General features: G+C 36.3%; 1 protein-coding gene and 1 long non-coding RNA gene across 4 annotated transcripts; one reads left to right on the forward strand and one right to left on the reverse strand.

Moving 5' to 3' along the window:
- Window positions 1-9543: 9543 nt before the first annotated feature.
- On the reverse strand, window positions 9544-13003 carry LOC122708140. The gene is made up of 4 exons (XR_006345016.1): window positions 12866-13003; window positions 12357-12415; window positions 11724-11835; window positions 9544-11160 (listed from the first exon to the last, which is right to left on the reverse strand). It is a non-coding gene; the product is annotated as an uncharacterized LOC122708140 (long non-coding RNA).
- A 733-nt stretch (window positions 13004-13736) lies between these two features.
- Window positions 13737-468614, forward strand: BRINP3 (BMP/retinoic acid inducible neural specific 3). Of its 3 annotated transcripts, none has more exons than XM_043924282.1 (8): window positions 13737-14041; window positions 37928-38213; window positions 243443-243633; window positions 258686-258876; window positions 309216-309321; window positions 317772-318008; window positions 384425-384647; window positions 467138-468614. In XM_043924282.1, exons 2-8 carry the CDS (start codon window positions 37978-37980, stop codon window positions 468252-468254), a joined length of 2301 nt encoding a protein of 766 aa, XP_043780217.1. In that variant the 5' UTR covers window positions 13737-14041; window positions 37928-37977; the 3' UTR covers window positions 468255-468614. The 3 variants fall into 3 exon arrangements, with proteins under 3 accessions (XP_043780217.1, XP_043780219.1, XP_043780218.1); XM_043924284.1 differs by lacking the exon at window positions 13737-14041 and adding an exon at window positions 15627-15718; XM_043924283.1 differs by lacking the exon at window positions 13737-14041 and adding an exon at window positions 16638-17103.
- Window positions 468615-576716: the final 108102 nt, after the last annotated feature.

A 576716-nucleotide genomic window follows, 5' to 3' on the forward strand; every position in this document is an offset into this window, starting at 1 on the left:
TTAACTTTAGAGAGCCACTATTTTTTTTAGTTCCTGTTATTGACTATGAAGTCCATTATCTTTTAACTGTAGAAGCTAAAGACAGATTTATTTTTCTCCTTTGCCTTTTTTTTCAGTAGCCCAAGCATGTGACCTAGACCCCACAATTCAGATTTTGATAGAATCAATATTGTGAAAAGAACAGAAGTGATGGCATCTGACTTTTGAAGGCAGAAATTGTTCTGAGTCAAATATTCAGGATCTACTAGGTTGTATTGATAACCTCCTAGAAAATGTCATAGAGAAGACCACAGAGGAATATTTGCACTGAAATAAAAGTATGTCCTTGCATGTAGATGAATTCAAACTCATCACCTTATATTATTCTTGTGAAAGTTTTGCATAAGTCCATCTTTGTTATAATGCAATGGGGTAGTATTTTAATATTTTAACTCAGAAGTTGTTTGTTCTTTCCTCCCTTAAGGGAAAAACAATGTCAGTTAATGTCCTGAATGTATTTCTTTAGTCTCAACTTGGTGTATGGTATGAAACCAGTGTTTTTTGTTTGCAAGAGCTAAACATTAAAGAAACTGAATTTTTAACACTTCCCTTTGAGAGCCAGATCTCAGTGGATTCACAGAAGAATCATTTTACTCTAGCAGAGAATTTTTAATCTAGAGATTTTTTTACTTTAATGTTAAGAACATTAGAAGCAATGAAAGCTTTCTCACTTATAGGAAATTAACAAAAGTCCTCTTGACCATAGGAAAAAAGGAGAGGAAGCAAAGAACAAGGTGGAGTCTGGGTGTGAATAGAGATAATTAGAAAGAGAGAATTAGAGGAGAAACATTTCTGCTCACTTTTCTCCTGGAATTTTGGAAGAGAGCAACTTTCAAGGGTGCTATCCACAATACAGGAAGGATTGCACTGTGGCATTTTGGAAAGAAAAGAGACCTGAAGGAGTTGTTGCCGTTTGTTGTTTAGTCATTAAATCATATCTGACTCTTTGTGACCCCATAGATTGAAGCATGCCAGGCTTTCCTGTCCTCCATTGTCTCTTGGAGTTTGCTCAAACTCATGTCCATTGAATCGGTGATGCTATCTAACCAACTCATCCTCTGCTGTCCCCTTCTCCTTTTGCCTTCAAACTTTCCCAGCATCAGCATCTTTCCCAGTGAGCCAGCTCTTCACATCAGGTGGCCAAAGTACTGGAGCTTCAGCTTCAACATCAGTCCTTCCAATGAATATTCCATATTGATTTTCTTTAGGATTGACTGGTTTGATCCCCTTGCTGTTTGAGAGACTCTCAAGAGTCTTCTTCAGCACAATTTGAAAGCATCAATTCTTCAGCTCTCAGCCTTCTTTATGGTCCAACTCTCACATCCATACATGACTACTTGAAAAGCCATAGCTTTGACTATACAGACCTTTATTAGCAAAGTGATGTCTCTGCTTAAACACCGTCTAAGTTTTTCATAGGTTTCCTTCCATGGAGCAAACATCTTTTAATTTCATGGCTGTACTCACAGTCTACAGTGATTTTGGAACCCAAGAAGAGAAGAGAAAATACGTCACTTTTTTCACTTTTCCCCATCTGTTTGCCATGAAGTGATGGGACTGGATGCCATGATCTTTGTCTTTTGATGGTTGAGTTTTAAACCAACTTTTTCTCTCTCTTCTTTCACCCTCATCAAGAGATTTTTTAAGTTCCTCTTCTCTTTCTGCCATTGGAGAGCCATCATCTGCATATCTGTGGTTGTTGGTATTTCTCCTGGAAATCTTTATTACTGTTTGTGATTCATCTAGCCTGGCATTTAGCATGATGTACTCTGTGTAGAAGTTAAATAAGCAGGGTGACAGTTGATAGCCTTAATGTACTCATTTCCCAATTTTAAACCATTCTGTTTTTCCATGTCTGGTTCTAACTGTTGAATCTTGACCTGAATACAGGTTTCTCAGGGGACAGGTAAGATGGTCTGGTATTTCACCTTGTTTCTCATGAATTATGTACATCATGGAGAATATCCAGCTTTTCCAGAGGGAGTTCATACTGAACAACTGCTTTGGAACCCAGTGAGGCCTGGAATTGGGATCAGACAAGTATAAAATATGAATTCTTTTCAGTATGATGGCCAAGGAAGGAACATGTGTTGCAGTTTCTGCAAAGAAGCCAAGATGGCTGGAAGAGAGTGGATAAGGGTACAGTCATAACAGACTAGAGGATAAAGAAAGATTTGATCTTTTAGGGTCTTTGGATCCATGGTAATTGTTTTGGTATTTGTTCTAGATAAATAGGAACTTAATGCTTACTTTTAGCAAAGGAGTTACATGATTAATTTTCATTTTAACAGAATTATAGTATTTGTTGTGTTAAGTATAAAGAGAAATGGTAATGGGGAGACAGAGCAAAGAAGATACTCTTACAGTAAATCAGGTTAGAAATAGTTGGTGGTTTGGGCTAGGATATTAGCAAGGAAAGAGGTCAGAAGTAGTTGATTGCTGGTTATATTTTCTAGGTAGGGTCAAGATGGTTTTTGATTCTTTGAAAAGGAGCTCTGTGAGAAAGAGAGAAGTCAAAGATCTCTCTATCTCTCTTTTTCCTATCTGCAAAGATGGATTGTTGTTCATTGAGTCGGAGAAGAACTTAGGTAGAATCAGTTTGAGGAAATGTTGGAGTCCAAGAGGAGAATTTTGGACATGTTAAATTTAGCATGATAACTCTACTCCCAAGTGAAGTTGTTAAATAGGAATTTGTGTAGACTCTGGACAGTCTAAGGCAAAGGATCATTGTGAAAATATCAACATGAGAGTATTCAGTAGACAGATGATATTGGGATGCCATGGAAATGAGTGAATTCTCCAAGAGACTGAGTGTAGACATAAATGTGAAAAAGTTCAAGGACTGTATCTTGGAGATTTTAACTTTAAAAGTTCAAGATGATAAGAATAAACTAAAAAAAAAAAAAAAAAGACTGAAATGCAGCGACCACAGATATTGAAGGAAGGTCAGTTATTGTTTTGTCCTGGAAGCACTGACCATTGATTTGAGATTGACATCCCGTGTGCTCCATTGATTTATTCCACCCTCCCCAGTACCTCTACCAATAAAAATCAGCCACTAATCAATCACTAATTCTTTTACTGTCTCTGTAGTTTTACTTTTTCCAAAATGTCATGTAGTTCAAATCTTACAGTTCATAGCCTTTTCAGATTGGCTTCTTTCACTAAGCGATATGAATTAAAGGTTCCTCTATGTCCCTTTATGGCTTGGTAGTGCACTTATTTTAATCATTGGATAATAGTGTACTGTGCAGATGTTCCACAGCTTATTTATCCATTTTTCTTCTGAAGGATGACTTGGTTGCTTCCAATTTGGGGCAACTAAAAATAAAACTGCAGGTATTTCTGTGGACATACTTTTCTACCTCATTTGGGTAAATAGCAAGGAGTTCTGTTGATGAATCATATAATAATATATTTAGCTTTATAAAAACCTGCCAAACTTTCTTCCAAAATAGCAATAAATAAGATTTCCTGTTGTTCCACATCCTCTGACCATTTGCTATTGTTAGTTTTCCTTTTTTTGGATTTTAGTCATTCTAGTAAGTGTGCAGTGTCGTTTTATTGCCTTTTAAATTTGCAATGTCCTAGGGACACAGGCTGTTGAGCATCTTTTCTTCTACTTATTTGTCATCTGTAAATTTTTAATGAGGTCTCTGTTTAGATCTTTTCCCAAAACTTTTTATTTTTTCTTACTATTGAGTTATTTGTCTATTTTCAATACCAATCCTTTATCAGATATGTCTTTTGCAAATATTTTCTCTGAGTCCGTGCTGTGTCTTTCCGTTATTTTAATAGTGTCTTTTGCGTAGCAAAAGTTTTTAGTTTTAATGAAGTACAGCTTATCATTTTTTTTTTCTTTTATAAGTTGTGCTTTTGGTGCTGTAGCTAATGCATCATTTTCAAAGTCAAGGTCAAGATTTCTCCTATATTATTTTCTAGGAGCATTGGGTTTTCCATTTTAGATTTAGGTCTGTGATCTATTTTGAGTTTACTTTTGTAAAAAGTCTAAATCTGTGTTTAGATTCACAGTTGAATGCCAAATTTGGGCACAGGAGTATTTTATGGGAGCCTCCAAGACCATAGGCAAACATTAGTAATTTATTAGTAAACATTTATTAAGCACAAACCATGTGCAGAGCCCATTCTAGATGCTGACAAGGACTGGAATTTCTCCTGTTACCCAGCAGGGTATCACTCACAAAACTCCTTCATCTAATTCCATCCTACAAAGTGAAAGTGAGAATGTTAGTCACTCAGTCCTGTCCAATTTTTTGTAACCCTATGGACTGTAGCCCACAAGGCTCCTCTGCCCATGGAGTGCTCCGGGCAAGAATAATGGAGTAGGTTGCTATTTCCTTCTCCATGGGATCTTCTCTGATCCAGGGATTGAACCCAAGTCTCCTGCATTGCAGGCAGATTCTTTACCACAAGCAAAGTTGAAATCTCTGCTCTGCAGAGATGAAGGGATGGTCTGATGCTATAGCCACATATCAGAATGCTGTGGTTTGAGAATATCAATGCAGCATATAGCTGTCCATGGTCTTTTCTTCTTCCTAGGCACAAAGTTTGACTTCACTTTACCATTCCTTTGCAGTCAGACATGGTCATAAGAACTGTTTTGGTCAATGGGGTGTAAATATAAGTGACATGAGCCACTTCTAAGTCTGGCCCATGAAATCTAAGTGATCTTTCACAATTTCTCTTTCCCACATTTACCAAGTGAATAAAGAGCATCTAAGGACTTAGAGGGACACTGGGTCAGAGATGGAAGGCATCTGCGTTCCTAATCATTGTGTATCAGATCACCACATTCATCCTGCTGACTGAATGATGTGTGAGCAAAGAATTCAAATTTTAATTGAACAACAAGATACTGAAATTGTTAACTCCCAATTTAAATTTATAGTATAAAAAACATCCATCCTCCTGAAACTGTTGACTCAAACTCTAAGGAAACTCTTCCTCCCAACAAGTACAGACAATAGTTAACAAACTTCAGTAAGTAACAAACTTACATGCTTCCATAAGCTATTAAATAATATAAATGAATGAAGCACATATTGCTGAAGGCAGCTCATTCATGCCTCAGCTAAAGACACCAGGAATTATTCAACTCTAGGTTTGTTATTTTCTTTTGCTGTTGATGTTGTGATAATGTCAATATTTGTAAGATACTTGGGGTCCATGACTTTGGTCATCTTATTCCATACATTATTTTCAGAAGTGCTTGGCTTTTGGATGGCAATCAATATATATATTTTGTCTCTTGATAAAAGGATGATTGATTATGTGAATAGAGTATAGAATGGAGTCAAAAAAAGACCTTTTATATTTGTCAGTTTACTCCCCTTATCCTCCTCCTAGGACATAAAAGCTATAACTTACTTATTTTTATATCTTTATAATGTTTAGAAACTTGCTGCTTGCATAAAACCACCAGTAAATAAGTGTTGAATAAATACTTGATAGATATTTGTTGAATTGACTTTTAGGCTTTGTCTCCTTCTATAGATGTGAAATGAATTCATCTTATATAGTCTTTTGAAATTGCTTTTGTCTGTAAATTCATATTTTCTCCTCAGAGACAAAACTCCATGATCAATGTGAGGGATTGTTTTTCATCCTCCTACAAGGTATGTATTTTTGTCAGAATAGGAAGTACAAGTATTAGAAAGATTTTGAAGTACCAAGAGAATTGACAATAAAGTAGTTTAGTTTCTTTCTATTTTCATTAAAAGGTGATAGGCCTTAGGAGTTCATGAGACACTAAAATTAATGATGCATCCTAACTAAGTAAATGTTCAGTTTCTTTTCTTGATTGCAGTACTGTACAAAATAAAAGGAGAAGAAAAAATGATCAAATTGCTTCATATCAATTTTTTCATGAAAATAAAAATCCTCCCACTCCCTGTCAGTCATTCTCTTGTGGTCTCATTTTAGATATCAGATTTCTTCTAATATTTTGCTAATTTCCACTGGCTTTTGCACTTAATCTTATTGTGCTTTTTCTTCATATCATACATTTTTCATATAATCTCCAATTACACCTATATCTGCATTTTAAAAAACAAATCAATATGGGTTGAATAAAACTATACCAAGTAATAGATTCTAAATGAATAGAACTATGTAATGTTATAAGCTTTTAAATTGTTAGTTTATTCTTGGAAAATAGTGCTTTGTCTAGTCCTCAACATCCTGGTTTCTATCCATTCCTTACATAACCAAGTTGGAAGAATCAACTTGGCTCTTCAAATAATTCAGTACCTGGAGGAATGGATTGGCCACAAAGCAAGAATTTGCTGTGAAATCAAAGGTCCTCTAAAGGAAACAACTTGCTGCTTATCTTTGAACTCTTTGCTGACTGACTCAGAATCTTATTGCTGCTGTTGTAAATTATCACAAATACATAGTGTCTTAAAACAACACAAATTTATTCTAGTTCTGAGGACAGAAATCTAAAGTGGGTCAGCAAGGCTTCATTTCCTCTGGAAGGTCTAGGGAAGAGTCTGTGTCTTCCCCTTTTCCAGCTTCTAGAGGGTCCTCTGCCTGAATTCCTTAGTTACGGTAATCCCCCGTCACTCCATCTGCTTCTGGGTCACATCTCTTTCTCTGGCTCCATCCTTCTGTCTTTCTCTTGTAAAGATGCTTGTGGTTACATTAGGCAGACCCAGTTCATCTAGGCTTCTCTCTGCTTCTCAAGGTCCTTAACCTTTTGAAATTGGCAGTTTCTTTTGACCATACTAGATAAACCTAGTTACACATGCTAGGAATTAGAATGTGGAAACTCATGGGAGTGGCTATTATTATTATTTTTGCCATACTGAATAGCTACTGAAATCCAGATACAAGAAAGGATTATAAGAAAGTTGTATGTGATTATTTCCTTGATTGTTTTCAAAATTATTTATTTTTGTAAATTCCTTCAAAAATTATGCAAGTTTATACATGTTAGCTGACGTTGCATTAATCCATAGGATCACTATGTCAATGAAGATACTTTGATCACTACACTCATGAATAAATTTTGATAGTACAAAGAATTTAGTGATTGTCATTATTATTATGGTTAATTTCAAAATTTTAACAAAATGTTATATAAACTGATAGCTTTGTAAGGCAGCTCATAACATCAGAAACATTTCCTTCTTTCATAAGCATATTAAACTTGCATAAATAATTTATTAAAAAATTAACACATATTTTGATGTATTGTTATATTTATTTTCTCTGGCAAATTAGAAAATGGAATACAGTTAAAAAGTAACTCAAGTATTTCTTTTATTAATTAGTAATGATTCTTCAATCTTCTCAGATTTCATTTTCCTAATTTTCAAATCAACAAAATGTTTTAAGTCACAACATGGTGAGAGGATTAAATTATATGGTGGCTAATATGTATCTTTAAAAACATAAAGTGCCATGTTAAAGCCAAGAGTCATCATTGTCAGCATGGTTTACTAGGCCTAATATATGTTGAATATTCTGAAAATATTTTGAAGAGTGCTGTCATTTGGTAACAATATTTCTAAATGTTGGATAAAAATTAAATATAGTAAGCCTTTATATGAATGTTAAAGAGGGAAAGTTTGGCAAAGTACTTAAATTCATCTACTAACTAAATACTTACTCAGCTTCTTTTCTGTTTAGGATCCTATACTAGTTCACAAAGAAAGTGAGTTAAGAATAAATAATGGAAAAATACAATAACTGTTTCCTCTTCATGGAACTGATAGTAGGCAGTATGTGATTGAAATAGGTTAGGCTCTTAATTCCATGATGTGCATGTGAAGACAATATCAGTCACACAAAAACACATACAACAATACAAACACTACTTAACAAATCTTCCCAGAGTGCTTCTATATCCCAGTATTATATAGATGATTGAAAAGTACAGTGGAAATCGAATGAGACTATGAAGTCATAAAAATGGACTTAATTGTTTTTTTAAGGAGAAAAGGATAGCTTTATTACTTTGCCAGGCAAAGGGGGCCACAGCAGGCTAATGGCTCAAAACTGTGTATCCCCTTGACTTTCACTTCTGGTCCTTCTACTGAGTTTGCCAAATTAATTAAGCTCTTTGAGACTGTCACGTCATATATGGAATGCTTATAATAAAATCACACAGCTTGATATTGAGATAATTTATGTAAAGAGGTTTATAGAAGGCTTTCAAAAGAATTCTATGAACTGATGTTTTCCTTTAACAATTGCACATTTTTATTTGTCAACGCATAGGTTTTGAATTAGTGTGGATTTTTTCAAAATTTAAGACATAAAATAACCAATATGAATTCTTCTTAATATGGGTTTCATCGTTTGGAATATTCTAAGTTAGTGTAAAATTTTAACTTTCTACTAGAGAGCACATCATAATGTTTAAATTTGGTTCTATTCCTGTTTTGTTTAATCCAGGAATGATACCTCTTCCGAAGTAATAATAACTCCCATGGATTTTCATGTTGTTGTTTGTCTTTTATGTTTGTCATTACCAAAACTTACGGCTTATGTGTAACACTCAAATATTGACATATATGAAAGAATGAAGAAGACTGATATGGCTTCAACCACTGCAGAAAACTGAACACCCTCTAAATGGCTAAAGTCTTGCAGCTTTTCTCCTAATAAAGACAGAACTTTTTTAATGGAAATTTTTTTAACATAATGTCTTCATTACAATGCACTGTCTTAACTTCTGCATTTATTTCATAGTGTCTGCATGTGTGTGAGTTTTTTATTTCTGAGGTAAGTCAGGGTCTAATTAAATGGTTTATTTTGAGATCCTGTCTTTCCTCTTCATACAATCCTATTTTTTATATTGGCAGGAAATTTAAAAATGTAGAAAATAGAGGTGACATGATGGAAAATGATGTTGCAGGTGATTGAAATTATCTACATTTTAAGGTTGTATTGTGTAGTTGAACATAGTCTAGTGAACAACCCAATACACATACAAACAGAACACTGAGAATCTTTCCTGAGGAAGTAAAATTACATCAGGAAATATTCCCCAGTCTTTGGGGACAGGGATGGAAGGAAAAGGAGAGGCTAAAACACAGCAGAAAAAGAAAAAAAATTCTACAATAAAGAGTGTTAGCAACAAAATAAGCTCGGAGAAGACTGCAATTTATTCATCTTTACAGTACTTTCTCTCTCTTTCATTTATTGTTTAGCCCAATTTCAAAAACACTACTTGTTTAGCAAGTAGTAATAGAATTTAATTGATTCAGAATAATACTAGCTAAGAAGTTAGGAAAGCTATATTTAAAATTCCCTGGGTTAGTAGCTGGTGTATGATTACACTAATGACTTAATTTCTCTGGTTCTCAATTTTTTCATCATAATGAAAGTGACTAAGCTATCTTTAATACTCCTTCAAGTTCCATTTACTTTTTCTGAGATGTGAATATACTGGTCAGTTTATTTAGCAGCATATCGACCTTGTTTCTGAAATTTGGCCTCTGCACAATGGTGCTGGAGTAAACCAGACAAGTTTGGGGTGAAATAGAAATAGCTTTATTTTTTTGCCAAGCACAGAGGGCCACAGAGGGCCAATGCCCTTGAGATCATGTGTCCTACCATGGGGGTAGTGAGGAGTCTTATTTAAGTATTCAAGGAGCAGGGCATAATCAGCTTGTGTTCATTCTTCCGATTGGTTGATAGTGAGGTGACTGGGAGTCAATATCATCAGCCTTCTGGTTCCAATGTGTCTGGAGGTCTCCCTGCCTATGGGCAGACAACAGAAACTACTTCCCCCTGGTGGGGGATTCAGTATCTGTAAAACAGCTCAAAGGACATAGTTTAGAATATTATCTACAACCTTTGAGGAGGACCTAAGGTCCTTGACTTTGTTTAATGGCTAAAGTATTAGTTTGTCATGCTTGACTGTTTTTCTTTCTTTCTGCATATTCTCACTCCTCTGATGAACTTTAGTCCTTGACTAAAGTTTTTCTACAAAGGCAGGTGGAGGACATGTGTGTGGGTCTGTTCTGGGAAAGCCTCTGAAGGTCCTGCTTCATTACAGTCTCATGAAATAAGACATGAAGATGCTTTCACATTTAGTTATTTAAGAAGTTTTAGACACTTTCAAAGAGAAAACTCTGAAATCAAAATAAGCCTATAACAAAGACTAAAATGAATAAATTTAAACATTGTAATGAGGGCAACTATATATGTATAAATGTGAGTGTTACGTATGTATACAAGGAACAGTTTGACTGTACTTATCTCATTATAACCCATTTTTGTTACACATTTATTTTAGGTTAAAATAATCTGAAGTATATTGACACTTTTCTTCACAAGCAAATTGCTTCATAATTTCTCTAATTCAACATGTCTTGAATGTTGCCTTGTGTTAGAAATTTTAGTGGATTAATAGGTAAGAAATATATTAGGTGATACCCATATACTTAAAAAGATGGAGCCAGAATAACAGACAAAAACATTACCAGTAACAAAAATTGGCTAAAATACCAACTGCAGATGTGTGTGAAGATTACCCAGGAAAAGACAATCTCAACATAAAAATAAAATGCACAACTTCTGAGTAAGGTCTAAGCTCAAACTTTCTTGCACTTAGGTAAAAACCAGTTAGGAGACAGCTCTATTTGGAGGTTGATCAAATATAATCATATGATCTAATGTAATGTTAAAATATTCATATTATGTATTGATATCTAAGTGCTGTAAACTCTTTTAAAGTTAAAGAACCATGGGTCACAGTATTTTTTCACCCTGTCCTATTTTTTTTCCTCTAAATATTTAAAAGAATATCAACCTCACATTTATTTCACATATGTGCTAAAAATGTTAATGTTACTTTTCTAATTTAAGTTGGGTTCTCAATAAATAATTCTATTTCCTTGAATAACAACTTAAATAGGTTTGAACAACATATTGCAATTTTTATATAAAAAGTATGCTCTTTCAAACCACAACTGCTAGGTTTGTGTTTGTAATAAATGTAATTCAGGATAGTCATCCTACTGGGGTGGATCGCCAACCTCCCTTGCCACATGTGTCTAAAACATGCACAGAAATCATCCTTTTGGTAAATTCAGATGACTGAAGGAAACCTTCTGCTTTAGGACATCATTAGTAATGGAATACAGCCTGAGGAGAGAAAGAAAAAGAGTTATACAAATATGTCCTTAGTGAAAAAAATTTTTTTTCCCTTTCCTATTTTGATAGTAATGACAGCTACGGATTTGCACATGTGCACACCCGCTTGGTTCTTCTGGGATTTTACCCTAGCAACTTCTAGAAAATCGATGATCAGAAATAAAGTCTATTTTTACTCTCTCATCCATGGAATTTTTAAGATCAGTTATTTCAGATGAGGTTAAGGACAGTCTGTTTGTATCAGGACTACATTTTGTGACAGTTAAATAATCCATTATCATTAAAACTGAGGATAAGGAGTTTACAGTGGGAAGAATGATAAAAATGGAGGAAAAAGTGAATATGAATAGTTCACCAATAAATCATGTTCTTGAACTCAAAATGGCAACAATTTCTTTTAGAGCAGGTGTCCTTTAAGTATTCATCTCCAAAGTGGTCAGTTTACACTAGCAAAACCGAGTTCACACAATTTGCAAGCTTTGTGATTCCTAGCACCTAGTGACACATGATGTCAACACAATCAAGCCTTTGGCTCCTCCCGCTCCTCCACCTACCCATTCTCCACGCAGGAGTCTGTGCAGGCTGGGGGTGCTGTAGACCCAGGAAAGCCAGAGGACTGGATGAATTCACAGGTATCACCAGGACATGCAAAAGCCTACTCTGGACCAGTAAGTTTATATCCGGTGCAAGAATGGAAGGAAAGTGCACACATTTGTAAAACATTTCTATGACTTCATCCTTCCTGTCCCCCCCAAAAAGGGGGGGGGGATTCACATTATTTCTGAAACTGAGACAATATTATATTTAGAACATGGTAAAGGTATATGAAAAGCATAGGCACAGACCCCAAACTATTTTCTTTATTTTCAGAAAGGAAAATTTCAGTAAGAAATCAGGGAGATATTTAACTACTCATTTAGCAAGCAAGCACGCATCAGCTTTATCTGAGTTTGTACTTTGAATGCAGGAAATTTAGGACCTCACAGCCTTCACACTGCCTTCTTCAAGCCCCTTTACTTCAAATTCATCCTTACAAGCTCCTACTCTCCTAGGAAGAAGGAAAAGAAAAATTCCACTGACCCGGCTCGTGATTTACATACAGAGAGCAAATAAATGAATGGAGTGGGGGATGGGGCAGTGAGAAGCAATGTGTTTCCTTTTCAACCGCAGAAAATAAGATTACTTACCAAGAACATTTTTATCCAGGGCAAATGTTTATTCCCTCTTTCATTTGGCGCCTCCGTCTCTGCAAGAAATCAATTTCCACTCTACCTTTCCCTCTTATTTCTTAAAAAAAAAAAAAAAGAAAAGAAAGAAAAGAGAAGCGAATAATGCTCAAGCTTCGGGGTCCGGCGGAAGATAGAGGGCAAAAGACTCCCACGGCGCTCTTTACCCAGACCCTAGCGCTGAGAGTGAACCCCTGGGGCACGGAGGGAACCTCTCTAAGGAGGGTGTGTGTGTGGGGGGGGTGGCATGGGGGTGCGTTTTACTGCCAAAATCTAAATCATCTGCAAAGAGAATCACCAGCCCCTCAGTCACACAAGCAGTTCCCCGGGGGAAATAGGTTTCAAATAGAAAAGGGAAGTTCCTGAATGAGAGAGAGAGAGAGAGAAGCTGGGATTTGGGCTCGGGGTTTGGGTTTGGAGAAGCGATGGGGCGGTAGAGGAAAGGGGAAGAGGAGTCAAGATTGTCTTACCCGATCGATCAGGCGATCGTTTGTGCGGTACCGGGCTATGAACATGGCCAGATAATGCATTCGGCAGCAAAGCCATTTCTGACTCACTCTCCCTCCGTTAACAGTGCAGGAATCAGAGGGGGCGCGGGTGACTCGCAGCCTGTCACCCGCTCCCCCCCAGGGACAGGGACGATCCTCAGACCCTCCAAAGCTCTAGCTGCTAAAGTGAGGCATTTGGAGCTGAGGTTCCCGATGGAAGTCCATTGCTTGGAGTCCCGGGGAAGCAGGATTCGCCAAGGAAGCAGGACCTGGGAGGGCTTCTGCCGCCGTCGCCGCCGCTTCCAGCCGCGGTTCCCCGGTCCCCTGCCTACGCCTCCCGGCCCTGCGCCCCCGAAAGCGCCCGGGAGACCCGGCCTCCTCCGCATCTTCAGTCCCCCAGGCCAACCCCCGAGGATCCGGCCATCCTAAAGTGAACACAGGGGTTTATCTGGGGGGCTCGGTGGAGTTGGGCTTCCTTACTACGCCTCCCTCCGTTGCTGCGAGGGAAGGAAAGGGAGATCCTAGTGGAGTGCACTGATGGAATACTGTTAATCCTAATAATATGTTCCCAGCGCAGGTAACTCTTAAAGAACTGAGAGAGGGAAGATCTAAGCAGGATTTCCGAAGCGGTGCCCTCTTGAATTCTCATTGGATCCTCCCCAGCAGACTAAATCACTCTTGCTGCTCTATCTATCAGGATGACTACAGCTTCGCTCACTAGTTCTCTCTTTATCTCGCTGTCTTCAACACATCTTTTTACTTCTCTTCGCAGATTTATCTGTAGTCCACCTTCTGGTCTCTGGGGTTACACAGCTTCTATTTTCCCCCACTGTCTGGGGCTGTACAGTCGGTAAATTTTCACTTTGCCTGCCTAAGGATCACCACAAATAAGCCTCCCTCCTCCCGTTTCTCACCAGCCCCCACCCCCCCGCAATAAAAGGCACCTCTTTCACATTTTGCCTCCCTTCCTTGGGGCTTCCTGGCTTTCCGTGTAACTGGTTTTTGCTTGGTTACATGCCACCAGGAATTGCTGATTATTTCAAAGTTCCACCAGCCTGAAGCTCATCACTCTACCTTGCTTTGGAAGATCATGGAATATCTGTTGGAATCCTGGATGTATTTTTCTCACAGTCATCTTGCTTCCTGAAATTTCCTCTGGTAAGTTCTTCTCTTCATATGTGATTAGAAACTTATTGCTAGTGTTATTTATAATAAGCCTGTGTGTTTAAAAAATGTCTCATGTCTTACATTTTTGTCACTTTCAGAACTCAAAGATTTAAGTGACCCTGTTGATTAATTAGTATGTTCGTTGGAATTGTGCTACTATGATATAGCCCATGTAATGAATCACCCCATCCCCTTTTCCATTCTTTATTTATTTCTGCCCTCATTTATGTTCAGGTTATAGGAAACATTAACCATCCCCCCCCCCACAGCCCCCCCCCCCCCCAAAGCTTCTTGGCACATATTCTTGCACCATTTGAAAGATCAAATTTTATATTTTTATCTAAGAGTGAGCTTAAAACAGACCTGCTGACAATCTCAGGGTCCGAGAAAGTTCACTAGTTCCTGATCTTTAGAAGGTTGTTCAGGTCACTATTTGCTCATTGTAAGCAATTACATGACTAGGGGGTACTTTCCTAAAGTGTATTTTTATGGGTTCAGCAGGATATCAAGCACTAAAATCCACTGTATGGTAACAAGAAGAGTGTGAGTTTTGAGAGTACCATTTTTTTTTTTTTTAAACAACATCCCAAATCACACATGAGCACATTATTTTGGGTGTTGTATTTAAATTCAGGCATCACACTTGGGAGTACATTTTCGATTTTGTGAATTTACCCAGTGAACAGTTAATTGGACAGAGTGCTCATTTCAGAGCAACAGAACTATCAGAAGAAAGCACTCATTTTATTGGTTCTAATCACTGAAATTCAGGGACAGGCTTTATATGAAAAATTAATTGCCTCACTCTTCACACTTGTTCAACCCCTAGACTCATTTTTAACAAGGATGTTGATATGTCAGTGGTTTTTTTTTTTTCACTTTTATGAGCATTTTTATGGGCTTAACTGACAGTTATGATTACCACTTCCCTTTTAAGTATAGCTGTGTTGAAACATTTAAATCTCAGCTTTTACTTCACACATTGACAAGGACACAGTATTTATTTAATGCCAAACCTGATGTATCATTAGTCATCTCTAATGCATACGTATTTTTCCCCCTCTGTGAATCCCTCCCCCCCATAAAAACAAGTTGTTGGTTTCTACATTTCTGATGGATAGAGGTGAAAACCTATTTTTCAAGTCTTTTCTCCCCCTTCTTTCTTTTCTTTCTTCCTTTAAAAAAAAAAAAAATTCTCGGAAAGAACTATTTCTGTCGTCATTGATGACTGACTCGACAACCTAAGTAATGGGTTTTTTAAAATTCAAGAGCCCTTTTAGCTTCCAGACAGAAAAGTACTCCAGCTGCAGCGACAGCCCATCCCCCAGTCTCGGATTCAAGGGCTTCCCCCCCCCTGGCTCACAGCGAGAAAACGGGGCTGCCTGTGGTCCGCACCTCTTGGCGCCCCTCACCCGTCACTAGTTTCTACCTGGTCTCCTTCCCAGCCAGGTCGTTCTGCCAGACAAGTGCCATCGGCGTCCGAGACTTGAGCTGAAGAAAGGAGAGCTTAGCATAATTCACCCATTCAAACATCCTCTTTGGAGGACAGCTGCTGTTGCGCAGGAGTGGAGGGAGGGAAGGAAAAAAAAAATCCAACTTTCAGTGCAGTCAGATCTTTGCTTCTTAACCTAGTCTACCCCCAGTAAGGCACAGACGTAAGGTACCTAGGTAAGTGCGTTTTCCTGTATCATAACCTGAAACTCAAGTTGGTGGAGGGGAGGTGTGCGTCTAGCAGGCTCGCGCGGCCAAAGGCACTTTCGCCGGGTGGGGTAGCAACAGGCGACTCGCCTGGAGGTTTCTCCGCAGCTCGTGGCAACGCCTAAGCTACCTGGGCTCCGGGGGGCGCGGAGGACACGGGGCTGGGTGGACCAGGCTGCCCGGGCTGGGCGCCGGGAGTGGGGATGACTCGCCCGGGTGGGGACGGTACCCCGCGCCCCGCCCGCCCCGCAGGCGCAGCCTCGGCCCTCGGCCCCTGCGGCGAACGTGCGCCCGGCGTGGGCATCACAGCCCCGAAGCGGGGCGCGCGCCAGGGGTACCTCCTTACTTCCCGCTCCATTTCCAGCCTTCCTCCCGCCGCTTTTGAGCAAAACCGCTCTTCTGTGCGAGAGGCCAGATTTGGTATGAGAATTCCTCATCCGCTCCCATCTGCGTTTCTATTTATTTTTTATTATTATTTTTGATGAGCTGTGACTAAGATTAAGATTTGACGGCTCTCCAGCATGCCTGACTCAAAAAGAAAAAAAAAAAAAAAAAGTCGCCCTCTGCATCCGTCCGCTTAGCTGGGTTTAGAAGAGCTAGCTGACTTCTCGGGCTCTGTGGGAAAGTGTGGCTGACCGTCACACCCTCTCCTGCTTCGCCAACTCGCGGGGATCTGGCGGGCGGGAGGGGTGGCGGAAAGGAGTTGGCTGTCAACTTGGAGCCAGAGGTTGGAAGGGAAGTGTAAAGCAAACCGCAGGGATTAGAAGTCTTTCAGCTTCTATTACCCCCACTTGCGAGTTAGGATTTTCTGTGTCTGTCCCCCTTTCCTGGAAGTGGGGCGCGAGGTAGGAGGGTCCAGGCTGGGCGCGCTCCCCTCCGGCGTCCGCCCGAGAGGGGGTGGTGCTTGCCGGCCGCTGGAGAAGCTGGATCTGCAGCCGACCGGGGGCTGAGAGTTGAAGTCTCCGATGGCTGTTTCCCTAGTCCCCAAGAGTTGAGCCCAGAGAGCTTTCTCCTTTGCACCAGGTCAGGAACGTGAGCAGCCCTTTAGGGCAGGGACCACCCTCGGACGGCAATCCGACTAGGAAACGCTGGGGAGGCTGTTACCTCCGAGGATGAGATGCTTGTTCCCAGCGGTGTGAGATGCCCACCCGAGGCTTGAAAAGGCAAAGAGGGGACTGGGGTTGCGAAATAACCCTACTATTGCTTACAAATAGTCTAGCCAGTCAAATATAAGCAAAGAAGAAAGCACCAGTGCCTAAAACTGTCACAGCCGCTTCGAAGACAGATGATCCAGATTTGGGGGACTTTTTTTCCTTTTGCGTGCCATTTAGATTTATCATCATGCAGTTAAGCAGGTAAGAACCGAATGTCTATATTTTATTGACAATGAGATAACCTGTGTTTGACCCCTCCCGTGACAATTTTTTCCCCCTGTTTGAAGGGATGGGTTATATGTATTTTCAAATGGGTCTGCTATGATGCATAACTTTGTAATATTTGCATTCATGAGCCGTTTAAATCCATTTAAATGTTTAACATGCATTCATTTGAGTGTTCAAGGTACATTTACTCAAATGTCTAACAATGTTACAGAAATCATAAACTGGGCCAAGGTGAGAGGAACAAATGGAGAGGGTAGACGTTAGAGGAAGGAATGTAGAACCCAAATGAAGGAAGTAGTTGCAGAAATGCCTTAAAACTGCTTCTTGTTAAGGTCACAGATCTGAATACATAAAGGACAGCTGGAGAGCTATTCAGGGCATCTTCAAACAGCAATTTAATTCTGACTACTTGAGAGAAATTTTGGGGGGGTATTTTCATGTAATTTTCTTAATTAAAAAAAAAAATCTTTAGATATGGGTTGTGTTGTCAAATACGGTGAGAAAAGAGCTTGCCCTAAGGTCAGTTATGTTTGACCCCAGTACAGAAATCTTGGGGCTTAGGAAACCAGTTGGAAACTGAAAAATACAATATAAACAATTTTTTTCCATTATGAAAAATCTCCCATAAATAAGACTTTTAAAATTCCAAGTTTTATAGATGTATAATGTTACCAGCCAACAGATTTCTTCCACTCTCAGATTTAACAACACCCCCCCCCAAAAAAGTCTGAATTAAAATGTTAAAACTCAATTTGAAAACCTTCTGTTATTATTATTGATATTGTTTTGTTATGTTATGCTAATATGTTTAAGGAGTCTGGAGTCCCCACACAGTGAAGCAAAAAGAAATATTAATAAGGTACAATCCTAAAACTGTTCCATTTATTTCTAACAGTTTTTCTTCTCTAAAAAATTGTATTCTTTAAGATGTTTCTCTGGAAATATTTTGAGTGCTTACATTTATTGATGTAGATCTCTGATCAATAATTTTCTGCTTGTAAGGCTCACTGATAACATATTGAAGACATATGAAAGATAATTGCAACTTTGGGTCATAAAATTGCAAAGTTATAGTGCTTCTCTTAGTTTGATGCAAGAGGTAGTTTTTACTCCACTGGAAAAAGTAATTCATCAATGAATTCCACTTCCTTAGTTCTTTTGCATTTTAACCTCTAGAGTTCTATTGTAGTGAACATGACGTGATTATATATTATATTACATATGTATGTCCACTTTTGGGTGAGTGAAGAGGCATTTATTTTAAATTGCATTGCTCTAATAATGTTTTAAAATAAAATAAGCATGATACCATATGATTGATTTCACTTATCATTTAATCAGATAATATGCCATTTCAGTTTCTGATGAGATATTTTCTCTTAATAAACAACATTGTAATGGAAATGTACATTTTTATAAAGTATAATACATTTTGATTTTAATCATGCTGAATGACTGGTATATGATAGTCAAGTAAATCAAACCTAAGTAGGATGAAACCATTGGAATTCTAAGAGTGTCTGTGTGCATGTGTGTGTGTATCATACACATACATGCATATATGACATTATCCTTACTCCTAGGTTTGTGTGTTCTTTAAATAAAATAGACTTTCTTTTCAAGATAGTGCCTTTGTGTTTTTCTCTCTACAAGTGCAAAGAGCTCAACTGATAGAACTTCAAAACTTTGATGCTTTCTTATCAACCTATGCTTCAGTTTCCTATGTTACTTGTTACTCTGATTTTTTTGATATTATCTCCAAAATGAGTAATTACTGACCAGAGTAAGTGTCTAAAATTTAAATCATTTATAAAATTGAGTATTAGTATCAGAAGCTCAAAGTTCAGACATAAAAAGAAATGTAAAGATTATCTGTGTCAACTTTTGAACAAACATCTTTTATTTAAAAATATCCTAAAGGTATTTGTATATTATGACTATGACTTATGACTAATGAAGTCTTCTGACATTTTTCTTTTTACTTCTAGTAGTGGGTCATTGTGAAAAGTAGAGAGTGATGGATCTGAGATTCCTTCCTCAACTTTTAGTTCCGCCTCACTAATGGGATCCTAATAAGATTTCTGGCTACTCTTTACATTTCTTATCTCTCACATAGTTGAAAACACCTGAGTGTTGTAGAAAAAAATGACCCTAAATAAGGATTCTTTAAAGAGATAAACGTTGTGGAGACAATATGTATTTTGAAAAAGGTATCATTTGCATTTGATTTTTTTGGTTTGTTTTCTGGATAAAACTCTCTATGAAAGAAGTAATGTTGACTCAACTTAAAAAAAATACATATATATATTAGTACCAAATATTCTTGGTTTGTTTTTATAGTGTCTAATGAGTTTTATAGTGTCTAATGTTTCTTTTATTTTGATATCGTATAGCTTAGAAAGAGAAAAGCTTACTCCTTAAGATACGCTAGTTCTTACATTATATTTACCATGACTTTAATCCTGACTGTCCTGGGAGAAGAGTCACTTTTACAAAAATAGTTGTTCTTGACTGGCTTTTCAATGTCATTTAGTGAAAGTCTGATTTCTTAGCAGGTTTATATTATTAACTTGTTGGTTTCTTTCAGTTTAATTGAAGCAAGATCAAAATATTCTCATATAACAACTTTCATAATAAATAAACTTGAGAAAATCAGACTGGTAATTTCTATCATTTATCAACTCATATTCAGCTTACCAGAATTAATTAGGTGACATCTAGCATTGCTGGTGTTTTAATTTAGCAATTACTTAGCAAATTTCATTTAGACATTTAGTAGTGTAACTCTGACCAGAGTTACGTGTGCTGCTATTTAGTTTTATGTTTTTAATGTTTACAATTCATGAGTTCTAAAGGAGAGCAAAAGAAAAAAGAAATGTGCTTAATATCATTGATTGCTAATGGATGGTCTTGACTCTTAAAAGAAAAGGGTGGTGTAAAGATGTTTATTCCACTCTATAAAAGAGTAAAAGATTCTCTGAAGATGAAATTTAATCGTGAACACTAATGGCCTTTTTACTGAAAATATATCTAGTAGTTCTGATCCAGCTTTTTTTTTCTTTCTTAGCAATATCAAATATCCACTCTAAGCGTTTTATACTGGTCATCAAATAGCCTCATCAATAACATTTTAAAGCTTTTATCGCTCTCATTTCAAGGATATTTGATGGGTTATTAAGAATATTTATATCCAATTACTTATTTGCCGACCTATCCAGTTACAAAGTTTCCATAGATAACTATTTCATAAGCATGAATTAGCTCTTCTATATTTATGTTTGAAATAAAGTATTCATGCAAACAGTTCTGGGATATTTCTCAATTTCATATTCAAAGTAGCAAATGATGAATAACTAGTAGATGCTCTAATTGAAACAAACACAGTGATAATTTTCTAACCAGTTTCTTTTCCCCCAAAGATTAAAAGATATAACTAATATACTTTTTAGTGAGCTGAGTGGATTGCTAGGTATTTTATTTTAACATAAATAATTGTGTTAATTTTTAATTGTTTACCTTTAACCAAGAAAGCATGAATTCATATGTGAAAATATGACACGCAATCTAATAGTTAGGAAATCTTATAGAGTCTTTTTCGTCCATATTCTCTGTTATTTCTTATAATTTATAATTTCTCACATTTTTAATTTTTTAAATTTAGACTTACAAATGGTAGTTTTCCTCAATGTAACCTATATTAACTTATATTTTAGGGGTATTTGTATTACTGCATAAACCCTAATTTTCTCAGATGTGGATGACTTTAAAACACCCAAGGCATAACAAATTTGTTTTAATAGTTAATAAAGAAACTACCATGCTACAGTTCCAGGAAATTAAATCTATAAAATACACATTTATTGATTAAATTAATAAATATGTTAACATTACATTCAAATGTATTGTAGTTCTCTACTACATAAGAATTATTGTCTCATAATGGTGTTTCATTTAAATTCCATTATAGATTTATTGTGAAAGAATGCTTATAGTTAGACTTTTTCTTCCTGATTTCTGTGAGTATCAGCCAACCTCATCAGGATTGAGCTTTTTTTTATTAACTTTTCTGGACTCTTGCATTTTGTTAATTTTAAAAGCTATCTCTAGAATATTGCATCATTAAAAAACAATCTAGCCTTGGGAAGATCAGAATTGAGTAAGCATGCATTTTAGTTTTTCAGTGTCAAATAGTGACCCACTATTTCATAGTTTCATTAAACACTCTCACAACTTAAATATATGATCTTTAAAACATTTCAAATGATGTTCTCAAAAAGAAGCCAGTTTGGGAAAGTGATTAACAAATCAAGGAGTAAATTTAAATGGGTTCACTCAAGTATCAAAATACAAAATCACCTATTTATGCAGGTTGCTTATCATGAGTTCTTTGTAATTTGTAATATCTTTGATATGCATGCACTTTTAAGATACAAGTATTTGTAACTGCTTTTAGATATGCAACTTAATACTGGGTGTAGAAGCTCCTTCTGAGGTAGCCAAAGTAAATATAGAACAAAAGTTAATTCAATCACTGAGTTTCTGAAATAGATAATATATTTAACTGGCTTTCCTATCTTTGTGTGGCAATATTTCTAATGGTTTTAAAAAATCATCCCCGTAAATGTATGTACAGAGATTGTGGAATAGTCTTTTTCAGAAGTAAACACCTCAAATAGTAATGAACAAAATCTAATTATTCAGAAGATCATTAAAGATGGAATAAATCACACAACAGAATTGTAAAAAAATGCTTCTTTAAGATCATTAACCCATACTTTCTCAACATTTTCTTATATAACACCAAATATATTAATATACAGACCAAGTCTAGCTTACTCAAAACATTTAAATTGAGTGGCCTTACTTAAATTTACAATGAGAATTTCTGATTATTCATTCAGGCCTGTCACCAGAGTACAAAGTTCCAATATATTATATACATGTGATAAAAATATTTTCAATATTATACTATCAAATAATGTGAAATAAGGCTAGCGTTTCCAAAATTGAATAATCTAGAATAAAAATGAATTGCCAATGATCTTTTAACAACAGCGACAGATTAGAAAGTATATTTTCTGTTTTTATTACTAATGTCACTTCAAATGAGGTTTTTAACCAACTTGTTAATTTGAGTTCAAAACCTGTCTTAAGTAAGCATTTTTTTATAGGATATGCATTTTTTTTTATTTGTAAGTTATACTCTGTTCCACTTTTGAAATTTTCCCACTCAAAAACAACACTTTTCTTTTTCTTTTTTTGAAATATGCACCAAGAGAAATGAATCCAGGCTTCTCTGTGAATTGAAACTTAAAATTCATAGCTAAGAAAAACAACCCTGAGCACTTTCTTAAGAAGCAAAAAGTTATTCTTGAAGCCTCTTTTTTGACTAAAGTACTTATTTTCAGCATCTTCTCACCTCTGAGTGGAACTTCTAGTCTTACATCGCTCCTCCCCAACATTCACATTTTTGCAACACCTTGTCTGCTTATTTGAGAACTTGTAGATCAAGGACAGATTATTTTAAATGTATAGCTTTCTATTTCAGCTAAAAGAGTAACACCAATTATGTTTAAAGTGACATAACTATGGAGAAAAATAACTTGCAGCACCCATGTTTCCGCATAGAGTCAACTCTAACAGGTTTTCATGTGGCTCTTCCATCCATCCATGAAATGTGGACATTTAAACACATCTCTTATTTAAAAGACAAAGCAACAAATTACAATCTATGAAGGTAGGCCAGGAAGATATGAAAGATCACTCATGTCATTAGAACTTTTTCTACCTATCCTTGACAGTGTCTCTTTAAGGAAATCAATTCTGATTTAGAGTAAAAACAGCAACTCCATCATAAACTGTGATTAACTATTAAATATATTTCTTTCTCATCAATAACACTGAATCAGTAAGGTAAACCAAAGTTTAGTCTAGGGCCACATGATTCTTTCATCACAAGAATGATAACAATTTGACTTACTTTACTGTCTTTTAGATATAGATTTGCAAAGGTCTGAGCTGAAGATAACAATTTGTTTGCTCAGCATTGGAACTGGACAGTTATTAAATATTTATTAAAATTTTTTCTATTACCAGATTTTGGCTTCAGATAAGTCCTGCAATATTGATTCCTATGTTTATTGTTTAGAAGGTATTCCTGGCCAGTTCAGACAGTATGATTTTAAAAATTACTGGGAGTGGTTAAGACTTCAGCTTCCAGTGGATGTGGATTCCATCCCTGGTCAGGGAGCTAGTATCCCACATTCCTGGCGGCCAAAAAAACAAAACATAAAAAAAAAAAGAGTCAATATTGTAACAAATTCAATAAAGACTTAAAATTACCTCTAGTATATACATGATATGCTAGGTATTAGCTTATATTCAACAGTTTCTATGTATCAGATATAGTAATGCCCCATTTATTCTTTCTTATAAAATTCTTCAAAACTTGGCTGGCTCTTTTTATATAAAGACTTTTTTAAATAATATAGATTTCTTTTAAAAATAGGTTTACTTTACTTTTCATTTTAAACTTAGTATCTTAAGTTCTTTATATCTCCCTGAATGTGGAGACAGTTTGAGCTACTTTAGCAGTTAAAGTAATTTATTGCCAAGAGTGGTCCTTGAAAATACCAAATGTTTTCACAATTCTGTATTGGGCAATGATGGGGAAAGCAGGTGTTCATATTTAGAAAAAAGTTTAGTTACACAAGCTTGAATATATTGCCAACATCAGGCACTGTAAGGATAGTTACTGTATGCAAACATAGACCATCCCAGCATCTCTGGCAAACTAGGTAAGCAAACGTCCATTGCTGAAGACTCATTTTTTAATTAGAAATACCCAGAGTTCTGAATTAGCAAAGGGAATGGCCACCCTCTTCAGTATTCTTGCCTGGGAAATCCCATGGACAGAGGAGCCTGGCAGGCTATAGTTCACGGAGTCGCAAAAGTGTTGGGCACAACTTAATGACTAAGCAACAGTAACACAAATGTTCTGACACGATTTATTAGATGGTGGTTCAGAAGAAATTGGAAAACAGCAGACAAAGATGTAACTGCTTACTGCTAGATTGGTTTGTTTGTTGTAGATCACATCTTTTTGTTATTTTTGGTTGTTTTTAAAGAAGTATTTATTGGATGTCTGATCAGTTGAGTGCACTAGGGTAAAGCTTGGGAATATAACAATGAAAAGATACAATTGTGCTTAAGAGGCTTATCTTTTTATTTTGATTTTTTTTTGCTATTTGAAGTATGCTTTGAATTAATCCACAAGGCAAATTTAATGCTTGATCACTTGTATTTTCACACATGTCCAGTTTGATATTGTAAATATAATTCTCTTTAAGGGGAAAAGATGGTTGTCAAATTCCTCAGGATACAGATAGGTCAGTAAAAAATGTATTTTCTACCTAAAATATTAAAGGATAACTATTAAAGAGACATGGAAGAACAAGGATGGTTCTGCAAATAAAGTCATAATGATTTAGTTCACATCTGATTCTGTGGTGATTCGTGTTTCATTGTTAGCTGTTTTTTAGTGGAAACATTTTCAATGGCTTATACCTTTTGATTTTTAGGACTTACAGTGAATGGAAAATCAGATTAACTTTGCAAAAATTCACTTTACAAATTTAATTTTCTCATTTCATCTTGTATTTATTGAGGACTTTCCCTGTTTCTGGTTCTTTTGTTGGTGGTACAGATATATTCCTGGTAGCTCAGATGGTGAAGAATCCACCTGCAATACAGGAGACCTGGTTCGATCCCTGGGTTGGGAAGATCCCCTGCAAGAGGGCCTGGCAACCCACTCCAGTATTCTTGCCTGGAGAATCCCCATAGACAGAGGAGCCTGGTGGGCTGCAGTCCATGGGATGTCAAAAAGTTGGACATGGCTGAGCGACTAAGCATAGCACAGCACACAGCATAGATGCATTAGAAAGAAAGAAAGTGAAGTCGCTCAGTCGTGTCCGACTCTTTGCGACCCCGTGGACTGTAGCCTACCAGGCTCCTCCGTCCATTGGATTCTCCAGGCAAGAATACCGGAGTGGGTTACCATTTCCGTCTCCAGGGGATCTTCCCGACCCAGGGATCGAACCCGGGTCTCCCGCATTTGGAGGCAGACGCTTTAACTTCTGAGCCACCGGGGAAGTTTCACATAGACGCATTAGTGAATCAAATAACACAAATCACTGCCTCATGTTGTTTATACTGGAATTAATTATTACATTATTACAGGAATTTCAGAAATTATTGCAGTATTATAGGAGTTATTATCCTGTAAATTGAATGGTCCCTATAACTAGAATTAGAAGATAAGTTTAGGAGTTCACTGACAATGTTTATAACCACACTCTCTTAGGTTGGTGGTGGTGGTTTTATCGCTAAGTCGTGTCCGACTCTTGGGACCCCATGGACTGTAACCTGCCAGGCTCCTCTATCCATGAGATTCTCCAGGCACGAATACTGGAGTGGGTTGCGATTTTCTTCTCCAGGGGATCTTCCCAACCCAGGAATCGAACCCGGGTCTCCTGCACTGCAGGCAGATTCTTTACCAACTGAGCGACGAGGGAAGCCCTGACTTATGCTGGAAGTTCGAATATTTTCACTTCCTTGCAAATGAATAAAAAGAAACTGAATATTATTATTTTGAAATTTTAAAAGAGTTTTCTATGGCTGAAACAATCAGGTTCTTTGAAAAAACTTTTTAATAATCTTATTAAACTTTCTTTGGAACTTCCTTACATGTACTATTTGTGTTGTGTGTGTGTGTGAGACTTCAGATTATACACTTCTATTTGTGTTTCTCAGTATAGACACTTCTAACTCAAAAGCTCTTTTCACCTTCTAGACCTGGTTAACTTCAAAGCAAGATTTAGTCTTATTAAAGAGCAAGAGATTTATTGTCCATTTGGTTACCAAACTCCAAGATTTCTGAACTTCATCCCAGTTATGTTTTAGTCTTAAAATACATCATTGAGCCTTTATCAACAATAGTACAGATACCTTAGCTAAGCAACAAGTTAGTATCATACTTTCAATTTTTACTCAGGATCACCATAAATATATATTTTTTATAAAGCATTTCTGAAACTTTGCAAAACTGTAACTGAGGCCACTGTCCTTAAAGGCAGGAGCAAAAGGTTTATTATCTTTGCACGTGCATGAATTTGCACAGAGTATGTTTTTTTCAATTAAATTTTTTCATCAGATTCCCTATAAATTTGCATTTTTGTGGCAGAATTCTTTTACTGACAAGAAGCACTTTGTCCGCCTCACAAGCCAGAATGCTTTTTATTATTGAAGCATGCCAGAAAAAGCAGAACCGTGTTTCCAGTTATAGTAACCATATTAAATCCAGATGTCTGGTACCATTATTTCCACTTCATTCCTGTACATAGATTATTTTAAATCTTTATTTTAGACTGTCTTCTGTTTCTCAGTTTTGGTAGTCAAAGATGCTAATTATAATAAGGTTTCTGAAGCATCCCTCATATTTTACTTTAAAATTAGATTTTTAATCTAGAAATACTATTCTAAATATCTTCCATTTGAATTTTGCTCTTCAGTCTCTGACCACTTGCCTTTTGGATGAAAATTGAGTACAATCTGAATCTTACCATGATTTTTTTTCTCTGATCACTTATATCTAAACACCAACATATTTTATATTTAAACTGTAAAGATAAAGCAAGTGACTCTTGAACTTTGGGCTTTTAAGAATAATGTCTCCTATGTTCTGGACAGAATTACAGAATGGAACTCACTTTCTGTTCATTTTTTCTAATCAGTTCTACCATTAGGTAGTAGCATTTAACTTCCTCTTTATTGGTAGGACAAGATTGTATTGACAGAATCAAGCAGGAGATTAGTTCCCTCTGCAATATACCCTCCTCAGAGGAATACTAACCCTCATTAAGATGGAAAACACTTAAAGCTGTAATTCAGAGGCACTGTATTGCTCCATCAGCTAAATAAAATAAATAACGACAAGTGCCCTCTGGAATAGAGGTTTAGCAGAGTTAAATGACTAAGAAGATTCACTTCTCAGTCCAGTCTTAACAATGTGATTTAAAACAAGAAAGCTCAACTTTTTTAGAAGAAGAATAGTGAGAAAGTACGATAATAATGTATTATAGCATATTAATATCATGACACTCTCTTGCTAGTGTAAGCAGTACCTAATGAAGCAGCTCATATATTTTCAATAAAATAAGAAGGAATTCAGTTCAGCACATGTTCCAAAACCTTACAATGTGCATGACAGTGTGTTAGATAGACATGAGGGGCTCCCCGGGTTCCTATGCCAGCAGATCCTTCATCATTTGGCCATAAACTAAGGTGGTTAAGAGGATAATATTAGTACATTGTAAATTTTTAGAAGATGAATGAAAATCCATCCAGTATGCAATTATTTTAATAATTTCCAACAAACATATTGAAAATAATTTAAAGTAGTTATTAACCCACTGAAACAATTGTTTTTAAAATTCAAAGAGAATTGCTAATTCAAATCAGTGCATTCCATTATTTCTGTCATCTCTGAGTGGAGAACGTGAGATTTTTGTGATGTCTGGAATTGAATGGCTTTTTTTTCCTTTTTCTTCAAGGATCAGTGTTACTTTTTATAAATTTGTTTAAGGGAAAAATGCAAGAATTAGGAATTCATAAGGAAAAGAAGAACTTAATTTTGGATTTAATTCTTATATAAACCCAGTAATAAATTGCATAGCTAAGAGTCAGAATGACTTTCTTTCCATTTCAACATATTACTGTTTACTTCAACAGGTGCACTAAGATAAAGCAATGCCTTCTCTGTACATCTGGTGAAGTATGGAAAAGAGAGTGGCAAAATCCTACCCATGAATATTGGGTTCCTTAAAATCCTACCTACTCCACTGGATTATTTAAAAATTCAATATCTTTAGGGATTTCCCTGGTGGTTCAGTGGCTAAGGCTGTGCTCACAATGCGGAAACCCCAAGTTTGATCTGTAGTCAGGAAACTAGAAGATCTCACATGCTGCAGCTAAGACTTGGCATCAGTTCAGTTCAGTTCATTTCAGTTGCTCAGTCATATCTGACTCTTTGCGACCCCATGGACTGCAGCACGCCAGGCTTCCCTGTCAGTCACCAACTCCCGGAGCTTGCTGAAACTCATGTCCATTGAGTCGGTGATGCCATCCAACCATCTCATCCTCTGTCGTCCCTTTCTCCTCCTGCCTTCAATCTTTCCCAGCATCAGGGTCTTTTTTAATGAGTCAGTTCTTTGCATCAGGTAGCCAAAGGATTGGAGTTTCAGCCTCAGCATCAGTCCTTCCAATGAATATTCAGGACTGATTCCCTTTAGAATGGACTGGTTGGATCTTCTTACAGTCCAAGAAAACTCTCAAGAGTCTTCTCCAACACCACAGTTCAAAAGCATCAATTTTTCAGTGCTCAACTTTATAGTCCAGTTCTCATATCCATACATGACTACTGGAAAAAGCAAAGCTTTGACTAGATGGACCTTTGTTGGCAAAGTGATGTCTGCTTTTTAATATGTTGTCTATATTGGTCATAATTTTTCTTGCAAGGAATAAGCATCTTTTAATTTCATGGCTACAGTCACCATCTGCAGTGATTTTGGAGCCCAAAAAAATAAAGTCTGTCACTAAATAAATATTAAAAAAAATCAATACCTTTAAATAAACAATGTCTAGATTAAGGTAGAGCAATTTTAGGCCATTTGAAATCTAAAATTATAGATCATAACTAGAATTGAAGTCATAAATTAATGCATCATTACAAAGAGATGATGTAAATCACTGAATAATGATACTCTCATTCCTTTATTAAATTTGACTATGTACTAGATATAGTTCATGAGCATTCAAAGATGGTAATTTGTATGTACATGCATATAGGAAGATGATGTGTCATATTATGCATGCATGTTTGAATAGGTCAAATTTAATACTTGAGTTTAATTGGTGTTCATGAAAAGCTATACCCTTAAAATTATTTTTGTTATATCCAGGGATCTTCCTTGCTAATGTAACTATAATATATAAATATATGTATATTTTTAGCTGTAGTCTTGAGTTTTCACACTATTGTTCTTTCAAATAATACTTGTTAGAAATGATCCTCATATTCTTGTCATTATCTGGTATGTTTGAGAACATAAGAAAACTGACCTTATACAACAATTTATGACTGCATTTCAACAAAATATTGAAGTCATCTCATTCCTCTGAAATGATATTATGTCTCCCATCTTGAGACACCAGTTCTGTTTTCTGTATGTTGGATAGTGGTTTTTTTTTTTTCTTTTTGTTATACTGTAAAGCAACTTATAATCAGATTGAGTAATCAGACTATTAGATTAATCTTGTAATATCTCTGAGGATCAGATAGGTAAGTTAAATCTATCTGACCATGATTATACTTTTAACTCAATAAATAACACATATACTCTGAAAACCTTAGTTTTCTGATTTTTGTTTTTTAGTTTATAGTACATCTTAAAAGATATTAAACTGAGTAACATTTAGTTGATTAAGCTATAATCTTTATTGAAAACATTAAAGTATACGGAGCAGACATGCTTTGAAAAGCCATCATATGAAAACCTATATTATGAAAATTCATAATATGTAGTTACTCAGATCACTTGCTTATAATTGCCTGAGATAAAATGATCCCATTTTCATTTTATTTTGTATTTTTATTATTTATATTGTCCATTTAAAGATTTTACTTTGTTCAAAAGCACTTCACTAAGTGGCAACGAAAATCCTAATAAATAACTTCCAATATGCAATTAGTTCTAGTTTGGTTGTGGTATGGTCTAACAGAGAACACGGTTTTCAGTTTAAGTTCAAGAGAAGTGCTTGAACCCTTGTTCTGCTGCATGTTCTTTCACCTTGAACTTCAGTCATCTAAATAAGTAAATGGTGATAATAAAACATGCCACACTGTACATCTCGGAGGCAAAAGAGGAAACATTGGCAAAATGCATGGCATATCAAAAGAGCTTAATATACGTTTACTTTGTTGTGAAGAAATTAAATATAGCATGTCATTTTCATCATCAGTCTTCTCCCCATCCTCTACCTCCCAAAGCAAGGAGCAACCCATTCCACTGTTGTATCTATATTATTATTCTTTAAATGCAGCCGTTACTATGTGGTGTGACACATTGCACTCATTAGTGAGAAGAGGATTTGTGTTTGACTTTACCCGTGACCTCTCATTCATTTGGTCTATCTTTTGAAACCTTGAATAATGGAACATCAATGAAAAGTTTCCTAGCTTTCCACAATTGTGTGTGTGATCATGAGAATACCTTATATTTCTATCTACAGCCAGTAATTAATAATGGTGCTTTCAGATCCTTGTTCTTCACAATTTTTGAACATTAAGCATGCTTTGCTTTGGTACTGCTTGAACATGTCGTTTATGATTACGGTTTGAACACAGGAACTCTGACCTCAGAACTCCATTTCTGTCTTTTCTCAACTAGCAAAGCCAGTGCCATCCTGAGGCATAGGTCAGTTGCAAACTCCTCCATAAAACATTTTTTTTTCCACATTGAAGAAGTTTTCTTAACCTTGCCATCTGTATCACATTAATTGCACCTCAATTTAGTACTTAATTAATCATCATTTATTCATTCACTCAAACTATACTTATTAAACAATTTTATTTCAGACACTTTGCTAACTGGACTCAGTTGCCGTTAAACTAGGAACAATTATTATCCTCCTAAAACGAAGTCTAATTGGGGGCAGGGGAGATATGCAGGCAAATAGACATTACACAGATAAATATGCAGTGTTAATGTGCTATAATAGATGAAGTAATGGCTTCATAAACTATGACTGGTTAACCTGGAAGGGTCACACAGAGGCCTTGTGGAGGAAGTCACAACCTCGTCTGAAGTTCAGAGATAGGGTTGGGTTTGGGCAGGTGAAGAGGTCCAGGTGGAAATCATGGTTCAGGTGGAATAAACTACATAAGCAGAGGTGCTGAGGATAGGGAGAAAGTGAGGAAAATTTGTGGAATAAAATTAAGACTGGAACAGAGTTGATGTTTGGTTGATAATGGTGGCGGCATATACACGGCATGGGGTTTGAATGAAGTTAAACAAAGGAAGACACTTAAGAAAATTATTTATTTATTTGGCTGTGCTAGATATTTGTTGCTACAACGGGTTTCTCTAGTTGCAGCGAGTTGCTGCAGTTGTGATTTGTGAGCCTCTCATTGTGGTGGCTTCTCGTTGCAGAGCACAGGCTCTAGGACGCACAAGCTTCAGTAGTTGTGGTGCATGGGCTTGGTTGCTCAGAGGCTTGTGGGGTCTTCCTAAATTAGGGATCGAACCCTTGTCTCCTGCATTGGCAGGTGAATTCTTTGCCACTGAGACACCAGGGAAGCCGAGGAAGAGTTTTATAAATTTTCTTAAGAGTTTGGATATTATCCAGAGGCAACATCATGATCACGTGTCTGTGTGTGCTAGGCTGCTTCAGTCATGTCCAAATCATTGTGACCCTATGGTCTGTAGCCTTCCAGGCTCCTCTGTCCATGGGGATTCTCCAGAAACCTAGAGCGGGTTGCCATGCCCTCCTCCAGGGGATCTTTCCCACCCAGGGATCCAATCTGTGTCTCCTGCGGCTTCTGTATTGCAGGTGGATTCTTAACTGCCTAATCATCGGGAAAGACCTCATGATTACAGAGTGGGGAAAAAAAAAGTGTTGCAAGCTCAAATTTATTTATTTACTTATTTATTTTTTAGTGAGGTAGCTCTGCAGTTAAGACAGGTTGGAGAGAGTCACATCGGTGTTAGGATGACCATTTATGACACTACTGTCATAAATACATACAGATAAATTCATACAGATTCTGGGAGGTTAGTAGGACCTATAGTCTCCTCCCTCCTCCTCCTAGCCCCTCCCAAGAATTCTCCTGGGTGAGTTTTATGAGACTTACTGTGAGCTGGAGTGGTCCCTCCTTTCAGCCGCTCGGAAATTCTTCTGGTTAGTTTTCAGCCTGTGTTTTCCTTTTGAGAGACAGGCTCAGGCTGGTGGTTATCCCTGTTCCTGTCAGAGGCGGGTAGTTTTGGTCATCAACCTTTCCCTCACAACAGGAGGAAGAACTCTTAGAATTCTGGAACTCAGAGGTAAGGAAAAGTAGATCTGAGTGAATGGAAATATCATTTGTAAGATAAGGCGCTAGAATAAGAAACAAATGGAAGAATGTTGATTTTCAGTTGACAGAGGTATCTGTTTCTGACAGAGATGTCTATGTCTGCCTTACATATGGCATTCCTCAGTTAATTCTAAATTACTAAGGACAGAAGTGGTATTTTTCGTGGCCACTAGGGTTTACATCCATCTCAAAACATATCAGAGTGTTTTGTACATTGTAAATGATGGATAAGAGTTACTCCTTTGTGTTTTGTTTCTATATTTAGTAGGAATACAAACAATGAATAAATGTGGAAAAACTATTAAATATTTACAGTTGAAATATGTTTCAACTTTTCCATCACTTATTTACTTATACAATGTTATATTTAACAGTTATTTAGAGCTAACATTTATTTCATTCAGAGCTAACATTTATTTCATCCAGAACTAACATTTATTTCAATATATAATAAAATAATTCCCATATATTATATAATATATGATAAGATAATAATGGGAGTTTGAAAGTGGCACTATTGGTAGAGAACCCATCTGCAAATGCAGAGATGTAAGAGATGAGGGTTCAATCCCTGGTCGAAAAGATCCCCTGGAGGAGGACATGGGAACCCACTCCAGTATTCTTGCCCAGAGACTCCCATGGAGTCCATAGGGTCAAAAAGAGTCAAACATGACTGAAGTGACAGCATGCACACGCACAAGATGATAGTATGCTGTATGCTAATGGAATTTGGAACTATTTTATACAAATATGCTTATTTTATAATAAAATGATTCTTTTTATACTTGATAGATTTTTAAAATATTTAATATATAAATATAAATATTTATACTTGATAGATAATATATTACATTTCATTATTTGGGAGAATGTGGCTTTTTAAATGAATGCTATTACTCTGGGAATTGGAGACTTTATTTTGATGATTCAAATATTTATATTTATAAATTTTAAAATTAGCGATTATGCATGTTAAGAAGCTACTTCATAGAGCAATGCAGTAGTTGCTCAGACTGAGAAATTTAGAAGGGGCCTTTGTCCTAGGCAAATTAGGCAATTTTCTTTAGATTTTTGTTTCATACAAAACAATCTATAAGGGATTGAGATAAAAAAAGAGAAAAATACTGACTACAATATGTGTTAAAATATAAACAATTGGTTTTCTAGTTGAAGGATATATGTGTTTACTAGTCTCTTAGGTTTTCTGTACATTTTTCAAAATAAAAAAAGAAATATCTTTGACACAATTATTTATGAAACTTCTTTGTATTCATAAGGCCCTAAGTGGACTTTTCTCCCTCAGAAAATACTTTGGACATTTAGTAAAAATAGGTCCAAATGCAGATGTAAAAGCAATCATGTAGCATGAAATGTTAATTTTTAATAAATAGGAATCATTAACATTGGAATACCAACTAGATATTGGATAATGAATTAATATGGTTTAAATGATGACCCTTAAATGATTTGACTAATGATTCTAAAGGGTAATAAGTCTGTATCAGTGATTCTTAATCTGCTTTTCATTTTTGTAGTTTCAGTCATATTAGAAATTCACCTGTCATATGATAGAACATATTTTATTTTACAAATTTCAGTATTCTATGAATTTCAAATACACATGAGATGTCAACATTTTAGGTAAAAGTAGTGCACCACTACCCTGGAATATTATGGAATTTAATTATGGATTATAGTAATTTAATATACTAGAATATGTATATATATATGTCATATTTTGTGTATTTATTGTGTATTACAAGTATTAGTATATATTACTAAGTAGGTAACATATTCTCAGTGTGTTTTTTCTGAGTAGATTCCCAAGGCCATTAGGTATTTACAAGTAATAATAATGTCATGTGAATTGATAATCTCACTAAATTTTATTTATAAGATATAATTTGTTACAAGTAGACCATGTACTAAATATATATTTTTAAATAGTATGATATTTCAATAGTCTTACTTTCTTTTATTTTATGAAAAGGGAATCTAGATCAATGCTGCTTTTTAATATAAATTCATGTTTTTGTTTTTAATACATTTTTTTACCCTAAATCTCTTTTATTAGTCATAAAATATACCCTTACATGTTCCGTAAAGTATTGTGCATTGACACTGTTATTTCCTTAATTGCTCTCTTAGGTATTTATGCCTTGGGGTGGCAGAAAAGTCGGAAATGACTTATAAACAACAAGAAAAAGAGAACAGAAATCTGTTTGGGCTTCCCTGGTGACTCAGCTGGTAAAGAATACACCTGCAATACAGAAGACCTGGGTTTGATCCCTGGATTGGGAAGATTCCCTGGAAAAGGGAATGGCTACCCACTCCAGCATTCTGGCCTGGAGAATTCCGTGAACTGTACAGTCCATGGGGTCACAGAGTGTCAGACATGACTGAGCGACTTTCACTCACTAGGCATTTATTTAGGAATAGTAAACTTAAGATCATTTTGTACTATCCCTGCACTGCAGGGAATGGAACTGACGAATTATTTATAATTTTCACTTTCATTATACCTCATGATTTATTTTCCTATTAGTACCTCTGAGTTTAGCTGTTTACTTGTGACTTCCAAATATCCTCAAAGAATTCTACTCATTACTTTTGCCATTGGTAATATAGCTCACAAAGTTATCATATTATAATAAAGACAATTCAGTAATAATTTTAAAATTAGTACTCATGTACAAGGGTAATTCACATGTGCCTTTACCTGCTTTTGTGAAAAATCAGGTTAATGATGTCCTTTTGTTCGTGAATATGGAGCCTAATGGTGACTTGTTCTCAGGATTTTTGAAAGCCTAAATATAATAATGTGTTAATGTATTTTAACTCTACTTGTCTTCTTGTTTTGTAACTCTTCAACGTTATTTCTTAACGAAGACTTCGATAGAACTGTTAGGTATCATATTTGGGCCATTGTCGTTGCTGTTATTTAGTTGCTGAGTTGTATCCGACTCTGTGACCTCACGGATTCTAGCAAGCCAGGCTTCTCTGTCCATGGGGATTTCCTGGGCAAGAATGCTGGAGTGGGTTGCCATTTCCTTCTCCAGGGGATCTTTCTGACCAGGGATTGAACCTGTGTTTCCTGCATTGGCAGGTGGATTCTGTACTGCTGAATCATTATAATAGAATGATTATATCATTATAATGTCATTCTATTATAATGATTATATCATTATAATAAAATGATTATAATATCATTATAATATATCATTATAATATAATGATTTCTATAGATCCTCCAAATTACTTAAATTTAGGCAGGATTCTTATTCCCATGTGCTAATAAACTGTTTTGTCAGAAAAACTCATTTCTAAAGAGAAGTGGGAAACATGTACACATATCAGAAGTTGAAGAAACACAAATAAATATAACACTAACATTTTTAGGCAGTTTCCCTGTACATAACTTAAGAAAATCTTTCCATCTTCCTATGTATTAAAAGTAAGAGTTATGAAGATCTTGACACATCTTCAACCTATTTGTAAAGAAAATATTAAAAGCAGTCATTCTGGGTAATTATATACTAAAAAATTACAGAATTTTAGGATTGTACCTTAAGTGCCATCTGGGTCAATCATATCCTACTTTTATGTTAATAACATGCTGTGTCTTAACAAAATCATGTGCTTGACCTTAAAGAATTGGATTTAATTTGATGGTGTATAATTATATGATTTTGTACCAGTATAAAATATGCTTTAAAACACTCCTAATGTCCTTACTACATGCTAGGTGCTATTCTAGATATTTTAGGTAAGAAAATACAACTTTTTGGTAGCAATGATTGTGTTGTTTATTTGAATATATTTGATCAACAAAATAAAAAATGTGTTTCACAAAGATAAATATTTGTTAGTCATTGATGTGTTATACTTTACCATTATACATAATAATAATTCTTAGTTTATGAATAAAAATGAAATATATTGTTTTTAAAGTAAATGGTATAGCTTCCACATAAGAAAAACAATATGGAAGAAAAATCTATTTTCTTAATCAGAACTGGAAGTTATGACCTGAATCATTTGACAGTGTTATGTTTATACAAATAATTAATGGAGATTCAGTGTCTTTTAACTCCTATTCCAAAATCTTTTTATTATATGATATTGTCCTTTCTTATGATAAATCATTTTTAAAACATCGTCACTTGTAAGGTGTCCCACATTGTTTACAGATGAGGTCATTTTTTAGTTATCACATTTTAAATTACCACAGAAACAACTCATAATATTGGGGTGAATTAGATAGTGTGTGGAAATTGGACCTTATAATTATATAGAGGCTGAAATTGAATCTGATGACCTAGGTCAATCATATCATATCATTGTTTTGAGATACTTTTTAGTTGCAAAATTGTGGTATATCTCCCATATTGAAATAGTTTAAGATTAAATTATGAATTAAAGTTTATAACTAAAAGCAAATTAAGCTTGTCAATCAGTTTAACCTAACACCAAGGAAATATGGCAACCATTATAGTTAAAATATTTTACTTAATACTATGCATTTTGATTGCTCCCTAAAAGAGATTTTATTGACCAAAAATGCTCACAATCAAACTTTCTTGCTAGTCAGAATTTATCTACTGCAGAGTTTTATGTGCTATAAATAATAATATTGAAAAGGTTTGGTGAGATGGAAAGTAAAATTGAATTCAGATATTTGTAGAATATTTTGCATAACATATAGATATTGTTTCAGTTGTTTTGTGTAAAGTCATTACACTGTACCGCACTGGGATGATGCCTTTTGTTACTTGAGTTTTGAATGCCTATAAAATTAGTGTATGTATTTTCATAGTTTATATATAATCTGCATTGTTTTGTGTGTGTATATGAATTTTATTGATATACTTATTTATCTTTTGAATAAGACACAGATGCACATTTAAATCTTCCAGAGTCCTAGAAATTTTTAATTATGATTCTGTTTAAATAATCAGGAAAGTTTTTCCCTATCAGAATAATGGAAAAATATCTGAATAAACTTGCTTACTCCCAGTCCTACCCACCCTCACACTCATCCATCTATCTAAATATAGAGATAGATAAATGGCATATGCATAAACACACACAAAATTATTTATGTATTCTAAGACCCACAGTTCCATTCCATCTTAGTTTATCTATATTATGGATAATTTTAATTAATTTAAAGCCTTTCTCTAAAAGAAGTAAAGGATAAAATACATGTAGTGTTAAAATTTAAAACAGAATTTATTAAATAAACATATCCAGTGTTTCTTTTGAAACTGTTCAGTGTTGTAAAACATTTATGCTGAAAAAGTAATTATGAGTGAAAATTTCTGATGATCGCTGCTCAGAGTGGGCTTTAGTGTTCCACTGTATGATGTTGCCCTGCCAAGGTTTGTTGGAACTCGGTGACTTATTTTCCAACAAATAAAGAAACCTAAGCATGAAAGAGCTCTGGAAAAAAAGAAATCATTTTGGTGTACTACTTGCGGTTGACTTTTGCTATCATCTAATTTGAGACAATGGTATTAGACTTTTAAAAAAGGATTTTCCACCTCAGCACCTTAACTGCTAGAAAAGAACCTTCCAGGGGCTAACTAATTGCCTGTGTATTTTGTCTAGGTGTTGAGGGAAAGCTAAGAGAATGAAGGCTCTAAGTCCCCAGTGGAAGCATGATATGGCGAAGCAGAGCTGGTGCTGAATTGTTCTCTCTGATGGCTCCATGGGAGTGGATAGCACTGAGTCTTCATTGCTGGGTTTTAGCGGTTGCTGCTGTTTCGGATCAGCATGCCACAAGCCCCTTCGACTGGCTCCTCTCTGATAAGGGACCCTTCCATCGTTCACAGGAATACACAGATTTTGTGGACAGAAGCCGGCAGGGATTTAGCACAAGATACAAGATATACAGGTATGAAGCAAAGGGAAAGCAATGGCACCTTCCTTGAAGGTGGTGGATAAGTAAGTTGCTGTAAGGGCAAGTTTCAGATGGGAAAGGGTTTTATATGAAGGGTTATTAATTGCCATTCACCACGGTAAGGTTTTCTGGTTATTGCAAAGTATTTCTTGTAGATGCAACTTCTTCCAGAAAAACTGGATAAAGGTGACCACTTGTGTACCACTCCCAAATTCTACACTGCTACCCTGCTGTAAATTTCAGTTCATGTGAGGCTATGTTTATCGTTTTAAATACTCAAAATTTTAAATCGGAATTTCTTGAATGGCATTTCCTTTCTACCTTGCACCATGCTTTGTTACCTTTTTTAGCTTAAATGGAAATGGTATCTTCTAGGAATCACTGAGCAGTTGAGTCAGCTCATCATTTTTTACCTTCAAGGTAATTGCACATTCAGAAGCTGGAGGAAATGGCCATGGGATAAAAAAGGAAATGCACATAAATAGGATTTGGGAGCAAGGGCCAAGAAAAAGGAAGAGATTGAGATATATGGCCTTTAACTTTCACTGCTCTTCTAAGCGTGAATCTAAATAAGTTACACAAAAGGAGTCATATATTAAATCTGTCAGACTGCTTGCTTCCCACAAGTGCAGTGAATCCATTAAGTAGAGGGGTATACAAGTGGTTGCCTGAATGGGTTAGATTGCATTGATCTATGCCATAAAGAACATTTTATGAAGGTTATCGGTTCGGTTTGTTTTTTCATGATAGAAGTTTACAATTCCCAGTGATTGGTTTAGAATGCATGCAGAAGCAACATTTTGTTTTGTATTGGTGTCTGTATCTGTGTAGTTCCTGTTACATAAATATTTTATTTTATGTTAAATGCGCACCAGAGGGCACTGTGCTTCTGATCTGTATGTAGTCTTTCATATAGCATTCTGAGAAATGTATAGATCCGATCAGCCATGCATATTTACAGAAGAGACTGAGGGTGTACTGAACATGTTCTGTAAGGCATCACACAATTCTCGCTCTATGTGCGTGTGTGTGCCTTTATTCCAGGCGGCCAGGACACTGTCACAAGTCTGCAAAAAAGAATTATTCTACTTTAGTAGATGAAATGACAAATATTAAAGATTTCCTTTCTGAAATGCTCCAGGAAGCAGTCAATATATTATGATTCCAGTTATAATCATTTTTACATGTTTTTGTGGGTTTAGCCAGCTTTCTTTCACAGACTGAGTGAAGCTATTAAATTTCAGAGAGTGAGACTGTCTTCTATTTCAGCATTCTGCAGAAAAATTTTTAACAGTCTCTCAAACAGATGGATGCCAGAGCATGTCTCCATAATCTGTGGCATCTCTGTTGGGAGGTCTGAGGTGTTGTCTTGTGTGTGACTGTGAGCTTTGGATTATTGATTGATTGGCTGTGAGTTGCAAACATGGCTTGACATGTGTACAGAGGTTCTTGGCTGAATGAAAGAGGCAATCTCTGGATCACCACAGTGAAAGGTAATAAAGAAAACAATGCCTTGGGATTGGTTTGTAGGGTTCATGCATTCCCTGTTGTCTTCATGTTTCTCTATTCATAAAGACCTTCAGTAACTCTCTACTCCTCATCCTTATGTTTTTACTGTTGTGGTTTGAATAAACGTAAATGGGAATTGTTTCTTTATAAACAATGGAATAAGATGTCCCTGTCCTTCTGCTTGGACCAGACTACAACTTCTGTAACCTTTGACGCATTGGCTGATGATGCTATGATCAGTGATGGTTGCTATAAAATGAATGGTATAGTATACTCACGAAGATTCCATTTGCCTTGGCACTGTGAGATATTTCATCTGTCTGAGTATTTCCTCACATTTCAGAGAATGCTATCTACCTATCTGTTTGATATAATAGATGGTTATATGGGTATGAGTTTTTCCTAGTGAAGTTGACCTTATTTTTGAGAACTCAAGAATCTAAATTCAAAGATTAGGATGTCTTTCTGGCTTTGTTTAGTTCTTACCTCTGTTTTTAATATTTGTCTTAATCAGTCTTAGAGATTTATGTTTCATAAATGTTTAATTACAGAACTAGTGAATATCTAAGACACAAAGGTGGAAAATTAGTATTTTTCACTATTAAGCACTAAATTTATCATGTTAAGGGACCACATCATTTTGAAAAGTGATCAAATTCTATAGGTGCTTATTACTGTCATAATCTTCTTTTTGCAAGTTATTGCATTGACATAATATCTGAAATGCTTTAGTTATAAATGTATAACACACTAAGCCTGAATAATTAGGTCAAATTCCTTTCAGTTGTCAGTCTTCATTTTATCTTCTTTTCCAGTAACATATTTTTCTTTTCACCTCAAATATAGAACAACAAGAGCATAACAACTGATCACTGCTAGAATCATAGTTAGGACTTAAAGTGAAAGGAACCACCATTATTTTCTTGATAGTGTGCATTTGTGTCAACTATCAAGTCTTATTTTTAAATTGAAGTATATTATATTTTTAGGTTTTATTCTGAAGCTACATTAAAAGTATGAAGTGATTACTCTATGAGCAGATCATTGAATTGAAGACCTAGAATGAGGTTGCTAACACTTAAATTGTCATTTGGTTAAGTATTAAAGATTGGATTTTAAACTATATTTTAGCTAAAGATTGATAATGGGACTTAGGGTAAGCATTTTAAGTAAGGGTTCTCACTTTCAGAAAGTGGAGTATGCCTGGAGAAATTTTGCCCCATGAGGAGCACACTTGGCCCCTGAATAAATGGAAGCCTGTGATGGCAGTTATTATGGTCTAGAAACACCCTCAGGCAGTAGGCCCACCAGCAAATACATCATTTCTTCCAGACCACAGAAATCCTCATCCTTTTAATAAAATGACAGGGGCTCTGAACAAGGGACACGCTTTTAGTATTTCTGACACCATTATCGTGAACCAGGGTTGTGAATTCTAAGATAAAATAGACGGTGATTTTTATCCCACAAAAAAGATATTTCACATGTATAAATCTTCATATACTTTGCTAGAAAATTAAAGTCTCTCCCCCACCAACTTCTACCATTCTTTGTTTAACCACATGTGTGAGAAAATCATGGGGGGAAGTAATGATGCTTTTCCTATAACTTTAAAGAATAATATTACTATGTATCATTTTACTACAACTTGGCTTGCTTCCTCAGAGCGATTTTTCAAAGCAAAATTTGAGTGAGAATAAGAGACAATAGGGATAAATATGATGCCTTATTGGTCTTCTTGGTAATGTTCCCTGAGAAAAATTATATTTAAAGAATGACTTGGAAGGGATAACATAGTCTAGGAAAAAAGTAAGTGTATGGACACTTCATGACAGGGGTATAATGAAATAGTGTGTGGGGGAGGGGAGAGTTTTGAATAAATGGTTCTCCAGTTTACGTAGCCATGTGTGGAAAGCAGAGCTTCTAGATGGCTCAGTCGTAATGAATCCAACTGCAATGCAGGAGATGCAAGACACGTGGGTTCAGTTCCTGGGTTGGAAAGATCCTCTTAGGATCTTCTTAGTAGGAGGAAATGACAACCTACTCCAGTATTCTTGCCTGGAAAATCCTGTGGACAGAAGAGCCTGGTCAGCTATAGTCCATGGGGCCACAAAGAGTCCTCCATGACTGAATGACTGACAGTACACACATGAGAAAAATAGAGATGAGATCTCTTTCCAGTACCACATTCACAAATCTACTTTATAGGGAATAAAAATCTAAATAAGAAAGGCAAAAATATTAAATTTCTAGGAGAAAAACAGAGGAAAACACTTTCAGATATGTAAGTATTTCTTAGAGTTCAAAGCATTAAACAACCAAAAACCCTGATCAATTCACGTATATTAACATTAACAAGAGTGTAGCCACCAGCAGGATCCTGGATGAATCTCCCAAGCAGAATGTTAAGTTCAAGAAGCATAATACAGGAAACATTTACACATAGTCTGATTCTATTACACGAAATTCACAAAACAGGTAAAAGTAAATTATATTTAGATATGCATACCTAAACATGGTTGGTAAAACCTAAAAAAATCCCCAAGGAGAGGACTATAATAAAAGTCAAGATAGCAGTTATCTCCATGAGGACGGGAGAAGGATGGGATTTTTAAGGGAAAATGAGTGATCTCTAAAATAATAACAATACTCAATTTTTTAAACTGCTTAGTTGTTACACTCACGTATAGACTCTAAACATTTTAGACAATTATTCATATGGATTTTGCATTTCATAATCATTTAATAAGTAAATACATATTGTGTCAGCTTTGAACTAAAAAACTGGAATCCTCAGATTAAGTAGATTTATTTTTTTCTTTGAGTTATCTGCAAATTCAATATTAAAGCTTATTAAGCCCTTTTGTATTCTATAGAAATGTTTAATTATGTGAGTAATATGTGCTCTGATACAAAATTATATTTTGGTACATATACATGCATTTCTGTACAAATATCAAATTTTTCCTTGTTGCTTACAAAGACCTTCCATTTTTTTAATATGTAATTTTTACTGTAGCCTTTTATTGATGATACTATATCAATTTCAAAAAGTTACCACCCAGAGATTTTAAGTAGTATCAGTACTACTATCAGTAGTAAACAGCAGACATATTAAAAAATAATTAAAACCCATACTTTTGAAATTAAATTCATTAATCATTTTACCACAATTAAGTAAAAACAAAAGTTTGCATAGATAATTGACCACGTCTTTGGAATTAAACCTTCTAATATATAAAAACAAATCCATTGCACAACTTACATCTTTCTATGTTCACATTTATTAGTCAGGTTTGTTCAATAAATATATCCTTGATTTATTTGCCAGAGATCTAATAAAATTGCATTAGATTGTTACAGTCACATCTCCTGGTGACTCAGATCTCCCAATCTCTCCGACTTTGCATATTTTCCCCACTATTGACTTTGGGCTTGGCCTTTGCCTTCTTTTGTCAGTGTGGCATCAGCAAATATGATGCAAGTAGAAGCTTATAAAAGTGTCTGTGCACTTGCCTTGCACTGAATCAGATCTGAAAACAACCTTTGAAGAAGTTCAGTCTAGACCGACAGAGCAGAAGAAACCACCCAGAGCAGAGAGGAACAGGCCAGATAATGTGCTTCGGACCTGACAGCCCCCAGACAGAAACAATCACCGCATGAGGAAGTGGGGCCATCCCAGGATATTCAGACCTAGCTGATCTGGTAGAAAACTGAAAACCACATTAGTGATCAGGCATACTGGAAGAACCAGACAGCTGAGCCCAGCTCATAATGGTCATTCATTCATGGAATCATTAATAAGCAAACACCAAATCTTTCTCTAAGCCTCTAAGTTTTGGGAAGGTTTTCTATGTACCACATATAATTGATATAAGTATTTTTTCATCAGAATATAAATTGGCCAGGTATTTATTAGTGATATAAATAATATGGTAATCATGATGTCATTTACAAAAGAACATTAAGAATGTAAATGTTTTTTAAAGAAAAAAGGAGATTCTGGTTTAAAATGTCTTCAATATAGCAGTTCTTTATAGCATCACTTTAAATTTTCTATTCAAACTAGTGTAAATTCAACAGTTCAGTTGCTCAGTCATGTCTGACTCTTTGCCACCCCATGGACTGCAGCATGCCAGGCCTCCCTGTCCATCACCAACTCCAGGAGTTTACTCAAACTCATGTCCACTGAGTTGGTGATGATATCCAACCATCTCATCCTCTATTGTCCCCTTTTCCTCCTGCCTTCAATCTTTTCCAACATCAGGGTCTTTTCTAATTAGTCAGCTCTTCACATCAGGTGGCCAAAGTATTGGAGTTTCAGCTTCAGCATCAGTCCTTCCAATGAATATTCAGGGGCGTTGAAAGCTCATAACACAGTAACTTAGTTGGTATTCAACTTTGTGCCAGAATATGAGAAGCATTTTAATGGTTATATGAATCAGTGATTAGCAAATATATTTTAATGCTTAAGACAGAGCAAGCCCAGTGGTCTTGACAGAGATGAGAAACATTTTAATGGTTATATGAATCAGTGATTAGCAAATATATTTTAATGCTTAAGATAGAGCAAGCCCAGTAGTCTTGACAGAGATGACACTTACTGTAAATACAGTTGGGAATTATATCATTACTATCAGCTACCTGCTCAGAAACCCAGAGTTGGCTCCAAATAGGAGCTATGAAGTTGTCTCTCTCCTGCACAACTCTGCCTTGTGATGTAACCAGAGTGTAAGTTTTCAATTTCTCTCTGTTCCATGATATTTGGAGATGGTAGTTCCCAAGAATAGTGTGGTAGGTAGAGATTTTGGCAGATAGGCATGACCCAAGATCCCCTGGAGAAGTGACTGGCTACTCACTCCAGTATTCTTGGACTTTCCTGGTGTCTTAGATGGTAAAGAATCCATCTGCAATGCAGGAGACCTGGGTTCAATCCCTGGGTTGGGAAGATCCCCTGTGAGGAGGGCATGACAATCCATGCTGGTATTCTTGCCTGGAGAATCCCCATGGACAGAGGAGCCTGGTGAGCTACAGTCCATGTGGTCACAAAGAGTTGGACACAATTAAGCACAGCACAGCATGCCATATTTGGGACATACTTATACTAAAAAACAATTTGTTTATTTACACCCCACTTTTTCTACTTGCATGTTTTATTTGCAACATCTGGCCAGTCTAGGAGGAAATAAGTGATTACTGACATCAACAATTATGTATCAGTGACAAAGATGCCCAGAAGTAAATTTGGAACAGGAAAGGGAAGAGCCCAGAATGCAGTGAAATCTATGTTTGTAGCATTTAAGTGGAGTGGTAAAATTTATATTTATTTAAATTCTAAAAATAGGAACTGGGAAAATAAGTCTGAATATTACTGCAAACTTTAAGGGTAGATATAAAAAATCAGCATTACATTTTAAATGTCCTTGCTACATATAAAAACAAACATATAAAAATTTAAAGGTTAAATAAAAATGATAAACATAACTTAAAACAAGATGGCTACAGAAAAATATAGTTAATGTCATGAATGTAAATATTTCAAGCTCCAAAAATAGCTGGAGTAAAACATTTACTTAAATATGCTACTTATAGCAAAGTTACCTAAAACAAAATTGCACCTAACAGAAAAGCCCATAAAATGTAAAAAAAAAAAATGATCTAATATATTAAAATCCATATGACACTCTCTAGAGGATAATAGTGTTTTATGGAGCATGTATATCTTCCCTGATGGCTCAGCGGTAAAGAATCCGCTTATCAACGCAGGAGACATTGGTTCAACCCCTGGGTCGGGAAGATTCCCTGGAGAAAGAAATGGAAACCCTCACCAGTATTCTTGCCTGAAAATTTCCATAGAACAGAAGGAGCCTGGTGGGCTACAATCCATGGGGTTGCAAAAGAGTTGGATGCAATTTAGCTACTAAACAGCAACAACAAATGAAACATCCATATAGTTTAGACTAAGAAAGGAGTAAAGATGGAACTAAATACTGTGGTTTTATTAAGTGATTATGCTTTTACAGGTTATGTCATTTAATCACCAACCCTCTTAAAATAATTCCCAGTTTAAGGTTAGCAAAATAAAAACTTAAACCCTTTTCCCTTTTGTTTACCCCTCCTACCCTTGAATATCTGTCCTTGTACCTTTGATACTGCTCTAAAATTACCTGTTGTCTCCTCTGAGATATGAGTGCCTTGGAGGCAGGACCTTTCTAGTTTCTATTTTATTTTTTAAATTTTATATACCTCATCTTATTTCTTTATTTCTGTTTGCCTAGTTGCTCACTTTACATTTGGGCTGCTTGGTTTCAAAATCAAGCTCATCTCATTGAAAATATACCCTCTTGAATGTAAGCGAGGAGACTTGAATTGATTCTTCGTCACTAACCAAACTTTTTAACCTCAGGCTTGTAAGTTAATTTCTCAGGCTTCAGTATTCTATTTTGTAAAATTAAGGATGCTCTAGATTTCTAAAGATCCTTTGAGTTATAAACTTCAGGGTTAGCAATCCCAAAAGCAAAATGGGAAAATATTGAAACAAATTGATAAGCATGAAAATGAAAATCAATTATGGTTAATTCTCCTATCTGCAGCCTTTTGTCTTTTGCAAAAGTCACTTATAAATACTTTTTAAAAGTAATATCTAAAAATCTCTCAGATTACTCTGTGTTCATGGGTACCTAAACCTAAATTTTGCAATAACTTCCATTGTCCTCATTACTTCAGTTCTTTTCTGTTTTGCATACTGTAGGGGCTATCGTGAGGAAGCTAGTTTTCCTAGTTGGTTGATTTTCCATAAACCCTTCCATTAGTCTGTTAGCACAATACCGTTCAGTGGTAAATTAAGGAGAGTATTCTAGCTAGTGAGTTTATACATAAATAACTTAATATATCTACTCAACAATTCTAATTACATCTCCAATTTTGACAATAAACCTTAAAACAAATTTTAATTTTTGGTATTCAATTCTAATTCACAATTGAATCTGCATATGAATTCATACTTTGTATCCTTTAGTTGACACTGGGAAAATTTCAGTGAGGAAGAAAATGGAAATATTAATTCAAGGCTTTAGGAGTTATAATGAAATTTTAGAAAAGCTAGTTCTTAATGGGGATTGTATATAGCCTCATGATAAGTAAAATACATGCTTTGCAACAATTAAACGCATTTATAAATAATAATATTTAGCTTAAAGTACAGTCACATTTGTTTCTGTTATATTGAAAAAAATGAACAGAATTCCTAGTTCATACAATTATTTATAGAGGAGAAAATAACAATTATGATTTTTTGGCATTCAGACAAATACATTATTTGATTATTTATTTCTCTAGTTTCATCTAACCAAGCACTCTAATTCTTTACTACTCTTGTCTCTGTGATCTTCTTATCAATTTAATTGCCAACATTATCAGTATTGTTTCCTCTTGTTATCATTGCTCTGTGGATTTTGAATTGCTAACATGCATTTTTTTTTTTTTAAACTGGGCACTATTCCAAAAATGCAAAGTTTAAAACTCAAGTGAAAAAGCTGAGTAATAATAGTTTTTAAAGAGTTTCCTTGGCTTATTTCTTGAGAGTGTGTGTGTGTGTATTTAGAATGACTGTTATGAAAAAAAAGTCTTTAGCATTGTATTTCTCATTGTAAGTAAGAAAAGGTCCTAAAATGGAACTTATTATGTCTTCTTTGTTTTAATATAAAAGTAATGGTGCTAGTGGTAAAGAATCTGCCTGCCAATGCAGGAGACCTAAGAGATTCAGGTTTGATCCGTGGGTCAAGAAGATCTGCCTGGAGGAGGGCATGGCAATGCACTCCTGTATCCTTGCCTGGAGAATCCCATGGATAGAGGAGCCTCATGGGCTACAGTCCATAGGTTTGCAAAGAGTCGGACATGACTGAAATGACCCAGTGTACAGGGATGCAATTGCTATTTAATTGCAGTATTTTAAAAAATTTCCAACTTTTAAAATATTAGGTATAAAATTAATATTAGGTTACTATTGTTTTTATTTTAACAAGCATATAACATGAATAGCAGTAAAAGAATCCTCACCTTCATATTATAATTTCCAAAGTTAAAGCTGTAATTTATACTGAATATTTATGATTTTTAGCAGAATACATTTATTCAGTTTCTATCGGCAAACCATTCTTTTATAGAAGTAACAACTTTTAGTTATTTTTGAGATTACTTCTTTTATAAATTGCTTATTTTCCCTATTATTTTCAACTGGAATTATAATTCCATAATTAGACTTAGGATGTAAACTGAAGTTCATTTGGCCTAGAGAAGAGTTTTATGTCAATTAATTAGTAATATTTAGCCTTGGAATTTGCCTCAGACTGAAGTGATATATGAAATACATAGATGTCCAGCAAGTGTTAGTTGAAAAAGATTACTCAAAGAGTGAACATGCTGTGTTTATTTTTCTTTCATCTATTTCTTTAAATATTCCAGTAAACAAATGCCATGTAAATGTAAAAAGTGTACTATTTATTATATCAACAAACAGAAAAAATATTAATAAACCATTTTAGTTTAAGAGTAAAAGCTTGTAGCCTTGATTATAGGTGTAGGAGACAGTTTCATGCTGTTTGGTTACTATTGAAGAATTACTAAAGCTTTTCGGGATGATTTACCCATGGTCAAGGCAGAGTTTTCACAATATATGGAAGTAGTTCACTTATGTACAAGTCTGTTGTGAAGGCACCAGTATCTCTAAACCCCAATATATATTTGCAGACATGATTACTTTTGTGTCTGTCTCTACTTTTTTTTTAGTAGTCTTCTCTTTTCCATATAAGTGCAGGCTCTTTGTTCTCTTCCTTTTTGACACAGTTGAAAAGAGGCATCGAGAATGGCCTTGCCTTCATTTGCAAGTCCTTTTTCTAACAGACGTTTCCTTGGCTGCTCACTTAAACAGTTATTAGCAGCTAGCTCACTAATTAAACTACCTCCCTGTCAGTCTGAAATTATCAAAGGCTGGACTTGGCTGTGGGTTTGTGCATGGCTGTCTTATCTTAAAGACACACACTACTATTGCTCCAAAACAGAATAGAACATTCGATTTAAATAAACACACCCATTTAAAGTTATAAAGCAATTCCTCACAAAATGCAATCTTTAAACAATTATTCATTGTATGAAAGTGTTTTTTTACAACAATCACTAAATCCATTACACATAAGAATACTTGTAAAAAGCCAAGGGATAATAACTTTCTTTGCATTTATCATTTCAGAAGATAAACTTTTTAAAACATAAAGTCAAAGATTCTAATGATTAAAAATGTCTTTAGCGTTCATCTATTCAAATCAATGATATTTAATTCATGCTGTGCAATCCCTATGTATAATACTACTGTCAAATGGTCATCAACCCTTTCTTTCAATGTTTCAGTGGATTGAGAACTCACTCTTTCCCAAGATAACAGAATCAGTGGATGAAACATGACACTTGGGAATGCCTTCCTGGGCAAGAGTCACAATTTGTGAGCTTGCGTCTTCTAACCGTCGTACCAAATCTCTCTCTTTGTTTATTCACATCATAGTACCCAGGTATCCCATTCATCTTCAGTTTTGTAGAAATCATACCTCTCTGTATATGGCAGTCTAACTCTTCTGTTTGGAGAGCACTGCATGTGTGTCTATATCTCATTGAATGTAATATAAAAGCATTTTTGGCCTGTTTGACAAATTTATCAAGAAAATCTGTTCTTGATCATTATAATCCAATATCCTCCTTATTTCAAATCTGCACATTTGAAAACAATATCTTCTATATAAATGAAATTATTTTAAAAAACCTTTAAAAAGCCTATGGATGTAAAAATATTTTTAAAAAATATAGCAGAATAAGAGTAAAAACAGAACTTTGAACCGCATTGTGAGAAACCTTCTAGCTAGATATATTTTAGTTCTTGCAAAGTTCAAAGCGCTATATCAGAAATTTCAAAATCCCAGTGTTCTGAAATTGAGCCATTTTTCTCTTAGCAATTTAGGTTTCAAAACTTGTCCTGTCCTGGACAGATATGAGGCTCTAGTTTTTATTTTAGTATTCAATGTAAACATTCATATGTTGCATTTCAAGGGCACTGATGTGTTTGATTATGAGTTGATGACTTAGACTCCACTGAGGATATAACATAAGGTACACTGTATATATTAATACCTCATTTTCCATCTAAAATCTGAAAAACCGAACGGATACACTTCACTCAAGGATTTCAGATAAAGCAGTGTGGCTCTGTATTAACCTTCAAGCTTTTCTGTAGTGTCCCCATAAAGGATATTATTTTTGACCGTGTTAAATGCAAACAAGGTACAATTGGATCCCACAGCGTGTGCTTTATGGCCTCATGTGCTGGGCAGGGAGGGAGTAAGGGCAGGTCTAGCAGAGGGGCTGGGAAAGGAGGGCCTGGGATGTGCCGAGTGTCTGAGAGGCTCAGAGGATGGGGGATGGGGCCTGAGGTGATGCTGAGACCACCCTTCCCAGAGGGAGCCTGACTGTGGGATCTCAGAAGTTACACCCGGTGACGAGGAGATGAGAAACACTCGCATGCCCTCGGTGCCAGAGGCCCCTGGCCCCAGGCTCATGTGTAAGCAACCTGGGTCACAGCACCTATCCAGTAAACCCCAATCCTCCTTGACAGCTCCCCAATAACACTCGGATATTTGATAGAATACAGACTTGGTTGATCTGTTAGATTAACTATGCCATTTATGGAGGAAATGAAATGAATTTTCTAATTCTTCATTTTCTTTCCTAACTTTTTAAACATGTATAGAATGCAATCTAGAACACTCTTTTTCCTTTTTAAATGTTGAAGTTATGTTTGCAAATCCTTAGGTGTGACCATGTAATCCTTATACTGTATTGAAAAGGTTTTAAATCAATTTTTTTCATTTGACCTTTAGCTTAAAGAGTTAAGCTACTTTATTTTTGGCATTATATTAATTTAATCCTGCTCATAGAATAGAGAGGTGAATGGAACTAAGAGTAGGATAGAGAGAACTAAGGTTTATAGAACTTGGAACTGGAATTATAGAATCAAGGTTTCAGGCCTGTATCTATCATTTACTTTTTGTATAAATGTATAAAATGGTATCACCTCTCTTTGTCTCTGAGTCCCTATTTATTAAAGGAGGATGACAGGAAGTTCTATCACTGTTTCTAATTGTGAGATTCCACTGAAGCGCAGTCCTTGCTGGCCTCTTTTTGACAGAAAGTGTTAGTTGCTCAGTTAGTTGACTCTTTCCACCTTGTGGACTGTAGCCCACCAGATTCCTCCGTCCATGGGATTCTCCAGGCAAGAATACTGGAGTGGTTAGCCATTCCTTCTCCAGGAGATCTTCCTGACCCCAGAATCGTACCTGGGTCTCCTGCGTTGCAGACAGATTTTTTTTACCACTGAGCTGCCAAGGAAGCCCCGAAATTTATTCACTTGACTCCACTGGATCTTGGTTGCAGTACATGGGATCTAGTTTTCTGACCAGGCTTTGAACCCGGGCCTCCTGCATTGGGAGCCTTGAGTCTCAGTCACTGGACCACCAAGGAAGTCTCAAAGAGAACTTGTGTTTGTAAACATACCATAGAACTGACTGCATTGTTTTTATTTAGGGTCATTATTTGAATTTATTTTGAACATAGTTTTGTAATTTAAAGACTTTTACTTAGTGAACTTGATATCTGAAAATAAAGATCTCAGATTTTTCTAGAATTTCTAAAGTTCCCTTTTTTCAAGATAAACAGTTTTAGTTCCCTAATTTTTTCAAGATAAACAACCTTAGCTGCTTCTAAAAAGAGAATGATATTGAAACAATGGAAGATACATGAGGGCTTCCCTTGCGGCTAAGCTGGTAAAGATCCACCTGCAATGCAAGACACCTGGGTTCGACCCCTAGGTTGGGAGGATCCCCTAGAGAAGTGAAAGGTTACCCACTCCAGTATTCTGGCCTGGAGAATTCCATGGACTCTATGGTCCATGGGGTCACAAAGAGTAGGACATGACTGAGCGACTTTCACTTAACTTTAGATACATGAATTAAAATATTAAATCTGTTGGAAGGGAAAGAACTCTCCATTGTTGATGCTGCCATGATAATTAATCATTATGTAGTTTTAGCAAGTCATGTGAATAGTTTTTTTTTTTAATTTAATAAAGAATCCATGTGAAAATTTGGTGACTGCATTTTACATTTTAGCTTTCAAAAATGATTTTTGATATCTGCCTGAGGAGGTATAGTCTAGTATGATTCTTAAATACATATTATATTAGCATATTTTAGACTAAAGCAGTTTGATTCAAAGTATTTTTCTGAAAAAAGTAAGACATTGTGAGTATTCCTTTCATTCCACTAATGGAAAAAAAAAAAAAAAACTTCAAATGAGAATAAAATAATTGGCCCGTCACACAGAAACAATATCAAGAGTCCTGTTTTTGTCCCTTCTTATGGATTCAGGTGCTTTATTAGAGGAATTTGGGCTTATTGTTGATATGATATGAGGTTAGTATTATATTTCATAAGACTGAGATTCTCTACCTCTGTTTCTGGCATCATAACTATTAAAATTGGGCTCATACTTCAGCCTTTCCTTGGCACTCTTCACATTTTGAGATTTACTGTTCAGGCTTTACATTCAAATTATCTTCTTTCTGATCCTGGCCTCAGTAATACTTCTAAATTAGATCATCATAGAGTTAAACATCTTTTTACCATTAATTCAAATACCAAATACCACACACACATACACACACACACACATCTTATTATGGAAGATAGTGAACTGGGACTTCTGTCTTAAAACAAATTATTTGTTTTTAATTGAGTTATAAATCAACATGTATAATTGATTATATACATTTGATTATATTCATTTCATTATATTCATTTCAGATGTACAACATAATGATTTGATATTTGTACGCATTGCAAATGACCATTAGAATAATTCTAGCCAACATTTCTCACAATACATAGTCACAAAAATGTTTTTCTTATGATGAGGACTCTCAAGATCCACCCTCTCAGCAAATATAAAATATAATATTATAAACTATAGTTACCACGCTGTGCATTAGTTGTGATCTAGTTTTTCACATATTAGTCATGATCTAGTTTTTAACCTATGTCTTCTATTTGGTTAAATATAAAGGAGTTTTGTGCCATACTTTGGCTCTTTTAAACTTAAAAATAAATTGAAACTGGAAACTCATGCCATATTAGGCTGCTGGGATTATATAAAAACAGATTGTATTAATATAACCAATTTCAGCTGAAATTTCATTTCATCTTTACTATAATATTCATATGAACATCATGCCTATTTATGAGCAACACATGTTTCTCTTCTCAGATGTGTGGAAGGTGAAGAGTACAGCAAATTACTTTCACCTTTGCATCTGCTGCTCTGAATCATTTCGGAGTCAAAAGAGAAGAAACATGTTCACTTTTAAGCCTCTCGTGCCTACACACACACACACACACACACACACACACACACACACACACACACACACACACACACACACACACACCCTCTGAAGATGACACCATTAAGCAGAGTAGATAGAAGGTGTGATTTCAAATCAGAAAAGACTTGGCCACATCCTAATTTGCAACAGGCAACCAGGGCAAAAATGAAAATAAGTAAATCTCATAATAGTGGTGAAATTGTTCTCTGGAAGCTGAGATTGGTGGATCCCGTAAAGAAAAAGGAACTCCCCCAACAAGACTGGCATTAACCTGTTCATTACTCTTCCAGTCACTTAACTTGTATTGAGAGCTGGGAGTGCATCACTTTCAGGCTGTCTTGGGGAAGAAACATCTACTCTAGGTGAATGCCCTGCTTCTGAATGGCAGAAGTAATAACCTACCTGCATCTGTGCTAGACCCAGCATGTATCTCAGGCAAAATTACAGTTCACTAATCATTTGTGGGATTGGATTCAAATATAACAGGATTTTCTAAATGTGGATGGAATCTTTGTGAAAATTATTCCAGTGGCTTTGAGTATAAAAATTCTCAGGTTATATGCCAAGTAGTGGGATTGGTGGGTCATATGTAGATTTAGCCCTAGTTCTATGAACCTAGAGCCTGTTTAGAAAAGAAGAGGAACCAGAGATCAAATTGCCAACATCTGCTGGATCATAGAAAAAGCAAGAGATCCAGAAAATATCTACATCTGCTTTACTGACTATGCCAAAGCCCTGGACTGTGTGGATCACAACAAACTGCGGAAAATTCTTCAAGAGATGGGAACACTAGACCACCTGACCTCTCTCCTGACAAATCTGTAAGCATGGCAAGAAGCAACAGCTAGAACTGGACATGGACCAACAGACTGGTTCCAAATAGGAAAAGGAGTACGTCAAAACTGTATATTGTCACCCTGCTTATTTAACTTATATGCAGAGTACATCATGAGAAATGCCAGGCTAGATGAAGCACAAGCTGGAATCAAGATTGCTGGGAGAAATATCTATAACCTCAGATATGCAGATGACACCACCCTTATGGCAGAAAGCAAAGAGGAAAGGAACTAAAGAGCCTCTTGATGAAAGTGCAGGAGAGTGAAAAAGTTGGCTTAAAATTCAATATTCAAAAAACTAAGATCATGGCATTTGGTCCCATCACTTCATGGCAAAAGATGAGAAACAGTGGAAACAGTGATAGACACTCTTTTCTTGGGCTCCAAAATCACTGCAGATGGTAACTGTAGTCATGAAACTAAAAGACACTTGCTCATTGGAAGAAAACCTACGACCAACCTAGACAGCGTATTAAAAAGCAGAGACATTACTTTGCCAACAAAAGTCAGTCTAGTCAAAGCTATGGTTTTTCCAGTGGTCATGTATGGATGTGAGAGTTGGACTATAAAGAAAACTGAGCATCAAAGAATTGATGCTTTTGAACTGTGGTGTTGGAGAAGACTCTTGAGAGTTCTTGGACTGTGAGGAGATCAAACCAGTCCATCCTGAAGGAAATCAATCCTGAATATTCATTGGAAGGACTGATGCTGAAGCTGAAACTCCAATACTTTGGCCACCAGATGCAAAGAACTGAATCATTGGAAAAGACCCTGATATTGGGAAAGATTGAAGGCAGGAAGAGAAAGGGACAACAGAGGATGAGCTGGTTGGATGACATCACTGACTGGCTGGACATGAGTTTGAGCATGCTCTGTGAGTTGGTGATGGACAGGAAAACTGGCGTGCTGCAGTCCATGGGGTCACAAAGAGTTGGACACAACTGATAGACTGAACTGACTGAACTGAGAGCCTGTTAAACAGAGTGAATTAAGACAGAAAGAGAAACAATTATGGCATATTGGCCATATATATGGAATCTAGAAAAAATAGTATAGATGAACATTTTGTAGGGAAGGAATGGAGACACAGATGTAGAGAATAGACTTGTGGGCACAGTGGAGGAGGGAGTGAGTAGGATGAATGGAAAAAGTACCATCAGCATATATACACTGTCATGTGTAAAATGAATAGTTGATGAGAAGTTGCTATATAATGCAGGGAGCCCAGGCTGGTGTTCTGTGTTGACCTAGGGGAGCAGGGTGGGGGGTGGGGAGGAGGCTCAAGATGGAGGGGATATATTTATAATTATGGCTGATCTTGTTTTTGTATGGTGAAAACCAACATAACATTGTAAAAATTTTTTAAATAAACAAACAAAAAACATGAGGTTTCATAAGACATTTCTCATAAAAAGTCCTCTAGGTAAAAAAAACTTCTAGGGAAAAGCCTAAACTCCGCATAGGTTACTAGTTTAACCTAACAGTAAAGTTCTACTGGTAAGCTCTAAGTTTCCCCAAAGTAAGGAAACATGTCTTTTCGACAATGCAATTCTGAAAATATTGTTAATAAGTACTTCTGTGACTTTGATTTTAGTACAGTTTATATACAGAGAGGAGTGAAAAGACAAAGCAAGAGGGGAGAGAGAGAGAGAGAACCATTACTGGGTCATCTAGTGTTTAAACAAATGAATAATGGCTTAAAAATTATTTTTAGGGTTTTCTTCTATGTTGTTTTGTAATAAAATTACATTATTTTAGTTATTTTTGTAATTTTTGTAGCAGCATCTAAAACTTGTGTTTAATATTATATAGTGATCAAAAAGTGATTCTAAAAGAACTCTTGGAGTTCAAAGAGATCTTAGGGACTATTAATTTGGAATCTCCTCATCTTACTTTTGATTTTACTGTAGTATCTTGAGGAGTGAAGCATATACGGTTGTAAAATACCTCTACATGAGTGAGACCCCCCCATTATTCTTTTTAGCATTACTTCTGCTGTTCCACTATGTATCTTACAAGAAAAGGAATTTATAACAGAATCTAGTAGAACATTATTTTTAAAAAATATTTACTCCTCTTTAATATGTTTTATTGTTCCTAAGTTTATTAATTACAAAATTAACTGAATGAGTTATATTTTGATACAATTTTTAAATAAATTGTATTCCAAGAAGTTTGGAATTAGACATTTTCACATGTAAGCATAAAAATTACTTAAATGAATAATAAAAGTTTTGAATGCTGATTTCCCAAATTATTAGCAAAATAACCTGTTGACAAAGCTGATTTTATTCCTACATCATAAATAAGTATTTTCCTTTGTAATAGAGATTTAATAGATCTCAGAGTAGAGAAGTTAAATTTGAAATATTATTTGGATTTTCCAATTTTGGTTAATTTTTATATATGATGAGCATCTTGGCATTTTGTTGAAGAAATCAAAAGGGGTCATCTAAATATTTAATAAAAATTTAATAATAGGAAAAACATTGTAAAAATAAGCATCTACCTTAAACAATGCTTATACACAGAATGCTTTGAGCAGTTCTCAGGTGAAGATCTGTCTTCATTAAAAGAGTAGAATTTATAAGACATTTATTGTACTTGTGTAGTTATCTTACAGAGTTATCTGAGACTCTTAGCTTTCTGGGAGCAAATATAATATCTTGTTTCTCATAGTTCCAGCATTTACCAGTCTTGGACACACTATATGCTTAATAAATACAATAATAATACAATAATAGCTTCCACCAGATGGCATTGTCTTTACTTCACACCATGTCATTTGCTTGTTTGCAGCCACAGACAACTGAGCCCAATAAGTCTCATAATTCTATTTGTTTAATATCATTTTCAATCAAACATATTTTCTATATTCATTATATTGCATGGGATGAATTATTCAAATGATTTTTTAGGAACAATTTGATTTAAGAACAAAAGTTTTTAAAATGAATTATTAAGTGCTATTATTGGTATTTGTATCATGTATTTGCCATTTATAATTCAAAGATGTTAAGAGATGCAAATTTGGATCTCCTTGTGCTCTTTTGGGAATGATAATTTATCTATTCTGTACTATTTATCTAAGAAAGTCATGGAATTATAGCCTTCCAGAAAAGATTATTGACCATATAAATTTTCAAATCTTTAGCTCTGGAATTGTCCACCCAAAAATTGGTGTAAGTCAAAACCAAAACAAAAATTTCATGCTTCTTCTAATTCAATAGTACTTTAATTACTGCTTATCTACATCTAACTAAGGCAAATTAGTTCCCTCAATCCATGAATGTGTTAAAAGGTTATTTTATAAAAAGGGTATGACTTTCATAGATATAGAAAATAAATGTGTGCAAAAATTTTATTTAACTCACTGATTAATGGGGAACTAGTAAGAAGTTATACTGTTTCAAAGAAGAATTCAATCAGGGATATAGACGTGAATTTACAAATAGATGTGTAGCTAGTTTATTACATGGTGGAGAGGATAATTAATTGTCTGTCTATCTTACAAAAGCTATTTGCATGTCTATGAACAAGATTCATTTGCATTGCTGTCAGTTATCTAAAACTTGCAGAGTTGTAAATAGCTCAAAGGTGATGGAAAGTTCAGAATCCTCATAGAGTAAAATAACCCTGAAAGGTGTGTTTGGACCCTGCCACATTTTTCACTGAAGACACCCAGTGTATTTAAAAGTCGGTGTTTTTAAAGTCATTTGCATTTTGTTCCTACACTCTCCCCGTACTCACTTGGCAATCATAAAAATCTAAACGTGAGATTCTTGACTGCAAAGAAGGCCGCATGGTTAGATTTGGCCTAACTGTTTGTATACATGCAGCATGGATGTTAATTTTCCAGAGACCTCGAATTTACTTGTGATACTAGAAGTGTGCAATACTGAGCAATCATTAAGACCACAAGTTGAATTTCTGTCTGGAATTTTTCGATACATTTTGGATTGGACTTCTAAAAGCTTTAACTGTTTGTTATCCCAATAATAGGACTCCCAAGTCCAAGAGAGTTTCTCTAATAGATTTCACCTCTCTTTCCCAGCCTGGCAAGAAGAAATGTTCCTCACCCCTGATAAACTTTGAAAACCAAGTATTAGGCTAATTTTCTTGGAATAACTTTCTGAGAATTGGTTGCATAAGTATAGCCACCATTTGTTTCTTAAGTAAGAAACCTTATTATACTACACAAATGACACTTCAATGAAACTTCGGTTATATAATTGATTTGCTGAACTAAATCCTGGTTAGAAAGGGGGCAGCTTTTTACTGACCTAAGCAAATAAGTATATTGCTGTGAAAAATTAGGAGACAGCTAGAAAGATTCTGAATTCTGAAAGTTCAGTAGGAATCTGATGTCATTTGTAAGTTTCAAAAGTATACTGTACTGCAAAAGTACAGATTATGATATCGGTATGGATTAGGTTGTTCAGAAAATAGACTTTTCTTCTGTATCCAGAGGGTTAAGCATTAGATAAAAAACAAATTGTTGCTGTTCAGTCGCTAAGTCATGTCTGACTCTTTGCAGCCCCATGCTCCCCAGGGAGCATGCCAGGCTCCCCCTGTCCTTCACTATCTCCTGGAGTTTGCTCAAATTCATGTCCATTGAGTCAGTGAATCTATCCAACCATCTCATCCTCTGTTGCTTGCTTCTCCTCTTGCCTTCAATCTTTCCCAGCATCAGGGTCTTTTCCACTGGGTATTCAAGCTTGATTTCCTTTAGGATTGACTGGTTTGATCTCCTTGCAGCACAAGAGACTATCAAGAGTCTTCTGTTGTGCCTGACTCTTTGCAACCCATGGCCCATAGCCTGCTAGACTCCTCTGTCCATGGCAGTCTCCAGGCAAGAATACTGGAGTGGGTTGTCATTTTCTACTGTCAGGCGAGTGTATGCTCCTTGGTTTTTGTCTCGTCACAACAAAGATTTGGAGTGCCAGACATTAAAGCCCTCCAGGCATGTCACAGCTCTCGGGTCTTGGACAGACCATGTTATAGTTCTTAGACAAATCAGTACTTCAGTTCAGGGTTACAGCTCTATTTCATTTACAAGATAGCAGGAAAATCCATCTTCAAGGCGTGAGGGCATGTGGATCCAAAGACGCGAGGAGAAGAGCGCCCCATCGCAAGGGAGAGAGGGAGGGAGCCCTTTGGCTCCTCTTTTTATATGTTTCTTTCTTCCCCCGGGCCTGTCTTATGCAAGTTGGGCTTAGGCAGGAGCGCTGTTCTACCTGGAGTCCTCACTCCGGTCCTTGGACCTCTGTTTGACCTTCCTCTGCTCTATTTTTGTGGGCTTTCCCCTTCCTTGTCTTTTAGCCACTGCCAATTTGGACTCCTTTTCCCTATTCTAACTACCTAACACTACTCTACTCAACAAAAGCAGTGTTCTAAAAATTCTGACATCGTCTACTGATAAGATCTGAAATTTGTCTAAGTGATGTCTATTTAGAACCCTTGCCAAATGTTTAAAGTGTCAAATGGTTTCTCTAGGCTTGAGGTGTTATAAACCAAGGCTAGTAAAATTCACTTTCCAAGTTTTGTCCTTCCTTATGCTTGTTCATATTCTGGGATTTGACTCTTTCCTTTAAGACAAGTCTCAGGCTTCAGGAGGTCAAAGCTAATTACATTAATATAAATGCATTCATCTTTCTATATTTAATGAATCAATAGATAACATATTTAAAAGATTTTTCAGTTTTGGTGTATAGTATCTGAATCATTACACCCACAGGGACAAAAAGCTCTTTAGGATCCCCAATATGTCCCATGAGTGGGAAGAAGTGTCATGTCAAAAGAAATAATCTACGCACACACAACACACACAGAGTCAACAACTACTACTTTAGGACAAAACCATATTTTTCCTTGAAAAACAAAAGCACAGACAAAATTATATTTCTCTGCCACTGTTGCTTCTAGTGTGGTCTGCACGCCTCATATGAATTATACCTCTTAACCAAAGTAACCTGTTTCATGGAAATCTGGAATGTGGATAATTGAGAATTTTTTTGTCATGCACAAACATTTGAACAGAATAGCAAAGCACATGACTACACATAATTCTGCTTCTTATAGTACACATATTCTTTTTTTGTTTAACTTTTTAAAAAGTGGCTAGAATTAACATTTCCATTAACATGACCAAAAGATATAGCCTGCTGTAGTAAATATAAATAATGAGCACAAGTATATAACAAAGCAATTGCAAGAATGATGTCTAGCTACTCACTAGAAAATTGGAGGACAGAAGACAATGGAATGTGGTAGATTGACAGACAGGATTAAAGGTTTCAGATTGGACCTTTGCTCTAAGAGAAAGAAACAGGAAGAACTAAGGGAAGACAGCTGCAGAGGGAGGTAGTAGAAATGATAATAATAAGGACGTGGTAAGGTGTGATATTTGAGCTGAGATCTGAAAAGTGAGCATGCCCCATACACAGGTTGCAAGGAGAAAGAATACCCCAGGCAGAGGAAATTGCAGTCAGTCATTAGAGAAAGGGCTTGAAGACTGGAAGATTAGGTATGTGATGTTAGATGAGGTTAGAGAAAGACCCAGAAGTTCAATCTTGGGGATTTTAAATATGGGGAGTTGAGATCAGGTGATTTTCTACATGCTAAGACAAATTGTTGATAGTTTATTGATTGTTGATATTTTAACCAGAGGTTAATGGTTGATCTGATTTCCTTTTCTTTTTTTTTTTATTTTTTTTTTAATTTATTTTTTTTTGGTCATACATTGATATGAATCAGCCATAGATTTACACTTATTCCCCATCCCAATCCCCCCTCCCACCTCCCTCTCCACCCGATTCCTCTGGGTCTTCCCAGTGCACCAGGCCCGAGCACTTGTCTCATGCATCCCACCTGGGCTGGTGATCTGTTTCACCATAAATAGTATACATGCTGTTCTTTTGAAATATCCCACCCTCACATTCTCCCACAGAGTTCAAAAGTCTGTGCTGTATTTCTGTGTCTCTTTTTCCATTTTGCATATAGGGTTATTGTTACCATCTTTCTAAATTCCATATATATGTGTTAGTATGCTGTAATGTTCTTTATCTTTCTGGCTTACTTCACTCTGTATAAGGGGTTCCACTTTCATCCATCTCATTAGGACTGATTCAAATGAATTCTTTTTAACGGCTGAGTAATATTCCATGGTGTATATGTACCACAGCTTCCTTATCCATTCATCTGCTGATGGGCATCTAGGTTAAAGAAGACATACAGATGGCTAACAAACACATGAAAAGATGCTCAACATCACTCATTATTAGAGAAATGCAAATCAAAACCACAATGAGGTACCATTACTCGCCAGTCAGGATGGCTGCTATCCAAAAGTCTACAAGCAATAAATGCTTGAGAGGGTGTGGAGAAAAGGGAACCGTCTTACACTGTTGGTGGGAATGCAAACTAGTACAGCCGCTATGGAAAACAGTGTGGAGATTTCTTAAAAAACTGGAAATAGAACTGCCATATGACCCAGCAATCCCACTTCTGGGCATACACACCGAGGAAACCAGATCTGAAAGAGACACGTGCACCCCAATGTTCATCGCAGCACTGTTTATAATAGCCAGGACATGGAAGCAACCTAGATGCCCATCAGCAGATGATTTCCTTTTTTTAGTATTTTTTTAAATTTACATTTTACAAAGAGCTTCATTTTTTATTGGCATATAGTTGCTTTACAATATTTTGTTTCTGTCACACAGCAGTGAATCCGCTATATGTTTACATATATCCCCTTCCTCTTGGACCTTCCGTCCTCTCCCTTCACCCCACTCATCTAGGTCATCACAGAGTACCGACCTGAGCTCTCTGCGGTTTCCCACTAGCTATCTGTTTTATACATGGTGATGTATATGTGTCAATCGGATTTACTTTTTAAGAGATTATTTGACACCATGAAGGTAGTGGACTAGAGAGCCAATATTAGTCAAAACAAGGATAGCAGCTGTGAGATTTACCGTAATATAACAAGGAATAGATGAAGACTTGGACCCAGGGTAGTGACAGAATACAGGTAAATTTCTCCATTTCTTTAGTTATAATTTGGAACAACATTCTTAACTTCTTAATCCACTAGAAGTGGTCCTGTTAACAAAACAGCATTTTCTAAAATGTTTGTTAGTCTATATCTCTTTCTTTTAATGAATTTCATGTATTTATTCATGTTTATAAATAAACATGTCATACTAAGCATGTGTTTATCAGAAAAAAATTAAAAGCAAATGTTATAAACTATGTTTGAAATTAACACATATCAGTCATCTTTTGCTCCTGTCCCGAATATCAGATATGACCATTATCTGTGAGTTGGTAAGTTTCAACATCTGAAAGGTTAATGATAAACTAAGCCAGGTCTATTCCTAATTCTTATGGTAAATGGTGGATTTTTCACATATGGATTAAAGTAGACTTTGCTGAGAGGCAAGAAAATAGGTTCATGCCTCTATTAAGTCCTGTGGAGACAGAACCTTCAAGAATCATTTTAGGTCCACCTCTTACAATAGGCAATAGAATTGCAAGCAAAAACAGATAGTTACGGTTCCAGAGGGGAAAGATGGTGGTGGTGGCAAGGTGGATAAGTTCAGATGTTGGGAATAACATATACACACTGCTATATATAAAATGTATCATCAACAAGGACCATAGCACAGGGAACTATATTCAGTACTCTATAATGACCTCTATGGAAAAAGAATCTGGAAAAGAATAGATGCATGTGTGTGCATAACTGAATCACTTTGAAACTAATGCAACATTATATATACCTGAAACTAACAACAATATAAATACCTGAAACAATATATACTACAGTATAAATACCTGAGACTAATAACATTGTAACTCAACTATACACCAACATACAACATGCAACTATATACCTACATACAACATGTTACAATACAACATTGTAAATCAACTATATGCCAACATAAAATAAAAGTTAAAAAAATAAAAAGTGCTCCAAAGCTCCAAGCTCCTTCATTGTAAAATTACAGTTTCAACTCTAACATTAATGACAGTTGTCGTTAAGCAAAGATGAGTTTGTTAGGGAATAGCAGAGGAACTGCAAACCATGGCACATCACATGTAAGTTCAAGGAGAGGAAAGGGAGGCTAGTTTTTATTAGGTCCTCAGAGGAATTTGTTACGAACAAAAGTTCTTTGGAGGAGGAAGAAGGCTCAGGGTTGTAGCAGTTTCACATTGGTTATAAGTGATGAAGATTTGCTCTTTCTGAGCAGTAAGGAGGTCTTACTTCGGGTGACTGGGTAAGCTGAGACCAGGAGTACGTGCGGGAAAATTCTCTTTCCCAGCTTAATTTTAAACCAGATTTCCATTATCCATTTTCACAGTCCTAAAACTCTCATGGTGCCCTGGAAGATGGGAGTTTCTGATGGATAATTGGTCAAAGGATGACCAATTAAAATTATGTTTTCCATCATTTTTGTGTGTGATATGGATTCTGAATATCATCAGTTTTGAATGACCCAGAAAAATGAGAAGTCTGTTTCAAATTCATAAATTTTCAACTGCATGTTATGGTTCTTAAGGTATCTTATTTTGGAAATAGAAGAAATATATCTCTAAAAGGCAGCTGGGCATTTCACTGTTTCCATTATGTAGAATTCCATGACTTTAATGTTTAAGATTTGTGATATCTGTACTTTTAACAGTGGAAGCTCTGTTTACAGGAACAGAATTTGACTTCCGTGTGAATGAGAGCAGTAATAAAGTGTGGATTGAAGGGTTCTGTTTCATAGAAAACTACCGGGATTTACATATTTGTGATTTGCAGTTTTGATTATTACCAGTGCATCACTCTTTCCATTTGTGTGTATATTTGTGTATGGATGAGTGTGCTTTGTTACTGTCTTCTCCTATTCCCTTCAGTATGTTCTTTTTAATGGCATTATTTACTTCATATTTTATACTAAAAATGAATACCCATTAGATCTCATGGGTTTATGTGCAAATTATTTTTTTTTCAATTCTTTCAGCAATGCAGATAAATGTTTGAATGACATTTCAGAAAAAGAAACATATAAAATGTAGATTAATATTCATATAATTTGCATTAACTGACAGAAAAAGAAATATAATTATGCAGTAGAAAATTCTTGAAGGAAACAGTGGATTACTTGCAAAGTTTATGGGCATGAGTGCATTCATTTTCCCATGAGATGGTTTTTATTGAAAATGAAATACTAATCACTTTTAGCTTAATATTTTATTAAAATAGTTGTTTTTAAGTAAGAAGTGATAAAATTTAAAAATTAAAGTTTCTATGTGAAATATTATCTTTTAAACTTGAATATAAACATTTGAGTATGACCTATATAACATAAAACATTAAATTCGTTTAAAGATCAATTAATCAAGCCATAGTGAAAGTTGCTCAGTCGTGTCTGACTCTTTGCGGCCCCATGGACTGTATGTAGTCCATGGAATTCTCTAGGCAGGAATACTGGAGGGGGTAGCCTTTCTCTTCTCCAGGGCATCTTTCCAATCCAGGGATCAAACCCAAGTCTCCGTCATTGCAGGCAGATTCTTTACCAGCTGAGCCACAAGGGAAGCCCAAGAATATTGAAGTGGGTAGCCTATGCCTTCTCCAGCGGATCTTCCCTGACTCAAGAATCGAACCGGGGTCTCCTGCATTGCAGGTAGATTCTTTACCAATTGAGCTATCAGGGAACAATTAAGCAATAGCCCTGCTTATTTTATTATTTAGATAAAATATCCATTAAAATTCCAGAAATATTTTATTTAAAAATAATAATGTTATGCAGATTCGGGAATACCATACTTTTAGACATGGAAATTCAAACTAACATTCTAGATAGAGAGATAATACATAATATGTCATAAATTATCTCTTTTTCCTGAGATCTCTCAGTAACTAAGCATTATCCTATCAGACATATTACTCAGGCATAAATTTTCTGAGGAAAAAAAAAAACTTGTAAGGTTATCATTTGAACAGGACAAACAGATTTGAGTAATTTACAGCACCATTAATTTGACATAAATTGTACAGTGGGGTTGAAGAGTTTCATTTTATGGATTGACTTCAACAGCAAGAACCACACCAGTTGAATTTCTTGCTTCATAAAGCTAAATTATGGCTCTTTGTCAATACTTCAGCATTCCATACCAAGAAGAAAATGTGGTATGCCACCACTGCTTTTGTATCTGATGGCCTTTCAATGTTGCTGAAAATTGGAAATTATCCCTTATGATGGATGAAATTGCAAAGTTTAGATATGAGCACATATAATACTAAACTGCATTTTAATTATACAACTTAGCTATGAGGTTCTGACCTATTCCCTATACCTGCTAGTCTTTCTTTCCCACCAAGTTGGAACCTTTTGATTTTTGTCCTCTGAAATAGGCATATTGAGCCCCTTTTATACAACTGAGCTCAGTGGAAAGAAATGTGAATGGCGGCTGCAACCCTGTATTGCAGGACTGAGCCTTCCCCTGCTGTCTTCTTCTAGGGCAACTTGAACTCCATAGTCTCAGTTCTGATAACTGGGATTCTGCCTTGTTTCTACGAATGAGTAATAACCTTTACCTCGTTAGTGGTACTTAGCTTACTTCAGTGGTTTCTTGTTTTAGTAACTGCATTGATATCCATGCACTGCCCTGCCCCCCTCATTTTTAAATCCTACTGCTGGGAAGATGGCAAACAAGGACCCTCTCTCTCATTTTTAAATCCTACCACTGGCAAAGTGGCAATTGAGGAGCAAAACTGACTTCAGGTATTTGAAAATATTTTCTTTCTGTGATTCACCTAACCTCTGATAAAAGCCAAATTTGAAGTAAACATCTGTATTTGGTGATCAATTTTTACAAGGGAAAGCAGGAGATGTCAGGTTAAAGTGAAGTCAAGTTTTATTGGAAATGTCTTTAAACCTTCCCAACTATAGGAAAGTACCTGTAGACCGGAAAGATCTAGAATCATATGTTAACAGCTATGTTGCAGTAATGTTCATGAAGTACATCCTTAACGTTATGAAAATATACTACTAAATAGCCTTTTTAAAAACAGGTAGACATAATTAAAATTAATCATCAAATTTTTAGTTATTATTTAAATCTGGGCTGTACTTAGTCACTCAGTCGTGTCCAACTCTGTGATCCCATGGACTGCAGCCCACCAGGCTCCTCTGTCCTCGGGGATTCTCCAGGCAAGAATACTAGAATGGGTTGTCATTCCCTCTGCCAGAAGATCTCAACCAAGGGATTGAACCTGGGTCTCCTGTATTGCAGGTGGGTTCTTTGCCAACTGAGCCACCAGGGAAGCTAGCATATTTAGTACAAATTAAAACAGTGCAAATTGATTTACAGTATAAAGTAAGTTCCCGTCCTAGTTTTGAACCTCAGTACCCTGGTTCTCAAGTTTTCATCAGAGGCAACCATAGTTTCAGTTTATATAAGCCTACCATTTGTTTCAGTGGTTACATGGTTTCCATTACATGTAAAAACACAACTTATTAAACCATTCCTTTGGTGTTGGCATTCAAATTCTTTGCAGTCTATATTGATATGAAATACATCTTTACAAAATATCTTTGTCCAATATATCTGTAAAATAAATGCTTATATATGGCATTGTTGGTGAAAAATTATATACCTTGAAAATTTTAATGTGGCTTTCAGTGACCTTATCTGCTAAAGTGATACCTTGGTATTTAAATGCGTTTGTCTTTATTACGAGTGAGCTTACAAATCTTGTATTTTCTTTGGCTAAAAAACATAGTTTCATGACTTCTCACTCTTTTCACTACCTTTGAGCAACTTCCATGTTTAAAAAAGGGAAAGTGATGTTATGAAACTGAAGGTAATATTTCAAAAGAAAGGATAAACTCATAGATTAATATATAAGCTAAGAATGTAAAAAGAAGTATCTTAATGAAAATGCCTAGAGAGAAAAATAGATTTGGTGTTTTATCTGCTCACTCTTGACACAATCTACAGTCTTTAATTCGAAAGTGGTCATCTAATTACCAAATCCAGGGGCTTCTTCTCAATTTTGTGATGGTGTGGGAGTAGCTAAATGGCATAGTAATTAAAAAGCATGGACTACATTTGAATTATGGTCTGGCCTCTTCAGTATCTCATAACCTTGAACAAGTCACTTAAACTCTCTATCTGTATTATTATCTGTAAAATGAAGATGATGATGGTATTTACCATACATATTTTATGTGATCATTCAACTAAATGATGTGTCAAGAAAGCACTTAGTCTAGAGGTTGACTCTAAGTAAGCTGTGCTTCTATAAATTTGATTATTATTGGCATCTTGTCAGAGCATCATAGGGTGCTCTTGACCACACCTCCTGGTCCAAATTCATTTTTCCTTTGCGTTTATAGTTAAAGGTACTCAGCTTGGCTCTTTCTTCTCTGATAACTCTTACAACTTCTTTCCTGATCCTCTTTCATCTTTATAATGGATATTTCTATTTTTGAAGGTTATCCTATTAGATATAAGATGAATGTTTCCCAGTCACAGTTCTGCCCATGCTGTCACTCTGATTACAATTAATTACCAGTAATTAAGAACTGATTTGGAAAGTATTTTTAGTCTTTTTTTATTTTTTGGCCTTGTCACAGGGCTTGTGGGATCTTAGTTCCCTGACCAGGGATGGAATCCAGGCCTTTGGCAGTGAAAGTGTGGAGTTCTAATTACTGGACCAGCAGGGAATTCCTTGATTTCTGAAACTTTTCTATGAGCTATCCAAGAGTTAAGGTCCGGGGATATGTTGTGCAGAAAGAACTCCAAAATAGAACTGAGATGTATCTTTGAATTGTGGCAACTAAAATATGTATGAATATGTTACAGGCTAGTTTCTCTCTCTAGAAAGCAACTTTTCCAAAGAAGCTGGAATAGATCAAGGTACATCAACTGGAACTCTCCAAATATGTTGTAGGAGTCAGATTTTTACTCTTCTATGGTCATTTGATAGTAAATTGAAGAAATCTATATACCCATACTTATGTAAATTATTCATTGTAACTGTGTGCTCATGTTGACAACTATTAAAAAGCAAAGATATCACTTTGCCAAAAAGGTCCATGTAGTCAAGGCTATGGTATTTTCAGTAGGCATGTATGGATATGAGAGCTAGACTGTAAAGAAGGCAGATCGCCAAAGAATTGATGCTTTCGAACTGTGGTGCTGGTGAAGACTCTTGAGAATCCCTTGGACAATCAAGTTTAGTTCAGTTCAGTCACTCCGTCGTGTCCGACTCTTTGCAATCCCATGGACTGCAGGACGCCAGGGCTTCCTGTCCATCACCAACTCCTGGAGTTTACTCAAACTCATGTCCATTGAGTCAGTGGTGTCATCCAACCATCTCATCCTCTGTTGTACCCTTCTTCTCCCACCTTCAATTGTTTCTAGCATTAGGGTCTTTTCAAATGAGTCAGTTTTTTGTATCAGGTGGCCAAACTATTGGACCTTTAGCTTCAGCATCAGTCCTTCCAATTAATATTCAAGACTGATTTCCTTTAGGATGGACTGGTTGGATCTCCTTGCCATCCAAGGGACTCTCAAGAATCTTCTCCAACACATTTCTAAAGCTTCAGTTCTTCAGTGCTCAGCCCTCTTTATAGTTCAAATCTCACATCCATACATGACTACTGGAAAAACCATAGCTTTGACTAGACAGACATTTGTTGGCAAAGTAATGTCTCTACTTTTAAGTTGTTCAGGTTGGTCATACCTTTTCTTCCAAGGAGCAAGTGTCTTTTAATTTCATGGCTACAGTCACCATCTGCAGTGATTTTGGAGCCCCCAAAAAAAATAAAATCCATCACTGTTTCCCCATCTATTTGCCATGAAGTAGTGGGACCAGATGTCACACGATCTTAGTTTTCTGAACATTGAGTTTTAAGCCAGCTTTTTCACTCTCCTCTTTCACTTTCATCAAGAGGTTCTCTAGTTCTTCTTTGCTTTCTGCCATAAGTGTCATCTGTATATCTGAGGTTATTGATATTTCTCCCGGCAATCTTGATTCCATCTTGTGCTTCATCCAGTCCAGCATTTCTCATGATGTACTCTGCATATAAGTTAAATAAGCAGAGTTACAATAACAGCCTTGACGTGCTCCTTTCCTGATTTGGAACCAGTCTGTTGTTCCATGTCCAGTTCTAACTGTTGCTTCTTGACCTATATACAGATTTCTCAGGAGGCAGGTCAGGTGGTCTGGTATTCCCATCTATTCCAGAATTTTCCACAGTTTGTTGTGAGCCACATAGTCAAAGGCTTTGACATAGTCAGCAAAGCAGAAGTGGATGTTTTTCTGGAAATCTGTTGCTTTTTCTATGATCTAGCAGATGTTGACAATTTGATCTCTGGTTCCTCTGCCTTTTCTAAATCCAACTTGACCATCTGGAAGTTCTTGGTTCATGTATTGTTGAAGCCCAGCTTTTAGAATTTTGAGCATTACTTTGCTATCATGTGAGATAAGTACCATTGTGTGGTAGTTTGAGCATTTTTTGGTATTGTCTTTCTTTGGAGTTGGAATGAAAACTGAACCTTTCCAGTCCTGTGGCCACTGCTGACTTTTCCAAATTTGCTGGCCTATTGAGTGCAGCACTTTCACAGCATCATCTTTTATGATTTGAAATAGCTCAATTGGAATTCCATCACCTCTATTAGCTTTGTTCTTAGTGATGCTTCCTAAGGCCCACTTGACTTCCCATTCCAGGATGTCTGAATCTAGGTGAGTGATCATACCATTGTGATTATCTGGATCATGAAGTTCTTTTTTCTTTTTTCCTTTTTTACAGTTCTTCTGTGTATTCTTGCCACCTTTTCCTAATATCTTCCTCTTCTCTTAGCTCCATAACATTTCTTTCCTTTATGGTGCCCATCTTTGCATGAAATGTTCCTTTGGTATCTCCAATTTTCTTGAAGAGATCTCTAGTCTTCCCCATTCTGCTATTTTCCTCTATTTATTTGCACTGATCACTGAGGAAGGCTTTCTCATCTCTCCTTGCTATTCTTTGGAACTCTGCATTCAAATGGATATATCTTTCCTTTTCTCCTTTGCCTTTCACTTCTCTTCTTTTCATAGCTGTTTGTAAGGCCTCCTCAGACAACCATGTTGCCTTTTTGCAATTCTTTTTCTTGGGGATGGCCTTGATCACTGCCTTCTGTACAGTATCACGAACCTCCGTCCATAGTTCTTCAGGTACTCTGTCTCTCAGATCTAATCCCTTGAATCTGTTTGTCACTTCCACTCTATAAGGGATTTGATTTAGGCCATATCTGAATGGTCTAGTGGTTTTCCCTGCTTTTTTGGACAGAAAGGAGATCAAACCAGTGAATCCTAAAGGATATCAACCCTGAATACTTATTGGAAGGACTGATGCTGAAGCTTCAGTACTTTGGCCACCTGATGTGAACAGCAGACTTCTTAGAAAAGACTCTGATGCTGGGAAAGATTGAAAGCAGTAGGAGAAGAGGGTGACAGAGGATGAGATGGTTGAATGGCATCATTGATTCAATGGACATGAACTTGGGGACATTCCAGGAAATGGTGAAGGACAGGAAGATCTGACATACTGCAGTCCATGGGGTCACAGAATCATACATGATGGTAACTAAACAACAATAATTTGATTGACAGCTGTTTTGATGATGATGAATTTAGTTACAGATTTGATCATATATAGAGAAAATAAAATGATAGTAAGCAATGAAATAGGAGATATGATATTTTAAAGTTATATGAAAATTGAATTCAGGATGCCTGTTGTCAACAAATCTGGGCTGTTCTACTGTTGCTCTCTATCAGAGTGGCAATGAAACAGTCTTGTCTAATGGCTCCTTACTTGCTCCTGTTTCTACTGCTGCCCCTCTTCAGTGTACTCTTGAATTAGCATCCAGAAAGATTCTGTTAACATAGAAGGGAAATTAAGTCATTCATTGGCTACAGTGACTCCAAAATTTTCCCATCATGCTCAAAACAGAAGTTAAAACTGGTTCATTGATGTATGAGTATTAAGATGGTCACAAATCACTGTTCCTGCTGTTCCCACTTACTGAGTTCCAGTTCTCTTTGCCTTCTTGTTTTTCCTAGGACCATATCAGGCAAACTACTTCAGGGTATTTGCATATCCTGTTTCTTTCCTGGAATACTCTTTGACCAGATTCTCAGATAGCTCATTCCCCTACCTTCTCCTGTGAAGTTTTTTCACGGAAGCACTTTCACCTTTTTCAGCAAAGTCTTGCTCATTAGTTTACTTACATGTGGTACCGTCAGACCTCTGTACAACTCTTCCATGGCTCATTTTTCTCAATAGCTTCTTACCTGTCTGTCTTTCCCACTGGTAATACAAGGTTCCCTGTTTGAATTAAAACTCTGTGAATGGTAGGCATTCTTTTCCAGTTTTGTACTGCTATAATATGTCAGAAACTTAGTATACTATGTCCCCTGTGGTAGGCTCTTAATACTAATTGAATGGGTATATGTAAAGTAGCTAAAGAAATGTTTAACCTACAGCAAGTAGTTAATATGTTTTTTTCTTATTATTTTTAGGATAAGATTAAAAAGTTGACATTGAACAGACTTTGTGATCTTGAATCTATGGTCTGAGTCTTTATTTTACCAAGTATTCATTGGGAACCCATTAGAATGTTTTAAACTGTGCTTCCAAGAGTTTTATTTGGACAAGATTGAGCATTAGAAGTGAGTGCATATACTTAGGGAGAACACAATGTATGGTAAAATATTAAGATCCACAGCTTTAAGATGGTGGCAAAGGTAAAGGAAATGTACCGGAGATGGTATCTTTCAGAGGAAGGATTGCTATATTTGGGAGTAAGGGAAAGAAGAAGTAGACAACTTAGCCAAAGTTATTATGATGACAATGATGTAATTAAAAGCAATAGAGACTGAAATGGAAAGTATATTTAATACCCTGAGTAATGAATTTAATATAAAAAGACGTCAAGTGGATGCTGGCTAATATTTTAAAAAGAGATAAGCACTGGGAAATCAGAACACTTGTATACTGTTGGTGGGAATGTAAAATGGTAGAACAGCTATGTAAAACTGTATGGAGATTTCTCAAAAAATCAAAATTAGAACTGCCAACTGATCCAGCAATCCCACTTCTGAGTATATATCCAAAAGAGTCAGAATCACGATCTCTAAGAGTTATTTACATGCTCATGTTCACTGAAGCATTATTTTCAATAACCAAGGTAGAGAAACAACCCAAAGTACCCATTGACAAGTGGACAAATAAAAAATATGCATGATGGATATGACTTAGCCTTAAAAAAAGAAGAAAATCCTACCACTTGTGACAACACAGAAGATGGTGTTATCCTTATGCTTAGTAAAAGAAGTCAGTTAGTGAAGGACAAATAGCACGTGAGTTCACTTACATGAGTCATCTAAAACAGTCAAGCTTGTGGAAGCAGAGATACTATGGTGATTGTTGAGGGGAAATGAGATGTTGTTATTCAGTGGGTGTTGTTTTGATTATGCAAGATGAACAAGTTCTAGAAATCTGCTGTACAATGTAGGGCCTGTAGTTAACAATATGTGATGTCATTTCAAAGTTTATTAAGAGGGGCTAATTTCATGGTAAGTGTTCTTACCACAAAACACAGAAGCAACGCTTGTATACGGAATCTGGAAAGATGATGCAGATGAATCTATTTGCAAGGTAGAAATAGAGATGCAGGCAAAGAGGATGGGCATGTGGACACAGGGCAGGAAGGGAAGGGTGGGACAAATCGAGAGAGTAGCCTTGACATATATCCACTGCCATGTATAAAATAGATTATTAATGGCAAGCTGCTGCATAGCCCAGGGAGCTCAGCTTGGTGCTTTGTGATGACCTTGGGGGCTGAGAGGGAGGCTCAAGGAGGGAATGTATGTGTACATATCGTTGATTCACTTTGTTGTATAGCAGAAACTAACACAACATCGTAAAGCAATTACACTCCAGTAATTAAAAAACAACAGCAACATGCTGTACACCTTAAATAAAAATGCAGAAGCAAAATCAAAAACTAAAGGACACAGTAGGCTCTGGGAGGTATTGCATACATCTAGTTATATTGATTGTGGAGATGATATCGTGGGTGTATGTTTAATGTTCAAACTCATCAAATTGTAAAGATTAAATATGTGCAGTTCTTTTTATATAAATCATATTTCAATATAGCTCTTCTAAAAAATGAATGAACAGAAGACATATTTCAGACATGTGCAAGAAGCACTGCAGAGTCAAGAAGAGAAAGTGGGATAAAGTTAACTGAGACTTTTTTTTTAGCAGAGGAGAGCATGAGTATGTTTTTTGACTGTGAGGTATTAACAGGGGAGAGGATGTGATATAATTAGAAGGCATCCTTTTCCTGAATGAAAAACCCCAAAATTCCCATTCATAGTATTTTTTTGGTATCAAGGACATAATGACTTTCTATTGCTGCTGCAACAAATTACCACAAATACAGTGGCTTAAAACAACACAGTTGATTGCCTTATAGTTCTGGAGTCAGACATTTAAGATGAATTAGAAAGCTACATTTTTTTGCTTAAAGCTCTAAGGGAAAAGCTTTCACTTACCGCTCCTTTTTATAATGATATGCAAATATTTTGCACACTCAGTAATTTGCAAATAATCATTAGCTTTAACAAAGTAATCTACCTACTTTGTTAATGAAACTATTTTACAAATGCTATTTAAATTCAACTATTCATTATAGTATATCATAGAGAGTGATTCTTGTTGAAAGGAGGGCTGCAGATTAATTTTGCTTGTATGATTTATTTCTTCATATGTACAACAGGTTTTATTTTTAGTATTCTGTGTTAATAAAAAATGGGAGCACACAAACAGAGTAGTTTAAATAACTTGAAATTTAGAAGACTTTGCTATTTTTATAAGCATTTCTAATTTCTTTTTTTTCCCTCCATATAAAGTTAAGACAAAAAGCACATTGCCAAACCAGTGGAGAACACATTACTTTGGCTAATAGCATTTAAAAGCATGTCTAGTTGTTCACATCCATGGTGGAAGGTAGAGATGTGTTTTCTAAGCTCATCTGAAAATGTACTCTGTGTAATAATTTCTTTGATTTTAAGAGTCTAACATTTTAAAGCTAGAAACAAAAGTGTAAAGAATCACATAGATCAAATGTAGAGACAAGGGAACACAATGTTAGGAAATTGACCATTTACATGATACTCTCTTAGGTTGCAAGCAGTATCGTGGATATTTTATATTTTCTTTTAATTTCCACACTAATCCCTGAAATAACTTTTTAAGATCTCCCTCCCCAAAATAGGTATTAGAGAAAGTTAATAACCTGCTTATAACATAATACTCTAAATATTCATTCAGAACTCAACATTATGTGGTCCTTAGCACAATATTCTATTATTTATTAGTAAATTAATTACCACATGAATAATTTTAAGCTAATGAAAGCAATAAAGAAAGCACAGTGATTTGACAGTCTGGAACTAGGCTAGGTATAAGTATTTAAATTATAATAATTCTATAACATTACCACAGAGAGACAACCAAATTTAACTTTTGGTGTGTTTTCATCCAGTATTTTTACTGGGCATATATTGCCCAATTGAGATTATGTATTTCTAAAAACTCTTACTTTTTAAAAATTTTATATTTTAAATACTTCTATTATTATTACATTTTTATAGTAATTGTATTTAATAAATATATTCAATTTAATCAGGTCACATGCTCTCTCATGAAGTATAAGAAAGTAAAATGATAGAAAGGGGCTTCCACAATGGCTCAGTGAGTCAAGAATCTGCCTGCAATGCAGGAAACACAGGAGACATGGGTTCAATCCCTGGTCGGGGAAGACCTCCTAGAGAAGGAAATGGTAACCCACTCCAGGATTCTTGACTGGGAAATCTCATGGACAGAGGATCCTGGTGGGTTACAGTCCGTAGGGTTGCAAAGACTCAGACATGACTGAGAGAGAGAGAGATGAAAATGATAGAAACTATACTATATGAAATAAAATTACATGCAAATTATACATTAATGTTGCTATAGCAGCACTTTTATTAATATAATTTTATGAGTTACATGGTGTTAAGTTGAGACTAAGAATGTTTTACTTCTTCCTTCAGAAATAATCCTGAAAATTATCCTCTGGATTATTTTCAAACTAAAGGATACTAATAGACATTTATAATCTTCAGATTATGTTGTAGTAGTAATGGCGTGTGTGCTTCATTTTTGAAACTTCATGTTGTACATATCAAAATATAACTGCACAGCTTTTTTGCAATAATGACCTTGCATATGCCAATGCATTTAAATTTTTGCTGATTAAAAATAAAATGCTGGCCTTTTCATTATTTATTGGCTTATCATGAAAGTCAAATTTATTGGCTTCCTGTTGAAATGAATACTGTTAGAGAGGAAGATTTTATGGCAATAATTTTGTTTGAGCCATTTACCTTTCAGAAAGGCACAAATCAACATTGTTGGGGCTAATGGTTATTGATTTGGAAATAATTCTAACAAGTATGGTCCTTTAAATTCAAGCAAAGGTTTTGCCAACTTAGCTGTTGTACAGTGCTGCACATCGCCTGAACCGCTTTTTGTACTTTGTCTGGTTTATAGTTCATATTTCCAGTACAAAGGTGAAATGCTAAAATGTTAACCTTTTTCCTACTGTGCACTAACGCCTTATTAAGTGTGTTGTTGCTGACTCATGATAGAGAAGTTGCTGTTATTTGCAAGTTAAAGATACAAGCTTCTTTGATAAAAGTAATTTGGCCCTCACTTTCTTAGCTCTATCTAACACACTGTCATATTTCTCAATGGTTTAAATAAATTGGTTATTGGAAATTGACTGAAGATGTAAAAGCCTTATTCAATATTTTTAGGACCTGTTTTGGGCTTATTTTGAGATAATATCTATTTATTTGCTAACATCTATTAAATTTTTAAGTCATTGTTATTGCCTTGATACTGTTAAGTCATTGAAGTTCGCAAACTTTTCATGCCATTAAGAATTTCTTCCATCTAAGTTTTTAATTATTTTCTGTATGTGAAAATTGTTCTACAGCATATCTAATTCATAGAACTCATATTCTTTTTCTGACCTTCAAGCTATCACCTTGCTGCTCCTTATTTTAAGGTTTTTCTTTTCCATTCTAAGACACTTTTCTCAATATTTCCCTCCATGTCCTGATACAGTTATGTGAACTGTCAGTTCTGTTTTTGTTTCCTTCTCATCTGACTTTTATTTTATTATTGCAATTCTAGTCCCCTTGAAGTCCTCCCTTCTCCCATCCATCTTCCCCTTAATCACATCTGTTTCTCTCTCTGGCTTCTTTTCTCCCAGGAGTGTTCTTTTAAAGAATCCATGTCATGTTGCATACTTCTTTGATATTACTGGCACAGTACTGAAATTTCCTTCTTATGTTAGAAAGAAACATCCTGTCTAAAGATGACTTTCTAAAGTTAACATCCTTGACGCTTCTGGATTTAGTTTTCTTGATCTGTGTTATTTTATACAGCTCCTCTATCATTTTCACATGGCGAATCTTTAAGTTCTAAAAAGACTGGATGCTTACAGATATTTCTACCATATATGCTGTAGCCATTCCTTTCTCATATGTATAGCAAGAAAGTAGTCTATTTTGCAGACTTTCTAGAACAAATTTCCTTCAGTCATTTCTTACTGGTGCAGAGTTGGCATGTTATCATAAGCCATTAAATGGTTCCTTAACAATCTGAATTAAAAATATGTGTGACTCTCTAAAGTCCCTATAATAATGTATTTTTACTGAGGTATAATTAGCATATAACATTATATTAACTTCAGGTATACAACAGCATGATTCACCAGGAAAAGTCCAGTTAATACCCGTTGCCGTGCATAATTGCAAAAATTTATTTTTCGTGTGTTGAGGACTTTTAAGATGTACTCTCCTAGCAACTTTCAAATATGTGATACAGTTGCGGGGGCGTTAGTGGTAAAGAACCTGCCTGTCAATTCAGGAGACGTAAGAGATGTGAGTTTGAGTCCTGGGTCGGGAAGACCCACTGGAGGAGGAAATGGCAACCCACTCTATAATTCTTGCCTGGAGAATCCATGGACAGAGGAGTCTGGTGGGCTACAGTCCAGGGGTGGCAAAGAGTTGGGCACAACTGAAGTGACTTAGCATGTATAAACACATTCTAAATTATAGTCACCATGCTTTGCATTACATCCTCCTGACTTATTTATTTTATAATTGGAAATTTGTACCTTTTGACCTCCTTGTCTCATTTTGCCCCTATCATCTAGCCCTCTAGAAATTATCAGTCTATTTTCTGTATCTATGAGTTTGGCTTTGTTTGTCTTTTATATTCCACGTATAAGTGAAATCACATATGACACTTGTCTTCCTCTGCTTTCTGAGTTATCCATGTTGTTTCAAATGACAAGATTTTATTCTTTTTATGGCCGAATAATATCCCATTGCTTGTCTGTCTTATATCTCCTTTATCCAGTCATCTATTGATGGATACTTAGAACAACAGGGAAAGGACTATGTCTTCAATACGTGGGGTTGGGAAAATTGGATAGTCACATATGAAAGAAAGCTATACTGTACATAAAAATTAACTCAAATGGAGTAAAGACTTGAATGTAAGACCTCTAATAATACAATTCTGACAATATTGATCCCCTACTTTCCCTGACTGTATTGTTCTTTATACAAAAACTCTGCCTCCCGATTTAAAATGCTCTTCTGCCAACATCAGGTTGTTTTCTAAGCTACGATATCTCTGAATGGATATAGAAAGACTAGGAAATGGCAGTACTTATGATTTTGAGTGACTAGAAAATAATAGCCATTAATGTATTTTGTGCTGGCCTCAATACTTTGGTTGTGTAACAGCACATTCTAGAATACAGTGAATATCTACAGCACAATTTAAGATCAAGTTTAAGACTCAAGTATGTTATATGTACACAAGGTGTCTTTCGTGGAAAAAGGCAGGAGACACATATTGTAAAATCTGTCATAAATTGGATTTATTTATCTGGATTTATAATCCAAACAATAGACTTCACTATACCTACTTAAAAAATGAAAATGCTATATATGGAATGCTCACCAACTAAGACGCTAAATATAACAATATTCAGGATGCAGATCTATAAAAGGACAGGTGGTGTGCAACACTGAAACTAGGTTAACACAAACTGACTCCACATTGTTCAAAATTGGATGACAGTAATACAAATTTATAAAATTATTTTTAAAGACAAATGAAAACTGCCATAATAATAATAATAATAATAATAATAATAAAATCTTTATGTCTGGTACAAGTGGCAGGAGCTTTATGTGCATATGCTTTATTTCTTGGTTGGGAAAGCTGAGAGTAATACATGAAATCAAAAGTTTGACAAATTCATTCATGAATAGGAAAATATCAAAAAACAATATTTCATTCTTTTTTAATGATTTAATACTTAAAGTGTTTTAAGTTATGAAATTGTATTGGATACATAAATATAAAGTATAAATAAAACTTAAGTTGAAAGAGTTGGCAATATTTTTCTTGTCAACTTACCAAATATGTAAAGGTACAATAATTTTTTGCATGGTAAGAGTCATTGATCTATCTGATGCCAGTTCATAATATTTATGGAGAGAAAGTTTTACACTATTATATAGATAGATTTAAATATTTATAATGTTTGGTCAGTACTTTTTGTCTGATTTTAGACTAAATGAATAAACAGAGAACTCACGTCAAGGCAGTGAATTTAGATACCTTAGCAAAATGCTGATCTTACTACAGAAATGTGGAATAATTTGTTGTTTTTGTTGATGATGATGAATTAAAACAAACATTCCCATTGTAAAAGGGAATATTCAGAAATGAAGAGGTCAATCCCCATACAAGAGTATGAAGCAACATTTAACCCATTGTGACTAGATTTGGTGCTCTAAGGACACCCCAGCCAGGGTCATGATGCCTTAGATCCCACTCTTCAGGGAGCTGGAACTGACCAAAGCATAAAGAGTTGCTCATCTGAAAAACCAATATGATGGGCTAGTGGTCTAGAAAATCTCCTGCTCTCCCTTGCAAAGAGAAGACAATAGAAATTTGCTGCCTACCTGAGCCACAGCTGAAAATTGGTCACTTTTCCAAAGCCAGATTAAAAATCTCTAATGAATGTTTCAAAACACGAAGCAATGCATTGAAACAGGGTAATACTCTGGTGTTTTAATTTTTCTATAAAAGTTATTAGTTTTTTACAAATGATGTATGTCAAAAAGATTTTTAATATTGAAAGCTATTTGTCAAAAATTGCAAACCTAAAATACAAGCTTAACTAAAAATACTCAAAATGCTCTTATTTTTTGAATGAGTTTCAAGAATTTAAATTAATTCTTTCCCACATCCCACTCTCCCAGCACTGGACTTCAGCTCTGATTTCTGAAGACTAGACTTAGGATATGTGATATTTATGGTGGGGTATAAATCACTCATAAGTTCTAGAAATCCTCCCGCTGCGATTTTCACTCTGTTTTTAGTCACCGACCGTATCGGGGAATGTTTATAATGAAATTGTAGCATGTGTTCTGAATGTGTCATTTTTCATGTTGACTCCTCTATAGCAGGTGTCATTTTTCAGTGACAGTTACTTTTATGGTTTCTGAAGGCTTAAATAATTTAATAATATAGGATCTAATTTTCTGGTGTCTTTTCTGAGATTCATAGAGAGTCTGAGCAATATGATCTTCCCAGCTATGGATTATTTAATATATTCAAAATGTATCCATCTCTATACTGACAATCACTTGTTAACTGGATTTGGAGAAGAGCAAAAGCATACATTCACTTATATCATCCTGGTCACGGTTAAGGTTTGCACACATAGTTCTAAACACTTCACATATTGTCTTAGTTAATTCTCAGATTACACCATCAGCTAAGTACCGCTATGATTTTCACTGTGCAGATTAGAAGGCTCAGATGTAAAAATGTTAACGAACTCACCCCAGGCCACAGGAATTATCAGGGCTGGGACAAAAATCCAGTCATCTGATAAGATGTCAGGGCTACCTTGGAAAATGTGGACAGGAAAATGGGTGCTATATAGATAATTCATCGAGTAGTCAGAAAGAGATAAAGGGCAAAATGATTTTTAAAATTGGGAAGAATAAGGAAATCATGTAGAAAACATCCATGAGAACAACACAAATGAGTAACAAGAGTAGGAACTGGGACTTCATGGCATTTAACATTGGGGACTTTATGTCACCCACTGCATTGGCATGACCACTTTTGACTCTTTCACAAACTGTACCTTGTGCATCTTTCAGATGAGGAAACTGAAGCTCTGGGAAGTTAAACAATTTGTCTGAGGACTCTGAATGTATTGATCCTATTGCCAGGATTAAACCTACATACTGTGGGGCTGACATATACACACTGCTATATATAAAATAGATCGCTAATAAGAACCCACTGTATGGCACAGGAAACTCTACTCAATATTCTGTAATGACCTATATGGGAATAGAATGTTTAAAAGAGTGGATATATATGTATGTATATATAACTGTACATATATACATACATATAGATATATGTATGTATGTATATACATACATACATATATGTGTATATAACTGATTCACTTTTCTGTAGATCAGAAACTAACACAGCATTGTAAATCAACTATTTCAAATAAAAAGTAATTACAAAACCCTACATATTGTGTTAGCCACTATATGTCTATAAAAAGTTCTCAAAATTATGCATTTTTTAAAAAGACTGTAACAGCTATTGTTTGCAAGGCTGAATAACATATCTTGTAGTTGAGTCTTACTTTTTAAAATTTCACTACTTTGGACTCAGAATTGGTGACTATGATGGTAGTACTTTCTTTTCTTGAAATTAATTCAATTCTATGTGTGTTTGAAGTTTCAGTTTAATTACCATTGTGTGGAATTTTGGATTAATCTGATACTTTATGCTCAGAAATGACATCTAAATGTTAGTTCAAGTTTTAGAAACAACTTTTTTGAATTATTAGATCTTTTGTTTTATAAAGAATCAATATTTTTCCTGAATGACTTTAGCATTTGCCTTGTAATGGAATTCCATATTTTATTATATTTAAGCAAGCTAGAAGCATCTCTCATTTTGATTATTGGAAAACTGAACTTTTTTATTATTGTAAATCTTGCAGTATCTAAGATGCTAAAGCTGACATTACTTAAAAAATGTTCTGCATATTTATATCAGCACCTTAGATTTTTTTCCCCTTTTTTTTTCCATTTATTTTTATTAGTTGGAGGCTAATTACTTTACAATAATGTAGTGGTTTTTGCCATACATTGACATGAATCAGCCATGGATTTACATGTGTTCCCCATCCCGATCCCCCCTCCCACCTCCCTCCCCATCCCATCCCTCTGGGTCTTCCCAGTGCACCAGCCCTGAGCACTTGTCTCATGCATCCAACCTGGACTGGCGATCTGTTTCACATTTGATAATATACATGTTTCAATGCTATTCTCTCAGATCATCCCACCCTCGCCTTCTCCCACAGAGTCCAAAAAAGTCTGTTCTGTACATCTGTGTCTCTTTTTCTGTTTTGCATATAGGGTTATTGTTACCATCTTTTTAAATTCCATATATAAGCGTTAATATACTGTATTGGTCTTTGTCTTTCTGGCTTACTTCACTCTGTATAATGGGCTCTAGTTTCATTCACCTCATTAGAACTGATTCAAATGTATTCTTTTTAATGGCTGAGTAATATTCCATAGTGTATATGTACCACAGCTTCCTTATCCATTCGTCTGCTGATGGGCATCTAGGCTGCTTCCATGTCCTGGCTATAATAAACAGCATCACCTTAGATTTTACTCTCTTTAACACTTCACATGGTTCAAACCTAAAAGTCAAGATACCATTGAATAAATAAGAAGCTAAATATTTAGGTGGATTATTTCTCTGATTATGAAATTTAAAGTTATCTGCATTATTTTTGACATAAAAGCCAAGACAAGGAGACAAATTAGGCATATATTCTGAAAATTTATGTTCTCCTAATTCACGTAAACCACATACACACACACAAACTTTTGTTCTTGGTCTTCATATGTTTATTAAATCATAAAGGCAAGGACATAAAAACTTACAAAATTTTAGATAAATGCTGTCATAAGCAATTTATATATGTTTTAAATGCAGTCATGTGCATATTCTGATTTAAATGAAGAACAAGTTGTTTTTGAGGTTATACACTAGAAGACATAATAAAAATGTGTATATTTTTAAAAATGTCTTAGAACCATTATATTATTATTCAAAAGTTTTATATGACTATTCTAAGAAATATTACCTTTAATAGTTTAGTGTATAAAATGATAACCAAATTACACAGTAAGAAAATTCTTGTTTCATTGCAGGAGGATTCTTTACCAGCTGAGCCACAGGGGAAGCCCAAGAGTATTGGAGTGGGTAACCTCTCCCTTCTCCAGTGGGTCTTCCACCCAGGAAGCAAACCAGGGTCTTCAGCATTGCAGGTGGATTCATTACCAACTGAGCTATCACTGAAGCCCCCACTTACCATGACTTTCCATTCTTTCTAATATTTTCCAGATCTAATATTTAAATAAATGTTATTTAAAATGCCAATATTCACATAACCACATTGCCATACTTTATTCTTAAGTTCTTAAGTAACAAACAATATATTAAGATAAAATTATAGACCACCTTAAATAAGTATATATGTATATTGAAAGCCTCTTTATTTACCCTTATTATGTGGCTCAGTTGGTAAAGAATCCCGCCTGCAATATGGGAGACCTGGGTTCGAACCCTGGGTTGGGCCGATCCCCTGGAGAAGGAAAGGCTACCTCTCCAGTGTTCTGGTCTGGAGAATTTCATAACTGTATAGTCCATGGGGTCACAAAGAGTCGGACACGACTGAGGGACTTTCACTTTTCACATGGAATCTATAGAGCTTACCAGGTGATGCTAGTGGTAAAGAACCCACCTGCCAAGGCAGGAGACATTAGAGACTGGGTTGGGAAGACCCTCTAGAGGAGCAAATGGCAACCCACTCCAGTAGTCTCGCCTGGAGAATCCCGTGGACAGAGGAGCCTGGCGGGCTACAGTCCACAGGATCGCAGAGTCGGACATGACTGAGCACATATGAAATCTCTGCCACTTACTCTGGTCCCCCAGTTGTGATCACACAGTGCTATCTCCGCCCTCTGTAGAAATAACTGTAGTCTGATCTTTCATTGTTTGATGTTGGCCCCTTTCCTTGAGAAAACCTGCTTCATATGTGCAAGGCATAGCTGTTTCTGTTGTTATGTAACCTCAGTAGACTCTCTGACACATAGTAGGAGTTCAAAAAGTATTTTCCAGAACATTGACTGAATGGGTAATTTTAAGAAACCTTAAGATAACCTCAAAAATACCAACATTAAAGACAAGTCACATTTGATGACAATATAAAGAACATGATTAAATAGAAATGCTGAGTTTTTAGTAATCTTTGAAATGCTAATGATACAGTATTAAGAAAAAAACAGCTATAGTAACATTGTCAGTGCTGTTGAATTGCAACCATATATTCAATGATTATTTTTAAAACCTGAATAGATAGATCCATGCACCAAAATGTTGAGTGGTTCATTTTAATTGGTAGAGTAATGTGGGATTATTTTTCTGTTTATTATACTTTTGTAATTTCCAACACTATTAGTATTAATATTACTCATCAGGTGAAAAAAATTATAAATATTAAATTTTATTTTTCACTTACAATTAATTAAATTAGAATATCATTTTTTTTCTCAGAGTCCCAAGTTGATTCACTATAAATTAGGAGTTTTATGATGGTACACATACATAGTCAAACAGTTAAAAATCACTCTGATTACAGACATTTTACATTCTTGAATGCAGTTATAGATTTCTTTAGATTGAATTTGGGACTGTCTTATAAATTCTTTTATAATGTAACATTTAATGTTTCAATAGTAAACCAATCATTAATTCATGCTTGTAGTTACTTGTCTGTATTAATTATGTTTTACTATAAGCTAGAAGAAATTATGGGCTTCCCAGGTAGCTCAATGGTAAAGAATCCACTTGCAATGTCAGAGACCTGGGTTGGATGCTGGGTTGGGAAGATTCCCTGGAGAAGGAAATGGCAACCCACTCCATTATTCTTACCTGGAGAATCTCATGGGCAGAGGAGAATGGTGGGCTACAGTCCATGACATCAAAAAAGAGTTGGACACAACTTACCTACTAAAGCACCACCACCAGAAGAAATTCTGGTTTCATGTTTTATATGTATATATTATATTCACAGTGGGGAAAAAGCAAAGACAAAAATGTCTTTCCTTATGGAGCCAACATTTCTAATTAAGGGTAACCAATGGGGCTTCCTCAGTGGCTCAACGGTAAAGAATCTGCCTACAATGTAGGAGCCACAGGAGATTTGAGTTCAATCCCTGGTTTTGGAATATCACCTGGAGGAGGGCATGGCAACCCACTTCAGTATTCTTGCCTGGAGAATCCCATGGATAGAGGAGCCTGGTGGGCTACAGTCCATAAGGTTCCAGGGAGTCAGACATGACTGAAATGAATTAGCATGCACACATGCACAGTAACCAATTAGTAAATCAGTTCAGTCACTCAGTCGTGTCCAGCTCTCTGTGACCACATGGACTGCAGCACGCCAGGCTTCCCTGTCCATCACTAACTCCCAGAGCTTGCTCAAACTCATGTCCATTGAGTCAGTGATGCCATCCAACAATCTCATCCTCTGTCGTCACCTTCTCCTCCTGCCTTCTATCTTTCCCAGTATCAGGGCCTTTTCCAATGAGTCAGGTGGCCAAAGTATTGGAGTTTCAGCTTCAGTATCAGTCCTTCCAATGAATATTCAGGACTGATTTCCTTTAGGATTGACTGGTTTGATCTCCTTGCAGTCCAAGAGATTCTCAAGAGTCGTCTCCAACACAACAGTTCAAAAGCACCAATTCTTCAGCACTTAGATTTCTTTATTGTCCAACTCTCACATCCATACATGACTACTGGAAAGACCATAGCTTTGACTAGATGGACTTTTGTTGAGAAAGTAATGTCTCTGCTTTTTAATACTCTGTCTAGGTTTTTCATAGCTTTTCTTCCATGGAGCAAGTGTCTTTTATTTCATGACTGCAGTCACCACCTGCAGTGATTTTGGAGCCAAAGAAAGTAAAGAGTGTCACTGTTTCCATCGTTTTCCCATCTGTTTGCTGTGAAATAATGGGACCAGATGCCATGATCTTGGTTTTTTGAATGTTGAGTTTTAAGCCAGCTTTTTCACTCTCCTCTTTCACTTTCATCAAGAGGGTCTTTAGTTCCTCTTCACTTTGTGCCATAAGGGTGGTGTCATCTGAGGTTATTGGTATTTCTCCTGGAAATCTTGATTCCAACTTGTGCTTCATCCAGCTTGGTATTGCACATGACGCACTCTGCATGTAAGTTAAATAAGTAGGTGCTAACATTCAGCCTTGATGTACATCTTTCTCAATTTTGGACCAGTCTGTTTTTACATGTACGGTTCTAACTGTTGCTTCTTGACCTGCATACAAGGAGGCAAGTAAGGTGGTCTGGTATTCCCATGTCTTTAAGAATTTTCCATAGTTTATTGTGATCCACACAGTCAAAAGCTTTGGCATAGTCAATAAAGCAGAAGTAGATGTTTTTCTGGAACTCCCTTGCTTTTTCAATGATCCAGCGGATTTTGGGAATTTGATCTCTGGATCCTCTGCCTTTTCTAAACCCAGCCTGAATATCTGGAAGTTCTTGTTTCACATACTGTTGTAGCCTAGCTTGGAGAATTTTTAGCATTAATTTACTAGTGTGTGAGATGAGTGCAATTGTGTGGTAGTTTGAGCAATTTTGGCATTGCCTTTCATTGGGATTGGATTGAAAACTGACCCTTTCCAGTCCTGTGGCCACTGCTGAGTTTTCTAAATTTGCTGGCAGTTGAATGCGACACTTTAACAGCATCATCTTTTAGGATTTGAAATAGCTCACCTGGAATTCTCTCACCTCCACTAGCTTTGTTAGTAGTGATGTTTCCTAAGGCCCACCTGACTTCGTATTCCAGGATGTCTGGCTCTAGGTGAGTAATCACACAATTGTGGTTATCTGGGTCATTAATATCTTTTTTGTATAGTTCGTCTGTGTATTCTTGCCACCTCTTCTTAATATCTTCTGCTTCTGTTTAGGTCCATTCTGTTTCTGTCTTTTATTGTGCCCATTTTTGCATGAAATATTTTCTTGAAGAAATCTCTAGTCCTCCATTCTGTTGTTTTCCTCTATTTCTTTGCATTGATAACTTAGGAAGACTTTCTTATCTCTCCTTGATATATTTTGGAACTCTTCATTCAGATAAATATATCTACCCTGATCAGGGATCAAACCCAGGCCACCTGCATTGGGAGTGCAGAATCTTAGGCGTGGGACCACCACCAGTGAGTAAAAGGGTATGTTCATATTATTTTATGGTGACAGGTATTGTAGAGGAAAAATACGGCAGGTAAAGTGGATAGGATATGTATGTATGTGTGTGTTGGAGTCAGGTTTTGAAATTTAACTGGATGGTCAGAAAATAATTCATTAAGAAATCATAGAAATTGAAGAAGTTTTATATCATACCCCCAATTTGTTCTTAGAGATACATTAGTTAACTTACTGAAAACCATATTCGTTAATCCAGTCACACATGATAGTCTACCCAAGTAAGTAATACTTGTATATACATTTATATAGTGATGCACATCAATTATTTCTCAAGAAAAATGGAGAAAAAAGTGGAGAGAAGTTTGGTATATATATCAATTGCTTATTACTTTCAATAAGTAAATATTTGTTTTTATCTCACAGTTTGAATGTAGAAGTGTTTTGTGGGTTTGGGTGTTTTTAGAAAATGTGTGTTGTCCCCAATATGGCATTAAAATTCAGTGTATCATCAAAAGAAGTAAAGTCTTATCTCAATATCCTACATAGTTTTGCTTGGGTTACGCCTCCAAGCATCTTTCTGATGCAATTCATCTTTTAGGTCCTGCCAAGCTTGACTCTCAGATGTCTTATTCTCATTCTAAATATCAATGTTCTGCTCAGAAATTTCTTTGTGACCCACAATTTTATATAAATAGAAATGTCAAGAAAACATTAACATTCTAGTCATTTCTCATAAGAATTTTGAAAATAAAATATAAACATTACTCAACAATATTTAAAACATTGTGAAAACCTTGCAGGCTGTTGTGATAGTCACGATGTACAGAAACATCAAATGGGCAGATCAGTCTATAAGAATCCTAAAGAGACTGTAGAAAGTTTTCTGTGAGGGTCAGTTGAGAGTATGAGAACTTTTGCAGAAAGTTCAAAGACTTTCTGCAAAATACAAAGACTTCAGAATATGGGCATAGTGATTTTAGGCATCATGATATCTTAATGATTAGAACATGCCCTTTATGGTGTGGGGAGTCTAAACAGAACAAAGTGATATTTATTTATGAAATCACATATGCAACTAATCTCAAGAAATAGAGGTCAAATTTATACCATAGAGAATCAGTTACTTTTCATAAACATCACATATTATTATAGTCATATGATCTCCTCTAGTCTGACATATACATATTCACACACATTTATGTATATATATATGAGTGAATATGAATCCTTAGTCACTCAGTCATATATGATTCTTTGTGACCCCATTAGAATGTAGACTCCTCTGTCCATAGAATTTTCCAGACAAGAATACTGGAGTTAAAGTAATTAGCCTCCAACTAATAAAAATATATGAAAAAAAAAAGAAGAATACTGGAGTCAGTTGCCATTTCCTCCTCTAGGGGATCTTCCCTATCCAGGGGTTGAACCTGTGTCCCTTGAGTCTCCTGCACTGGCAGGCAGATTCTTTACCACTGCGCCCACTGGAAGGCCCTATATATATACAGTAATGATATGTTTCTACACAAGATTGAATCAGATCATGTATAGGTTCATTTTCAGTATCACCTAAAACATACATCTTCAACAGTTCATCCATCAGAGATGGTTGAAAGAATCTGCTAAAAATCAGGGTTTCCCTAAAAGCCTCGTTGCCCTTCATACCACTTCAAATAGTAATAAGGAAAAAAAAATCTTGTTGAAGTACCCTTTACTATAGACTGCTCAGTACTGTAATATTTCAGTTGCATCCAGTCTACAAAATAAGACCTGTTTGATGTAAAAATTCCCAAGTGTTGGGAATGCATATGAAAGAAATCTAATAATTAGCAGTTTATTGGATTGCAGTATAAATCTTTATTTTTAATTGTAGTTAGCCTTAGGTGAAAGGTTTGTGCAGTTGTCAGTAGAATAGCTGGTACTAAGATGATATTTGTGTCATCCTTTTCATACTAAGTGATAATCATGCAACTATTCTATTTGCTAACGTCACAAGGGCAGGACACTATTCCCTTTTTACTCAAGAGGTTGCAACAAAAAGCTTGTTCTGACCTCTTTCTGGTAACTAAAATTGAAACCTTTAGATGGTGGAAGATCTAAAATTCCTCTGCAAATATGTCTTTTGCTAAAATCGTTGTTCTAGCTTGGCAGTCTATAAAATCTCAACTATCTTTGCTGGACCTTTGAATGAGATCGCTGCTATTACCTGGGTGACAGGACTTATAATGTTTCAATGTTAAAGAATAATAAGATTTTTGCCACCAAAATGATGGTTTGATGACCTTTTCTACAACTGGGGGGCCAAAGTCACTATTTTTCTAAATAGAAATTTGTTAAAACCTAACACATTGAAATTGTGTGGGTAATTCATATATTGCTTCCCTGGTGGTTCAGTGGTAAAGAATCCTCCTGCCAATTCAGGAGACACGGGTTTGATCCCTGGGTTGGGAAGATCCCCTGGAGGAGGAAATGACAGTCCACTCCAGTATTCTTGCCTTGGAAATCCCATGGACAGAGGAGCCTGGTGGGCTATAGTCCATGGGGTCACAAAAGAGTTGGACATAACTTAGCGATTAAACACCAATAACAACAACTCATTTGTTAATTAGAAATAGTTGATCAGTTTGGTTAATCTAGGATTACAAATGGATAACACCATTTGATTTTAGCCTGCTTTCATGTGGAAGGGCTTCCCTGTGTCTCAGTTGATAAAGAGTCTGCCAGCATTACAGGAGACGGGAGTTCAATCCCTGGGTCGAGAGGATCCCTTGGAAAAGGAAATGGCGACTCTCTCCGGCGTTCTTGCCTGGAGAACCCATGGACAGAGGAGCCTGGCCGGCCACAGTCCATGGGGTTGCAAAGAGTCAGACACGACAGAGTGACTAACACTTGCACTTTCATGTGGAAGGTGAAAAGTCTGATCTAACTGCATGTGCTACTAAAGCTTTTCTTTTCTCTTTGGGATGTCAGTGACTGCATCCTTCCAAGCTCTGACAATCTCTAGCCTTTTTCACACATGTCTTATACACCTGTTCACGATGTACAGTTAGGGCTGGTAACACAAAGACTGTTGAGTGAGTGTGACGTGTTGAGACAATTGAAAGCATCATGGTGGCCAAATGATTGACAAAAGAGGCCAGCTCCATGGACTGGAGATTTCTTAGAGCTCTGTGTGTGTCCATCATTACTTCAAGACACTGACACATGCTTCTTCTCGAAAAGCTTGAGTTGTTAAGACATTACCACCTGCAAAGCCATCTGTGTGCTTATTGAAGCTTATTTAAGATTTATATATAAATTCATTATAAAAATTTACTTTGGCCCCCAAATTTGGTTTGCTTGCAAACACATTATACAAACACAGCTGATATTTGTAAAACCTCTCAAGAGAAACAGCTTATTTCAAAAGTCAGAATGCTTTCAAGTCACATTTGCATATTGACCTGGAAAATTTTTTTCTAAATAGGCAATTTTTTTTTTCTTGTAGCTTGCAATTGGCCTATACCCCAGTACTTTGCATTAACTTTCTGTTTTTTGTGACCATTGTTCTCTTTTCTAGTTTCTTTGGAACCTAAAATGTGTGTGTGTGTAAATGTACGTATACACATACTTTTTAAGATTTAACGCTCATACAGAGAAAATATGAAAATCTGTGTTTGTGTATATGTGTGTGTATGTATGTGTAGGTTTGCCATGTTTGTTCACTTAGCATCATATATCAAAATTTCATAAAAGTTATTTCTACATACAGTTTTATTTGAAATATCCATTCATTATGAGAAAATATTTTTGAAGCTATGTTTGGATGAAATAGTCATAAGTACTTGTATTACTAATCTTCAAACTCAATTATAAATATTGGTAAACACATTGTTATAAGTATAACCAATGATTTAAACTTAAAATTCATATAAATTTTATATTTTGTCTCTGGAACAAAAATAATCAAAAGCAACCTACTGGGTTTAGTTGTCTCTGTTAATTCAGTAAGAACTTGGTGAGTATGTAATGACTGAATTTTTATTTTTATAGCTTTTAATTTTAATTTTATAGCTTCAGTTTTGAGATGAATTTTAACTTTTTAAATGTAATGCTGTCAAAACATGGTTTTATTCCTTTTTTCCTTTGATCATACAGGAACTCAAGTAATTAGAATTTTCTAATATTTGAAATTTCACTAAAGGATGGATGTTGATTTTTAAATTTGCTTTTTTTCTTAGACAAGCTAAATAGCCTATAGCTTACATATGGGTACTACCATGGAAAATATAGAATAATTCTAATTTTTTCATGAGAATTCTTTAATACCAGGGTCTCAGATATTTTATAAAGAATGAAACGATTTATATTTTCAAAAAATCAATATGATTTAATTTTTCACAGAAAAAGTAAACTATCAGAGGTACATTTTGAATAACGATATATTATGCCTTGGCTTGGGTTTGACAGTGATATAATGTGTATATTAGAGGTACCATTTTCTCCTTGTCAAAGCATAGCTGAGTTGTGAAACTACAGGATGCACAGGATCACAGGGAGGCTGATCTCACCCTAGGCTTGAAGCCTCAAGTTAAAGTAGCACAAGTATTGGCTGGCAGGTGGAAGGCAGATGAAAACCTCACAAGGACTCACACTGGGTCTCGATCATTCTTGCCCCTGTCTGTTCAGTTAGCCTCAAGTACTGTTCATCCAATACCTACCATAGTCCTTCTCAAAAGAATTCCAGACAAAGCACTTAGGTTAAAAAATTGGTTAAAATTTAGGTTAATAAATTGTTCAATTGCTAAGTTGTGCCCAAGTCTTTGCGACCCCGTGGACTGCAGCATGCTGGGCTCCTGTGTCCTTCACTATCTCCCTGACTTGCTCAAATTCATGTACACTGAGTTGGTGATGCTGTATAATCATCTTATCTTCTGCCAGTCCCTTCTCCTTTTGCCTTCAATCCTTCCCAGCATCAGGGTCTTTTCAAATGCATTAGATAAGTTCAGTTCTTTATTTTTTATTGTTATTTATTTTTTATTTTGTAGATTTTGGGTAAAAAAAACCTGAGCTGTATTTAATTGTAGGACGAGTTATAACTAAGGCTTTATTTTTTAAAGTTTTAAAGGTGACTAGTTTCATTCTAAGGGATATATGAAGATGCTGAACAATATTTTCAGGCAAATGCAATTCAAAACTGCAATGACTTATTAGCATGACTCATCAAAAAGGAAAAAATAACAAATGATGAGGATGTGGAGAAATTGGAGGATTTGTATACTGTTAGTGAAAATGATGCAGCAATTAGAGGAAAGTATGAAGATTCCTCAGAAAAATTAAAAATATAACTGCCATTGGATCCAGCCATACCACTTTAGTTGTATGTCCAAGGGAAATGAAGTCAGGATTTCAAGAATCCCATGGTCACTGCAACATTATTTACAATAGCCAAGATATCAAAACAATTTACATGTCCATCAACAGATGAATGGATAAAGAAAATGCAGTATTTATATACATATGATGGAATATTATTCAATCTTAAAAAATAAGAAGATCCTGTCATCTGGACAACATAGACAAAATTGGAAGATATTACACTACATGAAAGGACAAATACTGAATTTCTAGGTTGTTTTATCATGAGGAACAGAGCAGAATATTTAGGAAGTGTTCAGATAAATGTACAAGGAAAAGGAAAATAAGAATTAACTTAAGAAAGAATGAATATAAGATATGGGGAAGAGAATTTATATAGGGCATAAATGTGTAAGCTCTATAGATGACAAAAGCAGTGTGATGTTGAGTGATATTTTGATTTTAAAAAAGAATGAGAAAATAATTTGTGTATAAGAACATGATAAAATATAATATTTTTTAATCAATTTTTTATCATCATCAACAAGATTTTGTTTAGAGATTTTTTTATGGTAAATAGGTATAATTAAAAGAGGCGCCATTTTACATGAAAAAAGATCATTATTGATAAGAGTTGTTTACTGCAGCTCCCATTCAAGCCATTCTGTAAGAAATGTGCGGTATAATAAACAATATTATATACACTAATACCCAAAGTCCATAGCAGTGAGTGTCAGGGGAAGGCGCTGAATACTTACAGACCTTTGATATATTTGTTTATATGATGTCTTAGGACTTGCAGTGTATGAGTGCTTAGTCGCTCAGTGGTGTCCGACTCTCTGTGGCCCCATGGACTGTAGCCCGCCAGACTCCTCTGTCTGTGGAATTTTCTAGCAAGAATACTGGAGTGGGTTGCCATTTCCTTCTCCGGGGTATTTTCCTGACCCAGGGATCAAACCCGTATCTCTTGCGTCTCCTGCATTGGCAGTCAGATTCATTACCAATAGCACCACTTGGGAAGCCCCCAGGCAAAGTGCAGGGAGGATTGAAAATCCCTAGCCTACGAACTAGACACCCAGTGGAGGGACTGATTACAATTCTGTCTTATTCCAAAGGTGTTGCACTTACTACTTAGTTCTCTAAACTCAGAGAAGAAACTTCTGTTTTTACGCTATTTATTTCATTCGGGTATCTTTCAATGGGGGCTTCCCAGTGGCTCAGTTTGAAGATGAGCAGCGCAAAATGGTTTTTGCCATACATTGACATGAATCAGCCATGGATTTACATGTATTCCACATGCCAATCCCCCCTCCCACCTCCCTCTCCACCCGATCCCTCTGGGTCTTCCCAGTGCACCAGGTCCAAGCACTTGTCTCATGCATCCAACCTGGGCTGTTGATCTGTTTCACCCTTGATAATATACACGTTTCGATGCTGCTCTCTCAAAACATCCCACCCTTGCCTTCTCCCACAGAGTCCCAAAGTCTGTTCTGTACATCTGTGTCTCTTTTTCTGTTTTGCATATAGAGTTATTGTTACCATCTTTTTAAATTCCATATATATGTGTTAGTATACTGTATTGGTCTTTATCTTTCTGGCTTACTTCACTCTGTATAATGGGCTCCAGTTTCATCCATCTCATTAGAACTAATACAAATGAATTCTTTTTAATGGCTGAGTAATATTCCAGGGCGTATATGTACCACAGCTTCCTCATCCATTCGTCTACTGATGGACATCTAGGTTGCTTCCATGTCCTGGCTATTATAAACAGTGCTGTGATGAACATTGGGGTGCACGTGTCTCTTTCAGATCTGGTTTCCTCAGTGTGTATGCCCAGAAGTGGGATTGCTGGGTCATATGGCAGTTCTATTTCCAGTTTTTTAAGAAATCTCCACACTGTTCTCCATAGCGGCTGTACTAGTTTGCATTCCCACCAACAGTGTAAGAGGGTTCCCTTTTCTCCACACCCTCTCCAGCATTTATTGCTTGTAGACTTTTGGGTAGCAGCCATCCTGACTGGCGTGTAATGGTACCTCATTGTGGTTTTGATTTGCATTTCTCTGATAATGAGTGATGTTGAGCATCTTTTCATGTGTTTGTTAGCCATCTGTATGTCTTCTTTGGAGAAATGTCTGTTTAGTTCTTTGGCCCATTTTTTGATTGGGTCATTTATTTTTCTGGAATTGAGCTGCAGGAGTTGCTTGTATATTTTTGAGGTTAATCCTTTGTCTGTTGCTTTGTTTGCTATCATTTTCTCCCAATCTGAGGGCTGTCTTTTCACCTTGCTTATAGTTTCCTTTGTAGTGCAAAAGCTTTTAAGTTTCATTAGGTCCCATTTGTTTATTTTTGCTTTTATTTCCAATATTCTAGGAGGTGGGAAATAGAGGATCCTGCTGTGATTTATGTCGGAGAGTGTTTTGCCTATGTTCTCCTCTAGGAGTTTTATAGTTTCTGGTCTTACATTTAGATCTTTAATCCATTTTGAGTTTATTTTTGTGTATGGTGTTAGAAAGTGTTCTATGATTTGTTGGTTATTCAGAAGCATGTTATTTAGCCTCCATATGTTTGCATTTTTAATAATTTTTTTTCCTGTAATTGAGATCTAAGCTTACTGCACTGTGGTCAGAAAAGATGACTGGAATGATTTCAATTTTTTTGAATTTCCCAAGGCTAGATTTATGGCCCAGGATGTGATCTATTCTGGAAAAGGTTCTGTGTGCGCTTGAGAAAAAGGTGAAGTTGATTGTTTTGGGGTGAAATGTCCTATAGATATCAATTAGGTCTAGCTGGTCCATTGTGTCATTTAAAGTTTGTGTTTTCTTGTTAATTTTCTGTTTAGTTGATCTATCCATAGTTGTGAGTGGGGTATTAAAGTCTCCCACTATTATTGTGTTACTATTAATTTCCCCTTTCATACTCATTAGCGTTTGCCTTGTATATTGCAGTGCTCCTATGTTGGGTGCATATATATTTATAATTGTTATATCTTCTTCTTGGATTGATCCTTTGATCATTATGTAGTGTCCTTCTTTGTCTCTTTTCACAGCCTTTATTTTAAAGTCTATTTTATCTGGTATGAGTATTGCGACTCCTGCTTTCTTTCTACTTCTGTTTTTGAAACTTAGTTCAGATGAACTCCAGATCATTTCTTAAGCACACACAGTGCACCAGCAGCAGTTATGTGTGGAATAAATATTATAGGGGCAACAGTTATGCTTGGAATAAATCACAGTTCCTTCTCTTATGGTGTTCCTGGGCAAGGGCAGCTAGGAGTATATAGGCAGGATTAACAAGCAGTGGATGTTTAGTAACGAGGTGACAGATGGAAAACTGAACAACTTAAAAATAGGGAGAAAGCAATTTGTGAATGTTTATAGCAGAGATAAGATCTTGTATATAAAACTAATGTATTTATATAAACATTTACATATTACAGATGTGGATGAAATATAAACAAACACACACACATATACATACAGAGAGAATAAATCTTTGAAGAGACTCATAGTTCTTGAGACCACCTAATAGATTTGTGTGCTGAGTTGATCATTCTTTAATCAAGATTTTATTTTGTTTTCTATAAAAGTTAATTTAAAAGGCAATCAAAGGGGACAAAAATTAGGTTTAACTTTGGGAACATATTGAATGTGACTGAGACACACTAGAATAAAATATGTAACATAAACATAGAAATATACAAAAGAGAACATTTTTTGAAGATCATGTTGATATTGAATTATATTTAGATTCTTATTCATTTTCTACTAATATTAATTTGTTGAGTAATCTTTTAATTAAAAAAGTAACAATTATACTTATATCAAAATGCTTACTAGTATGCCTATTTAATATTCATTTATGCTTTGTTTCACTTGCTTTGTTTTCTGTTAATGATTCACAAGAACTGAAGCAATTAAGTGTGCTGTATCTCCCTCAGTTGTGTCCGACTCTTTGTGACTCCATGGACTGTAGCCCATCAGACTCCTCTGTTCATGGAATTTTCCAGACAAGAATACTGGAGTGAGTTGCTATTTCCTTCTCCAGGGGATCTTCCTGACCCAGGGATCAAACCCCTGCCTCTTGCGTCACTTGCATTGGCAGGCAGATTCTTTACCACTGTGCCACCTGGGACGCCCATTAAATATTAATCATTAATTTATATAATCTAAAAATTGAAGATTTGCAAGTCTTACTTTTAGGTGGAATAAATTGAAACCTTTTTGAACCAAGCACTTAAGATAGGAACTTAGTCTAGTTATAGTCTATAGTAGGCAAGGAAGGAGTAACAGACATAGTCAGTCTTTAGTCTTAGGGTAGAGCAATCTTACCATTGAATTGTTCTTTCTAGAGTAATATGACTGGCAACAAGTATCACAGCAGTGACTCCTCCTGGATGGTGATTCGAATACTTCTCAGTGACATCTTTAGTTGTTGGTTTGGTGGATATGATCATTACTGCCTGCTGTCAAACCAATATCCATTCTCCCTTCTACCTTAGGAATTGTGCCCATCAATAAGACAACACTTTGCTGCCTCACTGCAAATTGGGATGACCAATCAGATATGAGTGGATATTAGTAGGAAAAGCTCCTAAGAGGTTTGGTTGGAAGTATCTTCTCCTTTGCCCCTTTTCATTCTCCTAAAATGTTGAATCAACGTCTACCTTATGACAACTGAATGCCCCTGAGAAGGAAGCGGTGCCCTAAAAGTGAAAGAATAAAGACAAAAGACACTAATGCCCCTGGTGACTTCCAGAACTGCTACACCAGCCCTCACTAATCCTAACTTAAGATTGATTTTACTTGAGAGGAAATAAACCTATCCTACACTGAAGTCAGTGAACCAGGGTTTCTGATGTATGTATGTATATGCTCAATTGCTCTATCATGTCCGACTTTTTAAGGTCCCATGGACCATAGCCCACCAGGCTCCTCTGCCCATGGAATTTTCCAGGCAAGAATACTGGAGCGGGGTGCCATTTCCCCCTCCAGGGGATCCTCCCAACGCAAGGACCTTCCTGTGTCCCTTGCACCTCCTGCATTGGCAGGCAGATTCTTTACCACTGATGCCACTTGGGAAGACTCAGGTCTCTGATATTAGCAGCCAGATAGGATTCCTAACTGACTCACAGAAAAACACAAAAATTCCTTGAGTCTCAAACCATTTCTAATAAGATATATTATAAAACTGCACCAGGCAACCATGCCACTTCATAGGGCTCAATATCGCCAGGTACGGAAAACTTCAACTATGTCACTTTAGCCTACTTGATTAGAAATGGGGGTATCTTGCAGTTGATATATACATAAATGCATTTTGTTTAAAAATTATTATTTTTTGTTTAAAAATTAAAATAACATTTTTTACCAGAAAAAATAATATATGGTTATGGTCAAAATTAAAACAAAAAAATTCACAAACTACCAATGATCTTAATATTCATGTGTAAGTCCTGTCAGTATATTTTCTAGGTATTTTTCATGTAATTTTGGGCATGTATGATTCATGAGCTGACAATCTTAATTAAACTATAGACATTTTCCTTATTGATGAACATAGGTAGTGTATTAGCCTCCTAGAGCTTCTGTAACATGTTACCATATCTTGATGCTTTAAAGCAATAGAAATGCATTCTCTCATAGTACTAGATGCCATACCTCCACAATTTAGTATCATTGGGCTGAAAGTAGTGGCAGAGTTATGCTGCTTCTTGACACTTTGGCAGAATACGTTCCCAGCTGCATCCAGTATCTGGTGACTGTCAGCTTCCCTTGATTGTAGCCACATTACTCCCACCTTTGCCTTGGTCCTTGGTGGGCACATTGCCTTCTCTTCTTTCACCTGCGTCTCTTATAAGGACAGCCTACTGGGATAATTCAGTGAAATCTGTTCATGTTAAGATTCTCAACATAATTATATGTACAAAGGCATTTTTTTTTCTTATGAGGTAACATTTACAAGTTACAGAGATTAGAGTCCAATGTCTTTGAAAAGTCTCATTAGTGGCATCATCCTTTTAAGTATTTATATTATATTGCATGTATGTACACACGATGCCTAATTTTATCAATTCCCAAGGATGGGTATTACAGTAACTCAGAATTTTCAATTTTTTAGTTAATAGAAACAAAAACAGCACGATAACAGACACAAGCACATACTTCTTATTTTCGAAATAAAAAGATCTGAAAATTGCCTTATCAAAGGATTTGATCCTTGAAATAACAACTTTATCAAAAAGCTCTTCAAAAAGTTATTACTACACATTCAGCAATGGGTAGAATTAAAACTCAATTTTAATTCTGCTGAAGCAAAATATCCCATTAATGATTTTTTAATTGATGGTAAAGTTCAATGTGGTTCTTACTTTATTTAAATAGTTTATATATTCTTTTCTTATTTCACTGTGGAGCTGTCTAAATTCCTATAACTTATTTGCAGGAGGACTTGTGACAGAAAGTGTAACCCTCTCTTCGTTAGGCGTATCATAAGCATCTTTTCCAAGTTTGTTGTTTAACATTGTTAATTGTGTTTTTATTTACAGTGGATGATTTTTTCAACTTCTTTACCACAAGGTTATATAAATGATCATCTATATTTCACATGACAGCTATTATCTATTACACATTTAGATGTTTAATTACCAAGTAATGTGATAAACACCCTTCAGTTCTTCCGTAATCTTTGTGAAATTTTTCTTGTTCTTGATTTGCTTCTTTGTCTTTGAAGTCTGCTGTTTCATGTATCATACAGAAGTGAACTCTGTGAATGCTGTTTCTGAGGATCAGTGTCAGATTTCCTGGACACAGAGGGGAGAAGGGGAGTATGTGATGCATGGGGTAGGGAAGTAGTGACCTGGGGCTGGGTGGTATAGAGTCTGAGGATAACAAACTTGCAGCCATATGCCTTCTCCCAACTCCATTTCTCATGTAGCTGGTGATTCTGTGAGCAAACTGATTTGCTTTCTCTGCATTTAACCCTTCAAGCATGTAGGTTATCGCTTCCTCTTGCTTCTAAACTGATTTCTAAATTCCAAAATGTGTTTTAATATCTGGTCTGCTATTATTTTACTCTTTGTCTTTGGTTTTCCACCTTGTAAATGTATGCCACTGAAAAGGTCTTAATGCCATTTTAGCAATATTTCAGTAGGAAGAAAAATAAACACTTGTTCAAAAGACTATTTGCAAGTCTCCATTTTTGTAGCCATTCCAATCAGGCTTTTGACCCAGGCACTTCACTGAAATAACTCTTGTTAAAGTCATCAAAATTGCCTCTCACTATGGGCTTCCCTGATAGCTCAGTTGGTAAAGAATCCACCTGCAATGCAGGAGATCCTGGTTCAATTCCTGGGTCAGGAAGATCCACTGGAAAAGGGAGAGGCTACCTACACTAGTATTCTTGGGCTTCCCTTGTGGCTCAGCTGGTAAAGAATCTGCGGGCAATGTGGGAGACCTGAGTTTGATCCCTGGGTTGGGGAGATCCCCTGGAGAAGGGAAAGGCTACCCACTCCAGTATTCTGGCCTGGAGAATTCCATGGACTGTAAAGAGTCCATGGGATCACAATGGGTTGAACACGACTGAGTAACTTTCACTTTCACGGTCAGTCTTTGTTCTCTCCTGACTTTACCTTCAGCAGGATTACACTCTTATCAAACTTTCTTTTTGAACTATTGCTTTACTTGTCTTCAGGGAGGACATTTTCTGTTGGTTTCCCTTCTAAAACTCGCTGATCCTCTCTTTCCCTTTTTCTGATTCCATGTCATCCCCTTGACTTCTAAGCTTTCTAATGTGTTAGCCTCTGTTCTATTCCTTTTTCTCTTTTCTAACTTTATATTCTCTATAGGTGATTTCACTTAATACTATTTGTGTGCTCTTATGTACTGATGACACCAAATTTGTAATCCAAACTCTAATCTTCCTATGAGTCCGAAATATTTTCTTTTATCTCTGTACGAGCAATGGAGATCCTAAACTTAATATGTTGAAAGTAGAAGACTTACTTTTCTCCATAAAACAAGCCAGCAAGCAAAAAATATAATGAAGAAAACAAAACCTGCTCAAAGACACAAACTTGCTCCTTTGGTTTCCATATCTCAGTGATGGCCAGTACCATGAATCCAAATATTTAAGCCCAAAAGCCTGGAAGCATACACTCCCTTGACCCTTACATCTGATATGCTAGCAGATCTTATGATATTAAGCTTTTTATTATATCCACTTTTTCTCCCTTTCTCAGCACTACTAACCTAGACCAGGGCATTCCCCATTTATGATGCTTTCAGCTTATACTCTTCTAAACAGCTAGTGACATCTGAAAGGAAAAATGAAAAAACAAAAAAAAAAAACTAATGGAAGAAGGAAGGAAAGAAGGAACAAGAAAAGAGAAATGAAAAGAAATTGATTCTACTGGTTTCCATTAACGGCCCTCCATGCCTTATGTGAGTTTTGTTCTTGGCTACATCTCTGGATTAATTTTCTATCATTTCCTCTCACTGATGACTCTTCATCCCTAAAAGGCTAGATTTCTTTTTCCCTTGGATATGTCCCACTTATCCTTCCTTGGGTTTTTATAGAAACATTTCCCTTTGTGCTTCTCCACTTTGTCATGGGGTCTGCCCCTTCCCGGCATGCCGGCATGCAGCAGGTGCTTAGGAAATGTGGGCTGTGAAAATAATAGGCAGTGTCATTCTCAGTTTCTATTTTTCAACATGAGATATTCACGTCGATTTTTAAAGTTAAACAGAAATTACTTGAAACTTCTGCCAAGGACTGATCAGTTTGTAAGATAGAATGACAGTTTAAACAAAGTAGAAAATAAATAATTTTGCTCTGTTTTTAATGTGTAAGATATGCAAAATATTTTTATAAGATTAAGAAAAAAGAAGCTAAGATAAGACATTAAACTGTAGTTTTGAAAGTGATACAGATCTAGAAATTAAAAGGCTGTTTTTGCTTTTTTTCCTGAAGTATGCTATGGTCATCGTAATGTTATTTAATATATAGGCATTTATATTTCTCTTATAAGAGTAGGCTAAAGGCAGAAAGGTTTCTTAAGCTCAATACTGTTGACCTTTTGGGCTAATTTTTCGTCCTAGTTGTTATCCTGTGCATTTTCAAGTGCTTAGAAGCATTGCAGGCTTCTACTCACTAGAGGCCAGTAGCAATACCCACCCCCCACCCCACCCCGAGTTCTTACAACTAAAAATGTCTTCACACACTGCCACATCTCCCCTGGGGGTGAAATCACCCCACTCCTCAGAAAAATTAGCTTAATTTAAATAATTTCTTCAGGACCAAAACATCCTCACTGGAGAACCAATAATCTGCTAACTGTGATAGTAAGTTTGAGTATATTGGTCTTCAAGTAAAATGAAAAGGTACTAGTAAATAAACTTCATTGACCCATGTGCTTGGAATTCATCAGTAATAAATCTTTTCTACTAATTAATATTTCAGATCTTTAAATTAAGACGTTTTAGAGCTGAAAGGGGCCCTAAGCAGAGCGTAGTCCAACACTCATTTTATAGGTTAAGACATTGAAACAACAACAATAAAATATATCTACTTTGTTTGTGATCACATACAAAATCTACTTTAAATAATCTATATATAATCTAATTTAAAGAAATGAATTGTATCTATTAAAATAGCAAAAATATAAATAATTAAGCATAGAACAACATTCTAGTGAGAAAGAATGGAAATATATCAAGGAGTAACATAATTGTTTGATTAAATTTTTAATTTGATTTAGAAATTCCTCTAAGTTAAAGCAGCAAATTCTCATCTAATAAAAGAACATTAGCTGTTTAAGTGATACAAGATTTTTGTTTTTTTAACCAATTTTAAGAGAAATTTGCTTCATGTATCATATTTTTTCTTTTATTATGCATATTTGTTCTGAATAAAAACCATAGTCATAACATTTAAAATATCTGTTTTGTTAAAAAGTAAATTAACAATGAAAATATATTCTTGTTTCCATGTACAAAACCTTCTATAAATTAAAGAGTTTACATGCTTTAAATCAATATACTGCATGGTGCATACATCTCTTTTCTCCAGTATCACTTCTTTTTACCAGAATTTACTAAAGAACTTGGAGAAGGAAATGGCAGCCCACTCCAGTATTCTTGCCTGGAGAATTTCATGGGCGGAGGAGCCTGGCAGGCTGCAGTCCATGGGGTAGCAAAGAGCTGGACACGGCTGAGCTACTAACACACACTAAAGAACAGGAGAATAGCAGTGCCTTCAAATTTAAACTGTCTGCAGATAGCGCGATGTGCCCATATCAGTTATTGACTAAAGGGGGATTAAATAGTTTAGATTCCAATTATAGTGTTAGGGGTTGTAATCCATTGTGTTAGGTGGCAAACCAAAACTGTGGATTATCCAGTTGGAAGGATGCCCATTTTCTGTGGACACGGCTGTCACAGTTGCTGGCAAAATTCAAGCAATTTGTATTTTTCCCCCTCAATAAATTGCTTTGCTGCTACTACAAAACTTGTTCTATAATGATCAAAGGGATTCTGATCAAGGAACATGACAAATGTCTTAGACTGATATATTTTCAGATCGGTTGTAATCTGACATCTAATTTGATCAACGAAGAGCTCCAGTGATGTTCGTATGAAACCTTTAACTTTGTACGGATCTCTTCCTTCACTTTCAATGCTTTAATTAAAAGTAAATTAGGTAAAAAAGATAACTAAATTGATTACTAGCTAGCACTCTTCTGTAATTTTCATTTGAACTTTAGGAAGCATCCGCCAGAGTCAAGAGAACCCAGTGTTTTTTTTTTTTTTTTTTTGAGGCAACTCCTGGTTTGTAATGATAGAACTGTTTTCGGCATACAGGATGCTTGCCTATTTTAAATTAACTGGATGTATATCACAGCAGGACATTATGTATCTGGGTTCACCTCAAAGCTGTAATACGTTGTGAAAATAAGTGAAGGAAAAGCAGAATTAAAATGTATTCTATTTTATATCACTTGAGACTGAAATCTGATCTGTCAGGAAGCTCATCCAGATAGTTCTGACTCTTGTAGTGATATGAACATACAGCCTTAGCAGGAACAGTAGTATCTTGTGATGTGTGTTAAGCTTATAAAACATGGTCCATAGCATATTAAAGGATGGTGATGGATAGCTGATTACTATGAAATCTTTGCCATATTCTTGTTGGTTTCTCAGTAAGATGAAAGAAAGTAGCCAGTGGAGTAGTTGTGTGGAAGGTCTGGTAGCACAAAGAATTAGTGATGGAGCTGAATTTAATGCCAATTATCCTATAGCCATGTGTATATTTTTACTTCTTTGATTATACATACTAATAATTTTATAGTACTTAAGAGTTTATAACTTACAAAATTCTGGTGAAATCTAATAGGGTTGGCCTGAAGGAATTATTGGTTCTCTCTAAAGCAGACAATAACTTGGAAGTCAGATTTGAAATATACAAATGACAAAATAGGCAAAAGCAGGCTGCCTCAACACCAAAAGTCATCAGGTATTGTTCAATGTTACTAGGCATCCTATACCACCTAAGTAATGAGATGAAAAAGACACACTGATCTGGCTGACTGGTCTTCAGTCTAATTACTTGAATATATTTGGAATGATTTTGTTACTTGTCTGCCCTAATATGGTTGCTGCAGCGTATCTGCAAGGTAAAGGATGATTGCAAACGAAATCCTCAGATCCATCTTCAGAATTCAGAAAGATTAAATTGACAAGTAAAGTGGTATTATTGCACATTTTTGCTTTATTTCAATATATGGCAATTCCTTTCCTTCGCTGTGAATTCATTTCTCTGATTGTGCCTTGCTTGCTAATGCGATACTGCACTAATTTATATGGTAAGCCTCCAAGCTGCATACTCTGTGATCCTGCAGAATCATTAGAGCTCAAACCTGCCCATCGTTATTCAGGCTAAAAAATGATGTGACATGTCGCTGATTCTTTGAAAATAATTCACATTACTCTAAACTAAGAAAATGAGGTATTATTAATTCAGAAATTCAGGAACTATTGATGCAAGCCATGGATGTCCTTTTTAACCACTTCTATAAATTGAAGAACAATTGCTTCCTTTTTGGTTCATTTATTTACATATTTGGCTTTCTGCATTAGAAATATACTAATTTCTGTGAATGATTTTTGAAAGCCTTTATGGGGCTTTATAGTTGTTATTTCACAACATTCATTCAGTTCTAATCTTTAGATTAAAACCATTTTGAAAACTAGGGAAACATTTGTAAAATTTTATCTCAAATAGTAAAATCACTGTTGTTGAAGACACCAGAAAATCTAGAAAGTAACTTGACTTTGACAATATATAAATGGCACCATAAAAGCTACTTGTATTATTATGCAAGACACTTAATCTTTCTGAGCCTTAATTTGCTTACCCATAAAATCGGGTTACTCATTTATCTTTCCTTGAAATTTCACAGGGCTTTTGAAGGGGTACATACTATGTGGGAAAGAGCCTTGAAAACTATAAAATGCTTTATAAATTTTAGGTAACATTGTTAACTTTTTTAAAACTAAAGATATTGCTTTCCACATTGGCTAACCATATTCTGTCTTTGTTGCTATACACATATAAAAACATTTTAGTACTTGCCATTCATCTCTAAGCAAAATAAGTAAATACAGTAATAAGTAGCAACATGCTTTATGGCATAGAGAGTATCTGTAACTTTATTAAGAAGAACACCCGCATCTTTATAGGATGCTTCCACTTTTACATCTAAAGAAATTCTTCTGAAAATAAAATACATCTTTTCTTTGAATTTTGGCCATGGGCTCTAGTACTTCTTTAGTGGATTCATTTTCCTTCCTTCATTCTGTTGCATAATACTGCTATTAGTTTTGGTTTGCAACAGACTGAAATTTTTTCATTAAAATTATTATTTGTGAATAACAAAGCCATAGAGAGGCTATGCAGAATAAACAGTAATAGTATTTAAAGAGCATGAAATATGAAATGAGAATTAATTTGTATATATATATACAATATAATTTGTATAGTTTTTTTTTTCTGATCAGATTTGGTCATTTGTAAAATTACCTGGAGTAATTATCTCTGTCTCTTAAGGCTGTTTTGAAGAGTTAAATGGAATAAGGTAGGTTCATTGGCACATAGTAGATTCCAAAAGAATTCAGATCCATTTCATGCATTCTCTTAAAAAGCTCTACTTAAAATACACATTACTCTCTGGGCCAAGGAATTCTTCACTTACTTTTCACTTTGGCATGGACATATTTATCATATTACCTATTGAGATGGAAACATTGATTCAAAATCAGTAAATATAGTGATGGAAGGGTTACATTAAAGAGAATTAGATTAACTCTAAAATGTGGAAGAAGCTCAATACTTTTTAGTTTATTTAAAAAATCATCCTTTAGCTGTCAGTTTCCTTTAGAAAGTACATTCCTTTTTCATATTCTGATTTATTAGCGTGTTGATTTTTTATTCATAGCGTCATCAAATCATTCATGTACTCAAGGTGATATTCAATTTAAATCCCTACAAGTTTTGTTCTATGCTAGGCAGTGAAGATAGAATGAAATCATTTGGCTCCTGTGTTTGTATTTGATTTAAAGTAATGTGATATTGGCAAGTCTTCCCTCCATGCACAGTTTTGTCCTGCATTTTGATTGAATTCATTCTGTTTTCACCTTGTTAGAAAAATTGGAACCAGACTTGGGATATGCAGCTTCTAAGGCTTTGCCTTTTGAGTTCAAGTGATTCACTCAGCAGAACTTAATGGATTAACTGAATGTAAATCTAATGAAACTTTTCTATTTAGCCAAAGTATCACAGTTTGACACATGCCAAGTTAGATTATAGGCAGTTCACTCTTCATGCTCATATTTCCCTAGACCTACTCAACATTGAATAAATTTATAATACTTTAAATATATCATTTTATTGGTCCATAAAATCATGTTTTCAGAACATTATGAAAAATAATTTGAACAGGCAAGAAATCTAATATTTAAAAAATTAAATGTTAGCACACTTTAAAAAAGTCATGGCAGAAAAGTTCAACTTATCAATTTATGAATATAGTGCCTTTTTTGGTAGAGGTTTCAAATTTTATTATTTAACTTTTTTTATATTGAATGGTCAAGCTTGAGCATTAAGCACTAAATATGTTTGAATGGGTATAAAACTTGATTCTAATTTTCTTATAAGTTCAGCATTAGTATGTGAACTTAAGACTTTCACTTGTTCTATGAATAGACTGGGTGATTTTAATGGCAAAACATTCTTCTCTGGAGACACTTTCAAAGATATTTTAACATAGAGTTTAAAAGGATTTTTTTAAAAGTAAATTGGATTTCTAAAATTGATAGTTGCTGTTAAGTGTGGAGATGATGTAACTAATTTTAATTTACAATAAGAAGCAGCTATTATAGACCATTAACATTTGAATGTTCGTGTGTCTAAAGCTCTTCCAGTTGATGAATATATGAATATATTAATTGCATATATTTATATAATTTTTAAATAGCCTGTAATTTCACAAGTGAAACTATAATCAACTGTGTAATTTTTAAATATAGAAATGTATTACCTTAATTTCTTTAAGTTAAACTCTCTTTTGAGGAAAAAAAAATACCATAAAAATGAACTTTGTCATACATACAAATGTGTATACCTACATGATATGACATCAGTTTCTATTTAAGAATGGTTCATGTGGATTTATTCTCAAAACTGTTATTCTTCTAAGGATGATGTGTACTATTAGGTTTATATTTACATATTAGACTAATACAAAATAAACCTGCCTCAGAAGTAGGCTATTGGTTCTCTTTTCCCTGTTCATGCCACAGCACTTGTGACACCAAATATGCAGTTTTATTTTTTTCCCCCCATGCACCAGTTCTCTAACTTTCCAGGCACCAATTGGGGTTCTACAATGCAATTATGATACTAACTACCTGGAGTTTGTCAGACCCCATAGGCTAAGGGCTCAGTCCCACAAGTCTGTCTCATTCTAGATGCTAGACACAGGTAGTGGATCCCCAAGTTAAACACAATGTGTCTACTTGGTTCAAAATCGGGGATGGGGGGATTATTGCAGTTCTTTCCTCAGATTGGATGCTTTGTTACAGTGGCTTCTCAGAACTCAGGGAAATAGTTACTTATGTTTGTGTGTGTGTGTGCTAAGTTGTGTCCCTGAATCTTTGCGACCTTGGTTTGTAGTCTGCCAGGCTCCTCTGTCCATGGGATTCTCCCGGCAAGAGTACTGGTGTGGGCTGCCATGCCCTCCTGCGGGGATCTTCCTAGCCCAGGGATCAAATCTGTGTCCCTTATGTCTTCTGCATCAGCAGGCAGGATCTTTGCCACTAGTGCCACCTGGGAAGATGTGCTTATATTTACTAGATTTGTTTAAAGGATGTGATTAAAGAGTACAGATAAACGGCCAGAACAGGGAGTCCCAAGCCCAGGAGTTTCTGTACTTGTGGAGCCAGGGTTCCTCACCTTCTCCACAAACAGGTATGCTCACGAACCCAGAAGCTCTCTGAAGCTCCTGGTTTATTGACTTTTATGGAAGTTTGAGTAATTATTAACTCCCTCCTTGGAGAATGGGGGTGGGGCTAAACAGTACAGGTTTCTAATCATGGCTTTATTTTTCTGACTCTACCCATCCAGGAACACACACATTTACTTCATTAAGACCAAAGATACTCCTATGACTCAGGAAATTCCAAGGATTTAGAAGCTCTGTGTCTGGAATTGAAGTCAAAGACCAAATATTAGACCAAAAGCGGCTCTTAAGCAACCTCATCAGTCAGGAGATTACAAGGATTTTAGCAGCTCTGGGTTAGATAATTGTTGCTGCTGTTTAGTGGCTAAGTCATGCCCGACTCTTTTGCAACCCCATGGACTGAAGCCTACTAGGCAAGAATACTGGAGTGGGTTGCCATTTCCTCCTCCAGGGAATCTTCCCCACCCAAGGATCGACCCTGCATCTCCTGCATTGGCAGGCAGATTCTTTACCGCTGAGTCACCTGGGAAGTTCCATGTTGGGTAACATGGGGAGGTCTATCTATCTATCTATCTATCTATCTATACACATACATAGGTATATACATTGCTTCCCCATCTATTTTCCATCACTTCATGGCAGATAGATGGGGAAACAATGGAAACAGTGACAGACTTTATTTTCTTGGGCTCCAAATCACTACAGATGGTGACTGCAGGTGTGAAATTAAAAGGTGCTTGCTCCTTGGAAGAAAAGCTATGACCAACCTAGACAGCATATTAAAAAGCAGAGACATTACTTTACCAACAAATGTCCGTCTAGTCAAAGCTATGGTTTTTCCAGTAGTCATGTATTGATGTGAGAGTTGGACCATAAAGAAAGCTGAGTACCTAAGAATTGATGCTTTTGAACTGTGGTGTTGGACAAGACCCTAGAGAGTCCCTTGTCCCTTGCACAGCAAGGAGATCAAACCAGTCCATCCTAAAGGAGATCAGTCCTGAATATTCATTGGAAGGAGTGATGCTGAAGCTGAAGCTCCAGTACTTTGGCCACCTCATGCAAAGAACGGACTCATTGGAAAAGACCCTGATGCTGGGCAAGATTGAAAGCAGGAAAAGGGGATGGCAGAGGATGAGATGGTTGGATGGCATCACTGACTCGATAGACATGGGTCTGAGCAAGGTCTGGGAGTTGGTGATGGACAGGGAAGCCTGGCGTGCTGTGGTCCATGGGGTTACAAACAGTCGGATACAACAGTGCAACTGAACTGATTTGATGTATAGGTATATATATATATATACACACACACACACATACATATATATGTATATATATATGGCAGGCTACAGTCCTCAGGGTCGCAAAGAGTTGGACATGACTGAAACAACTTAGCACACACGCATGCATGCATGTGTATATATATATATGTATGTATGTATTTCAAATATATGTATATTTGATAGTAGATAAGATACATATACACTCATATATATATATATATTTTGTTCAGTGGAGAAAGTGAATTTTTATGAATTACAAATAGAGATGATAACAACTTCAAATTTCAATTTTAAAGAGATTTATATTACATTTTATGAAAATTTTTAAAGGTTAAATTTTATTTGTAAATATAGCATTATTTGGCAACTCTGTGTGTGTATGTGGCACCCTTGGTTTGATAGAGGGGACTGCTTTTTTTTATTACTTTGGGCACATTTGACTATAATTAATAGAAATCTTGACTTAAAGTAGCTCATATTAACTCCTCTCCAACTTTGGTATACCTAGGAATGTCATGGAGACCTCACTCAGCCACATAGATCTACAAGAAACACTGCAATTTTCTGATTTATTTGATCTGGGATGGAGCCTAGAATTTGCATCGGTATCCATCTCCCCAGTGATGCTGATCTTGCAAACCCATGCACCATGGTCACAAAAACTGGCTTAAACAAAGAGACAAGTAAAACAGTCTGAAGACTGGACCCGCTCCAAGAGACTGTTGAGCCCCAGGGTTTTTTCCTGTGTTGCTCTTCTCCTTGCTCCTCCAGCACCACTAGGATTTGTCCTCAGGCAGCTTTCCCTCAGGGATGTGATGTGACTAAAGCCTGAGGACTGGAAGCTTCCTTGTTCACGTTCAGCAAAAGAGAATGAAAGCTTTGTCTTAATTGTGAAACACAAGCTCTTTTGTAAGACCTGATGTGACCATCATAGATCACACACCTCACTATGAGCAAATAATAATTGCAAGGGGATTGAATTATCTGCTTGGTTTAAGCCACTGATCCTGCCCCAGTAGTACTGGCAAGGAGGTTTGTTGTTTTTCAGTTGCTGTATTCAACTCTTTGTGACCCCATGGACTCAGCACATCAGGCTCCTCTATCTTCCGCTGTCTTTTGGAGTTTGCTCAAATTCATGTCCATTTAGTTGGTATTGCTGTCTAACCATCTTATCCTCTGCTGCCCTCATCTTCTTTTGCCTTCACTCTTTCCCAGGATCAGGATCTTTTCCAATGAGTCGGCTCTTCACATCAGGTGGCCAAAGTACTGGAGCTTCAGCTTCTGCATCAGTCCTTCTAATGAATATTCAGGGTTGATTTCTTTTAGGATTGACTGCTTTAATTTCCTTGCTGCCCAAGGGACTCTTAAGAGTCTCCTCCAGGCAAGGAGGTCAGGATTACCTTAAATGGTTTATACAAATCAGGATTAATTTATGGAGTTATGAAGAAGATCTGCTTTTCTGAGTCATTTGGGCTACAGCAAAGAGGATGACAATTGACCGAGATGAATGTTCTTTTATGATGGTAGGAGAAAGTGAATGGGATTGGCAAAGAATACTACCACTTTTGAATACTGGCCAAGGCTTATTTAAACACAAAGTCATCCACAAACAGTGGAAGAAAAGAGAGGGGACCCATCACATCTATATGATTAGTCAAAGAGCCCTTTCAGTAGATATATTGGGTTGTTGTTCAGTTGCTAAATCGTGTCTGACTCTTTGCAACCCCATGGACTGCAGCATGCCAGGCTTCCCTGTCCTTCACTATCTCCCAGAATTTTCTCAAGCAAGTGTTCATGGAGTCGGTGATGCCATCCAACCATCCCATTCTGTCATCCCTTTCTCCACCTACCCTCAATCTTTCCCAGCATCAGGGTTTTTTCCAGTGAGTTGGCCCTTCACATCAGATGACCACAGTATTAGAGCTTTGGCTTCAGTGTCAGTCCTTCCGATGAATATTCAGGGTTGATATATTGGGTATTTTTTAAATATCTAGAATTTTCATTGAATTAAACTCTTTCTTTTGAAAAACAATATTGTAATATAGTTGCTTTGCAATGTTGTGCTAGTCTCTGCTGTAGAATAAAGTGAGCCAGTTATACACTTACATATATCCGTTCTTTTTTAATTTCCTTTCCGCTTAGATCACCGCAGATCATTGAATAGAGCTCCCTGCATGAAACAATAGGTTGTCATTATTATCTGTTCTGTACACAGTCGTGTGTATATGTCTCTGTCAGTCTCACAGTTGGTCTAACTCCCCCCGCCCTTCCCTCCTCGGGAACCATGTTTGTTTTCTGCATCTGTGACTCTTTTAAATTTATCCATAAGTTTATCCATACCTTTTTTTCTATATTCCATGTGTAAGTGATAGTATATATTCATTTGTCTCTTTCTGGATGACAGTCTCTAGGTCCATCCACATCCTTGCAGGCAGCATTATTTTGTTTCACTTTATGGCTGAGAAATATTCTACAGTATACATGTACCATGTCTTCTTTATCCATTCATCTGTTTTTGGACATTTAGTTCGCTTCCATATCCTGGCTATTGTAAATAGTGCTGCAATGAACATCAAGTGCATGCATCCTTTTGTATTATTGTTTCCTCCAGAGACATGCCTAGGAGGGGAATCATTCTGTCAGATATAGCTCTGTTTTTAGTTTTCTAAGGAACCTCCATACTGTTATCCGTAGTGTCTGTACCAATTTACTTTCCCACCAACAGTGTAAGAAGGTTGCCTTCTCTCCACACCCTCTCCAGAATTCATTGTTTGTAGACTTTTTGATGATGGTCATCCTGACAGATGTGAAGTGTTACCTCATTGTAGTTTTGATTTGCGTTTCTCTAATAATTAATGATGTTGAGTATCTCATCATGTGCCTTTTGGCTGTCAAACTCCCTCTTTTGTTCACAGTTATTGTTTAATACACAGTACTCAGTAACATTTTTTCAGTTTACTACATTAACTAATTAGAATAATTGATTTTGCTTCTCAACCATTTTAGAAAATCTAAAATATTTTTTGCCCTATGTTCTTTCAAAATTAAATTATATGACTTATCTATATTCCTATTTTTAAGTTGAGATATAATGGACATAAAATATTTGTTTCTGGTATACAGTGTAATTAATATTTGTATATATTGCAAAATGATTACTATAATAATTCTAGTTAATATCCACTGCCATGAATAGTTACAAATTATTTTTTATTATGATGAGAAATTGAAATGAGAACTACTCCTTTAATGACTTTTGAATATACAATATATTATTATTAACTGTAGTTACCATGCTATACATCACATCCTCAGAATTTATCTCTCTTATAACTGGAAGTTTGTACTTTTGAATCCCTTCACACATTTCACTTATCCTCTCCACCACCTGCCACTGGCAACCACCAATCTGTTCTCTGTATCTGTCTTGTTTTTCTGTTTGCCTTTTGTTGTCAGATTCTGCATACAAGTGAAATTATACAGTATTTGTATTTCACGACTGACTTATTTCACTTAGCATAGTGCCCTCAAGGTCCATCTGTGTTTTTGCAAATGGCAAGATTTTTTTAATCCATTCATCAATCATGGACACTTAGATTGTTTCCATGTCTTAGCTATTGTAAGTAGTTCTGCATGAACATGCAGGTGCATACATCTTTTTAAATTAGTATTTTTATTTTCTTCAGATAAATATTCAGAAGTGGAATTGCTACATCACCTGGTAGTTCTTTTTTTAGTCATTTAAGAAAACTCATATTGTTTTTGATAGTGTTTGTACAAATTTATACCTTTACAAGGGTTCCCTTTTCTCCACATCTTCACTCATGATTTCTTGTCTTTTTGATTAGTCGTTTTATTTGGTGTGAGGTGATATATCTCATTGCAATTCTGATTCACATTTCCCTGATGAGTAGTGACCCTGAGCATCTTTTCATATACTTGTTGGCCCTCTGAGTGTTTTATCTGGAAAAGAAAAAGGTTTGTTGTGTTCTTCTACTCATTTTCTAATTGGATTTTCGGTTTGTTTGTTATTGGGGTGTATGAGTTCCTTATATATTTTGTATTATAGCCACTTATCAGATATAAAATTTGTAACCATTTTCTTTCATTCCATTAGTTTGATTTTCATTTGATTGATCATTTCCTTTGTTGTATAGATGAAGTTCAATGTAGCCCCACTTGCTTATTTTCACTTTTGTTCCCTTAGCTTGTTGTGTCAAATCCAAAAACCTCTCTAAGACCAGTGTCAAGGAACTTATTGCCTATGTTCTCTTCTAGGAGTTTTATGATTTCATACATTATACATGTATTACATTTATATCTTTAATCTCTTTAATTTTTATGTATATGTAAGATAGTGATCCAGGTTCATTTTTTTTGATTGTGGCTGTCCAGTTCTCCCAACCCTGTTTGTTGCAGAGACTGTCTTTTCCCATTGTATATTCTTGGCTCACTTGTCTTAATTTTTCTTTCTTAATATATGTATTATATTGAAGTTTAGTTTCGTTGACTTACAGTATTTCAGGTGCATAGCAAGATGATTCAGTTATACATACACACATATATTATTTTTTGAAATTACTTTCCATTATAGGTTATTACAATATATTGACTATAGTTTCCTATGCTATACAGTAAAACATTGTTGTTTGTTGCATATCTATTGTGTTTTAAAAACTAAAGATCTAACATTCTATTCATACTAGCTCACTGATAACCTTTTATCTAGTTTGTTTTACTTTTTCTATTTCATATTCAGTGCTCCTATTTCATTTAGTTTATGTTTTCCAGTTTCTCCATCTCTTCTTTTTATGGATGTTCTTTCTCAAGTGTTTATCAAGCATAGTGTAAAAGCTTTTGTATACATACATATAAATGATATGTATAATGTATTTATATTTTAGAAAACTTACAAATTTTTGCCTAACTAAAAAATTTTTGACACTTTGATGTCTTAAATTAAGTTACTCTATATGAATAGGTTCATTTCTGAGCTCTCTATTCTGTTCCATTGACCCATGTGTCTGTTTTTATGCCAATATCATACTGTTTTGATTAGTATAGCTTTGTAACTTAGTTTGAAATAAGAGTGTGAGATGTCTTTAGATTTGCTCTTTATTCTCAAGATTACTATGGTTATTTGAGGTCTTTTGTGTCTCCACAAAATTTTAAAATTCTTTATTCCAATTCTGTGAAGAATTCTGTTGGAATTTTGATATTTTGTTGAATCTGTAGACTTTTGGGTACCACAGACATTTTACCAATATTAATTCTTCCAATATATGAACATGGGATATCTTTCCACTTATTTGTGTTTTATTCTATCTCTTTCATCTGTATCTTATAGTTTTTAAGATACCATCTTAAGTTTTTAAGATGCCACCTTTTAATTTTTTGGTTAATTTTTTTCCTAGGTATTTTATTCTTTGTGATGCAGTTGTAAAAGGGATTATTTTCTTGTAGTCTGTTATTGATTTATTCTTTGTTATTTATCTTCTGTTTGTTATTAATGTATAGAAATGCAATAGATTTTTGTATATTTTTTTTTCATTTATTTTTATTAGTTGGAGGCTAATTATTTACAATATTATAGTGGTTTTTGTCATACATTGACATGAATCAGACATGGATTTACATGTATTCCCCATCCCGATCCCCCCTCCCACCTCCTTCTTCACCCGATCCCTCGGGGTCTTCCCAGTGCACCAGGCCCGAGCACTTGTCTCATGCATCCAGCCTGGGCTGGTGATCTGTTTCACCCTAGATAATATACATGTTTCGATGCTGTTCTCTTGAAACATCCCACCCTCGCCTTGATGTGAATTCTAAGAGTTTTTGAAGATGGATAGTGATACATTGAGGTTGTTCTGTGTTCTTTGAAAATTAGATTATATGACTAATTTACATGTATAATTAACCTACGTGAGTTATTATGAAGTCTTTGTGATAATCTTCGAGATCCTTTTCAAATCTGAAATTCTGGAAATCTCCAATGCCTACTAGATTGGAGGTCTGTTATAAATTCAGAATGACAAAATATTCTTTTCAATTCTCTCTTCTATGCCATATTAGATGTTTTTTAGTCAAACCCTTCCATGGATTTGAGATGTCTTCACATAGTGAGATGTCTTCACTATCTCACATGTCAACCTTCTGAGGATTTATATGTCAACAGTGCTGGGAAGTCAATAAATGCTTGTTATCTGAGTCAATGACTAGAGCAGGTGAAGGGCAAAGAGAGAAAGAATGGTGTGGTACAAAGAACAAGAATTCCAAGTGGACAGACTGCTCTCTGATCATTAGGCCATTAGAATACAAGTATCAATGTTCTTTACTTGAAAAATATTGAGACTCAGCATGTTCATCTGTAAGACAGGGAACAACTGAAAATATATGACCTTAGACATGATTTACATTGTTAAAAATGAATGACTTATTATGGCTTTTGTTCTTGATTGCAGATAATCTAATATAGTGCATTTCAGATTAGATAGATGTCGTTGTTGTCCAGTCATTAAGTTGTGTCTGATTCTTTGTGACCCCATTGAAAACAGCACGCCAGGCTTCCTTTCCTTCATTCTCTCCTGGAGTTTGCTCAAATTCATGTTCATTGAGTTCCTCGCAGGTGGCTCAGAAGGTAAAGAATCTGCCTGAAATGCAGAAGACCCACGTTTGATCCCTGGATTGGGAAGATCCCCTGGAGAAGAGAATAGCAATCCACTCTGGTATTCTTGCCTGGAAAATCCCATGGACAGAGGAGCCTGGTAGGCTACAGTCCACGGGGTCACAGAGTCAGACACAGCTGAATGACTAACACCTTCACTTTCACGTTCATTGAGTCGGTGATGCTAGCCAACTATCTCATCCTCTCTCCATCACTTTCTTCTCCTCCTGACCAAACTGCAGGGGTGGGACGGTGGGTTGTTGTCATTGTTGTTGTTTTTTACAGTCAGAAAATCTTTATCTTATACAGAGGTAGAGGACCATCTCTATGCTAATTTCAGTACATGATACTCAACATAGGGAAAAACCATGTAAAATGTGCTATGCTTTCTTTTTCCTGTTTCATTTGTATCTATATATACCCAGAGACTGGTTATGAACAGCAGAGCACTACATACCTATTTAATTTTTTTTTAATCTATAAAACCCCTGGGAAATTCTAAATGAAAACTATGTATTGTACTTCATAAGGATATACTTCAATTTCATACTCAGGTAGTGTTACGTTTATTTTTAGCTTGAAGTCATTGTAACTTGATGAAGAGGCACATAGGACCAGAAATTAGCTCCCCTGGGAAGATTTTCTATTTTTAATCAGAGATTTTAGTAACGGAAAGATAAGAAAACAAAACCGTCAGGATTGTTTGAAACTACTTTCTATCTTTGTTTTCTAAGGGCATTGCTGGTGCTTTTTGCTTATTGTGTTTGGAGGAGTGAATATGTTTTCCATGTTAGTGTGTGTTTTTAATGAAAAAATTAAGTGAATTCATTTTGATTCACCCATATCTGGTATGTCTTAAGAAGTTTCCAAACTTAGCTTGAATGAAGTGTTCTCCCTGTTAGGCTCCGAAGACACCAATGATGTAAATTAAGACAAATTCTTATCCACAAAGAATCCATAGTCACTGGTGAGAACAGATAAAAACAGAGGGTACTGCAGCTTGCCCAGTGATGGCGTGGGACCACTATTAATGTTACAAAAGGCATATCTAAGGAGAAGTACTAGGTAGAGGTTGATCATGAAGCCTTCTTAGAAGAGTTTAGCTTTGAAGTAGGTACATTTTTAGCTGAGTGAGAATGAGGGAGGCTTTACCAGGAAGCAGACAACATTCTGTTTACGAGATCATCTTAATTTCCTCACCTATTAAAATATAAATAACATCTAACTCATAAATGTTATGCAATTAAACTGAAATATAAATGCAAGACACTATGCTTAACGTGTGGTAGGCACTTAAGAAATGTTTACTATTTTTCTTTTTATACTTAACTGTATTTCAGGAAATTAATGGAAGAAATGTTCTTTTAAATAAAATTGTGCTGTTTCGGTAACATCCCTGTTAACATAAATTGGATTACCCTCTCTCCATATATATATATATATATATATACACACATGAAAGAAAAGTGAAAACGTTAGTTGCTCAGTCATGTCCAACTCTTTGTGACCCCATGGACTGTAGCCCACCAGGCTCTTCTGTCCATGGAATTTTACAAGTAAGAATACTGGAGTGAGTTGCCTTTTCCTTCTCTTGTAAGATTCCTAGGGAATCTTCCTAGGAATTGAACCCTGCATTGTTGGCAGATTGCTTACCATTTGAGCAACCAGGGAAGCCCCCATTTGTATATGTCTGTGTGTGTATGTGTGTGTTTGTGTGTGTACCAAAAAGAGTTAAATCTTTTACTCAAGGAATTGATGAACCATCCACCAAGTTAATTCTCATATAAAAATGTTTATATGATATACAAATGAGCTTATTTACAAAACAGAAATAGACCCACAGACGGAGAAAACAAACCCGTGGTTACCAAAGGGAAAAGAGATAAATTAGGAGTTTTGTATAAACAGATACAAACTACTATATATAATATAGATTAAAGAAAAAAACAAGAACCTGCTTTACAGCATATGGAATTATACCCAATATTTTATAACGACCTATAAGGGAAAATAATCTGAAAAATTACTGTTTTATATATATGTAAAGCAATATTATGTATATATATATATATATAGCACTGAATTACTTTGCTATACAACTAAAACTAGCGTAATTTTGTAACTCAACTATGAAGAAGTGAAGTTGCTCAGTCGTTTCCGATTCTTTGCAACCCCATGGACTGTAGCCTACCAGGCTCTTGGGTCCATGGGATTTTCCAGGCTAGAGTACTGGAGTGGGTTGCCATTTCCTTCTCCAGGGGATCTTCCCAACCCAGGGATCGCACCCGGGTCTTCTAGGTTGTAGACAGACGCTTTTACCTTCTGAGCCATCAAGGAAGTCAACTATATATATAATTAAATTACAAAAAATTTATATGAGAATGAAATTCTTAGACTCCAGTTTGCCCAAAACTTGCTTGTGTGAGCTTCCCTGGTATCTCAGTTGGTAAAGAATCCACCTGCAATGTGACAGACCTGGGTTGGATCCCTGGGTTGGGAAGATCTAATTCCCTGGAGAAGGGAAAGGCTACCCACTTCAGTATCCTGGCCTAGAGAATTTTGATGGACTGTATAGGCCGTGGGGTCACAAAGAGTTGGGCATGACTGAGCGACTTTCACTTTCACTTTGCTTGTGTTTACGATAATGCAAACTCCTAGACTCTGAGAAGTCTGATGTTGCAAGCCTCATCCCTAACCTGGAAGTGTGAATTCTTGTTAAATACCTCAGGGAATTCTAGTGCAGATGTTCAGTGGGCAATACTTTGAGAAATACTTGCACTAAATGGATTTTGTCTCATTTTAGCCCAGTGTACTGCATCCATCTGAAAAGTGAACCATCATATATTTAGCATAGAGTGTTTCATGAATGACATTCAATACAATATAGGCTATAAACTAGACTTTCTTGATTCACTTGATCCAAATTTGCATTTATAATTTTTTCAGCATGATATTTAATATATGAGACATAGTCACCTGTAAGAAGAAAACGCCCTGTTAAATATAAATTTGGTTATATTTTCTGCTGTCCATAACATTCTATCATCACTTCTATTAATTCAAATTTCCACATAGGCTATACTAAAACTGTCTACACCCTGTTAGTCAGGTGTGGATGTCAATGAAGTTTTAAAACTAATAGTTTATCACCTTTATAAGATAGATATAAGCCTTCACCCTATTCAACTCTAAAGGAATTATACAGTCTCTTTGTACTCAAGGGCATGAACTATTGTTAATGGTTAAGTGGAATGTTAATTATATGAAAATTTGTCCTCTAAAACTGTATTGTGCATCACTGAGAAAAACAACTTATGACTTTTAAATTGTTTTGAATTTATGTGATTTTTTAAAACTGCAGTTTGATTGATTGGGATATTTCAAAATTAACTCAATTTCTATTTTTTGTAGCATAAAAAATGCCTCCTTAACATATGTTCAAGGTATTTAATGAAAATAAAATCCACACTGAACAGGATATTAATCCAATAGTAGAGTCTCATTTCAGCAAAACATGACAGATTCATATATTCATTTTCTTTTCTTAGATAAAATTGTAAAAATCATCTCATACATAAAAATAATGATTCAGAAAAAAGGGTTAATTATTCATGTATTTTTGTGCAAAGATTAAAATATTATTTACCTTTTCTTTTTCATTAGTTTTCCTAGTATATTGTAGAGAAAATTTTAATAATTAAATTCACTTAATTAAATTACTCCCAAAGATAATTAATTGTAGCTTTAATTCAGTCTCTATATTTAAACTCCAAAAGGGAATTCGATTCTGTCCCAAACTTTCTGACTCAGGGAATACCAAATTTAGGTTATAATTATATATATATTTCACTGTATTCTCAGTGTAGAAACAATTGGGATATGACTTGAGGAAAGCAAAAAGTCCAAGACTTATTTTTTCTAGCCTAGGATGTGAAGTTTATTAATAATTAAGCATGAAGTGAGTAAAATAAGTCAAATGCCTAAGTGAAAATGTATGGGGAGGCGGGGAGAGAAAGGGTTAACAATATTGATAATGCTGGAAAGATCGAGAACAGCAGCCATAGTGATACACTTCACTGGTAATTAGGGGAGGCTGAAAACCTGTCCCAAATCACTTGTACATGAACAATTTCAACATGATATGGGTGGCCTGGTGACAGTAGAATATGTTTAGGCGGGTGAAACTGCAGTGTGTTTCTTAGATGCCCATGGCTTGCAGGTGGTATACAGGGGCCATAAGTACCATACTTGTCATGGTAAGGGACTGCGGACAGATGGGCAGAGGATGGCAGAAGCTCAGAATCAAATGAAAAGGCCAAAAGTGGACCTACGGCACCGAGTCTAGAAGTAGAAGGTGGAAACTAGTTTCTCCAGTGAGAAGTCATAAGAGGAACTGAACTTTAGTTCACAGTGACAAGCACAACAGCCTCTGCATAGTGAATCCATGTTCAACCTTCATTTCCCTCTGGTTACAATAGTCACACATTTCCTTTGTGTTGCAGAAGGTTTGGGAAAAGAATGTCAAAGTTTTATGCCTACAGAGTCAGGACATATACCACCGGGGAAGCCCAAGAAAGCTGGAGAGGGAAGCCTCTCCTTCTCTACAGGAACTTCCTGATCCAGGAATCGAACCGGGATTTCCTGCATTGCAGCCGATTCTTTACCAGCTGAGTAAAGCATATCTAAAGTAAAAGCATTAAAAAGGACTAACTTCACATAATTTTAGTTTATATTTTCCACCCTTCTCATACCCCCTACCCATATCCAGCTTGGCAGATGGGGACAGTTAAGAACACATGCTCTATTAGAAATGAATATAGACATTAATTAACCTTTCTCTCTCTCTCTCCTCACACACACACACACACGATTGACCCTTGAACAAAGAGGTTAGGGGCACTGAAATTCTCTGCACAATTGGAAATCAGTGTATAGCTTATAGTTGGCATTCTATATACTGGTTACTCATATCTGAGGTTCTGCATCCATAGTTTCAACCAACCCAGGATCGTGTAGTGCTATATTATCTACTATTGAGGAAAATTCATGTATAAGTTGGACCTAGCCAGTTCAAGCTCATATTGTTTAAGCGTTAAATGTATATGTGTATGTGTGTATATATATATACACACATATATATACATATATGTGTATGAATTCATTTACCTACCCCTGTGTTTGCCACTTTTTTGCAAGTATTCTTAAAGTTATAGTCTAGTATTCTTGAAATTATAACATAAAAAATGGAATGCAACTTATTGAGAAAGTCATTAGATTTAGTTGGAGAGTTTCCATAATTGATAATTGGTAAGATCACTATTTTTCAGTAAATAAATAGATACTTAGTCTTTGAGGGGGCTTCCAAGGTGGCTCAGTGGTAGAGAACCTGTCTGCCAATGCAGGAGACCCATGTTCAAACCCTGGCTCAGGAGGATCCCCTGGAGGAAGAAATGATGACCCACTCCAATATTCTTGCCTGGGAAACCTCATGGACATAGGAGCCTGGTGGGCTACAGTTGCAAAGAATCAGAAGTGACTTAGCAACTTAGCAGACAGATGGGCAACTTAGCAACTTAGCAGCTACTTAGCACTTAGCAGAAGTGACTTAGCAGCAGCAGTCTTTGAAGACTTAGTAAGAAGGAGGCATTCAAACCTAAACTTGCTTTTGATACAGGGAATAGGATAAGGAACTATGCCGGGAAGTACCTCTTTGGCCACTGTGGTTGAGGTCAACAATGTTGCTTTGTGCGGCGTACATATGTATTGTAAGTAGTATAATTTCCTCATGAATATATCGCTGCTGCTGCTGCTGCTAAGTCGCTTCAGTCTTGCCTGACTCTGTGCGACCCCACAGATGGCAGCCCACTAGACTCCCCCGTCCCTGGGATTCTCCAGGCAAGAACACTAGAGTGGGGATTTAAAAATGCTTAAAGCTAGTAATGATTACTTGGTGGAAACATTACTTTCTTTATATGTAAGGCTGCCTATAAGTTTCAATCCTAGCATTGCCCATGTGCTAGCTTTGTGACGTCGAGCAGTGCATTTAATCATCTTCTGGATTCTTCATCTATAAAAGGCAGTGGTATTACTTGCCTTCTAAGTTAGTTAGGAGGATGACATAATGAATATTAAGAACTCTGCATCTTAACCAAGTACATTTGCAGTACTGAAAATGCCTTTATTTTTTTTTTTTACCATTTCCCATGTATTGTAATGAAAGAGAATCTGCAAATGTTTTAGAAGTGATAGCGTGTGACTTTGAGAAAATATTAGAAAAGAAAACAAATAATGTTCCTTTCGTTATTACCAACAACCTAAAGAGTTGATCAGTACTTCAGGGCTTCTAGAGTGGAATTCCTCACACTGAATAAGAACCTTTATGACAAACTGATTTGAACAGTCCAGGTAACATCTTGCTCTCGGGGCAAAGATTGAATTTGAATGAAAGTAGTTTTGTAACCAAATCCTGAGTTATCAGTAACAGTAGTGAGTTTTGTTGTTGTTTAGTCACTCAGTGGTGTCTGACTATTTGTGACCCCACAGTCTTCAGCACACCAGGCTTTCTTATCCATCACCAACCCCCAGAGCTTGTTCAAACTCATGTCCATTGAGTTGAAGATGCTGCCCAACCATCTCATCCTCTGTCATCCCTCCTCCTCCTGCCTTCAATCTTTCCCAGCATCAGGGTCTTTTCAAATGAGTCAGCATTAGGAGGCCAAAGTATTGGAGCTTCATCTTCAGCATCAGTCCTTCCAGTGAATACTCAGGGTTGATTTCCTTTAGGATTGACTGGTTTCATCTCCTTGCAGTCCAAGGGACTCTCAAGAGTCTTCTCCAATACCACAGCTCAAAAGCATCAGTTCTTCGGCCGTCAGCTTTCTTTATAGTCCAACCCTCATATCCATACATGACTACTAGAAAAACAATAGCTTTGACTAGATGGACCTTTTTGGAAAGGTAATGTCTCTGCTTTTTAATATGCTATTTAGGTTTGCCATAGCTTTTCTTCCAAGGAACAAATGTCTTTTAATTTCATGGCTGCAGTGAAATTTCAAATCTGCAGTGATTATGGAGCTCAAGAAAATAAAGTCTTTCACTGTTTCCATTGTTTCCCCATTTATTTGTCATGAAGTGATGGGACTGGATGCCATGATCTTAGTTTTCGGAATATTGAGTTTTAAGCCAGCTTTTTCACTCTCCTCTTTCATCTTCATCAAGATGCTCCTTAGTTCCTCTTCACTTTCTGCCATAAGGGTGGTGTCATCTGCATATCTGAGGTTATTGATACTTCTCTTGGCAATCTTGATTCCAGCTTGTGCTTTATCCATCAATGGTTTGGTTACTTGTAATATACCAAGAAAACGGGATACACTGTTGAATAGTTTTAATAAAAAGTTGAATTGTGTCAAAAACACAGTTAGAAAGTGAAAGTGAAACTTGCTAAGTCGTGTCTGACTCTTTGCAACCTCATGGAATATACAGTCCATGGAATTTTCCAGGCCAGAATACTGCAGTAGGTAGCCTTTTCCTTTTCCAGGGCATCTTCCCAACCCAGGGATTGAACCCAGGTCTCCCTCATTGAAGGTGGATTCTTTACCAGCTGAGCCACAAAGGAAGCTCAAAACATAGTTAAATGAAAGATATTTTTCTTCAATTAAAATCATGGTTAATACTCTTACTAACGCTTAGTAACTGTTATGCAATTGGAATTCAAAAATTACACAAAGTCACATCTCCTTTTACTCTATTCTTTGATATTGCTTAGTAAAACTATGTATTTAGAGGAGAAATTAAATATATAATTTTGGTCTACTTTTACATATGGTAGCATACAAAAATTTTTGACAAAATGACAGGAAAAATAAATAAATGCCTGAGTACAAGTCCTTGATATACAAGATTACCACAAATATTGTAACATGCTTTGATTTTACAAGATGTTTTCCATTAAAGGAATTATGGATGAGAATTCCTTAGTGGTTTACTAAATCTCCATTCTAAACATAACAGGTTCTAAACACGCTACAAAAGCCATCTCATTGAAATGGTACAATTTTTTATACATTCAGGAGTCTTTCCCTTTCCAGGAGGCAAAAAATTTTTCAAGAATAGGCTGTATATTGCCTTGTCCACTTAACCCTATGATTTAGGTGAATGTACATAGGGTATATTTTATAAGTATGTAAACCTTTGTTTAAAAAGTATTTAAATAAACACAGTTTGCATGAAAACATTAAAATGGGTGTTAATATTGAACACAGAATACATTTGACAAAAAAACTGTGGATAGAAAAATACAGTTTATACTTCAGTTCAGTTCAGTCACTCAGTCATGTCCGACTCTTTGCGACCCGATGAACTTCTGCACGCCAGGCCTCCTTGTCCATCACGAACTGCCGAAGTCCACCCAAAGCCATGTCCACTGAGTTGGTGATGTCATCCAACCATCTCATCCTCTGTCATCCCCTTCTCCTCCTGCCCTCAATCTTTCCCAGCATCAGGGTCTTCTCCAATGAGTCAGCTCTTCGCATCAGGTGGCCAAAGTTTTGGAGTTTCAGCTTCAACATCAGTCCTTCCAATGAACACCCAGGACTGATCTTTAGGATGGACTGGTTGGATCTCCTTGTACCCCAAGGGACTCTCAAGAGTCTTCTCCAACACCACAGTTCAAAAGCATCAATTTTTCTGCACTCAGCTTTCTTCACAGTCCAACTCTCACATGCATACATGACCACTGGAAAAACCATAGCCTTGACTAGATGGACCTTTGTTGACAAAGCAGTGTCTCTGCTTTTTAATATGCTATCTAGCTGGTCATAACTTTCCTTCCAAGGAGTAAGCATCTTTTAATTTCATGGCTGCAATCACCATCTGCAGTGATTTTGGAGCCCAGAGAAAGAAAGTCAACCACTGTTTCCACTGTTTTCCTATCTATTTGCCACGAAGTGATGGGACCAGATGCCATAGTCTTAATTTTCTGAATGTTGAGCTTTAAGCCAACTTTTTCACTCTCCTCTTTCACTTCCATTAAGAGGCTTTTTAGTTCTTCTTCACTTTTTGCCATAAGGGTGGTGTCATGTGTATATCTGACATTACTGATATTTCTCCTGGCAATCTTGATTCCAGCTTGTGCTTCTTCCAGCCCAGCGTTTCTCATGATGTACTCTGCATATAAGTTAAATAAGCAGGGTGATAATTTGCAGCCTTGACATACTCCTTTTCCTATTTTAACCAGTCTTTTGTTCCATGTCCAGTTCTAACTGTTGCTTCCTGACCTGCATACAGGTTTCTCAAGAGACAGGTCAGGTGGTCTGGTATTCCCATCTCTTTCAGAATTTTCCACAGTTTATTGTGATCCATGCAGTCAAAGGCTTTGGCATGGTCACTAAAACTGAAGTAGATGTTTTTCTGGAACTCTTTTGCTTTTTTGATGATTCAGCAGATGTTGGCAATTTGATCTCTGGTTCCTTTGCATTTTCTAAAACCTGCTTGAACATCTGGAAGTTCATGGTTCATGTATTGCTGAAGCCTGGCTTGGAGAATTTTAAACATCACTTTACTAGCATGAGAGATGAGTGCAATTGTGCAGTATTTCGAGCATTCTTTGGCATTGCCTTTCTTTGGGATTGGAATGAAAACTGACCCTTTCCAGTCCTGTGGCCACTGCTGAGCTATCTAAATTTGCTGGCATATTGAGTGCAGCACTTTCATGGCATCATCTTTCAGGATTTGAAATAGCTCAACTCAGATTCCGTCACCTCCACTAGCTTTGTTCGTAGTGATGCCTCCTAATGCCCACTTGACTTCACATTCCAGGATGTCTGGCTCTAGGTGAGTGATCACACCATCGTGATTATCTGGGTCATGAAGATATTTTTTGTACAGTTCTTCTGTGTGTTCTTGCCACCTCCTCTTAATATCTTCTGCTTCTGTTAGGTCCATACCATTTCTGTCCTTTATTGAGCCCATCTTTGCATAAAATGTTCCCTTGGTATCTCTAATTTTCTTGAAGAGATCTCTAGTCTTTCCCATTCTGTTGTTTTCCTCTATTTCTTTGCATTGATCCCCGAGGAAGGCTTTCTTATCTCCCCTTGCTATTCTTTGTAATGATATAATTTTAGATATTTTACTTTTTTGGCCTGTGCACATGAATATTCTCTATAGAAAGGCAATTTCTTAATTAGAAAAAGAGTACAAGGAATCCATTGACAGCTGAAATCTGTTATTGGAAATAATGACAATTTAATTGTACTACTCTGTTTAATAATTCCATTTTTATTAAAAAGGGAAATTGCATTTTATTCTGAGAACTTATTAAATGCTCCATAATAATAAGACTAAATAATCATAAGTAAAGAATGAGGGAAATGTTACAGCAGTGAAAGACTTGACAGTTTAAAATCATGTGCGTGTTCTCTGGTTTGTTTCTTTGAATTGAGCTTAAAACTAATTATGATGAGCAGTTTACCTAGCATACTTCACTTACCTAACTGATAAGAAATTCAAAATACAACAGAATTGATGTTAAATATTTTGTATGGATTAAAATTGAGTTTAAAAGGATGAAAGACTTGCTGTTTAGTAATTTCTCAAGCAAAATAGTAATTTTAATGCAGGGGGAAATTTTAAAATAAAATACTTAAACTGTGTTTCATCAACTTATTCCCTTTTCCTTTGGCTTAACTTTAGGGCATGTGGATACATTAAAACATTTCTTAAAAATGAAATTCTGCAGTAAGTGCACAAACGTAGCCATAACATCCATTTTATCATAATCAAATGCAAATCTTAGCAGCCATTTTCAGTGTAATACATGCAGTCAATGTTTTTCAGCATGCTTTTAAAATTTAGTAGTTCTGAGATGTGAGCTATATATAAGAAAATTAATCTAAAATATATTTTGAATTCCTCTTTTAAGTGTATGATTTTACTAGATAATTAGAAGGGAGTGAAGAAGAGTATGATTTTATATGTCTAAATTTTTCTAATGTTAGTTGCTATGTTAAATATGTATATATATATATGTATGTATTTTAAGAACCTGTGGCCTCCTTGTATTGTCCTTATTGCAGAAATGGATTCCATGTCTACTTTATATCATAAGTTCTCTCCATGTATATGTTGGAAAATACATTGTTATGCCAACTTTCTGCTTATTAATATGTGCTACTATGTCTTTCCTGTCCCCCCTCCCACAGAGGGCTTTCTTTCCTATCAGAAGTGATCTCACCATAGTGTCTGTCTTAGAAGTGTACCCAAAAGCCATTATCAATCAGTAAATTAATTTGGTGTAAGTAATACCTGATTGTTATCCTGATCTAAGAGCATTCTGTAATCATCCTAGGGAAACTCATTGGTCCTTTGGCACACACAAAACTATATACATATATACACACATAACATATATGCATTTTATATATATTATATATGTATTGCATATATATACATATGTATATATATACACACACATATATATATGAGATATATACACACAAATGCATGCATACATATGCAAACATATAAATATGTTTCACATATTTAAATGCATATATAATGTTTTCCAGAATCCTACAGTTAATGTCCAAGTGCACATTACAAAAACGACAACATTGGAATCATGTATTAGGTGTAAAATTCTCCTGATACTATTTTTAAATGGGTTTCATGTATTGAAAATGTTTTTGAGGTCCTTGACAAAACACTATTTATATGGATAGCTTTTAATTCAGACATGATTTATTCCCGACCTTGTGATTTCAGCTTGATCATAACTACATAGAAAATACAGTAAATATGAATACAGAAAGAGTGAGTGAAGTGAGTGATGTTGCTCAGTCGTGTCTGACTCTTTGCAATCATATGGCCATAGCCTGCCAGGCTCCTCTGTCCATGGAATTTTCCAGACAAGAATACTGGAATGGGTTGCCATTTCCTTCTCCAAAATAAAATAGAGTAAATATGAATATAGAAAGAAGCTAAACATAATTAAATCATTTCCTTACATGAATAGCATTTCTAAGACTACCAGCAATAATTCACAAAATTTAGGTTAAAGGAAGTTTTAAATTATTTTTCCTGATCCCCAAATTATTAATACTTTCCTCTTATTTTATTTTACTTGCACTAAGAGTAGAAATGTATTGTTTTACAGTGAACCCAGGTATTTATAGTATGGTATTAGCACCAGGTTTGGGTTTGTGAAGAAAGCTGAGCGCCGAAAAATTGATGTTTTTGAACTATGGTGTTGGAGAAAACTCTTGAGAGTCCCTTGGACTGCAAGGAGATCCAACCAGTCCATCCTAAAGGAGATCAGTCCTGGGTGTTCACTGGAAGGACTGATGCTGAAGCTGAAACTCCAATACTTTGGCCAGCTCATGCGAAGTGTTGACTCATTGGAAAAGACCCTGATGCTGGGAGGGATTGGGGGCAGGAGGAGAAGGGGATGACAGAGGATGAGATGGCTGGATGGCATCACCGACTCAATGGACATGAGTTTGAGTAAACTCCGGTAGTTGGTGATGGACAGGGAGGCCTGGTGTGCTGCGATTCATGGGGTCGCAAAGAGTCAGACACGACTGAGCGACTGAACTGAACTGAACTGAATGGGTCTATTGGGAATGAAGGTTTTAATTTTTCACTCTTACCCTTTCTGAAAAAATATTAAAAAATGTGAAAATGGAAAGGAAATATGAACTGTATAGTTTAGGGGTGTCTTACTTTTCCCTTCAGGAAATTTTTATTTTGGGGAGGGTCAAAAGTGACATTTTCAGATAATCCTTATAAATTTGTGCTATCCTCATCTACACTGGAGTATCATGTATCATGGGTAAGAAAAGCAGATTGCTTGGGAATTCCAGTTACATCACATTTGAACTGGATAACCTTTTAGTCAAGTTACATCACTTTTCTTATCCTTAGTTTTTTATCCATCAATAAATTAGGAATAATAATATCTACTTTGCAGGTTTGTTGCAAGAATTAAATGGCTTGAATTCTGCATATACTACTTATTTTCCGGTTCATAGTAAAGGAACCAAAAATTTCAGATGACCTTATTGTATTTATCTATATTATTGCCATTTTTAGAGCTGTACTAGTCCAGCTCAGCAAGATTTATTAAGAGTCTTATTACTATAAGCTCATATGTATTCTATGAGAGTATGCAGATACAATATAATTTTAAAGCCCTTTTAAAGAGGAGTATTAATAATTTGCACCAAAACATTTTTGAAGTTAATCTCCAGAAAGTCTTTCTAATTACAGAGTTTAGGGTGTTTGACCAATCTAATCCCTTGTTCCATTTTAAACTTCATAACATATGCTGTGCTAACCAAGTAAAATTGCAATGCAGCAGAGATTAGGGTTATGCACACATTATCATTCCCTGTAAAATATTGCAGAACTGAAGAGAATGGCTTCTGAAAACTAATTAGTATTGTCTGTCCTCTTCCAGTTATTGAGTGTAAAGTGATAAAGTTAACTGTCTTCAGTGCTTAAAGAAGTGATGAAGACAGACATGTGTGATCTCTCTCATTGACCTTAATAATCTGGCAAAATAGATTCAATCTAACTTACTTACAGTGTGGTTACAACTCAATCATTTCCTACCTGGAGATCACCACGGGAAGCCTTAATTCTTGGAGAAAAAGTGACTGGAAAGAACATTTCTATATCTTACACTCCGTAAATAACCTGTAAGGTTTTAAAAGCTTCAGTTGGATCTTTTCAAGTTTCTATTTTAAAAAAATCTATTTTAAAATCTGTTGGTTTCTATGAATATTTTTTTTTTCCAATAATTCATCAAAGACTTGATACCCATCATGATGACAGGTTGCTATTGTAGTACTGTTGGCATAATATAAATGCTCTTTATAATTCAAATGCTAATCTTGCTGAGTTATTATTCCTTGTCCAGTTGCTTAGTCATGTCCCACTCTTTGTGACCCTATGGACTGCCGCATGGCAGGCCCAGGCCCCGCTGTCCTTCAACATTGCCTGGAGCCTGTTCAAATTCATGTCCATTAGTCAGCGATGCCATCCAACCATCTCATCCTCAGTTGTCCCCTTTTCTTGTGCCATCAATCTTTACCAGCATTAAGGTCTTTTCCAATGATTCAGTTCTTTGCATCAGGTAATCAAAGTATTGGAGCTTTACCTTCAGTATCAGTCCTTTAATTAATATTCAGGGTTGATCTCCTTTAGGATTCACTGGTTTCATCTCCTTGTAGTGCAAGGGACTCTCAAGAGTCTTCTCCAGCACCATAGTTCAAAAAGCGTCAGTTCTTTGATGCTCAGTATCCTTTATGGTCCAACTCCCACATCCATACATGACTATGGGAAAAACCAAAGTTTTGACTAGATGGACCTTTGCTGGCAAAATAATACCTCTGCTTTTTAATGTGCTGTTTAGGTCGTTAAAACTTTGCTTCCAAGGAGCAAGCATCTTTTAACTTCACATCTGCAGTTACCATCTGCAGTAATTTTGGAGCCCAAGAAAAGAAAGTCTGCCACTGTTTCCATTGTTTCCCCATCTAATTGTCATGAAGTGATGAGATAGAATGCCATGGTCTTCAGTTTTTGAATGTTGAGTTTTAAGCCAGCTTTTTCACTCTCCTCTTTCACCCTCATCAAGAGCCTCTTTAGTTCCTCTTTGCTTTCTCCTGTAAAGGTGGTGTCATCTCCATATCTGAGGTTATTGATGTTTCTTCCCACAATCTTGATTCCAGCCTGTGTTTCATCCAGTCAGGCATTTCACTTGTTGTACTCTGAGTATAAGTTAAATAAGCAGGGAGACAATATACAGCCTTGACGTACTCCTTTCCCAGTTATTAACCAGTCTGTTGTTCCATGTCCAATTCTAACTGTTGCATCTTGACCTGCATACAAGTTTCTCAGGAGGCGGGTAAGGTGGTCTTCATCTCTTGAAAAATTTTCCAAAATTTGTTGTGATCCACACAGTCTAAGACTATAGCATAATCAATGAAGCAGAAGTAGATGGTTTTCTGGAATTCTCTTGCTTTTTCTGTGACCCAACGGATGTTGACAATTTGATCTCTGGTTTCTCTGCCTTTTCTAAATCCAGCTTGAACATCTGGAAGTTCTCAGTTCCTATACTGTTGAGGCCTATCCTGGAGAATTTTGAACATTACTTTGCTAGCATGTGAAATGAGTGCAATTGTGAGGTAGTTTGAATAATCTTGTCACTGTCTTTCTTTGAAATTAGAATGAAAACTGACCTTTTCCAGTCCTGTCACTACAGCTGAGTTTTTCAAATTTGCTGGCATATTGAGTGTACTACTTTTGCTGCATTATCTTTTAGGATTTGAAATTGCTTAGCTGGAATTCCATCACCTCCACTAGCTTTGTTCACTGTAATGCTTCTTAAGGCCCACTTGACTTTGCACTCCAAGATTTCTGTCTGTAGTTGAGCGATCACATCATAGTGGTTCAGTTCCGTTAAGTTCAGTCGTCCAGTCGTATCCGACTTTGTGACCCCATGAATTGCAGCAGGCCAGGCCTTCCTGTCCATCACCAACTCCCAGAGTTTACTCAAACTCATGTCCATCGAGTCAGTGATGCCATCCAGTCATCTCATCTTCTGTCGTCCCCTTCTCCTCCTGCCCCCAATCCCTCCCAGCATCAGGGTCTTTTCCAGTGAGACAACTCTTTGCATGAGGTGGCCAAAGTATTGGAGCTTCAGCTTCAGCATCAGTCCTTCCAATGAACACCCAGGACTGATCTCCTTTAGGATGGACTGGTTGGATCTCCTTGCAGTCCAAGGGACTCTCAAGAGTCTTCTCCAACACCATAGTTCAAAAGCATCAATTCTTTGGCGCTCAGCTTTCTTCACAGTCCAACTCTCACATCCATACATGACCAATGGAAAAACCCTAGCCTTGACTAGATGGACCTTTGTTGGCAAAGTAATGTCTCTGCTTTTTAATATGCTATCTAGTGGTTATCTGGATCATTAAGATCTTTTTGTATAGTTTTGTGTATTCTTGCCACCTCTTCTTAATATCTTCTGCTTCTGTTAGGTCCATACTATTTCTGTCCTTTATTGTGCCCATCTTTGCATGAAATGTTCCCTTGGTATCTCTAATTTTCTTGAAGAGTTCTTTGAGTATAGACTAGCAATTATATATCAACAAATGAAATTCAGCATATTTTTTTTTTCAGGTGTCTACTATGAAGCACTACTGTGAGGTAGTATGAAGTTTTAGAGATGAGTAATCCATGTCCTCTTCCTCCTAAAAGCTGGTTTGGGAAGTTTATTTCATCTCTACAGGAACATTTTCATCAGCTTATTAGCCTACTGTTACAACTCCTGTCAATTATCAGTACAAACAACAAAATGCTCTCTTGACCCATGACTGCATATTTCTCCACACCCAGGGACAATAAAACTCATTCATCAAAAGAAATATATATACATTTTATTTCCAATTCTTCTCCTTCCATTTTTCTTGAGTGAAACCCAATTAAGGTTTGGCTCAAAATAATCACACTTGATAAAATAATAATAATAATATCAAGATCCCTAAGAATTCTCATATTCCTAAAATGAATTGTCAGCTGGTTCATTTCAGTTCCAATAACATCTATATTTATTTATTGAGGTCTTGTTAATGCTTCAAAGAAAAGAATATGCTCGAATGTGCCAAATGATATGACTTAAGCTTATGATTTTATTTTCCCAGAAAAGAGGAATGTATCTCTCTCAATTCATGAAAGAATCCTTTATGTCAATATAATTGTGCTAAATTAGGTCTTATGAAACTGCTTTTTATAAACAGTCATTTGGACCCTTTGTCCACCAATTAGCTGAGCCTTGGTCCCTAAACCAGTTATTTGCAAAGGCATGTGATGCTGTTAGTTCATCAAAATCTATTTTTGGAAATATGAAAATAGTCTTTTTTTTTAGATTCATGAACCATAAAGTATATGGTTAAATAGTTGATCAAAAATAAGATTCCATTAAGAAGAAGAAGGGCTTCCCTGGTGACTCAGACAGTAAAAAATCTTCCTGTAATGTGGGAAATAGAGGAATAGAGAGAATGGATAGTATGGTGTGGTCACCAGTTTTATATGCATTTTCTCCTTTTGGTGAAGATTTTATCACATACAAGCATATCAAATCTTGGTGAAGTAAAGTGAAAATGTCAGTTGCTCACTTGTGTTCAACTCTATGTGACTCCGTGGACTATATAGCCCACCAGGCTCCTCTGTCCCTGAAATTCTCCAGACAAGAATGGATAGCCATTACCTACTCCAGCGCATGTTCCTGACCCAGGGATCGAACGCAGGTCTCCTGCTTTGTAGGCAGATTCTTTACTATCTGAGCCACCAGGGAAGCCTATTTATTATAGTACTTTACTTGCATTTTTATTATTAATTAATTCATTTTTGTCTTTATTTTATGATAACATTTTACCAACTACACAGTGTTCTTCTGGATATGATGTTATTCTGGCCTCAGTTTGCCTTATTTCTACTCTAGACATTAAACCAGTAATTTATTTTTCATTCAAGCAATCATTAAGCACTGACTTCTTTTACCTAGGACCCTCAGAAGCTGAATATGTAAGCTAGAACATTCCCAGTGCCTCACTTCAGTAAATTTTTTCCTGCTGTCCCTTGCTAAATAATCTCATAGTACCCTGTGTATATTCATAACACAGTTTGCATGCTGATGACTAATCATCTTTGATGGCTTTTCCCACTGGTCACCAAGCATAGTGACTGTGATGTCTTACCATTCTATCATTAGTACCCACTTGTATTGGTTACCTAGCACTCTTGTAATAAATGATCACAAATTGGGTGGCATAAAGCAATAGAAGTTTATTAAGTCACAGTTCTGGAGCCTAGAAGTCCAAAATCAAGGTATCATGCTCTCTCAGAAAGATACAAAGAACACATAGCTGATCCTTGGCATTCCTTGACTTGTTAGATGAATTACTTCAGTTTCTGCCTTTGCCAGGGCTTCCCTGGTCACTCAGAAGGTAAAGAATCTCCCTGAAAGGAGGAGACTCAGGTTCGATCCCTGGGTCAGGAAGATACCTTGGAGAAAGGCATGACAACCCACTCCAGTATTCTTGCCTGGAGAATCCCATGGACAGAGGAGCCTGGTGGGCTATAGTCCATAAGGTCACAAAGAGTTGGACATGGCTGAATGACTAACACACACTGCCTTTGTTATCACATGGTATTTTCCTCATATGTCCTTGCCTCCAAATGTCTGTCTTGTTATAAGAATACCAACCACTGGAATCATAATAATCCATTTGAACTTCATTTCCAAAACTCTTTCTCAAAATAATGTCACATTCATGGGTACCACAGGTTAAGACCTGGATATATATTTTTTGAGCACATTATTCAATCCATCATCCTATAGTGTCTCGAACATAGGAGGAGCTTAGAAAATGATATTGACTACAGACTGAAAGAATTTTTATTCCTATGGGTACTGAAATACAGTCCATATAACTGGAAATAATCTAATAAATGAATATAATGTGCTATGCATTTTAATAGCAACTCACATGGAGAAGGGATTCCTTCATGATTTATGCTAAGATATGTCTATTCCATCTCTATTTGCACTTGTATTATGAAGGAACATTTGTACTGAAGAATGGTTTATTTTTACTAGTCAACTCTTAACATTTATGTACACGCTTAAATATGTACATACAATTAATGTACTTTCATATATGTGTACACAGACTTTTTTTTTTTAAGTACTACTCTGACCTTTGAGTTCAGAATTGACTTAGTGAAGTAAAGGCCAAAGCAAGAACTCTAGTCTGCTGCTTTTTTCTAAGTGAGAGTTGGTGAGTTAGACCAAATTAATAGTCTTGAATTTGGTGAGAACTGGACAGTTCATGCTTACATTGCAAGATATTTGAACGTACCATGAGAAAGAGAATTGCCAAAGATGGCTCTGGATGCTTTAAGTAAGAGCAATGATGAAGTCATTTACCTAGAAAAGGAGGAATTTAAAATAATGCTTTTGGGGGCAGAAAATCAAGATTTTAATCTTTCATTTATTGAGTTTAAGATTTGTGAGACTTCCCAGTAGAGATTTTCAGAAGATATTTAGGTATTGCAGCATAAAGCCCAGCAAAGAAATGCAAGCTGAAGGTACAAACTTCTAAGACATCATTATAAAGATGGCATTTTAAGGCCATGATGCTGGATAAGGTCATCAGAAAAGTTAATGTCAACAGAACAAAAAAGAGGTCAAGACCCAGCCTTGTATCACAGCAATGCTTAGGACCAGTGACATGAGGATAAATAAAAAAATAAGACTGAGAAAAAAACAGTCAGTAAAATGAAATAGAGAGTATGGTATCCTACAATTCTAAGCATGCCTGATCTCTTTAAGAATTTTCATATAATTTGCTACTGTTTTTTGAGGACTTTTGCAACTATATTCAGTCTGTTACCTTTGAGGTTTTGTGATATTTTTTCTGGTTTTGATATCAATTCAATAGTAGTCTTGCAGAATTAATATGGAAGTGGTCCCTTCTCTTCAAAGTTTCCGAATAATTTAAGAGTAAGTATTAACTCTTCTTTATATGTTTGTTAGAATTCCACTGTCTGGTCCTGGACTTTTGTTTGCTGGGATTATGTTATATAAAAATATTGAATCAATATGTTGTATACTTGAAACTGATATAATATTATAAATCAACTATACTTTAATTAAAAAAGAAAAAAAAGAATTATCATACATCTCAAATTACAGACCTGTCCTCATTTTTAACAAAGAATGATAGCCTCTCGTTTTTATTGCCTTTCCTAAATTTTAGTATCCAGAATTAAACAGTGTTCAAAATTCATTTTGACAGTGCAGAGTATAGTGAGGTTATCAATTCCCATGATAAACACTCTATAACTCTATTAATGCTGCCTAGGATTAAATTATCTTCTGCTAGTTTGTCATATTATTTACTTTGATTAACTGAAAATTCCCAGGTCTTTGGCAGATGAACTGTTTTCAAGCCAAGGCTCCTCCATTTGTTAATTTTTACTATTGATTTCTAGGAATTATATCCTGAAATTTGCATTAATCCTTATTAAATATCACCATTTGGTTTTAGTCAATTTTGCCTTTCAAATGACTCCTCATTCTTGATTCATCAATCAAATAAAATAGTTATCATTTAACTAGATGTTGTATCCAAATTGGCTTCCCGGATGGTGCCAGTGGTAAAGACTCTGCCTGTCAATGCAAGAGACACAAGAGACACAGTTTCCATCCCTGGGTCAGGAAGATCCCCTTTAGTAGGATCCAGCACCCTACCCTAGTATTCTTGCCTGGAAAATTCCATGGACAGAGGACCCTTGTGGGCTACAGTCTATGGGGGCTACAAAGAGTCAGACATGACTAAGCAAGCATACAAAATCATGCACACACATCCAAATTTCATGACCATACATTATTTTCTTTTCCAATTCACCGATAGCAATGATCAGAAAAGATGAAGTCTATGGCTATTAGAAACCTTGACACAGAAAAATACTGATTTTTCATGCCATTGTTGAAAAGTGATATTCCTTAATGATGGCATTGGTATTTGCAAGGCATTTATAAAATCAAAACAATAAGTCCCAATTTTATTCTTTCTTTAGGAAATAACAATGTTTATGATGGCATGAATAAGAAAAATTAAGATCTAATAAAATCATTTCCTCCATGTAGCATAGTTAAGAAATAGCTAGCCATTATTGGCTGATATGAGTTGTATGCTGCTTACTTAGATAGTCATTTAATCCTTAGTGAAGCTCTAGGCCAGAAGCTTCCTTGATGGCTCAGCAGGTAAAAAATCCACCTGAATTGCAGGAGACACAGGAGACTGTATTCAATCTCTGGGTTGGGAAGATTCCCTGGAGGAGGACATGGCAACCCACTCCTATATTCTTGCCTGGAAAATCCCATCAATAAAGGAGCTTTGTGGGCTACAGTTCTTGGGGTCACAAAGAGTCCCATACTACTGAAGTGACTAAGCATGCACACATGAAAGTCTAGGCTAGATATTATTAACGTCTTCATGTTGCAGAAAAGGAAGCTTGAGATTTAGACAAGTCAGCATCATAACTCTTCAATTATTTATCAACACACAGAATGTGGAGTTGATGTACCACCCAGGTATCCAACTTCAGAGCTCCAGTGCTAATCCAGTGAGCCATTTTACATCCATACAAATCAGTCTTTCTAAAGGGATCAGTGTAAAATTAAAACCGTAAGAAATGTCTTCTCAGGTACAATTACTGTAATTATTTTCAAGAGTATATTATCACATTTTGAATATATATCTTTATTTAGATATTAAAAAATAATTCTTGCCATAAAATTGATTTTAAAATATTTTTTTTTCATTACTGGAAAGCATACCTTGAACGCATTCCCATATCAAAGAGTATAGAACTATATCATTTGCTGTAATAGCTGCATAACTTGTACTGGTGTTGACCATCTGGTGATGTCCATGTGGAGAGTCTTCTCTTGTGTTGCTGGAAGAGGGTGTTTGCTATGACCAGTGTGTTCTCTTGGCAAAACTCTAGTAGCCTTTGCCCTGCTTTATTCCGTATTCCAAGGCCAAAGTTGCCTTTTACTCCAGGTGTTTCTTGACTTCCTACTTTTGCATTCCAGTCCCCTATGATGAAAAGGGTATCTTTTTTGGGTGTTCATTCTAGAAGGTCTTGTAGGTCTTCATAGAACTGTCCAACTTCAGCTTCTTCAGCACTACTGGTCGGGGCATAGACTTGGATTACTGTGATATTTAATGGTACCTTGGAAACTAACAGAGATCAATCTGTCATTTTTGAGACTGCACTCAAGTACTGAATTTTGGACTCTTTTGTTGACTATGAGGGCTACTCCGTTTCTTCTAAGGGAATCTTGCCCACAGTAGCATATATAATGGTCATCTGAGTTAAATTCATCCATTCCAGTCCATTGTAGTTCGCTGATTCCTAAAGACTCTACACATGGACATCATCAGATGGTCAATACTGAAATCAGATTGATTATATTCTTTGCAGCCAAAGATGGAGAAGCTCTATACAGTCACAAAAAGAAGACTGGGAACTGACTTTGGCTCAGATCATGAGCTCCTTATTGCCAAAATCAGACTTAAATTGAAGAAAGTAGGGACAACCACTAGACCATTCTGGTATGACCTAAATCAAATCCCTTATGATTATACAGTGGAAGTGAAAAATAGGATCAAGGGATTAGATCTGATTGACAGAGAGCCTGAAGAACTGTGGACAGAGGTTCATATATTGTACAGGAGACAGGGATCAAGACCAACCTCAAGAAAAATAAATGCAAAAAAACAAAATGGCTGTCTGAGGAGAGCTTAAAAATACTTGAGAAAAAAAGAGAAGTGAAAAGGAAAGGAGAAAAGGAAAGATATACACATTTGAGTGCAAAATTTCAAAATCTGTACGCAGGTCAGGAAGCAATGTCTAGAACTGTACATGGACTAACAGAATGGTTCCAAATTGTTAAAGGAATACGTCAAGGCTATATATCGTCAGTCTGCTTATTTAACTTATATGCAGAGTACATCATGAGAAACACTGGGCTGGATGAACCACCAGCTGGAATTAAGATTGCCGGGAGAAATATCAATAACCTGATATGCAGATGACACCACCCTTATGACAGAAAGTGAAGAAGAGCTGAAGAGCCTCTTGATGAAAGTGAAAGAGGAGAGTGAAAAAGTTGGCTTGAAGCTCAACATTCAGAAAACTGAGATCATGGCATCTGGTCCTATCACTTCGTGGCAAATAGATAGAGAAACAGTGAAAAGGGTGGCAGACTTAATTTTTTTTGGATTCCAAAATCACTGCAGATGGTGACTGCTGCCCTAAATTTAAAGGACGCTTACTCCTTGGGAGAACAGTTATGACCAACCTAGACAGCAAATTAAAAAGCAGAGACATTACTTTGCCAACAAAGGTCTGTCTAGTCAAGGCTATGGTTTTTCCAGTGGTCATGTATGGATGTGAGAGTTGGACTATAAGGAAAGCTGAGCATCGATGAATTTATGCTTTTGAACAGCGGTGTTGGAGAGTCCCTTGGAGTCTCTTGAGAGTCCCTTGGATTGCAAGGAGATCCACCCAGTCTATCCTAAAGGAAATCAGTCTTGAATATTCATCGGGAGGAGTGATGCTGAAGCTGAAACTCCAATACTTTGGCCACCTGATGCGAAGACCTGACTCATTTGAAAAGACCCTGATACTGGGAAAGATTGAAGGTAGGAGGAGAAGGGGATGACAGAGGATGAGATGGTTGGATGGCATCACCGACTCAATGGACATGAGTTTGAGTAAACTCCTGGAGTTGGTGATGGACAGGGAGGCTTGGCTTGCTGCAGTCCATGGGGTCGCAAAGAGTTGAACATGACTGAGTGACTGAACTGAAGTGAACTTTTACTGAAAGGATGAGTCATTATTTTGTCAATCTTTTATCACCTGTGTTTCTAATTAAAAAAAAAAAAATTTAAGGATGATAAAAAAGTCCATTACATAATTATAGCCATCATGATATAGTGGTTTGGAATCACATAGCTTAAATTTTAATTCAGGTTGCTCCAAGAAATACTTAGGTTCTGTTAAGCTTCATGTTGCTAATGATAAAAGAATATAGTAAAAGTACCTGTTTCATAGAGTTGAGGTGTGGATAAAGTAAGAGGACCAATAGAAGCTTATAGTAGTGTCTGAATGACTAAGAACTATTATTTTTACGCTTAGGTATGTGCAAATTGTCTTATTATTTTTGTAGACTAAGTCCCTGAAGGTGAACTTTGGGGAATTTAAAATATTTATGTTAAAATCAAGCAATATTTGGTATATATGTGAAATTTCTCTCCAGAAATATTTCACTAGAGTCCATTGAAACTTTACAATGGGGAAACATATTTAATCACATTGATATAGGTCAGAGTTTTCAGTTTTCATTACTTAAAATAAGAAATGACATTTAATGCTTGATTTTCCTAGAACTGATGTGTAATTCATTTGTTCCTGCATTTCTTTTTGCAAAAATTAAGCTTTCTATTTCCTATTTCATGTAAAACTTAAAGCAGCAGTCTTCTATTTTTTTAATATCTGATTTTCAGGGCTACTTTTATGTGGCCCTCTTCTGATAGCATAAAAATAAAAGTTCTAGTAAAAAGAAAGCAATGCTAAAGCAATGCAAAAGGAATTTGAGGTCATGAGCATTTCACCAATAATGTGGAGTGATATGATCTTTTCACATACTGATGAGGTGACTACTTTAGAGCTTTCTACTTGTGTTTTTAGGGTCTCTGACCCCTCTACTCCCATAAGCCAGTTAAAGATGCTACTAATAATACTTTTTGACCCTCCCACAGAGAAAATTCTAGGATTGAGTATATGAGAACCAAGAGTTTAATTTATCAGAAAGTTAGAGACGGTCAAACCAGTCCTGAATCACAATGTATCAGTTTAAAGGGAAGAGCAGTATAATGCTGTGCATAAGCTAATATTTCTCTATTAGCCTAAAGGAAATTTATGCCTTTGTAAATTTATGCTTAACTGAATCATCTTTGTTTTCCCACATATAGAAGAGTAGCTATATAGAAACGTATTTCATTACCTGAGAATTATATACTTATCAAAAATGACATATTAATATTCTTGTCACTCAGTGATGTCAATGATTAATATTGTACTTCCTTCTCTGTCAGATAAACCTCCCCTTGAACATTGTTTAATTATCAGTACACAAATATTTTAAATACTTTCTGTGTGAAATGTATACTTTTGCTCCAAATATCACAATCATACTTTAACAGAAAAATGAATTTCTTTATCCTCATAGTAACAATGATTGTATGTTGAAATTCCAATTGTAATTGCTAGACTTCCTGAAGCCTTGGAGTCACTAAGTAACAGAGAACCTCAGTCTTAGGTTATGTATTATTTTTATCTTAAAAAATATATAAGCGAAGCAATGACAATACAGTTTTCTTTTCAGGAAATGCAATTTTGTTTTGAAAATTAATATATAATGGAAATGCACTAAAGTGTAGTGACCAAGTTAAAACAAAGATTCTGGATATTGGTACCTGAGATTTGAGTCTTAGCCCCATTATTTGCTATGTGTGTGATGTTACTTAATTGTTCTGTGCTTCAATTTCCTCATTTGCAAAATTGGGATAACTATAACTACTTCATGAGTTTATTGCAATGACTGAATGAATTCATACATGTAAAATGGTTATAACAACAACTTGCACCTAGTAATAAATTAATAATTCATAGTAGTATTTTATTAATGTATACAACTTAGGAGAGTTGAGTGATTACCTGTAAGAATGAATAATAGTTAATGTCTATTTATTAACAATTTAAGAATTACCTCTTCACAAATATTAGATATCATATTATCCTTTGAACTCAGTGTTCTTATTTTCACTATACAGAAATCAAGGGAAATAAAGTTTGGAAATTGTGAGTAATTTTTTCATGCTAAATAGATGTATAATGGAAGAGCTAGGGCATGTTCCCAAGGCTATATGATTTAAATTTATTTCAGTATCCATGCTTTATTTTCCTCACTAGCAAAACAGTGATTTACTCTCTAATACTATAAAATATATACTAAAATCGCTAACAGATATGAGTCTCACATAATTGATACAGAGTTCATTATTCTCTAGAAATTTGGAAGGAGTCAGAGACAACATTTAGAACTTACTAGCTTATCCTAACAGGTTTATAGTGCAAAGGTAACTGCAGTTTTATAAGGAATACCTAATATCAGAACTTAATCACAATATTTTCTTCCTTCTGAGTGTGCTCGTAATTATAAATGCCATATTACTGCTATCCTAAGTTAGGAAATAATGTCTTCAATTAATCAGAGGTCAGGTTTTACTGTTATTTTTACACTTAACAAGAAACTGAGACTCTCCTGAATCTCATGGCCCACTAAAAATATAAAAACAAAACAAAACCACCAAGGGAATTACTTTGTGAAGGGCCTCATACAAAGCACCCAGTTAGATATTTTCCTGATCAAAATGAGATGAATAGGGGAAAAAATGGGATCCATCCCAGGGATGGATGCGTGCCAATCTACTAATTTCAAGAGCCTCCTTTCATTTCCCTGTTCCACCTGCACCACTGAGAAGACACAAATCAATACTGTATCTATTCTGAGCTGTCAGTTTGCCAAACCCAAGTGATGAAAGCACTTGAGGAAATTCAGAATGAGGCTGGGTCCACATGACTACAGTGAATCGGAATGGCTTCAGTATTCGCTCTGCCTGGATTCGGTTGGGGCGACTCACTGATACAGCTTGAACCTCAAGATCCAGAATGAGGCACATGCATTTGGACTTCACAACCTGGACAGATGTGCTGAAACTGTTCTGTGGCCAAGTCAGTGGCTGCTGATTTTGTCAAAGGAAATATATGATACTAGGACATTTTTAATATGTGAAAGTCAGTGAAATTCATTAGATGGGCTTTTGAACTGTTAAATGAAGGACAACTTTGGAGGGCATATTTTAAAAGGACAAAAAATTGAATAAACATGTACTTGGCTCCAGCATTTGCCAAAAGTAGGCTGTTCTTTTCTCAGGAAGATTTAAAAAAAAAAAAAAGTTAGTGCCACACTCCCTGCTTTTTTAAATAAATAAATCCTGGCTCAGGGCGATCTTTTGCAGAAATTTGTAGTTAGTTTTTTAAACATATTACACTACTAAGCTGAAATATGAGTTAGCTAGGACTCCTGAAGTGAGTACACATTTCACATTTTCTCAGTAGTTGAATATGCACTGGGAACCCAAAACAATGTTTTCATTGATGATGGTGTATTGGGAGGGAGAATGTAAATCCCAGTTTGTAGACAGGGAAAGATGTGACAGGATTCCTAAGTACAAAGTAATTAGGAAAATTTGGGAGGATTGAAAATTTCAGAAACAACAACAACTCAAGATTTTTTAGAAGTATGTACGTACATCTTTTTTTTTTCTTCTTTCTGATTTTAAATTGATGTCAGTGAAAAGGGTAAATGAAACTGGAGTGTTCATTGTAAGGCAAATTTTAGGCTTCCTGAAGTGTGAACTATTTTAAAACAAAACAGTTCGTATTAAAAGAGAAACTGTGTTGTCACACATATTCTCTGCGAGGTGTAAATGGTCTTAGGTGATACCTGTATCTATATTTTGTATGTGAACACATAATTTTCTGTCACTTGTGATTATCTCTTCCTTTGTATTTTCAAATTTGCACACCATAAGCTTTACCCAGAGGATTTAAACTTAGTATGGAACTTTTTAACATGAAAATTTCTGCATAAAATCTGAAGAAGTTAATTTCCACACATTATCTGTAAGAAAAAGAATATTGAAATTGTCTTGGAAATAAGTACAATCTATATGCCTAGGAACCTACAAGATATCAGTGTGTGTTGAATGAAATTGGGTTGGAAGATGAATGAGAATTAGCTGATTGGTTTAATGAAAAATATGCTATTCACTGCCACTCATTTCCATTATTATTATTTGATATTTAATGGCTCTCTGATTGAAGGTTATGAATATTTTCATGTAATTAGGGCTAAAAGGGAAGGTGGTTAAAAAGAAAACTCAAGGTCAGTGGTATACATGTACCTGACCAATTAAAATTTTAAAGATCCAATAAACTTAGAACTTTTTTGCTGTTTTTTGGTTACTCAGTTGTGTCTGATTCTTTTGAGACCCCATGGACTATAGATCACCAGCTTCCTCTGTCCATGGAATTCTCCAGGCAAGAATACAGGAATGGATTGCCATTTCCTTCTCTAGGGGATCTACCTGATCCAGGGATTGAACCTACATCTCCTGTACTGGCAGGTGGATTTTTTTTTTACTACTGAGTTGCCAGGAAAGCAAAATTTTAAAGATCCAGTGAAGTTATAGATATTAGTATATAAAAACAGAAATAAGACATAAATACATGTTTAAGTTTGGTTTTTTTTTTCATCTTTATTTTCCTTTAAATTAGTTAATGATAGTCATGTCCTACAATAAAAATAATACAAGTACTTTTTCTGAAGCTGAGGGCTGGCTTGGCCCTTAACTGAAATTAATGGTTTGTGGTCCTCAAAAGCTTGTACTGACACAGGTGCTGAGAAGGTTGTGTGTGTCGTCATTGTGTTTTTGGTGGAGGAAAAGGTCAAGCAAACAAAGTATTGCCAAAAGGAGAGGCTAGGACCAACACACAAAGTTTTTTTGAATAGTATATTTAAGTAAACAGATAATGGAAGAAATAGAAAGCTGCTTTTATAATGGGAGCATGGCTGGGCAAGCCACCTGACTTAGGCAGGACTTGAGACTTGAACCCCAGTCAAGACTCTGCCACTTACCAGTGAAACCCTGAACAGATCATCAGATATGTTTGAAGTCCATAGTTCTCATTGAATAAAAAAATGGGGATAATTGGATTTACTATCCTAACTTCATAGATTTATTATATTATAATGAGACATATTAAATATTTATTTTTATAAGAGAGGATGATAGAAATGAGTCTAGACTTTAATGTCATGCCTCTTTATTTACTAATTATGTAAACTTGAGTGAGTTATTATTTTTTTTCCTATGATGGTAGGTTTTGTTATCTGTAAAGTAGGTAAACCATGAGCAACAACTCCCTTTAGGGGTTGTCAGTATCATTGCAATGGTAACTCTGCAGACTCTGAAGCTCATCTTATCTCTAGATTTACTTGTATATTACTTGATAAGTTTCCTTCTTAATTCACGTTCAGAATGTATCTAATGCTTCTCTTTTAAATATTTTCTTGCCTTGAATCTCTGTCCTGGTACATCTTTTCCTTTGAAATTGGAATATCTTTCTAAGAAATATTATCCAATCCCATCCATAGTATTAAATACAAGTATTTATTAATATAGACATCAAATAGGTTTCTTTAGTTTAGATCTCTCTTCAGAAGGCCAATCTGATTCTAGTAATTGTCTACTTTTTTGACATCTTATTTTAGATATTAAATGCCTGGCTCAAAATTAATATATTGAAAATAGAGCTCTTGATATGCTTCCAACAATTATACCTCCTCCCCTTTATCATCAGTCAGCTGCTTGCTGAGTTTTAAAACCTATGGATTATTCCCAATACCCTCTTTCCCCTCATTAGCCATATACAGTCCATTAACGAACACTTTTAGATATCTAATACATCTATTTTGCTCCATCCCATACCTCAGCCTGAGTCTAGGATATCACATTATTTGACTGGACTATTGTTACAGGCATCCAACGGGGCTAAATAAATATACCTCAGAGAAGCCAGAGCGACATTTCAGGATTGTAAATTAGATCATGTCAATTCTTGGAATTAAAATGTCTAATGATATTTTTCTGTTTCTCTTGGAACAAATTCTAAATCCTTTCCCATAACCCACACATTTTTTTTTCCTTTCCATCTCTTTGCTGTTGTTGTTTAGTTGCTCAGGTGAGTCTGACTCTGTGCCCCATGGACTGTAGTCCGCCAGGCTCCCCCGTCCATGGGATTTTCAGGCAAGAATACTGTAGTGGGTTGCCATTTCCTCCTCTAGGGGATCTTCCCAACTCAGGGATCTTGAAAACCTAGATATAGAATTTTAATTTTATTTTTAAAATGATGATCATCTATTGGAGGACATTAGGTGATGAATGATAATTTGAGAGTTTCTTTTAAATATGACTTAGAGTTTTCAGTTATGGTGAAATAAATATGCACAATGAAATTTGCCACTTTAACAATGCTGAAGTATAAAAATCAGTGGCATTAATTAAGTTTACAGTGTTGTACAATCTTCTCCACTACTAACTGGTTTGAAAACATTTGCTCAATTCAAACGGAAACTACCCATTAAGCAGTAACTTCCAAATCCATCCCCCTCCCAGCCTGTGGCAACTTCTAATACACTTTCATCTCTATAAGTGTGTCTTTGTTAGATCTTTCATATATACACTTTTATATGTATTTTTCTTTTTGTGTCTGACTTATTTCACTCAGCATACTGTTTTTAAGGTTTACTCATGTTGCAACTTGTAGCAAAACTTCATGCTTTTGTAAGGTTAAAAAATATGTATTACATATATACACCACATTTTGTTTATCTCTTCATCTGTTGATGGATACTTGGGTTGTTTCCATCTTTTGTGCATAATGTTGTAATAAACATTGGTGTACAATCGTCTGTTTGAGCTCCTGTTTCCAATGTTTTAGGTATGTAGGAGTTGAATTGCTGGATCACATGGTAAATCTATTTATACAGTTTTGAGGAACTGCTAAGCTCTCTTCTATAGCAGTTGCAATATTTTGCATTTCCACCAGCAGTGTACAAGGGTTCCAGTTTCTCTGCATCTTGGTAATCCTTCCTTCTTTCTTTTCTTCCTTCCTTTATGCTTTCCCTCTCCTCTTTTTCCTTTTCTCTCTCTCTTTTTTTTTTTTTTCATTATAACCATCCCAATATTGATTTGTGCTTTGGTTTACATTCCCAAATGACTAATGCTTTTGAGCATTGCTTAGTCTGATTATTGGCTGTTTTGCAAATCCTCTTTGGAGAAATGTCTATTCATATCCTTGGCCCATTTAAAAATTAAGTTGTTTTTCATTTTGCTGTTGAGTTGGAAACATTTTTTTTTTTTTTACTATGAAACCCTTTTTAGACATATGATTGGCAAATATGTTTTATTATTTGTTTTTTGTTTGTTTTTTATTCCCTTGATAGCTTTCTTATACCCACACATGTTTTTAGTTTTGATGAAGTCTAACATATCTATTTTTTGTTGTTTTGCTCTGCTTTTGGAGTCGCATTTAAGAAACCATTGCCAAAGCCAGGATCATGCAGATTTACCCCTATGTTTTCATCCAAGAGTTTTATAGTGTTAGGTCTACTCTTTTGATCTTTGATCCATTTTGAATTAATTTATGAATCTGGTGTGTGTGAGATAGTTCCAGCATCTCTCTTTTGCATGAAGATATACAGTTTCCCAAGCATTGATACTGTTCTTTCCCTCTGAATGGTCTTGGCATTGGTGTCAAAATTTAATAGAATATAGCTGTGAGAGCTTCTCCCTAGGCTCTAAATGTTATTCCATGGGTCTATACATCTGTTCCATGTACTATTTTAATTATTGTGGCTTTGTGGTAAATTTTAAAATCAGGAAGTGTGAGACTTCCAACTCCGTTGTGCTTTTTTAAGATTGCGCTTGCTATTCAGCTCCCCTGAGATTTCATATGAATTTAAAGTGGATTTTTACATTTCTTCAAATATGCTGTTGAAATTTTGATGTAAATGCATTGAAAATCTAAACTGCTCTGGGTAGTATTCTCATCTTAACAATATTAAGTCTTCCATTTCGTGGACATGGGGTGTCTTTCCATTTTTTAGGTCTTCTTTAATTTCTTTAAAAATTTTTTGTACTTCTCAGTGTACACCTCTTGTACCTCCTTGGTTAAATTTACTTCTAAGAAATTTTATTCCTTTTAATATTATTGTAAATAGAATTGTTATTTTAACATAGTTTTTGCTAGTGTGCAGATATGCAACTAATTTTTGTGTGTTAATTTTGAGTTCTGTACTGTTTGTTTACTAGCTTTATGGGCTTATGTATTTCATTAGACTTTTACCTATGTAAGATCATTTTATCTGCAAATAGATAAAATACTTCTTATTTTCTAGTTTGAATACCATTTATTTCCTTTTCAAGACCAAATACTCTGGCTAGAAATTCCAATGCTGTGTTAAACAGAAATGGTGAAGATTGGCATCCTTGACTTGTGCCTGATCTTAGGGAAAAAACCTCTCAGTCTTTCACTGTTTAGAATTTTCTTATGTTAATTTGATTTTTTAAAGACTTACTTTTATTGTTGTCTGGAGAATGGACTGCAGGAGTAGAACAGGTGTACTAGTTAGAAAGCCTTTGTAACCTTTGTTGATATAATGATTTGAAAGATGAAAAAAAATGGGCACATTGAGACGTATCTGGATGTAAGTTGACAGGACTTCTACCATGAATGAGGTGCTAGTTTGGCATAAACTTTAGAGGTGAAATGCCTTACATTAGTTTACATCATCCATTGTTCATTTGTGGCTAATAAAAATTAAAGTTAGTTAAAATTAAAAATTCAGTTCACTTACATTAGTTTAATTTTAAAAATCAAAGCAACAAAATAATATTGGACACATTCCTCCAGGTTTACTGAGATATGATTGATAAAATAACATTGTGTAAGTTTAATGTTTACAACTTGATGATTTAGTGAAATGATTATCAAAATAAGGTTAGGTTTGCACTTGGGGAAGGAAATGGCAAACTACTCCAGCATTCTACGCTGGGAAACCCATGGACAGAGGAGGCTGTTGGGCTACAGTTCATGGGGTCGCAAAGAGTTGGACACAACTGAGCAGCTAAACAACAACCAAAATAAGATTAGTTGACACATCTGTCACATTACATTGTTAGCTTGTGTGTATGGTGAGAATATTTAACATCTATTCTCATAGCAACTTTCAGGTATACAATACATTATCATTGGCTGTGGTCAACATGCTCTATGTTACTTCCTCAGGATTTATTTACTGAACCTTTTGACCTCCTTCATCCAACCTTCCCATGTGGCTAGTGGCTGTCATATCAGGGAGCAGGGATATAGAATACTTCGATAATTATAGAAAATTCTATTGGACAGCACTACCCGAAATCCTGCCTGTGAATTGATCTCTGCCTTTTTCCACTTCTCATAGCTCAGAAAGAGAAAAATGAGTTGAAAAGAAAAACAAATATAAACATTAACCTGTAAAGAGGTAAAATTGTTTTAATAATGTAACATATCAATTAACCGGTTCAAGACTGATGCATTTGTTTATGTCAGAAGTTCAGCAAAATACATTTGTTATAAATACATGTATATGAGTATTTTTATTTTATTTTATTTTATTTTATTTTATTTTTTTTTCCAGTGGGTTTTGTCATACATTGATATGAATCAGCCATGGATTTACATGTATTCCCAATTTTTAAGGAGAGTATATAATCTGCTGTTTAAGAAATTATGCTATGATGTCAGACATTTTGAGTCCACATCAAAACAGATTAATGAATATTTGTAATCCTCTGTTTTTCATAGTTACTATGAAGATAATATTTTTGACTAGTGTTGTATTAAGAATAAAAAAATAAAACTTATAGCACATTTTCTAGCACATTTAAAAATGCTTACTGAAACACAAAATTCCAAATATCTATGAAAAATATCTATGAAAACAAGTTATAAATGGATGGGCTGATAGATGATAACATGGTTTCATTACACAACTCTAGTTATGCCTGCTTCAAATTCTGAGTAAAGTTTGCAGATTTAATATGAGATTTAATAATGTGCATTCCTTTAAGTATACTGAATATTATGGATTTGATGCTGCTTCTATGTATCATTTATTCAAAACAATGACTGAATGAAAAAGCCTCAGAACATCCAAAGATAAGCTGTTGCTTAAATTGTTTAGTTTTTTCTCTCAGTGAGCTGCTTCTATATTAAAATAAAATAATATTCATAAATTATTACACATATTAAACACTACAGAGGTAGGATTTGCAAGCATCTTTGTCTTCATTGATGCAATAAGGATTTGATAGCTTTGACTACCTGGATTGTTACGAGAGTTAAAAAAAACAGTGTGGTAATACTTCTTTGTGGCTTGGAATATTGTGTGTCCCTGAATATTTAAAGATGTGCACAGTCAGTTACAGCTTCTTTGTTTAAATTACTAAGATATTTTTTCATCAAAAAAGAAGAAAATATGCAAGATAAAACTCTTGTTTTTATTATGCTGAGTATATTTTATTTAAAATTAAGAATGTCATGAAGAGGAATTAAAAATTCTCATTAGTTTAAATATAAAAACAAAATCACTAGCATTTTGTTTAGTCTATATTTTTAAAGGGCAATCTTTTTAGACACCAGCCATTTCAGAGTGCTGTTTTGAAATTATTTTCTTATCATTGTGGAAATGAAATTTGAAAGTCTTTTCAAAGTGGATTTTCCATATGTGTATATGAACCAATGTAATTAGATTAGCAACAAAGACCATTTTTAGGAATCCAGCTATATGATGTGATGAACTTATTACTTAGCATTTATAATTACCTATTCATTTGTTTTACCCATTGTCTATTGAAATGATCTTTTTCTTATTAATGTACAGAGCTTTTTACAAGTTAGGTATGTTAGACTTTTCATCTGTACTATGAATTCTGATATTTTCATCATTTGTTATACTTTCTGTCTTTGATTATGGTGGAAGAGTCTGTGGACAAAGGAGCCTGGCGGGCCACAGTCCATGGGGTAACAAAAAGATGGACACAGCTGAGAGACTGAACACGTGGTGATGTGGGGTGTCTAGGCAAAGAATCTTATTTATATTAATATAAAGTAGAATTAAATGTTTCTTTTATAACTTCTAGATTTTGAAACAGCTAGAATAGCCTTTTCCAGTCTATGGTTATAGATTAATTAGCCATACCTTCCACATCATTGTTGGAGGTAAATATAAAAATTGTATGAATCTATATATGTGTATGTCTTTAATCAGTTTTCACTCATTATAGTGTGTGATGAGGTATCAATTCAACTCCATTATTTCACAAATTTATCACAACACCTTGGTTTAAAATTTCAATCCTACCTATTTTAACTGAAGTGCTATAGTATTATAAATGGTATAGTAAATTTCTATATGCATATGAGTTTATTATCTGAAAAATCAGTTTATTTCATTGGTCTGTTAACACAGAAATCAATAACTCAGTTTTTAATTTTATGTTTGTTTTCTTGTAGTGCTAATCTCCCCATGTCACTCTTTTGGCCAACATATTTCTGGACATTTATGCCTATTTATTTTTCCATATGCCCCGCACGTGAACTCTTTATGAGGCTGAGTCTTCATATGGTATATAATTCCCCTTGTCTCATTCTACTTTTGTGATTATTAAGAACACTTAAAATTTTTTCTCAAGTAGATTTTCCCATTTTTCATTGATTTTTTTCCTGCATGCTTTTAATTTTCCTTTGGCTGCTAATATAAATAAGGTCTTCTTTTACCTTATATCTTCAATTGGTCATTACATGTATACATGAAGGCTATTGATTTCTGTGTTTTAATTTCACGCCTCACTACCTGAATGAATTATTTATTGTTTGTAGAAGTTTTCCAGTTGAGTGTGGTGGAATTTCAGGTTTAAATCATGTCATCTGCAAATATTAATATTTTAGTGTTCCCTCCTTTTCAGTATTTATGCTTCTAATTTTTCTGTTTTAACCAACTACATGGTGAGAGCATCTAATGCTGTACTAGATAGTAAAGCTGATTATGGGATTTCCACGTGCTTAACTTGGCAATGAAGCCCTGTATGACATTCTTCCTTTTCACACATATGTGATACATACACATATACACAGGATGCACACATATATAGGGGTGCATATATATTCACATGGGTTTCCCTGGGGCTCAGATGGTAAAGAATCTGCCTGCAGTGCAGGAGACTTGGGTTTGTTCCCTGGGTCAGGAAGATCCCCTGGCAACCTGCTCCAAAAGGAAATGATAACTCACTCCGGTATTCTTGCCTGGAGAATCACATGGGCAGAGGAGCCTGAGTGTCCATGGGGTCCCAAAGAGTCGGACACAACTGAGCAAGTAACACACTTTTTCAATATATATACTTTCACCTATATATGTATTATGTATACTATGTATATATTTTATATATACATATGTAATATATATTTGCACACTTGGTCTCATTCTTCATGATAATCATGTTCTATAAAGTCACCACAGACTCTTAGCAAGCACAAAAATACTGTGGCAATAGTGTGAGTGTGGTTCCACATCATTGCAATAAATTAAATACCACAGTAATGTCAGTCATTTGACTTTTTTGATTTCCTAGTGCATATAAAAGTTATATTTACAGCATGAATTGTACATTAGCATTATGTGTAAGAAAACAATATACATACCTTAATTAAAAAGTACTTTTTTTTTAAAAAAAAAAAGTACTTTTTTCTAAAACTGCTAGCAATCATCTGAGTCTTCAATCAGTTGTAATCTTTTGGTGATTGGTAACATCAAAGGTCACTCTATGTGTGTGTGCGTTTGTGTATATATATATATATAATATCATATTTTAATTCGCTTGTCTGTCAGTGGACACATGTTGTTTCCTTGTCTTGTCTCTTTATATTTAAATACTTCCTTGTTTTTATTTCTTAGTCCAGTCTGACATATTCTTGCTTTGTAATCAGGATTTCAACAATTTACATGTGATATTATTACTAAATATAGATATATTTTAATATCTGCAATCTTGTTATTTGTCTTCTATTTTTCCCTGATCTTTTTGGTTCACTTTTCCTCTTTTTTTTTTTTTTTCAGTTTTCTTTTGCATGTTTTTTGTTTCTTTTGAGTACTTTTTATTACTCAACTTTTCATCCCTTTTGCTGGTTTATTCACCGTAATTGTTTTCTTTGTTACTATAGTAGTTTAGTATTTGTAGTCTGTGTTTCTAAATTATCAAAGTGTATAATCATATTATGTTACACTACTTTACATAAAATTAAAAAACATAAATCAATTTTCTTTTCAGTTCAGTCCAGTTCAATCGTGTCTGACTCTTTGCAACCCCATGGACTGCAGCACGCCACGTCTCCCTGTCCATAACCAACTCCTGGAGTTTACACAAACTCATGTCCATTGAGTCGGTGATGCCATCCAGCTAACTCATCCTCTGTCATCCCCTTTTCCTCCCACCTTCAATATTTCCCAGCATCAGGATCTTTTCCAATGAGTCAGCTTGTCGCATCAGGTGGTCAAAATATTGGAGTTTCAGCTTCAACAGCACTCCTTCCAATGAAAACTCAGGACTGATCTCCTTTTGGATGGACTGGTTGGATCTCCTTGCAGTGCAGGGGACTCCTCTCCAACACCACAGTTCAAAAGCATCAACTCTTTGGCACTCAGCTTTCTTTATAGTCCAACTCTCACATCCATACCTGACTACTGGAAAAACCATAGCTTTGACCAGATGGACTTTTGTTGGCAAAGTAATGTCTCTGCTTTTTAATATACTATCTAGGTTGGTCATAGCTTTCCTTCCAAGGAGTAAGCATCTTTTAATTTCATGGCTGCAGTCACCATCTGCAGTGATTTTGGAGCCCAGAAAAAGAAAGTCTGACACTGTTTCCACTGTTTCCCCATTTATTTGCTATGAAGTGATGGGACCGGATGCCATGATCTTAGTTTTCTGAATGTTGGGTTTTAAGCCAACTTTCCACTCTCCTGTTTCACTTTCACTAAGAGGCTCTTTAGTTTTTCTTCACTTTCTGCCATAAGGATGGTGTCATCTGCATATCTGAGGCTATTGATATTTCTCCCGGCAATCTTGATTCCAGCTTGTGCTTCTTTCAAATATATTTACATAATCATAAAATATGTATTTGGGGCTTCCCTTGTGGCTCAGCTAAAGAATCTGCCTGCAGTGCGGGAGACCTGGGTTCAATCCTTGGGTTGGGAAGATCCCCTGGAGAAGGAAATGGCTACCCACTCCAGTATTCTTGCCTAGAGAATCCCATGGACAGAGGACCCTGACAGGCTACAGCCCATGTTGTTGCAAGAGTCGGACATGGCTTAGTAACTAAACCACCACCACCAAAATTGTATACATTTTCTCCCTTAAAAAAAGTTCACTGAAAAAAAAAAGTTCACTGATCACAAATCAAATATAATACTGAAAATGTTTGAACTACTGTGAGTTGCCAAAATGTGACAGAAATACAGAAATTGAACAAATGTAAAAATGGCACTGATGCGCTTGCTGGACTCAGGGTAGCCACAAATCTTCAATCGGTAAAACAACACAATATCTGTGAAGCACATCAAAGCAAAATGCAACTAAATGAGGTATGCTTTTACTGAACCACTGCTCCTAGGGTGGTATATGTGAATTTTTGTGGGGTACAGACATATCTCACATAATCTTAAATCCTAAAACAACTCGTTCTGATATTTCTTTTCTTTTACAAAAGAGGAAATAAGATTCAGCAGATTTAAGTGACTTGCCTGACTGTCCCACTAATGGTGGTAGAGTTGGCGCAGGGCTGGGCTCGTGGCCCACGCTGCACTGCCCACTGCTGTCTCCATCTTGGGCTCTGTAGTTGTCCTGGATCTCAGCAAGTTTGGACAGCTCAAAATTTTCACTGCCCTGCTCTTGTGTGTGTTCCACAATCACTGCAGCAAGTCCACAAGTATTGATTTTAGGATTACAAATACCTTTTCGTCAGTAGGTGGATCACAGATACAGAATCAGCAACTAATGAAGATCATTGATAAATACATTTGTTAGTCATTAAGGGATTGTCCATCAATTTCTATTTTGTTCAGTGTTTCTGTTTTTATGAATAATTACTGTTGAGTCTGACAAACCCATTTTCAGGTCCAAGAAGGAGGTAATGTGAATTTTTTCTCAGATATATTAATATCATGGGTTATATTAATAAACTTACTAATAATGTATGCTGAATGGTTTACAAGCACAGAAAACAAACCAAACTGATCATATAGATCACAGTCTTGTCTGACTCAATGAAACTATGAGCCACGCCATGTAGGGCCACCCAAGATAGACATGTCATGGTGCACAGTTCTGACAAAATGTGGTCCACTGGAGAACTTTTCTCTTTTTTTGAGGGGGGGATGACAACGTTCTGTATCTTGACCACTGTGATGGCCATATGCTTATATACTTTTGTCAAAATTCTAGAGCTGTTAAGCTTTAAAAGTGTGTACATTCTTAAAAATTACAAAGTAAAAGTGAAAGTGAAGTCACTCAGTCGTGTCCGACTCTTTGCGACCCCATGGACTGGTCCTTGGTCCATGGGATTTTCCAGGCAAGAATACTGGAATGGGTTGCCATTTCCTTCTCCAGGTGGAGAACTTTTCATAACAAACTGTAGAAAATTCTTAAAGGGATGGGAATACCAGACCACCTTACCTGCCTCCTGAGAAATCTATATGCAGGTTAAGAAGCAACATAAGAACTGGACATGGAACAACAGACTGGTTCCAAATTGGGAAAGGAGTAAGTCAAGGCTGTATATTGTCACCCTGCTTATTTAACTTATATCCAGAGTACATCATGCAAAATGGCGGGGCGGAGGGACGGATAAAGCACAAACTTCAATCAAGATTTTGGGGAGATATATCAATAACCTCAGATATGCAGATGACACCACCCTTTTTTTTTTTTAATTTTTTTATTAGTTGGAGGCTAATTACTTCACAACATTTCAGTGGGTTTTGTCATACATTGATATGAATCAGCCATAGATTTACACTTATTCCCCATCCCGATCCCCCCTCCCACCTCCCTCTCCACTCGATTCCTCTGGGTCTTCCCAGTGTACCAGGCCCGAGCACTTGTCTCATGCATCCCACCTGGGCTGGTGATCTGTTTCACCATAGATAGTATACATGCTGTTCTTTTGAAACATCCCACCCTCACCTTCTCCCACAGAGTTCGAAAGTCTGTTCTGTATTTCTGTGTCTCTTTTTCTGTTTTGCATATAGGGTTATCGTTACCATCTTTCTAAATTCCATATATATGTGTTAGTATGCTGTAATGTTCTTTATCTTTCTGGCTTACTTCACTCTGTATAAGGGGCTCCATATAGCAGAAAGTAAAGAGGAACTAAATAGCTTCTTGATGAAAGTGAAAGAGGAGAGTGAAAAAGCTGTCTTAAATCTCAACATTCAGAAAACTAAGATCATGGCATCTGGTCCCATCACTTCATGGCAAACAGATGGGGAAACAATGGAAACAGTGAGAGACTTTGTTTTCTTGGGCTCCAAAATCACTGCAGATGGTGACGGCAGCCATGAATTAAAAGACGCTTGCTCTTTGGAAGAAAAGTTATGACCAACCTAGACAGCATGTTAAAAAGCAGAGATATTACTTTGCTAACAAAGGTCCATCTAGTCAAAACTATAGCTTTTTTCCTGTAGTTATGTATGGATGTGAGAGTTGGACCATAAAGAAAGCTGAGCACCAAAGAACTGATGCTTCTGAACTGTGGTGCTGGAGAAGACTCTTGAGAGTCACATGGACTGCAAGGAGATCAAACCAATTAATTCTAAAGAAATCAGTCCTGAATATTCATTGAAAGGACTGATGCTGAAGCTGAAACTCCAATACTTTGGCCACCTGATGTGAAGAAATGACTCATTGGAAAAGACCCTGCTGCTGGGAAAGAATGAAGGCAGAAGGGGAAGGGGATGACAGAGGATGAGATTGTTGGCTGGCATCACCGACTCAATGGACATGAGTTTGAGCAAGCTCCGGGAGTTGCTGATGGACAGGGAAGCCTGGCATGCTGCAGTCCATGGGATTACAAAGAGTTGAACGTGACTGAATGATGGAACTGTACTGAACTGAATAATCTGTGTACCTCCTGGCTTCTTAGAATATCTCTCTTACTTGCAATATTCTTTAAATGAGGTCCTCTGATTTATTTTCTAATATTTTGTTTAGAGTTTAATTATATAGAGATTGGTCTGTGAACTATTTGTGTGGTATTTGTTGTTTTATTCTATTGATTTATATTTGGTTCATCAAAAAATTGTTTGGATGGAAATTAATGCTCTGGAGTAGTTTAAATGGCATGTAGAATTACCGGCTCTTTCCAACAGTCTGTTTTGGTGTAATTCATGTTTTAGAAACTGAAATTACCTCATAAACAATGAGTCCATGAGGAGGTTGTGACAGTATAATGCAGTAGTCACGTTGGTTCACGCATACTCTTTCTGTGCTTCTGGAGCAACAACACTAAATAACAGCTGAAGGATAAGTTCATCGACACAGAAGCCTGCCTTCACGCTTTATTCCAGGGGCACTTTCTTGCTTGCCTTCCAGCTGGTATGGGACTTGATCCTGTGTCAGACAGAACCCTACCAGAATGATATGCGGCTATGGCTTGAGCATCACACAGCTTTGCTTTCTGTCTCTAACCAGCCAGTGGATATATATTATGTCAGGGCTTGAGCTCCCTGGGGGAAGACATGGAGGCTCAGTGCACGATGCAGTCTGCCTTGGTGGAAATGGTCATCCCCTTGAACTTGGTCAGATGCTATAGAAACTGTGCAGGCAGAGTGCAAGACACCAGGCTGAGTGGCATCTGAGTCCCTGCAAGGTCTGGACTCCGTGGGGTTTCCTCTCTTAGCCTCCCAGGATGGAAGTCATTCACTTCTCCCCTCAGTGTGTCTGAAACCAAACACCTCTAGTCATAGACCTGTTTAGGACCAGCAGTGATCAGAGCACCACCGTGTCTCCAATCTTGGCAAGGTCTTGGGGAGAGTGGGAGACAGTATAGAAGTCACTGCAGGCCCCTGACATGGAATACCAGGCATGCGTGGTCTTTATTCCAAAGTGGTCATGCCTGAGGCCACGTGGCCCTCCAGAAGCATTCAGGAGCTGGGCCCTGATGCCTGGTCCTCAGGGCTTGATTGTTGCTGTCAAGGTCAGTGTAGCTGAGAAAGTCGGCGGTTGATCCAGGTCTGTGCCCGGGTGCAGAGGCCTCACCTCTTAGGGCTCTGCCCTGTCTCTGGCAGGCTTGCCCCACCCATTACCTTGAAGCATCCTCTAATCTATTTTCCGCATAAGCCTGATTATTTCTAAATATAACATTGTGTTGTGATGGCTTTCTAAAAATGGAAATGCTGGGAGATTCGTATCTGATGGTAATACCATCTGAATCCAGTACTGGGTGTTTTTTCTGAGTTGTTTTTTATTTTCTCTCTAAAATGTTTCTGCTATCTCTATACCTTGTTTAGAATTCTATTAGCTTGTAGGATTGGTTTTGGTAAAGTTCTAGAAAATTTCATTTTTCTAAAAAAAGTATCAATTTTATGTAGGATTTCAAATTTATTTGCATAGAATTGTGTGGACAGAGGAGCCTGGAGGGCTACAGTCCATAGAGATGCAAAGAATCGTACATGGACTGAAGCTACTTTGCACACGTGAACACACACATATATATCTGTGCCTATGGTTATTTCTTTCCTGCCTTTTCTCTTTTTTATTGATTGTATTAACTGATGATTTATCTAATTTAGATATTTTCAAAGAATCAGCATAAGAAAGCAATGTGTATGTGCATGAGGATATTAATTATTTTGACTTGTGAAAATGTTAAGGGTATGGGAATGGCTTGGAATCATTCTTGCAGAGTCCTCCTTTTTCCTATCTTCCTTGCTTTTAAATTTCTCTGTTCTCTTCACTAAGACAGTCAAGGGGATGTTGTGCATGTTGGCAGGGTGAGGAGTATGGCCCTGGAAATGAATTAAGCCAATCAACCCTTGGGAACAATATCTAGCATGAGTTTAAAATATTTCTAATTCAGATCATTCACAAAGGTACAAATGTATGTCTACTCAGGTCCTTTTTTGTGATGATAAGTGACAATTATTAGTTCAAACGTCATAAAATGTAACATATTTAATAATCTGAAGCATTTCATTGAAATTTGTTGGGGTCCTTTAATGGACTGGAACCTTGTGGTATGGAGTCGACGATAAGAAAGTGAAAGAGAGAAAGAGAGACAAAAAAGACCCGGGGACCTAAGCTCTGGTAGAGCAAAGGTGCTTTAATGATTTTCCTATGAGTGTATATAGGCTGTGGTACAAGAAACTTCTTTCGGGAATGATAGAGATCAGAAAACCAAACATACAGCAACCGTTACCAAGGGAACAAGGGGTAATGTTAGTCACAAGGTCAGGACACAATCCATATCTCAAGAAAGGGGAACGAGACTAAGCAGTTTTGTCCTAAAGAGAATGTTTACTAAAGGAGACCCAAGCCTGCCTCACACAATGACCTCAGTCCCTGGGAGCAGCGTGCTGTTCTGCTTGAAGAGGGACAAAGGACTCATGAGAGACAGCATGTAGGAATCCTCCCGTCAAACATTCCCTGACAGAAATTCAGACCTAAAATTTACAAATATTCTATTCAGTAATTTCATAGTTCATGTAAAGCTTGACTTGGACTCAACATTTTTCAAGCAAACTAAGTGTAAATCCAAATGGCTTCTGAAGCCACAGCACATACTTGGACGGACCTGGAGAATATTATGCTAATTGAAATAAGTCAGACAGAGACTGACAAATACTGTATGATTTCACTTATGTGTGGAATCATAAAACAAATTAAGAAACACAACAGAACAGAAAGAACCATAGATACAGAGAACAAACAAGTGGCTGTGAGAGAAGAGAGTGGTGGCTTGATGAGAGAAATAGATGAGAGAGATGGAGAGGTAAAAACTCCCAGTTACAAAATAAATGTGTCACAGGTGTGAAGTGCACAGTGTGGGGAATATGTCAGCCCTTACATCATATCTTTGTATAGTGATAAGTCTTCCCTAGACTTATCCTAGTGATCATTTGAGACCTGGGACAAAGCATCAACCACCAGAAAATGTCCACTTCTATCTCCTCCTTTCTCATCTTACAGCTTCTCTGGATGAGCTTTGTGTGTAGGTGTTGAAAGATATACTGCCTATGATCTTCCATGCCTCATTTGTTGGAAAGCCTCTATCCCTTTTTTCTAGTTATTTTCCTTCTGTTCTTCGCAAGTCAACTTAAAATTTTTCAAAGACATTTTCCTTCACCTTTTAAAACTTGACACTAGGCTTCCCTGTTGGCTCAGACAATGAAGAATACACCTGTAATGCAGGAGACCCAGGTTTGATCCCTGGAGAAGGGGACAATTACCCACTCCAGTATTCTTGCCTGGAGAATTCCATGGACAGAGGAGCCTGGGGGCCTACAGTCCGTGGGGTCACAAAGAGTCAGATACGCCTGAGCGACTAACACTTTCACTTTTTTTTTTTTTTTCATATATTCTCTCTCTCTTTCTCTGATAGTGCTCTTTATGGTTTTAATATTTTACTAAAAATATTAATTTAATTTGCTTTTTAAATTTTTTATTTAAGTCTAGTTATTTTATAATGTTATGTTAGTTTCAAATATACAGCAAAGTGATTCAGTTTTATATATATATGTGTGTGTATATATGTGTGTGTATATATATATATGTATATATATTTATAGTCTTTCTTTTTCTGATTCTTTAATCATCTAGATTACTACAGTTTATTGAGTAGAGTTCCCTGTGCTATACAGTAGGTCCTTGTTAGTTTTCTATTTTGTATAGAATAGCATGTGTACATTAATCCCAAGCTCCTAATTTTTCCCTCGTCCCTCAAAATATTGACTTTATAATATTTGTTTAACACTCATCTCCCCTAAGGCTAACACAAGAGCAGGGATTCTGTCTAGTTAGTTCATCATTGCATCCTTAGCACCTTGCAAAGTGAAAACAGAGAAGGTAATCAAATTAATGTGTACATGAGTGGATGTGTGAATGAATGAGTGGATGGATGAGCACAAAGCCTTTTTCAGACAGTCACCAACACCTCATACTGAGCAGTCACCTCTGATTTTTTTGGAGGAGGAGGCAGCCTTGGCTTCTGTTGTGGGGCTAATTTCATTCTCAGGAATCAGGCAGAAGTCCGGTTTGCTTGACTTTTTAAATAAATTAATATCCACTGAGTTGATAACTAGCACAATCAGAGATGGTTGGATTTTAAATTAGGATCTTTTAGTGATTTAATGTCTTATGGGACAGCTGTGATTTTGATGAAGCAAATAAGCCATTCTCCCGTGTCACCTATGACTGTAATAGAGGTGAATGTACACCTGGCCAATGACTGTAGGCCAAATTTGATTCTTATAAGTCTATGGACTCCTCACTCCACTCTTTTAGAGCAATTCCATCTGCAGGAAAATTAATGGTGTAGACAGTCTCTTTATCACTCAGTCATTTCTTCCTTTCACTCTCTTTTCAATTCATTTCTCAAATTCAGTGTGTTGGTAGTGAAATTTCAATTTTTAAGCTTTACTATAAAAGATATTTGCAAAGGCAGTTTTGCAATTATTATAATATATATTTAGTACATTTTAGAATTTACTATTACATCTGTCACAAAGCATAATAGTCACATTTTGATCCATATTTTTACAGAGTAAGGCTACTCTCTGTTCTCCTAGTTCTTAGCTTTTTGATTGTCACACTTCTGTCTTCTCCTTGAGCTCCACTATCTCCTTCTCATAGTCTGATCTGTACAGTGATATGAAGACTGATAATCACTAACTTCTTACCAGACAGATTCAGAAACAGATCACCAGCCCAGGTGGGATGCATGAGACAAGTGGGCCTGGTGCACTGGGAAGACCCAGAGGAATCGGTTGGAGAGGGAGGTGGGAGGGGGGATCGGGATGGGGAATACATGTAACTCCATGGCTGATTCATGTCAATGTATGACAAAACCCACTGAAATGTTGTGAAATGGTTGGCCACCAACTAATAAAAATAAATGAAAAAAAAATTAAAAAATAAACTAAAGAGTGGCTATGAGAAAGAAGAGATATAAGCATAGATGGACAACGCTGACTGTGTCAATAGTTATGGAAGGTGGGTGCTGGGTACATGGACATTTGTTAAACTATTCTTTATTCTTTTGTATACATGTATAACATTTCTCATCATTTAAAAAAAATGGGGAAAGCAAAAAAAAAACCAAACAGAAGTTTTATTAAATAGATTATTCACACTTTAAAAAAAATAAAATTAAATGTTCAGAACATTGATATGTGAACGTACATTCAAGCATTATTTTGAAGTTAATACATTATTTTGAAGTTAATATATTTGAAGTTAATACAAAGGCAGATTTCTGAATCAGACCGGTTCAGATGCTTGTTAGAGATGTCTATAAGGGAAAAAGAGAGGTATGCATCCTTGCAAACTTAAAAAAGAAAAAAAAAATCTGATTATTAGACTTTTGATTGACAGCTGAGTGGGAGGGGGATTCATTTCCCAGAATTAATCTGAATACCATTAAGTTTATCTGATTGAACATTTTATCCGAAGTGCTAATTTCTTCCAAGAAGGGAGTGTGACTATTTCAGACAAAAACATGCAACAGATTTGGGACATCATTTTTCCTTCACATTCTGTTCTACATAGATACCCAAACACTGTATTTCCAAAATTTAATTCATTATTTCTTCCCATCTGCCACCTTCCATTGTATTCCCACATTTGACTGTAGCCCACCATTCACTTGGACATTCATGGTAGAGATTTGGGAGTCATTCCAGACTATGTTCTTCCTTCATTCTCCACATGCAAGCATCTCCATGTGTGTCCTTTTACCTCTTAATCGCTTTTAATAAATTCACTTTACTCCGTTCTTGCTGCTGCTGCTCTAGACAAGCTCTCCTTTTCTGTTTGCCAGAGGATCACTAGAGCGTTGTATAAGATCAGCAGTAGTGCGCTCTTATTTACCCTCTGTACTACAGCCTTGCACAAGGAAATCTGACCCGTGTCCCTGCTACAGTCACTCAGAGGGTCTTCACAATCCACATCATGAAGCCCAACCTCCTCTATCTTGCCTCTTCAAGTTTCATATATTAAGGTCTCTTTCATTGGAAGGACTGATGCTGCCTGACTGAAGCTGAAGCTTCAAAAGTTTGGCCACCTGATGCGAAGAGCAGACTCGTTAGAAAAGACCCTGATGCTGGGACAGATTGAAGGCAAAAGGAGAACGGGGTGGCAGAGGATGAGATGGTCAGTAATATCACCTGTTCAATGGGCATGAATCTGAGCAAATGCCGGGAGACGGTGGAGGACAGAGGATCCTGGAATGCTACAGTCCACGGAATCACAAAGACTCAGTTATGCCTTAACAATTGAACAACAAAGTAATATATTGGGTTTCTATTGGGTTGGCCAAAATGTTCATTCAGGTTTTTCTATAAGATGTTACAGAAAAACCTGAATGGATGTTTTGGCCGACCCAATATTTCTGCCTAACTAGGTACCACAAAGTTACTCATTCATGACAACTCCAACTTACCATCTCTGTGGGTCAGAGTTCAGGACTTGGGAGTCTCTCTGATCAGTTTACTTTGAGACCAAAATCAAGGCATTGGTTGGGTCATGTTTCAAACTCACAGTGTTGCTGATAGTATTCAGATTTCTGTGGTTGTAGGACTGAAGTCTTTGTTCTTTGCTGGCTGTTGGCCCACGGCTCCTCTCAGCAACTTCAGGTGCTCCACAGTTCTCCATCATGTGCCTTCTCTATTATTATTATTTCTACCTCTATTATTATCTCTATTATTTCTATCTCTATTATTTTGCTAATCTCTATGATCCAATCACTTACCACTTCTTATTGGTCTATCTTAATGTTATTATTATTTTTTGTCATAGTCACCTTTTCTCAGTCTTTATGCTCTAATATTGTTTTAAATGCCCTTCTAAGTAATTTAATTCACCAACTTTAACCTTAATTATATCACTTCATTACCTAGTTTTTGAGTACAAATAAAGTTTATATTGCCTAACCTGTTCTAACTACAGAGGTCCGGAGAGATAGAGAGATACAGAGATAAGTATATTTATTTAATTGAAACATTATAGAGTAACATGCAAAGAAATAAGTGTTCTATTATGGGACTGGTCATACTAATTGCATATTTGCAAAGGAAAATAATGTATCCCTTGAAATTATATGCTAGAAAATAATAATATTGTATAATAATCATGATGGAATAAGTTAAAATTGATCTAAAGAAATGGTATATTTTGTTGCATCATTTATTTTCCTATCTAATCCTCCCTACCCTCTCACATACACACTGTGATCTTTGAGGAGAGGGCCTTTATTTTATTCATCTTTATGTTATTGGAAACTACCAGACTGTTGAAAGATTGTAAACAGTGAAAAATGTTTTGGCTGAAACTCAATGGGAGAAATGTAAAACATGAAAATACTTTTAGTAACACAAAGATACACATACTGCCATATATTAGTGTATAATCATAAATACTAAATATCTTACATGAATTTTAAAGCAAGACTAAAACTATCAATGGAATTATAAAAATCTACATTTTGAAATGGAAGTAATTCAACTGTTTCCCGTACTATGTCTTAGTACAAGCACTTTTCTCCTTTCAGGATACTTTTCAATCTGTGTGGTTATGATATTTTTCCAGTTTTATGAAAAGGGCCAAAATGATTGCTTTTTAAGTTTTTTGACCATTTCTCTTACTCATGATTTATACAGATTTTATAGAGCATAAATATGTTATGATAGACTTCCATACACATCTGCAGGTGAGAAATCCTTTGAAAGCCTGCAGCTCTAAAAGAAGTAGCTAGAGAAACAGTTCACTTAGTAAGAACAAATTACTGCAGTCCTGAAATTGTTTATTTTTTAGTTGTGGATTGTATCACTTGTATATATATTTTCTTTCTCCCAACTAAAGAAGTTATTTATTATTATTATTATTGCTGTGGGACCCATGGATTTATTTAAACCACTATCTTTTGACTTTAAGGTTAATCTCTTACTTAAATTATGTCAGCAGGACCTGCAGTAAGAACAGAAATAAAAAGTTATTATATGCAAATTTACTTATTTTTCCCAAGGTAAAGTGTGTGTAAGTGTGCAATTATATATGTGTGTGTATATTTGTATTTTCTAGATAATAGGAATTTTTATAATGTGAACAAATATGCATAGCATCTTGCTTTATTTTCAGATCAAAATAAAAACTACTAAACACAAACCATCATTTATCAATTTAGCAAATACTTGTCAAATGCCATATAGATCATATGGTACCAGACAGTAAGTTTAAAGTGGTAAGCCAAAAAGACAGATACTCTGTTCTCCAAGGCTTAATCTCGTGTGTGTGTGTGGTTTGGGATGCGGGGGAGAAAACTCATTCACCAAAAGCTATTTTACTCACTTAAGCCTAATTAAAGGGGAAAAAAAAAAAAAACAAAAACATTAAAATATGTCATAAGAGAACTGCTTAGGGTGAAGTGTGAAGTCTGAGGATGTGTCCCACATGGAACTTCCCTTGAATTCTCCCTATAGAGTTGGCTTATGCTGCTGTCCCACCTTCACCATATGCAATAATACTCATGAGGTATAGACAGGGTATTAAAAAAAGCAGAGACTTCAGTTTGCTGACAAAGGTCATATAGTCAGGGGTATATTTTTCCAGTAGTCATGCATGAATGTGAAAGTTGGATCATAAAGAAGGCTGAGCACCAAAGAATTGGCACTTTCAAACTGTGGTGCTGGAGAAAACTCTTGAGAGTCCCTTGGCATGCAAGGTCATACCAGTCCATCCTAAAGGAAATCAACCCTGAATATTCATTGGAAGGACTGATGGTGAAGCGGTAGCTCCAATACTTTGACCACCTGATGCAAAGAGCCAACTCATTAGAGAAGACCCTGATGCTGGGAAAGATTGAGGGCGGGAGGAGAAGGGGCCAGAAGAGGATGAAATCGTTAGATAGCATCACCGACTCAATGGACATGAATTTGAGCAAACTCTGGGAGATAGTGGAGGACAGAGGAGCCTGAAGTGCTGCAGTCCATGGGTTTGCAAAGGATCAGACACAATTTAATGACACAACAAAAGTTGCCAAGATCACACAAACATGTGTTGGGAGTTTTTATTGGCGCCTGTCATGTAGACATGATTGTTTGCTTGCTCACATGGTTCTCAATCTCCGTGTGTACTGATACTGCATGACCAAAAGCTTCTACCCTAAATCACATTGTGATTCTTTTGATTTTTTTTTAATTTTAATTTATTTTTATTAGTTGGAGGCTAATTACTTTACAATATTGTAGTGGTTTTTGCCATACATTGACATCAATCAGCCATGGATTTACATGTGTTCCCCATCCCGATGCCCCTTCCCACTTCCCTCCGCATCCCATCCCTCTGGGTCTTCCCAGTGTACCAGCCCTGAGCACTTACTTGTCTCATGCATCCAACCTGGGATGGTGATCTGTTTCACCCTTGATAGTATACTTGTTTCAATTCTATTCTCTCAGAACATCCCACCCTCGCCTTCTCCCACAGAGTCCAAAAGTCTGTTCTGTACATCTGTGTCTCTTTTTCTGTTTTGCATATAGGGTTATCGTTACCATCTTTTTAAATTCCATATATATGCGTTAGTATACTGTATTGGTCTTTATCTTTCTGTCTTACTTCACTCTGTATAATGGGCTCCAGTTTCATCCATCTCATTAGAACTGATTCAAATGAATTATTTTTAATGGCTGAGTAATATTTTTAAAGTGACCTGTCTTCTCTCTGAATCACAATGTAAATATCTGGCTGACCCAAGGAAAGTAAAGATAACCTCCCAGGAACTAAGGGATCTAGACCTCTTTTGGGACAAGGTTAAATTCTTTACTAAACAAAGAGCTCTTAAAAGATATCCTTAGAAGTTGCTACACTGAATAGAGATTCAGCATCACAACTGTGGAAATTTGAAACTAAAAGGACCCCAATTCTCTATTAAACATAGAGAGTTGAAGTGACATGTTAGTGAAATGATTCTACAGTCAAGTGGGGTCCTTGGGCTAAAAAAAGTGGGGAGGGAAGAGAAGGAAATGAGGGAGAGTCCCTGTAAACACTAGTAGAAGTGATGCTGACCATTCCCACAGCCCTCTCCTTTCCTCTGGGAAAAATTTATCACTCTCTCATTCTGTACGGTAACTGTTAACCTCCTGGGTTGACCTTCTCCTACCAATGCCTTAAGGGCATTTTTGCTAGTGCAGTTCCTGGAGTGAACTGCATATTTATTAAATGAATGAATAAGTGACTGAGTAATCACTTTCCATTCATTATTATTTGATGTGGTAGTCAGGATAATGGCTCCACCCCAATTCCTTAATCCCCTAAATCTGGAAATACATACATGTGTGCTCAGTTGCTGAGTCATATCCGATGCTTTGTGATCCCGTGGACTGTAGCCTGCCCGGTTCCTCTGTCCATGGCATTTTCCAGGCAAGAATACTGGAGTGGGTTGCCTTTTCTTCTCCTGGGGGTCTTTCTGACCCAGAGATAGAACCAGCATCAAATGTCAAGAGGGATATTGCAGATGTGATCATTAAGGACCTTGTAATGAAGAGATTTTCCTGGATGATCTAAATGGACCCAATCTAATTACAAGTATCTTTATGTGAAAGGCAAGATGGTCAGATTCAGAGAACAAGATGTGACCACAGCATTAGAGGTAGGAGAGGGATTGACATTTGAAGATGCTTACATTCATGGATTTGAGGACAGAAAAAGGGGCCATGAAAAGGGATGGCCTTCTAGAAACTGGAATCGGCAAGGAATTTAAAATATTGTCCACAGTGAGCCCCCGGAAAGAACACAACCATGCCAAACTATTTTAAACTTTTGACCTCCCGAATATTAAGATAATACATTTGTGTTGTTTTAAGCCACTAGGTTTCTGGGAATTTGTTACAGAATTTTTATAGGAAACTAATACACTTGGGATCTGCTGTTGTCCTTTCAAATACCTTCAGCCTGAATGAAAGAACTATTATTTAAAATCTGATAAACCTTGAACTCTTTATCAGGCCACAGGCCTGAAAAGACAGTACTGGAAAAACGATATATGATATTACTTATATGTGGAATCTGAAACAAATAATACTAGTGAACTTGTGTACAAAACAGAAATAAGACCCACAGACATAGAAACCAAACTTACAGTTACCAAAGGAAAAAGATGGCGGCGGAGGATAAATTAAAAATTTCAGATTAACATATACACACTACTACTATATAAAGTAAATAACCAACAGGAACCTCAACTATGCTCAATATTTTATCATAACCTATAAGGGAAAAGAATCTGAAAAAGAATAGATATATATCTATACATATCTCTGTCTCTCTATCTATATCACTTTGCTCTACACTTGAAACTAACACAACATTGTAAATCAGCTATACTTCAATTAAAAACAAAGATACTAGATTTTCTCTTTTATTAAAGCCAAATTACAGAAGAGGATGTATAGGTATTCAGAATTCATTCATTTAAGAAATAGTTATATACTGGCCCTCCCAAGTTCCAGGAACTTTTCTTCTCAAACATAAATTAACTCTGCTAAACCTTAATTCTAAAGATAGAATTGAACAAAAAAATCCTGGTGTGTGTCCCTCACGAAGGATACATCATTTCAGTTAACATTTCAAGTGGTTCAGCAAAATAGTAGAAAAGGTTTTTGTTTTTGGAAATAAAAGCTTTCTTAGCCTCCTCACTGTGACATTTTGGGCTGAATAATTCTGTGTTGTGAGGCTGACTGTGCATTTGAAGATGAGTAGCAGCATCTCTGGTCTCTACCCATGGAAGCCAGGGGCACCTCCTTCCAGTTGTAATAATCAAATATTAATGTTATTAAAGGTCCTCTATAGAAGTGAGGCAGGCTCAGTAGGTCAGCATCTGTATGTTAAAAAATCTGGATTTGGTTTGAAGGCAGTGAGGAGCCATTGAAGGAAGGAGTGATGTGGGTAGATTTGTGTTCTAGAAGACACAGCTAAGAGCGATAAGGTACACTCATAAGTACATAGAAGACAAGATTGTTTAGAGGATATTCAGGTTGAGAGATTCGACCACATGAAGCTAAGGTACTATCAATGGTGTTGGAGAAATGGGAACAAATTTGAGAGACATCATATGGGATGGAATAAAGAGATTATGGGAACAAATTAGACATGATGGGGCACTGAAAAAGTTGAAGTTTCTGAATAGCATGATTAAGTGTTTGGTAGCTTGGAATTCATTTTATTTCTAAAGAGAGGAAAATGAATTATATGCAGCCAAACACATGCATATAAGTACATAAGCATCAAACAAGGAGAATAGAACATTTCCGACACCAAATTTCCTTTGCATTATTTTCATAATATTCATGTTCAGTTATAGCTGCTTAAAACCAGAGTTTAATCTTGGATAAGTCTCTGTGATCATTCTCCATACCAGAAATAGTCAAGTTTTAATCAAACCAAATTGTATCATTTAATGTGAAGTGATGGTGCTGTCCCACATCCAGCATCATCTCACTTTCAAAAACTGTAGTTTTACTTAGTCTCTAATTAGCCGGCATTGGTGATGAAGTTTTGGCTTACCGTGTTATCATGGCCATGTTTTACATTGTGCCAAAGAATATTAAAATACAGTCACCTTTTGCCTCTTCACTTTGTGAATTTTGTATTACTAATTAGAGACAATTTCCATTCTTATATTTCTCTATTTCTTTCCTAGCCTTATAAGCAGTGAACCTTATTAAAAAAGTCCAGCAATATGTAAAATGTGGAATAAATTGTAAACAAAGCATGTTCTCTGGTGAGAGCATGCATATGTCATTTCAGTTAAAAGGTTTAGTAAATGAAGGGTTTTTTTTGTTTGTTTGTTTTTTGTTTTTTTAATGCATCTTTCTTGAGTAACAACCATCCATGTGTCTGCTTTAAGTCCTGGATGTCCCAGAAAATGTTCTATATGCAGAGTTCTAGCATTCCTAGTTTCAAATTGCAATAGAAAGACAGAGAAGGAAAGATATTAGAATATCTGTTACAAGTGTAATTACCCTTGAGAGAATGCCATGGGGATATTTATATCTTAGCATGAACATAATGAAGGACTGGGTTTTGTTGCTGGATGGTACAGAAAGATTTTTGAAATAAATAAAATAAAAGGGTGGTGTGTTAAGTGGGGCAAAGAGTATAAATTAGGTTAAGAAGCTTTGAGACATTGCATAGAAACATATTTTGAGATTAAGAAAATGTCTGGACTATCTTTCCATTTAATAGTAAAAGGGCAGATTTAGGGGATTTTGTAAAAAGTAAAAGTATATATATATATATATATGTATATGTATGTATATAAGCTTATATATATATTTATTAATATATATTAATACTATATATAACCATTGAAATTAACCATTTCCAGTGTATGTAATACCCAGATCAATCACTATTTTCTCAGAAAGTACAGTGTGGATAGTTTACAAGACAATATTTTTTGAGACACTATCCTTTTCATTGGGCTTCCCTGGTGGTTCAGCAGTAAGGAATCTGCCTGTCAATACAGGAGACAGGGATTTGATACCTGGGGCCAGAAGATCCCTTGGAGAAGAAAATGGTAACCCACTCCAGGATTCTTGCCTGGGAAATCCCACGGACAGAGGAGCCTGGCGGGCTTCAGTCCATGGGGTCACTAAGAGTCAGACATGACTGAACAACTGAAAAACAAATACCTCCTACTGTGGGATATTTAACATCCATAAACCTCTAGTATCCACTTTTTCTTCCAAATCTGACACTCAGAAAACATGCTTCCACAAATTCTGAAGCTTCTCCTGGTAGACTAGAATCATCCAGAATAAAGTTTATTGAATCCTGAGAATGGTGTTTAAATATATTTTTGAAGGTCTAAATCAAATTTTCTTTAGCCAAAATGATATGTGAACCATATTATGTCAATGCTTTGATCGTCTGAATTTTTTTGTTTTCTGAAAGGGACACCTTTGTTCTACATACATATTTGTTTTCAATTTTTTCAGTTAGTCTGATAAATCGTCCCTGAAATTTGGATCGAGGTACAATGATTTTCATTATAGACCATATATTCTTGATTGATTGCAAAGAAGTAAAGATCTATATTTAACATATAAAAAGAAAGGAATTTTCTTATGAAAAATGTATAATGTTCAAAAACTTTTATATCAAGATGATTCAGAGTAGAATCAAATTACTCTCTAGAGAAGTTTCAATTGCATTAACATATTAAATATAATTTTGATTTTTTGCCAAATAATACACTTACACTGATATGTTCATCTGAGAAATGGTGAAAGTTAGAACAGTGCAGTAAGTGCACATCTGAAAGAATATTTTTTCCAAGTTTTCATTCCAATCCCAAAGAAAGGCAATGCCAAAGAATGTTGAAACTACCATACAATTGTACTCATCTCAAATGCTAGCAAAGTAATGCTCAAAATTCTTCAAACCAGGCTTCAACAGTACGTGACCCAAGAAATTCCAGATGTTCAAGCTGGATTTAGAAAAGGCAGAGGAACCAGAGATCAAATTATCAACATCTGTTGAATCATAGAAAAAGCAAGAGAGTTCCAGAAGAGCATCTACTTCTGCATTATTGAATATGCCAAAGCCTTTGACTGTGTGGATCACAACAAACTGTGGAAATTTCTTAAAGAGATGGGAATACCAGACCACCTGACCTGCCTCCTGAGAAATCTGTATGCAGGTCAGGAAGCAACAGTTAGAACTGGACATGGAACAACAGACTGGTTCCAAATAGGAAAAGGAGTACATCAAGGCTGTATATTGTCACCCTGCTTATTTAACCTCTATGCAGAGTACATCATAAGAAATGCCAGAATGGATGAAACACAAGCTGGAATCAAGATTGTCAGGAGTAATATCAATAACCTAAGATACACAGATGATACCACCCTTATAGCAGAATGCGAAGAAGAACTAAAGAGCCTCTTGATGAAGGTGAAAGATGTTTTTCTCCTCTTTCACCTTCATCAAGTCAGGCTTCAACAGTATGTGAACCAAGTATGTGAAGCTTGGCTTGATGAAGGTGAAAGAGGAGAGTGAAAAAGTTGGCTTAAACTCAACATTCAAAAAACGAAGATCACGGCATCCAATCCCATCACTTTATGGCAAGTAGATGGGGAAACAATGGAAACAGTAAGAGACTTTATTTTCTTGAGCTCCAAAATCACTGCAGATGGTGACTGTAGTCATGAAATTAAAAGATGCTTGCTCATTGGAAGAATGAACTAAACAGCATATTAAAAAACAGAGACATTACTTTGCTGGCAAAGGTCTGTCTAGTCAAAGCTATTGTTTTCCCAGTAGTCATGTATGGATGTGAGAGTTGGACCATAAAGAAAGCTGAGCACCAAAGAATTGATGCTTTGAACTGTGGTGTTGGAAAAGACTCTTGAGAATCCCTTGGATTGAAAGGAGATCCAACCAGTCAGTCCTAAAGGAATCAGTCCTGAATATTCATTGGAAGGACAGATGCTGAAGCTGAAACTCCAATACTTTGGCTACCTGATGAGAAGAACTAACTCATTCGGAAAAGACCTGAAACTGGGAAAGACTGAAGGCAGGAAGAGAAGGGGATGACAGAGAATGATAAGGTTAGATAGCATCACTGACTCGATGGACATGAGTTTGAACCAGTGCCAGGAGTTGGTGATGGACAGTGAAGCCTGTTGTGCTTCAGTCCATGGGGTCACGAAGAATTGGACATGAGTGAGCAACTGACCTGACTGAATCCATAAGAAACTCCTGATTCATCTTCAAACTCCTCAAGCTACATGAATCTATGATAGCCTACAATTAGCTAGAAATTAATAGAAAACATTTCTGTGACATTTTTTGAAAACAAACTTAGGTTAAAAAGCCTGAAATGATTGTATTATTTTCAACAAGACACGGGGCATATTTTTTTTCAAATTGCATATTTTTACAGACAGTGGCATATCTTACAAGTGTTCAATATGTGTCAGAAAGATATTTTACATTATAAACCTACTCCTTTTCTAAATACCACTTTGTCAGTATTTCTTTTTTATGAATCTATGAATATTCATAAACTCTTGATAATATCAATTTGTAAGCTAAAATATTATAGAAATGTTAAGTATTTATGAATCTTAAGCAAAATGTTAATAACTATCATAATGGTTTGTCATATATTTGCAGTATTTCCAGGGTAAATTGCTTTGCCTTTTGTGTCCAGTCTCTTGGACTGAAAATCTGTAATATGATGAGAAATAGAAATTTAAAACACACTCTTTCTCACCTCTCTCTCTGTTTCTCTCTCTTCCAAATAAGAAAAAAGTTTTATTCTTTATGTAGCATGAGTTGTCTGCTCTGGAGCTATAGTGCAAACCAAAATATTAAAAAAAAAAAAAAAAGCTATGCTCATGTGTCCCACTCATTGTAACCTCATAGACTGTAACACGCTTGTCCACCCCTGCCCTTCACTGTCTCTGAGAGCTTCCTCAAACTCATGTCCATTGAGTCAGTGATGCCATCCAACCATCTCATCCTCAGTCACCCCCTTCTCCTTCTGCCATCAATCTCTCCCAGTATCAGTATCTTTTCCAGTGAGTCATCTCTTCACATCAGGTGGCCAAAGTATTGGAGCTTCATCTTCAGCATCAGTCCTTCCAATGCATATTCAGGGTTGATTTCCTTTAGGATTGACTTGTTTGATCTACTTGCTGTCCAAGGAACTCTCAAGAGCCTTCTCCAGCTCAAATTTGAAAGCTTCAGCTCTTCAGAACCATGCTGTTATTTATTCTAATGATGATGAACTTAGTAAGAAATAGAATTAGTCCATGGGCCTGTAGCCTCTGTATCTTCTTAATGACACCATTAGGAATTACATTCTCAACCAGGGAAGAAATAGATTGCTATCTTTAAGTCTAACCCTTCCTCTCTCTCTAACTCTCCTTCTCTCCTGTGGGTTTCACATTCCTAGTGTTTCCCCTTCCTCACTTCTGAGCCGACCCACGTCCTACTCTTATCCCATCTGCAATCTGTGCTAATTATTCTATAATTAAGAAATTAAAAACGTATGAAATGAAGTGACTCATGAGATGAATAAGGGAAACTCCTATTTGGTTTACTTTTGAAAATTGGAGAAATTTAATCCAGCTCAAAATCTAGGCTAATATTGCTATCATTTTGTGGAATGAGTTATCCTTCAGCTACCAAGCCTGTCTCTTAGTAGGTAGCTTAAAGTGGTAAATTTATAATTAATCTTGCACTGGACTATTAGCATTTTACTTGGAAAATTGTACATACGTAAGCTCAGCTATTACATTTTATGGACTGAATCTGTAAATTCCTCATTATTTGTTCCATGTTCCTTACCATGTAATGAAGTGAAGTGAAAGTTGCTCAGTTGTGTCTGACTCTTTGTGACCCTCTGGACTATACAGTCCAAAGAATTCTCCAGGCCAGAATACTGGAGTGGGTAGCCTTTCCCTTCTCCAGGGGATCTTCTCAACCCAGGGATCGTACCCAGTCTCCCACATTGTGAGCAGATTCTCACCAGTTGAGCCACAAGGGAACCCCTACCATATAATAGTAATTAACAAATAAATGCTAATATAATGTCATGTTTCCTGAAAGCAGTGTCCAGGACTCCTCATGCAACATTCTGGAAGTGTCAGGAGAATTTTGGATATACAGTCATTGACACAGAGAGCCTGGAATTAAGGACTAGAGAGGTTTTTGCTTATCTCATGTTAAAGATTCTGATCACAGAGCTTAATTTTTTGAAGATGACTGGCTTTCCCTCTAGTTTTTCTAGTTCCAAGGAGGACGTTTGAGAAGGATCAAATAGTATTTACTGCATGAAGTCACATAGAGAGAGCAATCTTCTCAATTTACAGAGCTGGAAGCATGTGACCTAAACATTTATAAGGTCTTGAGTTCAAAAAGAACTAAGGCAGTAATGTCGCAATTCAAAGGAAAAAGCCTGAATTTTCTTCCATTTCCTAAATTCTGGGTCTAACAAGGGGCCATTTCCTTCCTCTGTGAGTTTAGTCTTTTCTGAATGGCTCCTTGTCCTTTCTTTGCCTATTGTGATTTACAGTAAGCTTGTCTTCCCTATTTGAATTTTATTGTAAGTTGTGTAAAAAGCAGAGTGGCAGTGGTAATACCCTGGATGTGCTCCCTAGGTTAAATTTCCAATTTGGTCCACTTCATTTTTTTATTAAATTATTATTGTTTCATCTCATCTTCCTTCTTGTGGTTGCATTGCTAGCTTCCATAAAAAATCTTCAATTCATGACCGCATTCTTCGCTTTGTTTGTGATCTAGCTACTTGTCCATATAGTGTAAACAGTAAAGGAACATTTTTCATCAGAAATGTAGTTTTGGAATTGTAACTGAGAAACTCTAAGCAAAAGAAAAGAAATGAAGCAAGCTCTATTTCAGGCATTTGGTGGTCATCTTACGGGTTGTAAACAGAACCTTTTATGATCCTAAGGTCACTAGGGAGAAACAAGAAAAATCATTCTGGCATTGTCAAGTAGAATGAGAAATTCACCCTTCTTTATAGCAGTTTCTGGAAATTGCTAGTTTAGGGAAAAGTAAGCATTTGGCAGTTATTTTTCAGCACATATATACTCAGTGCCTATTGTACGCCAAAACGTGGTAACTTGAAAGGAAAGAGGGAAAGGCGTGATTCTTTCTTTCCTGAAATCCATGGTCTAGTAGGAGATGCAAGCATGAATATGTTTTATTCTTATCATTAATGGTAAATTATCAACCAGTCTTATCTGGAGACATTTTCTGTATTCTGTCTTCTAAAAACTATTTTGTTCACTTTGATTTGTTCCCTCATTATTGTTAGGGGTTGATTTTAAGGTTAGACACACACATACACACATGCACACACATATGCATGCACACAAACACCTTAAAATTCAGCACAGGCTGAAATTGACTAAATGGAAAGTGCTGCTTCTTTTTGCTAATTGCATTTTAACAGAGATATTTGCTAATGCAGTGAAGAAGATGCTGCTTTAATGTTGTTCTATCTGCAGTCTCCTGTGCTATTCAAAGCACTGAAATTAAACCTGGACTTCATTAGAAGTTTTTCAAGAAGCTGGAAGAATTTCTAGCTAATATATGAATTAAGAAAACTCATACAAATTGGAAAATTTTTTTTCTCTATTTTGGGAAAGCTATTGTGCTATATAGCATTTCATATTTTTTGAAAATATAGCATTTATTCCAGCCCCCTCAGAATGATGGTGTAGATGCCTTCAGTGTTGGCCTCCATTTCTGCTACATGCCGTCTCTTCATCCTTGTTTGCATATTTTCCCTTCCCACACTTGTGTGGCCTGGGAAAACTGATCATTTTCATATGTGTTGTATACCCATATGGATATTCCATCTTTATGTTTAAATAAGTGAACAAATGGAAGTACTGAGCACATAAGAAGGGAAAGAAAGTGAAAGTGAAGTCGTTCAGTCCTATCCGACTCTTTGCAACCCCCTGGACTCTAGACTGCCAGGCTCCTCCTTCCATGGGATTTTCCAGGAAAGAATACTGGAGTGGGTGGCCATTTCTTTCTCCAGGGGATCTTCCCAACCAGAGTCTCCCACATTGCTAGCAGATGCTTTTACTGTCTGGGTCACCATGCAGTACATATGAAGGGAAAGAACTATAGCATAACAACTAAAGATGGAATCAGGCAACCAGATTCAAGATCCTGAACAAGTTGCTTACTACCTCAAAGCCTCATCTCCTCAGATATAAGATTCTGACTTTCATGATGGGTGTGAGAATTAAAAACTACAGCGTCTGTAAAGCTTTGACACATAGCAAGTCCACAAAGGATTATTACGTTGATAAATTTTACTGCCTTTCTGTGTGTGTGTGTGTGTGTGTGTGTGTGTGTGTGTGTGTGTGTGTAGGGGGATTGATGATTTGCATACAATAAGTGTTTTCCTGCCTTCCATATGCTATTTTTATTCTTGATTAATTGTAAAAATCCTTTGATAAATCTGTTATCTGTTTTTCAAAATTTTATTGGAGTATAATTTCTTTGCAAAGAGTCTTCCAAGGTGGCTCTAGTGGTAAAGAATCTGCCTGCCAGTGCTGGAGATGCGGGTTCAATGCCTGGGTCAGGAAGACCCCCTGGAGAAGGAAATGGCAACCCACTCCAGCATTCTTGCTTGGAGAATCCCATGGACCAGGCAGTCTGGTAGGGTGCAGTCCACGGGGGTTGCAAAAGAGTCAGACATGACTAGCGACTAAACCAAGAACAAAATCACTTAGGTCACTCTCTAGCACTGTGTAGAGTTCCCTGTGCTATACCATAGGTTCTCATTATTATCTATTTTATACACAGTATCAGTAGGATATATGTGTCAATCCCAGCCACCTAAAAGCCCTCTATGTGCCTGTTACTGAGAATACAGCAATAAAAATATAAGACGGTTTCTATCCCAGGCTATTTACATTCTTCTGGGGAAGATATTCAAGTTAATAATACTGTGTGATAAAAGTTGTAAGTGCTAAGGCAGTTTGCACAAAGTTTGAGGCTAACCAAGGAACAATAATAACCTTGTCTTTGGCATTTCAGAGATTGCTGCTAGGGAGAGGAAACTCTAAACTGAATTCTCAACAATGAAGATAAGTTTGTCAGGAAGAACAAAGAAAAAAAAATTAATAGGGGCCTTCTAGGGAGAAGAAGCAACCTACAAAAATGTCCAGATTAAGAGAGATTGGCTAAGATTTTCAGCTTCAAACCTATCATTTGTTTTAGATAAAAAATGGCAGGTAATTTGTGTTCTTTGCTATTAAGTATGAGAACATCTGTGACCTAAGATTTTCAAACAGTGAAAGGTTATTTGGGGATCATAGATAATAGTACAGAGATATCAAAGATGTAAAGAAATACCTTATTATGTAAAGGGAAAAAATGTTTCATGATTTGTTAATCAACATCTTAGAGGCCTATATCAGATTAGCATTCTACAGTCATTGCTTCGAGGTGCCCCCTAGTATTTTTTATAGCTGTTAATTTTACATGTGGGTAAATAGGCAAATTTTTCTCATTATATATTTTGGCCGTATATATTTGGCAGTATTACTACCTCAGTTGAAATACTACTTTTGCAGTGTGTTTTTCTTATTTTTTCCTCCCTAGGATAGCCGCTAGAGTGGCCTGTACAAAAATTTTCTATTAATCATTTAGTACAATGATGGTTATTCTAACCAACACGTGAATAACTAGTCTTGATTTTGAAAGTATGTTAAAGCTGCTAGAAAGGCCACATTTTCTTTTTTTTTTCATTTATTTTTATTAGTAAACATTTTCTTTACTATTTAATGGTTTTAAAGTCTAATACGCTGCAATATTATCATTTTCTATTTTATCTATTCTTTATTTTATGTAGGTCATGGTTATTGTTGTTGTTTGTTATTCAGTCGCTAAGTTATGTCTAACATTGCGATCCCATGAACTGCAGCACACCACTATAGTGTACATAAATATAGACATTCTCAAATAAACTGGATATTTCTGCTCTTATTGATGTTGATCATTTCTGGAATTGCATATATTTCCATATTTAGGATTAATTTTAGAACTGAAAGCTACTTGGAAGTGATTTCCAATGAATCAGAGGAAAAAAAAGTGTTACTTCATTTAAATTAATAGATTACCCTTTCATTTTTTTGCTGCTTTGAAGGGACAGATGAGAAATTGTTCCATATATTTTAAAGATTATTGTTTTTCTAAGGGTAAATGGATAGTCTGTGCTTGAATTAGTAACTTAATTCATTCCATGACAGTTTTTCCAAGTTATGTTGCCTTCTTTTATCTATAATCTTCTGAAATTGAAAAATTTGCATAATTTTTCATGTTTTCCAATTCTAAATTAACACTTTCTGCTTTAATATCTATGCAATATAAATGAAGAAAACTATGTATAAATAACTCAACTCAACTAATAATATTGAATCGCCAACTAAAAATGGATTAAAAGACTGAAAATGAAGGAAGGAGGAAGAAATAATTTAAAATTTCCTAAGTACATCCTCCTGACTCCAATTTTTTATTTTACTTCCATTCTGGGCTATACACTATTGCTTTGTTTCATAGGTAAATTGGTGTTTTGAATTTTTTAAATATAAGTAATCTGAACTTAGAATGCTTGAATTCCTTCTCCAGAGAGGATCTAAGTGTCTGTTTCTGGAATGACTGACACAATTGGTCAGTGAGTGATGGAGAGACAAGAAACTTACTGAGGGCCCTTCCCGATCTGTGAGTCCAAATGTTTATCATTTTCAAAGTGATTATGACATTGGATATTCATAAAAAGGAACAAAGATCATGACTAAAATACTTTGTGGGTTAATGGACTTTATAAAATGATCTGAAACTCATACCATGATTTATAGAGTCATTAATCATTTGTGACAATTTTTATGACCATGTGTGTAATGTATATTCAATACAATTATATTAAAGTCAATTATATAACTCATATGGTGTTCTCTGCTTCTACTTCAAATGAGTGTTCTTTATCACCCTGTCATTACAGTTTCTTCTGAATTTCTACTCCCATAAGGTCACTGATGGCATATAGGTTAAAATAATGCTAAATTGTTCAAATATTTGAACTTTATCCTATGACTAGCAATAATTTATCACAGTGCCTATTACCATCATTATTGAGCTAGGTTATTTATTATGCTAAACTTTTCAACTACTTCATAGCTAAGAGATTCATACATGATTGATCATCAGTGAACATTTGATTTTTATACACATTCTTTCTTTTGTGGTCCAATTCTCATTAAATTTTTTAAGATGAATGGGAGAGGAAATTGAGATTACCAGAAAAAGTGTTCTCTAAGAATGTCATGATAATTGAATTTGTTTTTTTATGATTTTATTTTTTTATAGAGGGTTTAGACTTACAACAAAATTGAGAGGGAGACAAAGAGGTTTTCCATAAACCATCTGCCCCCATATATGTACTCAGTTCAGTTCAGTTCAGTCGCTCAGCCGTGTCCGACTCTTTGCAACTGCATCAATCGCAGCACACCAGGCCTCCCTGTCCATCACCAACTCCCGGAGTTTACCCAAACTCATGTCCATCGAGTTGGTGATGCTATCCAGCCATCTCATCCTCTGTCATCCCCTTCTCCTCCTTCCCCCAATCCCTCCCAGCATCAGGGTCTTTTCCAATGAGTCAACTATACCCTTCCCATTATTAACATCACTCACCAGAATGGTCATTTGTTCCAAGGGTGAATCTACATTGATATATCATAATCTGCCAATGTTCATTTATATATATATGATATATCACTAAGTTCATTTATATATATGACATATCACAATCTCCCAATTGTGAATAGGGCTCACAATTGGTATAGTCGATTCTCTGGGTTTGGATAAATATATAATGATATATATCCATCATTATAGTATCAAACAAAATACTTTTACCCTCCTAAAATTTTCTGTGTTCTGCTTGTTTTTGTCTCTTTCCAATCCCACTCCCATTACTAGTAAATTTGATCTTTGTATTGTCTCCATAGTTTTGCTTTTTCCAGAATGTCATATAGTTGGAATCATACATTATGTAGTCTTTACAGTTTTGCTTCTTTCACTCAGTAATATGTGTTATGTTCCCCATGTCTTTTCATGGCTTGATAGCACATTTCTTTTTAGCACTGAATGCCATTCCATTATCTGATTGTACCACTGTTTATTTATCCCATTCATCTACTAAAGGATATCTTGGTTGCCTCCAAGTTTTGAAAATTATGAACAAAGCTGGTATAAATGTCTGTGTGCAGGTTTTTGTGTACATATTTTGTCATCTCCTTTGGGGAAATAGCAAGGAGCATGATTACTCAATTTTATTTTGACAGACTTTATTTTCTTGGGCTCCAAAATCACTGCAGATGGTGACTGCAGCCATGAAACTAAAGCACACTTGCTCCTTGGAAGAAAAGCTATGACAAACCTAGACAGCATATTAAAAAGCATAGACATTACATTGCAAACAAATGTCCATCTAGTCAAAGATATGGTTTTTCCAGTGGTCATGTATGGATGTGAGAGTTGGACCATAAAGAAAGCTGAGTGCCAATGAATTGATGCTTTTGCACTCTGGTGTTGGAGAAGACTCTTGAGAACCCCTTGGACTGCAAGGAGATCCAACCAGTCCATCCTAAAGAAGATCTGTCCTGGGTGTTCATTGGAAGGACTGATGCTGAAGCTGAAACTCTAACACTTTGGCCACCTGATGTGAAGAACTGACTTGTTAGAAAAGACCGTGATGCTGGGAAACATTGAAGGTGGGAGGAAAAGGGGATGACAGAGTTTGAGATGGTTGGATGGCATCACCGACTCAATGGACATGAGCAGGCTCTGAGAGATGGTGGACAGGGAGGCCTGGCGTGCTACAGTCTATGGGTCGCAAAGAGTTGGACAGGACTGAATGACTGAACAAAAACAACAATAATATTTTTTTTTTTTACAAATGAGTGAAAAAAAAACTACTGAGTACAAACCATGAACTGAAGATCGCTGTTGTCTTAGTCTGTTCAATCTGCTGTAAAGAAATACTACAGACTGAAGGGCTATAAAGCAAGAGATATTTATTTCTAACCATTCTCGAGGCTAGAAATCAGATCAGGCTCTCAGCCTGCTGCGTGAGGGCCCTCTTCCAGGTTTTAGACTTCTCCTGTCTCTGACATTGCAGAAGGGGACTCTTTTAAAAGGACATTGGTCTCATTCAATAAGACATCATGACCTGATCATCACCTAGTATCATCACCCTGGACATTTGGTTTCAACATGTAAATTTTGTGGGAGACACAAATATTCAGACCATAGCAGCATTAGACAAAGAAATCTTTGCTATTTATATTTGTGCTAAAAGATTCTGAGATGGTACTGTTAGAGGTCAGTTTGGCAATAGTAATTTATGTGTTCCCTTTTTAATGTCAAGCTGCCTGGATAATAGTCAGGTTTAATAACTTATATGTGGTCTCCGAGTATTTGTGTGTCTTCTCTGTTTACTTGGTTTGCTTATCTCAGTTTTCTCAACTAAAATAGGGAATATTAAGGTGACAAATTTATAGGAGAAATAAATTAATGCACATAAAACAATTGGCATAATGCCTAACAGAGAGTTTTCAAATAAAATAGTCTCCAGTTATGTTTTCAAAAAGAATTTTCTCCTTATTCAATAATACCTAAAGGGTCTTCACAGTTGAGATGGAAGTGTACCACATTTGACTTCACCATGAGCTTTACCCAATATTTGGTGATCTATTTCCACTGATGTTTATTTTGAATGTATTTGTTTATGAGAATGAGGTCTACTCATTACATGGTATACCGTGCTGTAGTACTCTTTGTCCTCATGCTGTGATTGCATTATTACGGTAAAATCCTTAGGAAGATAATCCTATATGCAGTATGGATTTATGAGCAAGTCTAGGTGAAAAACTTTTGTCTGTGGATGTTTATAAAGAAAAATCTGCTCTCTAGTACTGTATCTGAGAATTATTCTTCCCATTTCATTTTTCAGTGGAATTAATGGCATCATCGACTCAATGGACATGAGTTTGAACAAACTCCAAGAGATAGTGAAGAACAGGGAAGCTTGGTGTGTTGCAGTCCATGGGGTCGAAGAGTCAGACGTGACTGAACAACAGCAAAGAGATTTTGCACCAATCAAATATAACATATATTAGGAAGGATTCATTATCACTTCTACTAAATTTTTAGTTTGTGTGTAAGCTGTCTGCAGTCCAAGGGACTCTCAAGAGTCTTCTCCAACAACACAGTTCAAAAGCATCAATTCTTCAGCTCTCAGCTTTCTTCATAGTCCAACTCCCACATCCATACATGACTACTGGAAAAACCAAAGCTTTGACTGGATGGACTTTGTTGACAAAGTAATGTCTCTGCTTTTTCATATGCTATCTAGGTTGGTCATAACTTTTCTTCCAAGGAACAAGCGTCTTTTAATTTCATAGCTGCAATCACCATCTGCAGTGATTTTGGAGCCCCCCAAAATAAAGTCTGACACTGTTTCCCCATCTACTTGCCATGAAGTGATGGGACCAAATGCCAGGAACTTAGGTTTCCAAATGTTGGATTTTAAGCCAACTTTTTCACTCTCCTCTTTCACTTTCATCAAGAGGCTCTTTAGTTCTCCTTCACTTTCTGCCATAAGGGTGGTGTCATCTGCATATCTGAGGTTATTGATATTTCTCCTGGCAATCTTGATTCCAGCTTGTGCTTCTTCCAGCCCAGCATTTCTCATGATGTACTCTGCATCTAAGTTAAATAAGCAGGGTGACAATATACAGCCTTGACGTACTCCTTTCCCGATTTGGAACCAGTCTGCTGTTCCATGTCCAGTTCTAACTGTTGCTTCCTGACCTGCATACAGGTTTCTCAAGAGGCAGGTCAGGTAGTCTGTTATTCCCATCTCTTTAAGAATTTTCGAGTTTGTTGTGCTCCACACAGTCAAATACTTTGGCATAGTCAATAAAGCAGAAGTAGATGTTTTTCTGGAACTCTCTTGCTTTTTTTGATGATCCAGCGGATGTTGGCAATTTGATCTCTGGTTCCTCTGCCTTTTCTAAATCCAGCTTGAACATCTACAAGTTCACAGTTAATGTATTGTTGAAGATCTGGTTTGGAGAATTTTGAGCATTAATTGGCTAGCGTGTGAGATGAGTGCAATTGTGCGGTAGTTTGATCATTCTTTGGCATTGCCTTTCCTTGGGATTGGAATGAAAACTGACCTTTTCCAGTCCTGTGGCCACTGCTGAGTTTTCCAAATTTGCTGGTATATTGAGTGCAGCACTTTCACGGCATCATCTTTCAGGATTTGAAATAGCTCAACTGGAATTTCATCACCTCCACTAGTTTTGCTCATAGTGATGCTTCCTAAGGCCCACTTTCACTTCACATTCTAGGATGTCTGTCTCTAGTTGAGTGATCACACCATCATGATTATCTGGGTCATGAAGATCATTTTTGTACAGTTCTTCTGTGTACTCTTGCCACCTCTTCTTAATGTCGTCTGCTTCTCTTAGGTCCATACAGTTTCTGTCCTTTATTGTGCCCAACTTGGCATGAAATGTTCCCTTGGTATCTCTAGTTTTCTTGAAGAGATCTCTAGTCTTTTCTATTATACTGTTTTCCTCTATTTCTTTGCATTGCTTATTGAGGAAGGCTTTCTTATCTCTCCTTGCTATTCTTTGGAACTCTGCATTCAAATGGGTATATCTTTCCTTTTCTCCTTTCCTTTTCGCTTCTCTTCTTTTCACAGCTATTTGTAAGGCCTCCTCAGACAGCCATTTTTCTTTTTTGCATTTCTTTTTCTTGGGGATGGTCTTGATCCCTGTCTCCTGTACAATGTCATGAACCTCTGTCCATAGTTCATCAGGCACTCTGTCTATCAGATCTAACCCCTTAAATCTATTTCCCACTTCCACTGTATAGTCATAAGGGATTTGATATAGGTCATACCTGAATGGTCTAGTGGTTTTCCCCACTTTTTCTTCAATTTAAGTCTGTATTTGGCAATAAGGAGTTCATGGTCTGTGCCACAGTCAGCTCCTGGTCTTGTTTTTGCTGACTCTTTAGAACTTCTCCATCTTTGGCTGCAAAGAATATAATCAATCTGATTTTGGTATTCTGCCTCTGAATCAGAACAAAGTGTACTAAGCCTTCTCTAGCTTTAGGACATGAGCGCAGGGTTAAGTATCTGGCACTACCAGGAGCATCATCCATTGCATCCCACATTAGTGTTTTTGAGAGGGCTCAAAAGAGTTGGTTATCTCATGTACAAGGAGGGTTCCATTCTAATTGTCATGTGTGAAAAAGGGAATAAGAATTTCAATGATGGTATCCAGTCTCAATGCTAAATCTCAACTTTCTATTTTTGGAACATGACTGTCATGACTTAGTCTTGATTGACCAATCTATTAGAAAGTTTAGCCTAAGTTGTTCAGACTTCAAAACTCTTAGGCTATTTCCCATTAAGTTCTAGGGATGAGTAATAAGTCCATGGAGAGGATAACCCAGTCCACATAAAGGCAGAGTAAAGATCTGTGTTTTGAGTGAAGACAAAAAGCAATGTGTTCAAAGACTTTATTCAGGGCAGAATCCTCAAATACTTGGTTATAGAATGGAGAACCTTGGCTCTCAGGTGGGTCAGCACACAGTCTCCGTAACACCCCATGGGGTTGGACAGATGTCTCCTGAGGAAGGTCCTCCGCTTTCCCAATCCTTTGTTATAGAAGCTTTTCAAGTCAGTAAGACCTGTCCCTGTTTGCTATCAGAATACACACAGCTTAACTCAGTGGAAAGGCAGGACTCCCATAATATATTCAATTGAAAGCTTTTCTTATCTAAATATTTTATTTACCTTTGGTTTCCTCATAGGATACAGAATTGATGTATAAAATAATACAATGAGTCACTTTTAAATGTGATTATAGAAATAGACATTACTAATTCTCTCTCTCTCTTTTTTGGTTCTCAATAACAGCTAGTAAGTCCAGTCAGTCAAATTTCATTAGATTTTTGTTGTTAGACCCTTATCTAATAAATTAGACCAATGGACATGGAAGCCTAGTTTGTAAGATATATTTTTCCACAGAATAATAACTCGATGGCTTTTGCTACTGTAAATTATAATTCACACACACATAAGATATCCAGGTAGTATATGTTAAGTATTGCTCTAAAATGTACCTCAGCTCAAACAACACAGTTATTTCTGAAGACAAGAAATGAGGAAATCAAAGTGCACCTGTGGACTGATGAACATAGCCTGACTGAATTGGATTATTAAAAAAAGGATTTGATTGATTTTCACATTTTTTTTTTCTAAATATGGGGAGAGGGTTGGTAGATGGGCATTTAGACAGGATCAACGTGTATATCAATAATACTGGATGAACTGCTCTGAATGAAATCATTACACAAGGGACATTTCCATCATTTCTGCTGTTGGGATGGAAAAAGAGGAGCTACTCCTCACAGACTTAAATTTACTCCTTTCACATTATCCATTTCTTTGCCTGACCTTCTGTTTCACTGAAGAGTAGATTCCCAAGCTACCTTCTTATTTTCTCATAGGTCACAAGCACAATGAATTGAGATGTGATTTGGGGACAAGTTGTACAAACTGAAAGTCATGTAAGAGTCCTCCATGTTCTCAGGGGTTCTACCAGATAGAAAGAGAAAAATTTGATTTTGTTTTTTTCTTCAGTCTAGGATTACAGCCCTTCTCCAGAGATACTTTCCGTTTTAATGACACTGTCGGGCTATCTGCAGCGCAGCCGTGCTGCACAGGGTTCTCTGGAAGCTTCGAGAGCAACGGGGACAAAGCAGATTAACCATTTCTGTGGTTTTTGAAAGGCCACTGTCCTAAGGAGGGCAGGCAAATTGATTTGTTGCTGAGTATTTTCTCAAGATTATAGTCATGCTGCCTCATTTAAGCACTGAAAACAGAAGAATCAGGTTCCTGTTTCTTTTTGCTCAGGATCAACTATACTCCATAGGAAAAATTGGCATGCCTGTGTTCGGTACGTGCTTGCACAAATAATTTGCTTGCTTTAATCTGCTGTCACACATTGAAAATATGCAAAGGGACTGCACCCTTTTTAATTTACTTTTGCTTTTGTTTAATTGGGGGGTATGGTATAGTTACTTTACAGATTTGTGTTAATTTCTGCTGTATAATGAAGGGAATGAGGTAAATATGTTCCCTTTTATAGGCCAGAATATATTGCTAATTATTTTTTGTGCCTACATTCTCAGTTACTCAGTCATGTCTGACTATTTGCAACTCCACGGACTCTAGCAAGCCTGGCTCCTCTGTACATGAACTTTTCCAGGCAAGAATACTGGAGTGGGTTGCCATTTCCTCCTCCAGGGGATCTTCCTGACCCAGGGATCGAACCCTTGTCTCCTGTGTCTCCTGCATTGCAGGTGAACTCTTTACCACTAAGCTGCCTGGGAATCCCTAATTATCCTTTCTCCTTTGTGAAATGGAAGTTGCCCTAATAGTCCTCCTTCTTTGTTAAATCTCTTACTAGCCATTTCTAAATGTAAATTATGTTACGCTGCATTAAAAATTGAGTAACTGTCATTATTTCCACAGAGATCTTAAATATTATCTATAAGACAGTACAGGTAAGTAAGACACAGCTCATCAAGAAAATATGCTATTACTATAAATGTGCTACAAACTGATAAATACAAACACGTGTGTGTTTAAAATTCGCTCAGTTTATTTCAATTACACATCTCATGTTATGATATGCTTCTTTTATTTTTCTATATATCCTGGTCCTGAAAATACGTTAGCAAAAATGCATGTGCCTAATTATTACAACCAGTAGCAGTGCTACTATCAATGCATCATTCCTTCTTCTGGACCTTGAGAGCTGAAAGAACAAGTCAACCTTAACATTCCATGTACTTCAGACTTGCTTTCTCCATCATATAGTCAGCAAACAGAAAATATACATTTCTCTCAATATCCAAGATATAAAATCTGTAACTTTCTCTAGTAAACATTTTGTTGTTGTTCTTGTTGTTTTCATTTTTATTGGAGTTTAGTTGCTTTACAATGTTGTATTAGTTCCTACTGTACAGAAAAGTGAATCAACTGTATGTATACATACATCCCCTCCTTTTTTGGATATCCATCCCGTTTAGGTCACCATAGAGCATTGGTTGAGTTCCCTGTGCTATACAGTAGGGTCTCATTAGCTATCTATTTTATGCATAGTATCAATAGCATATCTGTGTCGATCTCAATGTCCCGATTCATCTCAACCCTCTTGTACCCATGGTTTCCATATATTTGTTCTCATTGCCTGGGTCTTTATTTCTGTTTTATAAATAAGATCATCTATACCATTTTTCTGATTCTATATATGTGTTAGTATATGACATTTATTTTCTCTTTCTAACTTACTTCCCTCTGTACATCAGTCTCCACGTCCATCTACGTCTCTACAAATGACACAGTTTTGTTCCTTTTCATGGCTGAGTAACATTCCATTATATATGTGTACCACATCTTTTTTAACCATTCCTCTGCTGATGAACTTTTAGGTTATTTCCATGCTCTAATATTTTTTTTATTAAAAATTTTATTTGATTATAGTTCATTTATAATATTGTGTTATTTTCTTGTGTATAACAAAGTGATTGAGTTACTTTTTTCAGATTGCATTCTATTATATGATATTGCAGCACATTTAATATAATTCCTTGTGCTATACAGGAAATCTTTTGCTTATCTATTTTATGTGTCGTAGTTCATACATGTTAATCCCACACTGCAAATTTGTCCCTTGTTCCTTCATTCATCCTTTTGGTAACCATAAATTTGTTTTCTGTGTCCATCAGGCCATTTCTGTTTTGTATGTAAATTCATTATTTTTAGATTCCAGTTAGAAATGATGTCATATACTATCTGTCTTTCTGTGTCTGACTTACTTCACTAAGTATAATATTCTCTAGGTTCATGTTTTGGCGACCCTTTAGGAACCTTTAACTTTTGAATACTAAACAAAACATCACATAACCTGTAGTGCTAGCCTTAGACATTATATACTTTCCTTGTTTGTGACTCACATCAGAAACTACAGCAAAATAAGAAAAGTTGTTCCTTAGTATGGATATACTTATTCTACTATTATTTTGACTGCTTAGATGTTGTCTCAATTGCTCAAATCACTAATATTACAAACTTAAATTTACATTAGTTTCCCCTAGACATAAGACCACGTTTCTCAGAGTTTGTTATCTTTGAATTCTGGGATGAAGGGCTTATTCAATGGACAAAATTGAGTGGTTCCATTTAGAGTATTCAAGGCAGAACTGAAGAAATGAAGTCAAATTTAGGCAGGGTTTTTTTTTTTTTTTTTATGAGGCATAATCTATTTCCTGTGGAATTATGACCAGAAGTAGATACTGTAATAATTAAAAACACATAATAAAAAAGGTTTGAGCATGGTCTTTGATAGTGTCCAAGTCTGTGTCTGAATGCAAGATCAATAGAAGGTAGACAAGAGCTAGCAAGTTGACAGGCATAGGAAATGGGAAGTTACTATTCAGTTCAGTTCAAGTTCTTTCTTTAGGACAGAGTGGGCATGGACGGCAGAGGGACGCTTAGCTTCTTTTGATTATCTAGCTTCTTCTGATTATCAACCACATAGGAAATATTGTTGTTATTCAGTCATTAAGTCCTGTCCGACTCTTTGCAACCCTATGGACTGCAGCACACCAGGCTCCTCTGTCCTTCACCATCACCTGGAGTTTACTCAAATCCATGTCCATTGAGTCAGTGATGCTATCAAACCATCACATCCTCTGCTGTCCCCTTCTCCGTTTACCTTTGGTCTTTTCCTGCATCAGGGTTTTTTTACAGTGAGTCATCTCTTCACATCAGGTGGCCAGAGTAGTGGAGCTTCAGTTCAGCGTCAGTCCTTCCAAAGGATATTCAGGGTTAATATCCTTAAGGATTGACAGAGCTGACCTCCTTGCAGTCCAAGGGATTCTGGAGAGTTTTCTCCAACACCTCAGTTCAAAAGCATCAATTCTTGGGCACTCAGCCTTCTCTGTGGTCCAGCTCTCACATTCATACATAACTACTGGAAAAACCATAGCTTGGCCTATATGGACTTTGGTCAGCAAAGTGATGTCTCTGCTGTTTAATATGCTGTCTAGAATTGTCATAGCTTTCCTTCCAAGGAGCAGGCATCTTTTAATTTCACCACATAAGCATAGAAGCTTCACCATTAAGCAGATGCTCTGTAGAGACTGATTTCTTAGATTTTTCTCTTCTTTCAAGACACCTGCTGTTATTATTAGTATAATTTAATATTATATGCAATTCCTGCTTTTTTGCTGACATTCTTGAAATTCTAAAGTTATTTCATCAAATATTCATCATGTTTTTCATGGATATTTTTCTAGGTAAAAGCATTTACAAAAAATAAAAGATTGAAGCGAAATGTAACAGAAGGGAGGAAGAAAGGAATGGAGGAAGGGAGGGAGGGAGGAAAGGAAGAAGGGAACAGAGAATATTTTCACCTTAGTGTAATTTTATTTATTATTCACTTTGTGACTGTGCCATAAGCAAAGTACATTTTGTAAGAACTTGTTACACTTCATTTTGTCTATACCAGCTTAAATTTATGCTTATATTTTCAAAAATCTATCTTTCTACAACGTTCCCTTTGTAAATAACATATGCAGTGATATTTATCTTAAGCGAACATTCTCATTAAATATGCATAGACCTTGATAAGATTTACATTTTCTTGAGTGAAGAACAGTCACTTTCATGCTAATGTCATAGCTTGAGCTTTGGATTTTTCCTTGTGATATTTTAATTGATGTCGATCTATGTGGCTTTCTTCAAGAACCCATGCAAGTATTCAGCCCATAATATAGTTTATAATAAATGAGTAAACAAAGAATAGCTTTCTAAGTTTATTGCTTAAAGAAAGGAGATGTGTAATTCTTGCTTGAAGCCCCATCATAGCATAGGAAGGATCTCAGTATAACAGACATGGACCAACCAAGAAACCCAGGGCTGCAGCTACAGACACAGTGTTCACGAAAACTGTTACGCGTTTGTGTCCTACTGAAGTTGCAAAAGTTTCAGTTCAAAAAACAAGGGAAGATAATCATGGAATCAGTGAATACTATAGCTTGATGAAATATTAATGGTCACTATTGTATGCTTATGCTGAGAAGCAGAAACTTAGCCACTTGCCCTAATATATATGTAGATATATACAATATATATCTATATATACACCTCACACAGCTGGATTCTAAAATGCCAGACTTCCCACAGTGATGCTCTTACTTTTTTGTTGTATAGTCCTTGTTCTCCTAGGGATCACCATGTAGTTCTATAAATTGCCAATACCACATCTGAGAGGAAACAAAGAGTTCCATTCCCATTTTCCCTAGAGTTTGCTACTGAAATATCAGAGGAGAAAGCCTTTAATTGTCAAAGAACATGATACAGATAAAGTAGACAAGTTTAGGGACACTGGCTCTGTACTGATTTTTAAATCTTGCTTATAAGGAAGGTTTCCCATTAATAATATTATGTTTTTTATATCTTCAAATTATTTTCTGAGAATATCTTAAAGTTAATTTGAAAACACTTAATAATTTCAGTTCAGATTTATAAGAAAGTGTAAACAAGTCACATATTCTTTGACATTTCCTAACATTTGGGGCTAATAAGATTTTATGTAAGCTTCAGAACACGAGAAGCACATTTACATCATATGCTTTATATATATATGTGTGTGTGTGTATCATACATTATATATGTATTTATATTTCTATTATGTTAAATATCCATCTACCCTAAAATGTCGTCTTTAGCAATGTGTGGTTCAAACCATACTATATGTAAATATTTATATATCATTTAAAAACTATCATGTTATATAATTTTCAATTAATTAAGTTTTAATATATAATAAATACCTCATAAGGTAAAGACACTAGCCTATTATTTGTGACTTTGGAAACTAAAAGTCCTCCTTTTCTGAAAGAAAATAGTAGAACACTAACTTTAGCTTCCACCTTTTACTTGATTTAAGAAAATAGCTTAAGATATGTGTTTAGTGGTGCTGGTTGTAGATGTTCAATTCATTCTATTAATTTCTCTCCTGGTTTCTCTTCTAGCTATTTTATTAGGACCTTCCAATCTTAATCTAGTAAATTTCCTGCTCCGCTTTGCCCATATCTTTCACCCCTATCCTCTCTTATTTCCCTAATACTAAGTAATAATTATAGTTAGCCAAGTTTTCCTGGAGATTTATAGAAGCCAAAATAAGAAGTCTTAGGGTAGACTTAGAATATTAATATGAGAGGAGACATCTTCAAACTGGTTATAAGATCTCAAAATTTCTCAAAATTCATGAATCCCATTGGCAACACCTAATATAGAATTCTCTTCCAAGAGGCATTTCTATATCTCTCTTGTTCCTGATGCTTTCTTCTTTCTAGAGAGACTGGTATTTTTTTCTTTTTCACTTTTCCCTACATTAAGAAATTTCCTGTCTGAGCATGCCCTTATGAGATTTAATATCACTTCATGTTTAAGGGCCACTATATCTTCATTTCAACATTACTATTCAATACTCTTAGAAATTTGGAGACCTTTGTTTATTAAACCCCCATTTTCAACTTGCTTTGGGACCCTAACTATATGCCTTTAAAGGCCTGGAAAAATCACCTCTAATTGAAATGCAGGCTACCTTAGAGATCAATTTTGCTCAAGCATACAGTGCCTTGATCAAGTTTCAGAGCATTTTCCTTTCTAAAATACATTTAGTGGGTAGAATCTAACCTTATTCAAGTGTAGAAAAGTCATGCGTCTCCAATAAACAAGAAAAATATACTCTGACTTCCTTCCCTCCCCCACCCCCAAAAATCTTATATATAAAAGTGGGAGAAGGCGAGGGTGGGATGTTTAGAGAGAACAGCATTGAAACATGTATATTATCAAGGGTGAAACAGATCACCAGCCCAGGCTGGATGCATGAGACAAGTGCTCGGGCCTGGTGCACTGGGAAGACCCAGAGGGATCGGGTGGAGAGGGAGGTGGGAGGGGGGATTGGGATGGGGAATACATGTAAATCTATGGCTGATTCATGTCAATGTATGACAAAAACCACTACAATATTGTAAAGTAATTAGCCTCCAACTAATATAAATAAATGAAAAAGGAAAAAAAAATACAACAAACTCACAAACTATGATGTAATCAATTTCTCTCAATTGTAATAGGGGAAACCAAAAGAAAAAAAATGTTTTATGTAAAAAGACTATAGGTTTCAATGGAGAAGAGTCCAACTCTTTAAAACAACTTGGCCAGGGGCCTTTGAAACTAAGAAATTTTGTGAAATCCCAAGGACAGAATCAAGTTACTTATTAATAGCCATTCCACTCTATTTGTACCTTATACTCACTTGGAATTTGTATTATAGAATTTAATTTTTAAAAATTTTCTTTTTTTATCATTTATTAAATTCAAGACCTAGATATTCTTATGAGTTGCACGTGGCAAGGAGTGGGATAGGGGGAGGAAAGGTGTCCCCTTATAATACTCAACTTATTATAATACAGTGCATTTAAATTAAACTAAGGAGATATTCTGGAAGTGAGAAACTCATTGGGGTCATTATAGAGATCTGTTAAGTATTTGAAGGCTGCCAGATAGAATCTGTAAGTAAATTAATTATGCATTCCTCAAAGGATGGAACTGAGATCAATGAGCTGAAGTTAGGAAGAAGAGGGATAGATTTCAGAAAGATCACACAGTATAGATTGGGCTCTGTTTTGAGGAATTGATCTCCTCTTTCCAGGAAACATTTTATGTAGACATGGAAATGTTTGGTAGAATTAAAAAAAAAAAAAAAAAAAGAACAGGTTTGTTTTTCATCTTTGTATCCAAAACTTTTGCAGTTTTGTTTGCAAAAAAGGTCTAACAAATTTTCTTTAACATGATGAATGTGTGGGTATGTGCATAGATGAAAAGGAAAACTGGGACAAATCATTGTAGAACCCTTCACAATGAAACACAAAGAGTGTAATTGTTTTGATAAATCAAGAAACATATTCTGTTTTTTTTAGAGAGAGTATTTATTAAAAAGGAATCATCTGGTTTATTTTTATGCCCTTGGAGAAATCATAGCAGACTAACTAAATCACTGTGAAGGCTTGTCTTGTCTTTGATGCACAGAGAAATGTGATTTTATTTCCAGTCAATCAGGGATTGCTGAAAAGTAAATGTAAAAGATGTAAACAAGGCAAAACAAATAGAAGGGGCCTATTGTTTCCAGAAGGGTCCTGGTAGCTTTCTACCTACCAGAAGGCATTATGGAATTCTGATAACCACAAATTCAAGCTTGACTATTCTTCCCACTGATGAGAACAGGCTGGTAAGGAGAACAGGCATATTTAAATCCACATTGTGAGCACACAGGTGGGAGGCAGTCAGAATGGATAGATGTAGTGGTCAACATGAAATAAGAATGATTAGTAATTGGTTACCATACAGTATATCCGTTCAGTCAACTGTAAGTTCTTTGGCAATAATCTTCAAGTCCTTTTGATGATGGACGCTTTAGGTAGGGCAGTTTGCCCTTTGATTCTTATCTGCCATACTTACTCCCACCTTAGTTCTTAGAAGTTCTCACATTAGTTGTTAGAAGAGCTAAGAGCTAAAGAACAGATGACATTGTGCAAATTCACATAGACACACACATATCACACACACACACACACATGTATATGCACATCCGTGTAATTCTTTTTTGACAAATATGCTTATCTTATCAATATATAATATATAAACAACTTAGCAACTGAAGAATAACACAAAACTACCAAAATGTCTATGTAACAGAAGCAGCTTGGTAATGTTGCTAAACTTTGTGTATTAGTTATGGTAAGTTCACTGCTGCAACAAATAGACTCAAGAATTCATGGTTCAAATATAAATAGGATTTACCTTTTGCTCATATAATAGAAATGAGTAATCTACTATCTTCAACATGTGGTTTTCATGTTTGCACTGGTTAACCTCATTTTATTTAGCTGAAAGAGGTAAAGAAGATACCAAAGTTTAGATAGTGGATTTTCACAAGCTTGACCTGCAAGGGAACACACATCATGTCTGCTTGTAACTGACGGCAAAAGTCAGTCACATGGTCACCTCTGGGTGTCTGTGGGTATGCCCGGGAGTACCAGAACACTTCTTCTGTTGTGTGAGTATTTAGCAGGCTCCACTATACACTGCATAATAGTTAGACTGTCTAAAATAACAATAAAGATTCCTTAGGAAACTATTATTCTAACAAACTCACTTTAATTTATATCTAGATATATTAGTTTTCATAGCTAAATTAAGGTGCTTTCAAGTGGTTGTAATGTATAGGTAAAATTTTTAAAAGTCCATTAAGTTTATATCATTCATCAAGAACTCATTTTTTCACTGAGATATAATTGACATATAACACTGTGTAAGTTTAAGGTCAATGATGTGTTGGTTTGATACATTTATATGTTGCAATGTAACCAGAGTAGCATTAGTTAACACCTTTATAATGTCATGTGGTTGTCATTTGTTTTGCATTGAAGACAGTTAAGATTTTGTCTCAGAAATCTTGAAGTTTCTAATACAGTATTGTTGACTGTACTCACTACACTGCACATTAGATCTCCAGGCATATTAAAAACTGGTTTTTGAATAGATACCTGCCTGATTATTTGAGTATTATTAAATTACAGGATAACTTTCTTGAGTGGACTTGTCTTTACATCAACACGTAAGGAGTGCTCCTTTGTCACGTCCAGACTTTTAGTTTACAATTCTGATTTAACATTTGCATGGACTTGATATCAAATCCTTCAGCACAAAGTTTGAATACCTACTTCCTATGGATCCCCAAACTTTCAGAGTCCATGTCAGTTTCTTCTTAACATTATTTCTCAGTGTTTGATGATTGTGGTTTTATTATTCTGTGAGCCCATTTATTAGCGTAGGAGGCGATAATATTTCAGATCTGGAATTTGAAGTAGATAAATCTTTGTTCACCAGAATTTTCCTTTAGTGGACTTTATTCCCTCCAAAACCAGCGAATATTTCATTTCAATATTATTTTTTAAGGACTTTGTTAGCAAATCAAGGATTTTGCTGTTTAAAGTAATAAATATCTCTTTATTATTCAAAATGACTTTAAAATTTATTTTTATTCCCTTTTGTATTTGGCATAAACTTTTCTCTGGGTACCAGTCTTCTAAATGCTGGTTGTTTGTGACCAGATGTTTGTGACTTTCAAGTATTTGTCCTACTGATACTCCTTTTATTTAATTTTTAAATTTTTTATTTTAAAATTCATGCACACTGAAAAATCATACATTTGATAATGTTATAACTTTTGTTTTCATCCTCTAAAAGCAGTGTCTTATCAGATTTTTGTTTATTAAGCTCCCAATTTTCCCTCTGGCTAAACTAATGATTGTAAAATACTACAGTTTTTAAAAAGCCATCAGTATTTTTAATGCTTCCTTGCATATCTTCTAGTTCCAATTAGAGGTAATTTATTTCACTAAACTTATGACAAAAAATATCATCAAAATAATAATTGCTTTGTGGTTACAGAGTATTTTTAATAGCTAATTATATAAACACTGATATCTATTATTCAAAAATATTACAAATGATATCTTAGTAATATTTGGTAATTAGTAACAGTAAATATTATTGATGAAACAGTTTAAACAAGTTGTTTTCTTCCCCAAAATTAATCAAGAGGAGCACTTATCAAACTTTGGCAAATGTTTCAAAAGCAATATTTGTCATCATATTATGCAAACAGAGTGAAGTACTATATTCAGTGATTTATCAAAGCTAAGATTCTCCCCTAAATAGCTCCTTGTTTCTTTCTGATAACATTCAATACTTTGTTAGAGAAAATGTTCATATTCAACGGCTTGTGGTGAAATTATTGGCTCTGGAATATAGCCTCATTATGTATTGGAGACAGTGTGATCTCAATCTCCAAAAATTATAATGGAACATAATTTTTGAAACGTCTACATTAGTTTTGGCCTTATTCATGTTTAACCCCTCTTTTTAAAGTCTTCTTTCTCCTCTGCCTCCTAGTTTTAAGGCATCACTCAAGTTTTATAACTATAGATCATAGAGAATGATTTCTTTTCATTGCAGCTTACCCAACCAAGTTAGTAGCTTTCATTACAATCAAAAGCATACTGTGACTATATCTAGCAATTTCTTCCACATGTTGCTCCCACTTTTTGCATTGTGAACATACTGAAAACAATTTCAGCTGTTCTTAACCTCTGAATGGTCAGGAAACAGTCATCTGTTTTTGTTTATTGTTTTTCTCAAGTTCCTATCTTTAATTCCAGAAGCATGCTCTTCCAGTGGTGCATTTGTCCTCCATTCAGGTGGTTTAGACCTTAAAGAATCTGCCTGCAGTGTAGGAGACCTGGGTTTGATCCCTGGATCAGGAACATCCCCTGGAGAAGGAAATAGCAATCTACTCCAGGATTCTTGCCTGGGGAGTTTCATGGACAGAGGAGCCTGGTGGGCTATAGTCCATGGTGTCTCAGAATCAGACATGACTGAGCAACTAACACACAAACACAAGCATGTTTTATTCATTTATTTATATAGAGTTCAGGTAATAAAACTGTCGATATTTTTTTTCCAAAAAAGCCCAAGAATTTATCACTCAGCACTTCTGTGTACTCAAACTGTGAGGCTGCAGGGGGATTTTCTCTCACAATTTCTTACGTGTAACTGAAGGCTTCCATTTGCAGTAATTATGCAGCTGTCTCATGATTCTCCTATGCTTGCCATGTCTGTCTTGCTTTTTTGTGTAATCTCAATGACATGAGTTATAATATTCAACCACAAAGAACAGTTAAATAACCCGTCACAGTGCATATTAGAAAAAAAAATTCTTGTGTAAACTTTCTATATCCTTTTAAACATTTCTCTGAAGAACATACAATTTTGTTATCTGTTAAATATTAAAACATTTATTATTATTTTATTCACTCAGCTGAGCAAATCTCATCAGATTAAAAATATTAAGCTACTGCAAAACACTTCATCCCTCAAACGAAAATTGCAGTAGTCACAAGTCTTTTTTCTCCTTGTGTAAATGTTATGGCTTTAGTGAGCATATCCGTTGCTCCCATTTGATCACTAAACATGTCAATTACATTTTAAAATCAAGTCATCATTTCGATAGTCAATATTCCTTGAGACTGTGAAAACAAAGGAACCTGATATCCTTTCTATTTTCAATTTGGCTTTTATGCCAACCAGAAAAATGATAGTAACAATAGTAATTTTAAAAATCTGACTTTAGATAAAATTTGTGGTGGAAAAATAATTTTTCTCCCTATTAAATTCTCACTGATTAGGACAAATGTATAAAAGAGATGTTATTTTCATATGGCAGTCTATCTATGTATCTATTTACTTCTATAGGTAGCTGATCTAACTACCTAGAATTAATTAATATTTTAAATAAGAAATTATCAATACTTTGAATTAATACAATCCTAGTAAAGCTCTTGGGTCCTTAAAGTATGATTTGGTCAAGTTACTTAATCCTGATCTTTGTTATGTAAAAAGATGTGAATAGCATCACCTACTCTTTAAAGGCATTCAGCAGATTAAATGAGATGGTTAATGTGAAGCAATTTATCACTACTTGAAACAAAATGAACACTTAGGACATGGTGATGGTGATGGTGGTGATGATGATGATTTTACAGCTAACAATCACACAATTGCAGATGTAAGAGGAATGTAACTTTATTTTTATCAGGAGATTTACATTTCAACATGAATTTTCTTTTGTCGTGTGTGTGTGTGTGTGTGTGTGTGTGTGTGTGTGTGTGTGTTCTTATCCCCTAGCGCCACCTGGAGGGTGAGGTGAAGTTTAAACTTGATCAATTCAGGGTTCCTTCTTCCTTTCTCTGAAATTGTTTGGAAAGATTGACTTGGCACCTGGTAAGAGATGATAGTTTCTGGTGATTGAGATCATTATTTATTCCACTGAAATGTCTTTATCACCACCCTTCATTGATAAAATTCACTGTATGCATTCCCCTTTTTCAGCCTTTAAAAGCCATTCCTTTTCCCTCAGGTCTGTCTGCTTAGTCACATCCATGATGTTATAGCGTGAATGAGAAACATGCAAATCCCTGCGGAGGTCTCTTGGGTGTATCCGCTTAAATGTTGGGTACCGACTAGTATTTTGTTCCTAGGTAAAGCACTTCTTTCACCTTGCATTTTTTCTGGACTATATTTAGGGACAAAGGACCATTTTCTTCTCAGATGGCAAACCTCTCAGGAATTTATTTCACTCCCATCACCTCTAGAACTGGGTAAGGCACAGAGCAAATTTTCAAATTTTCAGAAATTTGAAATAATTTTATATTTTTATTATATACAGTAGTTGATAATTTCAAATTCTCCAGTTTCTAGATGTATTGTGTGAAATTTCTTGGTATATTTGATTTGAAAGGTATCTGATTTATATGTATGTATTATGTTTATGTATGTATATATATGTGTCTATATATGCATATATGTATATATACATTAAATAGTCTTTAGAAACATCATTGTACTAATTTCAGAAAAAAATTCATCCAATCATTGTAAGCCTTATATTTCTTCTGCATGTAACATGAAAAACAAGATAAATTTTGAAGTCAAGATCTACTAAATGCTATGGCAAGCAACATTTTTTTTCAAATGGTATGAATTTTTCATACCAGCATGGAAAAATCAACAGTTTAAATATTAATAGTTATATAAACTTTGCATGAAAATAAGTGACATGATTATTTTCAAATAAAATGCATTGAGGACATTTTTTTGATATTATAGTGTTTCCAAAGATAATAAAAAAAATTTATAAAGATGATGATGATTAATTGATATGTTTAGTCAGTTAAAATGTACAACTACTGGAACTGAGAAAAATCTTATTTCTTAATCAAGAGATAGCATTCATTATACAAACCACTGACTCTATAATTTTGTAAGATTTCCAAATACAGAAGTCTAATTTTTGTTTAAAAATATCAAATCCTTGTGATTTATACTATTTTTCAAATATTTCTCCATTGGAATTTTGTTTTATATATGATTTATAAATAGTTAATTTAAAGGTATTGAGAATATAAATGAAAGATATTTTTCTGCTTAACTCAAAACATTGTCATTTTGTTCAAATTGAGGGTAATAAATATAAAGGTAAACACTTCCTTCCACCTCTGATATTTGTAATTGGTTATTGAGTTTATGGTGGAGATTCAGTTCAGTTCAGTCAGTCAGTCATGTCCAGCTCTTTGCGACCCCATGGACTGCAGCATGCCAGGCTTCCTTGTCCATCACCAGCTCCCAGAGCTTGCTCAAACTCATGTCCATTGAGTCGGTGATGCCATCCAACCATCTCATCCTCTGTTGTCCCCTTCTCCTCCTGCTTTCAATCTTTCCCAGCATCAAGGTCTCTTCCAGTTAATCAGTTCTTCGTATCAGATGGCCAGAGTATTGGAGTTTCAGCTTCAGCATCAGTCCTTTCAATGATTATTCAGGACTGATTTCCTTTAGGACTGACTGGGTTGATCTCCTAGCCATCTAATGGTGGAGATTAGCTTTGATTCATTCTTCTGTATCTGTTGACATAACCCTATTCTTCAATTCTTTGATCCAAAGGATGGTAGGGTCATGTTGTTTAATGAAGTCTAGCCTTGCTCTCAATACATCTTGTAAAAACTAAGACAGTTCATTATTTTTCTAAACATTTCCTACTCCAGGGGAACTTCCCAAATCAGTGATTGAACCAGGTCTCCTGTATTGCAGGCAGATTCTTTACTGACTGAGCCATCAGGGAAACACTCATTCAATAAGATAAATTAACTAAAACTGTTCCATGAGTGAAGGATATAAGGAAACATAAGACTCTATGTTTGATGTAATCATTTTAGGGAAGAGGAACCAATCAGAATGTGATCCAGCTTCATAATTTAAGGATCAATTTGGGTGAACCATCTCTGAAGCAAAAGATTTAATCCTGATATTCTCTTTTTATTCTTTTACACAAGAGAATAAAGATGGAAGGGAAAGATTATAATAATTAAAAAAGTTTCTCTACCCCCATATTTATCACCAGATACAAGGAGAACCGTAAGTCCAAGGGTGCATTGCCTTGAGAAGCATGTTGGAAAACGGGGTTTCATGGACAGTTGGTGACGAAATATAAACACTCATTAAAAAAAAAATACTGTATGGGGTAAAAAAGACTTGAGATAAACTGTTTTATACAGCCCCATTTCTCTAAGCAAATAAAAGGCAAATTGGATCAAGTCAAAATATTTTAAGTTAAGCTCTTTATAGAAATGTAACAAAGTATGGAATTAGCATTCTCATTATGTATACAAAGGCTTCCCTGGTGACGCAGACGGTAAAGCGTCTGTCTGCAATGCGGGAGACCTGGGTTCGATCACTGGGTCCGGAAGATCCCCTGGAGAAGGAAATGGCAACCCACTCCAGTACTCTTGCCTGGAAAATCCCATGGACAGAGGAGCCTGGTATGTTACGGTCCATGGGGTCGTAAAGAGTTGGACATGACTGAGCGACTTCACTTTCCTTTCCTTTTCTGTGTATACAAAAGTACTGAAAATATTAGATAACGGTAAATGAAATAAGAATTGAAATGAGAGCTGAGGTGAAAATAAAAAAAGATTCTTGGGAAGAGATGTAATGAGAGGTATTGATTTTATCATCCAAGAAGTCTAGTTTTAAGTTCCATCTTAAAGCAGTCCGTTTGAGCAAATCTTCCCTTGTCCAAAGTTTTTATCAGCATAAAGAAAGAGGAAATGTGTATCTTCTTTGCTTTCTTTCTTTGAACAGTATTTTCATTCATTGTGACAAATATATATTGAGCATTGAAATGCCAGTCTTTGTGCTCAGGACTGATTATGCTTACACATGAACTCTGCTTTCAGTCTACGAGGGAGACCGACATGTAACAGATAAACTATTTTTTAAAACAGCTAATATAAATAAAGATATAAATCAATCATGGCCAGAAAGTAACCCAGCTGAATAATTCTGTCCACTGAAACTGATAAAGGTTTTACTAAGAAGGAGAAGTTAAGGTCAAAATATTAGAGGATGAATGTGATTGAAACAGGCAAAGGTAAGGAAGAGGGCTATCTGGCAGGGGAAAAAATGGGGGAAGGAATGGGTGTATGAGGAAATAGGCACTATATTTGGAAAATGACAATAGTTCAATGTGATTTTTTTTTCCCCAGAATGACTTTCTAAAGAACTGGGCCACTAATATATGGCAGAGATAGCGTAATTGAAAATGCAAGAGAAAGGTAGTCATTGATAGAACAAAGGGCTTGAAGCTGGGATGAGGAGTTAGAGCTCATACCCAGGGTAGAAAATAAAGGGACATCACCACCTTCCCTGTGACAGATGGGCAGAGGGGGTGGGCGGGAGCTTTGAAAGACAACTCAAGAAATGGAGATGAGGAATTTGAAGTACTTGCTTCTTATTAGCCTCAATTTCTACTGTAAAATAGGAGGCAAGGCAGTAGGTGGACAGTGTGGGAGCACTGTTGAGGTTTGAGACAAGAGAGAAAAACTTGGAATAGCTGCTTCTAGATATGTTTGAGGTTGGGATAGGGTAATGCCAGCCTTATCCGTTTATAAGCCTAAAACTTAGCAGCAATTACTACATGTCCTGCTTCTTCTAAAATAAAGATCCTTGCTGTTGACAGCAATTGCTTTTTGAAAGGCAAGATATTTCAGAGATATTTTACCATATTAAAAAAGGAAAATCCATTACAAAAATTAACAATTTTTCTATATTGACTCTTTTATTTGCTTACATTGACTACAAAGAATGCTAAGTTGGTAAATTTAAAACGTATTTAGCACAAGTCCAGCGAGTCTTTTATATTCAGGGTGAATATAATCATTGATATGCTTTTGCCTAGAAATACAATGGTATTCAGATTTTAGAAATCTCATAGGTATCTGTAAGCTTTATAATGCTGAGTTTCTCAAGATTTATGAAAATGATTGATCTTGGATAAGAGATTCACTAAAATCATTTATATCCATTCTCTTTAAATCTTCTGTACACAATCATAACTTATCTTCATTACTACTCTAAAATAATTATTCCCAGAATCATCAATGTTTATTCTTGTTCAGTCTCAAAGACTTTGTGTCATAGGATAAAACACCTGTAAGACATGTAAGCAAAATGCCAGGATTCAATTCTGCCTCTGCTACATAATAGCTAGTGTAACCTTGGGTGAGTAAGCTGACTTTTCAGTGTCTCCATTTTCTTATCTCTCAAGTTAATAATTGAATCTACCTAAGACTTGTAGGAAAGTCTCTTGAAGTTCAGTTAGCTACTGTGACAAACTCCCAAGTTTCATTGACTAAACATTTTTTTGGCATTCACGGAACATTTCAATGTTCATGTTCCTGGTCTGCAGAGGTAAGAGTGCTGAGACTTTTTTTTTTTTTTCTTTTAGAGCATTATTTTTATCTGAAATTATCTTGTTTAGGGACTTTGTCTCTTTTTTTTTCTCATCTGTGCCCATATTGCTTAGCACTTTTCCTGAAACTTAAGTGTTCAAGAAATGATAAAAATCACTGTGTATGTGAATATCCTTGGAGATCAATATGATTGCTCTAATGATTTGTGTGTTCTTGTCCTTTGCTTTGTATTTGGGAGGATGACTCAAGTTGATGTTTTACTTGTTCTTTTTTCTACTCTGCTAATAGAAATCATTCAGGGGCCCCACGTTACTGACAGCTCTATCATTTTCCACTTCATCTGTGTGAAGTTGTTGGTTGGAATGGATCATGGAGGACCTTCCATGAGATGTTCTCTTGCAGCAGGTTTAGAAATGGGTCTCATCATTTCTGTCTGCCGTCTTTTTACTAGAGCTCAATCATATGGCTACTTTTATCAACATAGATACAAGTATAGGAAACGAAATTGTGGTTTTGGCTTTGTGTCCAGGAAGAACTGAGAGTGGTGATCAACTAGCAATCTCTGTAAAATCCCACCCTTCTGGATCACAAATATCTATTTAATCTTCTTCTTTTATATATAAAATATACTTACACCCACCCCAAGGAAGACAAATCAAAGTTTTATCAAGTTATTGCAATGAATGTAGCAGAGTTCTTTCAACTAATGAACTAGAGACTTATTCTATGGACTGGAGACTGAACAACCATGATACAATCTCATCCAGAAGAGGGAAGAATAGAAGACATCCAGCAATTGTTGACCAATAGGTAGCATGCAGTTCTGGTGTTAGACACTCTGCAGATTCCCTACCCTAGCAATAGATAGATTAATTAAACTTAGGTTCCACTGTCTGTGAGAAAATTAGTTGTGTGTGTCCTCCTCTGGTCCTCAACTCTTCCATCTTGAAGATTCTTCTTTGTCCATTGCTTTTCATGGCTACCTCTGCAACAGGCATTAAGTAGAGTTTCATCCTTGGGGCTGCCACTGCTTTTGCGGTCTGCTTCTTACTCTAGGATAGGCATTTAAGGCTGTTTAAGGCTCAAGCAGTTAAATATTTCCAAGGTTTAAACAGGTAAACAATTTTCTCATTATTGTTTTGTTTAATCCAGGTTTATGGTTTCTTTGTCAATGTTGGGTCCACAAAACCCTAGTGTTCTTTGAATCTCTGCTTCCAGTGCCATGTAAATTTCCCACTCAAAGTTTTTATGGAGCTTTAGTTCTCAAGAGCTCCTCTATGTATTTGACTTTTTGCCCCATGCTTTCCTCTCTCTCAACTTAATGGCACTTTTGTGAGGCTGCCTTTACAAAAATAGGTAGGAAAAACACATAGTGAATTGTGTTGGAGGTTTGGTGCCCAGGAATGGATGTGGTAGGCATCAGTTCCACTCCTTTTCTAGTAGCTAGAACTTAAGTACAGAGTGACATCCACACTGCGAAGGAGGCATGGTATCCATCTGTGCTCTTAGGAAAAGAAAAAAAAAGGAATGGTTTTGGTGATCAGTTAGTACGCACTGCTACAAAGACTTAATGGGTTAAAATATACACTGTATTTGGAACAATATGTGAAACAAAGTACTTAATTAACATTTCCAATTATTATTCGACTCCTTTTGTTACTGAGTCCAAGCTTGGTCTGCTCACCACACAACAGGCCAGTTAACCAAGAGACATGATGTTGAGAAAGGAATACGACTTTATTTGGTAAGCTGACTGACCAAGAAGATGGCAGACTAACCTTTCAAAATAACCATCTTGTGGGGGTCTGGATGCCAGTTTCTTTTATAGAATGAAGAGAGGGAGGAGTTGAGGAAGTAAAGACCATTTTCTTGCAAATCTCCTGGAATGGCCAGTCTCAGGGAGGGGATGTATTGATCTCTTCAGGCAGAGGGGCAGGGCTCCCAGGGCAGGTCATTTTGCTTGATTACAATAAGAAAGCAATGAAAAACAAAGATTAAAGTCAAAGAAACAGATCCATCATGGAGTTGGAATTGGCTCTTCCTTGCAACACTTTGTAGTAGTTGACCACAATTAATACTTGCTTTCCAAAGTCCATATACATTTCATAGCTTTATGTCTGTCCTTTTACTCCGTCCATGCTTTAAGTGATCATTTCTCTTAATGATTCGTCCTTAGTATTTTCTTCTTATACTTTTTTCTTTATAGGTGATCATATATTTAACATAGCTTTAACTATAGTTTTATGTTGATGATGTTGGAGAGTATAGATTAATCCCTGACATGATCCCCTGATCTCTGAATTTCAGAACAAAATTTCAGATGATTTGGTAAATATCTCCTCTGGGATGTCCCTAATGCCTCAGGCTTAATAAATGAAAAAACGAACACACTATATTCCAAAACTCACTCCTTATCATGTATGTTCTTATATTAGCATCATCAGACTTCTAATTTCATCGAATAGCAACATCAGAATTTTCTCTTTCACCTTTCCCTTTCATACTTTTAAGTTGTAGTAGATAAATGTCATGGAGAAGGCAATGGCACCCCACTCCAGTACTCTTGCCTGGAAAATCCCATGGACGGAGGAGCCTGGTAGGCTGCAGTCCATGGGGTCGCTGAGAGTCGGACATGACTGAGTGACTTCACTTTCACTTTTCACTTTCATGCATTGGAGAAGGAAATGGCAACCCACTCCAGTGTTCTTGCCTGGATAATCCCAGGGATGGGGGAGCCTGGTGAGTCGCTGTCTGTGGGGTCACACAGAGTCGTACATGACTGAAGCCACTAGCAGCAACAGCTAAATCTTATATATTCAAAGACTTAATGATTCTCTTATTTTTTATTCATTCTTTCTGTGACTTTATTTTACTTATTATCTTTTATTTTGTCTATTAAAATAGACCCTAGCAAGTTTTCCATCCTATGACTTCTAGATGCTACATTCATTCTGCATATGTATATCACGGCCTACTGTTTCATGTAGAAGCTGCTCATTACAGCTGTCCCTCGGTACAGCTGTACTTCACAGGCCCTGGAGGGCTGGTTCCAGGGCCCCCTGTGGATGCCAAAATCTGTGTATACTCAAGTCCCTTATAGAAAATGGCACAGTGTCTGCATCTAACTTATACATATCAATATACTTCAAATTAGGCTGCCCAGGTGGCTCAGTGGTAAAGAATCCGCCTGCCAATGCAGGAGACACGGGAGATGTGGGTTCAATCCTTGGGGTGGGAAGATCTCCTAGAGAAGGAAATGGCAGCCCACTCTAGTATTCTTGCCTAGGAAATCCCATGGACAGATGAGCCTGGCAGGCTACAGTCCATAGGATTGCAAAGAGTTGGACACTCCTGAGCAACCGAGCACACATGCAGATACTTCACATCATCTGTAGTACTTATAATACTTAATGTAAATGTTTGTAAATGGTACTAAATGCAAAATAAATACTATGTAAATTTTTGCTGGGTGCACGGCAAATTCAAAGCTTGCTTTTAGGATCTTTCTGTGATTTTTTCTAGTATTTTTGATCTGTGGTTGGTGGGATCCATGAGTGCAGACTCCCTGGATACCGAGTGCCCCCGTGGTCTCTGTCCTCTGCTGGTCTCTCGGATGTCAGTGTGTTACTCCTCTGCTGAAGCAGCTTCCCTTTAATCTGACCCCCACCTGGCAATTTCCCCATACGTCTGGAACATCTGATTTCATAGTAAATAAGCATCCCACATAGTAAGCTTCTTTACCTCCTAGTGATATAATTGACACCTAGCACTGCACTAAAGCTATTTTCCCTGCAGCCAAATCAAGGAGGAAAATCTTATTTTCACATACCCTTCCTTACCTTAAATTCACTCCTTTGCACCACTATCATGTTATTACTTCCTAACTGTCCATATCTCCTCTGCACTTTAATAGAATCCTCTGCTGTTTAAAAGCCCCAGCTATCAGACCATTTCCCCCCCGCTCCCTCCTTATCATTATAAAATATTGAAAAATAGGTCATTTCACTGACATTAACTGAAGACTGTTATCCAAAGGCTCTATACATTCCTCTTCAACAAAGTCTTGAATATTCAGTTCAGTTCAGTCCTACTCTTTGCGACCCCATGAACTGCAGCACACCAGGCCTCCCTGTCCAACACCAACTCCTGGAGTTTACTCAAACTCATGTCTATCGAGTCAGTGATGCCATCCAGCCATCTCACCCTCTGTCGCCCCCTTTTCCTCCTGCCTTCAGTCTTTTCCAGCTTCAGGGTCTTTTCCAGTGAGTCAGTTCTTTGCATCAGGTGGCCAAAGTATTGGAGTTTTAGCTTCAGCATCAGTCCTTCCAGTGAATATTCAGGACTGATTTCCTTTAGGATGAACTGATTGGGTCTCATTGCTGTCCCAGGGACTCTCAAGCTTCTCCAACACCACAGTTCAAAAGCACCCATTCTTTGGCGCTCAGCTTTATTTATAGTCCAACTCTCTCTTCCATACATGACTACTGAAAAAACCATAGCTTTGACTAGACAGACCTTTGTTGGCAAAGTAATGTCTCTGCTTTTGAACATGCTGTCTAGGTTGGTCATAACTTTTATTCCAAGGAGCAAGCGTCTTTTAATTTCATGGCTGCAGTCACCATCTGCAGTGATTTTGGAGCCCCCCCAAAATAAAGTCAGCCCCTGTTTCCATGGTTTCCCATCTATTTGCCATGAACTGATGGGGCCAGATGCCATGATCTTAGTTTTCTGAATGTTGAGTTTTAAGCCAACTTTTTCACTCTCCTGTTTCACTTTCATCAAGAGGCTCTTTAGTTCTTCTTTGCTTTCTGCCATAAGGGTGGTGTCATCTGCCTATCTGAGGTTATTGATATTTCTCCCAGAAGTCTTGACTCCAGATTGTACTTCATCCAGCCTGGCATTTCTCATGATGTACTCTGTATATAAGGTAAATAAGCAGGATGACAATATTTGCCTTGACGTACTCCTTTCCCGATTTTGAACCAGTCTGTTGTTCCCTGTCTAGTTCTAACTGTTGCTTCCTGACCTGAATACAGATTTCTCAGGAGGCAGGTCTGGTGGTCTGGTATTCCCATCTCTTTAAGAATTTTAAACAGTTTGTTGTGATCCACACAGTCAAAGGCTTTGTCATAGTCAATAAAACAGAAGTAGATATTTTTCTTGAACTGTCACTTTTTCAATGATCCAACGGATGTTGACAATATTGTCTCTGGTTCCTTGACTATTATGTAGGGTTAATTTTTACATCCATTTGGGCCACACACTCACTATGTTAGTCTTTTCGTTCCTCTACATTTTCATAGCTAGTGATTTTCACCTTTGGTTTACTTGGACAACCGTTTTCTTGGTCATAGTCCTGATTTTGTCATGACCTAGAGTTTTTTATATTGGAAATACTAACATTTGTTGCTTAGTTGCAAAGTTGTGTCCAACTGTTTTGTGACCCCGTGGGCTGTAGGCCACCAGGCTCCTCTGTCTATGGGATTTTTCCAGGAGAGAATACTGAGTCGGTTGCCATTTCCTTCTCCAGGGGATCTTCCCAACCCAGAAATCGAAACTGTGTCTCCTGCTTGGCAGGAGGATTCTTTATCACTTTGCCACCAGGGAATCCTGATACGAACATTAGTCACCTGCTTATTTGTCAACAAATCAATCTTATATTAAGCTGCACAGCAGGCTCTTTTTTACTATAGACTATTTCTTTTTTTAGTTTTACACTTCTCCTAAAGAATTTTAATTCCTCTCACTCTCTTTTTCCTCAAATATCACTTTTTCTAGAGCTTTCCTTTGAATCTTTCTGGCATCTTACCTTGAGTTCAGTTCTCTCTTTGGTTTTTGCATAGTGGTGCTCCTTCAAATTTTATTGTAATTATATGTGCTTGTTTTAGTTCTAGAATATCTTTTGGACTGGAGGCAAGGGCCCTGTTTTTCATTTCCTTACTGTCTTTAGCACCTTTCTTCATGGTCAACTTACTGGTAATACGTGTCTTCAGTATTGATTACCTTCTTTCACTTTCACCTCCTAAATCGTGTATAATACTAGTGTTACTTCCTATAACACAAACTTTTTTTCTGCTTATAAATTATAAATGATTCATCATGGAAATGCCACACTTCTTATTAGTAAATTGAGGATCCCAATATAGAAATCTGTATTAGTTTCGGTTGCTGTTTTAACAAATAGTCAATAACTTGATACTTGTGTTGTTAACACAACACAGATTTATTTTCTTTTAGTTCTGGGGGCCAGAAGTTCAGCATGGCTTTTTACTAAAAAGATGTCAGTAGTTCTAAACTTATTTTAAAGGCTCTGGAGCAAAATGAATTCCTTTGCCAATGCCCCTCTCCCCTGCCTTTTTTTAAGAGGTCACCTGCATTCCTTAGCCTGTGGCCATGTCAAGTCAGCATGGTCATACCAAATCTTTCTTATGCTGCTGTTTCTCTGATTCTCTCCTCCATTTTTTTTTTTTTTTTTTGATATGGACCAATTTTGAAAGCTTTTGTTTATTTATTATATTGTTTCTGTTTTCTGTTTTTGCTTTTTGGCTGAGAGGCACGTGGGACTTAGGTCCCCAGCCAGGGATAGAACCCACATCCCGGCACTGGAAAGCAAAGTCTTAACCACAGGACTCCCAGGGACATCCCTCTCTTCTTCATTTTCAGTGGTCTCCCTGATTACATTGGATCCACCTACTTAATCCAAAATAACCTCTCTATTTTAAATTTATCTTTACTCCCCTTTTCATAAAACTTAAGGTAATCAAAGTTCTTTGGAGTAGCATGTGAACATTTGGAAGTATTCTGCCTAACTCAGAATTTGTTTCTCCGGGAAACCTTCCCTTACTCCCCAATCTGTTTGATTATTCCCTATCTGTGTTCCCAAATTTTTATCTCTAAATTTTAAATATCAGTTATTATACTATAAGTCACAATGTAAATATTTTTGTTTCTACTGCTGGGCTGTCAATTGGATGATGGCAGGGTTGTGTCTGCATTAATCACTGTCATAATACTCATAACACAGTAGTTTCTCTAAAAATAAACTAAACGGATAAATGAATATATTGTGTAGGAAGATTAGATGTGTATTTAGAGGACTGGGTAAAGTCTTGGCTCTATAGTACTAGTGGTAAAGAACACGCCTTTCAATGTAGGAAATGTAAGAGTCGTGGGTTCAATCCCTGGATCGGGAAGATCCCCTGGAAGAGGGCATGGCAGCCCACTCCAGTATTTTTGACTTGAGAATCCCCATGGACTGAGGAGCCTGGTGGGCTACAGCCCATGATTCGCAAAGAGTCAGACACAAGTGAAGTGACTTAGCATGCACACTACCACCTATAAGCTAATCATATGGAAACCAGCTAATGTTTGAAGTCTCCATTTTTTTATCTACAAATCACACAAAATATTATGTGCTTCTAAAGTTATAAAATTAATAGTATGAGTTAAAATGCATGAGCATGTTGTTAATTGATAAGCATATTTATATATATAACACATTATTAAAACACAAATTGAATCTATTTGTTTCCTTTCTTAAAGACCTAGTCATAAAAATTAGTCTAGAAACAAATTTCAAGTTTCCTTCAATTAAGATTCTCTATTGTCTGGCCTAAATTTATTTTTTTAAGACTGTGTCAGATCATATCCCATAGTAATATCTTTTTTTTCAGTCAATTTTTATTTTACTCTGTCCCTTAATCATATCATATTTTATCATTCTCAATAAAATGATATAATATTACATTTCATTGTAAAATGTATTTTCCAAGAATACTCACAGCAGCTGCCCACTCTATTCTCTAACTATAGCAACAACATTGATGATTGTGGTAACAGTTACATTATTTCAAATATTACATTAGCTTTGTATCCTTTAACTTTCTGAATATTAATGATAGTTTTTTGAGTTTTATTCCCATTAAACAAGTTAGAAAAACTTGTGAGATAAAATTTCCAGTGTCTATACTGTTCCTTCCTTACCTGAATAATCTTTTCTCATTTTTCATTTACTGAAATTTTAATAATTCTTTAATATATTCAAATGTAACCTACTTTCTTAAGATTTAATTTCCTTGGTTACTATTAATTAGACCTTTCTCTCCATTTCCACAGCATGTTATTTGCGTGTGTATTTCTCAGATATTTTATTCTCCATTAAAAAGTATGTTTTTGATGCAGCTTGTCCTCTGATGGAGATCAAGGTTTTAAAGTATTCTTTTTACATATCAAAATGTCTAGCCCAGTGACCTATATATAACATCACCCATTATAGGTTGAAAATAAATCAGCTCTTTTAGGGAAAAAAAAAATCACAAAGCCCATAAGTGTACTAGAGGGCTCTTAACATCTCTTTCAGCTATAGTTTATTTTTATATATTTATTAAAATTTCATTTGATAAAAGAAAGGTCAGCTCAGAGATTCAAGTACCTAGCCACTGTTTTTCTGAATTTGATAATATGACTTGAAAAGTGTTTTAATATTTAGTTCACAAAGTGCCTGCATAATAGAGGCGTAAAACTCAAACAATTAGAGGCCATCAAGGTCAGATGAATCTGGACTAGAATCACACTTTTCTTACTGTGCATCTGTGCAATTGATTTATTTCCTTAAACCCCAGCTTTCTAATTTGTCATTGAGAGAGAATTCAAGCAGCCAACTCAAAGGTTATTATGAGGATTAAATAAAAAACAACTTAGAAAATACTTATCTGGAACACGTTTTTAATGATGTCATTCTATGAATAAAAAGTTGCACATGTAAAAGTGGATATACTTACATTATATGTGATTACTGTTCATACATATATGACATAGTTTGTAGAGTGTTCCTTTGTAGTTATCTCTGCTTAAATAGCCTTCCCTACTAAACAAAATGTGTCAAGTTCCCATTATTGTTTTGGTGCATCTTATTTTATCACTTTCATCACTTTCAATTTGCCCTCCTCATCTCTCCTTACCCTGACTTCGGCCTTTTTTCATTCTCCTGCTTCATCTGTTACCTGTTGCTTCTACTTTGATTTTACTATTGGCTTGACATACATGCATCAGAATAAGACCTGATTAAATTTTGTTGTACTGATTTACTAAGCAGATTACAAACTCCTCTTGAGATAGTTTCAAAAAACCACTGGAAGTACTAATTCCCTTTACTTAATTAACTGGACAACCAATTTTTTCCCATTGTATTTAATGACACTAAAATAATTACAACCAATTATACTCAATTCTCTTCTATTTTCAGTGTGTTGTAAATCATATGTAATCTGCCGTCCCCATCTTAACATGACGATATGTGTTAAAAGTTATTTGTAAATTAAAATCATTTTGTAATGTAAAATTTGTAATTGATTGTATTAGCTTCTGCAAGAATACATTGGTGAATTTGAAATGAATGTTTGAAACTCAAATTGAACAGAATGACACCATTGCTCAAGCAATAAGCCACAAATTCCCAGAATGGGTTATTACATCCACAAGTTGGCAAAGATTTCCAATTAAATGTTAGGGACCATGAAGGAAATAACCCTTCACGTATGATGTGACATTTCTCCAAAATATCACTCATATCCTTAGCTATCCCTTATTATCTGATGATACAAAATGAGATTTAATTTAAGATTTGCAGTCAGTATTTTAGTACTTTCATTTAAGAAATTTTATCTTGCACTGCTTTCTAAACACTTTATACCTCTCACATTTGAAATCTCTCAGTAACTTTAGGAAGAATCTTTTCAGTAGAAAACCTGAGAATATAGAAAATACCCTTTAAGGCCTATTTCTTTCCTATTTAGAGACACAGAGACAACTTAATTATAACTGGATTTATAATTAAGGTATTTTGAACTTCTTTATTTATTTCAACACTCTAGGGTGTGAGGGTAGATACATTTGGTGAGAGGCATACATTTTTTGTCAAATGCCTCTGGGGAGCATATAAATGTATTGTCAGAAATTCTTCATTTTGACTTATCTCCTTGCCTTTATAGCCTTTCAAGGTTTATTTACCTCTTTGGAATGCATATGTATTCCTTTTTATAATATTTCTAACTTATAGTTCATTTTCAACTATGTAGGAACTCTTTCGACTGTTATTACCTTTAACTTTACAATAACACAATTTATAAATGACTATCATTTTTTGTTAAATCTTGGCACCACTTCAAATGTGGTTAGTTACTTAAACATAAAAATGCTTTAATTATTAAGTGTTTTCATCTACAAGGTGACCTTGGAAATAGTTACTGTGACTGAGGTTTTCTGGACAGTCTTTATTTTAAATAGTCTATCCAATTAAAAGACCATATGCCTTGAATTTATATTCAGAAAGTGTGATCAAATGCCTCCAGGCATGTGAGTGTTCATTCCACTGGCACTATCTTTAAAAGTTTTGATGTTCCGGTCTTTATAAATGCTTTTTGATCTGTGGGAATACACTTTACATTTGTTTTATCGCTCGACTGTCTTTAGTTCCAAATTCTTCCTCTCTCATCTATTCTGCCACCAGTTTTTTTTTTTTCTGTAATTTTATTTTACCTAAGAAAGATCAAACAAACTTTTTATACAAGGAAAGCTTTTTTGTTTCTTTATTAAAAATAAAACTATGATGATTTAAGCTTTTTCACAGAATAAAGCAATCTTTATTCTATAGATACTCAAGATAACAGGAAAATGAATAGTGGCGTCTGGTTAATACTCTTTTCCAGATTCTGTTATTAACGCGTTAACATTCCTCTTTGAATTCTCAAACAACTTATCATTAGTAACTTCATTTTATTCCTATTCTTTTTGGTTTCAAACCTCAAACTCTTAATCATTATACCCTGTTTCCAACCACTGTGTTTGTGTGTGTGTATGTGTGTGTGCGTTCTTCCCAAAGTTTATTATTTACTGCCTTATGGTCTGTCTTTCAGTCACCTGGGATTAATCTTTGTTCCGCCAATGTTCAGTGTACTTTTCATCATCTATGTCTGCGTATATAGTCTTTCCTTTAACCTTGAATGTTTTACTCACATTTCTCATATATGAACAATCTTGTCAGTTTCCAAGGCAAAGTTTAAACCTTGTGTCTTCTACGAAACCTTCCCTCAATAATCAATATTAAAATAAATGGCTTACCCTTTCAAACCACAAAAATATATGATACTAAATACTATCATATGAGGCTTGGAGCTTACTGTTTTAGTTCACTGGCACTCTTTCTAGAGCTCAGCTCCTAGCATTGAGATGAAAATACATGAAGACAGAAGATGCTTGGGTTTGGAAATGAAAGATATAAGCGTTTTAGATCAGGCTCTGGCATGAAGATCTGATTTACCTAGGGACTTAAAAAGGCAAGAAGGAAATGGAGACACCTTAGTTCCTTCCTGAAGCTATTGAAAGCTGCCTGTGGTTAAGGAAATTATTAATACTTACATTAGCAGGTATTCATTCAATGTTTATTGACTTGAATTACACCCTTTGTGTTGAAAACTAAACAGCCATTTTGCAGTATATCATGGGCTAATCAATTAATTTATTCTCACCTTGTATATTTTGAATGACCTGGAGAGAGATGAGTAGTGTTGATTATGACTGAGAATGAGTATTAAGAAGCCTTGGGTTAGAAGGTGGTAGTTTCAGGTATTTTCAAAGAGGGCTCTTCTATGCTTATACAATTAATGGGGTAGAGAATTTGGGGAGGGGAAGAATGCTGGGGAAACAGTAACAAAGGGAAAGAGACATGAAGATTCAGTATGACAAACTCATGGTGCAGATTTAAGTGGCCGATGGTCTTAGTTTTTAGAGGAGTTCTTTTAGCAAATAATTAAATATCAGGAACTGTGCTAGGCATTTGACATATCTTCCCATATTTCTTCCAAAATTTTTTTGTTTGATAAAACATGTCAGAATGGTACTGAAATCATTTTAAGCATGTATAAAAGCATATTAGCATTGAAAACATCATAGAAATGTATTTTTATTTGATCTTAGTGGACTACCACTTGAGGTACTATTTGAATTACAAATTAATGATCTCAGAAAGCCTGTATGCGTCTATAAACATGAATCAGTTCTGTTCAGTTCAGTTCAGTTGCTCAATCATGTCTGACTCTTTGCAATCCCATGGACCACAGCATGCCAGGCCTCCCTGTCCATCACCAACTCCCGGAGTTTATCCAAATTCATGTCCATTGAGTTGGTGATGCTATCTAACCATATCATTCTCTGTCATCCCCTTCTCCTCCTGCCTTCAGTCTTTCCCAGCATCAGGGTCTTTTCCAATGAGTCAGTTCTTCACATCAGTATATAAACATGAATATAAGCTGTCAAAGTTTTTCTTGATAAACTAAAAGTCAAGAGATAATAAAAAAGTTCCCATGCAATCAACTATAAATTCTTTGGGTTTAATACATCATCCTCTTCATTATCAACCCCTCCTTACTTTGATTTCTTAGCCTTGTTTTCTATTACAGGGCTTTTTACTTTGTGTTTTTTTAAATAATAGTCACTTAGAAGAGCAGTGTCCTAAAAAACAAAACAAGCAAACAAAAAGTGTGTCCCAATATACTAAAAACCATAAGTAACAAATAAGAGAGTATATAAAAACAAGTAGGGATTGGGTGGTAAGCTTTTGGCTATTACTGCCGTGAACATGAATGTACAGATATTTCTTTGAGATCAAGCTTTCAAATTCCTTTTTGGAGGGTGTATACCTAGAAGTAAAATTGCTGCATCACATAGTAATTCTATTTTTAGTTTTTAAATAAACCACTGTAGTACTTTCCATGGTTGTTGCTGGCTGCACATTCCCACTAACAGTGCACAAAGGTCAAAGGTCTGTGTTTTTCACATCCTCACTGATGTCAGTATTTATTTCCCTCCTTCCTTTCTGCCCTCCTTCATGCCTTTCCCTTTTTTCTTTCTTTTCTCTCTCTTCCACATCATTCCTTCCTCCCATTCTTTCATAGTAGCCACCTTAATAAGTATGAGGTGATATCTCATTGTGTTTATTTTTAAATTTTATTTTTAATTTGAAGACATTAAAGATATTGCTTTGCAATATTGCATTGGCCTCTACCATACAACAACTTGAATCACCTACAAGCACATGTGCCCCCTCCATCCTGAACCCCCCCCAATCCCATTCCACCCTTCTGGGGTGTCACACACAGCCCTGAGTCAGGCTCCCAGAGCCCATTATACAGAGAGAAGTAATTCATCGTGATTTTGATTTATATTTCACTAATGATTAGTGATGTCAAGTATCTCTTTATATGCTCCTTGCCTGTTGTGTATCTTCTTTGGAGAAATGTCTGTTCAAGTTCCTTGCCCATTTGATAACTGGGTTATTTGTTCTTTTTGTTTTTATTGAGCTAAAACAATGCTGGATATGCTGGATATTAACATATGCTGGATATTTTTACATATATGTAAAAATACATTAACTTTATATATGCTGGATATTAACTCCTCACAAGATACATGATTTGAAAATATTATCTCCCATTCCACAGTTGCCTATTCACTTAGTTGATTGTATCCTTTTATGAATTTTTTTTATGTAGTCCAATTTATCTATTGAAGTATCATCTATCATCCATCTATCTACCTATCATTGCCTCTGTCAAAGACAACTTTTGTCTTTATTGATTCTCCTTGTTGTATTTTTCTGTTATTACTTTGTTCTCTATTTTTGTCTCCTTTCTTCTTTCTTACTTTGATATGTTATCCTTATTTTCTATTACATCTAACTACATCTAACTACTTGTCAATATTTTGGGGATTTCTAATGTAAGCATTTGAGGTTGTAAATGTCATGCTTAGAACTACTTTAACTGTGTCCAGAAGTTGTTGGCACATAGCATTGTTCAGTTTTGAGTACTTTCTTATTTCTATGTTTTTGCTTTTTCTGATTTTTGCTTCTGGGGAACTCTAATTTTACTCTCAGTTCAGCAATTTTAAAAGATTTAGTTTCATCTAGGATGTTTAATGATTTTCGTGATCAAGACAATCTACCATTCTGTTGTAAATGGAAACTTTGTTCCTTGTTTTTAATTGTCTTTCTGTTACTATTTCAAAGCACAGATGTGAGGCAGAAGGGAAAATGAAGCTGTTTCTATTTCTAAATACAGAGGTTATTTTTGGACAGAGATTAGCCATGCTTAGCATTATTGATGACTAAAATCTACCCTTGAACATATTTTAATTGTAAAGAGAAAAATCAGACTTTCGATTTCAGGAGTAAGTAAATACTATCATACTGTGATAATAACTAGTCTAAGTTAATATATGATATGTGTCTTTATGCACTTATGTGTTGGGAGCCTGTTTTATTTGAATATACAGATGTATAAAAGTATTGAGTATGCAGAGGGACGTGGGAGCATAATGTACTCACTTTGGGACAGTCCAGACCTGTCTGAAATTTGACTAATAATATTATTCTCATTTTTAGAGATGATTTAAACATGTGGTTAATACAAGTTTCAGTTTACCACAATGCATTCGATTTATAAAAAAAATGAAAAATGTTTTTATACCAATTATGTTCTAATTTTTTAATCTATGTTCTTTATTATTCCTTAACCTTGGCAGTGACATTTAACCAAGCCTAATTAAGACTTGATTTCCAACTCTGTAAAGTGATAAGACATAGAGTATTTTGCACTAGACAAGACATAGAGTATTTTGCACTTTGAGGTACTCAGTACTGTAGAGTTTTCAACAAACTAGTGAATGTAACAAAACAGAAGCAGACTCGGAGATATAAGAACAAACTAGAGGTCACTAGGGAGGGAGGGCAATATAGGTGTGGGGAGCCTGGGGGACATAAACTACTGGGTGTAAGATAGGCGTAAGGATGTATTGTACAACACAGGGGCTACAGATAAACTTTTTAAACTGTAAATGGAAAGTAACATATTATATAAAAACTTAGTATGACAAAAACCACTACAATATTGTAAAGTAATTAGCCTCCAACTAATAAAAATAAATGAAAAAAAAGAAAAAAAAGAAAATTATATAAAAATTTAAAACATAAATGACATAATGATAATATAAGAACACTACCAATACAAAATTCAGATACCCTTTCCTAGTCTAAGTGTCACCACAACACCCTTCTGTTCATTTGCCTTAAGATTATGTCACCTTCCTGCTCAGACAGTATTAATAGCATCTGTGAGTCACAGATTTTCAGCTGGGCAGTCCTGACTTCAACACTATTTCAGACAGGTCAAGTACTTTACTTTTTGGGGCTCCAAAATCACTGCAGATGGTGACTGCAGCCATGAAATTAAAAGACACTTACTCCTTGGACGGAGACTTATGACCAACCGAGACAGCATATTAAAAAGCAGAGACATTATTTTGCCAACAAAGGTCCATCTAGTCAAGGCTATGGTTTTTCCAGTGGTCATGTATGGATGTGAGAGTTGGACTATAAAGAAAGCTGAGCGCCGAAGAATTGTTGGTGCACTGGGAAGACTCAGAGGGATTGTGTAGAGAGGGAGGTGGGAGGGGGGATCGGGATGGGGAATACATGTAAATCCATGGCTGATTCATGTCAATGTATGACAAAACCCACTACAATATTGTAAATTAATTAGCCTCCAACTAATAAAAGTAAATGAAAAAAAAAAAACAAAAACAATTGTTGCTTTTGAACTGTGGTGTTGGAGAAGACTCTTGAGACTCCCTTGGACTGCAAGGAGATCCAACCAGTTCATCCCAAAGGAGATCAGTCCTGGGTGTTCACTGGAAGGACTGATGCTGAAGCTGAAGCCCCAGTACTTTGGTCACCTGATGCAAAGAGTCGACTCATTGGAAAAGACTCTGATGCTGGGAAAGATTGAAGGCAGGAGGAGAAGGGGACGACAGAGGATGAGATGGTTGGATGGCATCACTGACTCAATGGACATGAGTTTGAGTAAACTCCAGGAGTTGGTGATGGACAAGGAGGCCTGGTGTGCTGCAGTCCATGGGGTCTAAAGAGTTGGACACGACTGAGTGACCGAACTGAACTAAAGTATTTTAACTTTACTATGCCTTATGTTTATGATCTACAAATAATAAAAATAATTATTTATGCCTTATAGGATTATTGTGAATCTTCAGTGAGAAACTAGATATAAAGTTATCTATATCTTTGATTGCAATTATCAGTTTTCACAGAGTATTAGTTGAATATTTCCAAAAAAAACAAACGAACAACAGAAAATGCAGGCAAACAAACAGCAGTTTGTTCTTAAAGTATATACATATGACGTGATGGTATAAAATAATTTTCAGTATTTAAATCCTTGTAAAATAATATGAATCCCATACTAGCTATCTGGAGATATCTTTAATCTTGAGAAGTTTAAGCATGTAAATTTTCTTCTACAGAATTATTTAAATTTAAAGCAGGAAATCAGAAACATGAAAAACGAACACTAAGTGTGATTTTATAGCAGAGAAAATTAAGAATCTGAGTGATATAATGTGATTTACTCAAGGTCATAATACACTGTAGAACAAAAATGTTTGAGTATAAAATTCTCCCCCTGTGCAGGTTCCCATTTCTTAAATTTTTTATCACTTTATTCAATGGAAAATGTGTCTTTTCTGTAGATAACTACTTGTTAACTTTTATGCAAATGGTTATTTTTGTTACTAACCTGTGGAAAAATTTAATTACTTGTGATTTTCTTTTGATTGTTCATTTTTATGGGTTATAAATACAGTTGCTTTTAAAAACATTTGAAAGGAAAGAAGACACTTGTGTTTAAATTGGTGATTAGGAGAACTGAGTCATCTTCCATTGACGGACCAAACGAATGGTAATTTTCCAATTTGCCAGATTTTCACATATATCACATGAATAATTGAATGATGAGAATAAGCCAAATTCAGCAGAGTTAATTTTAATTGGGTGAATTCAATACCATCTGGACTTTTGGCTTTACTAACTTTTAATTGACCTACTTCTTTCAGAGGAACCCTAATACCTAATTTATAAAATTGTTATTCAAGCTCAACTCAGAATGAGGAAGGTCAATTGTTCAAATACTTAGTTTTAGTTTTACACTAAATTTTATAAATGAAATAGGTGTCTCATTTGTAATATTAAAAATTCATTCCTTTTCATTGTTAATTTAATAACTATGTAATAATTTAGCCTGATGTCTTTTAACATTTAGCTTGAATTTTCTTACCACCTCCCTTTTCAGCTTTAATTTACTATTAATTTTGTATGACTCAGTTGCTGTCTCTGATTAGAATATATCAATTTCCCCAAAATTTTATCACTTTCAACCTCACAGGAACCTTGACCATCTGTATTATTTCTTTCCTATGAAATATTTTCAGTACTTATCATCAGAAAAGTCATCATATAATTTAACTTAGATTTCATTGGACCTCAAAATACTAATGTTTCTACAATATTTCATTTTAATTATTCTCTTGGGATTTTCTTGGCATGATCTTATTGTTAAATTTGCTAAAGTTTAAACTTCATAAGTTAAAATATGTTATCTAATTATTAAAGTTATTATTATGTCTTTCACCAGCATTAATACATAATAAATCTTTGGAATACCCTCTACCCCATATGATGGCAATACAACATTTACTTTAATGTTAAAATTAAATTTATATTTCTCTGAAGCTGATTCATTGAAGCAGACACTATTAAATCCTACACAGTCAAAAAATATTTATTGGTCATCATTGATTTTACTTTCTAATAAGTACTTTAAATAGCATTCAGCAGAAAGAAGCTGAATATTTTCTGCATTCTAAAAATATATTTGTATTATATTTGAGTATGTGCAGCATTTACTATTAAAAATATTCTTGTTTGGAGGAACTCTGTGGTCCTGAGATTCTTGCCTTTTTTTCACATTTGTGGAATAAATAGCCAAGAGGAATGCTATTTCTTGGAGGCATAGGGAATATTTAAAATGTGAGAAGGTAGTAGTAGCTAAACCACATATTATATGTTAGTTAGGCAAATTTTTTTTTTGTTCTTGTTCTTGCTCTTATAACTAGTTTTAGATTGTTTTTGTTGTTTATTTAATTATTTTTATTTACAATGTGAGTTTTTTTTTTCTTATAGAGTGTGTTTGCTAATCTCAACAACTTCCCATTATAAAAAAAACAAACAAACTTCAGTCTATCATATTTGTCATCAGAAACACTTTCAACATAAGAATCTAGGGAAATGTAAATATGTTAACCATTACTATACATACATAGAGAAATGTGATTTTATATCAATATTATACATAATTAGATTATACATTTTGTTAGTAAATGTTTGGTTATGTGCTCCCATTTTATTTATTTTTATTTTGTATTGAAGTGTAGTTGATTTGCAATGTTAATTTCTGGTGTACAAGAAAGTTATATAACTGAATTACTTTGTTGTACACCACATATTAACAGTATACATTTTATGTAATTATATAATTATTTATTTTATAATGTCATATATAACATATTGTATAATTATATATCATATAAATTAAATATATATTCTTTTTCATATCCTTTTCCATTATGGTTTATTACAAAACATTGAAGACAGTTCCCTGTGCTATACAATAGTACCTTGATGTTTATCTGTTTTGTTCATAGTGGTGTGTATCTGCTAATCCCAGTCCTTATTGCCAAATTGATCTCTTCCCCTTCTGCTTCCACTTTTGGTAACCATGGGTTTGTTTTCTGTGTGTGTAAATCTAAGTCTGTTTCTGTTCCATAAATAAGTTCATTTGTGTTATATTTTAGACTTCACATATAATGATATAGTTTGGTATTTGTTTGGTATATAATTTGGTATATATCACATATTGTTTGGTATATATCACATATTGTTTGGTATATAGTTTGGTATATATCACATATAAATGATATAGTTTGGTATCTGATATATTTCATTAGTATGATCATCTCTAGATTCATCCATGTTGTGGCAAATGGCATTGTTTCATTCTTTTCTTTATGCTGATTAGTTTTCTGTTCTATATATGTTCCACATCTTTATCCACTCATCTTTCAATGGACTTTTAGGTTGCTTCCATGTCTTGACTATTGTAAATAGTGCTGCTATGAAAATTGGGTGCATGTATCTTTTCAAATTAGAGTTTTCTCCAGATATATGCCCTGGAGTGGGATTGCTAGATCTAATGGGAACTTGAGGTTTAATATTTTTAGGAACTGCTATACTGTTTTCCATAGTGATACACCAAAACAGATTCCCACCAACAGTGTAGGAGGGCTCCCTTTTATCCATACCATCTCTAGCATTTTTTATTTGTAGACTTTTTAGTGATGGTCATTCTAACTGGTGTGAGATGGGACTTCACTGTAGTTTTGATTTGCATTTATCTAATTAGCAATGCTGAGTATCTTTTCATGTGCCTGTTGGTCACCTGCTAGTCTTCTTTGGAGAAATGTCTGTTTAGGATTTCTATCCATGTTTTGATTGGGTTGTTTTTCTGTTGTTGAGTTGTATGAACTGTTTGCATATTTTAGAAAACAAGCCCTTGTTGGGTGCACCATTTGCAAATATTTCCTCCCAGTTTGTTGCTGTCTTTTTGTTTTGCTTATTGTTTCCTTTGAAATGCAAAAAGCTTAGAAATTTGATTAGGTCCCTTCATTGTTGTTTAGTCACCAAGTCCTGTCTGACTCTTTTTTGACCCCATGGACTGTAGCCCACCAGGCTACTCTGTTCATGGGATTCTCCAGACAAGCATACTAGAGTGGGTTGCTGTTTCCTTCTTCAGGGCATCTTCCCAAACCAGGGATCAAACCAATGTCTCCTGCATTGGCAGACAGATTCTTTACCACTGAGTCATCTAGATCACTACTACAAAAAAGAAAAAAAAAAAAAAGAACTAAAGATTATCACAAAAACTCTACCTCTAAATGAACACATAACTCTCACTCAGATTATTCATTATACACTTCTACTAAATTAAATTGCTTATATAATTACAAAGGGATAGTTTCTCCACTAGACTTTCTTTCCTAATTTACCACTTTTACATATTCCAAAAACTCTAAAAGTTTTTAAAAAAATATTGTATACACATTTCCCTTTTCAGAGATCTTCAGAAAGGTGCATAAACTTGGTAGAAAGAATTTTTTTTTTCTTAAGTGGATTTTTAAAAATTGGGTTATAGTTGCTTTACAACGTCGTATTAGTTTCTGTGTACAATGATGTACACAGAAATGTACACAGAATGTATCAGCCATACGTATACATATATTCCCCCGTTGGACCTCCCTGCTCGTTCCCACCCTATCCCATCCATCTAGGTCATCACAGCACTGAGCTAAATTCCCTGTGCTATGCAACAGGTTCCCATTAACTATTGGCTTCACATAAGGCAGTGCTCACGTGTCAATCCCAGGCTCCCAATTCATCCCACCTCCCATACCCCACAATGTCTAAACGCATCTCTATTCCTGCCCTGCAAATAAGGTTTGTCTGTACAATTTTTCTAGATTCTATTTGGAACTCACCATTTTTAACAGACGCCTGTATTAAAAGTTTAGTAACACCTCCTTAGTGTTTACTAAGATTATTAGTCTCTTAGCAGTATTTTGTATTTAATAATGAAATTATATTTAAATACTTATTATAAAATAAATGAAAAGTAATTTTAAAATATTAGCATTGTTATAGCAATCCTGCTTTAAGGAATATGTCTATATATAGTTTTCTTGATTTTTCCCAATAAGCACAACTAAAAAAAAAATATATTAGATATAAAACAAAATTAAGGAGACTTTGAAAGTTGTAGGGAAGAAGATGAACTGGCTAGGGACATCAGTACCCAAGCACTGACAGTTGATGAGTTTCTAGATTTGCTTTTTGCCTCATATATCCCAGACTTGGAGTGAAAAAGTCAGTAAACCAGAAATGCCAAAAAAAAAAAAGATTTTGGCATTTGATCCATAGACCAAAAACAAAACAAAACAAACTAACAAACAAAACTCAATAAGAGACTGCTCTCTAGCATCGTTTGGACTGCAAGATTAGACCAGTCAATCGTAAAGGAAATCAACCCTGAATATGCATTGGAAGGACTGCTGCTGAAGCTGAGGCTCCAATACTTTGGCCACCTGATGCAGAGATTTGAGTCTTTGGAAAAGACCCTGATGCTGGGAAAGACTGAAATCAAAAGGAGAAGGGGGTGGCAGAGGATGAGATGGTTAGATAGCATCACTAACTCAATGAACCTGAATTTGAGCAAACTCCTGGAGATGGTGGAGGACAGAGGAGCCTGGAGTGTTGCAGTCCATGGGGTGGAGAAGAGTCAGATATGACTTAGTAACTGAACAGCAACAACTGTAGTTATTCAACCAGGAAAGAAGTTGACCAACATGATAGAAAAAAATTAGATGGTAATGTCTTTACCCCAGCCAAATACTTAGAGACTACGAGTCTCTCTTCACTATCCTGTGCCAACAAATACCAATGGGTCCCTTGCCAGGCTGCAATAAAGGAGCCACCCCCCAGAGCAAGATGTGCCAGGGAAATCCAGGTGAGTGGAAGACTGAACTTTTCATCCCTGCTGGGTGATGAGTGATAGTTGCTCAGTCATGCCTCACTCTTTGCAACCCCATGGACTGTAGCCTGCCAGGCTCCTCTGTTCATGGATTTCTCCAGGCAAGATTACTGGAGTGGGTTGCCATTTCCTTCTCCAGGCGATCCTCCTGACCCAGGGATCCTGCATTGCAGGAGAGTCTTTACCATCTAAGCCACCAGGGAAGCCTACTATTAAGAGACATTTCTAAGTATAAAGACAGGTCAACTTAAAAAGTATCAGCAGATACATGCTGGGTGATAGCAAGACCCTTTTCTCACAGTGTCGGTGCGGTCTACATGTGGAGCACACACATTAACCCCACCAAGGATTACTCAGAATTGTCTTCCTCTCTCCACTGGTATGGTGCCAGCAGTAGTGTCAAAGATAAGAAGACTTTTTCCACAACTCAACAGAAATGAATCAAGCCCCCCCCCCCCCCACCCACTGCGGTATTAGTAGAAGCCAGGTGGGGTGCTGTAGAGCTACTAGTATCTTTATGACTAATACTGCTGCTGCTGCTAAGTCGCTTCAGTCGTGTCCGACTCTGTGCGACCCCAGAGACGGCAGCCCACCAGGCTCTAATACTAGTGCTTCTCAAAGCTGGCCTTGGGTAGCAGAAGTCTAGTTCAGAGCTGGAACTCTGACCCCGCATCTCCTCTAGGAGCCACTCACACCCTGGGGTGTCAAAGAGGCTGAATGGGGAAACTGAATGTCTATTTGCATAGGACACAGTGTAGCAATGACCACCCCCCCCTTTCACTATAAGTCTTATCAGGGGACTTCAACTATAAGAGATGATTTAAATAAGACCCAGAGTCTTATAACAGAACACAATACATAAGATACCTAGGTTTTCAGTAAAAATGGATTGTCATACCAAAAACCAGGAAAATTTCAAATGGAATAAAAAAATATGAACAGATGAAATCCCTGAGTTGTCAGAAACACTAGAACTATTTGAGAACTGTTTGAAAATGCCCATAATAAAATTGTGTGATTGCACAATTTAAAGAGCAGAGGAAAAAAAAAAAAAAAAACCATCAGCAAACAACAGAAAATATCCACTTGTTTCAACTTAAAAATAAATAAATAAAAGCTGCAGCAGGATTTATTCAAGACACAATGGTGAGGGAAGCTGATCATTTTCATTTCTCTCCAGAGAGGGTACACCTTGAAGAGTGATAGCGTGGAAGTCTTTTAAACTCTAAGTTAAATTCAGTAAACTTAGCAAGTTCATTTCAGTCACTCGGTCATGTCCGACTCTTTGCGACCCCATGGACTGCAGTACACCAGGCCTCCCTGTCCATCACCAACTCTCGGAGCTTGCTCAAACTCAGGTCCATCGAGTTGGTGATGTCGACTTACAAAGTAATTACTTAGCCAAGTAATGCTCAAAATCCTTCAAGCTAGGCTTCAACAGTATGTGAACTGAGAAATTCCAAACATTCAAGCTGAATTTAGAAAAGGCAGAGGGACAAGAGATCAAATAGCCAACATCTGTTGGATCACAGAAAAAGCAAGAGAATTCCAGAAAAAAAAAATCTACTGCTTCATTGACTGTGCTAAAACCTTTGATTATAGATCACAATAAACTGGAAAATTCTTAAACAGATGGGAATACCAGACCACCGTACCTGCCTCTTGAGAGACCATCAGGAAGGTCAGGAAGCAACAGTTAGAACTGGACATGGAACAACAGACTGGTTCCAAATTGGGAAAGAAGTACGTCAAGGCTGTATATTGTCACCCTGCTTATTTAACTTATATGCAGAGTACATCTTGAGAAATGCCGGGTTGGATGAAATCCAATCTAGAATCAAGATTGCAGGGAGAAATATCAATAACCTCAGATATGAAGATGATACCACCGTTAGGCAGAAAGTGAAGAGGAATTAAAGAGTCTCTTTTTGAAGGTGAAAGAGGAGAGTGAAAAAGCTGGCTTAAAACTCAACATTCAAAAAATGAAGATCATGGCATCCGGTCCCATCACTTCATGGCAAGTAGATGGGAAAACAGTGGAAACAAAGACTGACTTTATCTTCCTGGGCTTCAAAATCACTGTGGACGGTGGTTGCAGCCATGAAATTAAAAGACACTTGCTCCTTCGAAGAAAAACTATGATAAACCTAGACAGTGTATTAAAAAACAGAGACATTACTTTGCCTACAAAGGTTTGCCTAGTCAAAGTTACGGTTTTCCAGTAGTCATGTACAGCTGTTAGATCTGGACAATAAAAAAGGCTGAGCACCGAAGAATCGATGCCTTTGAATTGTGGTGCTGGATAAGACTCTTGGGAGTCCCTTGGACTGCAAGGAGATCAAACCAGTCAATCAGTCCTAAAGGAAATCAACCCTGAATATTCATTGGAAGGATTGATGCTGACGGTGAAGCTCTGATACTTTTGCCACCTGATGTGACGAGCTGACTTGTTGGAAAAGACCCCGATTCTGGATAAGAATGAAGCTAGGAGAAGGGGATGACAGAGGACGAGATCCTTGGATGGCATCACCGACTCAATGGATGTGAGTCTCGAGCAAACTCTGGGAAACAGTGAAGGACAGAGGCCTTCACTATTTATAGAGAGGCCTGGCCTGCTGCAATCCATGGGGTGGCAAAGTGTCAGACAGGACTGAGCAACAGAAAACAACAAAAGTCATTAAAATCGCTTCCTTCTCCTTACCAGGCCATTACTTTGTGATGGGCTAGTTTTGGTGCCCTCTGGTGGCAGTGTGAAAAACTACAACCTGAGACCAGCCTTTGGTCTGGATACTGGAAGTTTGTGGTCTGAGACGGGTAGGGGTATGGGGGTGAGGTGGCGGGGCGGGGGGCGCTCAGAACTGTCTGTGCAATTTGGACTTTTGCTAATGATGTTGTTTCTTAAAAGATGGCCCACTTACTCTTGAAGAAGATTATGTGAAAAGAAGAAAAATATGTTAAAATAATGGAAAATTATCAATGGAAAAATACAAAAGTTGATTTCAGAAACTCAGTAGATCTTAACATTCTTCTATGAGAAATGGGCAGATCAAGCAGGCAGAAAAATCACACAAGAAAATACAGTCAGACTGAATAGGTCTATATCTGTTAAATGAACTGAAACAATCCTTAATGACCTTTGAAGACTGAAAACACAAAGTCCAGATGGATTCATTGGTGAATTATGTTAAACATTTGAGGAAGAAATCATATCAGTTCTCCACAATACCTATATTTCTGAGAACAGAAACAGAAGAAATGCTTCCTAGTTTATTCTAAGATGCCAATATTACAATAAACTGTGGAAAATTCTGAAGGAGATGGGAATACCAGACCACCTGACCTGCCTCTTGAGAAACCTGTATGCAGGTCAGGAAACAACAGTTAGAACTGGACATGGAACAACAGACTGGTTCCAAATAGGAAAAGGAGTACATCAAGGCTGCATATTGTCACCCTGATCATTTAACTTATATGCAGAATATATCATGAGAAATGCTCAGCTGGAAGAAGCACAAGCTGGAATCAAGATTGCCGGGAGAAATATCAATAATCTCAGATATGCAGATGACACCACCCTTATGGCAGAAAGTGAAGAGGTACTAAAAAGTCTCTTGATGAAAGTGAAAGAGGAAAGTGAAAAAGTTGGCATAAAGCTCAGCATTTAGAAAACTAAGATCATGGCATCTGGTGGTTCCATCACCTCATGGGAAATAGATTGGGGAAACAGTGGAAACAGTGTCAGACTTTATTTTTGGGGGCTCCAAAATCACTGCAGATGGTGATTGCAGCCAGGAAATTAAAAGATGCTTACTCCTTGGAAGGAAAGTTATGATCAACCTAGATAGCATATTAAAAAGCAGAGACATTACTTTGTCAGCAAAGGTCCATCTAGTCAAGGCTATGGTTTTTCCAGTGGTCATGTATGGATGTGAGAGTTGGACTGTGAAGAAAGCTGAGTGCTGAAAAATTGATGCTTTTGAACTGTGGTGTTGGAGAAGACTCTTGAGAGTCCCTTGGACTACAAGGAGATGCAATCAGTTCATCCTAAAGGAGATCAGTCCTGGGTGTTCATTGGAAGGACTGATGCTGAAGCTGAAACTCCAGTACTTTGGCCACCTCATGCGAAGAGTTGACTCATTGGAAAAGACCCTGATGCTGGGAGGGCTTGAGGGCAGGAGAAGGGGATGGCAGAGGATGAGATGGCTGGATGGCATCACTGACTTGATGGACATGGGTTTGGGTGGACTCTGGGAGTTGGTGATGGACAAGGTGGCTTGGCGTGCTGCGATTCATGGGGTCCCAAAGAGTCGGACACGACTGAGCAACTGAACTGAACTGAACCAACTGAAGATGACCTTCAGTAGGTATGGATATCCAGGCAATGGAATGCTTTTCTGTGCTAAAAGTAAGTGAGCTATCAGATTATGAAAAAATTTGGAGGAAATTTATGGGCATATAATTAAGGGGAAGAATTCAACCTATAAAGTCTGCATCCTATAATTTTCAAAGATAGGGAATTCTGGAAAAGACCAAACTATGGAGACAGTAAAAAGATCTATGTTGTCAGGGGTTGTTGTGGACAGAAATGAATATGCTAATCTCTGAATATTTTCAAGACCGTGAAGATACTATTGTGCTGAATACGTGTCATTATACATTTTTCCAACACATAGAATGTACCCAAAGTGAACCTTGCATTAACTATGGGCTCTGGGTTACTTTGAGTAATTAAAATGTATCAATGTAGGTTAATAAGTTTCAACAGATGTACCACTCTGGTAAGTAATGTTGATAACGGGGGAGGCAATTTGTGTGGGGGCTTAGGGAATATATAGGAAATCTCTGTACCTTTCTACAATTTTACTGTGAACCTAAAACTATCCTAAAATATGACACATTCTTAAGCAAAATCTCAATGGATTGGGTAACAGTAAATGATAGGGAAAGAAAAAAAAGAATTGTGAACTTAAAGATAAAAGACATTGTCTAATCTGAATAGCTATATATACCACCTCCTCCAAAGAAAAATAAATAAATTCAGCCAAAAAAAAACAATAATAAAACACAATGAACAGAGCCTCAGAGCTCAGAGATCCTTGGAGCTTTAACAAAATATCTAACATTTATGTCACTGAAATCCCAGATGGTAGATGGCAGGGCTGAAAAAGAACTCAAAGAAATAGCACCTTTTCAAGTTTGTCAAAAGACATAATCCCCCTGATTCAAGAAGCTGAACAAATCCTAAATAGGGAACTGTGGAAAGATATACACTAAGCCGCATCATATCAAACTTCTGAAGGCAAAAGAGAAAAAAAAAAAAAATCTCGAAATCAACAAGAGAATAACACCATCCTGGGGAAATTCAATTTAAATGCAGGAAATTTCGCATCAGAAAAAAATAGAAGCAGATTTTTTTTTTCAAATGTTGGAAGAAAAGAAATATCAACCCAGAATTGAATATCTACTCAAAATCTATGCAATTGTTAGGAATAAAAGAAAAATCAAAGCATTATCAGATTGAGGGAAATGGAAAGATTTTTATCAGCATAAAATGTACTTTAGAAGAGAGTTCTCTAAACAGGAATGAAATAATAAGTGAAGGCACTTTGAAATATTAAGAAGGGGAAAAAAGGAGTGAAAATGGGTAAGCACAAGCACTTTCCTTCCCATTTTTTCCCTTGAAATAGAATTGCTTTATAATGGTGTGTTAGTTTCTGCTATACTTCATCATGCGTCAGCCATATGTATAAATATATCCCCTCCCTCTTGAGCCTTCCTCTCCTCCCCTCATTCCACCCCGTAAGGTCAACACAGGGCTCTAAGCTGGCCTCCCTGTGCTATACAGTAGCTCCTCACTAGCTAGCTATTTCGCACATGCAAGTGTATATACGTCAGTGTTACTCTCTCAATTCGTCCTCCCCTCTCATTCCCCTCCTGTGTCTACAAGTTTGTTCTTTATGTCTGTGTCTCTCTTCCTGCCCTGCAGATAAGGTCATCTGTACCATCTTTCTAGATTCCATATACATGCATTCAGTTCAGTTCAGTCGCTCAGTCGTGTCCCACTTTTGCGACCCCATGGTCTTTGCGACTCCATGGATATATGCATTGAAATATGATATTTGTTTTACTCTTTCTGACTTACTTTACTCTGCATGACAGACTCTAAGTTCATCCACATCACTTCAACTGCCTCAGTTGCCTTCTTTTTTTGTGGCTGATTAATGTACCACTGTATATATGTACCACATCTTCTTTATCCATTTATCTGTTAATGGACATCCAGGCTGCTTACATGCCCTGGGTATTATAAATGGTTGGTGCTGCAGTTGAACACTGGGGTACCCATGTCTTTTTGAGGTACGATTTTCTCGGGTATATGCTGAGTAGGATTGTTGGGTCACATGGTAGTTCTGAGCTTTCCTGGTGGCTCAGTGGTAAAGAATCTGCTTGCCAGTTTAGCAGACCTGAGTTCGATTCCTGGTTTAGGAAGATCCCTTGGAGAAGGAAACGGCGACCCACTCCAGTATTCTTGCCTGGGAAATCCCAGGGACAGAGGAACTTGGTGGGCTACAGTCCACGGGGTTGCAAAGAGTGGACGTGACTTAGCAACTGGGTACATGTGCACGGTAGTTCTGTGTTTCGTTTTCAGGAACTGCCATATTGTTCTCCAAGGTGGGTGTATCAATTTACATTCCCAGCAACAGTTAGGAGGGTTGCCTTTCCTCCACATCCTCCCTAGCATTTATTGTTTGTAGATTTTTTTTTTTTTTTTTTTGTGATGGCCATTCTGACCTGTGTGAGGTGATACCTCATTGTAGTTTTGATTTGCATTTCTCTAATAATTAGTGATCTTGAGCATCTTTACACATTTCTTTTTCTTTTTTTTTTTTTTTACACATTTCTTTTGGTCATCTGTATGTTTTCTTTGGAGAGATACTTATTTAGATCTTTCACCTATTTTTTGATTGGATTGTTTGCTTTTTTGATATTGAGCCCCATAAGCTGCTTGTATATTTTGGAGATAAATCCTTTGTCTGTTGCTTCATTTGCAAATATTTTCTTCCATTCCGAGGGTTGTCTTTTAATTTTGTTTATGGTTTCCTCTGCTGTGCAAAAGATTTCAAGTTTAATTAGGTCCCGGTTGTTTATTTTTCTTTTATTTTCATTATTTTAAGAAGTGGGGCATGTCAAAGAGCATTTTTCCTATGTTTTCCTTTATAAGGCTTCTAGTGTTTGGCATTTCCCTTAAGCCTGTATTGTTGAGATGAAATTTAAGGAATATTTTTTTTTGTTTTGTTTTCTCCTTTCAAAATGATGTAAATCTTTTTGTTTCCTTTTTTCTCTATAAAACCCTCATTTTCACCCCACCCACACTCATCTATCATTCTCCTTCATTCTGGGAAATTTTCATTATATACTCCCTAGATTCTATTTCACCTTTTTATTTTCTATTTTCTTTGGTCACATAGAGTGACTCTCCATGATAGGCTTTTAGGTTCATTGGTATTATAGACCTATTGATTTCCTTCCTTTTGAAGTCGATAATGAAGTGATAATATGTGTTTAAGACGTTTTCAGTGGTTGTTCAGTTCGGTTCAGTTCAGTTCAGTCGCTCAGTCATGTCCGATTCTTCGCGACCCCATGAATCACAGCACGCCAGGCCTCCCTGTCCATCACCAACTCCCAGAGTTCACCCACACCCAGCTCCATCGAGTCGGTGATGCCATCCAGCCATCTCATCCTCTGCCGTCCCCTTCTCCTCCTGCCCTCAATCCTTCCCAGCATCAGGGTCTTTTCCAATGAGTCAACTCTTTGCATGAGGTGGCCAAAGTATTGGAGTTTCAGCTTCAGCATCAGTGGTTGTTATAGTTCCCCAAATACTGTCTTTCACTGGTGTATCCTTCATTCTGGCCTTTCATTTTTTAGAAAGTCTTTTGTTTTATTTTTTAGCAATTTTCCCCCTGAATCCTACTCAATTTTTCTTCCTCTAGGTGTGCTAGCGCTGTAATTGAATGCAGCTTGGTCATTTACTTTGCCTATTAAGTAAGTTGCACACCTGCTTGGTTCTCACCTGGTTGGTTCTTTCTGTTGTGAATATCTTTCTCTCCAGATATTTTTCAGCCTTTGGATAGGTTTTCTCAAATGTAACTGCCCTGTACTACTCAGTAGTCCAGCATTCTGTTTTTTTAAGCAAATTTTGAGGCGGAGACATCATTTATTTTTTTAAGTATCAGTAGATTATATTTATGAACTTATTTTTTCTATATGCATACTTTTCAGTGCAAGCAGTTCCGATAAAGTGATGAGACATAGTATAAGTCTATTTCTTGTGATTGGGGTATCTTCATTTGTGTTCAGTGATGTTAACCTCTTATCATGGTATCTTAGTTTCCCTCTGGATTTATAGGAATTTATCCTACTCTGGAAACCTTCTTATGCATTAGGTACATATTGATATGCTTCAACTTATTGGTTGTTTGATGTAACAGAATTTTTCCATTATCTTCCCAATTTTGTCCTTGAATTCCTTCATCACTGCTGGGTGAGCCCATCAAAGGATCTCTTTTCTTTCTCCCTATCTGTGTTTCTCACTCTGAGGCTTTTATTCTCTGTACCCTGAGACTGGATTTTGGGCTTTACTGTATGACTTAGGAAAGCATTTGAGCATACACCTCTTTAATCATTCAGTTCCTACAACTCTACCATCCTCTTTTGAGAAATGTGAATTAGTCCCAAGAGTTTTTTCACCTCCTTCTGCCAAATATATATTTACATTTTTTGTTTCTTGGATCGATGTTTAGTCAGGCCAAAATATGATTAATCTGTAGTCAGCATTTTGCTTCTATTACAATAATTTATATTAATATTTATTATCTTCCTCCCCATTTGATTGATAATCTTCTCCCAATTTCCTTCCTTCCCACCTCTCTCTCTCTACATATATATATTTTTCTATCTCTCCTCCTCTCTTTCAGCATATAATCCCTTTTATGATCCCCATAAACATAAATACAAACACACACTCAAACGCAAAGACATTGTTTATCATCTTTCAAACAAAGAAGCTATTAATCTATAAAGAAGTTAAGGTCAATACTTTTGGTGTCAAGTTCCCTGGATTCAAGCTATTCTTAGGTATACATCCCTAGAGAAATAAACACCGAAATCCTCTCATTTATCAAAGGAAGATAATAAGAGCATATATATTTTACAGTGCAATAGTTTAAACCTCATGGCTTAGTCACTTTAAACACAAGTCTAATTAAGCATCATTTCTAATTCCCTCTTGAGGTAAATGTTATTTGACAATAAAAAATTCAAGTATATCATTAATATGAAAATTTTACTTCTTACAGATCAAACTTTAAACTTATTGCCTATTAATGAATAAAAGCAATTATATTTTTTTTACTAGTCAAAGTGTGTTTTATATATTTATCTATCCCCTAGCAAGGTGGAAATTGATTTTGTACAGTCAGTGTCTTTTCCTTGCCTTTAGGTTGACAACAGATTGAAAATCCTCTTATAACTGATACCAAGACTCCTATTGCACTCATGGACAATGATAGCATCTTTCTCAACATTCAGATATCTGTTTTGACTTTTGCTAGGAGTAGATCTTTACCTAGTCCTTAGCGATTCTCAATTTAAAGTACATAGTTAACTCCTAACCTCCCACCATCATTTGAACACTCAAAGAGTTCAACTGAGAAATGCATTCTTCCCGTGAGATTGGTTTTCTAGAAGCTTTAGCCAGGGTATGTGCTCATAAGTCAGAAACTTCATCTTTTTTCTTACTTTAAGTATTTATTTCATCTTAGCTCACATGATGACATTCACTCCCTTGTTGATTCAGTATGTATTTATTGAGCAACTAGCATGGGTCATGGATGTGAGGCTTAAGAGTAAATAATTGTAGAAACAAGGTGTGATCCACATCTATGTTTAGCTTATTGTATAATGGAAGAGGCAGATGTGAACTGAGTAACCACAAAGATAAATATGTTTAGTTCTATGAAAGAAATTTATGCTGTTAATAAAAATACACAGAGCAAGAGGACTTGAATGAGCAGAAGACAGGGTTGGAAGAGCAGATAAGACAGCAATCTTCTCATGCGTTATTGATGTTTTTGAAGGGTGTACATAGTGGGTGATATTACAATTATTTTTCTGTTTTTCTAAAATGTTTATTTTACATTGGAGTATAGTTGATTAGCATTGTGTTAGTTTCAGGTGTAAAGCAAAATGATTCAGTTATACATACACATATGGCTAGTCTTTTTCATGTTCTTTTACCATCTAGGTTATTACAGAATACTGAGCAGAGTACCCTGCACTATACAGTAGGTCAGTTTTGGTTATTTGTTTTAAATATTACACATTTATTTTATATGAATCCCAGGCATAGAAGACAGGAGAACTGAGTGCCTGTTAGAAAATGTTTCAGTATGTAATCTCTAGATTATGATGATAATATCCAGAGAAAGGTAACATTACAGTTTATATTTCACAAGCTTTCTGTATGTAAAGCAGCATTCTGACAACTCAAGTCTGATTCAAGCTGAAAGGTTATAATTTGGGGAAACAGGTAATTTATACCTTGTAAAATTAAGATTATACATTTTCTGAAAATTTATTTTGTCATCAAACACCATATCCAGCCTCATATGTGGATGTGAAAGACATAAAATTAATAGCAAATTGTACTAAATTATATGTATCTTAAAACCTGTGACCTACTACAACACACATATTTTCCTTTACTATGTGGGAAAAATCATAACACTTAAATAAGTTTTACTTAATGCATTTTAAACATTATAGGAAAAATATTATATTAAACTGAGTTACTACTTTAAAATAATTTTTATCATGGGATATTTTCATGAAAAGATTAGCAATTTGTATTCACTGTCTCTAAAAATTTAGTTAATAAAAAAAAGTCCTTGATCTTGCATTTTTGAAGACAACTTGTAGGTTATTTGAAATGAAGAAGTATATGTAGTTTTCACTTATTGCAAGTTCAGATATTTGATTTGTTACTCACCTTGTCATAATTCATGGTCTATGAATGTTTGATCCAATGTTTAAGGTAGAGTGTGTACCATCATGAAGAAATCTCAATGAAATTCTTAAATGTTTAATAAATTATCAAGCCACAAATTGATTTTTCGTTAGGAGGTAACTATTCTTTTCACATGTAATCTTTCTAAGGAGCATTTATTAATCTGTGTTTGGACCAAGAAAAATAATTTGCAGATTCTTTGAGTGTAGGCAGAGGATGAGACGGTTGGATGGCATCACCAACTCAGTGAACATGAGTTTGGGTAGACTCCAGGAATTAGTGATGGACAGGGAGGCCTGGTGTGCTGTGGTCCTTGGGGTTGCAAAGAGTCAGACACAACTGAGCAATTAAACTGAACTGAACTGAGTGTAGTCTTATTTTAAAACTCTTTTTATTAATCTTACTTATTGTGTACATGTTCAGTTGCTTCAGTCATGGCTGCCAGACCTCTCTGTTCATGGAATATCCCAGGAAAGAATACTAGAGTGGATTGCCATTTCCTCCTCTGGGGTATCTTCCCAACCCAAGGTTTGAAGCTGCTTCTCCTGTGGCTCTTGCATTGGCAGGAGGATTTTTCACCACTGAGCCACCTGGCAAGTCCTAATTTTTTCTCATTAACTTTACTAAAGCACATTACCTTGATTCATATTTATGTTTTTGTTCTTTAGTTGCTAAGTCATGTCCTACTCTTTTACGACTCCATGGACTATAGCCTAGCAGGCTTCACTGTCCATGGGATTTCCCAAGCAAGAATACTGGAGTGGGTTGCCTTTTCCTTCTCCAGGAGACCTTCCTGACCCAGGGATCGAACCCGCCCCTCCTGCATTGCCAGGCATATTCTTTACCACTGAGCCACCGAGGGCTGGCTGGGACAAAAATCTGTGACTTTACAAGGGTGCACATGACAAAATTTACTAGAAAGTAAATTCTACTCCTTGCACCATCTCAGTTAATTGTTACAAATTTTTCTTTACAGAGGCAGTATTATCAAACATAGACTTATAAATTAAATGACTTTACATCACTGAGGTTAAGAATTTGCCAAAATGTACATACCTTTGAATTTTGTGAACTAAATTGGTGAAAATTTAGTTGCTTCATGGCTGAAGCAACTTAGCACAATACAAACATTCTGCTCTACATTTGGCAGCTTATTCAAAATACAATAGTCATTGAAACTTTAGCTGACTCTTAAATCTATTCTCCTTTGAAAGACTAATATTAGTTCCTAAAATATTTAAATTTATGTAAGAAATGTAAATTTTGACTCATTATTCAAAATAAATAATTTTGTAATTATAATTTTCAAAGAAAGACATTTGTATTTGTTTGTTGCTCATTTTCACAGAGAATCAAGTAGACATTTTATTTTAGCTCAGTTGTGTTTGTCTCTTATCTACACTGATCAATAATTATGAAATCTGTGTAATTACATGGATGTGATTGAGGAATAATTGTGATGAGATGTAACAGATGTTAAACTATATTTCCAAAATTTAGAAAGAAAGCTTTTGCTTGTTAAATCATTCCCTCTCTCAACTTAGAAAGTCACTCATTAGCACCATGTATGTTTATTTTTTACATCAACATTTTTGCTAACGTCTCTTCAAAAGAATGGTTTAATTTAAAAATGAATAATAAATCCATATATTTATACATATACATACATAAACACATGTGTATATGTATATATATATATACACACACACACATATATGGGCTTCCGCAGTAGCTCAGCTAGTAAAGAATCCACCTGCAATGCAGGAGACCCTGGTTCAATTCCTGGGTTGGGAATATCCCCTGGAGAAGGGATAGACTACTCACTTCAGTATTCTTGGGCTTCTCTGGTGGATCAGATGGTAAAGAATCTGCCTGCAATGTGGGAGACCTGGGTAGGGAAGATCCCCTGCAGGAGGGCATGGCAACCCACTCCAGTATTCTTGCCTGGAGAATCCCCATGGACAAAAGAGCCTGGCGGGCTACAGTCCATGGGATCCCAGAGCTGGACATGACTAAGCACACACCCGTGTATGTATCTACATTGGTGTATTAGCATGTGGTCCCATTATAGTCCTATGAAATGAATTACTTTGGGGGATACCTGTGGTATTTTCCTTAAATTTTGATTCAAATCCCTATTAAACTACTGAAAATAATTTAAATCCATGGCTTCCCTGGTGGCTCAGATGGGAAAGTGTCTGCCTGCAATGCAGGAGACCCAGGTTCTATCCCTGGGTTGGGAAGATCCCCTGGAGAAGGAAATGGCAACCCACTCCAGTACTCTTGCCTGGAAAATCCCACGGACGGAGGAGCCTGGTAGGCTATGGTCCATGGGGTCGCAAAGAGTCAGACACGACTGAGTGACTTCACTTTCTTTTCACTTTCAAGATAAAATTAAATCATTTTCAGTATTTCATAGCCCTAAAAATGTAATGCATTTTAAGAATTAGAAAAATACATTAGTAGCCACAAACCAGACCATTCTTAAAAATTTCTCAGTAACCCCATCCAGATCTTATATACTCAGTAATATAGTCAAGAGGCTACAGCTGTTAATACAATGAATTCTTATTGTTTTACTGGAATGGGTAATGCTTTGTTGCAATCATGATAATTGGTCTTCATTCTACTCTGAGGGCTTCCCAGATGGAGCTAGTGGTAAAGAATCTGCCTACCAATGCGGGAGATTTTAATGACACCATTCAAGTCTTGGGTCAGGAAGATCCCCTGGAGGAGGGCATGGCGGCCCACTCCAGTACTCTTGCCTGGAGAATTCCATCTACAGAGGGGCCTGGCAGGCTACGGTCCATGGGGTCGCAGAGAGTCAGACACGACTAAAGCAACTTGGCTCAGTACAAACATTCTGCTCTACATTTGGCAGCTTATTCAAAATACAATAGTCATTAATGATGCTTCTCAAAAACCCTGCATGCAAACATTTCACATAAGTCATATTTGTGATTATGCCTTTCTTCCAATATTTTTTAATAGATTCATTCTTCTAAATTCCTAGCTTCATATTAAAATACCTCCCAAGCTTTAAAAACCCTGCTACTGTTAAAAAAAAAGAGAAAGTATCAGTGTATTAAGGGGCAGGAGGGTGAAAGAGAATGAATTTTCTATCCTGCCAACTTCTCAGCATTCAGTTGCTTTTAGAAAACTGGCCTCAGAACTACTATTATTCAGGCCATTAGCAACATTTCCCTTGTTCTGGCCAAATGGAAAATAGCATCATTTGTGAGATGTGGAAACTCCTCTGAAAGAACTTTAAAAAAGCCAGTTTTATATATAACGATTACACATGATAGAACTATGGGAGACCAGTTATTGATTATTAGCGGCCTTTCTTAAGATCAGTATGATTTTACAGATGCAATTAGAAGGTCATTGCTGCTAAAGATTGGCAAGTTCATTTATAATTCTTAGGCTAGATTTGTCCACACATTAGTGCTTGGGTAATATATTTTGTTTCAATATTCTGTTGTGTCTGCAAGTTTTAATGAATATTGACAGAATTAAAATTTCAAGCCAACAAATGTACTATCATGAAAAGTAATGTAATAATAGGTTTTAGGACTTCAGAAAACAACTTTATTTAGTGTAAATTAGCAGTTAAAGATAAACCTTTTCAGCAAATGTATAAACTCATTTCATCAATATTTTTACTTTGTCCTTCCTTTGGTAGTGAGTACAAAATATCTAATATCAACCGTGGCAGATTCTGTATTTTTCAGGAACCAAGTATACATGTGTAATTTTAAAGAAAGCATGATTTTTTTTTCATTTATTTTTATTAGTTGGAGGCTGATTACTTTACAATATTGTAGTGGGTTTTGCCATACATTGACATGAATCAGCCATGGATTTACATGTGTTCCCCATCCCGATCCCTCCTCCCACCTCCCTCTCCACCCCATCCCTCTGGGTCTTCCCAGTGCACCAGCCCTGAGCATTTGTCTCATGCATCCAACCTGGGCTGGTGATCTGTTTCACCCTTGATAATATACATGTTTTGATGCTGTTCTCTTGAAACATCCCACCCTTGCCTTCTCCCATAGAGTCCAAAAGTCTGTTCTGTACATCTGTGTCTCTTTTTCGGTTTTGTATATAGGGTTATCGTTACCGTCTTTAAAGAAAGCATGATTGTTAATGGTAAGTCAAGTGTAAGTGCAAGTCAAGTGTACTGAGTACATTTATGTATTCACACAGAATGTAAATACAAATAAGAAAGGTCAATGGCAATGTGGCAGTGATGTAACCATTATTTAAATGGAATTTGTTGATGTCATTCAGGTTTTCTAATCTTTTTTATGAGAGGGGTAGGGATAAAATTATAATAAATATGGTTGTAGAAAAGTAAACATTATAGGGACACACATAATAAATGATGCTTGCAAGTCGGAATTTTTAGCAGCAAACATGCAACTCTAATCAACTAATGGAGGCACCTTAGAGCCAAAGAAAACAATTTCAAAGTAATGTTCTGGCTGAACTGGTTAGAATCCATTTGTGTGTTCTACAAAATAGTGGTGCTTAGAGAGGGGCTGAGTTACACTAAACGATGATTGTGCTGATGTCACTTAAAGACTTCCAAAAGTTATATGAGATGACATTTATGTTCTATGAAGGCTTCAGGTAGAATACAGCACTTAGTTAGACATAACAATGCTCTTATTTAATATAAACATAATGCATCTGGATAGAATCCTGAGATGCCTTTAGGTAAAATGCTTTTATTATGATAATGTTATCAGACAGGATGTTTTCAATTCAGCACTCTATTACTTTGTTTTTCCAAAATTTAATGAATGCATGGTCTAGTTCCAACTGAAGTGAATTTATTCTTCAGGAAAGAAAAAAACAAAACAAAACAAAACAAACAAACTGTGCCCATAAATTTCTAATTCATGTACAATCATTAGTTCCTTCTTGTCTTCTCAAGTTACGCCAAATTTAAAATACTTGATTTCAGCCATGGTATTGCTAGAAAGCAAGCAAACAAATGACCAGCTCTGTAACAATCTTGGTAGCTTACATGAGAAGCTCTCTTTTCACTTCATGCTCCTGTTCATCCTAAGAAGGTGCAGGTCCAGTGGTTGAAGGATAGGTGTTTAAATCACCTTTCTTGATCAGGGTTCCAAGCTGATTGTCCAGGCTAACCTACAGCTCACACTTTTTTGATCACAGCAAGCTACATGGCCACACTGACTTTGAAGAACACCAATAAGTGCAGTCATACTTGTGCTCAGGTGAAAGAGACACATTATTTGAATTCATATCTGTGTCTACTGCTCACAGTATGGTACTTAATTGTCCAGAGATTATTTCCTTTACGTGAAGTGCTCTTATCACCACTTCTGAAGATGAGTTCAATATGTTCTAAGTAGGTTTTCACCAAAAATTTATAGAGAGCATAGCAGTGATCATATATCATTACAATAAAAGCAAAATGTGAATAGCAATGAGAGATCTCAGATTTCACACCAATATTTGTGTTTTCTATGCAAATAATAGAAAGTATAATATTTCATTCTTTATATGAAAAATATTAAAAAAAAAACTAGGAGAAGTTAAATAAAGCTTTGAAAATTAAAACAATTTACTGCAGTTACTAGCAATCCTGTTTTTTTTTTAATTCATTTATTTATTCATTTAGTTAGTTGAGTGGTTAATTAGTTTAGTTTTAGTATTTGGTGACACTCCCAAAGGGTTTGTCCTTTACTCTTGGTGTTGTATGACAGAGAGAATAAATGAACCTGCTGGTATGGCAAAGTGTTTTGTTCCACTGAAATGCTGGAAGGTGAATTGAGACCATAAACTTGATCGGTGTTAACAGACTGAGGTAATAAAAAGCATCCGATAAGATGAAGAAAGCTGCCTGGAAGATTGTCCATAGTCTTTGACTCTTAATAGCCATGTGAGGTGTGCATATCTAAGGGAAGGCAAAACATATTCGAAATGAGTTAGATTAGTAACATTTATATCAAGGAATTGGGTCGAGGGGTTATGCTCATTAAGTTATTGTCCCACTTGTGTTTTTGCACATTGTGAAGGTTTTGCAATTTATTCATTCATGTTGTACTTCACTTAGTAATACTTTGGAACCCTTGAGGTCAGAGGTTTTCTTCTATTCAGCTATATTACTAGCAAGATTTCTGGTAGCTACGACAATAAGTAGCAAACAATTAGTAAATTTTCTTGTTAAATTAATGTCGTAAACTGAGTTCAGAAAATCACTTAAATTTAAGAAGAACAAGCTAAAGAAAGTTGCAAATATTTCAAGTCAGAATAGATCATGGGTTGGTACTGATCATGGGTTGGTGGCATACATTTACTAATTGTCAAAAAAATAATGGAGGCTGGGATTGCACTCTTCCACTATGCATTTACCTACAGTCATCTAGCAAGAAATAGCAATTTAGAAAGAGTTTGTACAGGTTATAAAAAAATTCACCATCAAAAAATTGTCTTGGTTATTTAAAGTCCAATTACTTCACTTAGCAATTTGTATCTTAACTTATGAGTATTTGTCAATGCATATGAGTTTATAAATCTGTTTAAACCATTGAAAAAGATATACCGCAACTTTAGGTTCAAGCTATGTTACTCTCCCTTGATAAAATTATAAAATCTTTTCAGCAAATAAAAAAGTAACTTTTGGGGAGTAAAGTTTTGAAATTAATGAGCAACTATTATTTAGATCATGGTTTAATAAATAACTTTTAGAAGCACTGTTTTATTGTATACTTTATGTCACAAAACACTAAAACCTTAATATTTTGAATATATATTTCCATTTGTATACTCTACATGTATATCAAACACACACATGCACAAATAAATTCAGGTAAATCTCTTACAAAATGAAAACAAGTAGGAAATTACTGTTATCAATCAGGTTTGGGAAGATAATAACAACATTCGTACTCTTTTCTGAGGAAACACGAAGTAATAAATCCAGTAATAAATTCCTGAAATTTACTGAAAAGGGGTTTTAAAATTTACTCAAAGTAAATTTGACTTAAAGCAACACACCAAATGATCTTATCAGTAGTTTTCTTCAAAACATGATCCCAGGAATAGCAGTATTAGCATTGCTAGTTGAAAATGCAAACTCTTGACCCCATCTGAGGCCTAGTGAATCAGAAACTCTGGGATGGAGTCTCCAGGTGATTCTAATAGGTCTTGATGTTTGAGAACCATTGGTATGATCATACTGTTTAAAGTTGTTGGGAATCTGCTGATTTACAGAGGTGCTAGCAGGTGTGTCTCAATGAAGGCACCATTTTCAGGCTGGTCTTACCTAGATTCCTTAGTGAACCTTTTCTTGTAATTAGTTTCCAAAAGACTGGATGGATTATTTGGCTGCCAAATGTATGTCGCAGGAACAAATGGTTCATGGTTAGAGACTCCATCAGGGACATGGTTCTTGGTCCTGGAAGTATTTACCGTTCTTCATTATTCTGTGTAAATCTTTTCTGTGCCTCCCCACAACTAGTCTCTTGTATTTTCCCTTTAAAGATTGGCGAAGTATCAAATAGCACCTCTCTGGAGTTGCCCTCTCTGGTCACTTATGATAAAATAGGGCCATCTTGCCTATGGGCCATCACAATAGGCTGCCTGTGGTACCTTCTAGCACTTGCCACAATCTGAATGTGTTTAAAATATAACATCTTTGATCTTAAAACTATCTCTAGAATGTAACTCCATTTAGAGTCTGGTTCACAGATGTATCTTTATCATGCACTTTTTTTGGCAGGGCATTAAGGTATTTTTTGTAGGCAAAAATGTAGATAAATATGGCACATATTTATACAATATTTAATCAGCATTTTATTTGCTAAGTAGTAACAGGGTCAAATTACACAACTAGATGAGTTTAAATCTAGTAGAAGGAAATCTCTGTGGAAGCTACTTCAGGTTTACCAGATCATTCCTGAAGGGGGAGAAAAATCTGTATAGTTGATATCAGGTAATCTAGTTCAGCATAGTCATTTTCTAAAATATTATTAAGTTGGCTTTAACTCAATATAAATGTATACATTTTTATATAATTCTTTTATATTCATATTCACTATTTTTCTGATTTGAACAAATCCAGCTTAAAAGTCATTTTGCATCTTGAGTAATTGCTGGTTAAGTTGAATTGGGGTTTCAAAATATACTGTAAGCAACAATTATTACAAGAACTAGTTTCTTTTTTGATCATATTTTTAAAAATTCTTCTACAGCTCCTTAATATTCTTGAAGTCTTACAAGTTTCCAATCTAAACTGAATAGAAAGAGAATCATTAATGATAAAAGCACATTTAATCTTTTTTCAACTTCCTTTGGAAAATAATAAAATATTGCTTTAGTTTCCTTCTTAAAAATAATTCTACATTAATATCCTATGCATAATGAAATCATTTTTATAAGTACATAATTCCTTAGGAAAAAAATCAGTAGAAGCTGTTTACTTTAAGTGGTTTATTTTTCCTCTACACGACTTGGTTTCAGAATAGTCACTCTCAGCTACATAAATTATAAATATTGCTTCTCCTGACCATAGCACATGCAGTATTGTTACAAGCAAAAATCATTGTAATGTAGTGACTCCAGCAAAACCACCAAGTGAACTTTTCAAATGAAAACATTCAGATAGATTATGTATTTATGAATAAAAATAAATTTGCTTTTCAGGGAGTTTGGCCGCTGGAAAGTAAATAACCTTGCAGTTGAGAGAAGAAATTTCCTTGGCTCCCCTCTGCCTCTTGCCCCTGAATTCTTCCGCAACATAAGACTTTTGGGACGTCGACCTACCCTTCAGCAAATCACAGAAAATCTTATCAAGAAATATGGGACACATTTCTTGCTCTCTGCTACTCTGGGAGGTACGACTCTTTGAAATATTTGTGCCTGTGTGTGCTTGTGCATAAAACTGTATAAGTCAAGGATAAGTGTTGGTTCATCCGAATTGCTGCAGTTTGAATAATCTTAGATTTCATTCATTAACTTAATCAACACATTTATTGAATTACTGCTAAGTATCTTGTATGGTGTTCACAAGGGTGAGGTAGAGGATTGTCACTTAGTTTCTGCCTGAAGGTAATTTACAAGCTAATAACATAGACTAAATATAGGCATAGCTATGATACTCTATAATGTAAGGTGATGTGCCAAATTTTGTTTAAATTTGAATAATAAGCAATCTAGTCACAGATGGGACTCTGTTTACAGAGAGCAGGAAAGGTCCTGAAGTAAAAAATTAAAATTCCAAAATTACATTTTTAGAGCTATTTTAACATTTCTGATGGTGGTCGAAATATGATATGAAGAGAGTATCATATGATATATGATATGAAGAAAGTATTTCATTGAAATAAATATCAATGAAGATGCATAATATGAAAGTAGAGATTAATAATGTTACTTCTTCCTCCATGTAATTAAATATCATTACATGTGTTTTATCATGGTGATATATAATTCAGTAGTTTGAGTACATGTAAATGATTTGGGGGGAGATAATAGGAAGAAAATGACACTTTTCTAAAATTTAAAAGTATACCAGAATTCCATATATTTAATGATGGGACTTAAATAATGTCCAAATATTTCATTTAAAATTGATGTTTCTTTTTCCTGTAAAGAGGACCATTGGACAAAATTGGGTAGGAATCACCATGGAAACTGATTCCCTGCCCCCTTGTCAATTTCTCAGGAAGTGTATGGAAGACAGACAGACTGATTCACACTAATGGTGAGGTGGTGTGAAAGACCACCTGCTCTTTATTTCTCCTGTCTTAGAGCATGTATATATTTTCCCCATTTCCTGCCAGTCCAGACTCACCAAGTCACATCAGTTAATTTTTCCAGAATATATCCTATATCAAATTCTTTTCTGACTCCCACCCCAGTGTCCCTATACAAGTGACCACCATGTTTCTTCTAGATTACTCCTAAGGTTCGTCCTTTGCACACATCTTTTTAAAACTTGAGTTATTTTAACTCAACCTACAATTAACCACTTGATATAAAATCCAAATGCCTTTCTGTAGTTTCTTAAGGCACCATGTGAATGATGTGCCATTGGCTTTCATTTGAAACCTCATCTGACCACTCTCCTTATTGTGCTTGATTTTTCAGCCACAAGGAAACTTCACATTTTTCTGCACAAATGTTACTCTCAGAGGGGAGTAGCATTACTGATGTTCCCACCAGCAATAGTGCCTATAGACCACCAAGAATCTCTACTATTTCATGATCTCATTTTACATTCTCATAGTATTTATTATTATGTAAAAAATATTTATATGTTTCCTGGTTTATCATCTGTCATTCCTGCACATTAAAGATAGGAATCCTGCCTGTATTTGTTACCAATTTACCCCCAACAGTTATTGTGTATGGAAAATACCAATGTCTGAACAAAGCACTTAGCCATCAAGCCATCAGTCACTGCAGCCACCCCAGTTGTGGACCCTGATGGGATTCCTGAGAAAAAGGAGGATACTGGCCCTAGATAGTTAAAGTGCATATCAGAGGAATGATTTCAGTTAGCACAGACTCTTGCATCTTCCCAAACATAGAAAAGTGCTAAATTCATTAACCTGAATTTCTTTGTTTTTTTCAATTTTTTAAACTTTTCTTTAATTAATAGCAATTTTTTGATGTTCCACTATCTGGTTTTTGTTGCAAAACTCCTATGTATCCTGACTCCTCCCTTCTCTTTTCAGAGCAGTCCCTCAGAGTGACCTCAGAGACTATCTTCTGGGTTTAGGTCCTTAATTTTGTCCACCAAATAAAACTTAATTTTCAACTTCTGCATTGTGCAGTTTTTTCAATCAACATTAAAGTAGTGCTGGGCACACAATAAGTTCTCTTTAAATATTTGTTAATTTTTTAAATGAATAAGTGAAACTACACTTTGCTAGGAAGCTGAGACTGCCCAGTCCACTAGATAAATGTCAAAATGGTGAAATATACGAAAGAGGATAATTGAGGTCTAATTCAGGAAGAGGGCTGAATGAAAGAGGGGAATCCATGGAGCCAGAATGGGTCAGATAAACCAATAGATTCAGAATTGGAGAGAATCAGGATGAGAGGGAGAGCAGGTGAACCAGGCATGAGGAGGGTGAAAAAGGAGAGACCCCTGGACACACTAAAGAAGCAAGTCTGCCATGGAAGCCTGAGGAATTAAATGTAGAAGAGAGAGGTAGTCCAGGCAGACAGAAAAGTTTAGCTGTAATGCGCATTCTCTCTCCATTGCCTTCCTCCATAAATAAATAATACTAAAATAATGAGATAAAGAGATCAGACTAGCCTGGTGTTGAATCCTGACTCCTTTTTTATTTTAAACCAATTGTGAGACCTTAAAAACAAGTAATTTCACTGCTTTTTAGTTTTTTTTTTTTTAAGGAAAAATGGGAGAGAGTAACACCTGTGTGACAGGGTCATGGGAAGATTAGTGTTAAGTGCTATAAACAAGCCATGCATTTATGTAATTGCTGTTATTACAGCAGTGTTGATGGCAAAACAGTGACACAAAATATCCCCATAATTGTGAAAACTGATTCTTTGAAAGTTATGTCTATTTGGCTTTGGAATGACAATGGTTATTAATACAATAAAATCTGAAGTGAAAGTCGAAATTCAATTATTTCTATAACACCTCCTTTTGAAAAGTTCAGTGTTGCAACATATACCATACTAGGTTTCATTACATCAACAATACAGAGTTCCCAGAAGAATTTCAGAACATAAAATATATTCTTCAAATAAGAAAGGAAGGGAGTGACAAGGGGGGAGACAGAAGAGATCAAAAGTAGAGATAATTCTCAGGGATATTTCTGTTCCTTAGCAGCAAAACTACAGTGACTTTTTGATTTATTTCATCGCTTTGGCATTATGGGTGTCACATTGTTACCGTAAGATAGTTTTTGTTTTATATGTTTTTGTCTTGTTTTTATAAACATGGTTGATGAAAACCTTTGTGGTAAATTACTTTTTAAGGTTGATTATTTGATAATGACAACCTACTTTCTCAAAATTGATTTACTTCAATTACTTAAAAGTTTTATTCAAGCATTGTCTTTCATGGTGGGTTGGGGGAAAGAATAGAATCATCATGCTCATTTGCCTTCTAATCTCTGACTGTTCTTTGGATTTAGTATTCCTGGTATTTTCTGTTGAAATTATTTTTTCATCTTTAAGTGTTACTTATATTTTCCTTCAGAAATCTGTTGGGTGATGTTAATAATTTATCTAAAATGCATGAAATTAGTTTAGTAGCTTAAGGATATAAACTATTAGCAATTAAAATGTATACTAGGTTAATTTCAGCCATTATTAAAATTATTGCTATTGTAATGACACTCTCTTTTGTTGCTATAAGTGTATTTTAACTTCATATGTTTTACCTGACTGAACATGAAATTGTATTACTCCATTTCTTAAAAATTGAGACTGGTGGTATTTAACTTCAGTAAATTCTCTTTCTCTCTCATTAAATGACCAGAACTGAAGAACAACTCTAATATTAACACCAAGGATGTCAGGTATACAAGCAAGATATTTTAAGTAAAAACCCAGGTTTTAAAATTTTATTTTTAAGGCTTAATTGAAATGTAGTTGATTTGCAATGTTATGTTAACTTCTTCTTTACAGTAAAATGATTCAATTATACATATATATATATATATATATATATATACACACACATTATTTTTAATGTTTTTCATTATGGTTTATCACAGAATATTAAATACAGTTCTCTGTGCTGTACAGTAGGACCCTGTTGTTTATCTAGTCTATATATACTACTTTGCATCTGAAAACTCATTACTTTATAAGTAGATGCTTCCTAAGTAACTAGGTCTTCAACTAAATTTAAACATTTTTCAAAACAAGTTGAGTGTAAAATCCTCTCTACCAGCATTAAAGTGATGAAAAGGAAATAAATGAAAAATGTCTTTTTTCCCCAAGAGTTATTTAGTACATCATATTATTGACTTAGACATAAAACTTGGGATAGGATATGTGAAGCCTTTAATGGGATATTTTATGATAGAAAAGTCAGTGATTAAATTATCTTCCTATAGGGGAAAATAAATTATAAACAGCCTTCTTCAATATATATCATTTTCTACGTTTGTTTCATCTTATAGCTTCCAAACTATTTTTCAATATAGTTATTTAGCTTGCTTCTTTTTGGGATAATGATATCTAAACTCCATCACAGTTTAAAAATCTAAAATAAGCTACTAAATTTAAAGAATCAATCTTGGAGATGATTGCACTCCTGGGATATATTGATTTCTAGCTATGGAATATATTTCAGGACTGTTTTTATAATATATTTCATTATAATACAATCTATGACAAACACTGAAATAAAGTGCATCAGTGTACTGAATACAGAAATACCGAAAAAAGAAAAAAAAATGAGTGAATGGAAACCAAAAGACCTTAACATTGTTTGGCTTACTGAGCAGATAGAGGGTGTTCACTAATAACAGGCCAGGATTCTCGATCAATAGAAAAGAACAAAGGATTAAGGGAGATGAAAATCAAAGATTAATTAAAAATTGATAAAAAATGGTATATCAAAATTTTTATAGTAATTTTAAATATGACCCGAGCCTCACCTCCACAATTGCAAAGACTTGTCCAGGCAGTCGTAGGTAAAGCTCTGAGCCATCCACAGTCCCTGGAGGATGTGAACACCTCCTGGTGAAATGGCTCTTGAAAACACAAGGAGGTGAGAAGCCGACCACAGGGGTGCTCTGTGCTCCAGAAGGCACATCCTAAAGAGGAAGATGAGGAAAAGGTGGGGTTACTGACTCCCAGGTCCCTCCCCAGCACCCACCTGTCTGTCAGCCCACACCTCTGTGGGCAGGGTCAGGAACGTGGACTCAGTGAGGATAGTTTAGGCAAAGTAACTTCCCTCCCAAGTACTCTTTTTCTCAGAGATGTTTTTCTGATTGGACCAAAATTCAATCTAGAAACAAATAGATTGTATATTGAGATTTGTTCATTTACAACTTTAAAGAATTTTTTTTTATTCTCAGCAACATAAAACAGTTCTATTTTGATTTTGAATGCACAGAGTTTTAAAAGCCATCATTAATTTTTTAGCAGAAAGAGTTGTATTTTTTTGCTTGCAAGTTTGCTTTTGAATTTTTTTTTCTGAAAGTACTTCTTATGAGAATGTATCAGGGATTACCGTATGGCTCAACTTAAAGCATTTTGTCAGATATCTAATTTTACTAGCTATAGAAAATATTTTCTTCATTGTTGGAGTGTAAAAATGCATGATTGAAATGCAGAGTAATATTAACTTACTAGGGTAATTATGTAAAATAAATACTACCTCAGTGACTATATAGTATATAATTAGCTATACCTGCAAGGTAGTTTATTTAGTTCAAAAATTTTATGATATATGTTTTATGTGTGTTTATTTGCCAAAGAAAAAACAGAGGTCAGTAAGCTGGGATATGATAGAATATTAGTTTGATTTTATTTTTCCTATTTTCTCGCATCCCTATAAGTATGGAAATCCAAATATCCTCATTTAATTATAGAAATGCTCAATTCTCACTTTTCTGTATGTAAATTACATTCTATAGAAAATATTCAAAGATAGTTTTTAATTCTATACCATGCACCGTCTTCTTTCAAAATAGATTAATAGCTGTCTTTCTCATTTTCACTGTCTCTTCTTAGGAGGCATAAATTCCTTTTATTTTAGTTTATCTGTGAAATAATTTAAAGAAGTTAATCTACCAAGGTATGTATTAATACATATAATTTATTATTTAACCAAATAGGAATAATTACTTGAAAATACATGAAACTATTTCTATGTATTTTCAAGTAATTAGAAATGCATAGTCAGTTGCATTTTTAATTAGAATGCATATTCTGTTCAAGAAAAAGTATTGAAAGAAAGAAAAGAACAATTTTCCGAAGCTTTATATTCCAAGAAATTATTAAAATAATGACACTTCCATATTTGTATTTAAGACTGAATATTTACTTAAACTCATACTGCTTAAGATTAGTTATATCAGTTCACCTCTCTGTCATCTCTCTGTGTCTCTGTCTCTCTCTTATTCTTTCATTTCTATCCCTGTATCTCACATTTCTCTGGTAAAGAGGATGAAAACTTTGAAATTAAAGTAATATTGTTAATTCACATGTAATTATTATAAGGCAGTTACCTACTAAAATGACTTGAGCCCATTTATAAAAATCATAATAAAGATAACAAAGAAGAAAATGAAATTAAATTTGCTATGTCAGTTGATCTTAATAATGGCATTCCTGGCAACTAAGTCAAAAGATAAATGCTGAGTTTTAGAATTTCATAAATACAATTATATTTATTCTTGTTTTTCTGTATAGCACTTTAATAGGACAGATAAATCACTTGTCCATTCATTTGACAAATATGTACTGAGTTACCTATAAAAGCACAAAGATTCAGGACCTTCGTTAAAGGAACACACAGGTCACTGATAAAGACAGACATTTAAATTGGTAATAAATTTTACTGTGGTTTAGAGCCTCATTACTTGAGGCTGGTCCAGGATCCAAGAGCATCAGCATCACCTTGGAACTTGTTAGAAATGCAGAATCTCAGATTCCATCCCAGATTAATGAATCAGAATCTACATGTTAACAAGATCTCCAGGTGATTTATATGCACATTAAGTCTGAACAGCACTATTTAGAGTATCTATATAAATTTCAAGTGCATTTAACTGCTCCAGAAATCTCACTTCTGAGAATCAATCTTACCAAAATAATAGCAAGAGTCTGCAACTATACATAACAAAAATGTTCATTATAGCATTGTTTGTAAGCTGCTCCATGAAACTTCTATTTCATTCAGGGTGTATTCTGTTCCATCTCTCCTTGGAACTGTATATTTCCAGTTACCTTTTTATTCATGTCGTTATTCTGTAGGGACTATTGTTTCTGGGCAATTTTGTTTAGAAATTTTTCTGACAACTTGGGGGGATAACTTCATATGCATAACGTCCGTTGCTTTCTTTAAGAGTGTTTTGCAAAACATTTTTTTTTTTTTTGTCAAAGCTATATAAGGCTAGCTATTTTCTTCGTAAAATATCTTGCAGATGCCAAACGGTATTAAGCCAACATGTCTGTTTTTTTACTATCTTTATATATTTGACTTTGCTCCCTATCAGAAGCCTGTTTTTTCTGGATTTTTCCCCTTCTATTTGTATCTAAAACCCTGTCTTTTTTCTATAACACTATGTTAGTGGAAAGATTCGTGTCTTCAGGGGATATACCTTTTAACACAGAAAGCTAGGAAACAATGATCATTAGCAGTGTAAACACTGAAAAGTGAAGTAAAATTTAAAAAGACAGAGACACTTAAAATACAGTAAAACTTGGAGAATTTTTTAAGGAATGAAAAACATAAGGAATAATATGATCTGTTGTTACCAAAAATAGGATAACAATTTTGAACTAAAATGATACATCAAAAATAAAACCTACAGTTACATTTAAACTGTATTTGCACTGGTTATTCCTGTTATTCTACTCTTATAGAAGTTTTTGATAAATGAGACTCATACAAAAGCAAAATAGACATTCACAGTAAGATTTTCAAGGATAAGAAAGTTGAATGACTGGGAAGATATTTGCCATAAATGCATTTTTTTTTACCTGGGTGGAATGGTATATATATTGGAGTCAGTATACTAGTCCATGGGTAGTAGCAATGTTAAATAAAATAAAACAAAATACAGCCAACATCCGAGAGTTACCTTCATTGCAGTTAAAAAAGAAATAACCTCAAAACTCAGTGCCCTGAAACTACACAATACAACACTGGTTGTGTCTCCCCAGTATTATGTCTCACCAGTATGTATGGATCCCATGGTCTGAGTGTCTGCTCATTCTGGGAATCAAGTTGAGAAAGGCTCTCATTGGAACATGCTATCCTACTGGCAGACGGCAAAGGCATAGAAATAAAAAATGAATATAATAACTTTCTGATGTGTTTCAAAACTTGTACTGAATCGTGGCACATCTGGCTCTTGTGAATTCTGCTGACCTCATCATTTTCTATTTTCGATACCAAATTAAAGGGCGTCACTCACTGTTCTTTACAATGGATCATTAATACATGCGTGGGCTTCCCTGGAGGCTCAGTGGTGAAGAATACCCTTGCCAATGCAGTAGAGGCGGGTTCGATTTCTGGGTCAGGAAGATCCCCTGAAGAAGGAAATGGCAATCCACTCTAGTATTCTTGCCTGGAGAATCCCATGGACAGAGGAACCTGATGGGCTACAGCCCATGGGGTCACAAAGAGTCGGACATAACTTAGCGACTGAACGATAATACATGTGTGCATGTTTGCATCCATGACACAATTAAAATTGCAAGTAATAAACTACTGCATTTTATTGATTTATCTGTAGGATTCTTTTACTCATTCTCTTTTCCATTGCTTTTTGTTGTGAAAGTTTGAAAGCATTACTTCCACCCCTAAAAACAATGTATGTGAGAATGCAAGTTGAAAAGATCCAAGTGAAAAGGTAATAGAATGAAAGTTCTTTCATTTCTGTTTCTCGTGGACACAAAATCAACTCTTGAAAACCAGGACAGAAAAATACATAATTGTGAGGTCCACAATATATGGAATATACCTAATCTTACCCTATGAACTAACCCTAGGGTAACATTAAAGTCATGAATTTTTTTTGTGGTTTTACAGTCCTCTGTTTTGCATGCTCTATGAAAGCAATCTTCAGTATGTGCTTTTAATGTCCATAAACCTCCACAGCATTTTAGTTGTAAAAGGCACAGCTGCATGATTTCTATGTGAAATAATCACATCTTTTTATATCTACAATCATTAATCCTTTTCACTTTCTAATGGACTCAGAGTGTTGAATCACTTGAAAATCACATTTAGCTTTTACAAAATGGGTGGATGTCCTTTGGCACTCATGTCATGCTTATGAGCTACAGCTGGCTTTAAAAATGTTAATGAGAATGAAACTACATTTGAACACAAAATTTTGGTTGATTGAATAATATATCACTTTTCAAATCTGAATATTTTTACATAGAATTGTGATGAACTTATGTATCAGTTCTTTCAGTTCAGTCGCTCAGTCGTGTCCCACTCTGCAACCTCATGGACGGCAGCACATTAGGCCTCCCTGTCCATCACCACTCCCAGAGTTTACTCAGACTCATGTCCATTGAATCAGTGATGCCATCCAACCATCTCATCCTCTGTTGTCCCCCTCTCCTCCTGCCTTCAATCTTTCCCAGCATCAGGGTCTTTTCAAATGAGTCAGTTCTTCGTATCAGTTGGCCAAAGTATCGGAGTTTCAGCTTCAATATCAGTCCTTCAAATGAACATTCAGGATTGATTTCCTTTAGGATGGACTGGTTGGATCTCCTTGCAGTTCATGGTAATCTCAAGAGTCTTCTCCAACACCACAGTTTAAAAGCATCAATTTTTCAGTGCTCAGCTTTCTTTATAATCCAATTTTCATATCCACACATAACTACTGGAAAATCCATAGCCTTGACTAGACAGACCTTTGTTGGCAAAATAATGTCTCTGCTTTTGAATATGCTGTCTAGCTTGGTTATAACTTTCCTTCCAAGGAGTAAACGTCTTTTAATTTCATGGCTGCAGTCACCTTCTGCAGTGATTTTGGAGCCCCCCAAAATAAAGTCTGTCACTGTTTCCATTGTTTCCCCATCTATTTGCCATGAACTGATGGGACTGGATGTCATGATCTTAGTTTTCTGAATGATGAGCTTTAAGCCTGCTTTTTCACTCTTCTCTTTCACTTTCATCAGGAAGCTCTTTAGTTCTTCTTCACTTTCTGCCATAAGGGTGGTGTCTTCTGCATATCTGAGGTTATTGATATTTCTCCCAGCAATCTTGATTCCAGCTTGTGCTTCATCCAGCCCAGAGTTTCTCATGATGTACTCTGCATATGAGTTCAATAAGCAGGGTGACAATATACAGCCTTGACGTACTCCTTTTCCTATTTGGAACCAGTCTGCTGTTCCATGTCCAGTTCCAACTGTTGCTTCCTGACCTGCATATAGGTTTCTCAAGAGGCAGGTCAGGTGGTCTGGTATTCCCATCTCTTGAAGAATTTCCCACAATTTATTGGGTCCACACAGTCAAAGGCTTTGGCTTAGTCAATAAAGCAGAAATCGATGGTTTTTTGTAACTCTCTTGCTTTTTCGATGATCCAGCGGATGTTGGCAATTTGATCTCTAGTTCCTCTGCCTTTGCTAAAGGCAGCTTGAACAGCTGGAAGTTCACGGTTCTCATACTGCTGAAGCCTGACTTGGAGAATTTTGAGCATTCCTTTGCTAGCATGTGAGATGAGCGCAATTGTACAGTACTTTGGACATTCTTTGGCATTGCCTTTCTTAGGTATTGGAATGAAAACTGTCCTTTTCCAGTCCTGTGGCCACTGCTGAGTTTTCCAAATTTGCTGGCATATTGAGTGCAGCACTTTCAAAACATTATCTTTTAGGATTTGAAATAGCTCAACTGGCATTCCATCACCTCCACTAGCTTTGTTTGTAGTGAGGCTTCCTAAGGCCCACTTGACTTCACATTCCAGGATGTCTGGCTCTAGGTGAGTGATCACACCATCATGATTATCTGGGTCATGAAGATCTTTTTTGTACAGTTCTTCTGTGTATTCTTGCCACCTCTTCTTAATATCTTCTGCTTCTGTTGGGTCCATAACCATTTCTGTCCTTTATTGAGCCCATCTTTGCTTGATTGTATTATATTTTCCTCAGTTTTTCTTAGAATATTTGTTATTTTTCTTTAATTTATCCTATTACATAAGAATTATATAATAGAATATCTATCCATAGGAAATTCAAAATAATGTTCTATCAATTTTTAATTTTAGTATATTGTAATCAGTAAGTGTGTTAAAGAAACAATTATCTGGACATTTGATAAAGAACAATAAGGCAGACTTTATGCATGGGGCCTCCTACAAGAGAGTTGTATAGCAGGGGAGATTGTGCTTAATTATGAACGGAACCAGGAAAATGGTGCATTTAGTCTATGAGCAGAGTAGAAGTGTTGGTAGATAGAATATTACAGAGAAGGCAGAATAATTCTTTTTAAAGCGACCTAACAGGAATCTTGCTGGAGGCAGCCCAGGGTTACTAAATGTCACCAGGGAGATGGTGAAGGATGAGGAATTTGGTTAGCTATTATAGACGATCAAATGTTCAGGGTAGGGGATTCTTGCTAAAGTGACTTGACAGAATTCTTCCTAAAATTGAACTGACAAATGCCCATAGAAAGAGTCTAGTCAAAACAAGCTCATAAGAGCTTATCTAGAGTCATCAAGGAGAAAAACTTTCTCAACTGATTTCTTTTTTCAGACTTTTGAAATTTGCTAAGGATTTTTTCATGCAATATATGGCCAATATGTTCTATGTTCTCTTGAGAAGAAATTTTCATTTCCTCTTTATTATTATAAGGTTTCATATTTCGCTAGATGATATATCTTATTATGTAGGTTGTGTAGATCTCTATCATTGCATTTATACCCCCACTGAATATATCTAGGTCTAGGAAACATGTTCTGGAGTCTCATAACATTGTCAGCATATGTATATTTTAACCTGTATCTTCTATGTTCTGCTTTATGAAAAGTGTTGCAGTTAAAGAGATTTGCAAGTTTTAGTCTTCAGCACTATTCAGTCTATTTTGTTTTCTGATGTAATAATTTTGGCCTGAAGAGATGTTTAATTTTTCTTTCTTTTTTATTTACTTTTATCAAGATATCTTTATTGTTTGGTTTTTAACTGTATTTAAGAGGAGACACCGTTTGCTGTCTTAGTCTGTTCAGGCTGCTATAGCAAAATACCAATAACTGGGTGACTTGTAAACAGCAGAAACGTCTTGTTCAAAGTTCTGGAAGCTAGAAGTCAGAGAGCAGAATGCCAAGATGGTTGAGTGAGGGCTCTCTTCCAGTCACGGATTTTCCCTTGTATCTTCGCATTGCAGGAGCGACAAAGCATCTCTTGGGGGACTCCTTTACAAAGGCGTGACTTCCATTCCTGAGGGTTCTGCTCTCATAACCCAGGCATGTCCCACAGACCCCACCTCCTAATACCATGATCCTAGAAGGACAGAATTTCAGCACATGAATTTTGTGAGACACAAACCTTCAGATCATAGCACTTGCATGTGTCATTCAGCTGCGTTATGACTTCTTAGATCATAAGAAGATAAGGGCACTGATCTTTCTGTCTCCATGTGCAAGATGTTTGCTTAGGTACATGTGTGAGTTGGTCTCAGATTCAGTGAGACCAGATTTCCAAAACAGTTCATCCTTCCCTTTGGGTGTAAATGATTGCTGTTTTGTTTTTTTTTTTTCCTTATAGTATTTGACATAAATATTTCTTTTTTGCTTTCAGATGTTCCCATCTGAAGGCTGGTTACCATGCAAATGACTTAACGCTGTTGATAATTTGATCCACTCATTCAAGTTTTTAAAGGTTTTTTTTTTTTTCCTTTCAGTAATTCTAGTCTGATTGATTTCCAGGATGTGTGTGTGTGTGTGTGTGTGTGCACACACGCACATGCGCACTCAGTTGTATCTCACTTTTTGTGACCCTCCAGAATGTAGCCCACCAGACGCCTCTGTCCATGGAATTTTCCAGGCAAGAATATAGGTGTGAGTTGTCATTTTCTTCTCCAGGGGATCTTCCAGACCCAGAGATCAACCCACGTCTCTTACATCTCCTGCTTTGGCATGCTGAGGTCCAAATACAAACTGAGAGTGCAACTTTCTTGAAATAACATTGTTGACACCTTATTTCTGATACCAACTTACCTGATCTCTTGCAGGGAAGTACAAAATGTCACTTAAAATTAGGTGGTCACTAGACTGTGTTATTTTAAAATTGGCATTATTTTTAATTTGGAGAAGATAAGCAAGCTCTTCTTTTGCTAGAAATCTTATTTGGTCTTTTAGGAAACTGGCTTGCCAATTTGTCAATGGGCATAATGCCACCTGAACAGATGGGTTTCTGAAAGAATGAGAACAAGCTTCAAGTCTGACAATTATATGCTAGATGATCCAAGAATCCGGAAGTCTGAGGATGGCAAGTTCTTAATGTTAGACTTAAATGGCATTGACACTTTTGTAATCAACATTCAAACGTTGAAAACTACAGCTTAACTGTAATTTGCTTAACTTTAAATTTCACCTTAGAGGGTCAAGTACCTAAAGCTCCCATGGAGGTTAGTGATTTCTACAGAGCTATTAACACACAATGCTGTAATATTTAATGCCATGTATTTGTTGTTGTTTAGTTGCTCAGTCGTGTCCAACTTTTTGTGACCCAATGGACTGCGGCATGCGAGAAACCACTGAGCTTCAGTTCAATTCAGTCACTCAGTCATCTCCGACTCTTTGCGACCCCATGAACTGCAGCACGCCAGGCCTCCTTGTCCATCACCAATGTCCATCACCATGTCCTTGGAGTCCATGATGCCATTCAACCATCTCATCCTCTGCCATCCCCTTCTCCTCCCGCCTTCAATCTTTCCCAGTATCAGGGTCTTTTTAAATGAGTCAGTTCTTCACATCAGGTGGCAAAGGTATTGGAATTTCAGCTTCAGCATCAATCTGTCCAATGAATATTCAGGACTGATTTCTTTAAGATGGACTGGTTGGATCTCCTTGCAGTCCAAGGGACTCTCAGGAGTTTTCTCCAACACCACAGTTCAAAAGCATCAATTCTTCTGTGCTCAGCTTTCTTTATAGTCCAACTCTCACATCCACACATGACAACTGAAAAAACCACAGCTTTGACTAGATGGACTTTTGTTGGCAAAGTAATGTCTCTGCTTTTTAACATGTTGTCTAGGTTGGTCATAACTTTTCTTCCAAGGAGCAAGTGTCTTTTAATTTCATGGCTTCAGTCACCATCAGCAGTGATTTTGGAGCCCCCCAAAATAAAGTCTCTCACTGTTTCCATGGTTTCCCCATTTATTTGCCATGAAGTGATGGGACCAGATGCCATGATCTTAGTTTTCTGAATGTTGAGCTTTAAGCCAACTTTTTCACTCTCCTCTTTCACTTTCATCAAGAGGCTCTTTAATTCTTTGCTTCCTGCCATAAGGGTGGTTTCATCTGAATCCCTGAGGTTATTGATATTTCTCCCAGCAATCTTGATTCCAGCTTGTGTTTCATCCAGCCAAGCATTTCTCATGATAACCTCTGAGCCTAATACACATATTTATATAACTATATAAGCATTTATATGTTTTCTTTGCATTTTAAAGATACATTTGAAAACAGCTAATGTTTTGAAGTGGGCTTCCCTGGTGGCTCAGTGGTAAAGAATCTGCTTGCCAATCAGGAAATGCAGGTTTGAGCCTTCCATCTGGAAGATCCCCTGGAGAAGGAATTGGCCACCCTTTCCAGAATTCTTGCCTGAGAAATCCAAGAGTCGGACATGACTTAGCAACTAAACAACATTTTTTAATATGCTTGGTCAAGTTTCCATTTGCCATAATGATCTGTAGTAACTATTGTTTGTTTTACATATTTTCTTATCTTAATTTGCTTTGGAGCCACATTAGTGTTAGATAAGCTAAACTATATGAAAAAGTCAATAAAATCTAGAGGAAAAGTTCCACAAAAGCTTGCTATTCAATGCTTACTAAATATGTATTTACAACCATCAGCATCCCGGGTACTTTTTAGGTATGTGTGAAGTATTTGCGAACAAAAATGTAAACAAAACTCCCTGCCCATTTGTTATTTGTCACTCTTTTGTTTCATAATGGTTATAATCTAAGGTTCTTCACTTGCAGGTAATGTAAACATTGATTTTAAGTGGTAAATGGAATAATATAAAGTATTATTCATGCAGGAGAGGAGTCACTCACAATTTTTGTGGACAAGCGGAAGCTGAGCAAACGATCTGAAGGAAGTGACCCCAGCACCAATAGCTCCTCGGTTACTCTGGAGACCCTACATCAACTGGCTGCTTCCTATTTCATTGACAGGGACAGCACCCTTCGGAGACTTCACCACATTCAAATCGCATCCACTGCCATAAAGGTATGAATATGTTTATCCTGTGAGGCTTCCCTGGTGGTTTAGTGGTAAAGAATCTGCCTGCATGCAGTGCAGGAGACTGGGTTTCGATCCCTGGGTCAGGAATATTCCCTGGAGAAGGGAATGGCAGCCGCCTCCAGTATTCTTGACGAGAATTCCATGGACAGAGGAGCCTGGCGTTCTACAGTCCATGGGGTTGTAAAAATCGGATATGACTTAGCGACTAAATCATCATATCATTGTGTTTTCTAAGATCCATTTCTATGTATGTTCATGGCTCACTGATTTAAACTATGGTGTCCTGAAGAATAATATATTATTTCCTTTTGTTTTGAGTTTCGCAGTACATTTAAGATAAAATTATATATATTTTTTCATGTGATTTTGTTAACTGGATAATTGGATTAAGGTTTTTCATGTCAGAGCATTATTTGAAATGCACATGAATTGAGTTTATCCTTGACTACTTAGACTCACTCACAAAGCATACATGGATAAAGCTTTGTTTAAATAATACTGGTTTCTTTTGTAAAACCTCATAATTTGATTGTGTGCATTTAAAAATATTATCCTGAGTAGTGGATGACTGGGTTCAAAGTGAGTCAGTGTTCACAAATATCATTAAGAAGTCTGATTCAAGGAGTATTTTCCCCCCTTGTTTTTTAAGACACCAGTTAAGAAGTACAAGTAGTTGTTTGTAAGTTTCTAGAAGTCAAGATATACCATGATCTGGAACTAGTGGACAAACTCCATGTGTTTGCTAAAATCTTTAGCCTTTGACTCAACTAAAGTTGACTTTATGAAAGCTTAGAGAATAGGAGAACAGGATACCTTTAATTTTCAGAAGAAAGAGAAAGAGAGAAAGACAGAGAGAGAGAGAGAGAGGCAGTAGTTTCCAGAACAATAGATGTTTTGACATATTTCTCTGGCTGTTTGGATAAGCATGTTATTGTGTTTGGGTTTGGCCAGGGGCCATTGTAAAATTAACAGACCAAAGAGTTGGCACAATGTGATGGTGTGATTCTGGACAAAGTTAGTAAGAACAAAATAAAACATAAAGAGCATTTCTTAGTGTTTTAAATATAACATGTTATAATTAATGTAAAAAGCAATCATTAAATATATCATTTTATTGCTTTGTGAGATTAAAATTAATATTTATATTTTTTCAGTTACTTGAAAAATTAGTGCGTTGATATGTTGAGAATGCTAGACAAATTAGCCCAAGGTACATCTTTTGTCCAAGATTGTCTTAGAGAGAATAAAAGGTTATATGAAAATATCTTTAGCTTAAGAGTTGCACAAATAATAACTGCCTATTTCCAATATTGCTTGTAGATGAGGTTAAGAAAAAGACTTCTGTAGAAATAAGTTGTACCATTATAGTCTACCTCTGATAATAGGATTTAGGTTATATTGACTAATCAAGTGTATAAATAATATTTATGCCATATAGATATAAATGTGGCCAGCATGAATACAGATGTTGTAATTAATTTTAAAATATTGTAAGGTAGAGTAGTGTTGTAGTTATTTAGCTTGAGGTTACTGAGAAGAAATAGGCTTTTGCAGAAATCAATTTCAGTGATATAAACAGTGACTTAAAGTATATTTTCTAATAGAAGACATCATTGTTGTAAGTGTGTTTATTATATGGCTATTGATTTTTCACTCAGCACACCAAGTAGAATTATACAATAGAGTTATTGTATCCATAGTAAGTATTCATTCACAGTTTGTGTCAAAACTTAATGGATATTTGTACATACTCTTTTCTCCCAGAATAGAAATCTGTATCACAAAAGGCACATGTTTTAATGGCTAGGCTATTGTAGGCAGGCAGTGTTCTTAGACACTGATGCTACAGCTGATATTGATAAGGCTTCATGGATGGTAGAAATGAGCCAGCCTCAAAGTAGAAGTGACTTATAAAATGAGTAAACTCAGAGTAGCTCCAAGGAACACAGAGGAGTAACCTGGAGTGTGGGAGAGTGAACAGTTTTGCCTTGAAAGGACTCCAGAAAGTACTCTTTATCCAGTAGTCTTGGTAAGGGAGTTCTAATGCACACAATGGAAATAGTTTTTTAAATAATTATATTTATTTATTTTTGGCTGTTCTGGGTCTTGGTTGCTTCTGGGCTTTTCTCTAGTTGCAGTGAGCAGGGGCTACTCCCTAGTTGTGGTTCGAGGGCTTCTGATTGCAGTGGCTTCTCCTTGCAGAGCATGGGCTCTAGGGAATGCAAGCTTCGGTAGTTTCAGCTCCCAGGCCTTAGAGCACAGGCTTAATAGTTGTGGTACATGGGCTTAGTTACTCTATAGCATATGGGATCTTACAGACAGAGATCAAACCCATGTCTCCTGCATTGGCAGGCAGCTTCTTTATCACTGAGTAGCTAAGGAAGTCTCGATAATGGAAATATTTTTTTTTAATTTATTTATTTTAGTTGGAGGCTAATTACTTTATAATATTGTAGTGGTTTTTTGCCATACATTGATATGAATCAGAATGGAAATATTTTAAAGTGTGTGTATTAGGGCTGGAAACAGGAAAAAAAAAGTGGAACTTTAGATCAGGGAGAGGAAACAGAGAACAATATATGAAGGCTACAGAGATGGATGGATTGTAAAGAAAAGTTCACATATCTTATGTGTAACTAAGAAAAAAAAAGGAATGAGGTATGTGTGCTGGGAGCAACATGGTTCAGAAAATAATCTGAAAGTACCCAGGGCCTGCAAGGGTGAGGTGGTAGGGCCTGGGAAAGAGGAGCGGGCTATCAGACATTTCAGAATTAAATTTAAACATGGATGGAGTTCCCACCTGAGGCAGTAAAGTAACTGGTGATTATCTGACCCAGGGTCAGCTGCAGTCTGGGACGCTGAGAAAGCTCTGGGAAAGGTTCTTGAGCAGGTCTACAGGGTCCTTGAATTTCATGCACACTTTTATTATGCCATGTATGGGAGAGTGTCTTTTATTTTCCTTAGTTATCAAAAGTATAGATAAAAGATAAAAGATGTCGCTCCTCAAGTATATGATTATAATTGCTTAGATGTAATTGAACAGGGTGAAAGCGACGGAATGGTGAGGGTGGTGGGTGTGTAAGCAAAATCCAAGGGTGTTCAACTTCTGAAATCCTTTTACAACTGAATAAACAACTGAATGCAAAGTGCTTTTGTAGTATATTTGAAATCAAAAGCTTAACACTTCTACCAACTATCTAAAGGTTCAATGTGTTGCTGTAATATTTTAAAGATTCACACTAGGGTTACCAAGATCTACAATTTCTTTGATAAGATAAAAAACCTTGGGGTTTTAAGTGCCATGTAGTGGGAATGTAATTTCTTGAACAAATGTTGTATGAAGATATCTCATGATTCATAGAATCTAGGAGACAGAATATTGTTAAAAAATAAAGTCAAATGAGATCAGTATCCGATAACAGGAAAAATATTGTTAAATCTGCATTATCATGCCTGCTTTTATCATGCTAATTCTTTAAAAAACACAGGAGTTGGACAAATAGCATTACTGTGAGCCATTTTCTAGAAAAGGAAACTGAACAAATGGTTGCTTTTATCTCTCATAATCATGAATGTAAATGTAGACTGAAGTTCATTAACACATGTATAAACAAAAAGGGAATGGCTCAAATGCCCATATAGCTTCAGCTCAGTTCAGTTCAGTCTGACTCTTTGCGACCCCATGAATCGCAGCACGCCAAGCCACCTTGTCTATCACCAACTCTCGGAGTTTACTCAAACTCATGTCCATTGAGTAGGTGATGCCATCCAGCCGCCTCATCCTCTGTCTTTCCCTTCTCTTCCTGCCTCCAATCCCTCCCAGCATCAGGGCCTTTTCCAGTGAGTCAACTCTTCACATGAGGTGGCCAAAGTATTGGAGTTTCAGCTCCAGCATCAGTCCTTCCAATGAACACCCAGGACTGATCTCATTTAGGATGGACTGGTTGGATCTCCTTGCAGTCCAAGGGACTCTCAAGAGTCTTCTCCAACACCACAGTTCAAAAGCATCAATTTTTTGGCGCTCAGCTTTCTTCACAGTCCAACTCTCACATCCATACATGACCACTGGAAAAACCATAGCCTTGACTAAACAGACCTTTATTGGCAAAGTAATGTCTCTGCTTTTTATTATGCTGTCTAGGTTGGTCATAACTTTTCTTTCAAGGAGTAAGCGTCTTTTAATTTCATGGCTGCAGTCACCATCTGCAGTGATTTTGGAGCACCCCCCAAATAAAGTCTGACACTGTTTCCACTGTTTCCCCATCTATTTGCCATGAAGTGTTGGGACCAGATGCCATGATCTTAGTTTTCTGAATGTTGAGCTTTAACCCAACTTTTTCCCTTTCCTCTTTCACTTTCATCAAGAGGCTTTTTAGTTCGTCTTCACTTTCTTCCATAAGGGTGGTGTCACCTGCATATCTGAGGTTATTGATATTTCTCCTGGCCATATAGCTTAATTAGCTGCTATACTATTCCAATAATGTCATTTATGTCAAATATTATTTCTCAGTATAATTATTAGTGCAAAAATATCAAATATAATGTCTAAGATTGTCCATTATTTTCAGAACATTCAATTCAATTGACTCAAGTTATCAAAAAAAATCACACTAACATATTCTTTAGGTTTATTTTGAAATATTAATGAACTTTAATATATGATTGACAAAGATGAGAAAAATCAAAATATATATATTGCAGAAAATTTAATCTATTACCTGATATGCTATATGCATTTTCCAAAATTTCCTTAATACTCTGTTTTAAAAATGAGATTGTAGTAATTAAAAGTAGATTTTGAATCTGTTAAAAATCTAAAGTTATCATTATTTTTCTAAAAGAAAAAAATACAATATGTTCCTAACATTTTTCTAACATAGAACATTTATTGGAAATATATTTAAAATTATGGTGTTTAGAATTTTTTCCAACAGATTTTAGTAAAAAGCACAACAGTATGATAAAATCAACTTACAGGTCAATATTCCAGCTAAAAAGTCCATCTTCACATGATGTTTTGGTGCTGTATAGTTTACTAAAGGGTATTGAAGGAGATATTGAGAAGAAGCTCCATGACTTTATAGCTTCATTTATGTTTCTGAAATTATAAGGATACATTAATATAAACTTCAAGAGCTATTCACAAATTTAGGATATACATTAGAACATTAGAATATACAATGGAGCAAAGACAGTCTCTTTGACAAGTAGTGATGGAAAAGTTGGGCCACAACACATGTATCAGTAAACCAAAATAAACTCCAGGAGTTGGTGATGGACAGGGAGGCCTGGCATGCTGCAATCCGTGGGGTCACAAAGAGTTGGACACAGCTGAGCAACTGAACTGAACAGATGGACAATAAACTCAAAATGGCTTAAAGACTTAAATATAAGACAGGACATCATAAAACTCCTGGAAGAGAACATAGGCAACACGTTCTCTGATGTAAATTGTATCGATGTTTTCTTAGGTCAATCTCCTAAGGCAATAGGAAAACAACAACAACAACAAAAATGGGACCTAATCAATTTCATAAGCTTTTGCACAGCAAAGAAAACCATAAACAAAAGGAAAAGTCAACCAATGCACTGGGAGAAAATATCTGCAAATTATGTGGCCGATGAGGGCTTAATTTCCAAAATGCACAAGTGGGTCATACAACTCAGCAACACAAAACAACAACCCAATCAAAATATGGGCAGAAGACCTAAACAGACTTATTTTCTCCAAAGAAGACATACAGATGATCAACAAGCGTATAATAAGATACTCAACATTGCTAATTATCAGAGAAATGTAAATCAAACCTACCATGAGATATTACCTCACATGAATCAGAATGGCCATCACTAAAATAACTATAAATAGTAAAGACTGGAGTTCAGTTCAGTCACTCAGTCGTGCCCAACTCTGTGCAACTCTAATATAAGTGTTCTTTCTAATTCAAATGCTAATCATGCTAAGTTTCTGTTCCTTGTTCGGTTGCTCAGTCATGTCCAACTCTTTGCAACCCCATGGACTACAGCATGTGAGGCTTCCCTGTCCATCACCAACTCCCAAAACTTGCTCAAACTCATGTCCATAGCGTTGGTGATGCCATCCAATTGTCTCATCTTCTTCTTCTTCTTCCACTTCCATCTTCTGTCTACTTCTTCTCCTGCCTTCAATCTTTCCCAGCATCAGGGTCTTTTCTAATGAGCCAGCTCTTTCTATCAGGTAGCCAAAGTATTGGACTTTCAGCTTCAGTATCAGTCCTTCCAATGAATATTCAGGGTTATCTCCTTTTGGGTTGGCTAATTGGATCTCCTTGCAGTCCAAGGGACTCTCAAGAGTCTTCCCCAACACCACGGTTCAAAAGCATCAATTCTTCAGTGCTCAGCCCTCTTTATTGTCCAACTCTCACATCCATACATGACTACTGGAAAAACCATAGCTTTGATTAGATGGACCTTTGTCAGCAAAGTAATGTCTCTTCCTTTTAATATGCTGTCTAGGTTGGAGAGGGTGTGGAGAAAAGGGAACCCTCTTACACTGTTAGTGAAAATATAAATTATTATAGCCCCTGTGGTAACAATATAGAAGTACCTTGAAAAACAAAAATAGAATTACCATATGATCCAGCAATCCTATCAGGGCATTTATCTGGAGAAACTCTAATTTCAAAACATACATGTACCCCAGTAGTTCATTTCAGGCTATTTACAATAGCCAAGACATGCTCAGTTCAGTTCAGTTCAGTGTTCAGTCGTGTCCCACTCTTTGCGACCCCACGGACTGCAGCATGCCAGGCTTCCCTATCTTTCACTGTCTCCTGGAGTTTGCTCAAGCTCATGTCCATTGAATTGGTGATGCCATCCAAACATCTCATCCTGTGTCGTCCCCTTCTCCTCCTGCCTTCAATCTTTCCCAGCATCTGGGTCTTTTTTAAGGAGTCAGTTCTTCACATCAGGTGGCCAAAGTATTGGAGCTTCAGCTTCAGTGTTAGTCCTTTCAATGAATATTCAGGGCTAATTTCTTTTAGGATTGACTGGTTTGATCTCCCTGCTGTCCAAGGTACTCTCAAGACTCTTCTACAGTGCCACAGTTCAAAGGCATTAATTCTTCGGGATGCAGCCTTTTTCATTGTCCAGGTTTCACATCTGTACTTGACTACTGGAAAAACCTTAGCTTTGACTATACGGACCTTTGTTGGATAAGTCATATCTTTGCATTGTAATATGGTATCTAGGTTGATCATAGCTTTCTTCCAAGGAGCAAGTGTCTTTTGATTTCATGGCTGCAGTCACCATCTGCAGTAATTTTGGAGACCAAGAAAATAAAGTCTCTCACTGTTTCCATCATTTCCCCATCTATTTGCCATGAAGTGATGGGACTGGATACTGTGATCTTAGTTTTTTGAATTTTGAATTTTAAGCCAACTTTTACACTCTCCTTTTTTACTTTTATCAAGAGGCTCTTTAGTTTCTCTTCATACTCCTATGTGTACTATTGTGTCATGATTAAATTCATGGAATCAAAAATTTCCAGAATAATAAAGTATCATATTTTTTCATATTCAGAACTTTCATATGCTTGATAATAGTTTTGTAGTTTGCATTATGGATATTTATTTCCCCTGTGCCATGTCTTCATGGCTTTTGAGAAGTAATCCTAATTTTTGGAGGGCAAAAGCAGAAACTATTTTTACTTTTTTTTTTTGTTTTTAATCAAAGTAATGTCTTATAAGTTTTGTTTTTGTTCAGTTGCTAAGTCATGTCCAACTCTTTGTGACCACATGGACTGTAGCACACCACACTCCCTAGTCCTTCATTATCTCCTGGAGTTTGCTTAAACTCTTGTTCATTGAGTTGATAATGCTGTCTAACTATCTCATCCTCTGCCACCCCATTCTCCTTTTGCTTTCAGTCTTTTTCAGCATTGGGATCTTTTTCAATGAGTCGGCTGTTTGCATCAGGTGGCCAAAATATTGGAGCTTCAGATTCAGGATCAGTCCTCCTTATAGACAGTGGCATGTTGTCTGACTCTTTTTGACCCCATGAACTGCAACATGCCAGGCCACCCTATCTCTCACCATATCCTGGAGTTCACCCAAGTTCATGTCCATTGAATTGGTGATGCCATCCAACAATCTCATTTTCCGCCACCCTCTTCTTCTTTTGCCTTCAATCTTTCCCAGCATCAGTCTTTTTCAGTGAGTTCTCTCTTTGCATATTGGAGCTTCAGCTTCAGCATCAATCCTTCCAATAAGTATTCAGGATTGATTTGCATTTGGTCCTATCATGTCAATGCAAATAGATGGGGAAACAATGGAAATAGTGAGAAACTTTATTTTCTTGGGCTCCAAAATCACTGTGGATTGTGACTGCAGCCATGAAATCAAAAGACACTTACTCATTAGAAGAAAAGCTATGACAAACATAGACAGAGTCTTAAAAAGCAGAGACATTACTTTGCCTACAAAGGTCCATATATTCAAAGCTATATTTTTTCCAGTAGTCAAGTATGGATGTGAAATCTGGACAGATAAAAAGGCTGAGTCCCAAAAAATTGATGCCTTTGAACTGTGGTGCTGTAGAAGACTCTTGAGAGTCCCTTGGACAGCAAGGAGATCAGACCAGTCAATCCTAAAATAAATTAACCCTGAATATTCATTGAAGGACTGATGGCTGAAGTTGGGAAGTTCCAATACTTTGGCCATCTGATGTGAAGAGCTGACTCATTGGAAAAGACTCTGATGCTGGGAAGGATTGAAGGCAGGAGGAGAGGGGGATGATAGAGAATGAGATGTTTGGATGGTATCACTGACTCAGTGGATGTAGGTTTGAGCAAACTCCAGGAGACAGTGAAGGACAGGGAAGCGTGGTATGCTGAAGTCCATGGGGTCGCAAGAGTTGGGCACAACTGAATGACTGAACAGCTCACATCTGTTCATGACTACTAGAAAGACCATAGCTTTGACAATAAGGACTTTTGTTAGCAAAGTGATGTCTTTGCTTTTTAATATGCTATCTAGGTTTGTCTGGGCTTCCCTGGTAGCTCAGCTGGTAAAGAATCCACCTGCAATGCAAGAGACCTCAGTTCCATTCCTGGTTCAGGAAGATCCCCTGGAGGCGGGCATAGCAACCCGCTACAGTATTATTGCCTGGAGAATCCCCATGGACAGAGGTGCCTGGTGGGCTACAGTCCATGGGGTCGCAAAGAGTCAGACACAACTGAGCAACAAAGCACCGCACATCACAGCGCTAGGTTTGTCAAAGTCTTCCTTCTAAAAAGCAAGAATCTTCTCATTTCATGGCTGCAGTCATCATCCATAGTGACTTTGTCTTCCCATAAGCCAGAAAGGAAATGCTAATAATTCATGGAGTACTGCATGAAATGCTTAGAAATGTCATGCCTCACTGGTGGGGCATACCAAAGGGTATAGAGGCTACCAAATGGCAAATCTGTAAAAATAAATTTAAGCTTAGTTGTTTAGATTAAATATTAATTATATAAATTAGGAAAGAAAAGTAACACTTCAATGTTTAGCATATTTTAGCATCTGTTTCATTCTACTCTTCTCTTTTCAGCTCTGTCCTATTTGTAAGTCTTGTTTACTGTGTCAGAGACTATATTCTTTGAGGTCATTATATTTTATTTGTTTTCTGCTCTCTCATATCTCAATTGTCTTAACTACCTGCACTCAAAATACATCTTGTGTTTATCTTTCTTGTGACAAATTGTTTATATATATATATACATATATATAATATCTATATAATATATACATTCTATGTTATAACTGAGTGCTGACTAAATTATTATCTCTTCCACATACAAAGAATATATGAAGTGGAAAAGCCTGACGAAATTATTGTGTTGTTTTTTTTTTAATTTTTGGTTATTTGACTCAAAGAACCAAATTGAGTTTATTGAGATGAAGACTACAGTGTGTGCCATAAAAAATACACTAGATAAGATTAAATGCCTATTTAATAAAATTTTAAATCTTCGCATAGAACTGCTTCTATCCAGGGTAAATTAACAAGGAATGGATTTATCTCTTACCTGACAATCACAAGCAATGAGAAAAGACAAACATAATAGTTTGTAAGGCATTGAACAACAGGCAACGAAGGTTAATGACTATGAGAAACGGATACTACTGTGATGAGAGGTGTGACTGTCTGCAGCTTACTGTCTTGAAAGAGTTTACAGGACGTAATTCAGGGAGAGAAAATCCAGATAGAAACCAAAACATTTTTCAAACTGAGGACTGAGCTCAGAGTTTAAAGAGACTCAAGTTATAACAGTTGTTGGTTGGTGTTGTTCAGTCACTAAGCCATGTCCGACTATATGCCACCCCAAATGGTCTGCAGCTTGCCATGTCTGCCACAGGCTCTTCTGTCCTCTACTATCTCCCGGAGGAGAAAGCTACACAGAGAGAAAACCCCAGGGACTGTAGGAGTTTGCTTTCAAATACTTAGCAGAATGTTGTTGACTGCAAACTTACGAGGAAATTACCTGACATCAGGGAAGAAAATTACACTGTAAAATTGGAGAAGTGTATTTGACACTCACTTAGGAGCCAAAAGGGCTTCCCTGATGGCTCAATTGGTAACAAATCCTCCTGCAATGCAGGAGACCCTGGTTTGGTTCCTGGGTCTGGAAGATCCACTGGAGAAGGGATAGGCTGCCCACTCCAGTATTCTCAGTCTTCCCTTATGGCTCATCCGGTAAAGAATCTGCCTGTAATGTGGGGGACTTGGGTTCAGTTCCTGGGTTGGGAAGAGCCCCTGGATGAGCTTATGGCAACCCCACTCCAGTATTCTGGCCTGGAGAAGTACACAGATGGTATAGTCCATGGGATCACAAAGAGTCGTAGAGGGCTGAGTCACTTTCACTTTCACTTTCACTTTTCAGGATACGGAAAAGTGTTCCCATAAGCCAGAAGGGAAATGCTTACAATTCATGGAGCACTGCATGAAATGCTTAGAAATGGCATGCCTCAGTGGTGGGGAATAAATAACTCAATTGCCTAAATTGAATTCTTCTCTAGACTCACCTCAAAAATTAATAAAAAAATAAGACCAAAATGAATCATATTCTTTCTGAGAATTGCATCCAGAACAAAGCTCAAGAATGCTCTGTTTGGAATACAGGAAAGAAAAAAAGAAGTCTAACATCCAGTACAGTAAGATTCACAATGATAAATACTAGTAATGTTTACCAGTCAATGAACAGGCCAAAAAATAATAACAAAGAAAAAGTGTAATGAAGAGAATATTCAGTCAACTCAAACTGACTCAGAATAAGCACAAACATTAAACTTATCAGACCAGAACACTTAAATGGGTATTATAACTGCATTCCATATTTTCTAAAGTACAGGCATGAAGATAGAAAAAAAAACCAAATTGAACTTATTAAGATTAATACTATAATGTGTGATGTAAAAAATACACTGGATTAAATTAAATGCCTGTTACATGGCACAGGAAAAGACTGGTGAAATCTAGACATAGATATATAAACAATTTGAAATGAAAAACAGAAAGAACAAAATGCAAAAAAAAAAACCAATTAATAGTGAGCTGTGGGACTTGGTGCAGCCATAAATATGTGTAATGAGAGTCCTCAGAGGAGACTGGGAGTGGAAGGAATTATTAGATACGTATTGCTATATAGTAATATTATCATTGCTTTAGAGACTTAGAAAAAGCACATTCTACTGTCTTATTTTTTATTTTTTTGAAAGATTAGCAAGGCTTAGCTAATTCTCAAAGCAAGGTGTCCACAGAATTGCATGGAAGGGTTTTGGGAAGGGTCTTTTTCCAAGGTTCCATGATTGTTAATATCAATAATGTCCTTGTCAGTGTGAAGGTCCCTTCTTATTGGCTGTTGGTGAGAGCTGGTTCTCAACTATTTGCCAAGTGATCTCCTCCATATGGCAGTTCACAACTTGTTAATTTGTTTTTTAAGGTTTAGCAAGGAAGAGAGTCATAATATAACATCACAATCTTATATAATGGACTTGCGGACATGTAATCACATAATAACATGCATTACATAACTTCACCATATTCTAGGTTTAGAAACAAGTCATGTGAAAGGTGAAAGTGAAGTCACTGACTCCTGTCTGACTCTTTGTAACTCCATGGACTGTAGCCCACCAGGTCCTCCATCCATGGGATTCTCCAGGCAAGAGTACTGGAGTGGGTTGTCATTTCCTTCTCCAGGGGATCTTCTTGACCCAGAGATCAAACCTGGGTCTTCCACACTGTAGCCAAGTGCTTTACCATCTGAGCCACCAGGGGAGAAACAAGTCATAGGTCCTATCTAAATTTAGTGGAAGAAGATTACAGAAGATTGTGCATACTGTAAGGAAGGGGTTGGGAGTGGACCTTAGAATCTATTGCCAAAGACTCAGTGAAAAATATTTGAAGGGTTAATGACCAATTTCCAAATTAATTAGGATATTGAAAACCCACAGATCTTAGCAACTCAAAAGATGCCAAACATGAGAAAGGTCAAGAAAATTACACCTAGCTAGGCATTTCATTTGGGCTCCAAAATCACTGTAGGTGGTGACTGCAGCCGTGAAATTAAAAGATGCTTATTCCTTGGAAAGAATGTTCTGACAAACCTAGACAGCATATTAAAAAGCAGAGACATTAACGTTTGCAGTGTTTGTCAACAACGATCCGTCTAGTCAAGGCTACGGTTTTTCCAGTAGTCAGGTATGGATGTGTGAGTTGGACTATAAAGAAAGGTGAGCACCAAATAATTGATGCTTTTGAACTGTGGTGTTGGTGAAGATTCTTGAGAGTCCCTTGGACTGCAAGGAGATCCCACCAGTCCATCCTAAAAGAGATCAGTCTTGAGTGTTCATTGGAAGGACTCATGTTGAAGCTGAAACTCCAATACTTTGGCCACCTGATGTGAAGAGCTGACTCATTTGAAAAGACCCTGATGGCTAGGAAAGATTGAAGGCAGAAGGAGAAGGGGACAACAGAGGATGAGATGGTTGGATAGCATCATCAACTCAATGGACATGAGTTTGGGTAAATCCTGGGAGTTGGTGGTAATGGACAGGGAAGCCTGGCATGCTGCGGTCCATGGGGTTGCAAAAAGTCAAACACGACTGAGCGACTGAACTGAACTGAACTGAGGCATTTCATAATCAGCTTCCCTGGTGGCTCAGATGGGAAGGAATCTGCCTGCAATGCGGGAGACCTGAGTTCGATCCCTGCCTTGGGAAGATCCCCTGGAGAAAGGAACAGCTACCCATTCCAGTATTCTGGCCTGGATAATTCCATGGGAAGAAGAGCTGGCAGGCTACAGTTCATGGGGTCACAAAGAGTTGGGCATAACTGAGTGACTTTCACTCTCACTTTTCATTTCAAAATCAAGTTGCTCAAATTTGTGACCCCATGGACTGTAGTCCACCAGGCTCCTCTGTCCGTGGAATTCTCCAGGCAAGAATACTGAAGTGGATTGCCATTTCCTTCTCCAGGGGATCTTCCTGACCCAGGGATTGAATCTGGATGTCCTGCATTGCAGGCCAATTCTTTACCATCTGAGCTATAGGGAAGTCCACAAATTGCTCAAAACCACTATTAAAAAGAGTATCTTAGTTTCCATTAGTTATCAGAGGATTCCCAACCAGAATAAATGGTAATTTTGCTAAGATATAAGGTTGACCAAGACTGTAAATGCTTATATATAAATTCATGAGGTACAGAGGGTCAGGGGAAGGAAAGGACACATTAGGTGCAGAAGAATAGAGCTAAGGGTGATAGCAGATTTCTTGAAAACAATGCAAGTAAGAAAATAGTGGAGATGAGAACTTTAAAATACTAAAAATTTCTGTCAATATAAAGCTTATTTTCTAATAAAAATGTTTCAGAAGTGGAAAATATATTTACAAATGTATAAAATCTGCAAAAATCTCAGTGGCAAACCTGAATGAAAGAAATGATGTAAGAAATTTTTCAGGCAAGAAGGTCGCTAATGTCAGTCATTAGATACATAAATGTGTACTTACATAAATGAATGAAGAAAGGTGAAAAGTGAAAATGGTGCCAACACTGGTAATTATCTTTTATTATTGTTGTTGTTATGTCTCTTTAAAAGAGAAGCATTTCTTTAAACAATACCACAATCAATGTATTATGAGGTTTATAGCATATATATATAAATAAGCAGTAGGCCCACAATAGCATAAAGATTAGGAAGTGTACTGGATGTAGCTGACCCTTGAACAACATGGGTTTGAACTACAAGTGTCTACTTACAAGCAGATCTTTTTTCAGTAGTAAATACTGCAGTACTACATGACCCATGATTAGTTGAATCCGTGGGTACAGAATTAACTGTATAGAGGAATCATAGAGACAGATGGCCAATTATGAGTTACACTCATTTTCTACCATATGGAGGTTGGTAACCCTAACTGCCTCTTGTTCAAGGGTCAAGTGTATAAAATTTAAAGTTCTTATATTGTCAGTGAAATTCTATAATATAATTTAAAGGTAATTTGATAAGTGTGTATGCTATGAACCTTAAAACAACCACTAAAATAACAAAACATTATAGTTAACAGGACAGAAAGGTAATATAATAGAATTATTTTAAAATTAATTCAAAGGAAGTTAAAAATAAGAAAAAGGGAAGAAAGGACAGAATGGGAAATAGAGAATAAATATTAAGTAAATAGACTTAAACCTGATAATATTAATAGTGTAAACATTCTATTAAAATACACATCAGTGTCACACTGAATTTTTTAAGAAAGCAAAATTTGACTATACATTGTCTACAGGAGAATCATTTGAAATTTGAAAGTGAGTTAAAAGTAAAAGGATGAGAGTAAATATGTGACTTTAACACTGGAGTGGCTATCTTAATATAAGAAAAATATGTTTCAGAGACGAATCTTACCAGTGGTTGTTCAGTCACTCAGTCGTGTCCAACTCTGTGACCGTAGACTATAGTACATCAGGCTTCCCTCTCCTTCAGCATCTCCCAGAGTTTGCTCAATCTCATGCCCATTGAGTCAATGATGCCATCCAACCATCTCATCCTCTGTTTTCCCCTTCTCCTCCTGCCTTCACTCTTTCCCAGCATCAGGGTCTTTTCCAAAAACTCAGCTCTTCACATCAGGTGGCCAAAATATTGGAGTTTCAGCTTCAGCATCAGTCCTTCCAATGAATACTGCAGCGAAGTCGCTTCAGTCGTGTCTGACTCTGTGTGACCCCATAGACGGCAGCCCACCAGGCTCCCCTGTCCCTGGGATTCTCCAGGCAAGAACACTTGAGTGGGTTGCCATTTCCTTCTCCAATGCATGAAAGTGAAGGTGAAGTCATCCAGTCGTGTCTGACTCTCAGCGACCCCACAGACTGCAGCCTACCAGGCTCCTCCGTCCATGGGATTTTCCAGGCAAGAGTACTGGAGTGGGATGCCATTGCCTTCTCTGTTCCAATGAATACTCAGGGTTAATTTCTTTTAGGATTGACTGGTTTGATCTCCTTGCAGTCTAAGGGACTCTCAAGAGTCTTCTCCAATACCACAGTTTGAAAGCATCAGTACTTCAGGGCTCAGCCTTCTTTATGTACACTCTATACATGACTACTAGAAAAATCATAGGGAAAGGCTACCCACTCCAGTATTTTGGCCTGGAGAATTCCACAAATTCTATAGTCTTGGGCTTCCCTGGTGGCTCAGACAGTAAAGCGTCTGCCTGCAATGTGGGAGACCTGGGTTCGATCCCTGGGTCAGGAAGATCCCCTGGCGAAGGAAATGGCAACCCATTCCAGTATTCTTGCCTGGAAAATCCCATGGATGTTGGAGCCTAGTAGAGTACAGTCCATGGGGTCTCAAAGAGTCGGACACGACTTGAACAACTTCACTATAGTCCATGGGGTCGCAGAGTCAGACACGACTGAGCGACTTTCACTTTCAAGTTCAAGGCATACAATGCGAAAAAGAGCTAGGAAAGATGCCCGCTGAAGCCTTTCAGGCTTTCACCAAGTACCAGGCACTGACCTCTCAAGTGTGGATGGAGAAAGGAGGAAGGTGAATTCCCAGTGTGCAAAGTCAGGACAAGACTGTAAAGCAAAGAATTCTGCAGGCTCCCAAGAGATCAGCAGCTGCACCTTCAAGCTGGAAGAAATTCCCGTTGAATCAGAAGTTGGCAGTGGGTTGTGAAGAGTGTGTTAATTTCCTGAATCTCACTCTTGGCCAGATCCTGAGTCCTTCTGAAAGGAAAGTGTTGATGCTGTCTTCCAACTAAGCCAGAAGTCACTAAGTCAAGTCAAATTTTGAAAGCTTTGGTCAACCTCAATTCCAGATTAGACTATTCAGCCTAATAGAATAGAAACCTAATACAGGAAGAAGTATGCTTATTTCAGAGGAAATATTATTTACATAGAGTCTTCTTTTTGCTGTTTTTTTTTTCTTTTTTTTCATACACGATGTTTGACAATAGCAATAATATATGAAAAAGCAAGAGAATGTGGACTCAAAGGGCACGGCAGGCAGTAGTCAAGGAAAGCAGACTAAGAAATGAATAATTATTCTATTGTCAAACATTTCACACTGTATGCCTTGAACTTGGCGAAAGCCAAAAACGCATCAGAGGGTTTCTCCCAAAGCCTTGTACTTGAGGAAAGCACAGTGGCTCCCCTCAGCTCTGCTGTTTTGCACCTAACTTCTCAGGTGCTAAATTAACGTGGTCAGTGACGGCTAATGGCAGCAATTGACTGGGAGGGTGTATACTCACTTTGGAACTTCCTTGTATTTTAATCCATCATACTGGCACTGACAAAGATACTAAACATTCAATTCTAGTTTCCCTTTATTTTATCAATGGCAGATTTATCCTCTTCCCTCTCTGCCAGAGATTAGAGCAGCCTAGTGTTCTTTTCTCTCAGAAAAAGCAAATTATTTTCTATATTTAAATATATTTACAGCATCCCCTGTACTCTTATAGTTAAATAGAAAAACTTTGAGTTTGTCTGGCTTTCATTGTTAGGGTGAGAATGATGGTTTCTTATGATTTTCTGCATCCTAACTAGAGTTGGAAGCCCTTACTTTTAGCCTCTGCTATTTTGTTTCTATTTCTCTGTATCCCTTGATGATTATGGAAATTTTCTCAAAACACTAGATTGGATCACATCATTTTTTCTCATATGAGGTCAAAGAAACTTCTTGGAAATTATTAAGACACTCTAGGTTTTTATTTTATACTCCATAACATTTCTAGCATTATTCTTTTTGAAGTTCATGAGCTCTAACATCATACTCCTCCCCCCCCCCACCCCCCGCAACCTTAAAGACTTTAGAACCAATTAAGATGTACTCATGGAAGTCATCAAAACTGGATTTAAAATATAAGCTCTATTTCTAGGCATTTTGGAAAACTGCAGACACAACAGGCTTTTGAACAGTTCACTCCCAGTTAAATACCTAGCATTCTCCCTGGGGCAGAGCCACTCCTATAACCTTAACCTATGAAAACAGGAATATAGCTCCTCTGATGGATCTGTCCAAGTGGTATTTCAGAAGGAGCAAAGTAGAGAATGCATAATCCCATCCTTCAATATCACTAATCAGGTATTCTTTTATTTTTGATGAAAGCTATTGAATGTGGGAGGAAGTTGGGTTAAGAGAGGGCATGAGAGGTATCCTAGTGAAATTCCTGCCAGTGAAACATTAGGCAAAATAAAATTTCTCTTTTAGTAATATCCAGAGCATCTTTCTTAGTGTGAAAATAAAACCAGTTTCTCAGGATGTTTAAAGTAACACTGTATTTATTGGGACCACTGTGCTGCTGCTTCTTCTTGGTTCATCCCTAAGTCACATCTGACTCTTTTGAGACCCCATCAGGAAGTCTGTTTTATTGCCTGGGATATTACCTCCTCCATGAAAAACAATTAGATGACACTCTTTAAAACATAATACATGTTGATCACAATCGTCCTGCTTTTATCCAGGAAAACAAGGCTCTTTTGATTTTTGTTTTGTTTCAATGTAGTTGCTGATATTAGATCACTAAATTTATGCAAATCTTTGTTATTTAACTTTATTTAGAAATAGGAGGCACAAGTCAACAGCGTTGTGTCAGGGATCATGTCTATCTTTTAGAACTCTAAGTTGGATTGTCAGACACAATGATTGGGAACAAACGCTCTCAAGAGCAATACTTTAAATCAATAAATCTTGAACTCCATTTCTTCCCACATATAAATTAAACATGCAGTCCCCAGAGGAATATAAAAGAGCAAATGTCAAGTGATATCCTCATAAAAGGGTCCTTCTATTTCACTAAACCCATGATGACTACCTACCAGGATTGCTTGAATTAGTTACTCTGGCAGGTGTCAGCAGAAAAACTAAAGATAGGCTTGAAAAACCACCTAGACAATGCAAATGTTTGAGCTCCCTGCGTGTGTGTGTGTGTGTATGTATTTATACACATATATAATATTATATTATATAAAATCAGACTCTTTCAAAATGCTTACTCTATTATGACCACACCTAAAAATTTGATACCATTCAAATTTCCAGTAGTATAAAAATAAGAGGATTTAAGTCATAGATTAGGGAAAGAAATAGATTTTCAGAAAATTGCTAGATAATTTTAGAAATAATCTCCTGCAAGTTGCTGTTTTATAAATCCATTGATGCTTATACAATTTCCTATGAAACAGTTTTGGTAAAAGCCAGTTAAAAAGCTTGGTTTGTGGGTCTGCCACAGAGGAAAGAACTTTGATAGCATTCATTACCTTCATAGTTGGTTCTTAGATCCCACACAGAGAGGTATTCTTCTCAGGGAGAGTCTATGGAAAGCCAAAAGAATCACTGCTCTCTTGTCTAGGAAAACTGTTATCTTCACAGAGTCAAATATTTCTATAATAATTAAAACATTTGCAGTCATCAAGACATTCAACCAAAGGCTAGGAATAAAAATCTACATTTCTATCTAAATAGTAGGGCAAAATATAGAATATTTTTTAACAACATCAATATAGCAATCGTTAGGAAAGAAGGAAAAAAAGGAAAGATAAAGAAAAGAGAAAAGAAAAACAAACATTTATTGATGTCTTTACACGATGATGTTGTTAAGTCATGTCCAGCTCTTTTGTGACCCCTCGGACTGTATAGCCCACCCAGCTTCACCACCCATGGGATTTCTCAGGCAAGAATACTGGAGCAGGTTGCCATATCCTTCTCCAGGGAATTTTCTTGACCCAGGGATCAAACTCACATCTCCTGAATTGGCAAGTTGATTCTTTACTCTTGAGTCAACAGGGAAGACCTTATACAATGTATCCGTTGTGAATACAGAGAATGCCTTTTTTAGGCAGTTAGGAATAAATGGAAATTTATGTTATATGTTAATTAAAATTTCAATTCTACTTATAATATGGAGAAAATCAGAAAACAGGTAGGACGTTTTCCAAGTTAGAACATAATTTTAATATAACAAACTTGTTTTGTTGTAGTTTTATATGAGTAAATGGCAAGTAAAGAGGTTAAAATAATAATTAAATTAAAATGAGAGTGGAGTCAGCAAGGATCATAATATGTGGAGCAATATAATGAACTGTCAGAACTTTTTTGATTTTGGATAACCCCCAATTTAAAACTAAAATGCATGTAAATACAGATTTCCTCAGAAGCATATTGGCCTTGGAAAACATGCACTAAACCTGATCAAGTAATATTTTTGTTAATCAGGTTTTTCTTCAAAACCAACCAACATTTTTATTAGTGAATTCATAGGGTTATACAATGTATTTTATCATTCATATTTTTCTTTATGACTGGACTTTCTTCCCAGGTTATCTTAGATTGATTCATTTTACTCAAGTCTCAAAGATCTCCCTATTTAGTATCTTTTATTTAGTCATTTAAAAATATATAAATTCGTTCATTAAGCCACTCACTCACATACTTTTATTTAAACACTTAACAATATGAATTCTAGAATCAGAATGCCTGCATGTAAATCCCAGCTTCCATGATTGCTAGTCATGACACCTGGATAAGTTAATGCACTCAACTTCTTGACTTGTGTTCATTGTCTCTAGATTGAGGACTATGTAGATATGTTGTGAGGGTCAAACGGGTTAATATTTGAAGTGAAGTGAAGTCGTTCCGTAATATCCAATTCTTTGTGACCCTGTGGACTATAGCCCATCAGGCTCCTCCGTCCATGGGATTTTCCAGGCAAGAGTACTGGAGTGGGTTGCCATTTCCTTCTCCAGTGTATCTTCCTGGCCCATGGATCGAACCCAGGTCTCCCACATTGTAGGCAGACGCTTTACCATCTGAGCCACCAGGGGAGTCCATATTTGAAAGGCTTTCACAACAATGCCTAGCATGTAACAGTGCAATGAAGTGTTAGCTGTAATTATTTAATGCATAGTTATTGAGCTCGTGCTATATTCCAAGAGGTAGTTTATTTATCTTCTGATCTCTCCACCCTGAGCTCAGTACAAGATAGGAGCTCAATAAATGCTAATTGAAATTAAATGAACCTAACTCAGCATGAGCAGAATTGATGATGTTGCAGCAATCAGAAACCGCAGCAAACCCGAGTTTCAGATTGCTAAAATTAGATAAGTGACTGTAACTATCGCGTGGATGCTGAAATAGCTTTGAAAAGTTTCATAGGAATCCCCAGTATGCTCTATATTTGTTTCAACATCCTCATATTTCTTCTACCTCAGAGTAGCAGAATAACAACTCTCCTACAAAGCAAAAGGAAAACTCAAAATCCTCTTTTAGAAATACCTTATTTTTAAATAAGAGAAATAAAAGTATAGAATTGCTTGTTTCTTATGTAATGATTCAGTATATCCTGTTTTGTAAAGCATCAAGCCCACATCACAGATAAACTAGGACATCCCATCACTATAACTAACACGTCAAGCTCTTTGGCAGAATCTCCTCACCTTTGAAATGCTGGCCGCACCATGGAACACACGCAGTACTGCACTTGGTGACTGACACTTAACAAATATTTGTTGGGTGCATTCTGTTGAATTTGTGAAAGACCAGATGCCAGGAACAAAGGTGCTTAGAAGGGAAAAGTCAGCTTCCTAAACTAAGTGCAGATTGACTATCTGTCTAACCTTATTCACAGTATAGCTGACTATTCTTGTATAGAGAATAGTGGGTGAGTTTCATTCATTGAGTGAATATGAATTTGATTTTTTCAAAATTATCTTTTAATTTTAGTCATTAGTGTATGAATACAAAAAAAATTGGTTTGATTTTCTTATACTTGGTAAAAGCTCTGGAAAATAAAATAAGAAAATGTTAGTTTGAATGGGAATAAATATGCATGGTTTATGAGTTATCTAGGTCCTTCAAATTTGCTTGTTGTATTGTTAATTAAGAATTTATTTTTAGAGAAGTTTTAGGTATGCAATATTATTAAGAGGAACAGATGCTTCTCATATACTCCCTGCCTCTACATGTGTGTAGCCTCCTCCATAATCAACATCTTCCATCAGATGGTACATTTATTGAAATGATGAACCTGCATTGACACATCATAGTGACTCGAAGTCTACAGTTTACATTATGGTTCATTCTTGTTGTAGTATGCTCTATAGGTTTGGATACATGTATAACAGCATGTATCTATTATTATGATCATACACGTATTTCTACTGCCCTAAAATTCTCTGTGCTCCACCAATTCATCCCTTCCCTCTTCCTCAACTGGAAAACACTGATCTTTTTACTGTCTCCGTATTTTTTAAAAAGATAACCATTAAATGTCATATTAAGTTAAAAGACATAAAAATAATTTTATTCTACCTCTCCCATATTGTTCTTAATTTGGTTCATCTATCTAAGAACAGATGGTAACATTCATTGTTAGACATTACTTGCTTTACTCAATTTCTTCTATTACATTCCTGGGGATAGAGTTAAATAATTAAGAGAGAAATATCCTATTATTTACTTTCTCTACATTTCTGTACACACTCCCTATTTCAGTATGGCATATTATGTCAGAAAGAGCCAAGGGAACAGAGCAGTGAAGAGTCCTGAATCTGGAGCCACAGTGCCCTAGGCTGGAATCCCAATTCTACCGTCTACTGATTGTGTGATCTAGCTTAAATAAACTCTTTTCACTCTCAGTTTAACCATCTGTAAAAGGGAGGCAGCAATAGCACTAAGATTATCTGGCTGTCATGAACATTAGAAGAGTTAATATATTTAATGTACTTACAACAGTGCCTTAGATGTATGAAGTGTGGTATAAGGGAATAAATGACCTGTAAAACAGTTACTTGCTTTTAAACTGTGGTGTTGGAGAAGACTCTTGAGAGTCCCTTGGACTGCAAGGAGATCCAACCAGTCCATCCTGAAGGAGATAAGTCCTGAGTGTTCATTGGAAGGACTGATGCTGAAGCTGAAACTCCAGTACTTTGGCCACCTCATGCGAAGAGCTGACTCATTGGAAAAGACCCTGATGCTGGGAGGGATTGAGGGCAGGAGGAGAAGGGGACGACAGAGGATGAGATGGCTGGATGGCATCACTGACTCGATGGGCATGAATTTGAGTAAACTCTGGGAGTTGGTGATGGACAGGGAAGCCTGGTGTGCTGCGATTCATGGGGTCGCAAAGAGTCGGACACGACTGAGCAACTGAACTGAAAACAGTTACTGGGCTTCCCTGGTGTCTCAGCAGTAAAGAATCTGCCTGCCAATGCAGGAGATGCACCTTTGATCCTTGGTCTGGAAAGATCCCCTGGAGAAGGAAATGCAACCCATTCCAATATTCTTGCCTAGAGAACCCCTTGAACAGAGGAGCCTGGTGGGCTACAGTCCATGGGGTCAGAGGAGTAGGATAGGACTTAGTGTCTAAACTACCGCCATGCCCATTACTGTCAATTTAACTCATTATAAGGAAGGATTACTAATAAATAATTATGTATTTGATATACATTTTTATTAATATAAATATTGGCATATAGGAAATTATGTCAGAGATCATCTGTTTTGTGTCTATTTTATCAACCATCAACACTATGTCAACAATTCCTAACTATGTACTGCCATTCCCATTTCCAAACCTAATTCTCATTTTTCCAATAACCTATAAAGTTTTCCTCTGTTTGTCATATTTTTATCAAATTCTGAATTTAAATATGAATTTTTTGTATGTTATTCTCCCTGTTAGTCACTTGTGTTAAATCAAGCCATGAGTTCTGAACATCTTTTTGGTTTCCACCCATTTGTGATAGGAATCGAGCTGAGGCACTTCCCATTGTAAAGCTTCCCAGCTACTCTCCCTGACTTTGTCTTACTACCTCTCTGACGTAGCCTGTGTAGTATCTCAAGATAAATCCTCCACAGTGGTTTCTTGAACCAACTTACAAAGTTGTTCAACACTTAAAGGACTTACTTCCTATTACATCTATGGCTCCGTAGGGAGTTGTTCTGTCGCTCAGTCGTGTCCTACTCCTTGTGACCCCATGGACTGCAGCACGCGAGTCTTCCCTGTCCTTCACCATCTCCTAGAGTCTGCTTAAACTCATGTCCATTGAATCAGTGATGCCATAGGGAGTAGTCTCTTGAATTGAGAGATGCAATGCCTTTGACCTTTTCCTGTTCAGCCATTTCATCACTGACTTGAGTAGCTATACAAAGGACAAGCTGAGCAAATTGGTGAAAACTAGAAAGGAAATGAACAGAGATTCAAAGCCATCTTGGTGAGCTAGAGTGCAAATGATTATGAAAGTATGGCATGTCATTGATATAAATGTGAAGTTAAAGAAAGATATTGCATTTTCCTGCTTTAATATTCTAAACATATATCATTTTTTTCACCTTTAAAGTTTAACACTTTTGTCCAGGGAATTGAAAAAGACTAAGCTAGTTTTAAAAAGGGATTTGTAATGTGACATATAATACCAAATTTATTTTATGCCACTTAATAATGGATATTTTCCCCATTGCACTGCTTAAGAGGAGCTCAAAGTTTAAGTGATCAAATCTCACTCGAGAATGTGCTGGGCAAAGAATTTATATTTCAGATCACTGCATTTCCCTCCAGCTGGATTGTAAAAGGTTGAGGTTAAATTACTTTTACATTTTAAAGTGCACTTTAAAGTGCATTAACTTCCTACCATTTCTGCCCTGAAATGCTACACTAATTTGATATTTGTCCTATATCTTTTTTCCTATCTAACCTAGACAGAAATCTGAGTTGACCTTAATTATATTTTCCTTACTTTTAAACTACCATCCTCTGTTAGCAATCTTCAGACACGTACATGGAAATTTTTGTCAACTTAAAAATGACTAGATATTTTCTTTTAAATTTAAAGGTTTCTTTGAGAAATATAATAATTCTGTCAACTTTAAAATATATAGCATTCGTCATTTGTGACTTATGTAAGTAGAAAAGGTTGGAGCCTATTTTAGTTAGGTGCATGAAAAATGTACTCTCGCCTTCACATAACTCAAAAATGGCTAAAGCAATTTAGTTCAGACTCTCAGACAAGTTCACCTTTGGTCCATGAAAAACTTTGAAAAAATCTCATCGAAAATGATATCATGCTCAGAGAAAATTATGTCCTAAAAAGGAGATAAATGTTTAATATAATTTCTTTTATTTTTAATATATACAATTGTCTTTTCAGTTTCATTTGAGGCATCTAATAGTTAAATTTTTATTTTAATAAGATTAGTCAAAACAATTTATCTTGATTGAATTAATAGATTTGGAAATTAAAGCAAAACATATGCATAATATGTGATCCTGTCATGGCTAGATATAATGTCCAATACCCTATATCAGTGTAAATTTATTCATAAGTTTATAAATTACCTAATTAATTTCCTTCTTTGGTGAATGTTCATTTAGTATCTGTGATGTGGTCAGCACTGCTAGGTATTAGGACTAAATAAATGAAAATAACATGATTGTTAGCCTTGGCAGATTTCGTCTGGGGAGGCAGATATCTGGACTGAGAAAGGCAATACAGCAAAAGTAAATTTACTGCAAGGACATTCATTGATTCTTGTCTAAGAGAATTGATAAGAATGCCCCAAAATATCTGATCAGGGTCTTGAAGGATAAATAGTAGGGCGGTATCACAGAATGGAAAATCTAGACAGAAGACAAAGGCTTTAAATATAAAAGGGTTTGCCATGCTAAAGAATTATGGAGAATTTCGGTGTGTCTGAAGAAGTCTGTGACTGATTTGTGAAGAGCAGTGTTTACCAAGGTAGGATAATGACATACACTGAGTTATTTTTGTCCCAGTTCCTTACCCATGCCTTTAGCTTTACCCCATTATTTGCACATGCCTTTTGGCACACCTTTTGCCAACTGAGTTTGTTATGATTTCTCTGATGACATATAGGAAACATTTTTTTCTGTCTTTCAGCGTTGGCCTTGGTCATGCGATTTTGGTCAATGAAATGTCAGTGGACATGACACATAGGCTCAAAATGTGTATTTTTGTGGTTAAATTTCCGTTCTTGTGTTTCCACCATTGTCATGTGAAAGATTTTCTCTGTGAAAATCTACACTTATAGAGTAAGCTTGAGCTCCCCTTTTAGCTCAGCTGGTAAAGAATCTGCCTACAATGCAGGAGACCCTAGTTGGATTCCTGGGTGGGGAAGGTCCCCTGGAGAAGGGATAGGCTATGCACTCCAGTATTCTTGGGTTTTCCTGGTGGCTCAGCTGGTAAAGAATCCACCTGCAATGCAGGAGACCTGGGTTTGATCCCTGGGTTGAGAAGATCCCCTGGAGAAGGGGATAGCTACCCACTCCAATAGCTACTTCTCCAGCCTGGAGGAGTCCATGGACTGTATAGTCCATGGGGTCACAAAGAGTCAGACTAGACTGAGCAACTTTCACTTTCAGAGAGGGCTTGAGCTCATTGTTAACCTAACCAAGCCATTGTAGCAGACACATAAACCACTGAGAAAAAATGAAAATAAAGCAGCTTTTGACACCAACAAATTGAGTGTAGAATTATTTTCAGGTAGTTACCAAAATATTTGAAGAAAGCAAGAATCCAGTTGGGAGGCAGTTGGGGGTCTGTAGCAATGTTTTGACATGTCAATAATTTTGTTGTTGTTATATGAGAAATTTGTTAACATTGTAACTCAGAAACATAATGGAGAGCTTATTAGATCAGAAAAGTCTAATGGCCTATAAGTAAATTAGGATGTTATTACAGTAAATAATGGAAGAGCGGATAAAAGTCTTAACTCATACAGTAGCAATAGAGAAACGTGTGGGGTTTGGGAAAATATAATTTACATTATTGCATACTAACCAGTGTTAGGCCCAAAGGAAAAAGCTGGAGAAGATAAACACTTGAGAGATTTGGTGGATATGGTGTTTCCATTAATTTGACTGGACAGAGATAATATGGGTTTTATAGAAACAGAGATAATAAGTTTAGTCTGTGACAAAAATTTTATGAAGTATTAGTGAAAAACCAAATAACAGCATCTAGAAGATGGTTGCAATGATGAGTCCTGAAGTGCAAGAAAGAATCAAACAAGAAGCAAATATGTGAAAATCACCAATATGTAGGTAATAAATGAAGAGACGAAAGTGAATTAGGTCAATCACAGGGAGTTTATCGGTTTGACAGATAAGAGGGGCATTCTGGAAAGACGGCAGGCTAAAGAGAGGATTGACTTTCTTCTATCCCCACCTCCCGTTGCCAACCATCCAAACCTCCTGAGCCAGATACGTTTAGGTGCCCAGAGGAAAACAAGCCCTGGACAATATAATCATGAGAATTATTTGAAGCATTTTCTTCCCTCTGAGATTACTGCAAACCTGAGAAGCAGCTTCTGAAAGTCTTAATTTTGGAAATTAGAATCTTATTGTTACCAAGGAGAATTTAGCACTCAAATGATGCCTAGCACCATATCAGTTTAGCTTTGTTTCCCTGACTCTTAGAAGCTGAAGAATGGTTGAAAAACTGGTCAAGTTTTCCTACCTAATGCATGGAAAGCTCCTCAGGGTAAAGAGACTAAATCTTCACAGCAGAGCAGAGATTGTGAATAGGCTACGGTTGTTCTATTTGAGGCGACAGCTACATGGCACAGTCTTCATTTCTCAGAATTACTGCCAATGAAGTATTCTAATATTCTAGCAGTTGAACAAGTCCCAGTAAGTAAAGAGAGGAAAAAATATCAGTCTAGATAAACAGAGCCAGATCAGAAAAATGAACCATAGAGGGCAATCATTGTAAGCCTCTGAAAAAATAGAGATGATAGAGAAAATTCTTGAAAACTTGGGAAATACTTTGAGATTGAGATTAAATATATTAATGGAGAATGGTTACAAATAAAAAATTAACAGAAGTTATGTTTCAAATCTAAAAAAAAAATACAAAGAAAATAACTAAGAACTGAAATTAGGATGAAATATAGATACTATATTCTAGAGATATAACATTTTGAAAGTATAGACATTTCACAAAAATAAAAAACAATATAAAAAACAGAGGAATAAAGTTTATAATTTACAGAAGTAAAGCAACTTCAACTCATTGTATATAACCCAAATAATATAAAATAACTATGAAAACAGATTTTATTTGCAATGAATGATAAAAGAAAGATTTAATGAATATTCAAAAACTGAGCAAATATATCATTCATTCACTCAATCTGAAGGTAATATTTTAAAAAAATATTCTAACCAAATAATAAGTGTTAAGACCAGAGACTGCAGGATAGGAAAGATGAAAATTTTAAGTAGTTAAGTTATGGGTCTCAAAATATATAAATGTGTATCTGTATTGAAAGCCAAAGATACTTAACAATACCCTTTGAACTGAGAAGGAACTTTGAGAATGAAAAATGAAGCAGGCAGCTTTATAATGTGCAATATTAAGTTTATTGCAGGTAACCTATGTACAGGTAGGATTGGGCAAATGGTGATTCAGAGTATGCTCAGCTGCACTCCGTGCTTTTGAAAGGAATATAGAAGGGTTGCAAGGGGCCAAATTGAACAGAATTTGACTACCAAGGGAGAAACATGTCTGTAGCTATAAGAACAGAGTTTTTGCAAATCCCTGAAGATCTCATGACCTTACCATCTGCCTCAGTAAAAAAGCACTCCACCAATTTTTATAATGGACAAGCAAGGGTAAAAATTGATTGGGAACTTATGTGACTTGGGTGCATTTTTTGTGAGTTAGGTTAAAGCTCAGTCTTGTAGAAAGAGAAGGGGGTAGGACAGCAGGCCTAAGACAGAGCTGAAAAAACGGTCAGTGTGGTTCATTCACAAAATGTGTGTGTGTGTGTGCATGTGTAGTAAAAGAGGTCAATCTAAATGTAAATTGATACAGTCTTATTAAAAATACAAAATTTATAAATCAGGGTTTTTTGAAACATAAATCACATCAATTCAGATCAGTTCAGTCACCCAGTCATGTCTGACTCTGTGAGACCCCATGGACTTGCAGCACGCCAGGCTTCTATGTCCTTCACTATTTCCTTGAGTTTGCTCAAACTCATGTCCACTGAGTCCGTGATGCATTCAACCATCTGATACTCTGTCATCTCCTTCTGCCTTCAATCTTTCCTAGCACTAGGGCCTTTTCTAATGAATCAGCTCTTCGCATCAGGTGGCCAAAGTATTGGAGCTTCAGCATCAGTCCTTCCAATGAATATTCAGGACTAACTTCCATTAGGATTGACTGGTTTGATCTTCTTACAGTCCAAGGGACTCTCAAGAGTCTTCTCCAACACCACAGTTTAAAAGCATCAATTATTCGATGCTCAGATTTCTTTATAGTCCAACTCTCACATCCATACATGACTACCGGAAAAACCATAGCTTTGACTAGATGGACCTTTGTTGGAAAAGTAATGTCTCTGCTTTTTAATATGCTGTCTAGGTTGGTCATAACTTTTCTTCCAAGGAGCAAGTGTCTTTTAATTCCACGGCTGCAGTCACCATCTGCAGTGATTTTTGAGCACCCCCCAAAATAAAGTCTCTCGCCGTTTCCATTGTTTCCCCATCTATTTGCCATGAAGTGATGGAAGGATGCCATGATCTTAATTTTTTAATGTTGAGTTTTGAGCCAGCTTTTCACTCTCATCTTCCATTTTTATCAAGAGGCTCTTTAGTTTCTCTTCACTTTCTGCCAAAGTGTGGTGTCATCTGCATATGTGAGGTTATTGATATTTCTCCTGGCAGTCTTGATTACAACTTGTGCTTCATCTAGTCTGGCATTTTGCTTGACAAGGTGACAATATACAACCTTAAAGGTTGTATATTAAAGGAACTCCTTTCCCAATTTTGAACCAGTCTGTTGTTCAATGTCTGAATCTAACTATTGCTTCTTGACCTGTGTACAGATTTCTCAGGAGGTAGGTAAGGTGGTCTGGTATTCCCATCTCTTGAAGAATTTTCCAGTTTGCTGTGATATGCACAAAGGCTTTAGTGTAGTCAATGTAGCAGAAGTAGATGTTCTTCTGGAATTCTCTTGCTTTTTCTATGATTCAGTGGATGTTGGCAATTTGATCTCTGATTCCTGTGCCTTTACTAAATCTGGCTTTAACATCTGAAATTTCTCAGTTCACCTACCTTTGAATCCTAGCATGGAGAATTTTGAGCATTGCTTTGCTAGCGTGTGGGATGAGTGCAATTGTGCAGTAGTTTGAGCATTCTTTGGCATTGCCTTTCTTTGGGATTGGAATGAAAACTGATCTTTTCCAGTCCTGTGGCCACTGCTGAGTTTTCCAGATCTGCTGGCATATTGAGTACAGCACTTTCACAGCATCATCTTTTAGGATTTGAAATAGCTCAACTGGAATTCCATCACCTCCACTAGCTTTGTTCATAGTAATGCTTCCTGAGGCCCACTTGACTTCACATTCCAGGATGTCTGGCTCTAGGTGAGTGATCACACCATTGTGGTTATCTGGGTCATGAAGATCTTTTTTTATGTAGTTCTTCTGGGTAATCTTGCCACCTCTTCTTAATATCTTCTGCTTCTATTAGGTCCATACCATTTCTGTCCTTTAGTGTGCCCATCTTTACATGAAATGTTTCCTTGGTATCTTTAATTTTCTTGTAGAGACCTCTAGTCTGTCCCATTCTGTTGCTTTCCTCTATTTCTTTGCATTCTTCACCCAGGAAGGCTTTTTTTTTTATCTCTCCTTGCTGTTCTTTTGAACTCTGCATTTAGATGGATATATCTTTCTTTTCTCCTTTGCCTTTCACTTGGCTTCTTTTCTCAGCTATTTGTAAAGTCTCCACAGACAACTATTTGCCTTTTTGCATATCCTTTTCTTGGGGATGGTTTTGATCATTGTCTTCTGTACAATGTTATAAACCTCTGTCCATAGTTTATAATGCAAAATAAATTCTTAAGTCAGAATAGAACTATAAAAACTTAAGGGAAAAGTTCACAAAAGTCTTGTATTTAACTGGAAAATGAAAAGAAAAAAAAACTATTTCCTAGGGATTATTCAGTCAAGGAAAGATGTAGAACAAATTGTGAGAAAATGAAAATATTCAGAAGGTCTCATCTTAAATTGTAGGAAACATTGTGGAATAGAGTTTTGTGGAATATGATTTTCATATTATAGTGAAAATGATTTCAATTATTAGTATTGTATCATAATTGTGCAGGCATTTCTATATAGCTCATCTTTTTATTTTTTGATGGCTTTAAGTTAAAAATATGTAATTTTCTTTAAAATTATGTCAGTTAGTTTGATCTACATTTTCAGATGTTGCACAAACATATATAGGTACATATGGACAGATATAGATCTCTCTTGAGATCTCTTTTCTATCTATGGAATGTTTTTCTTAGAAAGTCTTATATATTGAGTAATCACATATGTCAAGGGCAGTTCTTATATGCAGTTCACCTATGAGCTCCATCAGCAAGGACAAATACACAGTTTCTGTTATCTAGGAAATTTATCACCTTGTTAACAGAAATTTGACTAATATGAGAAGTACAGTTTGGAATCTCTAGTTCTTTTTTGATAATAAAAACCTGTATTTGCATAGAAATTAACTAGGCTTTGTATGTATTATATAAATTACATAAATGTTACATATAAACATTTATTTTTCCCAAGATAATTCAGGCAAAGTACTTTTCTTTATGGAAAAGCCATTGTGGAATCGCCGCAGTTTCTTACTTATAGCTGCACAACTAACAGGTGACAAACCTGGGAATAGAAATTAATTTATCTGTAGTTTTGTTTTTTTCCCCTTTCCAGTAACCTAATTGCTTCATCCTCTATATTTGAAAGTCTAGCATAACAAAAGGGTTAAGCATAAGATTGATATTTGCCATTTGAAGTATATCACTTTTAAAAATGTGGATGTCATTTTTCAATAGCCTAAACAATATTACGTCAGAAAACTTAAAGGCAAGTAGAGAAGACTCCTGACCAATCAGTCAAAAGAGATTTCACAATTTTCATTCCTAAATCCAATATATTTAAATAAGGAAGTGTCTGCCAAATTTCCCATAGAAACTATTCAGTAACAAATAAACCCAACTTATTTATCTGACTCCCTCACTGATAACAGATGAGTAATAGGCTTTCAGAAGACAAAAAGAGCTGCTAGTGGGAGACACAATAGCTGCATCAATAAGTTAAATTTATTGTAAGGTTGGGGGAGCAGACAATCCAGCTAAGCAGCTAAAATAGCATCTCAACATAAAGTAGCTGAAGTAACAGCTCAGACGTTTTCATCAGGCCCCATATAGTGCCTGGGCAAATACTCATGCACTCGGTATGTTGACAAGAAAAGACTACTTGTTTTTCAGCTGAGCCAAGGAAAGATGAAATTATATTTTGTTTTAAAAGGCAGATTAAATTGTTTTCTGATTTTGAAATTCTTCTATAGAGAATGATTCAAACAGAAGCTTTGTTACCAAAAAAAAAAAAAAAATTCCTTGAGCCAAGCTTGAGTGGCTTATAATAAATCACTTTTTAAAAACTCTTTTCCTAACAATATTAAATGGATGAGATATGAGTCAACAGGTATTTTCTTTGTAATCGTTCATAGATTACAAAATTGAAATTGTATACCCATGGAAGAATCATCTTCTCCTTTAGGATTTTACTTGATGAAAATGGTGGATTTTAGTGTTTAGTGTGGCTGAAAATTACCTGCTTGTGTCTAAAGAGCATCTCCACCGAATCAGAGTTAACACCCCTGGGGCCTTAAAACCACAGGGGACACCAGCGCATGTGACTCCTGGGGTGCTCTCGAAGGTGTGTTGCCAGCAAAGCTGCATGAAGTCCCAGAGGTGGCCTGGAGGTCCAGAAGTCACTTTGGTACCCTGGTTTCGGGAGGAAATAAATAGTCAGGAAGAAATAATATAACAGAGATAGGATTTCAGGAAAAGTAATAGAAGAGGAAAATAAAGTTTGGAGTGGGAGTACACTTGGATTTTTATTATTGTACTCCTATATTTATTCTGGGACATAGACAAACACATACTGTAACAATGAAACTTTTTGTCCTTGTCACTTTTGTTTATGCTTCCATTAATTTTTCATGACAAGCGATTATCTTAATTGTGATCCTCAGTTTTTCAACTAAAAAAGAAAGTGGGAGGAGAGCAGCACTGAAGAGTGTTATCCTTCTGTCTCTCAGTCATGTCTGACTCTGCGACCCCAAGGACTGCAGTACGCCAGGCTTCCCTGTCCATCACCAACTCCCAGAGCTTACAAACTCATGTCTATCGAGTCGGTGATGCCATCCAACCATCTCATCCTCTGTTGTCCCCTTCTCCTCCTGCCTTCAATCTTTCCCAGCATCAGGGCCTTTTCCAATGAGTCAACTCTTTGCATCAGGTGACCAAAGTATTGGAGCTCCAGCTTCAGCATCAGTCCTTCCAATGAATATTCAGGGTTGATTTGCTTTAGGATTGACTGGTTTGATCTTGTTGCAGTCCAAGGGACTCTCAAGAGTCTTCTCCAGCACCACAGCACTGAAGAATATGATTACTGACATACAAGAGTATAACAAGAGTAATATTCCTGACATAATTGACCAGTTTATTGTTTTTTCTTGCTCTTAGAATTTTAATAATGCAAGAACTTAATAATGCAACTGCTTATCATGATGTGAACTATAATTCCACTTTCTCTTACACAATTTTTAAATTCATTTGAAGTCAACTTAGTGTTAACTTTTAGTGATAATCAGTTGCTAAAGAATTTGAGTTTGTCATAACTTTTTTGTGTGTGAGCAAGCCAATTTATTTATTTGAGGGGAAAAAAAAAAGGAAGGAAGAAAGAAATGACAGCAGAACCGTTTCTGTAATGGCCAACTGAAACAAGAAATCCACTTCTGTCTCTCTAATTACTCCTGAGACTGTTGAGTTTTAATGTGCACTTATCAGTTCTGTGGGCGCTTGTTTAATTGGATGACAAATGGAAGAATATGACAGTCTCAGTATGAAAGTTTAGCCAGTCTGTGCATAGGCATTAGTTGTCCTAGTATAATAAGATAACTGAAGTCAGAAACTTTTGATATGCTTAAGGAATTCAGAAATATTCAATACTGCTGAAACTTCAAAAGACTGTGATAAAAATTTTTCCATTTCTAATCAGAAGCAATAAGGAATGTTTTAATAAGTAGTTCAGAACAGTCATATTAAACGTGGAATTTCAGAGGAGTTAGATGAAAATTTTAGTGCAAGTCTTTTTTTCTGAAAGAATATAGTGGGAGCTGTGGGAAATGTTACGATCTACTCTACTGACTCTATAATTGAAGGAGAAAATTAAAAATAATAATAATGAAATAGTTTTACTCAATTTGAATTACAGAATAAGCCTATTTTATCCAGGTGCCCTACGTTAGTATCCTAGTATGGCAGAGCATTTGCAGTTGGCGTTTTGACAGTGACAGATTGTCCCGGGGTGTGCCTCATGTGCCCTCATGTGCCCTCCCAGCCACAGTGGACTGGCAGGACCTTTGATTCAGCTGCCGTCATCCCCAATATGGTGATGGGCGCTTTTCCTTCAGCACTTGACATTTGCATCTGCACATTTTTAGCTAAAGTGTCAAAAGGAAGCAACATAGATAATTCAGTTGGTAAATGTTTATATAATTTGGAGCATCGGCTCACAGTTAACTGCTTGACTGAGACTTCAGGTGAGGACCAATTGGGCAGATTGGGTAGATATAGACATATACCGATCAAATAAATTATGTAACAGGAATTAATGGAGTGAGTGGCTCTCCTTGGTGTTATCCTTTGCTCACTAGTCCTGGCAGGAAATTTTGTTTGTGAACTTTGGCATTTGCTCAGTCGTAGCATCTATAACATTTTTGGTATATCCAGTCTAACTGCGTCTTTGCTTACTACATCAAAGAAGAGATGTATACATATCAAGATAGAGTGGCTTGGAGTGATTGGACGAAGAAGTACAGAAATTATTTGAGAAATGAATGAGAAAGACCAGAGGGAGCGTACCACATGTGTGTGTGTGTGTTCTTTTGTAATTAGAGATTACCGGCTCCAAGGGAGTGGCAAAATGGGCTGAAGACTTTTAATCCCATTTTTTCAATGATGCTGTTATAGTCAGTGTAGCTTTTCTTATAACTGTTACTTTATATTTTCACTTATGTAGGCTAGCCAACAACATCATTGTCAAAAATGATTACAAATACTATTAGTTTTATGTGATGATTTACACCAACTCCAAAAAAAAAAATAGTACTTGAATTCTGAAATTGCCTTTGCATTTTAAAATCTGTGATAATTTTAAGTAGCTATGATAACTAAAAGCCAATGAGATTGCAAATCATAAAATAAACAATAAAAAATCATTCTTAGTATTTTATCTCTTCTGTTTCATTTATTTAAAAAATGTCATAAATGCTGTTTTAGATCACATCTATTTTTTTTTTTTTATGTGAAGCAACAGAAAAGAACCTCTGGCTCCTGAGTTCCCTAAAATGTAATTTCTCAGGTCTGGGGGACATGGCATTCAAGCTTACAGTAACAGCAACATGTGCAGTGGTGGCCTAATAACTCTTGCCAGAATGCAGACGGCAGGTCACAGTCCTGAGTTGGGTTGCAGTCTGTGTCCATTGTTTGTAACTGCCCTGTGGCAGTGAGGTTTTATGCTTTCACTTTAATATTGAATACATCAGAAAACTCTTAGCCAACTACAGTTAAATAGCAATATCCCTTTAACCTTCATACAATGAAGTACACGTTTACCATTTATGGAAGGTAGTCAGTTATAGCTATCAAAATGTAACATTAAAAAAAATGTCAGTTTTTAAAATATATATACATGTAGTTAGAAAGCTAATGAAAGCTTTTTTTTTTTGCTATAGAGTTTTCTTGAAATTGCTGTGATTTTAAGCTTTGTGTTATTTTAAAATATATCAAAATAGCATCTGTAGGAATGAGCTTATAGATTTGGCCTGCCCAAGACCAATCAAGTGCCAGACATTTAAATTCCATGGTAACCATGGTTTAAGCATAAGGCCATCCTGATGTTGCTTGGACTTGTTCCAAATAAATTGTTTCCAGTTCACCATATTCCATATCACACTAAATAGAAACTTTAGGAACCTGAGAAAACTCTTTTCTAGCTTCCTGTGCAATTTTGAATTTTAATGTGTGCTCAAGGGGCAAGCATAGTCTTTCTCAACAGGTTTCCATGTGGGTGTTTGTGGGTCATGTACATGTGTATTATTTTGAAAGAGGATAATTTGTAGGGTGTGAAAAATAGGTCAATCATTGTAGCCATGCCTAGACTCATAACAGCAAGTACAAACGGGAACCGCACTGAAGCAGATACTCTCCAAGAATATATACTCTATTTTGTCCCTCAATTAAATGTGTGCCATGTCTTTTGTATTAAATATTTGTGCTGTGTTTGTGCTCAGTTGTGTCTGACTCTTTGCAATCCCATGGACTATAGCCCACCAGGCTCCTCTGTCCATAGAGCTTTCCAGGCAAGAATACTGGAGTGGGTTGTCATTCTCGACTCCTGGTATCTTCCCAACCCTGTGATTGAACCCATGTCTCTTGGGTCTCCTGCATTATCAGGTGGATTCTTGGTACTTAATACTTTATTTCACATACTTTTTCTCCGTTGTTTCTCATTCCTTGTTGTTCAGTTGCTAAGTCGTGTCTGACTCTGTGACCCCATGGACTGCAGCACACCAGGCTTCCCTGTCCTTCACCATCTCCCGGAGTTTTCTCAAACTCATGTCCATTGAGTTGGTGATGCCATCCAACCATCTCATCCTCTGTTCCCCACTTCTTCTGCCTTCAATCTTTTCTAGCATCAGGATCTTTTCTGATGAGTCAGTTCTTTGCATCAGGTGGCCAAAGTATTAGAGTTTTAGCTCCAGTATCAGTCCTTCCAGTGAATATTCAGGATTGATTTCCTTTAGGATTGACTGGTTTGATATCCTTGCAGTCCAAGATACTCTCAAGCATCTTCTCCAGCATCACAGTTCTAAAGCATCAATTCTTTGGCACTCAGATTTCTTTATGCTCTGCCTCTCACATCCATACATGACTACTGGAAAAACTATAACTTTGACTATATGGACCTTTGTGGGCAAAGTGATGGAGAAGGGCATGGCAACCCACTCCAGTATTCTTGCCTGGAGAATCCCATGGACAGAGAAGCCTGGAAGGATACAGACCATAGGGTCCGAAAGAGTCTGAATGATTGAAGCAACTTAGCACACACACACAGAAAGTAATCAACACTTGTATTTTACTTTTTAGAAGCCTGGGGAAGAGTAATTTAAGAATATATGGAGGGTTATCTTTCAAAGCATTAATGAATTAATACTTATAATAATAGCTAACTCACTTGGCTTTCCATCAAAATTATATTAACCAATACATTCATAGCAATATTTATTGCTCATGAGAATGACCCAAGATATTACATTATTCTAATTGACTTGTACTTCAATCCAGATCCATTAAATTGTGCTTTGTTATAACTTTATTGCTAGAGTGAGAGAAAGAAAGTCAGAGAGAGAGAATGAATTATATTGATTAAGGCAAGAAAAGTTTCAGAAACAAGTCTAGAGTGCTGGAAAGCCAACATGATATTTGAAATGGTTGCAAGATTCTTAAGTCAAAAGGATCAAAACCAGTCCAGCTCCATTTCTTGTGTCAAAGGGAGTTAGTAAAACTTCCCTTGGTTCTAGATACATCATTTATGTAGTGACATAGTGAGTCTACGTGATTTCTAGAACTCGTGAGAGCTCTAAAATTTATATGTGCTGGGTACTCCATTTTCTTCAAGAGGTTTTCAAAAATGTTAGAGTATTTTTAAATAAAGATTTCTAAATAATAAGTAAAATATCCACAGATTTGGTTCACAATTATTATTTCTACCATGTGCCAGGCAGTGTTTAATTATGAGTAAGGATTTTATAGTCAGATAAGTAAAAAAGACAACATAAGTAGATGATTGTAATTATATAATTCCCATATTGAAACAAAGACTATTTTGTGGTAAGAAGAAGAGTAAGATATTAAAATATGTTGAGGGTTTTAATCTCCTAATTCTTAGTATATTTACTCTCCCAATAATGTTCTACTCTTGGGAAATCGTGCTTTTAATTTTGTTTAAAAATTCATTGCTTTTAAAAGTCTTTCCAAGTAGACCCATGGGGTCTTTTTTTGATACCATTGTCATCATTAGAGATTCTCTTTTGAGTACTAGTTATGGAAACTCAGTAAACACTTGTATTTTTAATATCAAACAATATGATATTTGTGAAAAATTTCTGAACTTTTTAACCAAAGTAAACCTGAAAATTAATTAACATTGGGAAAAATTGAAATTTAAATAGCTTCCTTATATGACTATATTTTTTCTTGTGCTTCCCTGGTGGCTCAGCTGGTAAAGAATCTGCCTGCATTGTGGGAGATCTGGGTTCAATCCCTGGGTTGGAAAGATCCCCTGGAGAAGGGAATGGCAACCACTCCACTCCAGTATTCTGCCCTGGAGAAGTCCATGGACTGTATAGTCAATGGGGGTCTCAGAGTCTGACACGATTGAGCAATTTTCACTTTTACTCTAGATGAGATTATTAGGAAAAGGCTAATTTCTTTTTAGTATATTTTTTGGAATTATGAATAACTACAAAATAAAAATAAGAATTATTGATCTTCACGTTAGTTCCTAGTGGATGGCTGATTTATCATGTATGAATCTGTAATCATAGAATAGTCATAACTGTAGCCTTGAAAGAAGATAAAATAAATATGATATTTTAAGACAATTAAATAGGAGTGTGTTTTGATTAAATTAAGCTATTATATTAATCATCTAAAAATAACATTTTTCATAATCATTCAGTGTCAGATTTTAGTACTTTCTTTTTGCAAAATCACATTATAATAATAATAAATTTGAAAGGTACATTTGAAAGGTAAATTTGCAAAGATACAAGCTAGTATTGTAGTATTAGATAGATGACAGATGGATAGATGACAGATAAATAGATAGATATCACCCACTCTGGTAGTCTTACCTGGAGAATTCCACGGACAGAGAAGTCTGGCATGCTACAGTCCATAGGGTCGCAGAGTCCGACATGACTGAAGTGACTGAGCACTCACAGCACTCACAGATGTAGACGTAGATGACATGGTCCCTGCCCCAGTGTAATTCTTGAGGGCAATATTAGCCAACATTTATTGGTAAATATGTTAATGATATAAAGCATATATACAGAAAGTACACAATCATGTTCAGATTGTGAGATTGGAATGTCTTTCAACCACCAACATCTATATAAAAGAATAAAACATTACCAGAATCCAAGAAGTCCCACTTATAGCTTCTTCTGTGACTTCTATTCACAAAGTCTAACCAACATTCTGACTTGTAACATCATAGATTATTTTTCTCTGATATTGAGATTCTTGTTAGTGGAAGTATAATATATGTGACTTATTTTACCTGACAAAGTATTTGTGAGATTCATTCTAGTTATTCTATGTCATTGACTTTATTCTTATTGTGGTACAGTATTTGAATCCTCAATTTACTTATACATTCAAATTATTAATTAACTTTTTTTTTTCCTGTTAGGAATTATTAAGAATGGTGTTGTTGTGAACATACTTGAATGTTTCTTTGGGTTACAGACATTTTCATATATATATTTATATATTTGGCTGTATGTCTGGCTATTAAGGGAGAAGGCAATGGCAACCCACTCCAGTACTCTTGCCTGAAGAATCCCATGGACCCAAGAGCCGGGTGGGCTACAGTCCATGGGGTCCCGAAGAGTCGGACACGACTGAACAACTTCACTTTCATTTTCACTTTCATGCGTTGGAGAAGGAAATGGCAACCCACTGCAGTGTTCTTGCCTGGAGAATCCCAGGTATGGCGGAGCCTGGTGGGCTGCCGTCTATGGGGTTGCACAGAGTCGGGCACGACTGATGCGACTTAGCAGCAGCAGCTGGCTCTTAAGATGTGCCAACATCTGTTTATGTAGATAGTTACAAAGAATTTTCTAAAGTGGAAGTGGTTGTACCGATTTATACTCCTGGCTGCAGTTTATAAGAATTCTACTTCTTTTGCATTATTATCAATACTTGGCATTTTCTATCTTTATACTATTTTGAGCCATTTGAGAATGGATGATGCTCATTGTTCTTTTTAATTCCCTGATAAGAAAACTGTAGTTTCATGATTATCAGATGTTAGCATCATATATTTTGTCAAGTTTTTTTTTTTTAAGTATTGCTATTGCCATCTTGGGCTTCCCTGGTGGCTCAGATGGTAAAGAATCCACCTGCAATGTGGGAGATTCAGATTCAATCCCTGGTTTGGAAAGATCCCCTGGAGAAGGGAATGGCAACCACTCCAGTATTCTGGCCCAGAGAATTCCATGGACAGAGAGCTACAGTCCATGGAGTCTCAAAGATTTGGACACAATGGGATGACTAACACTTTCACTTTTACTTACTTTCATTGCCATCTTGCTATTGATTTGTAGATTTCTGCCTGTTGGACCTATTCTTCTGTAAAAGAAAGGTGTTGAAATCTGAAACTGAGCTATTGTATTCATCCATTTCTTTTTATAATTCTGTAAATTTTTGCCTCACCTAGCTCAATGCAGTGTTGTTAAACACATAGATATTAAGTACTATTATATCTCCTTGGAGAGACGACCGTTTTATCATTGTCTGATGCCCTTCTTTATCCCTTGTAGCTCTACTAGCTTCAAAGTCTGCTCTGTCTGAAATTAAGATAGTTATATAATTATCCTGTTACTTTTTTTATTAAAGTATATTTTCCCTATTTATTTATTTTTAATGTACTTTTAATTTGAAGTGGCCTCCTTGTGGACAGTATGTAGTTGGGCCTTGTTTTCTGCTCCATTCTGACAATCTCTGTCTTTTAATTGGTGTGCTGATGTTCAAAACTGATTATTGATATAGTTATTTCATTTAAGTGAAATGAATGTGAAGAATGATAGAATAATACAAGAGATGGGAGGACAAATTAAGCTTATTTTCTTATTATGTTACTCACATTATCCATGAAGTGGTGTAGTGTTATCTGAAAGTAGACTTAAATTAGTTATAATTTCTAATTGCATGCTCCAGGATGAGGACTAGAAAATGTAAAAAAAAACAAAAAACAAAAAAAGAAGGAATTATAATCGCTATGCTAAGAAAGGAGAGAAAACGGAATAATGTAAAATGCTTTGTTAAAAACACAAAAGGCAGGCAAAGAATGGAAGATAAAAGTAGAAAAAAATAATAAGGTCAACAAACAAAACAATAATGAATATGGTACATATTAACCTAACTTTGTCTATCTATAAGCATACACACATTTTATATATATATTTTATATATAAATATACATATATATAATATGTATATTTTGATTTTATTATTTTGAACAAACTGTTGTCAGTTCAGTCAAGTAAGAATAAGAAAAACAAAAGTTTTCATTTCGTCTTCATTTATTCCTTCTTTGATGTTCTTCTTTACATAGATCTGAGTTTCTGAACTATAATATTTTAAACATTTTCCTTTATAAGGAGTTTCTTGTAACATTTCTTGCAAGACCAGTCTACTGACAACACATTTTCTCAAATTTTGTCTGTGAATGTATATTTCCCCTTCATTTTTGAAGGATAACTTTGTAGGGCATAGAGCTCTAGGTTGATAGGTTTTTTGCTCAACAATATAAATATTTCAGTGTCTCATTTTGTTTCTGAGAAGCCAGATGTAATTCTTATGTTAGTTCCTCTGTAGGTAACATATTTTATTTCTCTGGCTTCTTTCAGGATTTATTCTTTAATTTTTATTTTTTGTAATTTATAAATGATTGCTTAGTTTAGTTTTTGGGCATTTTTTTTTCTATTTGGTGTTTTCTGAGTTTCCTGGATCTTTGGCTAGATCTTAGACATTAATTTGAGGGAAATTCTAAGTCATTCTTGTTTCTTTCTTTTTCTTTTTTTTTTCTGCTCCTTGTTCTCTTTTCTTTCTGGAATTCTTATTATGTTTATGTCACACATTTTGTGTTTGTTCCTCAATCATTGGATATTCTATTCCTTAAAAAAAAAAAAAAAAAACTTAGTCTCTGTTGTCTTTACTTTTGATTTTTGAGGTTGCTATTGATAAATCCTTTAGCTCAGAGATTCTTTCCTCAGATCTGTTGACTAATGAACCCATTGGAGGCATTCTTCTTTTCCATTATAGTGTTTTTTTTTTTTAATTGCTAGCATTGTTTTCGTTCTTTCTTGGATTTTCTTCTCTCTACTTGTGTATCTGTTTTTATATATTAATTTATCCATTAGAGCTCTTATGTATTAATTATAGTAATTTTAAATTCTTGATCTGATAATCCCAGCATCCTTGTCATGCCTTGTTCTGGCGCTTGCTCTGTCTCATCAGACTGTGTCTTATGCCTTTTGGTATTCCTTGTAACTTTTTCTTGGTAGCTGAATGTGATTGATGGGTAAAAGGGACTGCTAGAAACAGGTCTTAAGTAATGGGATGATGAGGTGTGGAGAAGGGGAAATATTCTATGGTCCTATTGTTTGGTCATTTTTCATAGAGTTTATACCTTTGAACTGTAAAATTCATAAAAGTGTCTCAGATTTTTCCTCCCTCACACCTGGAATAGAACAAGATGGCTAGAATGGGCTGCTGCTGCTAAGTCGCTTTTAGTCGTGTCTGACTCTGTGCTAGAATCGGGTATTTCCCTTCCCCTAGGTCACCCAGGCTGAGATAATCCTATAGAAAGTTAACCTCTGATTATCTAGCTTTCTCTGAGGACAGAGGAGAACAGAGTGTTCTAGAGTATTTCAAAATGGTTTCTTTTCCATCCCGCTGTGGAAAGAAAGAGGATATCATTAAATATTTACTGTAGGAAGCTGGTTGAGTTCCTTGAGGTAAATCTCAAAAAATGGTGGAAAGTCTTCTTATGACTGGGTCTCTCTGTTATTTTTAATTCCCAAACTTTCCACACACACACGTGTGTTTGTGTGTTTGTGTGTGTTTTAGTCACTAAATTGTGCCTGACTTTTTTTGTGGTCCCATGGACTGTAGCACATGTCCTCTGTCCATGGGATTCTTCAGGCAAGAATACTGGAGTTGCTAGCCATTCTCTTCTCCAGGATATCTTCCCAACCCAGAGATCAAACCCAGGCCTCCCCACTGCAGGCAGATCCTTGACTGTCTGAGCCGCCACCAGGGAAGCCCTTCCACACATTTGCTGTCAACAATTTGTCAGTGGACGTTCAGGTGTTCTTACCTTAGCACTGATTCCTATGCTTGTTTCAACATGAGTTTCTGCTTTGGACTGTGATTCCCCGTATTCCCTGTCTGTCTTTCCAATATTGGAGCAGCAGTTTGTTTCCTTCTTATGGATGTAAGAAGACTTGTGGATTTTTCCATCTGTTTTACTTGTTATGAGGAGGGAATGGTGACTTCCAAGCTCCTTATATGCAGAACTGGAAACCAGAGATCATATGGATTTCTTCATATATTCTGCATATTGAGTCATTTGTTGGAATACAATTATGTTAACTGATATTTTTGATAAATAAAGAGATAGTAAAATGAATAACTTTTGATATAAAATCTATACAAAAATGCATATATATATTTGAAAAAAATATTAGTTTTTGTATTAAATGAGAAAGCTTGTTAAGACATAAAATGCAATATGAGACAAATATGGTTGATGTCCTCTACTTTAGTCTTATTCTCAACTAAATTTAAAATTTTTGAAGTTTATTTTTAATTAGAGAATAATTGCTTTGCAATGTTGTGTTGGTTTCTGCTGTACGGTGTGAATCAGCCATAAGTATACATACGCCCCCTCCCTCTGGAACCCCGCTCCCACCCCTCTAGGTGGTCACCGAGCACCATGTTGAGCTTCCTGTGCTATACATCAGCTTCCCACTAGCTAGCTATTTTACACACAGTGATGTGTATGTTTCAGCGCTGCTCTCTCAATTAGCCCCACCCTCTCTTTCCCCTGTGGCGTCCACAAGTCTGTTCTTTCTGTCTGTATCTTTATTCTTGCCATGCAAGCAGGCTCATCAGTACCATTTTAAAGTGTGTGAGGTGATTAAAGATTAGAAGGATTATTTCTGGAAGAAGGGGCATTTGCCATGCATTATACAATAGAGCATTTCTGAGGGAAATGTGGTCCACCTTAAAACCTGTAGGCAGTATCTGGTAATGTAGTTCATCTGGGTATAGATACCAATAATCAATTTCATTAGTCCTCCCACACCAATCCCTGTGTAGATGGTTTCTTTTGCTATAATATAGGTTAGCAAGATTCTCTCTTAAATGTTAGCACTTCTTTTATATTATATGGCTAAGATGTAAGAATGTAGAGGAGACAGTTGAATGCAGAAGGAAAATATTAGGTTTACTTCTTGGGTATAACTCTTTGTAAATGAGCCACATTATACTTATCTATTGTTCCATATACATAATGAATGGAGATATGAAATTATTCAAAAACTTTCAATATACTCTAACTTTGGAACCAATTGAATATAATATTTTTAAAGGAAAAATGGCTGTAAACAATGAAACACATGAAAATTTGATGCTATGGATAAACAGTGGCCCTGAATAGGAATTACTCATAATCACAACCATTTTCAAGTCTGGTAAAAAGTTGAAAGCAAATATGTAATCAGGGAAAGCAATTGTTTCTCTTGGTTTTTCAATTTATTTCACTGCTTGAATTTCTGACATAAACATGTATTAATTTTGCCATTAAAAATGACAGGTTGGAACAAACAAGAATTCTGCTATTCCATGTTCCTATCATATGATCAATAAATAGTCTAGAGATGACAAGTCATTGTAATAGAAAATAGACACATTCCTGTCTTTTTTTTTTTTTTTTTGAGCTTAAGAGGTAAAAATACTTCCCCCTCTTAAGTTTAGATAAAATTTCTGGGAATATTAAAACTTTAAAAAATGTGCATTTACAGATTTGCAATAAGAGATATACTATTCATACAATTATACTTTTTATTGAGTCTCTGATTTGAAGTGTGATGTTGAAGACTCTTGAGAGTCCCTTGGACTGCAAGGAGATGCACCCAGTCCATCCTAAAGGAGATCAGTCCTGGGTGTTCATTCGAAGGACTGACGTTGAAGCTGAAACTCCAATACTTTGGCCACCTGATGTGAAAAGCTGACTCATTGGAAAAGACCCTGATGCTGGGAAAGATTTAGGGCAGGAGGAGAAGGGGACGGCAGAGGGTGAGATGGTTGGATGGCATCACCGACTCAATGGACATGGGTTTGGGTGGACTCCGGGAGTTGGTGATGGACAGGGAGTCCTGGCGTGCTGCGATTCATGGGTTCGCAGAGTCGGACCTGACTGAGCGACTGAACTGAACTGAACTGATAAATAATAATTAGTTCAGTCAAAATGATGAACTAATATATTTTTTTCCATTTGAAGAAAGCCTGGTGTAATAGCAGTTTCACAGAGCTATTTATGGTATATGTGTATGTATAATTTTACAAAGTGCATATGCATTTTCTATCACTTTTTTCCATTCAATGTGCATAAAGTTTTTCTCATGCATGCATACCTTTCTGAGACTCATTAGTTGTCTTCTATACTCAAGTTAAGGCACCTTTTTCTATTTTCAGTGTAGTTGCTGTTGTTCTATGCTTTTCTATGCAATCAAACTGCCTATTTTTTTCTATACCATTGTCTTAGGTTTAGTCTTATGGATTATTCTTACTATATTGTGCTTGATTTTCACATTGATGTGAGTTGTAAAATTTGTGCATAGCCTCATTTAAGGGTGCAGTTGATCCCCTGGAGAAGGGAATGGCTACCCAGTCCGGGATTCTTGACTGGAGAATTCCATAGCCAGAGGAGCCTTGTGGGCAACATACCATGGGGTTGCAAAGAGTCAGACATGACTAAAACTTGATTTAGGATGATCTAAAATGTAGGCACTCTTTTTCTCTTTTCAAAGAAAAATGTTAATATGCAGCACTGATGTCAGAAAAAAATATTACAATTTTACAGTCTTAGAAGTAGACTGTGAATGATTCCAAAAAGTTTACCACAGGGTTATTATAGTGCCTCCGCCTTTCAATAGCAAATACTTACACACACTTTACACTTGCTATGCAATCCTTACTGTCCTCCAGGCCCATGATAAGCACATAGCATTGGTTATCTCATTTTTCTTCACAGACTCTTCAGACTGTAAGAAAATTTTAACTATTTCACTGGACAGAAACTTGAAACTTAGATCTAGTAAGTGGTGGAGTTCTAATGATGACCAGAAATATTTTAAAGATATAATGTGATAACTTTATTAATAAAACAACAGACTCTCTAATAATACTATTTTCCTTTAAGAATGTGATGTGGTTTTTGTTTGATTACTCTTCTTTAGTTCCACCTTTTTTTTTTAATCATTGTTTTAACTTTTTTCTATTCTTTTTTTTTTCTTCAGATTCAAGCAAATCTAATTCTTATTGAATTAATTTTATAAATCCAATGCATTTTTGTCACGTGGTGCTGATATTACTTTTAGAATATGTAAAACCCAAAAAATGATCAAAAATAGCAAAGCCTGCTTATTTCCGAATGAATTATTGATGCCATTTTAATTTTAACCTAAATAAAGTTGAATTTATATTATTATTTATATAATTCCAAGTCATCCCTTTTAATAAGAAAGTTATTTATTTTCTTTTATTCTCTGTAAAATTCTCTGATTGTGAAAATGATAGATGGTGGTTTAATGAAACAAAATAGAAACAATATAGGAAAAGCTGAAATGAAAACACAGTCATATTTTTCATTTAATACTTTTAATATCCTCTCTGAATATTAACGACATATTTAAAAACAGTTTACACCAGTTGTCAATTAGAGAAGAGCACATTTGTTACAGTGTGAAGACAAATTTTTGCTAAATATCAGTACATTTTGAAAAGTTTTGATTTTGCGTTTTACAGCTGGCCAAGTCATAGTTTTTGTTCTTGTACACACCACACCCCTCTTCAGCTTCCCAGCCCCTTAATTTTCCTCATGATATTCAGATAAAACCACAAATCAATGTAACACCTCAGAAAGGGTATCATTTTTGTGTCCTAAAATCTATTTTCCTTTGTTTCAGCATCCTCTCACCAAGAGATAATTGATTAAAAGAAAAACATGTTTTTTTACTCTGCATGTCATTTCTAAAAACACTGAAGGCTATCAGTATTGGGTTATTGTTAGTCTTCATCATTTTTATGTTTAGCTATTGAATAGCTCTTCCTTTGTTACATTACATATGGAGACCTCTAAGTCAGATGCTCATCCACCAGCTCATAAACAAGAGTTGAAATAATTTGTGGCACAACTACATAATTCATTTTTGGTAGAGTTAGCATATTTATACAAATGTTTATACATTAAGTTAGCTTTTATTACTTTCTTTTCATTTTTATTCCTTTCGTTAGTATTGAAAATATAAAATATTATAGACACATTTGTTAGTATTGACATGTAGGGTTCTTAAAATATAATACAATTGGAAAAATAGATTTGCATCATTGAACATGCTAAAGTTTTTTAACTTTATATTAAATCAAACAATGATTAGTGAAGCCAGTTATGAATAATAAAATATAAAATAAAATTATAAATAGGAATATGCAGTATTATTATTATTATTATTATATACTCTAGAGGTGCAGGAATAAAATGATCAATAGAAATAGAGGTAGTATCTGGGAAATCCCATGGACAGAGAAGCCTGGCAGGCTACCATCCATGGGGTCACAAAGAGTCAGAAATGACTGAGCAACTGAACACGCATACACAGATATTCAAATATTCTGAAAATTTGTGAGACTTATTTAAATCCCCTGTATTTATTCTCAAGAACATAGTAATTGAATAGGAATTGTCTGTAATGAGATAAAATAATCCTATTTATCCTCTTTCAACAGTTAACTGTCTAGGAGATTACATACCAGTTTCTAAGATCTCATGTCAATGAGAATATTTATTTAGAAAGCGTCATTAAAATGGCAATATTGGAGTTTGTTTGTATTAATGTGGTATGTATTTTTGTGTGCGTGTGTTGGGGGAGATAGTTAAACTATCTGATGGAACAAGATGAAGATTTATATTATCTCAAATTCTAAATGGTCTTCCCAGGTGGCCCAGTGATAAAGAATTAGCCTGCCAGTGCAGGAGATGAGTTTGATTCCTTGATTGGGAAGATCCCCTGGAGAAGGAAATGGTAACCTAGTCCAGTATTCTTGCCTGGGAAATCCCAGAGACAGAAGATTCTCCTGTTATTCTTTGTTATGAATCATTTATATTTAATGTTAATTACACACACACACATACATATGTACATGACTGTATGTGACACATCAACATCGGAAATGATTCTCCTGAACAAAATAAGGAATATTCAATGCCACCACTGGAGAGGAGCAGTAGATGAGAACACAAGTTTATGTGGTGTTAGAGAAAGAGTAAACCACGTCCCCAATGGTTGCTGTGTGCTCATAGCCAATCTGGGTTATTCTAAAGGACTTGCTGTTTAGAAAATGTGACAGAATTTTCATGATACAATTATATATCCTCTCCATGCACCTGAGATGATGTGTCCATCGCTGCCCTGTCTTTGACTATCACCTATGTGTTTTTGACTCCCCAAATAGTAATTCCATGTTTGAAATAGCTTCCAAGAAACATACCACATTGTCACTTCTTTTATTGGATCTTTTCAACTAAGAGTGTTGTTCAAGTCAGAGTCAAAATGGTCAAAATCAGGCTTCCTCACATGCTCTTCACAATGGAGTTTCTTTGCCTTATATTTGAATGTTATCATTTAGTCTAGAAACTTCATTCTCAATGTTTCATAATCTTATTAGCTCTAGTTTTTCAAAAGCCATCTTCTTCAGATAAATCACATTGCCACTAATCCACTCAGGCCTTCTTTATCATAATAATGGCATTAATGTCTTCCTAGGTTTGGGTTTCCCCTCACACTGTCCTCTTGTCTTTGTCTTAATATTAATACCTGTGGGTTTACACAAGAGCATGATATGTTCTGCAAATACTTCACTAAACAAATAAGCAATATCCCCTGTGCTTGGTAGAATTTGCATTCTAATGAGAGGTGTTGACAATAATCATGATAAATGAGTAAATTATACAGCATGTTATAAGCTGAAAACTACTATGGAAAAGATAGACCAAGGTAAGGAGCAGAGGAAATAATAGTTGGAAGAAGGAAATGTGGGAAGCTATGTCATGAGACCCTGAGGCTAGGAAAGATTGAAGGCAGGAGGAGAAGGGGACAACAGAGGATGAGATGGTTGGATGGCATCATCGACTCAATGGACATGGGTTTGGGTAAACTCTGGGAGCTGGTGATGGACAGGGAGGCCTGGAGTGCTGCGGTTCATGGGGTCGCAAAGAGTTGGACACGACTGAGCAACTAAACCGAACTGATGTTCATTTAACATTGGTTAGTCCAAGTGATCGGAGAGAGATACATTTGAGTAGAAATGAAGAAAGTGAAGGAATGAGTTTAGAAATATTTTGAGGAAGAGCATTTCAGGAACAGCAAGTCAAAAATTATGAGACAGAAGAATAGCTAGCATGTTTTGGGAACAGCAAAGAAGCCATTGTGCTTGGGATGGAGTAAATGAGGAAAAGAGGGAAAGAGATGAGTTAGAGAGGTGTCAGGAAGCTTGAAAATAGAGCATCTTTTTAGTCATACCAAGGAGCTCTGGCTTTTACCCTGAGCGAGGTGGGAAGCCATTGTGTGGCTGTGAACTGTGAAATAAAATGAGATCAACAATGTTTTGCAAACCTTTCTGGTTGTTAAGAGTATCTTTTTAAACCCCCCCAAATGATTATAATACTTCTCTGCTTTAAAATATGTTTGTATTTTTTTTTTTAAATCCTCAGGATAAATTTCCAGTCAGATGTAATCACTCAAACATCTCATCTGATACTATTCATCCCAAATACCCATGGGGAGAACAAAATCTCTCTATAATATGTGATTCCATAATTAAGTGCTAAGGCTGGACTCTGCAAACCATAACTTTATAGAAATGGTGAAGTAATACAAGTGGGAATCATTAGGGACTACTTTGTGTAGGTGTTTGAACACAAGGTCAATCTTGAGGATAAAAAAAATCAATTTATCTAAAAGGAGAAAGGTGGGATAAGGTGAAGGATGTTGTATAAGCAAAGGCAGAGAATTAACAAAGTCTAACTGGACGGCAAGATTGCCTGCCTCCTGGGAGAAGAGGGGCAGATGGAGGCCAAGCAGAAGAGTTTAAATATTGATACCAGCATAAAAGAGTAGGAAATTGCAGATTTTTAAGTAGAAAAATGAAATAATAAAATCAGTCTTTAGACAGTAGCCTGGAAGATGGTTTTGATTTATTGATGAGAGATGAACAAAGAAGAAACTAGTCTCATATGAGTCAAAACTTGCTCTCTACCTAAAGGAGCATGCTCTGTCATATCTTGGTAAATTCAGTCTTGGTAAATTCGGAAACCTTATATGAGTGATGTTGTTGACTAAAGAGGGCTTCCATTATTTTCTCTGAAGATTGATGCATGGGCAAAGGGAAGGAAATGGAATTGAAGATAAAGGCAACATTTGTCTTCTTTCTGCTTAGGTGTATTGTTGATGTGTATCAGATCCTAGACCTTTTAGTGATGTTTACTGTCCAATGTATGTGTGTGTGACAACTATTAATAGATTGGATGGCAAGAACATGGTAAAGTCTGGTACATATAATAAAGTTGATGTTTTGTTCTTCAGGTAACAGAAACAAGGACGGGTCCTCTTGGCTGCAGTAACTATGACAACCTAGATTCTGTCAGTTCTGTTCTGGTTCAGAGTCCTGAGAATAAGATTCAGTTGCAAGGTATGTAGGTGAAATTTCATTAATTCTCTATGAGCCTGAATGACAGTTATCCAGTTGTGATTTCTTTCTTCTTCTTCTTTTTTTTTAAAATAAGCTGTATGTTCAGTATTGCTGCTGCTGCAAAGTCTCTTCAGTCGTGTATTAGGCTTTTAAAATTCTTATAAAAGGCTCCTAATCTTTAACTGATATAAACATTCTAGACCAGATGAAGAGAATGTCAAAATTCACTTTGCTTTTTAAATTAAATAATTGATAACAATTGAAAATGCATTGTGATAATATTTTTGTTCCGCACAGTAATCATTGTCTCAATAAGGAGCAGTTTTCCTTAGCTTTCCTTGAGCTTTAACTGTTTCCTCATATGAAAGTGGAAGTTGCTCAGTCGTGTTGGACTCTTTGCAACTCCATGGACTGGAATTCTCTAGGCCAGAATACTGGAGTGGGTAGCCTTTCCCTTCTCCAGGGGATCTTCCCAACCCAGGGATCGAACAAAAGTCTCCCGCCTTGCAGGAGGATTCTTTACCAGCTGAGCCACAGGGGAAGCCCTTTCTCTTCATAGATTCTGATAAAATTGTAACCATATTTAAGCATACTGTAATGTGAAACTTTGACATTTTAAGCATAGCTTAATATGATAGTTAAGGCTGTCTTTCTCTTCTGACAAATAGACATATTCTTAAGAGTATATTAACAAAATATTTATACTTGCATTATTTCTTTTATAAAGATAAATTCTGTGATAATAGTAATAATTTATCGTCTTCTATTACTATACTTTGTGAAATCATTCAACAGAGAACCTTTTAAAACCATAATTTTATTTTATTCCCTAAATGTTTAAGCATGTGTATATCACTCATTCATACAGATAGGGAAAGGTTATGTATCCACATGTTTAAACATGTACTAGCTGAATAAGCTCAAAAATACCTTTTTGATGACACATAATCTAAATTTAATTCACTGATCAAAAGGGTAATTTTGAGTTGATTTTCTCTAGTCTACCTTCTTTAATTGCTTAAGTTAGAGCTATATTTGCATTATTCAGTTTTACATAAAAATGTTTAAAATTTCATAAATTTGTGGGATTTTTCCTCAATTTTTCCATCTAAAAATTTAAAGGCATCAGGTTATTTAAATTTAACTTAAGTAATAAATAGATTTCATTCAATTTGAATTGTACAAAGTTACAGAGAAAGTGCTTAAATTTTTAAACTCTAAATGCTATCCAAGTTATTATTGTCAATTTTAGCTTTAAAGTTATTGAAATATTTTCTCTAATTTAAATAGAAGCATAATCTCTCACTATTACCTATAATTCTCTACTATTCACCCCTTTTTAAAATGTATTGACTTTCCATCAGAGTATTAATTTTACTAGAGAAAGACAAGCAAATTTTATGTCAAGTATGTTTATTTCAGTTGATCCAATTTTATTTATTAACACTATTGATTTTTACTCTTTGTGAATCACTGTGTTCAGCATTAAGAATATAATATTTAAACACAAAACTTCTGCCTCCTATCACCCTTGGAAAAAAACCAGCACAAGGAATAAATGAAGTGACATACCCATTTTGTGTAACTATTTTTTCTGTTCCCTTCAATTTATGTAAGGCAGAAACCTGCATCTCTTTCACCTTTTACTACTTGATAGGACTAGTTACAACTATATTTGTACCACAATGCACAAAGACTCTTGCAAAGATAATACTGTGAAAATCAATATCAAGACCCTCAATATCCCATGTACTCTTTCTTTCTTAAATTTCATCTGTACTTACTAGTATCATGTTGATTCACCTATTCATTCTCATCTTTAATATATATTAAATGTATTATTTATGTGTTATATATATATAAATAATATATAACAAAAAATAGTAGCCCTTCTCCACTAAAAAGAAAAAAAGGAATGCAAAACATTCACCAGTTCCAGAATGTTACCATGATACATCACTTTGAAAAGTATTTATAAAACCCTGGGTCACTATATGTGCAATTGCAAAAACTGATGTTTCAGAAGAATCTTTTATTAAAGTACTACTGTAGGTCTTTGCGTCTTTCATCGTTAGCTGGTTTTATGGGTAGATGTGCATAGGTATGGATGACGTGTGTGTGTGTGTGTGTGTGTGTGTGTGTGTGTGTGTGAGAGAGAGAGAGAGGCCTTGTGTTTTGCTTGTAAGCGTGAGATGAAGCACTAGAATTAGTACTTGGTCCACTTGGAGATATCGAGTTCAGCTCTACTATTGACCTTCTTCTTCTGAAGCTCTGGTCTTATAGAAGAAAAAGAATTGTTCCTGAAGTAGAATTTTATCAAAGCAATGAAAGCATCAATAAGAATTACTGAGGTACAGCATTAGGCAAAAAATTCAAAACGAATTCCATGACTTAACTATCTATATTAGAATTGACATTCATAAATGAGCTGTCAGAGATATGCATTGCAAATTAGCACATTGATTTTGACTGAAAACAAATGAAATCAAATGTTTCCTGGCAGCGAGTAAGCTGGATTTATCTGCTAACTGTTTGTCTGGCTTTGTCAATCAGGTTTCAGAGCAGACACATTTTTTTTTTTAATTGAAAGATCCATATCTACTACTCTGAAGTACTGATGAAAATACATTTAATACACATGACAAAATGTAATTCATAGGAAGTATTAGCAAATACATACTGAAATGAATGATATTCCAATTTTTCAACCCACTTAAGAATTTAACATATCAAACAAGGTACATTTGCATGAAAGGGTAACAGAAGTAATTCAAAGTTATTATATTTTGGTAGTAATATTTGGTAAAGTTCCCAGAAAGTGAATGACCCATGTGATTAGGTAACAAATACTTTTCCACATCAGTTGGTTCCTAACGCTTTATTTCAGCAAAATTGGCACAAGATTGTGTTATCAAATAGATAATATATGGAGCACTAGGCAATTATATTGCTTATAAAACTAACCTGTTTCCTATTTTTTAATCTATTGATATGTTGGAACACATTTTCTTAGAGCTTGATGGTGGTTAAGTCACTAAGTCATGTCCGACTCTTGCAGCCCCATGATATAGCTCACCAGTCTTCTCTGTCCATGGGATTCTCCAGGCAAGAATACTGGAGTGAGTTGTCATTTCCTTTTCCAGGGTTCTTAGAGCTTACATATATAAAAATTAAAAGAAGGCAAATAATTTAATTTGAAATAATTCATATTAATTTATATTTCTAGAAAAATCCCACAGTAATTAACAAAGCTCTATCAATTCATTAAATCATGAGTTTTCAAGGAGCAGATAACATTTATCTTTAAAAGTTATTTATCAATACTTGTAATACATATAACTATTTAATTGTATATTATCAGTGATTATAATAATTCAAATCATAGTGATTTTTAAAATTATTTTCATTATGAAAAAACTATATTTTATGTAATCCATGCTACAAACTTTTGTATTATTTATAATTTTCAGAAAAACATATATACATTTTCAACCATTGATTTTTATAGTAGAGACATGATTGTGATTAAAGAAAGATGTTTAGTAATAAAATATAGTATATTAGTACAAAAACTTGTAGGACAGTGAAATGAAATGGTGATTTCAAGGAGAGAACATACACACACACACAACACATACACACACACATACAGTTTGCTCATTTGTTCTTTTTAAAGGAGAATGTTGATGCCAGATTACTGGGATTAGATTCCATCAGTACATACAGATATGTGATGAAATATTTTTATTTTAAGATACTTATAAGAGATTACCTACTTTTGATCTATTTAATGTATGATAAAAAATTTAGATGTCAACTTCACCACATTCAAGAGAGTCCTTAGTTTTTCACACTCTTCATATTCCTTTAGGTAGCACATGAGCTATTTTTTGTTCAGTCACTCAGTTGTGTCTATCTCTTTGGACCCCATGGACTGCAGCATGCTGGGATTCCCTGTCCTTCACCATCTCCCAGAGCTTGCTCAAACTCATGCCCGTGAGACATGAGCTATACTGCACTGAAGATCTCTGGTCAGCTGATCATTTTCACAGTTGTCTGTCTTGCTAGACTTTATGTTTGTATGATGCAAATTAGAACTTTATTCATCTCTCAAGAATTTATTAAAATCTTAAATTTTTATTCACCAAATATTGCTTCTTTCTTTCTCTACTCTCATCATGAAGTTCCAATTAACTGTGTTATTAGATAATTTAGTCATGACCTATGTGTCTTTTCTCTTGGAAGAAAAGTTATGACCAACCTAGACAGCATATTAAAAACTGGAGACAATACTTTGCCAACAAAGGTCTGTCTAGCCAAAGCCATGGTTTTTCCAGTAGTCATGTGTGGATGTGAGAGTTGGTCTATAAAGAAATCTGAGCGCCGAAGAATTGATGCTTTTGAACTGTGGTGTTGGAGAAGACTCTTGAGAGTCCCTTGGACTGCAAGGAGATCCAACCAGTCAATCCTAAAAAGGAAATCAGTCTTGAGTATTCACTGGAAGGACTGATGCGGAAGCTGAAACTCCAATATTTTGGCCACCTGAAGCGAAGAACTGACTCCTTGGAAAAGACACTGATGCTGGGAAAGATTGAAGGCAGGAGGAGAAGGGGATGACAGAGGATGAGATGGTTGTGTGGCATCACCGACTCAATGGACCTGAGTTTGAGTGGACTCTGGGAGTTGATGGACAGGGAGGCCTGGTGTGCTGCAGTCCCTGGGGTCACAAAGAGTCGCACACGACTGAGCACTGAACTATGTCCTTTCTGCTGTTTTCTGTTCTTTATATCCATTTGCCATTTTATTATTCTGTGTTCAATATTTTTTATGACATATACCAATTTGTTGTTTATCTCTTCAGCTGTGTCTAGTCTGCTATTAAATCTATTATTGGTAACTCCTATATGTGTGTGTGCATGTGTTTGTATGTATATATGTATATATATATTTTATTTGCAGAATTTCCATTTGATTATAATTTTTAGTTTCCAGTTCTTTGTCAAAATTGTCTACTGTGTTTGTTTAATTCTTTATTGGGTGACTGAAATTAATTTATAGTTCATTTTGATAAACTATTCTTTCTTATTTATATGCTCATTATTTTTATTAAATTTTGATGCTGTGCTTTATAAAAATAGTTTAAAATTCTTGATATTTTCTTTCTCCAGAGAAGGTTTACTTTTATTTACAGTAGCATTTCAATCCATTTTAATTGACTTGTTTGAAAGTATGCTTAAACCTATGAAATCTAATTTTTTGTTTAATTACTGCTTGAGTATATAACCCTAACAAATCTGGAGAAATTTACTATCTTTATCATGACTGGCTCTAAATTTCAATTTTTGGTTTGCTAACTGGACAAAAGTCTAAGACAAAAGCTATGTGGTTCACACCTCAGGGATCCTTTTCTTGTCATGGTAGTTCTAGACATCCTCACTTTTATTGGACTTTGCATCCTTTTGAACAGATTTTTAGAAGTTGAATTATAGTTTATTTACAATGTCATGTTAGTTTCAAGTGTACAGCAAAGTGATTTTGTGCCATATATATATATATATATATATATATATATATATATATATACATATATATATATATAAGAATATCTCTGCACATACTTTTTAGATTGTTTTGCATTATAAGATATTGACTAATAGTTCCCTGCACTATATAGTATAAACAGATTATTTTAATATGCCTTCTATATTTTCTAGTTGTTCCTAGTGAGAAGTTTGGTTGGAAAAAACTGGTCGTCCAATACTGGACATGGTTATGTTTTACTGAGTGGGTTTTCAGCTTGTAACACTTGCCCTGTCTCACATGCTCACTTTCACAATATCCCCTAGGCTCAGAACTCTGCTTTGTCTCATAATCGAGGAGACTTTCTAATAATGGTTTCATCAGTATTTTTACTCTGTTGTTTCTGTACATTAACAAAATGTCTATAGGACAGCCCTCCCAATCCTTCTGAGTTGTCTAAGGCAGTCCAAGTTTTCTGTCTAGGTATTAATTATTGTTTACATTAATGATCTAGTTGTAAAGTTAAATAGTTTTGAGCGGTCTGACTATAAACCTCTTTTGCAAAAAAATTGTTATTTTTAGCATGGTTTTATAGAATATCAGTTTCCTTTCTTTCGACTGATAGATAGATATAAAGCAGAGATAACATGCAACAGAAATCCTTGTATGTCTAAAGCTAAACTCATCATTTTCTGCCAGCAGGCTTTCCTTCTCAAGTTACTTTTCCAGCCTTTTCTGTTTCTGCAAAGGCGCTATCATTTTTACTGATTAAAAATTATACTATAACTACTTGGTTTATGACATTTTAAGTGTTACATAAATTCTTTGATTTTCTTTCAATTTTGATTTTTTTTAATTGAGATAATCAGGTTCCATATATCTTGTCCAAAGTCCTGAGTCTCATTAACAGAGACTCTGACTTAGCCAGTTTATAACACTGGATATCAATATTTGCAGATATTAGATATTTCTGAAGTATACAGTCATTTGATGACCTACAGGACTAGACATTTAAGAATATATCTAGCTTTATCATTTTACTCCTCCAAGTCATTTGACATATTTCACCTGCCTTACATCATATAAAGTATTGTCTAGTAGATCCCATTCTTCTTCTGTCTCCTAAAAAATTACCCTGGATTTATTTTTCTAAGCACTCATCGCATTCTCATAGTGCATGTGAATTAAAACAATATTACTAATTGCTATTAAAAAAAATGTTCCATAGTTCATGTGTGATATTGCTAATATAGTATCCCATGCCCCGCCCCCGCAAATCTCTTAAAGTTGAAAAGTATCCATGTATCAAATAATGTTCCAGTCTACCTTTTAATGAAAGGTTTTATTAATCTTATTAACCTAATGTGGTTGCTTTACCAATTAATAATACCTAGTGAAATATATGTAGCCTGACTCTAGTACTTATTAAGTACTATTGTATAATATCATTGTATACTTCTAATATTATATATTATATTGCCTCTTCTACTAAGTATATTGCAAATGCCTTTAGGGCAAGAATTGGTCATCTTCATATTGTACTTTCCCTAGAAAGTCTCTTCTAAATGGAAGGCATTCAATAATTATTTGAGGTGAAATAAAAATGAATAATAAAGTAATAAATATGTGTTGAGTACTTTTCCGGACCAATCTGTGGTAGAATTAGTCTGAAAGAATGAGATGAGTACAATTGTCAGACTTTTAAAAGATAGACTTTTTCCCCTAAATGTTAATTCATGATTTTAGTTAAATTAGCCTTGTAGATAATGATTGTATCAAAAAAAAATGTGTTTTTGTTTTGTTTGTTTTTTTGTTAGAAAGGAAGCATGTAAAAGAGGTAAAAATCAAATTTTGTGGTAAATAGCTGTGAGGTATTGAATAAATTTTCCTCTACTTTTATGTTTATTTTTACCTACTGATTATATTGAATATTTACCTTTTTGATTAGATTTTTGTAGCAAATGCTTAAATGTAAAACTAGTAGAGATCCCTAAATATTTTTGATAGCCTTATTTTTATTCTTGATATATTCTTAAGAATTAGTAACTTAACTTGCATGTGGAAAAGAAGTAAACTGTATCACTATGACTGATGAGGAATAATCAGTGAAACAACTCAGTCTCTCTGATGACTTTCCTGTAGTCAATTGAAGTGATCATTTGAAAAACATACTCATATAAAGTTGTGTGTTTTAATGACATCAGATACAGCAACATTTCATAACACTTTTGCCAATGTAGCAAATAATATCTAAGTAGAGATGAGCTGGTAGTTTGAAGGTAGAATAAAAATATTGAAAGTATTTGAAAATAAGTGGAAAAGAAATGCATACACCTCATTTCAAAATATATAAAGGTAGGTTCTATCTACATTACATAAAAGTAATCAAATGTTCCGATCAATAAATTCAAGTAGCCAATCAAATCAATTTAAAAAACAAAATCAGATAGTCTGAGATATTAAATGCTTTATAATTTCCCAGATTCTTTTTTTTTTTTGACAGAATTTTCAATTTATTTTTAAAAATCTAATCCAACAGTAGAAAACACATTAAAAAATGCTTTTTGTTCTAATCATTTAAATTCCTCAAGCTTGGTGTTTGGATTTTTTTTTCTTTTTTTTTTTTTATTTATTTTTCTTAGTTGGAGGCTAATTACTTTACAATATTGTAGTGGTTTTTGCCATACATTGACATGAATCAGCCATGGATTTGCATGTGTTGAACAGTGCTTGGAGCTAGTATATGTTGAAAAACATGATAAACATTTGCAAATTTTTCAGAATTCAATAACTTTCTAATGATCATATTAAAATATGCATAAATCTATAACTTAATATGCTACATTTTTGACATTTTCTGAATATTGTAATTATGTATTATACTTTGGCCTTTATCAAAATGAATTTCCTTTTTTGGTTTGTTCTTTAAGGGCTGCAAGTCCTACTTCCAGACTACCTTCAGGAGCGTTTTGTACAAGCAGCTTTGAGCTATATTGCTTGCAACTCAGAGGGAGAGTTTATCTGCAAGGACAATGACTGCTGGTGTCATTGTGGCCCCAGGTTCCCAGAATGCAACTGCCCTTCCATGGATATCCAAGCCATGGAAGAGAATCTTCTTCGCATAACTGAAACCTGGAAAGCCTACAACATTGACTTTGAGGAATCAGGTAAGACATATATTTTTATCTAACACTTCTAAAATCCACCAAAAAAATGTTATATTGAAGAGACAATTTTGCCCTTTTGGAAGAAACTATTACATCCTTGGAAGGAATTTATTCAGTTTGTTCTCATTCTTTGGCTGTGGATATTGCTTTTATTGTTGGTTATTCAGTATTTTACTGAAACCCTATGTGGTACTTTTTGTATGCTATGTACTGTGGTACTAGAACCTAGCCCTCTCTTGAGCTGACATATTAGTCATTTGATAAGATCCTTGCTTTTTTCAATATAAGAATTTAAACTATGGACTGAAAAAAGTGCACAGTCAGGACATTGAGAATTATGTAATTATGCTTTATTTGGTGGATTTTCTGAGCTCTTCAAGAGCTCTGAAGAGACAGAACTCTCCAGTCACTCTGAGGGATGGCCCCAAGAGGTAAGGCAGGAGCCAGGATTATAGCATTTTTGGAACAAGGACCAGGTAGTTGGAACATCAAAAGATACTGTTGATTAAGGGAAACCAGACATCTCAAGTTAAGGAATTTTCTGCTTTTCTGTGTACTGTGGTTGTTTAGTATCTAAGTTGTGTCCGACTCTTTTGTGACCCCGTAGACCCTGGACTATGGCTCATCAGGTTCCTCTGTCCATAGGATTTTTCAGGCAAGAATACTGGAGTGCATTGCCATTTCCTTCTCTATTTCAATGTAAGAGAAGATGAAAAGTCAAGGCTGATGGAAGTCTTTCCTGCCTTATGCACTTCAGCCTTCTGGGGCCAGTATCCTCTGCTTTTCCTGGGTCACCTTGGCGACCTGGCAGGGTTGCTGCAGAGTCTGAGAGGTTGATGGCATCCTGCTGCCGTCTTGCATTCCCGCAGGGCTCATGTTGGGGCAGCTGCGGTGGCTCAAAGTCCAGACTCTGCTTAATTCTAGACAGTTCTTCCTTTTTATATAAGGAGAAATATTACTAAAATTGAGTAGGATAATTTATTATACACCATTTTTATTTATACATATATATATGTATATATATATATACACACACAAAATATGCATTTATAAACTCTTCCTAGGTCTATTACCTTCCATTTTATTTTACAATTTTGTGGTTCTACTATGCAAAATGATGAGGGCTTGTTGAAATCATCTATGGTGTTTTTCTTGTCTGATATTAAGCTGTGGGCTTGTCATATATGGCCTTTATTATGATGAGATATGTTCCTTCTATGCTTAGATTCATGGTTTTTATTGTGAACATATATTAAATTTCATTGTCATTGTTTTAAGTGAGTTCAGTTAAATGAAACACTGGCAAAATTATAACTTTCAGGAACATAAACCTGACCTCTTGGCAATTAAAACCTCTTTGCCAATTTAAAAGTTAGTCATGTCCAACACTTTTGACTAAATGCTACATAATTATACTTACCATACTCTGAGGATTTTTATTAGTCTGTTAACAAAAATGATCATCATATGTTGTTATCATCATTTTTCATTTCAAGTTGAGGCACTCAACTTTTTATTAAAGTTCATTGCTTTATGAAATGAAGGCCATTACAGGTAACATAGTCTATTCTATAAGTAACAATATGGGAAACACAAGTATGCACTCATAAAAATTCAGAAATGGCAGAAATAAACTCCATAGACATTACTAGATAAAAGCTTATTTAAATTTGGCTTAACAAAAATAAACAAATGGGACCTAATGAAACTTAAAAGCTTTTGCATAACAAAGGAAACTATAAGCAAGGTGAAAAGACAGCCTTCAGAATGGGAGAAAATAATAGCAAATGAAGAAACAGACAAAGGGTTAATCTCAAAAATATACAAGCAACTCCTGAGGCTCAATTCCAGAAAAACAAATGATCCAATCAAAAAATGAGCCAAAGATCTAAAGAGACATTTCTCCAAAACAGACATACAGATGGCTAACAAACACATGAAAAGATGCTCAACATCACTCATTATCAGAGAAATGCAAATCAAAACCTCAGCGAGGTACCATTACACGCCAGTCAGAATGGCTGCTATCCAAAAGTCTACAAGCAATAAATGCTGGAGAGGGTGTGGAGAAAAGGGAACCCTCTTACACGGTTGGTGGGAATGCAAACTAGTACAGCCGCTATGGAGAACAGTGTGGAGATTTCTTAAAAAACTGGAAATAGAACTGCCATGTGACCCAGCAATCCCACTCCTGGGCATACACACTGAGGAAACCAGATCTGAAAGAGACACGTGTACCCCAATGTTCATCGCAGCACTGTTTATAATAGCCAGGACATGGAAGCAATCTAGATGCCCATCAGCAGACGAACGGATAAGGAAGCTGTGGTACATATACACAATGGAATATTACTCAGCTATTAAAAAGAATTCATTTGAATCAGTTCTAATGAGATGGATGAAACTGGAGCCCATTATACAGTGTGAAGTAAGCCAGAAAGATAAAGACCAATATGGTATACTAACACATATATATGGAATTTTAAAAGATGGTAACGATAACCCTATATGCAAAACAGAAAAAGAGACACAGATGTACAGAACAGACTTTGGGACTCTCTGGGAGAAGGTGAGGGTGGGATGTTCAGAGAGAACAACATTGAAACAAGTATACTATCAAGGGTGAAACAGACCACCAGCCCAGGTTGGATGCATGAGACAAGTGCTCAGGGCTGGTGCACTGGGAAGACCCAGAGGGATGGGATGGAGAGGGAGGCAGGAGGGGGGATCGGGATGGGGAACACATGTAAATCCATGGCTGATTCATGTCAGTGTATGGCAAATACCACTATAATATTGTAAAGTAATTATCCTCCAACTAATAAAAATAAATGGAGAAAAAATTTGGCTTAAAAATAAGTAGTAGAGTAAAAGTGCACATTCATGAGATTCCCCTAATGTGAAGAAAGTATAGAAAAATCCTTCTCTGGATTCTTCCTCACAAGGGGAACTCAGGGCCCATGAGAATAGTCCAGAAGAGAATCAGAGTTATTGGACTAAGAATGCCACCATAATTAAGCAGTTTCTTGACATTGTTGGAATGAATTTCTAAACTCAAATTCTTCCTGTTAGTTTTTCTATCGAACACTCATAAGTAATATATTAGAAACCTAATCTTATATTCAAGTAGAACCAACTGATGTTTAAAAATAATGATGAAATGCAACACTTTTAGATAAGCTATAATATAAATTAGTCTTCCTAGGGTTAAATTTAAAGAAAACAGCAAACCTCTGTCTACATATTACAGTGTATGGCATGTTAGGTCAGAGAATCCTAGGAGCCCCAAGTCTATAGCACTCACATCGGAATGCTACCCCTATTATTTTGCTTTGAAAGAATATTTTAGAAAATCACCAAGTGAAAACTGGGGGGTTTGTTTCAGGTGAAATATTGTAGATTGAAGTAGGCCAATACATCTGTTGATAGTAACTAAAAGTTGAATAATTTTTAAAATTATACATTTAAATATATAACAGATCATAAAAGTCACAACTGCATGGACTAAAATTCCTGGCACAAGATATACACTTAGGATTCATAACTTGTTCTTTTTATTTCTTTCTACTTGGCTGCCTTTCTGTCTTTCTTTCCTTCTTTCTTTCCTTTTTATTCATTAATTTATTTACCTATCTGAACAGAGGCTGAGGACTCATCATTTTGCCAAGCAGAATGGCTGATGAACGAAACAGAAACCAGCAAAGCTTCTAATAGAAGGTTGTGGAGAGTAGAATTACAAAATTTTAGACTCAATAGGCCTAAAGAAGTTTAATTTACCACAAGTTATTTACTGAATTTCAGATAGTGCTGGATGCTAAAGAAGTATTCAAAAATCTTTGCAAGCAGATGAAGTTTACCACAGACTTTCAAGTGCTTGAGGGATAAAAGCTCTCTAGAGGGAGGAGATTGAAAATAGAACAGGAAAGGATGGGATACTCCAGAGAGAATGAGGAAGTACCACTGTGTTTCTAGAACAGTTTTTCCTTAAAGCACATTTGTCAATTCAGGGCAGAGTATGAAACTGAAAATTTAGGACTAGCCCCTGGAAAATGCTGGTATTCCAGGACAGAGAAATCAGATGAAAATTTTGTGGTCACAATTGATCGAACTAAGAAAATTAGAGGCTTAAGGAGTTGTAAATATATGTCCAGAGCCCTCTTTAAGACATTTGCCTTAACCCGTGGCAGATGACTAAAGAGATAAACTGAAAACCTCTACATGATAGAATTGAACCTTTTTCGGTGTCATAGGCCTGAAGTAGCGTATGCTTACTAGGTCCCTAATGGAAAGCTCTGAAGCATCATGCCCTAAGAACAGGGAAGAGTCAGAGCTAGACTGAGTTTTATGTAAGCATAACCCAGCACAGATACAGCTCAAATCTTGATCCTAAAAAGGTTATCTTTAAAAGGTCAATGATATCTCTTGAGGAGAAAAAATGTTTTCTAAAACCTCTGCAGTCCTTTTTATTTAGGATGAACTGAAATCTCTAATTATCAGCATGTGAGTAGACCTTATGGCTAATATAAAACGGAAAAGAAACCAGACTTCCCACGTCATTCAGTGGTAAACAATCTGCCTTCCAATGCAGGAGATGAGGATTTGATCCCTCGGTTGGAAGAGCCCCTGGAGGAGGAAATGGCAACCTGCTCTGGTATTCTTGCCTAAAAAAACCCCATGGGCAGAGGAGTCTGCTGGGGTCACAAAGAGTCGGACATGATTAAGAGACTGAGCACACATGAACCTGCAAAAGATGTAAGATGATTCAGATATAGAAATTAGTAAGAGCAATTTTCACATAGTTATCATGAAAATGTTCAAAAAATGAAAGGAAAGGAAAGGTAAATTAGATGGAGTATTGCAGAAGTCACCCGAGATTTGGAATTTATGAAACAAACTAAAGGACATTCTAAAACATAAAAATTCAGTATCTGAAATCAATAACTCAAAGTTTTGTTCTAATAGGAATCTTGGCTTAGTGGATGACAGGATCAGTGAATATGGAGACAGGTAAATAAAATAGAAATGGCAAAATGGGATGAGTGGGGAAACCAACAACAAAATATTGGATAGATGCATGAGAAGCATGTGAGATATGCTTGAAAGGTCTAACATATTTTACAGTTTGAGACACAAGAAGAATGAAGGGGAAAATTGGATACACCTAGGGAAAAATGTAAAGGATGTAGATTTTTTTAAAAACTGAAAACCCAAATTCAACTCACAGATTCAAAAAGCACAATGAACACAAAGAAAAGTAAATTCAAGCAAAACCACAGTTAGGCATATCTGTTGAAAAAAAGAATAAAATTCTTCCAATGTAACTAGAGAAAAAAGAAAAACATTACTTTCATTGGACTAATAATAAGCCTGACTTATCAAAACAAAAACACAAACAGATTTTGGCATCTTTAAAGTGCTAAAAAATGACAATCTAGAATTATGTACCACTAAAAAAAATGAAGGTGAAAATAAAGATGTGTTCAGACAAGAAATGCTAATGGAAACTTGACCATGTGAAGGGGAAGAGGAATGCCAGAGATGACAAATGTATGTGAGAAAATATAAGTGAATATCACCTGTACAAAATAATAATTATGAGATAATGTGGAAATAAAATATATGTAAGATTTTAATGTATGACAATAGTGTAATAATGGATGGTAAGTGGGAAAGAGTTTCTAAGGATCCCAAGTTACTGGCATTGTTGAGGATGTGCTAAGAGATGTACTTTGCATTAGAGTGAAATAAATCAAGAATGATATCTGGAATATCTAATAAAATAAGGAAAATATTTGTAGCTAAGAAAATAAGATAAAATTTTTTGATCACCCTATAATAAGACAATAAAGGAGAAAACAGAAGAAAAATTATCTGGGTCAAATAGATAAATAGAGAAAGGTTTAGATTATCTAGATAGAAATCCAAAAGAAATATGTACATATTTGCAACAATGAATACCCAAAAAGGTACAAGAATGTTCACAGTAGCATTATGCTTAATAATCTTAAGGTGAAAACTACTAAATGTTCATCCACAAAGATAGAGTAAAAAATTGTTGTATATTTATACAATGGCATTCTATAAAACTGAGGGATAAGACTATCCATCCAGAATAATATGAATAACTCTCTCTAATATCAAATTGAAAAAAAACTGAAATATATACATATTTCAAAAAGAAATTGAAATGTGTGTGTGTGTGTGTGTGTGTGTGTTTGTGTGTGTGTGTGTTTGTGCTCAGTGGCTCAACCATGTCTGACTCTTTGCAACCCCATGGACTCTAGTCCACCAGGCTCCTCTGTCCATGGGATTTTCTAGGCAAGAATACTGAAGTGGGTTGCCATTTCTCAATGTGCAAATTTGAGCTGTGCTAGTCCAAATCAGGAATATGATGCCTTTCCTGGTGCAAGGGCTGAGGCAATGGATAAAGGTCCTCATGCCCTATCTAGTATTAAAAACTCAAGATTCTTTAATCCATGGTTGGCTACCATTGTATGTGGGTTTCTGAAAATTTTCTGGGTTTCTACTTATGTTCATGTTATTGTATTTATAGCATAATTTAATTGCAAATTTAAAAATAAAAATAAGAATTTTGACATCTAAACAATATAAAGAACATAATCTCAGAATAAGTGAATCAATATTTTAAAATTTTCCTACATAGTGTATGCCTAAATGGTAGTAATTTAGTCAAAATTTAGTCAGAATTATTCAATGTCCAGAGGTTTTGAACTACTAGTTTAAAGCTAATATTCTTAATACAATCAGATGCTTTAATCTTAACTCATATTTGGATTGCCCATCTTGAGTTTAAAACTGGACTCTTATCGTACTGGTTCACTTGTGTTGATATTGAGAAAACAATGATTTACAGGATAAATCTATTTTTTTTGCATGATATTTCTGAAACTGTCTATAATGTTGAAAATGTTTATATTTAATTATTTGTTTTAATTGGAGCCTAATGTATTTAGCTGATTCATATCTAATGGGAGGAGTGACCTTAGTTTGCTATAAATTTTCTGATCCTTCGTAGGTAGTGTGGAGGGTATTCGTTTATCAATTTCAACATATAGATAGCTAAAAATGAATCCCAAATTTTGTTACTATATTAGATCTTTAGTAAAAGATAACTTATTCAATCTTGGAACTAAATAACTGATAAAATATTCTGTTTTTACTGGATTTCTCTCAAAACTAGTGAAATCTGTGGATAACCACGTTTAATAGATTTTCAAAAGCTTTTTATTGAGAAATAAAACATTTTACCTCATAGAGATAAAGAAAATACAAGAAGTATGAGGCAGGTACTTAATTGGGAAAAGATTTCTAAATTGTTCCCACCTCCCACAGGCACCTTTAAGTTGACAGACTTTATTCTTGGTACTGTAAGGAAATGCACCAACTTATTTCATACTCCTACTGATTGGGAAAGCAGTGACATTGTGTCAAGGAAACTCTTTAGAAATTTTAGGTAAAATGCATAGTTATTTGTGTATATGTGTCTACAAGCCTAAAATTCAAATCAAGGTATATTCTAGGTAGACTATGCAAGTTAGAGTGGGATTTTAGGTTACTTTCAAACATTTAACTCAAATTAGCTTGTATGTTTTTTTTCATTTAAATTTAAAATGCAAATAACATATCTAAAAGTTATTTTGATTGAAGCTGAGGAAAAAAAAAATATTTGTACCTGTTTTGTTACCAAAACAGAATAATGTGTCTGCATTTAGGAAATGCTTTCTTAACTACAAATAGCATTAAGTGTAGAAGTGTGTAAATGAAAGTGCACATAGTAACCATGCAGAATGCAGATGTCAGTCATCACACATACAAAAAACCAAAATGTACTGCAAATTGTATCGGGTCAGGATAACTTGCAAATATCTTTCTGTTGTACGTGTTTTCTATTGCCACTGAGTAAAACTAAATCAGAGTAAAATCAGTGTTTTCTGTTATCACCATGAATAAAAGTATATCTGATTAGTATATAATGCTAAGCTCTTTTTTATTTGATTATGTATGATTTGTTTTGTTCTGTAAAATAGAGTCCTGGAAAATACACCTTTTATAGCCTGCAAATAAAAGCATCAGAAATTTCCAAAATAGAATGTATTTCTCTTTTCATATTTTGCCATCTGAGAGAAGTATTGGTTGAAATATTTATATTTTAAACAAATCTATCCATTCTCTACCTTTATATTTTGAGAAACAAATGAATGTTATTTAATAAGAAATAATGATGGCATATATGTAACACTGATTATAGCAAGGGAGAGTACATAGGGAAAGATACAGAGAAAAATAGAGGCAGAGAAAAAACCCTCACATGCACCCTCACAGTCACAGTGCCTAACAAAAACTAGTTTATATATTGTATTTAATTAGATAAAAACAAAAAGTATTTTGCCAACTATTTAGAGATAATTTCTAACCAGATTTGGATCAAGAATTCGAACTTAATAAAAAACCTAATAAAAAGTCTTTACAGTTTTACCAATATATCTAAATCATTAAAACCACAATTTATTTGAATTTGGATTATGCAACTATTTAACAAAATTGCCAGAAAACTAAAAAAAAAAAAAAAAAAAAACACACAACAAAAACTAAATGGCAATGTGATATTTTTCCCATCTCACATTCTGAATTATCCTCAATTATTTTTGGATTAATAAGAAGCAATAATTTAACCTGTAGTATGTCATGTGATGATAGAACCATCTCACCCTATTTAGAATTCAGGCTTCTTTTATACTAAAAGAGGAAGGGATATAATTGGTTTTTGCAAACTTCTTGCTTTCAGAATCCTTTGTTCTTACTGCTGTCTACATAGATCAGGTTGTGATGTTCCTATAAACCTCTAACAAGGCAAATATTATTCTCTGTTTTGCAACTTTTAATCTCTATATGAATGGAAAAGTGTTATGCCTTTGAAGGTCAGAGCCCTGAGAATGACTCATGTATATTTTAAATGATAGGCAACATTCTTGGCATCTGTGCATGCTAAGTCACTTCAGTTGTATCTCTTTGCGACCCTTTAGACGGTGGCCAACTAGGCTTCTCTGTCCATTGGATTCTCCAAGCAAGTATACTGAGGTGGGTTGTCATGCTCTCATCCAGGGGATCTTCCCGATCCAGGGATTGAACCCACTTCTCATGTATCCTGAATTGGCAGGAGAGCTCTTTACCGCTAGTGCCACCTTGAGAAGCCTGGCGACGTTCTTAACTTATAGAAAAAACTATAGAACACAAAGGTTAAAGTAAAAGAATCAGGTCCAGTCTGGAGTCAGATTTGTTCTTTCCTATTACACGTTAGTCACACCCAGCTGTCCCTAGATCTGTTTTCTAAATTTGCTATTTCTCTTTTCTTTTTCATTCTATTTATCTTCCTACCTCTCTCATTTGAATCATGCGATGGTGTTAAACTCCTTTATCGGTGCCTTGTCCAGTGAGAATATTTACTGGTTCTTACATCTTTTGTCTTAGGGACATACTCCCTAAGACAAATTAATTTATTCTGTGCTCTAGCTCATTGTAACTAACTATATTGTTTTAATATTAGGAATTGAGAAGTGTTTGTCTCTTTCAACTCTGATTAGTTGTTTATTTATTCCCTTTTGTTTTTGCTTTCAGGCTCACTCATTCACTAGTTTGAGGTGGTATATCAGACCCAAAATCTAGGTAATTAGCTATAGAAATGCACAATCAAAAATTCTCTTTGGAGTATGACATTGCAGTTATTTTTTTCATACCACTTGTCCGTGGTGAGCTGGCTTGGAGTCCTCTGTATGCTGCTTCCTCCAGGACTTGGGCTGACAGTAAGGTGTCCATCTGGAGCAATGTGTCACCGTGACAGAGGGTCATAATTTGCCATACCTTGCCAGAAACAGTCATTAGCATCAGAACTAACATTCTGTTTGCTGGCTTCTTCCCTGGCACTGTGCATTTATTGGGTACAATGATCTTCATCACCAAGAACACAGATAACAGTTTTACCAGATGTTTCTCCACTGCTTAATGTGATGGTCATCATTCTAGCTTCTGATACAGTGTCTCTAACATAGCCACGATCCATTAAGTTAGTGTCACAAAAGCACACTTTTGCTTTCCTCAGCATGGACTGAACCATCCATTTTGACTTTCATTTCCATGCAAGTCAAGATCAGCTTGCTAACACGTCAATAGTAATAAACACCCCTCAAATCTCAGCCATAAAAAGCTCATTTCTCACTCATGCTTCCTGTCCACACAGGTTAGCTGGAGTCTTTGCACTGCCTTGTCCTCACTTCTGGGTTCAGGCTGAAGGAAGTGTCACCATCTGGAGTGGTTTGGCTATAGAAGCCATGGAAAAAGTGCTGTAAATTGTCTCTGGCTCTTACTTGAATTGCTGGGAGTTAATATGAGCTACTGGAAAACAGCTCCCATTACCTGTGATCAGTTTATAGCCAAGGCCAATTTCAAAGGAAACAGAGAAGTGTGATTTTACCATATGCCTAGAAGAGGATCCAGAATGTTTGTGAATAGATGTAATATCAGGCACAGTTGGCTTTTCAGACACAAGCAACTGAAAACATCATATTCTAACCATACAATTTTAGATAGAAATATATATTTTGCTCTTGCTATCTGAAGTTCTACAGTTATATACTAGCAGGAAAAGAAAATGTATGTATTTGTTAATGTAATTTTGACATATTCAACCCTACTGTCCCCATAATTGTGTCCAAACTAAATTCTGGAAAATCTGATAAACAAGCTTTATAGGTAACAAGCTTTTTGATGAAACTCAAAACTTCAGCTATCTCATTTGTCATTCAGTTCCTTTATTTAATTAAAGGTACTAGATCTAAAATTATTATTCTAAATTAACTACCATATATAATATTGCCTTCTCATGAGTAAATCTTTTTGGAAGTCATATGCTTATACTTAAAACATAATTGTTTTCTGTGTGAAGTCACTTCAGTCATGCCTGATTCTTTGTGATCCTAGGGACTGTAGCCTGCCAGGTTCTTCTCTCCATGGGATTGTCCAGGCAAGAATAGCAGAGTGGATTGCCATTCCCTTCTCAGTGGCTTCCCAGGTGACCTGGGGGGTAAAGAACCTACCTGCCAATGCAGAAGATGGTAAGAACCACCAGTTCAATCCCTGGGTTAGGAAGATTCCCTGGAGAAGGGAATGGCAATCCACTGCAGTATCCTAGTATTTGGTAATTGAAATATAAGAGTAAGGGAAAGAAAATAATTTTTTTATGATATCAAATCTCAGTTGTGAGTTATATAGTATGTATATAGGTTTGAATTTATTGTGATAATCTGTTCATTGGCTATACTTCAATTCACAGATACTCTCAGCACCAAAAACTGTGTGCACCTTCAAGGCTGACATAGCAAAACTGATTTTTCTTCTGAGTAGTCACTGTTTCTGTTCTAATTCATCAATGCCTTGCTGTGTTATGTTTAATATATTATGAATACTATCTTTGCTATAGCCAAATTTTATTTTGTACTTCAATTAATTTTTTAAATCATCTGAAATAAGATGGTTGTAGAATGCCAAGCGTGTGTTTTATGCAAAGATTCCTGATTTAGATCGCAAAAGGCTTTCTGCCAAGTTCCTTCTACCTGTTCCAGTTTTTCTGATGTATTTCCATACCTAGATCAGTGCCATCATCCCAATTATCTTAAAAAAGTTTAATGTTTCTTGAGGGCAGAGAACACCATTTTTTTAATCAGTGACAGAAACAAGGAAAATGTGCCATATTTGATAGACATCATATATTTTGCAATGTATATTGTTTGATTGATGAAGGCGATAACAAAATATATTTTGTCAAGACATTGCCCAGGTTTTGGTTCAATCTACCTCATTTACTACCTCTTGAAATGTCACCATAACTATAGCACAATTCATCTTTTTGGAGGCATATTGTAAAAAAAAAAAAAAAAAAAACAACTTCTAAGAAACAAAAATACCTTGCCTCTATATTATATTATTTTTACCAAGGTATTTTGAGAGTTTTTTTGTTTGTTTATTTGTTTTGGGGGGGAGTCTTCTTTTCTATCACTGAAATCTGAATAATAGCATGAACAACCCCTTTAAATAACATGATAGATTATATAGATATATCCTAACACAAAAACACGATGTTTTTTCCATCAGTTTAAAAGTATTTATTGTGAAGAATTATCTCTCAATATATGTGAGTGTTTGTTCTAAAGCTATCATAGTCTGTATTTATTAGAACCCATAAATTGGTAACCTATCTGGTTTAGTCGGAAACAAATCATTCAAGGCTTTGATTCAGCATCATAAAAATAAGATAAATGGTGACTTTATTAAGTGTCTTATTGTTTGTTTTCTCATTGATACAGACTATGGTGAAGAGAGGTTAATAAATAATAGTGAATATTCAGAGAAATTTTATTTGCTACTGTTTGGTTGGTTTTATAAGAGTCTATGTGATGACTTTTTTAATGATTTCTGGGTCATTTTAATAAAAATAGTCATTCATTTCAACTAAATTCTAGGAAGATATGACAAAGGCTATCAATACTCAATGCATTCATATCTTCCACAGTGACCTCATAATGGTCACATAGCTTTTGTTAAAATCTTCTAACGTAACATACTCACTACTCTATAAGTTAAATATTCCAAGTTTGTATAAATTTAATTTAATTTTTAGACAGTGTCCCCTCTGACAAACTACAAAGTAGTTCTACCCATCCATTTTCATAACATCCCATTTATTACTAAGTTTCATTATTTTGCTAAAGAAAGTGAGTGAACTCTTTATATAGGTGCAGAGTTAATTTTGTTGTCTTTTACATGGGCTGCTTCATCAGTTATTTCACTGATAAACAAAGACAACAATATATGAAATTTAACCTGGACTTTTGGATTCATGCAGATAGTCTAATTCGGTAAAGAATCTGCCTGCAGTGCAGGAGACCCGGGTTCAATCCCTGGGTTGGGAAGATCCCCTGGAGAAGGAAATGGAAACCCACTCCAATATCCTTGCCTGGAAGATCTCATGGACAGAGGAGCCTGGTGGGCTACAGTCCATGGGGTTACAAAGGGCCGGGCACGACTAAGCAACTAACACTTATTTACTTACTTAGACATGAGCACAAAGTCAAGGTATATCTCATGTAAATTTTGCTTACTCATAAAGTGTTTAAAATTAGATATTTAAAGTATATAAAAAACATTTCCAGATTGTCTAATGACATTGATTTATAAGATAAAGTTGTCAGTCATGCTCTTCAGCAAGTGTGGATGATTCTCATCTTTATGGGCATATGAGAATTGACTTCGCAGCACCCCTGGATGTGGCCATGGGGCTTGTTTAGATAAAGGAGATGGGAGAGGAAACAAAGCTTGTCATTCTCTAGAGGAAGCCTTTGAGAACCAGGCACAGTGTCTTAGGTTTGCTTCTTCAGTCAAAGGAGTTGATTGATGGTGATCCAAGCAGTAAAGACTCTGGCAGCTCGTGTCACTGAAACAGAACAGTAGGCAGCAGAGCCCGCCCGCTCTGAGGTGATGTGTCATATGAGCAAGAAATAAATCTTTGTTGTTGAAACTTGGCAGTATCTTGGTGATGTTTTTTATGCTGGGAAAATCCCCTCTGCTCACTTGCATATGGGCAGTCTACACTTTCTGTTTCACTGAAGATGAAAGAAATGTAGAGACTGGTATCATGATCTATTTAACTAAAATGGAGCATTATGAGACATTAAGTTTGACCACTTTCTCCGAGGAATCATGGTAAATATTTGCTATATTTTCCAAGTTCATTATTTGATGGCTTTCAAAGAGAGTATATGGAACACTTTGATGTAGTTTAGACCTTATCCCCTTTATTATTTAGAATAATCCTACAGATTACTAATATAATTGAATTTTTGTTTCTATATTACAGGTAGGAAAGCCAGGTCTAATACATGCTATGTTACTTTTCCAACATATCTACTTTGTGGTAAATCAAGAATTCAAGTTCAGGGAATTTCCTGGGAGTCCAGTGGTTAGGACTTTGCTCTTCCACTGCAGGGGTCACAGGCTGATCCCTGGTCAGGGAAATAAAATCTCAAAAGTCATGCCAAAATTTAAAAAAAAAAAAAAGAATTCAAACTCAGACAGAAATACATGATTCTTGTTTTATATGCCAAACTGTTTCATGAACAAGTGCTCTTATTACATAAGGAAATTCCTCACCTGTATGTCATAGCTTATTTTATCTTGAAAGTGAAGTGAAAGTGAAGTTGCTTAGTTGTGTCCAACTCTTTGTGACCCTATGGACCGTAGCCCACCAGCCTTCTTCATTCATAGGATTTTCCAGGCAAGAATACTGGGGTTGCCATTTTATTCTCCAGGGTATCTTCCTGACCCAGAGATCGAACTCCAGTCCTCCCACATTGCAGGCAGACTCTCTACTGTCTGAGCCTACAGGGAATCCCTATTTTAACTTAGTGGCTTGCTACAAATGTGGCTTGCAGTAAAATGAATATACTTGTAGACAATGCATAGATGCATGAAGTGACATTGGCAATGTGTGTAATGTATATTTGCATGAAATATGATATTGATAACTAATTTTGTATATCTTAGATTCTTTTAAATGCTGACAGTGAATTATATATATATTATCATTTGCTTATTTCATTACGGAATGATAGGAAACTCTAGAGCCAAAACAGATAATAATTCTATTTAGAGGGAGTTGATTTCCATACTGGATACATTCACTCACTGTTAATATTTGCTAGCTGTATTTCAACAAGATTCTAATTTTAAATGTGGTAATATAGGCTGTCACGCTAACAATAGTATTTCTGTATCTCTGACTTTTTATAAAAATTACTTTTCATTACTATTATGATAATTCAAGATTTTGTGTACATTGATAACTGCACATTTTGTAGAGCATAGCCAGATAGCTCATAAGACTTATCAAATCTGTTTGCAAAAGGTATATTTTCTTCGATTTAACCAATATCCCTTCAACCTACTCCACTCTTTGATAGTGACACCTATAGCATGCATGTAGCATCTGCCATGCGGCTAAATGGCCTGTCACTGAGAGTCTCATTTAATTTTTGTTATCTTGCTAGTATGATCTTAACAGCTAGCTGTGAAGAAAAAAATCACCCTTCTATTGGCAAAAGTCACCGCATCATTTAAGGAGTTGACAAAGTGTTAGTGGAAAGATCTTGAAGTTAATTGGCAGGAAAACAAATGTGTGGTGTTATGTCAGATTGTCAGGTAACTGTGTTGTGTGAATTCTGCACAATTATCATCCCAGGAAGGCTGACCAAATGTGTCACACTGGCTGTGAAAGATAACACACATAGAATAACAAGATCAATGTCTGCAAACACCATTGAGGAGTAGAGACATGCCTCAGCCTTTTAAAACCAACGGGTCCTTTAGTGGTCAGTTTGTCAAACCTGCTCCCTGATGAAGAATCTTCCAGGCTCCTCTGTCCATGGAATTCTCCAGGCAACAATACTAGAATGAGTAGCCATTCCCTTCACCTGGGGATCTTCCCAACCCAAGGATTGAACCTGGGTCTCCTGTATTGCAGGCAGATTCATTACCATCTGAGCCACCAGGGAAGTCCTTACACTATTTAGTGTTGATTATGTAACTTTAACTTCCAGTGATAAGGAATCCAGTGTATCATGAAACTGAAGAGTATCAGTGTGAATGGCTCTAATTATAAGATGACTCATTTATTTTAATATTCTATTTATTCCTCATGTTTCTGTAAAAGTAGCACGCTATTCCCGTGTGCCGAAACATATGTCACATTAACTGTTCTTTGTAACCCTGTCTGTGCTGCTACAAATGTCCACTTCCCTCTTCCACAGGGAAGGCTTCCGGTATTTGCAAGCTATTCCATCACTCTTATGTATTTGTACTAGCAAATTTAATATTCCCACTCTCTTAGATCATCCTTTATTTTTGAACCATTAACTATTCTTATAATCCTTTAGGGGCAATTGTGGTTTGTCAATGGAATTCAGAATGAATAGAGCACAGTTTGGTAATTGTAGTTTTATTAATGTAAAATAAAACAAAATAAATACCTCCTTTATTACAGACATAATGCAGACTGAGAATCCATTAATTTTTTGGCAACGATGTCATACTGTTCATAAACATTGAATTGTGAGCAAGATTTTCTAAGTATGTTTTGAATAACTTGCTGGCAAATTAGATCCTCTCTCCTTCCCCCCACCCGCCCCCAACACATTTTTGAAATAAATGCTATACTTAATTTTGTTTGGATATTTCTGCCATTTTTTGCATTGAGCTCTTTTTGGATTTTGATTACATCACAGTCTTTCATGATTTCTTATTAACCATGGGCTTCCTGGTGACTTTGCTGGTGGCTCAGATGGTAAAGCGTCTGTCTACAATGCAGGAGACCCGGGTTCGATCCCTGGGTGGGGAAGATCTCCTGGAGAAGGAATGGCAACCCACTCCAGTATTCTTGCCTGGAAAATCCCATGGACGGAGGAGCCTGGTGTGCTACAGTCCATGGGGTCACAAAGAGTCGGACACGACTGAGCAACTTCACTTGATGGGCTTCCCAGATGGCATTAGCAGTAAAAAACCCACTTGCCAATGCAGGAGAAATAAAAGATACAGGTTCAATCCCTTGGTCAGGAATATCCCTAGAGGAGAGCATGGCAGTCCACTCCAGTATTCTTGCCTGGAGAATCTCATTGACAGAGGAGCCTGGTGTTACAGTCCATAGGGTTGCAAAGAGTTGGACATGACTGAAGCAATTTAATATGCACACACACATTGGCAGTCTGTTTGTTTGCTTTTTAGCAGGGCAAGTAGCAGAACCTCATCATAAACCATACTAGGGTTTTCGTGGAATTTGTGAAGAGTTCCATATTGATTTTAATAATTTTCATAGCCTTTTACACCTGAAATAACATTCCATGATTTCTGTGTTTCTCATTGAGTAAAGCAGTGAGCTCTAATTTAGGCCTAATTCAAAAACTGCTCACTTGCAAGATTATTTTAGGCTATGGATAGTCTTGCCCTGGGCAATGGGTAAATTTACCCACCTAAGTATGTTAGGATATCTTTTTAGCTTAATGTTTTCCCCTATCCTCTTGTTCTGCACTAGGCAATTATCTAATTAGTTTGTCTTAAAGTTTTCATACATGAAAATACTGTGCTAGCATTTCACTCTTCTTTAGGTCCTTAAGGCTTATGTAAGTCATAATAGAAGTATGTGGTATCACTAGAATATTACCTTTGGTTTAGAATCTGCTTTAAAATGCAGGAGCCCATTATACAGAGTGAAGTAAGCCAGAAAGATAAAGACCAATACAGTATACTAATGCATATATATGGAATTTAAAAAGATGGTAATGATAACCCTATATGCAAAACAGAAAAAGAGACACAGATGTACAGAACAGACTTTGGGACTCTGTGGGAGAAGGTGAGGGTGGGATGTTCTGAGAGAATAGCACTGAGACAAGTATACTATCAAGGGTGAAATGGACCACCAGCCCTGGTTGGATATATGAGACAAGTGCTCAGGGCTGGTGCACTGGGAAGACCCGGAGGGATGGGGTGGGGAGGGAGGCGGGAGGGGGGTTCAGGATGAGGAACACATGTAAATCCATGGCTGATTCGTGTCAATGTATGGCAAAAACCACTCCAATATTGTAAAGTAATTAGCCTCCAACTAATAAAAATAAATGAAAAAATAAATAAATAAATAAAATGGAGGAAACCTGCATTCAATTCCAGGTCAGGAAGATTCCCTGGAGAAGGAAATGGCAACCCACCCCAGTATTCTTGCCTGGAGAATCCCATGGACAGAGGAGCCGGTGAGGGCTTCAGTCATGGGATTGCAATGAGTCTGACATGACTGAGTGACTAATACTTTCTGGGTTTGGAAGCAAAAGGTCATGAAGTTCAATGTGTAGAAATTGAAGGGAAAGGATATATCTTTTTCTTGGCTGCAGGCCTGCTACTAAATGTATTTGGAATTGTAATAAGCTTGCACCTGGCTTTTTGAAATGGTTTTCCTTCGGTTCATATGTAACCATGCCCCTACTTTGACCCTATCATTTTTTCTCCCCATCTAGTGACACGGGGAGACATCTAGCCTGCTTCTGCAAATACACAATGTCCAGAATAATCTTTTACCAACTCTAGTTTTTATATCAGCCAGGATGGACAAGGTAACAAATGACCTCAGAAGCTTAGAGCTCTACAACCACATACATTAATTTAGCCTTTGCCCTGTATGTGTACTGCGAGTCAGCTGCCCTCTGTCCCTTGCTCATCAGAGACCCAGGCTGACAGTATAGTCTTTCACTTGAACGTGGGAACATTACCTGTAGTCATTTCAGGCAAAGAAACGATGGATGAATAGATTTTGGCTTCTAAAGCTTCTGCTCAGAAACTTGTATCCTGTAGATTTACGGTTTACTGGCCAAAGGAATTTATATGACCAGTCATGAATTTAAATAGGGTAGGAATGTAATATTCATCCACAGGGAAGGACATCACAAAAATGTTACCAACAATAGGTGAATATTCATTAAGTCTATCACACTTCTATGAAAACTGTGGATCCACCGGCTTCAACTGTGTCAGTGTTTGAGAAGGAAAGCGAGTAGCTTGAAATAATCCATGCTTAATATCCAAGAACTGATAGTTATTTTCATTCTTAAGGTAGGTTATTTGTTATTCTAAATATCAACTCTTTGAGTTTTGAGTTTGCATATTATATTCATAGTGTATAAATTAATACAAGGGAAAACCGAAGCTATGAGATAGATAGTATTTTGGGTTATTTAGCAGGCAGACTTGAAATATCCTCATAGCATCACAACATTTCAAAGTTAGATCAGTATATTAGAAATCAATTATATCAATTCAGTTTGGTTCAGTTCAGTCACTCAGTTGTGTCCGACTCTTTGCGAGCCTGTGAACTGTAGCACGCCAGGCCTCTGTCCATCACCAACTCCTGCAGTTTACTCAAACTCATGTCCTTTGAGTCAGTGATGTCATCCAAACATCTCATCCTCTGTCATTCCCTTCTCCTCCCACCTTAAATCTTTCTCAGCATCAGGGTCTTTTCAGATGAGTCAGCTCTTCACATCAGGTGGCCAAAGTATTAGAGTTTCAGCTTCAGCATCAGTCCTTCCAATGATTATTTAGGTCTGATTTCATTTAGGATGGACTGGTTGGATCTCCTTGCAGTCCAAGGGACTGTCAAGAATCTTCCTTTAAAACCACAGTTCAAAAGCATCCATTCTTCAGTGTTCAGCATTCTTTATAGTCCAACTCTCACATCCATATGTGACTACTGGAAAAACCATAGCTTTGACTAGATGAACCTTTGTTGGCAAAGTAATGTCTCTGCTTTTTAATATGCTGTCTCACTTGGTCATAAATTTTCTTTCAAGGAGTAAGCGTTTTTTAATTTCATGGGGGCAGTCACCATCTGCAGTGATTTTGGAACCCTAAAAAAGAAAGTCTGTCACTGTTTCCACTGTTTCACTGTCTATTTGCCATGAAGTGATGGGACCAGATGCCATGATCTTAGTTTTCTGAATGTTGAGTTTAAAGCCAACTTTTTCACTCTCCTCTTTCACTTTCATCAAGAGTCTCTTTAGTTCTTCTTCGCTTTCTACCATAAGGGTGGTGTCACCTGCATATGTGAGGTTACTCACATATTTCTTCTGGTAATAATGATTCCAGCTTGTGCTTCTCCCATTCCAGCATTTCTCATGATTTACTCTGTCAGTTCAGTTCAGTTGCTCAGTCGTGTCTGACTCTTTGTGACCCCATGAATCGCAACACGCCAGGCCTCCCTGTCCATCACCATCTCCTGGAGTTTACTCAAACTCATGCCCATCGAGTCGGTGATGCCATCCAGCCATCTCATCCTCTGTCGTCCCCTTCTCCTCCTGCCCCCAATCCCTCCCAGCATCAGGCTCTTTTCCAATGAGTCAACTCTTCGCATGAGGTGACCAAAGTATTGGAGTTTCAGCTTCAGCATCAGTCCTTCCAGTGAACACCCAGGACTGATCTCCTTTAGGATGGACTGGTTGGATCTCTTTGCAGTCCAAGGGACTCTCAAGATCATCTCCAACACCACAGTTCAAAAGTGCTCAGCTTTCTTCACAGTCCAACTCTCACATCCATACATGACCACTGGAAAAACCATAGCCTTGACTAGATGGCCTTTTGTTGGCAAAGTAATGTCTCTGCTTTTTAATATGCTGTCTAGGTTGGTCATAACTTTCCTTCCAAGAAGTAAGCGACTTTTAATTTCATGGCTGCAATCAACATCTGCAGTGATTTTGGAGCCCCCCAAAATAAAGTCAGACACTGTATCCACTGTTTCTCCATCTATTTCTGCATATATGTTAAACAAGCAGGGTGCAATATACAGCCTTGACATACTCCTTTCCGGATTTGGAAATAGTCTGTTGTTCCATGTCCAGTTCCAACTGTTGCTTCCTGACCTGCATACAGGTTTCTCAAGAGGCAGGTCAGATGGTCTGGTATTTCCGTTTCTTGAAGATTTTTTCACAATTTGTTGTGATCCACAGAGTCACAGGCTTTGGCATAGTCAATAAAGCAGAAGTAAATATTTTTTCTGGAACTCTCTTCCTTTTCCAATGATCTAGTGGATGTTGGCAATTTGATCTCTGTTTCTCTGCCTTTCTAAATCTAGCTTAAACATCTAGAAGTTCACGGTTCACGTACTGTTGAAGCCCAATTTGGAGAATTTTGAGAATTACTTTGCTAGCCTATGAGATGAGTATAACTGTGCGGTAGTTTGAGCATTCTTTGTCATTTCCTTTCATTGGGATTGGAAAGAAAACTGACCTTTTCCAGTCCTGTGGCCACTGCTGAGTTTTCCAAATTTGCTGGCATTCTGAGTGCAACACTTTCACAGCATCATCTTTCAGGATTTGAAATAGCTCAACTGGAATTCCATCACTTCCACTAGCTTTGTTCATAGTGATGCTTCCTAAGGCCCAATTGACTTCTCATTCCAGAATGTCTGGCTCTAGGTGAGTGATAACACCATTGTGATTATCTGGGTCATGAAGATTTTTTTTTGTATAGTTCTTCTGTGTATTGTTGCCACCTCTTCTTAATATCTTCTGCTTCTGTTAGGTCCATACCATTTCTGTCCTTTATTGTGCTCATCTTTGCATGAAATTTTCCCTTGGTATCTCTAATTTTCTTTAAGTGATCTGTAATCTTACCCATTCTATTGTTTTCCTCTATTTCTTTGAAGTGATCACTGAGAAAGGCCTTGTTATCTTTCCTTGCTATTCTTTGGAATTCTGCATTCAAATGGGTATACCTTTCCTTTTCTCCTTTGCCTTTCACTTCTCTTCTTTTCACAGCTATTTGTAAGGCCTCCTCAGACAATCATTTTTTGATTTTGTATTTCTTTTTCTTGGGGATGGTCTTGATCACTGCCTCCTGTACAGTGTCAGGAACCTCTGTCCATAGTTCTTCAGGCACTTTGTTTATCATATCTAATCTCTTAAATCTATTTGTCACTTCCACTGTATAATCATAAGGGATTTGATTTAGGTCATACCTGAATGGTCTAGTGGGTTTCCCTACTTTCTTCAAGTCTGAATTTTACTATAAAGAGTTCATGGTGTGAGCCACAGTCTGCCCCTGGCCTTGGTTTTGCCGACTGTTTAGAGCTTTTCCATCTTTGGCTGCAAAGAATATATCAATCTAATTTTGGTATTGACCATCTGGTGATGTCCATGTGTAAAGTCTTCTCTTGTGTTGTTGAAAGAGGGTGTTTGCTATGACCAGTGGGTTATCTTGGCAAAACTCTGTTAGTCTTTGCCCTGCTTCATTCTGTAGTCCAAGGCCAAATTTGCCTGTTACTCCAGGTATTACTTGACTTCCTACTTTTGCATTCCAGTCCCCTATAATGAAAAGGACATCTGTTATGTGTGTTAGTTCTAGAAGGTTTTTAAGGTCTTCATAGAACCACTCAACTTCAGCTTCTTCAGCATTACTGGTCAGGGTACAGAATTGGATTACAGTAATATTGAATGGTTTGCCTTGGAAACAAACAGAGATCATTCTGTCATTTTTGAGATTGCATCCAAGTACTGCATTTTGGACTCTTTTGTTGACTATGATGGCTACTCCATTTCTTCTAAGGAATTCCTGCCCACAGTAGTAGATATAATGGTCATCTGAGTTAAATTCACCCATTCCAGTCAATTTTAGTTTGCTGATTCCTAAAATGTTGATGTTTATTCTTGCCATCTCCTGTTTGACCACTTCCAATTTGCCTTGATTCATGGACCTAACATTCCAGGTTCCTATGCAATCTTGCTCTTTACAGCATGAAGTTTACCTCCATCACCAGTCATGTTCACAACTGGATTTTGTTTTTTGCTTTGGCTCCACCTCTTCATTCTTTCTGCATGTTGGGCACCTACTGACCTGGGGAGCTCACCTTTCAGTGTCCTTCCTATCTTTTTGCCTTTTCATACATTCATGGGATTCTCAAAGCAAGAATACTGAAGTGGTTTGCCATTCCCTTCTCCAGTGGACCACATTTTGTCAGAGCTCTCCACCATGACCCGTCCGTCTTGGGTGGCCCTACATGGCATGACTCATAGTTTCACTGAGTTAGACAAGGCTGTGTTCCATGTGATCAGATTGGCTAGTTTTCTGTGATTGTGGTTTTCAGTCTGTCTGCCCTCTGATGGAGAAGGATAGGAGACTTATCCTCCTGATGTTAGGGATGTTAGAGGAAACTTCCTGATGGGAGAGACTGACTGAAGGGGAAACTGGGTTTTGTTCTGATGGGTGGGGCCTTGCTCAGAAAATCTTTAATCCAGTTTTCTGTTGAAAGGCAGGCTATGTTCCCTCCCTGTTATTTGACCTGAGGCCAATTATGGTGGAGGTAATGAAGTCCCATGCATGCACTACTACACTCTGTTCCCCCAACCCTGCAGCAGGCCACCGCAGACCCACGCCTATGCCGGAGACTCCTGGATACTCACAGGCAAGTCTGGGTCAGTCTCTTGTGGGTCTCTCTCTCAGTTTTATCAATATATTATAAATCAAATAGTATATCCTACCCATCCAATATTTGAACTCCACTTATATAAAACTCTGAGCATTGATGGAATGCCCTCAAGCCCAAGTGTATATTTCACATGCCAATTTTTGATATATTATGCCACTTCTGATTGGGTATTTTTATATCTGTGAAAAATATTCACCAGTGTTTCAGTTTGAAGTGTTTACTTCAAATTGTTCAGTAAGCAAAGCCACAGATAAAATGCCAACATGTCCTTATTCTTCATGCTTGATAATTTTTTTTTCCTGATGTCTTACTTTATGCTAAAATGCATACTTATATTTTGAAGTTCTCAGATGAAATACAAGGTATTTACCATCAAGAAAGTCTCTTAGGAGAAACTACATCTGTTCAACAGTCTTTAAAACAATGCTTGAACTTCTCAGTATTTTTAAATTCCAAGCTAGCTTTGATGATAACATTCTAGGATGTGAAAATCCTTCCCAGTGGGGTGGAGAGCAGCAGAGGAATCCAGTTAGTTGAAACTGTAAGAAATAGATTTTTTTTTTAAAAAAGAGAAATGCATTTGTAACACATGTCTTTTAAAAATGTTCTTTGTTCTCTTTTCATTCTAACTCCACCCATATTCCTTTAGAGAATAAAATGCAGATTTAAAAAGAAAATCATTCTTGAATAAATATATATTCCCTTTAATGAATTGTATTGCACTTAAAAGCATTATATCTTTGTATAGCATGGGAGTTATAACTTCATCTTACATCTACAATAAAGCCTAGGCATGTCTAATAATAATCTTAGTGAGAGAAAATCATACATAAATTTGAGTAATGGAATTTTACAGAGATGATCCTAGTAAAAAATTGAAGGAGAATGAATGCAAATCAATACAATGACACATTTCTTGAGAATCATTAAGCCCATAGGAAGATGACCTGTAAAAATTGTAGCTACCACATTTACCATTACAATACCTAAGTATAGTCGCTCTCTTAATGCATTTTCTAAGTGGTGCTGTTTGCTGGGTAAATTGCCCTCACAGTTAATCACCCTTTTTTTTTTTTCCATTGTTCAATGACTAATTGATCAAAATGTGTAGGTATTTAGGAGTGGGAACTATGTCAGTGTCTCAGCAGTCATAGCTAATTTGCTAAGACCCAGATATAAAAGTAAATGTTTCCTGAAAGTCTAAATGCCTAGGTAGGTGATTTGACACTTGTTCCCTACTCCTGTACTGTGCCCTCTCTAGGAAGAGACTAAAACATGAGCCCCATGATGCCTGAGGTCATTTTCCACCTATTCTATTTCAGCCCAATTCTAACTCATCCCAAGTCAACATCTGTCTCGTTATGGAGAAGTAGAATTTGGAACCAGGCAAAAAGCACTGAGCCGCTAGGGCATGATCACACACAGTAATTGTTTATTGAGGACTAGGTATTTAACAGGCAGAAGAGATATATAGTGATGATGACTGTCCTTACAGAACACGAAATCTGTCTGAGAAGAGAGATTTTAATAGCTGATGCCAATATAAATAGGACACAGGTAGGCCTGGGGGTGGTATTGTTGCAAAGAAGAAAAATAAAGTGTGATATACTGATGAGAAGCAGTGAGAAAGAGCTTCTGGGGAAGTGAACACTTTAGCCAAGAAGGATAACTTTACCAGGGATCTGCCAGTCATGGTCAGGGACTGCCAAGATGCAAGATAGAGGGGGAAAGGGTAGAAATGAGACTGGCATTTTAATTTGTCACAGGATGAAAGTTTATGTTTTTACATATTTATGTTTATATATATTATTGAGATATAGTTGATTCACAATGTTTCAGGTACACAGCAAGGTGATTTGGCTACACAAATACACATATATTATTTTTGAAATCATTTTCCATCATAGATTATTATAAGATATTGACTATAGTTCCCTTTGTTATACAGTAAACCTTTGTTGCATACCTATTTTTAATTAGAAATGTAGCATTCTAGTCTTACTAAGTCAAACAAGTGGAATCAAAATGTCATAATTTTAGTTATGCAAAAATTCATGTTTTAAAAATATATATTATACATATTTATATATGTACACAAAAGCTCTCCTACTACACTTTATAAAGGCTTGAGAAAGAACATCCAAAAAGAAAAAATGAGAGGGAGAAATTGGAGAACATAAACTAAATGAAATGGGAGTACTGAATGTGAAATAGAAAAAGTGAAACAAACCAGATAAAAGTAAAAGATCATCACAGAGTCCAGTTGTTTTTAACATGACTGCTCATTAGAAACGTATCTGGAGCTCTGGAGGAAAAAAGCAATACCCTAAGCATTTGTATTTTTCAAAATGTTTCAAGATAATTCTGATATGCATCTGGATTTTAAAAAGTGATTACAAGTTTTTCTATTAGGTCTTAATTTTGGTGATATATAGAGTTCTATTATTTTTCTGTTGGCCAGTCATGATACAATGGTATTAAGTGAGTAATAGTTGCATCGTCATGATAATAAAAGATGTTTATCAGTTTTCACAATCAATAGCCAGACAAAAAATAAGAGATAAGTATACTTGCAAACCACATTAGGACCATGATTAACTTAACAATATAATTACATGCAATTTGAGCAGGTCAAGCAAAGTGATATGGTAAATGGAAGTGCATACATGCAACTAGTCATCCACCCGGTCAGTCTATGTCTTTTGGTTGGTACGTTTAACCCATTTACACTTAAGGCAATGATATGTATGATCCTATTAACGTTTTCTTAATTTCAGGGGGTTTATTTTCTGTAGGTCTTTTCCTTTTCTTGTGTTTCCTCTCTAGAGAAATTCATTAAGCATTTGTAGTAAAGCTGGTTTGGTAGTCCTGAATTCTCTTAAATTTTACTTGTCTGGAAAACTTTTGATTTCTCCATCAAATTTGAAGGAGAGTCCTGCTGGATAGAGTATTCTTGGCTATAGGTTCTTCTCTTTCATCACTTTAAACGTATCATGCCATTCCCTTCTGGCTTGTAGAGTTTTTACTGAGAAATCAGCTGATAGCCTGATGGGAATTCCTGTGTATGTTATTTGTCACTTTGCCCTTGTTGCTTTTAATATTTTAGCTCTGTCGTTAATTTTTGTCAGTTTGATTACTATGTGTTTCAGTGTGTTCCTCCTTGGGTTTATTCTGCTTGGGACTCTGTGCTTCCTGGACTTGGTTGACTATTTCCTTTCCCATGTTAGGGAAGTTTTCAGGTATTATCTCTTCAAATATTTTCTCAGGTCCTTTCTCTCTCTCTTCTCCTTCTGGGACCCCTATAATGCAAGTGTTGGTGTGTTTAATGTTGCCCCAAGATCTCTTAGGCTGTCTTCATTTCTTTTCATTCTTTTTTCTATATTCTGTTCTGCAGTTTCCACCATTCTGTCCTCCAGGTCATTTATCTGTTCTTCTGCCTCAGTTATTCTGATGTTGATTCCTATTAGTGTATTATTAATCTGTTTGTTCTTTAGTTCTTATAGGTCTTTGGTGAACATTTCTTAGGGGCTTCTTTGATAGCTCAGTTGGTAAAGAATCCGCCTGCAATGCAGAAGAACCTGGTTCAATTCCTGGGTTGGGAAGAACTGCTGGAGAAGGGAAGAAAAAGTGACTCCAGGATTCTTGGGCTTTCCTTGTGGCTCAGCTGGTAAAGAATCTGCCTGCAAGGTAGGAGACCTGAGTTTGATTCCTGGGTTAGGAAGATGCCCTGGAGAAGGGAAAAGCTACCCACACCAGTTTTCTGGCCTGGAGAATTCCATAGACTGTATAGTCCATTTCTTGGATCTTCTCAATCTTTGTCTCCATTCTTTTCCTGAGATCCTGGATCATCTTCACTATCATTATTCTGAATTCTTTTTCTGGAAGTTTGCTTCATTTAGTTGTTTTTCTAGGGTTTTATCTTGTCCCTTTGTGACATAAATTTCAGCTTTTTCATCATGATTACCTTTCTGTAATGTGATGTTTTACAGCCACTGTGAGGCTGTGCTGCTTCTTGCTTCTGTCTGCTCTGTGATGGCTGAGGCTAAGAGGCCTGTGTAAGCTTCCTGATGGGGGGACTGGTGATGGGAAAAACTGGGTCTTGCTCTGTTGGGTAGGGCCTTGCTCAGTTCAGTTCAGTTGCTCAGTGGTGTCTGACTCTTTGCAATCCCATATATTGAAGCACACCATGCTTCCCTGTCCATGCTCATACTCATGTCCATCGAGTTGGTGATGCCATCCAACCATCTCATCCTCTGTCGTCCCCTTCTCCTCCCACCTTCAATCTTTCCCAGCATCAGAGTCTTTTTAAATGAGTCAGTTCTTCGAACCAGGTGGCCAAAGTATTAAGAGTTTCAGCTTCAGCATCATTCCTTCCAATGAACACCCAGGACTGATCTCCTTTAGGATGGACTGGTTGGATCTCCCTGTAGTCCAAGGGACTCTCAAGAGTCTTCTCCAACACCACAGTTCAAAAGCATCAATTCTTTGGCGCTCAGCTTTCTTTATAGTCCAACTCTCGCATCAATACTTGACTACTGGAAAAACCATAGCTTTGACTAGACAGACTTTTATTGACAAAGTAATGTCTCTGCTTTTTCATATGCTATCTAGGTTGGTCATAACTTTTCTCCCAAGGAGCAAGCATCTTTTAATTTCATGGCTGCAATCACCATCTGCAGTGATTTTGGAGTCCAGGAAAATAAAGTTGGTCACTGTTTCCATTGTATCTCCATCTATTTGTCATGAAGTGATGGGACCAAATGCTATGATCTTCATTTTCTAAATGTTGAGTTTTAAGCCAACTTTTTCACTCTCCTCTTTCACTTTCATCAAGAGGCTCTTTAGTTCTTCTTCGCTTTCTGCGGTAAGGGTGGTGTCATCTGCATATCTGAGATTACTGATATTTCTCCTGGCAATCTTCATTCCAGCTTGTGCTTCATCGAGTCTGGCATTTCACATGATGTACACTACATATAAGTTAATAAGCAGGGTGAAAATATACATCCTTGACCTACTACCATTCCTATGTGGAACCAGTCTGTTGTTCCATGTCCAGTTCTAACTGTTGCTTCTTGACCTGTATACAGATTTCTCTGGAGGCAGGTCAGGAGGTCTGTTCCAATCTCTTTCAGAATTTTCCACAGTTTATCGTGATCCACACAGTCAAAGGCTTTAGTGTAGTAAACAAAGCAGATGTAGATGTTTTTTCTGGAACTGTCTTGCTTTTTTGATGATCCAGTGGATGTTGGCAATTTGATCTCTGTTTCCTCTGCCTTTTCTAAATCCAGCTTGAACATCTGGTGGTTCACGGTTCATGTACTGTTGAATCCCGGCTTGTAGAATTTTGAGCATTACTTTGCTAGCATGTGAGATGAGTGCAATTGTACAGTACTTTGGACATTCTTTGGCATTGCCTTTCTTTGGGATTGGAATGAAAACTGACCTTTTCCAGTCCTGTGGACACTGCTGAGCTTTCCAAATTTGCTGGCATATTGAGTGCAGCACTTTCACAGCATCATCCTTTAGGATTTGAAATAGCTCAACTGGAATTCCATCACCTCCACTAACTTTGTTTGTAGTGATGCTTTATAAGGCCCACTTGACTTCACATTCCAGGATGTCTGGTTCTAGGTGAATGATAACACCATTGTGGCTAGGCCTTGCTCAGTAAACCTTTAATCCAATTATCTTCTCGTTGGTGGGGTTACACTCTCTCCCTGGTAGCTTTTTCACCTGAGACAATCCAGCCTTGGGGTCTATAGGCTCTATGATAGGGTTAGTGGCCAACTCCTAGAGGATTTATGCCATGGGGGACTTTCCAGTGGCCCATCCCTGCAGTGAGCCCCTGCTGACCCATGCTTCCACAGTAGACCCTCTAGCACTAGCAGGTCGTTTTGATTCAGTCTCCTGTGGGGGTCACTGCTCTTCTCTTCTGGGTCTTGGTGCATGCAATATTTTGTTTGTGCCTTCCAAGACTTAAATCTGTTTCCCCCAGTCCTCTGAGAGTCTTATAATCAAATCCCACTAGCCCGTAAGGCCAGATTCCCTAGGGATTCCCAGTCCCTTTGTCAGATCTCCAGTCTGGGGAGCCTGGCGTATTATTCAGAACCTTCAGAACAGTGGGAGATCTTCTTTGATATTATTTTTCTCCTGTGCATGGGTCATGCACCTGGTGGATATAGGATTTGATTTAATCCTGATTGTGCCCCTCCTACCACCCTCCTGCAGCTTCTTCTTTGTTTTTGGATGTGGGGTATCTTTCTTCGGTGGGTTTCAGCATCCTTCTGTCAGTGGTTGTTCAATATCTAGTTGCAATTTTGGTGCTCTTGCAGGAGGAGATGAGCACATATCCTTCCACTCTACCATCTTGAACTGGAACTGAGTGTTTATTTTTAATGTTAATAATGCTGCATTTTGACTTAAATGAAGTCATTTTAAAATAGGACTGGGGGGAGAAATATGGCTAGATTTTCATTTTAAACAAAATGACCCTAGAGCAAAGAAGCAGATTGCAATCGTCAGGGATCTACCACTTTATTATCTTGTCTTTTCTTTGTTATGACTTTCATCATGGACAGTTTTCCCCCAGTTGGTGATAAAGATGACTACCAACACACACGTACAAACCAAGAGCATCAGAATTTTATCCTACCAGATTAGCCTAAGTGAGAAAGAATAATGTTTTTTCTCCAATGTCACAGAAAAAATGGATTGATGGATGGATGGACAGATGGATGGGAACTTCATAGTTCTGATTTGTGCCATGTGCATGATTCTGTACTAGTCACTATACTCAAAGGGGATAAAGTTGGACTGAAATGTACTGGTTTACCAGGCCTGGGGCTTCTGTCTTCTTCTTGCTCAGTCTTAGCCTTTGTGGTGAATAAGATAACATTTCTGGATTCTTCTTAATTTCATCATACCCACAGGGGTAATGGAAGAAGAGAGATCAAAATAGATGCATAACAGTGGCAACAATATGCCTGTTTGTTATCATACAATTTATAATTCTGTTAATTATAATAATGGGTCCATTCTAGGCCTAACCCTGCTTGTGTTTGTTTGAGAGAGAAATTTCACAGTTAAGAGTGCCCTTGACATTTTCCTAGTGGATAATTAGATGCCATTCATAGGATGGTTTCTTTCAATGGGTTAAGCATTGCCCTAGGAAGACTGATGGCTTAAATTTAATTATTAGATTCTGAAATACAAAGTAAAAGTGTTTTCTAAAAATTCTCCTAAATGTTACACATCTCCAGAACATAAATAAACAAACAAAAATTGAACTATTGTAACCAACCACTGTGGGTACAGGAAGCAGTAATAGCTGAAGTACCTAAGTCCCTAATGATGGTCATCCATAGCTTTCTTTCAATAGGTCAAAATCAGTACATAGATATGTGCTTCTCTGTTGAATTTCTGACTCAGGAAACTCTTGTTGTAAGTGTTGACTATGGAATACAGATGACAACTTCCCTGGTGGCTCACTTGTAAAGAATTCACCTGCCAATATAGGAAACTCAGGTTTGATCCTTGGGTCGGGAAGATCCCTGGAGAAGGAAATGGCAACCCACTCCAATATTCTTACTTGGGAAATCTCCTGGAAGGAGGAACCTGGCAGGTTACAGTCCCTGGTGATCGCAAAGAGTCAGATATGACTTAGCAATGAAACAACTATAAACCAAACAAGATGGAATACAGATACATGTTTAAACATTTTGGGAGGAAAGATGTGTGTGCAGTAGTTCCCAGACTCTATCAAAGCTCATGTAAATCACCCAGAAAGTTCTTAAATCTCACAGTACCTGAATAGCTATGTGGTGTTGTGGTGTTGGACAAGTAATTTGACTTTTTGATGTATAACACGTAAGAAGGCTAGTTTTATATGCCTCACCTGGAGCCATACCTGACTAATGATGGCAGGCTGATTGCAGAGGATGGAGCACTATTGGTAGGCGAGTAGAAATGTAGCATTCTTCAAGGCAGAGAATCTACTATTCAAGAAAGCATGACTGAAACTGAAGCCAGGGTCAGAATAATATATTAGTGATTGATGGAGATGTCTTCTTTATAGGGTTAGAAACTATAACACTTATAAAGTTTGGTTAGAGAATGGTACTCAAGAGTTGCCAGAGGAAATCTGAAAGCTTCCATAGGATCTGGAGCAGAAAACTCACTCTTAACTCTTCCTGGGCACTGTCCACAATAGTTACTGAAATGAAGTGTTTTAGACTGAGAATATTTGCCAAATACATAGGTATTAGTGACGTGTAGCTGAACATGAGCTTAAGAATAACTTAGTGAAAAGAAAGTAGAGAAAAAACAAATACTGTTTTTTTTTTTTTTTTTCAAAAAATTCTATTATGGAAAGAGGAAGAATTTTGGAGTATTGAGGAGAATACAGAGTCTGGTAAACATTTGTTTAGAAAATTCATCAAACCCATCTTCATACCGAAAAGGTTGAAACAATGAAGAGGGAAATGTTAGTCAAACAAAGGAAAGAAGATTATGAATCATGTTATAAGACTTGTAGTCATGGATAAACACAGGTATAGGTATATATGCTTCTGTGAAATAGAAGAAAAGGAATTATTCATACATATAAAGCATAGGAAAAAATTTAAGTAAAAGGAAAGAAGTCTATTTCCAGAAAGAGAAAGAAAGATTAGAGTAATTAACAAAAGATATGTAAAACCTTTACCATAAAATTTAAGCATCAAGTAGGATTATAAAGCTATAAGGCTAGTATTTTATTTTTTAACTGATGGAGTGATTTTAGATTTGTATATATAAAATTAAAAAAAATTAGTTGAAGGATTAGAAAGAATGTTTATAAAGTATAAAGTACTATGCAAAAGTTAGTTTCATTTATTTATTGTTGATTGTTATAAACATTGATATTGGTTTTCCATGATCACTTACCAACATGTACGTTGTAAGTGAATATCATTTTAACCTCAACAGAATTTACACAGAAGACCTAAATATATTTAATTGTGATTTCACATATAATATACATAAGTGTGCTGTGTGCATAGTCGCTCAGTCGTGTCTAACTCTTTTGTGACCCCATGGACTGTAGCCCGCCAGGCTCCTCTGTCCATGGGGATTCTCCAGGCAGGAATACTGGAGTGGGTTGCCATGCTCTCGTCCAAGGGATCTTCTCAACCCAGGGATCGAACCCAGGTCTCCCACACTGCAGGCAGATTCTTTACCATCTGGGCCACCAGGAAAGCCATATAATATACAAATAGTGTTATTATATAATGCATACCATGCCTCTTTTTGTATTGATTTTAGAGTATTAATCTTTAAATGATTAAAATTTGTACTTTGTTTGGAAATTGCATGCTAGGAATGGAGGCAGAAATAGTTTGTATGCATAAAGTTCCAAGTAACCTTGTAAACATAGTTCAACACATTGTTTTTACCCAAAGAATTGACTGGAGAGTGATTTTGAATTATTTATGCTAACCATCTGTTCCTTGCACATCATATCTTCCAGAACAGACAAATCTCACGGCCTTCAGACTTTAGCTACTACTACCTCTAGATGAGCAGCTGTTTTCTTATCAAAAATCCATACTGAAGCTGTTTATCCTAAACTGGTGAATTTCATTAGTATCTCCAGGGTTCTGGCTCAGTTTATCTATTTAAACAGCATCCTCCTTAAAAACAGGTGCTTAAGTGGCTTATCCCAGTTCTATCATTTCAACAATAGTACTTAGAAAAAAAGAGAAAAACACTACATTTTCTACTAAAAATAATATGATTGCTTTCATTTACTACTGCTTTTTCTTATGAAAACAGTACGCAGTTGTCAACATACGGTAATGTTATGGTATTACTTTAATCAAAGAGTGGGCTCCATCCAAAATGTTTGGAATGGAATTAACATTTTTACAATAGTCTAATTATTGCAATTTTTAAAAGATATGCTTGAAAATGATTTCTGATAAACTCTAGTAATGTTCTAGGGCTGCTACAGCAAATTGCCATACTTGGTGCCTTAAAAGTATAGAAACTGGGACTGCCCTGGTGGTCCAGGGGTTGAGATTTGGCCTTCGAAGGCAGGAAGGGGGTTGTTCCATCCCTGGTTGGGGAGCCAAGATCACGCATGCCTTGCAACCAAAAAGCCAAAAGATAAAACAGAAGCAATATTGTGACAATAAAGACTTTAAAAATAATCTGCATTTTAAAAAAGAAAAAACCATAGAAATTAATTCTGTCACAGTTCTGGAAGCCACAGTGTCAAAGTCAAGGTGTTTTGAGTAGGACCACATTCCCTCTGGGATCTCTGGGGGAGGATACCTCCTTGCTTCCTCCGGATTCAGATTGACTCTGCTACTCCAGTCTCTGTCCTGTGGTCTCGTTATTTCTTCTTCCGCTCTCCTTTGTGTGTTAAATCTCCTTCTGCCTCTCCATCAAAATAACACTTAATGATGGCATTGAGAACACACGCCAATAATCCAGGTTAAACAGCTCATATTTTTTTTGTTTGTTTCTTTGTTTGAACAGTATGGTCTTTCTGCCTTTTAGGAAAAGAAGTCATTTATCTATGTAATTTTTACTTTGTTTTTGACTGCACTGGGTCTTTGTCGCAACACATGGGACTCTTCACTGCATTGTGCAGGCTTTCTCTCACAGCTGAACTCAGGTTTCTCTACTTGCAATTCATGAATTCTAGAGCCTGTGGGCTCAGTACTTGTGGCACATGGCTCTAGAGCTCTTGTTATCAAAGAAACAAATTGCAACAGGCAAGTTAAAAAGGCAAGGGCAATTTTATCCAAAACTATTACAATAGGAGAGAAGAGGGACCTCAATTCTGCTTTGACAAAACGTGGGAGAATTTTTAAATACGGGCATGAGCTGGTGGAAAAGTAGTGGAGGACAAGTCGGGGAGAGATTTAGTCAATGTCAATAGGCCATCTGTGTTTGCTAATGGGTTAGAGGTAGGCTTCTACCCTCCTACAGAGAATGAGAGGGACTCTATCTTTCTTAATGGCTATATTTCAAAGGGTCCTTGAGAAAGACATCCCTGAGCTGTAAAACTGTCCAGAGGCTGCAATAAGATTTACATCTCAAAGGGTCAAAGACAGAATTTACAATTGCAGTTTTTCTAAAGTAAATGTTCTAAGCAACATGAGGTCAGGGCTGCCTTAGTCCATTTGGGTTGCTATAACAAATATATCACAAACTGAGTGGCTTCTGAACAAAAGAAGTTTATTTCTCACAGTTCTAGAGGCTAAGAAGTCCCATTTCAAGGTACCGATAGATTTGGTGTTTGGTGAGAACCTGCTCGCTCATTTTTCCAACTGCCAAAATAATCACCAAATATGATCACCAGAATACTAAATAAGCTTGCTAACTCAGTCAGAGTTCTTAAAAACTGTTGCTAACAGATACTTGAAAGTGTAAAATGTCATGTAAACTTTCATAACACGCCTTGAACCAGCTTATTTATGAGACTAAATTGCAGAAATTTCTGCTTGAGTCTCAACATATTATCTCTTGTATCTTTTCAAATATCCTTTTACTGTTTTTTCAAGATACTGTTGTATATTCCCAAATTTATTTTATATTATAACTCGTCCTCTTTTCCTCCATATTGCTACTTTTCTTCAAAGGAAGCCCATTAAGTCTTCTCAGGTCAATTATAAATCAGCCCACTCAGGGTTTCCAGGAGGAGTACAGAGATTCACAAATTACAAACAATTTAAACATAAAGCATGTTAATGATGAGAGCTTTGGGGTTATCATGGACTCATTCATCTTTACTTTCTGTACAAATATTATACAATTGACTTCAGAGTAAAACATATTTTTTGAGGGGCACAAAGTTTGCTTTATATTCACCAAATGAAAAAAAAATTAAAGTAAAATATGAGGCAACAAGCTTCATAATTATCATAGCAGAATATTGGAAATCTTGGCTTTCAACAGTTACAATCATCTTGCTCCCATTCTTCCTTACATGAGCCAAAACTGAGCCTCTTTTACTCAGACTAGTTTCTGGAAATGCACTTGATTTGTCTTTACTTCATTTTTAAGAATTTTATCGTGGAGAAAATCCACTACTGATTCCACTTCTCCTTTTCCTTGTCTGTAGGTATATGTTTCTAAGGGTCTTACAAAACCTCCTACAAAGTTAATATTTCTCCTTATTGAAAACCTTTCCTTCCTTTCAGAAGATGATGCTAACACTAATTGGAATCTTCTAGAGCAGACTAACATCCCTTCCTAACAAAGGAAACCTCCCTGCAGACTATTATCAAATGGAACTATTATCTAGTTGGTAGATGCTGATGCAAAGAACACATACCAAATGGAATAACTGCTCACTTTTCAACTAAACTTATTTAAGGAACATCACTTGAATGTTTCTCATCTAAGTAATAGCATTTTAATGTTCTTTCATGAGTCAGTACACTAATCGACACTATATAGATTTCTTTTACAGAGTGAGACTGATCTGTTCTAAAACTATTATTTGAAGTCAACCCTGAAGCTTAACAGCATAAGGATTATTTCCATTTAACTTTTGCTTTAAAATATCTTTTAATATGCTGAAGCCTTTTTATTCAGAAAGAAAAATGCTTTTTTTGTTTGCTTGTTTCCTGTGAAATTTTGAATAGTTGGTCAAGTAATAAGAGCATTCAGGGATCACATATCTGAATCTCAGTTTTAGTACAGATTTGTCACAATTGGTTGTAACTTAATTAGTGAAAATTAAGTCAGTTTGAGTAACAAAGGCTTTTTTTTTTTAAAAATCTAGAAATTTGACAAATCTTGACTGGACCATTTTATTTAACTAAGACATTACATATACTTATATCTCTAAATCTGTTTGGTTTTCCTTTCCACCCTTAAATAGTGTGTTTAGCATGAACGTAAAGAAGCAGTGGTTCCCAAAGCTTTTCTTCATTTACAACTCATGCTTGCTTGCTTAGTTGCTCAGTCTTGTCCAACTCTTTGCAGCCCTTTGGTTTGTAGCTCACCAAGCTCCTCTGTCCATGGGATTTTCCAGGCAGGAATACTGTAGTGGGTTGCCATTTCCTTCTCTAGGGGATCTTCCTGACTCAGGGATCAAACTTGCATCTCCTGCATTGCAGGTGGATTCTTTACCTGCTGAGACATCAGGGAAGCTCATTTATAACTCAGGGGGGTCACCAAAACTGTGGATGCCTACATTCCATCCCTAGATATGTTGTTTTGTTTGTTGTGGAATGGAACCTGGATTGGACTTTTAAAAGACCCAGGTGATGCTAATATATACCAATGCTTGAGAAGAGAACCACTGTTGTAGGGAAATAAGGTTTCCTTGTTGGAATTAAATGATTAATGATTGATAAGTTCTCACTGTTTAGTCAGGGAGGTTGCATCCTAGAAATCAGCGTGCTTATTTATATGTGCACTTAAATATCTTTAATTTCAAACCCAGTAGATCTTAAAAGTATCCCCATTACCACTTTACTTACAGATCACTAGTTCATAACACCTAACATTTTCCTATTTGCATTTAAAAATCACTTTCCACTAAAGATAACATTTGAAAAATCCCATCCTATTTCTTTTTATTGAAAAGAAAAGCTTTGTGGAGAGCAAAATGTATTTGAATATAATTAGATGATGACTAAGTTCATTTATGAGCTTCCCTGGTGTCTCGTAGACAGCAAAGAATCTGCCTGCAATGTGGGAGACCTGGGTTTGATCCTTGGGTTGGGAAGATCCTCTGGAGGAAGGCATGGCAACCCACTCCAGTATTCTGGCCTGGATAATCTCATGGACAGAGGAGCCTGGCAGCCTACAGTCCATGGGTTCACAAAGAGTCAGACACGACTGAATGATTAAGCACAGCACAGCACACCACAAGTTCACTTATAATGCAGAAATCATAGCATAGTGAACATGAAACTGATTGTGTAGACTGATTTTTTTTTTTTTTTTTAGGGAAACGAAAGTCCTTGGTTAATCCATATTCCCTAACTCTATTTATAAGTCACTTTCTTTCATGGTTAGAATGATATTCTGAGTTTTAAAAGAGAAGTATTTGTATACTCTCCAATAGAAGAAATACGCGATCATTTGTGATGGGTGAGGGGCAGATTCTTTTGTCCTTCTAAGACTTCACCCAGGAGTTTGAAAACTGTGGTTGAGGAACACTGGAACCTAAGTCTTAACACCATCTGTGTTTTTACCAACTTTGAGAATTGTTGAGCACACAATTTAACACTGTTAGATTGTTGGTAAAATGAAAAGCTTTCCCTGTTGAAGATTCAAAGCTGTGATCAGATCCTAGACTCATCTGCATCTTGAAAATACGGAATCCTAGTTCCCTTGACACATTGAAATCTAAATGAGGGGATTTTTATATTCTTCAAAACATCTCTTTTCTGCTATCATACAACTTCCCCAAGGACCATTTGTGAATTTAGAGAAATTATACTGGTCATTCATTGGAAGAATTGATGCTGAAGCTGAAGCTTCAATATTTTGGACACCTGATGTGAAGAACCAACTCACTGGAAAAGACCCTCATGCTGGAAAAGGTTGAAGGTAAAAAAAGAAGAAGGCAACGGAAGATGAGATGGTCGGATGGCATCACTGACTCAATGGACATGAGTTTGCACAAACTCTAGGAAATGGTGAAGGACAGGGAAGCCTGACATGCTGCAGTTCTTGGGGTCACAAAGAGTTGGACATGACCTAGGGACTGAACAACAACAGTACTGCTCATATAATGTGAAATTCTCCCCAGACGTATTTTATTAAGCAAACCAATTGTAATTATGTATTTTATTAGAATGTGAGGCACTAAAGATTAAAATATGAAATAAAATTGTGTCTTTGAAAGACACTCAGGATAGTGCTTATAAAGATGACAGTAAATGAATGCTGTGCTAGTACCAAAAAGAATTGTTTATCATTACTGACCCTTTGGATCACAGCTCCAAGGATTTCACCATCTACTATTGTGGAAGATGTGGCTTTCTTTATCATACTTTATACACACATTTTTTTGGCCTGAGTCTGTGAAAAGAATAGGTGTTTCACACATGTATTTGAAATAATTTTACTTTTAAATATGATTTTAAAGGGTGTTTCTTTCATTTGTAGATGATATGTTTCTGTTATATTCATTGTTGTTGTTCAGTAGCTAAGTTGTGTCCAAATCTTTGTGACCCCATGAACTGAAGCATGTCAGGCTTCCCTGTCCTTCACGATTTCCCTGAGTTTGCTCAGACTCATATCCATTGAGTTGGTGATGCAATCCAACCATCTCGTCCTGTCACCCACTTCTCCTCTTGCCCTCAATCTTTCCCAGCATCAGGATCCTTTCCAATGAGTCAGCAATTCGCATTAGGTGACCAAAATATTGAAGCTTCAGCTTCAACATCAGCCCTTCTTCTTTCAATGTGAAAGTGAAAGTCACTCAGTCAGGTTCCACTCTTTGTGACCCCAAGGACTGTCCAGTGCATGGGATTCTTCAGGCCAGAATATTGGAGTGGGTAGCCTTTCCCTTCCCCAGGGGATCTTCCTAGCCCAGGGATCAAACCTAGGTCTCCTGCATCACAGGTGAATTCTTTACCAACTGAGGCACAAAGGAAGTCCAAGTGGGTAGCCTATCCCTTCTCAGCTGATCTTCCTGACCCAGGAATCAAACTGGTGTCTCCTGCATTGCAGACAGATTCTTTACCAATTGAGCTATCAGGGAAGCCCCTCCTTCCTCTTTGGGCAACCCTAATTAACTCCACTAGTTGCACGTTTTTTTACAGCTATATTTTAGGGTCCTAATCTTTGGATTTGAGTGTTGTAATCTAATAGATGGCATAATGTAACTTAAAGATGGCAAGAAAAATGAAAGACAGTGATGTGTACACTATTTCTATTCATTTTGCACTTTTGTAATCTCTTTACTGATAACCCCCTAAAATCAAGCAGATAGATTGTTGCACCAGCTTAGTCAGCTTTCTACCAATCTGAAAATTACAAATAAGGTAATATCTCAGAGATTCAGGTTTTTTGCTTTTTTTTTTTTCAGTAAATGTGGCTTTGAGAAAATTAATGAAGAAAAATATACAAGGGCTTGGCAGTACTTTTTTTCCCTTATTCCTATTAAAACTTGGAGTTCACTTAAAACTTCAAATGTCATTCTATGAAACAAACATGAGCTCATAAAAGATGTGTAAAAGGTGGCAGACAGGCTGGGGATCAGAGGCCATGAGGAACAATACCGCCTTATCCTATATTTTTATTATTCTCATTGTTTAATATTTTCCTTTTCTTTTTCTATGACTTTATATGTCAAATCACTAGATGACCAGCTCTCCAGAAACATGAATACATCGATGTATGTGTGTGCTCAGTCCCTCAGTTGTAACCAACTCTTTCTGACCACATGGACTGTAGCCTTCCAGGCTCCTCTGTCCATGAAATTTTCCAGGCAAGAATACTGAAATGGGTTTTCATTTCCTTCTCCAGGGGATCTTCCCAACCGAGGGATCAAACCTGCCTTTCCTGCACCTTCTGAATTGGTGTGCATGCATGCTGAGTCACCTCACTCATGTCAGACTCTTTGTGACCCCATGAACTGTAGCCTGCCAGGCTTCTCTGTCCATGGGAGAATCTGTCCAATCTGAATTGGCAGGCAGAATCTTTACCCATTGCACCACCTGGGAAGCTCAGAATACATCAATGGATGGGGACAAAAGAAACCCCAAGAAAACTGCTCTCTTTAGCAGAGAAAGGGCAACCTGGAAAGAGAAAACTTTTAGACAGTAAACACCATTCCTGCTCCTGCCAAATGCCTCAGAAAAACCTGTAGCCCTAACCTACCTCTGCCAACAAATGCCAAGTTAAGAACCTAGATTTCTGTGATTTAGCAACCACCACCACCCCACCCCCTGACCCTGCCATGAGCTGATGTCATTAAAGACCAAGTAGAGAGCCTGGACTTTCAGTCCTGCTGCGTGATAGTGATTACCCTCACCTCCATGGTGTCAGAGGAGACCTAGGGAAGAGCCAGAAGTTTACCACCAAGGGAGCAAGAAGCCCAAGGCCCTGCAATGTCAGGGGAGGTTAATTGTAGAGCAGTGATGAGTCCCCAATTCCTTCATATTAGGACTTTATCAGGAGAAGTGTCATTGGAAACCCAAGATCCACCCCCCTTCTAGCAGTAACAGGAAGCCCTTCTTTCCAGGGGCTTCAATGTATTACAAGACTGAAACTTGGACTTTCACCTTGACCTGGCATTAATAAAGTGATGCTCTTCTTTGCTTGAGCAGTGTCAGAAGTGACGTGCTAAAACACATTTAAATAAGACCCGGTGATTCCTAACATAATACTCAGAAGACTCATGTTTCAATTGAAACTACTTATCATAGGAAATACCAGAAAATCTCAAGTTGAATGAAAAAAGATCACTAATAAATACCAACAGCAAGATGATGCAGATTTATCTAAGAAGGATTTTAAAGGGGCCATAACAGTGAACAGTTAGGAACTTGATTGAAACAAACGAAAATATACAAAGTCTCAGAGAGAAGTTAAGCCAACTACTGAGGTAGAGGTGACATATTTCTTACAAGACTGTCTTAACTTTTGACACCAACTGCAAGTCTGGAAGTTTCCCCAAACTACCCTCACTTTTGGTATGTCAGGACTCACAGATGTCACTGAAAGTTACTATACTCATGGGTATACTGATGGTTACACATTATCTCAGGAAAAGGAAACATTTAGCCAGGAAATAGGCGCATAGGACAGAGTCCAAGGAATTACTAGACTTGGATCTTCTTTTGCCCTCTCTCTGCAGAATCAGGGCATGTTACTTTCCTTGCATTGGTTTGTGAGAATATATATGGTGTATCACCAGTCATGGAAGCTCATCTGAGCCTCTGCGTTTCATTTTCATGGGGCTCCATCACATAGGCACAACTGATTAATTGATTGCCTATGTAGTTAATCTCAGTCTCCAGGTCAACTGATACTGTGTGTCCCAAAGCTCCCGCAGTAAATTATGTTGTTGATTTTTCTAGTGTGTCGGGCCCCTCCCTAAATAATGCTGTAGACTATTTAACACCCATGGCCCCCAGGCAAAAAGGCACTCCTAACAGGCATGGCACAGATCACCTCCCAAGAGCTGAAAGCAAAGGCTAGACTTCATTTTTGGCAAGGATAAGTTTTTGTTGTTGTTACATACTCTGCAAGGAAATAAAAGTTATTAACAGAAGACCAAATGGGAATTTTATAAATGAAAGTTATAATAACTGCAACAAAACATAGATAGGTTCAATAACTGAATATAGAAGAAAGAAAAGAGTCAATGGGCTTCAAGATAGAACACTATAAATTACTGAATCTAAAAGCAAGATAGGCAAAATAGAGTAAAAAAGTTAAATTAAAAACAAACAAAAAAAAAGCCGAGCTTCAGGGAACTGTAATGCTCTAACAGAAGATTTACTTTTCATGTCATTGGAGACCTGCAAGGAAAGAGAGAAGGAGAGGGTGAACATTATTCAAAGATGTTGTAGCTGAAAATTTCCCTAATTTTCCAAAGATATAAAGTTATAAGATCAAGAAGTTGGAAAAACAGAAGCCCCAAACAGAATGGACACAAAAAAATCCATACCAAGGACATCAGAGTCAAAATTCTGAAAGCTAAAGGCAAATATAATATCTTGAAAACACTAGGGGAGAAATAACACCTTTCTTAAGAGGGTACAGCTTGAATGACTTCTATTAAAAACTATGGAGAACAGAGCAAGTGACACAACTTTTTTCCAGTGTTGATGGAAAAGAAACGCTAACCAGGATTCAACAGCCAGGAAAAAATACATTTCAAGCACTAAAGAATTTCAAGATATTCTCAGATGAAGGAAAATTAGGATAATTTATCATCAACATAGAAACCCAAAATGATTGCTAATGAAATTTCTCTAAACAGAAAATTATAAAATAACTAATCAAAAATCTAAGAGAAAGAAAGAACAGAAAGATTAAAAATATAAGTAAACGTTTACACTTGAGTTTTCTAAGTTATGTTTGATAGCTAAAAAATTTATAGTACTGTCTGATGTGATTTTCCATGTATGTAGAGAAAATGTTTGAGAATTATACTGTAAAAGAGGAGTCAGTTCAATTCAGTCGCTCAGTTGTGTCTGACCCTTTGCAACCCCATGCACTGCAGCACGCCAGGCTTCCCTGTCCATCACCAATTCCCAGAGCTTGCTCAAACTCATGTCCATCGAGTCAGTGATGCCAAAGAAGAGTAAAATAACTTAAAGATGAGATAATTGTTTCTATATTCCCTTTACTGGCCAAATCTCCACACTAGTACACTGTAATAAATTATGTATATATAGTGTAATACCTAATGAAACTATTTTAAATAGGCCTACACACAGATATACTTTCAAATACTATAGAAAAATAAAAATAAAATTCTAAGCAATATTTATTAAATGCACAGAAAGGCAGTACAAAGAAAAAAATAAAAACAGGGCACAAAAAAGAAATAAAAATAAAGTGGTATGGTCAGGCCTTCCTTCACATATCATCCATAATTTCATGAGATATAAATAATTCTCTTTACTTGTACTAGACGAACACTGTAAATAACTATAAGTCCATCATCGGTTGGTTAAACCAACAGCAACACATTCACATCCCTGTGTTCTACTCACCATTAACAGGGAATGAGTGATCCGTATTGGTCCATGTGATTACTTGGCTAAATCTTGAGGGCATTATGCTGAATGAAAAACAGAAAACAGTTTCAGTAAATCACCTATTGTCTAATTCCATTTGCATAACATTTTCAAAATGACATATTAGAGAAAAAATTGTTAGTGTCTGCCAGGGGTTGGGGATGGTCAGAGGAAGAAAAACCAGTTGACTATAGCGGTGCAGAAAGAGGGATATCTTTGCAATAAGAGAATAATTTTGTATCTCACTTGTGGTAGTGATTAACATATCTAGTCTTCTGAGAAAATAGCACAGAACTTCATACACACACATTAATCCAATGTCATTGTTCTGGTTTTGGACTGTGCTGTATTGATACAAAATATAATCTGTGTGTATGTGTGTGCTCAGTCATTCAGTGGTGTCTGCCTTTTTGCGACCCCATGGACTGTAGCCTACCAGGCTCCTCTGTCCATGGAATTTTCCAGGAAAGAATACAGAAGTGGGTTGCCATTTCCTATTCCAGGAAATCTCAACCCAGGAATGTCAAATTTGAGTCTCTGGCATCTCCTGCACTGCAGATTTTTTTTTTTTTTTTTTTACCACCACGCCGCCTAGGAAGCCCAAAATATAATCATTGCTGCTGCTGCTGCTGCTAAGTCACCTCAGTCGTGTCCAACTCTGTGCGACCCCATAGACAGCAGCCCACCAGGCTCCTCCATCCGTGGGGTTTTCCAGGCAAGAGTACTGGAGTGGGGTGCCATTTCCTTCCCCAGTGCATGAAAGTAAAAAGTGAAAGTGAAGTAACCCAGTCGTGTCCAATTCTTAGCAACCCCATGGACTGCAGCCTACCAGGCTCCTCCATCCATGGGGTTTTCCAGGCAAGAGTACTGGAGTGGGGTGCCATTGCCTTCTCCCAATGTAATCATTAGGAGACACTAAATAAAAAGGTATACAGGAGTCTGTCTGTACAAATACATAGCTTTATATGAATTTTTATTATTTTAACATTGAAAGTTGGGAATTCCCTAGTGGTCCAGTGGTAAGGACTCTGTGCTTCCACTGCTGGGAGCCCAAGTTTGATCCCTGGTTGGGGAACTAAAATCCTGCAAGCCACACAGTGTGGTCAAATTTTTTTTTTTTTTACAAAAGGATAAAAATAGATAAGTGAAACAGTTGAAGAAAGGATATTTAGTATTAAATAGCAATGTGTAAAAGTTTTCATCTTTTTACACATTTATAATTTATATTTAAATTATATTGGTAATACCTTATTTCTAAGATCATTGAAAAATCTGTTGGGATTAGACGTTTTTGCTAATATTGAGTAGCAGATTCTAACTGATTTGTTAAGTAAATTTATGTGCTAATTCATAAACCTCACAAATCCTCTCAGGTGGCTTCTTACTATGACTTTTGAGAATATATAACTTTGCTGGATTTCTTACCTGTCCTGCAGCAATTCTTAGACTCCTAAAGGCATGTTCATATGCCATAAGGGTTAGATCTAGTTTCTTAATGCAGAGGCTAATTACTCTGATTTCAAAAGATAATAAAACTTATTTTATCCCAAGAGGGCCAAGTAGTCACAGCTCACTCTAATTTCCTCACTTAAGCCTCAAAGGGCCAGGAAGACAGCGGGGAATATCTCCTTGGGTCTGTACTTTTCAAGGAGAGAGAAAGATCCAGAATTTGAACACATTCTAGGCTGGGAGAATAATATAAAATTTAAATACAGGAGGCTAGTTGGTTCCTGAAGATATTTCATACACATACAAAAGAGGTGAAGTTCAGGTTCACGCGCATGTATTTCCAAGGAGACCTTTAGATTAGGGAAGGGGTCTGCTGTCTCCTTTCTCTTTCTAAGTGGAAAGAGCCATTTATCTTGGTGCCTGATATATGAGAGTATTGGACTACTTGTGGGGAAAAAAATTGCTTTACTTTTAATCATGTCAACCCAGAAGTAAGGACTGAGGCAAACACACTAGTGTTATGTGTTATAAAATATTTCATAAAAGGATGAGAATACCTAGCATTTAAGGTAAAAAATAACAATGAATATTACAAATCTAGCATTACTCCACTTTATAGAACAGATATGTGACAGAGAAGGTAAATAACCTTCCCCAAGGTCATAGGGTTTCTGGAGGACAATATGGGAACTAATGCCTAGATGGCCTGGCTTTAGAATCTATTCACTGAGCTCCCATCCTATAACAGAGAAAGCAGAAATTTAATTTAACGAGATTACAAACTAATATTAGATAAGGTATCCTGAGTCTTTTTCAAGCAGATCTGTTTTTCTACAAGGATGATTCACTTTATATGCAAAGTAAATCTTATCTTGCTTTCTCTTTAGGGAATCTGTGATTAGATGGATGAAAATTCAGGATTCTTTTTAATAATTTAAAAGGAAATAGAGTGTTAACACTCACCACTTTTTGTCAGGAATAGGATGTGCGTTGAAGAATGTGGACACAAAGACATGCCAAAATCTGGGTTGCATAACTATTCAGAGACCTGGGAATATCACATTTAAGATTACAAACAGTCTCTGGGAGTTCTCAATATAATTATGTTTTCCTTATTATTTTGCATGGGTGTTAATTGCCTGCTCGTAATTAACTTCCCATGTGACTGTCAAGAAATGTCATCAATAGTAAGAGCCCAGGGACCAGCCTGTCATGGCTTCTGTGACCAATATCCTCTTCTCATGCCTGGCAAGGTGTTTCTGTTATAATAAAAGGAACAGGTGGAAATGTACAAGGTTACTTCAGCAAGCCACCAGCTAAATCAGTGCATCTCATAGTTCTGAAATTAAAATATAGCCAATCAGAACTTTGAAATATAATTGCCTCATTTTCAAACTTAAATACATTATGAGCCTCCTGCTAGTGCTGCACCTGGCAAATCTACTTATTAAAGTGGTGAAGAGAAGAGTTTGCTGAGACGTTTTAAATATTATGCTGACTTTGTAATAAAAGAAAGGAAAAAGGTAGGCATGATCTAATTCTACTGATGTCTGCTCCATTTAATAGATACTGGTATTCCCATAAAGCCAGTAACCAAATTTTATTCACAGAAATATTTCACATAATATTGTGTACAAAGTAAAACCTTCTGAATTTAAATATATGACCTCCTGTATAGTTCTAAAATCTCTCCTGGCTTTTTTATTACTCTGATATTGTTTTATCATTTAACTCACTCAATGTGTTTAATATTCCTTTTAGAGCAAGTCTGTTTTCTTTCATCTTTGTAGTGGTTGTCAATGCATTTATAGATACTTACATAACTAGTGGGTAGGGGCTGGGAGAAAGATGAAATTTTATCTGTATTGAAGTCCTGGCAAAACAATCATAGGTGTTCTGAGATGTGATTAATCCTCATCAGTAAGTAAGGAAGATGCAGAACCAGGATTCAGATTTTTGGCATCAATATTTTTACCTAATTCCTTAGATATTTTCTCTACTCTTTCTTTCTTAGATGCCATAGATTATAATAAAGTATTAGATTTTTGATTGACAAAACTTACAATGTGGGATAATGCAATTTAGCTTATACAAAAGGCAATTACACTGAATACATATCTTTACAACCCAAATGGTTTTAGCACTAGGAATAATCACAACATACAACGCATTCCAGTATTCTTGCCTGGAGAATCCTCATGGACAGAGGAGCCTGGAAGGCTATAGTCCATTGGGTTGCAAAGAGTTGGACACAACTGAGTGATTAAGCACAGCACACACACAGATAACCCCATCAAACATACACACACACACACACACACACACACACACACCATGCAATCACAATGATATAGACATAAGAAAGAAAAATAAACACAGAATGTAGGAAAGGTGAGAAATCTAACTATACTAAAAATGGGAAAACATAATGCGTGTCAAAGTACTACGTGCAAACAGTCACACATGATACCACATTATGCTACATGATTTAGGAATTGTAGGTCCATAGTATTGATTTGACCAAAGAGTTAGTTTGGGGTTATCCATAAGATATTACAGAAAAACCTGAACAAACTTTTTGGCCAACCCAACACTATATGCAAAAACTGTGGTGAATATGTGCTCCAAAACTTATAATATTTCACCCTTCAGAATGATCATATGAAACAAACACTACATGCTACATAGCACTCCATCTTGTGTGAGATCAGGTAATAGCCTCAGGTTGCTTCAGGCAAGATTTATTTCCAAGAGAACATAGATAAGATTGGGCTTGTTTGTCAATTATAAATGCTTGCTTGGTTTTTAGGGCTTCTTGGATTTTAGTATTGCAAACACAGGCTGATGGAATTTGTTAGCAAGACATTATTTTTCTGATTTTGCAATTATTAAGTAAATAGCATTTTTCATTACCATTATGCATGGAAGATATGGATTTGTTTCCAAAAAATAGGCTCACATTGAGTCTGAAAATAATGACAAATACATACAGATTATGCTGTCTCTGGACTTGTTGTCACTGTAAAACCTGGTCTCCCCTCACTACCACGGTAGTTTTGTGTTAGCTCTGAGATACTTCCATGAGAAACAAACAGAAACAAGTGGGTATTGGCCTACTGGCCAATCTACAAGTAAGAAGAAAACATGTCCTGGGAAGACCCAGAGGGATGGGATGGGGAGGGAGGCAGGAGTGGGGATTGGGATGGGGAACACATGTAAATCCATGGCTGATTCATGTCAATGTATGGCAAAAACCACTACAATATTGTAAAGTAATTAGCCTCCAACTAATAAAAATAAAATAAAAAAAGAAAAAAACAGATGTCCACCCATATTATGCTTTGGTAATGCTGTCATTTTCAGTCACTTGAAGGAAAGCCCCTTGGCCTGTGCAATTATAGCTCTAGTGAAAGAGGTTAAAAAGCAGAGCCTTCATAGTATGTGTTGATATGTAATAGCTGTGTTTGACCATGTAACAAAGAAGCAAATGAATTCTCTTTAGGACATGAAAGAGACAAGCTCTCTTTGGGACATGAAAGGGAAAAAGTCCAAGCATTTCAGGCCTCCAGACTTAAAAGAACTAACTGTTTCTTGACTCTAAGCCCTAAAAAGTTAAGAAAGAAAAAATCTAAGGGATGCATGTTCGGTAAAAGATCAGAATAAGGACATGATCTTCCTTTAGAATCTTCACAGCTTCCAGGTCTTCCTTAAATCTAAGACAGAGAAAGGCAAAAATGTAAAGAAATATAGCAGATCTAGGAACTATCTCTGAAAAACAACTGTGGAAGCAATTACTGGTAAAGGGAAATCATGAAAGGAAGAACCTCCCAGACAGTAACACCAGCTCTAATCAAGAAACAATTTCCGCCCCTAGGGTAAGGAGACCTTACAGTGTCTGCTATGGTGTGTTCTAGGATGGCTAATCATTGTAACCTCTATGTGTCTCCTGTTCGCATCTCTTTTAAAAAAATTATTTTTAATTGGAGGGTATTGCTTTACAATATTGTGCCGGTTTCTGTCATTCATCAGCATGAATCAGCCATAGGTATGCTTATGTCCCCTCCCACTTGAACCTCCTCCCACCACCCCCACTCCATCCCACTCCTCTAGGTTATGGCAGGACATCAGGTTTGAGCTCCGAGAGTCATGCAGCAGATTCCACTGGCTCTCTATTTTACATATGGCAATGTATATGCTTTAATGCTACTCTCTTCATATCCTTTACAAATAGTAGTGTTAGGTATAGGAGGCAATTAACTCATCTTTTTAATTTGTTGTCATGTAGACACATGGTTCAGTTCAGTCGCTCAGTTGTGTCCGACTCTTTGCGACCCCATGAACCACAGCACACCAGGCCTTCCTGTCCATCACCAACTCCCAGAGTTTACCCAAACTCATGTCTGATGAGTTGGTGATGCCATCCAACCCTCTCATCCTCTGTCGTCCCCTTCTCCTCCTGCCCTCAATCTTTCCCAGCATCAGGGTCTTTTTAAATGAGTCAACTCTTCTCATCAGGTGGCCAAAGTACTGGGAGTTTCAGCTTCAACATCAGTCGTTCCAATGAACACCCAGGACTGATCTCCTTTAGGATGGAATGGTTGGATCTCCTTGCAGTCCAAGGGACTCTCAAGAGTCTTCTCCAACACCATAGTTCAAAAGCATCAATTCTTTGGTGCTCAGCTTTTTTATAGTCCAACTATCACGTCCATACATGACCACTGGAAAAACCATAGCCTTGACTAGATGGACCTTTGTTAACAAAGTAATGTCTCTTTACATGGTAGCCATGTTATATCTGAGCTTGACTTACAAACTAGTACACACCTCTCAGATAACCTGGTCTTTGCACTTGATACAGTGATAGAATATTTGGGTTATCTTTCCTGGGGGAGATGTGAGAAGAAGAAAGACAAAGGAAATCTGATGAGGAGAAGGGCAGATTGCAGAAAGAGGAATACTCAGTAGGTATTCTGTTTGCTCTCTCAATTTTTTTCTAGTCCTATTGCAGTTACATAGTGCTGAGTGAAAAATTTTGACAAATAAAAAGTAAGCGCAAGTGAAAGGTGTCATTTCTGGCCTATGACAGTAAAAAACAAAAGAAAAAAGAAAGAAACACAAAACCACACGTCTCTTTCTTGCTCCTTACTGGGGAAACCATGAAGGCTTTATGTTCCACGGTGTGCAGTTGATTCCAGAGCCAGAGCCTTGGACCCAGTAGAGTCCTCCCCTGCTCCACCAGGCACATGAGATGAACAAGAAAGACACTGTTGTTGTTTTAAGGATATGGAGGATGGTTTGTTACAGCAGCAAAATTGCACCTTTCCTGACCATCACAAGACAGGTCAGAGATGATAACTAGATAGACAGATATTACTAGATAGATGATAGCTGGATACTGATGGTAAATACAGAAATAAATCTCTGTTTATATGTTTAGTGTCCTGTAAAGATGACATTTATAATAATCTTTTTAAACATAATTTTATCCATTTATTTTTGACTGTGCTGGATCTTCATTGCTGCGTGGGCTTTCTCTAGTTGAGACAAGCAGGAGCTACTCACAAGTTGCGTGCACAGGCTGCTCACTGTGGTGACTTCTCTTGATGCAGAGCAAGGGCTCCAGGGTGTGAGGGCTTCAGGAGCTGTGGCTCCCAGGCTCCAGAGCACAGACTCAATAGTTGTGGTGCACAAGCTTAGCTTCTCTGCCACACGTGGGATCTTCCCGGATCAGGGATCAAACACGTGTCTCCTGCATTGGCAGCTGGATTCCTTACCACTGAGCCACCAGAGAACCCTATAGTAATCTTTTCTTTTTAAGTTTCCTTAATATCCAATAGGAAAAAGAAAATTGTAATTTGCTAGCAATATATAAATAATTATTCCTAAACCTTTCCTGAACAATTACACTGACCGCATTTGTTTGTGCAGAGAAGCAGCAACATTTCTGGCTAAGGTCTAATGTTTCCATGGTTTCCACTACAAAGAATCATTCCTTGAAACTGGGAGTCTAGTCTTTTTTAGGATTTTTTTAAGTAACGTGTGTGAACAACTGAAGTCCAATGCAACAGAAAAGTAAGTGTGCTTTCATTATGGTCCTTTGTGTTTTGGCACAGCCTATGAAAGACCGCAAGATACCTTTAAGTCGTATTTCTTTGGTAAATCACTATCATAATGCTTGCACAATAGTGAAGCATCACTTTATTGAACATTTGTTTGGGAGCCTGAAATATTTGTTCTATTGTAGATCAATCCCTCTGATAACAATTTCACTAGCTTTGCAATTTGCTTTTTCAATTTAATGTTGCCAGTGGTGTTAGACCTGTTATTATTTTTATTGCTTATATTACTATTGAAAATATTGTTGTGAGATAGAAGTAATATTGCCATGATTTTATTATTAGCCCACTTTTCTTGTACACAATGCTAGGCGTCTACAAAAGTATCAGGCTTTCAGGCCATATGGTATCATTTATATCTTTTATGACTGGCTTTCAGAGTCCTCCACTAAGAATAGTAATGGTGGTTTTCAGCACCCTGGTCATAAGAACAGAGCACTGCAGCACACTAAATAAATATGATGCCTCAACTTTGAAATTTGGCAGCACTTTCAGGAAAAAAAAAAAATCAAATGATAACTGTTTCTGCTTTGTTTCTCTGCACCATGAAGTTCCAAGATAATCTATGATGAAAAAGGGCAAGATTATTGAATGTACATAGCAGCTGTTAACTTAAAACTAACATATGATTTTTATCTTTGATTATTGTATTTAAATGATTTGAAAAATGAAACATCGCATGTTAAATTCTTTGAAAGTAACTGTCACAGATCCCCTTTCCTTCAAAAACGAAACATACTGTCTTGTTGAAAAGCACATAAAAGGTGATATTGCCTCTTGAAAGTCAAAGTGTCAGTTGCTCAGTGATGTCCTACTCTTTGTGACCCCATAGACTATAGCCCACCAGGTTCTTCTGTCCATGGACTTCTCCAGGAACTCTTCCCTACCTAGGGACTGAACCCACGTCTCCCATGTTGCAGGCAGATTCTTTACCATCTGAGGCACCAAGAGAGCTCTGATTTTGTCTCTTACTATGAAATTTATCCTATTTATTATTATTTTTATTGTAGTATTAATGCTTGATATTAGCTATAAAACTATATAGCTATCTTATATATTGACTACATGACATATACATTAACTACCTAATACATAAACTCTGAATATTGCAGTGGATATTATATTATTCTTTAGAATAGAAGTTTTCAATGGGTCCTCGGGAGAAACCTTGTGTCCTTGAAATACTGTTAGAATGTCCATGAATACAAACTCCTTGTTATAATATTTTGAGATATCATTGCTTTTCTTTTCCATTTTCATTCTTTCTTAAGTGTATAGTGGAGTTGTCTAGAAGCGACATGGCATATGATATGGCAGTAAATCTATGTGCACAATCAGATACAAGAATCAAGTGTTTCTGCTTGAGCCAGACATTAAAGAGGTTTGCAAAAATGTAACAATGCCAATCTCTCCCAAGTTATCTTTTGTTTTAGAAAATGTAGTTATTATTATTTAAATACCTTGTTTATATGTCAAGGGTAAATTATTATTATTTCACATGTAATAATAGATAGATGTTTAATTTTACATGGTAGATACCTATAAAATAAACCACAAAAGCAAAAGCTCTTTGGAGTCTTCTGTCATTACCAAGAATAGAAGGAGTTCTCAGGCGCCTTCCCTGGTGGCTCAGTGGTAAAGAATCCGCCTGCCAATTCAGGAGACACAGGTTCGATCCCTAGCTCAGGAAGATCCCCTGGAAATGGAAATGGCAACCTACTCCAGTATTCTTGCCTAGGAAATCCCAGGGACAAGAGGAGCCTGGCAGGCTACAGTCCATGGTGTCGCAAAAGAGTAGGATAGGATTTAGCAATTAAACAACAACAACAAGGAACTCTCAAGATAAAATATCAAGGGACTATTACCTTAAAGACTTGCATTCCCCTCTTCCTTTCCCATCCTCAGTTACAATAACCTGGCAGATGACAAGGGTGAGGGAGTGTTGCCAAGACTGCTTCAAGGACTTGTGGAGCTGGAGACCAAATCTTCTCCCCTGCCGTTGGCTTTCCTCCCACGGTTACTATATGGCTGCTCCCACATCCAGTCTGCAGTTCATGCAACAGGATGCGGGAAAAGCTGGGAGAAAAAAAGAGAGAGAGAGAGAAGCACCTAAATCTGAAAATCAAACCTTTACTACACGGAAGTTCACCAACCCCAACATACAGACACAGATTGTAACTTTTGTCACTTGGCCAGGACATTGTCGCATATACACCAGAGGCTGCGAGGAGTTTTATATCGGACCTATCACGGTCGACAGCAAAGTCAGTGTTCTGGAAGAGGACAATGGATGTATTAGAAAACCGGCCAGAGCTGCTTCACCTGTTTCCTTCCTCTGAGCTGAAGCAAATAAAGCAACAAAAGCTTATGGGAATAAAGGGGCTTGACATGGAAAATAGTGTTTACAGCAGGGAGAAACTTGGAAAGTGAAGGCATGACAGGGGTAGACAGAGAATTAGAGAAACATCCATAATCCACTTAATCTCAAAGCCCTGGAATGGATGGAGAAGCCAGAGCCTGTGGACAGGTCCAGGAGGCAGTGAGCATCTGGCCGCTGTCCAGTGGGAGCCCAGGGAGATACCTGGAAGGTGCTGCTGTGGGCAAGATGCTGTGTCCATGGAAACTGGTCTCTCTGTAGAACCCACCATGTACTGAATTTTGGAAAGAACTGTGTGTGACCGTCACATGTTCATCATCATAAACTCCTGAGAATAATGGCTTCTGTTTAATGTCCACCTTCTACATCTCAAGTTTATTTCACTGACCAACTTTAAGCCTACAACTGGAAGGGATTTGTGGAAAGAGTTCTCAGCCTTTGGACTGGGTTGATGGTTCCAAGTTTATAATCAACAATTGAGCATGACTGCCAGTTGTGTGTAAAGTGTAAATGCCATAGCCTGAGTGTTTTCATTTGGAATAAATAGACAAAGCATGGGCAATTGGAAGCATCACATGTTGTCTTTTTGCAAAAAAGTCATGGTCCTGAAAAATTTGAGTAGCAGTATGAAAAATGTATTCGATGAATACAACACAGTGTATTTGGTTAATTGAATTCAGAGAAAAAAGTGTTCAACAATTAAGAAATCCGAGGAATCTTTTTCAACCATGGCATGATAAAAAGAGAATATGACATCTCTTAATTCTACATTAAAGCTAATATGTAACTATTTGAAGATAGAATTAAAGGTATGACACCACCCTTATGGCAGAAAGTGAAGAGGAACTAAAAATCCTCTTGATGAAAGTGAAAGAGGAGAGTGAAAAAGTTGGCTTAAAGCTCAACATTCAGAAAACTAAGATCATGGCATCTGGTCCCATCACTTCATGGGAAATAGATGGGGAAACACTGGAAAGAGTATCAGACTTTATTTTTTTGGGCTCCAAAATCATTGCAGATGGTGATTGCAGCCATGAAATTAAGACGCTTACTCCTTGTAAGGAAAGTTATGACCAACCTAGATAGAATATTAAAAAGCAGAGACATTATTTTGCCAACAAAGATCCATCTAGTCAAGGCTATGGTTTTTCCAGTGATCATGTATGGATGTGAGAGTTGAACTGTGAAGAAAGCTGAGCACCAAAGAATTGATGCTTTTGAACTGTGGTGTTGGAGATGACTCTTGAGAGTCCCTTGGACTGCAAGGAGATCCAACCAGTCCATCGTAAAGGAGATCAGTCCTGGGTGTTCATTGGAAAGACTGATGCTGAGGCTGAAACTCCAATCCTTTGGCCACCTCATGCGAAGAGTTGACTCATTTGAAAAGACCCTGATGCTGGGAGGGATTGGGGGCAGGAGGAGAAGGGGATGACAGAGGATGAGATAGCTGGATGGCATCACCGACTCAATGGACATGAGTTTGGGTGAACTCCGGGAGTTGGTGATGGACAGGGAGGCCTGGAGTGCTGTGATTCATGGGGTTGCAAAGAGTCGGACAGGACTGAGTGACTGAACTGAACTGAACTGATACACATACATGAACTTTGCTGGTGGCTCTGCAGTAAAGAACCCTCCTGCCAATGCAGGAGACTCAGATTAGACCTCTGGGTTGGGAAGATCCCCTAGAGGAGGAAATGGCAACACACTCCAATATTCTTGCCTGGGAAATCCTATGGAGAGAGGAGCCTGGCGGTCTACAGTCCATGGGGTTGCAGAGTCAGACATGACTTAGCGACTGAACAACACCAAGGCATTTATGTGTTACCAAAATACTGACTCTGTCTTATTAAACATTTTATCATATTTTCTTCTAGTAGCTAATTTCTGTTGTATACAAGGCATCTGTGATAAAGGAAGTAAAAAGAAAGTAGATTTCTATTGAATATCATGGAGCCAAGTAACTGCCTGGTTTCCCATCATGCCTAACTGTCTGTACACATGTATTGTGGCTGGTAGAGAGGTCTTCATTTTTAATATTTTAAAATTGAAGTACAGTTGATTTACAATGCTGTGTTCATTTACAATGTTGTCTTAGTTTCATGTAGACAGCACAGTGATTCAGATAGATAGATATAGATATAAGGAGGGCTTCTTTCTCTTGCTGTACTTCCCCTGTGCTTACTCCTTGGAAGGAAAGTTATGACCAATCTAGATAGCATATTAAAAAGCAGATCCTCCTTCTGTGGAGGATCTATGATGCTTTCTTTTCTGAGAAGATTCACTATTTAAAAGATGTGTCTACTCTTTGTTAAAGGTTGGTTTTCCAAAGTTCTACAGTAATTTATTAATATTCCATCAAGTGAGAAAGGACTAAGATAATTTTTCCATAGTGCATTGAGAGTCCTAACTGCACTTGGAACTTATATCTGGAATAAACTATATCAGAATAACATGATAAAAAACTTTATGCTTATACTTAATTTTATTATAAATTATTCAATCTGAACATCAAAAATGGTGATTTTATTTACATAGTTTTAAGAGTTTCCTGTTTGGACATCATTTCTAATAGTTAAATTACTTGTGGATTAATACTATTTTAATACTTATTATTAACATATATTCTCATGTACATTATGGCATTTAAGGTGGTCACGTAGGCTAAAAGACAAATTTTGTGTGGAATTTCTTAGTTTAAGTACAAATTCCATTTTTCTGTGACCTGTTTTCATTTGGAAATCACTAAGGTTCTTTGGCTTCCATTTTTCATTGTTGAAGAGAAAACTGCTGCAAACATTGACAACTGGTGTACGGGGGGCTGGGAGAGGATGGTGTCAGGCATGTTTTTTATCTTTCAAGAGAAAGGATATATCCTATGAGTATTACTTCGCATTTACAGTGTATGAAGTAAATTCTCTTCTCACTAGAATCACCCTGGCTCTGGATTCTCTGTCTGGCATTGGGGACAAGGTTTCAAATGGATTTGATCTCACAGCAGACATTGCTTCTGTGTTCATCAGTTTTTCTCCAGGTGCTACTTACAAGGTTTCCCTCCTAGCGGGATTTACTCAGCATCTCTAAGTCATAGGTGTGGTTTTAACACAGTGGCTATAACAGCAATAACTATGTAGAATTAAGAGAACTAAGTGCCTAGAAGAGTGCTTGATACTTAGAAGATACCATTCATAAATTTTGCTTCTGTAGTATAAGTATGTACTTTCAATTTTCTTTATAACCAGTGATCATATGTCATTTCAGGATATTTTGATTTTTTATTGATAATCTGAAATTCACATGCACTGTAACTTTACCACCTGGACCCCATTTGCCAGTTTCTCATCCATAACCTAAGGCATGTATCAATGTTTTTATCTCATAATGTTACCTTCAACCTGAATATTAAAGCTTAGAACTATACTACACATCTTATTTCAGCTTTATATTCCCATGTGAATTACTTGCAGCCTCATATTTCATATGACCAAACTCGACTTTTCCAAATGAATTATTCTATATATGTTTATATTTAGCTCCAAACCTTTCTTTCATAATCTTGTCAAACAGTTTTGTGATTTAAGAAACATGCTATTAATTCATACTGTGTGTAATGTCCTAGACTTCTGTAAAGGGAAAATACAAAGAAAAATAAAACTTTGTCCTGCCCCTCAGAGAAATATAAAATGATTGTTCTTTTTATGTTTCTTTGAGTTCATTATTTTTCTTATTTTTTCTCATAACTGACTCTGTGTAATGATCCCTTAATTCAAAACTCTTTCACATCACATCTCAATAAAACCTGCCCATCCTATTGCAGGATTATTATGAGATTGGATGTTGTAACAGTTGTGAAAAAATCTACAAAGAAAAGCAGTCTTTAAACAGAAGGAATAATTTCACTTTTCTGTCAACTCTCAAAAGAATTTATGCTTATTAAGATAGGAGCCACACTTTTTTCAGACTTCTTTTGTCCTGGGCTCTAATTAATAACTGTGTCACTTTGAACAGTTGACTGAATCTTACTAAGGCACTTGTCCTCCTCAGTGAAATTCCGAGTATAATAGTACCCATTTCCTAGGGCTGCTGGAAGGATTAAATGAGATAATTCACTTTAACTTCTCAGCCCAGCACACATAGAAACATGGAATAAGTTATAAAAAGAAAAATAATAGCTAACACTTATTTATCACTAATTATGTAAAAGGTATTTTATTTTCATTATTATCCAATTTAATTTACTAAACCTATGAAGAAATTACTACTACAGATACAAAAATGATTATTAACATAATTTTAGCTCTTAACTAGCACAGCAATTGTTACACATTAGACACTCAAAAAATATTTGTTATACTCTTGTTGAACTCCAGATTCTAATTATATTTGAGGGCCCCATTAACTGTATCAGTCAGCATTCTTGCAAGAACAGAATCTGACTGCAGCAGAAAAGGAATTTATGTGCAGACAGCGGATTGGGTAGCTCACAGAGTCAGCAGGAAAACTGGAGAGGCTGGCTCTGAGGCTGTGCCTGGAACGGTAACAAAATCACATAAGAAGTGCCATCTTTTAAAGTATAAGAAGAACGTACATCTGCAATGGGCACCTCTGACATCTCAAGAGAGATCATTGCAGTCATCGTTATCAGTGATGCTACGAGGTAATTCATTTGTTGCTTCTTCAGAGATCTTTACAGTTTTGTTATTAAAGGGAGCTGGAGGAGAGCAGTTGCTTGTTGTTCACTTTGGAGAAGCTATCCAAATATGCTCAGGACCACTGGACTCTCAGAAATTTCACTCACACATCAGAGGCTTGAGTTTTTATAAAAAGCATTTTCAGATCTTGCACATAGCTAAGGTATTGGCCAGCAGACAGGATACCTGTTACTTGTGGTTTTCACATCTTTTTAGTATGATGTCATTAAACAAAATATGTCCCATGACAGGATGCAATGGTCTGCATTCCTTTGAAGTCACTTGGCAGACAGAGGCTGAGAAATTATTTGACCCTTGAATGTGATGGAGATGCTTCACTCTCATAGCTGACATAGGAACGAAAACTGCTTCCAGGCTTCCCTTTTTATAATGATAGATAAAAGAGTTTGTGCCATAGAAGAAACTTCCTCCCTAGTGCTAGGAGTCCAGTCCCCAGTAAGTTATTGTATCTGGAATGGCAGCTTTAATTAGTTACTCTGTGATTGAGCTATCGCCAATATGTGAGTTAATTAGAGATGGAATGTGATTACTATTTCAAAATGTTCAGTGTTGAAAAGATCTTCAAGTCCTGCAACCATGTCAAGCATTAACAAAAAAAAAAAAAAAAGCAGTATCACCTGAATTTAGTCTTTTCCTAGGAAAAGGAAGCTTCCTTTTATCCATCTTACCTTTATAGGTTTTACCTGATAGGTTAGCGAGACAGAGCTTTTCTATTCTAATTCTTTAGTCAGAGACCGGAAAATAAACATGGTCTGGGTTAGGATCCCATTGGACCTGATTTCAGGAGGCTTCATAGAAAACCCAATTTACTGTTTAATTTCTATAAGGCCCGTCTCTGTTTCATGAGATATTGTGGCATTAGGAGCCTGAGGGATTAATTCATAATGCAAAGGAAACACGTGGTCTATTAAGTAGGGTATAAGAGTTCTGAGTCTTTGAAATCATTCGGAACCACAGATAGCATTCTTCTCTCATGAAAACTGAAGTCAGGCCTCTTTTGCAGATTTTTTCTTTCGATTATACAAATTCGATAGGACCTCAAAGCCTATGTATTTGTCATCAGTACCTATGGCCACTGTGCCTCTGAGGTGTAATCTCTGTTTCTAGGCGTCAGTCACAGAGGGTTAATTGTATCCTAATTGAAACCAGATGTGATTGCAGCCATGAAATTAAAAGACATTTACTCCCTGGAAGGAAAGTTATGACCAACCTAGACAGCATATTAAAAAGCAGAGACATTACTTTGCCAACAAAGGTCCTTCTAGTCAAGGCTATGGTTTTTCCAGTGGTCATGTATGGATATGACAGTTGGACTGTGAAGAAAGCTGAGCGCCGAAGAATTGATGCTTTTGAACTGTGGTGTTGGAGAAGACTCTTGAGAGTCCCTTGGACTGCAAGGAGATCCAACCAGTCCATCCTAAAGGAGATCAGTCCTGGGTGCTCATTGGAAGGACTGATGCTGAAGCTGAAACTCCAGTGCTTTGGCCACCTCATGCGAAGAGTTGACTCATTGGAAAAGACCCTGATGCTGGGAGGGATTGGGGGCAGGAGGAGAAGGGGATGACAGAGGATGAGATGGCTGGATGGCATCACTGACTCAATGGACATGAGTTTGAGTAAACTGCAGGAGTTGGTGATGGACAGGGAGGCCTGGCGTGCTGTGATTCATGGGGTCGCAAAGAGTCGGACAGGATTGAGCAACTGAACTGAACTGAACTGAATTAAAACCAGAGCCTACCATCCAATTTCACACAGATTTTCCCACAAATAGATGTCCCCATCCTACAGAATATAATGTTCATTGAATATGCATTCATTCCTTTTATCAATGCATTTAATGTTCTTTCTCCAGTAGAAAATCAGCAAATTTTTGATAACAACTGGAAAGTCAGAATATTTTCAATAATCTCCCTTGGGACATCATGGATGATGGAAGTGGGACATGATGAAGTTTGCTTCCTAATGACGGTCATTCCTTTGATTAAAATCATTACAATGACTCGAAGCAAGACAGTCTAGTCCATCAGGCAGGAGAGAAGATGCTGTTTCTTGGGGACAAGGAAAGTGAGCATTAGTGTTCTTGAGTACTCTGAGTTCATCCCAGTCCTCCCCCAATCTACCTTCCAGTTCCCAGTTTCCCACCCCTTCAAATGTTCTTTCTAACTTTAACAGATCTGGCAGGAATTTAAATTCAGTCTTGGGATCAAATTTATTTTGAAGCCCTACAGCTGCAAGAGATAAAAGATCTCTTTTAGTCCTTGAAAGTCTCCAGCATTCTGTGCTTTGAGAAAAAAAGAATGTAGGATTTTGAGCTCTTTAAGCAAGCCATCTCTATTTGTAGTAACCAAGTCAGTCTCAGTCTTAGAACTTTTTATGTTCCTCATTCAGTTCTATATAGGCACATGGTCCCAAATGTGCCTTCAACAAGCTCTTCATTCTAGATGAACACAAGTGGTACTTCTATTGTCAAACATCCACCCTGAATACTGCATTTATTTAAAAAGTCTTTTTTCCCAACAAATCCAGAAAGAGTCTCCTATTATCCATGGAGAATCTTCCAAACCACTTATGATACCAGTACCTCTAGTAGCCCAGATTTTTTTTTTTTTTGGATGAAAGTAAGAAAATCAGTCTCTAGATAACCCAATCTGATAAGGAATCAATTAAAGGATATTGGTTAGCATATAGAATCTTCAAGAAAGCTAGAGAATCATACTTGTACTACCTGGTTGAGACAAATTAAAAAAAAAATCTTACATAAGACTTATTTAGTGAGATCACCATTGCTGAATGCATTGAAGTCTAGATCTCTAAAGGGCTGTACCCCATAGGCCTTTAAGGCCTGCACTTGCCCACCTTCAAGACTGAAGAAAGAGCCTGGAGTCAGTTACAGAAACATTAATGGTTTAATGAATGGGTAGAGCTTACACATCTGAAGCAAGACCCTTGATCAACACCTCACCATGTGTGGTGGGCAATGGGGTAGCACAAGGTGGCCTTCTTTGCTCCCGTGGGCAGGGGTTGGCTACCAGCAATAGGGAATTGATGTCAAGTTGCCTTATCAGTTGCCAAGGAAACCAGCAGAGGGGCATGTCCCTTATTGCCCTTTGATAAGAATAGTTGAAGTTATGATCTAAAACTAGAATAGTCACTAGCTGAAGCCTGGGGCAAATACATAGGAAGGCCAATCGTATGAGCATGGTGTAGATGAAGCAGGTGGTGGTCAAGCAGAGGACAGACAGAGAGCAGGAGGACAACCATCTTGAGTGGCTGATCATCCAATAGCAGCAAATGCTATCATTTCTGCTGTAAGCACTGTCTCCCTAGAGAATTGATCTAGGCATCCTCTGTTATCACTTCAATAGAATCCAAACTCTCCTCCTGTTCACTTGATTCCTTTATCTTAGATGATATAGCTACATCTTGTAGCTGCAAGGGAATGTGAAGACCTGGGTCTTGACTGTTCTATAATAATAGTTCATTATAGAGATAAAGTATAACTATAGAGATAACTATAGTTATAATTGTAGAGGTAAGTGCTGGGTAAATTTTCAAACTTTTGAAAGGGGTTCATAAACAGAGCAATCTGATGAAGGACAGATTAATGGTCTTGCTGCATTAAAATATTTTAACATAAAAATATGACGTATCTTTCAGAGAAAAAGAAAACGGTTAGGAAAAGCACAACATTTCTAGGCCAGCTACTAAGGAATTAGGTTCTATTTCTGACTTTTGCCCACGTGAACCCCTCACTTTGTGGCCTCATAAAATTGGCCAGTTCACAAACTATTGAACAGGCTTGCCATTTATTTTATGCAGCATTCTAGTATTTTGTCAATTTCAGTATAAACTCTATACCCATGGTTTATAGAAAGATTTGAATAGACTTGCATTGATATGTGGCCACTCAAAGTCCTATCAGTGATTTACTGTAGAAGGTGAGAAAATGTTAAACTGGTACAAATGATTGAAGTAGTCCCTTGGATATGTTTGGAGAAAAATAAAACTTGATAAAAGTTAAAAAAAAAAAAATCACAAACAAGCAGTTCTAATCAGGATTATACGATGAGTCAAAGTTTTGCCTATTCATTGTGCTTCCTCAAGGGCCAGATTTTCATTTCAGTCATTAGTAACTTTCTGCCATTTAGGACACTGCCTACATTTTCTGTCTCAACTTTGTTCCCCATCAGCCCTTCTTTCCTACTCACATTCCCATTTATTTCTCAATTTTATGTCTTGCCTCTTTAAATATTGCATATGTGTATTGTCAAGGGTTGAAATTAAATTATTCCTAGGTAGATATTTCTCTTTGAAAATCAGAGGAAGACAGATGAATCCATACTATTTTCTAGGAAACTGTGATTCTCAAGAAACAACTTTATTAGAAGTGGCTCTGAGTGAGCAATAACTTTGAAGTTCAATGGTAGAGTTTGATGCTTATTTTTCAACTTTGGAGGTAATACTTAGCCTAGGTGAAAACCTACTGTAAACTAAACAAACTAATAAATAAAAACCCAGTCTTAAAAACAGACTAGATTTGACATGTGTTCATTTATAGATAAGGTACTGCATTCAGTATAAGGAATTAATGTTTGTTTTATTAACTTACTGATCACAGAAAATTTTGTGCTAATAGAATATATTGTTAACATGTCTTATTTAAAACTTCTTTCTTTACAAACATAAACAGGAGAGACATGTATGAAGAACTAGACCAGTAGTAATCTCAAAATGAGAAGTCATTTTTCTCATGAGAAATGAACAGCTAAGTTCTGGTTAAAAACAAATGTTTTCATGGATTCTTCACGTATATCTGATACACATCTTTTCTGCTTATTACATCCTTTCATTTAAAGATATTCTGTGTCCATGTTCCTTATTTTGCTATACATTGTACAATATTTTGTTATTAGAGTAAGACTATTCCTATGCTTTCATAATATTTAAAATTATTATTCATCCTGCATTGTAATTTCTACTGAAAAGGTACTTTGTACCAATTTGGTAGTTGATACATAAAACAAAAAACAGAATGTGAGCCAGTAGGCTTTTACTTTTATAATAACAGGTCATCAAATAATAGCATTTTATATAAATGTCTGAAATATAAGATATATATATATATATATATACACACACACACACATATTGAACTGGCAAATTAATAGTATTTTTTGCTATGATTTTTACTGGCTAACAATATTTATTTAAACTTTAGTAGAATAATACTTTCATATGAAATAAAAAAATCATAAAAGCACAAATTTCCTCCTTGAATCCTGCCCACCCCTAGTCTTACTTTCTAACGGCAGCAGCTTCTGTTTTGGATATGTTGGTGGTTTTGCAACTCAAGAAATCATCTCTAAATAATAATAAAAATAAAAAAAAATCTGATTGCTTTTCTATGCTTTTAAGGAAGTAAATTATGTGCTCCCAAAGCTCTAGAAAATTTAGAGTGCTTTAGAACACCTTTGAAATATATTCCAAAGCTGTTCTGAGCAGAGGTTCTGAATATGTGAAAATGTCTAATCAATACACTGGTCAATGCTTTGCATGCTCATCAATGAAGGCAGAAGCACAGATCAGGATCTACATATTATGGCTGGTCCTTTTACATCCAAAAACGTTCCGTTCTTCACTCTTACCTATTTAATTCAACTGTGAGGCATGAGAATAAAGTCCATACATATATAAATACATGCGATCAATATGTAAGTGCAGTAGCAAAAATAAAAGTTTTTTGCTGACATTAGAGTTACAAAACTAAAAGTCATCTGCATTCAACATACATAACTGTGCCGATAAAATTTACATGAAGGATTGTTGAGGGGACTGAGTTAATATTTAAAACACTGCACTTGAGTTCCTGCCAAAGCAAGAACTCGTGTTACCAGAGAGACAGTGAATTCATTTCAAAGTTAACTAACTAGATATCAGGTGTTAACTAGAGTTTGTTTTAGAGGAGAAGGAAAAAACAACAGCAACAAACCTTGTTCAGCTATTTTAGAAAAGATTTCATTTTTATTGGAAAAGCAGTAGTAATCTTGAGCATCAACATGGTGCCTAGCTAGTCTTCTATAATTTATTGAAAAGATGTCACCTATGCTAATTCTCTTTGCCTCCACAGAATTCATTAATATCATGTATCTGCTTTTGTATTATTTTTTGCTTCATGTGAATTAGTTTTGTGAAGAAGACTGACTGACTGACATACAGGATGTTTATTACCACTGATATTGCTGTTGTTTTGTTTCTCATAGTCCTCAAAACTATGCTGAGCAAAAGTACTCATTTGATACATATCTTGCAAACAGGGGTTTCCAGATTAATCTCTCGCTAATAACCCAGATACTGAATGCATTTCTCCTAGGATATTTTTATATGATGTTAATTTTTGTTTCTTTTACAAATTTATTTCCCCAAAGAAGTATGGTTAGTCATTATACTTCCCTCATAGCTCAGTCGGTAAAGAATCCGCCTGCAATGCAGGAGACCTGGGCTCGTTTTCTGGGTTGGGAAGATCCCCTGGGTTGGGAAGAAGGAAATGGCAACCCACTCCAGTATTCTTGCCTGGAGGATCCCAAGGACAGAGGGGCCTGGTGGCTACAGTCCATGGAGTCACAATAGTCTGACACGACTTAGCAACTAAACCACCACCGTCATTGTTTAGTTGCCATTTTAAAAGCAAGAGCACTTTATCTTCTACATGGGTTTGGACATTATTATAGGGTTAACTGTTGTGTCCACTAATCATTGTATTTTCTCTTTGTAGTTATGTGAATCTGGAGCTTTATATAATAATTCTAATGTATCATTCAAATTTCATTTTCATGTTATGTAAACATAAATTTTACTAACTGAAAAAATATCCAGAGGAATATTTCTGGACATTCTATTGATTTCTAAGTAGAACGAATTTCAGAGAAGATGCTATTTTAGCATTTTAAACTATTACATGTCATTTGTCATTTTAAAAAAATGAGATGAAAGGTTTATTCATATTCCCACTCAGAGATCAAAATAGCTGTATGTTTTGTGCACAACAGGTGTCCGATAAATGTTTTGGGTACTGTCAATGGTGACTCTTAATGACTTCATAATGAAGTCATTATTCAAATGTCATGTTAAAACTCTTTCTTAAAAATTATATAGTGCCAGTTTTCAGCTGGCATATACTGTTACATCCACTTTGATAAAATAAATAAACTAATAGAGTCTTTAACTTGAATAAAATGTACTGATTTAGAAACTTTCATAATACTACTATAACAATAAAAATAATTAAAATATGCAAACCCATGAAACAATAAAAGCTTATCAGAAATGTTCAAGTAAAAGATGACAATGAAATGAAATGAATGATTAGTTTGCAAAGTAGTGGCATCTGCTCTGTGAATAATCCAGGCAATGCTTTCCAATTTCCATGCCCCAACTCTTTTATTCAAAGGAGAAAATTTGTCAAAGGAGACATATGGGACCAAACAAAATGTAGAGGACTGTGAAATTGGAATTTTAAAATGCATCTCTTATTTATACTCTGCTTACTTAAAAAAATGATTTGAAGCATATCAAATGGATATATCCTCAAAACTCTTTCCTGATGAATATTACTATAAAAAGTCCTGGTTTTCCTTTGTTTCCTTGTTCTTCTGGTTACATTTAACATCCAAAACATGCCAGAACTCTGTGTTTATGTGCTCTAGAAAAAGTATCAACCCAATATTCATGAATATAATTTTCAGTTAATTGTCTAAAAGTTGCCTTTTCCATCACTGATGAAATAGTTTGGGTTTGATTATTGAAATAGCCCTGGTTTGTAAAATATGTATAAATTAATTGCCTTAAATATATATGTATATTAATGTAGCTTATCTTTTCCCATGTGAATGACATGTTTTTTAATTAGTGACAGCTTGGAGGTTTGGGGCTTCCCTGGTGGCTCAGAGGTTAAAGCGTCTGCCTCCAATGAGGGAGACCTGGGTTCGATCCCTGGGTTGGGAAGATCCCTGGAGAAAGAAATGGTAACCCACTCCAGTACTCTTGCCTGGAGAATCCCATGGACGGAGGAGCATGGTAGGCTACAGTCCACGGGGTCGCAAAGAGTCGGACATGACTGAGTGACTTCACTTTCACTCACTTTGGAGGTTTGGAAACACTGCAATAGAGACAGTCTCTACCAAGGAATCAGTCTGAACATACTTTGTCCAAATTCAAGTAAACACTAACACCTGTAACTGGTTATTTGAAAATAACTATTTTTGAATTGGATATTTACAACTAACTAAATTGCCATTTAAAACAATTTATTTGCAACTTCATAAAAATTTAAAGTAAAATGATATTTTTATAATCAAAAATTTTCTATCTCATTTACAAGCAAGGAAATCAAGGCACAAACAGACTGAGGTTTAATGCATACTATGTAAATTTTTTGTGGGTAGAATAGTGATTAAAATATGGTTTATATCACTTGCAAAATAATATATCTTCAACCACTGCAAACATTTAGTAATGATAATCCATGTATTCTCCTATACTGATTTAAGGATAATTTCTGAAAATATTGATTTAATAAACAATACTCAGAACAGATGATTAATGCTATTGCCAGAAATAAAAGCTAGATTAATGACTATTAATGTTGGGGAAAAAAATTCAACACCATCAAATTCATTTATCATCAAAAGGAGAACATGGAAAAATTAAGTTCAAGTTAAACTTTTACCCCAAATATTTGCTTGAGAACGATTATTTTAATTACCTTTTTCTATGAGTATTCTTGTTCTAACTTATGAGGAACAAAAGAGAAAATAATCCTAAATCATACAAAATTACCTTCTTGCTATTAATTTGCCACACAGAGAAGAATAGATTGCATTTGTTTCAGCATTAACATACTAACTATACTTTGGAGAAGAGGAAAAATGGTTATTTTATTATTAAAGTGTTGAATTTTGGCATTTTTTTCAGATGAATTCAAGTTCTTTATGAAAAGGCTACCCATGAATTATTTCCTCAACACATCTACCATAATGCATTTGTGGACAATGGATTCTAATTTTCAGCGCCGCTATGAACAACTGGAGAACAGCATGAAGCAACTTTTCCTGAAGGCGCAGAAAATTGTACACAAGCTCTTTAGCCTTAGCAAAAGGTGTCATAAACAACCCCTCATCAGCCTGCCGAGACAAAGGTAAGACCAGTGCAGTAATGCAGACAACCGAGGACAGTTCTACTGAGTTTCTGAATGGAGGTGTGGTAATATGCATAATACAGTGTTATTCATATTTTTAGAGATGATTTGAAAACATGTTGTCTTAAGTCTCAAAATGATTAATTGCAGTTATTTTCCAAAGTAAGGCAATAATGGGACCAACCACATAGACTGAATTTTTATTTATTTATTTTTTTATCATGAGAATCAAGACATTATTCTAACTTGTTGTACAGGGTGATCAGCTGATAATTGTGTGACAGTGAACATAAAAACACAAAAACCTAGTTACATTGTAAGCATAGGAAGTAAGCAGGAATAAAAAGTGAAACTTCTCAAATGTAACTTTTAAATAAAAGCATCTAAATTTTATTTGACATGTTCATAAAACCATAAATCTCATTCTACATGAATGTATGGAAATTGCTGTGAAAGTTTCAAACAATTTATATGAATGATGACAAACTCTTCAAATACTTGTGTCTGAACTGACTTGGGGAAGCCCAGGTTTTGAATGTATTGATCAGTCAAGGCAGTTAAAAGTTGCATTTACTTAGTACGAGCAGGTTGAAAATGAATAAAAGGAAAAGCTAAGGAAAAATGTAGGAAAAAAAAATCATTAAAGTATTTGTATTAGTATCACCATTATAAAATACTTGAACTTTGACTCGATTATTACATTATTAAGAAATCTATAATTATAAATTTCTTTCACTGAAAAAAAATAAAGTTTATACATTTTAAAATTCAATTTCAAAATAAATCATTGGCATTCTTTACAATCATTGGATTTTAGCATATTCAACATGTATGCAATCTAAGTTGAGAACATTTTCACTGGATGCATTTTCAGCCCCATATTCCCATGCCCATCCCTCGGCTATTTGTCCCTCCAGATGTGTCTAATCTACTAATTGTCTACATAGATTGATTATTCTGGACATTTTGTACAATATGTGGTCTTTTGCGACTGACTTCTTTCATATAGCATAGTGCTTTCTGGGTCACCCATGTTGTGGCATGTATCAGTAGTATATCACATTTTATTTTACCTATCAATTAATCATTTGATGGACTTGGGGTTGTTGCCACTTTTTGTCAAGTATAAATGATGCTGCTGTGAACATTCACATATGCTTTATTTTTTTAATCTGGACATATGTTTCAATTTTCTTGGATATGTTGTTGTTGTTCAGTCACTAAGTCGTGTCCAATTATTTGCGACCCCATGGACCGTAGCATGCCACTCGTCTATCCTCTGCTATCTCCCAGAGTTTGCTCAAATTCATGTTCATTGAGTCGGTGATGCTATCTAACCATCTCATCCTCTGCCACCCCCTTCTCCTTTTGCCTTCAATCTTTCCCAGCATCTTTCTGAGGGTCTTTTCCAGTGAGTCAGCTTCTTGTATCAGGTTGCCAAAATTTGGAGCTTCAGCTTCAGCATCAGTCCTTCCAAATGGTTTGTTGGGGTTGCTTTCTTTTAGGATTGACAAAATTGACTATTCAGAAGATAATCCTATCTTTAACATTTTGAGGATCTGGCAAACTGTTTTCCAAAATGGCTCTAATGTTTTATATTCCCACCTACTATGAGTGACAGCTCCAATTACTCCACATCATCACCAAAACTTGTTATTATCTGACATTTGATTATAGTCATCCCAGCAGTTGTGAAGTGATATCTCTTTGTGGTTTTAATTTACATTTCCCCATGATGACTAATGATGCTAAACATCTTTGCATGTGCTTATAGTCCAATTTGTACCTTCTACAGGGAAATATCTATGTGAATTTTCTTCCCTCTTTTAGTTTGCCTTTTTTTATTTGCATTATTGAGTTGTATGAGTAATTTATATATTTGGATGCCCATTCTTTAGAAACTGTTTAATATAAAAATATCTCCTTCCAGTATCTGGGATATCTTTTCATTTTTTTGTCTATCTCTTCTCCTGATCTGTCTATCTGTCTGTCTGGTCAGTTTGTCAATTTTCTTTCTTTTCAAACACTAACTTTTAGCTTCCTTTATATTCTCTATTATTTTTCTGTTTTTATTTGATTTTCCACTGTGATCGCTATTATTTCTTTTTTTTCCATTTGCTTTATGTGGATGCTCTAATTTTCTTTTTCTAGTTTCATAGAGAGAAACTGGGTTATTGACTTTATAGCTTTCATTTTTTTAATGTGAGCATTCACTGCTGTAAATTACTATCTAAGCACTACTATTAAGATTTGTTCTTTTATACTTCCTGTAAGTTTTCTTATTTACTTCATGCATAAGATATTTTTTTATATATCTGTCTGCAAACTTCAAGTGCCACTGCTGCTAAGTCGCTTCAGTCGTGTCTGACTCTGTGCGACCCCATAGACGGCAGCCCACTAGGCTCCGCCGTCCCTGGGATTTTCCAGGCAAGAATACTGGAGTGGGTTGCCATTGCCTTCTCCACAGACTTCAAGTAAATATTCCCTAACAGAGAATTACAGCTTGAAAAAGACACTTATTTAATTGCAATGAACTTTATGCTCCCTGTGTGAGCTAGAGTTTGTAAACCACTGAAATAGATGATCTTATCCTCAAACATAAAAGGAAATATGAGAAAATGAGATGGAAGCAACTGATGAGTTTGCTTATAAACTTGTTGACTTTAAGTGTTCTTTTAATCAAGCACAACTGGAGATTATATATATATGTATAATATATGTATTATCTATTTGAAGCTCAGGGGAAATTTGAGAGAGTTAAGATGGCAAACATCAGTGCATGTGAAATCATAAGATCTGAATGTAATATCATAGGAAATATGTTTAAGGGATAAGTGGAAAATGGACCTGAAAAGGAAACAAATAGTGGCATAAAATATGTCAAAAGAGACACATTAATTTCCAGTAAAAATAAATAAAAATTAAACATCCATAAGTGTCATCAAAGTACGATATTTCTAAGAAAAATATGCAAGAATTCAAGTTAGGTGTGTGCAGAATAAATAAATAGGCAGTATAATAGATGCATTACTTGAAACAAATTCAAAAAGCAATAGAACTAAATATTTGTTGTTTAAACTAAATAAATCAAAGATAGTTCAGACTTTTTCTTGACTTGCTTTTTTTCAATTTAGCTTAATTGCTATGTGTTCTATTGTCATCCCACACAATTAAAAAAAAATACAGACTACTTGCTAGATTTTTACTGAATTTGGATTTTTTTTCTTCATCACTGTATTTCTTTTACCAGGAATGTGAGATTTTGCTTTGCTTTTATTTTTCCCATCTTAATAGATTTTCATGTAATAAAATTACATTAGGGAAACAAAAAATATAAATATGTACTAGAGTTTGTTAGCAGAATTCAGTGGAAAAGAGATTGGGAATTTGTGGGGTGTATTTTCAGAAATTTTTGAAAGAGAAAGTGAATAAGTGATATCAGTGATTCACTTCTAGCAGGTGTTTTTGTGTTTTGCCCTTCCTTTATGGAATTTTTTTTTCCTCTTAAACTTGTCCGACTCTCAGAACTAGCTTTCAATATCTGATATTCTAAAATCTGGAAAAATAAGCATAAACAAAGAAAAATAAGACCAACAAAATGTATCTCACTAACAGTATTTCTTAATTCTTCCTATATAATGGTGGGGCAGTTGAAGTTTTGTTTTGTTTTTTTCCTCCATAATGCAGCGTGTAACTCTTTATTTCTGGTAAAGTGTGGCCCTCTCTCCAGGTGGCAGCTCCGCACTGTTACTAGTATCCCTCTCATGAATTCCATGACATCAAAATGCTTTTCCTTACTGAAGTGAATTCCAAAGCCTGTGATCATGTGGTTTCTTTGAGATAGTCAACTTGTGTTGCTATTCAAAAATTTTTGAGATAAGTACAAATGCTATATTCATTTCATTAAAGAACAATAGTTGCAACAATTATTGAAAAGTATTCATGTAATATTCCTAGAAAGCACCTCAACTACACTATTTTGTGCTGTCGTGTCTTATTCACAGAGCAGCCAAGGGTCCATAGAAATATATTTAAAAGTCTCTTGGTAAAGGCTTAGCAATCACCTCTCTAGGGGTAGAAAACCTAATTTATTCACATTTACTGATTTTTGTGGTAGAAATATTTCCACCATGGTCAATTTCAAGCTACCAATGTACTGTCTTGGCTCATGGAGTTGATGTGCATGCAAACTGCAACTAACCTCTAAAATTTTATTAAAACGTTTTTGCAAAGTGATCTCTTCTTCATCAATATTGGAAAGTGATATAGGATGAAATCACTTCTCTAACATCACAGAGAAGGATGACTTGAGGTCTGTGTCATTCTTTGTCTGAGAGTTGTGTCGTGTAACTCCTATATATTCTCTATGACAGCAGTTAGAAATTGGCATGTAGGTCAAATCTATCCCTCAGCAATTTTTGTATCAGCCTGTTGAAAAAAAAAAATCAAAAGGAGAATAGTATTCTGGGTGAATAGTATGAATAGTATGATGGGTGAGGATTATATGCATTTATATGAAAATATGCATCAATAAAAAAGCCATGCCCGTATGTTTATATATTGTCTGTGGCCACTTTCATACCCTATTGGCAGTTATTGACCACTGCATGCTCCTGAAACCCTACGGTATTTGCTGCCTGGCTCCAAAGAAAAAATTTGCCAACATGGGCTCTAATATAACATTAATATGTATTCTCTGTCTTTTAAAATGCTATCAAGTGTTTTAAAAGTATTTAACTTGTATATCATTGAAAAATTTATAAATATAGTACATGTTATGTTAAGGAAAGAAAGTTATTACTTTAGTATCCATCATATGGAAAACATATAGAACAAGACTGGATCTTGAATTCAGGTATTTGTGAGTTAATACTGAATATTTTATTAATAATAACTCATATACAATCATATTAATATATGTGTATATGCTATATATTATGTATTGTGTCCATGCATTAAATGCAAATATATACATTATATATAGATTTATACATTATATATACCTTAATATATAATATATACTTATATACATACGCATTTTAACTAATATAACTTCCATAGCAATAATCTAAAATCTTACATATCAAACTGATCTTAACTGAAGTGCCGTTTCAAACTGTCTCCAAATGCAGATTTGTATAATTTCGTGGATTCAGCCAGCTTTCCCATTTTTCTCCTCCTTCTTCTTATGATCTCCACTTCTAGTCCAATCCAAAATGACATGATTATGAACTGAGAGGAAGAACAAACAACATGAACACTTGAGGAAAATGAAGCTGAAAATCTGAACAGTATCTGTGGGTGGGGGAGGATAAAGGGAATCTGGTAATGCTGAAATAAACTGTGGAAATTTTAACGTATTTGGGAAGAATTACCCTGCCCAGTGGAATGCTGAAAAGATGAAATACAGGCAGAATTTCAAGAAATCTGAATGCTTAGTTTTCGGCTGGAGTTTCTAGAGATAGCTCTCACATTCCCAGACAAGTGCTCAATATTTGATGAGTGCTCTGTGATATTTTTGTTAATACTTTAGTTCAACCTCTGAACACACACAGCAATGAATTATTACTTTATGTAAAATGTTTCCCACTCTACATAAATTGGATTGCCTGTTACAATATGCGTATCATGTTCTGTTTTGTTTTTCCATTAAGCAGATAAATGCCCTCCCTCATTCTTCCAAATGGAGCTGAGACAGTGTCTTTGTCTGTTTAGGCTGCTATAAACAAAAAATACCACAAACTGGATGACTCACAAACAACAGTTCGTAGTTTTGGGGACTGAAGTCCAGGATCTAGGGGCCATCATGATGGGGTTCTAGTGGAGAGCACGCATCTCATTCACATGGGCTCCATCCTCATGACCTAAGCGACCCTCAAATGTGCCACTTCCCATTAGCATCATCTTCAGGGGTTAGGATTCCAACATGTAAATTTGGACAAGAGATAGCATTTATATTGTATCAGGTTGGTTTTGTCTCTACCAGTAACACTATGAGATGTGAGGGCGGGGAGACTAGCCAGCCATTTCTTTTGTGTAAGAATACTGTCCATGGTGTATGACGATGAAGCTGGCATGTGAACCCAACAGGAGATAGAGAATTCAGGTGTCCTTTAAACCCCTGTGTTTATTTGACTCTCTAGTGTACGTCTCTTTCTGAAGTTTTGTTATTCAACTTTTCCTTCTCAAACTCAAAGCATGACCCTTTGTGTCCCTTATGCATCAGCAAACAGTTACCACTCTATAATTCATGCAAGGAAAATAGATATTTAACACTTTCATGGGGAGAAATCTTTGTGAGTGCTGTTTCTCAACATCTGGCATACAGTGATGATGTATAAAAATCCTTCTCAATCATATTTTCCCCTTAGTTCTTTTTCATGCCTTTTTAGCCTATTTCCTTTTTCCATCTCCTTTGCTGAATATCCAGACATTTTCTCTCTTTGTTGACCCCCCATTCTCTTCGATATGCCCCCTTTTTACTGAAATTTTTCTATAAACTTTTTTTTAAATTTGGTTTAGTGTTCTTGGAATCCCAATTTACAATTTCTCATTGATATTTTCCTGCAAAACAGTGCCTCTTCACCTTAGATAAACTTGCTTTTTAATGCATTTTAGTTTTAATTTTATTTTTATAATAATGCATTTTTAATGCATATATGAGATACTGCCTCTGACTGTGCTTCCAATAATTTTGTCTTATAACATTTGTTCACTGGAATTGGTTTCCTTCACTTCTTAAATCTAATAGATATAAATAGATATCAATCTAGAATATATAGAAATCAAATAAAATCTGGATCCATTTTCAATATATCCTGGAAACAGTAAAAATGAAGTATGAACACGTGATTTGCCTGTAGTAATAAATATCATCAACATGTCATAAAACTCTCTTGAGATAAAGGAAGCCCCTCAATGTCTGTATCTCCTTGCTGTCCAAGGGACTCTCAAGAGTCTTCTCCAAAACCACAGTTCAAAAGCATGAATTCTTCAGTGCTCAGCTTTCTTTATAGTCCACCTCTCACATCCATATATGACTACTGGAAAAATCATAGCTTTGACTATACTGACCTTTGTCAGCAAAGTAATGTCTCTGCTTTTTAACATGCTGTCTAGGTTGGTTATAGCTTTTCTTCCAAGGAGCAAGTATCTTTTAATTTCATGGCTGCAGTCACCATCTGCAGTGATTTTGGAGTCCCAAAAATAAAGTCATCCACTGGTTTCCACTGTTTCCCCATCTATTTGCCATGAAGTCATGGGACTGTATTTCATGATCTTAGTTTTTTAAATGTTGAGTTTTAAGCCAGCTTTTTTACTCTCCTCTTTCACTTTCATCAAGAGGCTATTTAGTTCTTCTTTGCTTTCTTCCATACAGGTGGTGTCATCTGTATATCTGAGGTTATCAATATTTCTCCTGGCAATCCTGATTCCAATTTGTGCTTCATCCACCTCAGCATTTTGCATGATGTACTCTGCATATAAACTAAACAAGCAGGGTGATAATACACAGCCTTGATATCCTCTTAATGGTACTTTCCAAAGTCTTAATGGTACTTGCCAAGTCTCAATGGTACATTAAACAACTAATAAAGAACCATAAATACATACCATTAAAAGCAACGATGTAGAGTAAATTTAACTGTTAAGTATTGGAAAAAATCACATTTTGTTTGGCTCATGAAGAAAATGAAAATCTGTGAAAAATAGTAATTTCTTCATTTATAAACAATAGAAATACAGAAAAGAAAAAAATTTGAAGTCATTATCAGGATATCTTAAATTAGTTTCTGAGTATTCAAAAAAGTGATCAGGGTTTATAGTTCATATCTTCTATTAATAAATAAATAGTCAGCAATCAAGTGATGATTTTTGTTTCTTTAAAAATAGATATAAATTTGGATATATCCTATGTGGTATTACATTATTTACATATTATTTACATAGTATATTATTTATTCCTAGAAAAAATTGATTAAACCTGCTTTAAATAGGCTACTGCTAACTTGAGCAAGAATAATTATAGAGGCAAAGATATTATTTCCTTACCAAAAACCAGAAATTTGAGGTGGGGGTATATTTCAACTGGCCCATTTTAATGGCCTTAAGCACCATTCTTGATGAGTCACTCTGCACAGTAAATTAAGTGTAGTTGTTTTCTGTTATTTTAGTGATAAATCTTCTTGCTGAAATTCTCTGATGATCTTGACTGAAAGTTAACACCTGTTTGGTCTCAAGACTCTTTCAAATGCATAACAATTATTGAGAAATCTGAAAAGCTTTCGTGTCATGGAAGCTGTAAATCTACATATATATGTATATATAAATGGAAATCTATTTACCATAGTAAAATTAAAACAGAGATTTTAAAATATGCATTTATTAATACAATTTAAAGAACATTAAGCAAGCTTATTACATATTATTAATAACATATATTACATTTAAACTTTAATGATTTTTGCATATTTCCTTAATATTTGGCTTGAGAAGATAATTGAATCCCCGCTGCTGTTTCTGCATGCAATCTGTTGCAAACTGTAGTTTTATAGCTTTGCACAGATTTATTGGACAAATGAGAATTGCAGTGCCTTCTTGAATAATTGTAGATATTAGTCTTAGCTACTACACCAAAATTTAACATGTGGTAGGAGAACAGGCAGCTCATGTTCAAAAGACCTGAAGTCCCCAGTGGCTTTCAAGGAAGGGGTTTTAAACACAGTGTGAGGGAGGGGGCTTCAGGGTGCGTGATGAGCTCGTGGACAGTTCTCTAATTGGTTGGCATCAAGGGAAGTTTCACATGTCATCAGCCTTCTGGTTTCAACCAGTCTAAGATCTGTTTTTCAGTCAGCAGTTTTCATCTGGTGAGCGGTCTGCTTCCTGTAAAAAACAACTTAGGAATGTGTGTCAAGCCTTTATCTATATTTTCCAGGGAACTAAGAGTACAGTGATGGTGCTATAGGAAGGACTTATAGCTTAAATGTTTCCCAGTTTCCCAGCCCAACAGCTATTCTTTGTTTCTACATCTTCATATTCCTAATTATTAACTCTTGAGCCAGCCTTCAGTGACTCAAGGGAGTCAGTCAAGTGGCCTGTGAAAGTAAAGCAAAAGCTTTTTACTTCAAAGGACAAGGGCTTGTATATGATTTCATGAGGACCTAACAGAACTAGAAGACAAATTGTGGAGTTGTCGTAAACGTTCACATTTGCCAGCTGAAATTGAAATTTCTGGGAGAAATATCAACTGCAGATATGCAGATGGTACCACTCCAAGGGAAGAAAGTGAAAAGGGATTAAAGAGCCTCTTGATGAGGGAAAGGACAGAGATTGAAAAAACTAGCTCAAAACCCAACATTCAAAAAACAAAGATCATGGCATCTAGTCCCATCATTCAATGGCAAATAGATGGGGAAAGAGTGGAAATCATGACAGATTTTATTTTTGGGGGCTCCAAATCAGTGTGGAAGTAGCTTCAACCATCAAGTAGAAAGATGATCACTACTTAGAAAGCAAGCTTGCTCCATAGGAAGAAAAGTTATGGCAAACCTAGACCACATATTAAAAAGCAGAGACATCACTTTGCCATCAAAGGTCCATATAATCCAGGCTATGGGTTTTCCAGTAGACATGTGTGGATATGAGAATTGGAACATAAAGAAGGCTGAGCACAAAAGAATTGATGCTTTTGAATTGTGGTGCTGGAGAAGACTCTGAAGAGTCCCTTGGACTGAAAGGAGATCAGACCAGTCAATCCTTAAGAAATTAACCCTGAATATACATTGGAAGGGCTGATGCTGAAGCTGAAGCTCCAGTATTTTGGCCACCTGCTGCGAAGAGCAGACTCATTGGAAAAGATCCTGATGCTGGGAAAGATTGAGGGCAGGAGAGAAAGGGGTTGCAGAGGATGAGATGGTTGGATGGCGTCACCAACTCAGTGGACATTTGAACAAACTCTGGGAGATAGTGAAGGACAGGGAAGCCTGGTGTGCTGCACTCCATGGGGTCTCAGATAGTTGGACACGACTTAGAGACTGAACAACAGAAAGGTTACATCCCTTCTTCCTTTAGTTCTCTTTCTTTTCTAATGCAACCCTTTGTTTTGGCAAAGCACATGTTGTACCAACCCCTCAGCCTCCCTTGAACGTTGGATGGATAACAAATGGATATAAGTGGAAGAAATGCATGAAGCATTAAAGAAAGAAGAATATATGTTTCATCTTCTCCCTAACTAAAATGCAGATGTGATGGTTAGAACTAAAAACTATGATATGAGAAAACATACTAGTATTAGTGATATCTAATCTCTTTGAAGTTAGCTTTGGTTGGTTGGTTGTACTCATATTTGAGAGAAAATGAAACTGAAGGTTATTGAAGCCAATCTTATTTGGCTTATGTTACTGCATCCAAACTTGTATCCCAGCTATTAAAAGGACCTTACTGTATGGCCTCCAAAATCCTTTAAGATTGCAGAATTTGTGATTTAATTAAGAATGGCTTTTATATATTAATATAAGGGAATTTGCTAGGAGCAATTTCATATGAAACTGTATGGAAAAGTCAGGATATTAATTTTCTTTGCATTTCTATATTAAAAAAGTAATTTATTATTATTTTTTTGTGTGTTTCAAACACTCCATGATGACTCATAGGCATTTGCTAGTGAATCTGTAAATTTATAAAGAGTTTCATATTTTGACATCTTCAATGTATTATTGAGAAATGTGAAAAATGGAGGAATTATAAAGTACCCAGTACATAAGACACTTAAATAAATATTTATTTGTAAATAAAAATATCATTTTTATGTACATGTCAATACTAATATGGTAGTGAATTTTATGCAAAATGTGTTTCATAGTCAAAATAAAATTTGTCATAAGGATAATGGTATAAATGTTGTAAGAAACACATTGTTTCTTGTATAGTGTAGCTCATACTTCACTGGATTCTGATTCAAGGAAGCCAGCAAGATGAATTTTCAAGGAGGGGATAAAAAAGAAAAAAAAAATGGTGTGCCCACCCTCCTGGGTACAGGCCACGTCCAAACAAATTTCAAAGTAGACAAATTTATTTTTTCTCTCATGCTCTTTCCTTCACCTAACTTTTGGGGTAGACTATGGTTTAGTTTTCCCAGCTCTAAATTGTCCTTATCTTTATCTATAAAGTTTCTACTTTGACCTTCAGTTGCAGCACTGATTTCATGATCGTTCAGTTTATTAAATATTGATAGATGTTAAATGAAAACAAATCTTTTAAGGCAAATTCATACTTACTTATAAAATATCAATTATATGCTAGTCATGTGTGTATGCTTAGTCACTCAATTGTGTCCAACTCTTTGCAATCATATGGACTGTAGCTGCCAAGCTACTCTGCCCATGGAATTCTCCAGGCAAGAATATTGGAGTGGGTAGCCATTCTCTTCTCCAGGGGATCTTCCTGACCCAGGGATCAAACCCAGGTCTCCTGCATTGCTGGTGAATTCTTTACCATCTGAGTCACCAGGGGAGACACTCATATGCTAGTCATAGAAGTCTTTAATTTTAGCCAGAGTAAAAAACAATATTAAAACAATAAAAATCTGTGGGGTTATTGTGTTGTGCTTGCCCTTCATAGTATTATTTTTTCCTCATAGATAAAAGAGCATGTGGAACAATCAGAGAACTTGTCACCATAAAATTTTGCCTAGAGAATGCTCTCTACAACCCACAATCTATACAGGAAAGTGATCCAAATTTAAAGCATAGAGGCTTTCTTTGTAGGTAGTTGCTTCTGATAATATTAACAGAATCAAAAGGCTCTGCTCCTTTTAGAAATTCTGTGGGCTTGTGTGTATAGGTTTATTTGGATGTGTGTGAGAAAAGTGCAAAATGACAGGTCATAAGTTTATTGTATGTTTTAAGTAAAACCTTATAGCATAGTCTTTTCCTTCTTTTAAATTTGTTTATTCTCTGACCAGAGGAAAAGGAAGCCAAGAGCCAAGGGGAATAGTCTTGAGTGTAACACGTATTCCAAATAAGAGACGTTTGTTCCTTTGTTTTCATGTCCTGCTGTCATTTCAGTACCTCCTACTCCATCTTCATGGCATTTAAACAGTCTTCCAAGAAAGATTGCATGTTACCCCCAAGTTCCCTTTCCCCTGGAACTCAATGGGGTTGCTGGCTTATAGTCAGTTTTGAGACTATCAACAATATAGACAGCTCCAGAGAACTATCTTAATACTTAAGTGAACTTTCTGGAAATAAAAGTCCTATTCGTAGCATCTTGGAGGCAAACTCCACAGTGTGCAAGATTAAGCTGCTTCTCTCCGGCACTATTTGAAGTGAGAATCACTTTGTTTAAACAATTAGAACCAGTTCTTTATTTGACATTGCCCACAGGCTCATGGCGCAGAGGGTACTTCGAAGTTCTGCTTTCGGAAGCCTTCATTTTTCTCCTCCCTAAGCAGCTGATAATTCTTCATTATATTCCGCTAAAAAGTTTGCATTTTGTGAGATATTAATGTTTGGTTTCTAAAATAAAGTACATAACACATACTTCTTAAAAACAGCCATAGTCAAGAAAATTTGGAGTTTGAATTACTATAAACTTTGCTTTAAAGTCTACTTTGTATATATGCATGCCAAATGTTTTACAATGTCATACAATTAGAAAAAAGATAGATTTGTTTAAACAAAGATTTTACAGAGCAAATATTTTTGCATCCTAAAATGCCCATTATTTTTTCAAAGTAAACACTTGGAAAACAACAGAGCACAATTTTTAATTCAATATTGCAGCTTCTAGAATTGTTTTCAGTTAAAATGCAATCACTTCGATCAACATAAAATATTGGACAATTACCTTGAGCTGAAATTATTTTAGAAAATCTTTATTTTCTCGACTTCTTAGATGATTTCTGAGTGCTAGGTACCAATTCTTACAAATAATTGCTTTAATTGCTTTCTCAGAAAGACTTGGAGACTACACTACCTCATCCCTATGAAGGAATTACTTGATATGGTACTTCAAGTTAAATGCTAATTTGTTTACCAAAACACATTTTTCTCACATTACTTTTTTATATATTTGAACTCTAAGATTTTTACCTCAATATTTTGCATGAGATGAAGGGCTGCATTAAATGCACACCTTTATGTGATGATTACTTGGTACATGAAATTATATCTCAGAGAAAATAATTGTGGAACACAAGAAATAAATTAATTATTTGTTGACATCCTATTAACTATCTGTTATTAACCATGTATTGACCACAAAATGAGGATCTATATAGATTTCAAGACACTAGTGTTTCTCCAAATCTTATAGTTTTATTGACAATAAAATTTTTAGAAGAGATGCACATTCAATTTTTACATATATTTAACTCAAGGTTGAAAATCAGCCTCATTTCTACTTGAATCATTTCTGACAAATTTTACTTACTTTATGTGAGAAATGGATGTATGTTTACTTGCCAAAATAAATAGGAATCTTAACATCATTCACTGCTGGAATGCTGTGATAGTTTTATTGTCTCAAATAAGAAGCTCATCTTTTAAATCAGAATTATGATGTTATCCATGAAACTTTCCTGCTGATTATTCCATTAAAATGTAGAGAGGTTAATATCTTAATTTAGGCATGATATGACTAACTTAGAATAGAATGCAATTTTCAAATGTCTTAGTCTGTAAAATAATAATAATAGTATATGCATAAGAGAGGAATAATACTCAAAGTTTACCTATATTATATGAAAATATTTTAATATGAATAATATTGGAGGCTTCAATGTGTGTAGATGAAATAGGTTGTGTCAAAGCCATCACTTGTCATTGCATCAATAAATTAATACTTGTCTTAAAGTCTTTCCCATTAATTTGGTAACACATTGTAGAAGCAGTTTGCCACCCTTAAACTTAGTGTATTTTATAATCTTCATGCTGAGGACCCCTCCCCCAAAAAACAGCTTTCCTCACCTCCTTTCGTCATTGCAATGAAGTAAAGTGGCTCAGTCATGTCTGACTCTTTGCAACCCCATGGACTGCAGCCTACCAGGATCCCCAATACATGGAATTTTCCAGGCATGAGTACTGGAGTGGGTTGCCATTTCCTTCTCCAGGGGATTCCCAACCCAGGGATTGAACCCAGGTCTCCCGCATTGCAGGAAGATACTTTACCATCTGAGCCACCAGGGAAGCCCATCATTAATTTTTACCATACATTTCTCACATGTATGTGTATGTGTGTGTGTTTGTGTATATACACACAGGTATGCATGTATACATATACAGCAAATAATTGAAATGGTATATGACAAATGTCTGTATAGTCAAAGCTATGGTTTTTCCAGTAGTCATGTATGAATGTGAGAGTTGCACCATGAAGAAGGCTGAGATGCTTTTGAAGTGTAGTTCTGGAGAAGACTCTTGAGAGACCCTTAAACAGCAAGGAGATCAAACCAGTCAATGCTAAAGGAAATCATCCCTGAATAATCACTGGAGGGACTGATGCTAAAGCCAAAACTGCAATATTTTGGCTCTCTGCTGCTAAGAGCTGAGTCAGTGGAAGAGACCCTGATGCTGGTAAAGACTGAGAGCAGGAGGAAGAGGTGGTGACAGGGGATGAGATGGTTGGATGGCATCACCGACTCAATGGGCATGAATTTGGGCAAACTCTGGAGACAGTGAAGGACAGGCAAGCCTGGCATGCTGCAGTTCATGGGGTCTCAAAGAGCTGGACACGACTTAGCAACTGAACAACAGTGACCAAACCCTAGAGTTCCTTTCCTTCAGCTTTAAAGTAAGATACTATTTTCTAAAAACAAATGGCTTTATGAATCACGAAAACTTAACATTACAAAGATATACACCAGCTTAAATTTCTTACACTGGAAAAGAAAACAAAAGACAGACAGATAAAAAACTTTAAAGCATTTCATTTAAGGCAGCTGCTACAAGTTATAAAGAGAGTGAATAAATTTCAAAAATCAATGTCAGTTAAAATCGAAATGCCTTCTCTCACAATCCAGATGTACTTCAGACAGCAACAAATAGAACAACACAAAAGGACATAGATGTGACAGAGGACACAGGAGAAAATGAAGGTCAGCTTGTTGTGCTTGTTCTATTAAACCCAACAGGAAGACTTCATGTAGGTGTCTAAAAGGAAGCAGAAAAGATCAAGTCTGAGCTAGTATATTTTATTGAGCTGAAGTGAAATTAGTTCATACAAGCTATAAACAAATCTAAAGGCAAAATAGTAAGAATATAAAGAAAGCTTACCAATTTTAATGTGTTTAGTCTCTCAGTTGTGTCTGACTCTTTATTGTGACCACATGGACTGTAGCCTGCCAGTCTCATCTGTTCATAGAATTTTCCAGGCAAGAATACTATAGTGGGTTACCATTTCCTACTCCAAGGGATCCTCTCAACCCAGGGATCGAACCCATGTTTCTTACATCTCCCGCATTGGTAGTAGATGGATTCTTTACCACCTTGCCACCTGGGAAGCCCTGCCAATTTGTGTGTATATATATCTATATATATTTATATAATGATATCATGCCACACAAATAGCATGATGAAGACTGGTTTAGTTACAAGTCAACTCTTGGAACCCCATTGACTATAGCCCACCAGGCTCCTCTGTCTGTGCGATTTTCCAAGCAAGAATAGTGGAGTGGCTTGCCATTTCCTTCTCCAGGATAAAAGGTGATGATTTGCTAATCATCAAGCAACTAACTTGTTAATGAGAACTGTCGTAATTAGCTAACATGCATTGAGCACAAATTATGAGTCAAACTTTAAGTGTTTTAACCTGGTTTTGCTCATTTAATACAATGTTACAAGTTAATGTTATTGCCCTAAAATTAAGGAAGTTTAAATTTATATTATCTAAATAGTTTACCCACTGATAGCTCAGTGACATTATAAAGGAGACAGGAATCAAGACCATCGCCATGGAAAAGAAATGCAAAAAAGCAAAATGGCTGTCTGAGGAGGGCTTACAAATAGCTGTGAAAAGAAGAGAAGTGAAAAGCAAAGGAGAAAAGGAAAGATATATCTGTCTGAATGCAGAGTTCCAAAGAATAGCCAGGAGAGATAAGATAGCCTTCCTCAGGGATCGGTGCAAAGAAATAGAGGAAAACAATAAAATGGGAAAGGCTAGAGATCTCTTCAAGAAAATTAGAGATACCAAGGGAACATTTCATGCAAAGATGAGCTCGATAAAGGAAAGAAATGGTATGGACCTAACAGAAGCAGAAAAGGTGGCAAGAATACACAGAAGAATTGTACAAATAGATCTTCACAACCCAGATAATCACAATGGTGTGATCACTCACCTAGAGCCAGACATCCTGGAATGCGAAGTCAAGTGGGCCTTAGAAAGCATCACTACAAACAAAGCTAGTGGATGTGATGGAATTCCAGTTGAGCTATTTCAAATCCTGAAAGATGATGCTGTGAATGTGCTGCACTCAGTATGCCAGCAAATTTGGAAAACTCAGCAGTGGCCACAGGACTGTCAGTTTTCATTCCAATCCCAAAGAAAGGAAATGCCAAAGAATGCTCAAACTACCGCACAATTGTACTCATTTCACACGCTAGTAAAGTGATGCTCAAAATTCTCCAAGCCAGGCTTCAGTAATACATGAACCATGAACTTCCAGATCTTCAAGCTGGTTTTAGAAAAGGTAGAGGAACCAGAGATCAAATTGCCAACATCCACTGGATCATCAAAGAAGCAAGAGTTCCAGAAAAACATCTATTTCTGCTTTATTGACTATGCCAAAGTCTTTGACTGTGTGGATCATAATAAACTATGGAAAACTCTGAAAGAGATGGGAATACCAGACCACCTGACCTGCCCCTTGAGAAACCTGTATGCAGGTCAGGAAGCAACAGTTAGAACTGGACATGGAACAACAGACTGTTCCCCAATAGGAAAAGGAGTACGTCAAAGCTGTATATTGTCACCCTGTTTATTGACTTATATGCAGAGTACATCATGAGAAATGCTGGGCTGGAAGAAGGACAAGCTGGAATCAAGATTTCTTGGAGAAATATCAATAACCTCAGATATGCAGATGACACCACTCTTATGGCAGAAAGTGAAGAGGAACTAAAGAGCCTCTTGATGAAAGTGAAAGAGAAGAGTGAAAAAGTTGACTTTAAGTTCAACATTCAGAAAACTAAGATCATGGCATCTGGTCCCATCACTTCATGGCAAATAAATGGGGAAAGAGTGGAAACAGTGTCAGACTTTATTTTTTTGGGCTCCAAAATCACAGCAGATGGTGACTGCAGCCATGAAATTAAAAGACACTTACTCCTTGGAAGGAAAGTTATGACCAAGCTAGATAGCATATTGAAAAGCAGAGACATTATTTTGCCAACAAAGGTTCATCTAGTCAAGGCTATGGTTTTTCCAGTGGTCATGTATGGATGTGAGAGCTGGACTCTGAAGAAAGCTGAGCACCGAAGAATTGATGCTTCTGAAGTGTAGTGTCGGAGAAGACTCTTGCGAGTCCCCTGGACTGCAAGGAGATCCAACCAGTCCATCCTAAAGGAGATCAGTCCTGGGTGTTCATTGGAAGGACTGATGCTGAAGCTGAAACTCTAATACTTTGGCCACCTCATGCAAAGAGTTGACTCCTTGGAAAAGACCCTGATGCTGGGAAGGGTTGGGGGCAGGAGGAGAAGGGGATGACAGAGGATGAGATGGCTGGATGGCATCACCGAGTCGATGGACATGAGTTTGAGTAAACTCCAGGAGTTGGTGATGGACAGGGAGGCCTAGCATGCTGCAATTCATGGAGTCGCAAAGAGTCGGACATGACTGAGTGACTGAACTGAACTGAACTGAGCTCAGATATTAAAGAATCCACCTGCAATGCAGGAGATCTGGGTTCGATCCCTGGGTTAGGAAGATCCCCTGGAGAATGGAATGGCAACCCACTCTAGTATTCTTGCCTGCATAATCCCTTGGACAGAGGAGCCTGGTAGGCTATGGCCTATGGAGTTTCAAAGATTCAGACACGATTGAGCGACTAAACGCACACAGCACTCAACTAGTATCAATGTCTTTATTCAATTAGTGATGGTAGATTTAGGGCTCAAAGTTAGGCAATTTGGCTACAGAATTTAGGTTCTTAATCCCTACACCATGGTGCTTCAAATTTGCCATTTTTGCTAAAATAAGGGTCCCGGCTCCTGTTCATCCTTATTGCTAAGGAGTGTGAGAGGATATTGAGTCCATGCAAAGTCATTAAGTTATGAAATGGAATCTTCAGAAAATAAGAAGGGTTTTGGAGGATTAAAAATATGATCATTAAGTTTAATACTAAAAGAAAGGCAGTAAACTATTAGATGAAACTGAATAGGTTTATTAGAAGAAAATTTTAAGAAACTGACTGATAATAGCAAATAACTAATGAGCAGACATAATTTATGGGGGAAAAAAGAAAGGTGCTGGAAGAACATGAAGGATACATTTTATGTCCATAAGGAGAAAACTGATAGCTGTTTGGGAAGACACAGACAGAGAGAGAGAGAGAACTTTCCTTGTAAGACCTGAAATTGAATTTAACAATGACAGAGCACCAAGCAGAATTTACAAAGAAGGATGGTGCTGTATAGAGATTTCTGAGTTAATGTCAGTCATTTTTAGCTAATCCATTTCAGTTCTTTGTAGTTCAGCAAAGATTTTCCAGATTTGACACATTTTAAGAGCCAACCTATCACACGCACTCCCCTGGTGGCTCAGACGTCAAAAGTGTCTGCCTGTAATGTGGGAGACCTGGGTTCGATCCCTGGATCATAAGATTCCCTGGAGAAGGAAATGGCAACCCACTCTCCAGTACTCTTGCCTGGAAAATCCCATGGACAGAGGAGCCTGGTAGGCTATAGTCCATGGGGTCTCAAAGAGTTGGACGTGACTGAGCAACTTCACTTTCACTTTCATCACACGCACAGACACAAAAGAAGAGACAAAGGTGTGTACTTGGTCATCTTCACCTCACATGCTGTCTCCAAGGATGACAACTATGTTATCTGTCTATCACAGATCAAGGCATCTTCATCCCCAGATGAAGTATCTAGGGTAGACAGAACTAGTGGATTTTTTTTGGATCACATTTTAGTTTATTGAATTCCTATTATTTTCCTCACAGAGGATAAGAGCACCTTGTCAGGATCCCATTTATCAATAGTTTATCCATATATAGCCATAGACAGCAAGCCAATCTGTAACCACAAGAAGGGAGCTTACTCATAGCTTGCCTTTTTTTCTTTTTCCAAGACCATGAGAGCAAAAGAGTTTCATTTTTCTTCACTGAAAATGTAACCAAGAGAGGGTAGGATAAATAGAGAAAGTAGCAAAAACATATATATACTGTCTGATCTGTAGATTATCTGTGATGACCTAGAAATGTAGGATGGGAGAGGGGAGTGAGGTTAAAGAGGAAGAGGATATATAGCTATAGATATAATTATGTATAACTATGACTCATTCACATTGTTCTCATATGGCAGAAACCAACCCAACACTGTAATGCAATTATCCTCCAATTAAAAAACTAAAAAAAAGAAAATGTAGTCAAGTGTACATGAAAAAAATTTGATGTGCAGTGCCAGAATACTTAATTATGGAAGATCATTAGGTCATGTTTTATGAGGAATAAGAGTGACACAGGGATTTTAGACTTTGTCAGGTCATCTGCTATATAAGAAGAAAACAGAAAGATGTTGCATTATATAGTGACTCATTGCTAAGGAACTTTTCTCAGCCTCAGATATTATAATCTCCAAGTATTTCTCCTGAAAACATTATTTATTAAATCAAGATATTGAAAGAAAAATTAGTATAAGAATATTTATAAACTTTTTTTTCTCTGAAGTTTAAAAATTTATCCTTGTTAGATTTAAGAACAAGCAAAGAATGTCAACATCTGCTGGATCATTGAAAAAGCAAGAAAGTTCTGGAAAAACATCTATTTCTGCTTTATTGACTATGCCAAAGCCTTCGACTGTGTGGATCACAATAAACTGTGGAAAACTCTGAAAGAGATGGGAATACCAGACCACCTGACCTGCCTCTTGAGAAACCTGTATGCAGGTCAGGAAGCAACAGTTAGAACTGGACATGGAACAACAGACTATTTCCCAATAGGAAAAGGAGTATGTCAAGGCTGTATATTGTCACCCTGCTTATTTAACTTATATGCAGAGTACATCATGAGAAACGCTGGGCTGGATGAAGGACAAGCTGGAATGAAGATTGCTTGGAGAAATATCAATAACCTCAGATATGCAGATGACACCACTCTTATGGCAGAAAGTGAAGAGGAACTAAAGAGCCTCTTGATGAAAGTGAAAGAGAAGAGTGAAAAAGTTGACTTTAAGTTCAACATTCAGAAAACTAAGATCATGGCATCTGGTCCCATCACTTCATGGCAAAATAGGAAAACAGTGGAAACAGTGACAGAGTTTATTTCTTTGGGCTCCAAAATCACTGCAGATGGTGATTCCAGCCATGAGATTAAAAGACGCTTGCTCCTTGGAAGAAAACTTATGACCAACCTAGGCAACATGTTAAAAAGCAGAGACATTACTTTGCCAACAAAAGTCTATCTAGTCAAAGCTATGGTTTTTACAGTAGTCATATATGAATGTGAGAGTTGGACTATAAAGAAAGCTGAATGCCAAAGAATTGATGTTTGTGAACTGTAGTGTTTGATAAGACTCTTGAGAGTCTCTTGGACTGCAAGGAGATCCAACCAGTGCATCCTAAAAGAAATCAGTTCTGAATATTTATTAGAAGGACTGATGCTGAAGCTGAAACTCCGGAACTTTGGCCACCTGATGTGAAGAACTGACTCATTGGAAAAGACCCTGATTTTGGGAAAGATTGAATGCAGGAGAAGAAGGGGATGATAGAGGATGAGATAGTTGGATGTCATCACTGACTCGATGGACATGAATTTGAGCAAACTCTAGGAGTTGGTGATGGACAGGGAAGCCTGGATTGCTGCAGTCCATGGGGTCACAAAGAGACAGATACGACTGAGTGACTGAACTGACTGACTGGTGGAATTAGCAAAAATAGAGATATTAATATTTAAAAGAAGGTATGGTTATTAGTTGTAGGTGGCATGACTATTTACCTGGAAACCTCCCAAGAATAAACTAGAGCAGAAAACAAAACCTAAACTACCTTAAAACAAATTTGTTACTATACAATAAGTAAAGAAATAATCAGTAGTAGTAGTAGCCACCTACTAAATGAGCAAACCCAGTAGCAAAATATAATAGCAGACTACATTCACAAGAATGTCAAATTATACAACTAAGGAAATAAACTAAAACAAAACTGTTTAAGGGAAATTATGAGTAAATGAAGAGCTTAGTCATGTTTCTGAATGGAGAAAAATCTTAGAAATATATTTCCCCCTCAAATTAATATTATGCACTATAAATCATATTAATCAAAATTTACCTGGAAAAAACAAGTAAGGGAAGGTGGAAAATTATATTTAAATAAGGGGAGGATAATGATAGTAGACAAGTATCACCAGATATTAATATCTATTGTAAAGAAATAGGATAGTGCTTTAGAAGTGTCTTGACTATACTGCTGGATAGCCTTGAGTAATTTATCTTTTTGTCTCATTTTTTCTAACTGTAATGTGTGACTAATGAGACTACTTACCTTGTAGAAGTATCATGATAATTAAACTGGCTTATTTATGTAAGTCTCAGCATTTATTAAACACTCAAAAGTTATCACTTTGATAATGGTACTAATGATGATGATGATGCTACAGTAATTAAATAGCAAAGAAAATACTGTAAAGTCTAGGAATATATTTAAGTGTATGTCACAATTTCATATATGGTTATAGCAATACAGAGGATGTGTCCAGGAGAGAGCATACAAACACAGCTATTGTAAGGTTAGATTAATGTCTTCATCTTAAAAATGTTAAGAGTGAAAGACTTATTAGGCCATTTCTAAATCATCAAATAGAGTTAAATATTTTAAGTTAAATGTCTCAAGTGCAAGGTTTTAAATGAAATTCTTACCTGACTGGAAAGAACTGTTTTAAATGCCTTGCATATTGAAGAAGGAAAAATTTAAAAATTAATGTTACTTAGATCTTATAACCACTTATTTGTTTATTCAGCAAATATTTAATGCCATTTATGGGCACAAAAGGTGCAGCAGCTTACAAAATATATTTATTTACTTATTTCCAAGAAACTTGAAGTTAATGTTTTAGTGCAGTAAGGAAGACAATAAACAGGCAAATTATATGTTATACTACATAAACTGAAGAATAAAAATCATATGATCATTCCAATAGATGTGGAAAGAATCTGACAAAATTGAGTTTTACCATAAAAGAATGTTGAATTTTGTCAAATTTTTTTTTCACAGCTGTTGGAATGATCACATGATTTTTATCCTTCAGTTTGTTGATATAATATAATGTATGATTGATTTGCATTGCAGGAATATCTTCTAAAAGGGGAGGGTAGCAGTCAGCACCCAGATGCATGCAAATTAGAAGCCATACTCTCAGATAGTGGATGTACAGCTTCCAGTAAAATCCCTTCCAGAAAAGACTGGGCACTTGGAGCTTTGGCCCACTGTCTCTGCACCGAGCCCTGGGGACATAGCTCCAGGGCGTGCTTCCACACTCAGGAACAGCTGCTTCTTTGCTTGCTTCAGTCCTGTGGAACTCATAAGCAAGTCCTGTTGCTTTTCAGAACTAGGTGACCTGGGAGCCCACCTCTCGGTTGGCGGCTGAAAGACTGGACCTTTGAGTAGTCCGTTGGTGAACCAGTTTCCCTTTTTTTAGAAGTTGGGGTGCTTCACATTTCTGTCACCTGGCTTTCTTTGCTTTATAACCTGTCAAGGATTAATTAAATTGATCCAAGTGGATGTAATGTCTAGAGGGATAGCAATCCCAGGGTGCTAGGTGTAGTCTAACATGGAGCTGAGATTCTTGCTGTGCTTCAAGAACCAGCCATCTTTATAAAGATGACCAGACAAACCTATACGCTCACAGTCTTCCATCTTCTTGTAGCTGTATGTTGATGTATAATTCTGTGAGATTGGAAAATATTTTCAATTTTTTATCTTTATTTTAAATAAGGGAATGAATTTTCTATCCTCTTTTCCTCTCTATTCTTTGTTCAGAAGCCATAGCTCTCTCAAGCCAAAATACTAAAGCTCCAAAAGGAAAAATAAAATGCCAGACTTTGAGAAAATGTTTTGGTAGTAGTCATTCAGGCTTATTGTCAGTCTTTCCTTTTATCTTAGATCCATTTAATATACCATGGTTAATCTGATTTTTTCTCATAAAATTATTCCTGAGATCAAAAGTGAGCATCTTAATAGTTAAGTTGTCTCAAGAAAACTTCAACTCAATATTTTAAAATTTCCATTTTTAAGTTGCATTTTCCTAAGTACAAAAATATTTTTGACATGTTGTTTAACACTGTTAAAACTAAAAACCAAAATCCACTCAAATTTGTATTCATGATCATTGAAGATTTTCAGATGGCATCTTCCATGAAAGCAAAAAATAGGAATATGGATGCTATTGTTTCTTTCCCAAAGCCAACTATATAAAGTTAAAATATTTATTAGCTCTGTTCTTAGCTCCAACCATGTTTAAATTCTTAGTTTTCTGGTTTCTGACTTGAATGATACCAAATATTTTCTTGCTCCCACAACAAATTATGTTCAGTATCATTTCAGATTCAAATTGATTACCCATACATCATGTTCTGTGAAGTGTATACTCAAATATTTTGTTGATTTTTATCAAGCATTTTATTTTCTCATTATTGTATTGTAATAGTTTTTTGTATTTCTGATATAAGTATTTTTTCAGGTATAGGAATAACAAATATAGTCACCCAGCATCTGTCCTGCTATTTCATTTTCTTAATGGTGTCCTTAGAAGAGTGGATTTTAAAATTTTGCTGAAATTTAATTTATCAATCATTTTCTGTTGTTAGCAACTTTCAGTTGTAAGAAATCTTTGTCAAACAAAAGGATGGAAAAATGTTCTCCAAAGTTTACTTCTGAGAAAAGAATCTTTTTATATTTTATATTTGATCTTCCCTTTTTGTACTTGCTTTTTATATTTATATTTTACATTTTTAAGCTTATAGATGTACATTTTTTCATGACTGTTATTCAATTGAATCCTCCAATTAACTCTTTGAAATATACAAGTCAGGATTTATTATTCTGTCCTACAGACAGGGAAAATTAAGATTAAAATATCAAATAATGTTCAGAAGATTATACAGTTAGAAAATGGTGGTAATAATTCTAGAATAGCCTTGCATGTGCTAAGTCACTTCAGTCATGTCTGATTCTTTGCAATCCTGTGGACTGCAGGCCACCAGGCTCCTCTATCCATGGGGATTCTCCAGGCAAGGATGTGAGAGAGGGTTGCCATTTCCTTCTCCAAGAATAGCCTTAGTCTGGTGCAATTTTTCTCCACAATTCAAATCATCTCCAAATTCTAGTCTCAATCAAAGGTGTGTACATTTAAATTCCAGGCATAAAATCATCATTTTTTTTTGCTGGAAAATCACCAAGAGGTCTAGCAATTTAGTATAGATAAAGAAAAGGTTTTTTTTTTTTTTTAATGTAAGAAACATCAACTCTATAAAATATAGCAATATCTTAATAGCAAATTTTCACAGGCGACACAAACCAATTGACACTGGATATTTTCATTAGTAGAATAAATTAGGTACAGTATGGAAGAGTTGATGCATTTAAAATTAGGAGACCTGGGAAGAGCTGGCCTCATTTAAAGCGACATGGCATTAAAATGCTAAAGCGAAGGGAATCCTTTCAAGAATATTTATAAGAGAGCCAGTGTATCATTCTGCACCTGTTGTTAAGAGGAGGTAGAACTGCTCAAGTTCCAGATTGAATTGGCTTCAAAGATTTTGAAGAATAGCCTCTCTGTTTCTAAGTTTTTCACCTCTTGTGAATAGAGATGTGTCTTTTGCAAGGGGAGAGTGGAGGACTATAGGGGCATTCTCAGCAGGAGGCACCTGTGAATCTTGGCAAACTTAAGGGTTTTAAGCTGCTGGTATGAATAGCTTTCCAGTACGTGGGGAAAGAGGCAAGCAGGACCTTCTGATGAATGAATCTACGGAATGTTAATTTTGTGATCACGGGATTATGTGCCTGACTCAACGTTGAAGTGTTGTTTTGAAATACAGTTCACGTCATCTCACCAAGTTTGAAAACATACCCTATGGCTTTAATTTCAGCATTTCAACCTGTAAATGTTTTGTTGTGATGTTGAGAAGACATCAAAAATTAAATTAGGTCTGGCTCTAAAATTTCTGGTTTTAGTAAATAAAACAATTTTTTAAAATCTAAAATTAACTTTTCTATGTATGATAAAGTCAATAGTTAATAATAAGATTATATGCCTAAATAGATTCCTGTTTCAGGCACATTTTATACAATGTGGTTAAGTAAATAGACATCCCAGATAAATTACTTTTTCATAGCAGATGACCCCATGGTCACCAATAAACATATAATATTGATGATAGTATCATATAGAGGAGTAGATTTTATAACTTTCAATCTATTGAAGAGTCTTTATTTTAGACTAATATAATATGTGTGTTTTAAAGTACAAACCAATATAGTTTTGAACAGTAGTGAAAATGTGTGTGGGGGTTACATCAATACAAACAACATTTGAGAGAAATAAAATTGAAGTGGAGAAATGCTTATGACCACGTAGAACAAACTGCAAAATCTCAAGTTAGCCCAGCTTGAATGTTATTTTCTTAATGTCTTTATTTTTTCTTATTTGCTTGATAAATTTTTTCATATCTTTCAAGACTTGTTCGAAATATGACCTCCTTTCCTGAAAGCTTTTCTTAACCACTTTTCTCTCCAACAAGTTAAAAATTGCCTTTCTGTGTTCTCCATTCCTCGGTTAAGACTTATGACATTTTCATTATATTTATTTGCTTCTGTGTCTGTCTTTCCAATTGATAGTGAGCCCTTCAGAGACAAGGATTGAGTTTTATTTATTGGATAGCCCTTCTATTTGACATAAGGAACCCTGAATACACAGTTACAATAAATATAAGGTTGGGTACAAAAAAGAGATAACTAGCATCATATATTCATTGCCTGGAGAGAAACTCAATCATGTGGACTTACTTCCTGTGCTATATGGTTTCAGACCAGGCTTAGCTGAATTCTAGATCTTACTTAGCAATTAGTATATTCTCTAGCTTTCTTTTTTTTTTCTTTTTTTGCAGTGACTTGAAAATGTTTTCTTTTTTCCTTAAGCCACCTCCTCATCTTTCCTCTTTCCTGTTAAGAGATTTGTTATGATTTGCTTGATGTTTAAATTATAAATAAAATGAGACACAGCATGACTTTGATAGTCACATCCTCAGATATGAAATAAAGGGGTATCAATCACTTTTTTCTATGATGCAGTCTTTTGTCATTGATCTAACTCTTTTATGGAATGCAGGAATTTAATCCAAGCATGTTAAGGGATCTTTTTCCTAAATCTAGCAGTCAACTCTGGTCTGTGTTTTCATTGCATTCAGTTATCAGATCATCTCTATAGGTCTTGTTGTTTTTTTTTTTTTTCCTTCTCTTTCACCCTTGAATTGACTCTAAACCTAAGAGGGGGTTACTAAGTCCCACTGGGATATGAATGTCCTCTTTGTGGAACTCCAGGTTTGTCTATCCCTGTTGCTCTCTTAAAGGTGTATAAGATTTAGCCTTAGGCTGCGGTTGACAAATGCATTCCCCTCTGCATCTTTCTCATCTTTATGTTCAGGTCATTCAGGTGTTTTGGCCTTCCTCTGACCCTCTGAACCCAGGGAAAGAATTGGGTGTTCTGCCAGTCATTCTGGGGATCATCTTTCTCTGTGTTGCCACTCTCTGTAAGATTGCACACAGCCGAGTTCTGCAAGCACGCACATGGACTGCTGGCTCCCTTTGCTCTGATCTCCAAGCCTACAGGTCCCCCACCAATGACGCCTCTACTCTGCCTCAACACAGGGGACAGAGCGTGACAAGTGACCAAGGCGTGACCTCTGGGTTTCCTTCCAATTTCCTTCCGAGATGAGTGACCAAATCATCTTCTGATCCACGCATATATCCCGCTACTTCTTGCTCAACATTTGAAATGAAGATTCAATAATCTGAGGCTTGGGCTTCTTTGCCTCATTCGTGTGGTTAGCTGGTCATTGGGAGAAAGTATAAAATTAATTAGGAAAGAGTATTACCTATTCATCTAGGTATCATGATGGTTTAGGAAAGCTCAATTTTATTGCGTATTTACTATATCTCAGTCATTTACAAGTGTTTTAATATAAAATATATTTATTTGGAGCCAGTTTAAATTATTTTTAAATATTTAATAAAAGCCTGATATATAGTATGTGCTCAATAGTTGATGACCACAGTTATCCCATACGCACTTCTTTCACGGTTTTTCTAGTCTTAGATTTGCATCTTACTAGTGTCTTGAACAAGTATTTTATAATTTATTTATGTGTAAAAATTGAGATAGGGATAATTATTCTCCTCAAATTTCAGGAGTCATGTAGATTATATGAAAAATGTGTATGTATATAAAAATGAATTAGATGATGAATAGAGCAAAATTAGAAAATATGCTGAAATTGTAAGTTCATGTTAATTAAAATTTCAATGATAACAATAATTCATTATTTCAGAGAGTTAAATATTTTGATGAATGAGATTGTTCACAGAGGGATGGCAGGCAAAAGCATTAGAAGTGTATCCTAGTAATATCTTAAATAAAGACTGTAGCTAGTGTCTTGCCAATGTTAATAGAAAAGAAGGAATCCATCTGACATGAACTGAGTTAAAAAGTTATGGTGGCTGGATATATGTTCAAAAGAGATGATTTTTGTTAAGCAATGCTTGTTGGACCTTTGAGTACAGTGCTAATTAAGTCAACTTTTTCAGAACTTTTGAGTCAGATAAATAGAATTGATTTTTTAAAAATTTAAACAAAAGCTAAAGGGAATGAAAAAAATGAAAGTAATATAACATTCTGGATATTTCAGATAATAATATTATTTTAATAAAATTGCACTGTAGTAGGATTTCTAGCTCAGAATTTTTTTTAACCATTAAAAAGATAGAAACCTAAGGCATGTTCCTTCTTAATGTAAGTGAATGAACAGAAGATTTTACACAGGCATACATGCACATTTGTGCTTGTCTGTCTTATTTGTCTTATTATTTGCAGACTTAATTTTTTGTAGATTTGTGGTAATTTTGTTCATCAAGAAGCTAGCTATTATAGCAATGTAGGTATTATTTTATACATTTATGTATTAGTGTAGAGATAATAGAATTAGACAGAAATATATTTTGACAAAATAGACTGAAATGTCATATATTTCATTTTATCTTACCTATTTTACTCATATTGTAAATATTCTAAAATATTCAAATGAAGAATGTAAACTGAGGCAGAAGCAATTATTCATTTATTTATAATTTATAACCTATTCCCTTCTAAAACATCATTTGAGATGAATGGACTGATGCTCTTGTTTATCCTGGGGCCATAAACTGAAATCAAAGTGTTAAGATGCAAATATCTCTGGTCGTTATATTAAATGCAAACATATTTGTAGTTGGCAAGGCAATTGCTACCTCCATGGGATATGAAGCATATAAATGTGATTTCTGGCTATTCCTACAATATTACATTGATTTCCAAAAGTGGTTTCTGTTGTCCATATATATATACACCACAATTAAGTATAAGCAATTCATTAAAAATAATAACACATTTCCAAAAACTTTGAAAATATCATCCATATTGTACTAAAACAAAAGACCTCCAAATTCTACCAACAAGTGGGAAAAAAAACATAACATTAGAGCATCATTGAAACAGGAAACATTCCCAGAAGTATTTGCATAGAAGAACTTTATGGAAAGTCTTAAGCAAAATATATATCATCAAAGTCATCTTGTTTAAATATTCTATAATGGCAACATTACTGATTCTCAATTTTAATTGAGAATTTTCATAGCAGTTCTATGGATTAATTCCCAGAGGCATTTCTAATAACAAATGCTATATTGCCTTATAATGATTAATTCAAGAAAGGCCATCTCAGTTTCTTAGAAAGATTTAAACAAGGCTGAAATTTTATCAACCTAGGCCTTGGCAACTGCTTTTGATGATAATTAAAATATATTCATTTACTACTCTAGATGTTAAATATTCCCTGAATTCCAAATGGATTAAAGCAGGTGATCCATGTCACTAAACTTATAGTAAAGAGGACGTGGAACACACTCCACATCTGGATTTTTCTTTGCTTCCTTCAGAGAATTGTCATCCTGCCCTATAGACTCATGCTCCAGCTCTCCAGGACCAGTTATCCTAAACGCTGTCAATTTATCATTCCTCATTTATTTAATTTGTGAATATTATGCAAATTAAGTCGGTTCAGTTCAGTTGCTAAGTCGTGTCCGACTCTTTGTGACCCCATGAATCACAGCACACCAGGCCTCCTTGTCCATCACCAACCCTCGGAGTTTACTCAAACTCATGTCAAGTCGGTGATGCCAATTAAATACCCCCCAAAAAATACATGGGCTAAGGTATATGTTTTTGTTGTTATTGTTGTCCAGTTGCCCAGTTGTGTCTGACTCTTAGGACCCCATGGACTGCAGCAATGCCAGGCCTCTCTGCCCCTCTTTGCCCAAATTCATGTCCATTGCATTGGTGATGCCATACAGACATCTCATCCTCTGATGTCCTCTTCATCTGCCCTCAATCTTTCCCAGCATCAGGGACTTTTCCAATGAGTCAGCTGTTTCCATCAGATGACCAAAATACTGGAGTTTCAATGTCAGTATCAGTCCTTCAATAAGTATTCAGGGTTGATTTCCTAAAGATTGGCTGATTTGATCTCCTTGCTGTCCAAGGGACTCTCAGTCTTCTCCAGCACCATAGTTTGAAGGCATCAATTCTTTGGCACTTGCCTGTTACTCCAGGTATCTCTTGACTTCCTACTTTTGCATTCCAGTCCCCAGTGATTAATAGAACATCATTTTGGTATTAATTCTAGGAGGTCTTCTAGGTCTTCATAGAACTGATCAATTTCAGCTTCTTCAGCATTGATGGTAGGCATTGAATTAGGCACTGAATTGCTGTGATGTTGAATGGCTTGCCTTGGAAACAAACCGAGATCATTCTGTCATTTTCAAGGTTATACCCAAGTACTGCATTTTGTACATTTTTGTTGATTATGAGGGCTACTCCATTTCTTCTATGGAATTCTTGCCCACAGTAGTAGCTATAACAGTCATCTGAAGTAAATTTGCCCATTCCCATCCATCTTAGTTCACTGATTGCTAAGATGTTGATATTTATTCTTACCAACTGCTTGACCACATCCTACTTACCTTGATTCAAGGACCTAACATTCCAGGTTCCTATGCAATACTGCTCTTTGCAGCATCAGATTTTACTTTCATCACCAGACACATCCACAATTGAGCATCATTTCTGCTTTGGTCTAGCTGCTTCATTCTTTCTGGGGTTATTAGTAGTTCTCCTCCACTCTTCCAGTATCATGTTGGACACTTTCAGACATGGGGGACTCATCTTTCGGTGTCATATCATTTTGTCCTTTTATAGTGTTCATGAGGTTCTCACAGCAAGTGTACTGGGGTGGTTTGCAATTCCCTCCTCCAGTGATCATGTTTTCTGAGAACTCTCCTTTATGACCTGTCCATCTTGGGTGGCCCTACACAGCATGACATATAGTGCCACTGAGTTACACTAGCCCCTTCACCATGACAAGGCAGTGATCCATGAAGGGGAAGATGTATGTTATAATTATATAAATCAGATCATGTAATTCCACTTCCACCCATTTGCTCTGGGATAAAGTTGAAGTCTCCCATCTGGCCAGCTTGCTTTGCATAACCTCTGCTTGTGTCTTTAACCTCCTGCTGACCATTCTGTTGCAACCCTGCCCACACTGTTCCACCCTCCACACCAGCCCCACCTTCTTCAAACACTCAAGTCCAGCACTAAGTCTTTGCCCATAGTCCGTTACTCACGTTCATGCCCTGCCCCCACCACAGCACAGTCTACCTGGACTTTTTACACTTTGCACAAAGGTCATGTTGTATTGATTCATGTGATTATTTGATTAACATCTTTCTTTCTTGTTAGATAGTAGTGTCTAAATGGTCAGAACCATTTGTTATTTGACTCAATATTTGTCCTCAACATTTCTCATGCTTCCTGGAACAGAAAAAAAGGAGCCTTATCCCAGTTTCATCTAGGAAAATAGATCTTTCAAGAAAGGGAAAATAATCAATTTAGATTTTAGGTATTGTTTCTGAGAGACAGAGTATTGATGGATTTCTGTTTCAAGCACTGAGGAAAGTTCTTTGTATGCCTTTAGCTTGTGCAACCCTCGTGGGGAATGTACTATAACTATCCCCATTGACCAGTGAGCAAATAGAGTCAGAGAGGTAATTGTCTTATATCATATCCAAGATCTAATAAGAGACAGAGTTTATGAGAACACAGGATCTGTAATATTCAAGTTTATGATCTCAAATCCTCTTGTAACTCTGAGATGGGGTGGGGGATGTCTAACTATTATCAATTTACTGAGATCTCTATTCAGGTTAACAGAGGGAACCTTAAGTTATTTTCATTTTTTTTCTTTTTAGAGTTAATTCTCAATTATATTCATGCTTTACTGTCTGATTTAAGATAAGTGACTCAATCCACAAAAGATGCATTTAAACCAATAATATTTACATAAAACATTTCCACTCTGTACCAGTGTCCCCATCCACTTAGTTGCACAAATAAAAATCATAGGAATCATCCTTTCTTTCTCTCTCTCCTTCATGCTACATATGCCATCCATCAACAACTCTTGTTAGCGTTCTTCTAATCCATTTACCTAGATCTTTCTAAACATACTCCTCCCATCATTGCCTAAGCAACCATCACATCTTCCTGGATGACAGCAACAGCTGTGTTATAACCAGTCTGCCTCATCCCACTTCTGCCTTCATCTTTCTTTAAATTCACTCTCCACACAGCAGTCAGGATCTTCTTTGTAAAATTTTCTTTCTACACAGCTTTTCTTTGTAAAACATTTTTTTTCCCTTCTTGCTCTTTATGTCACCCTCAGGCTGTAATCCAAACCTGCCTCCTAAGACTAACATAATCCTACTTGATCTGCCTCTGTTTTATCACTCTCAACTAACTCATTACGTGGCAGCCACACTGATCTTTGTTATCCCTTTCATGCCAACCCAAAGCATCTGCACTCTGCCTGGAATACACATCCTTTGCTCAGCTTTGCAAAGAGAGTGAATTCCAAACATTCAGCTCTCAGTTCAAATATCACCTCCACAGAGAGGCTTTCACAAGGCTCTCTCTCACAGGAGTCAGTGTACCTTATATTCTAACACATCACACTGTTAATCTTTTTTGTAGAACTTATGCTTATTTAATATTTCCTGCTTATTTATTGTTTCACTTATATTTTGAGAACGAAATTGGCAAGGAGAACATGTCTTTTCTGCACTATTGTATTCTTAAGCCCCAAATATAAGAAACAGAGTTGGTGGTTTTACTTTTATCTGTTTAGTTGTTTTTTTTTTTTTTTTAATGAAACTTAGGTACAGAGATTTGAGTACATCATATACACAGCTCATAGTTATCATTTTCTTTCTATGCTAGGACTTTGTCTCACTTTATGTATACAGATATTATGTTTATTTCTTCTTTATCTCCCCTTTCATTCTATGCTCATTCTATTGGGCTTGATCTGTGTCTTTAAATGTGAAGGCAGGAGGAGAAGGGGACGGCACAGGATGAGACGGTTGGATGGCATCACCAATTCAGTGGACATGAGTTTGAGTAAACTCCAAAAGTTGGTGATGGAAAGGGAGGCCTGGCTTGCTGCAGCCCATGGGGTTGAAAAGAGTCAGACACAACTGAGTGACTGAACTAAACTGAACTGATGTCATTGTAAAATATGTAGAGATGATATTTGAGTATACATATTTAATTTGCATTAGTTATATTCTGCATTTTGTTTCTTACTTTTTTTCATAAAGCAATTTTGTAAGATCCATACATTTTTCTGTACCTATATTTTGTGATTGTTGTGTGTATCTTATAGTAGGCATCCACCATACTTATCATACATCCCTGAGTGATTTGCACCCAAACAAATTCCAACCCCCACCAACATATACTTTGTCACAATGGACATGCAGCTTCAGGTTCTGCCTCTGATCTGTGGAGAATTCATCTGTGATATGCACTAAGGACGTGGGATTCCTGAGATATAGGTCATTTTCACAATAAGACTCAATAGTTTTTAAAGTAAATTATTTAATTATTGCTTATTATTATTTACTTAATTATTTTAGCACTGTGTAGTAAACTATCTAGGACTTCCCTGGTGGTTCAGATGGTAAACAATCTGCCTTCAATGCAGGAGACCCAGGTTCTATCCCTGGATCGGGAAGATCCCTTGCAGAAGGAAATGGCTACCCACTCCAGTATTCTTGCCTGGAGAATTTCATGGGCAGAGGAGCCTGGTGGGCTACTGTCCAAGGGGTCCCAAAGAGTTGGACATGACTGAGCAATTAAAACACACACACACACAGTAAACTATCTTATATTTTTGTCATGTGAATAAATATAACTGCCCACATGGACATCACCAGATGGTCAATACCGAAGTCAGATTCATTATATTCTTTGCAGCCAAAGATGGAGAAGCTCTATACAGTCAGCAAAAACAAGACAGGGAGCTGACTGTGGCTCAGATCCTGAACTCCTTATTGCAAAATTCAGACTTAAATTGAAGAAAGTAGGGAAAACCACTAGACCATTCAGGTATGAGCTAAATCAAATCCCTTATAGAATAGAAGTGAAAAACACATTCAAAGGATTAGCTCTGATAGAGTGCATGAAGAACTATGGACAGAGGTTCATGATATTGTATAGGAGGCAGTGATCATATCATCCCCAAGAAAAAGAAATGCAAAAAGGTGAAATGGTTGTTTGAGGAGGCCTTACAAATAGCTGAGGAAAGAATAGAAGCTAAAGGCAAAGGAGAAAAGGAAAGATATACCCATTTGAATGCGTAGTTCCAAAACATAGCAAGGAGAGATAAGAAAGCCTTCCTCAGTGATCAATGCAAAGAAGTAGAGGTAAACAATATAATGGGAAAAACTAGAGATCTCTTCAAGAAAATTAGAGCTACCAAGGGAATATTTCATGCAAAGATGGACACAATAAAGGAAAGAAATGGTATGGACCTAACAGTAGCAGAAGATATGAAGAAGAGATGGCAAGAATACACAGAAGAACTATACAAAAAAGATCTTCATGACCCAGATAACCATGATGTGTGATCACCTATCTAGAGCCAGACATCCTGGAATGTGAAGTCAAGTGGGCATTAGGAAGCATCACTACAAACAAAGCTAGTGGATGTGATGGAATTCCAGTTGAGCTATTTCAAATCCTAAAAGATGATACTGTGAAAGTGCTGCACTCAATATGCCAGCAAATTTGGAAAACTCAGCAGTGGCCACAGGACTGGAAAAGGTCAGTTTTCATTACAATCCCAAAGAAAGGCAATACCAAAGGTACTAAACTACTGCACAATTGCACTCATCTCACACACTAGCAAAGTAATGCACAAATTTCTCCAAGCCAGGCTTCAATAGTACGTGAACTGTGAACTTCAATATGTTCAAGCTGGATTTAGAAAAGGCAGAGGAACCAGAGATCAAATTGCCAACATCTGTTGGATCATTGAAAAAGCAAGAGAGTTCCAGAAAAAACATCTACTTCTGCTTTATGGACTATGCCAAAGCCTTTGGATGTGTGGATCACAATAAACTGTAGAAAATTCTTCGAGATGGGAATACCAGACACCCTGACCTGCCTCTTGAGAAACCTGTATGCAGGTCAGGAAGCAACAGTTAGAACTGGACATGGGACCACAGACTGGTTCCAAATCAGGAAAAGAGTAGGTCATGGCTATATATTATCACCTTGCTTATTTAACTTATATGCAGAGTACATCATGCGAAATGCCAACCTAGCTGAAGCACAAGCTGGAATGAAGATTGCTGGGAGAAATATCAATAACTTCAGATATGCAGATGACACCACCCTTATGGCAGAAAGTGAAGAGGAACTAAAGAGCCTCTTGATGAAAGTGAAAGAGGAAAATAAAATGTTGTCTTAAAACTCAGCATTCAGAAAACTAAGATCATGGCATCTGGTCCCATCACTACCTGGCAAATAGATGGGGAAACAATGGAGACAGTGACAGACTTTAGTTTGGGGGGCTCCAAAATCACTGCAGATGGTGATTCCAGCCATGAGAATAAAAGATGCTTGCTCCTCGGAAGAAAACTTATGCCCAAACTAGGCAGCATGTTAAAAAGCAGAGACAATACTTTGCCAACAAAGGCCCATCTAGTCAAACCTATGGTTTTTCCAGTAGTCATGTATGGATTTGAGAGTTGGACTATAAAGAAAGCTGAGTGCCAAAGAATTGATGTTTTTAAACTGTAGTGTTGGAGAAGATTCTTGAGAGTTCCTCGGACAGCAAGCAAATCCAACCAGTCAATCCTAAAGGAAATCTGTCCTGAATATTCATTGGAAATGCTAATGGTGAAGCTGAAGCTCCAATACTTTGACCACATGATGCGAAGCACTGACTCCTTGGAAAATACCCTGATGCTGGGAAAGATGGAAGGCAGAAAGAGAAGGAGACAATAGGATGAGATGGTTGGATGGCATCAGCAACTCAATGGATATGAGTTTGAGCAAGCTCCAGGAGCTGGTGAAGGACAGGGAAGCCTGGCATGCTGCATTCCATGGGGTTGCAAAGAGTCAGACACAACTGAGCAACTGAACTGAACTGAACCACATAAGTTATAACAAGTTCTTAGCAATAAGTTTGTAGTCTTACTGTAAACTATAAAGTATTAATTATCTATGATTGCATAACAAATAACTCTAAAATAGCAGCTTAAAAAATAAATGGTTATACTGTAATTTGTGTGAGTCATGATTTTGAGAGTATCTTCTCTGGATGTTTTTTCTTAGTTTCTCATGAAATTGATTGGTATGCTGCAATCATCTGAAGGCCTGACTGGGGCTGGAGGAGTTACTTTCAAGAGGGCTCATAGGCATGTCTATTGGAAGGAGTTTTTAGTTCCTTGATAGAGCTGTCAAAGATCTCATTGGGTATCCTTCTGTTATGTTAGCTTGATTTCTCAGAGTTAGTCATCCAAGAGCAAGAAGGAAACACAAAGCTTTTTATGACTTACTGTCAGAGGATAAAATCACTTTCTTCATTGTCTATGAGTTATATGCAAATCTAGCTCACACTCAAGGAGAAGAGATTTAAGCTCCACTTCTTGAAGAAAGGAGTGTCAAAGAACTTGTAGACATACTTCAAAGACACCACAAAACCCATAGATCATTATGGAGCCCTATATCTTGTAAACTCTGAATAAATATGTTGTATTATGTTCTGGTTTTGATTCTGTAAATAACATTAAATATTTACTCTGTGGTAAATATTTTGCTGAGAAATGGGAGAAGTAAGATGAATAGTCAGGGCTGTGATACAATTGGATTAAAAAAACATATGATACTTTTATCAGATTATAAATGCATAGCAGCATCTTAACTCTATAAACACACTTCAATATTTTAAAGGAATAACATTACATTTCATTACACCATGATCTTTGCTAATAGCTTTTCAACACTTTGAGAGAAAAAAATATTGTAAAAGGTTTAATAAATCACCCAATAATTACAAATTTAACATTATCAAGGAAGGAATGTCTCTATTCTCTTGCAAAGACCATTAAAAAGAAACAAAAAAACTTAAACATTTTTATGATGATTTAGATGGAAGTTGGTTTTTGTCAGTTAATGTTGGTTCCAGTCCCTCAAAGTGTTCATACCTGCTTTATAACATCCACTGTATTAATCCTCCTTCAAATTGGGGTGGGGAGTGGAGTGCAGTTTAGTTACGTCCTCAAGACAAAGTCTTGGTGAAAAACAAATAAATGTTCTTTAATTAAAAAAAAAAAAAAAAAACAAAAAACTAAGAAAACTGACTGATTCACATTCTTACTATCATTATTTAGCTCTTATTCTATCTTGATTTGAGAAGTATAACATGCAAATATCATTCTCTGTGTTATTCACTATAGTATATGGCGTTTCAGTATAAATCCTCTGTGACTTTTGGTAGAAAATGCTACAGGAATGAGAAAGACTGCTAACAAGGCAACTGAAACAAATTTTTGTTTGCTAACATTAACTACAGTTTAAAAATCTTCATTATGTCAGTAGCATTCTTATTCTTCACCTGAGACAGACTGCTCCAAACACAGATTGGCTTATTGGCCTTACTGCTCAGAAGCTGCACCTGTTCTTTTTAAATGGTATTTAAAAGAACATAATGCTCCTATTATCTACTGCATGAATCACAAGTATTACCAGAACTGGTAAATGACATAGCAATACAAACTAAAATTATAGTTCAATGCTTATTTGCATGTAGATGACCAAAAATATGTCTTTCCATACACTCTTCACCTAGGAGACAAAAAAATTACTATCATTGCAATTCAAAAAATACTTCTGTTTTTAATTATTGGCTGAGCTGGATAAATTTTAGAATTGGTTTATACAGAGGAAAAGTTCAGTAAGAATAAAAGAATGAAGGAGTAGCTTTGTTTGTTATTAACCTTCTCATACTTCTATCCCTTATCATGATCCTTGCCTAACAGACAGTAACAGAGTGGTTTTGTGTAAAGGAGAGTACCAGATAAAACTGAACTGATTTATTTTTGTTTTGACAGAAATGGAAATAGGTATAAATGAAAGCTTAGTAAAAATCATATTTGATTGTCCTGTATAAACATGGTAGATTTACCTCACAAACCAGAACTTTTAAGTGTTTGTTCTTATGAAGTAGTAATCAGACACATTCAAAAGATTTTAAAAGTATTTTGTATTTTTGTCCTTTTCATTGTATAATTGGCATTGGCATAAGAACTTTTTTTTTTTTAACATGGTATAAGTCAAGCCTTGATGAATAAATAGACTCAGCAAGGATTTACCAAACACTGGCGGTATGTAAATGCTTTATTCACTATCCCTCTGCCCCACATGTATCTGAAAATTGGTTTGCTTACTTTAGTCTTTGTCCTGATTTTCTGCTACTTTGGGCATAGGTAAAGCCATTTCAATATTCATTTGTTTAACTAGTAAGCCATGGCAAATATAAAGTGAAAGTTCATACTGAGACCCTATCTTATTAACAAATATCATGAGCTGTTGAGTGTGGCATTGTATCTTTTGTTTTGGCAGATCACGGGCAGAATTCTCCTTTAAGAAATTTAATTCTGGGGAATTCCCCAGTGGTCCAGTGGTAAGGACTCTGTGCTTCCATTGCCAGGGCCCAGGTTCCACTGACCCCTAGTTAGTGAACCAAGGTCCCACCGCAAGCTGGGTGGCAGCCCCACCACCCCAGAAAAAGAAATTTAATTCTGGACCTAGTTGGAATTTAAGTTCTATGAAATCAGTAAATAGTGATAACCTTTATCCATTAACCAAGTCTTGTTCATTTGATATGGACATGTTGATTTATCAGTTAGAAGCTTCAAAACACAGTCTGTGGCAGATAGATATGAATTGTCAGTTATGTACCATATACTAGTCCCTTGATAACTATTTGCAGAATAAATAAAGTTAAGTTATTAAATTACAAAATAATATCATTAAAGCCATTTAAAATCTAGGAAAGCAGGTAACTACTTTCTGGGAACTTACCATGTGATTAATTTTTACATATATCTCTAAACTAAGCCACAGTGATGGTTATTTTTATGCATCAGCCTGACTATGCTATAGTACTTAGTTATTCAATCAAACAATTTGGGGAAAAAACAAAAAAAAGATTGTATAGTTTGGGGAGACTTTGTGTGTTCAGAGTTTTATAGAAAGAAAAGAAGACAGGATGAAAACCAAATGTGTGTTTGTAGAACTAACATTTGATTATAAAACTTAGAGAAAGACTGATCTTATATTTTACAGAATGTTTTATATAAACCAAGCTTTTGTACTTTATATGAAAGTGCAAAAAACTAAGTGATATCCTTAGTGAGAAACTAAGGATATTTAAAAAAAATAGGTTAATACTTCAGATTAAATGATTGACTGTATCCATTTTAATTGAATATTCTCTATTTAGGTCAGTAAACATGAAATGAATTAATGTTATATGGTATCAAAAACAAAATTTGGAGTAGCTATTCAGATACATAGTTACCCCTTCAGTGGAGAAAAGAACAATAAATTCATGTAAAAAAGATTAAAAAAATGAATCAATTTCAATCACAGTTTATTTGAAATGACTCATCATACTGCAAGTTTCTGATTTATGCACATTTGCAGTTATATTCCATATTGTGTACAATGGCGAGATTCACTGAATTTGTGATTGATGCTTTTAAGAGTTAGATAGGTTCTATTTCTGATTAAGGTCAATATTTTGTTTTCATATGAGCCACATCAATCCCTTAATGAGCACTTTAGTCATTACTTGTTCAATGTTTGTTGCCTTCACTGTCCTATAAATCCAGTAAAGCTAGAAAATGTGTCCGTGTTCACCTTTACTGAATCCCAGCACTACTTCTATGTAATGTGCATCTAGAAGAATGTAAGAGGGAAGACAGATAATAAACAATTGGCAAATAAATACATTATACAATTTTGGATAAGGTTAAAATCTATGGAGAAAATAAACAGATGGATTGATATGACTGGAGGAGAGGGTCATTTGACATAGGAGAGTCTCTGAATAAGTAAGATTTGAGCAAAGGTATAAAAGATGAGAAAGACTTTAGATAAAATAGAGTTTTGGATAAATCTGGGAAATGGAAAGAAAAAATGCAAAGACACTGAACATCGTCTGTAAGCTGGGAGTTAAAAGATCTATCATGAGGTATCCTGCCTTCAGTGGAGAGTATAAGCAAATAAATTATTGTAATATAAGATAGAGTAGTATAGTATAGAATTAGTAGTAGGATAATTAGTATTAGTATTATTGATTAGTATTAGTGTAGAATAGATGCTAAGTCCTATGGTAGAAGTGGGCTTCCCAGGTAGTGCTAAGGATAAAGAATCCACCTGCCAATGCAGGAGACATAAGAGATGCGGGTTCAATCCTTGGGTGAAGAAGATCCCCTGGAGGAGGGCATGGCAACCCTCTCCAGTATTCTTGCCTGGAGAATCCCATGGACAGATGAGCCTGGTCGACTACAGTCCACAGGGTCGCAAAGAGTCAGACATGTCTGGAAGGACTTAGCACACACACATGGTAGAAGTTTATTAACAGGATATTCCTCTGGAGTATCCAGATAAGCACAGAGGAGAGGCAGTCAAGCAGACTACGGTAGAAGGAGGAGTGTGGAATCTACTTCCTTTTATTATAGCAGCTACTCCTCTAAATTCAAGGTGAACTTATGGAAAGTGCAGAAAAATAGTTTAAAAAATTATTCCTTTTTTGTAAATCAATATTGCTATGCAATGAATTATTAAATGGATGATTATATTTTCAAATTCTTCTTAGGATGAAAGAATGGCTGTCAGCATGAAGTCAGGCAAAGGCTTGTTTTTTTTCTTAATCTAACTGTCTAATATTCTGAACATAAAATTGTCAATTAATGTAAACATATCAATTTCCCAGCCAATTCAATCCTGTTTATGTGAGGTCAGTTGTAGGATAAGCTGCTATGAAAAGGAAGACTTGAATGATAGTTCACATGGGCTAGAAGTGTCTTTCCATCTTATGGAAGTAACTGCTTAGGATTTTTAGGGCTGATATGTGGGCTTCGCAATATTAGAGGCCTAGGTTCCTTTAGCTGTTGTGTTACCATCTTCCACACACAGATCTGATCTTAGGCCACAAGATGGCTGTTTCGGCTGTCACCATAGTGACTCCATCCCAGCAGCCCAGAGGGAGAAATGGAAAATAGATCACACATTTTTCCTTTGAAAGCATGACCCAAAAGTTAACGTACCATCCCAATTACAACCTAGAAACCAGAACTTATTTTGACACCACTTTCACTGCAAGAAAGGTTAGGAAAGGTGACCTTTGGCTGTGTAATGATATGCTCAGTGAAAAAGTTGATTACTATGCCAAGAAAGAAAGAATAAATATGAAGAAACAAATTGTAGTCTCTGCTATACCATTGCATTGTGATCTTAATTTTCAGGTATTAGACTCATTTGTGGAAATGTAGAAAATTTCTTAAGATGTAATCAGATGAACTGTGCAGAAAATCAATTACATATTCAGAATAGCTGTCTCATTTTCACTGCTTATACACCTTTATTATTATCAACAAAACTTTCATGTTAATAATTGTTAAGATGAAATGTGCAACATATTCTTTAAGAAGAACAAATGTATAAGTTTTTTAGAAAGAAGGCAGAAACATATGCATATCTGTATATCTTTCTATAACACATTTTATAATATATATATCTACATATCTTTCCATAACATTCTATAATATATATGTTCACTTTTACTTTTTTAGAACATGCTTGATTGTGGAGCTCTTTATTCTATTTTATTTTTAATGCTTTTGAACAGCGTGACCTTTATTCAGTTGAAAGGACCCTAGTTAGGAGTTTGAATACTTATGTTCGAGGTCTTGTTCTGCTACTAATTATCTGTGCGACCTTGGGAAATTATCCTTACCAATCTAGTTTCAATTTCCTCATCTGCCAAATGAAGGTGTTGGACAAGGTGATCTCCAAGGTCCAATTCTGCTGTAATTTCCATGATTCTCTGACTCACAGTACACTGTGAGTGCTGATCTAATTAATTTTCTTAGTCACCTTCATGACACTCAACAGAATATATTTTCTCACGATGTTCAAGAGGTTGATTCGTACATCTGTAAAGAGTTCAGTTAAACATAAACACTAATTTTGGCTTTCCTGAAAGGCACAGGGTTGAATTTATGGTAATGTACACTAATTGCGGGTGCAACTCTTTTGTCCCTTCTTTATTCTTCTTGCATCAGTTTAGCACATCTCTGTCTCCTCTGAGAAGCTATGAAATGGGGTCAAGTTAATTTTTATGCCCACGGTGTTACATTCAATGCTTCATGTTCAAAGCCATTTCTTAAATACATAGCATAAACAAATGAGCCTTTTACAATGTTTTACACTGTTTAAAAGGGAATGATTTCTTTAAATCCCACCATGCATTCATTTTATGCATCATGTTGTTATTTTCACTGTACATAATTATTTCCTACTTCTATATATTGTACATTTTGCTGGGCTCCAAGAACAAAAACGTAATATATTGCAACCAGTCCTCAAGCTGAGCATAAGTTCAGTTAGGGCACAGACTGTATGTAAGTACAGAGATCCTTTAAATGAGTTCAGAATCACCAAGGGATGAGGAGAGCTAAAGACAGTTTCCAGACTCTCTGCTAGGTTTGTCCATTAATATAAGAACAGGATTTAAGCAGAGTTTGATGCAGCTATCTGAACAAAGGAAATTATTTAAACAAAGGTGTGGAAGTTAGCCTATTTAACTAATAATGTGAAGGAAGTGCTTAGAGATGGATAGTAAAATACATACTGCAGGCATTGCATACGGACAGATGCAAGAGCCTGCAGCGCTGTATTGGGAGCTTTGCAGTGAAGATTCCGTTGTTCTCTCCATCTGAGGTGACGTGCATGTTCGTTTAGAAAGCAATTACATTTTTTGATAATCTAATTAATGATTTGGTGGCACTATGGATAAGGCTAAGAGACACTGAAAATGTTGACAACATTTAGTAAATAACTGGATAAGAAAGAAGTGTCAAGAAATGTGTAGGATTCTGATATTTTACCCTACTTGTGGGCTAATCTTTTTACCCTACTTGTGGGCTAATCTGTGAGCCTGTTTCATGGATGTTGACAAAAGACGCTCCTGAGTCTGGAGCAAAGGACCTTATTACCACACAGCAAAGCGGTGAACACACCAGCATATTTTTCGTAAGGTCCCCTTGACTCCAGTGCACACAGGGATGAAGTGATGGGTCCAAATAGATACTTTATATATGGTGGGATTCATCACAGCTGAAAAACCCAGCACCAAGAGCCCAACAGCTTTTGAGCAAAAAAAATATTCTGGTGGCTCAGTGGTAAAGAATGAGCCTGCAAAGCAGGAGACTTGCAGGAGACTGGGGTTTGATCCCTGGGTTGGGAAGATGCCCTGGAAAAGAAAATGGCAACCCACTTCAGTATGGCCTGGGAGATCCATGGAGATGAGCCTGGCAGGCGGCAGTCCATGGGGCCACAGAGACAGACATGACTGAATGACTAAACAATAACAACAATCAGTAAACAAGCTAGCCCCCCTCCCCCGGCGAGGTGCATGGTCACACAGTAGTCACCATCAGGCTGAGGCTTCCTTGACCTACTTACCTGTCTGTTGCCAAGCTACAGAAACTGCCCAGTATCAGGACAGATAAGGCTTGCCATCTGGCACACGCGGCAAGAATGTGCACGGAAGCTCAGGGCTCATGGTGACACTGTTCCAACAACAAAAAATTAAAAATTGATTCCCAGATTTTCTGCACTAGACTCTCAACCTCTGAAGAGCATGCACTCAAATTTACTCATCTTCAAAATCTCAGTTGGCTGGCATAGACGAAGTCTTATTTACCTCTATCTACACCTGTATCTCTATTAGTTCCCTAGAGCTGCTCTAAAAAACAACCACAAACTGGGTGGCTAAAACAAAAGCAAAAAACAGGCATTTATTTTTATAGCATTCAAGAGGCTAGAAATCCAAAATGAAGGTATTGACAAAGCCAAGCTCCATCTGAATGCTCTGGGAAGAATATTTTCTTGCCCCTCACTAGCTCTGGGTGGTTGTCAATACTTTAGCTTATAGTCACATCCCTTCAGTCTCTGCCTCCATGATCACATGACCTTTTCCTTCCGAGTCTGTCTCTGTGCCACCTCCTCTTCTTGTAAGGACACCAGGATTTGGAGGTAGAGCCTAGCCTTAACTAGCATGAACTCATTTACACTTCAAGTATTACATCTTCAAAGACCTCATTTTCAAATAAGGTCACATCATGCGGTTTTTGAGTGTACATGAATTTGGAGGGGTGGACATTATATAGCCCAGTGTAAACTCTATATCTGTATCTAGTCAGGGAGTATGTGAATGAATCAGTATGTGAATTAACAAATAAATACATGAATGAATTCAAGACAATGTAATGCCTTAATTATACGAATAAACAATGGATCCAAAGGCAGAAAAATAATATTAAAAAATGGAAGAATTCAAAATTCAACATGCTGTATTTAAGTTGATAATGAGACTTCAGGTGAAAAAAAACCCAGAGGCAGTTGAGTAAAGTTGGGTGTTGACACTCCATGGTTTATCTTCCTGTATTGCATATTATTCTCCATAATAATATGGCTCTGGTGTCTCCCTCCACTTATTGATATATTCATTATGCAATGCTCGGCTCACATAATATCTCCTTTTTGTTTTTTCCTGTCCACATGGTTTGTATTTTTACAACTTCTACCATGCTTACTAGCATAACCCATAATTTGCTTTGTTTACATTATGTATTTATTACATATGTTTATGCATTTTTTGGAGAAGGCAATGGCACCCCACTCCACTACTCTTGTCTGGAAAATCTCATGGACGGAGGAGCCTGGCAGGCTGCAGTCCATGAGGTCGCTAAGAGTCGGACATAGCTGAGCGACTTCACTTTCATGTTTCACTTTCATGCGCTGGAGAAGGAAATGGCAACCCACTCCAGTGTTCTTGCCTGGAGAATCCCAGGGATGGGGGAGCCTGGTGGGCTGCCATCTATGGGGTCATGCAGAGTTGGACACGACTGAAGTGACTTAGCAGCAGCAGCATGCATTTTTAGATTAATAATTACATGGAATTCACAAAGAAAATCTGTTTATTTTTTAATCTTCCCTTTTCCACTTTCCTCACACAATATTATCTAAAATGATGCTAGACACATAATTAGAACTTAAGTATACTTACTGACTAAACTTTCACATTTATGCTTCTGCAAGTTTTCCATAAGTAAAGTAATTCAGATTTTGTTTGCATTTTAACCTATTTCAAATCAGGGTAATTAGGTAATAAAAATTTTAGCATTGGTTTATGGAAATATTTCCTTTTGTAAATAAATGTATACAGAGACACATTTCAATAGCATTTTTTGTGAAAATTGATTTCAAGCAACATTGGATATTCACCCAGCTCTGCTTTTTAATACTTGATATTCTCTTTGCTTTTAGGTTCCTTAATATGTGCTTTATCCTTTTAATTCTACAACTTTCATTGCTCTGTGCTTGTGGCTCACAATGCTGTATTTTGCTTTTGTTTTGTTTTCGTTTTTATCTCTGATAATAATATACCATTTTCATTCTCTTCATATTCCCAAGTAATGAAACACATTTTATCATATTCTGGGAGATTATACTAGTCACAGTCTGCCTTTTAAAAAGCAAATGACAGTTCTCGACCAGGGCATTGTGTGTCCTTAGATTCAGGCGGAGATTGTCTCTCAAGACATCTTATTTTTTAGATTTGCAAATTTGCCTGATCTACTCATAATTCTGTGATTTTATTTCATGGCACTTTCATCTTGGTTGACAACATGTTGTGTTAGACTAAGTGGCCTCTTGTTTGCATTTTCCTTGGTTTAATTTCAATTCCTTACTTAAGTCATAGTTAAATTTAATGGGGTTTTTTGTTTGTTTCTTTGTTCTTATTGCTTTTGGTCTACAGACCTAGAAATCCATTATCTGTGGGCACTGTGGATACATAATTCAAATGTCATTTTAAAAGGTATTTTCTTTTGTGTAAAACTAGTTTTAGGGAAATTCTGTACTTAATAAAAACTAGGTTTGTAAAATTTTATTTATATGCTTGTCATTATAAGGAAACATTGATTATAATAACAATATTTATGTATCCTAATTGATAAACATACCAAGCATTTTCCTTTTTTAAAATATGTTGTATTTTCTATACATGTATCTCATGTAAGTGGTAAAATTATATTATCAAATACTTCATAGTGTATTGATTGCAATGCAGTAAGGTTACCCCAAAGGAAAGATAATGCTGAAGGGAGATGTTGAAGAGTTGGACTTTTCAGAATTCTGTCTTGTTAGAATTCAGAACCACTAGCTTCTTATCATTAGCCTTCGGATTTTTAAATATGCCTTTCACAAGGACCAGAGAAAGCAGTTAACTACCTTTCCCTAAAAGATAAAATAAAGTAAAAATATCTCCGATCTAGCAATTTGAAGGGAAGTGAGAAAGAAGTGCAGCAATGAGATAGTTACTTGCTAGATTTGACAAGATAGGCAAGGAAGAAATTTTCCTCTATGCTTCTAGGTTCTTCTGCCTGGTGTGAGAATTAGATTGACATGAGACAGACTAATAGCAGAAAGTCAAATAAAAGTTTAATAACATGTATACCCAGGAGAGACCCAGAAACGCTAACTCCCCAGAATGACTGAGGCCCTCAGTTTAAACACCATCTTCAGCTAAAGACAAGAAGATGTTAGGAATAGCAGTTTGGGACCTCAAAGGGAAGGGAGGCAATAGATCTGAGGATGAAAAAGCGAACGGTTGATAAATGAATGTTTGCTGGGTCCTAAAGACACAATGGGTCACAGAGTCGACTCTGCTCTAGGCCCTGCCCGAGTTTCCCCCACCAGACCTAGTCCATATTTTTTTGCAGATATCTCTGCTAATTGCTCTCTTCTGGGAACAGACCCACTGTGTAAATTTTAGGGAGCTATGTTGAAAAGCCAACATTTCTTTTTGTATCTTTGCAGCCTTGATTGTTTTCAGCTCAAAATAATCCTCATGCCAAAGAGAAGCTTTGGGGTACCAAATTGTATGGAGTCACACATGGACTTCTTGCAAAGTGAGGAGGCAAAGAGCAGTGCTCTCTGAGGATCAGTAGACCCTGAGTATGATGCCACTGGTCCTGCCCACACCAGGGCCCCCGTGGTCCAGAGGCCACATGATGGTTCTCCACCTTGAATGCTACTAGTTCCAGATGCTGGGGTCTCCATCTAGAAGTGTTTATTACACAAAAAGAGGTATTTAAGGCAATAACCAATCAATAGACTACAGTCAAATCTTGCCATTGCTCGTTTCCCTGTCCCTCAGGGAATTTTTTCCAGTGTGCGTGCATGCTCAGTCAAGTCCGACTCTTTCTGACCGCGTGGACTGGAGCGCCCCAAGCTCCTCTGTCCATGGAATTCCCAGGCAAGAACACTGGAGTTGCTAGCCATTGCCCCATCCAGGGGATCTTCTTGACCCAGAGATTGAACCCTCATCGCTACTTCCCCTGTTTCTCATATAATATTTTGCCGAGTAACATGCCTTCATAAAGCACAAGCTGATTATCTGAAATATAGACATCTGCATTTAGTGTAAGTGAACTTTTTGGATAACAAATGGTTAAAAAATAGAGAAGACTTAAAACTGTTAAATCTACTGTAACATCTGAACATTCATAAATCATCAAGAAGTACTGACATGTTGGGCTTTCCTAGTGGCTCAGTGGTAAAGAATTCACCTGCCAATACAGGAAACGTGGGTTGGATCCCTAGTCCAGCAAGATCCCACGTGCCAGGAAGCAACTAAGCCCGTGAGCCCCAAGTATTGAGCATGCGCTCTTGAGCCCTGGAGTTGCAACCGCTGAAGCCCATGTGCCCTAGAGCCAGTGTTCCCAGGGCAAGAGAAGCCTCCGCAAGGAGAAGTCCGCACACAGCAACCAGCCAGGAGCCGCCCACCACAGCCAGAGAAAAGCCCATGCGGCAGTGAAGATCCGGCCAAAAATAAACAAATAAATAAAAGTATTTAAAAAAAGAAGTACTGACATGTAAAAGATATCAGCATTTATATTAATACTCATAATGGTAGCCCAGAGATGAATCTCACTGAATTTTATGTTTTCTGTTTAGCGACAAAAGAAAATCAGAGAAACGTAAATGTCAATTATCCTTTGTTTTTTCTTCTTATATCAAATATGATTTCAACAGATTCTAAAAGTCCATATTTTAACTGTTATGTTTCATTTAGAAATACCAGTAAGCAAACCAGAAGGAATATGAGATGAGCTGTTGATCTTTGAATTGACACATATACCAAAAATTAAAAAAAAAAAACACCTCAGCTTAATAATTGTTTCTTGAATGAACAAATGAGTAAATAATTTAGGTTTTGTCTACCTACTAAAAAATTCCCTCTTCATCCCTTATGTAGACTTGCTTTTCTCATGTATGCATAGGTCTTGCAGAATTGATTGATGTCTTGTTTTAATTACCTGAAAAAAATGCCGTTACCTTTTACTGTGCCTTTATCAAGAAGCTGGTTTTATGGAAACCTAGGATTAAGTAATACATGAATATCATACTGCCTGTTTCAATCCCAGCTCAACCATTTCAGTGTTCATGTTCAAAATTGCTTCACTCCTTACTGTAATTCACTTTCCTTAACTGCCCGATGGAGAAGATGTTAGTACTTTCCTCAGGCCCACATTGAGTCTTAAATGAGTTAATAAAATAAGGTGTTTAGAAAAGTACCTGGAACAAAGAAGACAGTCAGTATTAGCCACTATGGCCAAATTAAGTCCTCACAAAACACTTATCTATTACAAAATTAAAATAAAAACACCAGTTCATAATAATAATCAATAACCTTGTTTAGGCACAAAGTAATTATTTTAAGGCTAAAATTAAAGGAAAATTTAACACTACTTTGTAGTTAAGCTGGGACTAGAACCAAGTATTTTCTAGTGTAATAAGTAATCTTAGTACCATATTTTCATAATTATCTCATTTGAAGTACAGGCTTTTTTTTTTTCCTGGATGTAAGGTTATAATAAAAAATGTACAAGCAGCAGAAAAGCCCATTTTGGATGGGGATTTCTCCTATAATTGTAGTTATCAATCTACTTTTCAGGTTGTGCTAGGGAGTAGAAAGGTCTTTGTGCAATCCTTCATTTGTTGCTTACTCATTACCTGTGTGACCTTAGGAAAGTTACTCAGCCTCTCTGTGTCTGGTTAATTGTCTCTGTAAGAAAATAGTATATCGATAACATTTATGTTAGAATAGTGAGAATTATATGAGTGTATTAGGTAAAGTGCCTAAATGTTACATCCCTTTATCTTCTTGCTTAGGGTCCACTTGAAGGCCCCTATGCAGGGCTGTATCTATTGTAAATCCATTTCTCATTTTGTCATTGCTGTTTTTTCTTTGTTTTTTAATGCCAAACAGTGTATTTGGTGAACAGAGTCTTTAAGGATTATCCAACTTAGACTTTCCAATGCTTTGTGAAAAACATTAGGCTAATGAGTTTATTCAGCAGCTTTAAGGGTAATAAAAGCCAATTCTGTAACCCACACAATCCCTCAATGGAGTTTTTAAAAATTAGATTTGGCTTTTTTAAAAATAGGAAAAGAAAAAAAAAACACTAGATATGCTGTAAATGCATTTCTTAACCTAGTTTAGACAGTAACAGGACTTGGTTTGAAAGCTGAGTTGTTTATACTGTGTGTGTGTGTATGGGTGTGTGTTGTTTATGTGTGTGCATTTATGCTTAGAGGGTAGAAAGTTAATTTAAATATAAAAATAGTAAATCTTCAACATCTCGTGCATTCTTTTCTACCCTCTACACCAAAACACAATGCACTTGGATTTAATCATTTTTTTAGATGCCAACTTTTCTCTACAAATAATTAATTAGGGATAAGGGAACATGTCCAATAGCACCAGGAGGAATTCACCACTCAGATACATACAGTGGGATATTTTTCAAAACTTGATTTTATTTAAAAAAGCCAATGGCATGGGCAGAAAAAAAGAAGAAAAGATGAAAAAGATTTAAGGGACATACCTACCTAATAAAATAGTAGGACCTTTTGAATTATGATTTTTAAGAATTAAAAAGTATTATTTTTAGACTTCCAGGGAAATTAGAATATGACTTTGATATTAGTCACTGTCAATGAATTATGATTAAATTTGTTACATGATAATGGAAATTGTGATTATGAAAGTTAGTATCCTTCTAAGATTTTAATTTTTGAGGTGCATGTTGAATCATACACAATCTGACTGAAATAACATGAGGTCCAAGATTTGTTTTAAAACCTTTAAAGTCATATAGAAAAACAAGAATCTGCACAGAAATATCAAGGAACACAAAACATGCAGATTCAATGAGAAATAAGAGAACTTTAGAGAATCAGAAGTATTTCATATGGAAATAACCAAATGTTTTTATAGCTTCAACCCATCCCTCCAAGTTTTCTTCATATAACTACTCTATGAATAGATACACACATTTACCTCACTCACTGTCTTAATCAGGAAAATCTATTAAGAATGGTCATGGAAATGTGTTCATTTGAAATTGTTTAGTCCCTTTAGAATGCTAACACCAACAAGTGACATTGCAAGAACAGTTGAGGGCACTTAACTCAGGGTGGGTAACCAGTTATATGGTAGTCATGCTGTTCTGAATTTAATTTGTGAGACAAATAACAGAAAGGACAGCAGGTGTTTTTGTCTAACCTCATTGGTTATGATTAGAGATATTACAAACCTATGAAAATGAATGTTGACATGCCACTTTGCAAGCTAATTTTCTTGTGTGGGGGACATGCCATAGCATATCTGAATGGAGTGTATTCCCACTTGCCAGACTAACACATTACTTCTTAGAGTCTTTGGTTATAAAAGCAGATGTTGTCTACTTCAATCAATTTTCAGCTATTAATGGTAGCTTTTAACTGTATTTGTGAAAGGCAGATACATTCAATTAGTGTTTGTCAGGAGCAACATGAGACTTAATCTGAGGATAAATTTAAGGCTGCCAGGATCTATTGTAACATAGCATTATGTAGATCAAAATTATCAGTAAAAGCAAGACTGTATGGTACACAGATTTAGAGAACAATTTCATTTTTCCTCTGATTTTACACTATATAGACAATGAATATAAAAACAATGTTTACACATATAAACTATGAATGATGGTTACCCTTTGTGTTATGGAATGAAAAGAAAAAGAATGGAGTGAATGAATTAGAAAGGACCACAAAATGAATTAGATGGACCGCAAACCTCCATAGTGACCTTTCTTTCTCATAATATTGCTTTCTTTCTCAGAGGATTCCTCAGAGAAACATACATAATATATTTACTTGAAATTTCATTTTCTTATTAAAATATAAAAAAAACCCACAAATAGAAAGCTGGGTAGAGCATGTTCAGAAAGTCAATTGCATCCCCCATATTTTATATGTAACTATAATTAGAGCCATTAAAATAGTCTTATATTAAATGGTAAATCTAAGAAATTATCTGTCATGTTTATTTTTCCACAGTTATCACTATGTCCATCCAGGGATTTGCTCTTAGTCTGAGATAGTCCACATCTCTGTCCAAAAAGCATTGAGCATAAGGGATATTGTTCAGTCATGTCTGACTCTTTGCAACCCCATGGACTGCAGCACAACAGGTTTCCCTGTCCTTCACTACCTCCCTTCACTATCCTTCACTGTCCTTCACCATCTTCACTGTCTTGAGTAGTTTGCTCAAACTCATGTCCATTGAGTCAGTGATGCCATCCAACCATTTCATCCCCTGTCATCCCCTTCTCCTCCTACTTTCAATCTTTCCCAGCATCAGGGTCTTTTCCAATGAGTCAGCTCTTCACATCAGGTGGCCAAAGTATTGGAGTTTCAGCTTCACCATCAGTCCTTCCAATGGATATTCAGGACTGATCTCCTTTAGGATGGACTGGTTTGATCTCCTTGCAGTCCAAGGGACTCTTAAGAGTCTTCTTCAACACCACAGTTCAAAAGCATCAGTTCTTTGGTGCTCAGCCTTTTTTATTGCCTGGCTCTCACATCCATACATGACTACTGGAAAAACCATAGCTAGATGGACTTAGTAAGCAAAATAATGTTTCTTCTTTTTAATGTGCTATATAGGTTTGTCATAGCTTTTCATCCAAGGAGCAAGTTTCCTTTTATTTCATGGCTTCAGTCACTGTCCACAGTGATTTTGGAGCCCAAGAAAATGAGGGATGAGAATGCCTCAACAATAACTTATTGTTGCTTTATTTGTTTAGCTTTGATTTCTAATGCTAATATCATATAAAAGCACAGATGTTTCTTTCCCATACTCTTTGTCTCTTTAAGAAACTGAAAAATAATGAACTCCAATACTGATGATAGAGCAAGAGATTTTTCAGTATTGTATGGGAGTGACATTTGTTTACTTTTCAGGGGAAAGGCAGCTGGATCTATGCAGAACATGTTAAGAGAAGCTAGGATCTAGAAATATTCGTCAATTTTTAAGAGAGAAATATCTTCAAGGGTCGATCCTTCCCTTTGCTCTTCACCTTTGCTTTATTCTAAAAGTTTCCTTTCCCATGTGGCGCTAATGGTAAAGAATCCATCTGCCAATACAGGAGATGAGACGCAAAAGACATAGGTTTGACCCCAGGGTCAGGAAGATCCCCTGGAGAAGGAAATGACAACCGGCTCTAGTATTCTTGCTTGGAAAATCTCATGGACAGAGGAGCATGACGGGCTACAGTGCAAAGTGTCACAAAGAGTTGGACACAATTGAGTGAACAAACACACAAATTTGCTGTAAATAAAAATTTTTATTTCAGATATCCCAGTGCTTGATAAAAAGAAGATGGAATGGAGTGGAGCTTTGATGGTTGAAACACAAAGCCTAGGGTTGGGAGCTAAGGAGAAAAATGATGCATAATAATTTTCAAGTAAATGTGTTTCTACTTTGCTGAGAAATGCACTACAGCTAAGAGAACCTTCTCTAGGTAAATTGAACAGACTGTACTTACTTGCATCTACTAAATATGCCTCTCCTTTTATAAACTGTCTAAATGAATTCATTCATCCTTCAACATAATTTATTGAGTTCTTACCATGAGCCAGATCGTGTATCTGGAAATACCACCATAAATGAGTAACAGAAAAATTCCTACTTTTACCTAACATTCTAGAGAAGAGAGACATTTAAAACTAAATGAAATGTTAGAGTTTTAAGAAAAACAAGACAGAAAGGGTGCTAGGGATGGCCGGAGTGACGAGAAATTTGAGTAGGTATCTTTGAAAAAACTCCACAAAGAAAACTAATGAATTTACGGATCTGAAGGAGATGAAAGAGGAAGTCTTACAGACATGTGATCAATGCATCTAGTACTGGAAATAGGAACCAGCAAATATAAAGACCTAGAGGCTAGACCAAATATGTGTATGGAGTGAGAAAGTGAGAAAGAGGTCCTGGGGAGGGCAGAGAGCAGTGTGGGGGGGGTGGGGGGTTGATTATGCCGGGTCTTAAAGGATTCACTAAGGATTTCCACCTTTACTCTAAAAGAGATGATTGGAAGGTTTTGATCTGAGAAACAATACAACCCTACTTAATTGCTAATGGAATCAGGATGAGTTCAAAAGAGACCAGTATAAATATAAATACATACATACACAATGTGGCAAACATTTCTAACATATATGTAGAGAATAAAAGGTGGTTGCCTTCTTCTAGATAGTACTACTCAACTCATATTTACAAAACTTTTATAGGTACTACAACCTTTTTTATAGGTACTAATTTGGCAGGGCAGGGAGGTATTATGTAAGTATTGTTAGTGAAAAAATAATAGAATTATTGACTCTTCAGGTAGAAAGTTGAATGCTCACGCTGGAGAAAAGCTTAAAAATAGTATTCCATGTGCATGTGTGCTCAGCTGTGTCTGACTCTTTGGGACCTCATGGACTGTAGCCCACCAGGCTCCTCTGTCCATGGGATTTCCCAGGCAAGGATACTGGAACAGGTTGCCATTTCCTTCTTCAGGGGATCTTCCCAACACAGCAATAAAACCTCTGTCTATTGAGCCTCCTGCACTGGCAGCTGAGTTCTTTACCAGCTAAGCCACCAAGGAAGTTAAAAATAATCTAATATGGAATAAATAATTAATTAAAAAAACCTCCTGAATGGCACAGGAAATTCTATTCAATACTCTGTAATGACCTATATGGGAAGAGAATCTAAAAAATAGTGGATGTATGTACGTGTCTGTATAAATTACTCATTTTGCTATACAGCAGAAACCAACAAAGCATTGTAAATCAAATATAATCCAATAAAAATTTGATTGAAAAAATAAACTAATAAATAAGTAAAATGTTTCCAGGGTTAAAAAAAAAAGTCTAGTACAACCTAACTTGTATGTAAAAGCAAAAAAAAAAAAAATCATAGAAAGGCTAATGATATTCCTTACTCGCATAGCTTTTAAGTCCCCAAACCTGGGTTTGGACAAATCTCATCTTAGATTTTAAATCTGGCCATTGTTGTTCTATCATATTATTAATGTAATGAGGAAATGCACACTATAATATAGGTAAAACTATTTAAAAATGAGAAAATTGTTCTACCTGATTCAATTCATTCTTACCCAACTTTATTTTTCTAGAATTCCAGATGCCTGAATATGAATTATTAAATATAAACTTACTAAATGTGTATCCTTAAAAGTGAAATAATTGGTTGACTTAATTAGCACAATTCTGTGAGGGAGATTTGGTTTATTTTCTTTGTTTTCCACATGTATTTTAAATGGGCTGACTTTTTGGCAAAAGAATTGATTCATTGATTTGGCAATTTATGTTCATGGGCACAGCCTCTGTCACCTCTACCTATATCCTCTCAAGATAAAAATAAGATAATCTAAAGCATTTTGTGAAAGTGTTTAAAAATGTTTTCAGAAGAAGAAGTGGGGGAAATTAAAAGATTAGGAGGAATGGCAATGGTATCAATACAAGGATTTGACAGACTTGTTTTGAACACTTTTATGAAGAAAACATACTCCTTTATTTTCATTTAACGTGAAAAAGTATGCTCTGAATACTGAAATGAAAGTTGTAGGTTTGATTTAATCCTAGGTTCTTCCCTGGGAAATGTAATGCTTCAGCACAATTCTCACCAAAACAATTGAAGGCATTGATATATGGTGACATGTTTCTTTCAATTTAGAGAAATAGGAAAAGTTTGTACTTCAGATCTTTTACAGAAGTGATATATGTGGGAATAAACTGAAGTGAGAAATACAACACTTCTTATAAGATCCCAAATACCTGTTTGGAAGACACTAAAAAGATACTTTAGGCTCACTGGAAGAGGAGAGGCATACCTTGGTTTAAAAAATTCAGTATGTGTTTATTGGCTTACTGACTTTGTTTCCAAATCTAAAACTGTGAATGGATTTTCTAAAGTCTTCAGTGCAGCTCTCCCCTCTCTAAATTATGAAGTATATAGATACAGTATTCTACTTGGATTCTGTGGTGACATATTCAAGGAATTCACAATATACAAATACATAGAAATAGTCAATGATGTTAGCATAGCTAAGTTAATGATATATTAGTATTTGAAATTTGAATAAGTCCTCATGAATGGAGAAACAGTATAAAATCTCAACATTAACTTGACTGTTTGGAGACAAATGCATTATAGGGTTATAGCTAACTGAGGCTAAAAACACACAATGTTTTAAAAGCATTTATTTTAAACAAGAATTATAAAGCTTTCAGGTCTATCCAATAATGCTTGAAGACACCACAGTCTTTCCCAAGTTGTTAATACTTCTGTTGATTGTGTTAAGTGTTTTCACTCTTTGTTCAGGAACATAAAATCATCTGTCCATGGAGCTAATAGATTCTGTTTCAGGATAACAATCCTTATACATTTTAATTCCACAAGAGTTCCAAGGATTTGGCCTTCTTGACTTTCTTTTTAAAGTTGCTGAAAACAAGTTACTTTCTGTGATATTTCCTCAAAAACATTTTTTACAGTTAGTATGCAGATTATTTCCAGTTGCTCCACCTGAGATCTCTATCCCTCAATACCCAACACAGCAGATTTCTTGAAGTTTCAGAAGCAAGATCAAGAGACTACTTCTTTTCAAAGTTCGAATGCTTCTCAGAAACTTCATCTGGTTCCTAGTAATCAATATTATACTACAACTAACAAAAAACTTGATTAATTGAAGCCTAAAAACATAAGGATCTTTCTTTTTCAAGGAAGAAGAATTCTGTGAAAAGTAGGTATTGGCGGTGGTTTTGCAATTTGATGATTTCAGGATCAGTTCTCTCTGTTTTTTTGGTTTTGTTTTTGCATTTCCCTCAATGTACACATTTTTTATTTTTTTTGTTTTTTCCCTTGAAATCGCAAGATGGTGTCTATAGCTTCAGACACCACAACTATTTTCAATGTGTTTCCAACTGCGAGTCCCTGTGCCTGAAGCACAATGAGACCAACAAACTGAAAGTCAGAGTTTGCATCAGAGAAGGGTTTATTGTAAGGCCATGGAAGGAGATGGGTGGCTTATGCCCCCCAAGCCCCAAACTCTCCAAAGGGTTTTAGCAACATACTTTTAAAGGCAAGTTCGTGGGAGGTGGTTAGTTGTTGCAGACTTCTTGGTATTAGAATCCTCTGTTCTTGCTGCTGTCTGTGAAGGTCAGTCATGATATTCCTGTAAATCTCCAATGAAACAAGTTTCTGAAACTTATCACTATATGAATGGACTCAAAGGTCAGAGCCCTGAGAATAGGCTACCCTGTATATTTCAGGCTATAGGCAACATTCTTTCACAAAAGGTGCAGAGCCAGCATGACTAAGCATGGACAATAAAGTAAAAGGAACAGATCTAATATAGAGTCAGATTTGTTCTTCCCCATTACATACGTAGCAAGAAGAGATGCAGCAGGTCCTGGCCTTTGACTTCCTTTAAGAGAAAAAAGCTATCTCAGACTCTCTGACATTAGAAATGTGCCACATAGCCACCTCTAACTTCAAGGGAACCTGGGAAAATAGTTTTATTTGGGCACCTGGCATTGAACAAAGCCAAGGTCTTGTTAGTAGCAGGAAGCAACCTTTGGATATTGAATGCCAATGTGAGTCACATTCTCATCTCACTTTGTATTAGTTAATCTAGAAACAGGATAGCAGTTCACATTTTTTCCAAAGGTAATCTGGGCTGCCAAAACACTTTAGACAGCTGTCATATTAGAAGGTAAGCTGAAATTTTAGTTTTCTAGAAAGCCGTCCTTTTTCAACATTTATTGTCTTTATATGTATTTTTTTAGGCCAGTTATAACACAGATCATAAAGAGGAGTGGCAAGGAGCAGGGGCTTTGGCCCATTTTATATTCTGTACTGTTACTTAGGGGGCACCCTGTGTATCTTAGTTCCTCATATAGAAATGTGGATGATGATAATATTCACCTCACAGAGTTGTTACAAGGATGGTATTAATATATGCAAAATGTTTAAGTAGTCCAGGGCACATCGTGGGTACTCTATGTATTTGTGATTATTACATGATGTGCACCTGAGGATTGGAGAGAATGTGATTTTGACTTCTAGTACCTATATCCTGATGAATTTGATAAACCATGTCTGGAATGGCATTTTTTAATCCTTGGCTTGCAGATTACATATGATTTTATTAGGTCATACCATTTTTATTAGAATAGGTACTTACTATATGTGTTATACATAAACACATGAAATAAATTAATCATATAATATTTTTGCATCATGGTCTCAGCAGTTTTTTGAATATAGTGTATCATTTGCCTCTTATCCCCCAAGGAATTATTTTAGCAAAAGATGATAAATGACAAAGGTAATAAATGATTAGAGAAACAAAGTTAATTTCAAATAAATTTGTAACCAAAATTTAATAATACTTCATTTTCAAATGATTTGAATCTGGATTTACTGTCCAAAATTAAATTAAGGCTAAACTGGCAACACTAAGGAATGAACTCAGGGATGTTTCCCCTGCCAACAGAACAGATTAAGTTTTTCAAGTGACATAAGTTTCTATCTTTCTTCCAATTGATAAGAGGTTCCCATTTGTATTGTGGTTTGCTTGCCCTGAAAATAAAAGAGAACAGTTCATTTCAAATACCCATTTGATTTATGTCACTGCTGACATCATCCAGAGTGACTCATTTTTTTCCCCAATCAGATATATTATGGTTAATGGAACATCTTGTACACTGAAAAAAAGATATTCTACATTTCATGTCTGCCTGAGAATCCAAGTATAAAAGTGCTTACTCTACTCCTTGTTTTCTGAATAGATGTGGAGCAATCCTTTAAGCTAATCCATCATTTTCTGTAGACTCATCTAGAAATTAATGAGGCCAAAGAAGACTAGCCATGCTGGATTGCTTCCATTTTCTAAACAGTCATTCCACTCATTCTGCTTTCATTTTCCATAGACTTAAATGTAATATTAAATTAGTAAAGATAAAAAATAAATTAAAAGATAATACTTATCATAGTATGGGATGCTCTAACATAAATACCATAGATGGAGTGATTTAAATCACACACATTTATTTCTCACATAAGGAGGAAGAAGATGGAAGACTGAGATCAAGGCACTGGAAGACTCAGTGTCTGGCAAGAATTCTCTTTCTGGTTGGAGATGGCCATCTCCTCACTATGCTGTTACATAGCAAAAGGAGTGTGAGATAACTCTCTAGTTCTTATGTAAGGGTACTAATCCCATTCATGAGAGCTTCACCCTTATTACCTCATTACTTCTAAGACCTTAACTCCCAGCACTTTCACATTGGGGATTAGGGCTTTAGCAAATAAGTTTTGAGTGAATATAAACATTCCATCCATTGCAATACCTATGTTCTTTTTCCTTCTGATGAACAATATCATGTGAAATAAGGTCAAAGGTTATTGCTTGTATTTTCATGGTAAGCAAGTCAATTTTAAGAGATGTAAATTTTCATTCCTTAAATCTTTGTATAAATTTTGCAACATTTAACATAGACACAAACCACAGTACTTGTTTATTTCCATAAAACTTGACATTTGTTAAGATCAGGAACACCCATTCATTCTTCGTGATGTTGTGGTTTAACCATTAACCAAGTTTATAATTCAGAGCACAGAGCCTTGCACCCAGCACAAGTAGTGTTCATATAGAGCCATTGTATTGAAGGTGTAACATCACATTTGTCTTGTTGATGCAGTAAACATTAATGATTAAATCAGCACCCTTGAGTGCTCTTGTATACTATCACACTCATAATTCACATTAAGTTCAATAAGACCTTTGCAGTTTTGTGGTTAGCATTATTGTTGTTCTTATTCAGGTGCTAATTCATGTCCGACTCTGCAACCTCATGGACTGCAGCACACCAGGCTTCCCTGTCCATCGCCAACTCCCAGAGCTTACTCAAACTTGTCCCTTGAGTCAGTGATGCCATCCAACCACCTCATCCTCTGTCATCCCTTTGTCCTCCCACCTTCAATCTTTCCCATCATCAGGATCTTTTCCAATGAGTCAGTTCTTTGCACCAGGTGGCCAGATTTTTGGAGCTTCAGCTTCAACATCAGTCTTTCCAATGAATATTCAGGACTGATTTCCTTTAGGACTGATGGGTTTGATCTCCTTGCAGTCCAAGGGACTCTCAAGAGTCCTCTCCATCACCACAGTTCAAAAGCATCAGTTCTTCGGTGCTCAGCTTTCTTTATAGTGTAACTCTCACATCCATACATGACTCCTGGAAAAACCATAGCTTTGACTAGATGGACATTTGTTGGCAAAGTAATGTCTTTGCTTTTTAATATGCTGTCTAGGTTGGTCATAGCTTTAATTCTGAGGAACTACTCCAAAGAGGCAAGGTGAGTGGCCTGTATATATGAGTTTAGCTATGGAATACATGCACTCAAGTGTATATCTCAATAAAAGCATCAGACATCTCAGGTGATGATCTAATGTTTTCTTTGTATAAGAATATGCAAAAATCTGAAGGTGTTGATTTTTGTCCTGTAATGTTCCTAACTGAGGGGCCTGTTTTTCCGAAGCACAGGCACTTACTCTGCTTTCGCCCTGCATTCCTTTCCGGGGGTACTGTCGGTCAGTGACCACAGTGGCTAATGACTTGATCCTTGTCGAACTAGATGATGGGCAAGGATCCTCCTCTTTTGGTTATCGATTCAACCAAGCTTTGGGAATCATTTCATGACCAATTTGTTCCACAGTGACAGGAAAGCTTATTCCTAGGTCAGGAAAAGATTTCATTGATAGGATGTGCTGTTACTGGACTAAGTCCTGTTATAGGCACCATAAAATTCTCTTTCCCACCAACCTTACTAGTCGGTTAAGCACTAGGAAATGATTCTCCCAATTGTGGAGTTACACTGTTGTGATCATACTAATCTTATACAAAACTGTATATTTCATCAATTATTTCCAGCTGCTTAGTTGTCATTATTTTTGTCAGAGGCTTGGTTATATACTGGGTAATAGAAGAAACAACAATCTTGTAGAAGAGGCAGAATTTAAGTAATATAACTGGTAGCATTAATAAGGTCAGAAGCAAGAATTAAAGCCAAGAACTTTCTTAAGGTGCAGGCCAATGTATCCCCAGTCATCTGTCCCAGTCTGTTCCATACCAATTGCTATCTTTAAGGGTAATGATATATTGGCATTATTTATAAAGTACTCAGCCCAATTTCCTAGCCTCATGCTGATTATTCTTGTTCTTGTTCAGTTGATAAGTTATGTCCGACTCTGCGACCTCATGGACTGTAATATACAAGTTTGCTCAAATTCATGTTCATTGAGTTAGTGATATTATCTAACTATCTCATCTTCTGCTGCCCCCTTCTCCTTTTGCCTTCAGTCTTTCCCAGCAACAGGGTCTTTTCCAAAACTTATGACTATTTTTAGTATGATTTAATTGTTCCCAATGTAAGGGGAACCTTAAACTTAAATGACAGAAGCATGCTGTTACCCATGTAAACCTATCCTATAACTGAGGAAGGGTCCCTCTTAATAAATGGGGGTTATGGGTTTTGACTAAAATTTAACCAATTGCTCTGATTGAGCTTGAGGTACTTTTAAAGAAAATTCATCTTATAGTTATAATCAGAGCAAGTATGAATACTGGCCAATTAAGGGAACCCACTTAGTAATATCAATAATATAAAAGAAGTATATTTCTTTTTTACATTTCCTAAGAGTTGTCTAATCAGTTGTCCATGAAAGAAGAAATTCACCAAGGTAACCAGAAGTACTAAACATAGGTAATTGACCATAAACCCAAGAATTTCATTGACTTTTAAATGCTGCATAAGATTGTACACATGATAGAGAAGCATTTGACTTATAAGTAAAAGTCCAAGAAATCAAGAAAACACTATAAATAACCATATGGGTCAGGTTTAGCATCTTGTGATAGCTGTCTACTTCTTCTTTTCTCATTTTTAAGGAGGAAAATTGGTTTACAAGTTGTCTACTTCTGATGCCATCTTCTTGTCCTGGTGTGATTTCTCCTCTGTTTGTGCATTGTTTTTAAGCGAGTTTGAGGTTAGCAGTCCTCTCTGTAGGCCAGGCTGATGCAAGAACCTTTTTTGAGTGGGAAATATGAATACAAGAATCAGTTCCCTTCAGCTTTGCTGTGCGTGAGCTAGTGAAGAGTACCTGATGAGGTTCCTTTCAGCTAGGTTGGACAGCATCCTGTAAATGATGTCTTTTCCAGTATGTGTTGCAAGTCATGGAACATCTGATCTTTGTCCGAGGATAGATCACTCTGATAAGCTTCAGAAACAAGCTTAGATGATCCATTTAATAATTCAATTAAACCTTACAGTAATACAGCATCTTGGTAGTAACAAGAAGCCATCTTGGTAGTGAGTCTTAGGCAGTAAATATAAAACACCAAATATAATTAATAAAGCCAGAACTTAATATCCACTGAAACCTACTTTTCCTTTCTAAAATTACCCTCACTTCTACAAAATATAGCCAGATGGTCTACAAAAATATAGATTATATTGTTTGCAAAAGAAGTCTTATTTCAATAAATTTGGCCTGATGATTTATGTAAGTAGTGGGTCACAGACGTTTTTTAAATTGCCTTTACTGGAACATTTTGGAATCTCAGATTAAACTTTTAAAAGGCTTCTCAAAGATGGAAAAGCCATGCTAAGGACTTGCTGTTGGATTCTGCCTGCAATATGTACAAATTTGGATGGATTCCTCTCTTCTTGAAGGTCTGCGATATACGTTGAGGTCCCTGCACCTGCCAGGAAGTAGATTTCCTTAGTCAGCTGATGAGGCTGCCTGGAACCCTGTGAGCAAAGTGCCAAGGCTGTTTTTCCAAGGGGCTTTATGGCTCCACAAAGTCCACCTTATTTCTTTAAAGCTGTCTGGTCATATCTGATTCTATGCACATTCTCAAATGTGACATTATAGTCAACCGATAACCAATGTTTCCAAATTCTAAAGGGATCAGGTAGAGAGAAAAGATAAATGTTTCAATTCTGTTTACAAAGGTATAATTTATCAAGCTGTTGTAAACCATAATTAGTTTAAAGGGAAAGGTTTCCTTACATCTGGAAAAAATTTTAAAGCCAGTAATATCATTATTCAGACAGATATAACTAATTATTGTTGATCTTTATTTTCTGTTAGCAGTTTTATGAAACAGATTTTTAATTAGAATTCTATGATTTATTAATATTACCAGTTCATTAGTAAGATGTGAAAGATATTAGAAACTTATACTTGTCAAAAAGTGGTTTCTATAAATCTTCTAGAATATGAAGCAGTTTTGCAAAAGCATCAGATAAAACAGTAACTATCTGTAAGTGACAAGACAACATGAAATGGCTAAGTATCTGATTGATAATGGCTAACTGATTACAGTACAGTTGTCAAAGAAGTTTGGTTATTTCTATGACATTTAACATCTTAATAACTAGAATTATGACTCAATACCAAGACATATCCAAATTTTAGAAATTTCTAATAATTTCTAGAACATTTATATTAATAACATTTATCCATACACTATAACCTAAGAAGGCTTATTCCCACTCATTTGACAATGCTTTCTATGTGATTTAGCATAACAAATACGCATATGCATTTGATTTCAGGGGCACTTTGATATGTCTCAGAGTTAGCTAGAGGTCAGAGAAACTTAATTTAGGATTTGACTTGGAAAGTTAAATATATCAAAAATTTAAAACACTTGGTCAAATAAGATTATAGATAACTATAAAACAATGCTTAGTTATTCATTTAAGCAAAATGACAATACAAGATTTCAAAGGCAAATACAGAAAGTTAAAGCATATTGCTTAAACAGTGAAGAAACATTACAATATGTTATCAAAAGCAAATAAATATCCCCCAATATCTTGTCCTCTTAACAGAGAAAAAACCAAATCCTAGTTTCGTATCAAATTAATTTTAATATTAAAATGTATTTACTCAAATTTATTCTTAATTAATCTATCCTAACCATACATTGTTTTTCCCATCATTTCTTTTCCACAAACCTTCTATAACTTCCTTTTTTACTTTCAGATTTTGTCCTTTTCTTTTTGTCTCATTTGAGCCTCTCTTTAGAGCAAAATTAGGCCTTCCCTGATGACTCAGACAGTAAAGAATCCGCCTGCAACATGGGAGACCTGGCTTTCATCCCTGGGTCAGGAAGATCCCCTGAGATCTGAGGGGGGAATCTTCTCCTGACCTGAGAAGAGAATGGCAACCCACTCCAGTGTGTTGCCTGCAAAATTCCATGGACAGAGAAGCCTTGTGGGCTTCAGTCCATGGAGTCACAGAGTCAGAGATGACTGAGAGACCAACACTTTCACTTTAGAGCTGTTTGTTCTACCTGAGGTCCTCACTCCGGTCCGCTGGTCTTCCTTTGACCTTCCTTTATTCTATTTTCATGGGCTTTTCTCTTCCTTGTCTTTTAGCCACCACCATTCTGGACTCCTGTTTCCTATTCTAACTACCGAACACGTATAAAGATGATTTTCTTCTTAATTTTATTGGTTTTAATTTAATGTTTTAATTACAATTATTAACTTTTAAAACCTTAATTTCTAGTGAAAACTAAGAAGTAAGCAATTATAAACTTTTACATCAAAATTCTGTAGAATAAAAAACATAAATAGTATTCATACTTTCCAAACCATGCTTTCTTATAGAAAATGTCTCAGTGTGGCACCAAACATATTTATTAATAGTCCTAAATAACTTTAGTTTCTTTGTAAGAGCCTATGCTCAGTAATTAATGTTTCAGTAATTTTATTTGGGAATGATCTAGATATTCAATAATTTCCATCATTTAACTTAATTTAGCAAATGTCTAAAGTTTCAAGTTATTAAAATTTCAAAGAAACTGTTTTAAGTAGATGTACCATAAAACATAATTATTCTTAAATAGCTCACCTAAAAGCTCTCACTCCATTTATGCCAATTTAATTCACTTTCCCTCAATAATTCTGCTCAGATTATTCATGAAATCTTCATAAGACATTGGACCACGCCAGCCATCACCCCCCATTTTTCTTGCTAACAAATTTTGTGACAGAGATAATGTGAACTTATTTGAGTTTTAGTAAACTTGTTTACAATAAAAGTGCTACACTTAATATTGATAACCCTAAGATGTGTCTATGTTAGTTAAGCCAACAAATTTAAACTAACTTTAGTAATAAATATTTATTTAATACTGAATATTTCCTAGATCACATGAAACTGAAGTTCATTTGGGTTAGTTTCTGTTTCTGAGTTTATAGAAGCACTTATTTTCCTTTAAGTCAATTAAATAGAGTTCACTTAAATGGCAACCCACTCCAGTACTCTTGCCTAGAAAATTCCATGGATGAAGGAGCCTGGTGGGCTACGGTCCATGACTTCACTTCATTTTCACTTATAATTAATTTTGACAATACCATCAAAGTATACATTAATTTATATTTATTTGTATATACAAATAAATACATATATTTATAGTGTAGAAACAGATATACATATATCCAGATATATATATATAGATTTCATAGTTTTCATTTCTAAAATTAAGTTATAAATCAGGTATTACAATATAAAACTCACTAGTTTATAAATAACAATTAGAATAAGTTATTTCCTTGCTTAAGTTTAAAAGTCCTCTTTTCCTTTTTTTTTTTTTAACTTAATATCAGGAATTGGAGAGGGTCTACATACAGTTTCCTGATCTGTACAACATTTATATCTCAAAGGCATAGTGAGAGAAAATGCAAGCTCCTCCTAGAAGGACTTCTATTCCCTTAGGTTCAGAATTTTGAAAAGATGATTTATCAAACTGGGTGTTTTCTTTTTGTTTTTTTTTTTTTAAGTTGCATACACAAAAGTCAGTTTGGGAATGTGAAAAGTGCCCTGTCTTGGCCATTTTTGTGCAAGATTTTCTTAGTTTCCAATAAAGTGAGTGCTTATGTGCTTCATACAAAATGTGCATGAGCCCAGTTGGGGGTTGGCTATCTGACTTCCCTCTGTCTTCTGTTTAGGAGACTTTATCTGGTGGCTCATTGGTAAAGAATCAACCAGCCAGTGCAGGAGCCACAGAAGATGTGGGTTCAACCCCTGGGTTGGGAAGATCCCCTGGAGAAGGAAATGGTAACCCACTCCAGTGTTCTTGCCTGGGAAATCCCATGGACAGAGGAGCCTGGCAGGCTACAGTCCGTGGAGTCACAGAGTCAGACACAACTTAGCAACTAAACAACAAGAGGAACAACAACCCCCCATTTTAAAGTTGGTTCAAGATAATATTACTATCAAAAGCTGTGTGGTGGGCTGTTGTGCTGTTTGTGAACTTACATCCTATAGGTGTTACCCTCAAGTTGTTTCTGAAATGTTATGTGTCTCAGTTTCTGACTTCTCTCACTGGCAGTCTAAAACCAGCTTGGGTGCTCAGAATACTGGATGTTCAACCCTATGTGTGCATCCTTAGGCAAGTGAGTCTTTTAGTTTGAGTGGCTTTCCTTATGAGGCTGCCAAATGGCATGAGGATTTGCTTCCACCACTCCCATAAACTTCTCAGTTGCTTGAGAAAGCTGTATCAGCTGGGAGGATCTGTGGCCCTTATCTTTGGAACTGAAAGTTCTCATTTGGTGACTTCAATTTACTCTGACCAGCCGTGTTAAATAGCCAGTTCCAACAAGGGCATCAGATAGCGCCTACCTAATGACACAGTCCAAACCACTGAGGTGTCTTTCAACTGAGCAAAATCTTGTCAATGTCTTTCAACTGGAGAATCCAGATACCTCTTCTTGAACTTAATTTCAAGGAAACCCTAGTCCTCATATCAAGGAGTTTAATAACAACTGAATAAGGCTCAGGATGTCAGTCAAGATGGGAGATCCAAGACCACATGAGAGACTCACCCAGTTCATCTGGACACATCGAGGAGGTGGATGGACACTTGGAACCCTTGCTTGTGCCAAAGACCTAGATCTTTGTAGAGTTCAGGTGAAGGAAAGAAGTCTGCTCTACATCCTTCATGGTTGTCAAAATTGTTAACTGAAAAACACAAACACACATAATGTAAGAGCTGAGTTGAGTTTTATTCAGGGCCTTCCTGGGGACTCTAACTCAGGAGATTGCCTCTCAGATAGCTCTTGAGAAATTGCCCCAAAGAGTTGAGAGTGGCCAGATACACACAATTTTGCCTAGGAAATACATGTAGTCAAGCATATAGCTCAATAAAAATTTACTGCTGGTCATGAAGATTACATATCTCCATTAATGATTTTAGTGATTTTCTATGAATGAGAAGATGCAAGAATCTGTGTTCATATTTCTTTTTTTCCTGAGATAGCTGTGATTATCTAAGGGACCTGTTTTTCCAAAGCACAGAATGCCTTATCCTGTGTTTTTTTTTTTTTTGTCCTGAATAATTAGAGAATTAGGTTTTATTTTAATAGGTATAATTGTAATTTGAATAAACCTATCTTTAATGGAGAAATAGCTGTCAGTCTCTTTGTTTCAGGTCAACATTTATCAGTCAATAGCAATTATGTAGGTTGTCACGGGACCTATTTCTATCAATAGCTTTGTCTTTTTGCAATGAATGGCATCTACTTGTTTGTTCAAAGTTCTTATAACTACGTATTTTTATTGGATTTTGTAGGTAATATTATATATTGACTCTGAAGTATGTTATTTTATTAGAATAGTGTTGATTTTTTATTTGACAGGCTGTTTTATTATTTGTTGACCACATTGTCTTTACAGATTTTTTTTTTTTTTTACAGTGAGTCTTTTTGGTTTGACAGTTAGTTTAGGAATAATCTTTGGTCTTGTGACACTCTTTACTGCGAAGGCATGGCTTTTCTGGTATTTGAATGTGTTTACCAAGCCATTCTACCTTGGAGATATCCAAACTGCAAACAGTGTCTCCTCTGTGATAGGTAAAGAACATAGTCTTTACATTTGCTTTCTGGTTGATTTCTCAAAATGTGTCTCACAATTGCCTCAATTGCTATCTTCTCTGGCAACTCTCCATTTTCATTCTGTACACATTAAGCCTTTAAGAGTATTGTTTCTGATTGAGTTCCAGCCTTCCCACTTTGTCCAGATTAGGGAGTTCCCTAAGGCAAAACTTATCTCTCCATTGGTGGTGCCCCCTTCTTTAAAGACAAAAACTCATTTTGCTTTTGCTTTTGCACATTGTATAACTCCTTTAACTAGTAGTTCTTTCTATTTTCTTCAAATTTTATAAATTATTATTGGGAGTATTCATTGAAGACAAGCTACTCTAGTGTTAGTCACTTAGTCATGTCTGATTGTTTGCAACCCCATGGACTATAGCTGCCAGGCTCTTCTGTCCATGGAATTCTGCAGGCAAGAATACTGGAGTGGATTGCCATTCCCTTCTCCAGTGGATCTTCCTGATCCAAGGATGGAATCCAAGTCTTCTGCATTGCCAGGAAGATTGTTTATCATAACTAAAAACAAGAAAAGAAAACTTGAAGCAGTTTTTATTGGAGTTTCATAAATATAGAAATACATCTGGGAAGAATTGATATCTTTCCTAGTGAGTCTTTCTATTTGTGAATACTGTGACTATAACTGCATTGATTACATATGCTTTAATATCTTTTAAATATTTGTATATTTTTATGTTTTGTTATATATAATCTTTGTTATTTATAACAAAATTTTGTTACATATAACAAGAACTACAAGTTAAGTACAATGTGAATAGTTATTCTTCTTGGAATTTTTTTGAGCTTCACCTATCTCAAGATTTATGAATTTCATAGACTTTGGAGAATTCTCACTTACTGTCATTTTATATGGAGTCTCCCCTATTTTGTCTATTTTCTTCCTCTGGAGCTATGATTAGGTATTTGTCAGTTTCTCTAATGCTATCCTCTTGATCTATTTTATATTTTCAATCTCTTATCCTCTCTGTGGGGCATATTCTCAGTATCATTATCTCAGTTATATTTAATTCACCAATTTTCTGCTCAGCTTTGCTCATCTGATGTTTTACCTCTTACTGTTTAAATTTAAATCATCATCATCATCATCATATTTCCTTTCTTTTTTCAGATTTGTTTTGGTAACCACTTGTGTCTCTCTCACATTTTATTTTACATAGAAATTATTTAAGTATGTTCCTGGTAATTGACTTCAATATAAAATAATTTCAATTTCTGTAATCAATGCTAAGATTCTGATTTTTGCACATTTCAACCTTGGTGACCCTGGTTCCTCTTTGCTTTTTTTTTTTTTCTATTGTGAGTTCATGGTCAAAAATGTCATCTGTATTGATTCTTCAAGTCCTTTACAAAATGTAAAAGATATGCACTGATGTAGAAAATATGTATATTTAGCGTCACCACAATAAAACAATTTGGGGTCGCTTTAAAATAAATTACTATTTTCATTGGTGGTTTTGAATTTTTAGATTACATGTGTTCTAAAAAAATACTTTGAATTTGTAGATTATGTATTAATATTTTCTCTTCTACTACCAGTGGGGTTACTGTAGGCACTCATCTTGCTCTCTTCTTTTCCAGAATTCTTATTTGTTTGCTTTATTGCTTGTTTTGTTTTTAAACTGACTTTCTCTTTAAATTCATAGTCTCAGTCTTCCCAGCCTCATAAAGGTCTCCAATTCAACTTCTTGCCTTTCAAGTCACTGGACTTTGTTTCTTATACCTGACATAGCCACTGAGACCTCTAGATCAGGTACACCCGTATTTTCCTTCACATTTGTCCTTTTACTTTAATTTCAGCCTCTGAAATTTACCTCACCTTTTTTTCCAGATCATAAATGCATTTAAGACATTTTTGTCAGAATTATTTGGCATTTTGTGCTGAGGAGTTTTTTAAAGTATTTCCTTTGACATTTTCCCACAAATATACATCCATAATTCAATTTTGATTTAGCAATTTTGTTTAAAGGAGTTGAATGGGGAAAGATTTTGCTTATCTCTAAAAATTCCAGTGAAACAACATTCATTTTCTTCTTTCTGAGAAGCTTATGTTCCAACTACCAAAACTAACGTGTAAAAATATAGATATTATAATAAACAATACACTTTGGTTGAAACAAGATAAGAACATATTTAGCAATAATATATGGTTGTACATTGCTTAATTACAAGTATAATAATATAGATTAAATTATATAATTAATAAGTATATAATATATATAATTATATATAAGAATCAAAGAATTAAGTTGTTGTAAGGAGGATTATTAAAAAGAAATGTTTACAGTAAAAAAAAAAGATTAAATTTGCATCTTAAACTGGCTAAGCAGAGGAAAAAGGACAATTCTGTAATGAAATTTTGTAATGAAAAAATTCATTGTGGTTGAAATTGAGCATGACATATTTAGGGAGGGGAACAAAGAGAGCCAAAATGGAGAATATATCTTATAGAGTACTGAAGCCTAAGTGGGTATTGTATGATTGTAAAGGGCTTTAAGGAGAAGGAAATGGCAACTCACTCTAGTATTCTTGCCTGGAGAATCTTATGGACAGAGGAGCCTGGCGGGCTACAGTCCACGAGATCGCAAGTCAGACACGACTTAGTGACTAAACCATCCAAACCAAACCAAAGGGCTTTAAAAGTTAGGCAAAATATACATTTTACATGAGAGTTATTAGGTATTATGCAATGAGATAAATTCATTTTAGGAAGATTAGCTTGGAAGCACACAAATGTAATAAAAAGAACAGGCACAGGGCCTCCAGAAGCTGGATCTTACTTTTATTGAGACAGAAAGGGATGAGTTGATATCCATCAGTATAGATAACAAGGATGGTTGTGTTAGGAGAGAAGAAAATAAGGTCAGAGACATTCAGTTTGGAGAGATGCTTGTCACACATATGCAGGCGTGTCAAAAACAATTCATACCATAATTGCATTCTGGTTATATGAATAGATGGACATTGCATTTGGACAAATTATGTTTTCTTTATTTAATTGAAATTATGTTTTAGATATGAATAGTATCACCAATAGAAACACTAAAATTTGATTAAATTATTTAAATAATATAATTTCCTTTTGTTTTCAAGTTTTCAGTATCCAACAGAAACATTTTATTGTTTTTTTAATTGAAAAATTGGTTATGAATTATTAAATTAATTTTGAAAATGTTTATCATACACTGGATATCAAGAAAATTATATGAAATACTAAAATAAATAAATGAATACAAGCAAGAACATTCATAATTTAGCCTTGAATATGCTTTTTATTTTAGCTTCTCTTTTTTGTTCTTAATTTACCCAATCATGTGATATTTATATTTAATTTGAAATATTAGGGTCAGAGATGAACAGGATAAAATAAATGTTCTCTTCATGATTATTTTACTTTTAGAAACTTCTATTTATATTATTTAGATTTTCAACTTTGTATTCATCATTAACATATTTCAAAACTAATAAAGGTTCAGAAAATTTTAATGGGAAAACTTAAGCATAAACACTGCAAACTGATTTAGGTACATTATGATAATAAAATGGTGAAGTAAACAAATATATCTTCTCCCTCACAGCATGTATAATGTAATGAAGGATACAGATGATCAGGTAATAATGACTTGGTGTAATGAATATTATGCTGGATGAAAACAGGGGTGTTATAAAAGCACATAGGAGAGACCATGGCACTTGTGTCAATATTCCTCAATTATACTACTTAATAGACTGAACTTTCACAAAATACTTTTCAAGTTTTATTAACTTATCATGTAAGTGATTCAGTTGGCAAAATAGTTCAGTTTTTAATTTGGAGGAAATTAAATGTGGAGTCTATTTTTTAAATAATATATTCCCTTAATGTACAGTAAAGTAATTGTGTTGTATTTCTCACATTTCACACCCTGAATGTTGCATTTTTCTTTTCATATTTTATGTCATAAGAAAGAAAACATCTCTGTCGGTTTTTCTTTAACTATACTATTAAATGCAGCACAAATGTGGACAAAACGTTTCAGTTGCAGATTTTTCTGTGTGTGCTATTCAATTAAATGAATTACAGTTTAGTTGGACTGAAGCTTTTTGGTTTGATATAGTCCCACTTAGTACTTTTTGTTCTTGCTGTTTGTACTTTTGGTGTTCAGTTCAGTTCAGTTCAGTCATGTCTGTCTCTCCCCATGGACTGCAGCATGCCAGCCCTCCCTGTCCATTATCAGCTCCCAGAGTTTACTCAGACTCATGTCCATTGAGTCAGTGATGCCATCCAACCATCTCATCCTCTGTCATCCCCTTCTCCTGCTGCCTTCAATCTTTCCCAGCATCAGGGTCTTTTCAAATGAGTCAGCTCTTCGCATCAGGTGGCCAAAGTATTGGAGTTTCAGCTTCAACATCAGTCCTTCCAATGAGCATTCAGGACTGATTTCCTTTAGGATGGACTGGTTGGATCTCCTTGCAGTCCAAGGGACTCTCAAGAGTCTTCTCCAACACCACAGTTTAAAGCATCAAGTCTTTGACACTCAGCTTTCTTTATAGTCCAACTCTCACATCCATACATGACTACTGGAAAAACCATAGCCTTGACTAGATGGACGTTTGTTGACAAAGTAATTTCTCTTAAAAAAATGTGCTGTCTAGTTTGGTCATAACTTTTCTTCCAAGGAGCAAGCCTCTTTTTATTTCAGGACTGCAGTCACCATCTGCAGTGATTTCAGAGCCCCCAAAAATAAAGTCAGCCACTGTTTCCACTGTTTCCCCATCTATTTGCCATGAAGTGATGGGACCGGATGCCATGATATTTTTTTTGTAAATGTTGAGCTTTAAGCCAACTTTTTCACTCTCCTCTTTCACTTTCATCAAGAGGCTCTTTAGTTTTTCCTCACTTTCTGCCATCCCATTCCCACCGGAGACGCTCAGAGGGCCCAAACAAACCTTGTGCACACCAGGACCCAAGGACCCCACAGAGACTGGGGCAGAACTGTGTTTGGGCATCTCCTAGGGAGGTACGGGTCGGCAGTGGTCTGCTGCAGGGATAGGGGCTCTGGGTGTGGGTATGGCATATGTCCTTTTGTAGGAGGTCGCCATTAACCCCACTATACAGCTGCCAGAACTTACATAGGACTTCTGGTGTTATATCCCCATATTGGCAGAGTAACAATGACCGGGATGTACGTTCAGTTCTGTCACTTACTAGCTAGTTGACCTTCTACAAGTTCTAATTATTTAAGATTTTTACAGCTCATACTTTAAACACAGATTGGATAACAAGGGTTTGTACTTCAAGGTGTAGTTGAGAATTGGGAGAGTTAATGAAATGCCTGTAAATGGACTGTGTGCTTGACAAAACCTCGGCTAATATTGTCTTTAAAATATCACCTACATCTTCAACTGCTTCCCTCACTCTTTCATTGTCCTCCTACAAGCCAAAAGTTTTAGTAGATACTTGAATTCAAGTTTATAAAAATGAAATGTGTGTGTATATATGCATCTATAGGTCTATAGATGTGTATCTATCAACACATGTGATATATATATGTGTGTGTGTGTACACACACATACACACACACACACACACATATATGCTTATTCACTTCAGTCGTGTCTGACTCTCTGTGACCCCATGGACTTCAGCCCACCAGGCTCCTCTGTCCGTGGGATTCTCCAGGCAAGAATACTGGGGTGGGTTGCCATGCCCTCCTCCAGGGGATCTTCTTCACCCAGGGACTGAACTCGGGTCTCCTTCAGCTCCTGCATTTCAGGCGGATTCTTTACCACTGTGCCACCAGGAAAGCCCATATATATATATACATATGCATAAATGATGCTTCTTTGGGAGACTCATAGCCGAGGGACCTTTGACAATGACATCCTGTTTCTCAGGATGTGATATTATTTCCAAGAGTGAGACTGTTGTGTGATGAGTGTGTCAACATGAGCCCCAGGTCATGTCGCGGCTGAGACGGACAGAGCAGCAGAGCTGGAAGAGAGAGTGACAGCCTATTGTTTGGCATCGTTTGTCTGTGACTGCGCTAATAATCAGTTTATGACTGCTTAAATGGCTGTGGGCACTTAATCCCAAATTCTTATTCAGTTTAAAGTATTAGGGTTGAAGAAGAACAAATCTATGAAAGCTGAAGTGAATAATGAATGAAACGAATAATATTTAACTTCAAAAATAGACTGAAGTTGTGCTGTTTAGATTTTAAAATTCAGGTCCACACTGCACAGATTTGGAAAGCCAAAAAAGATTAGAAGGTTGGAAAAAGGGACCTTTGAAATAAGATTATTAGTGCTCAGAGAGGATTTAACTGTGAGAGAAGGTAATTGTTTCTGTATCAACATATGTTCTAATACCTCAGTGCAAACTGACATGCATCAGGATATATGTCCCAAATTTGAAAAATATTGTTTGTTCAGATTTTTGAGTTTCCAAATTAATATAGAGGCTATCTTAATCATGTTATCAATAACTAGGTCTATCTGATACGTGAGATAAAGAGTAAGATTATGCATGTAATCCACAAATCGTTGAAGATAAAGTGAAAATTTCCACTTTCTAGAGGAAAATAGCATTTGTAATAAAGAAACTGCATGTGATGCTATTTCTTTCTTTTTCTTTTTTTGATGCTATTTCTTTAAAAGGTAACAGTAGTTATAATAGTCATCATAAGAATAAGCACTCACATTTATTTATCACTTGTTCTGTGTACAGGCACGCTTTTAATGGATTTTCTTGCTATTTCCCTTTAATTCTTACAACTATGTATATTTTATTCCCATTTTCCATATGAGTCAAGGAAACCAAGGTTCACTGATAGTTTAGCTCCCAAAAGATGATTGAAGTCAATGGAGTGGGCTGTAACTCAAGTACCTAATTTTATATAATAATTTAAAGTTATCTCTTTATCTTTGATGCTTTCCAGCATGACAATAAATAGATATTTTTCCTTAACTCATTTTTCCTTACTACTTGACACACATTAAAAAAAATTAGATTTGCTTCGAGTCCTTTTTCATTGTAATACCTAATACATTATATATAATTGTGAAAGTTGTTGAAACTATGACTCTATGTATTTTTCAAATTGTAAAATGGGTTTAAGTTTTACATCTACTGTTGAAGGATTAAAAATAACAAAGTGACTGGCCCATGATATGAGGGAAATTCAGTAAATAATTTGTTAATGTAAATGTAACATAGTAGAATTCTAAAAGTAGGTTTTAGGGTTTTGATTTATTTCCCTGGTAGCTCAACTGGTAAAGAATCTGCCTGCAATGTAGGTAACCCCAGTTCGATTCCTGGGTCAGGAAGATACACTGGAGAAAAGATGCTGCTGCTTCTAAGTCACTTCAGTCGTGTCCGCCTCTGCTCAACCCCATAGATGGCAGCCCACCAGGCTCCTCCGTCCCTGGGATTCTCCAGGCAAGGACACTGGAGTAGGTTGCCATTTCCTTCTCCGGAGAAAGGATAGGCTACCTTTATTATTGGGCTTCTCTGGTGGCTCAGCTGGTAAAGAATCCACCTGCAATGCAGGAGACCTGGATTTGATCCCTAGGTTGAGAAGATCCCCTGGAGAAGGGAACAGCTACCCACTCCAGTATAATTGCCTGGAGAATTCCATGGACTGTATAGTCCATGGGGTCGCAAAGAGTTGGATGCGACTGAGTGACTTTCACTTTCACTTTTTTTTCTATGTATGTGTATGCCAAAAATTTCTATTTTAGGGTTTGCAAATTTAGCATACATTTAGCCTCAAGGCCACAAATGTATGTTAATTCAATGCTGTCTGCTGCTATACAGACATTTTAACTTCTCTCTGTCTTCTTCTGGACGTGTTCTTAAAAGTTCATGGCTAACTGGTATTTCTGTATATGAGTGCTCAGTCAGTCAGTTGTATCTGACTCTGTGCAACCCTCTGGACTGTAGACTGTCGGGCTTCTCTGTCCGTGGAATTCTCTAGGCAAAAATCCTGGAGCAGATTGTCACTTCCTTCTCCAGAGGATCTTCCCGACCCAGGGATCAAACCCGTGTCTCTTGCATCCCCTGCATTGGCAGACAGATTCTTTACCACTACACCACCTGGGAAGCCCTAAAGAGCCCTAATAGCTATTGTGGTTGTTAATTTTCATATAGAACCTTAAACAGTGTCTGTGTACATAAAAGTTCTCTGAGACTGCATATTTTATTTTAATTAAAATAAAATACTATTGGTATAATACAAAGAGAAAGTGACGTGAAAGCCACTCAGTCGTGTCCAGCTCTTTGTGACCCCATGGACTATACAGTCCATGGAATTCTCCAGCCCAGAAAACTGGAGTGGGTAGCCATTGCTTTCTCCAGGGAATCTTCCCAACTCAAGGATCAAACCCAGGTTTCCTGCATTGCAGGCAGATTCTTTATCAGCTGAGCCACCAGCAAAACCCATAAAGAGAAAGCTAGTTACTAAATATGTACATGGGGCTTCCTTGGTGGCTCAGACAGTAAAGCATCTGCCTGCAATTCAGGAGACCTGGGTTAAATCCCTGGGTTGGGAAGATTCCCTGGAGAAGCAAATGTCAACCCACTCCAGTACTCTTGCCTGGAAAATCCCATGGACAGAGAAGCCTGGTGGGCTGCAGTCTGTGGGGTCGCAGAGAGTCAGACATGACTGAGCGACTTCACTGACTCTTGCCTAAATCCGTTTGCCAATCTTTACTGCACACAGAATAAATTTAAAACCGAAACAGAATTCTGCCTGATCTGGCCACTACTTAGTTCACAGTCTAATACTGCATTGATATGCTCTCTGCTCCAGCTATACTGGCTTTCATTTCGTTCCTGAAAACAAGACCCTTCCTACCAAGTCCTCTGTACCTACAACTCTTTTAGTGCAATGCTCTTTGCTTTGACCACACTGGCTTTGTCTGTGGGGCTGGATATTTTTAAAAGAGCTTCCTAGGCCCTGCTTCTAGGGATTCATATAGTATGTCTGGGGTGGGGTCCAGGAATCTATTTTTACCAATCCCACTTAACACTGCTGATGGGAAGAGAATGCAAAAGGTGAGAGTTGTGAGTTAATTTTATTTGGGGCAAAATGAGGACTAATTGTCTGGGAGATAGCATTTCAGATAACTCGGAGAGCTGCTCTGAAGAGGTAGGAGGAGAGGTCAGTGTTATATATAATTTCAGATAAGGAAGTCCATGCAGTCAAGCATACATTTTGGCCAAGGCTTGCTGCTTATAATGAACAGATGCCATCCTTAATGACTTTAGTGTTTTTCTACATATGAGGAGATGTAAGAGTTGGACCCATAAAATCACCTTTTGAAAATATCTAACTATCTGAAGATCTGTCTGCTAGTTTTTCCCAGTGCACAGATGCCTCATTCCTGAACTTGACCCTGAACTCCTTTAAAGGGGGGTGTTGAAGGTCAGTGGCTGCAGTGACTAGTGACTTAGTCCTTGTAGAGGCAGATGGCAAGTGCCAGTTTTTAGTTGGCAACATCATTCAAAACTACAAGGCCAAGACTATATCTTCTTTGATATTCTTTATAACAGTATGTTGGATACTAGCATTTCATTCATATTGTTGCATTGTTGGCAGCTACCATGTCTGGGGCTCTGTGATGGTGGGATTTGTTACATCATTTCATCCTGACAGCAGAGCAACAGGCAAACTGAGGGTGAGCTTCTGAGATTCAGAAAGCCGTACACATTCCCCAGCATCATGCAGAATCAAAATCTGAACCAGTGTTTCTTTGAATTCTAAAATTTCCACTCAAAGAGACTAAAGTGACTTGTCCCCAGTCACCAGGTAAAATCTGTCCTAGAAATCCAGTGTTCATACTTCTGGTCTAATGCTCTTTTGATACTCACATAATGTATGTTCTGTGGAGAAGAACAGATTTTTTTTTTTTTCCTTAGAACAGATTTTTAAATACACAGAGAAGACTTCCCTGGTGACCCAGTGGTTAAGACTTCACCTTCTAATGCTTGAGGTATGGGGTTCAATCCCTGGTTGGGGAGCTAAGATTCCCCTATGTCTCATGGCCAAAAAACCAAAAAATAAATAAATAAAACAGAAACAATATTGTCACAAATTCAATAAAGGCTTTAAAAAGGATCTACACACATTGACATGAATCAGCCATGGATTTACATGTGTTCCCCATCCTGATCCCCCCTCCCGCCTCCCTCCCCACCCCATCCCTCTGGGTCTTCCCAGTGCACCAAAAAAATAATTCTTTAATGAAGAAAGAAAGAAAGAATGTTGTCAGCGAACAGAGACAACTGAACCGAACTTATGTCTAATCTCAACTTTCTACCTGATTTCTCAAATATAAACATGCTATAGGCTTTTAGCTAATTCTATTTTTTTTTCCAAAAGTTTAACTTAACTCTGGAAGGTATTTTCTTTTTGTAACACTATCACATAAAAGCTTTTTTTTTTCCAAATGCACTCACTTCTTGATAGATAAGGAGTGTTTAAGCCCCTTGAATCTCTTCATATCATTATCATTATCAATTCATTGACTTTAATACTGTCTTCCCTTCATTTTTTCTTCTATAATTCTATCATTTGTATAGTTCCTTCACTTTAATTTATTTTCTCTCCCTCCCTTTACTCCTTCTCTCCTTTTTCTTTCCTATTTCCTTTGCTTAGTAAATATTTATTGACATGCTATCAAGTAGATATCAGAAACAGTGCCACATGTTAGATAAAGAGCAACAAAGGACTTACTTCCCTGCCAGGAGTTCATTTTTCAAAGTGCATCCTCTAAACCTAACCCCAGTAGACCCTAAATAGTTTATGTGAATAAAAGTTATGTATGAGAATAAAAAATGTGGCATTACTTTGTTTTAATACTTAACTATAAAGGAAAAGATTGATGCTTTTGAATTGTGGTGCTGGAGAAGACTCATGAGAGTTCCTTGGACAGCAAGGAACTCAGACTAGTCAATCTTAAAAGGAAATCAACCCTGAATATTCACTGGAAAGATTAATGCTGAAGCTGAAGCTCCAATACTTTGGCCACCTGATGGGAAGAGCCAACTCACTAGAAAAGACCCTCATGCTAGGAAAGACTGAAGGCAAAAGGAGAAGGGTGGGTGACAGAGGATGAGATGTTAGTATCACAGACTCAATGGACATAAGTTTGATCAAACTCTGGGAGACAGTGAAGGACAGAGAAACCTGGCATGCTATGGCCCATAGAGTCACAAAGATTCAGACATGACTTAGCAACTGAACAACACATAAAAGAAATGGAGTTTTAAAAAAACACTTGAGTTCAGTTCAGTTGCTGTTGTGTCTGACTCTTTGTGACCCCATGGACTGCAGCATGCCAGGCTTCTTTAATGTTGAAAATATTTCTCTTCAAAAATTTAAGTTTAAATTTTAAAAATACAGTTAAAGTTTACTTTGTCAGGAGAAAAAAAAAAAAAGAACTACATGATCTATTGGATAAAGTGAAAACCCATGTACAAATGTGAAATTTGCTCCATTTCCTATTTTTGACCACTGCCTTCACTAAGATTTTACAGGTAGTAATGAATAATTATTGAATTTTGTTCCTTTAAAAATCTATTTCCTACCTATGAAGTAATTAAACAAGTAAAAAGGTAGGTAATAGGGAATAAAGGACAAGAAACAGCAAGGAAGGAAACATATGTAAGTTCTTCTGTCCTAGGGAATAGGAGCTTTGACAGCATACTGAATTATCAGTACTCATATATGACAGGCTGAAACCCACGAACTTCAGCAATGCATTCCTTCAGTAATGCATCTGCAGGGGATGTGAAAAGAATTGTAAAAGGCTGAGAAAGTCACTGCTTTTCTAAAGTGTCCAGATGAGTTTTTCTACGATAGCCTAGTTTTGTGAGCTCTGTAGACTTGGGCCTATTTATTTCATTTTCTTGGTTTGTCCTTATGATTTGGAAACACAATGAGAGCTTACAGTAAGAGATGGATTGGCTCAGGGAATTTATGCTTTGATTCTAGGGAAGAAAATATAATGTTCAATCCAGATAGGGTATATATTTTATATGCTTTATATTCGATAGATATAAATAGGGCTACAGAGAGAAAGAGAAAAAAGAGAAATAAGGAAGAAAGAAAGAAGGACAGAATGGAAGGAAGGGAAAAAAGAGAAGGAGAAAAAGAAAGGAGGTAACAGGGAGAGAGATTAATTCATTGACAGTGAACTGATGAGATAAACATATCAGTAACTGCAGATCACAAGTCAGTAATAATTTCTGGATTCTGAGACTGAATACAGAAATCATGAATCAAGCTATTTCCTCAACCAGAAAAGGAAAACTTTTTGCACATTTATTTATTTATTTATTTATTTTTGCACAGCAAGAAAACAAGGAAGGAGAGGATAGAAGAGATGCTCATATAGATGTATGGCTCACCAACTGCCAATCATTGCTATTTACAACCCCTGGGCATCCTCCTGGGAGAGTTTTCTAAGAACTTATTTTTAAAATATCTTGGGAAAGTTAGAAATGATTTTAATAGGTGTAGTTTCCCAGTCAGTGTTTTTCAGTGCAAGAGACAATTAAGAGGAAAATACTTTGTGTTTTGGTTGAGCTTAATTAGGTTTTACCTTCTTTCTAGGTCTATAGAAAACAGTTGCATTTAGGGACTCTGGGAAAGAAAGGTTTTTAAAATAGACATTTACTGAGATTTTTATACAGATTTAATTGTGCAGATGTCAAGAATATGTTGTGTAACTCCACCTCCTGCATCTTGGGAATTAGGTCTTCACAGTGGTATGAAAAATGAAGTTTAATGCTTTAACTTTCACTGAAAAATATGTGCAAAATGTTCCTTTAATTTGTCCGTGCATTTTATCTAATATTCATTAAGTATTAGAGCACTGTGATCTCCCAGCATTCTGCTAGGCCCAAGATCTAAAGCTGCAACCAAAGCATATATGATTTTGGCAAGTTGAATATTATAGTTAATGAGATAAATGGAGTATAAACAAGTAAGTACACAATATAACACTTTAAGTGGAAAAAGGCACTATGAAGAAAAATAACTGAATATTATGAGTAGGAATAAAGGAGTTATTCAATTTATTTGGAAAAAACAGGGAAGAGCTTCCTTAAAAAAAAAAAAAAAAGTGTTATATCACAATAGGAGAATGAGCAAGGACCAAAAATGAATATATAACTCAAAAATTGTTCTGAATGTGATAATAAATTGTTCTGATTGATGATTTACACATTCATATTTGTATTTTACTGCATATACAAATTATTTAAATGGTAGCAATGTAATGTCTAAAGGATTGGATACAATATACACAATTTGCAGAAAATCTCATATGTACTGAATAATAAACACTGGAAAGGCATAAAAATACCAAAAAATATACAATTTTTGGTGTCTACTGTGACACATGCTCTGTGCAATAGTCAAAACACATGTAGCCAGTCTGAGGCAAACTATTTCTCACAAGAACTTAATATGAACGATATTAGTAACTTGAGCGCTAAGTCACTTGAGTCGTGTTGACTCTTTGCCACTCTATGGACTGTAGACTTCCAGGCTCCTCTGTCCATGGGATTCTCCAGGCAAGAATACTGGAGTGGGTTGTCATTTCCTCCTCCAGGGGATCTTCCCGACCCAGAGAGCAAACTCCCATCTCTTGTCTCCTGCATTGGTAGGTGGGTTCTTTACCACTAGCACTGCCTGGGAAGCCCGTTACTAACTTAGGTCATTCAACATTTCCACTGTTTTGCAGCTAGTATGAGAAAGCAGCAAGATAAAAACAAATTGTCTGATTACACAGCCACATGCTTTTCCTTAATTATTTTACTGAGATTTTAGACACACTAAAAGAATTTGAATAATGTGGGAAAAGAGGAAAAGTGAGATCTTAAATTTGCATGAAGATTAGCCTGATTTCTAAATATAAATTTTAAAATGTTAATTATTCAAATCAAACCCATTCAACTAACACACTTAACCCTTATTAAAAGAACTCGTAGTTGGTTTTAATGAGATATTTTCAACAATTTTCTTGAGCAGCCTGGAAGGATAAAAATCAAACATGTTTTAATAATATTTTCCCTCTCAGTGGGTACTTGTTCTTTCAATGTTGATGAAACCCTAGCATTTAAATCCATTGACTGAACATTTAGAATAGTTTTAATTTCATCTTTTACTTAGGATTCCTGCAGCATAGTGCACTATGAAGCTAAGAGTGAATGAATGAACAATCGTCATTTATGCACTCAAATTCTACTGCAGATATTTAATAATAAGACATTTTATTTCCTTTTGTTGGATATCATTTCAAAACTATAACAAACCCAATTATATTCACAATCCGCTTCCAAGGACACTAATGAGATGCCATGCAATCTCTTAAGAAGATATTTCTTAAGAAATATCTTAAGTTTTCCAGTTCAAATCAAATGTATCTATATTCAGTCTTATGCAATGATGAATGAAATATATATATATAATTTAAATATATACATATTATGTATGTATATTCATATTTTTTTCAATGGTGAACTAAATGGATTTTTTAAAAAATCTCAGTTAAATAACTGACGGGAAAGGTCCTAAGAACGTAATAGTGAAGCTTTCAGACATAAGGTAACTTGACTGCAGGATACACACACAGACACACAAATTAATGCTTTTTTTTTTCATTTAGTTTTATTAGTTGGAGGCTAATTACTTTACAATATTGTAGTCGGTTTTGTCATGCACTGACATGAATCAGCCATGGAGTTACATGTATTCCCCATCCCGATCCCCCCTCCCACCTCCCTCTCTACCCGATCCCTCTGGGTCTTCCCAGTGCACCAGGCCCGAACACTTGTCTCCTGCATCCAGCCTGGGCTGGTGATCGAAAACGAATGCTTTTGTATTTATATAGTTTCCTTTTGTTTTCTGTTCCTAGAACTTCAACCTACTGGCTCACTCGCATCCAGTCTTTTCTCTACTGCAATGAGAACGGCCTCCTGGGCAGCTTTTCAGAAGAGACGCACTCCTGCACGTGTCCCAACGACCAGGTGGTCTGCACGGCCTTCCTCCCCTGCACGGTGGGCGACGCGGCCGCCTGTCTCACCTGCGCCCCAGACAACCGCACCCGCTGCGGCGCCTGCAACACGGGCTACATGCTGAGCCAGGGCTTCTGCAAACCCGAGGTCGCCGAGTCCACTGACCACTACATCGGCTTCGAGACCGACCTGCAAGACCTGGAGATGAAGTACCTGTTGCAGAAAACCGACAGGCGGCTGGAGGTGCACGCCATCTTCATCAGCAACGACATGCGCCTCAACAGCTGGTTCGACCCCTCCTGGCGCAAGAGGATGCTCCTCACCTTAAAGAGCAACAAGTACAAGTCAAGCCTGGTCCACATGATCCTGGGTCTCTCTTTACAGATCTGTTTAACGAAGAACAGCACCCTGGAGCCCGTGTTGGCCGTCTACATCAATCCCTTCGGAGGCAGCCACTCTGAGAGCTGGTTTATGCCTGTGAATGAAAACAGCTTCCCCGACTGGGAGCGGACTAAGCTGGACCTCCCCCTGCAGTGTTACAACTGGTCGCTGACTCTGGGGAACAAGTGGAAGACGTTTTTTGAGACCGTGCACATCTACCTGAGGAGTCGCATCAAGTCAAACGGCCCCAACGGCAACGAGAGCATCTACTACGAACCCCTGGAGTTTATTGACCCATCCCGGAACCTGGGTTATATGAAAATCAATAACATTCAAGTGTTTGGCTACAGCATGCACTTTGACCCGGAAGCCATCCGGGACCTGATTCTGCAGCTGGACTACCCCTATACTCAGGGATCCCAGGACTCAGCACTTTTGCAGCTTCTAGAGATAAGAGACCGTGTAAATAAACTCTCCCCACCCGGTCAACGTCGTCTAGATCTCTTCTCTTGCTTGCTTCGTCATAGACTCAAGCTGTCTACTAGTGAGGTGGTGAGAATCCAATCTGCTCTGCAGGCGTTTAATGCCAAATTGCCAAACACAGTGGATTATGACACGACCAAATTATGTAGTTAACCATACATGTCAAGCACAACCCAAAATCTTGAAGGAGTTTTTACAGTGCTTTTGTGGAACAGTTTATGTTTGGAAGAGTACCTTTAAATTGTCTTTTCAATATCTGTCTTATATCCGTCAATAACATTGGATGGCAATTTACACACATGGACTTGCTGACAACGAATATATTATACTGCAGTTTTGGTTTCTGAATGAAATAAATACTGACACCAGTCTAGAAGACATTCTACTTTTTACAATAAATTTCATTTGTAATTTTATATGTTCCGTGGCAATGCTTTTGTGCATTACATCCTCTAGAGGGAACATAAAAAGATACCAATAAAATTTTGTAGCTGAACAGTTATTAAAAAGAAATGCTGTGGGATTCCTTTTTTCCATGAAATGAGTTCTATTTTGATATAGCTTGTTAGAACCTGGGGAAAATTCCCAAAATTTTTTAATTGAAACATTTGACGGTTCCTTTCAAAAGCCTTTAGGAAAAACCCAACTAGGTAGAATGCCTAGCGTTCAGTTGTATTTTTATGGTTAACAGCATAATGGCGGTGCTTTATTACCTATACTTATAAACCAGACACCATCATTATTAAAATAAACAGACAAACATTTCTCAACTAAATATCCAAACATTCTGGCAAACACACAGAAAGTCAGTGTGCTTATAAGCACATCACGGAGAAAGTAAAGCCTTCATTTCCTCAGCAACTTGCTTTGTGATTCTCTTTCTACATTCTAATAACCAGCAATCAGCACACTCTGCACACTCATTTTCATTTCAAGTACTAAAAGCCTAGTTATTCCAGTACTTTAGCAGTGTCAATAAGATAACATTTCTAGAAATCATTAATTGTAATGTGCTGGTGTAAAATAAATGGTCAAATAACTAATTCAAGTGTAAATAGACATTTTTTCCTCTCAGAGAAACTAGTATTACTAAAATATGTTTTTAAGTGCACATTCTTTCAATACAAACTATTTTTAGTCCAAATTTTTTGCTTGAAATTCCATATTACCCAAGATGTAATATTAGATATTTGGGGCTTCCCAAGTGGGACTAATTGTAAAGAACCTGCCTGCCAATGCAGGAGACATAAGAGATGCAGGTTAAATCCCCAAGTCAGGAAGATCCCTTGGAGGAGGCCATGACAACTCACTCCAGTATTCTTGCCTGGAGAATCCCATGGACAGTGGAACCTGGCAGGCTACAGTCCATAGGGTCTCAGAGTCAGACACAACTGAAGGGACTTATCACATACAATATTAGATATATAATTAATGTTTTTTATCTAATGAACTTAAGTTGCATTTTTGTTTAGATATATGAATGTGTTTGTAAAGTATGGTGATGCTCTTATCACTCTGCTCTTGTTTAACTATTTCATAAACATTTCGTATAATGTAAACCAATGCACTGTTCAGCCCAGGTTTCCTGTTGAGGTCATGAAGTTATTTCTCAGAGCACAAAGAAGGGAAACTATGACATGATTGAACATAGTAACTGATGATGAAAACATCACATCCACATTCTGGATTCTTAAGCTGTTTGTTTAGATACCAAAGCATTTTAAGAAAAGGTAGCTCAGACATCGTATACTAATTCAGTCACCATAAGTATGGCATAGCTCTTTTAACCCCTGTCTGGATAACTGATTTTCTTCCTTTAATCATCTGATTTTTTCCCCCTTACTTTTGCTATTATCAGTAAATACACTGAAAATATGCACAATTATTTAACACCATTTTTCTGATATCATAGCAGATATACTTTTTATTTAATTCTGACAACACTAAGCTATACATTATCATTCCCATTTTCTTGGTGGAAGAAAAACAAACTGAGGCTCAGAGTGGTTTGTCAAATTCCCCAAGATCAGAAACCAACAAGTTAAGAAACCAGCCTTCCAACAAATTTTTCTTGAATGAATTGTCTTCTTTTCTGTGTGCACTGAGCTTTAAATGAAACATCTTATTTCTGTATTTAACCTCATTACATGCAAAGGTTTATGGTGAAACAAGAATTGTTTATAAAATTGAGGTCTAAATCATTATAAAACACATACCTTCATAGTACACTAGAGTAATTAGATAAACCAGAATGTATCATCCAAAATTGATCACCCCACAAAATGACCAAGCTTGTCGAATATAGATAGACCACATAGTGTATAAGACATTTGCTATAAAAGTCAGAATTGCAGCTAAGACTTTTTCCAGAAGCATTTTAGAGGCCCAGATGTCCAAAGCCACTGATCTCAGAAACCACCTGAGCAATGTATGTGGTCACCAGTGGACTCAGAACAGCAACCATTCTTGGAACTTAAGGAAAATGTCAGCAATCCTACTTTTATTGCTCAGCTCACTCTGTGCTAACCAGCTTATGATAGAGAAGCTCCTATGGCTAAAGGTAAGGATATACCTGGCTAGGGTCGCTAGGGATTTATCCTGAGACTTGGCATGTGTTGCCAAAGAAGGCTATTGAAAGATGATTGATCATCTTCATTCTGCCTTGATAACAACCTCAGTGAATATTCAGTATCTCTAAGTCCATTTTTCCCTTGAAAGTGGAAAAGTAATATGAATGTCTTTCTCTGACTGTTGGGTCTAACATGAATAATACGAATACAGTATCAGTAAACCTACCAAGCAGATTCTAAAGCACTATACAGATTTAAAGGATAAGTGATCAACATCTTTTAATATTTTTGTTTCTCGTATGCTACCAGTAAAGTCAAACAAGTGATAGACAATAAAATCTACTTAATTCAACATTATTTGCCAACATATGGGAAAAATGCTTTATGATTTTGAAAATTTTTAATAAAAATAACTTTATTCAAAATCTTACTTAGACCAAAAAGTTGAAAAATCATATTTTAAAAGACAGTGTATTTGATTTCTTTTTTGATATTTCTAATGTAAGCTTCTAAATTAGGGGTTAATTGACCTTAAAAATTCAGTGAAATTTGAAATTCTGAAAATTCAAAAATGTATTGAGAATATATTTTGTTTCCAGAAACATCTCGCATTGCTCTAGATTTTTTGATGTATCATAAATTTGACTTACTTTCCTGTCCCAAGTTGACTTTTTGCAAGTTAATCAAGTATTGAATTGATCACTGTCAGCTCAAAAAAAATTCTGAAATAGCTGATGGTCTTCCTTGATTTAAATAGTGCCAGAAAATTGGTTTTCCATTCCCCCTCTTTTTTTTTTTTTTGATGACTCATCAGGATGTAGATTTTGGAAGGAACCAGGTCCATGTATTGCCCTCTAATCAGGTTATGTCCCCTTTTTGTAAATATGCCTCCTTCTTTCTTTATGGAGGTTATTTAAGGTCTCCAGTTTGAACAGATCTACAAAATAAATAATTTTAAACGATGCAAAAGCAAAATAAAACTATATAAATTTGTTAAGTGGGAATTATAGAATATAGGAATTCACCTGGATGGAAAGTTGAAAGTTTCAGAAATCCAGGAGAAAATATAACTTTTAAATAATAAACTTGGCTTAAGATTTTAAGAAGCTACGTAGATGTCTTCCAAATCAATGTGACAATTGAAAAGAACATACCAAATAAATCAACCTTAGAGAAACTGAAAACAACCTCATTTTGATTTATTTCCTAAAGCATTTAACTGGAATCATAATTCTTTAGGAAAAATGCACCTTCCCTATGCATTACCTGGCCATAAATAAGATGCTTATAATTTGAAACTTCAGAGTCACAGATGTTAAGCCTGTGATGTTCTTTGGCAATAATAGTGCAATCATCTGATTTTTTTTTTAATTTTTATTTATTTATTTGGCCATGTCAGGTCTTGCAGAATCTTTCATTGTGGCTCACGGGTTCTCTAGTTGTGGCCTTGGGGTACAGTAGTTGCAGCGCACAGGCTTAGGTGCCCCACAGCATGTGGCGTCTAGTTCCCTAACCATACTTTGCATTGCAAAGCGTATTCTTAACCACTGGACCACAAAGGAAGCCCCTCATCTGAATTTTTAAAACCTGAGAGTTTACTGAACTACTTTTCTACAGCTATCAACCTTCTACTTTTCTCTTCTCCATCTCTGTCATCACAGTTATATTTCTACCTCCAGGCAGGCTCTCCTAGAGATAGACATGTATATTATAATTCAATCACTGTATGATGCTCTAAAATCTGGAAAATTTTCTTAGCTGAAAATTTTTACAAACATCTCCATTTTTTATATGAAAGCAACATTAGCTATTTTAATGAATTATGAATGACTAATGAATTAGAATATCCATGTCAAATTATTTGATATTGAGGACATGCAGCCAAGTTTGGTAAATTAGTACATATAAATGAAATTCAATCCAAAGCAAAAATTCCACACTTGAAATTATCTCATGTGCTGGCAATCAGAAGATTAAATGATTATTTAATGACTGAAGTACTGTTTCATTCTATGATTATACAGTATAACTGTCAAATAAAATCATACCACATAATACTTGATTACTTAAATGTCAATGCAGTATGTACAATAAGGTACTGTTCAGAGAGCATAGTGAATTCAAGGGTTTTGTGGTAACCTGGTGAACTGATCCCGGGTTTCTAACTTTGCCTCTCCCTTCAGTCACCATTAAAATGGCATCAAGAGTCCTGAAAGCATCTTGAAAGTGCAAGAATAAATAAATAGGAAAAAATGAGCCCGTAAAAAAAAATTGTAGCAAAAATACAGGCTATGACACTCAAAATGCTAGCAGTAACACACTTCAAAATTAACTATATGTGTGCCTGTGCTTAGTCGCTTCAGTTGTGTCTGAATCCATGCGGCCTCATGGACTGTAGCCTGCCAGGCTCCTGTGTCCATGGGATTCTCGAGGCAGGAAAATTCGAATGGGTTGCCATGCCCTCCTCCAGGGGATCTTCCCCACCCAGGGATCAAACCCCCATCTCCTGTGGCTTCTTCACTGAAGGTGGATTCTTTACAGCTGAGCCACCAGGGAAGCCTAATAAAATTAGCTATTTACTACAGGAAACTGAAATCAGCTTAATCATTTTACATAGAAGTAACTTGTGATTTTGAAATGTAAATTTTTGCTCTTTTACAATAAGTTGAGCAATTTATTTAAAAGTTATCCATTCCAAATCATTAAAATGATAGAAAAAATAGATTTAGCTATAGAGTGATGGTACTCTACAGTTATGTAGGTTATGAGCTTTTCTGGTAGCTCAGCTGGTAAAGAATCCACCTGCAATGCAGGAGACCCCAGTTCAATTCCTGGGTTGGGAAGTTCCCCTGGAGAAGGGATAGATACCCACTACAGCATTCTTGAACTTCCCTGGTGTCTCAGATGGTAAAGAATTCACCTGCTCTGCAGGAGACATGACTTCATTCCCTGGGTTGGGAAGATGCTCTGCAGGAAGGCATGGCAACCCACTCCAGTATTCTTGCCTGGAGAATCCCCATGGACAATGGAGCCTGGCAGGATACAGTCCATGGAGTCACAAAGAATCAGACATGCCTGATCAACTAACCACAGCACAGCAGCATGTAGGTTAAATGAAAAAAGTGAAAGTGTCAGTCACTTGGCTTCCCTGGTAGCTCAACTGGTAAAGAATCCGCCTGCAAGGCAGGAGACCCTGGTTTGATTCCTGGTTTGGGAAGATTCCCTGGAGAAGGGATAGGCTACCCACTCCAGTATTCATGGACTTCCCTGATGGCTTAGCTGGTAAAGAATCTACCTGCAATGTGGGAGACCTGGGTTCAATCCCTGGGTTGGGAAGAATACCAGGAGAAGGGAATGGCTACCCACTCCAGTATTCACAGTTCACTTCAGTCGTTCAGTCATGTCCAACTCTTTGTGACCCCATGGACTGCAGCACGCCAGGCTTTCCTGTCCATCAACAACTCCCATACCTTGCACAAACCCATGTTCACTGAGTTGGTGATACCATCAAATCACCTCATCGTCTGTCATCCCCTTTTTTTCCTGCCTTCAATCTTTCCCTACCTTCAATCTTTCCCAGCATCAGGATCTTTTCTAAGGAGTCAGTTCCCTTTCATCAGCTGACCAAAGTATTGGAGCTTCAGCTTCAGCATCAGTCTTTCCAATGAATATTCAGGACTGATTTGTTTTACGATTGACTGATTTGATCTCCTTGTTGTCCAAGGGACTCTCAAGAGTCTTCTCTGACACCACAGTTCAAAAGCATCAATTCTTTGGTGCTCAGCTTTCTTTCTAGTCCAACTGTCACATCTATACATGACTACTGGAAAAACCGTAGCTTTGACGGAACAGACCTTTTTTGGCAAAACAATGTCTCTGCTTTTTAATATGCTATCTAGGTTTGTCATAGCTTTTCTTCCACGGAGTAAGTGTCTTTTAATTTCATGGCTGCAGTCACCATCTGCAGTGATTTTGGAACCCAAGAAAATTAAGTCTGTCACTGATTTCATTGTTTCCCCTTATATTTGCCATGGAGTTATGGGACTGGATGCCATGATCTTCATTTTTTGAATGTTGAAGTCTTTTTTTTTTTTTTTTTAGAAAGAAATTTTATTTTATGCTTTGAAGTTAGTGTTTAAAATAAATACCTGCTAATCAGCTAAGACCACTGCCAGATTTTTCACTCTTCTCTTTCACTTTCATCAAGAGGCTCTTTAGTTCCTCTTGACTTTCTGCCATAAAGGTGGTATCATCTGCACGTCTGAAGTTATTGATATTTCTCCAGGCAATCTTGATTTCATCTTGTGCTTCTTCCAGCCTGGCATTTTGCATGGTGTACTCTACATATAAGTTAAATAAGCAAGGTGGCAGTATACAACCTTGTCATACTCCTTTCCCAATTTTGAATCAGTCCATTTTTCCATGCCTGGTTCTCTTGCTTCTTGATCTGCATACAGATTTCTCTGGAGGCAAGTAATGTGGTCTGGTATTCCTATTTCTTTAAGAATTTTCCATGTTTTGTTGCAATCCACACAGTCAAATCCACACAGCTGATCTACACAGCTTTGGTGTAGTCAATGAAGCAGAAGTAGATGTTTTTCTGAATCTCTCTTTTTTTCCCGATGATCCAGCAGATGTTGGCAATTTGATCTTTGATTCCTCTGCCTTTTCTAAATCCAACTTGAACAGCTAGAAGTTCTCAGTTCACATACTGTTGAAGCTTAGCATGGACAATGCCACGAACCTCTGTCCATAGTTTCTCAGGCACTCTATCAAATCTAGTCGCTTGAATCTATTTGTCATCTCCACTGTGTAATCATAAGGGATTTGATTTAGGTCATACCTGAATGGTCTAGTAGTTTTCCCCACTTTTGTCAACTTAAGTCTGTATTTTGCAATAAGGATTTCATGATCTGAGCCACAGTCAGCTCCTGGTCTTGTTTTTGATGACTGAATAGAGTTTCTCCTCTTTGACTGCAAAAAATATATTCAATCTGATTTTGATATTGACTATCTGGTGATGTCCATGTGTAACATCATCTCTTGTGTTGTTGAAAGAGGGTGTTGCTATGACCAGTGCGTTCTCTTGGCAAAACTCTGTTAGCCTTTGCCCTGCTTCATTCTGTACTCCAAGGCCAAATTTGCCTGTTACTCCAGGTATCTCTTGACTTCCTACTTTTGCATTCCAGTCTCCTATGATGAAAAAGACATTTATTTTGGTCCTAGAGTTAATTCTAGAAGGCCTTTTATGTCATCATAGAACCATTCAACTTCAGCTTCTTGGTCATTAGTTGTTGGGGCATAGACTTGGATTACTGTGATATTGAATGGTTTACCTTGGAAATGAACAGAGATCATTCTGTCATTTTTGAGACTGCATCCAAGTATTGCATTTCAAACTTTTGTTGATTATGAGGGTTACTGCATTTCTTCTAAGGGATTCTTGCCCACAGTTGTAGATATAATGGTCATCTGAATTAAGTTCATCCATTCCAGTCCATTTTAATGTTCACTCTTGCTATCTCCGGTCTGACCACTTCCAATTTACACTGATTCATGGACCTAACATTCCAGGTTCCTATGCAATATTGCTCTTTACAACATCAGACATTATTTCCATCACCAGTCACATCCACAACTGGGTGTTGATTTTGCTTTGGCTCTGTCTCTTCATTCTTTTTAGAACTATTTCTCCATTCTTCACCAGTAGCATATTGGAGCTTAACCAGATAAATATAAGAAATAGTATTATTGCAAGGAAAAATACAAACTAAACCTACAGTTCCTATGCAATATTGCTCTTTACAGCAGCGACCCTTGCTTTTATCATCAGTCCCATTCACAACTGGGTGTTGTTTTTGCTTTGACTCCATCCCTTGATTCTTTCTGGAGTTATTTATCCACTGATCTCCAGTAGCATATTGGGCACCTACCGACCTGGGGAGTTTCTCTTTCAGTATCCTATCATTTTGCCTTTTCATACTGTTCATGGGGTTCTCAAGGCAAGAATACTGAAGTGGTTTGCCATTCCCTTCTCCAGTGGACCACATTCTGTCAGACCTCTCCACCATGACCCGTCCATCTTGGGTGGCCCCATATAGCATGGCTTAGTTTCATTGAGTTAGACAAGGTGGTGGTCCTGCAATCAGATTGACTAGTTGTCGGTGATTGTATCCAGATTGTTTGAGTCTGTCTGCCCTGTGATCCCCTCTCTCAGTGCCTACCATCTTACTTGGGTTTCACTTACCTTGGACATGGGGTCTCTCTTCACGGCTGCTCCAGCAAAGCACAGCCACTGCTTCTTACCTCAGAATCGGGGTATCTCCTCTCGGCCGCCGCCCCTGACCTCAGGCACAGGGTAGCTCCTCTCAGCCGCGCTCCTGTGCTGTTGTGGCTGCCACACTTGTGAACGTTACGTCCATGAATCAAGGCAAATTGGAAGTGGTCAAACAGGAGATGATAAGAGTGAACATCGACAATCTAGGAATCAGTGAACTAAGATGGACTGGAATGGGTGAATTTAGCTCAGATGGCCATTATATCTACTACTGTGGGCAGGAATCCCTTAGAAGAAATGAAGTAGCCATCATGGTCAACAAAAGAGTCCAAAATTCAGTACTTGGATGCAATCTCAAAAATGACAGAATGATCTCTGTTTGTTTCCAAGGCAAACCATTCAATATCAAAGTAATCCAAGTCTATGCCCTGACCAGTAATGCTGAAGAAGCTGAAGTTGAATGGTTCTATGAAGACCTACAAGACCTTCTAGAACTAACACCCAAAAGATGTCCTTTTCATTATATGGGACTGGAATGCAAAAGTAGGAAGTCAAGAAACACCTGGAGTAACAGGCAAATTTGGCCTTGGAGTACGGAATGAAGCAGGGAAAAGGCTAATAGAGTTTTGCCAAGAGAACACACTGATCATAGCAAACACCTTCTTCCAACAACACAAGAGAAGACTCTACACATGGACATCACCAGATGGTCAACACTGAAATCAGATTGATTATATTCTTTGCAGCCAAAGTTGGAGCAGCTCTATACAGTCAGCAAAAACAAGACCAGGAGCTGACTGTGGCTCAGATCATTAACTCCTTATTGGCAAATTCAAACTGAAATTGAAGAAAGTGGAGAAAACCACTAGACCATTCAGGTATGACCTAAATCAAATCCCTTATGACTATACAATGGAAGTGAGAAATAGATTTAAGGGACTAGATCTGATAGACGAGTGCCTGATGAACTATGGGTGGAGGTTCATGACACTGTACAGGAGACAGTAATCAAGACTATCCCTAAGAAAAAGAAATGCAAAACAGAAAAATGGCTGTCTGAGGAGGCCTTGCAAATAGCTGTGAAAAGCAAAGGAGAAAAGGAAAGATATACCCACTTGAATGCAGAGTTCCAAAGAATAGCAAGGAAAGATAGGAGGGCCTTCCTCAGCAATCAATGCAAGGAAGTGGAGGAAAACAATAGAATGGGAAAGACTAGATATCTCTTCAAGAAAATTAGAGATACCAAGGGAACATTTCATGCAAAGATGGTCTCAATAAAGGACAGAAATGGTAGGGACCTAAAAGAAGCAGAAGATATTAAGAAGAGGTGGCAAGAATACACAGAAAAACTGTACAAAAAAGATCTTCATGACCCAGATAGTGATGTCACCTAGAGCCAGACATCCTGGAATGTGAAGTCAAGTGGGCCTTCGGAAGCATCACTAGGAACAAAGCTAGTGGAGGTGATGGAATTTCAGTGGAGCTATTTCAAATCCAGAAAGACAGTGCTGTGAAAGTGCTGCACTCAATATGCCAACAAATTTGGAAAACTCAGCAGTGGCCACTGGAAAAAGTCAGTTATCATTCCAATACCAAAGAAAGGCAATGCCAAAGAATGCTCAAACTACTGCACAATTGCACTCATCTCACACACTAGTAAAGTAATGCTCAAAATTCTCTAAGTGAGGCTTTAGCAATATGTGAACTGTGAACTTCCAGATGTTCAAACTTGTTTTAGAAAAGACAGAGGAAGCAGAGCTCAAATTGCCAACATCTGCTGCATCATGGAAAAAGCATGAGAGTTCCAGAAAAACATCTATTTCTGCTTTATTGACTATGCCAAAGGCTTTGACTATGTGGATCACAATAAACTGTGGAAAATTCTGAAAGAGATGAGCATACCAGACCACCTGACCTGCCTCTTGAGAAACCTGTATGCAGGTCAGGAAACAATAGTTAGAACTGGACATGAAATAATTGACTGGTTCCAAATAGGAAAAGGAGTATGTCAAGGCTGTAGATTGTCACCCTGTTTATTTAACTGATATGCAGAGTACATCATGAGAAACCCTAGGCTGGAGGAAGCACAAACTGGAATCAAGATTGCCGGGAGAAATATCAATAACCTCAGATATGCAGATGACACCACCCTTACGGCAGAAAGTGAAGAAGAACTAAGGAGAACTAAGGAGGCTCTTGATGAAAGTGAAAGAGGAGAGTGAAAAAGTTGGCTTAAAGTTCAACATACAGAAAACTGACATCATGGCATCTGGTCCCATCACTTCATGGCAAGTAGATGGGGAAACAGTGGAAACAGTGGCTGACTTTATTTTTTTGGGCTCCAAAATCACTGCAGATGGTGATTACAACTGTGAAATTAAAAGACGCTTACTCCTTGGGAGGAAAGTTATAACCAACCTAGACAGCATGTTAAAAAGCAGAGACATTACTTTGCCAACAAAGATCCATCTAGTCAAGGCTATGGTTTTTCCAGTGGTCATGTATGGATCTGAGAGTTGGACTTTAAAGAGGGTTGAGCGCCAAAGAATTGATGCTTTTGAACTGTGGTGTTGGAGAAGACTCTTGAGAGTCCCTTGGACTGCAAGGAGATCCAACCAGTCCATCCTAAAGGAGATCAGTCCTGGGTGTTCATTGGAAGGACTGATGTTGGAGCTGAAATGCCAGTACTTTGGCCACCTGATGGTGAAGAGTTGACTCACTGGAAAAGACCCTGATGCTGAGAAGGATTGGGGGCAGGAGGAGAAGGGGATGACAGAGGATGAAATGGTTGGATGGGATCACTGACTCGATGGACATGGGTTTGAGTGGACTCTGGAAGTTGGTGATGGACAGGGAGGCCTGCGTGCTGCGGTTCATGGTGTCCCAAAGAGTCGGACACGACTGAGAGACTGAACTGAACTGAACTGAAACCTATAGTTTGGGGAATGAAGATTAGATCTTTCAGAAGATTAGATCAATAGTGAAAAGATGTAATGTTGCGTGTGTGTGTGTGTGTGTGTGTGTGATCCCATGGACTATATCCCACCAGACTCTTCAGACTGTGGGGTTTCCCAGACAAGAATATAGGGGTGGATTGACTTTTCTTACTCCAGAAGACCTTCCTCACCCAGGGATCCAACCGAGTTTCCTGCATCTTCTAAATTGGCAGTAGCATGTAGTATTCTGACCTGGAGAATTCCATGGACTGTATCGTCCATGGAGTCTCAAAGTGTTGGATACAACTGAGATTTCACTTTCACTAGTGGCTTAGTTATGTTTGACTCTTTGCGACCCTGTGCTTGTCGCCTATCAACCTCCTCTTTCCATGAACTTTTCCAGGCAAGAATGCTGTGTTGTCATTCTCTACTCCCTTCTGCAGGGGTTCTTCCCGACTCTTTACCATCTGAGCCACCAAGGAAGCCTATGTATGTTATATATTATAAAAGATCCAGGTACATTAACATAAAAAGCTATTATAAAATAAAAAACACAAATGTTGTAAACGCTTCTAAATAAACCACAAATTATGAGTTTGTAATGGGAATTAAAAAAAAAAGAAAACCTCAATTTTTATAGCAAAAAATATGCCATTAAAATCTAATTTCTTATATAGTTGGATATTTCTCTCAACATAAATTGAAAAAATCCTTAATGAAGAGACTATAATATAAAGAACAGGAGCTAATCAGATAGATATGAGAAATAAAATTATTGCAAGGAAAAATACAAAACTAAGCCTATTGCTTGGGAAATGCATATATGCTTTCAGAAGATTGGATCAATATTTTAAAAAAATGTAATATATGTGTGTGTATGTGTGTGTGTGTGCGTGTGTGCACATGCACGGACATGTGCTCGATCCTATCTGATATTTGTGACTCCCATGCACCATTGTCCACCAGACTCTTCTGTCTGTGGGATTTTCCAGGCAAGAATACTTGGGTAAATTGCCATTTCCTTCTCCAGGGGCTCTTCCTCACCCAGGGGTCCAATTTGAGTCTCTTGCATCTTCTACATTGGCAAGTGGATTCTTTACCACTGAGCCAACTGGGACGCCTCCAAAAGATGTAAACTATCTCAAAGTCATTTTTAAGTTAATTTATGATCAAGCAATATATTAATGGAATATCTCACTATAAATATGACAAAAGAATCAAAATAGGTTTGGAAGAACAAGTGATTATATAAACAAATGAAATTTGTAAATAAAACTAGTTAATGGGAACTTCCAACAACAATAATATTAAAATAAATAGTAGAAAAATAAAATATCCAGAAGCACAGTGAGGTAGTTGTGAAAATGGCATTTGTGATAAAATTCTCATTTTAAATAATAAAAGGGGTGATGGTTCATACAGGCTAGATCATTTGATTTTCTATTTAGAAAAGGAGATTCAATAATTAAAGCAAAAGCAAAGAAGAAACTAAATTCTAGTTGCCTAGAGAGTTAACACTATCAACAAAGACTAATACAGTGACTAGCCAGAGAAGTCTTCAGTGTTAAAAGATTATTCCCCAGGATAGAGCAGTCCAATAAAAAGATAATTTGAGCCATACATGTAAGCGTATATGTAATTTAACTTTTTTTTCTGTAGTCATATTTTTAAAAAGTAGAAGAAAAGGAGAAGTAGAGTTTAACATGTTAGCTAAGCCAGTATCTCTAAAACATTATAATTTCAAAAGTAATTAGTAAGAACCATTGTTAATAAGTGGGTATTTTATATTGCTTTCTGGTACCAAGTCTTGGAAATATGGTTAATATTGCACATTTACACCCCTCTCAGTTCTGACCAGTCACATTTTTTATCTTAAAAGTTCCACGTTGCTGCTGTTTTAACACTGCAGCCCCAGACTGTGTCCCTTTCCCACTTTTTGTTTTTTCTGAGCAGATTCACTTCCAAAGTGACGTTTTCTAGATGAGAGACTATCCTGCCATCTTGATTTAACTTTGTTATCTGCACTTTCAAAGGTTTTCTTTATATATTTTCAAGGTCCCTCCTCATGTTCTTCCACTGTGGGCAAACAAAACTAAGAGTTTAGCAAAATTGTTCCCTCTCCTTTATCATCATCTGCTCCACACTTGATCCATTATCCTAAGGTTGACAGCAGCCTCTGCTTTTCAATTTTTGCTTAATTTGGGACCTCAGACAATATCTCTCGCTTCCTTACTTGCTAGCTCTGCTTAAAAGGGTGGTTAAATAGTTGTTTATTTAATTTGTCAGTTTTAAGTGTTTGTTTGGGAGTTTTTTTTTTTTTTTCTTTTAAAATGCTGTGTGTGCTGTATTGAAGGAAGCCTACCATTCATTTTCCCCCACTATTCTCCTCTATACCATTACAAACTTATATCTAGACACCAGAGTGAACTCTTCAATTATAAAACTTTTACCTTGAAAGTATTGTACATATCTCTGCAGAATAGAGATCTAACTAACCCTTTATCTGGCATATGATTCCTTTCTTAAGCGGGCCCTTGCCTATTTCTTTCTCTATCTCTTCAGAAGCATTTGTTTCACATGGAACTATAATGTACCTATATAAATGTGTATTCAGTGCAAAAATGGCATCCTTTTTCATGCGTACAGACTTTTTCTTCTCCATTCAGCCTGTGACATTCTTTCATCCTCCACCCTGGACTGCCTTCTAAAAAATTACAACTGTAATTCTCACTCATGGTTCAGATGAAAAATTGTCCCATATTTGAATTTAATCTTCATCTTACCATTAGCAAAAAGGGGCCATTACCTTTTACACCCTAATTACAAAAAGGTAAAAATAGTAAAAGTAAACAAAGTTTTGATATTTTAGTGAACTTAATTTTTTATATATCTATCAGATTGTAGATCCCTAAAAAACAGAAACCATATACATTCATATTCTTAAGTTTTAACCTGTAATATGTGCTGTTAAGAGATAAGCCTCAGATCAAAATTTCTGGTACACAGTGCATTCTATAATTGGTTCAGTGAATGAATAATGTGAAAGGTGGTTCTAAATTTAAAGATTCTTTCTAAAAGTTCCTCTTTGTGATTATTTTAAGCCTGTGCAGCCTTTCTTTGTTGTTGCTAGTATTTCCTGAGGGAGAAATCGCTTATAATGCTGTGTGTGTGTGTGTGTGTGTGTGTGTATGTGTGTGTGTGTGTGTGTGTGCGCACGTGTGCGCACACACCCTCATGTGCTCAGCATGTCTGACTTTTGGTGACCACATGAACTGTACCCCACCATGCTCCTCTGTCCATGGAATTTCCCAGGCAAGAATACTGGAGTGGGCTGCCATGCCCTTCTCCAGGGGATCTTCCCAATCCAGGGGTCTAATTCTCTTGAGTCTCTGTGAGTCTCCTGAATTAGTAGGAAAATTTTTTACCACTGTGCCACCTGGGAAGCCTTATAATGATGTTTAGTTTTTGTACTATTGGTGTGCTGGTAAATTTTAAAGCTGTGTGTTAACTGCAATAAATTATATCATCTGAGGAAAAAATATATATAATTGACATACAATATTAGGTTAATTTCAGATGTACTGTGTAGTGATTTGACATTTACATATATTCTGAAATGATTACTTCCATAAGCCCCCATACAATTTTGCTACAATATAATGGACCATATTTCTTATGCTACATATTTCATCCCCAATGTCTTATTTATTTTATAACTAGAAGTTTGTACTTCTTAAACCACTTTACCTATTTTACCTACCCTACCACCTTCTCTTCTGGTTACTATGCATTTTTTTTTCTCTGTATCTATGAGTCAGGAAAAAACAGTTAGAACTGGACATGGAACAACAGACTGGTTCCAAATAGGAAAAGGAGGACGTCAAGGCTCACCTAAGACACACTGTATTTTAATATTTAATATTTAATTTAAATTGATGACTTAAACATCTATTTCAAATATTAACTTATACACCCTTCTTTTAAAAAGCTCCTATACTCCCCAACACAAAAGGCAAAAAGATGGAACATGAGTAACTTTTTCAAGAAATTTACTCCCTTGAGTTTTATACAACAGAGCTAATATATTCAAATTTTTAAATAAAATATTTTTGGTGGAAAGCCACAATAAATGGAATAGTTGGGTTATTATTAATTATTAGTTTATGAATCTTTTAAAATAAATGGTGGATATATACTATTTCCTGTAATGGAAAACCCTCCTCCACTTTGAGGATACTAAAGTAAAAGACAGGCCAACAGCAACAATATTTTAATAAACACAATGTTTATGTATTTTTTAAAATAAAATTTAGCCATGCCAAATAATTTTCTCAGTTTTCAGACTCTGTAATATTTATATTATGATTATATACAGCTTGATAAATATAAAGGCATATCTTTCTTTAAAAGAAGATTTTAAGCATTAAAATTAATGAAAAAATATATTAAATCATTTAAATACATATTATGGCTATAAAATGCATGAGATAAGTTAACATACTTAAAAGGAGCTTTACTTATTAGTTATAAGGAAGGACTGAGTATGTTAAATATCTTAATTATACATACAAAAAATGTTATGATCTTGATTTGAAGACATCTACACTCTAGTGTGTTAGATTGTCTTGTTTCATTTGATCAGAAAATTCTAATAAGCAATACAATAATTTAATAAGTATATATTTTATAATATTTTAAATTCATTTTTATGTTCCTCATCTCTTCTAAACAACTTTACCAGATAGTCTATTATCTCCGACACTAAGAACGCAGTTCATGCCTCTTCATAATAGAAGTGTTTTCATCAATTTGCACTACATCTAAGTATTATTATTTTTTGAAACAGCAAAAATCTAAACCTGATGTACTAATCCACAAAGACATTCAGTTTCACCAGGAAATTAAAATATATGAGGCAAAATAATAGCAGGAAGTAGATTGTAGAGTAATGCCCCACTAAAGGAATTCAAATATTGTTTTGTTATTTTTGTAGCTATTATTTAATATTAGACTTTAAAAAAAAGAGAAATAAGGGAAAAAACACACAACAAATTTCTGCTATTCAGTTTACTATATTACCATCTATAATACTTTTCCTAGAAAGATTCTGTTACAGATTTTAATAGCATGAATTTAGTTTAAAATGATAAAATGCTTGCTTTTAACTTAAAAATTCTAACATGAATTCTAAATTCATTCTAACAAGATTAATCTAACACTTATTCAAATTGTAATTGAATAAGTTAAAATTAATTAGATTAACATAGAGCATCAAAGCCATGATAATCATTAACTTTCCAAATTATTGCTTACTATTAATCTTTTCTTGCATTTGTCATTCCATTGTTATCAGTATTTGCCCAATCTCTTATTGATTATCAAATAAGTACTTGTTAAAATAGAATGAGATGGTTGGATAGCATCACCAAGCCAAACAAATATGATTATAATTAAATTTTATATGTCAAATTCATAGCAAAATGATATGCAATAAAATAATGATATGCTAAATATACAAAGTAAGCCATTATAATTTGCCTTTCAGGTTCAGTATCAACATATAAAGAGCTTGGAAGTCATTAATGAATCTAACTTAAAATCAATGACTTTCTTTTTTTTTTTTTCATTTATTTTTATTAGTTGGAGGCTAATTACTTTACAATATTGTAGTGGTTTTTATCATACATTGACATGAATCAGCCATGGATTTACACGTATTCCCCATCCCGATCCCCCCCCCACCTCCCTCTCTACCCGATCCCTCTGGGTCTTCCCAGTGCACCAGCCCCGAGCACTTGTCTCATGCATCCAACCTGGGCTGGTGCACATGTTTCGATGCTGTTTTCTCGAAACATCTCACCCTCGCCTTCTCCCACAGACTTTCATTGAATCTATTAGAGAATTGAGTTTGCAGAACAAACCACCACCTCCAAATCTGGAGAAACAGATAAATCTAGAGAAGAAAAGCCAAGGTATACATACATGGAGCAGAAGTTGCTGGGGTCATAAACTGATGGAAAATTATAATGGTAACTTGGATTAATTGCTGGAAGCTGAGTATGGTCCAGCACAATGCTGAGAATCTCCTAGGGACATTTTTAGCTCCTCTCACTTCTACTTTTGTGAATTTTACCTTTAGAAACACCAACAGGTTCTCATGGTGGATATCAGAAAGAATAACCACATACGTCTGACAGAGGGTGGGGAAGAGAAGTCATTGTGAAATATGCCCAGAATTTTCTCTGTAACAAAGGATTACTCTCCAGGTGAAAAGTCTTTGTTGTTGTTGTTCAGTTGCTAAATTCGGTCTGATTCTTTGCCATCCCAGAGACTGCATCACTCCTTTATCAGAGTTATATCACCCAGTGTAAGGGCATTTTGTTTATTTTAACTCCCACTAGAATAGCACACAGCAACTTCTTGTCTTGTGGAAGGGGTGGCAAGACAGCTATACCACTAAAGAAAAACACTCATTCACAACCAGAGCCAGAGAGCCACTACAAGACGAATGTTTAATCAAAAGATTATAGAATACGTTCCCTATTTCTCCCATACCCTACCATCACACCAACAGGGCTCCAATATTACTGCAATATAATAATACAAGAGTGGATCACAGCTGAAACTGTTGAAATTGCAGCTGAAACTGCAAGTCACAGACTCTTTCTGAGAAGTACTGAGGAACAAAGTGAAAGGGGAGACAGAAACAAGGGAAACAGAGGAATCTGAAGCCTCCAGCACCTATAGCTCCAGCAAGCATTAAACTCAGCTCAACTGGCAGATTTCCACTGGCAGTTCTCACTAAGGAATATTCACCTCAGTGTCTCTTACCCAGTATAATACGTCTGTATGCATGCTAAGTCACTTCAGTCATTACCAACTCTTTGCACCCCGTGGACTGTAGCCCACCAGGCTCCTCTGTCCATGAGAAAGAATACCAGGCAAGAATACCAGGCTGTGTTGCCATGCCCTCCTCCAGGGTATCTTCCTGACTCAGTAATCAAAGCAGAATCTCTTACGTCTCCTACACTGGCAAGCAGGTTCTTTACCACCAGCACCACCTGGGAAGTCCTATTATATGTCTATTTTAGCAAAAAATTACAAGGCATGCCAAAGAGAGGGGAAAAAAAAAAGACAGAGAGACACTATGACACTATATTAGAATTTTCTAAGAATTTAAAATAAGGATGATTAATATGTTAAATCCTCTAATGGAAAAAAAATACACAACACCAAGAACATATTAATAATATAAGCAGAAAAAAACAAATTTAATAAATTACCAAAGGGAAATGGTTGGGGGGGCGGGGGGACAACCAGCAGAAAGGAGAAATGTTATTGGTAAGTTTATTAGTAGATTGTATCCAGTTGAAAAGGAAATCAAGGAATCCATGTGTTTAAACTTAGTTCATTAGAAATTTCCCAAACTTAAAATTGAAGAAGAAAAAAGAGTGAGAACAACTCAACAGAAGATCCAAGAACTGTTGATATGGGCTGAATTGTGTTCCCCCAAAATTCATGTTGATGTCCTAACCACCAGTATCTCAGAATGTGGCTGTGTTTGGAGACAGGGACTCTAAAGAGGTAATGAAATTAAAATGAGAGTCATTAAGGTGGGACCTGATACAATATGACTGATGTCCTTATAAGACAGAAAGATCAGGACACAGATACACAGAGTGAAGACTGGTGAAAAACACCACCAATTAGCCAAGGAGAGACTCTTCAGAAGAAACCAATACTGCAGTCACCTTGATTTCAGACTTCTAGCCTCCAGAATTATGAGAAAATAAATTTCTAATCTTTAAGCCACTTAGTTTGGTGTACTTTATTATGGCAGCCCTATCAAACTATTGGGCTTCCCAGGTGGCACAGTGGCAAAGAATCCACCTGCCAATGCAGGAGAAGCAAGAGACACAAGTTCAATCCCTGGATTGGGACGATCCCCTGGGGGAGGAAATGGCAACCCACTCCAGTATTCTTGCCTGGAAAATCCCATGGATAAAGGATCCTAGCAGACTACTGTCTATAAGGTTGCAAAGAGTCAGACACGACGGAGTGACTGAGCACATCAAGCTAATCTAACCATGAAACAATTTCAAAGGCTTCAACACAGAGATAATCAGAATAACAGAAGAAGAGAGAACAGAAGCTTATTTGAAGTATGGTGAAGAACTCACCAAAATCCACGAACACCGAGCCACAGATCCAAGAAGCTTGTGCTGTGCTTAGCCGCTCAGTCGTGTCCGACTCGTTGCGACCCCATGGGCTGTAGCCCACCAGGCTCCTCTGTCCATGAAATTCTCCAGGTGGGAATACTGGAGTCGGTTGCCATGCACTTCTCCACCCAAGAAGCTTAGAAAGCAACAAATATTATACACATAAAAAAAAACTTTTACATCTAGACATATCAGTCAAGTTGTTGTAATTAACACTGACAGAATTTTCCATCCAATGCAGTTGACACATATTACTGAGATTAGACTAGGGCTATGTGTTTTTGGGAAAAGACCACAGTGTCACTGGTTGTGGGTTGCCCTTTCCTTCGCTAGGGGATCTTCGACCCAGGAATTGAACCCACATCTCCTGCGTTGGAAGGGGTATTCTTTACCACTGAGCCACCAGAGAAGCCCATTCCAAAGATGTCAGAGAGTTATCTATTCCTGATGTGAATAATCTAAGGAGGCCTTTCATACCCACCCTACGCATTACATAAGAGAAATGAATGTATCTCTTTCTTATTTATTCTATCTTAGGATTTAAAAAAATTTTTTTGTTCAGTTTTCATTTTAATATAGTAATGTATCCTATATATTACTTTACCTTGAATGTATCCTCCAATTAAATACCTAATTATTCTAATGTATTTTATAGTAATGGGCACAAAATTTGTAATTTACAAAAAGAAATTCTTAACTTATTAAGGAACTTAGCAGGAACTAAGCTGTTTTTTATTTGAAATGAAAATGTTATACCCCTTTGATGTCCTCACTGCTTTGCTGTGATTGTTTTGATGACACTTTTTCTAAATTTCATATATAAATATGCTAAGTAATCAAAATGACCTTTAGCTTCCTCATGCTGTTGTAACAGTATGTAAAACATAGTGATCATTTTGTCACATAAGCTTGTTTTACTCTGTAGTAACTGACTATACATTGCTATAATTTTTGTGTTTATGTCTGTTTCATGAGCATCATCCTATCATTTGAAAACCTAATACCACCTAGCCATTGTCCTAACCTTCTTTTTTTTAGAAATGTGTTTCTCTTGGTTAAGGTGATTACAGAAAGGAAGTTAGGAAGCTCAGATGTGTCTGAATTAAGTTTTCTTTATCCAGGATAATATATCACACTGAGTATTAGAGAACATGGGTTTTATGAGGTTTTAAACCTCTGTAACATATGGTTTGATCAGATATGATTTATATTTATGAAAATAGAATCCCGCGGGACCACTACTCATCTACTTTTGCTTATCAAAAGCCAAAAATTTTGAAAGTATTTTCTAATCTTTGGAAATACCTAAAACATTATATGATGCCTAATTTATTATTAGATCAGACTGGTCTCATTGTCTTAATGTCCTTGATTGCATGCATGCATCTACCTGAAACTGAACAATTTGTTGCTGTTCAGTTGATTCTGTTATTGATCCACATGTTCATTTATTCAGCAACAATTACCAAGCACTGACCACATGACTGTCATATCACTAGGTTCTAGAAATGATAAAGAAAAATGCAGACTGTGTAGTTGAGTTCACTAGATATAGCCAATATTCATTTTTTTATAGAAGCATAGTTGATTTACAATATTGTGTTAGTTTTAGGTGTACAGCAAAGTGACTCAGTTACATGTATACATGTATATGTCTATATTCTTTCTGTAATAGTTTATATAAAATATTGACTATAGTTCCCTGGAAGAGCTGTGGATCCAAAGAAAAAAGCCATGTAATGAAAAATGAAACAGGTACCCATTATCCTCAGACTACCTACCTATCCCTTCAATATTATGGGAGATGAAATAGAAATCTTATATCAGCTACTGTAGGTTTTAGTCCCTTCACCATAGACAAATGCCAAAGTTACATACAGACATTTTCAGAAGGCCACTTGATCAATTTGACTGTGTTATTTCAATACCCTCAGAGCTAATTTTTCATTTTCCTTATGTTTAATTTCTAGATTTATAATTCAAAGCTGAATAGGTCTACTCAGTTCAGTTCAGTCGTGTCCAACTCTTTGCGACCCCATGGACTACATCACGCCAGGCCTCCTCTTCCATCACCTACTCCCAGAGTTTACTCAAACTCATGCCCATTGAGTCGGTGATGCCATCCAACCATCTCATCCTTTACCATCCCCTTCTCCTCCTACCTTCAATCTTTCCCAGCATCAGGGTCTTTTCCAATGAGTCAGTTCTTTGCATCAGGTGGTCAAAGTATTGGAGTTCAGTTTTAGCATCAGTTCTTCCAATGAATATTCAGGACTGATTTCCTTTAGGATGGACTGGTTGGATCTCCTTGCAGTCCAAGGGACTCTCTAACAGGGACTACTCTCTAATAAGTCTACTAGATCTATGTTACTTATTTAAGTGATCTTAAACTAACTTTAGTAGAGTTTAGCATATGTTTACTGTATCCCACTTTATAAAGCATGTTTCTCTGATAATTTAATTTCACTTAGTGAATCATTAATTTCATTAATTAATGTTGGTGTCAGTTATGTCAAACTGTTGATACATATAAAATTTGCATACTGTTTCCACTTCAGCTGATGCATTACTCTCATTATCATCAATATCAGAAAGTATACTGATTACATAGTTTATTGTAGGCAGTTGGAAATAATCTGGGTAGCGAGAGATGATAGAAGGCATTGCCATCCCCTCTGAAGACAATGACATTTAAATTATGTGAAAGGAAACATACATTCTTGTGTGCTGGCTGTGTGTTGAGTCACTTCAGTTATATCCAAATCTGAGATCCTATAGACTGTAGCCCGCCAGGCTCCTCTGCCCATGGGACTCTTCAGGCAAGAATACTGGAGTGGGTTGCCATGCCCTCCTTCAGGGGATCTTTCCAAACTAGGGATAGAACCCAAGTCTCTTATGTCTACCTGCTTTAGCAGGTGAGTTCTTTACCACAAATACCACCAATGTACACTCTTATCTACTCACAAAGATGGACAGAGGAATGGATATATAAATGATAGGTAGAATACTATATAAAAAGTACACGAGATGGAGGAAATTTTTAATGTAGTAGCTTAATTTTTAACAGGAAGACCTTCTCTTTTAACAGAAACTCATGCAAGCAATACAGATCAAAATGGCCCTTGTACTCTGGGTGAAATCAGGTTGAAGTATCATGTGAAAAGCTAAGCCTTGGTCATTCAACAACACAACTGATCTCTTTTGAGACACTTGATTGATTTTCATGGACCTCTAAGAACACAAACATATAATATTAAAAAAAAAAAACCACTGTTTTAATAATAAATTGTATCCAGGAACTCTAATTGTTTGTGTGCATGTGCTAAGCATTTTGTTGCAGTGAGGAAGAACTTAACTCCCCTGGGAACTGTGTTTCTCCCATATAAATTTAAGTCTGCTTGTGTTTTAAGCTCTTTTTCAACTTAAAAATTTTTATGACTTCATGTGCAAATGATTCAAATAATATAGCTCTATTTAGGTAAAAATGGTTGGAAAATATTGTTGGTGATGGTGGCTGCTGGCTGAGCCTTGAAATATGGGTAGGGCTTTAATAAATTAAGAGGGTTTGAGAGGACTTTCCAGATAATTTAGGAATGCAAGTATGTGTGCTGGCAACAAGAAATATCTAGGTGTTTATCAATGCTTGAAAGCTTAATTTTCACTTTTGATGAAACACTTTGATTTTGGAAGGGTAAACAATTTTTTAAAACATCGCTGAACACAATGATATACTCAGTTGTTCAGATTGATTTAAAAATTAATGCCACTTTTCACTGGCAAGAGTTCATATGCACAATTAGATATATTTGGCCTTTTTCATAACAAAGCCACAATTGAGTTGCCAATACAGCAGCTGTTAAAATCATAATGTTTATTGTCCCATGATGACTGGAGGGTGAGATGGAACAGAAAGGAAATCCAATTCTGTAGATTAGCTCACTTTCTACAATAGATTAAATTCCTGAAAATTTATGTTAGTCATGTTGAATACAGAGATTACAGGAAAGTATACCTAAAATTTAGAGATATGCTGCCTTTCAAAAGGTGAATCATTGAAATCAACACATAAGAGATTTACCTGCCTATTCATAAAGGTTAATTCTTTTTTAAAAAGCCTTCAAAATAGATCAATGGAAAAGAAACCTATCAGTTGCATTGCCATTTACAATGGAAGAATATCTCAACAAAAGTTAAGTTGCCAGTACCATACTGTCTTGATGACTGTGGCTTTTTAGTAGAGTCTGAAGTCAGGCAGGTTGATTCCTCCAGTTCCATTCTTCTTTCTCAAGATTATTTTGGCTATTTGAGGTTTTTTGTATTTCCATACAAATTGTGAAATTCTTTGGTCTAGTTCTGTGAAAAATACCATTGGTAGCTTGATAGGGATTGCATTGAATCTATAGACTGCTTTGGGTAGAATAGCCATTTTGACAATATTGATTCTTCCAATCCATGAACACGGTATGTTTCTCCATCTGTTTGTGTCCTCTTTGATTTCTTTCATCAGTGTTTTATAGTTTTCTATGTATAGGTCCTTTGTTTCTTTAGGTAGATATACTCCTAAGTATTTTATTCTTTTTGTTGCAATGGTGAATGGTATTATTTCCTTAATTTCTCTTTCTGTTTTTTCATTGTTAGTATAGAGGAATGCAAGGGATTTCTGTGTGTTAATTTTATATCCTGCAACTTTACTATATTCATTGATTAGTTCTAGTAATTTTCTGGTAGAGTCTTTAGGGTTTTCTATATAGAGGATCATGTCATCTGCAAACAGTGAGAGTTTCACTTCTTCTTTTCCTATCTGGATTCCTTTTACTTCTTTTTCTGCTCTGATTGCTGTGGCCAGAACTTCCAACACTATGTTGAATAGTAGTGGTGAGAGTGGGCACCCTTGTCTTGTTCCTGATTTCAGGGGAAATGCCTTCAATTTTTCACCATTGAGGGTGATGCTTGCTGTGGGTTTGTCATATATAGCTTTTATTATGTTGAGGTATGTTCCTTCTATTCCTGCTTTTTGGAGAGTTTTAATCATAAATGAGTGTTGAATTTTGTCAAAGGCTTTCTCTGCATCTATTGAGATAATCATATGGTTTTTATCTTTCAATTTGTTAATGTGGTGTATTACATTGATTGATTTGCGGATATTAAAGAATCCTTGCATTCCTGGGATAAAGCCCACTTGGTCATGGTGTATGATTTTTTTAATATGTTGTTGGATTCTGTTTGCTAGAATTTTGTTAAGGATTTTTGCATCTATGTTCATCAGTGATATTGGCCTGTAGTTTTCTTTTTTTGTGGCATCTTTGTCTGGTTTTGGAATTAGGGTGATGGTGGCCTCATAGAATGAGTTTGGAAGCTTACCTTCATCTGCAATTTTCTGGAAGAGTTTGAGTAAGATAGGTGTTAGCTCCTATGAATCTTGCATTCCATTTAACAATTATTCATCATCATTTGTGAATATTAATATATTTATATTTTACTCAATGTTTTATATAAAAAAAATACTTTCTCTGCAAGGAATCAACACACCTAATAATGTTTCCCTATAATTGCTGTAGAGCTAGGCCAGAAACTATAAAACTCCTAGAGGAGAACATAGGCAAAACACTCTCCGACATAAATCACAGCAAGATCCTCTATGACCCACCTCCCAGAATATTGGAAATAAAAGCAAAACTAAACAAATGGGACCTAATGAAACTTAAAAGCTTTTGCACTACAAAGGAAACTATAAGCAAGGTGAAAAGACAGCCCTCAGATTGGGAGAAAATAATAGCAAATGAAGCAACAGACAAAGGATTAATCTCAAAAATATACAAGCAACTCCTGCAGCCCAATTCCAGAAAAATAAATGACCCAATCAAAAAATGGGCCAAAGAACTAAACAGACATTTCTCCAAAGAAGACATACAGATGGCTAACAAACACATGAAAAGATGCTCAACATCACTCATTATTAGAGAAATGCAAATCAAAACCACAATGAGGTACCATTACACGCCAGTCAGGATGGCTGCTATCCAAAAGTCTACAAGCAATAAATGCTGGAGAGGGTGTGGAGAAAAGGGAACCCTCTTACACTGTTGGTGGGAATGCAAACTAGTACAGCCACTATGGAGAACAGTGTGGAGATTTCTTAAAAAACTGGAAATAGAACTGCCATATGACCCAGCAATCCCACTTCTGGGCATACACACTGAGGAAACCAGATCTAAAAGAGACACATTCACCCCAATGTTCATCGCAGCACTGTTTATAATAGCCAGGACATGGAAGCAACCTAGATGCCCATCAGCAGATGAATGGATAAGGAAGCTATGGTACATATACACCATGGAATATTACTCAGCCATTAAAAAGAATTCATTTGAACCAGTCCTAATGAGATGGATGAAGCTGGAGCCCATTATACAGAGTGAAGTAAGCCAGAAAGATAAAGAACATTACAGCATACTAACACATATATATGGAATTTAGAAAGGTGATAACGATAACCCTATATGCAAAACAGAAAAAGAGACACAGAAATACAGAACAGACTTTTGAACTTTGTGGGAGAATGTGAGGGTGGGATATTTCAAAAGAACAGCATGTATACTATCTATGGTGAAACAGATCACCAGCCCAGGTGGGATGCATGAGACAAGTGCTCGGGCCTGGTGCACTGGGAAGACCCAGAGGAATCGGGTGGAGAGGGAGGTGGGAGGGGGGATCGGGATTGGGAATACATGTAAATCCATGGCTGATTCATATCAATGTATGACAAAACCCACTGGAAAAAAAAAAAAAAGTTAAGTTGCCTACATGGATTCTAAAGAAAGGGGATCCAAGATTCATAATTCGTCTCTAGTTCTCCAGTACCATCCTAAGGCAGGCATGCCCTGATCAGGCTATATCCTCTTTTAAATATTTGTTTTCTCTGTTAACACTTTTGAAACTCTTAATAGCATTAATACAGAAGTATTATTTCATTTTCTTTTAGTTTCCAAAACTAGCAGTTTGTTATTACTATAGACTGAATGTCCATGTTTCACCAAATTCATTTGTTGAAACCCAGTTCACAAAGTGATGATTTTAGGAAGCATGGCCCTTGAGAGGTGTTCTTGAGGGGTGAGCCCTCATGAATGGGACTCCTACCCTTTTAAAAAAGAGGCTCCACAAGGTTCCCTCACCCCTTCTACCAGGTGACAAAATGGGGAGAAGACAGTCTTCTGTGCACGGGTAAACGGACTCTCATAAGACTGAATCTTCCTGTATCTTGGGTTTCACAGCCTCCAGATTGGTGAGAAATAAATGTTTCTTATTTAAGCCATGCAGTCTGAGATATTTTTGTTGTAACAATCAGAACAGACTAAGACTTTTATAAAATTGGTGAAAATACTTAAAATCACTGGTGTCTTACAAATCATAAATTTAGCTTATGTTCTGAGTGGTCATGAAGTACTTTAGTCCCTTTTGTTTATTAACAGACGTTTTATAAGAACTGAATACCAAGCATAATTCTAAGTTTTATACTTACATCAACCCACTTCATCACAGAGAGACTTAGTGAAGTTTATTTTTATCACTAGTTTACAGATTGAATAAACCAAGGTTCAGAAAGGTGAAATAATTTGCCCAAATTCTCACAACTGGTAACAATATTTTACAAATGGGATTTAGACAGAAGAATTTTAGTTCCAGACACTATGTTCTTAAGGACTATCCTTGTGATCACTTTTAAAAATTGCAAGATGTTATATCATATGGGCAACATTTTAGCATCTTAAGATTCATTGTCCCTATTAACTGCAAGATAACCTTGGAGACTAAGTGACTCATGCCTTTAGGTTCATAACAATAATTTTAGCAACTTTTAAAACTATATTAATAATTATCCATTCACTTCAATTACTTCAATTATTGTGCTTATGTTTTTTTTTTAAATGATAGAGTGTTTACACATGATAGTATGAAAACCCTGCAAATTAATTTTGCTTTAGTTATATGCAAATTACTGCATACTTAATAGTATAATCAAATTAATTTTTTCAGATACTAACCATATCCCGTGGGTCCTTAATTCTTAATTTCTTTCTTTCCTAGGTCTTTTTGATTCAGTCAGTATAGTTTATTTCATGGCTTTTACTTGTTTATTTGCATTCAAAGCACAACTCAGGTTCCTATGAAGTTAGTCACCGTTTTATTTTTCTGTTGCCTCTGGAACAAATTACCACAAATTGGGTAGCTTAAAACAATTTAAATTTATTTTCTCACATTTCTGGAGGCCAGAAGTAGGAAGTCAGTATCACTGGGCTAAAATCAAGGTGTCAGGAGGGCTGCCCTCCCTGCCAAGGCTCGTGGTGAGAATCCATTCCTTGTCTCTTTGAGTTTCTGGTGGCTGCATTTTTAGCTCCTGGGAGCATCTCTCCTTTTTCTGCCTCTGACTTTACATTGTCTTCTCCGCTGTGCTCCGCTGAAGTCAGGTCTTCGTCTGAACCCGCTCTGAGAAGAAGCTCATGATTCTATTTAGGGCTTCCCAGGTGAAGAATCTGCCTGCCAAGGCAGGGATGCAAGAGACGTGGGTTTGATCCCTGGGTCAGGAAGATCCCCTGAAGAGGGAAATGGCAACCCACTCCAGTATTCTTGCCTGGAAAGTTCTATGGACAGAGGAGCCTGGTGGGCTACAGTCTGTGAGGTCTCAAACAGTCAGACACTGAAAGACTGAGGAGGCATACTAGCCAGCACTTCAAGGCTAGGATAATCTCATCATCTCAAAAAGCTTAATGTAATCACATCTTTGAAATCCCATTTTCAAAGTAGGATAACATTTAAAGGAATTAGGACTTTGACATTTTTGTAAGTTATTATTTAACCTACTATAAAAATGAAGAGGAGTAGCTAGAAAATTAACACGTGTTTTTCTTGCAAATTGAAAAGAGGATTTATGAACATAGGCCTGGTGTCTAAGTATCTCTTGAATGTTTCAGTCACTCAGTGGTCTCCAACTTTCTTTCAATCCCATGGACCATAGCCCACCAGGCCCCTCTAGCCATGGGGTTTTCCAGTCATGAATACTTGAGGGGGTTGCCATTTCCTTCTCCAGGGGATCTTCCTGAACCAGGGATCAAACCCATGTATCTTACATCTCCTGCCTTGGCAGGCAGGCTCTTTACTGCTGAGCCACAGGGAAAGCCCCAAGTAAATCACTTTACCCAAAATTAAAGTTCAAATGAGATCAGGATTATGGTTTCTAGACTGACTTCTAATTGCCTACAGAGATAAAATACATGTGTAAATATGAATGTCTTTTTTATTTTTAAGCATTAGTTCTGAATTATCAAGTAATTCATTTATTATTTTTTTATTTTGGTAAAATACACATATTGTATTTACTCTCTTAACTATTTTAAGTGTACGGTACAAAAGGGTTAAGTATTTCACATTGTTGTGCAAGGGATATCAGGAAATTTTCACCTTGCAAAACTAAAACTCTTTACTTAATAAACATTAATTCCACCTCCCTCAACAGCTTATTCTGTTTCTATGATTTCACTACATTAGATTCTTCATATGAGTGGAATTATGCAGTATTTGTCTTTTTTGTAACTGACTTGTATCACTTAACATAATGTCCATGGCTACCTGATCAAAAATGGTATATACCATCAACAGGATAGGCAATCTGGCAGTAAAGGCAAAATTGGCAAAAAGGATAAGGGATTTAGTATCAAGCATACTGAAGTTAAACTTTGAGGAAACTTTCAAGTGGAATTATCTAAGGAGTATCTTGATGTATAGATTTATATCTCAACCTGAGTAAGAAATATATTAGATATCAGACATGTTTGAATAGTGTAGAGCCCGAGGCATGGACAAAATATTACAGAACAAAGATGAATCATCAGAAATGTATCACAGATGGAACTCTGAACAAATAAATATAAAAAAGAGACACTGACAGAGGGAACAAAGAAGTGCTAACAAATAACTTAAAAAAACAGAAAAACTAGGTTTCTGCCTACAAACTGATAGATAAAAGGAGACAATATTCAGTAGAGTCAAGGCCATGGGTAGCAGCTAGGACAAAGATTGTCATTCTTTTTTTTGAATTTATTTTTAATTGGGGGATAATTTGCTTTACAATATTGTGTTGCTTTCTGCCACATATCAACATGAATCAGCCATAGGCAGCCAAATGTGCCCTTCCTCTTGAACCTCCTTCCCACTGGATCCCACCCCGCTGGGTTGTCACAGGGCACTGATTTGACCTCCCTGAGTCAAACAACAAATTCCCACTAGCTATTTATTTACTTTACATTTATTTACTTTGCTTTACATATGGAATGTATACGTTATCATGCTGCTCTCTCAATTCATCTCATCCTCTCCTCCCTCCATTGTGTACACAAGTCTGTTCTCTATGTCATTCTTAACAACCATAGCTATAGCAAGTCCATGAAATAATCTGATGGGTTTATTTATTATCTAAGGAGAGGCTATGATGAGAAAATAAAGGTAAGAAAACACAGCATCTTTTTTAAAAGCTAGATTATGTTCACTGGGCTGGGGGTCACTGCCCATTGGTCTCCTAATATCTTTACATATTTTGTCAAAGATATAAAGCATGAAGATGCTTTGAAATATGTTCCTGAGAAATGATGAACAAGGGCAGCACATGGAATAAAACATCTATGAGTATCTGCACATTTTCCAATGTAAGTTAACTTCTATTACCACTCTGTACCAATGTTAATGTCTTTTCTGGTCTTTAGCTTTATTGGGACAGCCTCCCTGCTTCTCAGTCTTTAGGAAGATCATGGAAAGTAAAGTACAAAGAAGAAAGTTTAGCTCTAAAAGCTCCTTAGGAAGAAGTTTAGAATGGATCCCATGTGTATAAATAGAAGAGGGGTCATGGTAAAATTGCTATTTTACAGTTGTGCCTTAGACTGAAAGGCTCATAGTCACATGCATATACTGAGATAAGGAACTAGTGGGATGAATGAGGGTCCATGAAGGAGAAAAAGGAGATCAAGAGATGTGTGGTGGTGAGATGGTAAACATTAACATTGCTGGTTTAACTACACACAGAAACAAGATTTTGAGATGAAAAACAGTAAAATTAGGAGCTTCAAGGAAACCACTACAATATAAGTGAACACATATGGGTACATCATGAGTGATCCTGAGGAAGATGGAGTTGTTGATCAAGAATCAGTGCTATTAAAAGACAAGCTTGGTTTCAATAAATTGGGAGATTGGGATTGACAAATATATACTACTCTATGTAAAACAGATAACTAATAAAAACCTACTCTATAGCACAGGGACTCTACTCAACAGTCTATAATGACCTATATGGGAAAATGATCTAAAAAAGGAAAAGAGTAGATATATGTATATGTATTACTGATTCATTTTGTTGTATACCTAAAACTAACACAACATTGTAACTAACAGATACAGAGAACTGTATCTCTCAGTTCACAACATTTTTAATCAGATATACTACAATAAAAATTAATTTTTAAAAAGGCAGGACTGGATTTGGGAGAATCATCTTAATAGTATTAAAGGGTACTTTAGGTTATTTTTGACTTGGTTATGAATGTAAATTGTTTCAAGCCATTCTTTCTCATTGATATGAACAAACATTGTGAGAGAGAAAATACACCCACCCCCCCCACCCGCTGCCAAGAAAAAAAAAAAAAAGATTTTAAAAAGGGCTTGAACCATATTTCTCCCTAGTCAAATTTTTATGAGATACATATCAATAATTTGGTGTAATATCAGAATGTGCAAGAATTTCTAAATGAATAAAACTTTCATGAGAGTATATTTTCAAAAGAACCGAGCAAAAAAGTCTGAATTTGTTTTTGCAGAGACATCGCATATATACTCACATATATGTGTGTGTGTGTAAGCAGCATGTGGCATATGACTTTGCAAGTTCCAGTGAAAACCTGAAATTCTCAACTAAGATTGTATGTCATATTTAAATGAGATGTGAATGGAAATATAGAAAGATTTTTATGTTACTTGCTTAGGAAGCTCACTGTTTTCTAAGTTCCTATTAAATTGACTGTAAAAGTGAAACAGAAAGGACTTTGCTCACTTTTATTTTATACATATTGCTTATTATTTCTTTAGCTGAGCAAAATGTTATACTATCAGTGGATGGAAGTCTGTTGATGACTTTGAATCGATTTTTAAATAAACTCATAAGAACAAAACATACTTATATCTCTCAGTTCAGTTCAGTCGCTCAGTCTTGTCCGACTCTGTGACTCCATATACTGCAGCATGCCAGGCCTCCCTGTCCATCACCAACTCCCGGAGCTTGCTCAAACTCATGTCCATTGAGTCAGTGATGCCATCCAACCATCTTATAGTCTGTTGTCCCCTTCTCCTCCTGCCTTCAGTCTTTCCCAGCATCAGGATCTTTTCCAATGATTCAGTTCTTCGCATTATGTTGGTAAAGTATTGGAGTTTCAGCTTCAGCATCAGTCCTTCCAATGAATATTCAGGACTGATTTCCTTTAAGAAGTACTGGTTGGATCTCCTTGCAGTCCAAGGGACTCTCAAGAGTCTTCTCCAACACCACAGTTCAAAAGCATCAATTCTTCAGCACTCAGCTTTTTTTATAGTCCAACTCTCACATCCATACATGTTCACTGGAAAAACCATAGCTTTGACTAGACGGACCTTTATTAGCAAAGTAATGTGTCTGCTTTTTAATGTGCTGTCTAGGTTGGTCATAACTTTTCTTCCAAGGAGCAAGTGTCTTTTAATTTCATGGCTGCAATCACCATCTGCAGTGATTTTGGAGCCCCCCAAAATAAAGTCAGCCACTGTTTCCCCAGTTTCCCCATCTATTAGCCATGAAGTGATGGGACCAGATGCCATAAACTTTGTTTTCTGAATGTGGAGTTTTAAGCCAACTTTTTCACTTTCCTCTTTCACTTTCATCAAGAGGCTCTTTAGTTCTCTGCTTTCTGCCATAAGGTGGTGTCATCTGCTTATTTAAAGTTATTGATATGTCTCCCGGAAATCTTGATTCCAGCTTGTGATTCATCCAGCCCAACATTTCTCATGATGTACTCTGCATATATGTTAAGTAAGCAGGGTGACAATATACAGCCTTGACCTTCTTCTTTCCCTATTTGGAACCAGTTTGTTGTTCCATGTCCAGTTCTAACTGTTGCTTCTTGACCTGCATACAGATTTCTCAAGAGGCAGGTCAGGTGGCCTGGTATTCCCATCTCTTTCAGAATTTTCCACAGTTTGTTGTGATCCACACAGTCAAAAGCTTTGGCATAGTCAATAAAGCAGTCATATTTATATTTTTACATATGGTAATATATATGTAGCTGCTCAGCACTGGAGGGCGGCTGTGCCATGCTGGAGCGACTTTGAGGAGATACCCCACATCCAAGGGCAAAGGAGAAGCCCCAGCAGGAGACTGAAATTAGGAGGGGTGAAATTATGTTTGGAGTCAAACCCCATACCTGCCAGAGATGCTCAGAGGGCTCAGACAATCCTGTATGCACCAGGACCCAGATACCCCACAGAGAGTGAGACAGAACTGTGTTTGGGTGTCTCCTGAAGAGGTACGGGTCAGCAGTGGTCTGCTGCAGGGGAAGGGGCTCTGGGTGCAGTAGACCTGGGTATGGCATAAGCCCTCTTGGAGGAGGTCACTATTAACCCACCATAGAGCTGCCAGAAGTTACACAGGATGGGGAAATAGACTCTCGGAAGGCACAAACAGAACCTTGTGTGCACCAGGACCCAGGAGAAAGGAGCAGTGACCCCATGAGAGGCTGACCCAGACTTGCCCAGGGGTGTTCAGGAGTCACTGGTGGAGGCGTGGGTCTGTGGTGGCCTGCCCCATGGTTGGGGGCACTGAGCGTAGCAGTGCATGCATGGGACCTTTTGAAGGAGGTCGCCATTATCTTTATTACCTCCACCATAGTTTGGCCTCAGGTCAAATAACTGGGAAGGAACACATCTTCACCCTTCAACAGAAAATTTGTAACTCTAACTACAGATATAAAATAATTCTTTGGGTCTATCTTTTTTTATCATTTTGTAATAGTCCGTGGTGGTGGTGGTGGTTTAGTTCCTAAGTCATGTCCGATTCTTGCAACCTTATGGACTGGAGCCTGCCAGGCTCCTCTGTCCATGGGGTTCTCCTGGCAAGAATACTGGAATGGGTTGCTATTTCCTTCTCCAGGGGATCTTCCTGACCCAGGGATCAAACCATGGTCTTCTGCATTTCAGGCAGATTCTTTACCAACTGAATTACAAGGGAGACCCATAAAAGCCAATACTTTCTATAAAAGCTTGAAATACAGTTTGAGGAAACTATTTTTTGACCCTATTGAGTTAAAAAGTATTTAAAGGCTCACAGTGTAGAGAGTGACATTTTATTTTCAGATTTTTAGCAGCTATTGAATGTTCAAACTTGCTAGAAGGCAAGCTAAATAAATCACTTTTTTCAAGCTAATGAAACTCTGATGGTTCAGTCTGTTGTATTGACATCTGAATCACTACTGGCTACATAGAAGCCAACACCTGGGGCTGCATTTCAATGACCAGGAAACTTCAAAGGAAATTCTAATAGGAGTAAGAGGAAAGCAGAGTTAGGGTAAATTAAGTAGCAATTGATACTGGTTGAAATAATGAAACAAGTAGAAATAATGAATAAGTAGAACTAAATTCCAAATTGTGGATAGACAATTTGGTGTCTTTATTTTATTTTATTTATTTATTTTTGGTTTGGAGTTTTTAAATAAATTTCAAAATATTATGCTCTTTCAAAATAATTTATAGAGGGTGTAGATTGTAACCCAAACTCTTGTTTCATAAATTCATGTTGTTAAACATAATGCATTTTGTGGTGCTACTGGTAAAGAATCCGCCTGCCAATGCAGGAGATGCAAGAGACGCTGATTTGATCCCTGGGTAGGGAAGATTCCCTGGAGTAGGAAACAACAACCTGTTTCAGTATTCTTGCCTGGAAAATTCCATGGACAGAGGAGCCTGGTGGGCTACAGTCCATAGGGTTGAAGGAGTCGAGCACGACTAAGTGATTGAACACAGGCACACACACAAAGACTTGGAAAGATTATTTTTGTTCTCAGGTTTATTGTGTTCACCCTCACATATAATTTAATAAGACTTTAAGGAATAATGTTTTTGAAATATTGAAGTCATTTTTGATTCCTGGTTATCATATGCCTCTATTGCATCTGTTAAGATCATTTTAGGTATTAGTAACAGAGATAAACACTAACTGTTTCAAACAGTTAAATCAGTATTTTGGCTCACTTAAAAATTATAGCACTAGTGTGGACTTAATGACCATATTATTTTCCCCTCCAGATTTATTGATGCATATTTGACAATCAGAAATTATATGTTTATCATGTATAAAATGAAGATTGATATACAAGTACATTGTGGAATTATTACCACAAACAAGTAACATATCCATCACCTCACACAGTACACTTTTTTGGTAGTAAGAACACTTAATATCTATTTTCTTTGCAAATTTCAAGCATGTAATACTGTATCTTAAACAATAATCACCACTATTTCTCCAGAATTTATTCATTCTGCATAACTGGAACTTTTGACCAACATCTCTCATTTTACCCCACCTCTCAACCTGTAGTAACAACCCCTCAATTCTGCTTTTATGAATTTGACTTTTTTAGATTTCACATATAAGTGGGATCATGCAGTATTTGTCTTTCTGTTTCAGGCATTTTACTTAGTAAAATGTCTTTCAGATTCATCCTTGTGTCACGAATGGTAATACCACTTTTTGTAAGGCTGGATAATATTCCACTGGATATATATGTCACATTTTATTTATCCATTTGCCCATAAATGGACATTTTGGTTGTTTTCATTCTTTGGATATTGTGAATAATACTATAGTGGACATGAGGATGCATATATTTCTTAAAGATATTGATTTCATTTTTTTGTGTGTGGATAATCAGAAGTAGGATTTCTAGGTCATATGATAGTTGTATTTTTAGTTTTTGAGAAACCTCTGTATCACTTTTCATAATGGCCACACCAATTTATAGTGTCAGCAACAGTGTACTAATGTTCCCTGTTGCCAACACTTGTTAATTTTTCTTCTTGATAATAACCATGTCAATAACTGTAAAGTGGTATCTCATTGTGATTTTCATTTACGTTTCTATGATTGAAAGATGCTGAGCACATACACTTGTTGATCATATGTATATTCAAATCTCTTGTCCATTTGTAAAATTTGATAATTTGTTTTCCTTTACTTTTTTGCTTTTGAGTTATTTGAGCTTCTTATATATTTTGGATGTTAAGCCCTTATCAGATAGGATAGGTGGTTTGCAAATACATTTCCCCATTCCATAGATGTGTCTTCACTATGCTGCTTGTTTCCTTTGTTGTGCAGAAGCTTTCAGTTTGATGTTACCTTACTATTCCTTACTTGTTTCTTTTTTCTTTTATTGCTTATGCTTTTGGTGTCAGACCAAAAAAAAAAAAATCCCTGCCAAGACGAATATCAAGGCACTTTAACCCTCTCTTCTCTTCTAATAGGCTGACAGTTGCAGATCTGATGCTTAAGTATTTCATCCATTTTGAGTTGATTTAGCTTGTTTACTTCAGATATTTCTTTTTTCTCAGTGTAAGCTTTTATCATTATAAACGTCCCTGTTAGAATTGCTTTTGCAGCATCCCATAAGTTTTGGTATGGTGTATTTCCATTTTCATTTGTCTCAGGGTATTTTTTTATTTTCCTTTTGACTTCTTTGCCTCTGACTATTCAGCACTGTCTTGTTTAATATTTGTGAATTTTCCAATTGTTCTCCTATTATTGATTTCTAGTTCTTTACCATTGTGATTATAAAAGATCTCTGATATTATTTCTGTCTTCTTAAATTTACTACAGCTTGTTTTGTAGTCAAATGTCTGATCTATCCTGAGAATGTTCTGTGAGCACTTGAAAAGAATGTTTATTCTACTGCTGTTGGGTGTAATCTTATGTATATGTCTCTCAGTTCCACTTGATCAAAGGCTTATTCAAGTCTGCTGTTTTCTTATTGATTTTTCTGTTGGGATGATTCAATGTTGAGAGTGGGATATTGAAGTTTCCATCATTATTGTACTGCTTGCTGTCTATTTTTTTCCTCCAGTTCCGTTAGCATTTGCCTTATATATTTATGTACTTCAATGTTGGGTGAACATATTTTTACAGCCATTATATCTCCTTGATGAATTGACCTTTTTCTCATTATCTAGTGGCCTTTTTTGTCGCATGTGAAAGTTTTGCATTTACAGTCATCTATTTTGTGTGATATAAATACAGCCTCTCATGCTTTCTTTTGGTTATTCTTTGTTTACAATATCATTTTTGACTACTTTACACTTCATGGTTTCTTAAGTGAAATTGAGTTTCTTGTAAGCAGCATACTTTAGTTCTTGTTTATAATTTTTTTAAGCCACTCTTTCTATATATATGGCATGTTAATTAACAACTTACTTAATTTGAAATTCTAATTTCAGTCTTTGTCCAAATAGGCAATAAGAACACCAATAAACATTGGCTAAATCACATTTTACTTATTATACTAATACTTTAATGCCTTTAAATATTTGTCATGGTAGGCAGTATGGATCATCTAAAAGTCTTATTAAAATCCTTGTCATAGGAAAGAGAGAAAATATGATTAATCCTAACAAACCAAGCCTGTCATAAAATCAGAACAGGGTCAAGGAGGCCTCCAGCAGTCAGAACTGCAGTTTCATTTACTGAGGCACAAAGTATTCAGGTAATTCTGGAGAAAAGATTGGGCTGCCGGAGCATTTGGAATTTTCACTGGACTTACAGAAGTGGCTATTCATTGAGGAAAATGTGAGTCAGGTCCCTGGGTGTATCCACTGGTTTTTCAAAATATTGAATTGAGTTGACTAACTAAGAACATTGAAACTTACAGACTGAAATCCCATTGCTCTGCAATTCATATGTTTAAACTTTAATTTCTTTAAGCTATGATATCACTATGTTCAAGGATAAGATCTTTAAAAAAGTAAATAAGGTTGTTAGTGCATGCTTAGTTATGTCTGACTCTTTGCGACCATATGCAGTCTCCTCTGCCCATGAGATTCTCCAGGTAAGAATACGGGAGTGGGTTGTCATTTTCTCATCCAGGGCATCTTCCCGACCCAGGGAGCAAACCCAGCTCTCCTGTGTCTTCTGCATTGGCAGGTGGATTCTTTTACAGTCACTCAGTCATGTCCGACTCTTTGCGATACAATGGACTGCAGAATGCCAGGCCTCCCTGAGTTTACTCAACTCATGTTCATTGAATCAATGATGCCATCCAACCATCTGAACCTCTGTCATCACCTTCTCCTCCCACCTTCCATCTTTCCAAGCATCAGGATCTTTCCAAGCATCAGGATCTTTTCAAATGAGTCAGTTCTTCACATCAAGAGACCAAAGTATCAGAGTTTCAGCTTCAACAACAGTCCTTCCAATGAATATTCAAGGCTGATTTCCTTTAGGATGGACTAGTTGGATCTCCTTGTAGTCCACGGGACTCTCAAGAGTCTTCTCCAACACCACAATTCAAAAGAATCAGTTCTTTGACATTCAGCTTTCTTTATAGTTCAATTCTCACATCCACACATGACTATTGGAAAAATCAATTTTGACTAGACAGGCATTTGTTGGCAAAGTAATGCCTCTGATTTTAATATGCTGTCTAGGTTGGCCATATCTTCTCATCCAAGGATTAAGCGTCTTTTAATTTCATGGCTGCAGTCACCATCTGCAATGATTTTGGAGACCAAAAAAAAAAAAAATAAAATAAAATCTGCCACTGTTTCCCCATCTATTTGCCAGGAAGTGATGGGACTGGATGCCAGGATCTCTGTTTTCTGAATGTTGAGCTTTAAGCCAACTTTTTCACTCTCCTTTTTCACTTTCTTCAAGAGGTTCTTCAGTTCTTCTTCACTTTCTGCCATAAGGGTGGAGTCATCTGCATATCTGAGGTTATTGATATTTCTCCTGGCAATCTAGATTCCAGCTTGTGCTTCATCCAGCCCAGCGTTTCTCATGATATACTTTGCATCTAAGTTAAATAAGCAGGATGACAAAATACAACCTTCACGTACTCCTTTCCCAGTTTGGAAACAGTCTGTTGTTCTATGTCCAGTTCTAACTGTTGCTTCTTGACCTGCATACAGATTTCTCAAGAGGCAGGTCAGGTGGTATGGTATTTCCATCTCTTGAAAAATTTTCCACAGTCTGTTGTGATCCACACAGTCAAAGGCTTTGGCATAGTCAATAAAACAGAAGTAGATGTTCTTCTGGAACTCTTTCTTTTCCAATGATTCAACGGATGTTGGGAATATGATCTCTTGCTCCTCTGCCTTTTCTAAATCCAGCTTGAACATCTGGAAGTTCACAGTTCACATACTGTTGAAGCCTCGCTTAGAGAATTTTGAGCATAACTTTACTAGCATGTGAGATGAATGCAATTGTGCAGTAGCTTGAACATTCTTTGGCATTGTCTTTTTTTGGGGATTGGAATGAAAACTGACCTTTTCCAGTCCTGTGGCCACTGCTGAGTTTTCCAAATTTGCTGGCATATTGACTGCAGCACTTTCATAGCATCATCTTTTAGGATTTGAAATAGCTCCACTGAAATTCCATCACCTCCACTAGCTTTGTTTCTAGTGATGCTTCCTAAGTCCCTTTTGACTACACAATCCAAGATGTCTGGCTCTAGGTGAGTCATCACACCATTGAGATTATCTGGGTCATGAAGATCTTTTTTGTATAGTTCTTCCATGTATTCTTGCCACCTCTTCTTAATATCTTCTGCTTCTGTTTGGTCCATACCATTTTTGTCCTTTATTGTGCCCATCTTTGCATGAAATGTTCCCTTGGTATGTATAATTTTCTTGAAGAGATCTCTAGTCTTTCCCATTCTATTGTTTTCCTCTATTTCTTTACACTGATCACTGAGGAAGGTTTTTTTTTTTTTTATCTCTCCTTGCTATTCTTTGGAACTCTGCATTCAGATGGGTATATCTTTCCTTTTCTCCTTTGTTTTTCACTTCTCTTGTTTTCACAGCTATTTGTAAGGTCTCCTCAGACAGACATTTTGCTTTTTTGCATTTTTTTTATCTTGGGGATAGTTTTGATCCCTGTCTCCTGTACAATTTCATGAACCTCCATCCATAGTTCTTCAGACACTCTATCTATCATATCTAATCCCTTAAATCTATTTCTCACTTCCATTGTATAATCATAAGTAATTTGATTTAGGTCATACCTGAATGGTCTAGTGAGTTTTCTTACTTTCTTCAATTTAGTCTGAATTTGGCTTTACTACTGATCCACCTGGAAATCATAAGGATATGAGAGAAATACATAGTAGTGGTTTCTTATAAGAAAAGGAAGAATAGCCAGTTAAACATGTTCACAGAGAAAATACCATGTGAGGACACAGAAAGATGACAGACATTTGCAATCTGAGAACAGAGACCTCAGGAAAAATTATACTTGCTGACCCCTCATTATTGGAGTTTCCAGCCCATAGAACTACGAAAAGTTACATTTCTATATTTTAATCCACCTAGTCTGTAGTAAAACTTTTGGAAGCCCATGCAGACTGACACAGGACCTATTGCTTCATATCTTGACATAGATTTTGGAAGTTACGTGTTTCTCAGAGAAGCCCTAAATCAGTATGATCTTGGTCAAATTAAGTTAGATATAACTATGTAATGTGTGAATCAGAGACCAGCACCCTTCTTATTCTTCATGGTGCTTATCCATTTGAAAACATATATTAATTCTCAAATCATCCTTTGAGAAAGAATGGTGACAGCTGAGGAATAAACTTCATGTGCCTGCCTGAGGTGTGAGGTGAAGTGACTGTGCCAATGGAGAAGGCAAATTGTTCTTTGAAATTCAGCAGCACCAGCTAGAATGGAGATGGAAATAACACTGTCAAGGATGGCTAAGCAATCACCATGAATGTCTTGTTCCAATAGAACAGGCCACCAGTTACACCATCCAACACAGCCCAGTGAAGATAGTCTGTACTCCCTAGGATCGCCCAGTGGTTAAGAAAGTAAAGAATCCACCTGCAATGTGGGAGACCTGGGTTTGATCCCTGGGTTGGGGATATCCCCTGGAGAAGGAAATGGCAACTGACTCCAGTATTCTTGCCTCGAGGATTCCAGGGACAGAAGAACCTGGCGGGCTACTTGGCAGGCTACTTGTCCCTGGAGTTGCAAAGAGTTGGACATGACTGAGCAACTAATACTTCCACTTCCACTTCAAGATAGCAAAGTGTTGAGGACACAGATACATCAGTGGTATAAATATAAGACATAATATAGAATAACCAAGGACTCCAAATAGTATTTCCCACAAGGCCAGAAAAATAGAAGTTAGTCTAAATTGGGGTTGCACAGAGTTGGACATGACTGAAGCAACTTAGCATGTAAGCATGCATGCATGCGTTGGAGAAGGAAATGGCAGCCCACTCCAGTGTTCTTGCCTGGAGAATCCCAGGGACAGAGAAGCCTGGTGGGCTGCCATCTAGGAGGTCGTACAGAGTCAGACAGGACTGAAGCGACTTAGCAGCAGCAGCAGTCTCACTCTTACACACCTAGATGAAGACTTAAACAAGGATTTTAAGTTAATTATATAAACAAATCAGAAAAGCTCCTTACTTATGTGGACATCACTACCAATAAATTTGTTCATTGTTGTTCAGTAGCTAAGTCATATTTGACTTTTTGAGACCCCGTGGACTGCAGCACACCAGGCTTTCCTGTCCTTTTCTATCTCCCTGTGTTTGCTCAAACTCATGTCCACTGGGTCAGTGATGTCATCCAAACATCTCATTCTCTGTAGCCCTCTTCTCCTCCTGCCCTCAATCTTTTCCAGCATCAGGGGCTTTTACTGAAGAACAAATATTGTTAATAATTTACCTTGATGCCAAGTATTAAATCCTTTCAGGTTTTACTTTACATTTGATGATATCTGAAAGAGTTGTGCAACATAGGAATTGTAAAGACCAATAAATGGTTTACAAGAATTAAGGACATTATATAACCTAATAATAATATCAGTTTCCAAACAATTAAACATATACATGAACACACAAGTACACTCATACATATAATGCCTCTCAAAGCTCAGTTACTATGACATGAATTTCTATTAATCATTTTAAAAAATATTTTTCTAGTAATTTGTGTCCAGAGGTTTTTCATTGGCACAAGTTTTTCTGATTCATTACTTTGTACACCATAACAATTTGTTGAAGAATGGCTTCTATCTGGTCAGTTTTTATCAAATGTGAAGAATTCGATCTCTACATCTGCACATATTACATCAAAGCTAAGATTTTTCCTGAGGAACTTTGTATCACCAAATGGTATGCTTTTGCTAACATGCCTATTGTATGGGATTTATGAGATTCTCATAAGCTTAGAACTGGAGGATATTCCTTTTCTTTCTCTCCTTTTTTCTCTCTCTTCTCATTTGTAAGTCTTTATTGATATGTTCTGAAATTTCATGTTAATTTTTCTTTCTTATGGTGCTGTGAACTTGAAAATCTTTTACAATATTCAGTGGCATGGCATTCAGGCTTGAGAATTTATTTCTTTTTTGGTTAATAATGTCTCTTTTGATTTCCCTTATCTTTCCCCCACTCTCATTTTCTCTTTTTCATCAATGTTCATTCAGCAATAGATTCAACAGGTAATTGGGTGAAATTAGCTTGAGTTTTGAGTGGAAATAGTTGATTACTGCTAATATTTCCTGTGTATGTCTCTACAGTAATGATGATAAACATTTGTGGAACAGAACATTTCTGGGATCTGGGGATAAAGTCACTTTTTACAGAAGTTAAGATCTTTGCAAAATTTTAAAACATCACATAAAATAAGGAGAATTATACTTAACAAACTTTGAGAGGATTATAGAAGCTGTTGGCCTAACTTGCAATGTTATGGAATTTCCTAGCCTAAAAGCACTTACAGGAGCTTGTTACGTTAAAAGGCTGGCACTGCAGAGTCCAGATTAGTGTAGATGGCAGGTAGAAACTTATGCAGCAAGTGATCTGAGAATCAGGTAATGGTAATAAATATAGGGGTAGTAGGATATGTATTATTAAAAAAACAATTTGTTACAACAATTGTTAAATGTTTTATTCGGTAACTGCTTTAATATTGCCCCTTTCAGATAGCACATTTATTCATTTACCCTATTTCTCCCATGTTTCTTCACTTTGGGATGTTTAGTATATTTATTGTACTTCTTTTAAGCTAACAACTATATTACATGTTTTGAATTTAGAGGTACATCACCCGGAAAGAAATAAAATTATATATTATCTGTTTTAACTAACATTGTTTTTAAACACAAATTTATTCTGTTTCTAGACTTAAGAATATCCTATAAAATGATTTCATACACTCAGTTAAGTGCCTTATATTAATCTCTCTTTTTATGTTTTAGTATAAAACATGTAGTGGGGCTTCCAGGTTGTGCTAGTGGTAAAGAACCAGCCTGCCAAAACACAGGAGACATACAAGATGTGGGTTCGGGGACCCATGGGTCAGGAAGGTCCCCTGGAGGAGGGCATGGCAACCCACTCCAGTATTCTTGCCTGGAAACTCCTATAGACAGAGGAGTCCATAGGGTCACAAAGAGTCAGACACAACCAAAGCGACTTAGCACACATGAACACACATAAAACATATGGTAAAAGTTCTTGTTGACAAAACTTTCCAAGGGTTTCTAATTATTTCCTTAAAATAAATTTGTAGGAATAGAATTGCCAGATCAAAAGGAATGAATATATTAATGACTTCTCAGATGTATGGGAAAAAATTGGCCTGCAAAAATACAGCATCAATGTATTTCTCATCCTCAGTGAAATTTATACACAAACTTTTGCAATAATGTCTGTTGTTTCATAATTGAAAAATTGCAATTCAATAAAATCATAAATGTTAAAAATTACAAATTTATAGAGCTAGAAGATAAGTTAATAATTTAATATGGTCAATTAATTTAATTAATGTGGTGATTGGGTTCAAATCAGTTAATTAAAATGAGTAATTATATGTTACTGAGGAAACAGAAACATAATATGAAATCTAGATTTTTTTCATAAAATCTAAGTTCCAGTATTTCCTTGGTATAAATTTTTTATAGAATTTCAAATGCCTACTTATATCTTCTATATATCTCAAAATTAGAAATAAAGTAAGTGATATTACTAGACCACTGCCAAGATGAAACTATAATTTTACAGCTAAAATTGATTTCTTATTATATCTATCCTAGCTGACAACTTGAATGAAAATCTTTATTAGTCTGAGAAAACAATGGAGCAATTTTTTTCCAAAGTGCCTAATAGTCAGAACTGGGCTGTTTTTGAAAGGCTAATAAATGTGGTGAGATAATAGAATGGGAAAGGCTAGAGATCTTTTCAAGAAAATTAGAGATACAGAGAGAATATTTCATGCAAAGATGGGCACGATAAAGGACAGAAACGGTATGGACCTAACAGAAGTAGAGGACATTAAGAAGAGGTGGCAAAAATACACGGAAAAACCATACAAAAAAGATCTCCATGACCCAGATGACCACGACGGTGTGATCACTCATCTAGAACCAGACATTCTGAAATGTGAAGTCAAGTGGGCCTTAAGAAGCATCACTATGAGCAAAGCTACTGGAGGTGATGAATTCCAGTTGAGTTATTTCAAATTCTAAAAGATGATGCTATGAAAGTGCTGCACTCAATATGCCAACAAATTTGGAAAACTCATCAGTGGCCACAGGACTGGAAAAGTCAGTTTTCATTCCAATCCCCAAAAAAGGCAATGCCAAAGAATGTTCAAACTACTGCACAATTGCACTCATCTCAGAGGCTAGTAAAGTAATGCTCAAAATTCTCTAAGCGAGGCTTCAACAGTATGTGAACTGTGAACTCCCAGATGTTCAAGCTGGATTTAGAAAAGGCAGAGGAATCAGAGATCAAATCGCCAACATCCATTGGATTATCAAAAAAGCAAAAGAGTATCAGAAGAACACCTATTTCTGTTTTATTGACTGTGCCAAAGCTTTGACTGTGTGGATCACAACAGACTGTGGAAAATTCTTCAAGAGATGGGAATATCAGACCACCTGACCTGCCTCCTGAGAAATCTGTATGCAGGTCAGGAAGCAACAGTCAGAACTAGACGTGGAACAACAGACTGGTTCCAAATTGGGAAAAGAATATGTCAAGGCTGTATACTGTCACCCTGCTTATTTAACCTATATGCAGAATACATCATGAGAAATGCTGGACTGGATGAAGCACTAATTGAATTAAGGTTGCAGGGAGAAATATCTATAACCTCAGATATGCAGATGACTCCACCCTTATGGCAGAAAGCAAAGAAGAACTGGACCTCTTGATAAAAGTGAAAGCGGGGAGTGAAAAAGTTGGCTTAAAGCTCAACATTCAGAAAACTAAGATCATGGCATCTGGTCCCATCACTTCATGGCAAATAGATGGGGAAACAGTGGAAACAGTGTCAGACTTTATTTCTTGGGCTCCAAAATCACTGCAGATGGTGATTGCAGCCATGAAATTAAAAGACACTTACTCCTTGGAGGGAAAGTTATGACTAACCTACATAGCATATTAAAAAGCAGAGACATTACTTTGCCAACAAAGGTCTGTCTAGTCAAGGCTATTGTTTTTCATTGGTCATGTATGGATGTGAGAGTTGGATGGTGAAGAAAGCTGAGCGCTGAAAAATTGATGCCTTTGAACTGTGGTGTTGGAGAAGACTCTTGAGAGTCCTTTGGACTGCAAGGAGATCCAACCAGTCCATCCTAAAGAAGATCAGTCCTGGGTGTTCATTGGAAGGACTGATGTTGAAGCTGAAACTCCAATACTTTGGCCACCTCATGCGAAGAGTTGACTCCTTGGAGAAGACCCTAATGCTGGAAAGGATTGGGGGCAGGAGGAGAAGGGGATGACAGAGGATGAGATGGCTGGATGGCATCACCGACTCAATGGACATGAGTTTTAGTAAGCTCCGGGAGTTGGTGATGGACAAGGAGGCCTGGCGTGCCACAGTCCATGGGGTCGCAGAGTCAGATAAGACTGAGTGACTGAACTGAAATGAACAGAGATAACTTTTATGGATATATTTAGACTTAACAGACCTCTTTAGTTTAACAAGATGTCTAAATATACAAAACATGTATAAGACAAAAAATAATGTATTAGTTTTTAAAAAATATTAGCTTATTGTAAACTGTATATTAAGATGGTGAAAGTCCAAGACTAGCTTTGCTAGATCTCAATCAAACATTTTTATCAGTCTTAACTTGTAAAGCTTACCATGCACTTATTCAATGTGTATTTCTTTCTTTCTTTTCTTTTTTTTTTTGATAGTGGAGTGCAGTTTATTACATGGGCGGGCCCAAGGTAGAGTCTCCTCTTAGCCAAGGACCCCGACAAGCATTTGTGAAAATCTTTTATACCCCATGTGTACGTGTCCAAACCCACCAGCCCATATCCCTTGAGGCTTACAAAGGAAGGGTAAATACAATCACAATAACCCCATCATTCACATGTTTTGTGTTCAAACAGTTAATAATCAACAAGCCTGCGGTTATATTCCAACCAGTTAATAACCAATAAGCCTGTGGTTACATTCCGATAGATACTGTCCAGAGGCAGGGGTGATTAGTGTCTGTTTTCTCTTAACCTGGATGTGACCTTCAAGGTTCCCCTGCCCAGAGGGGGTCTTATCCTTCCATTGTCATTCCCACAGGCGCTAAGCAGAGTTCAAAGTCCATTGGAGAGGCGGCCGCGCACGACCAGCATGGACAGGCCTGAGATGGAGTCCAGGCCCTATGAATTCCTTCTTCATTCCCCGCCTCTTGATGCTCTTAGTTTCCATAACGAGCATCATTTATTGAGATATATAGTACCTTAGCCCTCCTGCCACCCACATGAGAGAATGCTGTCAACCTCTGGGTTACAAAATTCACACGGCATTGTAGGAAGCAGGACCCACAGAGCAGTATGATCAAGATTACAGTGGTTTTCCACCAGTCTCCCTTTACCCAGGAGAGGACTGAAGTCCAAAAGGGAATATTTTCATTGCATATCCTCCAAGGCAGTAGATACATTTTCAGACAGGTCAGGGATGTACACACAACATTCAACTTTAATTATGGTGCAAGTCCCTCCTTGGGCTGCTGTGAGTATGTCTAATGCCATCCTATTTTGTATTACTGCCCTCTTCATCTGAAGCCCACAGAGCCACTGGGTCCCATTGTGGGGTACCCAGTGGATTCCAGGATTATATTTCCAGTCAGAACCAGGCCACTGAGCAGACTGATTGGGGTGATAGGTAACTTCCTAGATTTGTTTACATTGTTCAGGGGACAAATAACAATTTTTTTGGGTCTAGAGGATGATCTCCAAATCCAACTTTCTGTTCTTTTTGTTAGCCCTTTTCCTCTTTAATTTTAGAAAGGAAAGTTCCTTTCTGTTGTTCTAAAAAGGAGCACAGTGGTATGAAGTGCCCACCGATACCCACCAGGGGAGTCTGTCCATTACTGACAGGGGCCCCACATACCCAACAGTTGGCGGAGTTGTGGCCCACGAGATGAAGACGTTGTCCTGTGCAGGAGCAGTGGTCAGGTTCAGAATTGCATTAGTGAGGCCGAGCAGCAGGAGTCATTTACCCAGCTCCATCCTGTAGAGGGCTCGTCCCGGACCTCGTAATGGTCTTGGTTTCCCGTGGGTCGGTGGGGTCCTTCTGGGTGGTCCACTTTGCTTCCTTCGGGTCAGCATGGTATGCCTTCTTCGCTCTGGTGTGATGGATCAAGGGACAATACCTACAACTTTAACTGCAGTAGGAGTAGTTAGAATAACATAAGGGCCCTTTCACCAAAGGGCTAGCAAATCATGTTTCCAATCTTTGACCCATGCTTGGTCACCAAGTGTAAACTCATGAATCTGTTCCCCAAGGGGGAACGGCACCCTTTCTTGTACAAACTTAGTTACTCGATTTATTATCTTACCCAGTTCCATCTGCTGTGAAATCCTATCCCCCCTTATCAGAGGCAAATTTGTTGACACCTGTTTTATTATGGGAGGAGGCCTCCCATACACAATTTCGTGTGGAGAATAGCCTTGGGACTGCGGGGTCATCCTGAGTCTGAGCAGAGTCAATGGAAGCAAGTCCACTCAGGAGCAGTCAGTCTCTCTGATCCACTTGGAGGGTCTCTTTAAGTGTCTGGTTGGCTCATTCCACCGTCTCAGAACTCTGGGCCCATATGCAGTGTGCAGTTTAAAGTTTTGACTAAATCAGCTACAAAAGCTGGGCCATTGCCTGATCCAATGCTCGTAGGAAATCCAAATCTGGGAACCATTTCCCTAAGCAGGCACCGGGCTACTTCTGATGCTCTTTCAGTCCAGGTAGGAAAAGCTTTTACCCATCTCAAGAACGCACATACCATGACCAGCAGGTAACGGTAGTGTCGGTAAGGTTTCATTTCAGTGAAGTACACTCCCAGGTGTTCAAGGGGCAGCATGCCTTTCAGCTGAATACCCGGAGGTTTTTGTCTGAATACCCGAGAGGCAGCATTAACCTGTGAGCAGGCAGCATGGCCTAGGTGGGTCGCTTGGTGTGTTTGGCTTACCAGAATGTGTGCCAGCTCCTCCGGTACCAATAATTTGCCACTTGGCAATTCCCACCATCTCTTTTCAGTCTTGATGGCCCCTTCCACTTTGGCTAACCTGACAGCCGTTGTCCTTGTTTTATCAGGCTAGTGCCCTCAGTATATAGGACCCAATTAGGGTCTGGAACCTTGAGCCCTTCTTTAAAACAAACCCCAGATACCTCACCTACTCTTTGTAGATCTGTGCCTTCTTCTTCGACACCCAGTAACCTGCTTCCATCAACAGCTGGAGCAGTGCATTTGTCCCTTTCCAGCATTTTTCCTTGGTCTCAGGCACCAGCAGCAGGTCATCCCTGTATTGTAGGAGCTGACATCCATACTCTTCCGGATGGAATGAGTCCATATCAGAAGCCAAGGCTTCCCCAAAGATGGCTGTGGAGTTAGCCTTTGTTATCTGGTGCTCCCGACTGAATCTTCCCATTCAAAGGCAATGATGGGCTGTGACGCTGGGGTGAGGTGTATGCAGAAGAAGGCATCCTTGAGATCTAGGCAAGTGTAAATTTTAGTCCTCGGTGGGAGGAGGCTAAGCAAGGTATAGGGGTTTGGAAAAGTGGGGTGTAAAGTCACAGTAGCCTGGTTGACTAGCCTGAGATCTTGTACAGGCCTATAGTCCTGTCCTCCTTCCCTTTTGACTGGCAGGATTGGCATATTCCAAGCCGACTGGCACTCTACTAGAAGGCCTGCTTGTTTCAATCTATTGATGTGGGGCAGTATGCCCGCCCAGGCCTCCATCCATAGCGGGTACCAGCGCCCTCTAACCGGGATGGTACCTGGTTTGAGTTCCATTATCACTGGGGCGTGATGTTCAGCCAGCCTGGGGGGAGGGGTGTTGTCTTCCACCCAGACCTCAGGGAATAATTGAGTTAGCTCCCTCATGCTCTTCCGGCCCACCCGGTTCTGGCTTCAGAGGCTCATGCAACTTCCACTCATCTTGGGTTGGCACTGAGAGAGAGGGCAAATAAGTCATAGAGTCTGTCCAGAAGGTGGGCCTCTCCTCAGGGGAGAAAGTCACCTGTGCTCCTAGTTTGGAGAGCAAGTCTCTTCCCAACAGGGGTACTGGGCACTCAGGAATGTCACTTGGTGCCCCCCCTATCTGACATTTTCTGGGCTGGCAAAATGATTTAATCATCTCTCCTCCCGATACCCCAGTTACAGTGGTAGTCTTTTTGGACAGAGGTGCCACAGGTTTTGTTACTACCGACAGTTCTGCTCCTGTATCCACCATGAAGTCAATGTTTTGGTCCCCCACTTTTACGGTTACCATGGGCTCTCAGGGACCTGATATCTGAGCCCTGGCAGCCCTAGTTAATTTCCAGGTCAGCAAGCCCCACAACTGCGGGAGCTTCCTCTTCCTTCCTTGCCTTAGGGCATTCATTCTTCCAGTGGCCAAAAGCTCGGCACTGGGCACACTGGTTTGGCTATAACGGGCCCAGGGCCTCCCTTGGGACCGGTTGAAGGACTGTCCTGTCCCTGGGGCAGATGAGGTTTTCCGGAGGGCCCAAGTTAGACTTTCCCAGAGCAGCAGCTAGCGCTGTAAGTCTCTTGTCTGTTCTCTTTCATTCCCTCCAGCTCTCTGGCAGAGCGCGGTCTCTGCTTAATTCCAACGTCTCCCTCCCCCTCTTGTCAGTACTCACCGGGAGAGGCGGGTATAGCTTGGGCGGTTCGGGTGGAGCCGGATCCTGGAAGTGTTGGCCAGAGGCTTCTGTCACTGGGATCGGAGCCTGCCCAAAGGCGGCTCTACGAACTCCGGGAAAGCTGGCGGAGGAGCAGTGGCTGTTGCAGAAACTTCACCTGGCCCTGGATCGGGCATTAAGGCAGCCTCCGGTCCTGGTGAAGCACTGGGAGGCAGGCGTGTCATTATCCAGCATGGGGGAGGGGTCAGGTCATCCCCGTCCAAATCCTGCAGAATTTCCTTTTTTATCATCAGTCAATTTTTGTGCCATTAATATCTTTCCCTTTCCCTTCTGGATACAGCCAAGTAGAAGGGTCTCAAGCTAACCCTAGCCATGAGTCAATAGATGGATATTGATCCAGGTGTCCTGGCTCTACTGTGACTACTGTATAGATTGCTTCCACTATTTTTAAGTTCAGGGTGTTCTCTGGTGGACATTCTGCTCCCATAGGGGGCCATTCGACCTCACAGAGTATGTGGAGGCAGTTAGGCTTCATCTTCACCCCATAGTCTCCTCCTAATCCCTTCTTTAAATTTTTAATCATGCACTCCAATACAGTTGCCTTAGATTCACTTTCCCCCATCTTGCTTAGCTTCTCAGACCTTCTTCTACTTTTACTTTTTGTTCTGTCTACGAAGTTCTCAGTACCCTATGTACTTCTGATATTTCCACTCAGTGACACTTCTGCCTCCTTCCTAACTGGGGTGAGAAGAGCCTTACCTGCCAGATCCCAGAGGGAGAAGGGGGATCGGCGTGTCTTCACCTGCTGGTCAGCACAGCTGAACCAGAACATCACATGGTCCAAGACTGTTTCTCCCTTAAATTCCCTTCTGCCTTGGTGGGTTTGAAAACACAGATGGGTTAAACATCCCATGTCCCAGGCCATCTCCAGAAAAGCCAATTCATACTTCTGTATCCCCCTCCTTCTAGCCTAACAATTCGGAGGGGGTCAAGAATTTCACAGCAGACAGGACACCTCCTGGGGGAAGGCAGAATACAAGCATACAAGGACCAGTTTCCTATCCTAAAAATCCCTTGGCGATCGCTTGGTAATAATTTTCTCCAAGACGGCGTGGACACACCTCCTAAATGACCTTCACAAATTTCCTTCCTAAACCCTAGCACGCTCGTCGACCTGTGTACCAAGCAATCGCCGCCTGCCTATTCCAGGCTCCTGTGGGTCCCCCGCTCCTTCTAGTCCTTCCCAGGGGGATGATCAGGCCCCCTCTTCCACCCTGCTGGGTGGGCTCCTCCTCACCTGAGCGCTCAGTTCCCCTGCTGCCGTCCACTACCTGCTGACGTGAAAGGTCCGGGCGTTGAGAAGCAGAATCCTTCCAGAGGGGTGAGGCGCCTTCCCCCCTCTAGGAGATTCAAGCTACAAAGCCTCAGGGTGGCCTCAAATGAGACCTGTCTCCTCAAAGTGAGGAGTTTCCTGGCCAATGCACCAAATGTAATCCAGTTTCCATACATAAAAACATATCATCTGTAAATACAGACAATTTTATTTCTTCCTTTCCAATTCTTTGATATCTTTTGTTCTTGTTTTCCTTTCCCAATCTTCTTCCTTTCCATCTTTTATCACTCTCAAGTGAAAGTGAAACTTGTTCAGTCATGTGTGACTCTTTGCAACCCCATGGATATACAGCCCGTGGAATTCTCCAGGCCAGAATACTGGAGTGGGTAGCTATTCCCGTCTCCAAGAGATCTTCCTAACCCAGGTCTCCCATATTGTGGGCAGATTCTTCACCAGCTGAACCACTAGGGAAGCCTAAGAAGTGGGGAGCCTATCCCTTCTCCAGTACATCTTCCTGACCCAGGAATCGAACGGGGGGTTTCCTACACTGCAGCCAGATTCTTCACCAGCTGAGCTACAAGGGAAGCCCTCTATCACTCAAAAGTAGCAATAATGACATGCTCATAAACACATTCATACATGTGTGCACATACATGAAAAAACGAGAAATTGTTCCCTTTTCTATTTTACAAATGTTGGATCATTCCACAGAGAAGTTACTTTTTCTCCATAAACAATGTAACATGATAATTCTTATCATCTACTAGATAAAGATTTGACTAACTCTTTTCTGATTGATCTTTATGTAGTTCTTGTATGTATCATTCTTGAATTATAATAACAGTATGTTTTATTTCTTCATATAGAGCTCCAAAACTAAAATTGTTTGGCTTTTGTATTTGTGCACTTTTAATTTGAAGTTATCTTGAAATTCCCTTACAAGTAGAGATATTGAAAGTACCTTTAAATGTATGTGCTGCCGTGCTTATTTTGTGAAATTTCTAGTCAAAGTTCTTTGATTCACTTTTCTTTAGATATTGTTACCTTTCCCTTACAACTGATAGAAAAAATTTCTGTATATTTTAGTAGAACTATTTTTCTTTAATACACCTTTAAAAATAGTTTCCCATTCACTTTGATTTTCATTTTTAAAAGAATTTCAGCATGTTTAAAAAATGTATAAATTTAAATATTTTCCAAATTTCCTATTATTCTTATAGTGCCATTCCTAAGTTTACATTTCTGAGTTTGATATGTAACAAAAGGTTTCTTTATAATTCAATGAGAAAGCTATCTTTGTTTTAAAAAATTGTGATTTCATAATTAAATGTTCACCTGGACTAAAACAAAATTTGACTTCTGCCTCACATTACATAAAAATGCATTATTCATGTAAGTAACATTTTTAAATATAAGGAAAAAAGACTTCTGGAAAAGATATTAAAAGATGTATAATATATACTGTATTTTATATCATTGCTTACTTTCAATATTTTTAAGTTTTTAAATCCAAAAGTTCTATATTTAAATCAGAATAAAATATAATTTGTTAATTTTAGCCAAAACTGTTAATAATTATGTAGATATATGCATTGTATACATAGAGAAATAAATGAATGATGACTAAATAGATGAATATATGAAAGAATATAAATAAAGTACCAATTTTAAAGCTAAATATTTGCAGTTTAAACATTTTTTATCCTCTGAATTACCTACTTTCCCAAAGTTTTAAAAAATATATGGTACTTTTTAATTTTAGTATATTTTAAGAACTGTAGTGATTATTTAATATTCACCAATACAATTTCTGCATTTTCACTTTCTTATTTTGTGATCTATGTTTTCAAACTGATGGAGTATTTTAAACATAAGCATTATTTACATATTTTATTTTGCTCTATTATCTCTCCTTTCCTTGATTGTTCATTTTCTTTTTGACCTTTTACACCTCTTGAATTATATTAATATTCCCCTGTGACTCAAATTTTTGAGGCTGGGATTGTAATTTCTCAAAGGTAAGTTCATTTCTACCCACAGACTAACCTCCACAATGATGCTAAAATACTAGGCAGAAAATTTCAAGTTTTCTTTTATGGGTGTGATTGATGCTTTCTGGCCCCATCCCAAATATTTCCTCCCTGCTCCAGTCCTGTGGCCTAAACTGCAGTTTTTCTATGACGGCATTTTCACTACAATCACTCAAGAGTTCATCTGATCTTTGCCACCATCAGATTAATCATGGACAATTGCTAATCACTCTGTGGTCTAGCTATAAATTTTTGATATCCAGAAAAATTTTATTAAATTAAAACTTTCAAAATTATATTTATTGACTGTATCATTTTGACATACATATTTGGGGAGTGAGGTGGGACTTCTTACATTTGTTCAGTCTTCTTGTCCACAATTGTTTTTCATTAATTACCTGTAAATAGATATGACATATTGCCATATCCCTGGTGAATGAGTCATACTTCAATTTGTCTTGAATCTTATTAAATACTGTTATTGTTTCTATGCTTTATTTCAATCCAAAGAATTTACGTATACCATAGATATCTAGAAAATATTTTTGATTATTTTATTTATTTACCAATTCAAAGTTTTCTATGTAGAATTTCTTTAAAAAATGCAGTGACATAAAGGAAACTAATTTGTTAATTTTTATGAGTTCAGTTTCTTTGAGAATATATGGAGATGGAATGGACAATATGTTGTATCCTAGTTTTTTGGAAACAGTTCATGTAATTTCCAAAAGTTGTGAGAATTTAAAAGTAGAACAAACTGTAGTTATCTAAGTAGATGTTAGAGACATATCATAGTCTAAATTTATACATTCTAAAATTTGCTAAACATTTAAGGTAAGATAAACATATGTTACCATGTGACAATATTTCATGGGATTAATAGCTAAAATGAAGCAATGTCATCCTGCTTCTAAATTTGTTATCTGCCAGCTCCTGAGTGTTTTTTAATAACTCTTTTTTTGCACACTAAAGGTTGACTCATACTTTGTTTCAGATTTTCCAGTTACAATATATATATTTTCCAAAAGAATTCTACAGTTTGAACTCAGAATTAGGCCATAATCCCAGGGCCACTCCAAAGTCTGACAACCCAGGACTGAAAAAGAACATCAAATGTCTCTTGTTCAGGAAAAAAGTGTCCTCTGGATCAACATTAGCCAGGCACACTTTGTCACAACAGGATCATTAAAATATTTAATTTGATCTTTTTCTGAGCACATGTAACTTCCCCTCCCCTCAAAATTAAAGTCACAGAGGAATGATAACCATCACTGTTTAAAATAAAAAGGTTTGAAAGAGACAAAGTTAGGCTACATTTTACAGGGAAATGCAATTTTTAGAAATAAATATGTAAATAGTAGTTATCATAATCCATAGGAAAATGCCTTCGATTTAGTTAGAAAGAAAGATAGGAAGCATAACATCACTGAAATAAGAGGAGATATTGGCAGGAATGAACAGGATAAGGAGAATATACACAGTACTTTCATAGTTCCAGTGCATGAATGTGGTGAACTATGAGTTGAAATCCATCTAATTGGCACAGAATTCCAAACGAAGCCACACTGCAGGTATCACTTCTGGACGTCCATGTTCAGGGTAACTTTCTGACACTAACAAAACATAATTAAACAAAGAAAAGAACATACTAATGAAGCAGATAGCTAAAAAGTGGACGAGATCATGCTGGGGAAATGTTTATAGAGGAATTTAAGAGATATTTGAATAGTGGTAAAAGATTAAGATCACACAGAGAAGATACATAGTAATAGAAGATGATGCCTTCTGGGTTACTTTAGCTTTTCTAGTTGGTGGAATAGGAGGTAATCCAGGCTGTAAATGACTGTGGTAATCCAGTGTGAGAGACACACTGTAGATTTTATTCAATTAATGTTATGAGTTCTGATAATATGCCTGACTGTTCAAAAAATTTGAAGATGTTTCTGCCTTAGTTATCTCCTTGCTACTTCCAGGAAAGGATTCCATTCAAAGGGCCTAAGATAAATAGAAGTGAAATTGTATATATATATATATACATATATATATACACACACACATATATATGTATATACATATACATACATATACATATATATATAATCTATAACATATAAATAAGTATGTATGCAAATCACAATTATTTTAAGAATTTAGAGAGATGAGTAGGGAGATCATAATGAGTACAGGAAAATGAGGATATTACAGGAAAAAAAGTATCATTGCTTAGTTATTTTCCCTAGATAAAATTTAAATTTACCAAGAATTGGGACTACCTTATCATATATATATTTTGTGCCATTATATTACTTGCCATAGGATTCAAGTTAAAATAAATTCTCAGTGAATATATGATTAATATTTTCTTTAAATTTACTAGAGTTTTTTTGCAAGAGATTTTTTTTTATTTTAGCAAGTCATCTTTTGACTTTAGTCAAAAAGAGCATGAAAGATGGGTGGTTTTGTAGAACAGTTTATCTGTTTGACTTTGCTGTCTCAATGATTGAAAGTAAATTTCCTATGGATTTGCATGTTTTATTGCAGTAAATCAAATAGAACAAAGAGTAAGAAACATCAATACATCTGAGGTTTCTTCATATTTGTTTCATTAATTTATTCATACTCATTGAATTCTAATATATAACTGACCTCCTGAGTTATAGATAAAAGTGCATCCCAGTCCTGATAGTTCCTGGCTTATTGTTATCATACCCTAGTTTATAAAATTTGTTATTATTATCGTGTTCTTACTTGTAGTTTCAATATTTCCAATGCCAGATTTACTCAAATCGGTTCAGTTCAGTTCAATCAGTCGTGTCCAACTCTTTGAGACCCCATGGACTGCAGCATGCCAGCCTTCCCTGTCCATCACTAACTTCCTGGAAGTTACTAAAACTCATGTCCGTTGAGTCAGTGAGGCCATACAAACATCTCATCCTCTCTCATTCCCATCTCCTCCCACCTTCAATCTTTCCCAGTATCACAGTCTTCTCCAATGAGTCAGTTGTACACATCAGGTCAAAAGTATTGGAGTTTCAACTTCAGCATCAGTCTTTCCAAAGAATATTCAGGACAGATTTCCTTAGGATTGACAGGTTGGATCTCCTTGCAATCCAAGAGAATCTCAAAGTCTTCTCCAACACCACAGTCGAAAGCATCAGTTCTTCAGTGCTCAACTTTCTTTATAGTCCAACTCTCACATCTACACACAACTATTGGAAAAACCGTGGTTTTGACTAGATGGGCCTTTATTGGCAGAGAAGTGTCTCTGCTTTTTGATATGCTCTCTAGTTTGGTTATAGCTTTTCTTCCAAGAAGCAAGCATCTTATAATTTAAGGCTGCAGTCACCATAGCAGTGATTTTGGAGTCCCCCTCTCCAAATAAAATATCTCACTGTTTCCATTGTTTCCCCATCTATTTGCCATGAAATGATGTGACTGGATGCCCATGATCTTAGTTTTCTGAATGCTGAGTTTCAAACCAAAATTTTCACTCTCCTCTTTCACATTCATTAAGAAGCTCTTTAGTTCTTCACTTTCTGCCATAAGGGTGGAGTCATCTGCATATTTGAGGTTACTGATATTTCTCGCGGCAATCTTGATTCTAGCTTCTGCTTCATCCAGTCCAGCATTTCTCATAATGTACTCTGCATAAAAGTTAAATAAGCAGGGTGACAATATACAGCCTTGACGTACTCCTTTTCCTATTTGGAACCAGTTTGTTCCATGTCCAGTTCTAACCATTGCTTTTTGACCTGCCTACAGATTTCTTAAGAGTCAGGTCATGTGGTCTGGTATTCCCATCTCTTGAAGAATTTCCCACAGCTTATTGTGATCCACACAGTCAAAGGCTTTGGCATAGTCAATAATGCAGAAATAGATGTTTTTCTGGAACTCTCTTGCTTTTTTGATGAACCAGTGAATGATGGGAATGTGATCTCTGGTTCCTCTGCCTTTTCTAAAACCAGCTTGAACATCTGGAAGTTCACGGTTCATATATTGTTGAAGCATGACTTGGAGAATTTTGAGCATTACTTTACTAGAGTGTGAGATGTGTGCAATTGTGTGGTAGTTTAAGCATTCTTTGGCATTACCTTTCTTAGAGACTGGAATGAAAACTCACCTTTTCTAGTCCTGTGGCCACTGCTGAGTTTTCCATATTTACTAGCATACTGAGTTCAGCAGTTTCACAGCATCATCTTTTATGATTTAAAATAGCTCAACTGGAATTCCATCACTTCCACCAGCTTTATTCATAGTGATGCTTCCTAAGGCCCACTTGACTTCACATTCCAGGATTAGTTGCTCTGGGTGAGTCATCACACCATCGTGATTATCTGGGGAGTGAATTTTTTTTTTTTTTTTTTGTACAGATCTTCTGTGTATTCCTGCCACCTCTTAATATTTTGTGCTTCTGTTAGGTCCATACCATTTCTGTCCTTTATTGAGCCTATCTTTGCATGAAATGTTCCCTTGATATCTCTAATTTTCTTGACGAGATCTCTAGTTTTTCCCATTCTCTTTTCCTCTATAGCTTTGCACTGATCACTGTGGAAGGCTTTCTTATCACTCCTTTCTATTCTTTGGAACTCTGCATTCAAATGGGTATATCTTTCCTTTTCTCTTTGGCTTTTCACTTCTCTTCTCCCAGCTATTTGTAAGGCCTCCTCAGACAGCCATGTTGCTTTTTTGCATTTCTTTTTCTTGGGGATCGTCTTGGTCCCTGTCTCCTGTACAATGTCACAAAACTCCATCCATAGTTCATCTGGCACTCTGTCTATCAGATCTAGTCCCTTAAAACTATTTCTCACTTCCACTGTATAATCATTAGGAATTTGATTTAGGTCATACCTGGATGGTCTAGTGGTTTTCCCTACTTTCTCAATTTAAGTCTGAATTTGCCAATAAGGTATTCATGATCTCAGCCACAGTCAGCTACCAGTCTTGTTTTTGCTGACCATATAGAGCTTTTCCATCTTTGGCTGCAAAGAATATAATCAATCTGATTTTGGTGTTGACCATCTGGTGATGTCCATGTGTAGAGTCTTCTCTTGTGTTGTTGGAAGAGGGTGTTTGCTCTGACCAGTGCGTTCTCTTGGCAAAACTCTATTAGCCTTTGCCCTGCTTCAATCCGTACTCCAAGGCCAAATTTGCCTGTTACTCCAGGTGTTTCTTGACTTCCTACTTTAGCATTCCAGTCCCCTATATTGAAAAGGACATATTTTTTGGATGTTATTTCTAAAAGGTCTTGTAGGTCTTCATAGAACCATTCAATTTCAGCTTCTTCAGTATTACTGGTCAGGGCATGGACTTGGATTACTCTAATATTGAATGGTTTGCCTTGGAAAGGAACATAGGTCATTCTGTCATTTTTAAGATTGCATCCAAGTACTTCATTTTGGACTCTTTTGTGGACTATGTTGCCTACTCCATTTCTTCCAAGGGATCCTTGCCAAAATAGTAGATATAATGGTCATCTGAGTTAAATTCACCCATTCCAGTTCATTTTAGTTTGCTGATTCCTAAAATGTCAATGTTCATTTTTGCCATCACCTTTTTGACCACTTCCAATTTTCCTTGACTCATGGACCTAACATTGCAGGTTCCTATGCAATATTGCTCTTTACCACATCAGACCTCGCTTCTATCATCAGTCACATCCACAACTGGGTTCTGTTTTTGCTTTGGCTCCATCCCTTCATTCTTTCTGGAGTTATTTCTCCACTGATCTCCAGTAGCATATTGGGCACCTACTGACCTAGAGGGTTCATCTTTCAGTGTCCTATCTTTTTGCCTTTTCATACTCTTCATGGGGTTCTCAAGGCAAGAATACTGAAGTGGTTTGCCATTCCCTTCTCCAGTGGACCACATTCTGTCAGACCTCTCCACCATGACCCGACCATCTTGCATGGCCCTACATGGCATAACTTAGCGTCACTGAGTTAGACAAGGCTGTGGCCCATGTGATTAGATTGTTTAGTTTTCTGTGATTGTGGTTTCAGTCTGCCCTCTAATGCCATCGCTCAGCGCCTACCCTCTTACTGGGGTTTCTCTTACCTTGGACATAGGGTACCTCCTCTCTGCCACTTGCCGCTCCAGCATCGCGAAGCCACTGCTCACAGCTCCAGTTTCTTCAGCATTACTGGTTGGGGCATAGACTTGGATTACTGTGATATTGAATGGTTTCCCTTGGAAAGGAACAGAGATCACTCTGTTATTTTTGAGGTTGAACTCAAGTACTGCATTTTGGAATTTTTTGTTTGCTACTCCATTTCTTCTAAGGGATTCTTGCCCGCCCTATTAGATATAATGGTTATGTGAGTTAAATTTGCCCATTCTAGTCCATTTAGTTCACTGATTCTTAAAATGCCAATGTTTACTCTTGCCAACTCTTGTTGGATCATTTCCAATTTACCTTGATTCATGGACCTAACATTCCTGGTTCCTATGCAATATTGTTTTTTTACAGCATCAGACGTTACTTCCAGCTCAAGCCACATCCACAATTGGGCATTGTTTTTGCTTTGGATCCGTCTCTTCATTCTTTCTGTAGCTATTTCTCCACTCTTCTTCAGTGGCATATTGGGCACCTGGGGAGCTCATCTTTCAGTGTTACATCTTTTTGCCTTTTCATTCTGTTCATGGAGTTTTCAAGATAAGAATACTGAAGTGGTTTGCCATTGCCTTCTCCAGTGTACCACATTTTGTCAGAACTCTCCACCATGACCCGTCCATCTTAGGTGGCCCTACACGGCATGGCTCATAGTTTCATTGACTTAGACAAGGCTGTGGTCCATGTGATCAGTTTAATTAATTTTCTGTGACTGCAGTTTTCATTATGTCTGCACTCTGAGGGATAAGGAAAAGCTTATGGAAGCTTTCTGATGAAAGAGACAGACTGTGGGTGAAACTGGGACTTGTTTTGATGGGTGGGGCCATTCTCAGTAAATCTTTAATACCGTTTTCTGGATTTTCTGATGGGCGGGGCTGTGTTCCCTCCCTGTTGTTTGACCTGCGACCAAACTATGGTGGAGGTAATGAAGACAATACGACCTCCTTCAAAAGGTCCCATGTAGGCACTGATACACCCAGTGCCCCTGACCAGTGACCCATTCCTCTGCCAGAGTCCTGGACACTCCCGGGCAAGTCTGGGTCAATCTCTTGTGGGGTCACTGCTCCCTCCTCCTGGGTCCTGGTGTGCAAAAGGTTTTGTTTGTGCCCTCCAAGTTACTGTTTTCCCCAGTCCTGTATGAGTTCTGTAATCAAATCTCACTGGCCTCCAAAGTCAAACTCCCTGGAGAGTCTCAGTCCCTTTGCCAGATTCCCAGGTTGGGAAATCTGTTGTGGGACCTAGAACTTTCTTAGCAGTGCAAGAATTTATTTGGTATAATTGTTCTGCAGTTTGTGGGTCGTCTGCTCAGCAACTGTATGGTGGGATTAATGGCGAACTCCTCCAAGAGGGCTTATGCCACAACCAGGATTGCTGCAGCCAGAGCCCCTGCCCCTGAGGCAGGCCACTGCTGACCTGTACCTCCACAGGAGACACTCAGACACTCAAAAGCAGGTCTGTCTCAGTCTCTGTAGGGTCTCCCGGTGAACACTAGGTTTTGTTTGAGCCCTCTGAGTGTCTCTGGTGGTTATGGGTTTGATTCTAAATTCTATTTCACCCCTCCCACCATCTTGCTGGAGAAATATCAATAACCTCAGATATACAGATGACACCACCCTTATGGCAGAAAGTGAAGAGGAACTAAAAAACCTCTTGATGAAAGTGAAAGAGGAGAGTGAAAAAGTTGGCTTAAAGAGTAACATTCAGACAACTATCATGGCATCTGGTCCCATCACCTCATGGGAAATAGATGGGGAGACAGTGGAAACAGTGTCAGACTTTATTTTTTTGGGCTCCAAAATCACTGCAGATGGTGATTGCAGCCATGAAATTAAAAGATGCTTACCCCTTGGAAAGAAAGTTATGACCAACCTAGACAGTATATTAAAAAGCAGAGACATTGTTTTGCCAAAAGGTCCATCTGGTCAAGGCTATGGTTTTTCCAGTGGTCATGTATGGATGTGAGAGTTGGACTGTGAAGAAAGCTGAGCGCCCCAAAATTGATGCTTTTGAACTTTGGTGTTGGAGAAGACTCTTGAGAGTCCCTTGAACTGCAAGGAGATCTAACTAGTCCATCTTGAAGGAGATAAGACCTGGGTGTTCATTGGAAGGACTGAGGCTGAAACTCCAGTACTTTGGCCACCTCATGCGAAGAGTTGACTCATTGGAAAAGACCCTGATGCTGGGAGGGATTGGGGGCAGAAGGAGAAGGGGACGACAGAGGATGAGATGGCTGGATGGCATCAACGACTCCATGGTCATGAGTTTGAGTAAACTCCGGGAGTTGGTGATGGACAGGGAGGCCTGGTGTGTTGCGATTCATGGGGTCGCAAAGAGTCGGACATGACTGAGCGACTGAACTGAACTGAACTAAACCATCTTACTGGGGCTTATCCTTTGCCCTTGGGCATAGGGTATCTTTTCTCGGTGGGATCCAACATTCTCCTGTCAATGGTTGTTCAGCAGCAAGTTGTAATTTTGGAGTTTTCACAGGAGAAGATGAGCTCACGTCCTTCTGCTCATCTCCAGCATTGCAAGAGGATTCTTTACCAGCGGAACCAAAGGGAAGCCCATTTACTCAACTAAGAATCCTAAATTTTTAAGAAACCTATAGTATATGGGATTCTGCAAGTTTATGCTCTTTTGTGATTTCTTCCAGAGAATTAAACATTCTTCTTATAGGATTTTATCTTATCTACCCAGGTGTTCCTGTAAAACTTGAATTAGACTATCTCCTTAGTTTAGCCGTTTTCAGGCTGATTCATAAAAAGAAATGAACAACAATAATTCCAGCACATGTTCTCCATTGTAAAATTAGATTGCATAATATATTGCTTTAGCTCATGAAGATGGATTCTGTCCTTCAAAAAGATACATTGGACAAAGTCACACATGTCAAAAAGACATTTGTGTAAATGAAGATGTAAGAACTTATTTTTTCACCTCTACTATCTCAAAGATTACAAAATTAACTGCACTTACAATATCTAAAATTTTTGTTGATTGGGAAAACTGTTATGTTTGAAGACACAACATATGACTAAAATTATTTTTAAATATCTCAATGAAATGCCTTAAACATTATGTATAAAAGCAGGCCCAAAAGGTTCCAACTTGTTTACCTGTGGAAACATTTCAAATATAATATACTTGCCAAATTGAGCAAATGAAACATTCTGACAAATCATTTAGTTACTCTGCATTTGGGATTCTAATTTTTGTTTCACTGTTAAAAAAAAAAAAAAGCAACTACATAGGTGATAATGATAATAGGTTTTTTTGTCTTGCAGTGAAGTTTCTCTGAGTCTTTTGCTCTTTGCATGTAAAGTTACATTTACTCTCTCAGCTGAATTAGTTTAATAAAACTTAGTGGAAAATCTTCAAACCTAATGAAGCACTCTAAAACGTAAAACATAGACAACTCCCTGCCACATACACTCAAAAAAAAAAAAAAAAAAAAAAAAAGAAGAAGGAATCAGATTAGAGCATAAATTTTATCACAGTGAATATTTAGAAGAAAATTGAAGTTCAGTTGATGAAATATATAGTGTTTTCCACCCTTCACTGAGAATAAGCTTTTCTATAATTTGAATTATACATACACAGATAAATATATATATGTATTTATGATGTATTTCACAAATCCTGTGTGCATTTAAAAGCTCAGCTGCACAGGCTTCACTGAATAAATTATTGTTTTGTGTTGTGTTAGGACCAAAAAGAGCGTTGAAGTTTGAGATGCTCATGCGTGACCGAATGTTATGGATTCCCAAAGACTGTAGAAGGCGAGGCTAAGCTAAAGGCAATTGACATTATCACAGAGTTTAAAATCTAATTGCATGGACTTTTCTGAAGTTCAGATTGTCACACGATCTCTCTTTGTGAAAGCATCTCTGTTAGATTTAATTTACAAAGAGATTTAATGCCACATTACAATAAATAAATATAGTGAAGAGGGACAATGAAAACTAAATTAAGATAAAATGTACCTGAAAGACATTTGACTTATATAAAACACTAATAAATCAGCATAAGGTCAGTAAAAAAATGATGATGTATTTTGAATTACAGATTTTTTAAAAAGAAATACAAATTCTAAACCAAAGGATCCAGATCAACAAAGGGTATTAATGCTAAATATATTGTTTTAATATAAGACAAAAGTTTTTTTAAATTTTTTTTCCATTTATTTTTATTAGTTGGAGGCTAATTACTTTACAATATTGTAGTGGTTTTTGTCATACATTGACATGAATCAGCCATGGATTTACCTGTATTCCCCAGCCCAATCCCCTCTCTCACCTCCCTCTCTACCCGATACCTTTGGCTCGACAAAAGTTTTAATTAGCGACATGGTACTAAATTTTAATTTTAATTACTCAGCATGGTTCTGAAGATAAGTAGTTTAACCAGAGAGTTTGTAATGTGTGGTCTTGATACACAACCTCTAAAACTTCAGTATCCTCACCGGAAAATGAGAGCTACTGTAAATTTCCCCATACACATTGTGGGTTGGGGCATCCTATGAAAAAATTATTGTTTAGATGGGAAATTGTGTCCACTCTTTGCAACCCCACGGACTGGAGCACGCCAGGCTCCCCTACCCCCTACTCCACTCTCTTCTGGAGTTTGCTCAGATTCGGGTCCATTGAGCTGTAGATGCTATCTAAGCATTCAACATCTGATGCCCACTTCTCCTTTTGCTCTCAATTATTTAGTGAAAAAACAGACATAAGATATTTTAAAACTGGAAAGTCATGAATAATTTAGTTGACATTTTGTTATTATTATTTTTCTCCAGCCCTGAATAGCAACAAAATATATGTTGCCTTTCAAGATACTGTTTATATGTTTATATGCCTTTCAAGATAAAGTTTATCAATTATAAACATGTTTTATATGCAGTATTGGGGGCTTCCCTGGTAGCTCAGCTGGTAAAGAATCTGCCTGCAATACAGGAGACTCCAATTTGATTCCTGAGTCTGGAAGATCCCCTGGAGAATGGATAGGCTACCCACTCCAGTATTCTTGGGCTTCCCTTGTGGCTCAGCTGGTAAAGAATCCAGCTGCACTGTGGGAGGCCTGGGTTCAATCCCTGGGTTGGGACGATTCCTTGGAGAAGGGAAAGGCTATCCACTTCAGAATTCTGGCCTGGAGAATTCCATAAACCATATAGTCCATGGGGTTGCAAAGAGATGGACACAACTGACTACCTTTCACTTTCACTTTCATTGTGAAAATAGGGCTTCCCAGGTAGCACTACTAGTAAAGAACCTGCCTGCCAATGCAGAAGACATAAGAGATGCAGGTTCTATCCTTGGGTCTGGAAGGTCCACTGGAGGAGGGAAAGGCAACCCACTCCAGTATTTTTTCCTGGAGAATCCCAAGGACAGAGCAGTCTGGCATGCTACAGTTCATGGGGTCACACAGAGTTGGACATGACTGAAACAATTTAGCACACAGGTTGTGAGCATGTTATCTCTTTATGAACAGAGACAGATTGAAATATTGTTGCATTTTCTTTTAATATGTTACTCTGAGCATGCTAGTTGAAAGGAAACAAGTAAAATTTTGTGTCTGTGTGTATTTACCAACAGAAGTCTGTATGTTGTAGAGTTGGTATTCCCAGCTAAAGATTCCCTCTTGTATCTAATTTAATTCTGTTTTAAGCTTATATTTTTGGCTTGTGCTTTCTGCTGGAATATAGCTCTTCTACACATGGACTGCCATATTTGACAAGTAGGAAATCTGTTGAAGCAGTTGCTCCATATTTTGTGTTACGTACACCAGTGCTATTTCTCTGCATGAGAAGTGACTATTACAGCTAATGCCATCAGGTAAAACACATGGATGTTGTGTGTATGCTCAGAGGCCCACATTTTAGAGGCAAAACATATCATGGTGCTTTTGATACATTGCTTATTAAAATAACTAAATACTCTCACTGATTATGGATGACTAACCCAAGATAGATGTATTGGTTTGACTATTTCATCATTACTAGGTCTAAATCCCTGAGTCAGTTTCCCAATTCATCAGTTACTAACCAGAATTTAGGCACACACATATTTTGTTAAGAGAAGTGAGTTTATAAAATACTCTAGTACTTAAGATTAAGTATATCATTTACTGCCTTAAATTTTAAAAAAACAATTCTTATCTCAAGAAAAGAGTATTACATAGAGCCTTTTCACCTTTTCTTTTATGCATTCATTCACTTATTATGAACTATGAATTCCTTCATATAAATTATATATTTGCTAGGTTGCATGAATACTCTTCTTTAAAATTCCATGTAGATATATACTGAAAAGCAGTTTTGATTGAGTGTTGTGTAGTTAGTATTTTTTGTGGGGACTGTTCTTGATAGTCTTATATGTAAAATTTGCCTAGTAGGAAAGTTAAGACAATGATAGCAATATCTTTCATATCTCACACTGAATGTATAGACACTTGATATTTCTTTTTAAAATATCAGATAAATATATCAAAGAATAAATATAAAATGTATAGATTAAAATTTTGTTAGCTTTAGAATATTGCTTTATAGTAAACAGAGCACTGCCTTATGTGTTTATACATAAACACACATGCTCATTCATTCATCAATATAGAAATGAATAAATGCTTATTCACAAGTGCTTGTAACAATTCATTGTCTTTCTTCATTTGCATATTTATTCAGAAGTCACCAAAGGCTAGAACAAAGAGACTTTAGGGAAAAGACAAGTAAAATATATACATGAAAAGGCAGACCCCAGAGACCTGTTTACTCATCTTCTTCCCCGGTGGCTCAGAGGTAAAGAATCGGCCTGCAGTGCAAGAAACATGCGTTCGATCCCTGGGTCAGGAAGATCCCCTGGAGGAGGAAATGGTAATTCACTCCAGCATTCTTGCTTGGAGAATCCCATGGACAGAGGAGCCTGGTGGGCTACAGTCCATAGGGTCACAAAGAGTCAGTACATGGCAAAAACAAGTGAGCACAAAGTAGTTACAGAACTGAATACTCTTTCTATTTTCTCAGACTACCTTGGCATGCATTCGCGTCATCATCAGCAGAGCAAAAGTGCGCTGTTCCCTCTCTTGCATGCAAAAACAACTGGGCTCAGAGAATTAAATGGCTTCCTCAAGGTCCCCACAGGAATTAAATGGTAGGCTAAGAACTGAAGTCTTATCTTATCGTTTGAAGACTAATATTATTTCCAGGTATTCAGCTGTGGGCAGTTATTTATTGTTTGTACTAAAATATCTTTAGAGTAACAATAAAATTTTAGAGTACATTACCTTTAAAGAATGACATCATCAGGATTGCAATAAAGGTTGATCCTGACTTCAGTCTCTCTAATTAGATCAGTTAGCATCTATTACTAGAGGACATACTATTGTGAAAATTCTAGGGTATGGAGGTGAAGTTGAAGCACTCCCTTGACCACAGAGACCACAAAGGACTGTGTTAGCAAGGTAAGAGGAATGGCCACTCTCTGGCCACACTCTCTTGCCTCCAGGCTGGTGCCAGCAACCCCAAGAGGGCCATTCTTTCTCCAGTGGGAAGGAGAGGGACCCAGGCAGGCATCCAGACCCCTCCACACTGTGGCTTGCTTCCCAGGGGGCCCAGGCAGGTCTTCATGAGGATCAGAGGGGCAGGAATTTATGGAGTTTGAATATTAGAGATCAGATTGCGATGGGAAAGAAGGTTGGACATACAACATCTAGAACTCAGACCTTGGCAGACAATTCACAGCAGCACCCAGGCAAAATCCCAGCCAGCAGGTTTGCACATCTAGAGAGCCAAGATGATGGGCTCATCTGACCAGGGAATGTGGTGTATAGTCCCTCGGGTGCCCAAACGAAAAACCTTGCTGGCCTTGGAGCCTGATCTGCCTCTTCACCCAGAAAGGGAAGGTAGTTAATATCCCTGCCCACTGCTGAATTCAGTCCTCAGCCCTGTGTAACTAGAAAACCTGGCCAGAGTGCCAGGGAAGCTATGTGACCCACATCACTCCAGCAGAGAGCCCAGCCAGTAAACCAGTGGCTCAAAGAATGAAATCCTTTTCAGCCTAGGCATCTGTTCTGTGTCCTCATCCAGAAAAGAAAGTCAGTTCATTCAACATACACAAATAGAAAAATGTGATATGTCATATTGATAGAATGACATATAAACATCATATGATCATCTTAATTATTGCTGGAAAAGTGTTTGAGAAAATTCAACATCTATGTTTGATAAAAACTCTCAACAAATTAGATATAGAAGTAACACACATCAACATAATAAAGACCATATACGACAAGCACACATCTCACATCAGACTTAGTGGCGAAAGATTAAAAGCTCTTTTTTACTAAGACCAGGAATAAGGTAAGGGTGCCCACTTTCACCAGTCCTATTCAACATAGTACAGAAGTTGTAACCAAGCAATCACGTAAGGAATAGAGAAGTCATTAGAATTAGACCAGAGAAGTAAAATTGTCTCTATTTGCAGTTGACAGAATTTTATACATAAAAGATCCTAAAGGCTCCACTAAAAACCTGTTAGGTCTAATCAGTAAGTTCAGTAAATTTTTAAGATACAAAATCAACATACACAAATTAATAACATTTCTATACACTAGCAATTGATTTACTGAAAATTGAATGCAATCTCATTTATAGTAGCATCAAAAATAAGAATAAATTTATGGAAGGAGGTAAAAATTATAAGGCATTGATGAACAGAATTGAAAAAAATAAGTATAGACATATCCTGTGTTCATGGAATTTTTTTTTGTCCCATTGTATCATTTTGCTACTTTGTTAAAGAGTACACTTATGTGGGTCTATTTCTAAGTGACTTTTTTCTTGAGTCTTAGTTTCCCTTTAAGTTCAGCTGTTTTCTTATTACTTCTCTTCCTTTCTTGTTTCATATAATCCATTTTCTCAAATTTCACAATGTGAAAAGTAGATGCTTTCTAGTATTTATTCTATGTTCAATGTTAAATCTATTTCAAAATACAGTAATTGTATATTGATGGTGTGAAAGTTACACTTTATTTTGTAGGTACTCATTCTTGTTTTTTCCCCATTTTTCCTGTTTATACATCTGTGAATGATGAAAACACTATACAGACCTATTTTCAAAAATAGGCCTATGGATTACCTTGTCTTCACTTCTTAAACATGAGTCTGCTTTAAGTATTCTCCTTATGGATAATGTATTGCAAGTTGGCAAATGTGCACAGCAAACTATCCTGTGTTTTTGCAAAGATGTGCATTTAATATCTAGATGAGTGCCCATAAAAAACGATCTGTGTATTTTCTCTCCCAAACTGTTCATGACTGGATTTCATTTCTGAATAATATAAAGTAGCCTGTAGTTTTAGTTGTGTCTCTCGATTTTAAAAAGTAACTGAAAAGTAAAAATCCCAGAGTATATTGTTACTAAAAGTTATTCAGCTGCAGTCTTTTCACTGTGACAATCTATGTAGGAAACAACTTGTCTCCTTATGTAAATACCAGCTTTATCGGTGGAAATCAATTTCTCAGCAAGTTATTTACTGGATAATGAAAAGATGCAATGGTCCTGGCTAGTCTTAAGAAAAAAAAAAATAGCTAAAACTAATTATAAAGAATGATGCAGTGAATATAAAGATACATATATATTTTAGAACTAGTGTTTTTCTTTTCTTTGAATAAATACCAGAAAGTTGGATAGCTGGATCATATCATAGATTAAAAAAAAAAAAAGCCTCTTATCACACACTGGTACAGGATGAAGATGGATGTGTGAGGATGAATGCAGTCAAATGTCTGTAAGATACAGAAATGCAAAGGCATTGGGTGAATAGAATGAAATAATCTATTAGATTCCAATTCATCCTTCTTGGTTCTACTATTTTCCTTAGGGTTCCTGGCAAATTGATACAGGATAGGCTTTGAGGCAGATAACCTTGGTTTGCATAAAAAGCCTTCCCACTTTCTAGCAGTATGGCCTAGAATAATGTTTGTTTGTTTATACCATTTTCTACCACAATATTCTTATCTGCTAAGTAAACTTGGTAATTGTATCTACTTCATGAAGACTAAAGTCATCTATGCATGCTAAAAAAAGCTAATATTTATAAAATGTTAGGTACTGGCACACCATATATTTTAAATTATTTAACATTTGTTTAATACATATAAATAAATATCTATCATAGATATTTACTCAACTTTGTCAGTGGTAAATTAAAAGGTTAGATCAGATTTTCCTCAATGATATTTAAAGTCAAACATCTAACAGGCACTTATTGATATGTTTATTTAACATATAAATATATGATAGGAGCCAAAACCAAAGGAGCCAGCTCCTTTGGTTTTGGCTCCTATCATATAATATTTTTTTATCAGATCTGTCTACATCTTTCAGATATTTACCTGATTATTTTCCAAGAAAAGTTCCTGAAACATCAACCCTTTAAACTCTTTTTTAATTCCTTTTTGAGTTATACCTCATAAAATAGCCATTGTAACACCCAAGGCAGTGACTTTTTTCTTTCTATTTCCTGCAGCCTATTTTCCAAGCAGAAAATTATTTCAAATGAAGCACATATAGGATGGGGCTACATGGGGAGAACTGTAAATAGAGTGTATGGAATCTAAAAATGTTGCACAGAGATATGGAGGTAAATATTCAAAATAAAGAGGTTCTTCAGGGAGTTCACAACATCAATCAAAAATTACCTGGCACTCTCTTTTTCAAAAACTAAGGTTGCATATATTCATCACTGGTACCAAATTCCTCACATATCCAATTCTTTTTGCATGCATAAGTCATTTAACCCCATGGACTGTAGTCTGCCAGGCTCCTCTGTTCATGTCTTCCTCCAAGCAAAAATACTGGAGTGGGTTACCATTTCATCCTGCAGGGGATCTTCCCAACCCAGGGATCCAACCTGTGTCTCCTGCATTGCAGGCGGATACTTTACAGCTGAGCCATAAAAAAATTCGTGTATGTATAATGCTTTTACTTAATTGGTCTAGGAAAAAAATCTTTGAAATATTATTTCTTGAACTGATATGAGATGATTATTTTCCCTGTCAAGTTTTTATTTTCTCTTTTAAGGTCTTGGGAGCAAACTCTTCAAGATTGTTTTGGTTTCTATGTTTCTTAATGAAGATGGTAATGAGAGTTTTCTCTTAATAGTTGTGTAAATCCTGTTGAATGCATATAATGTCAACTCTGCTTATTCAGATGAGTTCTATTCAATTTATTTTAAAAATCTAAAGACATTCAATTATTGATGGCATCTATGTATGCAAATCAGTTTAACTGTTCTGATAGAATGTACTAGTAATTAACCTGTTACTAAATGTGTGCTTAACTAAATTACTCACTGAATCTCTTTTATGGGAAGCAAAATCAGGGTAAAATTTTCACCCATTTTGTGTACACAACCAACTTCTTTGATAAGTTCTAGTATCACATTAATTTTCTATCTTATTTTTTCCTGTAAAGATAGATTAGAGAGGGACCATTCAGGTGTAGGGGAATAAGAGGAACAAACAGTTATGCATAAAATAAGCTACAAGGATGTATTGTATAGCATAGGAAATATAGCTAATATTTTATATTAACTATAAATGACATATAAGCTTTAAAAATCTGAATCACCATTTTGTACACCTGTAACTTATATAATGTACATCACCTATAGTGTTAGTTGCTCAGTCATGTCTGACTCTTTGCAGCCCCATGGACTGTTTTCTGCCAGGTTCCTCTGTCTATGGAATGTCCCAGGCAAGAATATTGCAGTAAGTAGCCATTGCATTCTCCAGGGAATCTTCCCAACCCAGGGATCAAACCCGTGTCTCCTGCATTGCAGACAGATTCTTTACAGTCTGAGCCACCAGGTATACCACCTATATTTCAATTAAAAGAAAGAAAAGGGTCGCATGCATTGCTAAAACCAAAAAAAAAAAAAAAAACCACAGTCTCCCATAGCTGTAAAACACTCTTACTTCAACACCACATATCGATCCTCCTTGAATGTCTTCAAGTTCATATTTTACTGTCTAGAAGTGTTCCTGTGTGCTGCTCAAATTGGTCCTTTTGGTTCTGTTATCCTTCCCATCATTTGCTACCTTTCTTGCTTTGTTTTTTGTGTATGTATATGTGTGTATTTCTACTCCTCCCAATTAAAAAAACAACAGTTTTACTGTTATCCCACAAAGATATTACTACTTGTAATGCTCTCTGACTTGTGAGTGGAGATGACTACTATATCATGTCATGATGGGTTGCACTGAAACCACCAATTTCCATTATCTTTGCCCCCCATTAAATCACTATGTGTGGGCCTGCATCTGCCAATATCTATTTCAGGTTTTCTATGTCTGAAGAGCCACAAAGGAAGCCGGTGAATACTGGAGTGGGTAGCCTATCCCTTCTCCAGCAGATCTTCCCAACCAAGGAATTGACCCAGGTCTCCTGCATTGCAGGGGGATTCTTTACCAACTGACCTATCAGGGAAGCCCATTAAAAACTGCAGGTGATGGCATGTATTCAATATTTCATAATTTTACTCTTTCTTGTGTGTATGTGCTTGTCTGTGTGTGTGATTACTTATTTTTGTTGCTTTTTTTCCATCTACATCTAAAGCACAGCTGTGCAGATTAGCAAGCACCTTTTGGGCTATTCTGCACTTTTAATCTCCCAGACTCCTAAAAGTTAATTGTGCCCTTTAAATCTTTCTGTCATATGTCCGCTAAGGTTGCTCTGTTCTATATGAAACAATGGTAGGCTTGTACTAACTGAACATTACTGAAGCCTAGTGTAAACATGAATAATGTTCAAGCTTACACCCCTGCTGTATGACAATTATCTGTATTCGGAAAATTTTTATGAAAGCTTGGAGTCATTTATCACTTACAAGTTGACTTTTTGGATCTGATATGATTTGTGACATTGATCCATAAGTGAATGAATGAAACTATTCAAAGCTTGTCCTCAAAACAATGACTGACCTGCATTGAACAATATCAACCATCATCTAACCAAAATGGAATCTTACTAAGGACTGAGTCAGGATATTGTGCTTGGTTTGCATATGTGGTTAGTGCCTTAATTTCAATGCTAGTTTTTTTTTCTATATATACAATCAATGATTAGCTACATCACAATGATGTCTAATATTTTTAAAGCATAATGAACACACTTTTATTCTAATTTACTTTTTTTAACTTAGCGTTTTGCCACATTTTATTCTAATATTTTAAAGTACAGATTCAGCTGAAAATCACTGTGTATCTTTTCCCAGTTTTAATCTCATGCCTCCCCAGATAAATATGCATCTTGAGTTTAGTATCTCATGTACATAATTATATTAATACCATGTGTATTCATAAATAACATATAATATTCTTATGCTTTCAAAATTAATATAAATGGCATTATAATAGGCAGATATCTCTGTAGCTTTCTTTTTTCTCATCACTGTTTTTGAGATTTAGCTATGATGATACATGTGAAAGTATCTCAGTAGTATCCAACTCTATATGACCCCATGAACTATACAGTCCATGGAATTCTCCAGGCCAGAATACTCGAGTGGGTAGCCGTTCCTTTCTCCAGGGGATCCTCTAAACCCAGGGATCATACACAGGTCTCCCCCTTTGCAGGCACATCCCCCACCAGCTGAGTCACCAGGGAATGATGATACATGTAGCTATAATGTATTCATTTTACACAGTATATAGTGTCCCACTGTCTGAATTCATCCTTCTGTCAATGAATGATTAGGTGGTTTTTCATCTGACTTATTGCACAAGTAGACATACATACATTTTTGTTGTCAAATATTCCAATACTTTTGAAAAGGGAAAACTCTCCTTAAAATCCCCATTTCCACACCCCACTTTTTCCTTCTCAGATGTAACTGGCACTATTAGCATACTGTGCATTCTTCCAAACTGATTTATTAGGATATCAAATTAAACAAACAAAAGATCACAATAATCTCTTTAAAAAGCCCTCATGTCTCTCCTTTTTGGAAGCCACTGCACTCTCACTTTTGTGATGTTTCAGCCCCAAATATTTGTAATTTCACAATTTTATTTTTTATAATAATTATGGTTAGTTTGAAAGCTTGTCATCACTTACACTGAAACTGTATCACAAAAATTTACTTTTACTCTAAAATTATTTTTCAATTATATTTCTTTCTTTTTTCTTTCTTTTTTTTTTTAATTTGGTCATGCTGTGCCACTTGTGGGGTCTTAGTTCCCTGACCAGGGATCAAAACCAGGCCACCAGTCCTGGAAGCACAGTCTTAACCACTGGACTACCAGGGAAGTCCCTATATTTCTTTTATTACTTTATGTTTTCCGATTTCATTGAGATATAAAATTGTGTAAGTCCAAGTGTACAGTGTGATTATTTGATATGTCCACATATTATGAAATGATCACCCCAATAAGTTTAGTTAATACCTGTCACCTCACATAGCTACAATTTTTGTTTCCTGGTAATGAGAACTTTTAAGATCTATTCTCTTAACAACTTTCAAATATATAATTTAGTATCATGAACTATAGTCATCATTGTCTATATTACCTCAGAAATCATCTTATGACTAGAAGTACATTTTGACCACCTTTGCCCAATTCTCTCACCCCACACCTCTCACTTCTGATAATTGAAAATCAGATCTCTGTTTCTCTGGATTTGTTTTTGTTTGTTTGTTTGTTTGTTTGTGGATTCCACATTTAAGTGATATCATACAATATCTGTCTTTGATTCATTTCGCTTAGCATAATGCTCTCAAAGTCCATCCATGTTGTCACAAATGGCAGTGCTTTTCCTTTGCCTAACTGAATACTGTTCCACTGTGTGTGTGTTTATTTCACATTTTCTTTATCCATTCATCCATGGATGGAAACTTGGGTTGTTTTCACATTTATTGTGAATAAGCTGCAGTGAACATGGGGGTACAGATATCTATTTGGACTCGTGATTTTGCGTCATTTGGTTGTACAGCCACAAATGGAATTGCTAGATCATGTGGCAGTTCGATTTTTAATTTTTTTAAGAAACTTCGTACTGTTTTTTGTGGTGGTTGTATACACATTTACGTTCCCACCAACAGTGTGCAAGGTATACTCAAATGTCTCAATCTTTTGTTCTAATGTTTTTTTAAGAAATAACATTCAGGAAAAAAATAAAAAAATATCAAAAGAAGAAAAACTAATCAAAGGATCAGTTCAGCTCAGTTCAGTCACTCAGTCATGTCTGACTCTTTGTGACCCCATGGACTGCTTCCCTTTCCATCACCAGCTCTCAGAGCTTGCTCAAACTCATGTCCATGATGCCATCATGTCAGTGATGCCATCCAACTATCTCATCCTCCGTCATCCCTTTCTCTTCCTACCTTCAATCTGTCCCAGCATCAGGGTCTTTTTTACTGATTCTAATAATCAAAGTATATTAACATATAATTCATGAAAAGAAGACTAAATTGGCAAATAGACATTATAACATATCTCTACATCACTTTGCAAACACACACCCACACACAGAGGTATGTATGCGTTCGTGCACATAAATATATTTGGAAAAAATGGCTCTCAGAGAGAATAAGGCAATCATTTTAAAGGTTTTATGGCTCAGCTTTCCTTTTTGTACTTGCAGTGACCCAGAAGGGATTCTGCCAAGGCTGGATCAGTGGAAGGCAATTTATGGTATCAGGGAGGTGCTCAAAGAGAAGCTTCTCAGCTATTCCTGGAAGAGACTGTGAGTTGACCTTTGACTCTGGCATCTTTGTAAATGCTAACTCTTGGCCCTTTCCCTTCCTCTTACCTGCAGAGGTCCTCTTCTCCTGCCATTTTGAAAATGAGCACCTTACTAAAGTATTACAAACTAGCTTACAAACTATAAGCCAAGAATCAAACAGTCTTTTTAAAATAACCATGCTGTTTGTCATTAGAGAAGAACTAATTTAAGAAGAAAAAATTATAAAAAGAAGAAAACTTGAAACTACATCATATGAATTCCCCTGGTGAAAATCAGTCCTTGGAAAATTGTGACCTATGCTTCCAGAGAAGGATTGCCTGGTGGTTTCTGGAGTTTGCCCCAAAGCTGAAAAAACTCATCATCACAAATGTGTTTTTCTGATGTAACATTTCCAGCACCTGAGAGATGATTGCTGAAAATTCCTTGCAGGTGTCTCAGAGATTACAACAAAGGCACAGAGACTGCTTTTCTTAAGGAGTTAGCAAAAAGTGTTTAGAAAAATAATCCTGGAATATGCTACCCTGCTCCGTTTATGAACCCTGACTGTTGAACTTATCACACATACCTGTCCGGCAATGATTAATGGGGATCATGCTAATAATCCAAAACCTAAATCTGAGTCTGGGATGGATAATTTATAGAAAGTGTTTCTTTACCAATGAATGATTTGTTGAAGAAATTAAATGACTTGATAATGTCTCAAGAAGCATGCCGGTGTTTATTTCTAAGCTCTGGCATTGAACAAAATGATTATAAAAACATTTATAATCATTTATACTAAACTAGACTAACTAAATTAATTAAATACTATCATTTATACTAAATATATAAATGATTTGATATCATTTATACTATAATACTGACATAATAATACTGGCTATTCTTTTAAAATGTGATTATTTTCCTTCAGAATTATTTTATTACTGAAATAATTTAATGTAAGTTTGAAAACATTTTCACATGATAAAAAATCTAAATAGTATTTAGGTAAAAGAACAAGAAGATTTTTTTTCCTCAAAGCTGTATTTTACTTTATGATTAGTAGGTGTATGTCAGACAATGTATCAGTAAGACAAACAGTGAACAAGTAAGTAAATACAGGCAGAGGAATCATATACATTATAGGTAATATTTGTTGAGCACTGGTTCTAGAACTGAATACTATTCAATAGCTCAAACGATGCAAGAAGATCAGCCATTTACACAGCTCTAATATTCTTGCTTCCCGTTTTAAAAAAGAGCATTATTTCCCCTGGTTTCTTCACTGTTTGGTCCTTCTTCCTGCTTCCCCATCACCGAGTGGACAACAGCTTAGACCTCTGGGCTTTGCTTAAAAGAATCCACGTTAATTATTGCTCATCAGCATTCATCATGGTGACAACTCCGGTTAGCAGTGCTATCTATTTTGTTCTCACCTTTCTGCTTGGCTGTCAAATGGAAGAATTTTATGGTTCTTAAGGGAACAATCCTTCTCTATGACCAGCTGCTTTGAGGAGAAAAAAAAAAAAAGTCTTTTCTTTAGTGTTGTACAGGCCTTGGTAATTCCTTGCAAATGAAATGGCACAAATGTAGCAATTAATAGTCTCCTTTAATTGAGTTCACTTATAACAGAGCAGAGTTAAACCAATTAAAACTCCATTGAACAAAATCCTGAAATTGAATGGTATTTCAAGTGCTTTTCAAAGATGATAAAACTTACATTGTCTTATAAAAATCATATCTGTATAGTGCTTGACCTAAAATTGAACTGCTTATTCTTAACTAAATATCTTCTTAAGTACAAAATAACTAACAAAATAGTGAAAAATCACTGGCCACGGTAGAGAGGAAAGACAGAATTTTCAAGAGATAAACCCAGTAATTAAAGGGAAGCACTTGGGAATATTCCAGGTGCCTGAGATAGAAGGCAGCTTTGGCAGGAATCAATGTGAGGGACTTTAAAAGTAGTAACTGTAAATCAGAACAAACTCTCCTTGATAAGAATTTCCTTCCTGCTGAAAGTCATGGAACAAAAGACTGGTTCCAAAGTGGGAAAGGAGTGTGTCAAGGCTGTATAATGTCACCCTACTTATTTAACATATATGCAGAGTAGATCATGGGAAATGCTGGACTGGATGAAGCACAAGCTTGAATCAAGATTGCTGGGAGAAATATCAATAACCTCAGATATGCAGATGACATCACCCTTAAGGCAGAAAACAAAGAACTAAAGAGACTCTTGATGACAGTGAAAGAGGAGAGTGAAAAAGTTGGCTTAAAACTCAACACTCAGAAAACTAAGATCATGGCATCTAGTTCCATCACTTCAAGGCAAATAGATGGGGAAACAGTGAAACTGTGGCAGACTTTATTTTTCAGGGCTCCAAAATCACTGCAGATGGTGACTGTAGTCATGAAATTAAAAGACGCTTACTCCTTGGAAGAAAAATTATGACCAACCTAGACAGTATATTTAAAAGCAGAGACATTATTTTGCCAGCAAAAGTCCATCTAGTGAAGGTTATGGTTTTTCCATTAGTCATGTATGGATGTGAGAGTTACTATAAAGAAAGGAGCACCAAAGAACTGATGCCTTTGAACTGTGGTGTTGGAGAAGACTCTTGAGAGTCCCTTGGACTGCAAGGAGATCCAGCCAGTCCATGCTATGGGAAATCAGTCCTGAATATTCATTGGGAGGACTGATGCTGAAGCTGAAACTCCAATACTTTGGCCACCTGATGTGAAGAACTGACTCACTGGAAAAGACCCTGATGTTGGGAAAGATTGAAGGCAGGAGAAGAAGGGGATAACAGAGGGTGAGATGGTTGGATGGCATCCTTGACTTGATGGACATGAGTTTGAGCAAGCTCTGGGAGTTGGTGATGGACAAGGAGGCCTGGCGTGCTGCAGTCCATGGGGTCGCAAAGAGTCAGACACCACCAAATGACTGAACTGAACTAAACTGAAAGTGATTGTCCTTGCCCCCAAAAAAATCTCAAAATTTAAAACTGGATTAAAGTGACAAAGTGCTGCCAAATGCCATTCAAAAATAAATTAAAACACATTACATGTTTACACTAAAATTAATTGTGCAATTATTTTATATTTCAAACATAATGTCTATCACACAATCAAAAACATTTAAGTATAGTGTGATTTAAAAAAAGTGAATAATAAGCAGCACATTAAGTAGAACTGTGCTATAGCATATTAACACACAAAGACTAAAAAGAGTATGGTTGATATTCCATAGAGATAAAAGCTAATTTATAAAACTAGCAAGAACCTGGAAACTGCAGAAAAGTTGCAACAGATTTTTAAAGATCCCTAGAAATTCTAATCTTAAGAGAAACTAAGAATTAGCAGAAATTCTAATATTTCAGTGATTGAAATTAGAATTGAGTAGTTCAATAGTATATTATATAGAACTTAATAAAAATATTATATCAAAGGATAATTTGAAGAAAATATCTAGAATGAAACACAAGAGATAATATAATTGTAAATACAGAAGATAATTAATAAAGTTGGAAGATGCAGTAAAGCCCTAACATCCATTTAGTTGAAGCCTGAGGAAAGGAGATAGAGAATACAGCAGAAGTAATGTCTGCAAAAATCAGAGCTGAGATTTTCTAAAACAGATAAAAGGTATTAACCCGAAAGTTTAAGAGTTCAAAAAATCCTAAGCAGGAGGATTAATGGAATAGAAATTCACATCTAGACACACACAGTTTCTATAGAGAAGTTAAAGCAAATTAAAACAATAAAAACAATTTTACAAATAGCCACAGAATAGACTGAATAGATTAAAAAGGGCCAACAGACTGATAATGAATGTCTCAGGAGCATCAATAGAAAAGTAAGAATGAGTGTATAATATTTCAAATATTTTGAGAGAAATAACTGTCAAGCTAGAGTGTCATACCAGCCAAGGTACACTTTGTCCCATTATCATTTCTCTTACAATTGACACCATTACTCTTTAATAGTCCCAGATTAATGTGGAATCTCTTATCTAATCTTCTATAATATGTTACCAGTCTCTCTCCCTTTTAGACCACTTACAGTCTTTTTAAACTCAAGTTTCTGGTGCCACAGATGGCTCAAACAGTAAAGAATCTGCCTGCAATGCAGGAGACCCAGGTTTGGTCCCTGCGTTGGGAAGATCCCGAAGAAAGGAATGGGAATACCCACTCCAATATTCTTGCCTGGAAAATCCCATGGACAGAGGAGCCTGGCGGGCTATAGTCAGTGGGGTTGCAAAGAGTCAGACATGAATGTGTGACTAACACACATACACACACAGATTATCAAATTACCTTGAAGCAAACACTGACTGAATTAATTAATTGCATAATATTTGACCTTAACATTATTGCTGGATTCTAAATTTTGACCAGGTTGTTAAAAATATTTTTTTAATGATTAAGTCGTCTTTGGCAGTAATAAAATTCACTCAATTAAGTATATACTTTGAAAAGTCTTGACGATCGTGTGCACTCCTATAATTGTCACCACAATTGAGGGTTCCAACACTCTAGAATATTTCTCTGCACCTCACTAAAGATGATCCCCTTGGTATATTTTGATACTGCTCTTTTTCTACAGTTAAATTTTTCATATTTAATTTTTTCCCTGAGTGCTATCTACTCTCTGATTTCACAACTTTGTATATTTCTATTCTAAGTTCTGAATTTCTGACTTTCAGTATCCTGTCATATCTTTAATTGCCTATTTAATTAAAATTAATTAATGTTGAAATATTGTGTTATTATTGTTCTCACCTTTGTGGTTGGATTTTGGGTCATGTTTTTATTAGCTAATTAGTATTGATTAGTTCCTTCTGCTTCACTCTTACTGTATGATGCCTGCCATTTCCCATTTATTTTAATTCATGCTTTTTTTTTTTTTGGACTAACAGTTACAAGTATTTTTAAAGAGAGGTCAATATTCTAGGTACCTTTTTCTGTTGGTAGTTAAACGCAGTTTCTTAAATACAGAGCACCTTTTCTTGATTAATAAGTTTTGGTGAACTGGCTGATTTCGTGATGGGACCATTACTTTTCATCCTTCTTATTTGTTCTTCTTTTTCCCCCCTCACCATCAAGAATCTGAGTGGTGCCTTTCTCTTCCAAGTTTCTTTTATCTTCCTCAAAGTAGTGTCTTCTAAACACTATTGTTTCTATGAATACACTTACCACACTAAACTTTTAGATTCTTCAGTATTCAGCTCTGATCCAGTGGTTCTTAGACAACTTCTCAGAAAAGTCCCAGACGCCAAAGGCTCGAGAACTAGAAACACCAATGTTGGAGCACAAGATAAGATAGATGTCCCAGCTCAAAAAGAAGGAGTGAGAGCTAGCCCTTGGTCTGCCTTTGTGTTCTACTCAGGCCATTAACGGTTTGAATGGTGTCTCATCTCACTTTGGTAAGGGCAGATCTGTTTTACTCAGTCTACTGATTCAAATGTTAATCACTTCTGGAACATACTTGCGGACACATTCAGATATACTATTTTACACGCTATCTAAGAATCGTTTAGCTGAGTCAAGTGGACACAGAAAATTTACTATCCCATATAGGTCAACACAGATTTTAGCCTGTATCCTAGTTTTGAGTAGGTATGATTTTTGAAGGGGGTTTAGCCAAGTTCTGTATTTTTGACCTATTTCTTTCACTCTGTGTGCATTCTTGGCAGCTTATGCCTTTACCAGAGAAAACCAACTCTGTCCTCATTTCTACTTCTCCCTTTCTCAATATTCATGATGCTCAGTCCACCCTGGAATTTTTTCCACCACCAAAATACATAAATTCATTGTAACCTCAAAATCTTTGTGCACCACTTTCCCTCTATTTGAATACACCTGCACTGGATATTCATATACTTAAATCCTTCTTATCATCCAGATCTCTGTTAAATTTTTTCCCATTCTGTCATATTTTATGGGGACTCTAGCCAAAGAATCCCCCATCCTCAATCCTAGCTCTCTCTTCCCTACAACTACTCTATTTGCTTTTCTTCAGAATACTTGTCACTTTTCTCTCTCCTTCTTTCTCTTATTGTACTGGGGTACTCGGGTAGAGTTGCTTCTGCTTTATCGCATCTATTTCTGATTTATTGACTATGCCAAAGCCTTTGACAGTGTGGATAACAATAAACTGGAAAATTCTTAAAGAGATGGGGATACCGGACCATCTGACCTGCCTTCTGAGAAACCTGTATGCAGGTCAAGAAGCATTAAGTAGAACTGGACATGGAACAACAGACTGGTTCCAAATAGGGAAAGGAATATGTCAAGGCTGCATAGTGTCAAACTGCTTATTGAACTTATATGCAGAGAACATCATGAGAAACGCTGGGCTGGAGGAAGCACAAGCTGGAATCAAGATTGCCAGGAGAAATATTAATAATCTCAGATATGCAGATGACACCACCCTTAAGGCAGAAAGCAAAGAACTAAAGAGACTCTTGATGACAGTGAAAGAGGAGAGTGGAAAAGTTGGCTTAAAACTCAACACTAAGAAAACTAAAATCATGGCATCTGGTTCCATCACTTCATGGCAAATGGGCAAACAGTGGAAATGGTGGAAGGCTTTATTTTCTTGGGATCCAAAATCACTGCAGATGATGACTGCAGCCATGAAATTAAAAGACACTTATTCCTTGGAAGAAAAATTATGACCAACCTAGACAGCATATTACAAAGCAGAGACATTACTTTGCCAACAAAGGTCCATCTAGTCGAAGCCATGCTTTTTCCAATAGTGATGTATGGATGTGAGAGTTGGACTATAAAGAAAGCTAAGCACCTAAGAATTGATGCTTTTGAGTTGTGGTGTTGCAGAAGACTCTGGAGTACCCTTGGACTGCAAGGAGATCCAACCAGTCCATCCTAAAGGAAATCAGTCCTGGTTGATCATTGGAAGGACTGATTGGAAGCTGAAACTCCAATACTTTGGCCGCCTGATGTGAAGAACTGACTTATTGGTAAAGACCCTGATCCTGGGAAAGATTGAAGGTAGGAGGAGAAAGGGATGACAAAGGATGAGTTGGTTGGATGGCATCACCAACGTGATAGACATGGATCTGAGCAAGCTCCGGGAGTTGCTAATGGACAGAAAAGCCTGGCCTGCTGCTGTTCGTGGGGTCACAAAGAGTCGGACAAGACTGAACGACTGAACTGAACTGAACTGATAGTCACTTTACCATGTTGTGTTATTTTCTGTTGTACAATGAAGTGAATCAGCTACACATAGACATACGTCCCCTCCTTCTTGGACCTCCCTCCCACCACAGAGCACCCAGCTGAGTTCCCACTGCTGTAAATCATCTTCCTGCTAGGCAGCTATCTTACATGAGGCAGTGTTATATGCCAGTCCCAATCTCCCAATTCTTCCCGCTCTCCCCTTCTTTCCCCCGCACTGTGTCCACAAGTCCATTCTGTATGTCTGTGTCTCTATTCCTGCCCCGCAGCTAGGTCCATCTGTACTGTTTCCTGGGGAGTGTGATGAAATAGGGAACCCACTTGCCACTCTTTTAAAATTGCATTATGTATACATTTGTTTATATATTTATAGCCTGCCCTCTTCAGTAGAATGTGCTGAATAAAAGCAAGTATTATATCTCTTCTTGTATTTCCAGCACTTAGAATCATGTCCACACATAATAGGTATGTAAGTTGAATAGTTTTGTCAAATATAGTTAGATTTTAACCTATTTATAAATAGCAGTGCTGTGAGAAAAATGCAATATTTCATGAGAAAATTGTGTGAACTCTGTATTCCATTTTGATTTATCACACCAAAAGTATCCTATGTTCTAGAAGTAAGATTACGGGATTGAACTGAAATTTTTAATTATGATTAAATTTATAATTTTTATATAGACATCACCTGGAATTTATTTAAACTTCTCTCATTACCAATTTAAAAAAAAAGCATTTTATATCATACCGACCTATGTGTAAGTTTAGAGGGAGACTTCCCTGCTGAAAAGCATTTCTTGTGATGTAGACTTTCTAAGTTTCTCTGCTTGATGCCTCTCTATGCATGACTTTTGCTCTGCAGGAAATATTATTTACCCAATATTCTTTACCCTCCCTAAAAGTTGTAAGCACTTTCAAGAAGCTCACTAACAAGGTATAAACACAACATCATTTCACAAATGTTTTGCTCTTCTTTGAAGTTCTTCCTCTTTAAACTACAACAAATCTGAGTCTTTAAAGGTTCATAACAAAGGAAAAGAAAACTAAAAATGAGAAATTTCCGCAACCCTATGGGTGCTCTTCCTTTGAACTCTGTGGGGTTCTCAATTTTTCTAAGATGTTTGAGCCAAAGGAAGAAGAAGCAATTTTGACTGCTCCTTCTCTGAGCAGTATCCAGGGGCAGAGTCCATTAAATAAAGAGAGAAAAAGAGAGTCACAGACAGACAGGGCACTCACCATGGTATACTAAAATCTGTATCATTGGCAGTGTGTTTTCATTTGTCATTTTTGAAAGCAGCATTTCACAAACAACCCTATGCCCCACTGTAAAGTCACTATATGTTGCAGACATTGCAGAGTTAGGAAAATTGAGAAATATATGCTACTAAAGAACAGTAGTGTGAGTAGTAATTATTACTCAAGAAATGTAATGAGGAAAAATGTAGATAAGCATGTGTTTCAATGTACTTTGAAATAGCCATTTGTGCATGATTCTCCTAACTCTTGTTAAAATCATTGGATAACATATTTCATATATTAATTAAATATAAACATATTTTACTGAAATGCTATAGCTAATAGAAAATCTGAGAAGTCAAAACACATATTTGGATAATTAGTTTAATTACAGTATTTTTACATATATAAGAAAAGTATAAACTAAAGTCCCCTATTTCTTTTATTTCTATTCAGTTCAGTTCAGTTCAGATGCTCAGTCATGTCCGACTCTTTGCGACCCCATGAACCTCAGCATGCCAGGTCTCCCTGTCCATCACCAACTCCCAGAGTTTACACAAACCCATGATAATCCAGTTGGTGATGCCATCCAACCACCTCATCCTCTGTCACCCCCTTCGCCTCCTGCCCTCAATCTTTCCCAGCATCAGGGTCTTTTCCAAGGAGTCAGTTCTTCTCATCAGGTGGCCAAAGTATTGGAGTTTCAGCTTCAGCATCAGTCCTTCCAATGTACACTCAGGATTGATTTCCTTTAGGATGGACTAGTTGGATCTCCTTGCAGTCCAAGGGACTCTCAAGAGTCTTCTCCAACATCACAGTTCAAAAGCATCAATTCTTAGGCACTCCGCTTTCTTTATAGTCCAACTCTCACATCCATACATGACCACTGGAAAAACCATAGCCTTAACTAGACAGACCTTTGTTGGCAAAGTAATGTCTCTGCTTTTTAATATGCTGTCTAGGTTGGTCATAACTTTCCTTCCAAGGACTAAGCGTCTTTTAATTTCATGGCTGTAGTCACCATCTGCTGTGATTTTGGAGACCAGAAAAATAAAGTCAGCCACTGTTTCCACTGTTTGCCCATCTATTTGCCGTGAAGTGATAGGATCAGATACCATGATCTTAGTTTTCTGAATGTTGAGCTTTAAGCCAACTTTTTCACACTCCTCTTTCACTTTCATCAACAGGCTCTTTAGTTCTTCTTCACTTTCTGCCATAAGGGTGTCATCTGCATATTTGAGGTTATTTATATTTCTCCCAGCAATCTTGATTCCAGCTTGTGCTTCCTCCAGCCCAGCATTTCTCATGATGTACTCTGCATATAAGTTAAATAAGCAGGGTGACAATATGCAGCCTTGACATACTCCTTTCCCTATTTGGAACCAGTCTGTTGTTCCATGTCCAGTTCTAACTGTTGCTTCCTGACCTGCAAACAGGTTTCTCAAGAGGCAGCTCAGGAGGTCTGGTATTCCCATCTCTTTCAGAATTTCCCACAGCTTATTGTGATCCACATAGTCAAAGGCTTTCGCATAGTCAGTAAGGCAGAAATAGAAGTTTTTCTGGAACTCTCTTGCTTTTTTGATGATCCAGTGAATATTGGCAATTTGATCTCTGGTTCCTCTGACTTTTCTAAAACTGGCTTGAACATCTGGAAGTTCACAGTTCACATATTGCTGAAGCCTGATTTGGAGAATTTTAAGCGTTACTTTATTAGCGTGTGAGATGAGTGAAATTATGTGGTAGTTTAAGCATTCTTTGGCATTGCCTTTCTTTGGTATTGGAATAAAAACTGACCTTTTCCAGTCCTGTGGCCACTGCTGAGTTTTCCAAATTTGCTGGCATACTGAGTGCACCACCTTCACAGCATCATCTTTCAGGATTTGAAATAGCTCAACTGGAATTCCATCACCTCCACTAGCTTTGTTGTAGTGATGCTTCCTGAGGCCCACTTGACTTCACATTCCAGGATGCCTGGCTCTAGGTGAGTGATCACACCATCGTGATTATCTGGGTCATGAAGATCTTTTTTTGTACAATTCTTCTGTGTATTCTTGCCACCTCTTCTTAATATCTTCTGCTTCTATTAGGTCCCTACAATTTCTGTCCTTTATTGAGCCCATCTTTGCATGAAATGTTCCCTTGGTATCTCTAATTTTTTTGAAGAAATACTTATTTCTATTATTCAAATGCAAAACTAAAAAGGATTTTTAAGACAAAGTATTGCACATAACTGGCCGCTCTTCCTCCTCAAAACATTTTCTTTAGATTTTTCTGACATTTTGCTTTTCAGTTTCTCTTAGTTACTCAGTCAGAATTCCAGTTAATCTGATGTAATTGTTACTCTGTTGCACTCTGAACTCCTTTAACTTTGTTCATGTCATTTTCATTACATTGAGGCTTATAAGCTATTTTTTTACTTGACTAACTTAATATCCTGATATAACAGGCAATTAATGAAACTTTATAATGATGTCTATTCTTACATAAAGGGGTGGAAGACCATGGAAATTAATGAAATACTATATTTAATACCAAGTGTCCTTCATTCTACTTGCAGTGGGCCTGATGAGTTTAGCTGCATAAAATGGGGACTACTGGCCAAAGTATATCCAGCAACATAAACAGACAGACTTAAAAAAAAAAAAAAAAAAAAAAAACTTTTAAATTATTGATTTATTTGGCCAATGCCCCAAGGCATGTGAGATCATAGTTCCCCAATCAAGAATCAAACCTGTTCCCCTGCATTGGAATGGTGGAGACTTAACTGCTGGACAACCAGGGAAGTCCCCAGACAAAATTTTTTTTTAATAAAGATGAAATTATGACACTCAAACAAATTTAAAGTGGAACACACTTTAAAGTTCTTTATTATTTAATGTTTTCTTCACAGAGTGTCCCTCTACAAACAAAAGTCCTCATATATCCATAGAAAAGTATTATTTTTGCATTGCTATCAATTACCTACAACTCACAAAACTATGAAATGCTTCTCATAATATCAGAATGAGGTAACCCGGAAGGGTGTGCCTCAGACAATCCATAGATTTCCACTGAAGCACAATTTTTTCATTACAAATTTAAGAGGAATAACATATAAGAAGATGTCGTTAACTTTGACAGAGTAAAACAGATTTCTCAGAGGTTGCTCAGAGGTACAACTTTTGAAGACACAATATTAGTATGTCTACATCCAAGGATTAGAGAAAGGATAGATCATGAAAAGAGGTTAGGAAATGTAATGATGACTTTGTCTACATTGTGCGTGTGCATGCTCAATCACTAAGTTATGTCTGACTCTTTGTAACTCTATGGACTGTAGCCCGCTAGGCTCTTCTGTATATGAGATTTTCCAGGCAAGAACACTGGTGTGGGCTGCCATGCCCACCTCCTTGGAATCTTGCTGACCCAGGGATCGAACTCGTATCTCTTATGTCTCCTGCATTAGCAGGTGGGTTCTTTACCACTGGGCCACCTGGGAAGCCCCATGTATATGTTACCTGTCTTTATAGTTCTGGTTTATAATTCTGATCATTCATATTTAACTTAGATTTGGATTGTCAATTGGAGAAAATTGTAAAAGCATATCTAGGCTTCCCTGGTGGCTCAGCAGTAAAGAGTCTGCCTTTCAAGGCTGGCGACAGGGGTTTGATCCTGGGGCCAAGAAGATCCCCTGGAGAAGGAAATGGCAATCTACTCCAGCATTCTTGAGTGGGAAATCCCATGGACAGAGGAGCCTGTATATCCTATTTTCTGTGAATAGATGACATGAGGGGATGACTAAGGCAATCATTTTAAGAATAAAATAGGATTGTACCTTCACATCAACCATTAGAAAATATTCCCTTTGGCCTGTGTCCTAGAGCATATGCCTGGAAATTTACAACACCTCCTTTTCTTTGGAATTGTTGCCTCTGGTTTTGGCTTTTGTGGGTGTTTGTCCCAATCAGTTTGATGGAATTAGTGCAGTTCTGAGTGAAAGTGAAGAGGCTGACTTCACATTTATTGTTTAATTGATTTATGGCTCCTCATCCCTTTGGCTGTGGAAGTCTGGCCTGAAGATGCCAATAGGGAAAGGGAGATTACTTTCTCTCCAAACAACCCCATTTTCTCAATGACTATTGACATTATGAAGCTATTCAAGCTAACCGATTAAAAACATAAAAAGGCAATGAAGTTAGCTTACTAACACTTACAGCAATGTTCTTTCCGGAAGATTGAGAAGCTGACTTCTCAGTATGCTAAAGTGCAGTTGAGATAAGGAATATGTGAATACTGAAATCTGTATGTACAGGAAGAAAAGAGTGTGTTGACTGGGGTCCTCATAGTGCATACTTAGGATTACTTTAAAATTTTTAAATTATAGTCTAATGAAAGATAGTTATTTCTACTTAGCCATGTGTATCATAATTTCTGGTACATTTCATCTGCATTATTTATAGAAAATAGTGTATATCTGGATCTTCCCATTAGTGTAATTCTTTATTTTATTAAAATAAGACTATCAATCAATACCGCTATAATAAAAATGCAATTATATAGTGCTATTTGAAGTTTGGCTACTTTTCCTAAGCAATACTGCATAAGATACATTTTTCCCTTCTTGTGCATTTGTATACAAGTTTTTTTTTTTTTAACTACACTTACACAATAAATGTTTTAAAAATAATTGTCTCTCCTTATGAAATTTGTTCTAATACTCTTCTTGGAAGAATAAAAGTACAATTTAGAATTTTATTTACTCTCATTGTGATGGTTCCATTCCTTGGAAGCTAGATATTACACAGACAAAAAAAATCTAATGAAATGCTTGAGGATAACATATGTTTGAGTTACTAGGATAATGTTGAATACAAGCACACACAAAAAATGCATCAATGTTACACAAATCTAGTGTGTTTTTTTTACTTTCTGCTTCATTGTATTTTTTACATTTTTGAAATTTGTTTTTCAAAGGACAGTCTTTAAAATTTTTTAAATTTAGATGCCTTCTTGTTTGGTTAGCAATGTCAGCAACATATAGTAATACATATGAATACCTCTTTGTAATGCAGACATATAAATGTTGTGATCTTTACTGAATTAAAACTCCCCAAAGAGGGATATTCTCTTCTTAAACCACAAGATATATTAACCATTAATGAATATTTTTCAGTCACTAACTTGAGTCCGACTCTTTAGGATCCTGTGGACTGCCACAGGCCAGTATACCCTGTCCTTCACTATCTCCCAGAGTTAAGTTAAAATAACAAACTCTAAAAAAAATAAAAAAATAAAAATAAAATAAAATAACAAACTCTACACTTAAGTATTAGGAGACTTTATTTTTGTTTAAGATTATCCATCAAACAATAAAATATTTAAAATAATTATGAAAATAATTTTATGAAGTGTCTTTTATTAGAAGAGGTCCTTATTCTATGAAAGAAACAAAAGTAAATAAATGATCACATCTTTACTTGTTCAATTCCCTGGAATGGGTTTTACAGTGATTTTATAAGTCATTTAAGAATGCATAATAAAATGCATATCAAATAAATGATATGTTTCTATTTATTAAGGACTTTTCATTTGTTATATCAAATTTTGTCTCTTTTGTGGACAAAGCAACAAAGCATGCATTATCTCTTCAACTATTGACAAAATATTTTTATTTTAGGGCTTTCTTTTAAATTTTACAGAAACTTTGGAGCTGGATTAAAATATATCATGAAAATTAACTTATGATGGGGTAAATAGAGAATTCTAGATAGAAATTTACCTCCAGAGATGTATGTGCTTACATTCCGAGGAGGGTATGGCACAAGACCAATGAGATATCCCAGGAGATTTAAAACTTATGGGCTTCCCAGGTGGATCAGTGATTAAGAACCCATCTGCCAATGCAGGAGACATGGGTTCGATCCCTGGCTTGGGAAGATAGATCCCCTGAGGTGGGAGTGGCAATCTTCTCCAGTATTCTTACCTGGAAAATCCCAGAGGAGACAGAGGAGTCTGGCAGGCCACAGTCCATAGGGTCACAAAGAATCAGACATGACTGAGCATGACCACACACTCTAAAGCTTAAAATAGTAATTTGCTCTTCTCCCGAAAGCATAAATGTGTATTCTAAGATCCCTTCTTTTTGAACTTCCAAAAGAATTGTTTATACTAGGAGCAAAAGTCTGCCCCCATCTTTAGGAAGAAATGACGGTGCAAATGACCCTCCCTCCTATATAATAATCCCCTAGATTCATATTTTAAGGTCTTGCTTGCAGGACAAACTCTGGCCCACGAGGATAATCTCTTATTTTGTTCTTATTGTATAGCTGTGCAAGGGAAAATCTGGCCTTGAAAAATGAGCAACCTTATTGACTGTAAGTAAAAAAAAAAGAACTTCTCTGCTGCAGAAACCATGTGTTTGCATTCAGGAAAGCATTAATAAATACAGATATTAAAAATTTAAAACACAGGCTTCCTAAAAAGATCATTATTTTTATATCTAATCATTGGGGAATGAATGCTTATTGCCCCTTGATTATTGTTGAATGCTTGTTGCTCTCAATTACTCTATCCACCAGTGTGATGGTATCAGAAAGTCGGGTCTTTGGTAGGCAATTCGATTCAATGAAGTTATAAAAGTGAAGCCTTCACGGATGGTATCACTGCCTGTATAAGAGTCATGAGATAACTTGTTTCTTCTGCCCTGATCTCTACCATTTGAGGATGCAATAAGTCAACCATGTACAACCAGAAAAGGGCTCTCACCGAACATAGCTGTGCTAACATCATGGTTTTGTTAATACGGTAGTAAATTTTCGGTATTTTGTTATAACAACCCAGACTAATAAAATAATAGTTGATAAATCCCTGACTGTCTAGAACTAGCACCCAAAAAAGATGTCCATTTCATCATAGGGCTCTGGAATGCAAAGTAGGAGGTCAAGAGATACCTGGAGTAACAGGAAAATTTGGCCTTGGAGTACAGAATGAAGCAGGGCAAAGGCTAACAGAGTTTTGCCAAGAGAACGCACTGGTCATAGCAAACACCCTCTTCCAACAACACAAGAGAAGACTCTACACGTGGACATCACCAGATGGTCAACACCGAAATCAGGTTGATTATATTCTTTGCAGCCAAAGATGGAGAAACTCTATACAGTCAGCAAAAACAAGACTAGCCGCTGATTGTGGCTCAGATCATGAACACCTTATTGCCAAATTCAGACGTAAATTCAAGAAAGTAGGGAAAACCACCAGACCATTCAGGTATGACCTAAATCAAATCCCTTACAGTTATACAATGGAAATGACAAACAGATTCAAGGGATTAGATCTGATAGACATAGTGCCTGAAGAACTATGGGCAGAGGTCTGTGACACTGTACAAGAGGCAGTGACCAAGACCATCTCAAAGAAAAAGAAATGCAAAAAGGCAAAATGGTTTTTTGACAAGGCCTTACAAATAGCTGAGAAAAGAAGAGAAGCTAAAGGCAAAGGAGAAAAAGAAAAATATATCCATTTGAATGTAGAGTTCCAAAGAATAATAAGGAGAGATAAGAAAGCCTTCCTCAGTGATCAATGCAAAGAAATCGAGGAAAACAATAGAATGGGCAAGACTAGAGATCTCTTCAAAAAATTAGAGATGCCAAGGGAATATTTCGTGCAAAGATGGGCTCAATAAAGGACAGAAATGCTATGGACCTAACAGAAGCAGAAGATATTAAGAAGAGGTGGCAAGAAAACACAGAAGAACTGTACAAAAAAGATCTTCAGGATCCAGATAATCATGATGGTGTGATCACTCACCTAGAGCCAGACATCCTGGAATGCAAAGTCAGGTGGGCCTTAGGAAGCATCACTAGGAAAAAAGCTAGTGGAGGTGATGGAATTCCAGTTGAGCTATTTCAAATCCTGAAAGATGATGCTGTGAAAGTGCTGCACTCAGTATTCCAGCAAATTTGGAAAACTCAGCAGTGGCCACAGGCCTGGAAAAGGTCAGTTTTCATTCCAATTCCTAAGAAAGACAGTGCCAAAGAATGTTCAAAACTGCACAATTGTACTCATTTCACATACTAGCAAAGTAATGCTCAAAATTCTCCAAGCCAGGCTTCAACAGTACATGAACCCAGAACTTCCAGATGTTCAAGCTGGATTTAGAAAAGGCAGAGGAGCCAGAGATCAAATTGTCAATATCCATTGGATTAGAAAAAACAAAATAATTCCAGAAAAACAACTACTGCTTTACTGATTATGCCAAAGCCTTTGTGTAGATCACAAGAAACTGTGGAAAATTCTTCAAGAGATGGGAATATCAGACCACCTGACTTGCCTCCTGAGAAATCTGTATGCAGGTCAAGAAGCAACAGTTAGAGAGAGAGAGTTGTGTGTGTGTGTGTGTGTGTGTGTGTGTGTGTGTGTGTGTGTGTATACATATACATAGTTGCATATTGCCACATGTTTATTTAACTTATAGGCAGAGTATATCATAGCTAGAATCAAGATTGCCTGGAGAAATACCAACAGCCTCAGATGTGCAGATGATGCCACTTCAATGACAGAAAACAAAGAGGAAATGAGTCTCTTGGTGAGGGCATAAGAGGAAAGTGAGAAAGCTGGCTTAAAACTCAACATTCAAAAAAGAAAGATCATGGCATCCAGTCCCATCCCTTCATGGCAAACAGAATGGGAAAAATTGGAAACAATGAATGATTTTATTTTCTTGGGCTCCAGATTCACTGTGGATGGTGACTGAAGCCATGAAATTAAAAGACGCTTGCTCATTGGAAGGAAAGCTATGACAAACTTAGTGTATTAAAAAGCAGAGACATTGCTTTGCTGAAAAAGTTCCCTATAATCAAACCTATGTTTTTTTCCAGTAGTCATGTATGGATATGAGAGTTGGACCAGATATAGATCTATCTATCTATCTATCTATCTATCTATCTATCTATTCCCCCCCACCTTTTTTTTGGATTTCCTTCCCATTTAGGTCACCACGATTAGTGATTATTTTTAAATGCTTATCAAATTTCAGAAAGAATGCCTGTAGAATAACAGCTTAGACATTTTTATAATACTTGCTTAATAAAACCAAAATTCTGTGAGAGTCATGAATTGCTGAAGGCTTCTTATGTATAACAGAGTGACTTTTAAAATTTCTAGAAAATAATTGAAATATTTCAAGAAATTAAGTTGATAAAATGTGTCAAAGATTTTCAGTGTTACTGAGGCTCACTAGGTCTCTCACAAATTCCCACTGTTTCAAGGTCAATTTCTTCAACAAGTGTCAGCCTTAGCACACCCCTCACATTTTTACCATTATATGAAAGAAAGCAGGGTTCAACTCAACACTCTACCTGGTGCTTTTACTGAATTTTTCTTTTGTAAAAGCAAAAATCATAAATATTCTTCCCCTGTGGCCACATACAAAAGTAAAAAAGATACAGTTAAATTGAATCACTAATCAACTGACCACCATGTCTTGAGGAGGCAGACTTCCTCAACAAAGAAATTTTCCTCTTGGTTAGTACCATGTCATGAGACAAATTCAACTCAAGTTGGTAAGCTTGAAAAAGTCAATACTTGGTATATGCTTTTGGCATTTATGTGGTATGTGATTGTTTTCTTATAGGCAGTTGTGAATTCCAACAAGTTTTAAGTAGGATAATACAAGTGTTCTTTGAGAATTTTTTCTTTTAATAAAGATTTTGAAAGCCAGTTTTTAAAACTGACTGTAGAAATGGTAACATAAAATTTAAAACATAGATGCAAACCACTTCAGAGGCAGATGTCCCTGGATACACAGATTACAGAAGTCCATGTTTGTCAATCACAGACTACTGCTGTGTGATAGATTTCTCCAAAGCAGAATGTGACTCTTTACACTGCCTGTCAATTTTTATATTCCAGACTGTCTTTTCCATAAATTTAACCTGATGCATCTTTTGAAGCTGAAAGAACTACAACTATAATAACTAACTCAAAGACAACATAGTCTTCTCTGGAATTAGTGCTGAAAACATAGGATACACCATCTGATCTATATTTTCAGTTCCAGGGGCAGTGACATCTTCAAAAGAAGGAGTGATTGATCCATATTAAGCTACCTCAGGTGAGTTTTCTAATTAGGTGACAATTTAGATGAAATGCCTGCTCTAAGTGCTGTGTGGAGTACAAAGTACAGGGGGAAATGTCCAGCTGAGGTATTATCAAGAAAGCAAATAGTTAAGAGAACTCAATGTATGCAATTATTTCAGAGCTGTAACTTTTAAGTCTATTTAGCATTATTATTGAAATTTAATTCTTGGGATTTTCATTAGGAAAACCATGAAATATTTTTCATTCTCTGAAGTAATTTACCAATCAGATTGTGGATAGACAAAATTTCACCACGGTATAAAATAGAAATAATTTTTGCCTCTGTAACCTGTTATATGAATGCAACAACTTATCATACAAATTGAATTTCAAGACATTTAGTATTATTTGAATGTGTTGCTCAGTAAAAACAAAACAAACAAAAAAACCTATGTGCATTGTGTGCATGTCATATTTATCATTAAAGTGCACCTGCTTTGAAAAATATATGAATCAGCCTGTATATAAAACATTAAAATGGAAATAACCACAGTGTTTATAAAGCTGAAATTTCACAGCCAAGGTAAAAGATAAACTGCATTTTGAAAGAGTGTTCTGGATAAAGGAATTAAAAATTACTTTATAAATATTGGTAATAGTAAAAAATCTTATCACATTTGTAACCTGTGAATCTTAACTCCTCTTTCTATTTGCTAGATGTAGTTGTTGTACACTTTAACCATATTAAATATGAATTTATTGCATAATATACGTAATGTGATAAACACTTGTCAGTTCTTTTGTTGGTATGTATTTGGCCTTGACTCTTCACTGGGATTTTGTTACTTTACCAGTGTTTTGTTTGCCTGACTCTGGTATTTGTCTTACAAACGTCTTTGCTCATTTCAAAACCTAGTTATCCCTGTATATATATATATATGTATTGCTTCCCAGGTGGCACAGTGGTAAAGATTCCTCTACCAGTCCAGTTGCTGCAGGAGACATGGGTTCAATACCTGGGTCAGGAATATCCCCTGTAGCAGGAAATGGCAACCTATCCGAGTATGCTTGTCTGGAAAGTCCCATGGACAGAGGGCTACAGTCCATGGGATCATAAAGTTGGACACAACTGAAGTGACTGAGCAGATATATATATATATATATATAGCTTCAGTCATATATATATATATATATGACTGATACACACACACACACACACACATATATATATCTCAAGAGGATATATAGCATAGAATATGGACTCCTTTACCCAAATCAAGCCTGAAGAAATTGTAGAAACAAGATTAGAATGCAGATTCAAGAAACTAATAAAGACAATAAAATATATATGCCAACAATTCAGGGTGACCGGTGAGTGTGGAAGTGTGGCCGTAGGCCTGGATCTGAGCGCAGCTAGATGAAGCCCTAAGATTTTAAAGATTGACTCTTTTGTGTACCCTCAACAGTGCTTTGCAACAAAACTACCTGTCCTTTTGCTGCAGAAACTGGCAAAAACAGCTGATGCTGGTGCCCACAGGATACCAAGGCATTGCAAAGGTTTGGGTGAAAGAGTTGATTTCAAAATATATTCTCTTTCCTGAGCTTTGGTTTCTTGAGTTTTCACTTCTCTTTAGTCTTCCAGGGTAAATTATACCCAATAAATAAGCTTCTGCAAAAGCAACTACTACTAATAATTTGCTGATGAAATCAAGAATAAAGGGGTTAACCTGATATGTGGAGGTGAAAGAGGAGGAATATTACAGTGAGGAAACATGTAGGTGGGATCAGATGGATTGGAGGGGTGCTTGGACTTTCCACTCTTCAAACTCATGGACCAATCTCATCATCAAAGTAACTTATTCAACGAGGAGAGCACAAACTTATAGACCAAAACTAAATATCTAAAAAGCATACATTCATTAAAGATATATAATACACTAGTGAAGAGGAACTGAAAAGCCTGTTGATGAAAGTGAAAGAAGAGAGTGAAAAAGTTGGCTTAAAGCTCAACATTCAGAAAACTAAGATCACGGCATCTGGTCCCATCACTTCATGGCAAATAGATGGGGAAACAGTGGAAACAGTGGCTGACTTTATTTTTTGGGACTCCAAAATCACTGCAGATGGTGATTGCAGCCATGAAATTAAAAGATGCTTACTCTTTGGAAGGAAAATTATGACCAACCTAGACAGCATATTAAAAAGCAGAGACATTACTTTGTCAACAAAGGTCCATCTGGTCAAGGCTATGGTTTTTCCAGTGGTCATGTATGGATGTGAGAGTTGGACTGTGAAGAAAGCTGAGCGCCGAAAAATTGATGCTTTTGAGCTGTGGTGTTGGAGAAGACTCTTGAGAGTCCCTTGGACTGCAAGGAGATCCAACCAGTCCATCCTAAAGGAGATCAGTCCTGGGTGTTCATTGGAAGAACTGATGCTGAAGCTGAAATTCCAGTACTTTGGCCACCTGATGGCGAAGAGTTGACTCACTGGAAAAGACCCTGATGCTGGGAGGGATTGGGGGCAGGAGGAGAAGGGGATGACAGAGGATGAGATGGCTGGATGGCATCACCGACTCAATGGACATGAGTTTTAGTAAGCTCCGGGAGTTGGTGATGGACAGGGAGGCCTGGTGTGCTGTGATTCATGGGGTCACAGAGTCGGACACGACTGAGCGACTGAACTGAACTGAAAGAACATATTCCAACTAAATGGGAGTTATTTGAAGAGAAAGACAAATAATTAAAAGTAACATTATTTCTTAAGTGAAAGTCACTCAGTTGTGTCCGACTCTTTGCGACCCAATGAATATACAGTCGAGGAATTCTCCAGACCAGAATATTGGAGTGGGTAGTCTATCCTTTCTCCAGCAGATCTTCCTGACTGAGGAATCAAATGGGGGTCTCCTGCATTGCAGGCTGATTCTTTACCAGCTGAGCTACAAGGGAAGTCCATTTCTTAAGGAAATGGACTAGGTAAAATACTAGCAACATAAAACAGAAATTACAATAAAAAAGACCCTAGGTTTCCAGTTTCTAGTTCCACATGGAAGAAGCTTAGAAGTTCCTCCTGCATTCCTAACAGCAAGCAAAAATTTTGACAGACTGGAAAATCACCAACATTTCTTGGTTCTATGAGAGGGGAAACCACTGACCCCAAGATTGGAGAGATAGAGAGTCATGAGCTCATAACAGACTCTAGTAGAAATTGTGTTGAGGGAACCAGAAGGAAAATATGTCATAAGATTTAGAGCAGAAATCCATGAAACAGGATTTGAAAACTGGAAATCAGTAGAAAAAAAATCAATAAAAATAAAAGTTGGTTCTTTGAAAAGATCAATAAAATTGATTGGCCTCTAGCAAGGCCAACCACCAAAAAAGAAAAAAAAAAAAAAAAAAGAAAGAAACAGAAAACACCAATTACTAATATCAAAAATAAAAGATGGAACATTAGAACATACATGATGGAAAATAAAGGATTATAAATCATCAATTCTAGCTGGAAATTTTAATAAAAGGCGGTAGCTATGGAAGAAATTTATAAATGAAGTAGACCAAAAATTTGGTTTTAATTTTAAAAATAAAGAGAGCCCTTGAAGATCTGAGCAATGTAATCAATGTACTCCATTACTAAATGTGGAAGGAGCACTGTCATACACTCAATGTCTGTGTTCCCCCAAATTTGTATGCTGCAATTCTTTTTTTTTTTTTTTTATTTTTTTTTTATTTTTTTTTATTTTTTTTTTTTTGTATGCTGCAATTCTTAACCCTAATGTGACAGTTCTAGGAGGTAGGGCTTTGGGAGATAGTTCAACCATTTAGACCACGTGAATAGGATTATCATTCTTAAAAACAAACAAACAAACAAAAACAGAGAACTTTCTTGCTGTCTTTCTGTCATTTGAGGGTACAGAGAGAAGATCTTCTGGAAACCAAAAAGAGGGCTCTCATCAGACCACCTCCAAGTCTGTGCATGCCCTAACCTTACATTTCCTAGCTGATAGGACTATGGCAAGTAAATTTTTGCTTCTTAAGCCACCCGTGGTGGCATGGTCAGTTGCTGAGTTGTGTCTAACTCTTTGCAACCGCATGGACTGTAGCCTGCCAGGCTCCTCTGTCCATGGGGTTTTGCAGGCAAGAATACTGGAGTGTGTTGCCATTTCCTCCTCCAGGGGATCTTCCAGACACAGGGATTGAGCCTGTACCTCCTACGTTGGCAGGTAGATTCTTTACCGTTAGCACCATCTGGGAATCCTAGTTTAAGCCACCCAGTCCTCAGTGTTATATCATGGCAGCCTGCATTTTTAAAAGAAACCCTTCACCCCTGACACAGAAAATCTTTTTTTCAAGTACATGTAATATATTAATAGTAAACATTAAATGAAGCATTACTTGATCCTAAAGGGGAAATAATGCTTTTGTTGTTGTTCAGTCACTAAGTTATGTCTGACTCTTTGCCACCTTATGGATTGCAGAATGCCAGGCAACCCTGCCCTTCACTGTCTGCCAGAGTTTGCTCAGATTAATGTGCAAAGCATTTTATAAAGCTTTTTTTTCTTTCAAATAAACTTTATTAAATGCTTAATATTTTATACCTCTTAGTTGGAAATAGCACAGTGATATTCTTGCTGATACAAAATTAGTTTTCTCAGTGATTTTATAAGATATCTTGAACTTTGTATTAGCATATGTATTTGAACTGTACAATGAAGGCAAGCTTTTATTCTGACAGAAACCAACTATGATATGCCTAATTAGTTTAACCTTGAAGACTGGCTTTCTTAATTGGGTTATGTGAAGGGATCAAATCATTACTAACAAATATTGCATTGGCAAATGTAAATTAGCATGAAAAGTATTCCAGCTTTCATTATCCTTTTTGAATACATAAGATTAAATGCATGTCTCTAGGTGAAAACATAACAGATGTAATTAATAGTCAGTTGATAATATTTGGTAAATCATTTTTGGTTTACTTCCCAGAATTCGGGGCATGAATGATCTGTTGGTGCACTAAAAATTTTGTTTTTTGTAAGTCAGTTGATTTTCAAATCTTTGCTTTCCACAAATTAAAGAGGAATCTTATTTGTCAGCTAATATCTTATAAAATAAATTTATTAATTAATCACTATGCAACTTTTCCATGTAATTAAAAAATTCAAGTAACTCAGTGACAATCTATAACAAAACTAATATGTTGTCGTCTATTTACTTATATGAACAAAATTTTGAACACTTAAAAGCATAAGACAAGTGCTCGGGCCTGGTGTATTGGGAAGACCTAGAGGAATCGGGTGGAGAGGGAGGTGGGAGGGGGGATCGGGATGGCGAATACATGTAACTCCATGGCTGATTCATGTCAATGTATGACAAAACCCACTACAATATTGTAAAGTAATTAGCCTCCAACTAATAAAAATAAATGAAAAAAAATTAATTTTTCTTTAAAAGGATAGATAATTTCTGTCTGATGAAAGTTGATTCAGTCCATCAATGTGTAATATTCACTAATGGGTATATTAGGGGCAAGGATATCAATCTAATTCAGAGATATATTTTAATAAAAGTATACCTTTTGTTAAATAAAATTTGTTGAATTATTATATATTTATGTGTTATAATGAATGTATTATTTTGATCAATTATTGCTAATAATTGTTACAAGATAGTTGAGTGCAGAAAAGTCTAAAGTCAAGTGGAAAAAAGTAATAAAATTTCAACTTATATACTCTTTCACATGAAATATAATAGAAGATGAATAATATTTTGATAGTGCATAATTAGAAATTTGAGTCAAATGAAAAAAGGAGTGAAGACAGTTATATAAGCATGATAGTTTTTAGATTCCACTGACTTTGTTTAATAGTATTGCAATGATTTTATTGTACCATTATAGTAAAATGATTTCATAGAGTATAATAAAACAACTCTATGTCTTTTGTGACAGTTTTTCTCAGACACTCTTTCCAATATCAGCTGTGTAGCAAATATCCTTGGAAGATAGAGAAAGTATTTACCAGGGGGTATAGGGTTCACATTGCAGTCCAAGCAGTATAATAAAGATAATCCCTCCATCCACGTACAGGTTGGACACATTTTTAGCCCACACTGGGGGTTTCCTCTCGCCACCATTTCTCACTTGAGTGCACAGCATCCACCAGGGCCCACCACGGCATGGCCCACATAAGATTTACAAACTTGAAGCTCGTGCTTTTTGCTCAGCCACAAATAATGAACATCTTTGTCAATGACTCAGGAGGTTCACGTATTTTTGTAAGCCTCTATAAACTGTGCCATGTTAAATTGTCAGGTTGCAGGTAAAGTAAAATCTTAGATTCTTTGCAGTTCTTGGCAAATATATTTATAATGTTTGTAATAAATGAAAATGTATCCTTTACAATTATTTATTCATATGTGATGAAATATTTAGGTCAACATACAAACATATATGCTCAAATGTGAAGCATATAAATTTATTTTATTACTCTTTTAACTTAAAACCCATAGGAAGGGAGGAATCCTGTCTGTTTTGCTTTTATTTTCCCATTTTCTATATCCCTAGTGGGGCTTCAGCAGTAAAAGAACTCATCTGCAATCCAAGAATGATCCCCTGGGAAGATCCCCTAGAGGAGGAAATGGCAACCCACTCCAGTGTTCATGCCTGGGAAATCCCATTCCAGATGAGCCTGATGGGCTATTGTCCGCGGGGTCTTAAGAGCTGTACATGACTTAGCAATTAAACCAACCAGCCAACATACCCCAAGTAGCTGCCTACACGGAAGAGTTGGTGTTTTAAAATTAAGTTGAATCAATGAATACTTTAATCAGTCTTTAATTATATATATATATATGTACATATATATATACATATATAAATAATGGCAGTATGTTAAAGATTTAGAATTTAAACAGGAAAGACCATAGTTTGTTTTTGATTTTAAGATTTACTTATACAAAATGCATAAATTCATGTAAAATCCACTGGCATGATAGACTAAACTTTTGTAGAACTTGCAGAACTTTTTCAAGAACTTGCAGAAAGCACTAGCAGCCATTTCATTTAGGAAGATATTCTTCGGGTTTCAAAGATGTTGGAATGAATGTGACTAACTTGCTCAATGTGGAGAATCAGAGTTCCCTTGACTATATGATATGTGGCCAACTTGATAATTTGACGGGGTTTCAGCACCTGTAAGAAGCAGGGACACAATTTTCACAGTGCTGTCAGCCACACACTTGGATTTTTTTCCTAATGCTATTTAGTGAGGAGATGGAAGAACTCCAAAGCTGTCTCAGTGCTCTCAAAGCTTCAGAAAACATTATCCAAATGTGTGAAAAGTTCTAGGTACATTTGAAAACAGAAATGAATAATCAGCTTTCAGAAAGTTAGTCAAAAAGATGATAAATACTGACAGAGTGAATAAATTGCAATGATGATGCTTATGAAATTATGACATACTGACCTGGAAGAAAATTTTTTGTACTTGCTAGTGAGTCAAGTATATGCTAAAACTGGAATCAAACATGAATGTGATTTTAGAGTAATTTTTTATTATAGTAAGTAATAAATTACTTATTAATCTAATAATTAAATACTAGATTTTTTGCTTTTAACTGCAGGATAATTGCTTTACACTGTTGTATTGGTATACAAGATGATAGAATTATTATTCCTAAAGGATTTAACTTCCAGCATATCTTCAAAATAAAATATATTTAAACAAAATAGTATTTATTTCTAAACTACAGGATGTATGCATTTCATACATCCTGTATGAAATGAATGAAACAAATCTGCATATGTACTATTACAAAATCTCTTAAGAAATAAAAAAATAAGATTGACAATTTGGGAAAAATCTATTTCCTTCTACTTTATGAAACTATTATACATAGGCATGTGTTCCCAAGTATTGCCAACAAAATAACTATGACAAAGTGCCAATTATCCAAAGAATAATACCAAGATTAAAAAAAAAAAGATTTCTTTTTCAAATGCAAGAAACTAGTTAACTGAGGAATGCATAAAAAATTTTTATTGTTTCTTGAAAATATGATCACAATTTCTTTTCTATTTCTTCATTTATGCAAAATACAACCTGATCTAAAGTGAGGTGAATTTATTAATAGTTAATGTTGGGTATCTATCCAACATGGTTTTCACAACAGTTCACTTGCATCACCATAAGCACAGAATATTTAAAGTCTATTTTCAATTTCATACAGTCTCAGGGTAGCATGACAGAAAACCTGCTAATTGACTTGTTGAATATTGAATAAGAATTAGTATCTAAACTTTTAGAGTTTAAAAGTCTCAGGAGTAAGTCTGACAATTCAAAAAAAAATTTACAAATATCTCTCATTTTGAGTAAATTTCACTGTGTTGGTATATTCTATGTCTTATACTTTATGTCTTGGATTACATTGCAGGTAATAAAAATGAAAGGTATATTTAATAAAATTCATCACATACTTTTGAAAATAATATTAAACTAACATTTTTCAAAGGTCTTCAGCTTTTCTCAGTTAAATTTCAGTTGTAAAGTCATATCTAATAAATTAGACTCATACCATATTTTAAACTCATGTCATAGCAAATGAGTTCCCTGAGTAGTATGATTCATTTACAGAATATTCATTAGCTCCAAATTGTTTTGTTTATAGAATGTAGGCACCATAAATGCTAGTTCAAACACACTCAAAATGTGTCCAGTTTGTCTTGGTGGGTATAATTTGAAGTGTGTGTCTCTATGTATACTGTTGTACAATTTTCCTCATTCAATACTGATAAGCAACTAGTACAACTCTAAATAACTCGAGAAGGAAATGGCAACCTACTCCAGTATTCTTGTTCGGGAAATCCCATGGGCCAAGGAGCCTGAGGCACTACAGTCCAAAGAGTCGGGCATGTGACTAAACAGCTAAATACCACACACACCGCAGCTCTAAATGAAATTCATAATTGATACTAATTCTAACTGTTAGGTGTTAATGTGTAATAACTGCTTCAACTTCCAAAAGGCAATTAAATATCAATTCAGTTTTTCAAAGATAAATTAATATCTAAATATCCAGAATATCCCGTCCTTTCATTTATAACTTATTTTATTAAACTATTTCCATTTTAATTTTTTTGAAGTTCTGTCATCTCAACTATTTTATAATGATGAATTTATAAGTAATGCAGGCCATAAAAATAAATACAATAAAAACAAAATCTAAGAAAACTACACTTTTACTTTGAGTGGATGATAATTAGGTATTTTTAACCACAGAGAAAATTTGGCACTCACAAAACAGGTGTTAACATCTGTGTTGAGTTGCAAAATGAGTAAGAGCACTACATTCAATGTCAGCAAATTTGGAAAACTCAGCAGTGGCCACAGGACTGAAAAAGGTCAATTTTCATTCCAATCCCAAAGAAAGGCCATGCCAAAAAATGTGTATTGCACTTATTTCCCATGCTAGTAAAGTGAAGTGAAGTAGCTCAGGCATGTCCTACTCTTTGTGACCCCATGGACTGTAGCCGACCAGGCTCCTCAGTCCACAGAATTTTTCAGGCAAGAGTACTGGAGTGGGTTGTCATTTCCTTCTCCAGGCACACTAGTAAAGTTATGCTCAAATTCCTCCAAGCTAGTGTTCAGCATTATGTGAACTGAGAACTTCTAGATGTACAAGTTGGGTTTAGAAAAGGCAGAGGAATGAGACAGCAACATTCCCTTGATCATAGAAAAAGCAAGGGAATTTCAGAAAAAAAAAAAAATCTACTTCTGCTTCACTGACTAGGCTAAAGCATTTGACTGTCCGGATCACAACAAACTGGAAAATTCTTAAAGATATGAGAATACTAGACCACCTTACTTGTCTCCTGAGAAGCCTGTATGTGAGTCAAGAAACAACAGTTAGAACTTTACATGGAACAATGGACTGGTTCAAAAACAGGAAAGGAGCACAAGGCTGTATATTGTCACCCTTTTTATTTAACTTATATGCAGAGTACATCATGCGAAATGCCAGGCTGGATGAAGCACAAACTGGAATCAAGATTGCTGGGAGAAACATCAATAATCTCAGATGTGCAGATGACACCACACTTATGGCAGAAAGCAAAGAGGAACTAAAAGCCTCTTGATGAAGGTGAAAGAGGAGAGTGAAAAAGCTGGGTTAAAACTCAACATTTAAAAAACAAAAATCATGGCATCCAGTCCCATTACTTCATGGCAATAGATGGGGAAAAAGTGGAAGCAGTGACAGATTTTATTTTCTTGACCTCTAAATCACTGAGGATGGTGACTGCAGCCATGAAATTAAAAGACATTTGCTTCTTGGAAGGAAAGCTATGACAAACCTAGACAGTGTATTAAGAAGCAAAGACATCACTTTGCCAACAAAGACCTGTCTGGTCATAGCTATCAGAGAAGGCAATGGCACCCCACTCCAGTACCCTTGCCTGGAAAATCCCATGAACAGAGGAGCCTGGTAGGCTGCAGTGCATGGGGTTGCTGAGAGTCGGCACCACTGAATGACTTCACTTTCACTTTTCACTTTCATGCATTGGAGAAGGAAACAGCAACCCACTCCAGTATTCTTGCCTGGAGATTCCCAGGGACGGGGGAGGCTGGTGGGCTGCCATCTATGGGGTCACACAGAGTCGGACACGACTGATGCGACTTTGCAGCCGCAGCAGCAGCAGTCATAGCTATGTTTTTTTCTACTAGTCATATATGGATGTGAGAGTTGTACCATAAAGAAGGCTGAGTGCCAAAGAACTGATGCCTTTGAATTGTGGTGCTGAAAAAATCTCTTGAGAGTCGAACTGCAAGGAGCTCAAACCAGTCAGTCCTAAAGAAAATCATCCCTGAATCTTCCATTGGAGGGGCTGATGATGAAGCTGAAGCTCTAATACTTTGGCTGCTGCAGTCCATGGGATTGCAAAGAGTCAGACAGGAATTAATGACTGAACAACAGAAGAAAAGAGATTGAATGTTCTTTGGATCAAGACTTTTTTTACCCTTACCAAGTCCTTGCAGTAGGTGCTGCAACATAAACTTGAGGTCAATATTGAATCCTTTCTGTAAATAGGTGATGACGTTTTATTCTTATAGACATTCACCAGCAGGAATGTGTAAACACAAGTCACCAGAAAATTATCTAGTAAATTTAGAACTTAAAAAATGCAAGTGTAAAATACAGAGAGTATGAAATCAGGTAAAATTATTTAAATTTCTTCCTCCTCTTATTCCTTTTTCAAATTTATTAATAAATGGCCTATGCACATTTGGGTTCGCTGCCTCTACATAGCTGAGTGACAGATGGTTGAAGTTTTATTTTACACTTTTAGAAGAAAATAGAGTTTCCTTAATATCAGGTTACCCAAATAATTGGGATCAGAAGTTCTTCATGAAAAATAAATGCTGTTACTATGCTACTACCCTCTGCAATGAGTGAAAGTATTCTTAAACTTTTCTCTTTTCAGTAAGAGTGATGCATAGTTATAGCAGGAAACCCATTTAACAAAAGTTTGAGGACATTGAAATTAAAAGTTTTAAGTTCAGAAAATGCCAAGGAGTAGTTTTAGAGAACTGTCTGGTTGCCTAATTAACATTTGAAAGAAGACCTCAATCTGATTATTAATTTCTGAATATGAAATAAGACAACAAGCAACCATTTTAACCTATAAATTTGTCATAGCATGCCTGGTGAAGATGCATGCATGTGTACTCAGTCATGTCCAACTCTTTGCTACCCCATGGACTGTAACCCACCAGGCTCCTCTGTCCATGGGATTTTTCCAGGCAAGAATTCTGGAGTGGATTGGCATTTCTTACTCCAGGAGATCTTCCCAAGCCAAGGATTGAACCCAAGTCTGCTGAGTCTCCTGAATTGGCAGGTGAAGTCTTTACTACTGAGTCACCTGGAAAGCCCCTAGCTTTAAGGAACACCTGTATAATTACAATCTCATCAACACCATCAATGAGTCCTGAAAAACTGAAAATTTAAGAGAAAAATATATTTGAATGTGAATTCACTAGGTCAAGAGTCCTAAAATGTTTCTTAAAAGAAATTCAAAATGCAGCTTCTAAAATTTCTTCAGAGTAGAAATTACTGGTGGACTGGTGGGATCAGAAACGCCCCAACATTCGAATCATAGGAGTTCCAGAAGAAGAAGACAAAAAGAAAGGCCATGAGAAAATACTCGAGGAGATAATAGCTGAAAACTTCCCTAAAATGGGGAAGGAAATAGCCACCCAAATCCAAGAAACCCAGAGAGTCCCAAACAGGATAAACCCAAGGCGAAACACCCCAAGACACATATTAATCAAATTAACAAAGATCAAACACAAAGAACAAATATTAAAAGCAGCAAGGGAAAAACAACAAATAACACACAAAGGGATTCCCATAAGGATAACAGCTGATCTATCAATAGAAACCCTCCAGGCCAGAAGGGAATGGCAGGACGTACTGAAATTAATGAAAGAGAATAACCTACAACCTAGATTACTGTATCCAGCAAGGATCTCATTCAGATATGAAGGAGAATTCAAAAGCTTTACAGACAAGCAAAAGCTGAGAGAATTCAGCACCACCAAACCAGCTCTTCAACAAATGCTAAAGGATCTTCTCTAGACAGGAAATACAGAAAGGTTGTATAAACGTGAACCCAAAACAACAAAGTAAATGGCAACGGGACCACACCTATCAATAATTACCCTAAATGTAAATGGGTTGAATGCCCCAACCAAAAGACAAAGATTGGCTGAATGGATTCAAAAACAAGACCCCTATATATGCTGTCTACAAGAGACCCACCTCAAAACAAGAGACACATACAGACTAAAAGTGAAGGGCTGGAAAAAAATATTTCATGCAAACGGAGACCAAAAGAAAGCAGGAGTCGCAATACTCATATCAGATAAAATAGACTTTCAAATAAAGGATGTGAAAAGAGACAAAGAAGGACACTACATAATGATCAAAGGATCAATCAAAGAAGAAGATATAACAATTATAAATATATATGCACCCAACATAGAAGCACCGCAATATGTACGGCAAACGCTAACGAGTATGAAAGAGGAAATTAATACTAACACAATAATAGTGGGAGACTTTAATACCCCACTCACAACTATGGATAGATCAACTAAACAGAAAATTAACAAGGAAACACAAACCTTGAATGACACAATGGACCAGCTAGACCTAATTGATATCTATAGGACATTTCACCCCAAAACAATCAACTTCACCTTTTTCTCAAGTGCACACGGAACCTTCTCCAGAATAGATCACATCCTGGGCCATAAATCTGGTCTTGGAAAATTCAAAAAAATTGAAATCATTCCACTCACCTTTTCTGACCACAGTGCAGTAAGATTAGATCTCAATTACAGGAAAAAAATTGTTAAAACTTCAAACATATGGAGGCTAAATAACACGCTTCTGAATAACCAACAAATCATAGAAGAAATCAAAAAAGAAATCAAAATATGTATAGAAATGAATGAAAATGAAAACACAACAACCCAAAACCTATGGGACACTGTAAAAGCAGTGCTAAGGGGAAGGTTCATAGCATTACAGGCTTACATCAAGAAACAAGAAAAAAGCCAAATAAATAACCTAACTCTACACCTAAAGCAATTAGAGAAGGAAGAAATGAAGAACCCCAGGGTTAGCAGAAGGAAAGAAATCTTAAAAATCAGGGCGGAAATCAATGCAAAAGAAACTAAAGAGACCATAGCAAAAATCAACAAAGCTAAAAGCTGGTTTTTTGAAAAAATAAACAAAATTGACAAACCATTAGCAAGACTCATTAAGAAACAAAGAGAGAAAAACCAAATTAACAAAATTAGAAATGAAAATGGAGAGATCACAACAGACAACACTGAAATACAAAGGATCATAAGAGACTACTACCAGCAGCTCTATGCCAATAAAATGGACAACTTGGATGAAATGGACAAATTCTTAGAAAAGTATAACTTTCCAAAACTGAACCAGGAAGAAATAGAAGATCTTAACAGACCCATCACAAGCAAGGAAATCGAAACTGTCATCAAAAATCTTCCAGCAAACAAAAGCCCAGGACCAGATGGCTTCACAGCTGAATTCTACCAAAAATTTAGAGAGGAGCTAACACCTATCTTACTCAAACTCTTCCAGAAAATTGCAGATGAAGGTAAGCTTCCAAACTCATTCTATGAGGCCACCATCACCCTAATTCCAAAACCAGACAAAGATGCCACAAAAAAAGAAAACTACAGGCCAATATCACTGATGAACATAGATGCAAAAATCCTTAACAAAATTCTAGCAAACAGAATCCAACAACATATTAAAAAAATCATACACCATGACCAAGTGGGCTTTATCCCAGGAATGCAAGGATTCTTTAACATCCGCAAATCAATCAATGTAATACACCACATTAACAAATTGAAAGATAAAAACCATATGATTATATCAATAGATGCAGAGAAAGCCTTTGACAAAATTCAAC

This window comes from Cervus elaphus, chromosome 14, assembly GCF_910594005.1.
Source record: "Cervus elaphus chromosome 14, mCerEla1.1, whole genome shotgun sequence".
Taxonomy (NCBI): domain Eukaryota; kingdom Metazoa; phylum Chordata; class Mammalia; order Artiodactyla; family Cervidae; genus Cervus; species Cervus elaphus.

Coding starts and splice junctions, on each gene's coding strand:
- BRINP3 (XM_043924282.1), top strand. CDS start 37,978: ATGATATGGCGAAGCAGAGCTGGTGCTGAATTGTTCTCTCTGATGGCT. Junction 38,214..243,442: donor ACAAGATACAAGATATACAG/GTATGAAGCAAA, acceptor TTTGCTTTTCAG/GGAGTTTGGCCGCTGGAAAG. Junction 243,634..258,685: donor GCTCTCTGCTACTCTGGGAG/GTACGACTCTTT, acceptor TTATTCATGCAG/GAGAGGAGTCACTCACAATT.